Here is a 554735-nt window from a genome sequence, read left to right as displayed (position 1 = left end):
GAGACGCTGTCCCCGCGCCCGGCGTAGCTGGAGCGGCTGGGGCTGGAGCCCGGGACCAAGGCCGCAGGGCGCCTGCTCTGGACGCCGCTCCCAGGCGCCGGCCGCATGGCGCCCCAGGCTGCGGCTCCAAGTGTGGACGCGGTCCCTGAGTGGGCTTTGCAGTGCTTCCCCGTCCACCCCGGCCCAGGGAGGGGCCGGCCGCCCACTGGGGACACGCAGGGAGCCCCGTGTCTGCACGCCGTCCCAGGGGGCGCAGGCCACACCGCTCCTGGGGCGACAAGGATGCGCGGCAGGGACGTGGGGTTGCTTCCCACAGGGCAGGCGGTGAGCAGCACAGCGGCCCAGACACACCCGGCCGCCCCCTCGGCCGTCCCAGGACGGCAGGAAGGACGCTCCACAGCACACAGCGGCCCCTGACATGCGCCCCAGCCTGGTGGCCACGGCCTGGGACATGGTGGTGGTCCGGCGGGTGCTGGGATCCCCGGTCCATTCCGGGCGGGGGACGGCTCTGCTGGAGCATCCACAACCTGGCCCTCGGGGGTGCCCACATCCACGGCCACACCTATGTGCAGGTGACCACCCCACCCACCCAGGGAAGAGGCCAGCCCCGGGGAGCTGACCTCTGCAGAGGGGGGCGGGGCAGGGCGCCCCTGGGGCCCGTCCCCCCCACCCCCCGACAGCCTCCCCTGTGCACCTGCCCTGCCTGGGTCCCGGCCGCCAGGTTCACAGCCCTGCTCCCACGTCCCCTGCTCATCTGACGGCCCCCAGCCCCTCAGCCTCCTCCCGAGCGACCCCAGACCTGCTTCCCAGCATCTGTCCTCCCCTCCAGTCCCGACCCCCTTGTCCCACGGAGCTGTGACCCACGCGACCCTGTGTCGGCAGCCGTCCCAGGAGCCCACGTTTCAGGGACACCCTGTGACGTTTCCTCACGGAGCCCGAGTCCTTACTTTACCACGAACACCGTCATCAGAGTTTTCATCAGGAGCCGTTGAAATTCTGCGGAGCAAATGAAGCCCTGAAAGAGCCAGGTGGCGCCTCCTCCAGGAAGCCTTCCGGGCACCCACACACCTGCCTCCTTGTTGCCTCTGGAGCTCAGGACGCAGGTTCCCTCGCCGGGGACCGCTCACCGTGGCCAACACAAGGAGCCCGGGAGGCCGGCTCTGAAGGTGGAGGCCGCCAGCGCCGCACATCGCCCCTTGCCCAGGAGGGCCGCACCGGGACAAAGTGACCTCCACCACCGCGGGCCGATCGTCAGGAAGGGACGCACGGTGTTTCCTCCGGTGGTGGGAGCTTCAGTACCTCCTTTCTGTCTCTGAAGGGACCGAGGACCCCCGTGGGTCAGACGCGCCCCGCGGGGTGGCTTCAGGTGGGGGGGCCGGGCCAGGGACGCAGCACAGGCCGTGGTGGCTGCAGGGAAGGCCCCCCGACGGCGGGGACGGACGGGATCTGCCCTTGACGCCTGCGACGGTCCCTGGGCAGCCAGCAGCAACCTCCCCGAGCTGGATCGGAGCGGGAGGCCCCACTGAGGCCGGATGTGCAGTGAGGAAGGACTGCATCACACGCACGAGTCCAAGACGGGCCCCGTCACTTGGGACGCCACCCCGACCGAATCCTGGGGGATCTTCCCCGTGTGTCCGTGCACCGTGTGCCCCGAAGGACAGCCTGCGGACCAGAACCCTCGCCAACGACGTGCGAGTCCCTCGTAAAACTCAGCCCGTCACCTGTCAGGGCCTGCATGGACGTCAGGACACGAGGGCGCTGACCACCACGGCCCGTCTGGGGCTGGGTCTGGGTCTGGGGGCGGCTTTGCGCCTGTAGGACCCCACGCGGACCCCTCCTGTGCTCGGAGGATGCGGCCCAGCCCGACCCCACCTGAGCTGGTCGTGAGAGGCACCGTGTGTCCTGACGGCCAGGCCATCCCGTCGGAGGAGTGGTCACAGCCCCTCTGCCCCTCCGAGCTCTTGGTTGGGGGGGGGCTGTGGGAAAGGGGAGGTCAACCAGAGAACAGAGGACGCTTGTCAGCACACATGCCCCCTGCACACCTGGGTGGCACCAGGGACGTGAGTGACCCCAGGGCCCCGGGCTCCAGCCTCGATGTTGCCTCTAGCCAAGACGGGGGAGGCGGGAGGGGCAGGTGGGGCCGCAGGACAGGCCGGGTCACGGCACCCGGGGGGCCCCCCTCTGTGAACACGTCACCCCGACAGGTGCACACGCACTTGAGGGAGGCACTTGCCCCTCTGTGTGCAGATCCCGTGCTCAGAGCCTCAGCGCTCCGGAGGCAGAGGACGTGGTCTGTGCCACTGCACACTGCCCGGGACCCCCGCCCTCCCCGGATCTTCGACATCCTGGACCCCATATTCCCAGGACCCTCATGCTCCCGGGACCCCTGCCCTCCCGGGCCGGACGCCAAGGTTCGGGTCGTCTCCTTGTCGTTTCCACCCGGCGCCGGGGAGGCCCCTCCAGACGCGGACCTGGCCACGCGGCTGAAAACTCTTCTCCGTCTGCTCCAAGGCGGGGGCTGTGCCCTGGAGCGAGGGGCCTTGTGGCTCCTGGCCCTCGGGGAGCTGGGGGGGACTGCGAGGAAGCGGCCCAGGGACGAGGACACCCCGTGGCTTCCAGCCGCGCCATAGGGGACTCGCTGCCTGGGGCCTCAGGCGAGCGGCAGGTGTTGGGGCGCCCAGGCCTGGCCCTGCTCGCTGGGGCCGGTACTCACTCCACCGCGAGCAACCACGGGATGGCGGGTGTGGGGTCGCGCCCTGCGATGTGCGCCCGGGCTCCGTGGCTTCCTTCCTAGGACAGCAAGCGAGCTCAGAGCCAGGAGCCGCCTCATGGCCGTTTCCACAAGAGGAAACTGAGGCACGGGAGAGGAGGATGTCCCCAAACCACGGAGCTGGAAGCGGTGCGGTCGGTCCAGTCCTGCCCTCAACACCTCACGGCCCCTTCTGGAAGGTTCTGCGGCGCACGCGGAGGCCGGCCCCCTCCGGGGAGACAGGGGTCATCGCCGAGCAGGCCTTGAATGCAGATTTGCTGAGACAGGGCGTGGGCTGGTCCCCAGGGCCAGGCGGCGGAGGGCAGGCTCTCCTGCGGGAGGAAGCGCCCAGGGGGCCCTCGCCGGCCACCCTTGGGGCTTTTCCCGGGCGCAGCCCTCGCCATCCCCTTCCTCCCCGGGGCGCCATCCCCGCCGCAGCCCTGGTCAAGGGCAGGAGGAGCGACCCTGCAGCCCCCGGAGCCACAGAGGGAGCACATCTTGTGGTCAGGACACCAGGGATTTCCCGGGACGCCCCGTCCTTCCTCCTGGGCTCAGGGACGTCCTGAGGGATCAGCTCACAGCTCGTGTCCTGTCCTGGTGGGAGTCGCGCCCCTCACTGTGTCTCCTGCGGATGCCCTGGGTCTCCCGCAGCCTCAGGCACCACAGGCTGGGTGTCCGCACGCCTGCCCCCTGCTGCCCAGACACTCCGTCCCCCAGCACAGGGCGGTCACCTGGGGACCGAGGAGGCCCGCGTCCAGAGCGTGGCCATGGCAAGCGCTCAGATTTGCTGCTGGCCCAGAGCGGCGAGCCCCGGGGCCCGGAAAGGGTGCCACTGATTTCCGGCGTTGGCGCAGTTTCTCCCTCGGGACGGTCCTGCTGGGCGCTGCTCTAGGTTTCGGGGGAGTGTGGGGTACTGGCTTGGGCTCTTGCCTCCCCATCACGCCTCCGCATCCCTGCCTGCCCACGCCCGCCCACCCCAGCCTCCAGGCCCGCTTAGCACTGGAAGCTGCAGCTGGAGCCCAGCCCAGGTCCTGCTCCCCATGATGAGACTCCCACCCTGGGTCCCGTGGCTGTGCCACCAGAGGGTGCAGGAAACCCGCTCCCACGCCCATGAGGTCTACGGGTAGAGTCGTCCAGGGGGGAGGGGAGCCCCCAGGCAGGCGTGGGATTCCAGGGGCTGTGCTCTTGGGCCCGGGGTCCCAGGGTCCCAGGGCCAGGGGTGTGGGAGCTGGTGCACCCGACGTGTGAATCTCTAGGTCTGTGAGCTGGGTGATGTCAGAGGGAAATCGGAAGCCTCCAGGAATCCGGACCCACCCTCCGGGAACCAGGTTTGAGCACTAACCAGCCCCCCGCCCCCTCCGTGGGGCGGCCACCTCCCAGTCCAGGGCGGGGGCAGGATGCTTTGCTTCCCGGAGTGTGGTTTGCACATCCGCAGGTTCCCACGAGGAGTGGAGCCGCAGGGCTGCTGTGGGGCGCGGACGCTGCGCCTGGAGAACTAACGGGGTCTTGGGGACGTCCCCCAGCCCGCGCCAACGCACAGCCCGGCCGCCGCTTCCGCAGAGGCCCCGCTCGCTGGCCTGCGGGAACCAGAAGCCGTCCCAAGACTTGGCCCTGCTGAAAATGAAAACATGAGCTGGAAAAGCTATTTTCTTAGAGGGTGGAGATCGTGCCACGAGATTTTCCACAGACCGATGGAAACCGGTCTCCCAGCCTCTGGGGCTCACTCTGGGTCACGCCAGAAGCCAGCGGCTTGCACCCGGAACGGCTCCCGCTCTCTGGGAACGTGGCCGCGCTGGCCTCCGGCAGCGAGGGGGGCCCCAGGGTGCTGGGTGTGCGGGGGGACCCGGGCGGCTCCGTCCCCTGGAGGAGCATGTCCCCCTGGCCCAGGCCAGAGCTGAGTGCGTGCTGATGTCCCCCGCAGGGTCCCCGCGTGTCTGGTGTGGTCGGAGAGTACGTGGGGTTGGGGCCTCCCCAACATGAGACAGGAGATCCTGAACTGCATCTGCAGGAGACAGCAGGCGCATCCTTCCCCGCGAGGCGGGGCTCCGGGGTTTACGGCTGTAAGGACACGCGGGTCTCGGCGCATCCCCTCGGGTCACTGGCCCGCCTGGACCGGGCTTCTGGCTCTCATGGCCGTGCTGCAGGTGGGGACCCCGCATCCACCTGGACGCCCCTCGCCCGGCCACCTGCCCCGCCTGCACCCTGTATGGAACGGCCCCACGTGCACAGGGAGGCGAGCGCCTGCGGGCGGCCTACCAGACTGGCTGCTAGGCCCCCTGCGCCCCTGCTGGGTCCTGGGGGGAGGTGGGTGGGCCGGGCCGCAGCAGGGAGCGCTCTGGGGGTATCGAACCCGCTGGGAGAAGACAATTCGGTGACAAACTTTATTTTGCTTCAGGATGCGGACAGTCTCCGTCTGGAGAACCCCAGAACAGGCTGGGGGCGGGAGGCACAGGGGAGCACCTGGCTGTCGGGGACACGGTTCCGGGCACTGACCGGGTGCCTGGGTGACAGCCGCTCCGTCTCCATCCTGGCCTGGAGGTTCAACTCAACGGGGAGAAGCGGGCACTTCATCCCAAACGGTTCAGAAGACTCTGGGAGTTTCGAGGAGGAAGCAGCGAAGAAGGCTGAGCGACGCCTGGAAAGGTGCCTCCTGTTACTGCGAGCAGGAGGGTGTCCAGGAGGGTCTGGAGCCGGGACGCGGCCCACGTGGAGCCCGCCTGCTCCCAGAAGGTTCTGGAAGGCAGACACATGGGCGGTCGTGACTCAGCTGCGCCGTCACTGCGGGGAAGTCGGGGCAGCTGCACCCCCTCCCCCGCGGGGCCCCGGGCCACGTGGGCCGTCCTGCGGGGCCGCGGACACGGCTGCAGATCAGCGCGGGTCAGACCCTGACCGCAGCGACGGTGCCGCGGGCTCCAGCCACTTGGCCGCGCGTGCGTGGACTCCTTGCTCGTCGGGGCTTCCGGAGCCTCGGATGCTGAACAGACTCGGTCAAAGCCCCTCAAACGGGCTCCAGGCCATAAACTCCTCCTCGGGAAAGTAGGGCCGTCTCCACTGCCGTGTGAAGTGCTTTCTGTTGGCAGCACTTAAACCCACTTCCCCCCAGCTCCTAACTGGAAAAACAATTTTCCTTTGGAAATGCTTTGGACGCCACAGTTGGTGAGCCATCTTTCTTACGGTTTGTGGTTTTAGGAAGGGCACGGCCTTCATATGGCGGGGAGCTGGGCTCCGTTTTCACTTTTCATCTTTTCCAGCCCAAGTGTGTGCACGCAGAGCCCCGACTCCGCGTCGGAGGAGCTGGGCTGCAGGCAGCAGTGCATGGGGGAAGCTGCTGAGCTCGGGCCCGGGGGGCAAGGCCTCGCCCCTGGAGCAACCCGGACAAAGCCGGATCCCTCCAATGGGAACCAGTTGCTGCGTTTGAGAAGCTGCCCCGGGACCAGTGCTCCCCTCGGGCCGTGCAGCTGCATCCTGTTGGCCCACGGACGTCCGCCGCATGCCGTGGGAGATGCACCCGTGCCGACGCGCCAGGCCTGCCGTGAGTCCGCCACGTGCGAGCAGAGCTTGTTGAGGCCCTGGGGCCGAGACCCCAAACAGTACAGAACTACACTTTCCCTCAAAGGCAACACACGCACTGTCCCTGAGCCTAGGAGAGGACACGTCCCTTGCCTCATCCAGCTCGCTCGCCTCCCGTGATCATCGTGGACCTTCCTCCTTCTGCTCATCGCTAAAGTCTGTGACCCCCGAATCAGCACTTTGAGGCCGTCGGTGAGCATGCACAGAGCAGCGGGAAGCGCGGGCAGCTGTGTGCACCGGCCGGCTGAGGGGAACGAGCCCACACTCCCCCTTCTTCTTTCAGCTCATCCTGCAAACAAGGGCCTTTTTCAGGCTCTGCTTATTGCAGTGGTTGTTGTTGTGTGTGTGTGTGTGTGTGTGTTTTAAGATTTTATTTATTTATTTGAGAAAGACCATGAGGGCAGCCCCGGTGGTGCGGCGGTTTAGTGCTGCCTGCAGCCCAGGGCGTGATCCTGGAGACCCTGGATCGAGTCCCACGTCAGGCTCTTTTTATGATGCCTGCTTCTTCCTCTGCCTGTGTCTCTGCCTCTCTCTCTGTGTGTCTATCATGAATAAATAAATAAAATCTTAAAAAAAAAAAAAAAAAAGAGAAAGACCATGAGCAGGGGGGAGTAAGGAGGGGAAGAAGCAGACTTCCCGCTGAGCAGGGAGCCTGACGTGGGCTCCATCCCAGGACCTGAGATCACGACCTGAGCCGAAGGCAGACGCTCCACCGACCAAGCCCACCCAGGCGCCCTCCAGTTTTTGTTTTGTTTTTTTTTTCAATTTTATGCTTCTTGGTGGTGGTGATTCCTCTGGCTAAAATGCCCCCACCCGGTGCTGAGGTGTCATCTGGTGGATCTGGGTGCAGGAGAAATCCACCCGGTAGGCACCTTCCTTCAAGCTCACACGTGACTTGCACGTTAATGAATCAATGATCCATGCCAAGTAAGGTACCTTTAATCAGGAACACAGAGCAGCAGTGTGCTGACCTGTGGGTGAAACTGCGGCCAGAGGCTCGCGGGGCCTGTGCTCCCCTGGGCGCCCAACCAGCGTTCACGGACGTTCTAGAACGGGGCACTCGGAGCGCCCACCGGGACACTGGGTGTGACACGCCCTGGAATCTGTTCACTTAACAGCGTGTAAGCGTCGCTTCCCTCAGGTGAGCCTCCGCTTGCAAAAAAATGGGGTTGGGGCCGTTCAAGGGGAAGCACCCTGGCTTCGCCTGCCGCTCACTGTGGGGTGCGGCCCTGATGGACCCCTGGGGCGCAGCTCGGGAAGGTGCGGCTCAAGGACCAGGACATCGTGACCTCAGCAAACAAAAGGAAAAGGAGATCTCCATGTTCACGCTCAGTCTGCGCGGGCAGCCGGAGCCTGGGGTGGCGACCTCGTCGGCGGCGTGAGGCTGTCATGGTCCCCGCGAGAGGGGCACGCGATCGCAGCCACAACAGGCTTTCAGAGCTCTCTGCACCGTTATCTCGTGCAGGCTTTCCTTACGAGACCCAGAGAAAGCTTGATTTCAATTTATGAACTTTGTATGGAATTAATACTGAGAAATGAGCAACTGGCACAGGTTTATGGAAATTCTGAAAAAGACAGCAAAATAATCGCGGCCAGCCTGCCGCGGAGACACGGCCCCAGACGGGCAGGAGGGGAACCCGGGACTAACTCTGGACCCCGATGGTTAGAGCGGGGAGAGTGTGGTTCTCAGCAGGGAATGGGGGGCAGGCTGGCCGAGGTGCCCAGGGGCAGGCGCACGGAGCGGAAGACCCCACACGCTCCCCGCGACGCAGCGAATGGCATCACGGTTCTCACCAACTGGGTGTCTGTCCCCAAGGCAGGCGTGGCGCCCGCAGGGAGGGCAGGGTTACCAGCGCCTGGAGGACCGCGCTGGGCCACCCGCCGGCTGCGGGGTCGGCTCCTCAGGACCTGGCCCTGCTACGGTGGCAGGTCCCCAGCTCGCCCGTGACAGCCCTCGGGAGCCCCCTGCCGTCACTCCAGGCGGCGAGGACAGGACCAGGTGGCACGGGACATCCCTGTTACGGAGGTTATTGCCAAAATAACCGCCAAGCTTTTCAATGTGATGGTGAAGTTGCATCAGCTGGAGCCCCGGTCCTCCAGGCTGGCCGGTTACTTCGTCTTTCCAGGGAAGGGGCTGCTGCGCGCAGCGGGCTCGTGGGCGGTTCCCTGGGGATCTGCCCAGCACTGGGCCAGCTGCACGGGCCACCAACCTGCAGGGCGGGGGGGGGTGCCCCGAAACACCCGGGCTGCAGCATGGGTGTCCAGGCTGAGGGAAAGAAGCCAGAGTCACGACACCAGGGCGCCGCCCGTCCCGCGTGGGGCGTGAGCTGGCCCGCAGGCCCCCAGGCAGCGCTCTCCACCTGGGGCCTAGGGAGCGGCGTCAGTGCCCGTGCCCTCCGCCGGCTGCACACAGGACCCGTCAGCAGGACAGATCGGCAGGTGACCAAACGCCCGCATTCTCCTTCAGGGGTGAAGACCCAGGGCACCGGCTCGGCCAGGAACAGACATGCGCAGGAGGGTTCTCAGAAGGAGGACAGGACGCAACCACCCGCTGGGTGAGAGTGGACAAGAGAGGAGATAAATGGGAGGGAGGAGAGGGGTGGGCAAGACAGGGGAGGGAGCTGAGCTCCAAGCCAAGGCTCCTTCTTGGCACAGAAATACAGCAATTTCCACGCCGCTGACCTTCCCTTGGGTGCAGGACGCAGAAGTGTGTGTGTTCACCTGTGTGGGCTGTGAGTGTACGTGTGTGGGCGTGTGTGGGGTGTGGGCGTGAGTGCATGTGCGCACCTACCCTGTGTGTATGTGTGTGGGCATGTGGGCGCATGTGTGCACCTACCCTGTGCATGTGCGTGTGTGTGTGCATGTGTGGGTGTGGGTGTGAGTGCACGTGCACACCTACCTTGTGCATGTTTGTGCATGTGCAGGTGTGGGTGTGAATGTATGTGTGCACCTACCCTGTGTGTGCACGTGCAGGCATGTGGGCGTGTGTGTGCACCTATCCTGTGTGTGTACATGTGCGTGTGCGTGTGTGTGTGCATGTGCAGGGGTGGGCGTGAGTGCATATGTGCACCTACCCTGTGCATGTGTGAGTGTGGGCGTGAGTGCATGTGTGCACCTACTCTGTGTGTGCATGTGCGGACATGTGGGTGCTTGTGTGCACCTACCCTGTGCGTGTGGGTGTGCGTGTGAGTGTGTGCACGTGCCCAGTGTGTGTGCATGTGAACCTACCCTGCTCGTGTGCATGCGTGGGCGTATACTTCCAAAGTAATGTCGGTGAGGTTGTTCCCGCACAAGATGTACTGAATTCAGTAGGGAACGTGGAAGCACGTACATCACTAACCGCGGACTAGCTCACACCCCAGACTCAACATTAGTGCCACAAATACAGTGTCGTTGACGCCAGGAAACCACACGTGTGGTCCAGGTTCGCGAGCCGTGAGGTTGCCCATGTGGATATTTGGTACACTTACACACCACAAAGAAAATATTTTTAAAATGATACTAAACATGCAGAAAAAAACCCAAATTTACTTTAATAGTTAGATCCAAAAATAGGCCACAAATAATAACTGAGCGCCGAGTGCATGCAGGTGAGAACGGGGACTTGGCTGCCTGGAAGCCACCGTCCAGGTGAGACCCCTCAGGCTCCGCCCAGCAGGGCGCCCACCGCCAGGGGGGCTGCAAGCAAGCAAATAAAACTGTCCTGACATACAAAAAAATATTGTAAATACAGAAAATCGAAAGGAATATTTTTAAAAAGCCATTAGGATTAATAATTGAATTTATCAAGCTTACTGGACGCCAGTGCCCAAAACTGAGCTGCGTTTCCATATCGAAACAGCACATGACTAGGAAGTGAAATGTTCAGAGAAACAGCATTTGCAATGCATGAAATAGCGGTAACAGGGAAAATAACCAAAATGTGCAAAACGTTGAGGAAATCTAAAAATCACTGCAAACTACAAAGAAATTATAAATAAATGTAGGAACATTTCGCACTTAAGAATGAGAGGATTGAATGTTGTTGAAAACATCAATTAGAGGCCCAATTTAATTATAGACTCCAAGCAACAGCAAAGCAAAATCCCTGAAGACCTTTCTCCTTCGCGGGGCAGTGAGAAGCTGACGCGTGTCGGGGGACGGGATGGGGAGCGGCCAGGCCACCTTCAAGAAGGGGACACGGCTGGGATCTCCACGCCCAGACGTGAACCTACAGCAGCCACAGCCGTGTGGTCTCCACGCAGGAAACCCGGTGAAGCAACCCCCCAGGGGCAGACCACGCTTGTGCTCAAACCCTGGGACCCCCAGGGCCAGGGTGCCGGGTCGCCACACACGGGCATGGGCGCGCCCCCGCCTGGGTCCCCTGGTGTGTCCTACTTACAAATACTTCCTGGGGGGCCCTGGGGGCTCAGGTTGTGACCCTGGGGCCCTGGGATCGCGTCCTTCGTCGGGGCCCTGTGGGGAGTCTACTTCTCCTTCTCCGTCTGCCCTCCCCTTGCTCGCGCTCCTACTGTCTCTAAGATAAAAGAATCTTTTATTTTTTTTTTAAATTTTATTTATTTATTCATGAGAGACACACAGAGAGAGGCAGAGACACAGGCAGAGGGAGAAGCAGGCTCCACGCAGGGAGCCCAACGCGGGACTCGATCCCAGGACCCCGGGGTCATGGGATCACCCCCAAGCAGAAGGCAACCGCTGAGCCACCAGGTGTCCCATAGATAAATCGTTTAAAAAATACTCCCCAAACACCCTGTAGAACGAACTCCGGAAGGGGGAGTTAAGGTTCTAGAGGGCCGCGTAAGAGAAGGTACCAATGTTCCCCAAGATTTCTCAGCCCAGATGGAAGGAGCCCGGACGTGGGAAGATCGAGAAGTAGGACTTGGTGAAATGAAGAACAAGAGACGCCTGGAGAGGACACAGGCACAGGGAGAGCAGGCGTCTGGGCAGGTGTGTCTGAAGGACCCGCCCAGAATAGGTGCGGAGGGGTGCAGAGCCGGGATCCGGGAGGGCAGCCGAGCCGCAGGTCGGGGCGCTGTGGCCCTGAAGCTCAGGGAGGCCGTCCCCACGGGCGTGGCTGCAGAGGAGGTGCCGGGTGCACAGATCGCGTTCGGGGCAGACGCGGGAGGCCGGGGCCACGGCTGACCTGGAGTCCCCCTTAGCGACCGCCCTGTGGAGGGACAGGTGGAGGCCTGGACCCCTCCCGGGGAAGGAAGGGGTGTCACGTGGAGCTGGTGAGGAGATCAGAGCCCGAGAAGGCCAGGGCGGAGCGCGGGGCTGAGTCCCCCCGGGGCTTCGAGGGGTCACGGTGATCCAACCCCGGGGCGCCTGCCCAGCTCTGCTGCGGGCCGACCAGACGCTCCGTGGGGTGGTCGCGGGCAGGCTGGACGTCCGGTGGCAGCCCCGTCCCCACTGGCGCCGGCTGCCCACGCTCAGGGGGCTGCAGGCACGCCCGTGTCCCCTGGAGGACCGCGGCTCTGCTCCACCGAGCAGCGGGGGCGGGAGGGCAGCACGCGGTCCCACGGGCGATGCAGCCGGGGGACTTGCCCCGTCGCACGGACAGCACACGGGACGCGGCCCCGCCAGCCCCACAGGGACCCTGGGCTGCCTCGGGGGACCGCGGGCAGGTGTGCGGGCTCAGGTCACACCGCCAGGGCAGGGGGACAATTGGGATCGCAGCCCCGGCCCCAAGACCCCCTGCGGGAACCAGGAGACCCAGGGCTGGCTGGACGCGGGGGCGCCCCCGTGCTGGGCTGGTCGTCACGTGTGCCCCAGATCACACGTTAACCCACACGCTGGAGCCCCGCCTCTGAACTCCAGGTGGACGGCGGGTCACAGAGGCGGCGGCGGGGCCCGGCAGGGACACTTCCCGCTGGATGGCCGTGCGTGGCAGGACCTGAGCTCGGGACAGTCTGGGTGGGAGAAATGCCCGGGGGACCCGCCCGCGTGGCCGTGCCAGACGCTGCCTCCTCCACTCCCCACCAGGAAACGCGGGCTTGGCCGGCGCCACTGGGAGGCCCCGTCTGGCTGGTAGGACGACCCTGCCCGTGGGCTCCAGAAACCCACCCGGCCGTCGGGGAGGACGGCTGCGGCCTGTCGTCTGGTCCCCGGGGACCCAGCGGTCTCCCCGCGGGTGGGGCCCAGGGCTGGGAGACATCTGAGCGGCGCCGTCCCTGGGGAGGAGGGAGACGCCCGGGTGAGACAGAAGCCTCTAGAAGCCCAGGCGGGTGGTTCCAGGATTAATTCTGAGCACATTTGTTGCAGCGGCCACTAAACACCAACGCTTCCCAGAACCCAAATGCAAGGTTTCCAAACAGAGACGGCGCCCCGGCCGGAAGATTCCGGAACTCCATGGGGACGCAGACACCCCGTCCTGCTTCTCGGACCATTCAGACCGCTTAGGATTACGTGGTACTGATTCCAGGACAGCAGACGTCCACGCAGGACACCCCGGGCAAGTCCAGGAGAGCGCCGCCCCGGGACGCTGGGCTGGGCGCCCACGCGGACGAGCAGCACACGAGGGTGAGCATGGACCTCAGGTCACCTGCGTCTCGCACACGCACACGCGCTCCCCTCCAGGATTCCCGGCGGCCCCCCAGCCTGCTAGACCTCCCGCCCTGGGGGCTCCGTGCCGGGCAGCGGAGGGCAGGGCCCGCGGGGGCCCCCGGGCTGCAGGGCCACAGAGCAGGGGACCCCGCTGCGGGGCGGAGGGGCCGCGCCGTCCCTGTGCTCACGCCGCAGCAACAGGCTGTGCCAGGAAAGGAAGTGGGCAGCGGGAGAAGCAGGCGGCGGCTGACCTGCAGCCCAGGGGAAGGAGGAGCCCGGCGGCTGCGCTCACTCCCGCCCACGAACCGGGGTCCCGCCCCCTCCCGGGTCCTGGGCGCCCCCCATGCCGGCCACTCTGTCCTCCCCTGCTGCGGCTGGGTGCTCCCCGTCTGGCCCCCTTGGCCCCGCACTCCTGAGGACGGCAAGAGGGCAGAGCCCAGCACCCCCCACCCACTCGCGACCTCAGAAGGGTCACCTTCATCCCACCTGCCGTCCAGGGGAGCATTTGGGGGCGGCTGTGTGCGGGGGGGGGGGGGGGGGCGGGGGGGGCGGCTCCGCAGGGATGGGGCGGGCTGACCGGATGGCTTCACGGCCACCATGCATTTGGGGAATGCGGTGCCGGGTGCTGAGCTCCCCTTTAGGACGCGAACCAGCAGGGCCCTGGGCCCCGCGCCCCCGCCGTCCCCCAGACCCAGCGCCTCCGCGAGAGCCGACCAGTGGCCACACTTGGCAGCGCTTTCCCCGAGAAGGTCATAGCCCAGCAGCGGCCTCGCGCGACAGCAAGTGAGCAGCTCCTGCCTGCGACCCGCCGCACGGAGGCGTCCTACACAGAGGCTGCGACCCGCACCCTGACCCCCTGGGGCTCCTCAGCCCCCCGAGCCAGCCCCTCGCCGCGCTTCCTGCTGACGACGAGGAACAACCCCGGCTACCACAATACGAGTTTCGTGCACTTTTTATCAGATTTGATCCTGAAAATTCAATGAGGGACCAGATGCTGGTGTGTCTGCTTCATGGATGCGGCCACGGTGGGGAGGACCCGGGGCCACAGACCGGGGCACACAGGGCCCCTCAGGGTGCTCACGGGCTGCCCTCCGCTCAGTCGGCACTTAGTTCCGGGTCGCGCGGCCGAGCGGTCATCCTACACCCGGGGGTCTGTCCCCGCTGCAGAGACATGAGGGGCCGGGCCATCAACACCTCGTCAGGACACGGAACCCGGGAAGCCCTGGGAGAAAGCGGGGGCCGGGGGCCCAGGGACGGGGTTGGCCGGCGGGGCGTGCCTGGGCCATGGGGGGCGACTGGCTTCGTGGCCTCTCGCCCCCACCCAGGGCCACGCTCCCCCAGAGACGCCGGCCAGGCCCGGTCGGCCCACGGTGCACATGGGGGCTGCTGGCCCTTGGACCTCGCTCAGGGCTCAGCATCCCACGGGCCCGTGGGCGGTCAGGCCCGCCGGCACCCGCCTGTGTGGACTCGCCATGGGCAGCCCCGCGGGTGTCAGGCCGCACCATGTGGACCGGCGGCCGCAGTGTCCCCACGAGGGCCGTCTCCTCCTGGGGCGGCAGTGGGGGGCTCTGGGCAGAGAGGGGTCCCGGCCCGGCCTCCCAGCAGAGGAGCCCACGGGTCGCGCACAGACGGCTCGGAAGGACCCGATTCATTGCAAAATAACCAAGGGAGGCAGCAGGTGTAGTGACCTCAAGGCCACCGAGCGGGACTCTGAGGCTCTGGGGTCGGGGGCTGTGGAGATGCCCAGGGACGCCGCAGGCCCCGCCCCCGCCGCCCCCACGCGGCCCGCCCATGCCCAGACCTCCTCAGGGGGAGCCAGGCTCGGGCCCTGGGTGGGGTGTCCCAACGGGGGTGACGGCCTCATGCCACACAAAGCTGCTCCTCTAGGACAACCCAGGCGGCCCACTTCCCCCGGAACCCGAGCTCGCAGCCCGGACGTCACAGGTTCTGGGGACGCAGTAGGACAGGACTTACCTCCCGCACACCTGACCTGCCGCTTCTAACGGGACCCGGGGGACTCGTCGTTTCCCTTCTCGGGCGCTTTTGTTCATGAGCTGACGAGACCGAGGGTGGGGACACGTCATCAGGGCCTCAGGGGTCAGCGCTTCTCCGCCACATGGGCTGGACACTTGACGCGCCCACACCTCCCGCGGGGCCTCAGTGGACAGGAGCCCCGCACACCCGCCTTCCAAGTCCCGGGGACCACGGGGTAAACCACGGCCTGTGCACGCACCCCGCGGGGACAGTGGGCACCGGTGGTGGGCACAGCCGCCAAGGACGCCCCGCGGGGTCCAGGCCAGGTCCTTCCCGGCCAGTCACGTGCCTTCAGGGAGTTGCTGCTCATCAGACTCTCCCCCCCTCCGGACACCCCTGCAGGGGACGTCACCCCGGGGTGTTCCAGAAGCTGGCGGCCCCCAGCCTCCTCCACAGTTCTGAGGAAGAAGCCCTCAGCCCCACGTAGGACCCAAAGTTGTGAAATGCGGGGCTTCTGGTTATGGGGTGCAGTGGGGTGGGGCGTAGACGGGCCAGAAATACAGGACGCCCCCTCCCTGCACACTAACACTCCTCTGCTCTCTGAGCCACCTCTCGAGGAGCACCGCCCCCTCCCCTGCCAGCCCCCTCCCCGTCAGGACCCCCTCCCCGTCAGACCACCTCCCCTGCCCGCCCTCCTCCCCATCAGGACCCCCCTCCCCTGCCAGCCCCCCTCCCCATCAGGACCCCCCTCCCCTGCTCGCCCCCCTCCCCGTCAGGACTCCCTCCCCATCAGGACCCCCCTTCCCCGTCAGGACCCCCACCTGTCCCTGCCCACACCCCCATTCCTGCACCCCTCCCTGTCAGGAACCCTCTCCCCTGCCAGCCCCCCTCCCCTGCTCACCCCCCTCCCCATCAGGACTCCCTCCCTGTCAGGACCCCCACCTGCCCCTGCCCACCCCCTTCCCCGCCCGCACCCCTCCCCATCAGGAACCCCCTCCCTGTCAGGAGCGGGAACGCCAGCAGCGCGCCCCACGCGGCCATGGGGGCTCCAGGACCAGAACCTCCTGCAGCGAGCAGTCCACTCGCAGGACAGCTTCCCCGCGGCTGGGGCCTGAGACGCACACCTTCCTCCAGCAGCTGCTTGTGGGAAGGATGAGGACGGGGCTCCTGGAAGCCAGGGCACCTCGTGCACCCCCGCGGGTCGCTTGGTCACATGGTTGACCCAAGGGCGTGTGTGTGTGTGTGTGTGTGTGTGTGTGTGTGTGTGAGCGTCGTGAGGAAGTCCCTCCCTGGGATGTGGACACAGTCCTCGCGGTGTCACACCTGGCCTGGTTCTCTGTCCCCACGCCCCGTGTACCCACGTCCACCTGCAGCTCCGCACAGAGCTGGCGACGGGTCAGCAGCTGGACAAGCAGAGGAAGGAAGGCCCAGCCGAGCCCCAGACCTGCTGACAGCCCGTCACCAGCCCGAGGTTGGTGTGTCTGTGGGGCCCAAACCAGCGCCCAACCAGAGCCTGGCGGGCAGCACCTGGGACACGGGCAAGAGGGGACGGGTTAGGGCTTCCCCCCTAAGCTCACAGGCGTCGTGCTGCAGGGCCACGGGCCTGAGGGACATGGACCACGTTCTCTCTGCAGGAGAGCCGCCTGCAGTGTAGACACCCCAGCTCGGGGTGCACCCTGCCCCCCGGCAGCTCACACGTTTTCCTTCCCCGCTGACCTTATCGCGTTCACGTCAAAAAACTCTTACCACTGGACAATTTTATAGCCTGAAGGGGACATGGGGACGCTTCGAGGACGAGGGACGAGGACCAGGGCAGACACAGGCAGGGATGCATGTGCAGACATGTGTAGACATACTCCTTTGCGGGACGGGGCCACCGCCGTCGGCCTTTGGGGCCCAGATGTTCCGGGTCGGGGGGAGTCTCACAACTGAACTTTGCGGCCTCTAAGTTCAGGGAGCAAATGAAAGACGGACCGAGCCCCACGTCTACGCCCTTTCCAGTTTGTACGGAACGTGCGTTGCCTCCTGTGGAGCCCGGGCAGCAGTGCCCCGGCAGGAGGCTGGGCTCGGGCGCCACGGGGTGGGGAGGGGACGCAGCCCAAGCGCTGTGCAGGCCGCAGCACGCACGCTCGGGTCACCTGTGCGGGGGCGGGAAGGGCGGGAGCAGCCTCACAGGCAAGGGTCAAGGCCCGTCAGTGCAAACAGGAAGTGGGGCGCTAGGCGTTCAGGCTCCCAGAGTTGCAGCCTCCGTGGGTCCCGTCCCTCCCGGTCCCTCCCGCGGGCACCGCATGCGCAGTGCGTGGAATCCACGATGAATCAGCTGTGGGCGGCGCTGGCTTTCCGCGGATCTGGTGCCCTGAGGGAAGCACTGGCCGCGGGGTCGGGCGGGCTGCCCTTGGGGTGCGGGGCCGGTCAGCATGGTCCCCGCGCACCAGCACCCGCCCCTCCAGGCCGCGACCCTGGCGGTGGGCGGCGGTCACTATTTTAGGGCAGAAATCTCTAAAGAGCACAAACAGCGACGCGCTGCAGGAAGCTCTTTGAGAACAGCTCACGCGAGGCCCTCGGCACCGGCTGCCTTGGTCGCCTGATTGGTTTTGCTCACTGAGGACAAAACGAAGAAAATCTGTCTGCGCGCCAGAAGGATGTGTGTGGATCATTGGGAAAGCATCTGACAATGACGTCACGCGGCCACAGAACTCGGGACGAGGCTCGCTAACCAGCGGACAGGGGTCGGTTTTGGGAAACACGCCGGGAGTCAGGTTTTCCATGACGTTTCACACGACGCTCAGGGTTGGAAACGGCAGAAAGAATAATGAAAATCGGGTTCCGTGCCCGTTGCCCAAGGCTGCGGGAGAACAGGCACAGCGGGGACCCGCCGGGAGGGAACACTCGGCCGGGAGGGCTTCCTTCCCCCTTCGTCCCCACCCCACGGCCCATGGAGCGATTCCTGGAAACCGCAGCTTCCCGGCACAGCTGTCACGGATCATAATGGAAAGAAGGTGACCTCGAGGCCACCGCGAGAAGGGCAGAGGGACGTGCGCGCCGTGGGCGGGACGCGGGCCTCTGCACAGGGGGCCGACGCGGAGACCGCAGGTGGAAGCCCAGCGCCTCTCCGCAGATCCCACAGACGTGCACGCCTTCCTCCAGCGGCTGCTTGCGGGAAGGATGAGGATAGGGCTCCGGGAAGCCAAGGGCACCTGGGACCTTCCAGTCAAACCGGCTACCCCGCTGGCAGGATGCTTGTCCCCCTGAACCCGAGTGACCTCGAACCCACAACCAGGATCTGAAGCATCAAACGGGCACCCAACAGCTGAAGAACAAGAACGCCATCTGGCCGGGGAGAGGCAGCGAGGGCTGGGAGGCCAGCCTGGAGGCGGCGGGGCAGGTGCGAGGGGGAGGTGGCGGGATTGGGCAGTGTGTCTGGAGCCCCCACGGCCCGGGCGCAGCGTCCCAGGCGGCGGGCACCACAACCCCCCTTCCGCAGCCACAGGACACCCCCAGCACCCGACAGGTGCCGTCTCGCCTCCCGGCTTCAGCGGTGCCAGGTCGTCACGTGGTCCATCCACCCAGAGTGGAACGTGACTTCCGGAACCGCTGCCCCGACAGCCAGGACTGGTTTCCTAAACATGAAACACGTTTAAGATGCGCTTGTTGGGGGGCGGCCCGGGTGGCTCAGTGGTTTAGCGCCGCCTTCAGCCCAGGGCGTGATCCTGGGGTCCCGGGATGGAGTCCCACATCGGGCTCCCTGCATGGAGCTGCCTTCTCCCTCTGCCTGTGTCTCTGCCTCTCTCTCTCTGTGTCTCTCATGAATAAATAAATAAAATCTTTAAAAAAAAAAAAAAAAAGATGCGCTCGTTGGGTTCCGTGGACACACGTGAGCATCTCTCTGCTGAATCACTCAGCAGATAAAACGGGACGACGTAGGTCAGCGGTGCCCCTTCTGCAGCAGGGAACGGGGGTGAGGGGTGTTCAAAAGGCAGCGGAGGGGTCTCTGGACCTTCTCTGTGACTCTGAAAGCAACATGCAGGTCGTCGGCCGTCGCCAGTTGTATTAGGTTCGCTTGAAGCAGGAGAAAGGCCCCGGGTCCTCCCAGCTGCCCAGCCCCCGCCCCCCCACCCCCCGTCCCCGATCCCAGAGAGGGAAGGCGGCCCTGCGACCCCACAACCTCGTGGAGAGGAGCCCTCCCATCCCGGGTCCCCAGGGCCACGCAGTCCCTGTGACAAGGATGCACCCGGGGGTAGGGGCGGCCGCCGCAGGCTCTCCCGGGCCCCGCCACCCGGCCCAGAGCCAGCCCCTCGGCCCCGTGAGCGCCCAGGCCGCCTGGCATCAGAGCCCCCCTGAATCCGCCCTCGCTCCTCCTCGCCCCTGCTGTCACAGCACGGCGCCCGCGAGCGGCCACTGCGCCGCGGGCGGGACCCAAAGAAGCATGCCAGGCTCCATTTGAAGACGTGGCCCGTTTATTTGAACTGGCGGCATCGGTACATAGTGCAAACGTCTCTTTGGTAATGAACTGATTACAATGAACACAGGAAGGCGCTGGGCTGCTGGCGACAGTCAGGGGGTAAATAAATATGTACACTCGCCTCGCGTGGCCGCCGAGGGTCCCTTCGGGCGTGAGGACACGGGGAGCCCGCAACGTTACAGGCGCGGACGGCCCCTCCCCCGAGCACGCAGGCCCAGCCACACGTTCCCACCGGCGCGGGAGCCTCCAGACGCTCACGGGCCGCGGGTGCGCGGTCATCGTGTACCTGAGCAACTCCGTGACCCCGCGCTGCACACACGGCCGTCCACTCTCTCGCCCACACAAATCGGTTCTGACATTTGGTTACTCCACGTGACTCGGTATCTCCCAGGAAGCCCCTGCCCCACGAGACACCTGCTCGTATTTCCCACTTCACGTTCTGAGCACGAGAAATCGAGCTGGCAGCGTCTAAAGCCCCAGTGGGTGCGCTCGCCCCGCCCCGGGGTCGTGGCAGCCGGGTCACGGGGCTGGGGGGGCTCCTGCCTGGGGTCGGGCCGGACCAGGCTCTGAAGCTGCCCACCACGTGCCTGCCCGCCAGGAGCCCCCACCTCCAGGCCAGCACAGTGACCGCCACCCGGGCGCCCCCGCCGGGGACTTGCCGGCCACCACGTACTGAGACCACCCGCGTCCTCGGGGGCCCCCCACGCGGGGCGGGGGCCTGGGTGTGTGCTCCGCTCGGCGCCCGCACGCGGTGGGCACTGGGGTCCGGGCCTGTAGAGCCGCGCTGCTGCGTTCAGGGACACACTTCTCAGGACACAGGTGACTTCACCGTTTAGAACAAAACAGGAGGTTTTCGTCGATTAGGAAGAGAGTGACCATGAGGTATGAGAGCTGCTTTTCTCTCAATTCTAACACAGCTCTTGCGTAGCGGAAGTGATTTTTCTGCCATTCCTGACGCCTAAACACGGGCAACATTTCATACAACGTCATGCATTTTGGAAATACAGATGAGGTAAAGGGGTCGACTGCGTTTCTGTAAGGCACTCACACGACTCACACGAAGTCAGGAAGTCCCCAACGCCGACGCCTCCGTCGGGGGGAGTCCTCTGCGCGCCCCGGCCAGGGCAGGACGGAACACGGACGCCGGCCTTCCGTAGGAACAGGGCTTCGCGGGCGTCCACGCCAGGCAGCGTCACGCGAGTTGTGGCGAAAACCAACCCGTTTCTGCATGCGGCTTCCTGTCAGTCTCACGGGCGAGGTGCTGGAAGCCACGGGCGGGCGGGCGGGCGAGCGACTGAGCGGCGGGGCTGTCCCTCCGGGGACCACACACTGCTGCCTCGGCGGGGCCGCAGGGGCCCGCACCCCCACCCAGACCGTCACCCCTACGATCTGTCCTCCCTTTCTGCCGCGGCACGTGTCCTTCCGGCGGCTCCGCGACGCGCCCGAACCGCGGCTGGCTCTTCTGCGAGCTCCAGGTGTCAGAACCAAGCGGGACTCACTTTTGGTCGAGAAGAAACGGTGGTATCCAGGGAAGTGAATTTAGGAGACTAGATGACTTAACTGTGCAATTTAATAGTAGCACCAATATTTCATTAAAAACATTAAATAAAAACCTGAGAATCTAACGTGAAGTTAGGACACGTGTCTGTGGTTTCTCCTCCGAGCATGCTCTGGCCGAAGCACCCGTTCTCCACTGACACGGAAGGGGCCCCTCCCGTGCGCACGCCTGCGCCGGCCGTGGGGCTCGAGGACGCGCAGAGGACCCCGGAGGCCTCCCCGCGCCTAGGGCTTCCTCCCCACACCATCTCTCGGGCAGACCGGACAGCAGGCCCCGCGGGCTCTCACAGGCGCCGGGCACTCGGCGGGCTGGCAGGCTTCCACGAAGCAGGTGACCTGCCCGTCCTGGAGGAGAGAGGACCCGGACCGTGAGCTCCCGGGGCACGGCGTCGGCATCACCCCGCCTGTCCACCTTCTCGACCGTGCGTGGGTCTGTAACAGGGCTGGAGGGCCGCTGAGGAGCAGCTACGGACACCCCGCACTGCGTCCAGAGGACCCGCCCATCGCCCTGACGGCCCTCCGTCCCTGCAGAGAGCCCAGGACCACGGGGCCCGCCCCTGGGACCCCAAGTTCACGTCCGGGATGTCCACCAGGAGGTCAAAGGAGGGAGATGCTGCTGGACCCCGTGCCATCCCCGCTCTGCTGTCATTCCCAAACAGCACAACCACCGAGGACCCCAGGGAACCCTCCCCTCCTGGACCCTGGAACAAATCCCTGTGGACACCTCAGGCACCAGGCTGGCCCACCAATCTTCCAACCCACCTCCCCAGCCTCTGCCCTGAAGCCCCAGCCTGGACACCGTGGCCACTGCGGCCACCGCGGCGCCCCCGTCCACTTCTGTGCAGACCGACAACCGCCTGGCGGGCCCAGCTCCTCGCTGGCGTGAACAGCCCGTGGCCACCTGGGGCAGTGTGTGCAGGTCGGCCTTGCACGGTGCTCCGGGGGAGAGCCTCCGGCTTCTAAGAGGAGGGCCGAGGCCCCCAGGGCAGTGGGGCCACCTGGCGCAGAGCTTGGGGTCCTGGGGGAGGTCCGTGCACCCGTTCCCATGGCACAGCCCCGTACTCACACGGCACTCGCAGGCGGTGCACGCATCTCGCTTCCACTTGGCGCCGTTGGCGTGCGGCTCCCCGTCGGCATCCGTGCAGTCCGCGGTGCTGAGCCGGGACTCCAGCCTCTTTATCTGCAGCAAAGCAAAAAGGTGCAGCGGTCACTTCCGGCGACGAGCTCAGCCTGGCAAGTGCGTCTGTGCCTTCGCCTGCATTGACGCCTCCTGCTCAACAGGGATGCTTCAGATTCGCCCGTCACACAGCTGGTGGTGTCACACGGCACGGCCCTATGTGACACCGCCGCGTCGGGGGTCAGGGGGCACAGGCTACCCCACGGCAGCGGCCGGCAAGAGGACAGGAATCAAGGGAGAGGCTCCCACAGGCCTCAGCGGCAACCGCCAGGCACGATCACCTGCCCCAAGACTCCCGGCCGCGGACACCTGCGAGCGGCCACCAGCCCCGCCGCGGGCCTTCCAGGGCGCCCTCCTCCTCGCTGCCACTGGCCAACGGCCACACGGCTGGATGGCTTATCTCTCTGCACGTGGAGGGGCCGGCGGCCCACGAAACCCCTGCCTCATCTACTGGACCTCGAGGGGCGTTTTCCAGGCAACCGAATCTCCCGGCCCCCCAGAGGAGAGTGGACAACCCGGTGCGAACACCTGGCGATGCGTCTGCTCTGATAAAGGATGACGCGCCAAGACTGACTGGACACGCACACCGCCCGCAGCGGACACTGAACGCCTTCCACCCACTTCATGGAACAGTGCCGCGCAAAGCACGGCCTCCCAGGGATGTGACCCATGGTCTCCGTGGCCCGGGTCACCTGGCCCCGTGCGGCCTGCATCCCCCCGCCCGCAGCCGGGACCAGTGCTGCCCGCTCTCAGGTGGGCTCTGGAGGGAAGCTGCCTCCGGCACTCGGGCTCCTCAGCATAATCGATCTTGAAGTTCCCAGGGCTCAGAGTCGGGTCCCAAATCCTGAAGCCGCATCCACGGGCCGGGCAGGGCAGCTGGGGACGGGGAAGGGGGCCTCGGTGGCCGCTGACCAAATTTCAGCGGGAAGCCGGAAGAGGCAGGACGAATCTCGGCCAGCGTCTCCCTCGGAGACAATTAGAACATAGCTGCAAGTGTGCGAACCAGGCCGGGCCGTGCAGACGGAGAAGTGCCCACGAACTACCCACGTGTCCCCCGGGGAGCAGCCAACAGTCACAGCAGATGTTCCCCCTGCATTTCTCCAAACCTGCCGCCCCCAACCAGCAAGCAGCCTGCCCTGAAATGCAGGGTGAGCAGAGTGAAGGAGATGCACAGCGGTGCTGTTTCCTCCTGCAGGTGGAAGGAGCCATGAGGCCACAGCAGGGTTCACAGATGGGCGGGCCCGGGGGCACGGGCAGCAGCCCCCGGGGTGCGGTGGGGCAGGCAGACGTGTCATTTTCTGCAAAACCCTAAAAGTCCTCGGAGAAGAGCCCAGGGCGGAAACCCTTGGTGCCGGTCCCCTTCCCTGCACCGAGGGGCGCCTGACCACAAAATACCTCTGACCCTCCCTCGGAACAAGGAGTCAACCGACGTTCCTGAAAAAGCATCTTTGGAACAGGACCCCTGAGGTTTGAATTCTCCGTGGCCCTAATCCTGACCTACGGCCGCTGCGGGGCTCCGGGCTGCCCAGGACAGTACCTGCCGGCAGCCCACCGTGAGAGCCCCCCGGCCACCAGGAAGCCCAGGGCCAGGCCCATGTGGCCAGACGCAGGCCACAGGAGAAGAGCCACCAGGACAGAAGTGACACGCCCCAGACGTGTCACGCTCCCGACGAGGGAGCCGGGGACCACGTCATGCCAGCAGGGTCGCAGAGGCAAGGCCATCTGTGACGCGGGGCAGGGCGTGCAGCGACAGGTACCTGTTCTCTGAGGTCTGTGATGGTCTTTTGCATTTCCAGAACGAAGTCCTTGAAGTCATTGGCGCCCGGTACTTGTGGGTGCTCGCCCGAGGCGGCCGTGGCATTGCCCGGATGCTTCCTGCGTTTCCCGATGCTGCACAAGGAAGAAGCACAAGCCGCTCACAGACCTCAGCACGTCACACAGGCCGTGGGTCCCGGGGGCCACAGGCGCCCCGCCCCAGGACCCTGCCCCAAGGACGGCCGTACCTTGGGGTCCCTGCGGGGCCTGCTTCCCCGGTGGGCTCATCCTCCTGGTAGCTGAACTCCAGGGACCGCTTGCCTCGGAAGTGGTAGGAAAACGCGTTGAACTGTCCCCGGGTCCTGCAGTCTGAGGTGAGGTGGGGGGTGTGAGACGCCAGCTATCCTCCAGGAGCAATTGTGCCCATCCTGGGACGCGCCGCCTCGACGTCACAGCTTATCTACGACGCCAGCGTGGCCTCCCTCCTCCCTCCAGGGAAGGACAGCCTCTCTGGACCTCATCCTCCTGCTCCCTGGAGGCCCCAACCTCGCCCGGTCTCCTGGCCAACGGCCAGGGCAGCTTCCTGCTGGGACACCCCGCACCTGCTGTCCTCTCAACCCTGTGTTTCCTGCCCGCACGCAGAGGCCGAGCACTAGGCCAGGGCGTCCCCGTCCTCCGCAGCCGGGGCACCTTGTGCTCCCTCCTCCGGCCCCAGGCTCTGCTCCCTGGGTGCCCTCTGCTTGGCCCCGACTACACCATCCCACCAACACCCGGTTCCAGCCTGGGCCCCACCACCCAGGACTGTGGCCAAGGCTACGAACGGCCCTTCCCAAATGCTGAAGTGTCCAGAGCAGTGGCAGAAATCCCGGGAGGAGGAAAGGATGCGGAAAAGGCTGGCACGCTCCTCCCCGGGCCAGCCAGCCGTGACCGCCGCTGGAACGCAAGGACACCGCCGTGCACAGGACAGACCCGCAGACAACCCGTCCTCGCATTCTGGGATTTAACTTAGCAGCAACCAGCTTCCCACTCAAACCTGGCCCAGCTCCCGAGACCCCAGCCTGACACGGGTTCACAGGGTACAGGCCCCGGGAGGCCCCGGGTCGCGCTCCGAGGGGGAAGCGCTCATCACCAGCAGCGTTGGTGACCCGCAGCCCAGGCGGCCTCGGGGCGACAGGAGGTGCTCACTAGCGAGACCGACGGCCTTCACCTTCCCAACCCAGAGACCTTCCCGATCTCACACCTGGCAAACGCGGAATTCATGCTCCAGCCAGGTGACCCGCGTCCAGGTGCCTAGTGGGAGGACCAGCCACAGGGGAGCCTCCTGGAGCTGCTCAGAGTGCCAGCCCCGCCCACAGGGCTCCAACCCCGCCCCGCCCACAGGGTCCCGCCCCGCCCACAGGGCCCCGCCCCGCCCACAGGGTCCGCCCCGCCCACAGGGTCCCGCCCCGCCCACAGGGCCCCAACCCCGCCCACAGGGCCCCAACCCCGCCCACAGGGCCCCAACCCCGCCCACAGGGTCCCGCCCCGCCCACAGGGCTCCAACCCCGCCCACAGGGCCCAACCCCGCCCACAGGGCCCCGCCCCGCCCACAGGCCCCCCGGCCCCGCCCACAGGCCCCAGCCCCGCCCATGTCACAACCTGCACCTAATCTGAGAACCGAACCCTGGGAGGGTCCGTCTAGGCAGGGCAGGGGAAGGCCTGCCCAGCTCCTGCTGTGGACTGTGGCAGCCAACGGGCTGGGCGTGAGGCCCCCGTGTGGGAAGGGCGCACGTGTGCCCTGTGCTGCCCCTGCACACGCCTGTCATTCCTGGGGAGGGCGGAACACTGCCTGCGACCTCCTCTGCTAGTTTAGGGAAAAAGGCGTCTTCCCTTACAAACACAACACGTGCACATGCTTGTACAGACGGCGCATGCATATACACGTGCGGGCACACAGGCACACCTACACGTGTGTGCAGAAACACATGTATGCACATGTACTCATACAGACACAAGTATCACAGGGATTGAGGGAACAGTGATACGTGATAAAACTAACAACATACAGATCCAATGAAGTACATGAACCATTTATACTATTTTAAAATCAGTGCAATTACTTAAAAGCTGTGTGCATTTGTGTTTGCGTGTGTGTGCGTGTGCATGCGTGTGCCCCATCAATCCTCACAAAGGGGCAGTTTCTCACTTCAGAAGAAGACACAGAAACTGCCCACGCGGAGGTTCTCAGGGCTCTCCTGCGCGCCAGCGTCACGCCTCGCTCCACAAACGCGCTGACGGCTCTGCGGGAGCTCGAGCAAGCTGCTCTGTGATTTTTTAAATCGCAAAGTAAACAGCACCTGACATTTGGGCCCGTCAAACCCCAATTCTTTGTCTTTCTGCTATATTTCCAACGTGGCTTTTGACCTACAATGGAAGACAAAGCTCACGAAGCCTTCCTGACCCAGGGCAGTTCCGGACCTGGAGGGACAGCGTGGGGGTCTCAGCAGGTGCACAAGGGGACAGCGGCCCGATGACAAATCCCGCTGCCAGTGCCCATCTGTCCCGGGGCTCTGGGTTTTCTGAGACAACGGAAAACCCGGCTCAGCCGCCACCGAGCAGCAGGGGGACCCGGTAACACTATCAGGACACGGCGTTTTGGGATCCCTGGGTGGCGCAGCGGTTTAGCGCCTGCCTTTGGCCCGGGGCGTGATCCTGGAGACCCGGGATCGAATCCCACATGAGGCTCCCGGAGCATGGAGCCTGCTTCTCCCTCTGCCTGTGTCTCTGCCTCTCTCTCTCTCTCTCTCTCTCTGTGTGACTATCATAAATAAATAAAAATTAAAAAAAAAAAACTTTTAAAAAAAAAGGACACGGCGTTTTGTGCAGAATCGGCTTTGCCCAGGGGCTTCCGAAGAGCTGCTTCCTGCGGGTGCAAGGACCCAGCTTGCCGCCCTAGCCACCGAGACGCACGCGGAGCTGGACACACCAGCGAGGTTATTTCTTAAAAAAAAAAAAAAAAAAAGCTAAAACAAAACAAAAACAAGTTTCCCTTGGATGTAATAGTGAGAACGTGACTGTTTCGGGACGTGGGGTGGGCGGTAAACCGGCTGCATCTGCACGTGAATCCTAGACTATTACAAATCACGTGTGCCACACACCCGGGCGCCACATCTATGCCGTACACACGCATAGTATATTCACGCAGACAGGACAGCCCGACGGAGGCAGAGCCACAACCAGGTCAGACACCCAGCCACGCGCAGACGTGCGCAGAGCAAGAACAGTGCTAACCTGCGCCCTGGGCCCCTACCAAGGAGGACCCGCAGAAAGGAGGGGGCGGAGGGGAGGAGCTGTGGCCGCGACCCGGGGCAGGAGAGCGACCGGGGCAGGAGAGCAGCTCCCGGGGGCCCAGGACACGCCCAGCCTCCTCGACCGCGGTCAGACTGCAGTTTGAGTAAAGCCCCAATTACATCCGAATTAGGAGATGGTGACAGCGAGCCACAGCGGGACCTGGGGACACGGGGAAGCCGCAAGGACCCATCAGCCCCGGCTCACGACCCCTCACGACACGCTCCAGGACCTGTCGGCACAGGCGTTTGGAACGCGCAGCAAACGTGTCTACACAGTGAGTCTGACGTGTGCTGCGCTCCCTGGGGAGTGCGAGTCAGTGTCCCCCGCGGGCTCCAGACCCAGACCCAGCCGGGCCCCCCTCCTCCCTGCCCCGTGGGTGGCTGCCCCGAGCCGTGAGCCACAGGCGGCGAGGACGGCGCACCCTGCCCGCACCCCGGACGCGCACCTTCACAGCAATCCTGCCACACGCGCAGGTCCACCCTGGGAACTTCGTCACAGCTGCCGTACCCGTGGGGGAACTCAGCCACGCGGAACACGTCCCGCTGCACACGCGTGATGTTGTCGGCGTTGTCGCACAGAATCCTGGCCAGGGACGTCTGCTTGATCTGCGTCAGCTGCGCCGGGGAGAACACCCCCGGGTTTTCGTACCACAACCTGTGCTTCCCCGGGGCCAGAGGAAAGCAGAGAGGCACAGACACGGGTGAACGCCAACGCTCCCGGGAGGCCTGTCCCCGCGCGACGCCACCTAGTCGACGTGGACTCACGGGGCGACGCACGGGCCCGGTTCCCTTCTCAAGAAACAACAGAGAATCTGGGCTGAAGCCGGCAGACCGTCAGCATCGCCACCAACGGCTCCTGCCTCCCTGCGTCTCCAGAAAGGTGCACGCCTTCACCTGTGCCCTGCAGCACCTGTCTTCACCTGTCCCCGGGACACCTGCACTCACCTGTCCCCACGTTCCCTGCCTTCACCTGTGCCCTGCAGCACCTGTCTTCATGTGTCCTCAGAACACCTGCACCCACTTGTCCCCGTGGTACCTGCCTTCACCTGTCCCCTGTAGCACCTGCCTTCACCTGTCAACGTGGTACCTGTCTTTACCTGTCCCGTGGTCCTGCCTTCACCTGTCTCCATGATACTTGTCTTCATCTGTGCCCTATACCACTGTCTTCACCCGTCCCCATGGTAAACTGCCTTCACCTGTGCCCTGTGGCATCTGTCTTCATCTATCCCCAATGTACCTGTCTTCACCCATACCAGTGTACCTGTATTCACCTGTCCCCTGCAGCACCGGTGTTCACCTGTTCCTGTGGCACCTGCATTCACCTGATGCCTACATCACCTGCATTCACCTGTCCCCCAGACACCTACGCTCACCTGTGCCCTGTAGCACCTGTCTTCACCTGTCCCCTATAGCATCAGACTTCACCTGTCCTTGGGGCACCTGGGTTTACCTGTCCCCATCTCTCAAGCGCTTGAACTGCGTGCTCAGCAGACACATTAGGGTGGGCCCCAGCCGGCTGCCTGGGACCAAGTCTTCCACCATGAGGGCGGGGAATAAATCAATGTTGAGTGGAGATCCATATAACCTACCATAAAAAAGAAAAAAAAAACAATAAACAAGTGAATCCTTAAATTTGCTGAAGAAAGCTGTAAGCAGTGAATAAAGCAAACATGAAAAAAGTCCTCATTTTTTATTATTATTTAGCATATTTCCCACTTTCTGTTAACAAAGAAAAAGAAAATTCACTTCTATTCATTTAAAGCATCTATCCATATTTCTAAAAATCTCCATACTTTGTTTATATATACGTGAATAAAACACACACATGCACACATTTAAGTTTAGAAAAACCAAGCTGGTACAAAGAAAATTAACAAAAACCAAGCTGGTAGAAAGAAAAGTAACATTCCAATTCTCCATTCAGAAATAACCACCCCTGACGCTGTAACGTCTGCCCTTCCAGTGTCTTTTCATAAATACAAGTGAATAAACTTCATATAACTAAATGTAGACTCTTACTTTTTTATGTACCTTTTTTAAAGATTTATTTATTTATGATAGACATAGAGAGAGAGGCAGAGACACAGGCAGCGGGAGAAGCAGGCTTCATGCACCGGGAGCCGGACATGGGACTCGATCCCGGGACTCCAGAACCACGCCCCAGGCCAAAGGCAGGCGCTAAACCGCCGAGTCACCCAGGGATCCCCTTTTTTTATGTATTTTTAAGGATTTTATTTATTTATTTGAAAGAGTAACAGAGAGAGCACGCGGGCACGAGACGGGGAGAGGCAGAGCGAGGAGCAGCAGAGCCCGGCTGAGCAGGGAGCCCGGCATGGGACTCGAACCCAGGACCCCGAGGTCGCGGCCTGAGCCCCCAGGCGCCCCCAGAGGCAGATCTTTAAGGGACTAATTGTAACACCGGGGTTCCCACACTTCTTGGACTAACGTGCGGCCCGCGAGCCCACGACCAAGGGGCCCAAATGCTCGGGAACAAACACGCTGGGCGAACCCCTGCGGCCGCGGGGTCCCGAGCGCAAGAGGCCCCGCCGCGCAGCGGGGACGCCCGCGGCTGGGGCTCAGGCCTGGGCCCGCCCAGCACGGTCCGGGAAGGGCATGGGCCGCGGCGGGTCCCCGAGGAGCCGGCTGGGGGCAGGTATGGGCACCTGGGGGCCGCCACGCCGCTCGCCCTCCACGAGCCCCGCTGGCACAGCCTCCACGTCGGGAGCCGCTCCCCGCGAGGCCCGGGGCCGCCCCCTCTGCGGCCAGGCCCTGCGCCCTCCTCCCGCGGCCCGGAGGAGCCGGCCTCCAAGCGCGCAGGGCCGCGGCCGACCTCAGGGCGCCCTCCCCGTGGCCGCCGCGGAGCAACAGTGCGAGCGACTGTGCCGCCGCTAAGGTGGGGCGTGGTCAGGGGTCCCCGGCTCGCGGGGCGTCCCTCCTGGGCGTCCCTCCTGGGCAGCCCCCGCCCCTCCCCGCGGCCAGCAGTCCTACGGCCCTCCGCCCCCTCCACCCCTCCGCCCCACCCCTCCGCGGCCCTACTCCGCCCCTCTGCCCCCTCCACCCTTCCGCCCCCTCTGCCCCTTCCACCCCTCCGTGGTCCTACATCCCTCGCCCCTCCACCCCTCTGCCCCTCAGCCTCTCCACCCCTCCGCCCCCTCCACCTCTCCAACCCTAGGCGATCCTCCACACCTCCGCCCCTCCGCCCCCTCCGCCCCTCCGCCCCCTCCACCCCTCCGTCCCTCCGCCCCTCCACCCCCTCCGCCCCTCCGCCCCTCCACCCCTCCGCCCCTCCACCCCCTCCGCCCCTCCGCCCCTCCACCCCCTCCGCCCCTCCGCCTCCTCCGCCCCTCCGCCCCTCCACCCCCTCCACCCCTCCGTCCCTCCGCCCCTCCACCCCCTCCACCCCTCCGTCCCTCCGCCCCTCCACCCCCTCCGCCCCTCCGCCCCTCCACCCCCTCCGCCCCTCCGCCCCCTCCGCCCCTCCACCCCCTCCACCCCTCCGCCCCTCCGCCCCTCCACCCCCTCCGCCCCTCCGCCCCTCCACCCCCTCCGCCCCTCCGCCTCCTCCGCCCCTCCGCCCCTCCACCCCCTCCACCCCTCCGTCCCTCCGCCCCTCCACCCCCTCCACCCCTCCGCCCCTCCACCCCTCCACCCCTCCACCTCTCCAACCCTAGGCGATCCTCCATCCCTCCGCCCCTCCGCAGGGGCACTAGCGCCTCTGAGCCAGGGAAGCGAAGGGGGCAAAGGAAGGGAACGCGGGGCGGAATCCGCGGCCACCGGGACTAAAGGCGGCTCACTGAACCCCGCGGGCCCCGCCGCCGAGACTGCACCGGAGCGCGGTGCTCAGACCCCGAGGCCGGCGTGGGCCTGGGCGTGGGCGCGGGCCGGGACCCAAGGGGCTGGGGGCGCGCCGCGAGGGCTTCCCCGAACGCGCAGGGCGTGGCGGGAGCGGTCCCCGGGGGGCGGCGGGGCGGGCCCTGACCCCAGAGGGCCGGCGGGAGGAGCCTCGGCGGGAGGAGCCTCGGCGGGAGGAGCCTCGGCGGGAGGAGCCTCGGCGGGAGGAGCCTCGGCGGGAGCCGGGACACGTGGCCGCGGACGAAATGCAGGGTCAGCGCCAGGAAACCCTCCCCGGGCCGTTCCCGGCGGGAAACCAGGACTGCGGGCACGACGGAGGCAGCCCCCGGGGCGGGACCCCAGGAGGGCGGGGGCCGAGCGTGCGGGCCACGGGGGGCACGACGCGGAGCCCAAAGGAGGGGCCGGTGCCCGGCAGCGCCCACCCTCCTGGACGTGGCCCTGAGCCTCTGCCGCCTGTTGGGGAGGAACCGGGGGGAAGAACCGCAGCTCCACCCCGCAGCCACCCCCCCCCCCCCCCCCCGCGCAGCGCAGCTCCACCACCGCGGCTCCCCCCCCCGCAACTCCCCCCCCAGCTCCCCCCCGCCCTGCCACTGCAGCTCCCCCTGCAGCTAACCCCCCCCCGCAGACCCCCCCACGGCTCCACCCCCGTGGCTCCACTATGCAGTTTCACCTCCCCCCAAGCTCTATCCCCACCAGCCCCGGCACCCCGCAGCTCCCCCCGCAGCTCCCCCTCGCAGCCCCCCTTACCCTGCAGCTCCACTCCTGCATATGACCCCAGAGCTCCACCCCAGTGGCTCCACTCCACAGCTCCTCACCCCCCCCTGCAGCTCCACACCCGCAGCTCCCCCTCCCCCCGCAGCTCCACGGGGGGGGGGGGGGGCTCCACTCTGCAGCTGCCCTCCCCCTCTGCAGCTGCCCTCCCCTGGCAGGCCTTCCTTCCGCAGCTCCACCCCCATAGACACACACCCCACCCCCGCAGCTCACCCCCAGAGATCCCCACCTACATCCCCCAACCCTTCTCCCCCGCAGGACCCGCAGGCATTCAGGGGAGGCCACGGGAGCGTGCCCCCACAGCCAGGCTCCCCCAGGTGGGGCCCTTGTGCTCCCTGCGGCCAGTCCCCTCCCCCTGCACCAGCTAGCCCACCGCCCAACCCACCCCCCCCTGCAGTCTCCATGCTCGGGGTCCAGGGTCCCTTCCACTGCCCGCGGGGCTGCTCCCAGGCGCGGCCTTTACCTACCAAAGACGCCCCGCGGTCCCCGTGGACTCACCGTCTCAGCTTCTCCCGGATCTCAGGGTTCTTGATCTCGTTCTTCAGGTCCTCGAAGGTGTGGGCAGCCGACAGGTTGCAGTAGACCCGGTACTCATGGTAGGGCGGGATGCCGTGGTCGCGGCCCCGCTGGATGTTGATGGCGGCCAGGTCCAGGGCCACCGTGTGCGCCATGGAGAAGAGCCGCTCGGTGAGCTCCGTGTTCAGCAGCTGGGTGGGCACGCGCATCTTGCCCGCCACGCCGAACAGGCCCCTGAGCAGCGGGTCGATGCCGCCCTCGTTCACGATGCGGAACGGGGAGAAGAAGGCTTTGTGCAGGGGGACGTGTCCCTGCGCGATGGGCTCGAAGTCCTCGTCCAGCCGGTAGAGCACGGGGTTGATGAGCGTGTGGCCAAACCTGAAGGCGGCCGTGGCAAAGGCGTTGAAGATGCCGGCGTTGACGCCCGGGTCGTAGCCGCGGTACTCGCCCAGCACCTTCATGCCCACCTCGCCCAGCACCTTGGGCAGCCAGTGCTGGTAGGTGATGTGCTGCATCTGCGCACCCACGATCTTCCTGGCCTCGTGGTACACGGTGTCGCCGTCCCAGTGCGGGTTCAGGCCGAGCAGCTCGGTGGCCACGCGGTTGTGCTCCCGGAACCAGAGCGTGTGCATGCTGGTGAGGCCGAGCTGCTCGTTGGCGCGGTGGTCCCCGGCCAGGAAGCAGGGGATGGGGCTCTCGTGCTCGTCCCGCATGCACTCCGTGGGCGGCCCGGTGGCGAAGGGCAGCAGCGGCTTCCCTGAGCGCTGCACGATGCCCTGCCGCAGCAGCCCGCGGTGGCTGGCCAGGTCCCGGATGGCGCGCGCCTCGTGCTCCGTGCTCCCGTACACGTTGGAGGCGTCGATGTAGGAGGTGAGTTGGTTAATCTGCTCCCGCGGGTACACGGAGTTCATGAGCAGGGACGTCATGCCGCTGCCGCACACGGGGCTGGAGCGCACGAAGAACATGCAGCGCGCCCCGTTCCTGACGCGGGGGTCGTTGGGGGGCACGGCGACCGAGAAGCACGGGGGGTCGCTGCTGCACACGGAGCTGCAGTGCTGCCCGTCGGAGAAGCGGGCCTGGCTCAGGGCCACCACCGTGGAGTCCAGGTCGTGGTCCAGAAACTGGCCCCACTGCATCAGCATGTGGGTGAACTGCTCGTCGGGCGTGACGGTCTCCGTGCCGATGAGCGAGGTGGACACGAGCCGGGGCATGGGGAGCGCGTGCCCGTGGTACAGCCGGCCGGGGTTGACGCCCCGCGGCGTGTTGAAGCCGTTCTCGTACACGGCTTTCAGCAGGCGCTCGAAGGCGGTCAGCGAGGCGCCCCACATGGGGTGCTGCAGGTTGTTGCAGGTGCCGTCGTGGGTGCGGTACTTCTGGTGGAAGCACATGTCCGAGCAGTTGTTCACGCGCCGGTGCGCGGTACAGCCCGACAGGTTGGCGATAAGGCTCAGGTACTGGGGCGACACCAAGTCGTTGTAGTGGTAGCCTGCGGCAGAGGGGAGTGCCTTACTCCCCGGGGCGGTGGCACGACACGCGGCCCCAGCCCCCAGTCCTCCCCAGACCTGCCCGCTGGGAGGGGACGGCCCGGGTTCCACTCAGCAGGGAGGACCCGACATGCACCGGGGCCTGCTCTGGGGGCTGCCTGCAGACCCCCGCACCCGGGCAGGGGCGCGTGTGTGCACACGCACCCTCGGCCCACCCTGCCGGGAGCCCCTCACCACGACCTCTCTCCGCAGTGTCTGCTCAGAGCCGATCGACACGGACTTTGGTGTAATGGAACCGGGCCAGTCCCGACCTGTGGGGGCGGCTTCTGAATGACCCCCCACGGGGCGGGAGGCAGGAGGAGTCGCCATCAGAAGCGGGCGCCGGCGGGCTGCGGGAGGCCCGGGACACCAGCTGTGCGCCCCCAGGCGCTCAGGCTCAGGCACCCCCGGACGCTGCGTCAGCAGGCAGCTCCCCGACACGGGCTCAGACACTGGGGCATGGGTGCCAGCAGCCCCGGCGGTTGGGGGTCGCGGACAGGCCCCGAGGGAGGTCCCCTCCTGCACCGTGCCCAGGGGCCCCGGCTGTCTAGGCTGTACACGCAGGCCGCCCCATGTCGCAGACGTGTGATAGCCGGGGCTGCAAGCAGCTGACGACGCTGCGCCCCGCGCCTCTGACAAAACCGGGCAGCGGGTCACCGCGGAGCACGAACCAGTCCCGATGATGGCCACGCACCAGGAATCCCGCCAACCGCCCCGACCGCCTCCGACCACATCGGCCCGTACTGCACGCTAGAAACGGGCACTGTCCCTGGACACACACAGGTAGCCACCCGCGAAGACACTAGACGTGAGGACGGGTAGTGCCCGAGAGCCCGGGACACAGGGATCCCGGGGGGCTGTCGGCAGGCGGCTCCGATGGTCTCTCTCTTCTGCTGGGATCATGACACCGGCTTTGTGGAAGCAGGACCAGAGACCCAGGGAGCTGCATCACAGTGCACGCCTGGAGCTTCCGGAGGTGAGACAGCTCCTCCCCCCCCCCCTCCTCTGGGTCACTGAGCGTCACCTCTGGACTTACAGCCCCCAGGGCAGAGACCCTATCACCTGACTCCCCACATTCAGGCAGCAAGTGATGTCACCTCCACCTTCCAGCCACATCTGGAGGCGCTCCACACGCCAGGCACCTCACTGCCAGCAGGTTCCTCTCTCCTGGGACACCCCACGGACACCTGCCACTCCGGGCCCCGTGGGACACCCACGGACACCTGCCACATCAGGCCCCCCGGGACACCCATGGACACGTCACACCGTCACCCCTTGGACACCCATAGACACCTGCCACACCGGCCCCCCCAGGACACCCCATGGACACCTGCACACCGGGCCCCCTGGGACACCCCATGGACACCCCACAGACACTTGCCATGCCAGGCTCCCTGGGACACCCCATGGTCACCTGCCGCCCCGGTCCCCCTGGGACACCCCACGGACACCTGCCATTGCACATTTGTATCCAGGAACGCTCAATTCTTAAGGACGTTTCCACCCCGATGGCAAGATGGGCCCACTGACAAGTCAGGAGACCCCGGAGCTCCGCGCACACGCTCACGAGAGCTTTAAACGGCCGCTCGCTACCGAAGGAGAAGGGAGGCTCCGACAGGGTGGAAACCCTGGCTGCTAGCACCTGTGCCGGCAGCAGGTCCACGCGGCACCAGGGCAGCCCGACGCCCCTGTCCAGGTTTCCCGCACCACAGCCGAGTGGCCAGGTCCCAGGGGCCCGACCCTGCCCGGGAGGCGGTGGCTGCAAGACCCAGCATGGCCCACACCTGGGCAGGCATGTCCTCACTCAGCAGGGCATGGGGGAGCGGCTGGCGCTCGGGGGTGGGGGGGGTAGGGGGGACTGACTTGTTCCGTTCAGGTCGACCATGAGGCCGTGCTGCACGTGCTCCTGAATCAGCTGCAGCGTCCGCTCAAATATCTCTCCCGCGCGCGCCTGCTCCACGGTGTAGGGGTCTCTCGGGTAGCGGAACAAGGCCAGCAGGTCGTTGGGGGTTCGGGGGCGGCTGCCAGGGGTCAGGAGCACACGGGGAAGACAGAAGAAACGTTTGAGGACAGAAATCAGTCTCATCCAAAAATATAATTATTGCCACTAAGTATTTCTGTAGCTACTTTTCTAGAGACGTGATGTTGCGTACCTTACTCATCCCAAGTGGAAGGCATCAAACACAACAAAACCAAAGACACTAAAAACAAACAATTAAGTCAATAGAGAAAACACAGGTCATCTGTTCCAGTTACGATGCAGAATAAAACGCTTAGGAGCTGCCAACGAGCTACGCTACGGCCTGAGGGCCTGCTCTCGGGACGAGACCTCCTAGAACGTGTGCTCTGTGGCTCCTACTCAGGGCGCGGCTCTGGGATCTGACCCCCACGACACCTGATGCCGACGCCGATTACGTCGATGCTCAAACTACAAGGTTTTCCCTCAGACGCAACAGGTCCCGGCTCTGCGCCCCCCCAGAGGCCGAGCGAGCGGAGGTGTGCACGCGCCTCCGCCCCCGCTGTACCTGTCAAACAGGTGTGTGCGGGTCGAGTTGATGGCTCTGTCCACGGTCGCAATCGCTTCCACAATTGAGGTGGCCACGAACGGGTCGCCGTTTCGACTGACGTCGGGAACTGGAAAACAGGAAGCCGTTCGTTACAAAAAACTGCCCCCGCGTGCCTCCCGTGGTAGCCTCTGCACGTGCTGTCGTTTACACGTGAGGCACGCGGTCCCCGCGTCCTGTCTCGCACAGCGAAGCTGCAGTCACCCCAGGGGCCAGTTCCCAGCAGGACACACATCACAGACCTTAGTCCTGACATCACGCGATGCCCCTAAGACGACGGGAAAGGGGACACTGAAAGGGACAGGGCAGTTGTCCCGGCAGAGCGGGGCTGCAGGTGCTCTGGGCAGCACGGCCGGTGGCCTGCGACCCTCGAGCTCGGTCCTTCCCGCCGAAGGCCAAACCCTCCCCGACACGGATTCCTGACATGGATCCCCGTCACCACCCGGGTGGACCACCACCCACACACGCGGGAGCACACGTGCACACGGCTTAGCCTGCGACCCTCTGAAGCTGTGCCAGGTTTTCTTCTTTTAAAAGATTTTAATTAAAAAATAAATAAATAAAAAATAAAAAAATAAAAGATTTTAATTGGGCAGCCCCAGTGGCTCAGTGGTTTAGCGCCGCCTACAGCTCAGGGCGTGATCCTGGAGACCCGGGATCGGGATCGAGTCCCACGTCAGGCTCCCTGCATGGAGCCTGCTTCTCCCTCTGCCTGTGTCTCTGCCTCTCTCTCTCTCCTCTCTGTGTATTCTCATGAATAAATAAATAAAATCTTAAAAAAGAAGATTTTAATTTATTTATTTGAGAGAGAGCACGAGTGGGCGGAGAGGGAGAAGCAGGCTCCCCACTGAGCAGGGAGCCCCACGCGGGACTCGATCCCAGGACCCCGAGAGCGTGACCTGAGCTGACGGCAGGCGCCCCACCACTGTGCCCCCGGGTGCCCCTGTTCCTCACTTCCTACTCCCGTCTTTCCTGTCCCTGGATACCACAGCTTCCGAACAAAATACCCCCACCTGGCCAATCGGCCGCGGCCGGTGCCCACGGCACCAGGGACGCACTCGGCCAGCGGCTGCACGGCCCTCCCTCGGCTCGCCGCCTTTCCACGGAATTTGGCGCCACTGAAAGGACCTAGAGCAATGCTTCTCACTTGGCCTGGGGATATGCTTCCTCCCCATGGGATACACTGCGTTCCCCCCTCCCCCAGGATACACTGCCTCCCCCTCCGCCAGGATACACTTCTTCCAGACTGGGATACACTGCCTCCCACCTGGGATATCCTTCCTCCCGTGTGGGATATCCTTCCTCCCACCTGGGAAATCCCTCCTCCCACCTGGGATACATATACTTCCTCCGCCTGGGGTGTCCCTCCTGCCGACTCCTCACACCTCCGAGCCATCCTTTGCAGGGTCAGGCTCATTCTCTGTCCTCGTCTGACCCACAGGTCCCCAGACCTGACTGGTCCCCACTCTGGCGTCCCGACACCCACTCTTCCTTGGTCCACTTAGGGGGGTGTGGCCACTTCCTCGTCCCGCCAGAGCCGCCGGGGCCCAGCTGCCAGCCGCCTACCTGCCCAAGGCTGCCCCTGGGCGATCCCGTCGGTGCCATGGTCACCCACCAGCCCTGACCTGTGGACACAGAAGTCGACACCCCTTCCCTGCCGGGTCTGCCCTGCTCTGTCGGCCAGGTTGGCAGCCACAGCGGCGGCCCGTGGGATCTGCGGCCAGTCACTGGGCTCGCTGCCTCCTCGCACCTGTCCCTACGGCCGGTGCCACTGCTGAGCAAAGCAGACCACCCACAGACTTCCCACGTACGTGGAATAAGAACCAGAGGACAGCGTGGCCAGCAAGGCCCCAGACCGGCCGGCCTCCCCGGGGCCACCCCGGGCCTCCTGGTTTTCGACGCATCCAACCTCAGGCTCCGCAGTGGCCGCTGCACGTGGCTCGGCTTCTCAGAATTTGCTGGGGTGGGTGGTCCTCTCCGGGGGCCTCCCCCCAACCCCACGCTCCCGGCTGGAACCTACTGGTGGCTTTGCTGCTCCTCGTCCCTGCGCCACCAGCATCTCCACGCTGAGCGGGAAGGGGCTGCCTAACGCGACCCTCGGGTGCACCCCGACACTGGGCACCCTGCACAGAGCCCGGTGCAGCCGCCCCTGCGCACTCTGCAAACCCGACCCTCTCACCGCTGCCGGTGAGCCGCTCCAGCGTCTGAACCATTCACCCGCCCGCGCACCACGTTGCTCAACAGCATTTCCTCATGTAGAAACTCCCACTTGGTTTGTCTCCAACGGAGCCAAATTTACTAAGGTGTGCAACCTAATATTTTTATGCCAAGTGGTAGACAAATGAATCAGATGATTTTACACATTTTTGTGACTGATATTTCATTATTACAAACAACTTGGATTTGTTTTTCTCTAAATGATAATCACAAAGATAATTTGAAAATATATACCTACCTACCTATCTTTACAAAAAATACAGGAAATTCACCCAAACGTCAATGGTGGTTATTTCTTGGAAGCAGGATCATGGGTAGGAGATTATTTTTAAATCTCATATGTAAGTAATTTGTATCAAAGTAATATTTTTTTGGTATCAAAAATTGTAACTGAAAAAACTAATATCACAGAACTCATCAATCTAATTTTACATCCATTTCACACACCATATACAATGAAAAAATGGTATTTTTCCCTTTAAAACCCCCCTAAACCAGGCTCCCAGCTATTCCTCTATGGCTCCCATTTGGTGAGCACCCACGGGCTTCAGGCACCGGCGGGTGCTGGGCACACAAGCCCACCAGACCCCGTCCCACCTGCGGGCGCTTGAGTGGGAAAGGCAGCCACACACACGGCCCAAGTGAAGGATGTGGACGCTCAGGCCGGGCCGCCCAGGATGGCACAGGGGAAGCTGGACGGGATGGGATGGGTGTGAGATGTGAGTCTGGGTCAAATCTGAGACTGTGGGCTTCACCCCGGAGCCACGGCCCACAAGGAGGTATTTGGGACACATCATGGGACCCGCAGTTTGAGGAAGGTGGTGGCCGTGTGTGGACGGAACGGGGGAACGGGGCCGGCAAGGGGCAGACGCAGCGGCTGAATCGGGTCCAGGGCAGGGGACGGCCCCCGATGGAGGACACTGGTCCTGGGAAGACACATGGCCCCATCCAGAACGAGAGCGAGCACAGCAAAGCGGCACCGGCTCTTAAAGCAATGGCCACATCGGCTCGGCACGCCAGACGGTGACCCGACCACACGCTGTCCCATCTGAATGGGTCTGGGTGACAGCCGTGCCAACCACCGAATCCCCAACCAAGGAGGGCCCACGGAGCCTTCAGTCTCAGGGCGGCAGCGAGAGGGGGCGGCTGCCCGAGGGCGTGATGCCGGCCAGGCAGCAACCCTCTCGGGGCCCTGGCGACCCCCTGCCCCCTGCAACCAGGGACACGCCGCCTTCCGAGAATCCGACGGCGGGTATGGACGTGCCCTGGGCCACGTGCTCCCCTGCTGCCTGAGCCCACGCTGCGAGCGTCCCCGCCGGCCCGCGAACTCACCGCTCACGCTGAGCACCATGCTGACAGACGCCTGGCCGATAGTGTTCCTCGCCACGCACTCGTAACGGCCTGCATCCGCGGTCCCGACGTCATGGATCGTCAGGAACCCCTCGGGGCTAATGTGAAATTTCCCACTTTCCGTCACCTGAACCCCATCCTGGAGTGAAGCAGAACAGAAAGGATGCCAGGAATTAGGCGGGAAGCAGGAGCTGTTCTACTTGGGGGCGAAGGGACCACCGTGAGCACCGCACAGGTGCGCGGGGCCCAGACACTCCGCTCGAATCTGTGCAAAACTGCAGAAGGGGGGATTCACTCCAGTTTACTGAAACTCGTCTTCAACTCTTGCAAAAGATCCAAAAAGATGAAGACAGAGAGGGAGGTCCTTGGATTCTGCAGGACCAGCGGTGGGGGCCCAGAAAAGGAAACCCCCTGGGGGACCTGTATGATGGCAGGAGAAGGCACAGAGCGTGGGCACCCGGTATTGCAGCAGGGCCCTGGCCAAGGTCTCCCGGGACACAGGACACCCGAGCCACAGGGGCGGAGGGCAGGCGATGTGCCCGGCTGAGGATGGGCAGGAGCACAGCCACGGGGCCAGCGGGGCGGCCACGCAGGGTCCCGGCATAGGGCAGCTGAGAGCTGGCGGGTGGGGGGTAAGCGGCCCCCAGGATGCAGGTCTCTGGGGAGGGCCCCCTGCCGTGGGCCCCCTGCCCTCCACGGACACACACCCCGGTGACACCCTAGATACTAATGGCCAAAAACTGCAACGCAATTTAGTCTTGGGCTTCACAGGAGCAACGCAGAGAACTACGATAACCATAGAAAACCTTCTCTACTGACGATGGGGCCATGGATCTAACCGGAGGGTTTGCTTTGCTTTTGTCACTGAGAGGAACGAGAAAAGGAGAGCGTTCCGGTCCATTTCCTTCCCGTTTTGCTACTAAGGGTCGCACAGCATCGGGGCTACAGTGCGTGGTTTTCTCCACGGGGACCCTGCGTGGGAGCGGCAAGCTGGGGGCTGCTCCCACCCCGCGCCGCGGCCTGCGCCCCGGTACCTTGTTCCAGGTGATGGCGGGCTCGGGCTCGCCCTGGGAGCTGCAGGGCAGCTGCACGTTGCTGCCCACGTCCACCGTCATGTCACTGGGAATGCTGGCAAACACCGGCGTGACTGTAAGGCAAGGAGGGCCAGCTGACCGGGGGGAGGATCTGGATCCTCGTCACTTGAGCCACAAAGCTTCAGAAGGGCATGGCCCCTCGTCCTCAGCCAGGGCAGGCCCAGGGCACTCCTGGCCAGCACGAGGTCCCCCCCGCTGCTTTCAGCTGTGTCAACACGGAGAAAGAGGGCAGAGGGGACGGGCCCTGGGGAGAGGCTGGCGTGAGGCCGGGAGATGCACACTTAGGAGAAAAGCTGGTCTCACCTGGGGGTCGAGGGGCCTGGCCTTTCAGAGACCCCCCACATTCCCACACAACAGGCACCCCCAGCCCTGCCCAGCAGGGAGCAAGAAGGGCGGGCCGAGCACCCAGAGCCAGTGCAGCAGCCTAGGGAACAGGACACCCAGCCAGGCCCCAGCCGTCAGGGGAGGACCCTCCCCAAGCACCGGGGGAGGCCCTGCGAACCTCAGCTCTCCCTGCCTCAGGTGCCCCGTGTGGAGATGACCGTCGGGGGCTCCCAGAAATGACACAGGGAAGATGGGGGTGAAGGCTCATAGGACAGCCGGGCAAGATGGGATCTCTGGGACATGGTCAGGGTCTGTCCACAGGCCAGCGGCCGCCAGACCCGGCACCCGGCACCGAGCATCCCAGAGAGGACCGCAGAGCCATCCCGCCTGACAGGGAATCAGTCGGCCCTGGGGAACACGGACGAGTCGGCCTTGTCAGAGCTCAGCACGAGCGTGGTCACGGGCTGAGGTGGAGGGATTCCATGCAGGACGCGCACCCGGGGCCCAGGTGCTAGGGACAGGTGTTCAGAGGAGAGCGGCGCTGGTCACGGGCAGGGAGGTGGCGCCGGCGGCAGGGGGCCTGCCCTTCCCCGCAGCGGGTCTACACGCCCGGAAGCACGTACCCCTGGGCTGCACGGTCAGGTGGGCCACGGCCCTCTGGGAGCCGATGATGTTGACGGCCTGGCACTCGTACTGGCCCTGGTCGTGCAGCGCGACGCCGGAGATCCTGAGCGTTCCCGACGAGAGGACGAGGTGCCTCCTGTCCACGGACAGCTGGCTCCCTGAAAGGCACGGGGCACCGGTGCGATGGGGCGCGGGCGGCACCCGGGAAAGCCAGTGGAGCAGAACGATCTTGGAGCGAGCAGAGCGACAGGACCGACCGGTGCCAACCGAGCCACATTCCAGCACAAGTGGTGTGTGGCCGGCTCGGGACAGGGCGCCCCCGCCTCCGACGAACTCCCCAGAAGCAGGGAAGAGATGAAACGTGGGGAGGGGGTACAGGGAGCTCGGGGGCGTCGGCCCAAGGACAACTCACTGGGGAGGGGTCGGGGGCCACAGGTTCCTAACACCCGCAACACCCGGGGAAGGTGCAGGCACCTGCCCCTGGACGAGCCCCTCCTGCCCGGGCACAGGGTGGTGGGACCTCAGGTGCTTGCTCCTCCGGCACGAAGGCAGGGAGCTGCCCTCCGGGGCAAGGCTGGGCTTCGCGGCAGGTCCTCGAGGTCAACCCCGGACCAAGCCCTGAGGCCACCTCCACACCCCCCCCACCTCCCAGCCAGGCCACTGGTGCCCGGGGCACGTCTGCGTAGTCATCAAGTCATTGGCTAGCAGTCCCGCAGCTGAAGTGGGGGGGGCGCCAAGGAATCAGGGGGATCGGCCATCTAACCTCGGATGGAGAGACGGCATCACAGCCCCAGAGAACGAAGCAACAGCGAGCTTCTAGAAACCCATGCTTTGACGGTTTCCGGAAAGTTCTACGCTACCTGCTATTAGATTTCATCAAGATGCTCCTTAAGTGATTCGAGGTATGACAGGGACTCTGGAGCAGAGCGCAGCAGAAGGCGGGACAGTGTGCTTGTGCAGCGCGGTAGCCGTGGCCCCACACCCGGGTCCCCGGGGCCGGGGCAGGGGAAGGGCAGATGGACCTGCCTCCCGTGTGTGCAGCGCGTCCCCCGGGCGACGGCCAGCGCTCACCTCCTTTGGTCCAGGCGATGACCGGCTGCGGGTAGCCCTTGGCCTCACACTGGAAATCCACCGTCTGGCCCTCGATGACCGCTCTGTCCTCAGGGGTCACGGTGAACTGGGGGAGAGCTTCGCAAGGAAACACAGAAACATCTCAGAGACGGTTTGGGGTAGAAATGCGGTAAGGCAGCGTCCCTGTCTGTGCTCCCTGTAGAGGCCAGGGCACCAAGACGGGCCACCAGCCACGCTGCAGGCGGAGGGTCTGCGAGCAGGGGGACAAGATAGGGAAGGGCATGAAAACATCAAGAGCATCATCCTGTCGGGGTCTCTGCTAACCAGGCAGCTGCGGGCCACCCGGCACAAGGGCACAGGAGGCACAGAGCATGCAGAGGGTGCAGAGGGCACAGAGGGCGCAGGGGGCACAGAGGGCAGAGGGGTCACAGAGCGTGCAGAGGGTGTAGAGGGCACAGAGGGCATAGAGGGCGCAGAGGGTGTAGAGGGCACAGAGGGCATAGAGGGCGCAGAGGGTGCAGAGGGCATAGAGGGTGCAGAGGGTGCGGGGGGCATAGAAGGTGCAGAGGGTGTAGAGGGCACAGTGGATGCAGGAGGCACAGAGGTTGTAGAGCGTACAGAGGGCGCAGAACATGCAGAGGGCATAGAGGGTGCAGAGGGCACAGAGAGTGCAGAGGGTGCAGGGGGCACAAAGGTTGTAGAGCATGCAGAGGGCACAGAGGGCGCAGAGGGTGCAGAGGGCATAGAGGGTGCAGAGGGTGTATAGGGCACAGAGGGTGCAGAGGGTGCGGGGGGCACAGAAGTAGAGCGTGCAGAGGGTGCAGAGGGCACAGTGGGCACAGAGGGCACCCCAGCCGCCCCAGGCAGAGAGGGGAACCCAAGGCAGGTGGCTTAGAGTCACAAAGCACAGCTGCAGGGGACCGGAGGGGCCCGTTAACTGCCGGCTGACGCCGCACGGCCCAGGTGCACACAGAGTCCACCCATACAGATGTACTGACTGGGTGACAGGAGTGCGTGTCACGTGTGCAGAGAAAGGCCGCAGGGGGGACTCCGGGCAGAGTGCTCACGAGGCGGCGTCCCTGCAGGCAGACCGGGCCGGCGGAGGCACAAGGACGGAAGTGCCGGTTTCCCTGCGTTTTGCCCTATATTGTCGTGGAGCCTCCACGCAAACGCCCCACTTGGCAATTTCTAAACTACTAAACCCACTAATGGGGCGGTTGGGACATTCGGAGATTCACGGCTGAGGCCTCACAGCGACAGGCTCTCTCAGCGTCCTGCGTCCACAGCTGTCCTCGGGGAGCTGTGAGATGAAGGCCAGACTCCCCGACCTCATGCACCCGAGGGTCAGCTAAGGGTGCGGACGCCAGGCCCCGAGACGCAAGTCCATCCACTCAGAAGAGACCTTCCCCCCCCAACGCAGGGGAGACGTCAGCCGTGGGAAGGGTGCAGGGAAATGAAGCCGTGGGGCGGGGGTGGCGGGGACGGCACGTGGGCGGGGAGGGGCGCCCTGACCCACCCTGGACGATGATCAGAGCCGTGGCGTGGATGCTCTCCACGCTGTTGGAGGCGAAGCACGTGTACTCGCCGCTGTCGTCCTGCAGGACGTTCTGTATGAAAAGGCCGCCCGAGGGGGTGATGCTCACGCGAGGGTCCTCGGGCAGGGGCGTGCGGTCCCCTTTGGTCCAGGTGATCCGCGGCGGAGGGTGGCCCGTGGCGCTGCACTCCAGGGTGACACTCTCCCCGACCAGCACCTCCGTGTTCTGTGGCTGGATTACAAAAGCGGGTCGAGCTGTCACAACGAAACACAAGTTCTGGGTTAATTTCCTCCAGGTTAGCAGCCGCGTTTTGCTTGGGTTTTTCCATCTTCTTTCCATCTATCGCCCTTCAAAGGAGTAAAGCAAACACAGTTTAATCAGCACGCTCTCTCCGTCGTCTTTCTCGTTTAAAAAAACAATGTGCGGGCAGTGAGGATGCGCGTGCCTGGGTCCGGACGGTCAGCGCCTGAAAGGCGGCCAGGCCACGTCCTCTTGCAGCGTGGACTGAGCCCCCAGAGGCGGCCCCGCCTTCTTTATCCTAAGGACCTCGGTCAGTCCAGCCAAACCTCACTAGAGGTCCTTACTTGCAGAAGTCACTGTGTTTAAACTGTATTTAGAACCTAGGAAAATGACCCATCTGCCCCACGAAAACAAAAATGCAAATTTAAGCTGCGCTATCTGAATCCAGAAGAGAAATCCACGCCCGGAGCAGTGTGTTTTGTGAGAGATTCTGTGCACAACAGAACTCATGGGCCGGTGGCACCAAGTGCACGGCTACGGGACGCTCATGGCACACGGGCACGCACCCCCGGGCCCGACGGCACTCCCAGGACTGTACGAGCCCGGGGAGCAATGAACGGAGCCACATAGGGTGGGGTTTTGCTTGTTTTTTTTTTTTTGCGTTCCTGTGATGTTTTTATTCAGGCCAGAACACGCTTCTCCCCGATTCCAGAATCCAAAAATGCTCCAAAAATAAAACCCTTTTTCATAACTTATTTGTAAACCTGGGCGTATCCGGCACGGGGTGTTTATGGTGTGTGCGTATGTCACGTCCTGCCAACGTCCACGCGGATCGCGGCAGGCGCCCACCACAGGGTGGAACCCGGGACCCCGCACGGCACGGGCCAGCGAAACAGGTTCCGCACCCAGGGACCCCGCTGGAATTCCCCAAGTTTCGGAATTCCAAACGGTATCAGGCCCGAGAGGTCCAGAGGAAGGGACATGGACCTATAATAGCAAAGGACGTGGGGACAGCCTCAGGTGTTCCTGCTAAAGAGCCGGGACCACCGGATGGGTGACGTGTCCAACTCTGGAAGGGGAAGAGAGAGAGAAGCCGACACGAGGAGCGGTCAGGCAGGCAGGTGCCCGGGGACGCTGGCGGTCACTGGGGCGCGGGGATGCAGGAGGAAGCCGGTGGGTGGGGACAGAAGCAGGAAGACACACTTGCGCGTCGGTCACGTGGGTCAACGTTCACGCTCCATCCCCACGTGCCTAAGGAGCAGCAGGTGACGGAAACGCAGAAACGACCCTAACGTTAGCAATTCCGGAGGAGCACAGGCTGCAGATGAGGCCACCGCGCGGACGCGAGCCCCAAAGTCAAACGCACGGGGCGGCCACGTGCTCCCGCCGCCGCCATGCGCCAAGCGCTTCAGGCACACACGCAGAGGCAAGGCCGGCCTGCACGACCGTCACACGCAGGCCGGGTGGGCCGCCCCGAGCCGCCCCCAGTGACACAGCTAAAGCCGCGGGGGGGGAGACCCAAGCCCTCAGGCTTGCTTGGCCCTGCGTGGCGCTAAGGAAGCGGTGCTGGTGGAGGGGCAGACGCGCAGGGAGAGGGCGATTCGGGAGCGGGAAAGACGCTGCGGCCCCAAGTCGGTGTCCCACCCGCGGAAGCAGCCGACCTCGGCCTGCTGTGCAGACACGGGTGACTTGGGCTCCGGAAACCTAAGAACGCGTGCAAGGTGCCCGGGGACTTCCCCTGGCCGGTGGACGGTAATTATTGCAAAGCTTGGAACGGGCTGGATCAACTTGCAAATAAATCTAAGGCGACCGCTGGCGGCAGCGAACGCAAACGGGCCCCCTCTAAGGAAAAGTCAGTCTGAGGGTTTTCACACGGCAGAGCAAAGGTCAAGGGTCACCTAGGGCCACACCTGCAGAGCGCGGGCCGAGGGCGCGTGGCGGCCTGGCACACGTGCATCCCCCCGGCGTCCCTCCCGCGTCCCTACCCGGCCAGGCGCAGGGGGACGGCGGTTCTGGAGGAGCCCTCGCGCGCCGTCCTCTGCACGTACCTGGAGACCCAAAGTACCTGAGGGTGACTTCCTGTGTTTTCACCTGCCCGGCCACGTTCTTGGCCATGCACTGGTAGATGCCCTGGTCGGTCTCCTGCGTGTTTTGGATCATCAAAGTCCCGTCGTCCAGCAAGTTGAGGCGGGAATCCGTCTTCATGCTCAACTCGTTACTACAAAGGCACAAGTCAGGAGGCTCGGGGTCGTAAGGCACGAGGACACGCCTGACCCCGTGGGAGGGCACCCACACCCGGCCTTGCCAGGAACCAGTCCTGCCTCCGGGCTCCGGCCGGCTCAGCATCTCTAGGAAGGGTGCTGACCCGCTGCGTCTCTAATTCGTCCGTTTATTACTCACATGTGCAATCTGTGAGATTTTTAAGTTTTAAAGCAGTTCTCTTCCCAAAGGGGATAAAGGAACATAGTGGGGAAAATTCAAAGGAGACATTTTCCTTGGTTTCTGGCAAGTTCATTCAAAATAATGAGGCAGGCCCAGAGGGGAGGCAGATCTAGAGGGGAGTCTGACTTGCAGGGGAGGCCGACCCAGCAGGTTAACCTAACTCTCAGGGGAGGCTGACCCTCAGGGGAGGCTGACCCTCAGGGGAGGTCGACCCAGCAGGTGAGGCTGACCCTCAGGGGAGGCCGACCCAACAGGTGAGGCTGACTCTCAGGGGAGGCCGACCCAACAGGTGAGGCTGACTCTCAGGGGAGGCCGACCCAGCAGGTGAGGCCAACCCAGCAGATGAAGCTGACCCAGCAGGTGAGGCTGACCCTCAGGGGAGGCCAACCCAGCAGGTGAGGCCAACCCAGCAGGTGAGGCCAACCCAGCAGGTGAAGCCGACCCAACAGGTGAAGCTGACCCAGCAGGTGAGGCTGACCCTCAGGGGAGGCCAACCAGGAGGTAGCTGATGGGGAAGGAGAGCTGGCACCAGACCTGAGGCCCGGGGCTTTCGGGCTTTCACTGCGCCACGTTTGGCCGTGACATTTTAATTCCCGGTATTAACGTGTTTATTTATGAAAGCAAATGTGAAGGACTCAGCCGAATCTAAGCTTTTCTGCCTTTTAAATACATGCTTATTCCTCCCGTGTTAACACTGGGTATTAAATCTGGATAACCCCAGAGTCACCCGGAATGCATTATCTGAAGGCTGGGACAGCTTGTGTCACGACCCCACAGCGCTGAGCCGGGTCATGGGGACAAACCGAGGCAGGAACGCATCTTCCCTCCTGCCCAGACGGCGCCCGATGCCAAGCACCCTGCTGGGCGAACGCTGCTGGGCTGGGTGCCCCGTGCTGGGAGGGACGAGGGCTCGGGGGGCATCTGGGCTCCTGGCTCCTGTCCTCCTTGCCGTCATCATGACCAAACTCGGCCCTGAGCTCAGAGGGGAGGCCCGAGACCGCAGAGTGGCGGGTGCCCATGCTGTCCCCGTGAGAACGTGCACAGGAGCGAGGACAAGGGGCTTTCACGCCGTTTCTTTCCAAGGAGTTGGTTCTCCCCATACACCTCCAAGTGTCCTCGTCCACACGGGGCTTCGGGGGGACTGACTCCGGAGCACCCTGCTCCCACCCCTCTGACCCCCCCACACCCAAAATGCTTGTGGGTGGGCGGGGAGAGCCCTGCGCAAAGGAGACGCGCAGGAGCTAAGGACGCCGTGTTTGCCCGACAGGCGTCCCTGGACGCTGTTCCCCGGGAGGACCCTCCTCACCCAGGGGCCGCTCCCAGCGTCCCAGCGGTGAGCCCCAGTGACCAGCCCCGCCTGGTTCCCGCAACAGATGCAGGCGGGCGAGGAGCCCAGACTCCCTCCCAGTCCTCACCCCCAGCGGGGGGGCAGCACGCACCCCTTAGGGTCCAGAAGATGCAGAACATGCTCTCCCTTGGACCTCTCCCTCCACAGCAGAGAAAGAACTGTGGAGGGGGTTCACGGGTGTGGGGGGATCTGAAGGGGTCAGAGGGGTCTGCAGGTGGGGGGGGCCACAGGTGTTGGGGGGTCCGTAAGTGTTGGAGGGGTGTCCGCAGGTGTCAGGGGGGGTGCACAGGTGTCGGAGGGTCCTTGGTGTCAGAGGGGTCCACAGGTGTTAGGGGGGTGCACAGGTGTTGGAGGGGTCTGCAGATGTCGGAGGGGTGCCTGCAAGTGTTGGGGGGGGTGTACAGGTGTTGGAGGGTCCACAGGTGTCGGGAGAGTCATAGGTGTCAAGGGGATCACAGGTATCAGGGGTCTGCAAATGTCGGGGGGTGCACAGGTATCAGGGGTCCGGAGGTGTGGGGGGTGTACATGTGTCGGGGTGTCCAGAGGTGTGGGGGGTGTACAGGTATTGGCAAGGTGTGCAGGTGTTGGGGGGGTCTGCACGTGAGGGAGTTGTGTACAGGTGTTGGGGAGGTGCACAGGTGTCGGGGGGTTCTTAGATGTCAGACGGGTCCACAGGTGTCAGGAGAGTCACAGGTGTCGAGGGGTCACAGGCGTCAGGGGTCCGCAGGTGTCGGGAGTGTGTGCATGGTGGAGCCAGCGGGCACCCGGGTGGACGGCGAGCATCCGTGGCAGCCCGCCCCGTGACCACTTACTTGTTTCGCAGCCAGATGATCTCGGGCTTGGGGTTGCCTTCCGCTCTGCACGTGAAGAACACGGTGTTCCCCGAGGTGACGTCCGCGTCCTGGGGCTCTGACGTGATGCGAGGCCTTTCTGCGCCGAGGAGGAAACGCAGACCTGAGTCTTAAACCGACCCGGCAAAGCACAGAGGCACCCAAACCAAACCCCTCCCGTTCAAGAGAACATCCCAAGCAGACATAAACCCCACCCCAAACGTTCCCACGAGGACGCACGGGCTTCTCCGCGGACACAGACCTCTGCCGCTGGGAGCCTGGGTGGCAACAAGCACTGGGCCAGGCCCCGCCGTCCGCCCACCCTCAAGAGGGCGAGGCCCCTGTGCACACCGCACCTACACCGTTAGTCGTCTCCACGGAACCCAAGAGCGGAAAACAATGCTTTTCAGCGACGGCCACCCCGAGGGCCGCAAGCTGTTGGGTCCTCGGGGGGGGGGTCCCCTCCCACGGCCCCGCGGCCACACCAGGTGCCTCCTCCAGTCGGGCTTCCAGCGCCCGTGACTCCATCTCTAACGCTAATAACCGACGCTTTAGAGAAACTCCACTGGCGGCCCCCACAGTGCTGCCGCCAGGACGCCGAGCAGGACCCTGGGCGCGGTCAGTAAGCGTCTGTCCGGCCGTCGGACTCGGCCCCTTTGCTGCGAGTGATTCCCCGCGTTCCCTGTGGGCACGGGCGGCGGGCACCAAGCCCCACCAGCCCCGCCCCACGCCACCAGAGCCCTGTCCAGCGGCGGCCACAGGCACGGGGGCCTGGACGGGCGGGAGGCGTAGCGTGTCGTCCACTTGGCTAATTTTGCGGGGAAGCCTGGCGACAAAGGCCCAGGAACCCGAGAGCTGCTCGACGAGGAGCGTCCTTATCCGGTCCCCCCGAGGCGGGGTCAAGGGCCAGCGACCCCGAGGACAGGAAGGGCCGCGTACGTGCCGCGCCCTGCGGTGGCCACACTGGTCCAGGGGACGCGGCGGCGCTCACTCACCACAGTCCAGCTCTTCGGGGGTGATGGTGGCCACCGAGCGCCCCTGGATGCGGCGCGGATATTCACAGGTGGCTGCTGCCTGCGCATTCCCCGACTTGGCGTAGGTTTTGAGCAGATCCGCCAGCCACAGGATCTCACAGTCGCAGTGAAGTGCGTTGGAGTCCAGTCGCCTGACAGACGGAAGACGGTGAGGCGCGGGCACCGGCAGGTGGGACCCCGCACGCCCGCCGCGCAGGACAGAAGGCCGCGTCCGGGCGGGACGGCGCCGTGAGTCTGCAGGCGGCGGTGGAGGAGGCCGGGCGACCCCACCTGCCGCCGCAGCCCGGCCTCTCCGGCCCGTCTCCGCGGCCCCCGCGCCCCCATCACGGGAGCGCTCCCCCGAGCGACCTTCCCACCGTGCAGCTTAGTCTGGCCGCTGACGGCGTTAACCCGAAGGCCCCCGAGCAGCGACGGAAGCTGCTGACTTCACCCGAGTTTGCCTGGGACCTGGGCTTCCCAGCCCCACTCTCCCGTCCCTGGCACACGGGACGATCGCCAGCCCGGGCCGAGGAGCAGCCCACGGGCAGGCGGCGGGTACCTGCTGCCACCGGCCCTGACGGCATCTACCCTATAGAACAAAGTCCTCGCAATAAGAGAAGCAAGATGTGTAGAGGCCTCGGGAAATCCAAGCCCGGTTTGCTTAACGTCTCGCTGCGTTAAGCTGAACACCGGGGACAGCAGAGTCCTCCCTGCATGTCACTCCCAGCCCAGAGAGACGCGACGTGGGATTAGAAATTAATTGGAAGAACTTAGACTTTGGGAAAAGTCCCGGTCGCCTCTAACAGGGTCGACGCAGGTCAGCGGGGCTCCCGGCGTGTGCGTGGACGGCTCGGAGCCCCTGCCCCCCCCCCGCCCCCCGGGGAGTGACCCGCACCCGCAGCCCGGCCGGGGACCTGGGGACCCGGGGCCACACGGCGGCGATCGGGGCTGCGCCGAGCACACACTCACAGTCTTTTCATGGATTCCAAGTGATCGAATGTTCCCGGAACCAAATGTGTGATTCGGTTGTTATGTAAGAATCTGTCGAAAGAGACAATACGACAAACCGAGTTTATAAACCGCGTCTCACGTGCGTAGAAGAGACCATCAACAGTCAGATAAACCAGCTGTTAGCAGGCAGCTCGGCGGCTGCACGGTTGATCTCAGTGAATCTGAGATCGTCACTTAGGAAAGAACTTGGGCTTCTTTTCTATTTTATCCCTATTCCCAAAGCGGTGGCGGTCAGCCCCGCCTCTGGACCGTGAGACACGGAGCGGAGACCGCGCACCGCGCGACGTCGGGTGTCTGGACTGACAGCGGCCTCCTCTCGCCCGCACAACCTGAGGGGGCGGCAGGAAACCCAACTTACAGCCTCTCCAGCTTCGGCAAGTGTTGGAACGACTCTGGGTCGAGAGTTTCTATCTGATTAAAGTGCAGGTACCTAGAAGAGCGTACAAGGAAAAAGGGAGAGAAAACAAAGAACCAGGTTTTAAACACTTTCACTCTGCACAGGTCTAGATGTTTTGCTCAAAAAAATGCTTCCTAAGTCATTCCAAATGCGTACGTCTGGAACTCTCTAGATGCCCTACATTTGGGGGAAACCAGTGAAATCACCAAACACCAAGATTAAAAATACAAAGGGGGAGTGGTGGACGGGGCGTCGCGATGCTGACCCAGTCCCTGCACACCCTGCATGCCCAGGCCTCGCCGCGTGTCCCTGCCTCCGTGTGGTGCCCAGGAGGGGCCAAGTCCACACAACCCTCCTGACGGCACGGACGTGAGAACGTGAACCTCCGTTCTAATCTTCCGACCTCTCCGCGACCTCAGGGGAGGCTGGACTCCCACTGGGACCTGAGGCTGTGCAGACAGTTAAACAGCGAGGACCACGAGTCTCCTCAAATGTGCGCCCGTTCCACGGAACGTCCCGCATCCACTTTTCTTCTGCTGTCTCCTTGCTTTTCCACAATTTGCACATTTTTTTGGTACAACTAATTTCTTCTCATTTTCCTGAATACTAACTGCTCCTCTCACTTTGAAAAAATTGGCGTTTCTTTCCCCTAAAGCAAAACGCCGGCTGCAGACTTGGCCATGTGTGGCGGCCGGGTGCTCTGCAGCAGGCCCCCCACCCACGGAGAGGACACGCCACTGTCCGCCGGGAGGTGCCCCCAGGCCCTGCAGGGCCACGAGGACAGGACACCCACAGATCCCGAGGTCCTCAGACCCAGACACCAGAAGGTGGTCTCGAGACGCAGCCCGAGGCCTTTAGAGACCTTCCCTGATGGTGGCAGCACCGTGACCAAGGTCACCACGTTCCGTTGTCCTTCCCTGCCCCCTGCTCCCCTTCCGCCCCCCGGCCCAGCTCCCCAGGAGGGCGCCACAGTGACCCCGTGTCGGGGAGGTCGCACAGCTCAGGTCAGAGCCCCCCACGGTCAGGACCCCCGACCCGACCCTCCCTTCCCCTCCCCTCCCCTCCGGGGCGGGAAGCCTGCAAGTAGGGCGACCGGGGAACAGCAGGAATGTCCAATGGGGAGCTGCACAGGGGTGGTTGGGGAGACCCCGTTAGTGGGCAGGTGAGCCTGGGGAGGTGCCCGGAGAGGAGGGAGGGTGGCCGACGACCTGCCTGTCCTCATCCTCATCCGCTGCCCGGACTCAAGTGGAGCCCGCCGCCAGGCCCAGAGACCTCGCAGACCCCGGCCACCTGGGTGCCCCACGCCCTCCCAGGCCCCAAGGAGGCCCCGGGCCCCAGCTCCAATCCGCACCCTATGCTGGTGTCACGCGTGCTCCTCGCGGCCTGCCTCTGGACGGGGAGGAGGGGCCCCCGGGCAGGGGGAACCCCGCAGGGGCCACCCCCCACCACAGTGCCGTGCACAACCCCAGAAACAGCCTCATCTCCACACGCGGCGCCCTCCCTGCAGGCGGGGGCCGGTCCTAAGTGTCTCTGTGTCCCGTCGGACCCTCGCGACATCCACAGAAGGGGAGCCACGTCTCGTGCAGGGACCCCCTAACTAAGCACCCAACCCGGGGTTCCAAAGACATCCTGACCAGATCTGCCGTCCCCGGGACGGTCGCTCGGAAGTAGTGCTTCCCCCAGACTCGACCTCCTTCCTTAAAAATGAGTTGACTCTCTTCCCGTCGCGGGGGGGGGGTAGGGGGCACCACCTGCTTCTAGGGTTTTCGGCATGTGCAAATGGGACCTGGCTTCCCAGGTGTCGGCGATGGCGACCTCACGGCCCCCGCCCCCAGAGGAACGTGTCCGAAGCGGGCACTCAGTCCTCAAGAGCTCTCGTCTGCCTGGATGTATTCCAGACACTTCCCTGGGTTCCTGCACGCCCTGTGCTCTGCGCCTCCTCTCTGGGGCGAAGATCACACGAATCCGACACACCGCTTGCTGCGCCCCACACACCACGAGGTGGGCAGCGTGGGTCACACCCGAGTAAACACACTCTTGATGCAGGAGCCTCGGGTAAGCCCCTCAGCACCCGGTTTCGGGGTGAGCCCCCACCCCAGCTCTGCCGCTGGGCGTCCGGAGAGGCCCCCGCGCCCGCCCACCCGCCCGCGGGGAGACGCGCAGACCCACGGACAGCTGCCGCCCAAGGCCACAGGGCCGCGTCACAGCCACAAGCCCTGTCGGCCTGTGACGACAGCCGAGCGGCCGGCCCGACTCCCCAGAACCATTTCAGCTCAGTGGGAAGTAACGGGCCCAACCGAGCAGGACAAACCCCTTCTACCGGGAATCCTACTTAAAAAGGAACACGCGGGCTGCGCAGCAACACTGGACCCCGTAGGCGGCCAGAGAAACAGCACCCAACGCGTGCTAAGTAGGAACACGTGGGAGAAAGTGCCTTTTTTTTCTCCAGAATAAGGACATAAAGGCAGACAGTCAACTGGAACGCGTGCAGAGTCACAGACAGGAAACGGCCCCGCTGGGCCCGCGCTGGCCCGGGTAGCCCACCCCGAGGCCCCTCCGCGCCCAGAGACTGTCCCTGCTGCCAGCGGGCGCAGCGTGGCGGCCTGGGCCCCTCGGTCTCGCTGTCGCTGCCCCGAGTGAGGACCCGGGGCCGCCGCCCACCGCGGGTGGAGGGGTCGGTCGGACCGGCTCCCCCCGGCATGCACGCGTCCCTACGTCCCCGTTAGTACAGACATGCATCGTGCAAACAGCACACTTAGTGCACCTTCCCTGCAGGAGGCAAAGGGCAGGTGACATCCCAGACAGTCAACACACAGAGGGACACTTACAGTTGTTCTAGAGAGGCAAGTCCCTTAAATGCTTGCCTGTCAATTGCCTGGATCTCATTCTTGTACAGATAGCTGAAACAAGAAACGGAGGCGAATTAGCACACACGCGACAGGCCGGGACTTCACACGGACAGAGGAATCACGCGGACACGTGCAGAGACTTTAAATTAAGGGCTGTGTGAGGGGACGAGCACCACGTCCGGGCGGCAGTGCGGTGCCCCAGGCGGAGGCCCCCCGCCGGCCCCCCAAAGGAAGAAGTCTCCAAACCGGAGGTCGCCCGACCACCGCCGCGTCCTCCCAAAACCCGAAGGTTCTTGGAGTGCGGCTCGTGACCTGTGACCATGCACCTGCTTCAAAGCTGGAAGGGAACAGAACCGCTTCCCCCACACGCGTGTGTGACGGGCACGGGTCACAAGGTCCTGCATCCCGGTGCTTTAAGATGCCCGGAACCCAGGTGGGGAGCCGACGACACGAAGCCTAAGCGTGCCCTGAACAGCTCACCCACCAGGTCCCAGTCTTACGAAACAGAAGCAATGTCAGAGGGATCACGGACATGGCCCGCTGCCCGTTTCATCCCGTCTGCAAAAGCTAAAGGTTTTTACGTTTTTCATTGGTTGGAAATTCCAAAAGAAGACGGGTGGTGCGTGACCCAGGACAGTCATCTGAAACCTGATGTTCAGAGTCCAGAGCCGACCGGGACACGGGCCGGTGTGGCTCGTCCGGGGCCACGTGGTGCGGTCCAGCCGCCGAGGCCTCCCCAGTGGCTGCGAGGCCCCCAGACGCCCTGCCTGGTCCTGTGCAGTGTGTCGGCTCCCAAGCGAGGCCCTGACAGCCCCACGGCTCCAGGGACACGACCCAGGTGGGTACCGTCCTCAGAAGCAACACGCCTCTGCGGCAGCAGGTGTCCTGGGCCCCACAAACGTGGTGACGTCGAGGTGACGTGTGTACACACACAGAGACGTGCGCCCTTGGCGCTTCTCCCCTGCCGATGGATCCAACCCCCAGCGTCCCACCGCGTGTCCGCAGGCCCTGCCCCGCGCCCCGACCCCAGCTGGGCGTCCACCCGCGGAGCCGATCGCCTGCTCCGTCGACAGGGGCCTCGCCCCCGGGACCTGTACCCTGCGTGACTCTAGCTCAGAATTCGGTGCAGGCTTGTTGCACAGGACCGGCCACGCGGCCTCTAACCGCTGCCATCCCGCGAGGCGGCTGCCACTTCTCGGTCAGCACAAACCTGCCGCGTGACCCCCCAGGCCCCGGGCCCGCCACGGAGGCTGTGCCCGCTGGGGGGTTGGAGCCCGGCCACCCACTAGCTCGTGGCCTTGGGTACAGTGCCGACCGCTCTCCTGTGTAAAGCGGAGGGAGCGGTGGTTCCGGATCACGGGAATGAGTGAGGACGCAGGGAGGGGACGGAAGGAGGCCCTGGGGGGAGCCAGAGGGCCAGCGCCCAAGGGCCAACACCTCCTGGCCCACACGGCACACGCAGCGGGAGCGCGCGAGACCACCAAGGCCCGCGTGGACGCAGTGCGCTGCCGGGTCGGGGAGCACCCTCGGCCCCAGACCACCCCGCAGCGTCCACCCGGCCCAGGAGGCCTGTCCCCGACTCACGCCTTCCCACACGTCGCTGGGGCCCCAGCGCACACCCAGCACTCCGTTCCCCAAGGCGCTGACTGAGCACAAAGGCAGAAACCACCCATCTTAGAAGAGCCCTCAAACCGCGCAACGTCCAGGTGCTGCGGGGGGCACCCTTGGCGGGGGGCCAAGGACGGGGTCAGATGGGGAAGGGGGACCCCTTCTCGCCCTGCCGCTGCGGCCGCGTCTCACCATGGCCCCTGCCCTGTCCTGCTGACCCCTGCCCGCCCTCCCCAGGGCCTGGGTGCCTTCCTCCAGGGGCTGGGCGCCCCGAGGCGGGAGCAGGTGCCTGCACGGGGAGGTCCCCGGAGGCGAGGCTTACAAACATCACTTTAAAAAAGTCCTTTTGAGTGAGAAACAAGGTATCCCAGACTATTTCACACTAAATCTGTTTGCAGATTAAAGAATACGTTGCTCTTAATTCATCCAAACCAAAGGCAAAATATAAAATAAAAAATAAAAGTAATACACACGCACACACAGAGCGGATGCTGCCTGTGAGCTCACTGGGCCTGCTTTCTCAGAAAGCAAAACCTTTCTTCTGGAACTTGTACAGCACTTAAAATTCAAAAACAAAACACCATAAATAAGTAAAAACTCAAGAATAAATAGGAGAAAGCCTTTTCCTCATTTTTAACATGAGCAACAAAGCTTAATAATGCTCACAGGTGGGGCGCCCGGGTGGCCCAGCGGGTTGAGCATCAGCCCTCAGCTTGGGTCATAGTCCCGGGGTCCTGGGATCGAGCCCCACATCGGGCTCGCTGCTCAGCGGGGATCCTGCTTCTCCTTCTCCCCGCCCCCACTCATGTTCTCTTCCTCTCAAAGAAATAAAATGCTCAAAACAAAAATCTTCATACATTATTCTATTCTAAAAATTAACAAAATATACCAAACATGGTGGAAAAATATGTACACCGGACACTTTGCATGATTTTCACTGAAGAATGTGTATTTCTATAAACACAGGTAAACTCATCACTAGTTAGGAACCAATGACGTTATCTAAAAATCAAATGGGTTTCAAAATATACACTAACAATGTGACTTTATTTTTAAAAAAATCAACACGAAAAAAATAAAAATTTAAAAATTTAAAAAAATAAAAAAAAATTAAAGATCAACGTGATTTACAGATGTTCACGTTCACTTATGACATAATTTTCAAAAAAAAAGCCACTGATCTAAATCCCTCATTAAAATGATTCTCTCTGAAAGGTCATCGAAGTCTTAAAAGTAAGAATAAGTTGCTGAAAGCACAGGACACGTATTTTATCTACAATCAGGAATATTGGAATGTGAGTCTTAATGGCTTCCAGTCTTTTTTTTTTTTCAAGATTTTATTTATTTATTCATGAGAGACATGGAGAGAGAGGCAAAGACACGGCAGAGGGAGAAGCAGGCTCTGTGTGGGGAACCTGACGCGGGACTCGATCCCAGGACCCCGGGGTCACGACCTGAGCCCAAGGCAGATGCTCAACTGCGGGGACCTAGGGACCCCAACAGCTTCCAGCCTTAAAATCAGCGCCTACAGAGGTATCAAGCCAGCACTCGCCCGCGAGGTCATCTCCTAACCTACCAAACTGACGTTTTAAATGCTCAAAAATAAATGAACTAAAATCAGTTTTAAAAAGCAAACTACAACGTTACTACCTAAAAACATAGGTTTATGTTTTTAGGAAGGAAGGAAGATGGGGAAACGAGCAGAGACGAGTGACACTCCCGCACCAGAGCCGCAGCAGGAGAGGCCTCCGTCTCAGGGCTCACGCGCCGGCCGCGCACAGGGCGAGGGGCCACGCGTCCCCAAGAAGCGGCTGTGGTCTGACCTCCTTCCACCTGCCCCGCTGACGGCGGAGACGCGTGCTAACCGGGACGCAGGGAAGCGCTTCACACCAGTAAGAACCCACTTCAAAAATCCCAGCCGCAAATTCACCAGCCTTTTGGAAATAAACCCTAACGGGTGGAAACATGTATATTAATTTGTAAACTGCATAAAATTCAGGCCCAGGATGCAACAGTCGGTGTACAGACGACACAAGCTTTTGGGGTCAGGAAGCGATGGATCACTTACAGATATTTTAAGTTCTCCAGGTCTTCGAACGACCCGCCGGGTATGCTCTTGATCTGGTTATTGTTGAGAAGCCTACGGGACAAAGTCCGCGTTAGAAGGACGACGCCCGCACGTCTGGCCCGCGTCCTGCGAACACGTTCCCACCGCCCGGAAAAGCCGCCGAACGACTGGGGCACGGAGCCGGGCACCAGCGCTGGCCGGGCCCTGTGTTCCCGACGGGGTGTTGGGCGCTCACCCTCCGACGACGCGTTTCCTCGGGGCACGGGGCCCCAGGCCGCCCACGGTCCCCCTCCCTCCCTATGCAGCAAGTATCGGTCTGTCCTGCTCTCTGTCACGGTCCACCTCGGCTGACTGCGAGGTCAGCGTGCACCTGCAGGGTGGTCCCGCCGGGGTCCGACCGCCCCCTGGGTCCCAGGGCGAGGGCACACCAGCCTCCAGCCCAGCTCAGCCGCAGAACTGCTGGATGCCAGCCAGGCCCGTCGCCTTGCGCTGCCCACGCGGGGCACAGGTGGACGGCGCTCCAAGCCCCCATGGGCCCGGCTAGCCGGAGATGCGCTGGGGCAGGTGAACGGGCAGGGGGCTGAGTCCCCCACAGGGAGAAGGGCAGCACGTGGTCTGGGTCACACGCACTCCTGAGGGACCCAGGGGTCCACAGGTGTGGGACCAGGACGGGACGGCAGCCGGGCACCGACCCACGGGCCTGGCATCTCCGTGTGCGTGCTCTATTCTCGGGTCCCCCGTCCATGCTCCCCACGCCCGCCCGACTGCAGATCATCGGGCCGCGCGGCACTGAGGTCTACCCACAGCGAAAGCCGTGGGGACGTCTATACCCGTGTCCTACTCGGGCCCAGCAGAATGTCTGGACTTACAACGTATTCAAGTTTCTCAGCTTCCTGAACGCCCCGGGCTGGATCTCTCGGATTCTGTTAAAGCGAAGATCCCTGAAAAAAAAAAAAAAAAAAAGAAAGAAAGAAAGAAATGCGTTAATACAGAGAAATACGCCATCGTGACTGGTGCCGCGTCATCTCGCAGAGTTTCACCACGGTGACAGGACGGGTGAGGAGCTAACCGTCGCAGCGCATGCCTGGGCCCATGATCTCACGGGGGTGGAGTAAGCGCGTGGCGATCTGAACGGCAGGGCCCCGACCTACGGCCTCACGCAGCTCCGCTGCCACCACGCTTCTGGGGGGATAAAAACCTAAGGCGGGCAGGCACCGGCCACCCACCACGCCAAGGTCGCCAAGCCGTCCCCAGACACTCAGGCCCACCCGCAAGCGCAGCACCGGGGCCGTGGGGGGGCGTCAACGTGTCAGCACCCACCCCAACACCTCCCCGAGCTGGATTTCGGGGATTTATCCGTGAACCGCCCACCACGTTTTCTCGGTGAGTTTAGACCCAACATCTTAAAACCGCGAAGCTCACTGTGACCCGGGAAGGTTCATCCATCCAGCGCGTGGATGGAGACTCGGGACTTGCACACGCGTGTTTTAAGCAGAGTTACACGTGCACCGGGAGAACAGTTACTGACGCTTCGGGGGCAGAGGGACGACCCGAGCAGCCCAGGGAAGACCAGAGCGCGAGACCGCCCACGGCGGGTGGGGCCTCGGGCAAGCACGGGGCAGCTGGCGGGGCGGCCGGCCGCGGAGCAGGTGCGCGGCCGCCCGGAGCCACGAGCTCAGCAGCAGAGGCGGCCAGAGAGGCCCGCTTTTACCCTCTGATTTGAAATCCATCAGTTACGTGAAACTAAAGTCTGTGACTTTAATTTAGACCTATAAATTTAACGTCTGTGAACATCACCGAAAAGTACGTAAGAGGCCACTTCCTTTATCAAAGTCTTGGACTAATTAAGATTCCTTGTTCTCAGGCCCAAGCCCCAGGACAGTGAGGCAGGATTATCGGGATCGACTGGGGACCCCCCACCCACAGGAAGTCCGGCTCCGGCACCCCAGCTGGGGTTTGGAGAGAGTCCCTACGGAGACTTTACAGACAGGAGCTCCGTGGGGGGGGCATGCGCGGGCGCCCCGGGGCGGCCCCAACCCGGGTCCTGGAGCGACATCCGGTCCAAATCGGGGATGACGCTCCTCTTGTGACACGCACTGGCATTTCCTAACGAACGTTCGTGAACTTTTCAGGAATTTGCTTACATTGAGCCGATGTAAGAGTCATGGTAGATTTACAGAACCGGTTAGAGTTGACAGGGCGGCGAAAGGCTCCTCAGAGAGGAGATGAACCGTGTTGGTCCGGAGTGAGCCCGGTGGGGCATCTGCTTCCTGGCTCTGGGTGGGGTTCTCGGGAAGGGGAGGTCTTGGGCGTCGGTCCCCACCTGCCCTGGGCGGCTAACCTGCCCTCACCTGTGTGCTCTCGCGGGTCCCCAAGAGCCACCATGTCCCCCCCGGGGCAACGTGGCTCCCCGCACTGACTGTGGCTTTTAAGTACAGCAGAAGTTAACCTCCATCCCTAGGAGAACGCTGCAGGTGGTTCCGCCGGGGAGATGCTGAAGCCAGGGCCCCAAGGGGAGAGCAGGCGCCTCCGGAGCCCGCGACCCGGCCCGTGTGAAAGTGCCGACTGGCTAGCTGAGCTTCAGTGTAAACAGGTGATGGAGAAGCTCCCTCCTTGCACGTAACAAACACGGGCTTTCACGGGACTGGGACAGACGTCCCCGGACTCCGTGGAGAACGCATCCCCCTGAAACGTGGAATGCCACGCACACACGCGCAGCAGAATCGGTCCAACATCTCCCACCAAGAAGCCAGGCCTCACGTCCTCAGGAAGGACGGTGGCTTGGGCGCACGCGGCTTCTGACACCCGTTCCCCATCAGACTCAACAGAGGGGAGACAACACAGAAACCTCCCAAAAGCCAGCCACCGAGGGCCGGAGAACTTGGCCACCTCCTGACGCGGCAAGGCCGGCCCGCGGGTGTGAGGCCCGTGCCAGGGGCCGGGGGGTGGTGGTGCGGGGGGCACACCAGGCAGCCGCCGCACACCCAGCTCTGAGCGCCTGAGTGGGACCGGGCCTCACGGACACCTGGGGTCCGGGGAGAACCGCACCAGATCTGAACGGCCTCAGGGGGAAGCAGGTTCAGTGGCGTCAACACACTGGCACACTGATAACGCATCGAGACACGAGCCTGTTGGACACAGAGTTAAAGTCGGTAAAATTAACCTGTTTCTTTCTAGTTTTTAATGAAACCGCTAGGACATCTAAATGTCCGTATGTGGCCACATCTCATGGTGCGGCCTGTTTCCAGGCATCCAGGCCAGCCCCCTGCTCTCGCAGCAGACAATCAGAGGACCACATGCCCACCCTACCCACCCTAGGAGGGCCAGCCAGGTGGAGGGTATGCACGGGCCCCCTTCCCAACAGGCGCAGAGAAATGTAAACAATGTAAAGGAAGCGACCTGAGATTCTGGAACTGAAACACCGAACAGCTGAGATGGAGAGAACATGAAGGGACTTAAGGCCGCCCTGACCACGGCAGGAACCGGGGTGAACGTGAGGGCAGGGAGCCAGAAGGCGCACGGGGTGATGCAGGGGGGACGGCGCCTATACTCTCACTCCAACCTGCACACACGCGGGCCGCTGCAGACACGGCCCCGGAGCGGCAGCGGGACAGATGGGCAGAGGCCGTGTGCCCCCCCACCCCCACGCCGCCCGGGAGAGACGGGGCCCGAGAATGAAGCCGCCCTGGATTCCAGGATGAACCAAATTCCCAGTCATAACCACAGATCGCCGAGGCCTTTTCAGCTGAATTGGTTCCCACTGTGTGGGGAGTATCGGGAGAGATTTATTAATTCCGTAAGAGTGATGATTCTCTTAAGCAACGTTCTCAGCGGGGTCTCCCGATCCTCATCAGCAGCATCTCCTGGGAACTTGCTAGAACTGCCGATTCTGGGCCTCACCCCCAATCTACAGAATCGGAAGCTCTGGGGGTGGGGTCTGGTAATCTGGGTTTTAATCATCTCTCCAGGAGGAGCAGGTGATATTTGAAAACACTGCTCTTCAGTAACGCTGGGAGGGGGCAGCGTGCATGTGCGTGACTGCATGCGTGTGTGCGAGTGTGCCCATCTGTGTGCAGATATGTGCACTACATCTAGTACACACATGCATACATGTATCTGCACACGTGCATGCATACATGTGTATATGCACATGCGTGCAGGAATACACAAATGTAACCGCACACCCGCGCATACATAGTGTATCTACACATAGGCACCCACACACCTATACACATGCACAGCCATGTGCATACACCATGCACCTGCACTTCATGCATGCACATGCACATACACACGTACCCACTAATGTGCACATACGCATAACTGCACACGCATACATACATGTGCACATGCAGAGGTACACACATGCACACATATACATGTGCCTAAGCATGCATGTGCATGCAAATGTACATGCACACATGTACAGACACATGCACGTGTATGTTCACATGTACCCACAGGTGTGCATGCATCCACACATGTGTATGCATGTGCCTGCACATGTGCACAAACATGAGCACACATACCTACACACGTGCACACGTACTAACATGTGCCCACACATGCCTACACATACACAGCAGGTGTCTGCTTGTCCCCTCGGTCTTCCTCTACATTGGATCCTTAGGCCATCTGTCATCACTGATGTAGAGCTTATGTTAAATTTAAATGGAAACCAATTAAAAAGTGGTTAAAAGCAAGTTATACTGTAAGTACCTCTCTAATTTTTTAAGTTATTAAAATAAGGTCTACACATGCCTGGGGAAACAAAATGTCTAACCCTATGGTATATAAGACCATGGAGGGTCACTCCTTGCCTGCACTGCTCAGTTAATTTAGAAGCATAATTCTTATTTTTACAATTATAGTAACTATTTCCACAAATAATCCTAATACGGAGAAAAACGTAAACGTAAAGATCTTGATGCGCAAAGGGGTTACATCCCTGTTGAAAAGACATGGGATCCACCTAACCGACTGGCTCCGTGCCTGGCCAGGACTACCTACTGCACTCAGACGCTTGCAGAACCTCCTCACATAGAGCCCGTTTTGATCCATGTGATTTACTGAGCACAGTGCTGCGGGTGACGGGTATCAGTAGTTGACACCTGTCCCACATCACAGAGGACCCTACTGGGTCCCGCTAGCTCCAAAAAAGACCAAAATCCAAATCCCAAGTATGGCTTCTGAGCACATAGAACTTCACACCATCATAAAGTTCGAAAGTGAGTCGAGCCATCGTGAGTCGGGGACTGTGCGCAGTGTCTGTAGCCACAGCCCTGCTTCTACAAGGAACTATAAATGCTGCATTATGCCCCGAGCTGGGCAGTAGGCCCAAGGGAGCCGGCTGAGCTGTGCAAGGGGCCCTGGGACCCGCCCATGGCATCCTGCTCCATCCAGAGGGAGGGCAGGGGTGGCCCGCATCTGGGCAACCTGAGCAACATGACCCTCCCTAATCAACTCAACACAGCCGCTGCTTTCTGAAATCTAGCATTTTACCTTAAAAATGTATAAGCACCTCACATTCCACTCTGTCTTGTTGTGGCCACTCAAAAATAAGGCATTAGCCAACAGCGGTGAGAAGAAGAGGCCTGCCACGCTTCTGGTCCGGCCTGGCCCGGTGTAGGGGGCTGTGGGCCTCCCCGGGGTGCCCCAAGGCACCTCAGGCTCCAGCCGAAGCTCATTCTCTTCCCCCACAAACCCCATCTGCTTCTCCAAATGCAGCAAGCAACTGGCACCAGCCACCTGGACAGGTGAGCCAGCTCACCCTGTCTCATGCACTTCCTGCCTCCGAGGCACCGCCAGGCGGTCTGATGCACGTTTCCCACTGCTCGCTCCCCTTCCTGCCCCATGGACGAGCGCTCAGCAGGCCAGCGAGAGGCCTGGCCCCATCCGCAACCGGCCCACACTCTGGGATGGAACGCCGCCCCTACTGCCCCCTGCTCCTGGCACCAAGGCAGCACCCCTGCCCCAGAGCAGGACCCCTGCCCTCGGCCCTCCTGCAGAACCCGGGGCAGAGCTGGGCCCTGTCCTGCGTGGGCAGCATGGTCGCTCAGGAAACCCGCCCGGCCTCCCAGACCAGGCCAAACGGCACCACTGGGAGCACACGTCATCTTAGGTGAACCCCTGCAGCTGTGACCACCCGATGGGGAACCGCGTGCGGGCTGACCGAGGACCAAGAACTTCCACAGGCTCTGGGCCACCTGCAGAGCCAGGACCACGTGTCCTGAGACGCTTATGCCATAAAACTACAACGGAGAACTCCGAAACACCTGATTAATCAGTCTTAATGAATGTGCGGGAACTGGTTTAAAATCTCCACCACAGGCAGCCAGCAGCCCCCGGGACCCAGGCCCACGCATCAGCTGCCGGTGACCCCGGTGTGGGCCCTTCGGGGCGCGCACCTGCACCTGTTGAGGACTGTGCATGCGGAGGGCCCGCGGCCCCCCTGCCTCCTCCGGCCTCTGCACTGTGGTCCCCGCTTCCCGTCCAAGGTAGACCCTCCTCTCCCTCCTCTCACCGCGGCCCCGCCCCTCACACTCGGGTCCCGCCTCCTCTCACTGCATGCAGCCCCGCCCCTCAGGCCCCGCCTCCTCTCGCCGCGGCCCCGCCCCCCACGCTCGGGCCCCGCCTCCTCTCACTGCATGCAGCCCCGCCCCTCACACAGGCCCCGCCTCCTATCACCGGGGCCCCGCCCCTCACACAGGCCCCGCCCCCCACACTCGGGTCCCGCCTCCTCTCACTGCATGCAGCCCCGCCCCTCACGCTGGGGCCCGCCTCCTATCACCGGGGCCCCGCCCCTCTCACCGAGGCCCCGCCCCCCACACTCGGGCCCCGCCTCCTCTCACTGCATGCAGCCCCGCTCCTCACACCGGGGCCCCGCCCCTCACACTCGGGCCCCGCCTCCTCTCACTGCATGCAGCCCCGCCCCTCATGCTGGGGCACCGCCTCCTATCACCGGGACCCCGCCCCTCACCGAGGCCCCGCCTTCTCTCACTGCATGCAGCCCCGCCCCTCACACAGGCCCCGCCCCTCACACTCGGGTCCCGCCTCCTCTCACTGCATGCAGCCCCGCCCCTCATCACCGGGGCCCCGCCCCTCTCACCGAGGCCCCGCCCCCCACACTCGGGCCCCGCCTCCTCTCACTACATGCAGCCCCGCCCCTCACACCGGGGCCCCGCCCCTCACACTCGGGCCCCGCCTCCTCTCACTGCATGCAGCCCCGCCCCTCATCACCGGGGCCCCGCCCCTCTCACCGAGGCCCCGCCCCCCACACTCGGGCCCCGCCTCCTCTCACTGCATGCAGCCCCGCCCCTCACACAGGCCCCGCCTCCTCTCACCGTAGCCCCGCCCCCGCGGCAGCGGCTCCCTCGTCGTGGCCCCACCCCTCGCCGCCCCCTGCTCTGGTCCCTCGTTTCCTACAGAACAGTCAACGGGTGCAGCACCTGCGCCTCTCCTTTGCTTTCCTCCCTGGTTGTGAGCTTGCTCCTTCCACAGCCTCGCAGGGGCCCGTCACCCCGCTGGGGTCCTCAAGGGGTCACAGACTCCCCTCCAGTGGGCGCAGTTACCCAGCGCACGGGGCGACCTGCGTTCTGCAGGTATCCCTTTGGACTTCGCGGAGGCCTTCCTGGAGCAGATGCCTGAGCTCCGCGCTGCTGGCGGGGGATGGTCACAGGTAATAATAACTGACACCTGCTGCGCACCTGCTGCGGCCTGCTGCGGCCTGCTCACTTCTGCAAAGACTTCCTAACTTCGCGGCTAGCACGCGACGCCGCTGGGACCCAGACCCGGACGGTGCCCCTACCACGATGTGGCTGGGGTGAAGGAGGCCGGGGACAGGGCTCCACCGTCTCCTGAAATGGACACCGACGGAGGTTTTGAGTAGAAAGTGCGCGGTCAGATGGATAATGTGGGGAGGGATGAACGCATGAGCCTGGGGACCAAACAGCCTCCAGGCACTTGCATCCTCTGGACAGAGGGGCCTGCCCCGAGCAGAGAGGGCTGGGGCAGCACACAGGAGAGAGGGCAAGCCGCCAGCACCGCCACCGGTGCCAGCAGGGAGCCAGCAGTTCGGCGGGTCTCCGGGACCCTGCAGGTCCTGGGCGAGCGGCGGGACCACGGCAGGCATGTCCTGCCCAGAGGCCACCGAGCCAGAGGCAAGGGTGCATGCCAGCGTCTGCCGAGCAAGCAGGCAGAGGGCACGCGGTCACCTCTCTAAGGCTGACGGCGGTTCTCCTGCCTCCACACACAGCTCCCCCCACCCAGGGGCCTCCCAGGAACAGTCTGGCCAGCACGACAGCCCGTTTCCGCAGCCACGCTGGGGACACACGGCCCAGACCCCTCCACCCCGGCGGTGTGCGCAGCTCGCAGCCCTGCAGGATGAGGCCCTGTCCTGGCCAGTCCAATGCCAGCCTGCCCGCCACTCACCCTGAAGGCGACTTCCCCAGGCTCAGCACTCCTGTCCACGGAGCAGGGTCCCCGCATCACCCCTGACGGACCCACGCGAACAGGAAGCACAGGCCACTTGCCCAGGGGAAGCAGTAAGACCGACCGTCTGTTTCTGACCAGGACAGACAACCAGCACTCGGCATCACCTGCGCCTGAGCCCTAAACTCTCAGCAAACCAGCAACCGATCGCAGGCTTCTGGCCTGTGCTCACTGCTCCTGCAGCTGGACCAGAGGATGGACTTAACACACGTCTCCCCCTAAAACCTGTCCTTATGCAGCTGACGTTTAAAAATATAATTTAAGGGCACCTGGGTGGCTCAGTGGGTAGAATGTCCGACTCTTGGTCTTGGCTCAGATCTTGGGGTCCTGAGGTCGAGCCCCGCATGGCTCCATCCTCAGTGTGAAGTCTGAAGTCTCTCTCCCTCCCCCTCTGCCCCTCCCCTGCTCTCTAGTCTCTCCTTCTCAAATAAAATCTTTTAAAAACACAATTTAATTCAGTCCCGTACACAAAACGCAAGTGGTAAGAGAGCTTAAGGACTCAGGAAAAGGGGAAGACAAGGTGGAGAAGGAGCAGATGAAAAGCAGAGGGCAGAGGCAGGAGGCGGGCTTGGCTCGGAGCATCCCTGCAACCAAGACAAAGCCTGATGTGTCACAAGACTCCTTAGCCCCAGAACATCCCTCGGGCCCTCGGGCCAACAGATGCTCTCCAACGTCCGGCACGTAAGTGCAGGTAAACGACCTCCCGGAGGGAGGCTGTTGGATTCCACGTGCCGGTCCCGCGCCTCACCACGACTGGAAGCCAGCAGTTACACAGATGTCATCCTGTTTATCTTGGCCCGTGCTCGCCACCTCCAGAGCGCCTTCTGATCCCGCATTCAAGGCTTCGCTGAGCCCACGGGGCTCGTGTTGTCTGCACGGGTAGCAGACATGCCCTCCCCTTTCTCCAAGTTACTAAAATCCTTTTTTTTTTTAATTGCAGGTTAGCAAAGGAAAACCCAGTGCAGGGTGATGACGAGAGGCGAACGAGCCCGGGTCAGAGGCCTGGCCGCAGGCAGGGCACTGCACGGGACCAGCTGTTTGTGCACAAGGGACAACTCGGGGAACCTGTGCCTGCACCTGACAGGCAGGACCAGCTGCCCCCAGGTCCGGACATGACACCCTGCTCCCGGGGAGCTCGTGCGCATGCGCCAGGGCTGGACCAACGCGAGTCCATCCCCCGGAATGCCAGGGTGGCCCCCGGACTGTGCCCTGGGCCCAGGCCTGAGCCTCCTCCCCCACCCGGCCGGGTGGCCTGCAGCCAGGGCGAGGTCAGTGCCAGCACCAGAGGCCGCGCCCCCCAGCACCCTCCGAGAGGCCGGGCCGCCCACCTGCTTTGCTTCCCACGCTGCCCTGACTGATGGTTTCGTGAAGTACAGTCCCCAAGGTGCCCACAGGTCCAGTCATGGGGCAGGTGCCGTTCGGCCTGCGACCGACCAGTGGCCACATGGCCTGCACCCGGCACTAGTCCCAGGTGGCACCCACGGGAACCGGCAAACAGGGGGTTCACTGCTCAGGCACAGGCACCCAGAGGGCATGTGAGGGGAGCAGTCCCAGGGCCGGGGAACAGGGTCCATGCACAGCATGGCCTGGGTCCCCTCCCCCATGACCCCGAGGACCAGGGGCCAATCCGGCAAGGTGCCAGAGCCCGGCAGCCCCCAGCCCCGAGGGCCCCATCCCCCTGGCGTGTGCTCTCCAAAGACGGCGGTTCTGGCGGCGGGTGCTCCGGTGCTGGGTGCCACGTGGCTCAGCTCGCCACGGCTCCACCTCCGGGTTTGGGCGCCAGGCGACCAGGAAGGCCTGGACGGGGAGCAGACAGGGGCAGGGGCTCCGTCAACGAGGAGGATGGTCTCAGGGGAACCCGGAAGGCTCCTGCCCCGGGACGGGAGGGGGGTGCCTGCAAGGTGCCTCCCAGCCCGCAAGCGTGGCCTCCACCCACGCACAGGCCGGGTGGGGCCCTAACTAGGACACCGCTCCGGGCTCACGGCGTCCACGTGTCGGGGTCTCCCAGAGCACGGGCCCAGCCGGCCGGGAGCCTGCTCCGCCGCCCTCAGGACCCGGGCCGGGGCGCCCCAGCAGCCCGACCTTGGGTACCTGGCCGATGCCTTCTGCGTCTCGGGGGGTGAAAGAGGATAGAGTAGAACGCAGAACAGAGAGGAAGGCAAGTGTTTCTCCAATACACACTTCAGAGCAAAAACAACTGAAAGTCATTCAAAGCACGAGACAGAAAATGTCAAAAAGAAACTGACTTTTGGGAATAAATCAAGGTATTGACCCATTCAAAGGAAAACACGCACAGCGGTTTCTATCTTGGTTTCAGGTGCGGGGAGGTTTTCTTTTATTAGAAAAACGTACAAAGGTCACGATGATGACAGTTTAGTATTAGGTCTCTCTGGGACTCGCGATGTCCTTCCCCGGCAGGAACGGCGACACTCCCGCTGGGATTTGTGCCGCAGGAGGTTTAAATAATCAGGACATTGTCGATCTTGTTTTACGGGGTTTAAATTTCTTCCGGGAAGCTTACAGATAAAGCACAGGAGACACGTGCCGCCGGGATCGAGCCAGGGGGTGAGGAGCCTCGTGACACTAGGACCCAGGGAGGGATGGAGGGGGACCGGGCAGAGTCCAAGGCCTCCCCCTCCCCAATCCCCTAGGGCGTCAGGTGCAGGGACCCAGCTCTGTGGGGACAAGGGGCGGAACCAACCCAGACGAGAAGTGGCCGGAAGGAGGGAGTGCTGGCAGGGAAGACTTCTTCCTTTCCCTTTCTGTTGTGCACAGACGGCAAGGGGACAGCGAGACACAGCCCGCTCCCCAAGGACGACGGCCCAGGCCGCTGCTCCCAGGCGTCCCTGGTCCCAGCGTGACAGAGCAGGGGGCTGCTGCCCTTGGCCTGAGCCTCACGCTTCCCTGCAGCCTGGAGAGGAGGAGGAGGAGGCTTCTGGCACGCGGTGGGCAGCGGCCGGGCTGTGCCCACCTCGGTGACTCTGGGGCCGGCTGTGCACCCCGCCCGCAGGCCCCGCACCACTCACACTTCCTGGGCCCTGGCCTCGCGTGGAGGGCGGCGTGACCACCCGCAGGGGCGCCCGACAGCCGCACACGGCCTGGGATCCTCATTCACCTGCCACGTGATGGCCCCCCGGAGCCCACGTCCCAGAGCCCATACCCTGGAGCCCACGCCTCGGAGCCCACGCCTCGGAGCCCACTCTGCGGAGCCCACACCCCAGAGCCCATACCCTGGAGCCCACGCCTCGGAGCCCACTCCACAGAGCCCACACCCCAGAGCCCACCTCCCCAGAGCCCTGGGAAGGCCCCTGTGGGCACTCACCTCGCCACTACCCAGGTGCCCAGCCCCATGTGCTGGGAGGAAGCGTGTCCCCTCCCTGTGGCGCAGGGAACCTGCAAGCTGCCCCTGCCCAGGCCCCAGTGTCCAGGCACCCAGAAGGCGTCCGGGGCCTGCAGCTCACAGCCACAGACTCGGGGTGGAGGCTCCGCACGGGGCTTTGGGCCTCAGCTGGAGCTTCGGGAAGCTCTCCTCTTGTTCTGCGTTTTCTCAAGCTCTGCTCACAGGCCAGATAAAAGCAGGCAAGGGCGACTCCCGGCCCTCGGCCCAGGTCTGCACCGACTCGGTCAGCCCCGGCACCGTGTCCACCCTGACCCGTCCTATTTATTTCCAGGCTTTACAGTTTCAGGAATGCGGTTTTCCAGGCCACACGTGAAGGCAACCAATTTGTGCAAAGCCTTCCCTCTGCCCTACAAATGCACAAAATAAATCTACTAGTTTATGCATTTGTTCCCTCTGGAGGAAAAATATACCCCAAACTTCTTCCACGGGTGTTCAAAAAATGAAATCGGTATTTTTCCTACTTTCCAGACACAGAAGTGACACGGGCTGTTCCCAGGGCCATTGTGTCCCGTCGCAGAAAGCCCAGCACGCAGGGGTTAAACCGAGGACAGCCGTGTAATTAGAGGGAAAGGGGCCCCGCTCCCGTCTTCTAAGCAAACAAGGAGACACACAAACACCGCATGGGCGAGCATGAAATCTGTTCTCTGCAGCTCAGTGTGTCAGGGAAAACAGAGCAGCGGACGTCGTTCTAATTAGAAACAGCCAGGAAAACAGCAAATAAATGGGGCAGGATCCCAGCAGGACCTGCCAGCACAATCCCGGGCCACGGGGGGCGGGAGCTCCTGCTTTTCCTGAGGACGTGTTCGTGCGGCCTTCCTGTTATGAAAACAGGACGCGGGTGCGGATGAGTGAGTGTCTCCTCTGGCGGGGAGTGCCTGGGTGCTTGGCAGGGTGACCTCTGCGACGTCATGGGGCTCGAGGTCGGGTCCACCGGCTCTGGGGCTGGGGCCCTGGGGGAGCCAAGCAGGCGGCGGTGCACACAGCGGGAAATGGCTGATGCACCTGCCAGGACGTGGGGACCCTGTGGGGACCTTGCAGGGACAGACGCCCGGGTGCCAGCCTCTGACCTGGGTGCCCCCACAGCAGGCTGCACGGCCCTCAAAGGGCCCTCCCTGCAAGCCGATGCCACCCTGTGTCTGAGGACTTGTCCGTGGGAAGCAAAAATAGTGTGTGCGCATGTGCACACACATGCACGCACGCACATGTACATGCACACACGTGCACACCTATGCCACACATTGTGCACACACGTGTACACGTGCACACCTACACCACACACTGTGCACATGCACACACGTATGTGTACACACACGTGCACACATGCTCTCTCCAGGCCACTGCTCTGAGCAGATGTCGTTTTCTCGTTTGGCAGCAGGGAGGCCGCGTGCTGCCCAGAGGAAACAGCAGAGGCCTGAGTCCCTCCTCCACATTGCCCGGGCTGCGCGGTCCCGGACAAGTGCCTTGACCTCTCTGGTCCTCGATCTCCCCTGCACGACAAAGCAACGACGACAAAGCAACGACGACAGACGACAAAGCAACGACGACAAAGCAATGACGTTACCTGCCCATCTGGCAAGGATCGGGGAAGGAGGTGAGCAGACCAGGAAACCACTGGTGAGAGGTGAGCGCCGGGGCCCGGGTCATCCGCTGGAGTGAGCGGTGGCCTGCGACCTCCGGGAGGCCCCCAAGAGGCCACCTGCAGCCCGCAGCACACGGCGCGCCTCCAGGTGCACTCGTGGGCGGGCGCAGGGGGGCGAGCAGGCTGGCACGGCCCCAAGACCCTTGGGTTCCCGGGGTGCACTCCTGATGGCCCCTTCCCCGGCGCGATTGGACGAGGGTCAGAGCGGGGTGCACGGCTTCCCGACCTGGGCCTGGTACGGTGCGTGCTTCAGGGAAGGACGGCCGTGATGCGGAAGCCGTGCCCGAGCCCGTCTGCCTGCACGTCCAGGACGCGGGGTCACGGGCCAGGCCTTCACGCGTCCCGAGCCGCAGCGGGCGGGGACAGAGCGGAGAGCCCAGGAGCTCGCGCTCTCCGCCACCCGACAGCTAATCCCAGGGGCCGTGGGGAGTCTGAGGGCGCAGATTCCACAGAGGCGGCCGCGTCCACGGCCTCTTTGTTCTCCGTCCGGGCGCCTGTGGACCCGTGCAAAGCTTTCAGCCCCGGGCGATCGCATCGCGGGCTCAGCAGCTTTTCCCGACTGGTAACCAGGGTACGGGGACAATGAAGCCTGCACGGACGCACACACTCCCCTGCAGCGCGACACCCCAGCTCAGAGGCTCCCAGGGAGGATCCCGCCTCCGCAGACGCTCACCTACCCCGGGATGAGGCGCCAGGGCCAGCTCGCCGGACTGCGGACGTGCAGCAGGTCGTATCTACAGCTGAGTCCTCCCGAGAAGGAGCCACCGATTGGGAAACCGGCCGGTGCACGACCGGCCGCAATGGCAGAGTGTCCGCTGAAGGGGAATCTCGGGGATGAGTCAGGCTGACTCGCAGGAAACCGAGATGCGTCCGTCCAGACGTCACGAGAGAAGACGAGCACCGAAGCCCCGAGCGGCCTGGCACCACCTCCGAGCTGACCCGCCGTAGAAGCCCGGCTGATGCTCGAGCCCCGGCGACCGGCCGCGGGGTGACAGGATTAGACACGCGACACACACGGAAGACATCGCCGAAGTCAAGAGTGTGGAACCCCGGCCGGACACGGGATCCGTGGGCTCTGTAAGACTCGGGATAGGAGACGGCGAGCCGGGCAGGCCGGAAACCTCAAGCACCAGCCAGCCCAACGCCACGTGCACGGAGCTGCCCTCGGGATCCCGGCTGCCGCGAACCAACGATTCATAGGCCCCTTGCATGCACACACACACACACACACACACACGCTCACATCCGTGCACACACGCGCGTACACACGTGTACAATGCACACAGATGTGCACACAGGTCTGCAACACGTGCACGCGGGCGTACACACAGGCTCGCACACACACGTGCACACACAGGTTGGGTGGGAAGGGCAAACGCCGGCAGGATGTTGGACAGTATTAAGAAATCACCGCTAATGTTTGATGCCTTACTTATTTTTTAGGTTGTTTTTATCTTTTAGAGATACACTCAAGTACATACAGATGAAATAAAAATGACACTGAGAAGTGGAAAAATATGTTTCATTTAAAGTAATATATTTTATGAAAAACCTAAGATACCAGCTTGACGTGGACTGTTTGTGGTTATGCTTGTGCTCACCCAGGAATTTATTGTAAATGCCCAGAATGGAAATCACAGGACTTCCTGCAGAAGAAACTCCTCTCTCCCCCCTTGCGGCCAGCAGGATCCCCTGATGCACACCCAGGGGTCACATCTTCTTTTTTCAGATTAAATTTAGATTTAGATTTAGATTTAGATTTATTTATTTATTTATTTATTTGGCAGAGAGAGAGAGAAACAGAGAGAGGGCGTGCACAGGGGGGAAGGGCGGAGGGAGAAGCAGGCTCTCAGCTGACCAGGGAGCCCCCCGCAGGACTCGATCCCAGGACCCTGAGATCAGGCCTTGAGCCGAAGGAGGACGCTGCACCGACAGAGCCCCCCAGGCGCCCCTCCCCGCGGCACCTGTCACAGAACCTTGTCCTGGACGGTCAATTCCATGGAAACCTTCACAGGGTTCCCGCATCGGCAACGACCGCGTGCGCCCCACCGCCCTGTGCCCACCTGGCTTCTCCACAGGGTGGGCAGGGTCGCACCACAGAGCCTGGCATCCGCCCACGCGTGCCAGGGGCACCCCCATCCCGCCCCGGATCGCGCTGCAGCCAGCGACGACCCCACACGGCCCCTTGCCTTCCCGGCTCTAGGACTGCGCCCAGGGCGCCCACCGCCAGCACAAGGCTCTCCCACACTCGACACGCGCAAGTCTGCCCCTCGCTCAAAGTGCAAATGGAACAATCCGCACACTCCCGTCCCTGCGCACTGGTCCGACGGCCCTGAAGAGAGAACTTCCTGCACGGAGCGTCACCCCCGCTACTCCGCACGCAGCCGTCACCTGCCGGCGACTCCCCAGCCCGACTGGAGGCGATGCTCCCCAGGGCCCTGCCCGCCTGTGGACGCCCCGTGACCCCAGGAGGCAGATCCAGGCCTCGCTGATGGGCACCAGGGAGCACGTGCTGAATCAAACAGCGGTAAGCGCGGTGGGCGACGGTTCTCCCTGAGACCCTCCATGTCCATGTCCTTCCAACAGGACAGAACTGGGAAGAGGCCTTGAACTACACGGATCAGCTCCGCTCCCGTTCTGTTGCTGTGGTGCAAGCAGTGAGCCAGAGGGACAACACTGTCGGGAGGCCTCGGGGGCCCCTCGCTGCCCTGTGCCCGCCCTGTGCCCTCCCTGGCCAACCGTCCTGCTCCGGGGACTCCAGAGGCTCTTCCAGAACCACCACCTGATGAGACAGAGACCACCCTCCTGGTTCAGGAGACCGCCACCCGAGGAGCCGGGGTCTCGGATTCCTGATGTTTGCATGTGTGAGACATTAGACCCAGACGCTGCGTCCACGGCAGGTGCCCCGAGGCCCCAGGGCAGCCTCCCTGCCCACCCGCAGCAAGCACCACGGCGCCGTGGGCACACAGACGCCGCTGCTGTAAGACACCCAAGGGCGAGACGGAGCTGCGAGCCAGGAGAGGAGCCGACGAGGAGCTGCACGGCCAGGGCAGGTGTCAGCAGCTGCCCCTCCCCAAGCCACAGGAAGCAGCCCAGGACTCTCGGAGCCCGGCACCGACGGGGGCCGGATGGTGGACACGTGAGAGCTGGGGACGTGGGGCACCGGCGCCGGGACCCGAGCCCTCCCACCCCGCACACCTCAGGAAGCAAAGGCCGGATGCAGGAGGGGTGCACCCTGGGCCCCTGGGCTTGAAATGAGCCCCTGAAACAGGCAATCCGGGGTCCTGGAACCCTGGGCCGACTCCACTGATGGGCAGCAGACCATCTCCAGGCGGCTCTATGAGTCCACACCGCCACACAGCGCAGCAGTCCCCGTTCCAGCCGCCTACACGACCCGCCAGTCACGGACCTACTCTGTGACAAGCAGAGGCCACCCGTCCACCGCGCTGACCTACCACTACCTGCTCGACTAGACCCCGCTCCGCCACGGCGCTGACCTCCCTTCCCCACCCTCCTCCTAACCGAGCCCACGGACCCCCAGCCCCACCGCCCTCTAACTGGCCACCGCCGAGCCCCCACGCCGACCTCACCGGCGGCCCTGGGCCGGCTCCCTGTTTGAGTCACTGTCCCTTTGTCCGTAACCCTGACAAGCTGGCGGGAAGGGAGAGGCGGCCCTGGAGAGGGGAGGGGAGGGGAGAGGAGCGGGCAGGCCAGCAGATGGCACCAACCCAGGGTGGACACCTGCCAACCCCGGGAACGGCGCCCACCAGAGCCGAGGGCCAAGGGGACTCGGGATGGCGGGAAGAGCAGGGCTCGCAGGGCCGCCGGGCAGGACGGGACGGGACGGGACGGGCCCGGCGCTGTGGCCCCCGCATCCCGGTGTGGCAAGACCCCAGAGAAAGGGCCCATCGGGACGGGCTCTGTGCCCATCAGGGTTCCCTCATCAGACCTCAGGCCGCACGCACGCAGGCCAGTCCCCAGCACCTGTTCTCACCCAGACCCTTCCCAGCTCTGGGGCTGGCCGAAGAGACGGCGACGCACACAGACGCACGCGCTCCAGGCACAGGCCGGGCACTCTCCTCACCCCTACGGCCACGGCTGGTTTCCTTACCTGAGAAGCAGGGCCACCAGCAGGTGCTCAGAGGGTCATGGTGATGCTCAGGGCACACAAAACGACCGCGCTGGGGGCAGCAGGGGAGAGCCAGGCGGGGGCCAGCTCATGCCGGGGATGAGGCATCTTCGGGCCCCCATCTGCTCAGCACACGGGAGGCCGGCGCAGACGGAAGCGGTGGGTGCGGGTGCAGGGGCGGGGCGGGGCGGACATCTCCTTGCGAAAAACAAGCGAGCCGACCGCGCCAGAACACAGGTGGAGGAGGAGACCCCTTTCTCGGTCCAAGCGTGTGGGCGCCAAAGTACAAGTTTTCTCCTTAATGTGCCTAAAAAGTCTTCCTAAAGGAAGGGTCTTGCTTACGTGTTAATAACATAACTAAAGGACGGGAGCTTCTTTCCTTTCCCCAAAAATGTTTTCAAACCAAGATAATCAGGTCTGCAGACACGGGCTCCTCTCTCCTTCCACCGGTCGTGCAGGGGTGTGCGCGGGGTGGGTGCACGCCCGGTGCGGGGGATGGGATGGGGGCTGCACGCTCCGCTCCGGCCACCTGTCCACGTCCTCCAGGCTCTTGTGCCGACCACCGGGCATTTCCGGCCACTCTGAGCCGTGTCTGCAGCCACAGCCAGCCGGTGTCTGCTCCCACCACGGGCTGTTTATTCCCTTAATATTTTCTGGTTCCAGTTCCCCAGAGAGCCGTCTGTTCTTGGTCAAGGCCAGGCCTGACCATAGGCATCGGGCCAGCACATAGACTCACTGTCCTTGGGCAGGCGCCCACCAGATCCACCCTGTGTGGCCAGGACAACCCGGGTCAGGGAGCCCACAAGGTCCCTGCATGGTCAGGCCTATCCGAGAAACAGACCCACCAGGGCCTGGGTGTGTCCACACCAGCATACCTGTGAGGTGGTACCGACTTTAAGGAGAGGTTTATTATGGAAGGTCGGCAAGTCCAAAGTGTGCGGGATGGGCCAGCAGGCTGGAGACCCGGGAGGGAGGTGCTGCGGGAGTCCCAGGCCCTTCTGCTGGAAGAATTCCTTTCCGCCCAGGGCTCCCTGGGCTTTTCCTCCCAAGCCCTTCAACTGCTTTGGTGAGGCCCACCCACGCGGTGGAGGATAATCTGCTTTGCTCAAAGGCTACTGACTTCGTAAAGTCTAGAATGTCTCGCCGATAAGATGGGTAGTGTGGCCCAGCCAGGTGGACACCCCAAACCAACCATCAGAGGCACCCAGGCAGGCTGAGGTGCAGCCTACTTAAGGCAACAAACCGCACCATTTAAACAGCTGAACGGGTTAATTGAGATCATTCCCGCGGAGAGGGAGACAGAGCCTGCTCTCTGAGTTCAGCAAAATAAACGGATAAACACATGATCCCACTGGGCACTCACCCAATCTTCGCCGACTGGTGAGCAGAGCCGCATTCAGTCAGCAGACACCAAGCCCAAGAAGTAAGCAGGCTCCAAACAGACTCCCTGTCGCTGCTTTTCCTCAAGCCTCCAAGCAGGCCGGGTTTTAATAACCCACACTGAGGAAACGGATCATAAAATGGAATCCATCAATATGGACAGCGAATAGCTCCCCTCCACCCGAGGGGCTCATCTCACCAAAGGCGCTTCCTACACAGAGAGCAAAGTTTTAGGAAGACAAGAGCTGCAACCCCATTAATTACTGAACAAGAAAACGTTGTAGAGAGCTGGAAAAGACAGTTTCATCCATCAAACAACAGCACAGAGGCAGACGGGGTTATAGACCCCAGCAGGCGCTCACAACAGAGCTCACGTCAAGAAAGGCTTCCTGGGGACACCCCCTGAGGGCAGGGGACACACACGGGCCTGGCACAGAGAAAGGACGCCAAGCCCAGCCCACCCGAGGACACCCCTCTGGGAGGTCTTCTGCAGGGACCTTCGTCCTCACCTGGGTTACCCCAGGTGACCAGCCCTCCGTGCCCCGCCCGCAGCTCCGTGGGGGGCGGCCTCCCTCCCCGTCCTGATCCTCAGAGTCCCTGTGGCCTGGGAGTCCGTCCCCACTGAGACAGTGTGAAGCCCCAAGGCGGCGCCCACAGTGCAGAGCTGGGTCCCATCCAGGCTCCAGCTACTGCGTAGGAGCCTGGAAGGAGCTGACAACGACCACATAGTTCTCTGCCGGACGTCATTTTCGGGGAACAGTTGAGAAGAAGGCTGTTTACACACACAACTCCAAGAAAGCTCAGAGGAATTAGAAGGCTTCTCCGTGGCTAAAAAATGATAAGGAACTGGGATTTTTTTTTAAGAGGGAGAGAATCCCAAGCCCACTCCATGCTGAGCACAGAGCCCGACACAGATCCCCATCCCACAACCCTGAGATCTTGACCTGACCTGAGCCGAAACCAAGAGTCAGATGTTTCAGCAGCTGAGCTCCCCAGGCACCCCTGGAAGTGGGATTTTACAGCTGGTGTGTCCTGAGCTTAGGAGACAAGAGTCTGGGGCCTATGGAAGCAGTTCCTCCCATAACCACTTCCTTTCCTGCGCCCCTCTAGCTAGGCTTCCAATCCCACTCCTGACCCAGGCAGTGAAAGAAGGAGCAGGCCCTGGGCTGTGCTGGGACAGAGGCATGGGCCACCACATATGGGGGGCCCTGCCCCCTATACAGGGAGCCCCTTGCAGCAGATTGCGCGTGACTCAGCACCCATGTTTGGCACTAACGCGGATGCCAGTAAGAAGGGAGGGAGGGATGGACAGGAGGGAAGATGGATGGAGGGGCAGGTGAGTGTGTGAGGGGGTTGAGAGGTGATGACTCTGGATGGGTGAGTGGAAGGATGATGGGTGGATGGATGGACAGGTGGACAGATGGATGTGTGGGTGGGTGGATGGATGCATGGATGGATGGATGGACAGGTGGGCGGATGGATGGATGGATGGACAGATGGGTGGATGGATGGACAGGTGGGTGGATGGATGGATGGATGGATGGATGGATGGATGGATGGATGGACAGGTGGGTGGATGGACAGGTGGGTGGATGGATAGATGGATGGACAGATGGGTGGATGGACAGGTGGGTGGATGGATGGATGGATGGATGGATGGACAGGTGGGTGGATGGATGGATGGACAGGTGGGCAGATGGATGGATGGATGGACAGGTGGGTGGATGGGTGGATGGACAGGTGGGTGGATGGATGGATGGATGGATGGATGGATGGATGGATGGACACATGGGTGGATGGACAGGTGGGCAGATGGATGGATGGATGGATGGATGGATGGATGGATGGATGGACGGACAGGTGGGCAGATGGATAGACAGGTGGGTGGATGGATGGATGGATGGATGGACAGGTGGGTGGATGGATGGACAGGTGGGCAGATGGATGGACAGGTGGGCAGATGGATGGACAGGTGGGCGGATGGATGGATAGATGGGCCGACGGATGGATGGATGGATGGATGGATGGATGGATGGATGGACACGTCGGCAGATGGATGGGTGGGTGGATGGGTAGATGGATGAGTGTGGCGAGAAGAGAGGATGCATGACTGGATGGAGGAGGTGACACAGATACTGACGTAAGAAAATTACACAACAAGGAACCCACAAGAAAACAAATGCTGGAGATTAATATTTAGCCACCTGTTGCCATGCCAACACAAACATCCCACATGTCTGAATAAATAACAACGATGACTAACTGTATCCACTTTGATTGCTATTTTTGAAAGTTAAAGTGCTGCTCAGCTGGCTGTAGAATTTCTAAATTATTGTTCCACTCCAGGAAGCAAGGAGCCTCATCTAGCTTCTCCGTCCCCAGCGGAAGCTGCGAGGGGAAGTGAAGCATGGGCTGACCGCGCTCTCCAGAGGAGCTGCAGCGTGTCCCCTGGTGACTCTCTCAGGTCTGCGACGTGGGCTCCTTTCCACACACTCCTGAGTGAAGAACTCTCCCTGCCCAACAGCTCCAAAGGCCTTGCTCCCCCCACAGGAGAAAATAACGATCCCCGAGCTCCAATCACTGCAAAGGCAAAATGTACGGATGCCAACCTCCTGTTTCCTGAGGGCAGCTCCGAATTCTGTGGTTACTGTCCTTGGTCCTTAGGCGGTAATTAGTGTCAGGGCCGAGCCGGGGCGCTTCCGCAGGAGCCGGCCACCACTGCCCGCTCCCCGGGGGCCCCGCAGGTGCCGGCGGCGTGCGGCCAATTTCATGCTTTTTAGACTTCTGGGTTTGGTCTGTCAGAGAAAACTGCATTTCTAAAGCACGCTGAAAATTATGTCCAGTGGCATTTCCTGATTGAATCACAAGTATCCGCTTCAATCAGAGTAAACACACAAGAGGATACAACAGTGGGGCTGGGAGCCCGAGGCGCGCGCCCACCGGGAGGAGCCCCAAGCCCATGGAAGGAGCACCGAGCCCCCAGGAGGAGCCCCGAGCCCACAGGAGGAGCCCCGAGCCCCAGGGAGGAGCACCAAGCCAGCGCCAGTGGCCCACACCCCTCCCTCATGGCCCACACACCGGTGCTCCCTCCCCAGACTCCGCCTGCCCAGCCCCACCGTTAAATTTAGCACACTCAAATTGTGATAAAACATGTTTCCACAGGAAAAGCATCTACGGAGCCAGGCTGTGTGAGCGGATTCACATGCATCCCCTTCCTTATTCCTCGGAAAGCCTCTACCTTCCCTCTTCCGAGGGAGAGACCGAGGCTCCGCAGGGTGAATGAGCTCACCCAGAAGCACGGCGCCAGGACCTCAGGTCCAGGTGAGCACACCCCCTGCCTGCTGAAGGCTCCCCCTTGGCCCACTTTCCCTCCCCCCCAGGTAGAGGCTCATCCCTCATCGCCGTCCCCGGGTCAGCCTCCGGCGTCTCATGCCCTGGCCTGGGTGCAGTCGCCGTCCTGCCCTGGACCAGGGCACACGGGAGAGCACGGGGCAGCCTGGTTCTTTTTGGTGCCCCCACCTCGCCCGGAGTGCCCCCCACGGTGCGATCCTGAGGACATCTCTAAATAATAACTAAGTGTAATGACTTTGAAGGCACGCTCACGGGCCGGCTCTCCGTGTGCTGGGGTTCTGCAGGGACCTGCCTGGCCCTTACCTCCTGGAAACCGTGGCCCAGACTGAGAAGGCCTCCCAGGGGCGCGTGGGGCTGCGGTGTCTACACCGGGGGCACCTCCCTCGTGCCTCAGCTCTCAACAGCTCTACCCAGAATACCGGAGGACACACTCGACCCTCCTGATTCAGAGACTCCGTATTTGCACATTTTCACACTTGCTAACGTCTACTTGTGACCCTAAAGTCAATACTCATGGAGCTCTGGGTGTCACTCAAGGACAAGCGGGGAACCGTGGAGAGCCCGAGCTGCCCGACACTCTCGTTCACGCCGGTGAGGGAGCAAAGTGACCCTACCCGTTCCTGCTCTGGCCGTAAACAGAGTCCTTCTCACCAGCTACCGAGTGCTAGGCCGGGCGCATTTTGTGCTTTCTTTTGGTGACTTTGAAGCTTCACATGGACTCCAAGCCTGGTGCTGGGGTCTAGTGCCCGAGTGCAAGAGGCTCTCAAGTGCCTCAGCAGGAAACATGCATGAGATGAGCAATACTCAGGCTCGAGTGTTTATTACTAAGAAGTCTGTGTTAAATAAGGTGCCTTTAAGCAGCAATACACACAAGATAAGGTCATCTACTGATCAGCTGATGAAGGTGTTGGGACAAGGGGCTCCCAGGAACCTTGCCCCGTATGTCTCTGGATGGACCAACGCTCCAGTGGTCACTAATCCGGTGTTTGCAGTGACTTTACCACCACGAACAAGGAGGACCAACCATAAATAGCGCCTCTGGGTGCAGAAGGCCAGGTGCTGAGCTTCAGGATCTTGGAGCTCTTCCCAGGGCAGGTTCTTAGTGCAGCAATGCGATGGTCAGTCCAGGACAAACAGCCAGCCATGGGCAGAGACTGAACCAGAATCTGTCAAGATCCAGAATTAAACAGACAGTCCACACACGCCCCATGATGGACAGAAGCCAGATGACTGGTTTGGCCTTCAGGACAAACTGAGATCAAAGTCGTCAGAGAAGACTGATCGTAATGACTGAAGTGTCCTTACTGGGCAAGGAATGACAGGCGCATGCATCACATTTCCACGGTCCAGCCGTCAGAGATGTGCCCTGTGTACTGAGTTTCCCATAAACAATGGCAACTGGCACCTCACTCTCTCCGTTAGACTCACCTCGATGTGATTTGATTAGCTCTATAGCAGGTAAGGGATCAATGCTCAGCTGATGGAGGACGCCTGTCCTCAGGAAAACACTGATTGTGTCCAGGAAGGAAATAGACCCAGGAAAGCCCACAACGTGCTGACCAGAGTCCTTGGTATAGACCAAGCCTTCACAGATTACAGACATGTGCCCTAAAGTAACCAAAATGTATAGACAAAGGCATTTGGGAGGTATTGTTTAGAGTAGCAGAAATATGGAAACAAAGAAATGACTCATAAAAATGTGGCCCAATAAAACTGGCGATTTCAAGCAAATAAATACATGGCCATTAACAATGATGGTGCAGACGTTTAATTACTGCATAGGCATAGGGCCACGATGTGCTGCAAGACTTCAAACGTGCAACATGCATTACAGAGAAGGACATAATTGTGTCCCAATTATTGTAGAGGATGGATGGATGGATGGATGGATGGACGGATGGGGAGATGGATGGATGGATGGATGGATGGGGGGATGGAGGGATGGACAGATGGACGGAGGGATGGACGGAGGGATGGATGGGGGGATGGATGGATGGGAGGATGGGGGATGGAGGGATGGACGGATTGATGGATGGACGGATGGATAGATGGATGGATGGACAGACGGATGGGGAGATGGATGGATGGATGGATGGATGATGGATGGATGGACAGGTGGATGGGGGGATGGAGGGATGGATGGATGGACAGATGGGGGATGGAGGGATGAATGGGGAGATGGATGGATGGATGGATGGATGGATGATGGATGGATGGATGGACGGATGGATGGGGGGATGGAGGGATGGATGGATGGATGGACAGATGGATGGGGGATGGAGGGATGGATGGGGAGATGGATGGATGGATGGATGGATGGGGGAAGTAGGGATGGATGGATGGACAGATGGATGGGGGATGGAGGGATGGAGGGATGGATGGACGGATGGATGGATGGGTGGGGAGACGGATGGATGGATGGGGGATGGAGGGATGGATGGATGGACAGATGATACAAGCACATAGATGCATGAATAGATAACAAATGGATAAATAGACAGATGGGTAGATAATACATATATGGATAAACAGATAACGGATGGATAGATGGATGGATAATAGATGGGATGACAGGTACACAGATGACTGATAGAAGATAGGAGTGGACTAACATGGATGGACAGAGGGTAAATATGAAGACAGGGATGTGGACACAGAAACACACACAGACATACCCTATTTCCATACATCTGCCCACATGAAGATTTGGGTACACGTGCAACTGATGGGCAAGGCCAACCTGTTAATGGTTTCCCCTACTGATAAGAATACAAGTAGCTTTTTGTGTCGCGCTCAGCTGTATTTCCACATTTTTCTGTTATGAACACGTACAACTTGCATAAAACACTTTTAAAATGTTGTAAGTGAACTGGACAGCGCGGTCAGTGGGCAAGAGGGCAGCCTGCACAGCCTGCTGGGCCAGGGCTCCTGGCAAGAACGCGGCTCCGCGTCCCCCCAAGCAGGAAGGGCTCTACCGCACACCCTGCATCCGACCGGCTCCGAGGGGGACAGCGACGAACAAGTGAGGGGCCGGAGACGGAAGGCCGTGCGGCAAACGGCCAAAGATCTTGCACATTCATCCACAACTAGAGAATCACGGGAAGTAAACAGGAAGCCCCGGGTCCGCGGGCGGCAGGGGCGGCACGACCTACGGCCTGAGCGGGAACCTCAGAAATACAGCAGGACCCAAGGACCCGGGCTGCGCACCAAGGGTGCCTCCTGCTTTCCTCCTCCCGCCCCTTCACCTCCCGCCTTATCTCTGGGCGGACGCAAGCCCAGGTCCTCGTCCTCCGGAGAAGTCTTGAGTCGAGCAACCCGCTGACAACAAATGTGGCTCGGACGTAGATATCCTCATCACTGCACTACCCTACCCGCCCCCCCAGGATAATCACACTGGACAACTGACTCTCCAGGGGGGAGAGATCAACTGCCCTTAATCCCAAATAACAAAATTCTTTTTTTTTTTTTTTTAACAAAATTCTTTTGTGAGAGGAGGGAGCGAGCTGTTAACCTCCATCTCCCCGTGGGGGTCTTTGCCACGGCCCAGAGCTGGAGCCAAGCGAAGCCAGGGTGGCCCTGAAGGTCGCGGCGCAGAGAACCGTGTGCCCCCCCCCCCCCCCCCATCCAGCAGCCCTCTGTCTGGAAAGGGGCGAGAGCGTTCCAAAGGCCAAAGGGAAAGAGGGTGGAGCGGTTTTTAATTTCTAATTTTCTTTACATCTCCACTCTGGCGGGCAGGCAGGCGGGTGAAGCCAGGGTTTCTTTCCTTCTCATTGTTACTTTTTAACACACCTTGTTGCCAATGAATTTAAAGTTTTGTTTGTTTTAGAGACAAAAGTGAATGAGGACTCAGATGTTGGAACAAGATGGAGTAACAGGGGCTACATGTACTTTCTGGTCTGAAGCAACTGAAACACTCGCAAAAAATACATGAACCATGTGTTGTGAGGACAGTACAGATCAGTCAACTAAGGACAGAATCCCCGAGACTGCCGAGCCCAGGTCCCCGAGATTGCCTGGGCCTCCCAAGTCCGTCCCTAAGACTGCTGAGGCCCCCAGGTCCCCGAGAATTGTCCAGGCCTCCCTAGGGCCACAAGACCACCAAGCCCCCCAGGTCTCCAAGGTTGCCCGGGCCCCCCAGGTCCCCAAGACCTCTGACCCCCCAGGTCCCTGAGACTGCTCAGGCCCCCCAGGACCTCGAGGCCACCCGGGCCCCCCAGGTCCCCAAGACCTCTGACCTCCCAGGTCCCCGAGACTGCCAGCGGCCCCAGGTCCCCGAGACTGTCCGGGCCCCCCAGGTCCCTGAGACCTCTGACCCCCCCAGGTCACTGCCTCAGGACGGGCCCAACGCTGCACCCGGGGGGAGACGGAGGCAGGAGGCCGGCAAGACCACGTGCCAGAGGTAGGGCTCCTGAATGCGCCCGGAACAGAGCAGAATCCGGAGGGCCCGGCTGGCGCTGACCAGGCCACACGCGCAGGCACACGACCAGGGCGAGCAGAGTCCAAAGTGGAAGAAAGGAAATAACAAAGGTCAGCGCAGAAACTAAAAAGAAACAGAAAAGAGAACAAAAGAGAAGCACCGATGAATCCAAAAGTGAGGATTCTGCAGAGATCAGCACGACGGATAAAGCTCTGGGCAGGCCGGGCAGGAAACAGAAGATACGGGCTTCGGTCACCCCAGCAAGACAAGCGGCATCCCCAGAGGTTCCCCGGATACTAAGGGGACGACGACGAACAACCCGACCAAGGGGGACACGTGCAACAGCGACCACGGCGAGGCCCAGCTCCGTGGGCGACAGTCCACCAGACCTCGCCAGGAGCGCACGCTGCCCAGCGGCCCACACGCGCCCAGCGATCCCCGTGGGGTCGAAACCCTCCTGGGAAGACAAGCCCAAGCCCGGGACAAGCTCTGCCCCACGTTTAAGAAACAACAGAAAACTCGTTCTACCCACACTCCCCCTAAACCGGGAAAGGGAAGGAATGTTCCAGAACTCATCCTAGGAGGCAAGAGTGGCCATGCCGTGCCCAAACCAGCAGACATTCCAGGCAGAACAAAGAGCAGCAGCATCCCCCACCCCCACCCCAGGAAGGCAGACCCGGGAACCTGGGGGGCAGGGAGGGGCAGGGAGGGGGCAGGGAGGACACACAGGAAGGACCCTCAAATCTCACCACTCTGAAGACGTGCACCTTTTAAAATGTTAATTGTGTCTCAGTTAGGCTTTTCTTCTTAAATGGAAAGGTCAAGAAAGGGAATCTCTGGCTAAGATGGGCCCACAGAACAAAAGCCAGGCTGATGGGGCTGAGAGCAGAATCCCCTGCTCCCGGGACCCTCCTCCCCGTGCCCACGGCTCAGCTTCCAGTCCGGAAGGGGCCGGATCCCCAGCTTCAGGGGCTGATCACCCACTGGGCACCCAGATCTGGGAAAACCACTGAAAAACGGGGCCCGAATCAAGCCTACGGAAGGACAGAGCGCCTGGGACACAAGGAGATCTTGGGGCGAAGCTCTGTACCCCAAAACTGAGAGAAATAAGGGAAGTAACAGTCCCCAGAGTACAGAAACCGATCAAGAGAGGAGTGAGGTGCGCAAGCCAGACGGGTCCCCCCAGGGGACACCCGATGCCCTTCCCTAACTCTGTCCCCAGTTTCTATCTGCATCACACCAGGAACCTGGATTTTTTTTTTTTTTCATTGAACCTGAGCAATCGTTTCGGGGGAGGTCTCAGGATTTGCCCGTGAGGCTGGTGGTGGACATATGGCATCTGGACAGAAGCCCAGGGACCGGGGAAGGAATAACCGCAACTTCTATTTTTCTAAACTAACTGTAAGACAAAACACAAACCCTTGGAATGATGGACTTGACTTAGACAACTGCAAGCCGTTGGTGAGCTGCTCCTCCACAGCACGCCCAGGGCGCACACGGAGGCTGCTCCGTGCAGCCAGCAGCACCCTGAGCTGCGTGCAGCAGCCCCCGCGGGGACAGCAGGAGGAGCAGAGGCCACGTCCAGCGGGCTGTGGACGCCTCAAATTCAGGAACATGCCACCGCTTCGAAATTGAATTCACCAAAACACGTGTTCTTAAGTAAACTGCATCCCTTGGTATTTCTCTGCATGCCCCGAACGCGTGTGGGAATGTCCGGGTTGAAGGGCTGGGTGCACCTGGCTGGAGGGGACGCACAGGTGCAGGAGACCTCACTCGGGCTGCTGTTCGGGGCGCACGACATGGAGTGGAGAGGACTCCCCACCCTGCAGCCTCGGGCACCTATTCCCATCTCCTGCTGTGGACCCGAGGTCGCCTGGCACCTCCAGTGCGAAAGACAGAACCCTCGCTTGGCCAGGGAACCAGCCGGGCACACGGCAGCCTTCCACCCGGCTCTCACACGCATGAGGTGAGTTGTGCAGCCTGGGGTTCTCTCCCCGTTGGTGCCGACGCCTGTACCGCGGAGCCCGCCCTCAGCGCTCATGCAGGAGGGCACCGGGTGCCCAGCGCCCACTGCGTCTCTGCCAGGCCTTGGGCCTCACCGGCCTCCGGCCCGCCCGCCGGGCAGAGCGACTCCCTCGGGCTCCAGGACGACCTGAGCTTGTGCTGGGCCACCGGGTCACTCCTGCCACGCCCAGGCCATCCCAAGGGAAGCCCACGCCTGCCAGTCATCTCTACAGGGGGAAACTGAGTCACGGGACAGGGTAGAGAAAGCAGCCCAGTGAAGCAGCCTCGGGGCGGTGGCGAGGTGGGGAGGTGGGTTTGCAGGGCTGCAGGGGGCTCTTCCTGCGTCTGTTCCCCCGACTGGGTGTGGACGGGGTGACCACACGGAGGAGGCTCGCTCCCCAGCACCTGAACCCCACGGCACTCCGGGCTCACCACGGGGCCCAAGCGCTTCCTCCCTGACTGCAGCACCCCAGCCACTCCTGTGACGCGACGGCTGTGTGTGGCCGTGAAGAGCAGTTAGCAGTGGGAGGGACGGGCCCGTCACCAGCCTGCAAGGACGCGCTGGACCCGGACACTTCTGACATATTCCTCCCGTACTTTTCAAATACATTCGAGCTGTGATAACAAAGACTCGGACTTCATCGTAACAACGAGCCTGGAAGGAAAATTAGGAGTTTGTTTTCAGCAAGGCGGAGGCTCCAGCCTAAACACGCCGCGGGGCGGGCGCACAGCCGGGCTGCAGAGCCCCCGGAGCCGCGTGGGCGGCCCTGTAACCCTAACCGTAACCGTAACCGCGGGCAGGCAGCAGGCAGCCTCCCCAGGAGCCTGTCAGGGGCCGGGAGCTTCCTGTGACCAGAGGGGCTGCACACCAGGGCCCCGGGCAGAGCAGCTGGGGCCCGCGCCGCCCACCCCACCTCCCTCGGACCTGGGCGTGGAGCCCCTTGAGCAGATTTGAGGCCTGTGCAGGGGCAGCCCTGGGGAGCTGCGAGGGAGCCGGGTGACCCTGGGGGCTCGTCTCCAGGGGGCCAAGGGAAGCGGCCAGAGGGCCGCTGGGCGTCCCCATCCCCAGAAGGGCCTGCAGGGGGCCGGGGTCCCCACCCACGAAACGGGAACAGGCGCCCCCAGGTGCACCGGCCTCCCATGGAGCCACGCAGCCCGCAGGCCTGCCCCTGGCTGCTCTTCCTCACCCTGCCCGCAGGCCCCCACCTCCAGCGCCCCAGGGACATGTGCACTCCGACCCCAAACACAGCCGGTGATGGAGAGCCCCCCGCCTTTGGGCTGGGCTCCGTCCCCAGGCTGCCTCCAGCGCCAGGGCTTCCTGTCACATGGACAGTGGTCTGGCCTGGCTCGGCTGCCTGATGGCTGTCAGTTTTGGAGTAGATTCCCATGACCTCACAACGGAGGCTACAGAAACGAGGGCGGGGAGGGCGGGGGGGCCCTCACGCCCCAGGCCAGAACCCCGGCGGGAGGACAAAGGGGCCCGGTGTAGAGGAGGGCGCGAGGGGCAGAAATGTCAGGCTGTTTTAGTGCTCGCTTGTGAATGGTCGCGGGGACCGGCTTCCACTCTGGTGCTGAACAGATGAGAACATTCAGACATGGAACAAGCGAGTCTACAGAACCTCCGGCCTGCTGTGCGCCCCACGGAGAAGGAGCCTTCCGCAGACCAGCCCTGTGCCCCGCAGGCCCGGGCTGCAGACCTCAAGGGGGGGGCCGGGGCCGCTCCTTCTAGAACACCACCAGATGCGTCCTGCGGGTGTGCGCTGGGGTCAAACCAAACCTCAATCACTGTGTGGTCACAGGCGGTGATTACTGAAGCCCTGACCTCATATGAATCTACACCCAGTACCTGCCCCGCTCGAACACACTCCCCGAGCACTGTGAGAAGTGTCAGAGATCCAGGGGTTCGGAGTCTTTTGGGGGGAGGGGAGAGGGGTCTTGAAAGCAAAAGGATGATGCAGGGTCACATGGTCCAGCTCATTTGGGAGCCAGTTTCCATCTTAATCTTCATATTTTTAAGTCCCTAATTGCTCCCAAATAATTCTTTCAAAATAGAGGGAAAAAAATCATGGTGTAAGAGAAAGCAGAGAGCTGGGACACAAGCCACAAGGGAAAATTAAATATTTCTGCATGAGCAGTCTGTCATGTGACCGCACCTACCAAGCACCCACACAAGACCTAACCTACCAGGCGGGTCCTGGGGACAGAGCAGGGTGGCACCCCAGCTCCACATCCCCAGGGTGCACGCCGTCCGGTGCACCCCCTCTGCTTCCCAAAGCTGCTCCCTCACCACGACTGCCTTGCTCCTGTGACCTCAGGCCAGGGCCCAGTGACCTGCTCACCCCCACCCCCCAACTATCACAGCCTGAGTCAGCCCAACCCTGGCCCCAAGGTCTCCAGGGGTAGGCTCCCTCTTCCGGACCCCAGTCTGCAGGACAGATTTGTGTCCGCTTCCCCCAGAATCTGTGCAAGGGGGCTTCCTCCCTAAGGGAGGTGATCAGCGGAGCGTCCGTCCTGCCCGCCTCACAGAATCCACCAGCCGAGCAAGGTCATTCCAAAACATTTTTGAAACTACAAAAACCGTTAAAATATAAGGCAAAGCTTACGCAAACGAAAGCTCTCTGGAATCTCGCAAGTGTTCACTATGATGTCACTTCCCAGGCCTACCTGGGGCTCCGTCAGCAACGCTCTGAAGTTTCGGAGGGGGGGAAATTTTGCCCCGCACGGTAAGCCGAAGGAAGGCCCCGCTTTCGTTCCACAACACCCCTATTTGAAAATACTGTTTCTTCTAAAAAACAATTAAGATTGGGAGGCAAAGCACAATACTGGCCAGATGTGAAAGCAGCTCTGGAGTCCAAGTTTCTGACACGGATTCAATGAAGAAATCACCATATCCAGAGAGACCTCTGTGCCCGCCCTGGAGTCGGTTACTTGAAAGCGCGATGCCCTCCTGGATGCCCGCCTCGGTTGGCTGCACAGACCCTCTGGAAGGAAAACCCATTTCTCTCTCCGGAAGGAACAGCTTGGCCCCAGCGACTCCCGCCAAGCCCCCAGGCGGCCGGCTCCGGGGAGGGGGTTTCCCCCCCCCGGGTTCCCCCCCCTCCCCCCCCCCGCCCCGGGCTCGGGTGAAAAGTTCCAACGCTGACCGCTCACTTCCTATAGTTCACTCAAGATTTTACAACTTTTGCAGGCTCTTGGGCGGCGCCAAAATGAGTGGGGCTCGGCCAAGAAAAGTGGAAACTATTTTTGGCATCCAGAAGGGCAGCTGTAGGACGCGGACGCGGTCGGCGCCTAAAACGCATGCCTGCCTTCACAGACTTGGAGTTTCTAATCGGGGGCGCACCCGGAAACCTCCAGGCCTGCAGCCAAGCCGGGGCGCACGGGGCGCACGGGGCGCGGGCTGCGGCCGGGGTCGGGGTCGGGGTGCGCTCCGCACGGGGAGGGGGCCGCATTCCGGGGAGGGGCGAGGCCGGCACGGGTGTCTGCGCCGCGCACAGGCCAAGTGCGCGACACTTTGTACCCATTTGAGCGCCAAGTGGCGGCGAGCGCGGCACGGCACCCCCGCGAGGCGCGCCCGGGCGGAAACGCGCTCCGACTCCTCCGTCTACACTCGAGCCGCCCCGGAACTCGCGGACCCGCTCGGCGCTCAATGGGGTCTGGGCGAGTCTGGGGGAGCCTGCGGCCCGCGAGCCGGTGCCCGGGCGGGAGGCTGCAGGCTGCAGGCGCCCGGCGGGGACGGGGACGGGGACGGGGACGGGACGCCGCCACGGGTCTCCGAGGGTCCGCGAGTGGACGGGGGCCCTGGGGTCCTGGGGTCCTGGGGCGCAGGCGCGGGGGCGCACGGCTCCCGGGCAGGAGGGGGCCCCGGAGAGGCCGCGGAGCGCAGAGGGGGGCGCGCAGGAGGGAAGCCGGCCGGAGAGGGAGGCGGGGAGCGGGAGGCCCGGGGAGGAGGGGCGGGGGCGGCGAGCGCGGCTCCCGGGCCTCCCCGCGGCGGCGCCGTCCAGCCGGGACTCCCGGCCGCTAACAAAGGAAGAAGCCCCGGAGGCCGCGCGCCCCGCGCCCAGTCCGCCCTCCGCGCCCGGCCCCGGCGCACAAAGGCCGGCGCCCCCGCCCCGCCCGCGCCCCGGCCCCGCGCCCCGCCCCGGCCCCGCGCCCGCGGCCCCCGGCCCCCGGCCCCCGGCCCCCGGCCCCCGGCCCGCGCACTCACAGGATGGAGGTCTGCGGCGCCACGGCGGGCACGGCCTCCAGCAGCAGATGCATGCAGCGCACGGTGGTGCGGAAGCACAGGCAGCGGCTCGGGCAGCCGGCGCCCGGCTTCGGGGCGACCGTGGCCAGCGCGCCCCAGCCGCAGCACAGCACGAGCGCCAGCAGGCAGCGGCGCGGGGGGCCCGCGGGGCGCGGCGCCATGGCCCGGGGCGCGCGACGCTCGGACGCGAGAGGACCGCGGGCCCGGCGCGACCCTGGGGCTGCCGACTGCGCCCTGCCCAGCTGCGCGCGGGGGACGGGGGCGGGGGCGGGGGGCGCCAGCTGTGCACATGCGCGCGGCTCCTCCCCCGCGCCCTCCCCGAGGCCGGGCGGGGCGGGACCTGGGGCGGGCGGGCGCCGCGCGGGGCGGGCGGGGGCGGGGGGCGCCCCGGGCTGCGCGGGGAGCGGGAGGGGGGGCCCTGCCCTCAAGCCCTCCCTACCCCACGCGCGCGCACAGCGCCGTTGCGCGCGGAGACCAAGGCGCCCTGACTCAGGCGCGGTGCCAAGCGCCCCCCTCCTCTCTCCATCCCCCGCCTGTCCTCTCCGCTCTCCCTAAATACACACAGGCTGCTGCAGGGTTGGAGCCGCTCGGCCCTGGCCTGTGACCCTGACACCCGCTTTCGGCCCCCCGCGGGCTCCAGAACACGGAGGACATTCGGGTCCAGTCCAGCCTCTGCGCTGGGCCGGGCCGTCGTCCCCTCCCTTAAGGACGCACCCAGAGGAAACCCTCGGAGCCACCCCCACCGCCATCACCACTAAAGGGGGACTTGGGAGGAACCACCAGCAGACACAGGAGGAGCTGTGGGAAGGAGGGGACACTGAGGCCCCCACACACCCGTCGGCAACTTTGCTCTAACGCTTTACTATCCAGTGACCCTCCCAAGAACCCCATCGCTGCATCTCACGGCGGACAGTGTCAGAGTGCGGCCCAGGCCTGGTAGCAGTCTGAGCCTCAGGGTGTGCCTGAGGGCCTGTGGAGAGCCACCAGGGGCGAGTGACTGGGCACTTTCCGGGAGGTGGGTTAGCTCGTGCATGACACACACTTTCAAGGGTCCCCATCTCAAGGGAGCAGAGCTGGGGTCTGGCTCTGGGCCCTTCTGCAGGGGTGCGTGCCTGTCCCTGAGGCCACTGTCCCCACCAGCGCTTGGAACCACCTTCCTGGCCACCCAGGCACCCAGCACAAGCCACCCCAGGGTCCTGTGTGCTGACCAGGCATAAATGTCCCCCACTGGGCACTCCTGCTGCGTGTCCTCCACACGCCGCCCGCATGTCCCCCCACCTGAATGCCCCCACGAGACCTTTAAGCTTCTCATGGCAGAAACATGAAACGTGACAGTCCCTGAATATGTATTTTTCCTTCTGAATCACCAACCTGATGCCCCAAACCGCTTGCCCTAACCTCCCCTCGCAACGTCATGGAGCTGCGGATTCCAATTCCAGCTGCTCATCACGGCCATGGAAATCCTCTCCTCTCAAACCTTGCTTTCCGTAGCCACAGAGGGGCCCGTCCCTCCACACCACCCCCGGGTCACCCCGAGACTCCCTCCGAGGGCCCCTGACTCCTGGACCCGCTGGTCCATCCTCCTGCAGTGGACACAGACCGTGGCGCAGCTTCGAGCCGCCTTCCCGGTCCAAGCATGGGGCTTGGGTGGACGAAGGCCATAGTTCACAAAACACCCTCAGCCCCAGGAGGCAGGGGCGCCCCGCACACGGTGTCAGCTGCCCTTCTCAGCTCAGCAGCCACGTCCACCCAGCTGTGCTCCCCCTGACACACTGCGCGTGTCCTTCTGGCTGGGCTACTGCACACGGTGCCAGTGGAGGGGTGCTGTGCTGCGGGGCCTTTGCACGGGAGACTGGCCTTGGTGGGCGTCCACCACACGTTGACGTGAAATAAAGAGGGTCTCCCTCCACAGCGTGGGTGGGCCTCACCCAATCGGGTTAAGTTCTTCCGAGTAAAAACTGGGGGTTCCCAGAGAAGACATTCCGCCTCCATCCTGCAGCATGGCCCCCACCTGATGCCTAGGCCGCAGCCCTGCCCTGCAGATCCAGGAGTGGCCAGTCCTGGATCCCCCCACCACGACATGGGCCACTTCCTTCAAATCCATCCCTCGTCCTTCCTTCCATCCCTCGTCCTTCCTAACTGCTGTCAGACCATGGAGCGGGGTCTCCGGAGACCCCTGACCGGCACCCCACGGTTTGCGGAGCACTGGCTGAGGGGGTGTGGGGGGCAGGCCTGAAAGCATCCCACTGGCTCCTTCTCCGGTTGCCGCGTCCTGCTCTGATTTCCCGCTCCTGCCCCCTAGAGGCCCGGGGAGGCCCCACAGCTCCAGGCTGACCTGCCCCAGAACCTGGAGGCTGCGGCCCTGCGCCCCGCCGCGCCCCTGCGAGCCACCCCTGCTCCCTGACGGCCACTCTGCACACCCGATTTTTGAGCCCAAATCCTGCCGTCTCGGTGCTAACTCCCAGCCTTTAGTGGCTCTGATGGCCCCACAAAGAAGCAAAGATAAGGGGTGAAGAAACTCTGTCTTGACCTCAACCCTCTGTTTGGGGTGAATACTATTTTTCTAGAGCCTGGGGTGGCCCTGCAGACCCAAGACAATCCCTGTGGGAGAACCTGCAGCTGATTGGGGGACGGGGAGGACCAGGACCAAGGACACAGTACTGCTTTGCGCTCACTTGTGCCTCTGTTGCCTGGACAGTGGTGGGGACACCCGAGACCTCCGTAGGGTGCTGTACCCACCCCACCCCTACTCTCTGGAGAGTGGCGTGGGCCCATGGCCCCGCTGAGCCAGGACCGGCCCTCGCCGTCATGCTGCAGAGCTCCGGGGACCTGGGGCCAGCTTCTCCCCTGCCCCGCCACTGCCCTCCTCCCGAGAGCCCCCCTCGTCCATCAGGCCGGGTCCCCCCGACATCGGCAGTTGTGCTTTCTGCCACCTCTTCACAGGGTAACTGTGTCACCTGTCACCTGCACGCTCCAGCCACCCTGGGTGGAGGCAAGGACGTATCCAGGAAGGAGTGTGGGCTTGGGGCTGAGCCAGGAGGCAGCCTCACTGCCCTGGACGCCGTCTCCCCCTCTCTGGGTCTGTTTCCCCGACTGTGACAGGAGACCCGGTGGCCGCAAGGACCGGAGGTGCAGGAGACGCCTGCGCACAGTGCTCTGCAGGAACGCAGCGGCCGAGCACCCTTCCCGCCCGGGAGGCTCCCCGGGTTCTGGGTGGGCCGCCCGTCTGGGAGGCCAGGAGGCCGCCGTGGGGCCGTTCCCAGACGATGAGTCAGCCCCTCGCAGAACCTGGCTGTGCTGAGGCGCTGGCCTCCCTGGGCAGCCTTCACACCCCTCCTGCAAAGTCCTCCCCGTGTGTGTGCGTGTGCGTGTGTGCATGGCAGGTGCCCCCCGCCCAGGCCCTGCCCGGCCACGCGCCCCGGCCGCCCGGTCTGTCTCGCAGTCCCGGTTCAGGAGCCTGCCAGCAACGCTCAGCAGCCGGAGGTCCTCGCGGGGGCTCCAGGACCCACCGGCCCGCCCCTCCCTCTGCCCTGATCCTCTCCAGGTGCTCCCCACTCGGGGCCCTTTCTCTCCTCGGTCCGCCCACCGCCTGCTACAGCCCTGCCCGCCCCTCCCGAGCTCCCAGCGAGGGCGGGGGGGTCTGGGGCAGAGGCAACAGGGCCGAGGGTGGGGGGGATAGGGGGATTCTGTGCACGTGGAAGGGCCGAAGTCCCTCGGCACGGGAAGGTGCGGCATGGAGCCTGGGGGGGCAGCAGCTCCCGCGGGAGTAGCTTCCAGAATAAAGGTGGGCGGCCTGGGGCCGGGCTCCCTGAGGCCAGGGGAGGCTCCCACGACCGCTGCCCACAGTGTAGCCGCACGGACGTGGTGCTCCACACTGTAATGCCCCTCCCTGTCTGTCCATCCCTCCGTCCCTGCACCGCCCCTGACACCCCACACGTACCCTGCCAGGGTGGGGAAGAAGAGACAAATCTTAAAAGCCTTTTCCTTTGGCAGGTCCTGGTGCTTCCACAGGAACGCTCGTGTCAATTCCGTCCGTGGCTCTGCTGTCTTCCTTAGGTCGATTCCAGCAGTTTCCTCCAATCACGGGGTCTCCCCCTGAGCCCCCAGGACAGGGTCCGGTGGCAGAGTCGCGTCCCTAGAGGGGTCCCCACTGAGCAACACTCTTCCCAACCATGACCTTGGGTGCCGGGTGCAGACAGCGGGCACCGCCCAGCCCTTGGCACACACGGCATGTCTGCCTGGGACCCCGTGTCGGTCGGGCTCCAGGGGTGCACACGCACATGCACACAGGTGAGCCTGGGGGGCCGAACTGAGCCCACCTTTCTGAGCTGGGCCCAGTGGGGGAACCTGGAGGAACCCAGGGGCGTGAGGATGCACCTGCTTTGCACGGCTGCCCCCTCAGGCCTCAGAAGGTGGGGGAGAGGGGAGTAACCCACGGGCAAGACCTGTCAGCCCAGCAGGAGCAGATGCTCGGGGGCCCCGTGACTCTCCGGAGCTCGAGGCTGGTGAGCACCAAGGTCACACAGGGAGTGACTGAAGCTCCTAAGGGGCCCCCACCCTGAAAATCCCACAGTTTGGGGAAAACATGGGCTTCCTGAGCCACCCGGATGGAGGGGGAGCGAGCTTCCGTGACCCAACCCCAGCCGGCAGGGATCACGAATAAGGCAACATCACGGTAACACCCTCTCTCAGGACGTCCGGCGTCACCATCCTGGGGCCTGCGGCCTTCCTTGGGGGGCCCTCCAGCGCCCCCCGCCCTTCTGTGGCACCCGAGGCCCGTCTTGCCAGCCTGCCAGGGGAACACACACCAGGTTGGTTTGGGGGGCAGAGTCCTAACTGTGTGTGTCTCTGTTTCGGACATTCCCGAGGTGCCGGGTCTGCCCCAGCCTGAAGGGGGGTCCCAGATGGGGGCTGGAGGACTCTCCTTGCTTCCCTACGCAGTCCGCAGCCCAGCCCCTGCCCCTGCCGCCCCACATCACACGCCAGCAGGTATGGCTTGCCCTCCTCCCCGCGCGTGCCGCTTGGCGCTGCTTCCTGTCTCCGCGGCAGGGCTTCACCTCCACATCCATGAGGAGCGAGGCTGGTGGGGCAAGAGGTGCCCCTGCCTCTTGGACACCAACAGGGTCATCAGCCAAGGTGTCCGTGCATGTGTGTGCACACAGAAAGCTCAGCAGGTAAAGGGATGCCAGGCAGGGGAGGGACCACATGCACATGTGCCAGCCAGTGGAAAGCGGGGCAGGACAGTGCGGGGGGACAGTACGGGGGGACAGTGGGGTGGGACAGTGCAGGGGGACAGCGGGGCGGGACAATATGGGGGGACAGTGAAGCCGGACAGTGCGGGGGGGACAGTGAAGGGAGGCAGCGGAGTGGGACAGTGGGCAGACAGTGGGGGGGACAGCGGGGTGGAACAGTGTGGGGGGGACAGTATGGCAGGAAGTCCGGGCAGGAGAGTGCAGAGGCAGAGCCGCGCAGGGGTGGGACAGCCGGGCAGCAGTGGCGGCCCCCTCGGAGGCCTCTGGGCAGTGTCTGCGTCACCACGGGGGCTCCCGGGTGGACAGCCGAGGTCACCGCCTGGGGATCCTTCAAGCAGAGATTTTCGCGCTTACTTTGTGTGTTTGGGTTTAATGAACTTGAGTGCAGACCCTCCCCACGGTGTCTAGTTCTCGTCCCTCACCGCGCAGTCTTTTCAAAGGGATAAAGGTCCGCTCCGTGGAGCTCAGAGCCCTTCCCGCACCCCCTGCCTCGGCCCATGTCCTGGGCTTGCTCCAACAGCCGAGCTTGACGTCGCCCCCGGCGGAGGGCGACCCCTCGGGGCCAAGGGAACAACACGGGGAAGCGAAGCGAGGCTGTGAAAAGCAGGGGAGAGTGGCAGCCTCCGCCCCCATGAGTGGGGGGCCACCCTAAACCAGGACCCCCCGCCCCCCCAGCACTCTCCGCCCCCACAGAGGAGCGCGGTGCCAGGCAGAGGTGAAATCATTGTGAGCTTTTGCCAAAAATGCCCCGTAATCCTCGATAACAAATTAACCACTCAGGAACAATAGCGTGGGCCTGCCGGCCAGCGCGGCCACGGCGGGTGACTAATGCTTCCTAATCTCCTGCAGTCTGTGCGCAGTCGCCTTGGACAAGCCCAGGCTACCCCACAGCCTGGAGCCTCGGAGTGCGTGGGCTCCACTCGCCAAGGGGCGCAGGGATCCTTCTCAGGAAATCCCAGGACCCTGCCCTGGAAACGAGGATGACTTTCAGAGTCTGTCTGTCCAGCTTCGAGGCTCAGCTCCCGTCTGGAGCCAGAACTGCCCGGTCCCTGCCCGAAGGACCCAGGGTGGCGGCGGGGGCCGGTCCCTGGGAGGCTGACAGCGCCCAGGGCGGACCCACAGGTCCGTGGCAGCAGCGGGTGTGCAGGGTGTGCGGGGAGGGACCGGTGTGCGCTGTCTCTTCCTGTGGGGACCCCCCCCTGCGGACTGGCCCACGTCCACCTGCTGCCCGACTTTGGACCAACAGAGCCTTCCGAAGCGCAGATCCCGGTCCGTGGGATGGAGCCTCGGGCACAGGGCGGGAATGGCGGATGCGGACTGCGCACCCGGGGGTGGGGGGGCTCGCGCTCCTCTCTGCCCCCCGACTTCCCAGAGGAATTAAACCTTCCTTCCCAGCAGAGGGGAGGGCGCACCTGCCCCGTCTGCAGGGGGGCTCCAGGCCTCCTGTGTGCCCCACGGGTTCTCCGCCCGAGCTCCCAGCCTGAGAGTCAGCACGGCGCCCTGGTGGCAGGAAGGGCCCGCCTGCGCTCTGGAGCCGGTGGCCGTATCTGGTCACCGTGGTTGTCCCGACGTGGAAACGTCGCGATTTCATACCCAAGGTGCGCTCCACGCAGAGCCAGGCCCGGAGAAACGTACTCACGGTGACCACACTTCCTGCACCTGCGGGGGCACCAAGCGCTGGGCCCCCCAAAGGGACATGTTGCCGTCCTACCCACCCCCACCCCGTACCCAGGGATGTGGCCCCACTGGGGAACAGAAACTCTGCCCGCAGTGGGAACCGGGTCCCCGAGGACCCGGCAACAGCACACAGAGGCAGCCTTGGCACAGAGACCCCCGCCTAGGCCCCCGTGGCTGCAGGAAGCCCGCAGGGCCATGTCCAGAGCCTCCTGAGGGGCTGCGCCCCTGCCCATACCGCGCCCACACCTCACGCTGGAACTTCTGTCCCCCAGCTCAGGGTCCTTGGTCACGCAGCCGCCATGGGGATGCACACATGGCCCAGAGGGGACGCAGGCCTGGGAACACGCGGTGCCGGCCAGTGAGCTGCTAGGGCAGGAGTAAGCGTGCGTGGAGCTGGTCCGTGGGCCGCTGGGGGTCTGGCCACACAGAGGGACTCGCAGGCAGCTGTGCCTGGCCTCTTGCAGGCCCTGCCTCTGCCCACCCCCCACCCCCCGGCTGACGTAACGTGTCCTTTCCCGGTGACAACTCGTGACTGTGATGTGACAACATTCTGGGGCGTCCGTCCTCGTGAACGCACCGCCTGAGAGCCGTCTGAGGGGTCCCGCCCTGCGCTTGATGGCCCGGAGCCCCCATGCAGCGGACAGTCCAGGGGGCCCCGCTCTGGGGACGGCGCCTCCCGGCCCATCACCCAGGCCTCATCCCACTGCCCCCGTCACGGCCCCGCTGAGCCCCGGGTGCGGGCACGGCCCTTCCTGCGGGAAGGGGACTCCAGGACTCTGGGAACACGGGGCTGCCCGTTCCTTGATTGGTGGCCCTTTCTCCATGGAGGCGCATCAAGAGAGGGCAGGGGGCTTCGGGGCCCAGGTGGACGGACGCCGACAGGGCATAACCCGCCGAGAGGGTCCATGAGCACAGACCACCCGCCGTCCCAGGCCTGATCCACGTGGCTTCAGAGGACAAGCCAGCCGGTCCTCACCGCCACCCCGCCGACGGCCTGGGCGCGTCAGGGCGCAGCCAGAGTCCAGCGGCTCTCGTAACAGGCCAATCTCTGTTCACGCTGCTTCTGGACCCTTTTAATTATCAGACATCCCTTCGAAACCATCCGCCAACGTGGAGTTTAATGAGCTGTAGGTTGGATACCTGTAGGCTCTCTGCCCCACGGCCCGGGTGACCGTCCACACCGGCAGGGGCGTGCTACTGCACCGGGGTGTATCACGTCCCCCCAGAAGATGGGCGGAGACCCGATCCCTGGGACCCAGGAACGTGACCTCAAGGGAAGCAGGGTCTTTGCAGGTGGTCAGGGTGAGACGAGGCCACTGGGGTGGTCCTGACACCTGACGTCTGGCGTCCTGGTGGGAGGCGACACATGGAACAGCACGTGAAGATGGACCTGGAGGGACGAGAGACGTGGCCGCAGCCCCCAGAGGCTGGGAGAGGCAGGAAGGTCCTCCCCTGGGGGCACTGGGGGCGCAGCCCTGCATCTCCAACTCCAGCCCCCGGGACGGGAGAGAGTCAATTCCTGCTGTTTGAAGCCATCCAGCGAACGACAGCCGCGGAAAAGTAGCTCCCACCCCGTCGTGACCTGTGCCCTGCAGGAACCATCCCTGGGGAGCGTGACCTCGGCTGTGCCACCGGGCTTTGGTCACGTGCTGAGGGCACCGTGATCCTGCGCAGACGGACAAACCCACCCTTGTGTTCAGTTTGTCTCTGGGTGAGTGCGTGGTCCCCCTTCCTCTTTTATTGTTATTATTTTTAAGCTTTTTTTTTTACTTATTTCGGGGGAAGAGAGAGGGAGAGAGCGCATGGAGGGGAGCAGAGGGAGAAGCAGACTCCCCACTGAGCACGGACACCCCCCTACCCTGCCCCTGCCCCGGGGCTCGGTCCCAGGGCCCTGAGATCATAACCTGAGCCAAAACCAAGAGCCAGATGCCCAACGGACTGCGCCCCCCCAGGCGCACCCCCTTCCCCTTTGAAGGGGTGCCCGCCCCCCACCCCAGGTGTAAAGACATGGGGTCCTTTTATTGACGCAAACCGGAAGACAACTCCACGGACAAATGGGTCAAGGATTGGTTTTTCCGAAGTTAAAGCCCCTGCTTTGGACAAATAGCCCCCCCTCCGTGTTACGTGTGACCCCGCGCCCAGTCTGTCTTGAGGTTTAGGTCAGGAGGTTACAATGCTTCACGGCAGATCCCCCAAAAGTTCTTTTTAAATTTAAATCTTGAAAACAAGGCGGCATCTGCCCACTTAGAGCCGTTTCAGGGGAGAAGCAGTGCGGCCGGGCGCGTGGGGCGCGGGGCTGGGGAGGGCGGCCTGCTGGAGCCGGAGCGGCCCGGCTCGGCCCCGCACCCCTCCGTGGGCTCTGCAGGCTGCGCGCCTCCGCCTGCCCCCCGCGGCCCGGGGCTTCCGGTCTAGGGGCCCAGGCGTGAGATCCGCCTGGCTCGGGCGAGGGTCCAGAGCTCGGGGACGTCCCGCTGCGTCAGGCCGAGCCGCTCGTGCACACCTACCTGGCCGGAGGCGGCCGGCCCCCGATGGTGCTCCTCGTTCCCCGCGCTCGGGCACACGCGTGCTCCGTGAGTCAGCGGCGGCCTCTCCCTCCTTTTACTGGCATCTCGATCTTCTGGCCTTATTGTGCTACACACCCACACGGGCACACGTACACACCCATGCAACGCAGCCCCACACCCCCATGCACAATACATACCCATGTACACACCCCCACACCCACACATGTACACACATGTATGCACACCTACGCACCCACATACACGTTGGTACACACATACACCCACACATGCACACATATACACACTCACACACATACACCCACATGCACCCACACACCTGCACACCTACACACCCACATACATGCTGGTACTCACATACACACCCACTTGCGCACATGTACACACTCACACACGTACACCCACATGCACACACACCCATACACCCACACATATACACATGTACGCACACCTACACACCCACATACATGCTGGTAGTCACATACACACCCACACACACACATGTACACACCCACACACATACACCCACATGCACACCCACACCCCCCACACATACACATGTTCACACACCTACACACCCACATACACGCGTATACACATACACACCCACTTGAGCAAATGTACACACGTACACCCACATGCACACACACACATATACACATGTACGCACACCTAAGCACCCACATACACACCCGCACACACCTACATACCAACATGTACACCCCCCACCCATGTCTGTGCATAGTGATGGGGTTCGGGACGTGCCACCCTATGACGGGGCACTTGGGCACCGTGAGCACTTTCAGCTGGAGAAGTCTGGGACAGTGGCTGCAGGGGGGCCTCCGACCTCCCCTGCAGCAGGCCGCGGTGGCAGGGAGAGGAGCGTGTGCACCCCAGCGGGGGCCCCAGGGCAGCCCTGGCCAGCAGCCCTGGCTGGCCGTCCCCAAGGGCAGGCTTTCCCGAGGCCGGGCACGTCAGCAGGGGCGGTGCAAGGACACCCGGGCCTCGCCGCCTCCTTGGTCTTCCTGCCATCAGTGGGGCCCCCAGGTGTTGTGAGACTTCCACTGAATAAATCCGCCTTTTCTTGCCCAGGCAGCTCGTGGGGCGAGGACCCAGGAGCAGAGGGGGCAGCTGTGTAGCCCCAGAGATGCCCGTCCCCCTCCTTGATTTCCTTACCGGTCTCGCTCAAAAACTGACCTTGAGGCAACAAGAGGGAGGTGATAAGGGGCAGAACAGTGCGTGCAGGGGAGGGGACTCGGAGCAGAGGACGCGGGTGTGCCGGGCAGGGTCCCAGCGAGCCCCCTGACTCCCCCAGGGCACAGCTCAGGTTGGGGGGCGGATGCGGGACAGGTGAGCCCGGAGCGGGGACGGTCTGCTCTGTCATTTTGCAGAGATTTACCGTGGGCTTCGTGTCCCATGTATGCCGTCCTCCCACCCTGGGGTCTGTCCAGGGAGCAATGACTTTTGTTGGTTGTCATGGTGATTGAAATATAAAGCCGAAGTAGAGGTTTGACTCTTCCTGACACGTATGTGAACCGTGACTGCTGAGAGCCTGGCTCTGCCGCAGGCCGTCGCCCGCTGCTGGACGGTGGCTGGGGGCACCCGCACTGCTCGGGTCTTCCTCCGGGGGAGCAGGAGGGGGGAGCGGAGGGCGGAGGGTGCAAGGCAGGGGGCCTGTGGGGGGTGGGGAAGCCCGGGTCCCCGGTGCTGGTGGGGGGGCGGCTCTGTCGGGCGAGGGGCAGCCGAGGGTGGGCAACGGGCACGTCCCCTTCCCAGCTGGTGTCTGGGCTCTGGGGGTCTCCGGGGAGCCCCTCCCACCCCTCTCCACACTTCCCCTGTGCAGGCTCTCCTCCGTCCTCTCTGCTTTGAACCCCCACGGGGTAACTTCAAGGTCTCTAGAACCTTCTAGAATCCTCACTAGATGCAGGCTTTTAAAAAATTTATTTAGACCTTTTCTAGGTATTTCTATGGTGACCGCGTTCAGTAGGCCAGTTGTAGGCAAAGGAACCAGAGAACCAAGGGTCCCTGGGACAGCTCGCTACTCCCTGGGCCTCTCCTGTTCTTCCCGGGTGCAGAGCACTTGCTCCCAGTGGCTGCCCAGCTCTCCCTTCCCCTCCCCTCCTCTTCCCTCCCCTTCCCTCCCCTCCCCACTCCTCTCCTAGACCTGCCCCACCTCCTCCCCTCCCTCCTCTCCCCTCCCTTCCCCCCTCCCCTCCTTGACCTGTCCCCCCCACCCCGTTCCACTCCCCCCCCACCCTCCCACCCCCCACCCTGCCCCGCCCTACTCTGCCCCTCACTGGTGGAGGCCAACGCATCTCCAGCCCAGGGGTGCTCCTCCCCTGGGCCGTGTGGCACCCCCCGCTGTGGCACCCCCCCACAGTGGCACACTCCTGGCCCAGGGGCTGGGCAGGTGTGCGGCAAGCAGATCCCACCTGGCTGCTCCCTAGTGGTTTATACTTCTGCCCTTTGTGCGACTCACTGATGGGGTCACAAACATCTTAAGAGCCTCTTAACCAATGTTTAACGACTCTGGGGGACCCTAGAAAGTGCATTTCTCATCAATCATTTAATCGTTCCTCTAAAATAAGACTTTTGGGGATTTTATTAATTTCAGTGCATTTACAATTGCTTTGGTATTTAGGGTAGGCTTCTATAATTATTGGGTCAAAACTTTGAATTTTATAAGGTTTTTGACATGATCGAAAGCTTAATCGGTTTCCAGAATGTTTTACCAATTCATTTTTTTAAAGAAGAGATTTTATTTATTTATTCATGAGAGACACACAGAGAGAGGCAGAGACACAGGCAGGGGGAGAAACAGGCTCCATGCAGGGAGCCCGATGTGGGACTCGATCCTGGGACCCCAGGGTCACGCCCTGGGCTGAAGGCAACGCTAAACCGCTGAGCCCCCCCGGGCTGCCCTGTTTATACCAATTCGAGGCACATCGCTCCTCAGACGAAACAGCTTTTCGGTTATCTCGGAGGACAGACTTGAGTCACCGACGGCGGCTCATGGACGTGCCACCTTCTGCGGTAACTCCGTGTGGTCCTCGGGCCAGGGCCTTCCTTCCAGGGCCAGGCACCTTCCACCGTGGCCGACCCCATGATGAGGTTGTAAGGTCTCAGACGGCCCCAGCCGGTGGGTGGCCTCTAGTCTTGGGAAGGTAGAGGACCCCTCTGGGGACACACTTTGGGTTTAACAAAGATGACCGGGCCTTTCCTCAAATGTTGTCTTTTAGGGACTGTGGCTACTACAGGAGAGTGTTTCTGGAATGTTAAAGGGTGATGTTCACTAGCCTAGATGAAGGGAAAGTGGGTAATTCATTGATACATCACATTTGAAGGGTAATTCAAGTTTTATGGGTGGTCCTGGCCGGTGGCTTGGAAGTGACCACGGGTGATGGAGCGCGAGTGACCCTGGGTCATGGGTGCGAGTGACCACGTGGGCCCTCGGAAGTGAGCTGCAGGAAGCGACAGGGCATCGTGCGGGGCACCTGAGCTCCCAAGCCGCGGCCGTCAGACTCTATCAATCAAGGCGGAGTCTGCACACCACCCACCCTGGACACCTGACACACGTCCCTGCCCCGAGGGACAGAGCAAGGCCCAGGGACTGCTCAGGAGAGAGGGACGAGGGACGAGGGCCATGATTGCTGGGAGCGGGCTCCCACCCCTCGGGACATCAGACCAGGGGACGCCTGTAAAGGACATCACTGTTCTGCTGGGGCCTTGGACACGCATGCGGGTTGCCAGGAGGATGTCGCATCACGTGTGGGAATTGTACTGTGGTTGTGTCGGAAGATGACCCTGCTCTGCAGAGACACCTGCTTTTGGACATGACGTGTCCTCACATGAGTGGGGCCGGGGCGGACAGCAAATGTGGCAGAGGCTGCGGCGCCGGGGGGCAGGGGGGTCGAGCAAGCCACCGGCTCTGGGGCGAGGCGCTCCTCGGGCGCCCAGACTCGAGTGAAGACGCGGACCCGGGGTAGAGATCCATCGTGCTACAAATGTGGCAACACCTTTTTTATTTAGAGTAAGATGTGTTAACATCCAGCATGACAAAATTTGTACAAAGTTCACAATTTAAAAATGAAGTATCACTGCAACTTGTGATTCCACACATTTATAGCAAAATTAAAGTGTCAACAAACCCATGCCGTGTAGTACAAAAATAAATGAAACTTCGGTTCCACAGACAGCACAGTAAATATTCATACAAAATTCTGTCTTAATAAATGATTACTTAAGTTAACTTAGAAATGATAATGAACAATAAGTTATAATAAATAGACTCTGATGACTCACAATAATTCCATATGAAAGGTCAGCATTCTAATATGTGACACTTTGTGATCCCTATATAATAGTCACAGATAACTTTTGATTTGATATTATGTACCAACGTTAGATGAGCAGCAGATTTGTGCTTAAAACCCCTTTCCATTGTACATAGGTGATAACAAGAAGAATCCAAAACTGATACTACCTATCACTCTACTAAAAGCATTACTATATTGGCAAAGAAGCTGCAGACACGACGCGGCGGGGAAATGCATATGCCCATATGAACAACGGGGGCCCTGCAGGGAGGGGGCCCCCTCGGGGTATATGGCATCAGGTGACAAGAAGCACCTTGCTTCAGCTCTCGAAAGGCAATTCTGAGCATGGCAGCTACAACTAATCGCACAACAGAAAGAGGGCGCTCTCCAGGGAAGGCGCTGCAGAGCCCCGGGGAATTACATCATCTGTCCCAGCTAGTTATTCAAGTCCTCGTGGAAAACTGTAAGCGTTTGTACAGTGAGCAGTATAAAGTGCCGCTGGGATGTACATATATTTATACATATATATACACCGAGGTTGAGTATTGTATCAGAATATTTGCTGTGAGATCCCTGTAATCTCCCGTAGCAACATCGTCGGGTCAGCCGTGAGGGCTCCCCTCATCCTCCCGGGGTCAGCCTCGCGAGGCCGCTGACCCCAGCAATTGCACACCTCCGTACGGATATATAGGACAAGGTAAGTGCAAATAGTCGACTGGCACGTTGTGGGGACAATGACCCTGTAAGTCCTGTTCTGCTAAAAATATTTTTTTTTATTTTTACAAAACCCATCTTTTTTTTTTTTTTTTCATAACAAAATTTTAAAGTACTTCCGTACTTCCTGCATAACATCAAGACATGGAAGGAAGAGATGCTGTCACATGTAACTCAAGTCAACACCAGAAAACACAACACGCCGTCCTAGGGACTACTCAGAAGGGGGACGTGGCAATCAAAAGTGGTCGTATGCATACATATAGTGCAGTCACTGGAAGAAAACAATCCCATCTCCAAGTGTAAGCAAGTCTAAGATGATCTAGTGTAAAGCAAAAAAAGTGCTCAAGTATAGATAATTACTCTTAAAATCTGATTGCATTCATTCTTAGAGTAGGTCGTGACAAATCAAACAGCAAGGCTATGCAAATGCCACGTGGTCACCTGGTCTCCAAGGGGAGTTGGAACAGGAAGGTCATTTGCGAGCAACTCTGCCGGGGACACGGGGACGGACGGGGGCGGCCGCTCGGAGCCGGCGGCGGGTGTCCTGCCCCGCAGAAAGCGCGTGCAGTAGCTCGCGGACTCGCACACCATTTGCCTTATCCCCCGGCCGTGGAGGAAAAGTCACAGCAACAACGACAGTGATCGCTTTTAAGAGTGGAGAGAGGGGAAATAAATACTCTTAAATTAGCTCTGAACTAAAAGGAGAGCACACAGGTTCTGTGAGACACACGCCATTGCAGTGACAGACGGTTCAGAGGGGCACCGCGCTCTCGGGGACATGGGGTAGGCTGCTCCAGAGTCTACGGACACTGCAAAGGGCAATCTTCGCGCGGTCCGTCTCTAACAAGCCCCTGTCTGAATAGGAGTTCCCAGAGTCACACCATGCAATGCTCAGGAGTTAACTTAAAAGTGCTGTTTAAGCTGCTTTGAATCTTCTGCCAAATTTCCATGGCTTGATGTTGTCTTACAATAAATTACTTATCTCATCTCTTACAGTTAATCCATATGCCATTTCCTTGGAATGCAAAAAACCTCATTTACTGCCCCCACCATACACCATCCTCCTAAAACAAACAAACAAAAAAATCACATAATATTTCCAAGCATTGTTCAAAAATAAAGCATTTTTTGCAACCAATTCTTGCTATGAAACAATATGCACACAAAATGTATTTCTTAATTCCATAAAATCCTCCAACATGAGGCAAAATGATAATGTCTAAAAAGTGGCTGCAGGGCCACCACATGATCATTCAAAGCTGTGGGTTTTTTTTTTTTTTGTTTTGTCCATTTCAGTTCAAAATACTAAAACATTTAATCACTAAAGCATTAAAAAGAATTTACACTCTATTTATTTTGATCAGCTTACCTCTTCAGAAATATATATACCCCCAAATGTGCATACAGTAGCAGCTATAAACGTTACATGGCATGTCACACTATGTCAGCTCATATGAAACCGTACAAAATGTGAATGTATTCAAAAACTATTCTGCAGGTAACTATCTTTAAAGCAAGACATAAAATCATTATGAAGTCTTGTAAGCATAACACTGTTTCAAACAGAAATAAGTATATGACACTCTCTGGTGAGTCACAGCAGCAAGAGGAGCGGGTGGCTCCCTTTCAAACAAGATCCCGCCACTACAGCAGCTGCTCAGACCTGGATTCCTCTCACAGCGTGCTTTATATTTTCCAGTAGGGCTTTATTTTCTGGGCTCTGATAACGGTCTTGATTTGTATACATGTCCGTCAAAGTAGTCACGTATGCATCAAAATTTTGTTCATTGATTGGATCCTACGAGATATTAAATAGTGGTTCATACACAACTTTTATTTTCTGAATAGGATATTCACATCAGCATAAAATAGCATCTATCACAGCTCAGCGCCACTGTCTTTACGCTACTCGAGCGGCCTACTCAGAGCTTACTTCATCTTACGGGGTGCACGGGATCTGCCCCACCGAGGCTTCTGGCCCTTAGCCGTGCGGTTTGGGGGCGGTGACCGCCAACATCCACAGCGTGGAGAGCCACGAACACAGCCATAGAGACAGGCCTCTAGCTCACGCTGTGCTTTGCGGAGGACCGCCGGCGCCGGCGGGCGCCCTAGTCACTTACCATGTGCGGCAGCTGGATATTGGCTAGACTATGGATCAAGGACTGGCTCAGGTTGGCCAGCTCGTGCAGGAGAGACTCGTTCTGCTGCTCGATCACCTTGTTCTCCTCCTCGATGGTCTTCAGGCTGCTCTCCATCGTGGTGATCTGGAACGCACAAATTCGAGTGACATGTAACACAAGGCAGGCCACCGTCGCCCCGTGCCAGCAAAACCTTTCTTTCCTTCTTCTTTTTTACATTTTATGTATTATTCATGAAAGACACACAGAGGGGCAGAGACCCAGGCAGAGGGAGAAGCAGGCTCGCTGCGCTGCGGGGAGCCCGATGGGGGACTGGATCCCGGGTCCCTGGGGTCACGCCCTGGGCCTGAGGCAGACGCTCAACCGCTGAGCCACCCGGGCGTCCCAGGGAAAACCTTTGTGCTTGAACAAAAAGGCCTCCGTGGGGACAGCCCGTCATTGTAAGGGTTCGGCGCTTATGCATTTGATTCATCACACGTGAAAGTTGGGTAACGGGAGTCTGGGGAGGCTGTTTCTGGGGAGCGGCTCAGGGGCGGTGTGCACTTTGATTTAACATTTTAAAAGCTCTGCTGTCCCGGAGCTGGGATGACGACAGGCTGGCATCTCCCCAGGCCTGCCGGGCCCTCCTCCGGGGCCAGCTCAGCGGCGTCTGACTGCCGCAGGAAGTCCTACACTGTGAACGTCCTCATGACACAGGTCACCCACTTGGCCACAGCAGCCAGCGCCCTCGGTTCACGGGCAGCGCCGGCCTCTGCTCTCCTGTCACCCCCTCCTGCGGCTGCTCCGGGAGCAGGCGGGCGGCCCCCTGGTCTGCAGGGGCCCTGGGGTCCCACGCAGCCGGCTCCACTGGGGCCCACCCCGCGTCCTCCCACTTGATGCAGGGAGTCAACTGTGCTCGGTCAGGGGTGTTCCTGCCTTCGGGCCCTCCTCCAGCCAGACGACCAGCACCTGCTGGCAGCACAGCCAGAAATGTGACACACTCCGGAAATGTCCTGGTGCTGGCTCAGCGCCCAGCGCCCAGGCCCCAGGCCCCAGGCCCCGCCTCCCCCCTCAGGCACTTGCCTTCCTGACCTCGGCCTCTGCCTCCTTCTCAAGGTGCTACTTCCCTGACCTGCCTCCCTGACTCCAGCCCCCTTCTCCCTGCCCCTGGCCCCACCTCCCTGTTCCTACAGCCACACCTCCCTGCCCCTGGCCCCGCCTCCCTGCCATCAGGCCCCTCCTCCCTGCCCCAGAGCCACGCCCCCTGCCATCAGGCCCCTCCTCCCTGCCCCAGAGCCACGCCCCCTGCCATCAGGCCCCGCCTCCCTGCCACGGCCCCGCCTCCCTGCCATCAGGCCCCTCCTCCCTGCCCCAGAGCCACGCCCCCTCCACGGCCCCGCCTCCCTGCCATCAGGCCCCGCCTCCCTGCCTCAGAGCCACGCCCCCTGCCATCAGGCCCCTCCTCCCTGCCCCAGAGCCACGCCCCCTGCCATCAGGCCCCTCCTCCCTGCCCCAGAGCCACGCCCCCTCCACGGCCCCGCCTCCCTGCCATCAGGCCCCGCCTCCCTGCCATCAGGCCCCTCCTCACTGCCTCAGAGCCACGCCCCCTGCCATCAGGCCCCGCCTCCCTGCCCCAGAGCCACGCCCCCTGCCATCAGGCCCCTCCTCTCTGCCCCAGAGCCACGCCCCCTGCCATCAGGCCCCGCCTCCCTGCCATCAGGCCCCTCCTCCCTGCCCCAGAGCCACGCCCCCTGCCATCAGGCCCCGCCTCCCTGCCCCAGAGCCACGCCCCCTGCCATCAGGCCCCGCCTCCCTGCCACGGCCCCGCCTCCCCCCAGTGGCGGGAGGGTGGGGCTCGCCGCTGCTGGTGAGGCCGGTGGAAGGGGAGGAGACAGACGCCGCCCTCCTAGATCCTAGAGCCACCCGGGTCCTGGGGCTGCGGCAACGCCCGCTGAGGAAGGCCAAGGGAGCTCCTCCGGAAGGGCCCCTGAGCCCGCGGAGAGGACACAGGTGACCCAGGCTGAGGCCGCGTCCTCCCTAAATGCCTGAGAGCCGAGGCCCTGAGCAGCTGTGGGTGAGCCTGCCCGGCTGCAGAGGCGCAGGGGAAACGTAGGACCCAGAACAAAATAGAGCTAAGAGTCACTCGTGTGATCATGTTAAAATATAGGTAATTCTTCATACTGTTCTGACTGTATTTTTAAAAGATTTTATTTATTTCTTTGAAAGAGAGCGTGCACACGAGCAGGGGGAGGAGAGGGAGAGAGAAGCAGACTCCCTGTGGAGCAGGAGTCAGAGGTGGGGCCTGGCTCCAGGGCCCCGGGACCCCGACCTGAGCCGAGGGCACACGCTGCACCGACCCCGGGACCCCGACCTGAGCCGAGGGCACACGCTGCACCGACCCCGGGACCCCGACCTGAGCCGAGGGCACACGCTGCACCGACCCCGGGACCCCGACCTGAGCCGAGGGCACACGCTCCACCGATCCCGAGGCCCCGGGACCATTACCTGAGCCGAGGGCAGCCGCCCCGCCATCGCAGCCCCAGAAAGTGCCCCTGTTCTGACTATTTTCTGGGCAGGGCCATGGCCTGGGGGCGCAGCAGGGGAGCCTGCCCCCCTGCCCCCCCGCAGTGGCTGTTCCACTTAAGGGCTGGGCTCTGTGCACAGTGTGCACGTCCTGGGCTGTCCCTATATGGCCAGGGGGCCCCGGGAGCGCTTGCCGGCATGTCTGGTCAGAGGGGACACACACCCAGAGTGCCGCGGGTCACCCCATCCTGGTGTCCCCGACAGGGAGTGGGGGCACCAGAGACTGTATGAGGCCTAGCTGCAGGACCACCAACCTTCCAGCACTTTCTGAGATGAGCAGGGAGGCTATGTGTGCACTGGCCAAAGGTCAAAAGGCAAAAGCTCTCCCAGGGCTGCGGGGAGTGGGGCTCCTACGGCCACAGCCTCATCTGTCCCTGAGCACGGCCTGGGGCCCGGAGCCCCTAGAACAAGCACCAGTGCTCTGCTGAGCTGACACCAGGTCCAAGTGCTCATGGGGGTGCCCGCTGCCTGTCCGCTCACCCTCCAGCTGCAGTGTCAGCTGCTAGCAGGGGTCTGCAGGGACGGGAGGTTGGGGGGCAAGAAGCCCGCTTTCTTCCAGGGTGAGGTGCCTCCCCTTACCTGGGACGGCAGCGCTGTGAGAGCCCAGTCCCAGCGCCCACGCGGCCCGAGACCCTGAGCCGCTGTGGTGGGGGCACGGAGGGGGGCGCTGCGTGGGGCTGAGGGACAGGGGGCTCTGAGCTGTGGCCGCCCGCATGCGCCCTGGCTGAGCCCAAGGAGGCTCCGCGTGGGTAACGTGAGAGTGAGGATACTTGCGGTGAGCCATCGTGGGTGCACGGTGGGACCTCAGCCCTGCAAATGGGCACCCAGTAGGTGCTCGCTAAGGGCTGCTCCCTCCCTCCCCGCCTCCCTCCTGTCCCTGGGCATCTGGGCCTGGGCCCTCCGGGACGCAGAGGCCACAGGGCGTTAGGGCCTGCCGTGTCCCGGGAGGAGCGCGGGGACCCCGGCCCGCGGGGGCTCCACTAAAGTGGGTGCGGGCGGGAAGCAGGCGGCCCCACGGCCACGGTGCGCCAGGGCGTCCCGCTGCCGAGCCACTGGCGTCAGCACACGAGCGGGACGGGAGACGGAGGGGGCGGAGGGGGGCCAGGAGCCCAAGGAAAGGCCGTCGGGGGCGCCCCCGGGGCCGGGCGGCTAACATCGCGGGCTTCAAAAACTGTTACCTGAGTTCTCAGTTTAATCATGTCGGCCTCCATCTGGGAGTTGGACTCGTTGAGCTCCTTGATCTCTTCGTCTAACTGCTTGATTTCCTCATCGTTCTCTATGCCTGTGGGGGCGACAGCAGGTGTTAGGGCCTCGGGCGCAAGACCGCGGGCGGAGGCGCGCTTGTCTCTTGGTTCCTTTTGCATTTGGGACTGAATTTGCTGGAAAAATACCTCTTGGATTTAAGCGAACATAGCGACAGTCCGCATGTCCTTCACGCCTCCCGCCGCCCTCCTCCCCCACGCCCCAGGGTGCCGTCTCCCGGACAGCCCACCCGCCCCGGCCCGGCCGCTCCTACAGGTGGTGACCTGCTCCAGCCCATGTCCTGCCGCCCTGGTCTGTTCTCTGTCTGTCTGTCCATCCGTGTCTGTCACCCGGAAATGAGGCCCCACACCGCTGCCCACAGGTGAGCAAGCCCCCGACCGGGATGGACAATGGAGGCAAACAGCCTTTCTCTTCAGATGCGGAAAACATGCCTTCAGATGTGCCCTTGGGTGTGCCCTGGGGACTGTGCATCCTTGAGTGTGCCCTGGAGGCTCTGCCCTGGGGGCTGTGTGCCCTCGGGTGTGCCCTGGGGGCTGTGCGCCCCTGTGTGTGCCCTGAAGGCTGTGCCTCTCGGGCCTCACTGGGCACCTGGACCAGGTCTCCCTCCGCCGGCTCAGGGTGCTGGTTGCTGGCAGTAGGGTGCACCAGGGCGGGACAGATCCAGGCCCTTTGTCCTTCTGACAATTGGGTGCCACGTGGCTGCGTGTGCTCGAGAAGAAGAGCGGGATGCCTGCAGCCGCTGTCACCCTTGACGCCAGGGACACAGTCACCAGGCACAGCAGGGGATGCTATGGGAACCCCCGGGAAAGGCACATGGCCCAGACCTCGGGGGCCCAGGGCAGGGCCCTTCTCCGGGTCTGCAGACAGAAGGGCAGCGGCCACCTGGAGGGAAGGGCCGAGTCACGGACACTGCAGAGGCAGGGGGGGCAGGGGTGGGGGGAGCGGGTCCCTCCTCCTGAATCTCCTCCTGCAGGCGGAGCCTGAGCCTGCCCACCGTCCCCCACCCTCCCGCCCAGAGGGACCGGCCGAGGCCTGCCGACCACTAGCCTGGGTCTCATGTCCCTGGCCTGGCCTGGAGGCCCCAGGTGCGCGTCCCTGGCCAGCGTGTCGCGGGGCTCAGTACAACTCCTCGGGCGCCATCGATGCATCTCGGAAAGCATTCCCATCTCACAGGACAGTGCACTGCGCTGGGCCCTCCCTCGGGGCCGGCTGTGTCCCCGCTGCCATATGGGACCAGACCTCTGCGGCAACGTCCAGGGAGGCCTCGGGCGGAGCGAGCTCCTGCATGTTGCGTGTGGCACCCACGCCTGAGAACGTGGCTTGTAAGCCATCTGTCACCTGGCGAGGGTTCGCCGCGCGCTCCGTGAGTTGCAAGCAGGCCAAGCGCGCAGACAACACCTCCTGCGTGAGCGAGGCCGCGGCGGTCCCTCCGCGCCGTGGCTGTGCTGCTGGATGTTCCCACTGAGCGTCCGCTAAGACTTCCGAGCAAGTTCCTCGTGTCCTATTTCTTCAGTGTCCTAGGCTTGAACGGTCTTAAATCTTCTCTTTTTGCCACTGTGTGGGGTGGTTTCCGTGGAACACGAGGCCCACGCCAGCGCCAGGGGCCGTCGCCGCTTCTAGGACCACAGGCAGCCGTCCTGTGTTCGCCTCCTGTGCTCAGTGCGGCCCCAGGCCGCCGTCGGATCCACACATGGAATTTGGAGACTTCCTCAAAGGAAGCGTGAAATACGCTCCGTGCACCTGCCCATTCCCAGCGTCAAGGTGGAGCGTTTCCATTGAGAGTGTGCGAGTGGGATTGTGAATGAAACGCCTCGTTTCAGGACAGGCGGTTTGAGGACCACAAAGCCCGGGGGTCCGTGGGGGACCTACGCATCGCAGTGAAGTCATCCTAATTGGTTTGTCAGGGGCGCAACACCCTCGGCGGCAGATAGATGGTGAAGCATCTAGAACACCCCGGAAGGTCAGCACCTTCATCCGGGGCCCAGATTCTGGCAAACGTGAGCTCGAGAAGAGGTTTGGCCAGGCCAACGTGGTCTCCCCGGCCTATGGTTGGAATCCCCGAGGATTCCCCGGGGGCGTCCTGCGGATTCGGGTGTTTGCAAAAGAGCGTCCGGCCCTGACGACCTTCTACGTGACGTGAGCAGCGGCAGAGGGCACACGGCCCGGGCTGGACCGTTCCCGAAGGCGGACGCGTGTCTGAGCCGTCCTGCAGGCGTCTGGGACGGCGAGGGCCACAGCCCGGGGTCTGACACATGACAGACCCGGGCCCCGGCCCCCTTGTCTTCCCACGTACGACTTTTGTGACGAGTGACTTCCTTGGTCTCCTGGGCCTCGAGCTGCCCCTTGCGCGATGGTCCGTCTCTGACCCAGCTCGGCCTGCGGGGACAGCGGCCTCTCCTGAGGCTCGCCAAGTGGCTGCTGAGGAAGCCTGCTGGGTCAGCTGTTGCCTGAGCGGCTAGCGACCCCCGGGCGTCTGTGGGCCCCGTGCTCCCCCGGGGTCTCCCTGAAACGTGGCATGGACGGGCTTTGTCCAGCTGGCTCCGCGCGGTGAGCTGACACGTCATTAAAAGGAAAAGAGAGAGCAAAACCATTGTATGTGGTCGAGCGCCGTGGGCCTCATAGTAAAGAATTAAAATCCACGTTTCCTTTGTGCCGGTCTTAAGGCTGTCCTCTAAATTTTTATTCTAAATTAAACGGCCTCAGACATATAAGTGCACAATACACGTTGAACATTGTGTGCGGGCGGGCGCCTGAGATGTCCGTCCATCAAAACCTGGGCCGAAAGGGCCACTTGGTAAGATCCGGGAGGGGCGTCCACGCTGCAAACCCACCCACAGGTAGAGCGTCGCCACCTGGCGAGTCTGCAGGGCACGTCAGCTCCCTGGCGCAAGTCGGCATCACGAAAGTAAAGGTCCCTCAAAGTCCCCGTGACGACCGTCCCCTCCTTGCTCCGGCGGCTTCGGGAGACAATCCCGTGGGAGAGAGAAAGCGCGGTGACCTCGTGCAGCATCAGATGAGCCGACCCCGTGGGAGCAGGGCGGAGGGGGAGTCTGAGGGACGCAGGGACGTGGGCTGGGCCAGAGCTCCGGGGACTTAGGCTTCGCGGAGCGGGGACCCGGCACCAAGGAGCCAGGAGGCCTGGCGCCAGAGCGGCCGGGTGGTCGGCTCCGCCAAGCCGACGGCAGGCTGCCCGGGGCTGGGCGCTCACGGTGGGCCAGGGTGTGGGCGCGGGGGGGCTTCGGGCACAGTGGTCACGCGTGTGTAAGGGCCGCGTCAGGTGAGCGCTCATGCTCACGCTACTGGGGGCGGGGGGAGCTAGGGCAGCTCCGGAGCCAGAGGCTTAGGTCCTGGAGGTGGGCATCCTGCCGAGGGGGGCGGGGCGTTCATGTAGTACAGACACCCTGCCCGCGAGTGGGCCCCACGGGCCCTGTGATGCCGCGGCCTGGGCGCTGTAAGGAGCGTGCTCCCGAGGACGGAATGGCTCTGACCTCGGCACTGACCAGAAACCACAGGTGGTGGCGGGGGCTCGGGAAGCCCGGTGGGACCAGCTTCCGCGGCTTCCTCCCCGCGCGCCCGAGCCCAACGGAACCCGCAACAGAGACCCGCCCATGGCCAGACCCTGGAACGGGGCGCAGACAGGCGGGTGCACGGCGGCCCCGCGGACCCCCACGGCACGGGCGGCTCCCGTGGGATGAAGCCGTCTGGCACCTCCAGGAGAGCACTGGGTCTTCCTGAGAGCAGCGCTGCCCGACAGAAGGCTCTGGATTCCGCTGCCCCTCGGGAGAGACGGGGCCGGGGGTGCCCAGAGACGTGCCCCCGACTCCCCGCCGCTGGGAAGGCCCGTCCTCAGGGTCTGCGGATCCGCGGCCCGGCTTCTTCCCTCTCCTGCTTGGCGCCAACCCCGGCCCATGGAGGCCGCCTTCACGTCTCAGTCGTCCACGGCCCCGCGGGCCCAAGGACTTTGCCGGAACACACGGCTGTTTGCGGGGCTCTGGAAGCGGCGTCCGTGGCGGTTCCTCACCTGCGGCTCAGAGTGTGTGCAGTGGAAACGGGGAGGCCGGAGCCCGAGCCTTCATGACAACAATGTGGGGACCCTGGCCGCCCTCTGGCCCGCGGCGGCCTCGCCTTAAGGGCCGCTCAGTGCAGGCCGCGCAGAGAGGTCCCGAGCTGCTGTCAGGCCCTGGCAGGGGCCGTCAGGTGACCACAGGGGTGCGGGGACCCCGGCCCGGCTGGCCTTTCTGCGAGGGGTCCATGGGCCTGAGCCGCGGCACCAGCTCCTAGGAGGGGTCCAGGGACCGGGGGTCCAGGTCTGCATCCTGCCCAGGGCATCTGCTGCCCCAGCCTTGCGGTCGGCCCTGCGCCCACGGCCCCCCGGGCGCTGCGGAGGGGCCCAGACTCCGCCCTCCAAGGCCACAGCTTGCTGAGCCATTGCAGAGCCCTCGGTCCGGCGGTCCCGGGGAGGGGGTGCCCTGCGAGGTCTCCGCCAGCACCGCGGTAGCTGCCCCCACCTCCGAGCCCCAGCTCCCAAGTCCGCCGCCCCGTCGAGGCCCAAGCCTGCGTGTTTCTGCTTAAAGACACCAGACTTAACACACGGGGTCGAGTCTCGAAGTGAGCTCACGGCCCGCAGCAGGCGGCACGGCGTGGCCCGGGCTCGCCTCCCTCCCTCTGCTGTGGGCGCGTCTCCACCCTGGTGCAAGGAGGCCTTTCAAACAGAAATCACCAACGGAAGTCACAAAAATTTGGAGCACGTCCCTTTTAAAAACCTATGGAAAGGACCTTGTTTCCAGGGCGAGTGTGGCCTGGTCGTCCCCTCGGCAGCACAGCCACCCGTCTCCCTCTGCCACGGCCCCAGTGGCCACAGAACCTCCACCACTATGGGCTTCGGTGCAAGCCGGTGGGTTCACGAGGATGGGGCTGAGAAGGACAGAGAGGCTGGGCCCCCGCTGCCCCTCCCCCCGTAGTCCCCGCACTCGTCTCGGGGGCACACGGTGCTCGGTGCTCGCGGGTGGTCGGGCCGGGAGGCCAGCTGGGAGGTGGCACGGAGGGAGGGGACGGGCGTGGGGGAGGCAAAGGGCCTGGGGCAGAGCAGAGGGGGCGGCCGTGGGTTCTGGGGAGCCACGTGTTTGGGGATGGCCGCCCGCCCCAGCCCAGGTGACCGGCCTCTGAGGTGTGCCAGGATCACCCCGCCCGGGCTGTCCAAGCAGGCGCGCTGCCTCGGTCCGGGGCCTGGGGCTCGGGCGGCATCGGAGGAGCCGGACCCGGGGTGCTGGGGCCCCTCGCGGCGGCCGGGGGCTGCTCACCATTGCTGGCTCGCTGCCGGATGGTCAGCATCTGCTCTCCTGACAGCTTCGCCTTCTTCATGGCTGACGTGGCCCGCGGGCATCCCGACAAGCTGGGGACAGGACGCAAAGTGGCGTTAGTTACAGGACGCGGCAAGGCCCCCAGCCTGCACAGACCGTCCGGGGCAACGCACGCCGCCGCGTCTTTTTATCAGCCGGGGTGCGGGCAAAGGGCTTTTGGCAAACGGGAAGCAAGCCCGAGTGGGGCGGGCGGGGGGGGGTGTCCCCTGCACACGAGGGTGGCCGCGTCTGCCGGGGCCTGGGGACAGCTTGGGCTGACACGCGGGTGGGCGGGCGGGTGGGACCTCAGGTGACGGCGCGGCGGCCGGGCTCTGGGGTGGGAGCCCGCGCCCCCTCCCCTGCTGCCTCTGGGGGCTGTTGGCAGGTTTGGGGAGTGACCGCCTGGCTATGGGGACTTCCTTGCGATGGAAAGTGTCCAACCTACACGAGGCCTGAGTCGAGTTGATTTTAAATGCACAAATGCAGAGGATCGAACACCGAGCTCGGCCCCATCCGGCCGTTCTGCCTCGGGGCACATCTGGGTGTCCCCCACCGTCCCCTGCCCCATCCTCCCTCCAGTCGATTATGGGGGGCGGGGGCGGCCGCACGTGTGAAAACAGAGCCCCCGGGGCACGATCCTGCTCGAATGTGTCAAACCCCTTTGCCACTGACATCCCATGTGCAGCCTCTTTGCAGACTTCCCGCCGCTGCCCAGGCTCCGTCCCCTGCAGGTCCGCGCTCTGCACCTGGACCGGGGTCCCCGTCTGACCACTGTGCTCCCAGGATGGCTCCCCTGCCTCTTCCCCTGACGCGCTCCGTGTGCACGGAGGACGAGTCGCATCCTGGGCCCCATCACACCTGCCCTAGGGCTCAGCCCCTCCCCCCCACCCGGCCGCCACCCAGAGGGACCCACCGGGGGCCCTGGCACCCCCGAGCAGGTTCACCGGGCACTCGGTGTACCCATGACACGGAAACCGTAAGCGCGAATACAGCTGCGTGTCCCATGTCCCATGTATGCATCACACACGCACGGGTGCGTACTCCGTCGTAATTCAGGGCCTCAGGGACTGTGTCCATGGCACGGGGACGCTCTCAGGGGCTCATCCGCACCTCTGTCCATCCAACACCCGACGACGGCGTGGCTTAGCTGGTTATGAGCAGCACCCGGTACGTGCGCGTGAGGAGGCTGCTAAATATCCTCGCACAGTCCACGCGACGTCCATGTCGTCCTCGAGGAGCCGGCGGTGAGCGGTCGGTCAGTCTTCGGCAGCTGCTGCCGAGGGTCTGGGAGGGGCCGACTCGTCTCTGCCCTGTCGCCCTTCCCGGGACCCCGTCGTGAACCGCGTTTGCTGATGGTGCTTCTAGACTAACAGGCGTGAGTCCCCAGGGTAAACGCGGGCACGCAGGGCCTCTGTGCCCGGCGGACGGCGGGCAGCGGAGCGGGGGCACCGAGCCGTCCCAGGGGCTTGGGCACCTCCTGGGGCGCCCGATGCTGCCGCCCGGCCTTGTGGATGCTCCTTCCCAGGTTCTCTCTCCAGAGTGACCCGGGATGGTCCCCCAGCCGGGCTCCGGCCTGCTCGGCCCACGGAGGACGGACCGCCGCCTCCCCGGGGAAGGGTCACCGGCTTCTCGAGAGCACAGTCCCGGTGGCCTGTGAGGCAGGGCCCACTCCTCCTCTGCGTCGGCCCCCCGCCCGCTGTCACAGGCCTGGCCTGTCTCCAGGCCCCGGCTCTGGGGGGACGCCCGGTTGACCTGGGCAGCCTGCGTCCCGGCCACCGTTGCTCCCGGTCTGCGCTCACCGGGGCTGGTCCCCAGAGGGCTCTCCTGGCCACCCCGTCCGGCTGCTCCTGGGGAACCTCCCCGGCTGAGTCCTCCTGCCCTGAGAAGAAGTGATCAGAATTGAGCGATGCCCCAGTGTGTGGGTGCAAAGCAGCAAAGGGGGGGGGACCGGTGAGGCAAAGCCCGCAGAGTGGGCGCACGAGGGTCCTTGGTGGCCACCTAGAATGCTGGCTGCGGGCCTGAGCCTGCGGAAGCCCAGAACCGCTTAAACACGGGCTCCCAGGGTGCATGGACTCGCGGAGCCCGATTCCATCGTCCGCCCCTTGCTTTTCTCAGTTTTGAGCGTGGAGGGGCAGCGAGGGTGCAGACGATGCACCACGCCAGGAGTCACCCCCAAAGCTGGGAAACCGAGTCGGGGCAGAGACAGGCCCACGGAGCTGTGGCTGTTCCAGCACGAGCCCCCTCGCCCAGTGCACAGGGATGCGTGGGGGACCTGGGTCAGGTCCAGAGGATCCCCGGCACCCACGCGGCTGGAGGACGCGGGGGATGTGCGCTGCCTGTCCCCGTCGAGGCAGGGACCCGGGGTGCTCAGTGCGGTTCCCTCGAGGACCCAGTGGGCTACCATGCAAAGTCCTCTAACTAAAACTGCACTGCTCTGGGCGGGGATTTGGGAAGTCACAGTCTTAGCTGGGGTCACTCCGGGCACCGGACACTTAAACTGTGGCCCCCGCAGCTTGCAGTCGCCCAGGCCCTAGGACAGCGGCGGCAAGTCCAGTGGCTTCCAGGTGGAGGCTCCGGAGGGAGTGGGGAGGCTTGGGCAGACAGGTCATTGACCCCAAGGGACCTCCTTCAGGAGGGCTGGCAGGCCGGGAGGCAGGGGGAGGCGTGTTCCTGGGAGGAAGCAAGGGGCTGGGAGCAGGGTGCCACGTGCTGCCCCCTGGCCGTTTGCCGCCCGCGGAGCGACTGGGCACAGAGCTTAGGGACGGAGGACTCGGACAGCCCAGCAGGCGGTGCTGGGGGCTCAGAACTCCACCCGGGTGCAAGCAGCGTCTCGCAAGCCAAGTATCACTCCCCGACACTTTATCCTACTATTCACTGCCGCACCTGGCTCTACCAGCCTCTTCCTGTGGAGCTGCCACTTGCAAGAGATGAGATCCGGCTGCCGTGCAGCTGGGCCTGCAGCAGAGACACCTGCTGACGCCATTACAGCCCCACGCTGTCTGCCAGGCGACTTGGAGGACAGGCCAGACGCTGAGGCCGGCGCTCTAGGGCTGCAAGACACCCAGCCCCGCACGTGTGGGGAGAGGGCAGGGCGCTGCTGTGCTGCCCGTGGGGAAGGCTGGCCGTCCTGGAGGGAGCGTCACCCGGAGGGAGGGTCACCAAGTGGGAGGGTCACCTGGTGGGAGGGTCACCTGGAGGGAGGGTCACCTGGTGGGAGCGTTACCCAGCAGGAGTGTCACCTGGAGGGAGGGTCACCTGGTGGGAGGTTCACCTGGCGGAGCATCACCTGGTGGGAGCGTCACCCAGTAGGAGGGTCACCCGGTGGGAGGGTCACCTGACAGGAGCGTCACCCAGTAGGAGGGTCACCTGGAGGAAGGGTCACCTGGTGGGAGACTCATGTGGTGGGAGGGTCACCTGGTGGGAGCATCACCCAGCAGGAGGGTCACTTGGAGGGAGGATCACCTGGCAGGAGCATCATCTGGTGGGAGGGTCACCTGGTGGGAAGATCACCTGGAGGGAGGGTCACCCAGCAGGAGCATCACCCAGCAGGAGGGTCACCTGGAGGGAGGGTCACCTGGCAGGAGTGTCACCCAGCAGGAGCATCACCCAGCAGGAGGGTTATTTGGTGGGAGGGTCACCTGGCGGGAGTGTCACCTGGAGGAGTGTCACCTGGCAGGAGGCTCATCCCGCAGGACAGCCTGGGGACCGTGTCCCGTGCCCTGACCTCCAGCACCCGGGAGGCGCCCAAGCGGGCCCTTGTGCTGCCTCGGCTGCCCGGGGACCGTGTCCATCACGGGGCCGTGTCACGGATTCTCTGGCGCCCGGGCTCCCCGGCTCTCCTTGGTGAGCATCTTTCTTCGGCTCCTCCTCCCTCCCGCCTTCTGGAGTCTCCAGCGAGCTGGTTGGTAGCCCCAGGAATTCTTTCCCTGGTTTTTAAAGACTGTCTTCTTTTCTCATTTTTATAAGTTAAGAGAGATTTCCTCAGCTTCCCACGCTGACCTTCTCACTCAACTTTTTATTCCCCTTGTCTCTGTTTTAAAAAGATCTTTCTTGTTCCCTTGATTTCTCTTGGCTTAAGAAGAGAGTAAGTCACACTATTCTATTTAGTCTCCTTTTCTATCTAATGACAAATCAAAAAAATCTTTTTCTTTCCAGAAATGTCCGTTTTCTCTGACCTTTCCTTTCCTTTTTAAGGTCTGTTTTGCTTTCAGCCCGTTACTTAGTGCTTTCCTCCTAGGAAAGCTGGTCCTCCTTGGCTGTTCATTCCCGTCTCCGAGTGGTGCCTGCCGAGGCCTGTCCCGGGGCCCTGCAGATGTGGGGGGTCCTCTCTCATCTGGAGGTCACAGGGGACGCACCCGGGACAGGGCTGGGGCCACAGCAGCCCCGGAGCAAGAGGCGAAAGGCCTCGGCCTGCACCGGGCATTCCCGCTTCCCGCGTGCCGGGGACCCCAGGGCTGGGGGCACGAGGCCGGGCATCCGGAGCCCCGCTCTTCTTCCAGAGGCGTCCCCCTCCGGCTCTGTCTCCGAGCTCGCCCTGCATCCCACCGCAGGGTCCCCGGGGCCCGTGCACTGCGGTCTCGCTCCTGACTTCCAACCTCCGTGCGTCCATCCGGGCGCCTGCGTTGTCCGTCAGTCCGAGGTGTTTCTCTCCCCTTCGTGTGGGTCAGGGTGGCAGGGAGCCCGGCTGCAGGGGGTGTCAGTGACTCCAGAGAGACGGCGCTGACTCCTCCCCGGGGCTCCGGGGGCGCCCGCGGCCTGGGCCCTGAGAGCCGGAGCCATGCAGCCGCCAGCGCCTGTGATCTTCCCGTGTCCCGGAGGCCGCGTCGTCGCACCATGCAGCACCTGCCGTCTCCGCGGGCTCTGTGGCCAACATCAGATCCGAGTGTCACGGGCGAGGCGTTTGGAGCTGCCGATGCAGCGTCTGCAGGGACCGCGCACCTCTGTGGGCCTGGACCAAGACGGCAGGGCTAGAGGGAGGACGGAGAGGGCTGGGCCAGGAGGGGGCGCCCCGGAGACCCCGGGACACGCTCCCGTCCAGCTAGCGAGGGCACAGAGGAGAGACCTCGGTGAGCGCCAGTGGCCGCCAGCCCGCCGCTCCCGGTCAAGTGGTCTGGGTGCCTGTGCCCAGGACAGAGCCCAGCGGACGGCGGGGTGCAGGGCCCGAGGGGCGAGATGCCTCCGGGGTACCCCCTCGGCGACCGCGGGCAGCACAGGCTGGAACCAGGCTACGTTCTTGCCTCACGCGGAGGAAGAACAGAAATTGGCACAGAAAACACAGACGTGTGGAATTCGCATGACAGCGTCACATTTTAGAAACTGCTGTTTCCCTGAAAACCTAGGATCTGTTCACGAGTTGAGGGTGGCGTCGTGGTGATGGGGACCGAGGGGTATGTGGGGTCCGCGGTGCAGTCTGAGGGCGCCCACCGGCCGCGGCGTCGAGGTCCTGGTGCCCGTGCTCCCGTGGGTGCCCGTGGGCGCCCGTGTGCTCAGTTTCTTCATCTGTTTACCGGAGATAAAGATGAGCTTGTTTGAATTAATTTTGTTGCTTGTTCATTGGCCGGTCTTCCCTTTACAAGCACTGGCTGCGTTTTCTGAGGCAGACACGGTATGACGACTTATTTGACTTAAGGCCTGAGCGCAAAATAACCTGCTTGTGGGAGGTGGCTCCGGAGCCCCGAGGACCTGAAGGCGTTTGAGGCGGGCGGAGGGCTCCAGGTGAGGACACACCTGTTCACACCTTGCTTTCAGGCTCGTGAGACCCCAGCAGGGGCCCGGGGCCGGGGCAGGCGTCCGACACGCACGAGCAGAGGTGGAAGCTGGGCGAGGTTTAAGCCGTGGGCTTGTGGTCACTTTGCAGAGCCGGGAGCCCACTGGCTGCTGCCCAGGACCCCTGAAGGGTAAGTGGGCCTCCAGCGGCCGCCGGATGTGTATTGGCCACCCGGGGACAGACGCATGAGGTGCAGGTGTGACTTGGGTCCAGGACGAAAGTTCTTGTGACCACGAGACCAGGCCACCCACAAACCCAGCACCGCGGCCACCTGCTGCCTGAGGCCACGGAGGGTCAGTGGATGCGACCTTCACCTTTGGCCTTGGGGGAGTTTTGGGGGGAGTCGCAGTTTGGGGCTGATGGTGCATTTCTCCCTCCCAGATGCTTCCTGTCAAATACTGGAACGTGGAGATTACAATGCAGGAGTCTCACTACCGAGGGGCCTTCGGAGGCGGCGGTCAGCACGCGGCCATTCAGAGGGGACCAGCCCCACGGGGCACGTCCAGACAGCCGGCTGCAAAGGGTCATGGATTCAAATCTCCCGAAGGCTTTCTCATGCCGCTGGGGAATCGGTGAGGACGACCGTCCGTGGAAACAGCTCTGAGGACCAGCGTGGACCTGGGAGGCAGTGAGGGTCCAGGAGCCGGAGTCGAGTTTCACCGTAGGCCCTGGTGAGGCTCGCTCTCTCCCTCTGGGGTGCGTGCAGGGGTAGGATGTGCGGGCGGCTCTGGTCGGGGGCCTGGGCTCTGCAGCCCCACATGCATCCCCAAGGAGCAGAGCTATTTCCTCAGCAAGACCTCCCTGTACCCCCTCTTCTTGAGGAGTTCCCGTCCCGCACAAAGGACAGTGCCTCTGCGGGGTGGACCCTGCCTCCAGGCTCCTCCGGCAACAACACAAATCCTGGGCCAGCAAGTGGGCCACGAACAAAGCATGGAGACCTCTCCCTGCAGACGAGGCCACCTGGTAAGATGACCAGAGTGGCCAGAGGGGAGTGGGGGCCTGGCTACCTTCTCAGAAGCGGGGCTCCAGCAAACCCCCATCCAGAAAATCCCCGTCTGGCCCTGGATGAACATCTCCATCCCCCTGGCAGCTCAGCTCCTCCTGGAGATGGGCCACCCGAGCCCACTCCCCCTCCTTCTCTGGGAAAGAGATCTGGAACTGAGAAGACTGCTCTCCTTGTGTGGTGAAGGGAAGCATGATGCGTTCCACGCGCCTTCCTGACACAGAAAACCACCACGTGGTCTGGGGAACTCCGGCCATGACCTCCAGTCTCGTCCTGCCTCTTGCAGCCAGCAGCAGAAGCCAGAGGAGACAACCCAGGGCGGCTGGGAAAGGGGACAAGTGTCCGCAGGGAAGGGTGAGGGACCAGGGGGCCGCACAGAGTGCAGGGGGAGTGCTCCCGAGGCGACAGGGCCCCCGGTTCATCCACAGCTTGGAGCACAGTTAGCTTGGCAGGCCGCCAATTCCCCGAAGCTGTGGAATTTGGATTTGTCATCACAGGTCTTGAGAGAGTACCTGGGAGCTCCCTGAGGGTCCTCTGGGCGGGTCCTCTGGGTGTGCACGTGGCCTCGGAGGGAGGGGCGCGGTCCCAGCTGTGAGAGGACCCCCTGCAGAGGCGGACGTCTCCATGGGGGGCCGAGGGCAGGGCTGTTCCAGCTGGGCAGGAGAGGTCTGCCCCCCGCTGCTTCCCCTCTGCCTGGACAAGAGCAGGGGACCTCCCCCCCCCCCCCCCCGCCTCCACAACCCAAGAGGCCCAGAGGAAGCCTAGTAGGCGAGTGGGCCGCAGTTCTCTTCCCGAGGCCTCCCCGAGTCCCTGTGCTGTGAGCATCCCGGGCGGGTCCCGCAGGTGCACGCAGAGGTCCACGGGTGACGCCTGTGCTGTGAGCATCCCGGGTGGGTCCCGCAGGTGCACGCAGAGGTCCACGGGTGACGCCCGTGCTGTGAGCATCCCGGGCGGGTCCCGCAGGTGCACGCAGAGGTCCACGGGTGATGCCCGTGCTGTGAGCATCCTGGGCGGGTCCCGCAGGTGCACGCAGAGGTCCATGGGTGACGCCCGTGCTGTGAGCATCCTGGGCCAGGTCCCGCAGGTGCACGCAGAGGTCCACGGGTGACGCCCGTGCTGTGAGCATCCTGGGCCAGGTCCCGCAGGTGCACGCAGAGGTCCATGGGTGACGCCCGTGCTGTGAGCATCCTGGGCCAGGTCCCGCAGGTGCACGCAGGGGTCCATGGGTGACGCCCGTGCTATGAGCATCCCGGGCGGGTCCCGCAGGTGCACGCAGGGGTCCATGGGTGACGCCCGTGCTATGAGCATCCCGGGCGGGTCCCGCAGGTGCACGCAGAGGTCCACGGGTGATGCCTGTGCTGTGAGCATCCCGGGCAGGTCCCGCAGGTGCACGCAGAGGTCCACGGGTGACGCCCGTGCTGTGAGCATCCTGGGCCAGGTCCCGCAGGTGCACGCAGGGGTCCATGGGTGACGCCCGTGCTGTGAGCATCCTGGGCGGGTCCCGCAGGTGCACGCAGAGGTCCACGGGTGATGCCTGTGCTGTGAGCATCCTGGGCGGGTCCCGCAGGTGCACGCAGAGGTCCACGGGTGATGCCTGTGCTGTGAGCATCCTGGGCGGGTCCCGCAGGTGCACGCAGGGGTCCACGGGTGACACCCACCGGACAGACTTCTCTCCTTAAGGCCGAGTGCCCAGGGGAGAGAGTCTCACCTTCTTGCTGTTGGTTTTCTGATCTCTAAAATCGGGACCATGCGGATCTCAGGGCACTGTGGTTCAGTGACGTATGTTTGTAAAAATAACCAGTGGCTTCTTAACATCTAGCGGAAACGGGGTAGCACAGAGCCTTCCTCTGCTTGGGCTCACAAAGACCCCGTCTCCCCAACATCCCCAAGGTGGACTACATCTCCCAGTGCCCCTTGAGGGACTACACCTCCCAGCATCCCTTGGGAAGACTACATCTTCCAGTGCCCCTTGGGGAGACTACATCTCCCAGCGTCCCTTGCATTTGGTGATGCTGCCCTGGGTCCCCTGGGGGTGCCGGGGAGGGAAGGTGCTCCTGCAGAGCCTTGCAGGAGAAGATCGATCATAAAAGTAACCCGCGGAGTAAGCTCTCAGGCTGGTGGCTTATTTTTAACGTGATTCTCTTGGCAAGTGTCAAGCAAAATAAACATTCGAGGACAGGCTCTCTCCCGTTTGTGATGAACTGCGAGGAAGCTGGGAATAAAGTAAATCGGGTCCTAGGGTCCGGGTGCGAACGTTTTAGAGGGACTAGGACGTGATCTTTGTGGAAAAAAAAAAAAGTCTCTTTGGTCCAGCCCAGTGGAGAAGAAGGCTTCGTTCTAAGATTATTTGGTGACCTTGCAGGGTTAGACCTAGTGGCTCTGGTTTGCGGCCTGTTCCTCATGTCCTGGGGTGGAGGAGATGGAGGCGGTGGGAGCACCCGCGCACTCGGAGCAGCGGGGCGAGCGCAGACGACATCCCCCGGCGCGCCCCGGGCCTGCGCCCGCCTGTCTGCAGCAGACCCCGGGCTTTCCTGGCGCCCTGCACCCCGCACCCCGCACCCCGCACGGCGCAGGAGGCATCTCCTAGGTGCCGGTGCCAGGCTCAGTGAGGCGCTGGGTCTGCGGCAAATGGTCCCGGGCCAGACGCCGCCCAGACTGCAGTGGGGCAAGAGGGGGTGGCCGGGACAGGGACCAGGCCAGACGCCGCTGGGTCGACATGCCATGCCGGGGGCCTGGGTGTGAGTCCTGCTCTGCCCTGCCCAAGAGCCCCGCTGAGCCGCCCCTGGTCTTGAGCTGGAAATACTGTGGTACCCGTGTCCCGGGACCTGAGCGCGACTCAGGGTCGACGCAGGTGGGGGTGCTCGCCCCGGGGGGCAGCCTGTTGAAGGACGAGGAGCCTCTTCGGCAGAGGGGCATGTGGAGGGAGGCGTGTCCCAGGGAACAGGAAGGCGCAGGGACAAGGAGTGCAGGTGAGGAGGGCCGGGAGGGGAGGGATGGTCCTATCCCCCCACAGCCAGGTCGGGGTCTTGGGGCGCTCCCCCTCTAGTGACCCCTGCGCCCGGCGTCATCCCAGGGCTGTGCCGGGCTGTGGTCTGCGTGGCCCTCCTGCACCCCTGGCTGTGAGGGGGGAGCCCACCGCGTGCTCCCCGGGCGGCGGGGGCGGTCCTGGGGTCCTGGGTCCCCGGGCCTGTCCTGCCCGCTCAGCCCCTCTCTACAGCAGCTTCCGCTGGCCGCTCACCTGCCCCCGGACCCCCGCCGGGCCCTGCCCTCGCCCGAGCTCCGCCTGCTGGGCCGCCCGGCTCTGTCCCCTCTGTCCCCGCTCTTTCCTCCCTGGCAGCACGTGGGCTCTGAGTCCCTGAGGCTGCGCCACCCGCCCGAGCCCTTGGGAGGTACTGGCCGCACCCGCGTCTCCTCCTCCTGCAGCCACCACGTCGCTCGCCCCTGCGACACCTGCCCTCTGCCCTCTGCCCTATCTCAGGCCACTTGCGGTCCCAGTCCCCTTGCCTTGCTTCCCCAACTGGACCTTCTGGAACCCTCCGCACAGCCCTGGGGGTTCCCTCCACGGGCCTCACTGCCGCTGCTTCGGGGACAGTGTTCATCCTGCTGGGGGCCGGCCTCTAAGGGGGGGCAGCGGTGGGGACAGCTGCTCACTCCGGAATTCTTGGGACGCGTTCCCGAATGGTGGAGGCCGTGAGTCTTAAAAACGTGCCGCATCATCAGAAAGCGAGGGATCTTACTTTCCTCCTGTCTGGGGTGTTAGCAGCGTATCCCAGAGGGAATTTGCCGGATTTATATGGGAAAAAAAATTGGTTTTGAATGACTTGGTTTTCATTTTCACCATTGCTTCTTTAGGGAGAGCCAGCCTGCCCTAGAGACGCAATAGGACCTTTTCCATGTCCTTTTCAGTGGCTCCACTCAGGACCCCGATTGGAGCCCCGCTGACCCCCCACTCCCCCCGAACAAAACAGACGAAGTGGTTTCATCTACCGTTTACGACCTGGCGCCATGACCCTCGGTCCTTTCCCGCCTCGCAAGGCTCTCACACTTTGGGGGGAAAAGACGAATAACAGGAACTTCCTGTGTCAGCGGAGGCTTCCCTTTGATTCTAAACCTGCTTTGCGTTCACAGCACAGGGGGCCGGGCCACAGCGGGGCTGTCTGCGGGCCCCTCCTGACCGAGGCCTTTGGCTGAGGGGCAGCCAGTCGCTCCTCACGGCGGGGCCACCACCCCAGGAGCGGGTGTGGATGAGCTTGCTGGGTGCTTGGCTGGGTGCTTGGCTGGGTGCTTAGCAGGTGCTTGGCTGGGTGCTTGGCTGGGTGCTTGGTGGGTGCTTGGCTGGGTGCTTGGTGGGTGCTCACTGGGTGCTTGACTGAGTGCCTGGCCGGGGGCTTGGCCAGGGGCTTGGTGGGTGCTTGCTGGGGGCTTGGCCAGGTGCTTGGCTGGGGGCTTAGCCGGGGGCTTGGCTGGGTGCTCACTGGGTGCTTGACTGAGTGCCTGGCCGGGGGCTTGGCCAGTTGCTTGGTGGGTGCTTGGCTGGGGGCTTGGCCAGGTGCTTGGCTGGGGGCTTAGCCGGGGGCTTGGCTGGGTGCTCGCTGGGTGCTTGGCTGGGTGCTCGCTGGGTGCTTGGCTGGGTGCTTGTCTGGGAGCTTGCTGGGTGCTTGACTGAGTGCCTGGCCGGGGGCTTGGCCAGGGGCTTGGTGGATGCTTGGCTGGGGGCTTAGCCGGGGGCTTGGCTGGGTGCTCGCTGGGTGCTTGGCTGGGTGCTCATTGGGTGCTTCGCTGGGTGCTTGTCTGGGTGCTTGCTGGGTGCTTGGCTGGGGGCTTGGCCGGGTGCTCGGCCAGGTGCTCGCCGCCCGGCGTCTGCTCTCACGCCTTCAGGGAATCAGTTTTGCCCGCCCAGCAGCATAAATGAGAACAGGAGGATGTGGTTCAGCCTTGCGGGGGGCACGTCTGACACCGGCCACACGGGGCCCCTGGAGGACCCCAGTCTCAGGGGAGCAAGCCCGCTTGTCGGGGTCCCTGCGGGAGGGGACTCGTGGAAGAGAGAGTGGGTGGTGGGCACCAGGCAGCGGGAAGGCGCGGGGAGCGAGGGTTCCCGCAGACACCGCGTCAGCCTAGGCAGACGGCGAAGTTCTGGGGTGGAGGGTGGGCGCTGCCCAAGGTCACTGAGCGGGGCCCCTGCACAGGACAGATGGCGGGAGTGCAGGGGCTCCACGCACAGCGTCCTCCATGCCCTCCTCCCGCACCCGCCTGTGTCCCTCCTGCGCAGCCCACCCTCCGGCAGCGGGGTCACGCCGAGCCCCATGCGCTCAGGACGGCTGCCCGCGGGCGCCTCCGTGGCCCTGCTCTGGCCTGGCTGGCGAAAGGCGGCTGTTCGCCGCTCCTGAGGACAAGTGAAGCCCCCGACGGCTGTCCTCCGCCCGGAGGCCCCTGACCCCCACACCCTCCGAGTGCCCCGACACGTCACCCCCAGGCCTGCTCGGGCAGGAGCGCGGCGCCCACCCCCGAGCCTCGGGCTCATCGAGCACAGCTGCTGGCCAGGAGGCGGGTCACATCCGGGGACCTCCGGGGCCAAGCAGGGAGGCTTCCTGGCCCTGGGGCAGGCAGCCAAGCACGGGCGGGGGGTCGTCCTTTGTCCCCTGGGCCTGGCCGTCCAGCACTAGCAGCGTGATCCGTCCCTGCTCCCGGACGCTGGGAACCTCTGGGGGGCCGCAGGCTCCACTGGGCCGGGCTGCTGGCTGGGGGCCCCACTGGCCCCGTCGGACTTTCCTACCTCTGAGGAATTCCTTTGACAATTAAAAAGCCACCTTCCTTTCAAGGAACCTTGGAAGGCTCAGTGTCCCCGTCCCCAAACACCTAGGACGCGGGGTTGCGGCATCTTTGTTCATCCCGTGCTGGACGTGCCTTTCCCCCGTTTCTCCTGCCGGCCTGGTTTCCGAGAAGCCGGGGACCCCACGTCCAACCCGCTCTGTTGGCCTGATTTGTCCGCACCCCCCGACCCTTCCACGGGGAGCCACAGGCGGGCCTCCTGTGTTGCGGCGCTCTAGGGGCTTGCAGACACGGAAGCGTGGGCGGTAACGATTCACGGCAAGACTGGCCTTCCCGGGCGCGTCCAGGCTGCGGCGTGAGACCCCGGGCCAGGTGCCGCCTGGGGATGACCCTACAGGTGCCCGCGCACAATTCCAGCAGGTTCTCTGCCGAGAGCCTCCGCTGATCCAGGGGCGGGACTGGGACTTGCTTCTCGACCCGCTCTAGGGTCTCCCGCCTGTGCCAGGGCAGGTCATGGCTTTGCCGGCAGCGTCGCCGCTGCTCTTTCGGAGCAGGGGTGTTGGGTTGGGAGCCACTCACCTGCGGTGCGTGAGGAAGCTGCCGCTGACGTGGCCCGAGCCGTCGCAGCCCGGCGTGGGGCACGACATGCCCTCCGTCTTGACGGACTTCCAGGAGAACTGCGAGCCATTGAGGTACCCGTCCTTCTGTCTCTTGGCGGCCAGGGGGCACCCGGACGCGCTGCGATGGGAGGCGTACTTCCCGGTTATGTGGCCCTGGCCGTCACACCCGGGAACGGGACACCTGGGGAGCAAAGCCACACGCTGTGTCGGGGCGTCGCTCGCCGGGTGGCCTCTGTGGCGAGGCCAGAACAGCCCGCTCGGTCGGCCGGAGGGAAGGAGAGGGAAAGGGGGGCTGGCAGTGGGCGGCGGCCGAGGACACTCGTGGCGGGGCGGGGGGGGGGGGTGGCCGGCCTGTGGGAAACACGTGCTCTTGCACCGTTCACGTTACCCCCGGACTCTGTTAAGTCGCAGGTATTTTGACAATTTTCATCTGAATGAATTTTTAGTTTGTTCTCATGGAAAACTTTTCTCCAGAGTCGGAGGCGAACATTGCAGGCGGGCGACGCCGGGGGCATCTCGCGGACTCTGGGCCCCGGGCGACAGCCTGGGCGGACGGCGGGGGTGCAGGAGTCCCCTGAGAGGCCGGGACGCGGCCACCGCTGGTCTCAGTGTTGCGGTGACGCATCAGGGGCCTTCGTGGACCCGCCCCCGCCCCCCAGTCCGTGAGCTGCTCTCTGCACCCGGACGGGGAGTGTGGCCCGTGGCAGCCGCTGGGCACACGGTCCGCTGTGTAGACGGTGCGTCCGCGGGCGGCAGGTGTCCCAGGCCATGCTCCCTGGCTCCCCGGCCTGCGGGCCCGCACCCTCCCACCACCCGCTGCCCCCCGCGCCCGGTACCTGATGGGCTCCTGGTCTTCCTTGTCTTCCTTGCTCTGCGCTATCCTTATGCCGCTCTTCTTCGCCCTCGGGCAGCCTGAAAGACTAGGGAAGGACAGGGCTTCAGGACGCATCCGCCCGCCTGTGGCCGCCGCTCGACACCCTGCTCTCCAGGAGCCGGGCTGCTCCCCACGAACACGGAGCCCGGCGCGGGGTCCTCCTGGGCACCACCCCCCCGCGCCGTGTGCTCGCAGAGGCCTGAGAGCCCAGCAGCCCCGACCGGGGCACCACAACCATGACCCGGAGGCCTGGCTGCGGCGGCCGGGGAACGAGGCTGGTGAGGACGGGCGGGCCGGCGGGTGCAGAAAGGGCAGCCCCGGAGAGCAGCCACGCCTCCTGGGCCCTCTCGGGGACCCGCCTTCTACAGCCCTCCCTGACCCGACCCCGACCTCGACCTCGGAGTAGCGGCCTCGGCGTGTCTGCGGGGCGTACAGAGGGTGCCCAATGCCAGGCTTCCCTTCCTCAAAATCTTGGGAATAGAAGCTCACACTTCTGCGTGGGAAAACGTGCAGCTGGGGCAGAAAGTGCTGGTAGAGGTACCGGCGTAGCACCGGCCAGCGCGCTGTCCTACGAGGTCACACGGGACAGAGGGAACTGGACTCTGCAGAAGGACCAGAAACTGGGCCGTTTACTGACACGCCCGGGACACATGGACACAGACTGCAGTGTGGACGGGGCTCCAGGTAGACGGGGCTCCAGGTGGACGGGACTCCAGGTGGACGGGGCTCCAGTGTGGACGGGGCTCCAAGTGGACGGGACTCCAGGTGGATGGGGCTCCAAGTGGACGGGGCTCCAGGTGGGCAGGGCTCCAGGTGGATGGGACTCCAGGTGGACGGGGCTCCAGGTGGACGGGGCTCCAGGTGGATGGGACTCCAGGTGGACGGGGCTCCAGGTGGACGGGGCTCCAGAGTGGATGGGGCTCCAAGTGGACGGGACTCCAGGTGGACGGGGCTCCAGGTGGACGGGGCTCCAGGTGGATGGGACTCCAGGTGGACGGGGCTCCAGGTGGACGGGGCTCCAGAGTGGATGGGGCTCCAAGTGGACGGGACTCCAGGTGGACGGGGCTCCAGGTGGACGGGGCTCCAGTGTGGACGGGCCTCCAGGTGGACGGGGCTCCAGGTGGACGGGACTCCAGGTGGACGGGGCTCCAGTGTGGACGGGGCTCCAGGTGGACGGGCCTCCAGGTGGACGGGGCTCCAGGTGGACAGGGCTCCAGTGTGGACGGGCCTCCAGGTGGACGGGACTCCAGGTGGACGGGGCTCCAGGTGGACGGGGCTCCAGTGTGGACGGGGCTCCAAGTGGACGGGGCTCCAGGTGGACGGGGCTCCAGGTGGACAGGGCTCCAGTGTGGACGGGGCTCCAAGTGGACGGGACTCCAGGTGGACGGGGCTCCAGGTGGACGGGGCTCCAGGTGGACGGGGCTCCAGTGTGGACGGGCCTCCAGCATGGATGGGCCTCCATTGTGAATGTAGACTCCACTGCGGATGGGGCTCCAATGTGGACGGGGCTCCAGGTGGACGGGGCTCCATCATGGATGCAGACTCAGCAAGGACATGGACTCCTGTGTGGAGTGACCGGGGGGGGGCCCAGACCATGCCCCTGCTGCTCCTGGGCTTGTGGTGCATCCTTCCCTGGTCAGCCCTGGCCCCCCCGCCACGCGGATTCCCAGGTGGAGGCGGGTTGCCCGACAGGAGGCCCATCCCCGGCCCTGCACCCCACGTCCTCAGCTTTGCACCTTCTTGGTGAAGGAGCCTGGCTCCCGTCTGCCGAGAAGCGGCACCCTGCAGACTGGGGGTGGCTCGGGGCCGGGCTGGGCTGCGGGTGGTCTCCCTGGCGCGCGGCCCATCTCCTTTGGCAGGAACTTGGCAACAGCACCCGAATCTCTCCCTCCTGCTGCCTTTATCCCTCTGCTCCATTTTGAGGTAAGATGTAGGAAAGGGGGGGTCCTCCCCCCACTGACTGCTCAGCGGCTGCCCCTGCACCCCGCGGTCCGACTCTTCTCTCTGCTGGCAAACGCACTGTTGTCCGGGTCTCCATGACCCTTGAGCGGCTGGCGGATCTGCAACCCCTACGCTCCTCCAGGGCCTGCAAGCGGCCTTGGCCTGTGCAGGTCCGTGTCCCACGCCCACGCCGTCCCTGGGCCCCTCACCTCCTCTCCTCGCTGTGGCTACTCGCACGGTGCGTCCTGAGCATCTTCCTGACCCACCTGCTTCCCTGTCCGAGACCCGGCAGCCGGGAGGCCGGGTGACCTCGGAGCTGCCCGAGCGCAGTCCGTGTCATCCCTGCAGTTGTTCCTCAGCACGTGCACAAGGCCCCGGGTGCCCGGCCTGCCAGCAGCGCCCGCGTCCTCTTCTCCTGGGCCCCCACCTGCCCCACCACCCCCGCCACCTGCCGTGCCACCTGGCTGCCCCTGTGGCCCCGCTCCGGCTGTCTGGGGTTCTGGGCGTCTCCCTGGGCACAGGCACTGTGCTGACAGCCACCCAGGGAGCCCGTAGAGCCCTGTCCCTGGGTCACTTGCACTGTGCTGGAAGCCGTGCACGCACCTGGCAGGTGCCCCTGAGCCGCACGCTCGTTCGCCTTCGTGCAGCCCGGCCGCCCGTTGGTGCAGCGGGGTCACCATGTGCACCCTCGGCCCTCCCTGGCCCGGTCGGGAGCCCCACTGCCCCCCGCTGCAGTGCCGCCGCTGCTTCTGTTCATGGCTCCGGCCTCCCCTGCAGTGTCACCTCCGAATGGCGCTTTCAGATCCTCTCGCCCAGGAGTCCCGGGTGACACTTGTGATGGAATGCTACACGACGACGTTTCCTACACAGATGTCCCACCGTCCGCCGTCACGGGTGCGGGGGCTCGTGGCGTGTCTGGGTCTTTGCGATCTCGTGGGGTGATTTTGCTCTGGTCTGGTCTGCTCACCCTTGCTGCGCATCCAGCACAGGGCGGCAGGCTCTGACCTGCGGGGTTGACCTGCGGGGTCAGCCCGCTGCACGTGACATCACAGCCTAGCCCCGCGCTGCTGACCCCGCGAGCACCTGGGGACGCCCAGAGACTTCTTTGGTTGTCACGAGCGACCGAAGTGGTGGTAGAGCCAGGAAGCCGCTCGACCGCCCGCGTCAGCGAGGCCCAGGTGGACAGCCCTGGCCGGGAGGGTGAGCAGAGGCCCTCCCATCGCCCCAAGTCCTCCTGTGGGCACTGCTAGCCCAGGCCCCACGGCCCCGCGCTGCCCACAGTGCGTCGGGTGATGGACAGCAGACAGAAGCACGCGGAGCTCAGTGACGGAGCCGCACAGCGTGGGCGCGGTGTCCAACCCTCCTCCAACCCGTCGAGTGGCCGGGGGCATCCCCGCTCCTCCGCAGGTGGTCCCACGTCCACCCCATCCCTTGCTCCCCTCATCGGGGTCCTCAGGCAAACACCCTCCCTCTAGTGGGTGGCCCGGGGCGGACGCTGTCTCTGAGGGGCCTCCGCTCCCGTCCCCTCCCCTCCCCTCTCTCCCCTTCCCCCCTTCTCCCTCCATTTCTTCTTTTTCCTCCGCGTGGGAGATGCACTTAAAGCGCAGGTCCTCGTGTGCTTTGGGACCTTCGCTTCACAATCAGAGATTCCGAGACCGGCCGGGTGGGCGGCGGCCTCCCCTAACCCAGTCGCCACCTGTGCCGACCCGGTGCTGCTCTGCCATCGGACGGGTCCTCATGCACGCCCCGTCCCTGCCTCGGCGCTGGCTTGCCGCTGCGAACCCGACAGGACGGGAAGTGTGTGCCCCTGGCTGCAGCTCCCGATCCACTTCTGTGGAGACGACGTCCCCAAAGTTTCTCTCAGTTTTCTTCTGAATGTGGCGGGCATGGGGTGGGGGGGTGGTGGTGCGGGGGGATCTGTGGCCGCGCCGCGGACCGTGTTGTCCTGGAGCCCGGGGCCGGTGCTGAGCTCAGTCGAGCATCCCCACGCCCTCAGCTCAGCTCCTCGCTCCCAGGGGCTGGGCAGCCTGCGGCTCGGATCTCGGTGTTAAGAGGCCCGCTCCCAGGGTGTCGGGGCACCGCTCCCCGGGACGCCCCGGGCCTCACAACACGGCTGTTCGCTGCTTTTCCCCAATTGTCGAGGGGGCACGGCTGCCGCTGGGCGACCTGAGCACCTTCTCACCGGTGGGCCGGCTGCCCGGCAGGCGAGGGCCCTTGGCGTCCCGGACGGACGCCGTGACGACGGTGCTGCCTGGTGGTCCCGGCGTCTAGACCCTCGTAGCCGTGGGTCCCGCCGTGCGGGCGGGAAGGGGGCACGAGCACGAATGGGCAGGCACCTCACTTACCTTCGGTGAGACGCGTAGTTCCCGGTGATGTGCCCGGAGCCATCGCAGCCAGGGGTGGGGCACCTGCAATGAAAAATGCAGAATGGGCGATTTACTGGAAGGAAATACGATTCCCGGAACAACTAAGTCCCTCACTTATCCAGAAAGCAATCGCTCTGAGGCTTCGCCTCCCTACGTGAAAGAGACGCCGAGCCGGGACTCCCTGCTGGGCGCAGGGCGCGTGCCCCCGACCGACCACCGGATACCAACCTTGGCTCCCTTCTTCCTTCCGCGCACAACGGCGCTTCCCAGAAGGATCACGGATTTCAGTACCTGCCTGGGCTGCAACAGTCCCGGAAGCATCCTGGGCCCGACGCTATTACTCCAGAGTCTATCCCTCCAAATACCTCCTGCCACCTCCCCTTGTCACTGTGGTCCCCGTGGGACTCGGCTGCAGCCGCCGTGTGCGCAGCAAGACTCGCAGGGGAAACGATGTGCAAGATCCTCGTCTACACGGCCCACGCCAGCCTTATGGCGGGCTCCCATTAGACGGACTCTTGGTCAGCGGGGCTGACTGGCCACCCCGCGACCCCAGGAGGGCAGCGGCCCCGAGCGGAGTGCTGGGGACTCGCCGGGCCGTCCTGCGGACAAGCACTGGGCGCGGCGGGGGGCTTGAGGGCCTTAGAACCCTGTTTCACTGGCCTGAGTGGAGCCCAGGCGTCTTGGTCAACCAGGTCCTGGGAGTCCTCTACGCCTACACTGCCTGGCTTCTTAACTACCCCACTGCCACTGCCCTGGGGGGACCGAATGTGCCTTACAAATGATTACTGCCCCTTCCTACAACTTCCTACACGAGCCTTCCCAAGACCTGTCCCGGGGGCGCTGCAGAGACACTTCAGTCCGCGCTACTTTAGTTTGCCTCGTACCCACCAGGAATGTAGAAATCAAGGACAAAAATTAAGAAAAGTTATTTTTCTCCATCAAGTGTGTAGATCTCAAAGAAAAAAAAAGCTACCCCTAAAACACCCAACCTAACCCCAAGGATGAAGGCACTTTGTGAGCCACCTGACACCTAAGAGCAGCCCGGGTCACGCCCTGTGCCCTCCTCCCTGCTCGGGAGCACCTGTCTTCCCGCAAGGGCAGACATCACACATTTCAAGGGTTTACGGAACGTGGACTGCGTCTGAGGCGTTTTGGGGCTTTCCTCTCAGAGAGCCACCGTGGGGGCCGGATGCTGAGCCGGGCCAGATGGGACTTCCTCAAGGTCAGGAGCGGGACCCCGTGCACCCCTGCGCCCCACGGCACTGGACAGAGGCGGGCCTGGGGTGCCCCGTGCTGACACACACACGTGCGGACAGTTCCTAGGAGTCAGAAGCTGTCCACGTTTCCTTTAGTCCCAGAAAGGGCCCAGGGCACCAGCTCTCAAGTTTCGGGACGCGGTATCTCTGGGTCGGGGTGCAGGCTCAAGTTCCCTGGAGGCCCAGGCCGGGAGGGCGGGAAGGGGAGGTCACTGGCCTGCACTGGGGGAGTCCGGGAGTTTTAAAATAAGCGTTTGGGTGGAAGAATGGGGCGTTTAGATGGAATCTGGTATCAAGAACAGGGACAACCCTGAATCTGGTTGTTGACCTGATTTCTGCTAAAGTAACAGCAGTTTACATACAATTAAACTTGCATCACAAGACTCTTGTGCTGAGATCACTCAGAGATTGTTTCCTAAATAACAGGTGAAGTGACCCGGCCTCAGGCCTCCCGGGCTGATTTCCCTCAGGCCCCCCCCGGGGCGCGTGGACCTGAGAGCTGGAGGAGGAGGACGACTTGCGAGCAGTAAAAATCATTCTAAGAGAGGCTAATCTTCATGCAAGTTTCTGTTTGGAAAATGTATCAAGAAACAGAAATGTTTCCTACTAGCCAATAATACACACTTGGCCTTGCTTTTTGCTTAAAAAAAAATCCTTAAACTCTTCCTAATTTAACCACTCAGTGCAAATTTATTTAAAATTTATTCATTTTAACATGAGTAGAAATTTTTCAATATGCCTTTTTTTGGTGAGGGCTGTAGGAGGTTGACATATTCTGTTCAGATTTAAAGTTAGGCATTATAACCAAACTAATGCAAATGAAAATCAGATTTGACTAATTATAAAAAAGAGAGAGAGAGAGAGAGTAAGATTTTCCAGAGTAGGTTTTGTGCATTCAAGCCATTTACAAAGGCATCATCTGATATAAAAAAAAAAAAAAAAAAGAGGTGTTTAAAATGGCCTCTATCACCATGAAAACAACAAACAAAATATTGATTTGGCTCATTTTCAGAGCTTCCACTGTGCCGGGAAAGAAAAAAAAAAAACATTTAGAGAAAGAGTTCTTGCTTTCTTAAGAGGTCTGCTCTTCTCAAAGCTCCGAGTCAGGCAGTCGGGGCGGAGTTCCAGGCCCGCCTCCCACCCCGCGGCTGCGGTGACCGGAGTGGGCCCCTCGCCCACCTCACCTGCCAGCTGCACCTGCACCGTGGGCCTGACCTGGCTCCTGCGCCGCCTCCTGCCTCCTCCAGGGAGCCTCCCCTGCCTTCACCCCCGTGGGCTCTGGCACAGCACAGCGGGGCAGCCCAGGGCCACGGGGGGCGGGGGGGCAGCTCCGAGGAGCCCACCGCCTCTCTTTGTCTCCTTCCCCCGACACCCGCAGCTCTGGGTTTTGTCCGGGGTGGTAATTCGGCTCTTTTATCTTTAGGTGGTGCTTCCGGACCACATAAGGCAGCCTGGAAGGGTTTCTTTCTTCTCTCCGCTCCATGTATTCATTTTTCTGTTGCTGCTCAAGACTTTCAGGCTTTTTTAAACTCTTAGATTTACATACAGATTTCCTAGCTTTAAGAAATCTCAATACTCAAAAATACAATTTTCTGAAGTCGGTGAATGAGGGAGCGATTATTCACCTAACAAAAGGGGTCTTTGCTTCTCAGATGGAGCCAGCTCCAGGACCCTTGATAATGGGGTGGTGTAAAATCGATTTACAAAAATTCGATTTCCATCTACCCATCTAAGAGCACATCTCTTCCATGAAGGGAGGCCCATGTGGGATAATCAAAATCCCCTGTGGATAAAATCAGACAGTAGCATGTGCCGCACAGCTTGGGTTTTGAAATGGCAGAAGAGATTGACTGGGTTTCCATGGAAACCCCCCAGAAGGCAGGCACAGGTCCGCCGTGCTGAAGTGCTCGGCAGCCGTGGGGAAGCACACCAGACCCTCACCGCCCTCCTGGCTTCCTGGCAGTTACCAGGACAATAGCGCCAAGTCTATTTTAAGCTCCTATGGTTAGAGATGCAAAGTTCTGTGACATAAAACACCACCTCGAATATCGAATATCGTTTTGCTTCCCCTCCAAAGGTGCTTTTGGTGAAAATAGTCTGAGAACGCACACGGGGAACAAACGGTCTTAGAGCTAAGCTTGCTGCCTCGTGGACGTATACGAGACAAAAAAAAAACAAAAACAAAAAAAACAAAACAACAACAAAAACATTTGTGCCCGATCAGTGACCTTGCATTTGCCTTGGGGTTTAAGTAACACCAAGGGGAAATAATTTAGTGTAGGGAATGTCACCACCTGGCTGGAAAAATCGGGCCTAAAAAGACATTTAAGAATGGCAATGGGAAAATCACGACAAAATGCTTTAAGTGGTGTTGAAGTTTTGCAGCATCCAAGCAAAAGCTGAAGAAAAAAAAAATCAGGACCATTCACCAAGTTTTGGATTTCCGAATTCATGGAACCAGCCCTTCTCAGGTAGGAGCGAACTGGGTCTGTGTTGCTTTGGCAGATCTAAGACATCGAAGAGCCCTTTGAGCCCAAACCTCCCGCAATGCCCTGTGTGTTCAGGTCTCCTCTGAACTACTTCCCACTGAACGAAGCATCCCGCTGGGACCTCTGCAGGAGCTCCACTGGCACACCCACGTGGAGGTCAGGACATAGACCCCCCAATATCAAAACATAACTCCGTGTCTATGCACTGAAATACACAGTCCCGAAAACGAGATCTGATCTTGCGCTGGCGCCCATCACAAGAATGTGACAACGGACCCCCTTGCCTCTCGCCTGCCCCTGGTTGGTCCCTCAGCAAGACACACGACCTCCCACGGTGTTGTTTTCTCCTGTTTACCAAACCCCTGTCCTGAGACAGGGCGGGAGCAACGGGAACTGTTAAATCCGCTGACTGGCCTTGTGTCATCGACTAAGGATTGATAAGACTATGTCCAAGTGCCTCCTCCATGTGCGGTTGTGCTCCCCTCTCTTGAAAACAGAGACGAGGATCTGATCAAGTGTCATATGGAGAGAGACATCTGAAACGGGACGTTTTCTCCTAGTTGGATGGATGTCCACACTGAAGTGCCTGTTGCTACACATCGGGAGCTGAGACCGGTCGACCCGTGGTGCATCGGTCCCCTTGGCGATACTATCACGAGCACCTCGGAAAAAGGTCCAAGGCTGACTCCACGCACACAAGCCTTTGTTCTCGGGGACCCAGAGGCGCTGCTGAGGAGTCCTTGCTGGGTGCCAGGTGGCTGAGGCCGGACTCCTCGGGCCGGCCTCGCAGCATCTGCCTCCTGGGGAATCTTACCCTTGCCCTGCGGACCGGGAGGCCACCCAGCCTGCGTGCACCAGCCTAGGACTCCCTGTTCACGTCCGCTCCGTCTGAGCTGGCAGGCCTGCCCGGGGGCCGGAGGGGGGTGCAGAGACCAAGCTTATCTCCTCAAAACCAGCTTACAGGAAATAACATCTGGAGGCGTCTCATGATCTCTTATCTTGATAAGAGTCAATTACTTATTTTTTAAAATCTTAGGGGCTGAAAGCACGGTGGGCGTGTTTGAAGGGCAGCCTGACTGTGCGGCTGACCCACCTCGTCAAACTGCCCAGAAGGCCGGCTTGCTACTGGATTTGAGTCTAGAAGCTCAAACTGCGCAGGAGAGGACTCGCTGAGTCCTCTGAAAGGGTCGTACCAAATGTCAGAGCGACGCGCTCGAGATCTTGGGGCAATTTCATGGGAAGGCCCTTTATAGCTTTTCTCACCCGTTTCTCCCACGGCAGCTCTACCAAGGGAACTTAGTAAAAGTTTATATATATATAAAAGTATATATATAAATATATATAAAAAACTTTTTATCTCCCTCAATTTTAAAAGAAATCATGAAAATGTAAAACGAGGCATCGTCTCTAGTAGTAAAATGTATTTGTAAATTGGAATGATTCAGGCCACATAGATAGGTCTTTGCTTCATTTATGTAGAAAAGTTCAATTCAAAAAACACCTTTTTTTTGGCTTAAAGAGATATGGTTCTAAAAATATATTTATTTTGATTTTTTTGTCATATAAAAGGGAAACAAAGAAATTCAGAGGCGTGCAAAATAATTTCTAATGGAAAAATGACATATACTGATTTTTACGCTGCACCTCTGCAATCTTCTCCCCAGATGGAAAGAAACCAGGTCACTTAAAAGCAATATACATTACTTCTGCCCAATTTCTGAGATATATTACCTGAGGCTCCAGGAAAGACAAAATCTTGCAAATCACTTTTTAACCTGTTAGACATTCAATAATTTTCTCTCTCTTTTTTTTTTTTTTTGAAGTGCCGTGTTCATATTCTGAGCTTTCTGTGGCTGGTCACAGAGGTCCCTGCGCTGGCATGTGGCACCGTCCAAGCGTCCCCCGCCCCGGCCTCCCGCCCGAAATCGCTAGGGCCCCCGCAGCGCCGCCGCCGCTCTGAGCCATGGAACGAAGCCCCGCGTCTGCTGGAGGGCGTAGGGGGGTCCCGCCCCGCCCCCGTGCTGTGCCACCTGCAGGGCCGCTCGCCCACTGCGGGCTGGCTGAGGTGCCACCCGCCGGAGCCCTGAGCGCCCGCCCCTCCAGGAGGCACTTCTGCGGGAAGCGTTACTGGATTTGCTTCTTGCTTTCATCCCAACGCCTGGGCTTTGTCCTCTTCTCCCTTTCCCCGTGAGTGTCGGGTGAGGGGCTTTTGCGTGCTTATGTGCGGGACCCTCCAGCTTTATGCACACCTACGCATTTCAAAGTGCACATTCAACACGTTATTAGAAGAATTTAGGTGGAAGACCTGCTCTCTGCTGTGTGTAACGTGTAAGCAAAAACAGCTTTTTTTTTTGTCCCCAGAACTTATATTAAATTATACCAAAAAAACAAACCAATAAATGACATAGAATTTTAAAGGTACTCTTAACGTGATTTTTAAAAATTCACTTTGATGATTCAGATAACATTTCTGGCTGGGTCAGGCCTCAGGGTACTAAGGAAGCAGAGCGTGTGGTCACGCGGCTAACACTCAAGCTGCGGTTCCCGGAGCCCGGGGTGGACGGAAAGCCCACGGAGCTGTGTGGTGTAGGAGCGGCAGGTGGACGGAGGTGGTGGTTTAGGAGCCGCGTCAGCGCCGTGATGCCCGGTAGCCGTGCAGGCCAGAGCCCACGCGGCATGCCGTGAGGCCCCGGGGGTGGTTCACGTGTGCACAACCCACTGGGAGGACGTCTCTAGCGGGTGGCTCACGCCCCTGCCATCAGCCTCGGGTCACCTCCCCCTAACATGTGCTGTGTGACCCCCTCTGCCCTTCCCCGACTCAGGCCCCGGGGTCCCTGGGAGCATGTGTGCTGCCCGGCCTGGGCTGGCAGTGCTGGACCGTAGGGCCCCAAGCAGAGCTGAGGTGGGGTCCGGACTGCTCCCGGGGCATCTTCAGGGAATGCGGAGCTGCAGGCCTGGGCTGCCACAGCAGCTCTGCTGGTCATGCTACATGCACTTTTCCATCTTTTCCAAACATGCAGCCTACAGATCTTAAGCTCTAAGTCATCGGTCATGCTGCCTCCTTGTCCGCGGATGGGAGCCTAACTGGGGCCCTCGCCGCCACACCGCACTGCTGCCCGTGAGTGGTCCCAGGTACATCCAGGAGTAGGCTCCTGTCCAGTGCGGCCGAACGTACCTAGCACATCCTGACGTCCCATTCACTTAACGGGATGTGTCCATGGGAACCTGCTGCCAGAGCACATGCACGTCCAGCAGCAGTAGAGCGGCTAAACAAGAGACTGGGGCAGCCGGAGTCAGAATTGGAATTGGACTCGGAGGACCCATGCAAAAAAAAACACACAAGAGGTGACTGGTGTGGCTGAGCGAAGGCAACAGAATCCAGCATTCTAACGTCCTGTCCTACGCGGTGCACACGCACCGCCCTGGGGATGCGGGCGGGCTGCGACCGGGCATGCAGAGACCTCGCGCGGGGCCCACCAGGAGCACTCACCTTTGCCGATCGCACTGAGCCCTCGGGCTGTCAGTGTCAGTGGTGTGTAGTGAGGAGTGGTTGGTGAGGACCCGTGTGTGTGCGGCTGCGGGGAATGGTTTCTGGCCACGGGCGCGGGGTGGGGGGTAGGTGGAGATGTGCAAGGACGGGCGTCTCTACCCTACTTGGCATGCTTCACTCAAACGTGCGTGGCCTCTAAGGACGGGAAGGCATGGGTGCCCGAATCCCAGGGGTCTCGCCCACCGTTGAGGGTCACTGACGGGGGTGGCACGGGGTCGGGGTGGGGGGATCCCTGCAGCGGCTGCTGGCTCAGCATTGTGAACCGGGTGGACTGTGCTTGAGACAGCAGGACCCGCCAGCAGCACGCCCGGAGGCTGGGCTTCCTGCAGCTGCATGCCCAGCGCACCCCTGCCCCTGCCCCGCAGGGCGGCCGGGCCGAGTCAGGGGCGGCGGCAACACCGAGCCAGCCCCACGCGGCCCCTTCCCGTCACAGTCGCCCACTGGGCCAGACACACACTTGCGGGGAGCAAGCCGCGGGGCCACAGGGCCGGGGGGGTGGCCGTTCCATTTCTCCGTCCGCAGACGGTTGGAGGCTGCTTTTAAGTGAAGGAGGGGGGGTTTGGGTGAATGAAAAGCAGCTGTGTCCTGGGCTCATGGACGTGGAGGGCACGGGGGAGGCCCCGGGGCCACGGGCCGGGGCGGCCACACAGCTCCCCTGGCGGCTGAGGCCCTGCTCCTCCCGCTACCGTTCTCCCTGAATTCGTTCCCCCTGTTTTTCCTAGTTTGTGGTGTTTGTAGATCTTTTATTGTTTGCATCCCTCTGTCGTCTCAGAGGAAGTGTTCTCAGTTCTACCCGGGAGAGACGAGCGGCTCCTGAGCCCCAACACGTCCCGAGTGATCCCGGGGTCCTGTCCTGTGACACCGGGGCCACCCTGCGTCCCTCCCCCTCACCCCCCTCGCCCCGCCTCCTGCCCCATCCTCTCCTGTGCACCTGCCTGGTTTTAAGCTACGCCTTCGTTTACTTTCTGCTGTGTCATCGCTCACTAAAAACAATGGAGTTCTAGCCTTTCTCCTCGGACTTTGCTTTTCCTCCTTGTTTTTTTTTCTTTTTTTTTTTTTTTGTTGTTGTTGTTGTCACATTTATAAGTGATTTCAGAAACTCTTAGTTTAGCAAAAGTTTGTAGAAATAGGCAAAGAGGCAGATCCAAACAGGTGAAGCCTACTGTTTAAATCTGTGCCAAGAGCCGCCGGGCCGAGATGAGAAGGGACCTGTCTTGTCTCCTGGCGCCGCTGCGCTCCTGCTCCGGGAAGGCCCGTTAGCAGCTGCCCCTGCCCTGGGAAGCTGCCGCGCGGGAAGCCCCTCACCCAGGCTCTTGGCGCTTGAAGACAGATCTCGCTGTTTGCAAGGACCCCTCGGGTCTCATCAAACGGGCAGAGTGAAGGGGGTCGCGGGAAAAGGAGTGGGATTCCTCCAGGCTTCCGTGCCAAGGATGCAGCCAGAGCGGCTTCCAAGAGGCAGACTGTCCACTGACTGTGCGGCTCCCCTCTGACCGCGAGGGGCCGACCAGAGAGCAGAGGGGCTGGGGACCCGCACCCCGGGGCCGCAAGAGTTGCCCCCGGGTGCTAGTTCTGGAATCTGCAGAGCCTGTGTGTTCCGCTGAGGACAAGACGAGAACCAGCAAGTGCTCAAGACGGGGACACAAAGTCCAGGAGCGAGCAAGGCGGGCCGGAGGGGCGGACGGCGGGACGGGGCCGAGGAACAGCCAGGCGCCCACCGGAGACCCTGCGGCTCCTGGACACGCTGCGTCGTCCCGGGAGCTGCCGGGAGCCCGAGGCCGGGGCGGACGGCAGCCCCGCCAGGCGTGTCCTGCCGTGGGGACCCCACGATGACAGAGCCTGCCCGCGGCCCAACCCCTCAACCTCCCGGAGAGAAACCCAGAGCCCCCCACTCCTTGCTGGAAGCCTCAACGGAAGATCAGGGACTCAGGAGAAGTGAGGATGGGTCTGCGGAGGGGACACGGCAGTGGCGGCTCCCACTCCTCCCTGGCCGTGGAGGCTGCGAGCAAAGGATGCCAGGTTGCCCCCAGCGGCCCTGCCGGCAAGTTTGGGGGAAGGAGGGTCTCCCATCCGCGCTTTGCTGTACCAGCAAGTTAGAGACGAACCAAGAGAGAAGGACGCGCTGCGGGAACAAGATGGCAAGCAAACCGATAAGCCACGCGGACGTGGAAAATGGAAGTGACGGGGCCGCGCCGAGATGCGGGTACTTGTGGGGCAAACCTTGTGACGGGACCCGCGTGGGCTGCAGCAGAGCCCGTGCCCTGAACCCCGCAGGCAGATCTCCAGTGCATTCCGCAGTGACCAGGGGCAAGAGGACAGGAACCGCATCACTTGAGTTGAAAAGTTAATAAAGCGTTTGGAGGTTTTAGTTCGGAAAAGAGAAGACTGCACGAATGAAAGTTGCTGCCCCCAAGATGGGAAGGGAAGGGGGACACCTGCCCCAAGCGTCCCTACGGGCCCAGGACCTCTTCCAGGAGGGGCTTTCTCATCGTGCCTTGACCCCTTGGGGCCCCGCCCTGACCCCCAGGCGCTCATGAACAAGCTGGGAGACCCCTGAGGGTGTGGGGGTCACCAGGGCTGGCTGGACTGGCACCCCGAGTGACCGCGAGGCCTCCCAGGGCTGAGGGCCTGGCTCTGTGCATGGCTCTGTCCTCATCGCTCCCTCTCTGCGGCCCTAGGTCTCTGCAGGTACATAGACACGCTCCCAGCAGGACCGACAGGCCCGGGCTGCCTGGAAGCCCTGCTTCAGGCTCCCCGGCTCTCACACAGCCTCCCCCTGCACCCCCTAAAGGCCCCTGGTCCTCTGGCGTGGCCAGCCTTCCCCGCACCTGCTTGGCCGAGCACTGGCCAGGCTGCCCCCTCTGACCTCCTCCCAGAACCTTCTCTCCCGCCTGCTGTGCCCCAGCCTGACCTCTGGCTCTGCCCGCGGAGCCCCGGGTGCCTTCCCAGGTGATGCGTCACTCGCTCCTCTGAACACAGGCTCTGGGAGGGCAGGCAAGGCCTGAGTGGGGACCCCCCAGCCCCAGGATGCTCCCTATGGCCGGCTCCACATCCCATGGCACATGCCGTGCTGCCGGCAGTGGTGGCTGTGCCATCTGGTTTCCTGGCTAGCACACCCCGAGGTCCATGGAGGGGTGTAGATGCTTCAGAGCTTGGTGCGTGGTTCCCAGAGGGGCCTGGCCTCCGTGTCCTCCCCTCTCCGCAGGACAGCAGCAGTGAGGCTCCCAGTGCGGCCCGTCCCAGGCCGCCGGGACTCTATGGGCCCCGGGGTGCTGCCCCCAAGGAAGGCCAGACCGAGGACCCCGTGTGGGCATCGGTGGGCTGAGCAGCAGGGCTGCCGTGTGCCCGGGTGCAGGAGCTGGGGCCGAGGGGACCCTGCCCAGCAGGTTAGGTGCGCACAGCTGTGCCTCTGCAGGAAGACTGACGCGGAGGCAGAGAGGCCAGGGCAGCGGTGACGGAGGCTCAGGGCCTGGTGGGCTGGCCTGCACTTGCCCGGGGCACAGGCCTTACCTCTCTAGCTCCAAACCCCCCAGGATCGGACGGTCTTGCCCCCCGTGCTCAGCTCCCTGTTGGGAGTAAGAGCTAAGACGTACGACGTGAACCTCAAGATGGGGGAGGCCACACAGGAGGTTCCTGACCTTCTCCCCGACCGCCTGTGCCCACCTAAAGCCCAGAGAGCAAAGGGCGGGCCCTGGGACTCCACAAGGAGGGGGGGTGAGGAGGGGCCTCCTCCTGACTGGTGACCCTGAGGCCCTGGGCTCCTTGCAATCCCAGAGTAAGAGCCTGCGACCCCCTGCGACCCCTGAGACCACCATCCGCCTTCTGACTGCCCACCTCCCCTTCCCTGCCACCTTGGGCGCTGGGTGCTGCCCCACCAGCCCCGGGTCACAGACAAAACAGGCTCAGAGACGCTCTGCTGTGGCCAGAGCAGAAGCGGGGCTGGATTCACGGCCTCAGCCTCCTGGACACCAGGGTGGAACTGCGTCCTGTGGCGTGAGTTGGGGCTCGGTGGGTCTGGAGGCAGGAGGGGCGGGACCCTGGCGAGAGCAGAGGAAGGAGCATCACCGCCCCGCGCCCCCCCCACCACAATCCCTGGTCGGGAAGGGTCTCTGGTAGGAAGGGACGCCCTGCACGACCCTGGCTGGCCACTCCCGTCATCCCGCAGGTGCGGCTGTGCGCCGCCGGTGGTGGGCTCCGAACCGGACGCCACGTGGTTTCCTCTGTCTGAGGAAGGAGGTTGGTCCGAGTGACTCCCGGCCACATGTGGGGACAAGTGTCCTGAGCTCAAGCGTGTCACCATCTGCACGCGGAGGGGAAGCGGTACAGTCACACGGAAGGACCGTTGGACATGAAGGTCAGGCCATGACGGGGGACAGCAGTGGTCCTGCGTGGGGTCACTGCTGTCGCGGGGCGGGCCTTGGCCTGCGTGCTGCACCCCTGGACCCCGTGGAGGCGGCGGGCCGTCACCGTCTGGAGACCGCGTGCAGGTGCGCCCGCTGGCCGCAAGAACCGGAGCAGGTCCCTGCCCACACAGGTCCCTCGTGACTCGAGCTCTCTCCCACGGACACGCGCGCCGGCGCCAACCGCTCCCTGTCAAATCACGCTGCGGGGCTGCTGATACCCTATCGACCTCTATTTAACCGGAAGCACCTCCGATCTGGTTTTTAAGGGAATCGTTCTAAAATGTGATTGTTCCAGAGTGAACTTCACGGAAGCTCCATTTGCCCAACACCAGAAACGTGCTTCTCGGGCAAAGGATCACATTTGAAAAGGATTTTTGTTCTTTAGCTGTCAACAGGAATGGGAAGTGCTTTCTGGGAAAGCAAGGAAAGGAAAAGAGGAAGAAAGAACAGGAAAACTTTTATAACTGGGAAATCCCAGAGGGATCAAAGACTGGCATCGTTTCGGTCTTCCCGTCTCCTTGGCCGTCCTGTGGGAAGGTCTCCGGGGGCCCATCCGGGGGCCCAGAGGACGGGGCGAGCAACACCGCCCGGGTGGGTGGGGGCTGTGCAGAGGCTCCCGCAGGGCAGGGAGGAGTTCACACCGCCCTCCCCCCCAGCACGCAGCGCTGTCTCCGGGAGGGGCTCGGGATGAGGAGAGAGTTGCCATGGCAACCCATGTCTCCCCGGTGCTGCAGGTTCCATAGTGCGCAGGAAAATTCGGAGCCGCCGGGCGGAGGGTGGGAGAGGGCAGGGCAGGCCTTCCGGCAGCAAGGCCCCGTTAATGCCCCCCACCCCCGGATGACAGTGCCCAACCGAGTCCGGAGCTGGCCCCACGCATCCACCAGCCTCCGAGCTTTATGAACCAGGGCTCCTGGGTCCACTCGGGAGGGTCTGAATCGCGGATTCACAGCCCAGCTGGCCTTTCAGTGTCCGAGCGCGTGGGTCAGAATCATGGGCGGCTACTGGGCCCCGCCACCCCAGACTCAGCACGAACCCTGCTGCTGGGCGTGGGCCCGGTGGGACGGCCTTGCTCGTGTCCTCCCAAACTCAGGGTCCAGGGAAGACGGGGCGCCTGGCTGGGCGTCAAGAGCGCTGGCTCTGTGTCCAGCCCTCTCCCTAGCTGTGCTGCCTTGGCACATTCTGCATGCGGGGCCGCGTGTGCGTACGTGTGTGCACATGGGGGTGCATGTGGGTCTACATGTGTGCACCTGTGGGTGCGTGGGGATGCTTGCAGCCTGTGTGATGGGCAGGACAATGTGCCCAGCACCCACAGGCTCCAACAGGAGCCCGACTCTCGGGGACGAGGGGACAGCACTCAGCTCCCACAGGCAGGGGGCGGTGAGTGGCCGCCAGCACTTGGCGCTGTCCCTTCTCTCTGGTGTGGTCACACCAGTTCGAGTCCCTGGGCCCAGTGCCAGCTCCTCCACCCTGACTGCTCTGGCGTCGTCCTCCCCTGAGACGGAGAAGATGCACCGGATTGTCCCAGTTGTAGAGACAAAAAGGTCAGGTTTCATAAAAAGCCAAGCAACTAGTCCAGGCTACCTAGTTCAGACCAACTAGTCCAGACTGCAACTAGTCCAGGCTACCTAGTTCAGACTACTCCAGACTAAAACTAGTCCAGCTTACCTAGCTCAGACCAACTAGTCCAGGCCAACCAGTCCAGACCAACTAGTCCAGGCTACCTAGTTTAGACTATTCCAGACTAAAACAAGTCCAGGGTACCTAGTTCAGACTAACCAGTCCAGACTAAAACTAGTCTAGGCCAACTAGTCCAGACTAAAACTAGTGCAGACTACCTAGTTCAGATTAACTAGCCCAGACTAAAACTAGTCCAGGCCAACCAGTCCAGACCCAACTAGTCCAGGCTACCTAGTTTAGACTATTCCAGACTAAAACAAGTCCAGGATACTTAGTTCAGACTAACTAGTCCAGACTAAAACTAGTCTAGGCCAACTAGTCCAGACTAAAACAAGTTCAGACTACCTAGTTCAGACTAACTAGTTTTGACAAAAACTAGTCCAGGCCAACTAGTCCAGACTAAAATTGGTCCGGGCTATGTAGTCCGGGCTAACTAGTCCACACTAAAACTAGTACAAGCCAACTAGTCTAGACTAAAACTAGTCCAGGCTACCTAGTTCAGGCTAACTAGTCCAGACTAAAACTGATCAGGCTAACTAGTCCAGGCTATCTAGTCCAGCCTAACTAGTCTACACTAAAACTAGTCCTCACTAATTAGTCCATGCTAACTAGTCCAGACTACCCGGTTTGTAAGTGGCCGAACCAGGATGTGGATCAATCTGTGTGACCGTGGAGCCTGTTCTCCATCCCAACACAAGGAGTTTCATTTATTGTATCAGGAATAAGAGCCGTTGACCCAATCAGCGCTTTACATGTAAAGAACATTGGAAATAAATAACCTTCATCCTTCGATTGTAACATCGGCTGCTGGAAGGGCCGACGAGCCCCCGTGTCGCGTTTTCTCAGGCCAGGACATCAGACGCGGGTCGTTCACGTTCTCCACGTCCAAGGTCATTCACTGAGCTGGTCTGGTCCACAGCCGACCAGTGAGCCGTCCAGAAAGCTGCAGTGCATCCCAGGGTCGTCGGCTCTCCATCCCTTCCTGCCAGTGGCAGGGGCACCTCCGGCCTCTCATCCCCACCCGGGGGGACTGGCCTCTCTTGCTGCTCCCTCCTCTCCTGCCTGCTCTCCGTGGGCACAGAGGGGTCATGGCAGCCCTGCCACCTGAGGGTCCCCAGAGGGACCAGCCCCACAGGGTCTGCGGACCCCCGGGGCCCCCAAGAGCCAGCTGCTGTGCCCGGGGGGGCGGCGGCGGAGACACTTTGCCTGACCCGTGGGACGGCCCCAAACCTTCCTCGGTCTTCAGTTGTCTCAGGGCCAAAGCACATGTTTCGGAGGACAATGAAGCCACGTTCTTTTCCCCTGGCCCTGGGTGCTGGCCTAAACCTGAGATGCTTGCCGAGGCCAGTGGGTCCTGCCCCCACGAGCTCCAGCTCAGCCCGTCTGGGTGGAGTCCGGAGGGGGGTCCTCATCGAGGGGCTCGTCAGCGCCTCTGCTCACCAGCAGCGTTGACGGGATCGTTCCTCTCGTTGGAAGGCGGGTTGGAGGCCTGCCTGTGTGCACAGCGGCTGGGAGGCTGAGTCCTCACGTTCACAAGTCACAGGCCCTCCTTGGGGCTCGCACACAGGAACGGTTTCGGGCACGTGGAAACCTGTTTCCGGGGTTTCTGACGGTCAGCGCTTCTCCACTGGCCGCACCGCACCCACTGCCCTGCCCCTGCTGCCGCTGTGTGAGGCTGACGGGACGCTCCGTGCATTTTGCCCGCATGGCAAAGTCTCCGCAGGGCAGGATGTGGGTACCAGAGAAGCCAGCAGAGCAGGGTCACTGCGGACAGGACGGTCTCTCCCGGCTCCTGGCCTGGCTCCCAGAAGCGGTCATTCCTCCCCAGGGGCGTGAGGAAGCATCACCAGAAAGCCATAATTCTGATGAACGAAGAATCCGATGGCTTTGGGGTCTAGACTGAGTCCTCCTTGGTGCTTACTCTCCAACCTGAAGGCTGTCCAGGGGAAGCTATTTGGAAATCCAGGTGTGCGTGTGTGTGGGAGCAATGGGAGGGGCCGAGGCCAGGCCCGGCAGATCGGCGTCTAGGCTCAGCCTACGGTGAAGTTGCTCCGCAGGTTCAGGAAAGTTGCTCAGCGCCTGACCCCCGTTTCCAGGCTTGTGGAAGGAGGGTCCTGACGCCCAGCTCTGCTCCACCCCCATGGAAGTCCCGTGAGGCCAGCACATCCTACTGTTGCTTTTAAAATAAGGACACTGGAATTCAGCAGTCTGGTCGACTTGTTAGAAGCCACGCAGCGAGGAAGGGGGAAGGGTCTGAAATGCTAACCCCCTGACCCGAGTCCTGCGCCCCTTTTTGAGCGTCTCTTGGCTTGGCCACCTCGCCACCTGGCCCGAGGGTGCACCTGCCTTGGTGACCTGGTGCTGGATATAGGAAGCATCTGCAGGAACGCATGCTATGTGTCCAGAGAACCGGGTGTGGGCGAAGGGCCAGCATAGGACATTCCCCTTCTGCATCTGAAGGCTTCTGTTCACGCCGAGACTGTCATTCCTGCCAGCAGGAAGCTAACGTCCGGACCTCCTTGAAGCCAACTTAAAGGTCACGCCCGACACATAGAAATGGGAGGAATCGAAATGGCTTTTGTGTGAGATGCGGTGCTTGTGGAAACAACAGCTGTGCACACGGCGCGTAGGACAGGTGGCCAGCCAGGGTGACGTGGGCACCGCCGCGCACCGCCCGAACTCTCGGGGGGCTCAAACATCAAGATATGAGCTGGTGTAGCAGGGGCCTGAGAAGTCGGGGCTCGGGGTGGCTTGGCTCTAGGGATGCGGGAAAGAGCAGGGCGCGTTGCTCAACGCCGCCGGCACTGCTCTGACCCACACGGTGCGCACTGAATAAAAGATGCCTCTGTTTCTATTATGTTCTCATCTTAAAACACATGTCATCCAAAAAAGGCAAGAGAACTGAAGCAGGAATTCAAGATAGTTTGAAAAGGAAAGAAACGACAGAGAATAGGACGATCAAAATATGCCAGTTGGGAAATGGTTTCGTGCTGGAAGGTGGGGAGGCGAGGGTGGGAGCCGTCACCGGGGACCGGGCGCCGCGCGTGATGGGCTGACGGACACTTTCAGTGGGTGATTGCAAGCCTGATTTGCAAGTCTGATATAAGTATTTTAAAATTGTACCATATTAGACGAGAGGGGAGAGAGAGAGAGAGAGACATATTAGGAAAATGGAATCCTTTTATCTTTGAAATATTTTGATCTTGGTTGTTGGAGTTTCCCACATGAGAAGTTGTCTTTCATTCATTCAGTGTTGGAACTGGGTCAGAGTTTCGCTGCTGATTGGGTTTGTCTGTCTGCTTCACGCCTCCCCCTCCCGTTAGGCTGGCCTCCTTCTGGCGGGAGCCCCGGGTGACCCGCCAGGCTCACCCCGATGCCTGCCACCCTCTGGCCTCAGACCTTGTTCCTCATTAATAAATGCTCACATTGATTTTTCTGGCCACCAGGTGCTATTCTGAGCACTTGGCAAACACAAGCTCATTAATCCTCGTAATGAACCTGCAGGGGGATGTGGCGTCGCCCCACTTTGCTGATGGACCCAGAGAGGGGAGCGCCCGCACAAGGGGACTCAGTGTTGGGTGGCCCGGCTGGGGTCCAGGGCCAGGAAGCCTGGCGGTCAGCGCTGCTGCACCTGCTCTCTGCTCCTGTGGCAGGAGTGAGCCACGGAAGCCTCCCCACCCTCCAGACATTGGAGGAGGCCAAGTCCTGAGGCTTCCTCACCTGCACAGGTTTTTTTTTTAGAGAGATTAACCACCTCTAGGTCTTTGAGGGGGCTCTGTTAACGTATCTGAAACATCCTGACTGCATTAGAAATTTTTTTTCTAAAGAATACGAATAGATTCCAAATACCTGCAATGAAACATTAACCCCCAAATTCAAGGATTTCTACTAGCCTACATGACTCATGCCATTTGATGTCCCTGGGGAATTAAAAGCCAGAGACAGGCATCCTTCAATGGCAGGAACCGTCGTGACATGAAAGGGGGAGAAACAGAGCTAACTCCAGGGAGAGGGCAAAGCTTCCTGCTGCTGCAGGTCTGTTCTGATGTAGGGAAGTGCGATGGAGCCAAGTCCCTCTCCCTCGGCGAGGCCAGGATGAATCACAGGGATGAAGGGTTGGATGAGGAGCCCTCGGAGGCCCCGGGGAGAGGGCGAGTCTGGCGCGGTCCCGGGGGTGGGGGAGCAGGCAAGGGGCAGGGAGCGACCTGACCCCTGCCCAGCGGGTCTCGGGGCGCCCGGACCGCACACACGGGGGCCTTGCTCAGTCGGGAAAACTAAGCTGAGGATATCACACATTGCATTTTAAACAAGCAAAGGCAGAAAATCCAACACGTAGAAATACCTACTTCCTCGGGAGCTGAGACCGTGTGAAGAGCGAGTCCTGGGGGCCGCGTGGTGCGGGAAGTCCTGACCGAACAGCCTGAAGCCGTCCACCCTCTGCAGTCTCGCTCTGTCTGGGGCGCAGAGGCGGGATGGCCTGTGACGAGGAGGGTGTCGGGGACACCGCATGTGCTCTGGGGATGCAGAGAAGCGACCAGCTGCCCGGCAGAGGGGGAGGGTGGGCTGGCCTCTCAGGGGTCCCTGGAGAGAGACCCGGGTCCTGCATGACCGCACGTGCCTCCTTTCCTTCCACGAATGGCCCCGGGGTCTTGAAAACACGTAAAATCCAGGTATTGCTCCAAGAAGAGTTTAAAAGGTGCTTAAGTGGATGTAAGTCGATGTAAGTGGACGTAGCAGGACAGTGGGCCGGTGCTGCTCCCGAGGCTCGGCCGTCAGGTGCGGCCGCGGAGCCATGTGCTCCCTCTGTCCTGCGCTTGTGCATCAGATGGTCCTGAGTGGGGGGCGCGGCGTGTGTCGGGTGGAGCGAGGCCCGCGCTAGGCCGCCTGCCCCTGCCGCTGTGTTTGCGCCTCCGTGCCGCACAACCACGTCGCGGGCCGGTACCCGGACGGTGGTGTCGCCCACTGACGCTGCGCCTGGGTCGCTTCTCCGTCCCCACGATAGGTTGGCGCCGCCTCCTTCCCACCTGGGGCTGGGGACTGTCCAAACTGCTCCTTCCAGGCCAGCTCGCCCACCGCCTCCCTTCCCAAGGCGGGGACTGGACCCCGCAGGTCAATGCTGACCCCCCAACAGCCTCCTTCAGACTCGGGGGCTCCCGACAGGGTCGTGTCATGCAAGCAATGAGTCTGACTCATCCATGGAATCATGTACGCAGATGCCACAGGCTGGGGACCCAGGTCACATGCTTGAGGAGCATCCGGTCTCATCATCACGACGGCGGCAACCAGAGACGCACAGTGGGCGGTGGGGAGGGTCGCTGTGGGAGGACCCCACGGAGCGGCCCAAAGCCTGGGGCAGTGCTGACCTTGGCCGCCGCAGGCCCTTGCAGAGGGCAGGAAGGTCCTCCCCAGGGACTGTGCCTGTGCCACAGCGTCGGCTGGTTTTTGTACCATGACCTGTGGGTGTATTTTTAAGTGATTATTTTAGGAATTAGGAAATATGCAATTTCCATCCCTGGAGCCCTGGGGGCAAGAGTCTGCAGATCCATAAAGGTAGCCTTTGCTTCCCGTAAGAGGTAAGACCAGGGCTCTTCCCCGTGGAGACAGGGCTCCGAGTGCCCCTCCCGGGGGCCAGGCAGCTGGCAGCACTCGCGGGGAGCCGGGTGGACGCCTCCTGCCCGGGACTCCTTATGGAGAGACGCTCCTTTTAACTGTTTCTTGACCTTCTAGCAATGCGTCCCGAGGCCGGCCTGAGGCGTCCGAGGATTCCGTCCAGGAAAGGGACGCAGGCCCGACCGCGGTGTCCCGCCTCTGTGGTGACGCCCTACAGAGCACACATCGCTGGGATCCTGTCTCGATCCCCATGGCCTTATGCTGTCTTTGCAGGTCAGGGGTACGGTTGTGATTTTTGAGGTTCAGGGCAAGTACCTGTCGGTGAGGGTTGCAGGGGCTGCCGCAGTGGATGCTTCGCAGGCTTTCCCCAAGGGCAGGGATGCTCTGCGCCAGCGTCGGGGCCACGTCTCGCAGCGGCGCTCACTTCCGGGAGGCAAGAAGGGCATCGGGGCCCGTCGTGCTGACCGTTGGAGCAGGTGCACGCCCGGACGCTGGGCTGCGGCCCCTTTGCAGGCGGGCTGAGCAGGGCAGTCCTTTTTCTTCATCCGCACTCGCTCCTGGAGGCCGATGCGGCCTAGAGGCTTCCATGCTGTCTCTCTGTGGAGGAGCTCCGGCCCTGCCTCCCCCTCGCCCCACGGACACGCGACTCTGCACACCCTGCATGGACGCCGGGTGGGCAGCTCAGACACGCTTCCCACCGGGCACGCCCGACTGTCCCCTGAGACTCGTCCCCCGTTTTAGGAGAGGGCAGCCCCCGGGCGCCTTTGGGCGGGTCTCTCGCCCAGGCTCACGCCCTTGGTCCATGTCCTGTTCCTCCCGCGAAGCCGGCTGCCCTGCTGCCGAGACACCAGGGATCTGGCTGTTCTCGTCCCCTCCATGCTCTTGACAGGGACTGTTGCATTATCTCCAGCCTAGGCCGCCATCGGGACCTCCCGCCTGCCCCCTGCTGCTGGGGCCATGCTGCAAGTGGTCCCCACATGCCAGCTGCAGTGACTGGAAGCATGTGTCAGACCCCGTCAGGAGGGACCCAGAGTCCTGCGGGGTCCCTTGTGCCCTCATAGGGTCTGACCCCTGCAGCTGCTCAGCCTCCTCCTCTGCTTATGCCCTGCTCCCCTGCCCCCCAGCGTCCCTCTAAGTGTGCGGGGGCTGTGTTCCCCCTGTTGCCCCGGGGGCCAGCCATGGAGGGGCACCGGGACTTGGTTTGGGGCCATGTGCGGGAGACCAGAGCTGTGGTCCACGCAGCAGGGGGTTACATGCAAATCACGGCGAACAGCAGAGCACCTTTGCCTGTTGCCATTTTTTAAAGCTTAGAGAAGAGTCCCTGCGTTACCATCTACAAAATAGAGTGCATGCACGTGGCCTGTGTCGTCAGGCTTTACAAGCACTTTCCCTCTTTGATCCACCTACGGCGGTGGTGGACCTGTGAGGGGTCTGCCCAGGTTCCAGCCCCAGGGCGACAGCACCCTGGTGGGGCCTGCATGCTTCCGAGGCCTGGGTTCCCAGGGCCGGGGTCATTGTGGTTCCTTTCTTCTTGTGGGACGGAAGCTGCACAAAGGCCTCCCACCCCAGCAGCACCGTGCAGCTGTTAAGATAAGAGTATCCAACCCACATGTCAAGCAAACATCAGGCTTCAAGATCCCAGGTAGACTGTGGTTCATACGAGCAGTGGAGACCAGGAGGACACGTCCTATTTCTTTTCTTTCCTCTTTCAGGTTTGGGGGCTCATAGTTAAGAAATTCTCTGTCTTGTTAAGAGCACACTTCTCCCCTCTTAGATAAAAGGGCACCCACGTTCCAGTAGGAGGGTGATTTCATGCGTCCCCTGTATTTTTATCTTAATGGAATGAAAGTATGTCATAGGGCAGCCCCGGTGGTGCAGCGGTTTAGCACTGCCTGCAGCCTGGGTCTTGATCCTGGAGACCCGGGATCGAGTCCCACATCGGGCTCCCTGCATGGAGCCTGCTTCTCCCTCTGCCTGTGTCTCTGCCTCTCTCGCTCTGTGTCTCTCATGAATAAATAAAATAAAATCTTAAAAAAAAAAAAAGAAAGTATGTCATAAATACCACCAGTATGTGACCACAGAGGGAGATGATGGGGAGTACACACCGTGGGAGTGGGAGACAGGCATCCCCACACCCATGCGGGGACCCGGCAGGAAGGGCGAATGTCCAGGGCCCATGCCCCCAGGTACCCGGGCATGAGAGCAGAGGTGGGGGCTCTCTGTCGGCCTGGACAGTGAAGATTGGCTGGAACAAGTCACCTATTTGTGTCCTGGATCACGGCAAGTGCATTATAGCAACGTCTTCAGAAAGCAGACACTGACGATAATTGGAGCCAGGCAAGGGCCGAGGCTCACCTCCGTGTGGCGAGCTCTCCTCTATAGGCAGGCTCATTAACGGCATAAGCAAAGTTGAAAGAGAAATATTTAAGATACTAATGGCAAACAGGCTTCTAACAACTTTAAAGCCCCAAGTATTAATAATGCATGTGCTAATTATAAGCCAGGTTTATTTAGTCCCTAAAGAAGGTGGCCTAAGGACCTCTCTTTGATAACACCTGCTTAATCAAATTTGAGTTTCTGTACAAGTTTGAAAGTAATAAAGTTGAATATATTTTTAAAATAACCATGACAGACTTTCTCCTGACTGAGAATGAATGTTACTCTAATGATCCCCAGCAGTGGGGTCTGTGCAGCTTGCAGGTCCTACTCCATTCTGGAAATAGGTACCCTGCGAAATTTATGTCGTGTTTAGCCTTAATCGATCTACACATGGCATTAGATTCCAAAAAAAGAGGTCAGTAGGTAAATATAAAAAGATCGCCCTACTTGTCTATGGCTTAAAAATGAAACAAGAATGTTGAGTAACCAGATGCTAAAAAAAAAAAAAAAAAAGCTTTTTAGTTGTAGGAATAAGATATTCCTGAGTGTTTATTAGGATAAAGGATAAAGTAAAAAATATATATAAAGGACAATATAAACGGAGCTGGGGGTTGTATGCGGCGCTGTCCGAGAGGGACATCCACTTGGCCCCCACGACCGTTCCAGTTAGAACGAGCACAGGGAGCGCCCCAGGAGCCCATTTCCCGGCCGCAGGGGTGCGGGGGGCTGCGGCTGCCGAGCTGGACGGCACGGGTCTCGCGTGTTTCCGCTGCCCCAGCGAGTTCTGCTGCATGGCCCCGTGACACTCATTCCGTGAGGCCAAATTACACTTCCATTTTGATTATTAGAAACTATTTGCATGGAATGTTTTTTTTTCTCTGCCCTAAAAAAATCAGATAAGCCTGGGATTTCTCCTGTCTTGACATGGTTCCCATATTCACGGACCCTCTTTGAAGGCAGACCGTGTGTCTCTGTTCCCTAACTGCGGTAGAGAAGCGCCTGTAGAGCCTGGAGACGACACAGACCACGACACGGATTTCACTTGCACCAGGCACTTGGCTCCTCCTGTGAAACCACAACAGAAGAACATGAGGGACGAGATGTGATTTCCCACGAACTGTCGCTCCTGGAAGATCACAGGCCACATTTTGGAATAAAGGCTCGGACAGGTGAGGTTGCGAGCGGTTCCGCTCCCTGGTCCACCTCGAGGCCCCGCCAGCCCTTCAGAGCCTGTCTTCCCAAGCAGGAGGGAAACCACAGAGAGTGGTTCTGTCTCCTGAAATTGCCAGGAAAAAAAAAAAAAAAAAAAAAAGCCCTCCCAAATCCCTGTCAATAATTTCCCGAAGGGAACATCTACTTTATTTCCAATTTTGTTCATTTTGCTCTAGGGAACTATAAATTAGTGAACTGTTTGCTGAAATAAAACCTCAAATTTACAATTAAAGGCTGATGTAACCCAGTCTTTCCCAGCCAGGGGTTTTCCCCGAAGAAGCTGGCTTCTCGCGCAGCTCAGGGTCTGGGGGTCGGTGCCGATGTGGGGCTCCCGTGATGCGGGGGGGAGTCCTCACTCTGAATCTCCCCCGGGGAGCCAGGGATGAGAAGAAAATGGAGCCAAATTCCCAATAATTACAAGAGGCCAAATTTAACCAGATATAACATACGATGAAGACTCAGAGGGTTCAGTGTGCTTCGTGAAAGGAAATACGTCCAGGTTCGAACCCGGCCTCGCCACGCAGACGACGACAGACACAGACACTCACAACATATGCATGTGAGCACATTGTAACATATATTACACACACACATATTTGCAAATATATTTTAAATACCTTTAAAACTGCAATGTTAAGAATTGCAAGGAGAATATTGTTTTTCTCTGTTCATATGCACCAAATACGCTGCGTATTTTATAAAGAGCAGTAATTCTAATCCGGAGTAAAAAAAAAATAGATTTTTTTCAAAGGATAATTTTTGAATAATTCGTATTTTATCGTTGATTAGATGACAAATTACTCTTTGTTCAGAAATAAGCAGAAAGCTCATGCTTTCTGAGGTCTGATTAAATGTTTCATCATTCCAAGATGGGGGAATGAATGCTAAGAAAAATTTCATAGGGAACCTCTTCCTAGGCCTCATTCTGGATTTAAAGATACCCACCCTCCCCCGCCCCTCACCCCCGGTTTGTGACAACAAAAGGCATAAAACCCTCAAAGTCAGTTTGTGATGACCTCGCACATTAGGGTCCCCACCCCGGGAAGGATGCAGGGGTTCCGACTCTGGTCAAGCACAGCACAGCCGCGAAGCCACAACACAGCGAGCGTAGCCGGGAGGACCGCAGACCAGGCCGGTGGCCGGTGAGCCACACAGCAAGCCCCCCGGTCGCTGGCGAGGAGCGGGCTTTGCTGCCCACAGTTACCCCCGTTGCCTGAGCCGGGCCTCCAAGCAAGCCCGTGGCCCCGAGACCCCGAGACCCCGAAACCCCGCCTGCTGGCCCCGTGCCCTCCCTGCTGCCCCCGCCCCGACCGCCTGTGTCTCCCCTTTGCTCCCCGTCCTCCCCGATGCTCTGGATGGAACGCTTTCTCTGTTCTTTTTGGTCTGTGTTAAAAGATACCCTGAGTTCCTTGAGGACAGACGCCGAGGACAAGCAACAAGCGACTGAACGAACTAGCGGGGCTTGTGGTTCCCCGGAGATGTCACAGTTCGAGCTTCCATCCAGAGTCCTAGGGGGTGTCTGGGTGGCCCCGTCCGTGGCCGCGGGTGAGCACCGAGTGTGGGCACAGACCAGCATGGGGCGACGGGCTGCAGAATACACACACAGCTCGGCCAGCGAGGAAGGGGCGCGCACATGCGGGGCCCGAGGGGCTCCCCAGACCTCCTGACCAGCGTGACCGCGGCACCGTTTCCTGTTTGAGTTCAAGGGCGGGTGAAGTCCTCCAAAGCTAGAGGCTTGCTGAGTTGGGGTGAATGAAAGTCCTTATTTCTGGGACATCATAAAAAGCCACGGATACAAAGTCATTGAGGAAGCGTCCGATTCACGGGTACGTCCTCCTCTGAGCTCTGGTTAATATTTCCATAAACTCCGACATGATAGATAGGGCCACGGGGTTCTTGTGTGTGGATGTTACTGAACGTCTACTCTGTGTCTGCTCCTGGGACTGTCCCATTTCAGGGACCGGGACCCCGAGGCCCAGAAGGCTTTACCGTGCTCCCCACTGAAGGGACAGACTCGGCTCTTTAGTGTATTTTGCACAAGGAACTTAGAAAAACAGGGTGTCTAGGTTGTTAAACCTCACCCCACACTTCCCTTGGATGCCGTCAGCCTGATTTTTTACTCTGAATTTTTCTGTAACGTGCACCAAACCCGAAAGACGCTGAGACGTAAACGGACCAAGCGCAGACCACCCGCCCTGTGAGTCACCTGGCGCTGGGGAGCCCCACGTGTGCTTCTGGAACGCACGGATCACGTTATCAAGTGGGTGGGACGCCGAAGGTTTCTTTTGCTTTTGCTCCCAGTTGGTTTGCGTGTGGACACAGTGAGGTGAAGTTGCTAACATGTGACCCCAAGTCTGAACACCAGAGATGCCCACTTAATCATGTGGGTGTAATGCTGACCACCAGGAGGACGGGCTCACAGCAGGGGCTGAGCTAGAGCGGCCGAAGCTGAGGACGCGGCCAGCAAGGCCCACCCTGCAGTGCTGATGGTGGCGGCGTCAGGGCTCCAGAGACAGAGGGAAGCAAAGGCCTTTCTGGTCTGGTGACCCTTCCCCGGATGGGAGTCTCCATGAGCCGGGACCTGAGGAGCACAGCTTCCTGGACCTGTCATTTGTGTGTGTGGTCGTCTTTGTGTTCACCCATGTGTGTGGTCACCACGTGTGTTCATCCGTGTGCATGTTCATCATGTGTGTTCACCTCTGTGTTTATCCATGTGTGTTCATCCGTGTGCATGTCCATCCATGTGTTTGTTCATCCATGTGTGCTCACCATGTGTGTTCATCCATGTGCATTCATCTGTGTGCACATCTATGTGGGTATCCATCCCTATGTGTGTTTATCCATATGTCCATCCATGGGTGTGTTCATCCAGGTGTTCATCCATGCATGTGTTCATCCATGTACATGTTCATCCAAATGTGTCTTCACCTGTGTGTTTATCTGTGTGCATGTTCATCTATGTCCGTTCATCTATGTGTTCATCCCTGTGTGTAAATCCATGTGGATGTTCGTCCGTGTGTTTGTTCACCCATGTGTGTGCTCACCATGTGTGTTCATCTGTGTGCACATCTATGTGGGTATCCATCCCTACGTGTGTTTATCCATGTGCCCATCTGTGGGTGTGTTCATCCGTGTGTTCATCCATGCATGTGTTCATCCGTGTGCATGTTCATCCAAATGTGTGTTCACTTATGTGTTTATCCGTGTGCATGTTCATCCATGTCCGTTCATCTGTGTGTGTTCATCCCTCTGTGTGTATACCCATGTGTGTTCACCCATGTGCATGTTCAATCTGTGTGTTCATCCGTGTGCATGTCCATCTGTGTGCATGTCCATCCATGTGTGCTCACCATGTGTGTTCATCTGTGTGCATTCATCTGTGTGCACATCCATGTGGGAATCCATTCCTATGTGTGTTTATCCATGTGTCCATCCGTGGGTGTGTTCATCCGTGTATGTTGTGTGCTTGTATGTGACTGGAGTCATCCTCAAACACTCATTTTAGAAGTCTTGCTTTACTGTGCTTACCTATGTTTCTTATATTTCACTTATTTTAAATCAGTCCTACTTATTACAATAAAATAAAAAATCCATGTGCAACAGGATGTATTTCTTAGGATATTTTAAAAACATGCTACGGAGCGGGCCTCATGAACCTTCTATGGTTGTTGCAGCCTATGTGCTGAGGTAGGCTCCCCAGGGGACCTGGGGGACACACGACATGCCCCCGGGTAGCGGTGCCCAGCTGGTGGCCAAGCAGCCCTGGGTGTTCTGTGTGTAGATGGTGCATCCGGGGGGCACTGGGAGGGGAGAGCGGCCGTGTGTCTGGCTGTGGCGGCCCAGCACCTTCCAGCCTCCATCACCGAGGCTCAGCCCCCGGCCACCATCTGGGCAGGTGCTGTGGCGAGGGGAGAAGGCGTCCGTCCGAGAGTGTCACTGCCCCCGCACAGCCTGTGGGTCCATGCTGAGCCACCTAACCACCCATCCCGCGGCGTCCACACCCAGAAAATAGCCTGACCCCGCCTGCGCTTCTCCCCGAGGAGGCGGCGCGTGCAGAGGCCCCTTGTAAACTGTCACTTGCCCTCTGAGTGGGACACCCCGGCTCTTCAGGGCGCCCCGCTGGGTGTAGGGGGGCTCCTGCCCCCCGCCCCTGCCCCCGCCGGCCACACGCATCCCAGCTCCCGCTCTGTGTTCCCAGCCGCCGGGACTATGCACAACAAAATGAATTTGAGAACCGAAACGAGGGGTCCTGGGAGCATTCTTTGAAGGGGAAGACGGCGTGCGTCGTGCCTGCCCCCAGTGCGGAGGGCCACAGCCCCGCCACCCTTCCCGACACCCAGAAGCGGGGCTCACTCAGCGGTGGCCGCCCCTCCAGATAAGGACACGGCCCCCCCGCTAAAGGAGCCGGGCCCGAGTCGAGGGCAGCGCTAATTCACCAAGTCCTGTGGATTTACTATTGTAAAGTGTGAAGGCGAAAGATTAGAGAAATGAGGATTATGTCTAAGAGCTGGTGTGCAGTGAAAGTGGGTGAACTTCCTGCTTGGTGAACAATGGGAGCTGCCAGATGAGCCGGCTCCGTGAGATCCTGGTAAATAATCCTCCTACTGCCTACAAAAATAAGCCCTAGCAAATTCCAGAAACAAGGAGCTTTTAGAGCAAAGTCATATTGAGGCCCAAGGTCAAAATTTTTAATTCTTGATTTAAATAAATGTAGCCAAGTTGAAAAAAAGAGTGTTGGGGCACATGTCACTAAAGGCCATCTGTGTCTCGGGTGAAAGTGCCCAGGACAGATGCCCGAGGCTCCAGGGTCCATAGGAGAGCCCTCCAAGGGGCAGGGAGCCAACACGTAGGGCCCCCGCCCGTGGTAACGACACCCAGGTTCAAACACCAAGAAGTAAAGGTGGAGCCATCCTCTACTCCTCCACTCGGAGCTCACTGGAGGCAGGAACCGGGCTGCGTGAGATAAAGATCCGAATAATAAAGAGGTATCTAAATTTGGCCAACCAAAGTATAAATGGAAGCCAATTTGGGGGCCTGTTTTTAGAGCTAATTGCCTCTGATTGAAATCGGTTTTGATTTGGCTTAAATTGGAGCCTCAGATGGCTAAAGCACCTACATCATGCCCGTGTCTACAGCGATGTCTGGAGGCAGGAGCGCTCCTGGCAGGAGGACGCGGTTTCTCAAAAAAAAAAAAGAGGATGGCAACCCTGTGAAGTGACTTGCAAGCTCTTTCCCGTTGCTCCTTTCAGGTCATCTTAGCAAACGGAATTTTTAGAGAAGAAACCTCCCCCTTCAGAATCAGAGCTCTTGTTGGGCAGACAGTCTTCCCAAAAGACCATTTAAAACTGAGCGGCGCTCTCCGCCCCTCCCCCAACCCGCAGGGCTCTGGCCCCAGGGCCTCAGTGGGTGTCACGCTCGGACCCGCAGGGCGCGGGGGAGGAAGGTTCACAGGACATGCGTGTGACACACAGCACATCAACCCGAAACGGTCTGCTCGCCGCACCAGCTTTCCTGGCCTGCCTGCTGCTTCCCCCTGAGCCCCTGAACTGTGTAGTCTACACCACATGGGCCAGGGACCAAGGAACGCGGTAGCTCCGGAGTTTGAATGGTATTCACGTACACACTGAATTTTAATACATTTTCAGCTTACATATTGTACATAGTTAGGCATAAAATTATCCACTTCTTTTTAAGAACATCCCAAATGTGTTGCCCTGGGTAAGATCAGAGTAAAATGTTATCTCAGGAAGTTTAAGAGGTTTGAGGATCCAAGACCAAGACTTTATCCGACACAACTCATCTATCCATGATCAAGAACGTCCTGTTAATGGCCCACTATAAAAATCCAGTGTTAAATGTGACAAGAGGAATATTTCCAGGAAATTCCACAATAGAGAACTTTTTTGGAGGTTACCGGGACCCCCCCATCTAATATGTCCTTATGAAGAAGCCGAAATTGTTCACCTACAATGAATAGTGTGATTTCACTCTGTCACATGAGCGGCTGCTGCAGCAGGGATTGCCCAAACCTCGAGAAGCATCTACTGAGAAGGGCACACGTGGGACTATTCTAGAGAAAGCAGCTGTAGATCTTTATGGGATCAACCTATGCTCCCATGCAGGAAAAACCACCTAAAAGGCCTTCGTGACTCTGATTAAAAGTAACAACAAATAGAGAGTTCTCATCAATTAAGAGGTTAAAGGGAAAAAAAAATGTTGTAATCTATGGTTTCCTCCGTTCAGAAAGACTCATCATCAAGTAAAAAGCAGTCATTTAAATATTAGACTTTTTAATAGCAGATGTTTAATTGGAACCTGTAGCTTCACCAATAAAAAGGGACCATTTCGGAAAATTGGTCAAGTTTAGATTTCTCAGAAAGGATCAATCAAAACGGGATTTACTTGTTGCAAAGACAAGTTTACAAATGAGTATGGCTTTTAGATCAACCACGATTAGGAAAAGGCCACCCCTCTTCGAAGGCAAGTTCTCCCATCCAGGAAGAGGCAGGATGGAGAGAATGGACCACTCCAGCACTGCCCTGGAGGACGCGAAGGCCAACCACCTCCCGCTGAAGATGTGGATGGTGAGGACCATCACACCATCTTCCAAGATGATGAAAGAAGAGAAGAAGAAAGTGCTGGAACCGGAGAAGTGGCAGCTCTGCTTGGAACTTCGAGTCAACACCAACTTCTAAGCCCAAAGTCAAGGGATGAACACCAGCAACAGCTAGACCCTTCAGAAAACTACTCTGGTCTCTGAGGGTGTTGAGATGCTAACCAGTTAGAAGCAGTCCTAGATACCAGTTGCACAAAGGCTACGTCTTGGTTACGGCTGGCCTGCTGGAACTGGATATATGCCAAACTTTTGCAAAGTGTTCCTCATCAAGAAATTCAAAGGAAAGTTGCCATGGTCTGATGTGTTGGCCACGTCCCAAGTGCAGTTAATCACATTTGATCGTGAGGGAAGTATGGGTTTAAGCCATGAAAAAAGATGTCTTAACAAAGTGGGTTGAGTTGTTCTTGCTAAGTCTGTCCGCTTTGAGGTTCTAAAAGCTATTTGTCCATTAGGCACTGCGTGGATGACACTACAGACTTTAAGTAAGAGGATGCCCTCCGGGTGTTTACACGCCATGAAGAAAACGCCAAGAGTCTTGTGATGGAAGGGCTAGTTCAGGAGGTCACTGAACATGAGCAGGTGATCTATGGCACTAGGGCCTTGGACAGGGATCCTGTAAAAAATGACATGATGTGAAACAGAGCCCTAGACTCCGAGACAGCCCTGGTCTATCGCAGCGGGATGGGATGTGGGGTGGAATCCTTGGGAAGGGAATCAAACAGGGTCTTGAAGGAGCATTTTTCCTACATTGGTAATAAAGCAGTTTCCAAACAAAATCGGAAGCCAAGCAAGTTGGACATGATGATATTTATAAAATGTCAGGAATTTAAAAAAATCATTACTTGGGGCTCTTGGTTCTCATTATGTCATGAAACGTCTTTCAGGTGTCGCCCTTCTTCCCTGACATGCACCCTACACCTCCTCGGACTAGAGCACCGAAGGCTTTCAGGCGCCTTCTAGGGCTGGTACTGACTCCTTCCAAAACCTACATGGGAGCTGCATGTGGTTCTGTATGTACAAAGAAGAGAAACCTTAGTCTGGTGCTATAAATGTGAGTGATCAGATTTATACTTAAAATACAAAGTTATAGGCATGGGGAGGAGGGGAGCCAGTGGCTGGAGGGAGGTGTGTCTGAGTGCCGGGCAGTGCCTGGTGTGCCCATGAGTGCGGCAGTAATCGTGACCTAGTCTTTGCAACTACGACCACAGCATACATAGGGAGGTAGCTATTATCGTGGTGAGGTTTTTCCTTTTTTTTTTTTTTATTACTAGTGCTATTTAAATGCCCATATTTTAAATACTTATGTTAATTACTGACTTCTAAAAAAAAATAAATTTTTCACTGTTTAGGTTACAGTCGCTTCCTAAGTCTGAGGACCTTTGTCCAACTCCCCTCCCATGTGCGTGCATATCAGGACGGAAACTACTTATGCCTTAGAAAATCCAGGATAGAGAAGCTATGGCATGAAAGCACTAGAGACAAATGAGAGGGAAGAGGCGGAGAGACTGTCCACAAAGGTGACCAACGTCCCGAGGACCCGGTCGTGTGTGCTGTGGAGGCGCTGCGTGCACAGGTGCTTTGTTTTTTGTTTTTTTTTTTTTAAAGACACCTTTGTTTACATATGACACATCCGTTTTGTGACTACTAGGTGAACAGAGTCTTAAAAGAACGATTTTCATGAAATCTTACTTGAGTTCTTGTGAGCTGGTGGCCAGCATGCTTCGAATGCTTTTGTCGGCGAGGGGGCAGCCCGATAGACTGTAAGACAGGCCAGAAGAGTCAGGTGAGTAGCCGCTCCCGCCAGCTGACGCTCCCGGACAAACACAACATAAAATTGAAACTAAAAAGTTTAATGCAGAAAAGCGATGGGGCAAGTGCTGTATATTGAATTTTTTTTGGTTTTTTTTTCATTTTGTTTTGTTTTATTTTGTTTTTTTTTTGTATGATTTTCTTCTTGGAAGAAAATGTGTCTGTTAATAAACAGTTTTTGGAGGATAATATAAAAGAATTTGCGCTCCTCGGCTTAAATGTTTGTGAAAAGTGTTCCGAATCGAGGCAGTCTGCCTGCATCTAAAGGACACCGTACGACACGCCAGGGAGCGTGCTTTCGTGGGTCAACATATAGCACTTAGAGGGTTGACACGTAATTCGACGTTTGCACTTTGACAGCATTGTTGAGGTAAGCTGAAAACAATAAATTGAAAAGACAAAATCCACCATGAGAAAAATGAAGTCACACCTTCTATGTGAGGCGTAATTACCAGTCACATGACCACTCCCATCACACCTTGGTGTTGGACATCTGCCACCAAACAAAAACAAGAACAGCCAAAATAGTAAGTATGTTTAAAAAAAAAAAAAAAGACTTTAAGAACGTTTCATTGTTTCCAGTTTAGCTGCAATGTCTGCAAGGGGGTTTAGGCGCCCTGAGGGGAAGCTGCAAAAACGCACGACCACATGGCAAAGGCGTCTCCATCACACAGAGCGTCCCGGGAGCAAGCGAGCCACATGGCCTCCCGCTCCACTGAACCGGCAGCTCGAGACATTTATGTGCTGCGAACGTCGCATGCTCCAACGGCAAGGCATGTACAGATCGGTTTTTAAGAATAAGCCAAAGAAAGGGACAGTTAAGAGCAGCCATGTCACCTGCAGTTATGCTTACGTTATTAAGTCCTTCTTGCTCTCTTTGCACTGGGGGTACTTGGGCTTGGGGCTGGGGATGGTCACCTCTCCCGGGTACCTTCTCTCCTCCAGAGCCTCCTGGAACGGGTCCAAGTCTTCCGGCTGCAGGCAAAACACAGCTTCAGGGCCGGACAGGTGACCGCGCGACCCGCAGGCCACAGCCGCGTCCCCCAGCGGCGCCGGCCGCCCCGCGCTTTCCTCCTCTTCCAACCGACCGTGCCCTTTAAACCATTCCACACCCGTGTCCCGGTGAGGCCCCTTCTGAAAGGACAAAGCTGGACTCTGTTCAAAGAGCATCTTCTCCAGAGTGGACCTCAATTGCTCACCAACTGCTCTAAGCGTCTAGATTCACACCTGTCGGGGGGCGGGGCACGTATACGGGGCAGATGGTGGGTTTGGAACCAGACACTGGGTAGCTGGTGTTTCTGATTCACTGTCCAGTAAGCACCTGCCGGCGTTCAACGCTCCCCTACAGCACCGCCCTGCACAGCTTCACGCGAACCCTAAAGGCACTCAGAGCTTCTCCCAACCCCCGGGAAGCTTTCTGCACGCGTGCGTTGGGCCCCACGGAAGGCAAGACCACCTGGGATTAATGCCGTGGTTCCCGACTATTCTTATGCAGTATTTTCTTTCTCAGAACAAGTGTCTACTTCTGGTAGAAGTAACTACGAGGCTCCTACAGGTGGCGGGACTCAGCAGACGTGCCTCGTGACTACCCAGGTGCAGCGCCTGCTTCCGGGACAGTCTGTATGACGGCAATACTCCTGTCGATTTAGGAGACCTTAATTTTAATTAAAGTAAATTCAGAGACTCAACCGCCACGCCTTGTTTGGTGGCAGTGACTTAACACCGTGGGAGAGAAAAGAATACTTTGGAATTTACCTTGCCGCTCAGACTCTATTCTTCCGCAATGCCTGGATACTTAAATCAATTTGAAGAATAAAGATAATAGGCTTTAAGATGTAATGGCCTTATAACCAGGTGCCTTTCCTGCCAATTCCCACAAAGAGCTAATGTTCCCCTTTTCTGCGCTTCCTTGTTTCTGTGAGGAGCTAGTGCTTTGATGGTGGTCTCCCTATTGTATTCAAGGAGGATTTTCATTTTTCAGTGAATAAAGAAGATGTCATAATTTCCAGAGTGGAACACTGGAGAAAAAGCCAGTACAATAAAGAACAAGCTTTTCTTCATTTCTTTTCTTAGGCTAAAGGGTATTTTAACTATTTTAGCAACTCGAACGTGAACATTATAACAACTCCAGGTGTCCCCCACCGTTCAAGACCTCACCACACACACCACTTGGCTGGAAAGACCCCTTTGGAACCTGCTTTTGCTAACGGACAGACACCCAAAGAGGAGTTTTGCTTTTACAGAAAAAAGGCAAGGAGGGCGAAGAGCGTCCGGTGCTGGTTTTGCGGCAAGCTGCGGGCGCAGCCCCGCCGGGCACCTGCTCCGAGACCACGCTCCGCCTCGGCGCCCGGCTCCAGAGCTCTGGGCTACGTCTGGGCACCTCTGGGCGTCATCTCAGGTTGTGGGTGCATCTGTTAGCAAGGGGAGTCCCAAGGTTCAGAAAAGCTGGAGACCTGAGTTTTGGGGTCTGGGAACACTCAAAATATTTTCTACATAAATGAGGGGTTAGTCTTTCCTTTACCTCGTGCCATTTGGCTTAGGAAAGGTTCCCCAGGAAAGCTCTATTTTCGGATCACAGATCTCCACTTCAAAAATATGTTCGTGACATAGGTGTTTGGTAATACTGTGCTCGACAACGATTTAGGTGATTTTAGGCACTAAAATGATTTTTTTTTTCAGGGCTGGGGTATACACTCCTCTGAGTATTTTAGGTTCTTGGAGGACAGACGCTGTCCTCAGTGTCCGAGGGCCAGCTCATGCACGTGCAAGAACCGAAGACGTTCTAATTCTCTCTCTGCAATGGGAATCAGCCCTCATAGCAATATGTCACCCAGGAAAACGGACCAGCCTGCTGTTTACCTATTTCCTTAGAGAAATCGTTTGCAACAGAGTATGCTTGTTAGAAAATAAGATTCATCGTTGAAAAGAGCGTGTGGTTTGTTTTGCCCCATCGGTGAATGGTCGGTGGAGTGTGCTGTCGGCCCCAGGCCACGGAGGCGACACTAAGCGTGCCCACCGACATCCCATCCCACACCCTGAGCCGGCTGGCGGTGAGGGGCACGTACGGGGACCTCGCTGGCGTCGCCCCCGTCCGCCCTGCGGGGCTTCATCTTGGTGTAGTCCACGGGCAGCTCCCAGCAGTCATCCTCCCCGAGCTGGAAGCACCGGCTGCCCATCACCGCCTGCTGCTGGGGGGACATGGGCTCCAGGGGCGTCAGGACCGGGCAGCAGCTCTCCCGCGGCCGTGGCTTGTTCATGCTGAGGTCCAGAGTCCCGTTCTCATCTACCTCCATGTCAGGGTTCTGCTGGACAGAGAGACACGGTAACCAGGCAGCTCCACCCGCCGCCCTGCAGCCCTGCCTTCAGCCCGAGTGGGCTCCGGACGCGGATTCCTCCCGCCGGCCCCCGCGCACGCGCTCCCGAGGGGGGCAGGAGGGGTGCTTTGGGGACGTAGCGGGGGCCCGCGCTCAGCCCCAGCGGTGGCTGGCAGGTGCACGCGTCTGGTCACCCACCGACGACCTGTCATCTGCGTCTCCCTCTGTCCTTACCTATTTACCTATCACAGACCTACCGCGTATTTACCATCCATCTTTATCTTCTGTTTTCTGCAATACAGATCTGCTTTTAGAAATAAGCCTTGCCGGAGGAAAATCAAACGAGCGCCTAATCTCGATTCTATTCCAGCTCAAATAACATTTAAGAGATCAGAGACAGATGCGTGTTTACGCTTAACCATTGTCCTTCCGTGTCCCTGATGTGAGTACCCGGGGACGGGGAGGGGGGAGACACGGAGGAAGCAGGGGTGGGGGGGAGGGGCAGCCGAATTCACTTCCCAACACGGAGTCCTGTGATGAAGAGTATTTTCTGTCCTGGGGGAGGGAGATGTGCAGTCACTGTTCTAAGTACTTCCACGGCCTGACCCACTCTGCATCTCCACAAACCCGCAATTTAGCCCACCGGCTCAAAAAAGTGAAGAGGTACGGGGTGAGTTTTCTTTTTTCTTTCTTTTTTTTTTTCTTAAATGATGCTTTCAAACAGATGAAGAAGTCTCCAGAGCTCGCCTCTCAGGAGGAGGGACACGAGGAAGGACATGTGGAGGACGGAGCGAGACAGGTGCCAATGCCCCCCACCCCGTTCCCAGAGAGTTCCACTCTCTCGAGCAAGGATCTGGCTCCAGGGCTGGCGTGAAGGCTGCCGCGTCTCCGGGTGTCTCGCGGCTCCTTCCTCTGGATGCAGCAGAGGAGGGAGGCTGCTGGGAGCCGGAGCCGCTGACGGAGCCTGCAGCACTTGGCCTCTGTCCCCCCAGTCTTGGCTTTGATAAGCCGGAGACAAAATCGGAAGGGGTTGCTTGCTTGCTTGCTTGCTTTTTTTCCTTTCTCTCCTTGCCTCTTCCATGCTAGCCTTGGCTTTCGGCGGCTCTGATCACACAGAGACCGCACACGCCCCTGACACTGCCCCAAAGTCTAGGAATAAAATACTAATAGAAAAGAAAGCACTTGCAAAGCACGAAATGACTGACCTTTCTCCATTCTTACAAACTACTATCCCTTCCGACACCCGCTGTCAGGGTCGGGCGCTCCCGCTGCATGGCCAGGCCGCCCTAGGAATGCGGGGGGTCCCTTTGTTTTCTGCAGAGGAGGGGACAGCATGGTCCACCCGCCCACCCGTCCTCGTACTGTCTTTTTTCCTAGTCCTGAGCGACCCCCTGGGAGCCAGGGGACAGTCCTGCGCCTTCTTTGACAGCGGGGCCCCCACCCTCCTGGTGCGTAGGCCCCATTAGCTTCTTATTTTCTGTGCAGCCCTGTGAAACAGCGTGCGGTCCCTGGGTGTCCTCTGGACCCTGACGAGGAGGGTCCACGCACTGGTCTCGTCCAACAGGCCTGACAACCTCCCCTGGTTCACAAACCAGGCGCCCCACTCCCCGCGAAGCCACGCTGCCCCCCCCCACCCAGTGAGCAGGCCTCAGGGTGTCAGCACGTGCAGCAGCCAAGCTCCAGGGGCCGAGAGCTCGGGGATGCGCCCCCCCCAGGCCCGGCAGAAGGGTGCCCCCCGGTGGGCCTACCCGCGCGGTGCACAGGTCCTGCGGCTTGGTGGACAGGTTCTGTGGCATCTCGCGACAGCGCGTGGACAGGTTGAGGATGGCCGTGGCTGCCATGTGGGCCGCCTCCATGTCGTGCGCATAGTCGAAGCTGCTCTTGCTGCATGTGCTGCTGGCGCTGCTGCCTCCGCCACAGCTCATGTTGCTGCTGCTGCTGGGCGCGTAGCTGCTGGTGGTGCTGCTGCTGGGGCTGGCGTTCTTGCAGTACCGCTTCGCTGGGGAGACACGGGGACGCGGATGACTTGGGTCCCCGCCGCCGGGGCCACAGCAGAGCAGGGCACGGTGCCCCGCCACCCGCCGCGTACCCCTCCCTCCGGCCCTGGGGACGCGCGGTGCCCGAGCTGTCGGGGGAAGAGCCCGTCTGGCCTTTCCCGGCACAGCTGGGGGAGCAGGGGCGCAGGCGCCTCTGTGCCAGGCCACACATGGCTGCGTTGGCCACACCCGAGTAGGCCTTGGCCACCTGACATTGGGGAGTGCCCGGAACCCCGGCCTGGCCGAGGCCCGTGGGGGGGTCTCCCCATCATGACTGCCCATCGGCTCAGTGGGCGAGGGGGACTCCACAGACCTCGTCCCTCAAGAGGCCGGCCGTTCCTCCTGGCCAGGAGGGGCCTCAGTGGTCAGCGGGGGCTCCCTGTCTCGTGTGCAGGTGGTGTAGCCTCACACGCTCCTGTGCTTTTGGGGGAGGCCTGCCAGCTGGGCACATGTGATGGAAACACTCCTTTCCTCAAGAAAAATCTTCCCCTGTGCGTCTAGTAAAGAGCCACACAGAGGAACCGGCCTGCCCAGGGAGAGGGCCCAGCCCAGGTAAGCGGGGCGGGGTGGCCATGGGCATGCCACATGTTGCCTCGCCTCCCTGCAGGGATGGAGCCTGGCTGGCAGGGCACCCTGTGAGCAACCTGCGTCACCCATGGCGCACAGGCCCGGGGCAGCCAGTGTTGTCTTCCCCGGAAGTGTCCTCCGGCCCACGGGTGGGGACAACGTTTGCAGGTGACCTGTTAGGGCCCGGTGGCCAATGCCGAGGGCAGCAGGGTCACAGGGTGCCCACCTGCAGGACGGTCAGGTCCCCCCCGCCCCGGAGTCCCTGCACAGGGAGGAATTAGCAGGTGATCCGGGAGGGGGGGCGCAGGAACCCCCCCAGACGTCTCCACCTGCGAGCCACTCTTGTACGACCCCAGGTGCACCTCTGGACGTCCCTTCCAGAGCGAGCTTCGCCGGCTCGCCCTGGGTGTCCAGCGCTGTCACCGCCCTCTGTAACCCGAGTAGCCCCTTCGGAGGACACGCACAATGCCTTCCTCCCAAAGGGCAGGCGCCAGCAGAGCGGAGCTCAACAGCTGGCCTCACACACGGTCGGTCATCACGAGCTACACCAAGGAATTGCCCAAAGCCCCTTATTCGGCTACAAGTGAAAAAGTACCTAAGCTTTCATCGTTGGTACCTTTCCACTTTGGACCAAAGACGGTGCTTTCATTGTGCCACCGGGTTGCACAGAGATGCAGGCATAGCACACACAGCCTCAGGGGCGCCGCTGGCCCCAGACCCCCACCAAATGTCACGGAGCCACCGCACAGGCGAGTCCCTTTGCGTGGACCAAAGGGTGGCCTGCACCACTGAGACCCCCAGCACGAAGAGCCGTGCGGGCCGGGTCCCGCTCCGCGAAGACTAACCAGCACCCCTGCTGCTGTGTCTGCGACATGACCTCCCTTCCTCATCCCTCCGTGGACACACCTTGCCTACGCAGCGAATGGCGCGGCGTGATGGGGGGCATGGTCTGGGGTGTGGGCACGGAGCGTCCCGTGGGGCCCCAGAGACCCTCCCGGAGAGGCCGTCCCTGGAGAGCCACACAGGGGGCAGCGGCTCGTGGTTCTCTGCGTGGGGACTGAAGTCTGGGGTTTTACACCATTTACAGTCTTGATATAAGAATAGGAGTGTAAAGATTGTGGGAGGGGTGACACAGTGCCTCGGAGGGGTCCTTTCCCTGGTGAGGGCTAGCCACTGGGGCGGGAAAGAGATGTAATGCACATAAATAAGAAAAACGGCCATTTCAGTTTGAAATGAGCAAATTGCAGTTTCTAAAAGAACGAAGCAGGGCATCGTCTGTACAGCAAACGGCAGCCACCCCTGGGCAGAGTGCGCCTCCTTCCCTGGCTGTCGAGTCCCGGACCGGTGCCACGTCGGTGGGTCTGGGCAGAAGGCCAGCGGGGAGGGCCTGGGGCCGATCGGCTGGCGGGCCTGACCCGGAGGGGCGTATGGCCTTCCCTGAGCGCAGGCACGCCTTTGTTTCGTTCAAGTGGAAGGGGGTGCGTACGCTTCCACGTGTCAGGTGGGGGGGGGTCCTCGGGCCTTGTAACTGTCACCTGTTCGTGAACCGCTCCCAAAGCCAGCATCACTGACCACTGACCACGACAAAATGCATTTCCTTTTCCTGTCACCCGGCAGCCAGGCCCTGCCACTGTCCTTCTGGGTGCCAACCTGTCCCTGGTCGTGCCACCCCCGCGTGCGGCTGCAGGGACAGCCCTCCAGGCCTTGCGTCGCCTTGAGACACCCCCTCTTCTAGCATCCTATCCCTCTCTTGCAGGACAAAGAACGACTCCACGGGATTTCTATTGGCTAAAGATGACAAATTAAAAAAGTAAAATGACCACGTTCCAGCCAGAGCCTTCTTATGACCCTGCTCTGCTCAGGAGAGTCTCACCAAATGTGCACGTCTCCTTCTCCTGGGAACGTCCTCCTTCTTATCTATTAACATAAGGGATAGATAATGTGTCCTTACAGCCCAGACTTCCACGAGGACCACATGGAAAGAGGACGGTCTGGAGGCACCCCCTGGGGGTTTACCCCGTGGGCGGGCCTGGTTGGACTCGGACGGCCGTGCGCCCTCGAGCACAGCACCGACTCTCACGGTGCCCACGCAGGTTTGCACGGTCATCAGTGCACCGAGGCGGATGCAGTGCTAGGTGGGAGGAGGAGCTTTCCCGTGAGGATACAGTTAGACGGGGTCTGCACACACTCTGCTCACGTGACCTAATGCATCAAGTCCCAGCACGGACTCTTCATGTCCACTCTCCCACTAGGACAGTAAGTAGTGTCTACACAGCCAGCATTGCCGCTGTGGGGTTTAATCTGAGGACAGGGGTTTACAATCCAGTGGGAAGATAGGCCGTTTACCCGTGAAACTGCAGGGGCGAGACCCAGAGCTGCATGGGGGCGAGAACAGCTGCCCGGTTCTGCACGGGCGCCATCGTGAAGTCAGGAGGAGGGCTGCTGAGTGCGGGCCGGGCTGCGTCAGTGAGGACCAAGTGTCGAGACGTTGTGGGGCAGCTGGACTGTGGGGCGGCCCAGCAGCAGGGGTGGGGAGGAGGGCGGGCGTTCTGGGGAGCGCCGGCTGGGGGCAGGGGTGAGGAGGGAACTGGGCGGCCACCTGAGCAGTTCCGGGAGCCGTTGCTGGAGGGGGCCTGGCCGGGGGCCGGGATGACAGATGGGAGGTTGACCTCCTCAGGGTGGCCCTGAGTTTGGGGAGCAGAGAGGAAGTTCAAAGCCCATCATGAAGTGTTTAGCTTGGAGAGTTTGGAGGTTGGGGATGACAGAAAGGGAGGCTCATGTGGGGAGCCCTTGGGGCCTCTGGGAACTTGCGAGTCTAGACAAAGCTCGGGGTAGTGATGTATCGCCTGGAGACATGTGTGGAGATGTCTTACACTGGGTCTGGCAGCTGTTTCTGCCTGGGAATGTCCGCCTTCTTATCTATTAACATACGGGGTAGATAATGTGTCCTTACAGTGGACACATTGTCCAGTCCAGAAGGACTGGACAATAGTCTAGGTTTTACAGGCCCCATGGTCTCTGGCACAACCACTTGGCTCTGCCATTGTGTGAAACCAGTCACTGACCAAATGGAGGCAGGCGGCTGGGGTCCATGTGGCTTTACCGATGGACACTGAAATCTGAACTTCACATGATTTTTACATGTCACAAACTCTTCTTTTTTATCCAACAACTTCAACACATCAGAGCCGTTCTTAGGTCACTGTAACCAACAGGCTGGGGGAGATGCTGGTGCGCAGGGAGACGGCAAGGCCAACATACATATTTGGGAACCTCTGTCCTTTCCTGCCTTCCCTCATTCACTGCCCTGGCACGTGGACTTCCATATCTTACAGGAGAGTGCCTCAAGCTCCTCAGCATGGTGGGTGACGCACAGCCATCTCCTCACCTGTCCCACAGGTGCCCGTCCCTGCTCTCAGGCACCTCTCCAGGCCACAGGTCTTTCCTACCAACACATGGATCTTCTACCTTTGCATAATTTCTACTCAAGCTCACGATAAAGCCATTTTGATAAAGCTCCTGCTAATTCCTCCAGAATGAATTCCTTGCTTCACTGTCTGCATGAGAGCATGTCTCACTGTCTTCCGTTTGTTCTCCAACTCTGCCTGAAAGCTTGTCCTCCAGAGGGAAAGAAGAGATAGATGATACATGATAGATAGACAGCCAAGTGGTTGGTTGGGTGGATGCATGGATGAACAGATAGATGGATGGATGGATGGATGAATAGGTGGATGGGTGGATGGGTGGAGGGATGGATGGATGGATGAATGGGTGGATGGGTGGATGGGTAGATGGGTGGATGGGTAGATGGGTGGATGAGTGGATGGATGGATGGAAGGATGGATAGATGGATGGATGGGTGGATAGGTGGATGGGTGGATGGATGGATGGGCAGATGGATGGGTAGATGGATGGATGAATGGGTGGATGGGCAAGTGGATGGGTGGGTGGATGGATGAATGGGTGGATGGGTGGATGGGTGGATGGGTGGATGAGTGGATGGATGGATGATGGATGGATTGATGGATGGATAGATGGATGGATGGATGGCTGGATGGATGAATAGGTGGATGGGTGGATGCGCAGATGGATGGGTGAATGGATAGATGAATGGGTGGATGGGTGGATGGGCGGATGGGCAGATGGATGGGTGGATGGATGGATGAATGAGTGGATGGGTGAATGGGAGGATGGGCAGATGGGTAGATGGGTGGATGAGTGGATGGATGGATGCACAGATGGAGGGATACATAGATGGATGAATGGATAGATGGGTCATTGGATGGATTTCCGGATAGACAGACAGACAGAAAGATAGCAACTAGCCAGTGTCTGGAAGGATGCATGCAGGTAAAACAATGTGTGTCGAGTGTTTTTTTTTTTTTTTTAAATTTTTATTTTTATTTATGATAGTCACACACACAGAGAGAGAGAGGCAGAGACACAGGCAGAGGGAGAAGCAGGCTCCATGCTGGGAGCCCGACATGGGATTCGATCCCGGGTCTCCAGGATCGCGCCCTGGGCCAAAGGCAGGCGCCAAACCGCTGCGCCACCCAGGGATCCCTCGAGTGTTTTTTTCAGCACAGGTGGTGGGATCTAAGGTGTGATATCCAAAGACTGGGGAGAAAGGTCCTATTTTTCTATCCTGTTGGGCATCTCCATGGCCCTTCCCCTTGTTCCCAAGTGTAATGCTTCCCCCTACAGTAGGCTCATTCCACCCTTACTCTTTAGGAGCAATGACCCAGCTCTCTGCATCTGCAGCAAGCCATGAGGAGGACATTCCTGTAGGGTGACCAGAGACCGCAATTACTCTGTGGTGTCTCCTGCCTGTTGCCTGCTTCAGAGACGGCTCTCAGTTTACATCCTACCAAGGAAACTGACCTGGCCGCTCTCATCCTTACTGGGAACTTTCTTTAATGTTTAAAAAGTCTGTCAGATGAATCTAGTGTGAAAGAAATGGAGTCATTGATGCTCCTCTCAGTAGGTTATGGTAAAAAGCTGCCTTTCTTTCCCTGCCCCCTCTCCCTTTTTCTGGTTTCTTAAAGGCCTAATATTGTTCCATATTCCGGGTTCCTTCGGGGCCAGTTGAAGAACTTGGCTCAGGTAAGGTTTCCGACAACAGGTATTTTCTGGGTGGGTAAGAATGAATGCCAGTAATTAAAAGTTTGTCCAGCTCTTTAGAGCTGTCAGCTGATCTCACAACAGCTCCATGGGGTCCAAAGGATGGGAATTGTTACTACCACTCTGTTCTTGGGGAAACGAACACACGGAAAGATTAATCTGCCAAATATCACACAGCTCCTAAATGGCAGAGCTGAGAATAGACCCTTGTAGGTTTGACTTCTTATCCACCAAAGGGTGTTGTAAGCAGGAAAATGTGCCCTACTGGTTATGACCTCACCCAAAATCCAACCATATGACGAGGCCAAGGAAATCAGGCCACAGAACAAGAGCAGCAAACAGTTGTGGGAAGACCAACATCTAGTGGAACTCCTCTCCAGATCACTGTGAAATATTGCTGAATTGGAAATGGTAGAAGCGTAATTCTTAATTATGTGAATTCAATTTTTCTGATCCTTCGTTTGCAATCAAATGGATAAAGTTATAGCAAACTGTAAATCGGAAAATCATTATGATAAAATAAAACAAAAAAAAATTATTTTCTGTTATACCCTAAGCCACTCTCTTTTTTTCCACTTACATTTTTGTTCCTCTATATTAAGAATTGACACACACGAGGATAATCAATATACGATACATTGAAGATATACTAAATTTCACCCACTATACATATTAATTGTCATTAAGGCAAAGAATAACTCACATAACTCAGAAACATGTGCAACGACTCACATTGAATCGTAAAGAGGTTTTGGAGCCCCCCAAGCATTCGATTTAAACAAATATTTTTTGTTTGCTGTGATTTTAATTACACATCTTTTTCAGAGAGGAACTAAAAGATCTTTAAAGGCCCATCTCCTTGTCTCTGCTACAGAACACCCAGATAAGACCTAAGAATCATCAAAACATGTACAACCCACATCCCAGTCAGGAAAATTTGCCCACTCAGCCCATATATCCTAGAATTTGAATCAGAAATGTGGTTAGATAAGCATGTGACATCAGAGAAATGCAGTCATCCCTTCCGCGTTCAACGACTTACCATGTTAGCGCAGGGAAGCCGTGGGGGCTAGCTCGAATCATTGGCAGAGGACCCGGGACCCACGAGGGGAAGCAAGCTACCCCCTGAGAAGCAGGTGGTTTTTATTGGTTCTACCTGCTTTTTGTTTTTGGTGGATGCACGGTAGCTAGGTCATAAAAGGAGGCCCTGCCCGGCCCCACTCCCCACGGGGAAACAGGCCAGGGCCGGCATCTGCCGGGAGAAGGCCTGGTGACACCAGCAGAAGTTTCTGCTCTTGGGTGCACCTTAGAATCACCAGTCACTTAGAGAATGTCACCATAGAGGCAGCCCCCCACCCCCACCCTCCCCCAGGGATTTCAATTTAACTGGTTCAGGGTGCAGCCTGGGCATGAGGATGCTTAACGTCTCCCCAGATGTATCTAATGTGCATCCAAGATCGAGAACTCCGAGGGAATGCAGGGTTTCCCAAAAGGGCCAAGAACTCCGGGTGCTCCCTCTGGCGGTCCCAGGTTGATGGGTGCTGGGCCCTCGTCTACAGGAAGTGCAAGGACACCTCCGAGGCAACATCGGGAAGGAAGCAGGTGAGCCGACGGCTCTCTGCACATTCTGAAAGCGGCCAGAACGTGCTGCTTTGGAAACACTGAGGGGCGGGCATCTTCCTCCCTCCTGCAGGCGGGGCTCACCCAGGCCCGAGAGCACACGAGCGTGCCCCCGCCTGGGGTCGGCTTTCTGGGGCACCCGTCAAGTGACCACCTGCTCGACCGGTTTGTAGGAAACGGATACACACAACAACAACATTATTAACGGCAAGCGTGACTCTCACGTAGAAGAGTGTGCACCTCCTACCATCATATCCTTTGGGGGATATATCCCTGGTTTGCACCTTGGGAGCTATGGCCCGCTTGCCATAAGTATGGCTGTCGTAAGTGTTGTACTCAAACGAGGTCTTGGAATACTTCTCCAGCTCTTTGGCCAGGTTGGAGCGAGGCGTGGTCGTGGGGACGTTGTTTCTGTAGCCGTAGTGAGGGATCTCGAGCTGCTTTACAAAACACATTGGCCTGTGAACAAACAAGAAACAATCGGCAGCTTGCTCTCTCGTGGCTGCAGCTAAGACGCGGTGCGCGTGGAGGTGAGGGCTTGCGGCTCAAATCCACCCGCCCCAGAACGACCGCGTGTGCTGGGATGACGCGGCACCAAACAGGCTGTCTGCCTGAGCCTGACGGCCGAAAGGCACAGTTAAGAAGAAAATAAGATATTTTGCTTTTTCTCTTATTTCTTTTTCTGTTTGAAGCCCTGGCTGGCTGGGTGGGACTCGGGCGGTGTGAGGACGGGAAGGACCTTGCATCCACGCGTTCTTTTCACACCGGTTCAGAGAGTAAGAGTTACAACACAGGGCGTGAGCCAATAAGACATTTGCCTTAAAAAAAAATTAAAAAAAAAATTTAAAAAAGGGACGCCTGGGTGGCTCAGCAGTTGAGCTTCTGTCTTCAGCTCAGAGCATGATCTCAGGGTCCTGGGATCGAGTCCCGCATCGGGCTCCCTGCATGGAGCCTGCTTCTCCCTTGGCCTCTGTCTCTGCCTCTCTCTGTGTCTCTCATGAATAAATACATATTTAATTTAAAATAATTTTTAAAAAAGGAAGAAATGTAGAAAACCTCTTAGGGACATGGGCTGACCCAAAATGAGATGAATGGTTCATGGCTGGACGTGACAATGGAACGCATGAGATGTTTACCGGGTAGTCACCCAGCTGTCCAGACTTGGGAATAAAGTCTTGACACGGAGGAGCGCTCGGTTACTGCTCAGTCCTCAATAGTCTACCTTGTTTTGTGTGTCCACCCAGTTGTGCGTAACGTGGGAGAGAGTGTGAAACTATTTTGGGAAATGACCGTAGACTTACAGACACGCTGAGAGGAGGGGCTACCTCTGCTCTTCACCCAGCTTCCCCTCGTGCTAACACCTTTATCAGATCACCGACACCTTTATTTTGATTTCATTAACGCAGCCTATTCTTGTCAAATCAATGAAATACTGCGGTGACCGGGTGGACGCCCCTTAGGCATTGTGGGTAATGTGGGGGCACATAAGGGAACCAAACCCTTGCCTTGAGTTTCTGGGCAGCATGCAGAGTGTGATGCTGTTTTAAGGGTCCAGGTGTAGGGTGTGCTGTACAGGTTAAGATCCAGGGAAAGGAGCCACAGAGGTCAAAGTTGAGGAGCAGGGGCGCCAACAGCATCCCCGGGGCCTGCGGGACCTGGCAGCCTGGGACCAGTTGGGGGGTCGGCTCTGTGCAGCGGGCAAGGCTGTGGGAGGCACGGTCCCCGAGCAGTCGGAGATCAGGACCAGCTCTGAAGGAGCGGGGCTGGAGCAGAGGCAGGGGTGACAGGGGTCCCCGGTGTCCAACTGAGGCTGTGATGGGGGTCCACTCCCTGCGGCCAGGGGCGGGAGAACTGGAACGGAATTGGAAGCCTTGAGGTCTCCCAGTTGGGCACTCGGCTGGAAGGTGTTTCAGCTCTTCAACGAGTGCGGCTCTAAAGCAGTTCTCTCTTCCTCCCTCCGGGCCTCCCTCCGGCCCCACGGAGACCAGGTCCTCCCATCCCGGGACATGGGTGCTCAGGAGCATGGGACAGCCCCGGAGGCCAGGCCGCGGTTGCTGCGGGTCCCTCCTGCCCGTCCCGCCCGCCCCGCCAGAGGCACGGTGTTGGCAGATGCACCACTTCGGCGCACACTCGTCGTCCGTCTATCCTTTGCTGTGGTTTTCCGAGACTTCGGCCCGTGGAAAGGGCCCTGTGGCCACGAAGCCACAGAAATAAGGTAAAAAAAACAAAGGCCGTTGCTTCAGGCTCCATATCAGAGGGAGGCCCGTGTCTGGGCGAGGTGGGGTCTGCCACAGGGACGCATCCATGCTCAGCCTGCCGGGAGGGTCCCCAGGAGGTGCAGGCCAGGCTCCCCTCTGGCCCCGGGTGGCGTCTGCGGAGGGGACGGCCGTGCCCAGCTCCAGCGGCTCCCTAGCTCCCCTCGGATCTGGGGTCAGCCCCATGCCTGCGGGGAGGATGGAGCCCCAGGGGAGGCTTCTCGCCCCGTAACTAAGTGGGGTGGGGGCCGCGGGCCGTGGGGGGCGTGTTATGCGGCTAGCTCCCACGCCGAGACACCCAGAAGAGCACCCACCGGCATTTGGTGAGGCTTTATCTCTAAATAGGAGTTATAAATGGTTTTTATTTTCTTATTTTGGCCTACTTAAGTATTTCTCATTTTCCATGAAGATTTTTACTTTTCAGAGCCCCTGGGGGGGGGGTTCAGCTCAGGGGGTTGAGCATCTGCCTTCCGCTCAGGTCACGATCCCGGGGTCCTGGGTCGAGTCCTGCATTGGGCTCCCTGCTCAGCGGGGACCTGCTTTTCCCTCTGTCCCTGCTCCTGCTCACACACAGTTTATCTCTTTCTCTCAGATAAAGAACTAAAATTTTTTAAAAGAGAGATTTTAACTTTTCTTTCTTTTTTTTTTTTTTAAAGATTTTATTTATTTATTCATGAGAGACACACAGAGAGAGGCAGAGCCACAGGCAGAGGGAGAAGCAGGTTCCCTGCAGGGAGCCCAACGCAGGACTCGATCCCAGGACCCCGGGGTCACGCCCTGGGCGGAAGGTGGCGCTAAACCGCTGAGCCCCCCGGGCTGCCCAAGATCCAATTAACTTTTCTATTGAGGGACAAGAGGGTCTGTACCGACTGGGGTAAAATCTTTTCAGAAAGCTTTAAATAATGCACAACAGAACCACGCAGGTGTTCCTGACACTTAAACAGTGCTTTTTCCCAAGTGATTTATCCTAAAGGCATAAGGAAAGCAAACTTGCGTGCGTGCGTGCCCTCAGCGCTCCCGCTGTAACCCCGAAGCTTGGAACCCACCCAACGCCTCTGGGTGGGAGCCGGCCTCCCGCGCCCGGGCACCTGCTCCCCGCTGCGGCCGGAGGGAGACCATGCAGGACGCGGGGCGTGCCTGTGCCACGGTCTCCGCTGACGAGTCTGGACTGAGGGCCGCGCGGCCCCCGGGGTTCGAAGGGAGTGAGTGGAAAGAAGAGCTGCTGGCGGGATCCGGGACTGGGGCTTCTCCCTCCGCCCTTCCCAAGAATCTCCCTTTCTGAACCTGAGACAGTGGGTTGGGCCAGGTGATCTGCGAGGTCCTTCTGTTCAGGGAAGTCCCCGAGCCGCTGCCCTGCGTGCGGCTCCCGTGGGTCGGATGGGGGCGGTGATGCTTTGCCCACGCCCCTCATGGTGTCTGGGGCCCCGGAGGGGAGAAGCGCCTAGGCCCCCGGGTGCAGCCGGCACCACGCCCTGTCCTCCACTCGAGGAAGGGTCACCCCGGGCAGCGTATTGCGGCGCAGAGCTCCCCGCCCTCGAGTGTTCAGAGAATCACGAAACATTTTCCAGGCCAGAGAGAAAACCAGGAACACGTTTCCACGTGTCTCATTTAACACCTTACAGGCGGCGGACACAGTGGGGGAGTGGCCCCCGGGGGGCTCCCTTAGCCGCTCGGCGACCACCTGTGGCCCCGCCACCTGGCCAGACCATCTGCCTTGCCCAGGGCCCCGGGGCCGCCTACACTCAGGTGTTCCCAGACGACATGCTCGCGTTTGGTACCTTAGCACGCGGTCTGAGGCCTGGTTGGACTTGGACACGTCGCAGCTCTGGTGCTTCTCTTGGGCCTTTGCCAGTTTCTCTGCAGCAGCAATAGGGCATCCAGAGAGGCTGCAGGCACAGAAAGGGGGTTAGTGGCCATCCGCGGGGGCTCTGCGCCCCCTTCGCCCCTCCGGACTCTCCCTCGGGAGGCTCGAGAAGACCCTGCCGCAGCTCCCCACGCCTGCCGAGGGCTTTCCTGGGGGGTGGACAGGGCGGGGGGGTGAGCATGGGTGCACCGTGAGGGTTTCCTCTTGGTCTCCAGCCATCAACGCTCAAGGCCACGCCAAGCATAGCTCACACTCAGCCCCAACTGGGGGTAGCGAGCCAGACTCGGCGTCGCTCAAGAGGACACGGGCTCCATTCCAGGCTATCTCTGGAGAGGAGGACAGCCGCCCGGGCAGGCTGAGATCCCCCAAAGCCCAAGAACAGCAGCTCGCCGGGGGGCGCCGGGAGCTCTCGGCTGACCCTGTGAGGGCCGCTGACCATAGCGCTTTGGCCGGTTGTGGTGCGTCTCCTTGTGAGTTTAACACTAGGCCCCCACTTTACCCGGCGGGCAGGCAAAAACCAAGGTGGAACTCATAACGGTTTCCTTCACTTAAAGTTCTACGTGAGCTTGTGAGGCTGAAAGCAGGGACACATTGGAACAGAATCTCTCTGGCGGTTGATAAAGAGGAATTTGATAAGGATCTGAGCATGAGGAGCAACTTAGTAGAGGTCAGAATAGGAAAGGAAAGGGCTGGAATTTGTCCAGAACAAGAGTGTGGTCCCGAGCGCGCCTATGGACCCGGCTCACGGCCGCGCACTTGCACTCCCGGCATCTGCTCCCACTTGGCTGGTGTCCACGCTGCTGGCTGGGGCTTCGGCAGGGATTCAGGGGCCCCTAGCCGGTCACACACCATCGAGGGCTCGTGCTTGTGAGCCCTCCGTGCACGGTGCACACAGCACGGCTCCTCCCCACCCTGGGGAACCGAGTGCACCCTGGGGAACCGAGCGCGCCCTGCGGGTGGCTGCCGCTCCGCCTTGGGTATCATGCCCCGGGGGCGCCTTGGAGGGCACTGGGCACCGGTGGTGGGACCAGGGAAGAGTCCGCTCTGCAGGAAGGGGGCCTGGGATTTGCCTTCCCCACGCGCTGTCTTCCCCCACGAGCTCCCTCCCCGCAAGCGCCCTGTCCCCTGGGGCAGGAAGGGGAGGTGTGCAGGGGTGTGGCTGTCGGGGACGGCCCCCACGAGCTCCCCATGAACACCCTGTCCCCGGGGCAGGGAGGGGAGGTGTGCAGGGGTGTGGCTGTCGGGGACCGTCCCTGCAGCGTCTGGGGGCACAGGAGCGCGTTGCTTACCTTCTGTGAGAGTTCCTGTTGCTATTTACATGCCCTCGCCCTGTGCAGCCCGGAGTGGGACACTTGAGGACATTCTCATGCATGGCAAGAACTTGACAAGGAGAGGCAGAGAAGACAGCCCAGCATTAAAACACAGAAATGGTCCGAGTACAAGAATATCAATCACTCTAACGAAGGAGGGTTAGTTTACGACGGACAGGCCTACACACGTCTGTGATGGGCATGGTCGGGAAAACACACGTAGGAAGAAGGTCGCGTCCACCTCGGTGGCATGCAAAGCGGGGCGCGCCGGGTGGGGGCTGCGGAGTGGGGCTCGGTCGCCCGGCTCCACTCGGGGCAGGGGAGCGGGGCCTCCCTACATCTCCCCCAGGTTGGCACTGGCTAGCGGGCGGCCGTGTACCAGCACGGACATCGGGCCTGGGGACACCTGCCTGTGCTCCGGGCGCACCCGGTGCGATGAAGCCACGGGGTCCTGGGGAATGGAGACCCCCCCAACCTGGTTTTTAAATAAAACGAATTAAACAATGACTTTTCATCCGGGAATCAGGTATCTTACTATCCTGCCAACGGGACGAGCTAGAACAGCGACTGTTGCGTGGCCTTCACCCCGTGAGGTCGGCAGGGGGACGCCCCAGGGCCGGGCGCCGCAGCCAGAGGGGTGGGCGGCCTGTCACCCGCGGCGGTCGTGGGCCTGGACATTTCGCGTGTCCGTCAGCGGCTGCTGCTCTGGGGGAACAGGTGCCGGTGGGAAGCCAGGAGGACCGAGCCCAGCACTGGCCCCGCACGACTGTGTGCACCGTAGCAGCACCCGGGGTTCACCTCACAGGAGGCCGGGAAAAGCGAAGTCTGCCCGCTGGGGGTGTATCTCTACGGTTCTGCTCCTCTAGAACCATCTCCCTCTTCCCTGGAGGCTGCACGCTGTCCCCTCGGGCGCCGTGCTCCCTCCTGACCAGGTCCTTACGGAGCGAGTGCTTCTGGCTTCACCTTTACAGTTTCGTGCTCCCGTGTCATCCTGACGTGTGTCCATCACTCGGTCAGCACCGATGGACGAGGGTGAGCGGCCTTGGCTCTGTGTGTCGGGGGCCGGCTGGGGGGCGTCAGGAGGCCTCCTTCCCGGGCCCCCGCCCTGGGCCCTGCCTGCTTGCTGCCCATCGCCCCTGAGGCCTCGCCACCCTCCCCTCCCCCCCCGGGGCCTGCGCTCCTCCCTCCGGGCTCCCGCTTCACCTCCGTCACCCATCCTCCCGTCGGGGCCTCGCGGAAACCCTCCCCGCAACACAGCTTCCTCTCAAATCAGCGCATCTTTCCTTCCCGGGGACGCTACACTTTCCAAAACCTGGTCTTCTCCGTAGAGAGAGCGGAGCCTTGCACACTCCCCGCCGCGTGGAGACGCGGACTCCCTCTTGCCATCTGGGAGCCGCACCTGCGCTCGGGGTCTGCCTCGGCCCCGCGGTCCTCAGGCCACCGCTGCACCTGCCGCTCATCCTTCCCACCCTCCCTTCTCTGCGCCTGAGCCTCAGTGGCAGTGACCTCGGCCGCCCGTCCCCTCCGACCACCTTCTCAGGCCTCCCCACGTGGGCCGGACCTTTCCAGAACCACCGTGCTCTCCTGCGTCCCTTTGCTCCCTCTTCCTCAGCCTCATGTTCTATATGCTCATGCCCCAAACTCCTGTTTTTGGCTCCTGTTCATTCTTGCCTCGTGCCTCCTGTCTGGACAACCTCATCCTTGGATCCCGTGAGTCCTGGCTGGAAATCAGGTCCCGAGAGCTGCCCCATCCCCGACCCCACCCAGACCCTGGAGCCTCCCCCAAGCCCGCAGGAGCACCACGCTGCACTTCCAGCCACCCGGAGAGCCCAAGCCACCGTGTCTTCTAAGGTGGGGCCCATTTCTCCAACACTATGTCTGTTGGTGGAGAGTGTCCTTGTGTCGGCCTGGCGGGCGTCCTGGGGTCACCTCCAAGCCCTCCGTCACCCATCCTCCCGCCTGCCCATGTCTGCAGTGTGTCCTGACCTCGTCCCAGACTGTCCATCCCTGGCCCCGGCCTCTGTCACCCCTGGTGTCCAGCCGTCTGACCAGCCCGGGCCCCTCCCTGTCCCTCAGGACCTGCTCAGGTGCCACCCCGTGGAGCCGGTGTGTCCTCGGGGAGCCGGACCGGCTGGGGAGCCCCTAGCCTTGTGGTCACCTGCTGTGTTGAGCGCCCGGCCCGTTCTCGGCTGCCGAGGGCCAGAACCACCGGACGGCGAGCCCTCTGCTTCTAGCTCAGCATGCTACAGACTGCCTTCGACGGGCCAGAAACGGTGACTGGGGGAGGCTGGCCCAGAAAAAAATGGGAAAAAATCTAAGCCTAAAAGGAAGACCTGCATCTGAGGAGTCTAATTGTTTTTGTCCTTTTAAATTCCTAGGGTCTCTGAAGAGCTGTATGGTGTGTATTTGGAAGCGGCTTTCTGCTGGAGCTCGGCAAGGGGCTCCCCGGCTGGGTGTGGAGCGTTCCCCCCACCCCGGGACCAAGGAGAGCCTGGGTCCGACCCCGGGCCCAGGGGCCCCATGCAGCTGCGCGGAGCACAGCCCCATTCCTTCCACATTCAGACTTTCCCTGCGAAAATAAGGAGTCGGGGGCATTTCCCAGCCCAGGGAAGGAGCTGGGTGTCTACTCGGGAGGCGGAAACATGCGCCTTGGAGAAGGACTGCCAAGGCAGCGGTGCCCTCAGAGGTCAGAGGCGGGCTCTCGGGGGGCCGGGAGGGCCGAGGGGGCCAGGGCCCAGCCCGACAGGCCTGGGGCCGGGGCACAGAGCCAGGCCCTCTGCGCGCAGGCGGGAGGGGACCCTGGCAGCCGGGGCCTCAGGCCTGGGCCTGCTCCCCGCTGGGCAGGTCGGTGCCGGCTCGCGTTGCTCTGAAGACACCGAGGGCCTTCAGCTGGCCGGGCACCGAGCTCACCCGGGAAGGGGGGCGAGGGCGGGCTCGCTGGGGAGTGAGGGAGGCCGCGCGCTGGCGCTCAGCCACGGAAGCTGCTGCGTTCAGACCATGCTGGCTCCCTGCTCATGTAACACACGGGCACGGCCTTGCACTCGAGTGGCTTCCTTCCCGGCTCTGCACGTTTGTTCGCCGGGCACTTATCAGAAATACGGGCTTCTCGTGCTCAAGAGCCGCTCAGAAACCTGGAGGCATAAAGCTTCTATCGCCCCTGGAAATGTTCCGCTGAAGCTGTTTCTGAGCCTCAGGGGCCGCTAGGAACCTCTCTTTGTTCGGACAGATTTGCACCTCGAGAATTCCGAAGTGAGCCATTTTGGCGGGACCCCCCTCAAAGACTCCTCCAAAGGGTCACCGGGCCCCCCTGACACGGCCCGGCCAAGCTATTGCACTTCGCCTGCTGGAAACGGTGTCTCCGCTCATGAGGGAAACCCTGGACATACCTGAGGCTCAACATAGGACCCTAGACTCATCTCGTCATTTCTGAAAGGTGCCTTTTCCCCTGAGCAATCAATACTAACGGTTTTTGAGTAGCCGGCTCACTTCCTGTGCTGAGAGGAGGGCAAACAAAAGAGGTTTCAGAAATGATGCGTCATTCCGGTCCCAGAATGAGTTCAGCTGTGCTCAGAATCAGCTGGATGGTCTCAGAACATTGGCTGATTAAAAAGACCCGCCCGAGTTCAACGTCCTCACCTAAGGTCTTGTTGCGTGGAAATGTGGGGACAGCCGTGACACGGAACAGACCTCACAAGCAAAATGCAATAAAATGCAACTCTCCGTACTGGCTCGTCCGTACAGAAGTCTCCATAACCGGGCAAGAGGAGGCTCAAGCTCCTGTCCCTCGGGGGGTCATGGGAGCTCAGCTCCGCACGGGCCGTCCCGAGACTATCTGAATTCTCTTGGGTGACTTGTGAGAGGCGAGGGGGCTGGCGATGTGCCTGGGGCCCCCCCGGCCCGTCCGCGAGGGACAGCGCCAGGGGCAGGGTGGACCGCCGTCCTGGGCCATCTAGCGATAGGGACAGCTCGTCCTGGCTGAGGTGCCCGTCAGGACAGGAGGGGGAGGAGACGGGGTTCGAGGTGGAGCTGCACTGACATGGGATGACAGGCACGTGGGTGACACAGACAGGGCCGTGGGCGTGCGCGCCCCCACGGGCATTGGCGGAACACGGACTTACTTTCCGGAGGGACCCTATCTTTGTGCGGGCATCCAGATAGACTGCGGTGATGTGGGTAAAGCCCGGTTACGTGGCCAGTTCCATCACACCCCGGGGTGGGACACTTGCTCTCTTTCTTTTCTGCTCTCGAGGGATCTAAAAGCGACAACAGGTGTCAAGAGAATGAAATTTTTTTTCTTTTTCTTTTTTCTTTTTTACCCATCGAAGACAAATGTGATTCATTAACAACCTGAAGAGACCTTGATAAATAAAGAAAATCAGCAGGTGTCAGGGGTGAGAGGCTGTGACATTGACTTGCGTAGGTACCTCTTGGGTTTTGGGGTAGGCTTTTTTCTTTTTTTTTGACCTTACACGGTGTCATCGCGAATCATAAAATATTTTATGTTCTTTGCTGGTGGAAAAAAATGAAAAAAAAAAAAAAAAAGAGAGAGACTATCCCTACCTTCGTTCCTGATCGTTTTCCCGTGTGTTACATGACAAGCTGTGTTGCTCAAAGAAATCAACATAAAGAATGATGACACAGTGACCTTCTAAGAGAGCAAGCCTCTCGGTGATCCCCCCCACCCCCGCGTGCCGCTCTGTTACATCCCACGGGGAGCACAGCGTCCCCCGTGCACTCTGCAGGGCCGCGTCTGTCCCGCTGGGCGCCGTAACTGTTTACGGCATTAGGTGCAAAGTTTTAGCGCTGCTGGAGTTTGGCATCTTGCGACACCGCTCCACAGCACACCGACCCGGAGATTCTCTGCAACAAGCTGAACTCTTAGAAGGCACTGTAAGCAAATGAACCAGAATGGTGGGATCCCACCCGACAGGGGAGATGGGCAATAAAACAAAAATGTTTCAGAAGCTGCTGGAGCAACCATTTGTCTTGATTTCTTCATCTGTACTCGGAACCAGAGGAAGGATCTTAGGATGCTGTGCATGCATAAACAAAATCAGGAGGTGATGGTTTTATACAGCCCTGCTGGCGCTCTGCACCGCCGGTCGAGGGAGGAGCAGAGCAGACCACGGGTCGAACGTGAATGCCAGATGCCAGAGATGCAACGCTATTGCTAGGAAAGTTATTTCTCTAATCCAGAATTGACCACGCTTCGTCAATGTGCAGAAAACAGCTCCAGAAGATATTTCTAAGGGAAAGCTCAGACCAGGTTGTCATCTAAGGCTGCAAAACGTCGTTTTTGAGCCAGTTTTTGAAAACCAGCAGCACAGATCGTCCACAGATGGTGACTGTGGTGGTTTGGTGCAGGGAGAGTGCGGTTAACAGTTTCCTTAGGGGCGTAACACTTTCCTATCAATGTCTCATTAACCAGGCCAATCGAGACAGCGAGGAAATGTAGGTTTGGTTCAAGTTTTATGACCTCGTATGGACTTTCTTCCTAAGTCATGCATGCGACCTTGAAGGAGACAAAGGGCTCACGGGAAGAAATAAACAATTTTATGTTTATGTAAAAAAACCTCACCCTCCTTTCTGTTTTTAGCTAGCATTTTATTCTGGGTAATAAATACATCTTTCAGGTCGTGGGTCTGTAAACCAGTGCGGTGCTGGAGGGGCATGCCCTGGACACGGCCGCCAGCGACTCGCTGCCCTCACGGAAGGTCAGAGTCTCCAAAGACGACCTGATACCATGTCGTGGCTTCGGTTTCTAAATATCTTACTGGAGCTTCCCCTACACATGCGATCAAAAAACCTAGCATTTTATTGCCTTTTACTTAGTTTCATAATAATGTTAGTATGACTTAATTAATGTAAATATGAAATAGTAAGTGCACAGTAATAGTTTCAGAGGAAAATATTCATTATTAAAGATCATAAGCTAAATGTAAATAGCATGTAAAGGTAAAAGCCTACATTGTGACCATTATTCATCCTTAAGTGACTCTTTTTCATTAGCACACTTACAATTTCCTAACGAATTTCATTAGGTCTCAGATTTCCAAAGTGTTCTGAAGTTCAGTGCAGATCTGTATAGAATTAAGTGCTCAAACAATTTCAGTTTTTGGAGGACACAAGGGTATAATCTCCTCTCGATGCCGCTCGCCTCCGCCATCCCCTCCCCTCGCATGCTGATTTCCAGAAATCCCAGTTGAAGGTAAACATTCAAGCAAACACAAAACAACCAAGCAAGCAAACAGACCAGTAATTCAACTGAGAACCCTGCGAGAACGTCTAGAAAAAAAAAAAAAATCGTGCGCTGGATTTAGCTTGCTCCCTTTCCTCCCTTTCAAGTGGATGCTTGAGGAGAAGAAAGACAGAGGAGTTTCATGATGAACTTACTTTGTTTTAGCTCAAGATTTTGGAAAAGATTGCTCATTTATAATTTAAATCATTTCAAGGAGATCGTGTATAAACGAGAACTGGTGCAATAAGGCAACAACGAAGCTGGAAATAAAGACTGTTGGTAAGCTATGCGGTCGTAGGAATTGTCCGTTGGCCGTGTTGGTAAAATGTCATATCATGTATATTTTTAGTAAGGAGGGCATTAATTTCCTTGGCCCACTCTGGTGTCTCTGCTTGGTTTTATTTAATCGGTTCTGAACGTACCTACGGATATCCTGAGAAAAGACCTGGGAACGGAGTGGAACACACGCACGGAATGGGAGAGCTTGGCTCAGAGGAAGGAATCTACAGAAACAGGTAGAGTCAGGGGTCAATGCTTCTGACTCATCGGGAAGATCCATACCCCAACCCTTCCCCCGTTTCAGGGAAAAGCACATCTCAGGTTTTACTGTTTGTTCCCACCTCAGCCCCATCTGTTGAAGGGAAGCAAGCAGTTTGAATTCCATTTCTTGCAAAAAAAAAATAAAAAATAAAAAAATAAAATAACAATGACAAAGCAAAATGAGTAAGGGTCTACAGAAAGCTGCTGGGTTTAAGGGAACCACAGAAGCCAAAGAAGCCAGGGCGACATGGAATCTGCGATGCCCCGTGAGCCCACACGTTCCCGAGGTTCGTTGCCGCATCCCTTGCTGCCAGCTCCACCATGAAACCCGCTCTACCGACTTCTGACACGTGAGGCCTCAGTCCAACTGAGCCGCCCCGTGAGAAAGGACACTACTTTCTTCCTACAAGTGTCTGGTTCCTATGAGTCTCAAACATCCAGCTCAAACGTCCTGGTGGGTTGCACTATGGTTGTGCACACACATGCTGCTTCACGGTCTTACTGCACCCAGAGCAAGCTGACGCTCGGCTGGGCTAGCGCCTGTCCCCTTTCCTCAGATGCCGCACCCCCTGGAAGGTCCCCCTTCGCCTCCCGAACTGAAACGGTGGTCAGCGCTCAAGCACCTGCCGCGTCGAGAACCCGACGGGCCTCTGGCTAAGGTTTGTCTCCAGCTGGGCTTCGGTTAGAGCGATGCCACAGGAGCGATGCACATGTACATTGAGAGGAGACTACACACCTAGGTCACAACGGGAGAAACTGGTTCTCTGATCATTTGAGGTTTCCATAGCAACTGATTTTCAAGCCAAATTCCTGAACCTCAGCATCAGATCCACAGTGAGGAAACCCAGTCTTTGCAAGGAATAGAACACAAGGTAAGACAGAGGATGTGCTTTGTTACTAACGTGGAAGGGTTTAAGGAATTACCAGCTTCCTTTTTGAAATGGCTTCTGACTTTAGGTCTTGTAACCGAGATGCCCACAGTCTCGAGGCTCCTCGTGGGGTTAAGTCATAACCAGCTCGTATCACAAGTGGACACGGTTCTTATTGCAAACACAGGGCCAGTCATCCATTCATGTCTAAACACTCCGTAGATGCACTGACTCTGTGTTTGCTTTATGTAGGAAGATGCGTGAAAATATGGGCCTGTAGAGCTCATAAATGAAAATCTGCTGAAACTATCGTGTTGGGTGGTTTTTGAGTATTTCGCCATAAAGTAGGCGCCATAACCGTTTCCACAGAATGGAATGGAATCAGTGAGCGGGAATGAACATCCTGAAGGAATAACTATCGATCTCAGCTCAGGACACACCACGCCTTGCATAGCAAACGGCTCCCATTACTCACTATCTTAAGATAATTAATGTGCAGTCACTGCCCTTCTCTTACGTTATAGGTCATTCTGTTTCTGTTCGATTTCTATGAGGGCATGTTTTCTATGGGGGGGGAGGTGTTTCATCAATAAGTGTCACTTGGTTGATAATTTTATAAATCATGATGCCACCTACCCGTTCCGATACATAAAATACATGTCTCATCCCTGATTGGCTACTCATTGCATGAGCCCTCGCCACTCCACATAGACTCTGCTTCGTGTGTAAGAACGCAGGCTCACGCTAACGTTTCCTATCACGCGCTGTGTTTGCGCGCTAGCCCTGTCTTTCCAAGGCAAGCCTCTCCCGCTGAAACGTGTCACTCATCTGCTCTGATGGGACATTGGGCTGCTTTGTGCATCTCCCAGACAAATATTTTATTCGCTCTTCAGAAACACAATCACAAAATGTAATTCTGTAATCAGCTCTAAAGAGATGGGCATCAGTGATAAGACTTAGCGTGATGCACACTTCCTTTGTGGAGCATCATTGGCATCTTTCACCCTAGCTCCTGTTTTCATGAGGCAACTTACGTTAGGTAGAAATATTACCTTTACCATAGTATGGCTTTTTGACATGGCTGTCACTGGACTTAGGCTTCCTCTCCTCCCCGGGAAGCTGTCTTGGCGACTGCTCCTCGTACGACCGCACATTGTCCCGCCTTCCGGCCTCCATCGCCATCTTGTCCCTCATGGCCTTCGCTCTCTCTGTTTCCAAAGCAATGGCTTTCTCCAAGAGGGTCAGGTTTCCCTTGGTCATGTCAAACACCTCCTCAGACCTGTCCGAGTTCACGGAGGTGGTGTCGTCGTCTCGTTCGTGATACCCATCCTCCTTTGCACAGCTGGAGAAAGTTCTAGACCTGGGGCTCAGTTGCTCCTCGAGCCGCATCAGGTTCATCATGTCGGAGTAATTCCTGTCCGGCGTCCTCCCCGCGAAGTCGTCCTCTTGCCGGACGTGCTGGCGGATGTTCATGTTCTGCTGCTGGCTCCTGTCCTGCGGGTTGGTCTCGCTCAGTTTCCGAGCCAGGTCGAAGCACTGGTTCCGCAGGCACTCCAGGCTGCTCAGACACACCTCCTCGTCGCTCTCCTCCACCATTTTGTCCATGAGCCCGTTGTTCATGGGCTTGCCCAGCATCACGTAGTTCATGTTCCTGCTGTCCTGCTGCGACAGGGAGTCTGCGTACGCTCTGTCGTTGAGGTTTTCCGCGAGCACCACCCCGTGTCCCTGGGCCAGCAGCTTCAGGGAGTCCACCGTCTCTCTCACCACGTCGCTGTCCAGGTCCAGGCTCAGCTCGCTCTTGCGGCCCAGCGCCTCGTTCCGATCGCTGCCGTCCTCCAGGCTCGTGGAGGTGTTGCTGTTCATCTCCGACTCCGTTCTGGCCCGGTAGGCCGCGTCCTCGGCGATCTTGCCGAGGTTCAGCAAGGACTTGGCCACCAGCTCATCGTAATTATCGTACTCCTCGTTGTTGTTGTCGTCCTTCTCCGTGTCTTGCATTATTCGAGAATTGTGACAGCTCATTTGATGGTCTTCTGCAAAGAAGATAAAAAAAAAAAGGGACAAAAAAGAAAAGAAAAGGAAAAAGTGGCTAGAACTTGAAGTTTAGTGGCAACAGCATGGAAAGCAAGTCAATGGCACGTCAAAACCCTGCTCACTGCGTACTGGAGACGAAGCCCCGCGTGTGGCGGGGCTGGAGCTGTGCCACCGAGGGCACGGATTGCGCTACAGCCGGGGGCCCGCGGGAAGCCCTTGCTAGGAACTTTCCATTTCCTTAATTATTCTTAAAATGAGCCAGTCTATGTGATATGTGTAATTCTAAAATATGAATTTTTCATTCTAAATTTTACGAGTGACTTTTATCTTTTATTGGCTTTATTTATTTGCAGCCCAAGCAGATGCGTGATAATTACACTCATCGTATTACCAGGCTTTCTAAGAGTTCATGAACTTGACTCGTTACCGACTCTTAGACAGATGTTCGCAGCAATTGCTTTTAAATTGTTTGTTTTCACAGTGATGCTCAGGAACCACAGTGGAAGGCCTCGGGCTCTGGCAGTGGCGCCGCCACCTACGCTGGGCGTTGGGTGTCAGGAGCGCACGTGTGGACTGAATGATGCTATTTCGAATGTTCTATCTTATAGACAGTGTGTCACGGTCCACGGAGAGGCAACAGGAATGTGCGGCCAAAGTTTAGAAACTACATCTAATTAACGGTGGTTCCCACATTCGTATCTCAGGTTTGAAAGGGCGGGAGGGACGGGGGTGCGCTTGCCCCGGGGGAGCCCAGAAAGCTCCGGGGCGCGTGCGGTCAGCGGCGCGCCTGGGACCCGGACGCTGCGGCCTTTACCGTGACCGCGGCACCCCGGGTTTGCCCGCCTCCCCGCGTCAGGAGCTGCGCTGCTGGGAACACCGTCCGGACGAGCACTACGTCCAGTCTCCAAAAACGTGTCGGACAACTTGCTAAAACAACACCAGGTTAAAAAAATTATATAAAACTCCTGTTTTTCACCCAAAATGTATTCTAACACTCAAGGAATATCTGGGACGTGCATGTCTGTCCCCCGTGCTGCAGGGTCGCGAGCACGGGTGCTTCCAATGCAGGACTGACGGGCGGGCTCCGGGAGCTCCCCTCCCCCAGCCCTCAGACTGGCTGCAGGGAACCCCACGCCGCCGTCACACCCACCTTCTGTCTCTGTGATTAAAAAAAACCAAAACACAAAACAGAACAAAGGAGAATCGCTCCAGTTCAGCAACGTGCTGGAGGAAGGAGGTGCACCGATTAGCACTAAGTACCTGTTCCCTCACGGCTGAGCTGGGGTGTCCCCGGGGCCTCCGTTATGACGTCATGCTGATCCCTCCGAGGAGACTTCGGCCGGGCACCGACACATCAGTGACGATGTTCTGCTGGCCCACAGAGCAAATCAACAGCTTTTAAACATCTAACGCGTCTTTCTAAGCATCGGCAAGTCAAGTTTCCCATATGTTAGTCATAGAGCGTCGCCCTTTGTCTACAGCACATCGGGTCTGTTTTCTGGATAATCCCTATCAATCCCTTTCTTTAGCATAAAGGATACACGTGTTCCCGAGGAGCGGCAAGGGGAGAGACACCCGACCCCGGGAGCACAACCAGGGACCGGCTGGACGCTTCTGACTGGCATGCCCGCCGCCCCCTTGGTGCAGGGCTCCAGGTCCCGGACGCCGACGGCAATCCTGTCCTGGTGGATGCATGCACATGTAAAAGTCACATTCTCCTCTCCACGTACACACTGTGGCTTCTGTATCCACGGGCTGTGAGCGGCGGCGCGGCTCCTGGGCAGCCAGCCTGGCCCCTGCCGCACCGAGTGGGGCTCTGAGGCCACCCCGCTGTGCCCGCCAAGACCCAGCCGTGATGCGAATCAATACATACGCTTGAAACCACGGAAGCACGAGCACCATCTTGGGGCATTTACCAAGATGAGTCAAAGAAGAAAACATGTCAGGCAACGTGTATTATTTTTATGATTTTCTCTTAACTTCCTGTTGTGAGACGCGCCTTAGCATCCTGAAGGATGTAGGAAGGAGGAGACGGATGGAGGCGCGAACGGGAAACAGAGGCCTGTGTCACCCCTTGGTGACAAACCGTGGGAGAGGCTCAACCGTGGGAGAGGCTGCACGGGGACCGTGGCTGTGACCCGCACCTCATGGAGGTGAACACCTCCCGCCACGTTTAGGTTTAGTTGACTTCTGTTAATTCTCCACCCTCTGAATCCTAGGGTTGCCTTCAGTTCCTTGGTCCCAAGTAGGAAAGGTCTTTGCTGTTACAGCCCCTGTGCCCCCTACGCCTCGCCCTCCTGGTAACCGGGCACCTGTTCCTCTCTCACTTGATCCCTGAGCTATGTACCCCCACAGAGGCGAGACAGCCATTGTCCAGGAGCCTGCAACCTCACCCCACGCATGGGGCGGGGGGGGGGGGGGGGACGGGACGGCCATGGTACACAAGCCTGCAGCCTTGCCCCACACATGGGGTGGGGGGACGGCCATGGTGCATGAGCCTGTAGCCTTGTCCCACACACCACGCACCGGGGGGGGGGGGGGGCAGGACAGCCACAGCGCAAGAGCCTTCAGCTTTGCACGAGCCTGCAGCCTTGCCCCATGCATGGGGAGGATGGGATGGCCATGGTGCACAAGCCTGCAGCCCCGTCCCATGTACCACGCACCAGGGTGGGGGGACGGCCATGGTGCAGGAGACTGCAACCTCTCCCCATGCACGGGGGAGACAGGATGGCCATGGTGCAAGAGCCTGCAGCTTTGCACAAGCCTGCAGCCTTGCCCCATGCATGGAGAGGATGGGATGGGCATGGTACACGAGGCTGCAGCCTTGTCCCACACACCACACACGGGGGAGGGGGTGGGGGAGAACGGGACGGCCACGGTGCAGGGGCCTGCAGCCTTGCCCCATGCACGGGGAGGATGGGATGGGCATGGTACATGAGCCTGCAGCCTCGTCCCATGCACCACACACGGGGGTGTGTGGGGGGAATGGGACGACCATGGCACAGGGGCCTACAGCAAGCACCACCGCCTCCAAGGTGCCCTCCAGCTCTGGGTCGTGATAGTGGGCTTCACAAGAGCAGATGCACCGCACCGCGGTCACAGACATGTCAGAGCAAAGATCAACGGGGTACTTGAGAACACGAGCCGGTCAGGTGACTCGTCCACTGCTCACTAGTGTGTGGAGCTGGGGGCACCGCAGGCCTGACCCCTCTGGCGAGCTTCTACGGGAAGCGCGAGGAAGCTCCGTGGAAAGACCCCACACGGTGAAGGCGGTCTGCACGTGGTGGCCAGGCTTCCTGTGGACGCAGCGCCCCCAGAGCAGGAGCCAGGGGAAGCGGGCCTCTCTGGGAACAGGCCGGGGAACTGTGTTCGCGTGGGGCTACGCGGATGGCGGCACGGCGTGGCTCTTCCTCCCCATTTGGCGTCGTGTGCGGCTGCATGACCGCCATCCGTGCGGGTGGGGGTGGCAGTAGACGGTGCCAACTGCCAGGACTGCTTGCAGGTTATTGGGGTTTCTCAGTTCCTGGCATCTGGCCACCTGGAAACGTCCGTGACATAGTCAGCTGTTCTGACGTGGGCGGTGGGCGCGGCCGGCGGGCAGCAAGCAGGCTCCACGCGCCCACTGGCACCGGCCTCCGCCAGGGTTCGAAGCGCTTACGGTCAGCAGGGACGATTCCATCTCTGGTTTTGGGATTTCAGGCAATTTATCCCTCTGCTTCGCTTGTGCCGAGGCTAAAACGATGTGGTCCACGCGGAAGGGGGCACGACCCGCGTGCTGGCCGGGGCTAATCGACATGGCTCCGCCGGTCCACAGCCTGGACCTGCGGCCGCACGAACCCCGGGGCTCACGGGGCCAGCGGTCCATCACAGACGGACAACGTGTTGCTGTGAAAAACCTGTGGGTCACCAGCTGCATAAAAGACCCTAACTTTCTACACTGGAGTTTGGGGAGGAGCCCAAAGAACCTCAGTTTTCTTTTTGTGGTTTTCTGTGGTAAGTGTGCGCCCCGCAAAGCCACGAGGTCACAGACACGAGGCAGAGCCACGGACGTCACGCGGCGGCGGAGTGAGGGGTCCGGGCCCAGAGGCACAGGCTGCTCAGCGCCCGGGCCCATGCGCCCTCGTGGCAGCTCCAGGGGCTTTTCTGAAATCCCGTGGGTGTGAATCTTACCTCCCTGGAGTCGGACTGTTATGAACAATTTATACTTAACAGTGACCATTAGGGAACCAGAAAGAGATCTGAAAGGAAAATCACGTAGGGTTTCTTTGGCACTTTCACGACTGCGATTTGATGGGGGGAGCTCTGCGGATTTCGATGTTATAATGACAAGCACTGGCTGTCTGGTGCGTTGTCTCAAAAAAATACATTCGAGACCCAGCTCTGGACTCTTCCAATATCCAGTCCTGATTGTGTTGCTCTTTCTAGCCTTTCAAATAAGCCCTGGGCAAGCAAACACACAACAGATTAAAAAGGAAAAAAAAAAAAAAAAAGACAAGGAAAAAAAAAACCAGAAAAACAAAACAGAAAGGAGAGAGCCCACATCAAAGCAGGAGATGCTCTAGACTTTCCAGGGCACAGGTGCTGGGGTCTGGGAGCGACCCCCCAAGGGGCTCCAAGCAACAAAGCCCGTTGTTCCTCAGGACGGCAGTGCGTGGGTCGAGGTATCTCATTACAGAAATAAATGAACATCACAACTTATTTTTGACTTATAAGTAGGCAAGGGTGGTAAAACCTTGGATTCCAATGACTGTGCTGGTGTTTTAACAGCCGCTGCAAGTACAGGAAAGCGGGAGCGGGGCAGCCGTCGCTCGACGGGGAAGGTGGGGTCAGGTGCTCCCGCAGGCGGGGTTGCCCGGCAGAGACGGCTGCGCTCTGCGGCCCCAAGGCCCGTGTGTGTCCTGAGCAGCCGTGGGAGCACCCCTGACCCCACAGACGACAGATGGAGCCCGGACGGTCCAGCTGCTGCTGCCCACCAGAGCAGGGGCCACAGGATGCTGGGGGCGGCACTGTGTCCACTTCGGAGCAGCTGGATGGCGCAGCTCTCATGCCCAGACCTGGACGCTCCATCCAGACTCTTCTCTTCCAGACGGACCTTCCGCTCTTTGTGACATGCGGTTCTCATGTCTCATCCCCAGACTGCTTCGGGATGACTTGAGGACTTGGTTATGACACCAGCCGTGGCTTGTCAGCTTGCTTAGCCTGTCAACGCCTGAGGCCCGACCCTGGGGTCCAATCAGGTGTGCAGGGGAGGCCAGGAACCAGGGAGCATCCAGACGGGCTTCAGGGACCAGCAGGTGCATAATGCCGTGTGGATGAAAACATGAGGGAATCCAGGGGGTGGGAGGGGGGCAGGGGGCGGACTCCCTGGGTGAGGAGGCTGCACAGGGGGCTGGGAGGACTGCAGGGAGGACGGAGACCACCTGGGTGAGGAGGCTGTGGAGGGGGCTGGGAGGACCGCAGGGAGGACGGAGACCACCTGGGTGAGGAGGCTGTGAAGCGGGCTGGGGAGGACCGCAGGGAGGATGGAGACCACCTGAGTGAGGAGGCTGCACAGGGGCTGGGGAGGACTGCAGGGAGGACGGAGACCACCTGGGTGAGGCCGTGCGGGGGGCTGGGGAGGACCAGAGGGAGGACAGAGACCACCTGGGTGAGGAGGCTGCGCAGGGGGCTGGGGAGGACCGCAGGGAGGATGGAGACCACCTGGATGAGGAAGCTGTGCAGGGGCTGGGGAGGATCGCAGGGAGGACGGAGACCACCTGGGTGAGGAGGCTGCGCAGGGGGCTGGGGAGGACCGCAGGGAGGATGGAGACCACCTGGATGAGGAAGCTGTGCAGGGGCTGGGGAGGATCGCAGGGAGGACGGAGACCACCTGGGTGAGGAGGCTGTGAAGCGGGCTGGGGAGAACCGCAGGGAGGATGGAGACCACCTGGGTGAGGAAGCTGTGCAGGGGGCTGGGGAGGACCGCAGGGAGGACAGGGACCACCTGGGTGAGGAGGCTGCACAGGGGGCTGGGGAGGACCGCAGGGAGGATAGGGACCACCTGGGTGAGGAGGCTGTGCAAGGGCTGGGGAGGACCGCAGGGAGGACGAGGACCACCTGGGTGAAGAAGTTGTGCAGGGGCTGGGGAGGACCGCAGGGAGGATAGGGACCCCCCACCACTGTGCTCACGACGGCCCTCTCGTGTACGTGACCCCTGCCGCCAGCCCTCTCCCTGAGCCCAGGTAGAGTGACGGGAGCTCCCCCTCTGCCCTCATCCTCCTCAAATACCCCAGGTGTGCTCTGGGGCAGGTGTGGAGTGCTTCCTCTGAGGGAGCAGAGAAGCGTCCCACGTGCCCAGGTGCTGGTCATTCCTGCAGCCTCCTCTCCCGCGATGAGCCCCGGGGCCCCCACACCCTCCCCGAGGCCTCGCCCCCGTCCTGACGGAGGGGGCTGAACCCTAGGCCTGTTCGCCACCGAAGTCCCCATGAGCAGGAAGGGGCGGGGAGTCTCTGAACTGAGAGCTGGAGGGAGGGCTGCCCATGCAGGTCCGGCTGGAGGACCCCAGCCAGTCCCCCTCTAGCGTCGACGGTCACATTTCCTGGTCGTGGTCCTCCCAACGATGTTGGTTGTCTTAGTTTCAGCCTTAGGGGAACTTCCCGATGAGGTCTGCCCACGTTCCCCGTCGAAGCAGTGGCTACAATGATCCGAGCAGAGATGTGCCCTCACGACCCTTGTCAGCTCGCGTAGGCGAAGGACGCCCGAGCCCACTCCACTCCACTCCAGAGCCCAGAGCCCAGAGCCCAGACCCCGTCCCCAGTGACGTTTTCTTAGGATCCTTGCATGTCAGTGCGGGAAAGAGTTGTTGATAGGCCCCCATCGGGACTTTCACACTAGAAGACACGTGGGTCCGTCAGGTCGAAGCAGCCTGTGTGTGTCCCGGTGCCCTTGGGGGTGAGCCTTGCCACCGCGGCCACCCCGGGACCCCCGGGCCCTCACGATGCTGACCCGCTCTCCAGAACTTGCCGATATCCAGGGGTTCAGAAATGGGCCAATCTCACCCATCAGTCACCCGGGACCTCAGAGGATCCAGGTGAGGAAGGCCTGTCGGAGACGCGACTCGTGCTCCCCGTTCTGTGTGGGTAGGTGAGCCGGCTGGTGAGGCTCGCGGGGACCCCCGGCTCACAGGGAGCCCCGCCCCCGCTGGGAACGAGTGCTCAGAGGAGCACGGCACCTCGCTGGGGGGCGCTGCGTTCACTGAGCGGCCGCAGGCCTCCCTGGATTCCCGCCTGGCAGGAAGCTCTGCTCCGGCGGGTCCCCCCCACCCCGACCCAGCACAGGTAAAGCGCGGGCATAGGGCTGTGTGGAGGCGCGGGGCCCGGCTGGGGTCCGGGCCGCCCCAGTGCCCGGGAAGGGCCCTCTGCTCTTCCACATTGAATGTGTCCCCCCTTTTGCTCAACAGACGCACGCGCTGCAGGTGCACGAGGCACGGGGCACGCCCAGAAACTCGGTGCTGGCGCCAGGGTGCGGAGGAACTCTGCTCACACAGACCAACAAATACTCAAAATCTCTTGCAATTAAATGTTTACAATGAGAGGTTGTGGGGCGCCTGGGCGGCTCAGCCCGTGGAGCCTCCGGCTCTTGATTTTGGCTCCGGTCGTGACCTCAGGGTGGGATCGAGCCCCGGGTCAGGCTGCACGCCAAGCAGGGAGTCTGCTTGGGGTTCTGCATCCCTCCGCCCCTCCCCCATGCACTCTCTCTCTCTCTCTCTCTCTCTCCAAAAATAAAAAAAAAGATTAAAAAATAAATTGAATGAAATCTGACATGTGATTTCCAAATTGATGCTGAAAAAATATGTGGAATTAGTTGGTTTTGCTTTTACATAAGGACAGCAGAGACCGCCCACCCCAAGTGATCTCCCTGTGCCCTGTGAGGGCAGCGGGGTGGCTCCCAGGCCGAGGCGGCATCGATGGGCACCGTCGTCCCCCAAGCAGGAAGGCTTCGCGGGCCGGCGTGGTCTCTGTGTGCGGAGCTCCACGCGGGCAGGAAGGTGCCGTGGGGCACCGGGTCCTGCTTAGCCGGCCTCCCCGCGGGGAGAGGCGGAGACGGCCTCCGCCCTTGCTGGCCTCGCCCCTCCTCACCCTTGCGCTGCAGGGGCCGAAGGAGGGTTACACGTGGGGACTGGGTGGTCCTGCCAGGCTGGGCGGCAGTCGGAGCCTCCCGGGCCCCGTCCCCCTCACCCGGGATTCTCTGTTCCCACCAGCACGAAGCCCCAGGGAGCTGAACTTGGAGGCTCCCGCACAACCACCCCGGACGCGTGTTCCCAGCCCTCTTCCCTGAACCGGGTGCTGCCCTTTGGTGGCGGCCCGTGGGCTCGGGCCCCGCACCCGGAAGCGTGAGCTGAGCGGCTCGGCCCCCGTGTCCGCCCCGGGAGCTGTGGGCGGGACGCAGCGGGAGCAGAGCCTTCCCCACACCCGGCTGGGTCCCACCTGCTGTCTCGCTGTGGCCACCCGCCCCCAGGGATGCGAGCAGGCTCCCCGACGAGGTCGGGGTTCGCGGAGGCGCTCTTCATCTCGGCTCCTGTCATCGCCCCCACCTCTCCTAGCGCCTGAACAACAAGCATTTCCTGCACCCCCTCCGCTGTGCGCTGGGCCACCCAACGGCGACCTGACGGTGACCCGGCGGCGCCAACCCTGGTCAGGATTAGGGACACGTGTCCCGGGGTAAACTGAGGCATGGGCCGACGCCCCTGACCAGGAGGCATGTCAGACTCCAGCAGCCGTTTACTTGCTTGGGTCAAACATCGGCATCTCTGGACGTCGTCCTCAAACTGCGAACCGCGCAGCTTCCGGGAGGACGCTGCGGGAGGGGACTTCTCAGGTCACGGACTGGCGCGGCTGTTACCGTCCTCAGGCCCTGGGGCACTGAGGCAACACTGCTCAGCGGGCCATTCGGCTGCTAGCTATGGAGCACCTCTTTGGGCAGAAGCATCAGCCACACACGTGTCCCCGCGGCCATGGAGGTGGCGTTGCCGGAAGACACGCTCGCACACGGAAGGTAAGTGTGAGGTGTGGTGCCCTGGCCTGTGCGCGGAGGAGCAAGGAGGCAGCAGGAAACGGAGTGTCAGAGGCAGGACCAGCAGGGCCGGGCGGGGGCCGCGCCGGGAAGCAGACAGGTGGGTCGCGGAGACCCAGACGTGTGTCGTTCACGCTCCGTGATGACTTTGTGCTTGTTAAACCTGATTACCTCCATGTAAGCGAGCACGTTTGGCCAGTTGCCACCCATTGGCCACAGGGGGTCACGCAAGGGTGTCCGCAGGGGTGCCAACCCTGGTTCTTGTAGCACGTGCACCCGCACACCTCACTTCACCGCGGAGGTCGGGCGGCCCTGCGCCAGCTGCCTCTCGGCGCCGCTGCTCCTGCAGAATCCTCTCACGTCTTGTCCTTCGTCACGTCTTGGTGATTCTCGGCATTTTCAACCTTTTTCATGATGATCATATTTGTGACGGTGATTTGTGATCAGCGATGACAAGTTGCCAAAAGCACAGATGACAGCCGGCATGTAAAGCCTCTCCTCAGGAAGGCGGGCATGTTGTTCGTTTATTTATTTATTTTTATTTATTTATTTATTTTTGTTTTTTGTTTTTATTATTATTTTTTTACTTTGTTCGTTTAGATGTGATGCTGGCGCATGCTCACTGGAGCGCGGTGTGGTGTAAACACGACTCCGTGGACTGGGAAACCAAACGAGTCTTGGGACTCGCTTTGGTTCAGCGTCCGGATCCGGAATGGAGCCGCAGCATCTCGGAGGTGTGCCTGTGGATACACACGCGTGTGACGTACACGTATGTTTTTGTAACATGGATCTTCCATCAGCCATCCAGCAGCAGACCCTGCGCGGGCGTGGACCAGCTCTCCTGACGGCCTCACGTCCTGCGGCGCTTTCGGGGGCCCCGAGCCAGCAGCGTTTGTCCCGCCGACTCGTGGGGGCTGGCCTAGGCTTGTTTTTTTCACGAGCAAATCTCTAGTATGCGGAACGGGGCCTGGTACGCAGACGGGGCTGCAGGGACATTCGCCGGCCCGGTGAGTGGACCCAGGGAGGGAAGGCGGAGTGGGCGCGCAGACAGGTCCCGATCACGCGTGGACACCAGGGTCCCCGGGAGGCCGGCCCGTCCGCGGCGTGGCTTTGGCCCGGGCCCCCGCGGGATCTCCGAAGTCGGGCGGTGAGGCTGCCCCACGGGCCGAGGGCAGGGCCGAGGCTCCCGGTGAAGATCTTCACGGACTGTCCGAGGACGCGCTCTGTCCCGCGGCCTTCCGCGCTGCCCATCCGGGAGGGGTTCCCAGGAGACGGATGATCTCGTTGAAGGAAAAATAGAGGCGTTTTCACAAGGGCCCCGAATCACATCGTGCCCCGCAGACACTGGGTCGTGCTCCTTCCTGACTCCGCTGGTTCAGGAGGCCCTGGAGGCCCTGCGCCGTCCCAGGTGCCTGAATGGAGCTCCGTGGACCTTCCCCCTCGAGGCCGCCTCAGGCCGCCGCCTTCTCTAAATTTCGACTTAAAAATAGGACAGTTGTACCCGCCCACCCAGAGAAGGAGCTGTGTGAGGTCCCTAGTCCCCAGACTGAGGCAGACTGACGCCCATTAGCACCCTCTCCCTCTGCCCTCTCCCTGTCTCTCTGTCTCTGTCTTTGTCTTTCCCTGTCTCTCCATCTCTCTATCTCTCCATCTGTCTCTGTTTCTGTCTCTCTTTTCTGTTTCCATCTCTCTCTCCCTCTCTCTGTCCCTCTGCATTTCTCTCTCCCTCTCTCCCCCTGTCTCTCTGTGTCTCTGTCACCCTTTCTCCCTGCCTCTTCTTCTCTGTCTCTCCCTCTCTCTGTCTCTCTGTCTCTCCCTCTCTCTCTCTGTGTCTCTCTCTCCTCCTCTCTCTCCTTCTCTCTGTCTCTCTCTGTCTCTCCCTCTCTTTTTCTCTCTCTGTGTGTCTCTCTCCCCTTTTCTGTCTCTCCCTCTCTCTGTCTCTCCCCCTCTCTGTCTCTCCCTCTCTGTTTCTCTCTGTGTTTCTCTGTGTCTCTCTCCCCCCTCCTTCTCTCTGTGTCTCTCTATCCCTCTCTCTCCCCCTCTCTCTGTGCCTCTCTCTCTGTCTCTCTCCCCCTCTCTGTCTCTCTTCCCTTCTCCCCCTCTCTCCCTCTCCCTCTCTCTCTGTCTCTCTCCCTCTCTCTCTCCTCCTCTCTGTCTCTCCTTCTCTCTGTCTCTCTCTGTCTCTCCCTCTCTTTCTCTCTGTATCTCTCTCTCCCCTCTCTGTCTCTCTCTCTGTGTCTCTCCCCTGTCTCTCTATCTCTGTCTCTCTCCCTCTCTCAGTGTCTCTCCCCTCTGTCTCTCCCTCTCTGTGTCTCTGTCTCTTGTGCACACCCACACACACGCAGCTCACAGCGCCTCCACATCTCGCAGTGGGCGTGGGAACAGTGGGCGTGTTTGGCTGGGAGGGACTCGGGCGGACTCAGCCCTGCTCTTCCTTCCCACTGGACCGTGGTTAAGGCCCGTCACGTGGAAGGAATCTGATCCGTTTCCAAAGGCCCTTCAACATCGACAGCAGCACGACTTTCGAGGGACCCGAGCTCCACCGTCTTCCGTGTCTGGAAATTTTGTTCTCTGAGCCCAAACCCTGAAGGCTGTCCCTTGGCGTGTGACTTCTAATCCTGCCCTTTGTAAGGACCAGCAGTTCGTATTTTTCAGGGACTCACTGCTGTTTCAAACTATCTGATGCATTTCCTTTGGCAGGAGGCGCTGTCTGCTTTGTGTCCGTGTCCTCGTGGGACCCCACGCACGTCTGGGTGTAGGGAGGGCACCGGTCATTTCTCGGAACGGGCTGTCACCGTGCTCCGGGTCCCCTGTGCTAGAGAAGCCTGGATATGCACAGTACGCCAGATACGCACGGCCGTACCTCGGGCCCTGAGTCGTGGAAGAGCCTGAGCACGCGCGTGGGAGCCCGCGGAGAGCGCCCCTGGCCAGCTGCTGCTTGTCGCTCTGCGCATGTCCCTCCCTCCCTCCGCATGGCACCTCCCACGGCATCCAGACAGGACAGCAAGCCGCCGGGAGGCCGCACTAGCCTCCTGAGCTGGGGGCGAAGCCAGGCCCCCGGGCCTCATTCTACACACGAGGAGCTGGTGTTTGGAACACAGGTTAGGTTAATAAGCGAAAACAAATAAGCTGGAAATTCCTGCAAGTGGACCTTAAAACAGATTGAATAAAAACACACTCAATCTATTCTCTTACATCTTTCTTTCCTCATGATCACGTAAAGAAAGGCTCTTCCCCAGCCCTTCATGCATGTTGCTTGCATCTCAAACCTACGTGACCTTACCTCCTCGGCAGGTTTTCTGGTTTGGGTTTAAGTTGTCTGAAAATTCATGAAATACAAGCTATAATTATATTTTATACTCATGCAAAATTAGTTTGCGTGAAGGAAGTCTCCTTTTTATCGCCGACTTACACCTAGAAGCGCCTAACCCTGTTCACTCGTTTCCAAGCGATAGAGCTGTACCCTCCACTCTGAATGCTGAGCTGCCCGAAATAACGCGTTCATGGATGTAGGGGAAGATTAATTTTTAAGATGATAAAAAATCATCATATTCTTTCTCCCAACTGTGTCCACAGCCGTTCTCAAGTTGGAACCTTGCAAACCAAGCACGTCATCTTTGTTTCTATGTTGGTCTCAGAACTCATTGCCGTTTCTGCTGACTGCAGAGAAAACTGGTTCGCTAATGGTGATTTTCCGAGTCTGCATTTCAGCGCGCTCCCCTCATCAGGGACAGCTCCCTGAGCGCGAGGCAAGAGGGTAATTGGCTGATCACTATGAGGACAGCCTCCTGAGGGGAGTCTGGGGGACTCGGAGGCCACAGGACGGACCCCTCGCCACCTGCCTTCCGCCTTCGTCTTAGAGAAATTCAGGCCCATCTAGTGCAAACTGTCACGATGCCTGAACAACGTGGGGCCTACTGCATCATCCTGCTTGAAAGAAAGAGCACCCTGGATACTTGGCAATTAAAAAAAATGTTTCTTTGAGGAGGAATTTATATGGGGTGGGTTTTGCCTTGAATTCCCTTCCCAGGAAGTGGAGTTCCTGCAGAGGATGGCCTGTTAGCAGCTCCACCGCGTACAGGGCGGCTTCGCGCGAGGGGGAGAACAGCGCAGAGTCGGCTCGAGAGAGGCGCTGCCACGGGGCACGTGACGGCCGGACGGAGGCCGGAGAAGCGCCGGGTGAACGCACCGTGGCCAGCTGTGCACCTCGCAGCGCTCGTCCGCCTCGGCTCCCTGGCTTCGCCGGCCTGCCGCGCTCGTGTCGTACCTGCGGGAGGTTCTCACCGCGACTCACTTTCCCCCCACACCAGCCCGCGGCTCCCCAGCTGTGAGCTCCCCGGTGGCCACCGCCCGTGTGCGGCTCACCCGCGAGCGGAGAGCGGCCGCGAGGACCGGACCGCCCTCGGGGCAGGAGGGCAGGAGGACCTTGACTGCTGAATGGTCAGCTGGGCTCCCCCAGGGCCGCCGTGTCCAAGGCGGCCCCAAGACTCAACGAAGAGCAGCGCAGAGAAGACTCCACATACTTACAGGGGTGTGTTTCAGAAACGGCACATGGGAAGCAACCGTTATGTGTTGAAGACGGCCGTGAACATGGACGTTTTCTCTTGTCTGGAGAGCAAATTGCTGTGTTCTTGGCCCACGGAATCATCTTTCCGGTCAGTGGGCAGGTCCGCACGTCTTCCCAGGGACACACATAGACACACCGATGGTATAGACACACGTACGTGTGCACATACTATTTAAAGTTGTATTTTTAGTGGGGGTGAACTAGGAAATTAGACCACCATTTGTGAGGCATTAAGTGACCACTTTACCTAGATTTCTCAAATTGTTAAGAATCCAAAAAGATATTTACCACAGGACAAACAAAATCTGCTATTAGAAAAAAAAACCTATGATCCCCTGAACCATAACTTTCTTACCTTTAGTATAACAGGGGGACTTTCATTTAATAAACGCAGCCTAAATCCGGGAAAAGAACAAGGGAGAAAGGGAGGTGGGCGGGGGGTGGGGGTGACTGGGTGACGGGCACTGAGGGGGGCACTTGATGGGATGAGTGCTGGGTGTTATTCTATATGTTGGCAAATTGAACACCAATAAAAAAAATAAAAAATAAATAAACACAGCCTAGGCCATTGCAACGCATTCTGAAAATAAAATCCTCCGTGCAAAAGACCAGGCCAACCAGACGAAATATAATTTTGATTAATTCTATCTGAATTTAATGTAATCCGAAAAGAATCACTCAGATCCTGTTCCCTGTTGCTCAAACAGGCAGAAAGTGATGAAAAGAACATGAGGCCCCAGTAGGAAGAGCCATCCGCACAGTCTGACACACGACCACCACCTACTGATAATCATCGAATCTTTCTGGGCCTCACTCTCTAGTGAGCATGACAGTGAACCGGTCTCTACCCATCTCACACAATCACTGAAGACCCGATATAGTCCCGAAACTTAATACACCTGCTGGACGTGTGCGTTATTGGCGATAGTCTGCTGATACATAACTGCAAGGCTGGGGGATCCTTGGGATTAAAATAACTATCTAACCCCCAGGTTATAAATAATGGTCCTTCTATAGTCTATGGGCCCCTGTTGTGATAACCCAGGGGTTTAAATACTTTTTTTTTTTTTCCTAAAACAAAACGTCTGGGACTGCGCGATCCAGTTTATAACAGAGATGGGACACGCTGCCTACGCTGTGGCAGATGAAGCAGTGATCGCATCCCAGGAGCAGACGTGAGCAGACTCTGCATCTCCTCATAAGGCTGATATCGTGTGGCCCCGTCACAATGCCCTGATCCCTCCTGCTGGATGGCGGTCGGCTGTGTGTGGACGTGCATGCGTGTGAGCCAGCCTCTCGCCTTCCTTGTCTGGAATGTTCTCCTCTCTCTGTGCTATGATCGCCCCGCTTCTCTGTTAACCTAACTCAGTGTCTTGCTTCCGTTTGCTAAGACAAAGGCACAACCCGCCTTGGAGGGAGTCTGCCGACAGCTCGGGGATTAACGGCCACCAAGAGCAGCAACCAAGGAGCGTGGAAGATTGACTTCCAGACGGTGACCCAGAACTCTGGCCACCTGACTGAAAGGTACACCCTCTGCTTTCCACCAAGGTCCGATTTCAGCCGGAACCGTTCAAGGAGGGGACGAGGGCACGCAGAATGGGATGCCCTGTACTCGTGCTGCGTCTCTCACGGCAAAGACGTTGTTACCATGGAGGAGCTCACACTGTTGGCAGTGATGTGGGCGCTCCATTTGCCAGTAAGGTCCCACAGACTGTACCTGGTAAGTGAGGGCATGAAAAAGGGCCCTGATAGATCTATATGCCTTTCAAAGTCCTATTTTACTGCATTAAACATAGTTTGGAGTTTGTGCGAAACGAGTGCTTGATGAAACACTTGGCTAACTGGGGTCTTAGGACACGTGATCATGGGCGGCCTCCAACGTTATAGGAAATCTGTGTTATAGGAAATCTTGGTGAAGCAGTCTCTAGATATCAGGCACCGACAGTGATTTCTTCTTAGGAAAGATGCTTGTAGGGACGCTGGGGTGGTTCAGTGGTTGACCCCAGGTCCCGGGATCGAGTCCCACATCGGGCTCCCTGCAGGGATCCTGCTTCTCTCTCTGCCTGTGTCTCTGCTGTTCTCTCTCTCTCTCTCTGTGTCTCTCGTGAATAAATAAATAAAATCTTAAAAAAAAAAAGAAAGATACTTGTGTTTGTCTCAGAAATCGAGCAAGCCTTTGGTGCTTCCCTAAGAGAACTAGCAGCAATCAGAACCACGGTGGGAGGTCATCCACACGGACCATCACTGTTCGACCCGAGTGACTCCTCGGGACCATCTGAAAGGGGGTAGATCACTACACTTGGTGCCAAGGATACTCTGTTAATTGGAGGTATTAGTCTTTTGATGAGCAGATGCCTGATGATCGAGTGACACTTCACCATGGCCCAACACGTCTTTAAAGTCTTACATGATAGATGATTCTAGAAGGAGCTTAGCTGGGGAGCTGGATGCTGCATATGAGTTCTGAAACCGGGAATGTGACAATTGATTATTTATCCTCTTAATGGGCATTTGCTTTCCAGAAACTATGTCCTCGTATGCTTCGGATTCTCACCCAGTGTTTGCTAAACACCTGAGTGCTAGTCACCATGCTAGGCGGGTCATGCAATTAGACACTCGGGGGCCTGCATTATACTCATGCCACCATGCATCTCTCGGTTCCGTCATACATCCACTTATCATGCCCACTTACTCAAATTTTCCCAGAAACTTTTCTGGGATTTTTCTAGAATCTCTCACTAGTTTTGATCTGCTATCTCACTTTTAAAAACTATGTTCTAAAAAACAAAAACAAAAACAAAAAACAACAACAACAAAAAACTACGTTCTAAGCATTCGAGTTAGAATAATAATTAAAACAAACCTCGATCTAGTTATATCCTGAAGCTATTTCGGTAAGGCTCCACTTCTTTCTTCAAAACATGTCACTCGGTACTTGAAAAGTAGATTTAAAAATGTGAGCCTCAGGAAACTACACTTGAAAGTTTAATTCTAGCAAATGAAGAGCAGGACCTAAAATGTGGTGGAGACCCTCGGTTTCAGTGATGCGTGTTTACAAAGCTCTCGTTCCGGGACGCGGCACGCACAAACACCCGCACCTGGATCCGCGCTGCTGCCCGAGCACGGAACGGGCACGCGGAAGGGCAATGCTGCTGCACCCCGTCCTTACAAGAAGCCACGGTCCAGTCACACACCGTTAAGCAGCTTCAGCACTTAATGATTTTGCCCCAAACGGCACACATTTAGGAAAGGTGCTCACAAGTCACTTGCCAGGTTGGCCTGTTTCCCAATGTTCCCAATGGAACACGGAGGTACTGCCTGTAACGCTCAGCGTGCGGCGCCGTCTCGTCAGGGACGCTGGGGTGTGGGCCACCGTCCACACAGCGGGGCTGGCGGTGCCCACGTGTGTGTGGCCGATGCACGTCATCAGACTGTGTCCACACCACGCTCCCCGATGTCACGGCAGGAAGCACCATCGTGGGAGCCTGCTACTTTGATGCGTGAAATCCGTGTGTGTGCACCCACGGGTGCGTGCCCACATATGTAGACATGCTCGTCTACCTGCGTGAACGGGATGGTGAATTGCCCCCAGGAGGACCTGAACCTGCTGTAACAGTCATAAAACTCAGGCTTCCAGGAACAAACGAGAATGGCCTCTGGAGGAGGAACATCAATTTGCATCCGCCGCACGGCGTGAGCCACAGCCAGCCCATGCCCACCCCATCTGAAACAGCTCTCCGCACGGGCCGCAGCAGCTGTCCCTGGTTCCGAGAAATTAGCTCTCCCGGAGTTCAGGCTTCCAAGAGCTCTGAGCCCAAGGAGGAAGCCTGAGAGAAGACACTCCTTTTGCTTTCAGACACATTTGGCATTTCTCTGAGGCAAACTCGAAGCCAATAAAGACTAAATCTAGATTCTTCAGAAAACCCCCACCTTCTTCTAGAGCAGAGATGACTTTTAGGAAAGGATTATCTTTCAACTTATGGTGATGAGCCTGACGCTAACAGGAAACCATATAAAGGCAAAGCCATCCTAAATCCGCCCAAAGCACGGTCACCACTGCACGCGCCATGCCGTGGTACGCCTGGCCCCCTCGCAACGCTGGACACCCCAGGTCAGAAACACGATCCTCCGGCACGAAGCCAATGACGGGTCGAGGAACGGTTTCGTTTCAGCGATATTCCTTCCACCCCAATCTGGGACAAAAAGTATAACTTGGCCACTGACAGATAAGCGCGGCCTCCCCCGTTGGCGCCCCCGGGGTCTCATCGAGCTCCCGGCCCTGGGAGGACAGCAGGCCGAGCCATCCCCACGCCGGCACCTGGGCAGATACCAGTATGTGAGGGGCAGAGCCTCCGGGAACACAGGATGCTAAAGCCTCGTAGGTGCGCTGCCGTAAGGCTCTGGATCAATGTGCGCACAGCGAACACCGCACCCACGTCAGTGACGAGCGCTCGGACCCGAGTGACGCACAGCATCTGCCGACTGGCAGCACACAGAGAGGAATGGTTTCCAGACCAGTGTGAAGGACACCTGGACGGACACTGGTTCCAGCCCTGACCAGGTACACTCACGCTGTGAGCACGTGGTCGTGGCTGTGCCCTGAATCGCCCCACCGGGACCTCCGTGGGGGCACTCGGGCCCCCGCCACCACGTATCGCGTGCTACTATTTTAAAGATTACCATTGTCTTCCTCCTCCTCGTCGTCGTCGTCCTCCTCCTCCTCGTCCTCCTCCTCGTCCTCCACGTCCTCCCCATCCTCGTCATCATCGTCTTCCTCCTCCTCGAGCTCCTCCTCTTCCTCCCGGTCCCCCTCCTCATCCTCCTCGTCCTCCTCCCTGTGCTCGTCCTCGTCCTCCGAGAACTCCTCCTCCTCGTCCTCCTCCTTCTCGTCCACGTCCTCCGACCCCTCGCTCTCGTAGCACTCATCCACCGAGGAGCTGTCCGCTTTCACGGCAAACGGTTTCCGCTTGGGAGCAGGTTCTTGGGGCTGCTTATCCTGTGTTTTTCTTTTTTTAGCCAAGGGGCAGCCATAGACGCTGTGTAGAGAGACAGAGAGAAGATCGGGGTCACTATCTTTGGAGGTTAGAGCACCAGGGGCCCTGGTCACGCGAGCTAAAGCTCAGCAGGAGCGCCACCCACACAGGTACACACACGTCCACCCGGGCACCCCCACCCTCGCCTCCCCTCCCAGCTCCCTGTTACGGCCACCAGATAATAACGCGGAGGGTCCCACGGAGTTCAGGGGGACGGTTGGGAGGCACTGCTTCCGAGCCACGCAGCTGACAACACAAATTCACGTTCTTAAACACCTTGTCAAACACGCATGACGTGAGACGGACGTCGTACAAGAAGCCCTAGTCCATGCGCGGAACATGCACCCATTTACGTGAAACATAACGTGTGTGTGCTGTGAGAAAGCTTTGGACGCACTTGGATTTCTACATTCCACGGACAAAACGGCACCTGTCAACGCAACGAACTATGAGAAGAAGATGAACCGCAAATGCCCGTTGCCGTCTAGAGAGACGGAGCCCAATTGGCCCTTACGAGGAATATCGTCAAGCCCATCTCAACGCCACAGAAAACGAAGTCAGTGTGCTTGGCAGTCGTTCCTAAAACCTGCTGAAATCGACCACGGGTGGGTACGGCCGTCACAGCAGGACCCCACCCCTTAATCTCCCAGAGGGGACCATTTTCCAAAGCGACGTTGCTAATGACTCATCCTCCGGGAAAGCCTGCGGATGTGCCGCGAGGAACAAGGGGGAAAGACCCGGGGCACAGAGGCAACGGCTCCCTTTGTCCTAACATGAGTTGTGTGATCTCCGTGACCGAGTGAGCCGTCGGTAGGACTCTGATGAGCTTAGTGTTGGACCTGAAATGTGACGTGTTTACCCAGTCTCACATGGACACGTCCAGCGTGTATGTATTTTGGGAGGCTCCGTGGGGCTGGAGCCCAGGCCCTGCCAGACTCGGAGGGGATCGACACAGACGTAGCAGGCGAGTGAGACCGCGTTGGACCCGATCAGTGCTGTTGACGTGTGCACCAAATACTGGGCACGTCCTGGACACAGGGGAAAGTGTCGCCTCACGAATGCGTGGCGTGGGATCGATGCTAGGATGAAGTCATGCCGACGGCGCTACATTAGGCAAAGGAGGGAGGGTCAGCGGGCCCGGGGAGCCAAGGCTGAGGCTGGGGGAGACTTCGAGGGGGACGTGTGGAGCTATTCAAACACAGTTCTGCAAAGATGTGAACACAAGAAAGAGCGTGATCAGTGCAGAAAACAGACGTCAAAACCAAACGCGGGGGGTTTGGAGTATGGGATGGTGGGGCTGGCAGGGAGGTGGCAGGCACCGGCCAAGGTCAGGAGGGGCACGCCAGCCTGGGGACTTGGGGATGCGACTCACTGCCAGGAGGGGCGTGGGTGGAAAGGGTGGGCGAGGCGGTCACCGTGGCGCCCTAGTGCCCGATGAGGGTCCTCAGAGCCTCTGCCGGACGCTCAAGCCCCTGCTGGTCCCAGGCGCATCCCCACAGCAGTGGGAAGAGGCGCGGATAGACCCGTGGCCGAGGGACAGGCTGTCTGGAAGGTGACACGTCCCAAGTGCTTGTGGCAGGCGCCACGCTGTGGGGCTGGGACAGACACTGGATGTCGCACTTCAGCCCCCCCCCCCCCCATGAGCAAGGGTCGCACACCTGCTTTAGGGATGGAGGCAAGGGGTCTGTACAGAGGTTGGTGCCGCACCCGGCGCGTACTCGGTCCTCGGGGGGACGTGGTGCCTGCGTTTCGATCCTCATCGCAGGTTTGTTCTCGCTCAGGGATCCGGCGACCCAGCAGGCCTGTCTCCCCGCGTGGTTCTGGACACTCACTACCGCGCAGTTTGCCACTTGGATCAACACTTCCCAGACAGTTCCCGCCGGGAATGAAAGGCAGTGGCAGTTACTTTACGTCTCTTAGAAAATGATTTCCTCCGGTTGCTTGGGTGCCTCTCGTGCTGTCGTAGCGCTGACACTACTCACCCGGGGCCCGGAGGACGCTGGCGTGTGCTGGGGCCCGGGGTCGAGGGACCTCGTTCCCATCCCAGCGTGCGACCCTGCTCGTTCCCCTCTTCCGTGTGCACGGATCCCTTTCTTCGTCCGTAAAGCAAGGGGCGCTGGCTGACTGCTGAGGCTCCACCAACTCTGAAACCCCGGGTGGCGGGTCATCTGCCTTTTGAAGCTCAATCCTTAACCACTGAGCTTTCTTACGTGCAATTCCTTGCACACGCCAGGGAGACTGAGTCAGGGGCCTCAGACGCTGGAGGACTGGCTGCCCACCAGCCAGGCTTCTCGGGGGACGGCCCTGGTCAGGAGACGGCCCTTGTGTCCCGTTTGTGTTTGTCCCAACGAAGGATTCGCCGCAGTGAGGGCGCCTGTCCTTGCAGGGTCGGCCCACCGTGTTCCAGGTCACGACGGCGGCCACCTGCCCAGCGAGGACTCCTGCTCCGCGCCGAGGTCCCCTGGTCACCGGAACAGAGCACCCGGCCTCCCTTGGACCATCAGGGTCACCCAGGTTGCGAGGACGTGATGTCAAAGTGGCCGACAGGGTGCTCTTCAGTGATGCTGCTCAGAGTGCTCCGCGTCACCAGGGCTGGGCTCCAGGCTTCATCCCTGTCCCGCCCACCCGCCTGCACACACTTCGCTGCCCGAGGTCTCCTGACGGTCCCCCGGTCGCTCAGACCTGAGACGGGCGCGAACCTCGGAGCAAGAGCACAGAGACGCTCCTTAGAACAGAGGCTGCCGTTAGCGACAGGCCGCTGGGGACTTGGAGGGCAGGTGCCTGCTGAGGGGACACCTGCGCGCGTGGGGTCTGCGCCCAAGACCTGGCAGGTGGGGGCGGGCCTGACCTCCGAGGCGCGGGCGGCTGCCCTCGATACTGCCCACCTGCTCCTCTGGTTGCAGCGACTGCCCTCCCGCCCCGGCTCCCTCCCCGTCCTCCAGAGCCCTGTGTGGGGGGGGACCCAAAGGGGGAGGAGTGGAAGCATCCCTGGGCCAGATGGGCGGGCGGGAGGAGGCAGCACAGGAGCGGGGGTGGGCCACGTGGAGGGACCGGCACATCCAGAGCCCTGCATTCCTGGCTCCGCTTTGCAAACACCCTGATGGGCTCCCGCATGCTGGCGGGGCCTCAGTTTACCCATCTGTGTGATGAACGGGTTGCCAGTCCCTTTGCTGGGCTACTTTGAGAAGCATCAGAAATCCCTGAATGGGGTCCTCGCTGTTCCCAGCGAAGTGCGGCTCCTAGCATCTCTCTGCTGCTTCTATTTATGATTTTGGAAACTGTTTCCATGAAACTCCCGGCCGTTGGCACTTGCCGGCCTCGGGCTCCTGGCACCTGCTGCTAACCGCTCGCTGCGTGCTCCGTCGTTTCCTGTGTCCGCTAATGTCTGCCGACCGTCTGACACGCTTGCCGCAGACACGTCCCGTGGGCCCCTTCTCCGCGGGCTCCAGTCCACGGGCGCCAGCTCCTGGAGCCTCCTGTGAACGTGTCGGCGACGGAGCTTTCACCCGCGCCTCAGGCAGCAGCTGCTCCAGCGGTGGCTCAGGCTCGCAGGCGCCTCCCGGTCCGTGAGACCCGGGGTTCGGGGCAGGTCGGAGCGTGGCCTTGGGGGCAACCCTGCCATGTGAGCTTGGGGGCCGTGGATCCCGCGAGCCCACATTCTGCACGTTTTGCGTGTGCCGCCGAGGTGGCCAGCCGCCCGGGAGGAGGGAAGGCTGCCGCCCCCCTCACCTGGCGCGTGTTGCCAACGCAGGTGCCGTAAAAGTGAGCGGGCTTCCGACTGCGACACACTCAGAGCCGTCGGGGCTCACGCCGACCAGCACACGCCAGTCCTTCCAGCAAGACCAGGGCTAACTGGGAAGCGGGAAGCGGGGACACAGACGTGGCGGGAGCACCCGAGCTCAGCGGACGGTGTGGGGTCCACGTCGTCCTTCCCGCCAGCTGCGTGCTTCCCACGGTGGCCCGCGGGGCCTTGCGGACGGCTGGTGGTCAAGGACTGTTTGCTGAATGAACAAACCATAGTTGTCCCCTTTTGTTAAAAATGACAGCACTTACCCCATCCTGGCGTGACTACGGGTTTCCCCAGTTGGAAAAAGCAGCCTGCGTTTCCTTGTGAGGTTTTAGGGCCGTCGTATCCTGTCCGGTAGCCGCGAGGCATGGCTGGCTATTTAATTAAGATTAAAGACAATTTAAAAATCAACTCCTCAGTCGCGCTGGTCACATTTTAAGTGTCTGGTGACGTCCATCGGGACCATCGTTCAGCGGGCAGGTGTGTGCCACCGGCCGGGACTTGCAGGTGCGCAGCAGGCGCGTGCGGGGTGAGCCCCTGCTGGACGGGACGCCGGTGCTGCGGGGACAGGGGCTCGGGGAGGTCGCTCGGGTCCCAGGACTCGGGCTTCAAGGCAGCTCGGTCTCCTCCTGCAGTCCCTCACGGGAGCATGTTCTGTGAACCTGGAGCACAGTGGGACTGATCCGTCCCCAGGGATGGGCGGGTACCGGCGCGGAGCTCAGCCCCCCCCCGCCCCCCGCGTGCCCGCGGGTGCCTCCCTGGCGTGGAGGCAACCCCAAAGGCCAGGTCCTCATTGGCGGGGGCTTGACAGGCTCCATGCCTTGCGTGTCCACACCCACCCCCAACCCTTTATGGACGTGTGACACTTGAAGGTGACGACGGCAAATGGGTTTTCTGCTTGTTTCATGCAGTTGAAACCTCAGAGCACCCGCGATACGGTTACTGTCGGGGACGGGAGCTTGCGTGGGGCCTGGCGGGAGCTTCTCGAAGCTGCAAATGCAGAACCGCGTCGAATCTCCCGCACGGCCCCCGTGTTCCCTGAGCGTCACTGTGCCGTCCGGATGCCCCGAAACTCCTCTCAGTTGTTGCAGCTTTTACGGTCCTGCCGGTGTTCACGGGACTTAACAATCTTGAGTCTTTCCTCTCACATCTTTTTTATCATTTTAGAAAATTGGTAACTTTCTCTGAGAAAATGTCATGTCTCTCATGCTCTCCAGGCTGCTTGCTGTTTTATTTTTAATGGTCTCTTACTTGAGGTTTTTATTTATCTAGTTTCTTTTTTTTTCTTTAAGATTTTATTTATTTGTTCACGAGAGACCCAGAGAGAGAGGCAGAGACCCAGGCAGAGGGAGAAGCAGGCTCCATGCAGGGAGCCCGACGCGGGACTCGATCCCGGGACCCTGGGGTCATGACCTCAGCTGAAGGCAGATGCTCAACTGCTGAGCCCCCCGGGTGCCCCTTATTTAACTAACTTTAATGTAAACAGAGGACGAGGCCTCAGTAACTGAAATCAGATTTGCTGGCGTGTTCCTCCTCCGACGCTGTCTTACGGGAGGGTGGCCAGCTGGGCTCCCGGGTGCATGGGTGCTCTGGGTATAACCCTCCTTGCACAGGTGATACTTATTCTGTGTTGCCTGAAGAGCCTCCGCTGTGCTGGGCTTAAAAGAATGATTTTGGGGCCCCGGGTGGCTCAGGGGCTGAGCGTCTGCCTTTGGCCCAGGGCGTGACCAGGGCTCGACTCCTGGGATCGAGTCCCGCGTCGGGCTCCCTGCGTGGAGCCTGCTTCCCCTTGTGCTTGTGCCTCTGCCTCTCTCTCTGCATCTCTCATGAATAAATAAATAAAATCTTTAAGAAAAAAAGAAAAAAGGTAGTATTTGGATGTGATTCTGGACAAGGACAGCACGACTCACCGAGCACCCTGCTGCTGTGTCTGCCGTCGTCCCCGGCGTCAGTCCTACGCCCTCACAGCCGCTCTCTGGCGTAGAAACGATGATAGTTCCCCTTCTAAGGACGGGGCCCCGAGTTCTTGCCGAAAGCCACACGACTGAGTCACGTTGAACAGAGCGCTTGAACCTCCCGTGTCCCCGTGTCTTGCCTTCCCGGTCCCTCTTCCTCATCGGGCCACTGTCAGGACCCGTTAAGACGGTAACACGCCCGTTTCTTCGGCGTCTATCCTATGTAAGCGGAGATGAAATACTTCTGAATGAGTGGACCGGGTGGCCCTGCGCCCGCTGGCTAAGAACACGTTTCACGAGGCGCAGCGCACACAGTGCTTAGGCTCCTGGGACACGAACGCAGAGCAGCCCGATGGGGGCGGGAGGCAGGACGGGCGGATGGACGGGCTGCTGTGGGGAGGTCGGGCCACGCAGCCCCAAACAGGCTCCTCCATCGGGACCCCACTAGCGCCCCCGAGGGTCCCTGAAGGGGCTTCCACTGGCCTCGCCTCACTGCTCCATGCGCCCGTCCCCGAGGCCCCCGTCCCCCCGGGGACCCCGCCGGCCCTGCCTGGGAGCCAGGCCCACGTCTCGGCTCCAGCCCGCTGTCCCCTGGCCTCTCCTGTGCGTGCGGCGCCTCCACCAGCGGCTCACAGAGGAGGGCACGGGGGGCGGGGGGGCATGGGGACCCGTGTGTGTGAGGGCGTCCCCGCGCGCCCTGCCCGTCACGGAGGGCTGCCTGGAGGACCGCGCTGGCTGGTCCCTGTGCTGCCTCCTTCCTCGTGTTCTCGTTCCTGGCGATGGGCCCCCAAGTCCATGCTTTGTCAGGAGCCGGGTCCCTCTGGCTGCGGCCCGGTTTTCGCCTCCTGGCCGGGCGCCGGGGAGCTGCGCCCATCTGGAGCCGTGCAGGGAAACTCAGTATTTGCTTCTAGCGCAGTTTTCTGCTTATGTTGCCCTGGCCCCGGACGTGTCGGGCTGGGACGCTGCGTTCCTGGAGCTGCGCCTTGTCAGGTCTTCCCTTTGCTGTTTCCCCCCAGAGCTTTGTCCCCTTACTGTGAGGTTCCTTTGATGTTACCTTCAAGCCTTCTCTTGAGTTTTTATTTCTTGCTATTTTTCGTTTTTCTAAATTTCTTTGACGTCCTCATTGTTTTCTAAGTAACCGTCCTCCTATTTCTTTGAGACTATTACATTTTGGGGGGAGGATTTCCTTCTTTTCACATAGTCCTGCTTTCTCCATGCTGTCCTCTGCAGCTGTTTGGAGGCCCTTCCCCGCGCCCTATCTCTGAGCACCAAACCCCCTCACCCCACCGCGCACACAGGGCCGGGCTGTGGTGACCGTGGGCCTCAGGCACAGACTCATCCAGCTGCTCCACTCAGCCAGCTCGTCCAGCAGTAAGTGCTGGTATCCCCCTGGAATCTGGGGTCTAGGCATTCAGGGCCCGGATGCCCACCCAGCCCTCCCGTCTGCCCTCCACCTCCAGGGCCCAGCGAGAACCCTGGGCTTCATTCTCTCCAGAGAACAAGTCACCCTGGGGGACAGAGGTTGGTCATCGGGCCCGGGGTCCGCCCCGATGCACACGTGGAGCCACTTTCCCGGCTGTCAGATCCACCATCGGAGGCGCCGGGTGCCACCAATTCTCAAGCTCCCGGGGCTCTAGAGCTCAGGTCTCTTCGGGGCCACCCATGATGCGACTTGGTTGGGGTGCACAGTACTAGATGCTCGACTCCGCTGCTTCCAAAATTCCCCTGCTGTCCCTCCTCCCCCTTTATCCTTCCCCGTGTCCCTTTGCCTTTGGGAGCCAGACCCTCAGCAACCACTTTGGTGAGTTCCTCAAGGCAGCACGAGCTGCTAAGTGGGTTCAACTCCTCCTGGAGGGTGGACTGGGTCTTCTGTCATCTTAAGGAATTTGAAAAATGCGGCTCCATCCTGGTGTAGGATCTCAGAGCCCGCAGCATCCCCCGCAGCCGGCTCCCGGCCTCCCCCTAGCCCCACGCCCTCCCACGCCCTCCTCTCCGCTGACCCACGGCAGGTTCCGTCGCAAGTTCCACCTTGTCTAGAACGTCACTCCCGACCGGCCCAGAATCAGGATCCTCTCCCCGCAAGAACTCCGCACCGTTACTCAGCCTAACGCGGTGAACCACCTCACCGTGTTCTTGACTTCTCATGCGTTTCTCTTCTCATCTTGATTCGACTTGAGGATTCTCATCTCAATTCCTTGGCTTAGGGACTGCGCCTCCGAGCCGATGGTCCGAAGCCCTCCCCGCGCGGGGTGGTGGAGTGGGCCGTCGATACCTCTGCTCGCGATCCGTATCCTTGACACACCTGGCACGCGCCCTCCAGTCTTTAGACTCGGTCCCACCAGCGCCTGGCCTTCAACGGATCGGATCGTGTGCTGTCTCCTCTCCCTGCACAAAACAACACTTACCATCCTTGCCAGGATGTTGAGAACGTCAGGATAAAATTATCCCGGGAACCAAGCTACCTCTTGGCCGTAAGATCGAAAAATGAAACTGCTATATAAAAAACACAGAGACTCTTTCTATTTTAGTGAGAAGTCTGAAGTGGTTAAGAAGGTTCCCCGAGGAGGCCGGTCCATCACGAGCCCGTGTCCCGTGTGCCAGGAGACGCCGGTGACTATGACAACCCCCTCAGAGCAGCGACAGCTGGGGGAGGTAGGAGCCTTAGGAATCACTGAATCTGTCTTTTCACCCAGAAAACGAAGACACTGGTGCCAGAGAGATTCAGCGGCGTGCGCGGGCTCGGCACATTGGTCAGCATCAGGTCAGACGTCCTGTCTGCTAAGCAAGCGCCTCTTGCTTCAGGCACAGGGCAGGTGGAGGCGAACGGCAGCCAGAGAGAGAGCACCTGTGCCGGGAGCCCGTCCACGCCCTGCAACCCTGCATGCCCGCCCGGCCACCCGCGCCTCCGTCCACCTTAGCCAGAGGACCGGGAGCCGCCAGAGAGCCGCGGAAGCCAACGCCACCGCTGGCCACGCGCTGACGACCTTGTCTTTCTGAACATTTATGCGTTGGCACCAGCGCTCTCGGTCTCCGGGGCACTGGGTCACGTTTCGCACCAGCGACAGCGACCCCCTGGGCTGCGCTCAATCCAGATGGAGAAATGTGGTGCCCGAGGCAGCGACCGTGACACCACGGCCGGCCAGTGGCACCCAGTGGATACCAGCACAGGTACTCGGTACCGTGCTCACACTCAGCGCCCCGGCCGTGCTTCCCACTGGAGCGATGCCGGCACAGCTTCCCTGACGTGTAGTGACGAGGACGGGCAGCCAGGGTAGAGAAGCGGGACACGTGTTTGTGCCGGGGGCGGACATACACGAAAATACGAAAAACACAAAGCTCCTAGCTCTGGGAAACGAACAAGGGGTAGTGGAAGGGGAGGTGGGCAAGCGGACGGGGTGACGGGGTGACGGGCCCCGGGGGTGAGGGCGTTTAAATCGAACTGCAATAAAAATAAATAAATAAATAAAAATAAAAAATGTGAAAAAAATATAACTGGAAAAAAAAACCAAACACGAAGCTACAGATTTCCCACTCTTCCTCAAATACGTGCTGGGTTATTCTCCAGCAGGTGCTCGAGGACGCGGTACCTCGTCTGTGTATGGCTGGGGGGAAATGAGTCGATGGCACCGCATTTAAAATTCCGGTGGTGAAAGGATGGAGATGTTTATCGGTTTAGGGTGGGGATGGAGCTGACGCGTTAGCACACCCGAAGCTCGTACGGATGATGGATACGCCACGTCGTACAGACACGCGCACACGCACACACTCACTCCAGGCAAAATATGCCTTGGGTGGAAATCGTGAAGCTTCTTAAATATGCATTTTCTAATAAGCTGCTGCAAGTGAAATATATAAGCTCCCGCTCCGCGTAGATTTTCAAAGCTGCTCCACGGCTTAATGGGCATCAGGCTACAAATAATGAGCCTTAAAATCTGGTCATTATGAAGAGGATTAAAGATGTTTTCTTCGTAACGAAGCCCTGACTGTAATCTCTGTGGCGATGGTGAGCTACACGCTGTGGTGCCCGAGTTATTTTGTGGAACCGTGACCTCAGGACCGAATCCATCTGCCTCTGGGGCTTCCCTCCCCGTGTTCGGGGAATATCTCAGCTGGACCGGCTGTGTTTCCTCGTTGCTTACTTTCGACCGTCCGTCAGAGACACGGGTCCTCAGGAAGCACACGGCAGGCTTCGTGGTGCCCACCGCCCTCTCGCGCTTCCCTGTATGCACAGCCGTGGCCAGGGTGTGCGTCCGGGCCTCGAGGCTCGGGCCTTGGGCATCCCTGGCACGGCCTGCTCCTGTCCCTACGCCCAGACGACGAGACGTGTCAGACGTCCCTGCGGCAGGCTCCGCTGGCGCTCAACGGGGGCCTGGCCTTCGCACAGTCTGGTGGAAAGCCTCGGAGGTTGCCCTGTTTGTTTAGAACGAGTGGAGTGGGATCTCGCAGGGAAGGGGCTTTGGGGACAAACTGGGAAATCCTCTGCGCTCCTCCTAGCAGGATCTCTCCTGGATCTGGTGAGGCGCATCTTGGCCCCCTCGGTCTCCAGCAGGACCCTCGGGGACGTGCGTGTGCCCACGGTGGCCGTGGTGGTGGCTGTGGCCTCGTAGAATTCCCAGTCAGAAGGGACGTGGCACATGTGGTGGGGGGAGGGGGGCAGGCGGCTGGGTGTGAGGTCCCGGGGTGGGCGTGCGTGTGCACGTGTGACCAGCCCTGTCCCTAACCAGCCTCCTGGACGCAGGTCCTCAGCACTCCCCGCGCTGCTTGGCAGCTGCTCCAGGACTGTCGCCCAGGGCGCACCTGGCACGCGGGAGGCCCTCGGTGCACTTCATCTACTTCGGTTTGTCTTAATGAGCGCATGGCCCTTTTGCAGCCGGAGACGGGATGTTGGTGGAGAGGCTCTGACCCTCCCCACGGGTCCCCCACGGGTCCCTCACGCAGTGGCAACGCGGCGCTGAGGCTTCTGGGTGGCCGCCAGCACTCTGCCCGGGGAAAGGGGACAGGCTTCTTCAAACGGTCAGCACACCCGCTGAGTTCACCGCGCTAGGCTAACATCTGAGATGTAGAGCTTCTGTCTTTTTTAACGAAATGCAGTGGTGCTTCTTTCCCACCGTGTGGAAAACCTGCAGGGGGCCCCAGGGAAGAGGAGCCACGGCGCGCGGAACGACGCGGGTGCGGCCACGGGACTCGCCCCGTCAGTGGGGCTGCCACCAGGCACCCGCATCTGTCTCTGGATCTGTACACTCAGTACACGGGAATGTGTCCCTGTCGACTTTCCCCCAAACTCCCCCCCCCAACCACGGGTGCAGAAAAAGGCCAGTCGTGCCAACACCAAGGGTCTCAGACATGCGCTCGGGAGTGACCGCAGCTGTGCGACGGGGAGCTCGGGGAGCTCGGGGAGCCTCTTGGTGTGCCGTAGGCCCATGTGGGGGGCGCTCCAGAACTCAGGGTCTCGGGGGTCTGGTCCGCAGAAGGACGGCGTGAATCAGACCCTCGGCGCCCTCAGAGGTGTCGTCTGCCATACAGACGGACCACAGGCCCGTGTCTCGGGGGCCCTGGCAGCACCGAGGGGCGGCATTGGGGACTTCCTGTCCCTGGCGAGACGTCCACGGGGTGGGGGCGGGCGGGGGAGGCTCGGCGGACCTGCCCCCTGCTCAGGCCCCCTTGTGCTGGGATCCTACCATGTTTCCTGGAACGGATCCCAGTGCAATGGGGTTCCTCATGGGTTCTGCTGAAATAACAGCCTCAGAAATTGAAAAAGCAATGGGGAAGGGCCAGGGTGCCTAGCACGGGCCTGCGTGAGGAAGGCTAATTCCTCGGCGTTTGGGAGATGGCAGGTCAGGAGAGTCATTTCATCTCGTTGCCAGAAAAACAACCAGAACCCCAAACAAGGAGGCTGGATCCCATCGGCCGCTCAGAGCAGCTGCTTCAACATCCTGTGCACGTGGGCTTCCTGGGGCCACACGCAGACGACGTGGCCGGGACCAGCCGCAGCCCACGTCCCGCCCCCCCAGGTCAAGGCCAGGCCATGTGGAGGCTGGCTCTGGACGGAGAGGAGGGGGCTGGCGCCCACGGTCCTGGCTGCCCGGAGCAGGGTCTGGAGCAGGGCGGTCACCGTGCAGACGGGCGCCCAGACTCCCCAGGGACGGGCCCCCTGCGCTCCGGCTCAGACCCCAGGACCACGTGCAGACGGGCGCCCAGAGTAATTCTGTTTCTCCTAAGACGACCCTGTTACAAAAATGACTTCTCACTGCAGGGCTGAGAACAACGAGGGCTTTACTGTTCCTCGTCGTCCGGTGGCAACAATGTGATAAGGAAACGCAAGCCACCAACAGATAAGCAGGTGTGCCGTGTGCCGTGCGGGCTGGCGGGAATTCTCTGGCTGGTCCCACGCGGGTCTGCGCGGCACTAGGGGCGACCCGGGGGGCAGGGGCCGGGGCAGCCAGCAGGGAGGGTGGCGGCTGCGTGTGGGGGAGCCGAGGGGCCCCGGGGGGAGCAGGAACCCCGCCAGCAATCCACTCGCTTCCTTCTCCTGGAGGGTCCACTGAATGGCCACGGAAACCATTCAGTGTTAGAAACAGGAAAGAGGGCCCCAAGCGGAGGCTGTGACCTCCCATATCTAACTGTAGGTCAGAGCTGCTGAGCTTGCAGGGGCAGCCGGGCCGGTGACGGGCTGCGGGGCACCAGCTCTGCTCCCGCGGCCAGGGGGCTGCACGGGCCCGAGGCCGCCGTGGCATCTCCGCTTCTGCTCACGCAGGAGGGATGCTCGTAAGCATCTCACCGTCCTGGGCTGCGTCCGGGTTCCCTGTGCACCACAGAGCGGAAGAGCAAGGAGGCCATCGGGTGACGTCGAACCGGGGGCACAGACCGCAGCAGAAGGACGCGGGGTGAGGGGGCCGAGGGCTGGCGCTTGGATTCCCTCCCTGGGGCCTGAGCAAGGCCTGCGACCTCCCTGAGCCCCCACGTCCGTGGTCACGGGAGCGCCAGAGGACCTTCTAGGGTGGAGGAGGGCGACACGGCTGGAGGGCGACACGGAGGGCGACACGGCTGCAGGCACGTCCAGAGTCACCCGGTTCCATGGGCAGTTTGAGATGCTGGGTGAGGCGCAGACTCGCACCCTGGCCTGGCGCCTCGTCTGCATCCCGAGCTGCTCCTGGGCTGCGCATCTGAGAGCCGCTGGGTGCGGCCTCACCCTCACCGGCTGCCCCCCTGCACCCTGGCCCGGCCCCGGGGGCTGCCGCCATCCCGACGGCGAGCTTGCTGTCCTGTCCGTCCCGGCTCCCTGCCCACCTGCCCCACTGCCCCCCTTGCAGGCGACCCCCACCCGCGCAGCCCTCTCCGCGGCCCCTGCTTCTCCTGTGGTCCGAGTCTGCACTCGGGTGCTGGAAGGACCCGGCATCCCGGCGGCCAGGGACCAGTCGGTCACCACGGGCGCCTCAGCGCTTAGCACACAGCCGTCTGCTTGCAGGGGCTCCACAGCCCCCGGCTGGCTGAGGAATGTGCCAGAGGCTTCCCAGGTGCCAGGCCTGTCCCGCGTCCCACCCTGCATCCCTCCATGGCTGGCGGGAGGCTCCCTTTGCGAGGACACAGCCCAGGGCCGTGGCCTTGTTCCTCCTCTGCCCTCCCGTCCATCAGCCTCGCTCCTCGACGGCACTTGGGATGTCGTGTCACACGTGTTTTTGCAGAGAGGCTGTTGGTCCCTTGGCGTTCCTGACACACGGTACCGAGCCAACAAGTACCAGGATGGCAGCCCAGGAGCCTCCTCCAGTGAGAAGGGCAGCCTCTCGCCGTGGATGGGAAACTGAGGCAGAACCCCGTCTGTTCATGGAGTGTTCTGTTTCCCAATCATTTCCCCATTCTGAGCCCTTCCGCTTGGTAGGCAGCCTTGCCATCGGGTGGGTGTTTCGTGAGAGCCCCTGTGAGCCAGCGCTGTGAGGGGCGGCACAGGAGGCGGACAGGGCAAGGCTGCGTCCACTTTGGGGCGCAGAGGGCAGGCCTCGCGGGAAGGAGATTGCGTGCACAGGCAGGAGCTGCAGGAGCGGACGGGAGCCCGTGAGCACTCTGTTAGCTGTGCACCTCCTGGGCCGGCGGCAGGGCCGTGCGCTCGTCCACCTGCCTCGACGGCGCCCACAAGCCCTGTGACCGCGGAAACGAGTAACTGGTGGGGTCTCCTCGCGGCCTGCAGATCCGCCCTCCGTCCGCTCGCTCCTGCGGGGCCCCGCTCCCGGGGTGGCTTTCGCTGCCTCGGTCTCGCCCGGGCGTCTCGGGCCGTCGCCAAGGGCAGCCGCCCCAGCAGGGCTTGCAGAACCGCCGCCTGCCGTCTCCCTCCGTCGCTGCTGGGCTGGGTTCTCGGGGCCATGGAGCCGCGCGGGACGCGTCCCATGAGCCTGCAAAGGTCCTGAGGCAGAGGGCGGCCGGGCGGGCGGGGCGTGGAGCCTAAGCCTATTGCCCCCGGAATTCTGATCATTTTAAAACCTAAACAAGACAGTTTTAGATGATGTTCAAAGCCAGAACTCTAGCATTGGAAAAAGGTAAGCTACGAAGATGTTCTTAAAGCACTCTCCATTATTTCTTGTTTTCAGGGGAAAAAAAAGATATAATTTGTATAATTTAAGAAACAGAATTAACTAGCTCTATTCTGTTTTGTGACACATTTTTAAGTGATATAAAGATTTAAAAAAACAGCTGGTGTTAAGGAATCTGCGCTGATGATAAGTCTCAGGGTGTCAGGGATGGGGACTGAGCCACGGGGTCCCCGGGGTCCTGGGGCCACAGCCTGTGAGGCCCACTCAGCCCTCAGCTCCCCGGGAGCGGGTGCCGCGCCGCGTGAAAGGCTCAGTGAGGCTGGGCGCAGGTGCCCGAGCAGGTCCCTGCGCTCAGGGGTCCGAGGCCGTGGAGGCGGCCGGGCTGGGGCATGCAGGGTCGCCCTCAGATGGCTGCCGTGTGCAGAACGCTGCCAGCTTACGGCCTCTCCCAGTAACCATAATGGGAACGACGGGGGAGCTCACATGCCATTGACTTCCGGGAGAATGAAGTAACCGGCCTGCTGGGCCCAAGATCCCTGTCTATGCAGACTTGGGGGGTGTCTCTGGGAGCTCTGTCTATGCAGATGTGGGGGGCATCCCGGGGAGCCCTGTCTGTGCATAGTTGGGGGCGTCCCAAGGAGCCCTGTCTATGCAGACTCGGGGGGCGTCTCTGGGAGCTCTGTCTATGCAGATGTGGGGGGCATCCCTGGGAGCCCTGTCTATGCAGACATGGGGGGCATCCCGGGGAGCCCTGTCTGTGCAGAGGTGGGGGCATCCCAAGGAGCCCTGTCTATGCAGACTCGGGGGGCGTCTCTGGGAGCTCTGTCTGTGCAGATGTGGGGGGCATCCCCGGGAGCCCTGTCTATGCAGACATGGGGGGCATCCCGGGGAGCCCTGTCTGTGCATAGGTGGGGGCGTCCCAAGGAGTCCTGTCTATGCAGACGCGGGGGGCATCCCCAGGAGCCCTGTCTATACAGACATGGGAAGTGTCCCGGGAGCCCTGTCTATGCAGACACAGAGGGCGTCCCAAGGAGCCCTGTCTATGCAGACACAGGGGGGCATCCCAAGGAGCCCTGTCTATGCAGACGCGGGGGCCGTCCCAGGAGCCCTGTCTGTGCAGACGCGAGGGGGGCATCCCAAAGCTGGTAGCGAGCGGCAGGAGGGAGGAGCAGCCTCAGGATCCGCCTCACGTGCAGACGATCAGCTCTTAAGGTTTTGACGGGTTAGGTTTGACCAGAATTTACCCGAATGCGGGGAGTAACAGGATCGCTGTGAACAGGGTTGCCCGGCAGCTCGGAGGGCTCGGCGGGTAGATCGCTGGCAGGACGACTTGCGGAGATGCGGGCAGCGGGCGGCCCAGGCCCACGCCCTGCTCGTCCCCTCCCCGTAAGACGCTGGGAGGACGACCCAGGAGGCTTGCCTGGCTGTCTCGTGCCATCCAGCCACTGACAGAGGACTCTGTTCTCCTGAAGTTAATTCATGAAGGAGCGCGACAGGTCAAGGTGCAAGGGGCTCACACCTGGGCGTCCTCACCGATTCAAAATTAAAGCGAAGCAGCACCGATGCAGGCCTGGAGCTCCCGGCCGCCGGGGGGAACACCGGGGGGAGCGGGGTGCCGTGCTGTTTCCCGGGGGGCAGACAAGGACGCGGAGGCCGGGCTGAGGGGAACCCAGGCTGCCGGCAGGTGTGCCCGGGGACCTGCGACGAGGTGGAGGGAGCGCAAGGTGACTTTGCACTCTCCCGTGTGCTGTCCCTGCACAGACACCCTGTGCTTGCGGCCCTGCCGCCTGGCCACTTGGCTCCTCGCCTGCTCCCCATGCTTGCAATCCAAGGCTGGGCAGGTGGCAGGCTGCGGCGGGGGTGGCAGCTCGTCCAAATGCTGAGGAAGACCATTGTCTGGGGAGAGCAAGGCGAGGCTTGCATTGCTAACCATGCCATCTTCCAGAATTTTATGGAATAAGCATTGTTGAAAATTTAAATTTTATTTTATTTTTTTAAAGATTTTATCTGTTCACGAGAGACACAGAGAGAGGCAGAGACACAGGCAGAGGGAGAAGCAGGCTTCATGCAGGGAGCCCGACGTGGGACTCGATCCTGGGACCCTGGGTCACGCCCTGGGTGGAAGGCAGGCACTAAACAGCTGAGCCACCCGGGCGTCCCGAAAATTTAAATTTTAAATGAAAATGCAGAACATTGATCCTTTTACAGATGATAAAATTCTTTCTCCAACAAGAAGGAAGCATTTTAGAAACAATCACATCCCCTGGTATCCGCGAGGGGATGACAAGGGCGTCCTTCTATTTGGTGGGAGCATCCGCAGATTCCTGTTGCTGGAAAGAAACTTAAGGTCCCCTTTTCCTGGCCGTCAACTCTATGTGTCTCGTGATGACAACGCACAGCAGAGAAGGAACCGGAGTCGTAAGAAGCCACGTGCAAAGATACTTATCACACATTATTTATAACACAGAAAAGTCTCAAAAAACTAATTTCCAGCATTTAGAGTAGAGCTGCATCCGTTACAAGATGACCACCGGCCGGAAGGCAGCCGCGAACATCAAAATAAAAATCTTTAATGACCTCTTTTGAAAAGGCTCATGTAACGATGCTAAGTAAAAATAAAAAAGGAAATACAAATGTAAACCCTGAGACTGATTTGGAAAAATAACCAAACTGCATTAAAATCAAGGAGATAACCCAGCAGGCGAGGCTGCCGACGTCCTGGCAAGCGCGCCCCGGAGCCCCCGGCGCAGTCAGGGGGCCGCCCCCGGTGCCCCGGGCCCGTGTGTCACTGCTTCCTTCTTCGTCCCAGTGTAAGAAAATGAGCTTTCCCACCGTCCCTGTAAGTCGGGGTTTCCGGGGCCCCCTGGTGGGTTCAAGCCCGGGAGGGTCGGTCCAGAGCCTTTGATAAGCGAACCCCTCTTATCTTTCAAAGATTGCTGAGCCCCCCACTCCCACCCCGTGTGGGCTGTCCTGGCCCTCGGCCGCCAGGTGCCTGTGTCGCCCGTCCCCGACCCCGTGGATGGACCCGGGCGGCGCCACCCGCCACCTGCCGCGGATCCTGGGCCGGCGGATGCTGGGGTACACCCACCCCCATCCTCCTCCCCTCTGCCTGCACCGCACCCCCTTCTTTTCATTTATTAGAAGTCAGTCTGGGTTGATTTAACAAGTGTCCCCGTCCCCGTCCCCGACGCAAACCACGCTCGCCTCGGGGAGCGTTCACTTCATAAGTGGCTGGGAGCACGGGCAGCCCTCGCAGAACCAGGAGGGGGGGGCTTTCTGTGCGGCCGAGGAGGGGCTGGAGCCCTGGGGGGGGCCTCTGTCCCTGTGTGGAGGGCAGCCCGGGGTGAGGACTCTGTCTGGGTGTGGACAGCAGCCCAGGGGGGACCTCTACCCCTGTGTGGAGGGCAGCCCAGGGGGAGGACTCCGTCCCGGTGTGGACAGCAGCCCGGGGGACCGGCCTCGGAGGCGGAGGCCCCAGGGGCCCAGGATTTGGAACTGCAAGGTGCTTCACATGGTCCTGCTGGTCATGTCGGGTCACCTTTAGGGAAGATGAGGCCCACAGAGCAGCTCCCGGAGGCAAGGAGAAGCCACGACAGCAGCACCCCTGACAACTGCTGGCCGTGACCCTCACGGCAGCTGCCTGACCACCACCCTGTGTCCCATCGTGGTCACGTGAACTCGAGTGAGCCACGTCCGCACCCACCCTGGCGGTCAGGCCCCTCCCAGTGCCTCCCCGCATCTGCACCCACCCCTCGGCCCCCTCCCTGTGCCCCCCCTGCCTGCATCTGCACCCACCCCTCAACCTGTTCCTTTTGCCCCCCCTGCATCTGCACCCTCCCCTTGGCCCCCTCCCTCTGCACCTGCCCCTCGACCCCCTCCCCGTGCTCCCCCGCCTGCATCTGCACCCACCCCTCAACCTGTTCCTTGTGCTCCCCCTGCATCTGCACCCTCCCCTTGGCCCCCTCCCTCTGCTCCCCTGCATCTGCACCCGCCCCTCAGCCCCCTCCCTGTGCCCCCCTGCCTGCATCTGCACCCACCCCTCAACCTGTTCCTTGTGCCCCCCCCGCATCTGCACCCACCCCTTGGCCCCCTCCCTGTGCCCCCCCTGCATCTGCACCCACCCCTCGGCCCCCTCCTTGTGCCCCCCTACCCGCCTGCATCTGCACCCTCCCCTCGGCCCCCTCCCTGTGCCCCCACCAGGAGGGGGTGAAGCCAGCAGACGAGGGGAGGGGCCTGTGCCGACATGCGTCCCCACCAGGACGGAATCTCTGTTCCTAGGTCCCATGCCAAGTAGCTGCTGTCTACACGCCGGGCCGGGCGTGCGTGTGAGCAGGGCCTGGAAGCATCCATCACACAGGGCGAAGCTCGGCCCACCGCTGAGACCTCGGCTCCAGGACTGCCATCTGGTCGACCTTCCCCAGATGGCGGCCTCTGCCCGCCTGTCCTCCCAGCTCAGCTGCTTTCGGGAGGGGGAGGTGTAGCCGGCACCGCCGCAGCCCGCTCGCCTCCGCCCTGTCCTGCCCACCTGCTCTCGGGGGAGCTCGGGGACGCCGCTCCCACGCCGCCACAGGCTTGGCTGAGGGGCTCACGAAGCCGTCGGAGCGCATCCCTGAATCATTATGCATTATTTACGAATGGAATCTCTTCCAAGATGCTCACTTCCCCCGCTCTCTCTCCCTGGAGTTTTGGAAATGCATCCACTTGTCTGTGAAGCGTGTCTCTGGCGGTGTCGAATATAGCAGGAGACGGTATTCACAGCCTGCAGAGCAGCTACGGCATTACAGGGAGTGGATCTTTGAAAATCTGTTGAATTCCACAAGTGCGGTGCTGCGCCTTCCGCTCTCGGGAAGGGAAGGTACATTCACCTCGAGGACCCCTGCCGAGGCACCAGGCGTGCGGACGCAGCGGGCCCAGGCGGACCTCTCTGGGTGAGGGACATGAGCCCGGCCTCAGGCCCCACGCGGTCTCCAGGGCACATCCACGGTCCTCCCAGCCCTCCCACCTGGGCCTGTGCTACCCCGTGCTCCCGGCCACGTGCTCCTCCCAGGCCCAGCCCCGGGTGGCCCAGCCCCAGGTGGCCCAGTCCCCGGGTGGCTCGCGGACGGTGCCCTGGGCCCCGGCAGGTGCACAAGGCAGGGCCTGGCCGGGGGCTCCGGGCAGCCCAGAGCCTCGGGACCCCACCCGTGTGCCCGGCAGGAGGCCCGGCAATGGCTCCGGGGGGTCCCAACCCGGCACGGGGCTGAGCCTGGGGGGCAGCCCGCTGTGCCCTGACCCCATCCCAGCCAGGCCCCAGAGCCTTCAGTGTGTTCTGGACGGTCAGGCCATGCTCCTCAGCGGGACAGAGCAAATGGAGGCTGCTGTCCTCGCCTAGAATCATGGTCCTCGGCCCCAGGAGGGCCCCGGCTGGGACGCTGGGGGTGGCTGGGGGACAGCTCGCTTCCTTCTGCTCCTGGGAAGGGCTGGACACACATCACGGTCACAGGGCTGAGGCCCGTGGCGAGGAGTCTTCCCACGTCTGGGCGGCCGGGACTAGAAGCTCCTGGGCCGCCCTCCATGGTGGAGTGGAGACCAGAACGGGTCCGTTACGGGAGCTGCTGGCTCTTGTGATCTTTGGAGCCAGGATTTTCTTATCGTTCCGAGCTCGTCCAGTTTGGCTTTTGGATCCACGCACGCTCTTGCTAGACGCTGCCCCAGAAGAAATCCCCGCCTGCCCATCACCCGCAAACTCCGTCTCTTGCGTCCACACACCTGTTCCTGGAGGCAGAGGTTCTCAGATTCAGGGAGCGTGAGGATCCCCTGGGGAGAGCTGCCTCCCCCCCAGTGTCCAGTTCAGCAGGTCTGGGGCAGGACCCAAGCATTTGCCTTTCTAGAAAGCTCCCAGGCGACACTGACGATCCAGGTCACAGAACCCCTGCCTCGGGAGGACCCAGCCTCCGGTCCCAGGGATGCACTTGACCATCGTGAGGACAGTCCCGTTTGCTGGGAGGGCTCAGGGACCATCGGGGACCCAGGAGGGGCACGAGAGGGACATTAGTTTCTAGAAATGACCCCTCCAGCCTCTTCTGACCCGCGATGCAGAAGAACACGGGAGCCGAGCGCTCTGCAGCAGAGGCGCCAGACGATGGAGCGGAAGCCCCCACGTCAGGCTCTTGGTTTCCAGTTGACGTGAGACGGTCAATTCTGCCTTTTTAAGCCCTTTGGAGGTGGATTTTCATTCACTGTAGCTGCAGCTTTCTTAGTCATGCAAACTTTTCAGACGAAAGCACTAAAATCCCGTTGAATCAGAGCAACGTGATAACTAAGGGAGCGCGTCCCTCCTCCATCTCCTACTAATTCGGGCAGGAAGAGTATGCTGGAGTTTGGGGTCTCGATCTGATTCTGGGGTCTGATGTCTGACGCACCGTTTTCTCGTCAGGACAAGCAGAGAAGTGGGAGAAGCGCGGGCTTCCCGAGTCAGCTCTCGCAAGGGTCCTCAACGTGCGGCCATGGGCGGCAAGAGCGCGGATGTCCTGGAACACGGATCCCGATGCTGCTCACCAGGGGGTCCCTCCAAAGTCAGTGGGTGTGATCCCTCCTGCCGGCGCTCGCAGGTCCTCCTGGAACCCTCGCCTGAGCGCCCTGCAACCTGGCGAGACCCCACCCCCTGCCACCACCCTCACCCCCCGACTGGGGGGACACGCACCCCTGCAGCACAGGGAGCTCGGTGTCGGCCCCTCCTGTCCTGGGAGGAAGAGTCGCCACCTGCAGGTGTGCCCTGATGGTGCCCCAGCGGCTCACCCCCTCCGACCTCCTTCCTCGCCGCCACGGAACCCGCCGCCCCGCGTCCCCTCTCGAGAGCGGCGGCCTTGCATTCGCCATAATCCCAGCGCGGGCGGTGGTGGTCAGAACTGAACTGGGGGTGTTTCGGTGGGTAGCACCAGCTTCTGACGGATAGTCTGTTGATGTCGCAAAGCCACGTTTATGTATTTTAATCGTGAACCAAGAAATGGGACCAAGATTATAATGGCTAAATCTGGACCTGACCAATACAGATGGCGAATGTTACGGAGACGCCGTGGGTGTGCCCGTGGCTCAGCCTTACTAACACTCCCTGAAAACGCCCACCTTCCTTCTCTTTGACTGTGGAATGATCTGAAACATATTTGGTTTTGTCAACATCGGAAATTCGCCCTGAAATGCATGACATGTTTTGTTTTTTCAGCCTTAAACCCACGGGGTCCATCACACCGTGCTCTAGAGGATGTGATGACCCAGGCCAAGGCCAGGGACCCATCCATCTGGGCAGACAAGCAGCAGGCGAATTGCTTTTCCTATATAATGGCCAAGGAGCTTTTTTTTTTCTTTTTTCCAAATAAAGGATGTATTGTGACAATAAAGGTTACCAGCTCACAGTCTGAGTTTTGTGTATTTGCACACGTACGACTAATAATCAGCTGCAAATGACAAGTCTGGGAACCCACTTGCTCTGATTCTCCTTCATACACATAAGTCCCTAGACCTCAGAATTTTTGCTCCATGTGCAACTGTGCAAGCCATCAAATTGATGTTAAAATATATATGCCCTAACTTCTGATTTATAATGCCAGCGACAAATAGTAAAAAGGAGAGGCATGCCATAAAGTTCACGGATGGGGTGATGGCATGCACAATGCTGTCTCGTAAAGAACAAGGGGGGAGTTATTTATTCTTGTGGGTTCATGAAGTGAGACACAGATAGACTGGCTGGGTGGCTTCATGCACAGAATTTTTCATAAACACCCCACAGGGCACCCTGTTGTACAGCGGCCATACATTAATTAGAGCATCCAGCAAACACTGCACTGTGTTCCATGCACCCAAGTGAATCCTCATTTTTCACATGCAGGGCCTTACTAATTAAAATCAGCTTTGCAATTAAATGTGGAAAATTGTGTTAAACTTTCAAGCGTAGTGAGGAAAAAAAGGCAATTATTTTAGGGTATTTTATTTTAGTGCAAATGAAATTTCTATCAGTATAAAACCAGTAAAAGAGAGGCATTAGGGATCCCTGTTTCTCTCTCTGCCTTCCTCTCTGTTTCTTCTTCTCCCCCCCCCCTTTTTTTTGGATTATAGATGCTCCTCTTGGTTGCACGTTGCAATGCTCCACTATCTCTCGCCAGTACCTGGCTCTGTTCCAAGGCTTTTAGTGAGTGCTCTCTGTCAAGGCATGAATAATACAGCCCCGAGGCTGTCGGCAGAATCCAAATGAGGCATGCATACATCAGGAAGCAAGCCCTCGACTTCAGCTCCAGAACAAGGGCCCGTGAAGACAGGCAATTATTCACCCCCCGGCTGCCGCCATGACAATCACACTGGTGGTGCAAAGGTATAGGAAATGGGGAGAAGTCTGAATAAGGAATGTGCACAACAAGCCAGAGAGAATCCAATAATTTTCTAATAAAAAAAAAAAAAGAAGAGCTACCGTTTGCAGTTTTTAATTTTAAAGTTTCAAGATCAGTTGATTTGACTCTGAATTTTCTAAATTGGGAAGGATTTAAATAGAAAACTCGGGCGCTTGTTGAGCGGGCAAGACTCAGAAGCTAAATTTCAGGTCAAATATTCCATCGGAACCCTGTGCTCCACAAACGTGTAATTTTAAAAATTGAAGTGAAGGGTAAATATAAATGAAATCCATTAAATTTCAGAAATAAATCGGGAGGGGTGACAAAACAGGTACGTGAAGAATGCATCCGTGGTAGGTGCTTCCTTCATCTCTCTCTCTCTCTCTCTCCAGAGACTTATACAAAAATCACTATTCAGAAAGAAGTAAGCAAATTCAATGATTTCAAACGTTCCAGTAAGTGTATAACTATTACAAAAAAAGCTGCAATTCAAATTCCTTTAACCTGTTTGGTATTCATCTGAAATAGATATCAGTAAATTTTTATTATTCCTATTTCTAACTGATATTTACAAAATAAAATTTTTTACGACTTTAGTAACAGTAAATTAGCCACTAGATTGATGGTAAATTTAGTTCATAGAGATGCACCCTTTTCTACACATTGTTTTCCTTTGTCTTTAACACAACCACGCTTTGACTTTTGGCATTTTGCTCCTATCTTCACATCGGTTCATGCAACACTCGGGATTAGTAGCCACCTGTCTTTATCGGGTAGTTGAACCACTACAGTGATTGCAGATGAAGAGTGAGACGTGGGCTTCTTGCTGCTGTGTGTCCACCCTTCCTGGATCTCTCCGTGCTTGGGTGGGGGATGTCGCCGGAAAATGCTGAGTCCTCCTGTCCTAACCTGTGATGCTCCCTGCAGCTCAGGGCTCTGGCCCCGCAGCCAGGGATGCCCTGCACCGCCGTGTCGCTCACACCACACCGCAGGCCTCCACCTGGCCTGGACCCTTCCCTGCCAACAAAGCTGCAGGCCAGCAACTTCCTGAATTCCAATGTGTGGTTTCCAGGTATTTTATTTTCTCCTCCATTATTCTTCCTCTCCGTAGAAACAGCTGTGGGCAAGTGGAGACCACTTGTTTTCCACCCACGGGTGTCTTCAAAGCTTACAGGTCACAGTGCTTGCGCTCTGGGAGGGAGGTGGTGGGGACGAGAGCAGAGGGAGCTCAGGAAGCTCCCGTCCCTCAACCTGGGCGTCTAAGACTTCAGAAAACCCACGTAGGATGACCAAGGGCGAAGTTCCCAACTGCAAAGGTGGCCTATACTTGGGCCCACGTTCGAGGTACACAAATGTCTCTAGCTACCTGTACGTGTGACTTAGAGAAGTCGCATGTGCCCAGGGGAGCAGGACACCCTGGGCTGTGTGTAGGCGGTGACCGTGGGTCCAAAGGAGGAGCTCAGATTTACCGCATACAGAGGAAACTGGGTTAGTACTTTGGTTCCTTACAGGAGAATTATTTCTGGCAAAGTCTGCGGTGCTTTTGTCATACTTATGAGCCAATAACATAAAACCTCACGTGGGAAAACCAGAAGTCAGATGCATGTGTCTAGATCCCGATGAGGTTTCTGAAGATCGATTAGCTGCATGAGAGGTCTGGTCTTTCCAGGGCACAGAATGGTGACTGAGCCTGGATCCCAGTGGGTCAGTATATGGAATGCAAATGTACTTATGTTTGGTGCTGAGGAACCGATGGAACCCTCGTATCAGATAATGGAAGCCTGTCAGTCATTTTTCTCGCTGTTCCTTGGCTGCCAGAAGACTCAGAACAAAACGTAGTGCTATATCCAGACCCCTGGTAGATCCTGGATTTCTGGTAAGATTATGTTTCTATTTCCCTTATGTTTTCCCTGATTTTACTCTTTGATTCAACTTTTAATTGTGCATTTGTATGTGTGATTATCAGCTACCTCAAGTTGTTCGCAAGTTGTGAACACAAACACCCATGAACGGATGATCTTTTGTGGAAGCATAGGATTTTTGAACTAAGGTGGATCATCCAATAAAATAAGTATTATAATGTTGGCTCTACCCCCAACATTTTTTACCAGTATCTTTAGTTGCAAATTCCTTTTTAAAAATCATTGTTCCCTTTCACAGATAATATCCAGAGGTCAGATTCTCCTCTAAACTCTATTCCCAATTTCTTAAAAACCCACAGCCCTACCTCTACTGAACTGAGACAATATCCTTAACGAAGCTGTCAAGTTCAGCGGCTACCATGGGAAGCCCGTGCAGCACCGAGGCAGCATGGCCAGTGACTGTGGTCAGCACAGCGTGTGCCCAACACAGCTGCAATCCAGAATAGGGATTGTGCTCGATTTTGACTTCCTTATGCTCTCATGCTAAAAATAAAGATGAACTGGTAGGCATCGTTTTATCACTTGGTATCAAATGTCCTAAATATTTTTAAAAAAATGTACATTCTAGATTCCCCCCACCTGTGTCAAATTACATTTTGTATGTCCAAAGAAATAGATCTGTCCACAGACTAAAACACCTTTTTACTTGGCTATGAACTGACATGATATATGAATTAAATGAAATTATATCCCTAAGAGGAATGTATTCACTGAAAATTTTATTGCTAAAAGACCAAAAGGATGTGTAATTTCATCAAAACCAAGGCTCGGGCTGCCACTCTTGTCATATCGGAAGAGCGTGGGTCTCAACAGGGACAGAACAGCAGAGGTCAACATCACACTTGTTGTGGGGTGCGTGCAGGTATTTATGTGCATAAGTAGCTGTCAGAGGGGAGAAACTTTGGTATCAGGAAATCTTTTCAAGCCAGGAATAATTGAAATCTTACAGATTTGAAATAGCACCAGTCATAAGATATTAATGTATGCATGAGTCTTATCTACTACAAGAAGCACCTTTTCAGTTTAAGAAATTCAAATGTCATTCCTTAGTTAAGAATTACTGGTAATATATAATCATCAGGGAAATGCAAATCAAAAACCACAATGAGATGAGATAACACCTCACACCTGTCAGAACGGCTAGGATCAAAAATAAGAAACAACAGGTGTTGGCGGGGATGTGGAGAAAGGGGAACCCTCTGCACTGTTGGTGGGAATGCAAACTGGTGCAGCCACTCTGGAAAACAGTGTGGAGGTTCCTCAAAAAGTTAGAAAATAGAGCTGGACTATGATCCAGTAATCGCACTGTTGGTATTCACCCCAAATATAAAAACACTAATTCAAAGGGATACACGTACTCCTATGTTTATGGCAGCATTATATGATAGCCCGGCTACGGAAGCAGCCCAAGTGTCCATTGACTGATGAATGGATAAAGAAGAATAGAATATTATTCAGCCACAAAAAGAAGAAAATCTTACCATCTGCAACAATGTAGGTGGACCTAGAAGGCAAGTATCATATGCAGAACAACAACAACAAAAAGCCAAGGAAACAAACGAAAAACCCAGCAACTGATCCCTAAAGACAGAGAACAAACTGACGGTTGCCAGAGGGGAAAGGGGGAAGGGGGAGGGTCACAGTGGGGAAGGGCAGTGGGAGGTCCAGGCTCCAGGGAGAGAGTGAAGAAGTCACAGCATAGGGGAAACCATAGACGGTAGTTTAACAGGTGGTGGCTACACTTGTGATGAGCACGGCACACCTAGAGGTGTCAAATCATCGTGTTGTACCCCTGAAACTAACCTGACATAGTGCATCAACTATGGAAAGTTACTGATAATATATAGGGACACAGACATCAAAAATAAAACCCAGAAAGCTTCTCTTGATACCTCACTGACGTTCCTCTTGAGAACTGGCACATCGGCCACATACATTTTGGGTGCTCATTGGCTTTACGTAACAAGTCTACAGTATCTCATTCTAAATTGGAGGGAACCGGGCAGCCCAGGTGGCTCAGCGGTTTAGCGCCGCCTTCGGCCCAGGGCGTGATCCTGGAGACCCGGGATCGAGTCCCACATCGGGTTCCTGGCATGGAGCCTGCTTCTCCCTCTGCCTGTGTCTCTGCCTCTCTCTCTCTCTCTCTCCGTGCCTCTCATGAATAAATAAATAAAATATTAAAAAATAAATAAAACGGAGGGAACCAAAGTCCGTAAATGTTAAATAATTTGTCCAACCCCCCTCGGTTGGCTTGCGGCGCTGGGGAAGCTAGAACCCATGTTCTGTACTGGAAGACTGTTCTTCATCCACTGCCAACACACGAACTTTTCTACTAGTAATTACATAGAATATGATGCATGGTAAAAAATTACGACGTTATTTTAAATTCAATTAAAACATTTGTTTAAAAACACTTGTTGAAAAATTGTCCAAATTGGCTTTTTCTGTGAATTTTCTCTAAAATGTCCCCTCCTTTCTTCATGTAAGATTTGGGGTGTTCTGGGCTCACGCCACCTCAAAGGTAAATGAAGCCTGGCCATCAAGCCATCTCCGGGCTAAGCCCCAGTCCTACTGTTTCTACAGGGAGATGTCTCGGGGACACGCTCTCTCACACCCTGACACAATGAACTCTGGGTAAGAATGTGCTTCAAATGATTCTTTGTTGGAAACTTCGTGCTTTTTCCTGAGAAACTGTGATTATGAGATTATGTCTCGCTGACGTCTCATCCAAACTTTTTAGCCAAATGGAATCACTTCTTTTCATAACAGCGTGATAAATTTTAAGTTCTGACCAATCAAAAGATGATTAAGGGGAAATGTTGACTTCATTTTTGGTTTGCTAACTTGTTTTTCATTGAAAATGTAAGCAACAACAACAAAAAATTTTAAAGAAATGTAAGCAACAAGGTTTTAAAAACTTTTAAATGAAGAACTTACATGTGTGTGTATATATATTAATATAAAATAACACAAATACTTTAATTATTTAAATTACATGTTCAGTAATTTACTATAGTATACAACAGCAACAATGATGTGATAAATTCAATTCAGTTTTTTAAAACACAAAATTCCCTTTAGAAATGACCCATCATTCCTTGGTATATAACAGAAGTCTGATAACCATTTCATCATGGATGCTCATTAAAACTTCCCTGTCTCCTTAAATGCTAGCATGGGGATTTGGGGAGTAATTTGTAATTTTTCCCTTGATTTTACTGAAGGACAATCAAAATAATTGCTTGATTTCACCCATAAATTAATGTTCAGCTGAAAAGGAAATAAAATGTAAGGCAGTGAAGGAAGGTCACCCTGAGGTGCAGCAGGCACACCTGCTTGAGCATCTGAGCTTTCATTATGTGGGCTCGGTTCTTGATGGCTTGTTAGGATGAATGACCTTAGTCCTAGCAGCCTAATTTGTGAAAAAATTAGCTAAAAATGTATTATAGAGCCTGTAAACATCTCTAACTCCTCATAACCAATATCTTCCACTGAAAGGTACAGCTGCATTAATATCACAGGGAAGAAATTCCTAATGGGAAAAAGTCAATCTAAGATCGATCTCTTTATGACTCTCAGCCTGAGGAGTGCATGATGTAATCCTGCCATGATGCATTCTTAGCAATAATGCCCTAGCCACCTGATCTCGTAGATGTTCTCCACACTCACCTCTGCTACGGACCTCCACCCCGTAGTTACAGGAATAATATCATCATTGAAACCCCAAAGCCTCATTAGTGAGCTCTGTCCTGGATTTAATCTCCTGCCAGAACCTCCCCTTGCAGCTGCCCAGGTGCCAGCTTGGGCTTCCTTTCCCGGGACAAATGGTTAAACTAGGGAAGGTGAATTCCTGCAGGAAGATCGGGAAGGTCACGCTCTCATTTCCCATGCGTTACTTCCCACCCCGTGGCGACCACAATGAGCAAATGGGCGAGGACACTGAGGCCATCTCAGTGAAGCAGAGGGGGCTCCTCAGCACGCTGCTGTGTGTATGTGGGAAAATGACTTTATGGCTGGTCTTAATTTGTGTTGTTGTATGTGTTATAAGTTCTGCCCACACTTGGAGACCCTGCGCATGAAACCAAAGGCTGAGTTCACATCGGAGAGGGGAGGAACAGACAACGCTCACTCTTTCCCAAGAACACCCCCACCCGTTGTCATCCTCTGGTCTGGGTCCCTAGACAAGCCACCATATGCAATACATTGTAAAAAAGGTGGTCATTACCTTCTGTGTCTTGCATATTTGCCACTGACGTGACCGCTGCCATCACAGCCAGGCGTGGGACAGCTGCAACGGGAAAGAGCTCATTACACGGGGGCCACACTGCAGGCGGGTGAGGCCTAGGGCTTTGGGAATCGGGTACATGGATGGAGAGAAGGCAAAATCTAGAAGGAGGGGAACAAGTAGGGGCAGGCCGCCGGTGAACCCGAGAGCGCATCCGGCCCGTGAAAAGGCACAGATTTCCTAAATTGCTAACTGGGATACATTTTGCCTGCAGAGCACTAACCTGAAGAGCTCTTGTATGGCTGGTTCCACGGGAACTGTGGAGAGATAGGAAACAGATAGAGGTTTATCATCTATCACACCATCCCCTGTCCCACAGAAAGCTATCAAAAGGCTGGTGTCAGACCCGGGGTCCACGTGAACGGCGCACACGGCTCCGTGGGACGAAGGGGGCCCTGAGTGCGGCTTCCGGAGGCTTGGGGACGTGTGGATGGACATACCTCGCACCCCTTTGGACCGTGTACGATGACGCTTCTCCTCGGCGTCCACCTCCATCTGTGGATAGATGAGCAGGAGGTCAGTGCGTGGCTCCCGCCTGCGAGGGCCAGCGGTGCGTGCCGCCGAGCACCGGCATCTTCGTGGCTATGGGGCAGCCCTCTATGGCAGGCGCGCGGGGCAATCTAACCAAGCCGCCTAAAACAACCAAAGCAGACCTTGACCTTGCTGGGAACACTTCATCGGGGGCCCCACCCTCGTAATGCGAATACTTTGGTGAAGCTTCGGGTGCAGACCGTTTACTCTTTTCAAAGACCGATCAGGAGATGCCTGGGTTAATTCCGAGCTGCGCTTTGTACCAAGAACACAAGAGATGGACGTGAAGTCTGCAAGAAGGTGCATACGCGTCGCCTGGAACCGAAAGTCTAATGCGATCACAGCACCGAGAGAAGGGGAGGAAGATGTAGCAGAAGGACCTGCTTAGCCCGGGGCCGGCTCTGCATCATTTAGTTTCAGATGCAATCGCCGTCCCCCTGGTCTAAGTCGTTACGATGCTTCCTGGGGACACAGACCCTCTGCCCACAGTGACCGGCACACCTTGCACTTTGCAGATTACAAAGCATTTCCGTGTATCACCTCGTCTGGCCCTCAGGACGCGTGTGTAAGAAAGCTATTTGTATTACATCTACCCTGTAGCTGTGACTCGCCCGAGCTCATCCGCCTAGGGGCTCTGGTTTCACGGCTCTGAGACCCGGCCACCTGGCTGACGACGCATCTCTAAGCCCAGGGGCCAGTGCTGGAGGGGTGATCATGGTGCATATTGGTGCACCGGGTGTTCCACGTGGTGACCGGCACACGTGGCAAAGCTGCGTCATAGGGGAGGGAATTCTGCTCAACGTATCGGAGGGGCCGATGGGAGAAGAGTAGTGAGGACAAAGCTCCTCCCGTCACCAGGACAGGACGTCTCACCGCCGTCTGTGACGTCCTTGCCCGTCCAAGGGCCCCACGGCAGAAGGCCTGGGCACCACAGGACACCCTCCACGCACAGTTCACATCCCCTGCACGTCAGGACGAGGAGGTCACAATGGGGTGCAGGGGGGCGTGAGGTGCACGTGGCTCTGTCAGATGCACAGGAGGCCGGGCACAGGGCAGGTGGGCTCTGACAGCCAACCCCGCGCGAGACCTGAGCTCCACAGACGCAACGCGGGGGGAAGGTGAATTCCTGCAGGAGACTGGGGGCTCCCGACAACCGGCCACCACGTTATTATCCATTCACACCGTGTACTGAGCTCGGCAGCGGCTGAGGGGAGAGAAAATACATACAGTCGAAGTCATAGCTCATTGAAGGAGCTTGGTGTCTTCCAGCGGAAGATGCGTGTGCAGACGCAGGATCGGACCGGGTGGTTACAGTCGGAATTTGAGGAACGGAGGGGCCCGCGTGAGGTGGGCCTCAGAGAAAAGACTTCACAGGGGAGGCTGTGGGGTTGCAGGACGTCTGCCAAAGAAGGAGAGGACGGTGCTTCAGCCCGTGGGGGGACACTGCGCACGGGGTCGGTGCGAAGACCGCTGAGGGGTGTGTAGTGGGATACCGGCAGGCCAAGGGGCGGAGTGTTGGGGAGACGCGGGCCCGATGCACGGGCGGGGGGGCCGGGGGCCGAGGCCCTGGGGAGAGCGGGGAGTGGGCGCTTTGAGGGCCGGGCAGCCCCGTCCGGCGGCGGCGATTCCTCAGCACGGGGGCTGCAGACGTGCCTCACAGGTGGACTGTATTTATTTGAGTTTTAGATTTTATTCATTTATTTGACAGAGAGAGAGAGAGAGCACACAAGCAGGGAGAGCGGCAGATGGGGAAGGAGAAGCTGACGCCCCGCTGAGCAGGGAGCCCAACACAGGCCTCGATCCCAGGACCCCGGGATCATGACCTGAGCCGGAGGCAGACGCTCAACCGACTGGGCCACCAGGTGCCCCTCACACGTGTGTTTTAGAAAACACTTGGGCGGCAGTTTGAGAGCGTGTGGGAGGAAGGAGCAGGACCGGGTGGGGAGGGGAGGCTGAGAAGGGGCGCCGTGCCGGCCTCCATGGGGTGGGAGCTCACCCCAGGAGTGCAGTGGGGCTGGAGGAGGAAGGAGCAAGGACCTGGCTGGCCCCCGTCTGGCACCCGCCCCTTCTCTGCTGCGTGAGCGCACCCGGGGGCCGTGCGTGCCACCCCTGGGCGCGGGCACAGTCAGCGGCTCTGCAGCACAGGCCAGCGGCCCCTCCGGGTAACGGAGCGATGCTCCCAAATCCCTACTGCACGTGGAAACGCTTTGCAAACACCGTGAATCTTCAGCGAAGCAGCTCGGCCCACGGGACAGGCAGCAGAAGCGTGTCAACGTTCAGGAGGGTGACGTCAACGGACCGTGTCACGTTCTGTGGGAATAGTCTACACCTCCCGCCCCACTGCACACCTGTCACGGGGCCGGGGATGCAGAGGTGATGGGGTGAAATCCTGCTCTTCCAGGAGTTCAAAACCAAGGGCCAACCTGGGGCTGGCGGAGATCACTGAGAACCGTCCTCCCGGGGCAGGTGAGTGTGGGTGCACTGTGTCTGCCCCACTCTGGGAGGGAATGAGGGGCTTCCTGAGGCGGGGGTTGGTGGTGAAGTGTGGGCTGAGTTGTAAAGATTAATTGCAGTTTGAGGTTAAAAGTAGGGGGAGGGGCACATGTTCCGGGCTGAGGGAAAAGGATGTGCAAAGGCCCTGGGGTTTGCAGGCTCGGCGTGCATCCCGGGGCCCGGAGGACGGAGGCGCAGGGCTCCCTCCATCCCTCGCAGGAGCCCCATGGCCCGGTCACCCTGCGTGTCCTGTTGCTGCTGCTGCCACAGCCTCTGACGAGCAAACCTGCTTGAGAACCACCCCGGCTGTGACTCAGGACAGAACTTGTCACCAAGGGACATCTGGGGGGCTCAGCAGTAGAGCGTCCACCTCCAGCTCAGGGCGTGACCCCGGGGTCCCGGGATCCAGTCCTGCATCGGGCTCCCTGCAGGGAGCCTGCTTCTCCCTCTAAGTCTCTGCTTTTTTCTGTGTCTCTCATGAATAAATAAATAAAATCTTAAAGAAAGAAAGAACTTGTCACCAAGAGGGCGTAAGGCTGGCGTTCCTCTAGACGTTAAATCAAAAAAACTTGGCCTCATTAGCTAATGGCTCATGTGCTTGCATAACAATTATTTTATATTTTATGTTTAAATATTTAATCCATTTTTTTACATATGGCAGGACAGTCTAATTTCCTTCCAGAGAGTTAATTCTGCACTCATCATTCATTGAACGAACAACACTCTTCCCAGCACGCGACGTTCCCCTTGCCACGTGAACTGGGTCTGCCGTGGGGCTGTTCTCCGGGAGCCCACAGACGGCCACCCTGCACCCTGCACACCAGCAACCCGCGGCGTCCGGCGGCACCAGGGTGGGAGGGCCGTGGGCCGCAGCCGGCCTGGGCCAGGGCTCAGACGGGACACCTGCCGAGCCCCGAGCTCTCTCCCAGAGCCGCCCCTCAATGATTCAGGAAGCAATTACCCGTTTTGTCAATTAGCCAGACCCTCTTTCACCTCCCGCTGCTCGGCATCGGGTCCTTTCACTGCTCATTAGCACCGTCGGACACGTGGGCTGCGCACGAGCAGGAGCTGGAGGTCGTTTCCTAAGTGGTGTGACTTGGGGGACAGGCGGGGCAGGGAACAATGAAGATACACCACAGCGTCCGGCCGCATCCAGTGCGTAGATGCACCTGCGCGCCCGTGTTTCGCCTGCACTCTTAGCCCCGTGAACCGTGGTGTCCTGGGTCACCGAGGCCCCGGCCCACGTGGCCACGCTCTCACGGTGGACGCTGCTGCCTCCAGGTGCCCCCCCAGGCTCAGGGGGGTCTCGGTTCATAAACACCCATCTGCAAACATCAGCAAGAATCAGGAATTATGGTCGCCGTCAGCCTTGACCGCGTTAGAATAAGTATCGTAGCGATTGAAAAGCGTTTCCCCCAACACGACAAGATGTCCTGAATTTTAGTGAACTTAATGTAGTGCAAATACACGAAGTTTCAGGGTTTCCGTCCAATGTTACAGTGAGTGACAGGATGGCACGTTCAGAAGTTGCAAAGTCGGGCGACACGGACGGGCCGGGTCTACTAGCTGGCACCACGGTTGGCGGCGGTTTCGGCCGCGGGCGGGGAACCTCACAGGACGGAGGCGAGCAGCCGTCAGGCAGAGAACGCGTGCGAGAGCCTTGGCTCGTCGGCTCCCACGTCTCCTTTTCCTTCCTGACCTTTCTCCGGGAGGATGGCAGCCAGGGAGCCCATCCTCCGCGGAAGGAGGCCCGCGCGCCAGCCCCGCGGCCTCTTCCCCGTCGCCTTACGTCCGTGCACTTGCTGAGCCGAAGCTCGGCCGACAGCGGCAAGAGAGAGGGAACGACAGACAGGAATCATCAGGACAGAGGACAGGAGGCGGGCCAAGGAGAGAATGAGGCCCCCTGCGCCCGGGCCCCGGCAGAGAGTGTGACACGGTGACCCAGGAGGGAGCCCCCGGCCCTGTACCCGCGTCAGACGCGTCTCACTCACGGAAGGAATGCAGGATGTTCCAGAAACGAGCGTATTTCAAGTTCGTTTCAATGAGACAGTTTGTACGGCCCGACCCAGGAGCAGAGCAGGGAAGCCGCAGCCTTGCTGTGCGCCCACCCGCCGCCGCGCCCCAACGGCAGACAGTTTGTGCACAACGTCGAGTGGAGCTTGGGCCGTAGAGCGTCATGCTGTCTCCGGACTCCTGGCACCACCGGCGGCGTCTGCTGGCTGCGCCCCCACGGACCCTCGGACGGGCCGCAGGTGGGCACGGGCGTTCAGCTGCGAGGCGGGGAACGTGGGTGAGCCGGTGAGGCCGTGTGCTCGGCTGCGGCATCGACAGAGCTCTGGGCACGCCCGGGCCACGGTGGGGCAGGCCACCCGGGGGCGTGGGGGAGTGGCCGCGGGTCCGGAGGAAAGCTGCCGATCTGTGGTCTGCACATCACATCCGGGCCGTCTCCCAGAAGCTTCTGGTTCCTCCAGGACGTCTTCCGGCTCGCCTGCGAGGACAGTGGACGCCAGAGCCGCCTGGAGACGGGGGATGCGCACTTGCCCTTGGGGCCCAGCAGCGTCACCCCGGGGGACGCACCTGCCCGTGTTGTCAGCGAGCCCCCCAAGGGATCCTCGGGACTTAACACTTTAAAAGTGATGCCGTGTGGGGGTGGGGGGGTGGGTGGCTCCGTCGGTGAAGCGTCTGACTGTGGGTTTTGGCTCAGGTCCTGACCTCAGGGTCACGACCGTGCTCAGCGTGGAGTCTGCTTCCTGTAGTCTCTCCCTCTCCCTCTGCCCCTCCCCAGCTCGCTCGCTCTCCTCTCTCTCTAACGTAAAGAAAGAGAGCTTTAAAAACAATAAAAAAATCAAAGTAACAAATCCTAAGCAAAATCCTAAGCAACTAGCAATCATCGCCGTGACGGCGGCGACAGTCCCGACCCAGGAGCCCTGGAGGGGAAACGTGTCATCCTGACACAGTGATTCTGAGAGCAGGTGCGGGGCCTGCCGCCAACGAAGGCACCTGCACAGGAGGCCCTGGGCTGACCGCTGAGCACCCCAGGTAGACCGCCGCCCTCGCCCCGCGGTCTGCCCATGTGTGGGGGGGACACGACAGCCCAATGACGTCCCACCCCCAGAACGTAGAGGAGATTGACGAGAAAGAGGAGATCTTATCCTGGAGCCACGCAGACCCGGGGCAGAGGCTGCCGCACGTTTCCAGCGGCCACCCGTGCGTTTCGGTAAAAGGGGCGAAGTAACGGATGAAGGCTGGCATCTCAGGGAGCTCGAGCTGCGCCCGGTCAGCTCTGTCCTTTAACGACTGTTCGTTAATAATTTGATCACAGTTTTAAAACTTCCGGGATGCAAATAAAGAGCTGCAGAGAAATACCTGGCCCCCACCCCCACCCCACGCAGGCAGGAGGCGAGCGAGCAGGCGGGGGCCCTGATGGTGGGGCCTCGTCCACGGGTGTCACCAGGCTGCAGGGAGGGGTGGAATCGGCCACGGGGCTCTGCGCTCCCTGGACTCCTTGGGGGCAGGAAGCTGGCTGCTCCCGGAAGGCTTCCGCAAGCTCGGGGGGTGGGGGCCAGGTGTCAGGAGCCCTGGGTGGCCTTGGCCCCCAGGATGCTCCGCCACAACCACAGGCGGCAGGTTCCGCTGGAACATTTGAAACCAAACTTGAATTTCAAAGGCTTCAAGGTGACTCCAGGGAGGTAAAGGCGGAGCCTTTTTTCAGAATAACTTGTTTGATTTCGCTCCCGCTCCGCGATTTTATATCCACAGATTCTGCTTCCCAGTTTTTTTCATGGTTGCACAAGGGGGGCTCTGGGAGCAGAGACACAGGGCTGGCAGGGGGTGCGCCCCCCAGGTCACCTGGAGGCTGCTGTGTGGAGCGCTGGGGACCCCAGAGAGCGCGGAGGGGGGCACTGGGGACCCCGGGAAGCGTGGGGGGGGCAATGGGGACCCTGGGGAGCGTGGCCCCTCCCACTGGGGACTCCGGGAGTGCAGAGGGAGAGCTGGGGACCCTGGGGAGTTTGGGGGGGGCACTAGGGGTACTGGGGAGGGTTGGCGGCCTGCTGGGGACCCAGGGAGCATGTAGGGGATGCTGGGGACCCTGGGGAGCGTGGGGGGGGGGTCAGTGAGGACCCCGAGGAGTGTGGGAGGCCAATGGGGACCCCGGGGAGTGTGGAGGAGCCTGTTGGGGACCCTGAGGAGCATGTGGGGGCCAATGGGGACCCTAGGGAGCATGGAGGGGCCTGCTGGGGGCCCCAGGGAGCGTGGGGGGTTCCACTGGGGACTCTGGTGAGCGTGTGGGGGGCACTAGGGACCCCGGGGAGCATTGGGGAGGCAATGGGGACCCCAGGGAGCGTGGGGGGCCAATGGGGACCCCGGGGAGCGTGGGGGTGCCAATGGGAACCCTGGGGAGCATGGAGTGGCCCACTGGGGACCCTGGGGAGCATGGGGAGACCTGTGGGGGACCCCGGGAGCGTGGGGGGCCGCTGGGGACCCCAGGGAACGTGGGGGGAGCTCTGGGGACCTCGGGGAGCATGGGGGGACCCGCTGGGGACCCCGGGAAGCATGGGGACACCCGCTGGGGACACCGGGGAGGGTGGGGAACCCGCTGGAGACCCCAGGGAGTGTGGGGGGGCAATGGGACCTCAGAGAGTGTGGGGGTCCAATTGGGCCCCCGGGGAAAGGGGGTTGTCCCCGGACGGAGGAGGCCGGGGACACCGGAGAGCCCGCGTCTGGCCCCAGAACTGCTCGGCTCTCAGGGCCGGACGGTGGAGCCAACACCTGAAAATGTGCAAGTTTAGATCCGAACCTGGATTTCTGATTTTCCTGGACAAATAGGATCTGCAAACACTGCAGGGCGGGTGCGAGGGCAGCGGTCCCACGTGGCAGCCTCGCCGCCCCCACCCCGTCCCCTGCTGTGACACGGCCCACCACCGGCCTGGGTGCCAGTTCTCCGTGGGCTGGGTGGGCTGCGTGCCCCGTGCGTGTGCCCCCGGCCCCTGCTCCTGCCTGGCGCTCGCTGCCCCGGGGAGCCCCAAGTCTGAGGAAGGCAACGCGCAGCTTCTGCCCCGGGCCCCGGACGGGGCGGAGCCGTGGTAGGAACCGGAGGGATCCCAGACGGAGCTTCGGGTCCTGGCTCTCTAGGCCGGGCCGTGGGGCGGGACCTCCGTGGGCTGTGGGCGGGACCTCCGTGGGCTGTGGGCGGGGCCTACATGGGGCGGGGCCTCCGCGGGCTGTGGGGGCGGGGCCTCCGCGGGCTGTGGGCGGGGCCTCTGTGTGCTGTGGGCGGGGCCTCCGTGGGCTGTGAGGCGGGGCCTCCATGGGGCGGGGCCTGCACGTGCTATGGGGCGGGGCCTCCACGGGGCGGGGCCTGTGTGCCATGGGCGGGACCTGCACCGGCTGTGGGCGGGGCCTCCGTGGGCTGTGAGGTGGGGCCTCCACGGGGCGGGGCCTGCGTGCCATGGGCGGGGCCTGCGCTGCCGGTGGACACTGAGCCTCCACCTGTGCCGGGTCTCCAGCATCCAGGTGCGTCTCCAGATCAGGGACGTTCGCTCTACGTGTAATAATTCAATTTTCTCTCCATTCTTCTTGGAGTAATTTTTCTTCCATTCCTCCTTGTTTTCCCTGTGGCAGGTTCCTGCCAACAAGTGTGCGGTGGTCTTCAAGTCCTCACCACCTCTTAGCCGCTCGAGTGGGCGCGGCCAGGGCCTCCCGAGTCGGGACAGGTGGGCCGGTCAGGCAGGTGGGCCAGTCGGGGCAGGTGGGCTGGGAGGCCATCCCTGACACCTGCCGGCTGCACAGACGGGTGGCTGGCCAGGGCAGCGCCTCCTGTGTCGGCCGTGGTCCCGCGCTCATTCCGGGGACACTTGCCTCGGGGCAGGTGGCTCGCGGGGTGGTGGCTGGCGGCTCGAGGACGAAGCCTGCCACCGGTGGGTCAGCCTGTGCATCACGGTTCTGTCATCTGTGAGGTGTCCGCTGCCTCCCAGGGCTGCCGGGGGCGCAAAGGAGATGATTCCGGGGAGAGCCTGGCACACGCCGGTGCCTGAGCAGCACTTCTGCCTCTATTTCCCCGAAGGGCCAGGAAGCAGAGATGGTCTAGGTTTCCAGGTTCTGTGCACACCTGTCACTTGTGATGCGGGGGCGGGGGGTGCTGCCTCACAAGTGACAGGTGCTGCATCACCGCCTTTCCCCGTGCCAACCCTTGATGGGCCTCTGAGTACAGCAACCTGTGCAGCAGTGCGCAGCTTCGGGTGTGCTCTGCAGATGGGCCACACGTCCAGGCACATATCACAGAACCTAAGAAGGGTGTGGGTGTGGCTGTGGGTGTGACTCCGATGGTCAGCAGGGCTCGAGTCTCCTCTACATCCCCAGATGCGGCAGGGCAGCAGTGGGCAGTGTCTTCCAGGACGCAGCCGTCCTGGAGGCCGGGGCGGCAGGTGGTCCAGCCCCAGGGGGCTCCCGGGGCTCCAAGAGGCTGGCAGGGGACACCCAGCCCTGTGGATGGGGTTCTCCGTCCTCCTGGTCTCTTGTCCATGGCCTGGCACCTGGCCCAGGATGGTTGCTTGGTAAATACCAGCCACACTGTGCCAAGTGAAGGTGTCATGGGTCCCTCAAAAGTCACCCAGCTGTTGGGCAAACTTCCTTGGAAATGTGGGAAGAAATTCTGCAGAGCGAAGAAAAGGGGTAAAAAAAAAAAAAAAGGCAGCAAACCACTTGCTAGAGCAAAATATTCCAATGAAGGAAGGGGCTGCTCACAAATGTTCAGGAGGGAGCGACTATTCACAAAGATGGGCGGAGGGTCCCTTTAGTGACTTTAGCTGGAGCCTGTTCAGGCAAGCGTGATCTGCGGTGAAAACCATCCATCCCCACCCGTGGGGCACCTGTAATGTCCATTTCCTGCTGGGTGGTGGCCGGGTCAAGGGGGGTCTAGCTGGGCCCCCTGTCCCTCTGCCGCCGCAGCCCGGCACGGGGAAGGCCAGCCCCTGGCACTCCTGGGACACACAGGTGGCTCCCTCACTCCTCTGCGCGGCGGCTGTTTACAGACTTACAAACGACTTACAGACCAGCGAGCAGTTTTTGAGCGCCAGCTCTTTGTTCCCGGCTGCCTCTCTGTATAGATGCAGTTTCTGGCAAATTAAAGACCCTTAAATAATTGGCAAATCACCGAGAAGGCAGACGCACAAAGAAGAACTCATCACACAAGGCCAAGTGCCAAAGTGCAAACACATCCGTGTGGTGCTCCGGGGCGGCGGTGATGGCTGGGTGCTGGGTGCTGGGTGCTGGGCGCTGGACCCCGGCCCGCATCTCCTGTCGCCTCCTGCAGCTGTGTGACCCTGCACAGGAGCTCACCCGGGCGCGTCCCCCATCTCTTAATTATATGTGTGGTCACAGCACCCACATGTGTCCTGGGGAAGCTGGGAGAGCGAAGGAGACTGGCTTTGCAAGTGTTCTGGAAACTAACCCCACGTAAGCAAGAGCGGTAGCGTCCAGGGCCAGGTCTCACCAGGTCCGTGGAGCTGCCGTGTGCGATTCAGATGGAGCCCAGGACCCCGGGCGCCCCGTGTCCCTTCCATCTGCAGCCACCATGTCCCTCCCACGGGCGGCTGGGCCCAGGATAGGGAAGAACAGCCGCTCTGTGGACGAGCACGGGCTGCACACCTGGCCGCCCCGTGCTCCCATCATGACGGCCACACAGCCAGCACGGCCCTTGAGCCACGTCCCTGTTTGTCCCTTACAGGCGGGGTCCCCCACACCTGCCTGGCGTCTGCCTCTGAGCTGACCCCCTGCAGACGGCCTCCCGGAACCAAGTCTCCTCCTGGACTCTTCGGCCGTGCCCACACCCTGACCGCGGGCCAGGCACTGTGCCGCCCGTGCCCCCTGCTTCGCTGGCTCCCACCAGAAGGCAGCCTGGGGGGTTGGTGACTGGCAAGTCCGGGCCTTACAGGGTGGACGCTGGGGTCGGCTCCACACCCATTCCCAGACCCAGGCCACACTGTCCACTCTACTGCCCTCACCACTCCTGGTCCTGGGGATCATCAGTTCCCCAGGAGGTGAGTCTGTCCCCGGCTGCACCCTTCCTTCTAGCATGTTCCATCTGCCCCTTTCATTGGCCCTTCTGCTTTCCATGAGGTCCAGTCTCCTCTGCCCGTTGACTCTGTGGATCTTTAGTGATCGCCATGTCTCTCCTTCTTTGCCACCAAACAGGTCTAACGGAGACCTCTCAGGCCGTGTGCATCCCGTCAGGTGATGCCTCCGTGGTCACCAGTGACCATGTCCTGGATCCCCGAAGCCTCACAGCCTCTCCTTCAGGGAAGCACTTGATGCCACTGCTTGCCTCCCCCGGACCACAGACCCCCCGGCCTCCCTGGCTCTGAGGGCTCTGTCGCGGGGCCACAGCCCTGAGGACGTGGCCAGCTACAGCGGGTGTCTGGTCTCAGCCTCGGGTAAGCCCGGGCGTGCGTCCAGCTGCCTCCAGAGCACCGTGGCTCACAGCAGATCCGGCCGAGAGCCACATCCAGCGTCCCTCCCAGCACGGGGGCTCCCACGCCACGTCCCTCCTCCTGTCCCCGTGTCTGTCCCCCTTGCCGCTCTCCTCCTCAGCCTCGCGTGCGGTTCTCCCCCAGTCGTTGGCAGGTCTTGGGGTATGAGGTCCTCCTCTGTTGGGTGGTGCGGTCTGGTGAGGAGCGACCTCGTCCCACTGTTGGGCCTCCCTGCGATTTACTGAATAAATGACGTGATCGCCCCTTCAGTCTCCAGCCCTGAAGTCACATCTCCGATCCTCGGTCAAGTCGGTCATCACATTCGGGTTTCCCCGCCATGGGTTCCCGCCGCCTGGTGCGGCTCGAGTCCACACCCTCACCCAGTTGCAGGGATGACCCCGTAGATGCCGGGCCCTCTAGACACGTTGTCGCCTGTGATGTCATCATACCATTTCCACCGCGGAGTCCCCGGCTCGAGAACCCAGGATGCTGACGCCCCCTCACGTCTGAGCAGCGGTGCCTGTCTCTTCCCCTGTTCCTCCTGCGTGACTGGATCGGGAAATGGGGGAAGAAATGCAGCGACGTGTCAGCTGTGTGGTGGGCGGCAGAGGGGCACCTGGCTTTCTTCCTGCAGCCAACTGCACGGCCCGAGCAGCGCTCTTGCTCCTAAAGCATCGTGAACACCCAGGGCGCTGCCCCTCTGCGCGCCGACTGTTTACGGAGCTGACCCCACGCAAGCCTCTCTGTAGGTTGCTACTGTCCCTTACGAAAAGTCACCGCTGTCTCTGCAGGCCAAGGCCCGTGGGTTCAACTCAGTTTTTTGGATGGATGCGCGGTGTTTCCCAGAATGTGTGTCCTATAATTTATCCAGCCGTCCCTGTGTGTTCCCCCACTAACGGGTACGGAGGTTGTTTTATTTCACTTGATCGTTTTATTCCGCTATAAAAAGAAGTGCAATAAATATCACACACATCGTTGTGTGTATTTCCATAAGACGGTTTTCTGAGCAGATATTTTCAGGACTTCTGGAAGATGCACAAATCCATGCACTTTTCAGCGAGCGTGAGCATCCCTATTTGTCTACGCGCTGATCAACAATGGATCGCAGGGGCCTCGTTTCCGCCGAGTGAATCACGTGCCTCGCTGTCGCTCGCGCCCTCTCCCCGTCCACGGGTGAGGTCCGTGCCTTCTCACCGGAGCCTCCTGCATTCTCTCTTGGGAAATCCTCACGTTCACCGTTTGCCTATTTTGGAAACGTCCACAGGTTTGGCAATAGCTCCTTGCACATCGAAGGTACAAATCTCTGTCCGTCTTACCTGTCGGGAGTATTCTCTCCACCATTCTTCCCCTTTGCTGGTGGTGTTTCCCTCGTACGTGCAAGGTAGGTGACCCAGCCAGTCACTGGGAAGAGCTGCAGGGCTCTGGCGCTTGGTTGCGGTTTCATGGTGGCTCCCTGCCCTCACGCCAGGGACCCCGTCCTCCTGGGTCCTCTCCGGGTGCAGCTGGGTCCCAGCCTCAGCGGCGCGGATGGCCTCATGCGGGGGTCTGTGCCACGTCCTAGTGCCCAGGGTTGGTGAGCCCGCCAGCGAGCCCAGCCGCCACGCTAGCGAACACCTGCCCAGCTACCTCCACCCCTCCGGTGGCCGTGCAATGAGAGGCCGCACCTGTCCTTTGAGTACTTCTAATAACCCCACAAAAGTGACCAAAGAACAGCTTTTAATAAGTAGTATATAAGGCGCTGTACTCATCTAAGCAGATCCGCATCTGCCCTGAGACTATATTTGATGTATATATTCAGCATTTCCCACCTTCACGTCTCCCTGACCTAAATTTCGATGAAGTGGTACAAAAAATAAGATTTGAAGATCCAAATATTTTTGACCTAGAGAAATATTAATAGAACTGCCCATTTGTGTAAGTATTTCAGATTATCCTAGCGGTTTTCTAGTTTAGAACTTCGTAATCCAGTTTTTCTTCCTAGATTGAAGTATACTTGACATGCAAGGCATGCGAGCGTCAGGTGCACGCAGCCACCCGACGCTTGGGCCCGTTACGAGGCTCGACCAGCACGCGGCCCCGTCTGTCGCCGCGCGACGCTACGGTCCTTTCCCTGAGATCCCCTACACTGTGCCTCTCGTCCCTGTGACTTGTTTCTTGGATAGCTGGAAATTTCTGCTTTTAAAATCCAGTTTTCTTAAATTTTTTTTAACTTGTTTTTTTTAAGTTGAGAACAATAAACTACAAGAATAAAGAAGAGGAGAGTTAGAGAAGCTTATGTGTGTGTGCAGGGTGCACTTGTGTCCCGGGAGGATGAGCCACACAGTCCCCAGAAAACGTTCAGAAATTACTCAGCGGGAGATGCTCACGAATTTCAGGGAGGAGGGGCTGGTGTGGGATCTTGAAAATGAGGTGTAGCCTTTCCCTCTCACTGTGTCTATCTGGCTGTGAGCCTCAGTTTCTTAGGGAGGACTCACAGGGGACAGTGTCCCCACGCCCTTCACGGGCCAGCGGGCGGGCGCACTGCCACTGGAGGCCGGGAGAACGGGAGTGTGGGGCGCGCACTCTGCACGTGGGTCCCGAGGCCTCGGGCGGTGTGGCTGCTGCCCTGCTGGCTGCCCTCACGAGGAGGTCACCAGGGACACCTGTGCACACGTCAGGATCCCTCGTCAAGGGGAGACCCACATGCACATCTAGGGGCCCTCAGAGGGCACGCGTGGGGTCCCACGCGGTGACAGAGGAAGATGGCAGGACCATCCGGGGATGGGAAGGGGACCCACAGAAACAGCATGTGGCAGAAAGCAAGAGGAGAAAGTTCTAGAAGAGCATGTGGGGTTGGAAGGTGTGCTCACTTGTGACCACAGGGTTTGGAGGAGGAGCCCCAAGTCCCGACCTCAACCCCGACCCTGAGGGGAAGTGGTGGAGCGTGGGCGACCCAGCCTGGCTGGGGGTGGGCCTGCTTGGTGCTGGAGGCCCCTGCCACCCCCACGCTGTCTGAGGGGCGCCCCTGAGGTCAGCGTGGCATCTCAGGAGTTTGGGGGACGTGGGCCGGCAGGCTGCGGACCGCACAGGGGACAGCGGCGAGGGACGGGGTGGACGGTCCCAGGGTGGCCCAAGGACGGCGATGGGCCCAGGAAAGAGCTTCTGGGGCTTGAAGACAGTGTCGTTTCCAGTCTCAGGAGAGGGTGGGGCTGTGCTGGCAGGGGGAAGGTGCGGCGGGGTTGGGGGAGTGGGAGGAGAGGCGAGGAGGGGAGGGGAGGGGCCGGGCAGGGGCAGGGCAGACACACACCCTCCGCAGCCGGACGGACAGAAGGAAGAGGGCGCAGAGCAGGGTGAGAGCTGCGGTCCTGGAAGGCGGACGTTGTACTAACCGCGGGTCTAGGCCATGTCTAACCCCCTGACCCAGGTCAGCTCTTCACACTGACCATGTACCACTCCGGGTGGGTCCACGCAGTGTGGACGGGGGCCAACCCGCCCAGTGGGGACCGCACCCCACCCCGGGCGGGTTCATACAGTGTGGATGGGCCGCCCCGCCCCCTGGGGACTGCACCCCACCCAGGGGAAGAGGCCACGCTGTACCTTGCGGGGCGTCTTCTCTCCTAGGAAGGGAGGCAGCGTGGCTCCGCGGGCAGGACACAGGCCCGGAGTCGGGGTCCCTCTACGTTCTCCTTCTGGTCCTCCCCAGCTTGGACTGAGGCGAAGTCACTTAATTTCTCTGTGCCTCCATTTCTCCATCTGCAAAATAGGAACCACAGTGTCAAGCGCCGGGATTTCACTAGCTCGTGAGGAGAGGCGGTGGCGGGCGCAACCCTTGGGCTGCCCTGGGACTGAGGATCGTCTGTCCTATCCGTGGACAGGGGTTCTTGCAGACGTGGGGCCTGTCCCCGATCGGCTCAGGGGGTGCAGAGGGACCAGCCCTGTCTGTGTAGACTCTTCCCTGTGAGCAAAGTGGGCTCTGCAGTCTGAGACCTTCCAAGGACCTGAGAAGGTTCTAGAACTCCTGTTCTGGGGTGCAAAAGCCCCGCAGGCAGCCTGCAGGAGCACAAGGTACAGGTGACAGGTGGGTTAAGCAGCCCGACACTGGCAGCCCGTCACCCCTCTAGCCGTAAACCATTCTATCAGCTTGCTTGGTGGGAACAGCAGGCAACTGGGTAGTTTCTTTATTTTTTATTTTTTATTCTTTAATTAATTAATTAATATATTTATTTATTTATTTAGGCAACTGGGTAGTTGAGGTAAGGAAGTCACAGGTGCAGTCGGGCCCTTTCCCTCGGAACTGCACAGTCCATCCTGGGGCCTGGACACCGGCCGCCGCAGCCTCCTCCGGGGGCCCCTGGGACCGACCTGGAAATCCTTTCGGGGCAGACCGCATCTTTCCCCGGAGGGCCTTCACCCACACGTGTGTCGTGCCGAGAACACAAGGGCACAGACCACACAAGACTTAAGATCATACATTCCTAGGAAGACAAAGTCGTCTTTTTCTTTTGAACTTTGCCACTTAAGACAAGAGATCGTCTCCCCGCCTCCCCTGGGGGGTTAATCATTTCCCTGAACCTTTCTAGGAGCTCGCCATCGTCTCAGGGTGCAGGCCCCAGACTGTGGAGCGGGGACCGTTCCACCTGCTTCTGTGTCTTAGCTGCAGAAGGAAGGGGGGGAGGGAAGGGAGGGAGGGAGGGAGGAAGGAAAGGGAAAGAAGGAAGGAAACCTAGAAACAAGAAGGCCCGCGCGCCGTCTGGCGTGTGCAGGGGCAATTCTAAGAGATTGCGTGAGGTTACATGAGTGACCCCAGTAAAATGTTCAATGGTGAAAAGATCTGAAACCGGGCTGACTCGCTAAATCATTTCCAGTTACCACCTCATGCCCTGAGCTCGCCGTTTTACAAGATCCACTTTTCCCGGGATTTCTCTGTCTCTACATCAGGTAACATACAGAGGGGCCCTAGCGTCCCGCCAGCGCTCGGTGGACGGTCCTGTATTGCGACCCCGACATTCATCATCACGCTTACCTATCTCCCTGCGCACTACCCCTGACTCTCAATTGCTTGTGTATGACCGTGATGTTGTGAACAGAGCTGGATGCAGGGAACCCTGGCTGCCTCCGTGTGAACGCCTTTGATGAATTCAACCGGTGTTTACCGAGGGCTTGCTCTCGGCGTTCTCCCTGACTCGAGTGAGTCAGTATAAAGGAAGATGGGAAAGATGGGCCTACATGAGTTCAACAAAAAATGAAAGAAATGATAGGGGGAAGTTAGGATCAACACAGTCCCATCTTAAATATGCAAAAAAAAAATTTTTTTTGGTGGGGGTATAAAGAAGAATAAAAAATGTGAAAGAACAGAAGGGAGAGAAAAAGAAAAATCAGTATGTTTGGGTAAAATAGAAACCCCATGGCCATCATTAAATGTACTACAATAAATAAATAAAAAGAGAGACCCTAATAATTGAGAAAAACACAACATAATCTAAAACGAAAGTTAAAACAATGCATTAACACGTTTGATTTTAATACTGTGACATGGGCAGATGTCTGCCTATTAAAAATAAATTCTTTTATTAAATTATGCTTATAAAAGAAGCATTTTGCAAACAGCTAACACTCAACTGAACGTTGGTAATATCAAGAAATATACATATAAATAGCTCATAATATTTAAAAATTCAACAATTAAATTATATGTTAATGAATGACAAGCAAACTATTAACTATTATTATTCAACTCATTCTGAGCATGAATTAAACTGAACCCGAGATTCCCGTTTAGTGCCGTTGTCACATAAACCCGAAGCATCTTCGTCTGCGGGTTTTGTGTCTTATTAACAATGAAACCGCGTTAGACAATGCCCTTTAAAAGAAGAAGAAATGGGAAAATAAGGATGGGGATGGGCTGGCATTCTCAGGGTCCCCTCGGGAGGTGGCTCCTGTGCTCAGGACGCTGTTCACTGCTCCTGGCAGGTGAGCCAGGGACGGGGTCAGGTCGCCCCCCTGCCCTCTGCACCCACGGAGCAGGGCGGCCCAGGGATGGCCCGCAGCCAGGATTTGGCACCAGAGCCCTCCCTTTTCTTAGAACCTGCTCTTCTTTTTTTTTTTTTTCTTTTCTTTTCTTTTTTTTTTTTTAACATTCAGAGTTAGTGGCAGAAATTCCCTCTGGGAAATTTACTTCAGGAAACCAAGGTCTCACACCTACTTTATTTCTGTTTATTTGCTTTAGAAGGACGTGCGCTCACAGGGCACGCACGGAGGGCTGGGAGGACAGAGATGGACGGAGCCGGGAGCCCATGCTCACCACGGGCCACAGGGCGCCACCCGCCTCCGCTCCCGCAGCTCGGCCCCTGGGCCTGGAGGCTTGAGGGCAGGTCCCCCCCCACCCTGCGTCCACCTGGACTGCTCCCCGCGTCTGTTGACACCCAGCCCAGGGCCAGGGCCTACAGAGGCTCCCTTGGGGGGTGCCCCTCACTGATGCGCATGTCCTCCTGCGACAGGTCATGTCCCCAAGACCGCGGAGGCCCGCGGAGCGTCCGGTGCCCACAGGGCCTGAGCCCACCGACCCTGAGAACTTTCTTCCTCCTTGTGAACATCTCCTTCTGCGTATATTCCTTTGCTATGCGTGGGGTGGGGGGAGTGTGTCTGTCTCGTCTGCATTCGCACTCCATCTATCCTCGCTTCTCTATTTTTTTCCACCTCTTTTTTTCTGTTTTCTGTGTCTTTTGGGAGATTTCTACAAATGTGTCTCTGGGTTCTTAGATTGCATTTTAAGATTTCAAGAATACGATTTTATATGCCCAAATTAGCTTTTATCACAGCTATGCATTTGCATGTATTTGGGTGATTGTTTGTCTTTGCAAGAAGTTAGAGACTGTGTCTCACACTGTGTCACTAATATCTCACACACTGTGGTGTATAAGGAGCACTGTGTTCACGTTTGACTGAAGGTGGGATAGGTGAAGGGAACGAGGAGAGGAGAGAGGGAAAGACAGGGCCAGGGAAGGAGGGATGAGGGAGGGGGAGGAGGAAGCTAGGGGGAAGAGGAGGAGGAGGGGGGAAGGAAGGGGGGGAGGTGGCAGGTGTCTCTGGGGGAGACCATCCCCCTCCCCCATCAGGGGAAGCCGCGCAGCAGGGACGCGGGCCCGCCGTCCAGGATGTGCACTCTGGTTTCCTGCTCTAACCTGGGACAGAGCTGAGACCCTTACTGGATGGGACGTGCAGCGGGACAGCCCGTCCCTTCCCTGGTATGAACAGGAAGACCATTGATTTCTGCCAACAGAGTTGAGTCCTGGCTCATGAGCTGCTGGCCAGTCCCTTGGTTGGGTGGCCCAACGGCCCTGAGCTCGGTCCTGTGCCCTCTGTGCTGTGGGGACCCGCTTCCCGACCCCTGGTCTTGGTCGTTGGTTATTGGATGTCGCACGGGGGCCTGGGGCTCAGGGAGCTATGGACGCTTGGTGGCAGGGTCTCAAGTCCTTATGACGCACTTTTGAAACACACACTGGGTCATGAAATTTTAAGTATAATGAGCCAACGATGGACACGGGCCAATAGGAGCAAGAAATAAGCCCCGATGTGGAGAGGCCTGTGATGTGCGGGCACTTTGGGATGTGCACGTTCTAGCGACGCCTCTACCATCGCCCTGCTTTCCTGACCTAAAGAGGTGAGGACGATGCCATGACTCTCAACGTGGCCCCAAAACATGAAATTCTGCGGGCAAAAGCAGACTTCCCATTAACCAGGCCGACTCCCTTAAAAAATACTAATTCAATGATGATTGTGGAGATCGGTGTTGTGTTCTACTCCGTTCCCCGCTGATGAGGAATGAGCATTGGCTGGAGACACACGGTAGACTGAACTGTGTCCCCAGTCACATAGTAACCGCTGGGCTGGGGTGGGGGACAGTCACACCTCGATGAAGGGCAGGAAGCCTCGGGACGGGGTAGGTACTCAGCTTGGGTTTTACCTACAAGAAGAGCCCTAACGCCTCCATCACCATAGGTCTACGGAGCAGCTCGCCTCATCTGCACTCTTCTGCCTTCTGCTTTTTATTAAAATGTGCCTGTTGTAAAACTGCAGAGTTAATGAGCAATGATTTGCCCTTCGACCCCTGAATTAGGAAGATTGAGGCCAGAGGGGGAATCTCCTAGAGCCCAGCGGGCCTTGGTAAGTGGACTGTCCCATCCACCTAGCCCTGGGCTCGGAGGCCACCCCCCACACCCGTGGTGGGCCTGAGGTTTGAGCACAGGTGGGAGACGTGTGCGTTTCCCCAGGCTGCCTCCACACTGTGTTGCAAAGGAGGAATCTGAGCTCCAGATAAGGGACGCCTCCTGGGTGGGCCTGCTTTCAACACGTCTACACTGGCTTGGGGGGTAGTGGCTGGCCCTGAGCTGAGCAGCTGCTTTGTAGATTAGATGGGTGCAGAGGATGGGTGTTGACCTGGGTTAGAAATCACAACTAACTTTAATGCGATGTCAGATGCCGACTTCATTATCTACATTTCTCACACAACGGAATTAATTTGGGGAACTTCGGCGAGGCCGAGGAACATGCCCAAGGTCACCCTGGCAAGAGGACAGGTTCGGTCTCTGAGCCCAGGGGTCCTGGTTCCTGTCCACTGCCGGACAGCGAGATAGGAATACACGCTCAGCGTGAAGATCCAGGTGCCCTGGGTCCCCTCCAAGCACCTGTGGGCTGGAGCCTTGGCCGCCCTCCCTTCCCGGGGCAAGCGCGCCTCCCAGGCTGGTTCGGCCGCCGCGGCTGTGATGCTCCGCCGACCACACGCGTGGGAAGGACGCGCGCCTTCCGCCGGAGCACCGTTAGCTCCGCAATATGCGTAAGGACAGAACCACTGCGACTTCAAGCACAAATGCTTATTCTTCTATAAACCGTTTTTGTTCCGTTACAGTTGGAGACATTCCCACGTGTGGGTAACGAGCTAAACCTCAGATTTTGTAATTGGTTATCATTTCACAGCGCGGCCACCCTCCGCTTAGGAAACTCCCCGGTGCCTCGGTGTGAGTCCAGATGGCTGCCCGAGCTCACCACGCACACGTGCTCCTGCGGGCACCTGGGCCTGTCTCCTCCTCCTGCGCACGTGCCTGTGTCTCAACATTCACAGTTTCAGCAGGTGCCACCCAGTTGCCCTTTGAAGTGACCGGATGGGTTTATGGTCAGTAAATATGTGAACGTGCGTGTTTGCCCAGCACTGGTGCCAGGCCTGCCTCAGCAGTCTTCCTTCCGCAGGACAGCCGAGCCTCGGGGCTCCCTGCGTCTGAGCGCGCTGCCCCTGTGGCCTGTCCTCTCTCCTCCTCTGGCTCTACCGACGGTGCCCTTTACCCTCCGGGTCACGCGGGCTGCATGTGGGCGCCGTCCCCTTCCTGCTGTACACGCTGCAAACCCTCCACCCCAGTGGGCCTTGGGTCTTCTGTCTTTGCTCCCGGCCAAGGGCAGACCCGAGGCAGCTCTCCCCAGGTCTGGTCTTGAAAGCTTCGATGTTTTGTGCTGCATCTTGAAGGGCCTTTCCCAGCCCGAGGAAAAGGGCTTTCTCCAGGATTTCCTCCCAGGTCCTCCTGGGTCCGCAGCCGCTCACGCTTAGTTGGGATTGGTCGTGCAGTCCCAGGGAGCACGGCTGCCCCAGAGCAGCGGCCCTTCCACACGAGCGTCCTCGTCCGGAGAGCCCTGCCCGTGCTGGACCCACACAGGGACCAGGACAGACAGGAAGGAAGAAGGACAAGCAGGTGTCCTGACGGAGCCGGCAGCCGCGGGGCCTGGGCAGCACGGGAGGGGCCTCTGCAGGCGCCCGGCCTCTGGCTCTCTCCATGAGGGCAGGCTTGGTTCCCGCCGGAGGGGAGACACAGAGGCTGAGTGACAAGCGGTGAGGACGTTCCCAGGCCAGGGAGATGGCAGGTGCGCGGGCACCCCGAGGGACAGGTTAGGGTAAAGGGACAAGGTGGGCGGAGGGCAGAGGCTCCCGGGATCCGCTGCCACAGACGAGCTCTCCATTTTGTTCCGAGAGGGCCAGGTCTTCCAAGGGCTTTGAGCGGCGAGGGCAAGTCATCCAAATACTTAAAAAAATTTTTTTAAAATTATTTATTTATTCATAACAGAGAGAGAGAGAGAGAGGCAGAGACACAGGCAGAGGGAGAAGCAGGCTCCGTGCAGGGAGCCCGACGTGGGACTCGATCCCGGGTCTACCAGGATCATGCCCTGGGCTGAAGGTGGCGCTAAACCGCTGAGCCACCCGGGCTGCCCAAACCAAATGTTTTTTAAACGGGTCCCCCAAGCCCAGTCTTACGTGTCTTCTGGAAACCAGCGAGCAGGGAGCGAGGGCACCACGGCACTCTCTTGGGTCACCCCTCACCCGGGACCTGCAGAGACTGAGCACCTGGAGGGGACAAGGAGCAGGTGCTGCAGCGTAGGTACGCGGAGCCCCGCTAGGACCAAGCCCCCGTGTGTGTGCAGAGAGACGGGCCCTGCGGGTGGACGCTAGGGACGCAGAGACGCTCCGGGGCTAGCGGCCCCACCTGCCCCCCATGCCCGGCCCAGCTCCCCGCCCCCGGGGCCGAGCCTGTGCCCCCAAGCCCTCCCTGCAGACCCCTCGCTTCACCAGCCCACTTCAGCCCTGATGGCTGCACGCACCCGGACGACATCAGAACATGTTACGTGGGGCGTCACACGAGCCCCCGGCACACGTCTGCTGATAACACACACGTCCCCTCCAAGTCCAGGGAGGCTGTTTGCAGGGACTGCCCGGGATCCTCCTACCACCACACGGGTAAGAGCCCTTGTCCCGCGTCCGCGTGGTCGGACCAACAGTGTAAGCTCTCAGTTATGAAGAAGAATGCCTCATATAAATTTAAATGCCCTTTATTTTATGGGATAACAGTTTTTCTTTGTCAGATTCAGAGTTCTGTAGCAGTAAGTTTGAATGTTTTTTTTTTTTAAAGAATCACAAATTTGACCAGGTATAAGGTGATGGAACATGAGAGATACTTCAATCTTTCTTTTCCTCTCCTGAATCTGTTAGAACTTCTCTGGGGTCAGAATGATGTATAATATGTTGATGTAAAAAAAAAAAAAAATATGTTGATGTATAAGGTCAACTGTCGTCCTTATTTATCCATCCAAAAATATCATTTTTCAGCCCGCAGGCTTGACATGGCCAAATTGGTTAAATGTGATAGAAGATGATCATCCACCCACGTGTGACCGAAGTGACAGGGACATTTCATCTTAAAGGATTACTACCGCGGGGGAACCCTGGGGTTAGTGCATCCGAAGTCATGCCCATCCAGGTTTTGCTGATACGACTCAGGACGGGGCAATTTTCTCGGCCGTTTAGAAAAGAAACAGCTTCCCCGACCATGACGGTTGTTGGATTAGCGTCCTGCTCCGCCAGAGGAGTGTTACCAACATTCCTGTAAAGGTTGTGTTCCACGAGCCTCATTGTTACGGGTTGAACTGTGTCTCTCAAACACTCACATGCCGAGGCCCTAACACGTGGGACTTCAGAACGTGGCCTTTATCTGCAGATCCGATAAGCTCCGATGAGGCCGTCACGGAATGGGTGGGGCGTGCATCCCACGTGACTGCTGTTCTTACAAAGGAGGAATTTGGACCCAGATTCACAGGCGGGGAGGATGCTCTGTGACCCTTCTGCAGAGATCAGCGACGCATCTGCAAGCCCAGGACCCCAAGGTCAGCAGCAAAGCCCCAGAAGCCAGCGGGAGGCTGGAGCAGAGTCCCCGTCTCGGCCTCAGAGGGAATTGGCCCGGCCGACAGCCTGACGTGGGCGACGCTTCCATCCTGCGGACCCGGCCTAAGAGTCCGTGCAGTGGGACTGCACGTGCCCCCCGTGCCCCCCGCCTGTCCGCGGTGCTGCCTCCGCAGCCCCAGCGAACGCACACACCTCCCCTGTCCGTCCCTCTCGGGGACCCCGACCCAGTGGGGCTGAGGGCATGTATCACCGGCCACCCCCGGGCGTCCTGCTCGCTGCACGGCTGGGCCTCATTTCAATGCCAGTGACAGCCTCTTTGGGGGGCTCTCCGTCTGGACGGCACTGGAGGCCAAAGGTCATGGCCACACGCCGCAGGGGAGGCCCGCCACCCTGGTCCCGCCCGCCCCCCGGGCCCAGCGGCATTTTAGGCAAATGTCAAACTGTCCGTTTGTTTGTGGAAACATGGGGTGGGATGTGCGAGAGGCGGGTGTTTGGAAGAGCATCGCTCTCGCTCTTCTCTCTCACGCTTCCTCGCTCGCCAGCCTTCACCGTCCTCACGCCCCGCCAGACAATCAGGGTTGCCACCGTCGGAAGCCACAGTTTGGAGGGACCAGGCAGCGTTTAGGTGTGGCGACGTCACGGTAAGTCCTTGGGAATCTGAAGGGAGGACGCGGGGATCAAGCCCGGGATTCGAGGCAGGGTCCCGGGTGAGGAGAACAGACGGCAGGCCCGACAGGCTCACACCTCGCCCGAGGCGGGCACCAGGCGTTTCTGTGGCCTGGCGGGGTGCCCTGGGGGCTGCAGGCCTGTGCACCCTCGGAGGGAAGCTGAGCCCGCATCCCGGCCAGGTTGGGCCTTCACGCGGGTGTGCACACCTCGGAGCCTGGCCAGAGAGGAAGGATCCCGCCCAGGGCTGCGGGGCTCGGCTGCACTCTGTCTAGAACCCGTGTGGACGATCTGGCCCGTGTCTCACCAGCTCAGGCCCTTGTACGATGGCCTGTCCAGCAAGGGGAGGGGGCCGCTTGCCCCCCTGGGGGTGTGGGAAGGAGGGTCCAGCGCGCCAGCCCAGCCTTTGCACCTGCCTGCCTGGTGAGGACGTGGCGTGGCGCCCTGTTGTCTGTCTCAGGCCGTAGGGAGGACCGAGTACCAGCACCGAGGGGCTGGCTGGGTGGGATCTGCCCTGTGGGGACCTGCCCCCTTCTCCGAGGCTCTGACCATCTGGTCTGTGATCTCGAGAAGCGTCCAGACCCAGGTCAGGCCCTCTTCCAGCCCCAACGTTAAAATCAACATGGGGTGCATTTCCCGCGGCAGCTCTTCCTTTGCAGGGATGCGGAAAGCAGTGATGACACCAGACGGGGTTCGCGGCTCCCCCTACCCTGGAAGCGCCTGGTTTTAAAGTCTCTCCGTGAAAACGGGATTTCGGGGTGAAGATGCCCATGCCGGCTTGCCTTCCCTCTATCTGGGAACCTTGCACTCTCTTCTGGAAGATATTTTACATTGATTTCGAAACACTGTCCTCAAAGCAAACGCCAATTTCAAATACCTTTGAGGGTTTCCATCCTGATACCGCCTAGATACTGGCGCACCGCACCTGCGTCCTGCCCCGGAGCGCTTCCCCTGCGGGCTGGCTCGCGGGGCCCTTCCCCTGGGGCTGCCCACACCTCTTTCTGGTTTTCGAGGGGCCCCCCTGCCCCAGATCCAGGCGCTCCACGATTCCCCACCGCACAGACCAACTTTTCTAACTAAACAACTCGTAGAGCTTCACCTCCAAGCCTGTTATTCTATTGGCTCTTCCCCCGAATGTCGGGCGTCTGCCCCATTTCCCCACCCCGACCCCCAGTGATGCCTGGACTCGGGCTCTTCCCGCCAGCGACCACCCGCGGCCCCCATCCGCCTCGCAGAGAACCGCCCGTAGCTCTGTGTTCCCCGCAAGATCTCTGTGGGTGCAAGGTCTGGAGCTCTTCCTTCCCGCCTCCCACGTGGCCCCCACCTTCCTGCACCCACGACTCTGCACGAGGGAGCCTATGACTGCGCCCGCTGCCTCTGCAGCCCCCAGCACGGCGGCCGTCCTGAGAGCTTGGCGGTTTTCCACTAGGGACATTTGTCACTTTAAAAATCTTGCATGGAAACTGAACACTTTCCGTAGACGAGCTTCCACTCGTCACCCAGCCTGGGTGAAATGGGGTGACGGGCGCGGGGTCCCCACGGGGTGGCTGTCACTTGTCGTGGGCCATGATGCTTCTGGAAACCCTGGGCTTGGCGGAGCACAGCCGAGCACAGGTCACGGATGCTCAACGTCCTGGCGTGGATCCCCCAGTGGGACGGATTCACGCATCGCCCTGCCCACGGGAGGATCCACCTGCACGTGCTCTGCTTCCCAAATCGCAAGGTCTGAGGCCAGAGGCCGCCTTCTGTTTACTGGGCGCGGCGCTTCACACAGGGAAGTGTGCAGCAGTGTTTACGTAAAAGCCAGCACATGGAGGAAACATCTAGACGGGCTTTTATATAAAAAAGACCCGGGTAACTTGGAAGATCACCAGTGTGATTTTCCTCGTCAGCTGGAAGAGTCCGGGGGAGTTTTGAGCTCTTCTGAGACACGCTGTGAGGTTGTTTTCAACAGGGAAAGAGGATGCTCGCGTGCGGGAGCGCCGCTCCGAGCGCCCTAACCTGGGAGGATGTGACAGGCACAGGCTCACCGGGGGCTGCAGCAGTGGGACATTAGCATTCATTTACATATATTAGCATTCATTTACATACATTTACATATAGCGTTCCTGTCCCCCCCTCAGCTCCCAAACCTGCATACCAGATAAATTTTTTTAAAAGGTAGTGTGACCTGTGGCAATTATATTCAAGCCCAATATTCAGAACAAGATACATGAAGCAAAACAAAACCCTAAAACAATCAATTACATGCCTGATTAGGGTAAAGACAGGCAGCGCCTCGGCGAGAAACAGAAAGCCAGACAGAGCCTGCGTCTTCGAGGGCTTTCCAGCAGCAGCAGCAGCAGCCGGCTTGCAGCCTGCATCCTGGTTCATCCCTCGTTGGTTTTAGGAAACACTTCCCGGCAGCGTGATGGGCTGTGCCCCGTGTTGGGTGCTCTTACCTTTTGATTTCCAGCCTCATCGCTGCAGCGAAATTGTGGCCTGGGTCTCACTGTCCCACCGGACACGTCCCCTGCCAGTTTGGGTGAACGTTCGCAGAGGTCCACTGGTGTGAAGTTAGGTCATGCCTGTGTCCACCGAGGTCCCGGCCAGGGTCTGAGGAGGGTCTGCAGGGCCTGCTAGTCGTGGGTGCTGCCTGCCTACACTGAGGGGTGGGGAGGAGGTTCGAGAAGCCGGCAAAGGGCCGGTGCTTAGGCAGCAGACGGAGGGGACGTGCTGAGGGCCCCTTAGGCCTGCGGGGTCCTGAGCGGCGCGCCCCCAGCACCCACCGGAAAGCTCCACGCCCTGGTGAGAAAGCGGCTGCTCAGAGCTCTTGGCTTTCTGGGGCCGGTTCTGCAGGTCAGTTTTCTCTCCCCATCCCCAGGCCACCGGGGTGCCTCTGCTGATCAACTGTGCCCGCTGTCGCTGGGCTCCCAAGGGCACGGGGGGCCTCGCTGGTGGCACTCCGCGCCCCTCTGCTCTGGGGAGGATGTGGTGTTGACCGCCCCTGCGCACAGCCACCCTCAGGGATGCTTTCTGGTAGGATGTTCTTGAACGGTGCCCTGGATGACCCCCAAGGCCAGCAGCGGTGGGTTTTGGGGGACCGGCTCCCCTATCATCATAGGAGAGGCAGAGTCAGCCTCTGTGGGGCAATGCTGAGCCAGGAAAGTGGAATTTGCCATGTGTGAGTGGTCAAGTCCTGAGCAGCAGGGCAGAGAGAGCAAAGGGCCAGGAGAGATGGAGAAGCACAGAGCATCTCCACATCATGTACGCTGACTCCCGCTCTGTCCGCAGGACACAGGCTGACAGTGCAACGGGGGCTGGGAGGGGAGTGCATGGGAGTTAAATCTCCAACCATGTCCGAGATGTCCCGTGGGCGTGCACCTCAGCACCGGACAAGGCACTCAAGTGGGGCAGGCAGGTGTCCACGTGCCCCTGGCGACTCGGGAGGTGGGCGGAGCTGTGCCATGGGGGCCCACAGCAGGAGTGGAAACTGGCGTGGCATCACTCGGTTCAGCCCAGCAATGCTGGGGGTACATAACAGGATGTCCTTTTTGCAGCCTAAAGAGGTTTAAACTTGCCCTGGACTCATGCATCCTTTGGGACGGTCCTATATTGTGCTGAGTCAACTACCAAAAGGTCATTGGAAGGGAAATTTGGCGGGTGAAAGGCAAGACGGCACATGACTACGAACAGCACATTCCTGTATCTGTATGGAGGACGTACTAACTGGCGTCTGTGAAATAAGCCAACTCGTAAGATAGCGTGTTAGGACCATATAACAAAAAGTAGCTCCACAATTTGAGTTGATTATATTAATATATAGAAGTACAACTTAAGAAATAATGTAATATGCAGGACAGATGCCACGTAATAACCAGCCAGCACTTCTGGAGGCTGGCTCAAGGTGGCAAAACCAACAAACGGTTCGAACGCGCCAACCCAGAGCTTCTCTCTGTGAGCAGAGCGGTGGGACCCCATGTCGGTGATGCCTCGGAGTCTTCCTGCCTGAGCTGGTGAATGCGGATGGTAAGACCTGCCTTGCACACCATGCTCAGGATTAGAAATGGTGTCGATGCCCAGAAGGGCCCTAAAGAGTAGAGTCTGGATACTCAGCAGCCACGATGATTAATTTAGAACTGCTTTTAGTTCTAAAGAGCAAATGTGAAAAATCAAAGAACAGAATAGTGGTATTATTGGTTTTGCTCAGATGATTCCTCTTAGCCAATGACATCATTTTGTAGAATTGAATTTCTATCATATTTAGGGTCATCTTACTGGGTTATGTACTTTCTTAATAATATTGCGATGCCGGCCAAAGAGCTTCTGACTTGTCTGTGTCTTGCCGTGCTCATCAGGTAAACACAGAGCTTACTCTGTGAGAGTAAGAGTGAGCACTTAGGTCTGCCCAGCGCTGAGCTGGTGCACTGGTTGGCTCCATCGGACGAGTAAGTCCGAGAGTCCCTGAGGCTCTGGGCTGAGTGGAGCAGGGAGCCAGGACGAGGGTGGGCTTCCTGGCTCAGCGGGAGGATGGAAAGTCAGGGGGCAGGATGGAAGCGACTGGACTGGCCCCGCAGGTCAGGTCATTCTGAAGGGTGGGAACTGGCAGATATAAAGGGAGGCTGTGAGTGTGTGCAGTTGTGAGGAGCTGGGGAAAAGGAGGGTCCAGCAGCACCCCTGGAGCGGCAGGTTCCATCCTGTCCTACACCTGAGAGATCTGCTTTTTAAGAAGACATGCTTGGTATCCAGTGAAAAAAGTGAGTATCACGGCTGCAAACATCGCTCCTGTCACATGAAGGTCAGACTTGTAGGGAGACGTGGCTACTAACCTGGGGTTGGTTAAGGAGACCTTCTTTCCTTGGTTACCTGCCCTTTACTGGGAATCCCCGGGGAGGGGCAGGCCCAGGACAGCTACGAGGACACAGGACCAAGCCCTAAACCTTCCAGGATCCCCCGGTCTCATGGGCGAGGCCAGAACCAAACCTGAATCCAAGGGGCATGGAGGAGGGGCCCCCGAGCCAGGACAGTGGAGGGCGGGTGTCAGGGAAGCTCACAGGAGGGTGATTAGCGGGTTTTTGAACAAGCCTCTGGGAGCCTCGGTTTCCTCATCTGTAAAATGGAACACCAGATGGACACTCCCTGAAGTGCTTTCCAACTAGTATTGTCGAGTTCAAGACCAAGCTTCTAGGCATTGGATAACTCAGAGGAAAGGACGCTATTCTGAGTATGCCCCAAAGCGAAAGTCGCATGGACACATGATTATACAGGGATGTCGCTCCTATCCTACTTCAGGCTCACGTGACTAGTAACTGACATTACTGATGGGCACACACATGTCTGTGCCCACACACATATCCATGTCCACACACATGTCCATATCTACATACACACCTGTATCTGCATATATGTCCACATACATGCCTCATTCCACACATACACCTGTGTTCACATACACACTAGTGTCTACATACATGTCCATGTGCACACACATGCCCTGTCTCCACACACATGTCAGTGTCTATACACATGTCCATGTCCACCTGCATGCCTATCTACACGCATGCTCACACACACATCCCATGTCTACACACACCTGTGTCCATATACATACCCGTGTCCACATGAATGCCAGTGTCTACACAGATGTCCATGTCTACATACATGTCCAGATCCACACACATGCCTGTTTCATGTACATGTCTGTGTCCACACACACGCCCATGTGCATGCACTCACATGTGATAGCTTCACTGAAATAGCTCTCTATGCTTGGTTTGATCTGAATTGGACTTTCGTGTGTATGCCTAAAAGAATCCAGGTCCTATGTCATTAAAGAGAAATCTAACACTATCTTCAAAATTGCTAACTGAAGAATATGCATGTAATTTAGAAAATTGTTACTTGTCAGTTGTTGGTGTGTCGATATATATTGACTAGACACGTATTTTTATGTCTGAGATGATGTGAAAATAAACACATGCACCCTCACCGTGACCGAAGCACGCCAGCTAACATTTCAGCGTGTTTATTTGCACATTTCATAATTTGAGTTCACCACTTCTTTCCTTGGAAGACCGTGGCTCACCACAGAAATTATGAGCTGGTGGAGGCCGGGCACAAGGACAATTGGCTAACGTACGACTGAGCATGTTTAGACTATACAGACGTGTATGTTGTGTAGAAGCATTCAACTCCTACCTATAGCCCCTTCGCTCACTCACTCATGGGTTGTTCTATTCCACAAACACAAGACAAAAGTCTGCTATTTTGCCAGCTGCTGTTATTGATGTTAAAGATTCACAAAACGAGCAAGTGAAAGCTGTTGACCTAACTGCAATTTAAAAAAGTACAGGTCTTGAAGATATTTTAGTTTCAGTTTCATTAGGAATGTCTTTGAAAGCCGAACGTATGCCCTTAGAAACTCTGCAGGGCTGACAAATACAGGCTTTTTCTGGAGTATATTGAGGGGAAAGTTTTGTTAATTTGGAAAGATCTCCCTGGAAGTATGTAGCATGTTTTCTGTTTTGTTTTAGTTATTTGACAGATTTTAAGACCTGTCTCTGTTTCGACTTCTTATTGGGATGACTGCTCAATTTGGTGCCTATGTGTGCTTGGTTTAATCGTTTTTCACTTTTCAAAATTAAATCAGGTTAAGTTCATGTTACACGCTGATAAGAGCTTTGGTTTCCAGTATCGCACATCATGAGGACATAGTTATTTCTTAAATATTTTGGATATGTATTAAATATTTGTAGGACTTCGGTGCTTAAGTTAGGTACCTTTCATCACTAGCTCTAATAAACAGCATGTCCACTAACTTCCAACAAAATGACTCTTTAGTTTTAGAAATTCAAGTATATCTTTCCAAAAACTTTAAAGACTTAGTATGTCGCCTCAGTGAGCACTAGCACACCTTGGACTTTTGTGAGGGCCAATGTCCTCATGACTTCACAGGCGCTATGATACTGAAGTGGAGCAGCAAGCAAACGTCAGGAAGCAATGTGCCTGGGAGAGGCCCTCAAGACCAGAGTCAAACCGGACCTGGTGAATCACCTATTTCAGAACCGCTAGGAAAACCTGAGCTCTCTGGAGATTAAGTGTACTTCCTGCGGTCCCATGGCACGGTGGCCAGAGGAGACGGGGGCAGGAGGACCCTCCAAGGGCCCCTCTGCGGCGGCTCAACCTCAGGCCCCGGACTCCAGGGCTCCGCACCCATATGTGCACCGTGCCTCTGCCTCAAAGGCACTTTGACACCAAGAGGGAAAGAACCTCAGGTTTCAATATCAAAGAGTACATCAGGGATTCACATTTAAAAAAATTCTAGGGTTGCATCCTGCTGAAGGAATTGCGTTTGTCATTATACCCTAATAGAGATGAGACTTAGCTGGGGGAACCCACTACACAGACCCTCCCAGGGGATGATTCACTGTCCCTGCTTTTCGTCTCCATTCAGAATGGTTGGAAGGTGATCAAACAGTCCCAGGTGGTGTGACTTTGTGCCCTGGATGTTCCCTTTTTAGAAGTTTCCCCCGAGGAAGCCGTGGTACCACATGGTGTCCCATTTGCATTTCAGATTAGTCACATGGCGGTGGTAAGGAAGGGGTTTGCTCTGGCGATGAACACACTTGCATTTCCAGAACCTAAGCGGTGAACATGCACAGGATGGGGGTCTGGGTCTGGTCTCGGCTCTCTCACTGAAGTACCTTTGCGACTGGAGATAAGTCATTAAAATCTTCTTATTTTAAAAATGCAACAACAGAAGGATTAAGTGATTCTTAAGTTCCCGCACAGGGGTTTCCAAAGTCCTATGAGCCCTAAGGGGAGACCAGCTCAGAAGAGATTGCTGGCATCAACACAATTCAGACGTTTGGATACACTCTGTTAACTTCTCCCCACAGCCTCCATCCCCAAATTCTTCTTCACATGGGTAGGGGAGCCTGTCCACGGCGCTGCCCATGTCAGAAACGTGGGAGCCACCCTTGGTTATGCCCTGGCCCTGGGTGGCCTGTGTCAGCAGGCCTTCATGGCTCCCTCTCCCGGGCACGGCTCAAGTCGTTGAGCCTTCGTCAGTGCCATCAGTCCAAGCTGCATGCCTCCCCTTCCGAGAGCAGCACTGGCTGCCCCTTCGCTATGGTCGCCCCCGACGGTCAAACCTACACTCTGCTTAGGAACCAAGCTTAGGATGTAAATAGGTTCCTGGAGCTGTCCCGTTTGAAACCTGTCAGTGGTTTCCCTCTGTCCTTAAATGGCAGACTCCTTGGGACAATCGCGAGGCTCTCCAATGACACGGCCCCTTCTTTTGACACCTCTTTGTTCCATGTTGCCCTGCATCCCCTAAGCTCCAGCGAAGGTGTCCCGGTTCAGTTCAGCAAGCCTATCTCAGTTCTGTTGCAGGCTCTCTGCTAGTCCTTCCACCTGAAACACCCTCCCCACACTTTGTTTTCTTGGCACCAACTCCCTCACCTTAGGCCTTGGCTTAACTGCCATTATCCTGGGAGAGGGATTTCCAAATTACCACACCGAGAATATATGCGCCATCGGCATCATTCCCAGCCCACAATTTGCTCCCTGAACAACATACTTATTGCAACCTGCTCCGGTGTTCTGTGTTCATTTTTCTGTTGGCATCATCCCCGAGCCGTGTGCTCCGTGGCTGCCTGGCCACATTCTGCCCCCGCCCTGTGTGCTCCACCACCTGGTGCAGAGTGCGGCCAGAGGTGCTCTGTGAGGTCGAGGGTACCTCTTTCTCCCATGACAGTTCTGGCCCACTTGCCTGGAACAAGCAATAACTGGGTTTGGGGGATACCAGTTATTGGTTGGGCCCCAGGTCACTCTGTACCTCTCCTACCCCCAACACTGAGTCCACACAGCCTCAAATAGCAATTATTTTGTGTGATTGTGTTGCCTTCCTTGTTAGATCAGAAAGTCCTGAGAGTAGGGCCATGCCTTAGTGAACTCAGCATCGCACGTGGGGTTAGTGTAATCATCCAGACACGAAACGTTACAGGGCGACGTGGCTAGACCATGTTTGCTGACTGCATGGCATGATGTCTTTTATTTTATTTTATTTTATTTTTTTAATTTATTTATGATAGTCACAGAGAGAGAGAGAGAGAGGCAGAGATATAGGCCGAGGGAGAAGCAGGCTCCATGCACCGGGAGCCTGATGTGGGATTCGATTCCGGGTCTCCAGGATCGCACCCTGGGCCAAAGGCAGGCGCCAAAGCGCTGTGCCACCCAGGGATCCCCATGGCGTGATTTCACAGCACCCACGCCCCTTGGGGAAACCTTATAGCTGCCTGCACTAAGACTCACTTGTTAGGAAGCAAGCCCCTTTTTATGACCTATCACCCCATGACCACTGAATTCAATGGGCAGAGTTTCGAGATGCCTTTTAAACCTAAGCTTACACTGTAGGAACTTGGCAGCATGTCCTTGGTAGAACAGATCCCACATTCAGGAGTGGCCGGTACCCTTCCCGCCCTGTTGAACGGGATCCCCATCAACCTAAGGCTGCAGCCAGCCCTTGCACTCTTCCTGGCTCCTGCTTCTTCTCCATCACCCGCCTGCTTCTCGGGTTCCTCTGGTCATCAACACGACTCTCTGTGTCTGTCCATTCGCCCGTTTCTGTCCAGGCGCCATACTTATCTGTGTCCCTGTGACATGTCTTCATTGCTCTTGCCACCAGCCGCATCTCTTTCCGGTCAATTTTTCATGCTGTGGTCCTCAATCATGGGTATGATCGTGCTACTGGTCCACCTCCATGTTTTCCACTTGGCTCCCACAGCCTTCACAGCAAAACCCAAGCTCCCGACACATTCCGCAGGGTGGTTGGTGGTGAGGCCCAGCTAGCTCGATCCCAGGACACACCAGCCTGCTGATTGCAGCTCCCTGGATGCTGCTACTCTCGTGCCCTCTCTGGCCCTAGCGCCCCCTCTACCCTCTCTTAGCTCCCCTGTCCTCATTTTGGAGCTGAGACTCAGGTGTCACCATTTCTACCTCTCACCGGATCCATTCTCATCTGTGTCAGAAGTGCTTTTTTACGACCACAAGTATTGTGACGTTGGTCGTCTGCCACCAACATTGGACTGCAATGTGCAAGCTCCTTGCATTATACGCCTTCCTCTTCTTCACATCCCAGTGCCAAGAACAGCAACTGGCACACAGAAGCCAATAAGGACTTCCAAATGTGGGAAGTTCGCTGGGTGCACCTTTCCTAAGGTTGATACGTGGTAGTTGTGGAGCACTGCGCAGTGCATGACTCTCTCGCACAGGTATGGTGGCGTTCCGTCCGGACAACATCACAGCTACTTGGTGATAATCCTGCATATGACCTTCAGATGTCCTACAAAATCTCAGTAAATGCATCATCAATTATCAGAATCTCCATTCCCTGACTTACAAAGTGGGGAGTTTACCATCTGAAGGAAGGTTTGAAATTGAGTTTACGGATGGGGGGAAAATGTGAGTTGTTAAGGAAGAGCATGACGAGTGATAAGAACAGATATAGGACTTTGGACCTCAGTGAGGCTCTCCGCCCATGGAAACATCACAGACGGAGACCGCTGGGCAGGATCCTGATGGGCTCTAATGAGAGATGTGACACATCTGGGCCCGGAGCCCAGCTTCCTCAGGCCCAAGGGACCTGCTTGCTCTTCCTGCATCTAGAAATCACTCCATGGATTGATTGGTTTCCCAGGATGTGAGGAAAGGCCAGGAAAGCTTTCTTGGTGGGAGATTGTCGGTGGGAGCATGAGAAGCACTCACCAGGGCTGCCATTATTAGGTCTGGTGCTGACGAGAGAGGCGCGGTGAGGACACAGGACTGGGAAGCAGGCAGGAGGGCGACAGAGAGAACAGACCAAGGTGTGCATGTGTGAGGGAGAGAGAGAGAGGAACAAAGCCATGGACGAGTTTGTGCAGCCCCTCTGCGTGGAGGAGGAGTGGCCTGGAGTGTGCAAGGATGACACACGGAGGAGCAGCCTGTGGTGTGCACAGATGACACTAGCGACACGTGGTGGTGTTACTACTTCTGTCCCATTTCCTTTATCCTGGTTCCTGGGTTTCATCGGCTGCATTGCCCTGTCTGTTCAGGGACCGGGATCCACGCAGCGGCTAACTATCTACCCCTAAACACCGTGCTCTGGATCCTTGCGGAACAGCTCGTCCACCCAGCACGTCCTCAGGGACAAATACTCGCTGGACTGTGGGATGGGAGGGCTGGACGGAGGAAAAGCAGAGGTGAAACCCGTCGGAGGCCTCCTCAGCTCTGCGGGTCCCGTGTGCAGCCCACCCTCCCTTGGGTCCACGTGCCCTGGGCAGGCGCTGGCTTCCACTGGACACTGGGTGTCCCTCTGCCCCAGAGCTGAGCTGTGCGTTTATAATGCGAAGCTGTGTGCAGGCAGGCAGGAGAATTAATTAAAAGTGAACTTGTTATTTACATTTTCAGGTTCTGGAAGGGGCTTGACACACGTTCTTGCAGAGTCCCTTGGCCTCTTTTCAGGGAGAATTAGAAGAGGTGTGATGCTTATTTGGGGGAAATACCGATATTATTTTATTTTCTGTCAGTTCCTAATGAGTGAATCCTTTGGGGGGACTGGTTATTGGGGGGCAGGTATTTGTGGCTGTGAAGTAAAAGCATTAACTCTGAGGTATGGCTATCCCTTCTCTCGCCTTAATTTTATCAATTTTGGGTCAAAAAGCTCTCAGTGATGGGCTGATTTCTGTGGCGTTGGGGACATCACTGATGCTGAGCGCACGGCCAAGGGTCTTGGAGCAGGGAAAACAGGGACAGTGGAATGAGACCACAGGAGGAAGGGACTCAGTCATGATGAAGAACACGGTCCTGATTGCCCTGCCTTCTCTGGAAAGACATGTTTGCTCATCAGAATAGGAGTGTCTGAAAATGCAAACTACCTGAGGTCTTACGCCATAAAAATTTCACACTGTAGGTAAACGTAAAAATATATGGCTCTTGCATTAATACATGCGTTGCTGGTCTTTTTAATTAAATGAAAGCTTTGAAGAAAGCTAGGAGTTAAGGCAAGTTATGTGGCATGAATTTGCCAGGAATGGGAGCGGGTGCTGGCCCGGAGAGCCCCACGGCCCGCTGGGAGCGACGCCCCTGGGTGGGGGCCGAGAGGCCGGGCCGGAGCCGCCGCAGGACGGGCCTGGGCTCCGGGAATTCGCGGTGAACTGGATTGAGCTACAGCTACTCCGTTTCACAGAAACTCGTGGCCTTTTACCAAATGTTTTGGTGCCCAGACCCGAGGCGGCGCCCGCGTGGTGCGGGGCAGGAGCCTGCAGGGCGGGGGTGGGGGGCAGCGGCCGGGGCCCCGCTGTCATCCCCTCGGGTCCTCCCTGGGGGAAGGCCAGGGCTCCCGGGGCCTGCACCAGGCAGCTCGGACCGTTTTCCCGAGTCGCCTGCAGCAGGTCCCGCCGACAACCCGCTTCTGGTCCTCGCCTGCGGGACCTCAGCCCTAGAACATTCTGGCGTCTGCTGTGATGGCTCCATGAACACCTCCACACGCTCTGAAGGAAGCGTGTCTTGGGCTGCTTCGCGGGCTCCCGTCTGTCCCAGGCACCTCCCATGACGTCAGCTTCACGTCAGACTCTGTCCTCCCCCCCGTGGTGCGGCACTGGCCCTGAAGGGCACCAACGGGGCGGGCGGCGTAACCCACCCCGCGCGGTGCCGGTGACGGCCACCCAAGCAATATCTCGGGAACGCTGCTCTGATGGATCGTGCATGGTCAGGGCTACGTGGCAGTGGGGTCCGCGAAACCGCTTGTGGTTGTCTTGTGCGTCGTCACTCCCGGCAGAGGAGCAGGGTCTGCGGGCTGCACGCGGCTCGGCCCGGATCCCGACACAAGCCTCCCCGGAGCGTCTGTGCCCGTGGAGCCCGGCTCTGGGGTCGCCGCCCACCCGCCCTGTCCCCGTCCTGCCCCACGTCTCGCTCCCCTTCGGACACTATCCCTGAGGCGCCCTCTGGCAGCGGGCCAGCGGCTGTCGCGGGGTATTCCTCGCAGGTGTCCTGCCCGGCGCCCATCTGTGGCAACAGGTTCCTCGGGCGCGGCACCTCGGTGCTCCTGCTCTGTGCCCCATGCATCTCCCCTGGGCCCTACAGCCATGGGTCTCAGCTCATCCAGGACAGGGACTCCCCAGAGCCCTGCAGTCTGGGGGCCTTGCTACCTCCGAGGACTGTCTCCGGGCAGGCACCATCCCCAGTGACTTCTGCACCACGTCCTGGGTCCCCCGGGCCCAGCCTCTGGTCCAGCTCCAGCTGCCCCTCCTGCCCGGCTCCCGCGCCCGCTCTGGCCCCAGCTCGGGTTTTCCTGGCCCTTTCCCCCTCTCCGGTCACTGGGCTCCCATCCGCTGTCTTCTGAACACCCGCCGGGGGCACACACTCCACTGACCTCAGGCCCGTGGCTTCCACACACCCCCAGCCCTGCCTTCCCTTGTGCCTGGACGCCGAGGACATGGGACATGAGACACATCGAGGGTGGGACGCCCGGCACGCCCTCCCTGCTCCCCAGGCGGCCTGGACCGTCTCTCCTTTCAACGCAGCCCCGGCAGCGCCTAACCGCAGTGGGGTCCCTCCGCACCCCCAGTGGCGAGTGGCTGGAAGGGCACAGGGGATGCGCCCCCCCGGGGTCTCTGGTGACACAGGCCCTCCTCCCTTCCCCCGACCACATCCGCGTCCCTCCTCTCCTCGTGGTCGGGAGGACGTCACTTCCTATTTCACCGAGAAGACAGACACTATTAGAAGATGCCACCCGAGCTCCAATGACCCCTCTGCCCTGTCCTTGTCGTCGGATAACTGAGGGACGGCCCCGGTTCCTGTGGGACGTCAGGGGGCCCCTCTCTCCTCAGGGTCATCCTGCTGGCACCCGTCCCTCACTCCCCTGCCTCCTCCTCCTCCTGTCCCTCCGCCCTGCAAGGTGAGCCTGACAGGCAAGGGCAGGCCTTGGCCCCGCGGCCCACACCTCTTCACAGGTGCGCAGGCACACGGAGCTCTCCAACTACCCACACAGGAACCAAAACCAGTTTAAAAAACCATCTTTGTTCAAAAGAATATAAGAATTGAGCCACAGGGGAATCTGATTACAGAGGAAGACACAGCCTTCAGGATTTTGGTGAACAGAAACCGATTCCACCAAATGGGTCTTTAAAAAAACAAGGAGTACCCTTCCTTTCTTTGTCAGCTGCGCTAATGGAGGCTGGTCCCCTGGGTCCCACTGCTCCGGTCACGGCTCCACCGTCGCCTCTCTGCTAACACACGTGCACCTGTCTCGCTCAGACGCGGGTCCTCCTCACGCATCACGGCGTCCTGCCCATGCACACGGGCGAACCCGTCTATACGTCGCTTCACAGGCGAAGCCACGGCGAGAGGAGCTCTCTCCCGCCGCCACCACCCGCCGCGGGCTCCCGGAGCTCTGGGCCTGGTACGGGGTGAGGGGCACCGACGGGAAATGCGTAATGAAGGACGTGCAGGGCAGGCTTGGGAGCTGCTGGTGTGCAGACGTAAGGTGGGGTGCAGCCCGTGCTCGGGACGCCCAACGTCCTCCCCAGGCGCCTCCAGCTCTCCGCGGGAGCCTGGCCTTGAGGTGACGCACCTGCGGAAGGGAGGGCCCTGGGGCGGCCGGCCGAGTCCAGCCTTCCTCCCCGACCCAGCCCCGCCCTCGTAGCCAGGCCGGCGCGTCCGAAAGCACCGGTATCTGTAGTCACTTTAAAAATGATTCAGTTCACAACAAGGACTCAGTGTTCCCGTCCCTCTGCCCCCTGCCTCTATTTTGGGATGCGAGCCCTGCTATCACTGAGCAGAATGACACTCGCAGCAGGTACAAGTGACACATGGAAATTTGTTGGATCGGCTGCACTAATTGGGTATCTGTACTTGCAAGATGATGGCACAAGTAGGAGGTGTTCAAACATGTGGGTTCAGAGCCCTGTTTACAGGCCATTTCCATGTAAATGAGGGGCGCCAGGGGCGCCAGCGGCCGCGGGGGTACGGGAGCCAGCCCCGCATGCGGGAGGGAAGGAGGCCGAGCGGGAGAGCTGACCCAGAGTAAGAGAAGCCCGGGCATTCCCCTTACCTTCGCGCGTGAGATCTATGCCAGCAGCTCCCATCAGCGCTAACGAGAGCTACGCACGTAAATCTCCCGTGAAATGACGGCAGATTAGCCTCATCCATCACCGTGCACGTGCTCCCGATTCCGGGGCAGGCTCCCCGCAGGCAGGCCGCCTGGCGGCGACGCGTTGGGCCGACAGGGCTCCGGCGGCGGGCTCGGGGGACTCGGGGGGCTCAAGGGCCGGGGAGGTCCCCGCCGGGCAGCGCAGGGGGCAGGTGCACAGTGGCAAGGGTGTCGAACACCGCCCCGGCCTCCTCCCGGCCACCCAGCTGCTGGCCATGCGGCACAGGGCCCCAGGCCACGCGCACGGTCCTCTCCCCACCCCACTCTCACAGTCGCCTTTGTTCCTAGGACGACGTGTCTGTGTCATAGATCAGTTCCACTGTCCTCTTCTCCCCGCCCCTGCTCCTATGGTCACACGACGTGCACATCAGAAGTCACACAGGTGGCCCCTTCTCCAGGTAAGAGCGGTCCTCTTGCCGCCGTGACGGCTGCCGGACAGTGCTTCTCTACTACTCCCAAATTTGCTCAACGTCAGGATCTCCAGGACGCCTTCTCCTCCCAGGCACCGGGCCCGTCCTTGCATCCAGCACGATGTTACCCGGCACTCCGTGCCCACCCCTGCACCCCCTGCCTGCTGTGGGGCTGGCAGCATGTGAGGCCCCGGGGCCGTCCGGCCTCTCTTCGGGACCCTCTGCAGGTTCTGCGCCGTGGGTCACACGCGGTCTCTCCACGGACACTTGTGAACATAAATGTAAATGACCTTAAAGAGGAATCCACATGGACCTCCCCACGGGGGCTAGTGCTTTCCCTCCGTGGGACCTGGTGTCTCCTTCCCCGGGCGTCTGACACACTGACAAGCATCTGTGGATAAACATGCTTGCGAACACACTCGCGGCAGCACTGCGCGCTTGGGTTTGCACTCTGCAATTTTTCGTCTCACGTTGTATGTTGGCCTAGGTTCCTACAAGCGCCTCCATTTAAAAACATGAATTCGGGACACCTGGGTGGCTCAGCGGTTGAGCGTCCGCCTTTAGCTCAGGTCATGATCCCAGGATCTGGGATCGAGTTTCGCATCCGGGTCCCTGTGAGGACCCTGCTTCTCCCTCTGCCTGTCTCTGCCTGTCTCTGTCTTTCATGAATGAATAAATAAAATCTTTAAAAAAATAAAAAATAAAAAATGAATTCATACTATTTTCTTGCACAAATACAGCATAATTTATCAGACTTCTGAGCACGCACACCTAACTTGCCCCTAAAATCCTGCTCTTACAAATAAGTCCACAATGCGTGTCATGAAAATATCCAACTCTCCTAAAATGCTCACGATGTGACACACGCCGTTTAATGAATTCAGTCCTCTCTACGACCCTCCGAGGCAAACATCCGGTTCCTGACATATCCTGACATACACCGGAGAGGGGAGCCGAGGCCTGCAGAGCTCACAGGGCTCGTCCAGGTCCGGGAGGGGGTCGGGGAGGCCCATGCAGAGGCCACGCTCACTTGCCACAGCTTTCTGACTGCAACGCCGCTCACGCGTGTGACTGTCCCTGCACTGAGGCCCTGGAAGACAAGTCGCTGGTATGAAGGGCACATCCCTTTTGAGCTCCAGCGACACAGTGATATTCCGAGTCATCGTGAGCCATGCTCCCCAAAGCCGCCACTGCCAACCTGGCGATTGCTGCTGGCAGAGAGGGAAGCGGTGCTGTGACATCCTACCTCTAATGTCGATTTATGACGTTAATGAGGCTGAGCATCGTTTCTAGTATGAAAGCTGCTTATGTCGCCTCTGGAATCTCTCCCCATATCGGCGGCCCATTGTCACTTAGTATTTTTTTTTTTATTGACTCTAACGTGCCGTCAAGTCACTGTCTACCTGTTTCTGCTGTATTCTAATGGGTTGTTTCCTGTTTATTTGTTTTGTCTATTAAGGCAACTCTAACATAATGCGTGCACGAATATTTCCGTATTTTAAAAGTGTGTTTGATGAGGGAAGGTTTATTCATTTCACTTCTATATTATTTGCGTAACACCCCTTTCATGACTGTAATATGTCATTCATTATGCTTTGGCAAATATCTTCTAATTTCCAACCATGAATTTTACATTGGATTTAAATTGCTCGTGAAACCTGCCAATGAGATGAGGGCTGGCGTGATTCTTATCCTGGTCAAATCAGAACATGTCTACAAGGCTAATGAAGATGCCTTGGAAGAAAAAAAAAGGAAAGGAAAAAAAAAGTCCCTCCTATGGATGGATGGCTACTCTAGAACCTCCTATGGCACGTGGCCACGTGGCAATCCCCTGGGACTGAGCAGCTGACTCCACGTCACTAGGTACTGGCATTCTTTGGGGCGTTGGCTGTACAAGAATTAGGATAGTGAATCCTTACAAGTTTCCATCGTCTGGAGGGAAATTTAAAAGCTCAACGCACCAGGGATGCCTGGGTGGCTCAGCGGTTGAGCATCTGCCTTCGGCCCAGGGCGTGACCCCAGGGTCCTGAGATCGAGTCCGGCATCGGGCTCCCTGCAGGGGGCCTGCTTCTCCCTCTGCCTGTGTCTCTGCCCCCCACCCCGGGTGTCTCTCATGAATAAATAAATAAATTTTTTTTAAAAAAAACTCAACACACCACTTCTTTGTGATGACAAAAATTTGGGTTACACATAGAAGGAACTATTGACATTAGCAGGCGAGAGGTTTAATTACGAAAAGCTTAAATGGGAGATGTTACTCGTTATTTAAGCAGAATGTGCTTCTCCAAACACACTAACGTTAAGATCTTTATAAATAAGAGGGCGCACAATGTTTTTGTCAAACAAAGATTATGACCGAGGAAAGGACATAAAGTATCGTTAAGGAAGAGATATAAAAATTAGTAAACAAAGCTGGTATTAAACTTAAACCAGCACCACGAAATCTCCCACCAAGGCTCCAGGACACACATTGTGGACCAGACGCGGGGTTTTGGGGGGTAATTATAGTTTTAGTCTCCACAGGGATGTGCAAAGGTCCCCGCCAAGCACTGTGGTTCTCTCGTGTACACCGTGGAGTGTGTCGAAGCCCGGACTGCAAGCTCCCGTAGGACACAAGCCACGCGCAAAGCCAAGTCTCACACACACAGCACCTGCCCCATCGGTGTTTCTGCTTTTTGGGGATTTTTTTTTTTTTAGAAACTTGTGTAACCAGTCTGATGTTCAGAACAGATGGTACTAGTGAGCGCAGGGACGATTCTATAGCACCCCGCTATCATTCCCCCAAACTCATACGACCGTTTCACGAGGTCAGGAACCAGTGTAGCAGCCTGAGGGTCCCCTGATGGGAACGCTGTGCCCTCCTGGCATCCTTGGGTTTGAAAGCCTCCCCATCAACCCCTGGGGTAAAAAGCAGGAAAGGGCTTTCAAACTCTGAAGCTCTCGTGTGGGAAAACCAAGTCTCCCCAGGGCCTGAGGGGCATGAAGGCCTCATTGGCGCCTCCCGGGCTCATCATACACGATGGGTGAGGACCGCGTCCACACGGAGGGCGGCACACACACCGACCTCCCCTCAGGGCGCCGGGCCCTCCAGCGCAGAAAAGCTCCGGCCTGGCGACCGGCGGTCTCCGCGGGGGGACCCGGGCCTTCGGAAGCCCTCTGTGATCCACGGCCGCCCCGCGACCAGAGTCCCCTCCGTGATCTACGGTTCCACGTGACCTTGCCTACTTCCCAACTTCCCTTCAATCAAAACGCCCACTGGATGCAGGTGATTGTTCTCTGTTGGGAAGAAGGAAACTTCATGATTTGCGGTTTCTGTCACACTGCGGGGCAGGGGAGCAGGCATTAGCAGTTTGTATCCTACTTTCCAAGAGAGCGGCGGTCCATGACCTTGATACAAGCCACGAGAAATGCAAATTCCTACTGTTTTCTAACCTAAATTCCAGAAAAATCAAAGCTCAAGCACCTTCATGTATTTTTTTCACCCTCCAGGAGATTTCATGACCTCACATGTAACAAATATTATTAAAACGGAGGGTAACAGGAGTCGCGAGAATTATCTAAGCAAGATGAATGGATCCCTAGGAAAACAATCAGAAGGCATTATGTCATGAGTTAGAGATGATCCTGACGAAGCATGACTCAGATTTTGTGGTTGTTTTCTGGGGAAGCGTGTCAGACAGTGGTGAATTGTGAGTTATACGAACAATGCCGTGCCGGGAGGCAAAACAGGGAGACTGAGTGGCAACCCAGCAGTTCCGCAGATTTTTGGTGAGCGTGCGTGGATGTGCACACAGTGCGTTGCGTATGCGCGCAGATGATGTTTTGCAACCACATGTGGAATAGACACAAGGATGGAAACCTGTGGTATCTGCCTAGGCTTGGGGACAGGACAGAGGCAGTTCCCAGGAAAGAAGGCTGGCTGGAAAAGTGAAAATACCTACCCAGGGTGAATCCCGTCTGTGTCACTCACTAACTGCACCAGGCTGGTTAACCCCCCTGCACATCAGTTTCTTCTAATATAAGTGATAGAAAAGAATGACAACAACCTCCCAGCCTGTCCTGAGGATGAGGGCAATGTCAAGGGCACTCTGGGACCCCAGTCTGCACGTGGGGGATTCAGCCACCATTGTCACCGTGTGCAGTTCACACGCTTTCCTGTAAACCCTTAGTCTATTTGATTTAACCCTTTACCCTTAGTCTACAGAAAAAAAAATCACGATTTGATGTGATTTGCCCCAAGGCATACAAACGGTTATTGGCAGGTGCTAGGATGAAACCTACTGGTATTCGTCAATTGTCCTAAAGAAATTCATTTCAACGGGTCAAAGAACACAGATTTATAAAGTTTGAACTATTTCAGCAGATTCCTCCTCCTGGACGCACAATACACTTTTCTTTAAAATAGTCGCCATTCAGAACACAATTCACGACATTTTTTGGGAAACAGATATTGATTTTATTTTAAGTAAAGTCTTTAGCATGGAAATTGGATGCAGAGTGTGATTTTCTCTTTGGGCTCTAGTTCAGAGGAAATTGGATTTCCTAGAGCGCCAGCTGCAGAGACGCCACAGGTGTTCATGGCTCAGCAATCACAGTGGCTAATTGGGACACACTAGGACAAAAAAATTGCCCTAAATCTAAATCTTGTTCTATGGCACTTTTATTTTTCCCATAAGAGCAAGCCCCAAAGTCCTTCTTTCACTGGGGATGCGAAAGGAAGCTAGCTGCCTGGATGGGAAATATGGTGCATGGAGGACAGAGGTGGAATCACAAGGGAGGGAGAAGAGTCTCTGCGTAGCAAGGGTGGTCGGGACCAGGGCCCTTCCACCTGAATGTTTCCCAATTTGACTTGTAATCTAATGAGTAGCATCAATGAAAGAACAATCCTGAGAATCTACCGTTCGAACAGCTGCACAGCAGCAGCTCAACTAGAATCAGGACAGTTGAATATGGTAATGTTAGGTGCTGGAGGTCGGGAGAGAGGTGGACAGGTGAGAGACAGCAGTGACCAATCTCTAGGGTTGAAGGCAGGTAGACAAATCCTTAGGGTGGGCCACTCTATACCCTTCATCTGAAGGGAAACATTCTCTCTCCTGTGGACCCCAGGTATCATACAGCACGCAGACTCATTTAATGAACCCCAAGCCCAAGTCACCAGGAGCAAAGCCCTTCATCCTATTGTGTTGCTGTACATGCCAAGTATCCACATCTGTGCCTTGGGTCCAGATCTGAGTTTTGTATATTCCCCTGCATAGTAAAGCCACTCCTATATTTATCCATTTGTTGAACTTAACTTTGAAGACCCAGGCCTGGGGTCACCTCCTCTACACAGACATCCTTGGCATCTTGCGTCAGAGTTCACATCTCTTCTGCGCTTCCTAAATCATCTCACCCAGACCACTGTGGACTCTATGGGAAGGGACCCAGTGCCTCATGGGGCCGGGGTGTGCACTCGGCTCTGGAGCAGAGAAGGAAACAAGGCACACGTTTGGTTCTGAGGGAGGACTGTGTGGGCTGGTCTCACTGACCTTACCGCGCCTTACATTTGTTCAATTTCTGAATTCTGGGAGGACAATGACTGTGTCCCATTCATTTTTATACCTCCAGAGACTGTGGCAATTCTGGCACAAAGAGAGCATTCAACAGTGTGACAAACAGGCAACGGATGAAAAAACTGATGAACACACATGAGTTCCTTGGTCCCTGTGACAGGAAAGGAGACTTTGAGTGATTTTTTGTCATATCCTATTCTAATGCTAATGTCTCAATATTTTCATCCAGGTTGGAAACAGGCTTGGATTAAACACTGAAGTGCAAGGCTACTTGGAATTAGTAATTTGTGCTAAATCTGGATTTCTTACCAAAATTCTCTTGTAGGCCAGGTACTGTCGTGGCCACTTACTCATGTCACCCAAGGATGGTCACCTACGGTTTCTAATCTTCCCCTTACTGGCCTTTGAAAGGGGAAAAATAATCACTTAGACCTGTGGGGTTTGGGAGGAATTCAGGACTTGCCCAGTGCTGGTGCTCAGCTGGGGCTCAATCCTTCATAGGTGTCATTTTATCAAAGTTGACATAAGGGGTGAAAATGACACCAATTCATACAGCGCCTCTCCCATCATTAATATTGCCTGTGGTCTCAGATGATGCCACACAGTATCTGTTTTTATCTGTCTTTTATGGTCTTATTATGAACAAAGAACTCCTGGATGCCAGACAAGCTTACCTTCGGGGTGAGACTATGTGGAATATTCCATGTCATTGGTGGCTTTCTACTATGAAATAACTGCTAAAGAACAAAAGCCTTCACTACGTTGTGTCTTAATAAATTAAACAGAATTCTATCTTCATCCTCAGTGAAAATCTTAGAAAACTTTGTACTAAACATCCTTATATGATTGCTCAACTGTTCACCTGACCAGCCTCAAAAAAAAAAAAAAAAAACTAATAATACAATCTGAGTTGTTTTTCAAACTGGGAAAAAAAATTTTAAGGCAATGGAACCAGCCTAAATGGGCTATGGAAATTCATTACTATAAAGTATGAAAACCCCTATTTCCATCTGATTAAGAAACTTAGCCATGTGATCTACAGATTCGGTTCAATCCCTATCAAAATCCCAATGTAGTTTTTCTTTTTTCTTTTTCTTTTTTAATTTTTTTTTCTTTTTGCAGAAATAGCAGGATCCATCCTAAAACTCACATGGAATCTCAAGGGACTCCCAAACAACCAAACAATCTTGAAAAGGAACAAATCCAAGTTTTCGTATTTTTTGATTTCAAAACTTAATACAGAACTATGTAACCAAGTCAGATGCTGGCAAAAAGACAGACACGTAGAAATAGAATAGAATAGAATAGAATAGAATAGAATAGAATAGAATAGAATAGAGAGCTTAGAAATAACTCCTCCTGTACACGGCCAGATGAGTTGACAAGGGAGCCAAGACCACTCGATGGGGAGAGGACGGTCTTTTCAACAAATGGTGCGGAGACAACTGGCTATCCACATGCAAAAGAGTGAGGTTGGACCTTTCACTTACAGCACACGCAAAAATGAACTCAAAATGGAACACAGGCCTAAACAGAAGAGCTGAAACCACAAGATCCTTAGGAGAACATAGAGGGAAGAACCCTTATGACATTGGATTCTGTGCTGATTTCTTAGAAATGACACAGGAGTACAGGTGGCAGAGGGACATTCGAATGGCCACTGAGCACAGGAAAAGGTGCTCAGCATCTCTCATCACCAGGGAAATTCAAATAAAAACCACAAGGAGGTACCAGTTCACATCCATTGGGATGTCAACTATTAAAGAAACCAAAAACTCAGAAAACGGAAAACAACAGGAGTTGGTGAGGATGTGGAGAACTGGGAGTCCTCAATATGAAGCCCTAAAAAAGAAGAAGGTTCTGACACCTGCTGCCACATGGATGGGCCTTGAGGAGCTTCCACCACACGTGCCCTGTGGAAGACGCCAGACACAGAAGGCACATCCTGTACAGTTGCACTTGTACGAAGTGATTGCCTGCAATCATCAGATTCACAGAGACATGAAGTGGCTGGTGGGCGCCAGGGGTGGCGGCCGGCGGGTTGGGGGGGTTTGCTGGGGAGCAGTGCTCCACGGACACAGAGCTCCAGTCCGGGGATGTGAGTGTCCTGGAAATGCGTGCGCTGACGTCTGCACAGCGGTGTAAACGTAGTCAATGCCACTGAACCGTATACTTAAAAATGGATGAGTTGGTGACTTTTATGTGGTTTGTATTTTTCCACAATTTAAAACATCTCTTAAAAAGGAAGCTTAGCCATCGCCTAAAGTTTTGCAGGGAGCGTGGCTCTCAAGGTCCACAGTGGCACCGAGAGAGGTTTAATAACGGGGATTGACAGCAACCTGTAAAGGCCGTGGGCTACGCAGGCCAGGCCCTAATTAAAGACCCGCTTAATTTACTTAAAGATAAAATGTCCCCAAACAGAACTAATCGTGGAAATACGGATCGGATTTTAAAGAGCTTCACACCAAGGAGTTTCTGTAGAACTGCCAAAGGGTGAACAGACCTATTAGTGTGGCTATGAAATTATTCTGGGGATGATGCAGTTGAATAACAGAAGACTATTTGAGTCTATCTTTAGCAATGGACTATAAATTCTGACTTTATATTGAGCTTGTTTATTAAAATTAAAGAACATTAAAAAAACCCTGTATTTACAGGCCTATCTTTATGGTTTTCAAAGGGAGATATTTCAAAGTGGATACATAAAACATTTGTCTGCTTGTAAAGCCAAAAGTATGGCAGAGAATCGTACCTTTATGTGGCTCCTTGGACAGCCATACGTCTGTGGGACCGACCAGAACCTTCCTCGACTGGATGTTGTTGATAATTTCAGAGACACAAACAGTTGATTGGGTTCAATAACTACATTTTTCCCCCCTTCCGGATGTCGTCAGTCTAGGGGAGAATAAAAAGGCAGAGAAATGAGGTTGACACACAAAACGAAAGAAAGTTCTACGCGAGGGATGTAGTTATCGGGGAGGTTTGCTGGCTTGCGAGGCACACGCGGCCGGGGTGAGAGCGGCCGGGCCAAGCGCGTGGACGCAGGACAGGCCGCAGGCGGGGACAGTGGACGTGACCCTCGGCGGTCACCAGCAGTGAGTTCTCGATAAATGACTCATCACAGAGAAGTCCCTTAGAAACCAAATCATACTCTGTGATGTGAAAATGACACAAAACCGTAAACAAATTCTTACAAAATTAAGCATGAGAGCTGTTTTGTGATTGTGTCTAAAAAGTACGGGGGCAGCGTGGACGCTGCGGGGGCTGATTACAGAAGCACGGTGCTGCGTCCGCACGGGCGCACAGCTCAGGTCACCCCAGGTGCCACCCGCGCTCTTATGTTTGCCCTCCCCCGACAGGCACACATGGGCTGCCGTCCTTCCCATGTCAAATATCTCACAAGAGCATGTTAGTTGCGAACTAAAAAATAAAATACAATCTAAAGTAATAATTTACATTTTGTATTTGCTGTATCTATAAAGCTACACCCAAATATACTGTCCATAACGGACTTTATGCCTTATCTTCTATGGTCGGGATTTATAGTCTCTGGAATACGCTCTGGGATGCTGCTTACTAAGTTGGCTAAGAATGGGTTGGATGGTACTCGGTACGGTGGTTTTATGAAAATGCATGTTTTTTCTCACCAAATGCAGAAAGTCAAATACATAAATTTAAATACATCTCATAAATGAACCGACATAAAGCGAAACAATTAGGTGGTTGCAAACGCGTGAATATGATAGGATATTAACGATCAAAGTCACTCCATCCGAGGCCAGCACCTTGTTAAAAAAATCGCATCTTCATAAAATATTATGTTAAAGTAATTTACACACAATGTCCTACTCTTCTGGGGAATCCCAGAAATGAAGCCTGTATCACCCTAAGCATCTCCTGTTCTCCCATTATTTGGGGAGCCCTCGGGTTCACGGCCAGTCATGGGGGGAGAGCCCTGGAGAGTGTACCGGTTACGGAAGTCTGACAGCGCGTCCATCCGAAAATGGTTGGGAAAAAGAATAGGTTTCCCTCAAAGTGAGAGGGATCTACAAAGTAGAGCCATGGGGACCAAATGAAGGGGTTTCTTTTGGCACACGCTGTACTCTCCACGGACACGACGGGGAATCCTGCGGCTTCTCACACCTCCACCCAGCCGGCCACAGCCTTCCTCGGAGGCTTCCTGCAGGTGTCACCATCCGTCCCCCAGCCCGCTAGAGGGGGCGGCCAGCGCCTGTCCCGGTCCCCTGGGCTCACGGGCCGTGGGCCACACAGCGCCGGACACCCGCCCTGCTCCGAAGAGGGGGAGGCCCCGGCTGTCGGTGTTTTCAGCTGAGTCCTTATGAGGTGTGGGCCGAAAAGTCGCCAGCGAACGGATTATCGGTGAGATGCCCTTGAAGAGTTCGAAGCTTCTCACAAAGCGAATATAAATGTTCTGATTTACGGCAACTGGTATGGAAAACAGAAATTCCTTCTTAAAAAGATAATTTAAAAAATAGAACGGAGCGAGCTGAGATGCCTCTTCTTTGAACTACAGACCTCTCACTACGTGAGAACTCCCAGCACGATCCCGAGTGGCTTCCCTTAGGGACGCGATCTCAGAGGGCGTCACCTTTTCCCAATTATGCAGGGGCAGGAGGAAGGATTATGCACAACGGTTCCTGCTGCTCACAGTTTTCTGTCACATGTGCTGCCTGTGATAATTGATAATGGAATTCCCAGGATGAGCTCGTGAGTGCAGCGTTTAGCAGGGAGCTGAGCTGCAAAACCCAAGCGGCACAGGCCAGGTGGGCCTCCAGACCCTCTGCCCCACTCCGCCCTCACCCAGAGCTTTCCCAGCGATTCCCCACCCGCTGTCACTCACGGGGGAACCTATGGGCTTTGCTGGATGCCATCTGTCATAATGTGACATCATTGTATGTTTTTATTTGTTTTAAAGTGTTTTTTTTTTTAAGATTTTGTTTATTCATTTGAGAGAAAGGCAGAGAATGAGTGGGAGAGAGGCAGAGGGAGAAGCAGACTCCCCGCTGAGCTGACCAGGGAAGGAGCCGACGCGGGGCTCAGTCCCAGGACCCTGAGATCATGACCTGAGCCGAAGGCGGACACTTAACTCACTGAGCCACCCGTGAGCTTCCTAGGCGTCCTGCTGTAAGGAGTTTTGAGACAAGTGCAGATCCCCCCACCCAGAGCCCACACTCTCCAACGACGGGACCCTGCAGAACTGTAACACGTGGACCCCAAGCACCACATTGAGGCCGGATCATCCTGCAGACCTTGGCCCAATGGCCCAGGTGTGCCTGTGCTCACCAGTGTGTGTGCACGGGATCTGTCCCCCATGACCCTGTCCCCGTGTGCATGCACAGGGTCTGTCCCCCGTGACCCCATCCCTGTGTGCGTGTACGTGGTCCATTCCCCATGACCCTGTATCTGTGTGTGTGCACATGGTCCATCCCCCGTGACCCCGTCTCTGTGTGTGTGCACAGGGTCTGTCCCCTGTGACCCCGTCCCCGTGTGTGTGCACATGGTCTGTCCCTTGTGCCCCTCTCCCCATGCGCGTGCACATGGTCCGTCCCCCATGACCCTATCCCTGTGTGCGTGCATGGGGTCCGTCCCCTGTGACCCTGTCCCCGTGTGCATGCACATACCCACCACCATGCCCAAGACACAACTTCCCTCCCCTCGGGTCCCTCCTGCTGTCCTGTAGAATGACACTCAGTTCCACTGGCAACCACTCATGGGTCCTCCAGTCCTGTCATCCTGTCATCTCCAGAATGTCCCTGACCTTTAGGGACTGGCTTTTTTTCACCGAGCCTCCTTCCCTGGAAACTCCTCCAGGGCGTTGCTGTATCAACAGGGCTCGGGGCAAGGACGGGCCAAGTCCCGCTGTTCACTGGCTGAAGGACCTGGGCCGTGCGCCGTCCTGGGCTGCTGTGAACCCACTGCAGGGACACCTGTGGACGGAGTTTGTGGGGAGACAGATTCCCACTTTCCAGGGTGGGTGCCTCAGGGTATCGCCGGGTCCCTCAGTAGGGGCACGTTTAGTTTTATTTTTTAAAGAATCTGCCCACGTTTTCCACGTTGGCTCCACACCTACGTTCCCGTGCACGTTCCGGGCTGGTGCAAAGCCCGGCCTCCCTGCCTCCTCAGCAGCTCTGCCGCCGTCGCTGCGTCCTTGTCCAGCCATCCTAACGGCTGTGGCCGCCGCCTGTGTTTCCCTGATGCCTCCCGACGCGGATGGTCCTCTCGCAGGCGTATTTGCTGTCTGCGTGTCTTCTGGGTCCTGTCCGTCCATGTCTTTCATCCACTTTCTAACTGGGTTTCTTAATGTTGAATTTTGGGAGATCATTGAACATTTTAGATATAAGTTCTCTGTTGAATACATGCTTTCAAATGCTGCCCCCAACCTGCTGCTTGTCACTTCAGCGTCCTGACAGGCTATGTCGTACAGCAAAAGTGTCAATGTTGATGAAGTCTAATCAATCAGTTCCCCTTAATGGATCATACATTCATTTATTCACACATTTATTGTCTGCCTTCTTCCTCTGCAAAATGATGCTCCACAGGGCGGACTCCTCGCTATCCAACTTACTGCTGGGTCTCGGAAGTCTAGAACTGTGCCTGGCCCACAAACATATGCAGAATGAGCTTAAAATGCAGATGAAAACTAGGTAAAAATCATCTTCGTTCTTTTTCTATCACTAGGAAGAATAGTCAATAATATCATATTTATTCTCTGCAAGACGCCCTCAAGCACATCATCATCATGGGATGTTCACAAGCTCCTGGGGAGAAGACAGCTCAGGTGTCGTTCTGCTGTTTCAATGACCTCAGAGAACGTTTGAGGCACATGGTCGACAAAACCTGAGTTTGTTTCCTGCAGGAAGTGGCTCTCCAGGGTTCCCGTAATGTCAATGTGACCAAAGATGAAGAGGAGGATGCACTAATTCGTAGAGAAGTAACAGAGCTATAGGAATTCCGACCTCTAACTGAACTATGAATTACAAACCCACACAAGCTTCCAGTGGGCCCCCCGGCCATGCCTTGGAGGCGGGAGATGGAAGGGGGGAGCCAGCCCCAAGCTCTGGAGGCCCTGCTGCTCGGACGCACGGGCTTCCCAGCTCAGCAGGTAGGAAGCTCCACGTGCAGAACCCTGGCTTCCCAGGGTGCAGGGGGACCGAGGGGGGACGAAATGGCCTTTTGGGTAATTGTGTTGTCACTCCCACTGGACATTTCATAAGTGCACCCGCATTGCGTCCCCTGTAGCAAAGAAGATGTGTGTCACGGACACCGACCACGTGTCACCCGGACGGCCTTCCTTCCCAGGTAGTGTAATGGGTGGAGCCTTCTGGAGCCATCTGCTCTCTGCTCGGTGCTGGAGGCACTTGGATCCTGCTGGGGGATGCCCCACACCAGAGAGAAACCTGGTCTGCTGCTCATCCAGGCTCTTCCCGGGCTCATGGCACTTCTCCTGGAAAGCCTGTTTCTGTATCTTTGGGGTGAATCCCCAGCAGTGCAATCACTGGGTCGTAGGGCTGATCTATTTTTAACTCTTTGAGGAACCTCCACACAGTTTCCCAGAGTGGCTGCACCAGGTCACATTCCCACCAACAGTGCAGGGGGGCTCCCCTTTCTCCACATCCTCACATCCTCTCCAACAGATGCAGTAAAACGCCGGGACACCTGCACCCCGATGTTCACAGCAGCAATGTCCACAATAGCCACACTGTGGGAGGAGCCTCGGTGTCCATCGACAGATGATGGATAAGGAAGCTGCGGTCTATGTGGACAGTGGGATATTCCTCAGCCATTAGAAACGATGGATACCCCCATGTGCTTTGACGTGGATGGAACTGGAGGGTATTATGCTGAGTGAAGTAAGTCAATCGGAGAAGGACAAACATTATATGGTCTCATTCATTTGGGGAATATAAAAAATAGTGAAAGGGAATAAAGGGAAAGGAGAGAAAATGAGGGAAAATATCAGAAAGGGAGACAGAACATAAAGACTCCTAACTCTGGGAGACGAACTAGGGGTGGTGGAAGGGGAGGTGGGCGAGGGGGAAGGTGACTGGGTGACGGGCACTGAGGGGGGCACTTAATGGGATAAGCACTGGGGGTTGTACTAGATGTTGGCAAATTGATCTCCAATAAAAAAATACAAAAAAAAAAAAAAAAAAAGAAGAAAGTCTCTCAGAATTCTTAATCTTCTTTGTTCTTAGGCTCCTAACCCTTCAGAATCGCTATAGCAAAAGAAAAAGAAAGAAAAGGAAAAGCCGAGGTGCCCAGAATATAATACTGTTCTTTAGGTGAAGATTAAGAAGCTCATGACTCCCACTGGAAAGAGGGTGAATTATGCAGAAAGAATCTTCCAGAGAGTTTTGGAGGCTGTGGTCCATCTCTGATTGGGAGTTTCTCTCGATGCGCATGGAGCTCAGGGTGTGAGCCCCGGCCCGGGTTCCGGAGGAGCAGATACTGCGACGGTGGATGAGGAAAGCTGAGGGCGGGCTCGCGGGCCGTGGCGGGCGCAGGGGTGGGCGCAGCGCCCAGGCCGGGCTCCCGCTGGGGCCCATGGCTTCCCTTCCTCAGGGACACAAACCCGTTCCTCATTTCAACCCAGTCTATGGTGAATCAGTGATTTTAAGTAAAAACTGAGTGTTAGATCACTGCGTTAGTAACGGCCGTATTACAGAATTAATTATAACTTTCTTACTGCTGTTCACAATAGAAGGAAGAAAACCATTTGACTTCCCCATCTAACAGGGGTACGTACTGCTAATGTGCTTGAAATCGGTCATGTAAATAAAAAGTACTAACTGCCCCCAAATTCAAGAATGATTGATTATTTCATGTTTAGGCTTTCAGGTGATTATCCTATTACATTCATATTTTATATGATTATGTATTATATGCTATTAATATCTTATGTACTATTTCATGATTGCATTATATATTTATTTACACATATTCATGTATGATTATGTAGTTATTATGTAACATAATTACTATATTACAATACTATAGGTTAAGAGATGGATTGAAATCTAACAACATAGCTCGTCGTGAAAAATAGACATAAATAACTTTCTGTGTGAAAATCCTGCGTTTTGGGCTAAAGAAGACCAGACCTGTCTATTTTCCTTCATTCCTTTTTTTTTTGTTGTTCCTTAACAGTTTGCTTCCAAATGCTGATGTAGAAGCAGCAGCATATTCCAGGCTGATATGTGTCAGTGTCTCTGCGCACGTGACATATTATACCCCAGTTTATCTTTATTCTCATTACATTAAAAAGCTACTCTGCATATAATCCGCACTCCACATTGTTTTTCTTTTTAACATTTTAAAAGTCATAAATAATGTTCCTCAATACAAGGAGTCTGATCACATGAATGTGACTTAGAGCCGGTGCAGGCAATTCTGAGGCAAATTTGCTCCTTGCTAATTTGGATTTTACTATCAAGTGTTCCTCATGCGTCTTGTTGTTGCTAATGGCTCGTTATGAAAATATGGCTTAAGGAGTATATGGCTGTGCATTAAAGAACGCTCGGCGGGGCACGCCGGCCACGCGAGCCACCCGGCTGCAGGAGGAGCAGCTGCGTGCCGGGCCCTGAGCACCCGCGTGGCCTCCGGCGCCCTCCAGGGAGCACCTGCGAACTAGAACCCCATTTGCAGCCCATCAAGGGGCTCTGTGTGTAACAAAAAATATCTTTATTTTACTGGTTTTCAACATAGACGCTGACCCAGCCGTCTTAGCCCCTTTGTCAGCACCGACCCCCGCTGCCTCCTTGAGAGCCCCAGGGAATTTGTTAGCTGCAGAGATAAAGGCTGCTGTCAGGGAACGAGGGTTCGTCACTCAGGAGGGTGCCCGCGGGAGGGCAGAGGCCGGCAGAGAAGGGGCGCCCAGACCTCCGAGCGCTCTGGCCCGGCCCCCTGCTCACCCCCGGGCCGTGCTCCCCGCCGACTGGGGTTGCTCCTGGTCCAGCAGGCAACGGCGGTCAGTCACCACGCTCGACGGGCGCATCGAGGTTTTAAAGATTGACGAACGGTCTCCTCAAAGTCAGCCGCGGTGGTCGCGGGAGGGCGGTCGGAGCTGTGGATGGCTTGCTATTGAAACGGGGCGCCCCAGACACCACCTGTTGTATCCCCAGCTCCCCAGAGGGAACCATTTCCAGGGCTCGTAGCCTTTCCTCTGGCATCTACCTCTAGATCCCTGAACAAACGACAGCGCCTGTCCTCGTGCACGACTTTCCATGAAAACCTGTTACCTGCCTGACACCAAGAGCGCGACGACGCCAGGACACACCTGGGCCTCTGCTTTCTCCCCCCCTCCCCCCACCCCGCGTAGTTGTATCAGGCGTCGCGTGAGATCGTTACTCATTATTTTGTTGTCACGACTGCGGACACACCGTTGAGAGGCGAGCCATTGGCTGCGCTGTGTCTCTCAGCGATTGGTGCCTGTGTGGGCGTGTGTGGGCGTGTGTGGGCGTGTGTGGGCGTGCCTACCTGCCCAGGGGCTCATGGGGCTGTGGCCAGACCCTCCCAGGCCAGTGGGCTCCTCCTGGACAAGCGCACACTCTAGGTGTCAATCGGTGCCGGGTCGGGGCTCAGCAGAGCCGCCAGTGTGCTCCCACCGGCGAGGCCCACTCTGGGTCCCTGGGGAGCTCGAGACCACCCCTGCTCCCCAAGCCTGCTGCCACCCGCCCCCTGTCACCGCCCCCTGCATTGTGTCTTCCTCTTGGTTGGATGGAGACAGCATCCCATGGCTTCCCGGGAAGAGTCTTACTATTTGCAGGACGTTTATATGAGGAAACAACCTAGGGCAGAAGTAAGTCCCGTCGGATGTCCGACGGCTGGGCTGCAGTGTCTCCCACCTTCAGGCTTCCCCGTGGGAATCCTACGCTGGATGCTCATGTGCCAAATGTTACGAGTCTCTCTTTGTCCGCAGTGTTTTCAGATTTCCCAGCAAGGGTAGGTGTTTGGGTCCACTTTCTTCCCTCACGTTGGGTGCTCCGTAGACCTTTCTGGGTTGTCCTCTTCCTTTCCTTCCTCAGGCGCTCCTTCTCCTCATTTTCTCTGCTCTCTCTCTGTGGCCCTTGGGGTTTTCAGATGGCGGCCCCACTGACCCCTTGCTTCCCGTCCTACATCGTTCCGCCTCTCCTTGCAGCCAGGGTCCTGGGGTTCCCTCCTCTTTCTTCCTGTGAGCTGTAACACTTACATTTCAACACCTACTTTTTCAACGTGATCTCCTGGTTATTTGAATCAGCTCCTCCTTTTTTAAAAACTGTATTCTGTTCTTGTTTTGTAAACGTGTGAGTTCTTGCCCATAACTGGGGACGTTCATGCAGCCTTCTTTCCTTCTTATAGTTTCTATCTCCTCCAACTGACTTTTACTCTTTCTCCTTTTTTTTGCTGTTTGGCTTGTTTGGGTGCCTTCCTATGAGAGGATTTGCTCAGGCTCCTGGAGCTCCTTGGCCATCAAGAGGACTTTGGGTCTCCTGAGAAAGTGTCTTGAAAGCCATGTTCATGTAGGGGACGCTTGTTGACCGAGGGCTCTGGTGGGGGGCACTCCATGGGCTCTGTGCCCCGGCGCGGCAGGTGAGAGGCGGGCTCCGGGGCCGGACAGCCGGCCTTTAATCCCACCTTTCCCACGGAGAGCTGTGCACCCTGGTGACTTACCGAGTGTCCTCACAGGTGAAGTGGGGACCGCTGGGGACTTTATGAACCTCAATAGAGTTACAATGTCTTCAGGATTGTGCTGTAGGAGCGTCCTGAGAGTAAGTCAGTGCATAAACAACCACCATGAAGGCCGTTGTGTCTCTCCTGAAGCGATCTGCTGGAAGGTCAAGGGAGGGAGGCTGCTGGGTCTTTGTATTCTGTAGCTCAATTTCCTTCAATCCTACTCAGCACAGCCCCTGCCCTCCTCCCAACCCTGAAGAGCCCCTCTTTGCCCTCCCACAGAACAAACACTGGGTTTTCTACTGCAAAGGACAGACGTCGGGGTGTCCAACCAGCTTTCCAGAGTTTAGAGCAACGGCACCTCACCGTCTGCCCTTTCTAGGCCCCCGAGGGCTGTAGGAAGGGTCTCCATGCCCCATGGCACGCTCTCTTCGCTGGTTGGCATCTCTTTGCCTCAGTCTGAAAAATTGGTTATTCTCTGTTTCTTCATTCCAGCTTCCAGAACAGCGTTGTCTCTGTCCTGTCTCTGCGTTTTCAGGTCAACATCACTCTCCTGCCATTTTTGTGGGGTCTTAGTGGGCAGCAGAAGCTCACGTGCTTAAATCTCCTATCTCTAACTGAACACCCAAAGCTTTGCCACCTATTAATCTCCATCCACAGAGGAGGAGACACATCTAAGGAGGTTTTCCCTCTTTCCTTCAACAAAATAGTCATCCAAAATCCTATCTTTGTTTTGACTTGACTCTAAATAAGATTTACGTATTAAATACTAACATTTGTGCCTGGAAACAATTAATGAAATGCATTTTCTTATTTTTAGCTCTATTGTCTGCTTCCTGGATGATTATCCCTCATCTATTCCAACCCTATTGTTTTTTAAAAATCATATACCAGTTTTTCCTTCTCTGTCTGTCTTCCTGAACCATTCAAATTCAGTCCAACATCCTGTTTTCCAGAACAGATCCTGCCTCTTTGGGTTTATACCCCCTTCTTATTCTCCCGTAATCCTCCCTGTGGGGCTATTATTCATCAAACATGAATAAACTTTGGGTTTCCTCTTGGATATGGTCCATGGCTCATTCATATTTGTGTCCTTAAAACTTTGTGCAACAAAAGATAGTTTGGCAAAAATTAAGCAGTTGCAAAATGAACATCTGGGAAATAAACAGAAACCCTGACCTACGCCCATCTGGCCTGTCCTCCTTTCTCAGCTTCCTCTCCTGTGGTATCCCGGAAGCTGTGCTGAGACACCCAGGCCCTTCCCGGGTTCTGAGCCCAGGAGCCCCACGCAATCCCCTTGTCCACCTCTGCTCTGTTGGAGGACACACTTGGCAGGGGTTGTCATGGGTGGTGTCAGAGAGCCGTGGCCCGGGTGGCACTGAACTCTGTGGTCGAGGTGGGCCCCCCGTCTGTGTCTGGCCATCACACCGGGCGTCTCCCACAGCCTGGGTGGAGAAGCACATCCTGTGTGAAAGACAGACGCTGGCCTTCTGCTCAGGGAGCCCACCCGGGGGGTCTGACCAGGACCCTCTGCCAGCACCGGGAGCCTGGGTGCACCAGTGCCCTCGAGCCGTGTCTTCATGTCCTGGGGGTTCCAAGGTGCTTAACTGAGAGCAAATCACACGTGCTTCGCATAGTGTCTGGACCGAGCGGGTGCTCCTCACTGAGGGATGGGATTTCTGAGTGGGGATTTGGGATAGGAGGATGGCAGGGGTGTGCAGAGTAACATGTATGACATGAATTCTAGCATAGGAGTTTGGATTTGAGTTTATAAGGAAGAGAAAACATTTCGGGTTTTAGCAAAACTTCCAGAAAACAGGATCTTTTCAGGAGACTTGCTTCCATGAACTCAGTAGGCCACCGCCGGCTTGTTTGCAAATAGAGGGTTTGGATTAGTATGGACGCACGTCCCTGAGAAAGATTCAGGCCACTGGAGGGTCTCTGGAGGGGCAGGACTCCATGTGGCTGTGTTGGGGTGCTCTGTCTCTCCCCTCACCTGTCACACCCAAGGTCTCGGCTCTGGTCACCCTGAAGGCTGGGACTTTGCGTAGGTCACTCACAGAAAGCTGGAGGGGACACTGGCCTGGCAGGCCTTCCAGAAAGAGAATGAAGCAAATGAGAAGGGAACTACCCATGCCCACCCCCCGACACCCCTGCACTGTCTATTCTTGGCTGCTTCACTCTCTGGAAATAGGACGTAAGGATGATTCCCTCCACTTTTGCTGATGCAAAATCCTTTTGGCTTTACCCAGCCACCTCTGGCCTCTGGTCCCCGTGTAGCTTATGCTGCGGGGCACAGACTCCATGTGTGTGCTTATTACCACACGATCATCTTCCTTCCACCGACTGCAGGCCATTTGGAGACAACGTCCACACACAAGCTCAAAGCAGAAGGTTTGGGTTGAGAGCAACTGTGCAAAATGGGCTTTCACTTTTAGGTAGAGCACATAAAATATTTCTGTGCATTTTAATAACACACATGTATTATTACAAAAAAGCACAATGGAGGTGTCAAGAGACAACTGCTATCACAGGGGAGTTTAACGTGTTAACACATCATGCGGGCGGTTCTTTCTTTTCTACATGATAACCCATAAAATTCAGATTAACAGAGGCAACCTCGATTTCTGATAACCTTTGAACGTTTTAGGCAAAATCTTTGACACACAAAATATCTCATGGGATCCATGCAGACAGAGTTGCAGATATTTCCTTTTTAGTAAAATAAATACATCTCAGAAGAGAAGCTTATGGGAATGTTTTTTTTTTTCCAGTTGAATAAATTTTCTCTATTACCCTTCATTAAAAAATATAAGATCATTCTAGATTAAAATACTGGGTAGTTGGATGTAATAAAATCAAAATTAAGGAAGAAATGTTCTTCTAAAATCTCATCAAATGATGATAATATGCAAATAAAAGACTAACAAAAATTTCTTAATTATGAAGCTCCTTCTACGGAGGAGGAGGCCCTTCCTAGCTGCCGCGCTGACTTAGCTTATCACCTGCCTTCAACTGTCTGGACATTTGATGATTCATGCGGGGTAGCCACTTGCAGCTCTTCCCCAGCCTGAGCTTGCTGGCCTCCATCGCCCGGCTCCGTCTCCTGCACCACTCCCCAACAGGAGAGGACAGTCCCTCCCAGGTTGATCAGCGGGCATCTTGCCCTTCTGAATGGCAAGTGCCTCTCTGCTAGATTCTACACTAATGTGACCATGTGTTTATTTATCTACTTGGAGTTTGTGGCACTGGTTTCTTTTTAATGAACTTCTAAAAATGCTGCTTTTTTTGGAACTTAGTCATTTGCAAGGTCTTTCAAACCCTCTCTTTTACACACACACACACACACACACACACACACACACACACACACACGAAATCTAGAACTCTAGTTGGAGGTTATAACCAAAAGAAGATAGCAGGCATACAAGAAGAGCAAGAAAACTCAAATTCTTATGTTTTGTAGAAATGATTTATCCCTTTATAAGACTTGTGTTTCTTCCTGTTTCCTTGTGTCATATCATTTTTCATACCTGTTCTTCCATGTAAATCTTCTACTTTCCACTAAAATTAAGTTAAATTAAGTTAAAATTCTACCCATTTAATTAAGCCCACTTCAATTGCCACTTTCTCGAAAGGACCTTCTTTTAATTCCCCAAAAAAGTGATCTATAGTCCCTAACTACCAAAACATCTTTAAAACTTTTCATATGGCACCAACATTATACCTTGTACTAGATCCACACCCTATTTACCTCATAAGATGAGTGTTTGTGGTCAAAATTAGCAAAGCATGATAGCGATGATAATGGTAATGGGAACGCTCACAGAGCACTGACTGTCCAAGGTACGATCTACACGCTTCACAAATATTGGTCCACATAAGCCTCGCAATCCCAGAGGCCGAGACTGTTGGAGTTGCTGCCTCGTGGGACAGACTCTGAAGAAGGCTCTGCTACTTACCAGCTGTGTGCTCAGGGACACATTACTTGACCTCTCAGACCTCGATTTCTTCCCTGTTAAATGGTATTATACATAAACATTCTCTGTATTTACTGTAAGTTTAAATGAAGTTTGTTTCTATTCTTGCCAAAATGCTGACCAGAAAGACACTGACTCTATGGCAAGACCTATTCCAAGAGCAACTACAAGCATAAGATCAAGAAATGAAGATAATTGGGTGGGGCAAGGAGGGGGAATTTAGAAGTGGCTTGTGTGGTAAGGGGTGGGTTGTCTGAGGTGGGGGCAGCCTTCCCAGATGTTGTAGGATAAAGGGGAAAAGTCACTGTTGGAGTCCTGCTCTTGCCCCTAATCCCACCACTACCCTCGAGAAAAATGGCAAACATATGATAAGAGTTTAGAAAGGTGTCCACAGGCACAGTATCACGTAGGAGGAGTATCTTTGGGAAAGAATTCACATCAGTATATGAGACCACAAAGTATATAATAAATTTAACAAAAGATGTGTAATACCTCTACAGGGAAAATAATAAAGCTTTATTAAGAGACGCGAAAGATGATCTAAGTCAACTGGGAGATAAATCACATCACAATTAGGAAGATTATGATATCAATTCTCCCCCAAATTAATGGACAATGCAATTTCACCCAAAATACCAAAGGATTTTGTAAGAAATCTGATATTTATAGAAACAGTCAAGGGCCAAGAGGACCTAAGACACTTGTGAAGAAGAACATGAGAGAGGGGAAAATTGGTAGGCAGACTTCAGGACTTACTCTGAAGCTGTGGTAATTAAGCCTCTGTGGTATAGACAGGGGATAGCAAATTAACCTATAAAACAGGCCATTGCATGATGGAACCTTATAACAGAAAAGGCCTAAAAGGGGGGAAAAGAGACATTCTTCAATAGATGGAGCTGGGAAAATAATTATCTCATGACAAAAGATGAAGTTGGATTCTTACAACTTATGTAAACTCAAGATGGAGGAAAGAGCTAAATATTAAAAACAAAACCTTAAGACTTTTTTCTAGAAAATATAGATGAATAGATTCTTAGAGTAAGAGAAAATTTAAGACCCAAAATGCTTTGATAATAACAGAAAAGATGGCTGAATTAGACCATAATAAATGAGGAACTTTTCTTATCAAAATAATCGTAATTTGGTGATGGGCATTAAGGAGGGCACAAGACGTGATGAGCATTGGGTATTATGCACAACTAATAAATCACTGAATGCTACATCTGAAACTAAGTATGTCCTTTATGTTGGCTAAGTGATTTCAATAAAAAAACACAATGAAAATGGGAAGTCAAGCTATAAACTGGAACATATATTCTTGATCTGCTTAAGGAATGTATAAAGAGCTAAAAATCAGTAAGAAAAGCATACTCAATACAATAAAAGATTGGGAAGAAAACATCAGCAAGGATTTTACAGGAGGAAACACGTGCATCATAAATATGTGAAGGGATTGTTCACAATTATACATCAGAGAAATGCAAAATAAGTTATGAAGAGTTACTATTCCACCATTTGGTTGCAAATGTTTTTGTTTGTTTTATTTTATGTTTTTAGTCTGACACTTCAAGTGTTTGAGAGAAATGACAAATTCCTAGGGGTTTAGTTTTATATCAAGAGAGAAGTACCAGAGAAAGCCCAAATGTGAGAGGGTCTTAGAAATCACCTGGTGCATTGAAGTGTATGGTGTGGTCTCCCATGTCCCAATGGTGTAGAGATAGAGATATTTGAGAAGCCACTGTAATCTAGTCCCCTCCTTGGTTCCAGGAAAGAATTCACTAAAAGCGAATAACCAACCTTTCCTAGATATTTTCACATTAACCAAAATTCTGAAGTGTGAGCATTTGCATCTTCAGTAAATATAAATTTAATGTATTATTCACTTTGTAAATAAATATACTCCTGAGCAATTTTCCTTAAGGTAAATATCTGAAAGATAGGAGTATTTCCTATCACCTATAATACCAAAAAGTCAAATGCAAGTAATCTTAAAATGAGTTCTTTTCATTTCTAAAATTACTTGGTTAAGAAGAACACACATTTTTTTTGGAAAAAAAAAAGATAAATAACAACTAATAAAATACTAGACCAAACAATAATGCAGAGCAGACAATATTATAATTCCTGAGTGGAATATAGTGGACTTAGAAGTCAATGAGCCACTTCAATTTTTGCCTTTCCTGACACACTGCAACTCAAAAGTAGGCAACTTTGTTTTTGGCTACTTAGACCTTTGCCTGCCCACTCCTTCCTTTTCTCTGCCTCCACAAAACCTGTGTGCTTCATGGAAGGAAGGTCTTCTTCATCTGGGGCCTGGGCAAGGAGAGAATGTGAGGAGTCAGCAGTAGTGAATTGGCTGAGGAACTGCATTTATCAAGAAAAGTGGCTCAGCTAGAGGAAGTTTCTAATTTGGAAACAAGTTTTAGGTGGTGACTTCAAGTCATTGCCCTAGTCTATAAATCTTACATAAGGATATGTCTGTATAGTTTCTATACAAAGCCAGAGCTCTAATATTTTACCTCCCAAATAAAATCCAGTTTTAAAGAAAAACCTCAGTAAAAGTCTTTAATTTAAAAATGAGAATGCTCTAGACATTGTGTAGGTGAAATCCATAGGGTTCTGTGGAATCCATTGCCTTATGTGAACAGAGAAAAACCTGCAACATATTGCAAGGGTACTTGGGACCCTCTGCAAGGCTCATGGACCTGGGACAAGTCTAGGCTTACGTTCCAGCTGATGTTGAAAATCAGGTAGATGGATTTCAGGAAACAACTCTTGGCTTGATGTTGGCCTTTGAAAGCTTCTTGACTCCATTCCTAATGTTATTTTCGTGTGGAAAGATGTTTCTAAAATATTACTAAACTCACCATATATATCACCTCCTAAAGATTATGATTTGCCTTTTATGGTCCAACACTAAAATTGGTTTTTGTTTTGGAGACAAATACCTGTGCCTTTCTGCCTATTTTATGATTTGCCTATCTCTGTGTGCGTGTGCGTGTGTGTGAAAAACAGACAGAGATAGAGAATGAAAGGGAGTAACGGTCACTTAATTATTTCCACCTGTCCTTGGTAATTAGGAAGAAAAGATTTCCCTCTCTGAATTTAAAACCCATCTTATACTTCCTTGCTGCTCGTTCCTCCATCTTTACTATCTTTCAAGAGCAGTAGAGAAAAGCTTATTCTGAGTAAGAGAGATTTGACCTTAACAGTAAATTCATTATTCTTACCAGCTATTCCCAGAAGGGAAGTTCATATTCCCTTTCTTTTTTTTTTTTCTATGATCAGAGACTGTTTCTTTTTTTTTTTTTTTTTTATTTTATTTTATTTTTATTGGTGTTCAATTTACTAACATACAGAATAATACCCAGTGCCCGTCACCCATTCACTCCCACCCCCCGCCCTCCTCCCCTTCTACCACCCCTAGTTCGTTTCCCAGAGTTAGCAGTCTTTACGTTCTGTCTCCCTTTCTGATATTTCCCACACATTTCTTCATATTCCCTTTCAAGGTAATCCATGCATCTTTTTATTCCCCATCAGTCTGTCCATCCATCCACTCATCCACTCATCCATCCATCCATCCATTATCCATCCATCTCTCATCCATGCATCCATCTATCCATTCATTCATCCACCCACCCATCTGCCCATCACTCATCCATCATCCATCCATCCATCCATCTACCCATTCATCCATCCATCTATCCACTCATTCATTCATCCATCTACTCATTCATCTATCTATCTATCTATCTATCTATCATCTATCTATCTATCTATTCAATCATCCATCTATCCATAATCTATCCATCCATCTACCCTTCCATCCACCTTTCTGTCTAAACTTTTCGTTTTGGGCCTCACTCCATGTGTGGAACCACTGTGCTGATTAAGAGTACTCAGAACTGATAAGCCCAGTCTTGCTCCTCAATTTGCTCACAATATTACTGGGAATAAGTACCTGAAGTGATGAAAGGATAGAAAAAATTCCAAGAGAAATCTGCTAGATTTCAAAATGTTTTCTTTTACTTGCAGTCTTTTTTCAGAGTGTGATAGCAACCAATTCACTTAACCCTCAAGAGCAAGATAAATAACTGGGAGCTGGACACATCTGCACATCTGTTATTTCAACCATACTATGCACATTCTGAAATACTTCTCTCACATCTGAAGTATGAAGACAGGCAGACACCAGTTACAATAATTCATTAACTTGAAAGTAAGGAATCAATGATATATATGTTTTAAGAAAAAGACGAAAGCACCATGAATAGAATGAGTCCTGGATACATTAGTTTCATTTAGTTGATTACTTGGGTGTCCTTGGAAAAGTCATTTAACACCTATGAATATCCATGTGTGGTTAATGTCTGTAATTATACTTTATTTGCATTTCTAATTCCTAATGAATTATTTTGAAGATCAAATGAGACAAAAAATGATGAAAACACTTTAGAAAGTATAAGGTGATACTAATACAATGTAGGAATGATTAATACTAGTAGTGATGTTAATAATAGTGCCAGTGGGAGAAGAAGGCAAAAATAAAAAAGAGTGGTACTTTGGAAAGCAATGTACAGATAAATCCTGATCCTCCTGTGGCTTTCTGATTTATGCCATGGAAATAAAAATGTTAATATGTAGTAAAACCTCACAAATCCTGACTAATTGGAGTAAAGCCAATTTGAATTTCTGAAAGGTTTTAAAAGAAATGTAGCTCTATTACTTTAAATGCATATAGTAATAGGAACTACTGGTTAATAAAACTGCTGTGCAGATCTCCATTAATAATTAGATTAGGATAATGTTTAATCATCATCAATTCATTAATTCAGTCAAATATCTACCAAATATTTGAGGGTTGTATTGCCAGCCATGCACGGGGGGTAAACAGAGAAAGGAAATATTGACCCTGTACTCAACAGGTTCTCTGTCTAAGGGGTGGTGCTGATGACCTCAAGGGTCATCACTGTAGGGTATCACAAGATTTATTACAATGTGTGCAGGCTTAGGATGCTCTGGGCTCACTTAGGAGGAAAGATTCCTTAGTCTGGGGGGTGAGGGTAGACTTCCCGTAGAAAGTGGCACCTATATTGAGACCTACGAGGTAAATTGGAATAAGTTATAAAAGGCGACAGAGGAAGGCATTTGAACTTTGTCTTAATGAAAGTCAGACCATGAAAGATTTTCAAGTATGCATCCTAGATAATAGAATTTGCCCCTTGGCTGGAATGGGAAGAATTGATAGGGAGGTACGAATCTGAAGGATGCGGGTCTAATTAGGATGTGACCTCACTTTGGGCACAGGCAGCAAGGATGCAGATTTACAAAGATGAGGAACACTGGGGATTCACAGGTTGAATGGAGAAAGGATTTTGGTTTTGTAGAGTTTGATTTTGAAATAAATTTGGAGCATTCAGGGGGAGACTTTCAGCAGGAAGATGGATATAAAGAATTGCAAATATAGATTTAACGCTGGGTTTCATGTCAGATCTTTAGTTGCTGTGTTCCTTGACACAAAAGAAGTTTGCCTTCCCTTGGAAAATTAGCACAATTATCCAAATGTCACATTCTTTGAAATCTGTACTATGCTGGCCCCACGGTAGCACTTGGCGATTTCTCCTTTTACGTGGCTTCTTCTGTCTGTCCCTTGAAACTGTTGTTCTCGGAGGCTTTGTTGCCTTTTTACTGCTTCTTCTCATTTTCTGCGGGCAATAGTGCCACTTCTCAAGGTGATTCCTGTCACCTATGTGCTGAAATCCCCAAGTGTGTCCTGAGCACTTCATTGATTTCATATTTGTGAATCCAAATGTCTAAAATGATCTATTGGAATGTCTCCCAGGTTCTTCAAATTCACCATGTTCAGGCCTGAGTTGCCGCCCTTTTGCTCTTTCCAGTGAGGGCCCTCATCCTGCAAAGGATAAATCCATGAAGCATTGCAGGGTCTTTCTTCTCCTTTATTCTCTTGCTCTAAACCAGCCTGCTGTCTCTTTTCCACCTCCTGCCTCAGGCCAGGTTCATTTTCTCTCCACTAGATGAGCAAAAGCCATCTGACTGCTCACCCACCCCCTGTGTCTCCTCTGCAAAGTCACCACAACTGTAGGCAAGCTCTTTCTTCATAAACTCCTTCTCTGAGCCCCAACTGGTGACAGAAATCAATAACTTACCCTACATACCTTGGTTCATCATCCAAACTTCCCCACATATGACTGTAGCCTCTTTTCCAGCCTCTTCCTGTCTCGCTAGTGATTCTAGCCTGTGTGTAGGCCCTGTGCATTCCAAGCTATTACGTGTCTTTTCTCCCATACTCATGTCCTTCTTCCTCCTAGAACGTCCCTTCTTTGCTTAGTATAAGCCACTCCATTGAAGGGAAGCCTTCCTTTGACTCTCTCCCTGTACCCAGTAGACTGAGAGCAGTCCTGCTCTGTGTTCCCCTGGTTCTGTACATAGGCTGTGCCAGTTGAACACCTGCCATTGGAATTACCTACAAGACGCCTGATGTCCTGTCACCATGGTAACTTTATAACCTGCAAGCAAGTCACAGGACTGGTGAACGTAGTCATTCAGTGAATGTTTATTAAACTATGCCCTCTGGAAAGGCTTTAAGTAACAATGAGAATGGAATAAATCAATTTTTTAAATAATTTCATTGGTTCTGTGGGTGAGAGGAAAACTTTTCTGTGACTCATGATAGAAATCTCTCCTACATTTATAACCTAGATAAGTCAACAACCTTTGCCCTCAACCAATTAAAAAAAATGCCAATTGCTTTAATTTTAACTTCACACAAAAGTAATAATATTTCATTTGAATTGCACCTATTTAATCCTTAACAGTAGAAATGATGAATACTCTCACTGAATTTTTTTATCCAAGACTGACTAGCTGCCTGGACAGTCACTGCTACTGTGAGCTCCAGCTTATTGCGACTTTGTGCCCACATCTTCATTAAATAATGTCACAGAATGATTGACGAAGTCTACATTATAAATGCATTCATAAAAAGAGATATCGATTTGTAGATTAAATTCCAGCTAAGGCTCGGAGAAACCCATGGGGGTGGATAGAGTGTGCTTGAAGTGAGAAACATATGGTGTCAATCCATGCAGAAGGAACATGTTAAGTGAATGTGGAGAGGTGGATAGGAGTGTGAAGGACTGGGAGATTAAATGGGTGGAGTCCAGGAGAACAACAGAGATCGTTTCTATGTGAAAGATATACTGAGTTAAGGAAGAGCATTAGAAGTCAGTCTGATAAAATCTGATCTCATGTAGAGGCTATGTGGACACCTGAGTGCTGGAATGATGTGGTAATAAGAAGTAATACTTATATATGGAATGGAATATTACTCAGTCATCGAAAAGAATGGAATTGTGCCATTTGCAATGATTTGGATGGAATTAGAGGGTATAATGCTAAGCGAAATAAGTCAGTCAGAAAAGACAAATACCCTATGATTTCACTCATATGTGGAATTTAAGAAATAAAACAGATGAACATAGGGGAAGGGAGGGAAAAATAAAATAAGATGAAAATAGAGAGGGAGACAAACCACAAGAGACATTGAACTCTAGGAAACAAACTGAGAGTTGCTGGAAGGGAGGGGGTGGGGCTTGCAAGGAGGGGATGGGGGATGGGGTACTTGGGGATGGCCATGAAGGAGGGAACTTGATGGAATGAGCACTGGGTGTTATATGCAACTGATGAATCACTAAATTCTACCCCTGAAACTAATAATACTAATAATATGCTAACTAAATTAAATTTAAATAAAGAATTTTTAAAAAAAGAACTAACATTTATTGAGAGTTTATTCTGTGACAGACACAATCTTACAATACCACTGAGGTATTGCCACCCCATGTCTAACCATGAGTAACCCAGGGCACCGTGAAGTTAAAAAACATTTCCATGATCTCAGGGGTGATAAGTGGCTGAACTGGGTTTCAAGCCTCCTAGACCCTGGACCCAACACTCTTAATCACTATCCTGTGGAGAGAATATTTTGGGGGCAGGAGCCTGTATCTGTGTACAGGAAGAAATGGAAGTAATAGAGACTAGGAGTGGGAGACAAGTTTAAGATAATAAAGTTTTTGACCACTTGGGGCAGAAAAGATGTAAAGAAAGGAAAAAATATTTTTCTAAGGCAGAAGATCTATCAGAGGATTTTAATCTTTTTTGAGTCAGTCAACCTTCTGAGAATTTGATGATACCATGGTCTCTCTTGGTGGGTGAGGTATGGCATTCACATGCGACACACTTGGTGTGCATGATCACCCAGGACCACTAGTCTTCTAGGTTGGGAATCTCCAACGGAGGCTATGGGAGTGAGGGGACCAGGTTGTGGAGGAATATGCAGTACAAGGTCATGTGTGATCCCAAGGACTAAACTATGGGGTTCAAGCTGTGAGAGCTACAGGTGGAAGAATGGAGGAACCAAGCTTTGCTGCTTGTATTCATTATGTCATTCAGTCACATATGATTCAAAGGCAGCTGGAACTACACTCTGAATTACATCATTAAAAATATTGAAAGCTGGAAAAATTTAAAAAAATGGCAAAACAATAAAATTAACCATTTCAGAACTGCAGCAATTAGCCAAAGCCATGACATAAACTGAAAATCATCCAATCAAGAGAAACACTAAATTTCCACCAGATAGTGAACATCTGTGATGCATTGACTTGAGGCTATCCTCACCATTCCTCCGGGTTCCATGGTATGGCAGCCAGAAGCTGGCAACAGTGAGTTGTAGAGATATGGTGGGTTTTGGAGTTCCATGAAAAGCACCATCTTCAGGGCACAGTCAGTATTTTGTCTGAGTGTAGTTTCCTAGGAAATCTCTATTCTTAGAGCATGGTGGGAAGAGGACTAACTTCAGGGTATACCGAAAAATAGCCAATGCTGGCAACATCTCAGATGCCTAAAGCAGTGACTTCAGATGAGACAGAAGGAAGGCTGACTGGGGGGTTGAAGTGGAAATCCTGGAGAAACCCCAAGAACTAGACAATACTAGCGAGCTTTGGAAAGCCCTGGCACATCCTGGAGATCTAAAAGGCTATTTGCATGCATGAGGCTGTGTTCATATCCAGGAAAAGAGGTACAGAAGGAAAGACTCTAGTCACTCACCTCTGGGGGATCTTGAGACCCTATTCAAGCAGAGCGTGAGGTGTCAGCCTGTCATAAAAAGCCTGACGTTAGAAGGCATACCTTCTTACATAGATCCCCCTGACAAAGGGTGGAAGACATTCACAAAATGCATTTAGGAAAACCCAAGCCATCTCTAGCTGACTGCTATGCTGACTGGGTGCAACACCTAGGAAGCTAGATATAAATATAAACAAACGAACAAACAAACAAACCCCATGATTTAAAAAGAAAAGATACCAAAGAAATCAGTGGTCATACCATGCAGGGTTATACAAAGTGTACAGAATTTAACAAAAGGAATGTAAAATATACACTAAAAACTAAGAAATACTGTTTCAAGAAATAAAAGATCTAAGTAAATGGAAAGACATACCATGTTCATGGATCAGATTGATCTACAGATTCAGTGCAGACTCTATCAAAAGCCCACTGTTTGCTTTTTTTTTTTTTAACTTGTTTGTGTATTTTTTTTCTGAAATCATTAAGTTGATCCTAAAATTCATGTGGAAATGCACGGATACTGAATAAGCAAAATAGTCTTGGAGAAAAAGAGCAGAAATGGAAAAACCAAATTCACTGATTTCAAAACCTACCACAAAAGAGCTAAAAGCAGTAACCCAGACAGTCTGGTACTGGTTTAAGGACAGAGACATAGATCAATAGACTACAATTGAGAATCCAGAAATGAATCATCGTACTTATGGTTAATTTATTTTTGACAAGGAGGTAAAAATTATTTAATGGGGACAGGACAGTCTTTTCATCAAATGGTGCTAGAACAATTGGACATCCACATGCGAAAGAATGAAGCTGGACCCTCACCTCACACTATATGCAAAAGTGAACTCAAAATGGATCATAGACCTAAATGGAAAATTTAAAACTATGAAACTTCTAGAAGAAATAAGTAAATCTCTGTGACCTTGGGTTCGGCAAAAGTGTCTTAAATACAAGACAACACAAGCAAAAAAAAAAAAAATGTATCCATTGAACCTTATCAAAATTAAAAACTTTTGTGTGATGAAGGACACCATCAAGAAAATAAAAAGGCAACACACAGAATGGAAAAATATTTGCAAATCATCCACCAGATGAGGGGCTGTAGCCAGGATATGAAAATAATTCTTTGATGACAAATAAAAAGACAATCTCCTTTGAAAATGAGCAAAGCATTTGAATTGACATTTCTCCAAATAAGATAGACAAGTGGCCAATAATTACATTGGAAAATGCTGGACATCATTTGTCGTCAGAGATGTGTAAATCAAAACCACAGTGAGACAGCACTTCATATCCATTAGGGTAGCTATTATGAAGAGAAAAAGTAGCAAAACAGCAAATGATGGCAAGGATGGGAGAAATCAGAGCCCTCACACATGGCAAGTCAGAATGTAAAATAGTGTAGCTACTTTGATTAAGACCATGGCTGTTCCTAAAAATGCTAAACATAGGATTAACATGTGGCAGACCAATTTTGCTTCTACCCAAGAAAATGAAAAAATATCCACTAAAAAGCCCGTACATATATGTCTACAGAAGCATTATTCATAATAGCCAAAGCGTGAGGAAAAACTTAAAATGCTGTTAACTGATGAAGGCATAAATCAACTGTGGAATATGCATACAATGGATACTGTTCATCCTTAAAGAGGAATGAAGACCTGATACATGTTAGGCCAAGGATGAACCTCAGAAACTATGCAAAATGAGAAAAATCTGGTCACAGAAATTCATGCCATTTGATCCCAAGTATGGGAATTGTCCATGATTGGCAAACCCACAGAGACAGAGAGTGGGTTAGTGGTTACCAAGGCTGTGGGAGGAGGATAGGGTAATGACAGCTCATGGACATGGGGCCTCTTTCTGGAGTACTGAGCCTTTCTAGCATTAGATTATGGTGGGAGTGGCACGACCCTGGGGATACATTGATTATATACTCTTCATGGAGCAATTTTACAATATGTAGAATGATTCTCGGTAAAGGCATTCCAGTACCGGTTTTCACTGTAGAAAGAGCAAAGGATAAAGGGTGCTCTTTTTCTTGCCAGGGGCATCTTTATCTTTTGTTTCTAAGATTTGTTAGTGGTCATTAAAATGTTCCAGGAATGGGGAATGGGTCTCGGCTCCTACTTTCCACTCTGCAGGCTGCCCCGTTAGAGGAATCTCTGCAATGCTCCACGGTGGCCTGACCAGATGGCTTCCTCAATGGTGTTGATATCACTACCAATGGACTCAGCTTGTTGGCCCCACTGGGCCCAGCAGCTCTTCCATGTTTTGAATTAAGTTAACACGTATGGTTCCATCGTTTTCTGCTGGCCATTTGTTTATACATCTGCCCATTCATGCACCTGGGCACTCCATTGCTTCTAGATGTTTATTGAGCTGCTTCATTTGGAAAAATTTCTGGAAAAGATTCAGGCAATCAAAAGTCAGAGGGTTGGGTATGTTTCTCAATCTCTTCGTATCTTATTTTTCTCAAATGTAAAATGGAGGTGATGATCAAAAGGGATGATAGCACCTATTAATTGGCATGTTGCGAGGATCAAATACTGTCAACACCATATCACAGACACACACACACACACACACACACACACACACGCATGGGAAATATAATAGAGCATCCCATGAAATGCTCAGTAGCACCGGGGACCAGTTTACCAGCAGGGAAACTGAGACCCATGGAGTTGCTTCAGTTGGCCCTGGTCCCAGAGGAAGTACCAACAATGGGCTAAAGCAAGCATGGTTTGATCTTGTGGGGAAGGCCAATGACATGAGAGGTAAGATAAAGTTATTTGTTTATTTTTCCAAGAGTCATTTAAAGAGCATTCTCATTCTCTCTCTCTCTCTCTCTCTCTCTCTCTCTCTCTTTTTCAAGTGTTACATAAGCAACTGATGCTGTGGAAAATGAGCTCAGTCATCACATTTCTTGTCCTGGTCCTTAAAGCAGGACCACATGCCAGAAATTCTGACTGGTGCTCCCCCGTAATTAGCCAAGAATGTTTTTTGGTTTGTTTGTTTGTTTTGGGAATAGTTCAGATTTTTTTTTTTTTTTTAGAATTAATCCCAGAAAATGAAGAAAAATATCCACCCCACCCCAATGTCTAGCATATAAATATTATAGCATTTATATTAATAGGATTATTGTGTGAAAATGCTTTGTTGGAACTTAAAAATCAATACTTAGGCTCGTGGGGTCATAGAGTTCCAGAAATACCGCACTGCGATTTTGTCGTAATGCCATTCACATAGCCCAGGTTCACACAGGGGTCAGGCTTTTACTTTTTTTTTTTTTTTTTGAACCTTTCAGAAAGCCAGGCAACCTCACTGGGTTTCCCCAGATGGAAAGGGAAGAGCATTTTATGATTGAGAATAAAATCAGTGGCTTTTAGACACGCTGTGCCGTGCAGCCTCCATGGCCCGCCGCCCGAAGCAATCTCCTCTCTGCCTGGGACCCAGGCCTGCCTGGGGCGGATGAGCATCCAGGGGAAGCTGCAGCTGGCACCATGCGAGCCGGTCCTGTCCATCCTCCTGATCAAGATGCAGCCCGGGTGGTCTGATAGTGAGCTACCTCAGAGACCACGGGATGCCTCAGCCTGGCCCCTGCAAAGTCACCGTGAGAATCCAGAGTCCCGAGCGGTATGCGTGAGCAGTGAGCTTGCTCCTAGCACAACCCCGTCGCTGCTGTTGGGAGCAATGCAGGTAGGTGTCCTCCGAGTTTTCACACACTCCAAGCCAGCTGGAATACTTCTGCTTTGAAGAAACATCCACCATCCCCAACTGCCGATGCTTTTCTCAAACCTTTAAGGCTGTGATGCTCCTGGATGCCAATCCTCACTTCTCTTTGCCCTGAGTAGCAATCAGTTGATTGATGAGGGTTGCCAGCCAGTTAGATTTGCTGATAGGCAATCTGGTTGGCAGCAGGACGCCCTGCCCGCGCAAGGGAGCGGCACCCATCAGCAGTGATCTGACACCTCTGTCATCACCTTTTTCTGGGGGTGGGGGTACAGACACAGGCCTGCGTCTGAAGTTGTGGAATTAGCTACGTGAAACTGGCTGCAATTCTGCTCATCACTTGCAACTGCCAACCACTTTTCCTTGAGGTAGTCACTCTGCATAGAAAACTGGTTTCACCAGAGTCTGGAATCCTAAAATTTGCAGCATTCGGCAGCAAGAAAAAGGGGTGAGTATTTGGATACTTCAGAGGAGGTCAGGATTGATCAGAAAAGGGAAAAGTCAGCGTCGGTGCCAGGGGTGTGGGAAGTTGGGGAGACAAGAGTCCAGGCAGAGGCAAATCAGTGAACAAAGAAGGTAGCGTATTGACAGCCTACTATCTGACACGCAAGGCACTTTGCTAGAGATGGAGAGGGAAGGTGACAGAAAATTCCATTTCTGCCCTCAAAGGAAGTGGTGGGCATTCACCATGGTTCCTGCTGCCCCTCAGCTCCGGTGTTCACCGTGTGGAATGCCCTGCCCTCGGGCAACCTGGCCCAGTGGCCTGCTCAGGAAATAAGGGTAAGGCTGACGGGGATGTGACGTCTGCATGGAGAGTCCCGCCCGCTGGTCACTGCCCTGGCTCTCCTTGCACGCTTGCAGGTGGGGCCACTCAGCAAGGAGCAGAGGCTGGCCTCAGCCAACAGCCAGGGAGGAGGGAGGGGGGCCTCCGTCCAATGGCGCGGGGCGGGGTGGGGGGGACTGAACTCTGGCAGTGCCCAGGGAGTGAGCTGGGACCTTGTGACGGTGCTGCCTTAAGAGATCCCGAACCAGAGGGTCCACCAAAATGGTGCCTGAACTCTTGACCATCCCCGCCCCCCCAGACGTGGCAAGATAATAATGGACGGGCATGTTTCTCAAGTCACTAAATATGGGTGGAATTTGTTACCCAGCAGTAGACAGTGAGCACAAGATTTCGCTGTGAAAGAAAACGATGAGTGAAATGACCGTCTCCATCATAACACAGACAAGGGCCAGAGGAGCAGACGCTGGCTGTTACCAGGTGTGTACGCGTGTGTCAGGAGAGGCCCACGGAGTGCAGGGTGGCCGCTGTGGCCCTCACACCTCTCCCAGCGGCTCCCGGAGCGGCGCTCACCAGGCCTCCTTGGGCTCGGCAGGCCCTTCAACCAAGCTTGCACCCTGTCCCAGGCGGTGCCTCTCATCTCCGTGGATTCTTTTCCTTATCAACTGTCCCCATTACCCCGGAGCCCACACTCCTGAGCTACAGCCGTGGAGCCTTCTGCTTGCCTCCACCCTCCCGCTCGAGCACCCCCCACGCCACCATCAGGCTCAGCCTCCTGGTGCTCGGCCCGGCCTCGGCACCGACCGTTCCATCTTGCTTGTGCTTGTTCGAGCTGGTCCTGGGACTTGAAACGCCCCCCCGTGCTTCTCGAGCGCTTGAGCTTGGGCCCATCCTGAGGGCCGGCCGTACGCGGTCACTACCTGCCGCAGCGAGTCGGCGTGGACCCTCCCCTGGTGCTCGCGAGGGCTCCCCGTCGCTGTGGACTGCTGTAACCATCGCTGCGCACGCTCCTCACCCCTGCTCGGCGCGGTCTATCTGTTATCATGGTTATTTATGTTCTTATTTTTAGCCCTGTGCATTTCTCAAAGCCCCAAACAGAATAAATCTTACTCATAATGGTACCCCGAGCGCCTCACTCAGTGCTCAGAGCATAATGAGCGCTCAGAAACGTTAGTGGGATTGAATTTGATTCACAAAGTCCTACTGTTTAGCGTCCCCACTGGAGCCCAAACAGCGAGGCGTTGAAGTAGCTTCACGTCCAGCCCAGGGGTGGCAATGAGCCCGCGGACACCTCCCTCTGACTCGCCCCGCCACAAACACCTTGCCCCATTCCCGCAGGTCTGTTTCCAGACTCAGGATTTCTCTTTTTCATTTCCTTTTTTCCCTTGCCCCCGTGCAGTTGGGCTTGTCCCAGAGAGAAGGGGATGCGATCTAAGCCTCCGTCTAGTATTTCTTGACATAGAGATTGCACTCGTTACAGTTCCTGTTTACATTTGACCCTCATTAGGGTTTTAAGATTTTTTTTTTTTAACTCATGAGAGACACAAAGAGAGAGAGGGAGGCAGAGACACAGGTGGACAGAGAAGCAGGCTCCATGCAGGGAGCCTGACGTGGGACTCAATCCCGGGTCTCCAGGTTCATGCCCTGGGCTGAAGGCAGGTGCCAAACTGCTGAGCCCTACAGGGATCCCCCTCATTCAGGTTTCTAAGAATAAAGAAGGAACTGGTCAGCATGATCCTATTTCTTAGGGTCCCGTGCTTAGAAGCCTTCTCTCTCTCTTTTTAAGGTTATTTATTTATTTATTTATTTATTTATTTATTTATTTATTTATTTAATAGAGAGACTGAGCGAGAGCATCAGCAGGTGGCCGGAGAGCAGCAGAGGGAGGAGCAGGACCCCGTGAACAGGGAGCCTGATGCAGGACCCGATCCCAGGACCCCTGGATCACGACCTGAGCCCAAGGCAGATCCTTTACTGACTGAGACCCCTCGGGTGCCCAAGACTTCTCTGTGTTAATGAGGAAATACTGAAATTAAGAGCCATTGAAGTGCCTGTGGGCCAGGATCACCAGAGACTGTAGGGAAGCCCCAGGGCTCCCGAGGTTACACACGCACCACAGACGTGTGAATAAGAGAGCGTGAGAGACCCTTCATGTTGTGGCAACAGAGCATGCACTGAAATGATGGGGATGTTAAACCAATCTGCATAGTAAGGGATATGGATTTGGACCGCAAATTAATACGTAGGATTATATTATTTTAAGCATCAATATTCCCAATAATATAAATTTTGTATTTGTGCATAGTAGTCACTTAAGGACACGGGTGGACGAGTAGTGCGTGGTCAAAAAATACGCAAAGCAGATCCGACCCCAGAAAGAAGCCCAATCCCCAGATCACCGCTCCGTGTCACCTGCTTACCCCACTCTGTCTCCATCTTATCATTTCCACGTCCGTTCACCTGGCATTTCATAAGTCGTAAAACACAAAACGTCTCATACGTGCGGCGGCGGAACAATCACGACCGGCTTGGAGAAGCCCACCCGTCTCCCTGCCTCCCACGCGGGAGGCGCCAGGCTCGCGGGATGCGTTCTCAACTACTCGCTGCCCGTGGAGTCTCAGACCTCAGGTGTTTTGTTTGACCTTTCACTTATAAAGATTTTCTTTTATTATTATTTGTCATACATCCGTGGTTTCCCTCTCCCTCTCGATGCTTTTATTCAGCAAGTGCCCATGAATATGTATGTCTACTCGTGCCCCCGGCTCCGGGGCTGCCTTGTTGTGCGATGCTCCTGTTTATCACACGCAGGTCATGACGTTCTCAAAATAAATCAGTGTATCGTGCTTTAGAAGAAGGCAAACAGTGCCTTGTAGGACAAACTATCCTTGACTTCACAAGCTGCAACGCCCCCCGGCCCTGGCTGTGGGCTGCCTTCCGTCACCCCCAGGACCCCCACCCCCAGGACCGGAGCACCCAGGGCTCTGTAAGTTCCCACGGCGCCCTCTGCCGCAGCCCCACAGCCTCCCGCGGGCTTACACCCCAGGGCTCCTTCTCTGGTGGCAGCCACTGCATTGCTTGGATCATCCTATTTGCAGGGGTTAGAGTACAGGCCCTCCTAGGTTTTTCTTTTCTTTCCTTTTTTCCGAAGAAAGGATTTGTAACGTCGAGTGAAGCTAACGTGTGGCACACACGTGACTGAAGGCTCTTATCTGCCCCGCTCTTCCTCCCTTCTCCTATCTGTGGGCAACCTCACCACTGGAGGGGGTGGGGGCCTGAGGCCGGGCCCCAAGGTGGGCGCCTCCACTCAGCCTCCTGCGGTTCACACCACAGGTTTGTCTGTGGTGCCGCGGGGCGGGGGTGGGGGGCGTTGTGATCGCTTTTGAGTGAGCTCAAGGTCTCCCTTAATTACAGTGAAGATCTCTTACGACATAGGCAAGGTTGGCTTTTCAACATATTTTGAGAATCTAAAATGAGTGCTTGATCCTAAATAAAATATGATGCTCACTGATTGGCCTTGGCTTTTAACCACCGCGATGTGCCGTGTCAGCAAGCTGGATGCAGCTCCTGTGACATCAGTGTTCATTCCTTTCTACAGATGATGATGGGCCCGAATTGCAGATGTGCATGTGGCTGGGAATGGCTTTGTCCCCCGGCTGCGTGCCCGGCAGGGACCCCCAGGAGGGACCAGCATCCTCAGCAGACGCCCTGGATCAGCCTCTTGGACATAGACCCTTACTGTCAGTTTTCTAGGGGAGCGTCTCCCTCTGGAGCTGCCGGCTGCACGGGGCTGCGGGGCCCCGAGGGTGGATGCAGGAGCATGGGGTGCAGGGCTGGGTCTGCAGGTGGCACCCCCAGAGGCAGGCAGGCCTGCAGATCCACCCTTGCATCTTGCCCAGGCCTATCTTGTCTGCTCGGGGCTCCCCGTGCTCATCCCGCCTGCAAACCTCACGGCCCTGCAGCTGCGGGAGTGCCTCCCACCCTCTGCGCTCCTGCTCTGCTCCACGGTGCCACCAGCCCGCTCCCCCCTCTGGATTGTTTCTGTGACACACAGAGGGGGGTGCACCGGGATTTGCCTCTTCCTAACTCATCCTATAGCCATCACTTACCTGCCCGTGTCTTGTCTCTCGCCCCCTCTCGCCCTTCCCCGTGTTGCTGTCATTCTCAAAGCCTGCTGGCGTTGGGTATTTCCCCGTGGGGAAGAGCCGATCAACAGTGTTGCTCTGGATTCCCGATTTGTGGGGCTTCACGGCCTTCCCTGGTGCCCGTAAGGGTTGGGCTGCCTGGTGGGATCCACACGGAGGCCCCGAGGAAGGAGGCAGGCCTCCCCCAGAACGGGGTCCCGTGACCCTCCGGGAATACACCTGCTGTGCCCTGGAGCAGGGGTCAGAGGACAGCCCTCTGGGGAGAGGAACTCAAACCCTGTGGACAAGCTGGTGAAACCTCAAGGCCTCCCGGGAGTCTGAGCACCAGGATGACCTCGGCAGCTCCTGGGCCCCTGCCCGGCCCCCTGCCACCTGGCCGGATCTTTCCCGTCACTGCCTGAGATCGTTCAGCTCCTACTGCTTATCCTTGAGGTGACTGTGTTGTCCTACTTGGCCACCCCGCAGGCCTCCTGAGGACACACCCTGAGCTCACAGCAGGTGTACACAACTGAGCGCTTTCTTCATACCAACTCAAGGAGGTGGGTAGAGCCGTGTTGGGGTGGCGGCGTTCCCTCCTCATGTGACTTACCTACAGTCATGGGGAAGCAAGAGAGGAAGGCAGCACAGTCTCCCTACCACTTAGGGGGGCAGATAATATCGTAATAAATAAACGTGCTTGGGATCCCTGGGTGGGTCAGTGGTTTGGCGCCTGCCTTTGGCCCAGGGCACGATCCTGGAGTCCCAGGATCGAGTCCCCATCGGGCTCCCTGCATGGAGCCTGCTCCTCCCTCTGCCTGTGTCTCTGCTTCTCTCTGTGTGTCTCTCATGAATAAATAAATAAAATCTTAAAAAAAAAATAAACGTGCTGCTTCCGCTTCCTCTTCTCATGGCCTATGTGCCACGAGATCGACGTTGCCATTGCAACAATGTGCTAAACCGTCTGAACGTAAGGAACGGGACTTCGACCTTCAACCACGCTGACCCGTCCCAAGTCACACAGTGGAGGAGGCTGACATGTCCGCCATCAAGGCAGGGGTCAAGCACACGGTTACGCTGGACTGTCCTGAACCAGGCGCTTGGCCGTGTTCTAGACTAGTCGACAACTAGAGACATTCACGGTGGACAACAAGGGGGAGGCGGCCCTACTCATGGGATCCAGAGGGTGAAGCCAGCAGTCCTGCTCAAGGTCCTACCAAGCCAGGGCAGCTCCTGCAACAAGCAATTACCTGGCCCAGCAACCTCCCCGGTTAAGGTACGATCGCTCACCTTTGTGAAAACAAACAGCTGTGGTGCAACGGTCGGGTTTGGCGCAGGTCAGGCGTGCAGTCACGCGGGGAGCACGGGGCGGGGGGCTCTACAAGGCCTCCGTCTGCGCCTCCACGCTGTGCCGACGGTAAGTGGCACCAGCCCTCGGGAAGGTCCACGGTGGGCGTGCGGGGACCACACCCAGAGCCGGGCACCTGCCGCAGGCCTCACGGCACCTCCCACGAGGGGACCGAGTAAAAGAGGTCGTGGATGCACAGGGAGCACACGCAGCTGCCGGGGACCGTGGGGACCATGGGGACCGCGGGCTGTGGCCCAGCACCCCGAGGCGGCCCATCGCAAGCACTAACGATCAGAAACAAAGGCAGATGCCTCCTCGCCTTCCCAGAGGTCCAACACCTGCTTCCCGCGTGTCCTTCTGTTTCACCGACATGACACTTCGGCCGACGTGGTCATTGCTACACGACGGGCACACGTGTGAGCTTCATCCTCTTAGACCCTCAGGACCTTCCTGAGCTGTTTGTCAGGGGATCCACCGAGTGCCCGAGGACCACGGAACATTCAGCTTTCGGGTCTGCCGGAGGATTGGATGCTCCGATTTTGGTCCTGTCTGCTTTCTCTTGTGCATGTGTCCTAAGTAGCCGCGATAGGAAATTAGGAAACCAACAGCTTGCACAAAAAAGCCCCCGAAAGGATCGTGGGAAACAGATCCCCAAACAATAACCTTGAGAGAATCGGTGCAAAGGAAAACAGGCTTCTCACATTCACGTCCCACACGTCTGTGCGCAGACCCTTCTGCACGAAACGCTGTTCTCACACCTCCCGGCTCCCCGGCTCCCAGCTCACTGTCGCCTAGTGTGGAGTGCAGACACTCGCTCACTCCTCCGTTTTGCTCCCCGGAGAGCACTGATTAAAATATGCTAACAAAGGGTGGAAAGAGGAGAGCCGTCACCTGCCGCTCACCCCGGGTCAGAGGACGTGGCCCTGCAGGTGGACGGCGCAGCGCCGAGCCCCCGGGGCTGGGAGGCAAGGTGCCTGCACGGCTCTCAGTGAGACCCGCACTGTTGGTTTATGTGTTTAAATTATAGCACTTTATTTTTTTCCGGGAACTGAGTGGGCAGGTTTGCCCATTAGCACAGACAGGAAATACTGGAGCCTAAGGGGATTGCACAGAGCCGAGAGCAACAAGGGGCGGCACCACCTGTCACACGGGCTGACCTGCCGGCTGCCGCAGGGCTTGGCATCACCGGGGGGCCGGCCACGACCAGGACACGCGGCTTTTCCACGTTGTGTCTCAAGGAAGAGAGGAAAAGCGGGATCAAGGGGGGAAAATCTTGTCCAGCCTTTGACTCAAAGCAGTTCAGGAAACCGGGAAGGGTTCACTGCAGCAGCCAGTCTGGGAGAAATCACCCCAGAACAAGGACTGTCGCCCGAGGCCTGCTGGGCCCGGAACAGTGAACGGTGCACACCGTCCACAGACGAAGGCGGCTCGGGGTCTCCGGCTGCTGGGATCCCTGACCGCAAGGGCCAGAGGGGTCTCTGCTCCCACCACACCCTGTGCCCACGCGCATGGCAGGGAGACGTGAGCCTCTGAGAACTTAGATAAAAAAATATTGAGAAGAAGGAGAGGCCCAGCAAGACGGGAGCTTCAAAGGAAAGACAAGTTTGAGAAAAAAAATGTTAAAAGACTTGCAGGTACGCAAAAGAGACGATGGGATTCCAGGCCTAGCCCGGCTCTCTAGGGCCGGACGCGAGTGCCCCTGGTCCTCTCTCCTTCACCCGCCCTGTGTCTGGCCTTGACATTCACTCTTGCTTCTCAACCAGCCCGCACCCATTGGTCTCCCCGTGTCCATCCTGCTCAAACTCACACCAGGGAAGTAAAAAACATGTTGCCTCGAGGGGCGCGTGGGGGCTCAGTCGCTGGAGCGTCTGACTCCTGAGTTCGGCTCAGGTCCTGAACTCAGGGTCTCGGGATCGAGCCCCGTGTCGGGGTGCGGGGGAGTCCCTGCCCCGTGGAGAGTCTGCTTCTCTCTCTGCCCCTCCGCTCCCCCCTCACTCACTCTCTCTTTCAAATAAGTAAATAAATCTTTTTTAAAAAAAGTCTCATATTTGCACAAGAACCTAAGATGAGATGTTGACCTGATGTGATAGGACACATGCCGCACTCTTGATAACAAAGAAGAGAGAAGTAGGGCGACGGCACACAGACTAACGCAGAGCTACTGAGGCGGGTCAGCCGGGGGCGAGGGGTCCGCTCCGCGCTTCGCACACCTGCCTGGCCCCCAGCGCGGCGGGACACAGACTCCTCATGCTTTTAAAATAATTCCCGACTAAATCTGATTGATATTTTATACATCCTGAGTGCGTGTCTGCATCGGCCTTGAAGAAAGCGAGCTCCCCATCCAAGGTTTGTGAAAAACACGCCAACGTAGTAGCCTCTCCGTCGCCCGCGGGCAGGTGAGTGAGCAGCGTGCCCAGGTGTGAGCGCTTCCGTGTCAGGGACCTGCGTGCTGCTCGAGCAACTGCGTGACCGCATGCCAGGTGCTTAGCGCCTCTGAGCCCAGTTTTAATATAGGTAGCACGGAGTTTTCATTACGCCTTAGCTGTGAGCTGCCCCGGGCATGGAGCGCCCCCTCCACCGCGGGGCTGTTGGAGCGTCAGAGGAGATCACGCTTGGGGGGTGGGGGGCAGTTCACGGGGGGAGCTTGGAGGCGCCGTGGCCCCTGACCTCAGGCGGGAGGGTCGCTCTCAGAACCTTTCTGGTTTCCAAACCCCTCCGTGCTTCCCGGCTGCCAGACCCACGAGACTCACGTTCGCCCATGGGCGGCCGTGGCCTCTCTGAAGTCACGTACCCGGGAGGCGTCCTCGTGTGGCCTGAGTCGCAGCCGGCCCGTGCCCACACCTCCGCTGGGGGGACTGGCCCAAGCCCCCAGGCCTCCCGTTTAAGGAATCCTGCTCGTTTGTGCAAGATGCGGGCCTGGCCGGTGAGCGAGAGGGCTTGACCAACACCTCGGAGCAGTGGTGAGAAGCGGCGTTTGCTCCCGGGCTTGAGAGCCACCGGGGACCCACGTGTATGTTGGGGAAGTTAAATTTCTGTAGGTGAGTTGCCCACGGGGCTCAGAGCCAGGCATCCGGGGGATCCGCGGGGGAGCGTGTGCTCTCGGCCGACCCAGGCCCAGACCCGGGCCCGTGGTTCTGGCTTTGCCCAGACACTGCGGAGAGCCAAACGACACAGATCCCCGTTCTGGGCCTTTTACTGCAGAGGAGGTCCCTGCTTCGCCGTCCCGCTGTTGGCACGCTTCCTCGACAATATTCGCTGAAGTGTGTGCGTATGTATATATATTTTTCCACATAAACACACTTTAGAGATTTGGTTAATTCAACCCTATAGCACGGAGGCCTGGGTCGGGCAGGGTCACGGGCAGGGTCATGACGACGGCGCTGACCGTCTCCGGCCTGTCCCCGCCCCGCACCTGCCTGCAGCCCACACCTGCCCGTGACACCTCAGCTTGCCGGGTGAGTACGTGTCAGGACCAACGTCCTGCGCGTGATAAATATAAGCAGCTTAAAAATAAATTATACTAATATCGCATAATGTCATCAAGTAAAAAATACCTTGGAGCCCGTGTGAAAATGAACAGTGTGTGCAGGGGAACGTGATTCCCGGCGTCGTGTGTTCTGTGCTAATTGAGAATTCCTTCGCAGCAGAGCCTGCTGTTGCTATGGACACCGTCCCCAAGAGGAGGTCTAGAAAATTTCTGCACACGTTCACATGTGCCAGGGAAAGTCTGCATATTTCCCCGTTAATTCTCAAGGAAAATCTCTGCGTGTGGTGACTTACATGTGAGGGTTTAGATGTTTGGGGCGAGAGAGAAAATCTCACCCACCACGGCGGCAACGTGGCTGCTGCACAAACGCCGTCACGACGGCCTCGACGCTGACCTGAGCTGAACGTCGCCGCCCGGCCAGCCCTGTGCAGTGCCGCGTCCTTGTGGCCTCTGCGCCACGCTGCTGGCCCCAACCTCCCCGGGAGCGCATGCAGCCCCCCCGCCCCCGCCGCTCCAGCACTGCCTCCTCTTCCCCAGGGGGGGACGCAGCCAACGGCGCGGCTGCGGGTGGTGAGGGATACCCCCTGAGGGACAGCCTGGCCACCAGCCAGGTTGAGGACCAGGGCGTCACTGCCCCACCAAATGCCGAGACATTAGGCCAGAGGGAGCATACAACAGGCAGCCCCACGTCCCGGCTGGACCCACCCCACCCAGCGACTCAAGGAGCCGGTCAGGGTCAAGGCTGGAACGTGCCCCTGCCTCCCCGGCCACCGTCTCCATTGGGCAGACGCCGTGTCTCCTCCATGGGGGGGAGCAAAAGCGAAATGTCCCATGGTTTGGCGGGCGGTGTGGTGTTGGGTCCTCTGGGTTGGGGGAAGTGAGGGGCCCCGCAGGGACAGGGCGGGTGCTGGGAATGTGGGGGCGCCCTCCGTGCTCCTCGGCCGGGGGCCGGCTGCACCTGCTTCTCGCTGGACCCGCCCCAACCGCCCACGACGGGGTCGCCTCCGCTGAGCCTCTTCGAGTTACGCGCTCCTCACGGCACGCAGGGAATAGGTTGAAACGGGCTGAGAATTGTTGAGACTAATGCAACCTAAACACTCACGACTGTGCACCAAGGCTTTTTATCAAGTCATAGAAATGAAAACAACGTGCTGTTCGAGGTACGTGGTGGCCACTTGATGCTGTGCCCCCCGGGCCGGGGACTGGGTGGGCTCCACACGCGTGCGACACAGCGAGACAGGAGAGCAGTGAGCGGCCGCACGAGCACATCCGGCCTGAACGCACGGCGACACCTCGCATGGCGCACGGTCCTCAACCAGTAGCTGCAAGACTCCTTGAAGACGGAAAGACGTCCGTTCTGAGGACGAGGAAGCTACGGGGCCCAGGTACCATATGAGGGATGGAAGCGGAAAGCTCCAATTTCCAATCGGAATTAAATATTAGTTGATTACTTAATTGGGGGACTATTCGAGGGGAAAGTGCAAACAGTGGCATCTTAATAAGAGAGTGGACACCGCGTGCGGGTTGGCATGCAGGGCGTCGCGGACGACGAGGCGGCCGGGATGGATTCCTGGGGATGGTGGCACCGGCACCAGCATGGGCTGCCGGGGCCAAGCATGCTCTCTACACGCGTCCGGCGCCGGTCCTCGGTGACCTGCGTGACGCCCGCTGCCTTCCATGACCTTTGTCTGGTTTTCACTCAGCCCCCGGAGCCCTGACAGCAAAGCCGAGGAGGACAGCGTTCCCTCGGGCACCACCGGAGGAGGTCGCAGGGGAGGGGAGCCGGGGACGCCTGGGTCTTCCGCAGCGGGGTGGGTGGGCCGGGCACAAGTGACTGAGGCCCACCCTGGAGAAATCCATACGGGTCCTCACACCCACCCCCGGCTTAGCAACAGGAGAAAACCACCCGCGAGTGGAGCCTCGGGTAGTCCAGCCCGCTCACGAACATCCCTCCGCCGGGGCCGTGGAGATGGTTAATGAAAAGAACACGTTGGAGGGAACGCGGCGGCACTTTGTGTCATCGGAAAACTAGCCACTTATTTTCCCATACTCTGTAATGTCACCTACTTTCGTTTATTGATGATTACATATTATACCTAAGAGAAGAATGACTCGATTAATCTTGAGAAAACAGAATTTCATGGTGCCGTATGCAGAAGCTCCCGTGCGGTAACGGTGGGAGTAAGTATGTCGATGTGGAGCATGACGGGTCCGCTCAGGATGCGCTCGCGGGGGCCGCAGACGGGGCACCCAAGACTTAGGAGGGGGACCTGATTCCCGCCCCAGGACCCGCAGTTACTCCGGGAGGGCAGGAGAACAGTCATAAAGAACCTCATTCTGCCCCAGAGCGGAGGACGCCCGCTCCCCTGTCTCGTCATCCTGAACCTGGGAGACATAATAAGACTTTGTTAACACCCTGCTTTCTCATTTCTGCCCACAGCAGATGAGCAACTGCTTTCTTTTTGTGTTCACTATGCTCTTATTTTTGGATTTTTTTTTCTTATGCCATGATGCTATTTTCTTTCTTTCTTTCTTTCTTTTTTTTTTAAAGCAAGACTATATCCACGGGGACTGGGTTAATAGTGATTAGACACCGTTTTCCTTATAAAGTTTTCAGATCCTTTTAAGAAGGTGGCGTGTTATGCTCTCAAAAATTTCTGAGGAATTGCTTTTGTACTTCAGCATATTTGTGAAATGAATAGCCGTTTGGAGAGGTAAATTGTTCAGAGCCTCTCACCACATCTGGGGGCCCCACCAAGTCACCTGGTGCAACAATGCGGGACAGAGAGGGAGACTCGCACATGCCTACCGTGGTTCATTTCGGGGAAGACACAGCTGAATGAATTTCAATAAAAAGATTAGGCGAAATATGTTGCGCTGCGTTTTTATATCAGGGACAGGATGATTTATTAAGATAACTAGGGACGCTGCATTTCTTAGAGCAACCCTTGGCTGAAACGGAGAGCCAGCCCTCTGACTTGGGTAGCGTTTGAGCAGCCCGGAGAGGCACAGGGTCCCCGGGCAGAGCTCCACGTGGCCAGCACAGCGTGACGACGTAGTGGGGACACTGCAGGTGCTGGTCCCAAGTCCTGAGCAAGGACAGCATGCCTCCCTTGGAGACCTTTCACGGTTTTCCTTTTTTTTTTTTTTTTAATGGGGGGAATATGCCAGAGAGAGTCAGATAAAATATGTTTATTGTCACGGATTCCTCTTTTCCTTTAACCTGGGCTGTGCAGTCAGCATAGTTCCTGTTAATAAGACGCTGATTAAAATGAAACCCATTGTAACGAGTGAAAGCTCGCATGCTCATACCTCCAAGCTGAGTATTCAGGAGATGACCTCTCGGCTTCTCGAAAAACCAAGTGATGGAACCAGCCGATGTCCCTGCCCCTGTCGTCTGTTGTTGGGATGGCCCTCGGACCGCCCGGCGAGCTGCGGGGCCGAGGGTGTGGCCAGGGGCAGAGGGCGCAGATGAGACTGCTCTGCCCGGGTCAGCTGTGGTCTTTGCTGGGTTAGTAGGCCCAGGACAGGCTGAGACGCCCTCCGGCAGAGCACAGAGCCTCCCATCTCCCTCCCACCCCCGTGGCAAGAGCGACATCACATTGGAGAGTGCTTACGGAGCCCGAGCCCAGGACCTGCACATAACACGTGAAGAATGGAGGCGGCCACGAAGGGAATACCTCGTAAACAGAACACAGGCATCCTAAGACGGCGGCGCAGGTTGTGGCAGGGGCTGCAATCACTATCAGGCCCCAGCACGACGTCGAACACAGTGCACCTTGCATACACGCAGGCAGGGTGCTGCAAATGACGGCCTAGGGGCCACTCCGGCCCGCAGCCTGCTTTGTGAATAAAGTTTTATTGGCACATACTGTGCCCTTGGTTGGTAGTTTGCTTGTGGCTCCTTCTGTGGCACAGTGGCTGCATCAGAGCCCGTCCAGCTGGCACAGCTTAAGAATTTTACCATCTGATGTATGATGCAAAGAGCCACCTGCCTCTGGGGAAGAGCTAGGCACCTGGACACCTGAGACTGCTCCCCCGAGCCGCAAGCCAGGACGGGTGGGAGCCAGCCTAAGTGCTGGACCCAAGCACTAGCTCTAAAGACACCTCGAGCCCGTGGCGTCTTCTCCACAGTCCCTGTTTCCTGCCCCGCTGTAACTGGCCGAAGCAATGACGGCAAAACAATGGATAATGGAACAGGATCACGTGCTAGTTTTCAGAGGGCAGAGGGCCGTATGTGACGTATCACTAGTTTGGAGGGAAGAGGGGTTGTCTGGGCAGACTCCAGACCGCGGTGTCCATGGTGAAGGGCGCTGTGTCCCCAGCACGTGCAAGAACAGCCCAACACCATGGGCATCACAGCGGGGCTGGTGGTGCCGGGGGGCCCGGGCTCTGGGTTTGCCCGAGGTGGTCAGCCCCTGACCCCACAGTGGCTCACGCCACCTGGGACCCAGCTCTCTGAGTGGTGGGATTGAGATGCTTCAGGAAGACGTCCAGTGAAACCCACGTCCAGTCCGTGTTGGACACTGGGCAAGCTGCACCAGCCGACCGCCAAGATTGAGTCTCACTGACCTGGCTGGTCATTCTGGGGGACCCAGGATGCGGAAAAAAACAGTTTCATAATAGTTCAGGGGGGAACATGGCAGGGGTACAAGGCCATGCATTCGGAACGTCTCTGTGTTACGAACGCCTTGCATGTGTGTGGCCCTCCGAACTGAACCACTGCCGGGGTCCCTGGAAGCCCGTCTTCCAGCACCGATGCTGCCAACACTCTAGGGACGCGGGGAAGGAAGGATGGAGGGGCAGAGGCTGTGCTTTCACAGCTTGGTTCAGCAGCGCCAGTTATTAAATCCGGCTTTTTAAGAATGGACCCAGAAGTCAGGCTCCCAGTTCGGCGAGCACTCCCATGCCCAGTGACATTGAACAAAACACACTCTATTCTACTCATGGTTTCCTCTCTCTTCATCCTCACCGCTCCTGCCAGCCTCGCTCGGTATAGTGGTCCTCCCTCCTCGGACTCCAGGCTTCCTGAGAGTTCCTGGGGACAGTGCAGGGGCCTTCGGACGTCCTTGCTTTCTCCCACGTGCTAATCGATGCCAAAGCCAGTGGAAGCCATTCCTTGGCAGAGGCGCTAGAAAGCAGGATTGCTTGAAAAGTGGTGAACGCCAGGCGTCGTGGGGTCTGAATTCCTGCCAAGACTGCTACACCACTTCCACATAGCCTTTTTTTTTTTTTTTTTGTGATTTCTTACTCACGTACATTATCATTATTATTATTTTTTTGGTTCCTCCAAAAATATATGCCATCTGATTTTATAATCTTTGTATTAATTTCTCCCCCCCATTTTAGGTGTTGAATATGTATTTTATTATTTAGATTGTGGAATGTATTTGTGTATCTAGTACAGTTCGGTTGACGCCATACAGTTCAGGACGAGCTGCGGCGTCTGAGCTCCGGTTGGGGACGGCACCCATTCTCCCCGGCTGTGCGTGTTTCTTCCTCCTCGTCCCGCCAGCGTGCCACTGTCTGTACGCCAGAGTCATCAACACAAGGACAAAGGGGGACCACTCAAATCGGTCCATTCTTAATTGCTGAAAGTCTGTGGATTCTACTTCACTGATGTCAAACTATCCCTCGGAGATGATTATAAGGACCGTGCAGAGGTGTGGGAGCCGTGATGGCAGAGTCCTAATTAGAGATCACTTGCTGTGCGTGCCCGTTAGGTGTGGCTGTGTGAGCGCCGACTTCGGGCGTCTACTGAAGACGTCCACGGACAGGACACAGGTGCCGTCGGCCTGCAGAGGGGTGCACACTGGGTGGCGGGGGCCCATCCCGACAGCGGCGCTGCCTCAGCTGGGTCAGGCCATGGGCCCCCCACGGAGGATGCACAACCATGCAGGCACTTCTGTGGCTGAAGGCTGCGCCCCATGGGCTGCCCATGACCCCTGTGCCTGGGAAGTGAGGTTGTCAACACCGGAGCACCTGGGCCCGTCTGTCCGCCCTGGGGGGCCTTAGGACTGTGGCCTTGACAGCCACCAACAGGAAGATGACTCTAAAATGTACATTTGAGCCCTGCTGTTCTCACGGAGCTCCCCACACACGTGGACCGCCGCCACCTTGCTGTCCCCCTGGCGTCCTAGAAGCACCTCCAGCTGAGCAGAGGGCGCCGGCTGTGCCCTGCCTGCCCTCCCTGCCCTCCTCATGTGATCCTCTCCCAGACGCAGACGCAGAAGGAGGAAGAGATTTTTAGCAAACCCGACACAGCGCCTGTGATGAGCATCCGGAGGTGTTCAGGGAGGGGGAGCCATCTCCATGTCTCAGTTTCGAGAACCTGAGGAACAACCAGGGGACCGTGAAATAAAAGCAAACCAGGAGACCTCTCTGGCAAGGAGAGGCAGCGCGGGTCCCCAGGCCATACCGGGAGCCCCAGATGGTAGCGGGGGTGCCATGGGTCACATCCCCACGTGGTGGGCTGGCAATCTGCTAGAACAAAGCCTCTGGAGACGAACAAGAGCATTTGGGTCTCATGTGACTATTTTCCCTCATCACACACGTACCTACAAATACCTCAGAACGAGCACAGGCAGGTCAGGGGACCCGCTGCGTCAATCAGCCCGAGCGCACAGCGCCCCGGGTGTGGCCCCCGTGCCGGATGCTCTCCCTTTGGGTCGTGCATCACCCTCAGCTTCTCTCATCACTCACGTGAAACAGCACAGGAGAGACAACCCCATGTCCAAGTAAAAAAGCCTGTTCTGGATCGTTCTCTGAAGCATGTGGAGACTTGGAACCGTTATTTCTTGGCCACCTTCCTGAGAAGCGAGTGTCACGATCAAAGAGAATCGGACAAATAAGCCAGAGAGATGGAAGAAGGGAAGTCTGCGGAGGACTTCGGGAAGCCTGGCTGGCATGTGGGGGGCCGGGGACGCGGCTGGCGGACTGCGCACACCTCGCCCACCCGTCGGGCTCGGGCGGCACGGCGTCTGCTCCGGGGATTGTCCCGCTCAGACATGTTAATCAGAAAACAAAGCCGCAGGTCCCACTCTGACCCCCTCTGCACAGGAATGAGAAACCCCAGAGGGGCCTCCTCTCACGAGGCTGGCGTGAGAGGGAGGGAGCAGTGAGCACCTGTGTCCCGCGTCCTCCTGTTCCTCGGGCTGGTGGACGCGGCCAGCGGGTGGTGTGCGGTCCTCTCCACCTGGGACCACAATCCTCTGTTCCCTTGTTAAGACTAAGACCTGTCCCTCGACGCCCCGAGCAGACTCCCATGTCCACAACTCCAAATTAAACAAAAGGATGCCCGTTTACTTATTCTCGAAACCAAGAAATAGTTGCAAGGGTTTAAAAGTAATCGGCGTTTAAACCTGCCTCCCCAAAACCGGCTTCTCAGAGGAAAATTCTGCATGTTTACAACTGTCCATCTAAAACTAAGTTGCCAACGAGAAGCATTAAGACATTTTCACATAAACCCGACGTGTTGCTGACGGACTGGCCTCTGTGAAGAGCTCCCTACGTGGTCGGAAGCTCCGAGGGCTCCTAGGCCGGGCCCCCTGGTGACTCGCTCCCGGGTGGGCATCAGGGTCATGTTCTCGGATCCCTTGGGGTCGTGTTAACATTGTGCAGACCGTGGAAGGGACCCTATTTCTGCGTTTCCATGGCTCAGGGGCCCAGTACGGATGCCACCTGTGCAAGCCCATCGCCCGGAAGGCTTTGGTCAGTGTTGGCCATCACGAGCCACTCGGCAGCCCTGCCCTTCCTTCCACGAGACCCTTCCTCCTCCGTGGCTGCTCATGGCAAGGCCTTCATTATAAGTCGTAAGACCCTGAGTTCAAACATTGGCTCCGAGCTCTGTGACCTCGGGCCCAAGCCTGCACCACTTGCATGAAAGTTCCCAGGTGTGAAACGCTCCATCTGTGGTCAGTCATGAGACGACCGAGGGAAACCACCGGCACGGTGCTGGGGTGTCGCTCATGCCCTGTGAGCATGTGCTGCGGCTGCCCGGCTGTCCCTGTCGTCACGATGCCCACGAGGGGGCAGGTGGTGGCACTGCTGATATCACGTCCTCGGGGCCGAGGGAGCCAGTGGGTGACGGCCCCTCTCCTCCTGAGCTTGGAACGGAGTGAGAAATAAAGGGGATGTGGAGGGAGGAAGCGCATGCGCTGCTCTATTCCTGCCAAGCAGCGTCTATTCCTGCTCGGGGCGTCCTCCACACGGGCCCCACGCTCACCCCACAGGCACGAGCCTCCCCCTGCAGGGCCACACCTGCCAGCAAGCCGTCCACCTGCAGGGACAAGGTGTGCTGAGGACGGCCAAGGAAGCGGGCAGCGAGGCTCCATGGAGGGTGGGCAGCGAGGTGGGGGCCCCCGGGGGGGGAGGTTCCTGCAGAGATGCCCTCGGGGAGCACGGAGTGCGGGTGCTCCCCCCGCTGCCCCCATGCCGCGCCCTGCTCTGTGCTGTGGGCGCCGGCAGCTCCTGGCCCCTTTTAACTGGACAACTTGCTCAGTTTACCTGTGGGCCACGGGCTGCTCGTGTCACAGGACCGTCCCGTTCGCTCCTGGTAACAGTCATGATGCTGTGTCACCCTCGCTATACAGATGCAGAGATGTCACGGGCCAAACCCCCTGCTCTGACATCAGGCCCCAAACCCCGGGGCTGCCCCCGTCTGGACAGCACCCAGACACCCTGCGATCTGACCTCACCGGCTGCTACTCCATCCCCCGGCACCTGCGCCCCAGCAGAGAGAAGTCCAGGGTCCCTGCGAGGCCTGGGGCGCTCTCCCTGAGTCTGTGAGGTGCTGAAACAGCAGACGGGGACGGTCCTCCCTCCTCGTCCCGACGGCAGCCCCACCACGGTGGGCTCTGCATGTCTGCCGGCACACCCTGTTTCCCCCGGCACCCATCACACACAGGGATCAGGCCTCCGTTGACTTGTTAGGTGCCCAGGCATGTTTGTCTCGGGAGGTGGTAAATGATCTTAGGGCAGGAGCCACGCACCCAGGTCACTCTCAGAGACGCACTCCGGGGTATAATACACCCTCGATAAACAGTCGTGGGGGGAATGAACGCATGGGTGGAGGGGTGCGGACGTAGGGAGCGAGCCAGCAGCGCGTGTGCTGGTCCAGAGCCCCCACGGGTGGTGACAGGCAGGAAGGACTGTTGCGTCCCGTGTCCCGCCCCGACGTGGGCCTCACTCACAGTCTCTGCGAGGCTCGCTCCCTCGCGTCCTGCCGGGCCTGCCAGCCGTCTGCCTGAGGCCTTCAGAAGGTCCACGCTCACTCCTGTCCATCCCAGGGGCTTCGCAGGCCGGCGCCAACCCTTCATGCACACCCAGGGCCTCGCATCCTCCTGCCCCTGCGCGCCCAGCCCCCTCTCCTGAGCTCCCTGCTAGTGTCACCATCACCACTGCCCCCCAGCGGCCCCCTGATATTCTAAGCGCCCCTCTGCCCGGGCTCCCCGTCGTGCTCATCTGGCTTTCCTTCCCCCCAGAGCGCTGAGGGCTAACCCAAATACAGCCCAGGGAACCCTGCGCTGCGGCTGCCGGGGGCACCCACAGGATGGAGCCCCACGGGGCCACGCTCCTATCTGGGGTCCCCACAGAGCCCAGCACCTGGAGCAGCACACAGTAGGTGTGAATAGGTTTGTTTTTAATAAAGGGGTTTGTATGACCTGAGGGCAGGACTGTCCCCTGGTGTTCTTGTCAATAGCTGGGGGATGTGGCCACTCCTCTGACTTGAGTGTTCCTGGGACTCAGCAAACAAGTGAGCATGCGTGGGACACGACTCCGCCAAATACTTAAACTCACAGGAAAACACGGTCCTGGGTGCGAGGTGTAGGGTCGTGGAGGGGACGGCCTCGGGGCACCCAGGCTCCCAGGCCAGGCACCTCCCGGAGACCCCGGCCATGCCAGCCGTCCATCAGCCGCCACGTGAGCCCCGACCAGGGAGATCCACGGTTGTTCAAGGCCTCTGAGTCCAGGCGGACTTTCACGCGGCCCCTGGTCTCTGCCCTCGACGCCCGCAGCCTCCCACCCCAACCAGGCAACGGTTGCCCAGACCCTCCGTCCCCGAGACCGAGAGCGGTTATCTTCACAACACAAAATGGGGTCATCGTGTTTCTTTACAATAAGAAATGTTCGGCGGAAGGCAGTGCCGAAGAGTCACGAGGAAAGAAGCAGATGAAGCCGGCGGGAGAAGAGGCCCCCCGCGGAGCTCGCCCCTGTGTCTCCCCTGCTCCCGCCGCCCCAGGGCCGCCCCCCCACGTCTGCACACGCGCTCGAGCATCCGGGGCCGCAGGGTCGGCGGCTGTGGGCGGCAGGACGTGCGGGGGGCCGGTGCGGGGACAGGCGCCTGAGTCGGCGAGTGGCTGCTCCCTCTGGAGGCAACGGCCCTGGACCCTGAGTTACTTAGTCAGCTTCACTCCTGGACTGGACGACAAGGCTCATCAGGATAAAAAGTGAGTGAATACCACCGGCACGGGAACAAGGACTGGGGCACGAAGTCGAGGACACTTGACACGAAGGAGTGGCCACGGTCCCAGGATGACAGAAGCAGCAACGGGGGAAGTGGGAAGCCAACGGCGGCTTCTCATGGTCTGGGCGTCTCGTCACGGCTCTGCTTGTGTGGGGATATGAGCTGGACACAGGCTGAAACATCACGCGTGGGCACACGCGCTCGGGCGGGCTCACACGGTACGTGCAGCCTAGTTGCCAGTCCTCGGGTTGTCGCCCTGTGTCTACACTCGGTCACGGTGATCTCGGAGCCCCCGTCTCCACCGTGGCCGCGTGGTGAGAAGATGGGCCCAGCAGCGCGGGGAGGGGACGCGGGGCGGGGAGGTGGGTGGGACCCGGCGGCGGCACGTGCCAGAGTCCTTCAACATGCTACAGTGGAGAATTGCTCAAACATGTTCCAGCTTCAGTTCAAACATATCAATAAAATGACTAGATAATCGCGTTGTAACTGAAAGACCAATTAAAGGTAAAAACCAAAGGAATTGATTAAAAACTGAAGCTAGCTCTCTCTCCAACAGTAGTGTGAAGGTATGAATAAGGCTTCAAAATCAGTGATTCCAGAAATTCCCGAAGAAATCCTACGCAGGTATCTAGTCCCCACAAAATCAATGAGAGGGAGGCCCTGATTTAGATAAAGAAGAGTCACGAATCTGGCTTTCACGGCGGGATGCCATTGGACACAACCGAAAAGCCCGTAAATTTTTAAGTATTCACCGAAATAACAGCAAATTCCATCCACGAGAGCCCCCTGGGGACTACCAGTCAATATAAAATAATTCCAGCCGTTTTTATTGTTTTTATTGTTTTTTTTTTTTTGACCAAATGATATTGGTATTGGTGTGGCCAAAGGAGGGGAAGCGTCTGGATTTAGCACGCGCCCGTGCCCAGCAAAGATGAGCGAGCTCAGCGAGCCTCCCGGGTTGGGTTCGGAGTCCTGGTGCATCTGCGGTAAAGTGAGAGAAGGGAGGCGGGACGAGGGGCCGGCTCACGGGGAGGGAGGCGTCTACGTGGGGGCCGCCTGAGTCACACGCAGGCCGTGCGTCAGGTCAGGGGTTCAACTGTGGGGCTGGATCCAAACCTGACGGTGAGGGTGCGCCTCCCACGGACTGGGTGCCCGCGACCCTGAAGTCCCACGCCGATCCCCAAGCGCGTCCTCCTGCTAGCAGACAGTCGCAACCAGGAGCTGTCCACGAGGTGGGGAAAGGACGTTTGCCGCGTCCAGCGAGCAGGAGCAGGCGGGAAGCGCGGGAGCGCAGTGCTTCCTACCTCTACGGACAGGCGCTCGGGGTTTCGTGTTTACCCACATCCATCGCAGTCTGCGAAAGATGTGGGTTAACTCATAAATATCTCATTTTATTTGGGAGTCATTAACCCCTAGGTAGTTAAGGGGCATTAAAAATCCGGGTTCTGTGTAATGAATATATTAAACATTTATCTCCACGCGGGACGTTGAATTACGCCTTTGAATTCCGAAACACGTTTCAAGGATTAGACGACCGTTGTCCCCCACGCCGTAGGAAAACATCTGTCTTAAGGGCTCCGGGAGGAGCGCGACGGCGTACCCTTCAGGGTAGGTCCCCGGAGTCGAGGCCGGCCCGGGTTCGAAACCGCTTCGTCACTTACTGCCCCTTGCTGGCGACCACGGTCAGCCCCGCCGTCAGTGAGCATGAGCGCAGGATGGCCTAACACCGGTTTTATCTTGGTGGGAATAAAACTTGAGTATCTACATTCTTCTGTGTGCACTTCCTTTGATCTAATTACTAGTCCATTATTATTTCCAACGTCCAAAACCAAAAAGACATTGATTTTTATACAGTTTGGCCATTTCAGGTGACTTTCGAGGGAAATGGAGTTTGCTGACGTGCCTACAGATGGGATGTGTGCGTGCGCGAGTGAGTGTGAAGAGCATAACGTGAACTGAGATGGTCAGAAGCATCTGAGGAAAATAAGGATGGACCCGAAGAGTTGTCCTGCTCCTCACGTGTCCAGATTAGGACGCGCGTCCTCGCGCGGCGTGGCCGGAGGCTCCCGCTCCAGGAAGCCCGGGTTCCTCAGCAAAATATGATTTTATTAACAACCAAGTTCAGGTCGACGAGCCTTCTGTCCCGTGAGGAATGGATGGTGACCGCCGTGCCCCCTCCCGCCTTCCCCGTGGCCCCGGCCCCGGGCGCGGTCCGTGCACCCGCAAAGCCAGCCGGGGGCAGACTGCAGGCAGCCCCTTCTAGCAGGACGCGGCCTCGATCGCGTGGACCCCGTGTCCCCCCACGTCGCGTGGCCACGCGGGGACCGAGTCGCGTCCTGCTCGCAAGCCGCCCGACGGCCTGACACACCGCACCGCCTCGCCAAACCACCAAACTCCTCTTTCTGCGTCTCCTTCCTCTTTCCACGACATCACACGTTCCATTAAGGGCTCTGTTACTTATTTGTGTTTTATCGAATAACTGTAAAGTCGATACCGCTCTTGCTCTCCATCTTGTTCTCTTAAACCTAAAGTCACGGCGCCCGGAGGGCAGGCTGCCGACGCTGGTGAGGAACAGGCGTGAAGGGAACGGATCCACGGGCGGAATCTAAGCAGAAGGAGCTGCGAATCTAGGATCTGGGACGTGTGGACCGTGTCACGTGTTCAGATGGAGCGACTCCTTCCCGTCTGGTGGAGAAGAATGTGCACGTGGGAGCACGTGGACACATCCAGACACAGGACAGTGAGCAGCGTCCTCCTCCCATGGGGCGGAGCACTGCCCTGCAGCCAGCGTCCCTGGGGCTCCCCAGGACCGGCCAGCGGCGCCGCTGAGGTGGAGGCGCTCGGCCACCAGGTGGCGGTCACCGCCGCAGCCAAGCGCCCGAGCCCGCCGCGTCCTCTGTCCGTCCTCGGGGTCAAGGTGCTGCCTGGACCCCCGCGGCCCCATCTCCCTCACTGTGCAATTTAACTCCTTAAACACTGCTTCACATTAGAGGTAATCATGCTCCCGGTCACTCACCTGCTCTCCCCGTAAATTACTTAAAGATGAGACAGGAGCCAGGTGCCGCTGTGGGGTCTTCACTGGGCTGCCAGGCCCGCCCTTGTGCCCTCGTCCCTTCGTCGTCGCCTCGCTGCTGGAGCAGGGACAGGGAGCGACAGCGCGGCCTCCCAAAGTCCTTGTGCAGACGCCCAGGTCGGGAGGAGCAGCCATCAGCACGCCGCCGCCCCGAGGCTCCCGGGCCGTCTGCGGGGGGACCAAGGTCTTGCATTATTGTTTTTATGTTTCCCTCCTTCAACAATATCTGCCATCCTTCGGGGACCGGGGACATCCGGCGACGCTGAGGGACCTGGTTACCTCCAACCTGCAGTTGGCCTCCCTGGCCGGGAGGTGCGCTGACATCACTGAGCACTGGCTGTGGACACCGGCAGGTTGGAGCCCCCTGGGGTGGGCGCCGCCGGGGTGGGCGCTGCTGGGGTGGGCACCGGCCTCGACTGTCTAGCTTGGAATCAGGACACTACCCCCTCCTCCGTTTGTCGTCTTAGATCATTTATTTGAATTTTCCAAGCCTCAGTTTACTAATCCATACTGTGAAACTGGTAACATCACTTCCTCCACGGGGGCTCCGGAGGTCCAAGGCAGCCAGTGAGCAGGACGCTGCCTGGGACACACGCGCTCCGGGCGTCGGCGCCAAGGTCACCGCGGGCTGTCTGCACCTGCCGGGCATTTCGCTAAATGAAGGGTGGAACAATAACCCTGCGTCCCCTCCTCCGGAACGGTTGACGTAAACACAGGACGTTTGTGTGACACACTGTGCTTTACAACGTAATCCACGTACAGGGTCTGAGTCCAGGAGGCCCCGACCCTCTAAGCTAAATGGAGTATTTAAAGCAAAATGGAAACAGCTGGCATGCCCGCTGCTGTGTGTTCCCTGGACACGGTCGAGAGGTATCAGCGGGTGAGTCCAAGGTGCTCCTCCTCCGTTCTCGCTCGGGGAGAGGATTCTGGGTCTATGCACACATCGCCGTCCTGTCCCCATTCTGAGCGGCTCCGTCATGCCCGGTGGGCTCCTGGACCTCCGTGCAGAAGCGCGGGGAGCACGTCTGAGATGGGAGAGACGGAGCCGAGGGCAGAGGGCTCAGGGCCGCGTGACAGCAGCCGGCAGCCCGGGGAGGAGCAGAGAGTGAGGGCCCGAGGGTCCCCACGCAGGGTGAGCGATGGACACCGAGGAGTCTCCCAAGCTCACCCTGTATGTCCCTCAAGACACTGCAGCAAAGCCCAGGGCGGACCCCCATGTCCTTCGCTGCAGAGCTGGGGCCAGGGAGGTTCGGGCTTGCCCTCCGTTACCCTGTCTTTATTTTCTCGTAGCATCTCACAGATTTTACTTGCTTGGGGTTGCGTCCCTTGTTTGGGTGCTGGGTAAGCCCAGTAACCTCCTCCCCTGGGAAAGAGACTAAGTCCCAGTCTCCGGGCCCTGGAAGTGGGGGGCACGCCAAAGGGTGTGTGTGACACCCACCAAGGACCTCGAGGTCCCGGGCAGGCCCACGGCAGTCACAGGGTAGACAGGAGGGTCAGACAAGGAGATGTGATGTTGGAGGTAGAGCGAGGTGGCCCCGAGCCGGAAGGCCCAGGTGCTAGGACCGTCTGCGGGTGGGAGGGGGGCGCAGCCGGGCTGATCTGAGCCCGAGGCCTGGCCTCCGGGGCTGTGCGGTCCTATGCTTGTGATGTCCACGCTCCTGGGCTTGCGGTCATGTTAGGGCAGCAGTCGGGGACCCACACAGAGACCTGCCATCAGGTTCTGTCGGGAGCTCCGGGAGGGCTCCAGGCGCCCGGACTTCCCTTTGCACCTGGGACGCCCAGCCTGACGGGGCGCCCCGCGCTCCCACAAGGTGGATGTGCGAACACACAAGCCCGTTAGCGGGGTTAGGGGAGTGTCACAAGGAAAACACCAGTTGTTCTTTAGAGCTGAATAATGTTTCAGGATTTTATCACTTTGAGGATGGACCGAATCTCACGGATCCCTTGTGCAAACCGTCCCAGGCTGGAAGGTGAGGCTGTTAGCCCGTGTGTAAGGGCAGGTACGGGCCTCGACGGGTGGACTTCTGAAGACCAGTGATGCCTCGGGCCTACGGTGAAGTCTCCTGAGGTGGGGTCAGGCCTCCCGGTGGGTCCTACTGTCCCACTGATGTGCCCGTCAGGCTGTCTAGATGCTCCTCGTGGGCTCTGGCCATCAGGGCCTCCAGCCCCGCGCTCAGCCAGTGTAGACGTGGGCTGGCTCTCCTGTGACTAAGTTTCTGTAGAATGAAGACTCCGAGGGGCCAACTTTCCCTACGGTCAGCTGAGGGTCTCTGGGCGAGCGAATCAAGCTGCAGCACCCAGGACGCGCTGAAGGATGCCCAGCGCAGCACGGCCACCTTCCCCAGCCCTCTTGGGGCCACCTGGCTGTGGACCGACCTGGGGGACAGCCCCTCACGGGCGTGGCCTTCCCAGCCCTGGCTCCTGCTGGCCTGACACGGTGCTCCTCTCTGTGCGCCCGTGGGGAACCCCCTACCCCCCGCAAAGCCTTCAACGACGCTGTCCTGTCCTTAAGATGGAAACAACCACCACAAATTCCACGGCTGGCGTAGAAAGGACAGAGGGGCGTGGCTCCTGTGCCCCCACCACCCGCCGTGCCCCTAGCAGCAGGTGCCGCCTGCCCGCACCAGGGATCGTGGCCAATACCCTCGCGTGGCGTGGGCTGGCCCGGCAAGGCGGGCGGTGCTCTCCCACAGCCTCAGGCTCTGAGCGGGTGCTGGTTCCGCGCCGCGTCACCACCGCCTTCCGCCGACAAACAACTGCATTATGTAGCATTTACAATTTACACTGCGATACGGAAATTTTAAATTACCTATAATCTCCCTGATGATTTTTTAAATAGAAGCAATCCATGTAAACGATTAGGAATTTTAGAGAGTCCTTAGATGTAGAGAATGAGAAACCGAAGCCTTTGCCCTCCCCGAGTTCTCCTCTTGGAGAAAATAAACTAATGATATCTTCTAGTTCCTTTTACTAAAAAAATAAGTATGAATATATATCGACATATATCTACACATATGTGAGTACTTGGTGTAAAGGTATCTACATCCCCTAGTAAATGTGAGCTCCCCGGAGCAGGTGATGCGTGCAGCTCACTCACCTGCTAACCCCGGGGTCAGGAGTTGTGCCCAGCATGCAAAACACACTCCGTACATACTCCTTGAGTTTACTAATAATGAGACGTGAAGCGCTATGTTCCTCCTACATAATAGGAGGACACATCACGTGAACACTAAGGCTTAACAGGGAGCTAATTAGAAATGCTATAAAATATTTCAGTCATCGAAGGAAAGAACTGTGCCCCGGCACAGCATGCCCTTCTAGCACATTCTGGTGCTGCAGCTGAGGTGGGGAGAGGATCAGGAGGCGGGCGGAGCGCTGACTCGCCCAAGGCCGCCCATCACCAGCACACAGCCACCTCGCCAACCTCCCGGGCTGCGAGGCAATTGCACAACAGAATCTGACTGTGGTTCCATCGACTTTCCAAACATACAAAGAGGTGCATTCATTCCAGCAACAATGGCACCAGTCAGGAATCACCAGTACGGGGCTGTGCACACCTACAATATATTTTCATAAGTGGAGTATTGTTTAATTGCTATTAAGACTCTCGGCCATGGGGAAACATCGTATTTCCCCTTGCTGACGGTGACTCATCCAGGGAGGAAGCTCAGGGGCCCATGCTCTGTCCTTATTCCTGGTCTCACAGAGTCCATCCATGTCCATACGCCCTGTGCTCACCCAAGTGCCAAGTCCCTTCTTTGGCTTCCTGGGGGACCAGCACCTACTTCTGCAAGTTATCTTGAGACCCAGGGACAGCAGGTTGGAGCTCAATGCACAACGATGCCCGTTATCACACAAAATTCATTTTAATGTTTCTACTAGACTTACTCTGAATGAAAGGAGCTTACAGTTGCCCCTGTGAAGAGAGTTTTGGTGACTGGAAGAGCTGCCCTTTGCAGACATTGGATCTTCCCAAATAACTATTACCTACCCTACACTTTAGCAGCCATGGGGTCTGGGTCCCAGAGGGAAGAGCGGGCCCTGACTGCCGGCGTTCGTCAGGGCCACATCGTCCCCTTGGCACGAAACTGGTCGGGAGGGAGGAGCCTCAGAAAGTCAGCACAGGAGTTAATCTGATCAGAGGGATTGATTCAGAGATGGGTCTGTAACCTAATCTGAGCCAATGACTACAGAGAGGGAAGTTTGCTGCAGGCTTTCTCACTCTGATGAGCTTCTTTCCAGAAATGTCCTTCCCTTCTACCAAACGTCATCATCTGAGAGGCGAAGACTAGGGTGAAGTCCTCAGTGACGGGTCTTAGTTCAATTTTAGAAATTCACGTTTGTGTGCTGCGTTTTCTTAGAGCTTAGACCACCTCCGTAAGTATTTCTTCGTGACCACCGAAATTTTCTTTCTGAGAATTTCACAGAATTCATAACCAACATGCATGCCATCAGAAATATTTCCATATATTTTAGACCCGCAACATTTCTTTGTAATGAAAACCTCTAGCACTTCTCTACCCTACCTCACTCTCCGGGCTTATGCATTTCTAAAGAGCGAAATTGCTGTTTAACATGAACCGAATGAGTTGATTCTGCTTTAAATTCTGTATTAGCATTAGGCTTTGGTCACACCCGTGTGTGCACACATGCACACACACACCACAGGGAAGTCTCTTTCACACTAGCTGAAGACCACGCTTTTCAAGTAAATACAAATCTAAGAATTTTTTAAAACTCTTTTGCGTAACATCCAGGTAGTAAAGTGCATAAAGTGATTTAACATCACGTTTACAACTCTGGGAAGTTCTACATATGTATACGCCCGTTGCATCACTATCTCAACCTAGAGAAGATTTAGCCAAATAGAATACTGCCAGCATTCCAGAAGATGCCTTCCTACCCTTGCCAGGAGCGACCACAATGCTGACTCCCACCGACAGCCATTCATCCACTGGTCCTTCCGTTCTCGGGCTGCGTGAAATGGAAACACACGACACGCATTTCCGTGCTTGGTTTCTACCTTTCACCAGGGTCTCTGTGAGGCTGAGTCGTGCTGCTCACATACAGGTAGTTTGTTCCCTTGTGTCTTTGTGCAGCGTTCCAGAGTGAATTCCACAGTGCAAAGAATAGAGCAAAACAGGCACAGAGACAGGCCCACGTCTGTCCTCCATCCAGGAGGTTAAAGCCATCATCACATTTTCCTGCATCCACATGACTACCCATACTCATCGTTAGTAGTATAAGAGGGAGCCTTTGGGCTTCTGAGTCAGAGAACAGGATTTAAATTCGACTTTCCACTTACGAGTTTCATGAAATTTAGCACACCACTAATCCTGTCTGAATCTCTCCAAAATAATTGTATTAGTAAAGCAACCTAACAGATTTCCTGCAATAATTGGATGAAATAATCTATATAAAATTGTTTTTAAATTGAAAGTAGCATAAGTGCTAGCTATTAAAAAAATAACCAACTATCCTGTCTGGCTGTTTAGGAGGCAGTAATGGAAATCAGAAAAACGACCAGAGCTGGGATTTGATCCCAGATCACTAAGTGTAACATGTTGGTAAATCTCTTTGCTTCTATACCTTTAACTTCAAAATGGGAATACTTATTACCAACGGCAGCTAGCTTTACAAGTTGTTGCAAGAATCAATATTGGCACAATCCATAGAAGCACTTGTTAAGGGTATAATTAGTAGCAGTGAGGATTATTCTGCTTAAAAAAATTGGTCTAACTTATCTCAACTGTTTACGTCCACTAAAATCATTTAAATAAAATGATCAATATCACTTATTATACTAAGAAATTAAAGTAATAGATAACAAAGCAATAGATGAGATTCTATGCCAATTTTCAACATAGAACGGACATAAATGCCTACCAAAATTAGAAGGCAGAGGTCAAATTAAATGGTAAAATATGAATAGCATGACATTAAGATCAAGTAAAAGAGATGTGCGTTTACCACCACTTCTAGTCAACATTATCTTGGAGGTTCTGGTTAAAGGAAGGAGTTAAGTGCCAAATATTAGGTGTATAACTATGAAAAGAAAGGATGCCTTATTTACAGGGGAAGTGACTTCATACCAAGGAAACAGGATAAATTCTTCTAAGGAATATAAAAATTAGTAGAGAACTCAACAAAGTAGTTGGAGTCAAGAAAATACACCAGAATCAACAGCTCCTGTCTTTAATTAGCAGCCACCACATTGATAAGAAACTACAAGACAGACAGGCACGTCTGGAGTCTAGGGAGCGATGCGGCGTGCTCCCAGAGAACAGTGATGGGAGACACATACATCCATGGTTTGATGTGCTTCCTTTCAGCCTCCACACAGGTTCGTTTGGGGAGGTGGAGCGCCTGATATATTTATTTTAAAGTTCAGAAAACTAAATATGTGGGAATTGTCAATCAGATAACGTCACGCCATAGGAAAATTTAAAGCTCACTGTAAAGCTAAGGTCATCAAATCAGTATGGTATCAGCACAGAAATGGGGGGAAAACCCAGATTACCCAAAAGGAATAAGGAGCTTATAAATATCTCCAAATCGACACAGCAAATGCTATGTTATAAAGACGACATCGCCCCAGTGCGTGAAGGCCACACGGTCCGGGAAGCCTGCCAAGTTGGCCGTCCGCACAGGGAAACAAAGACGGCCCGCCACTACCACACACACGAATGTAAGCTGCATACTGAGTAACAATACACGTTTTTGAAGGAGAAGACTTTGTGTGACTATGATTTTAAGATGTGAGAATTTCTTAAATATCATAGGAACTACACAGGTCACAAATTTAACAGCTGCGGCTACATAAAAATGTAAGATTTCTATATGTGGTAAAAGGCGCCACGGAAGCAGTGAGCAGTCAAATGACAGACTGAGAGGAAAGATTGGCAACATAGGACGGAAAAAGAGTCGGTATCCCCACATACAAAGGGATTCTGAAATTTGACAAGAAAATGACAACCTCGCAGGAAAAGGGTCAAGAGCAGAGATAGCAAGTCAGAGCAGTAGAAGCACAGACAGCCCAGGGTATATAACTGAGCATGCTGATTAGCGGTCAGACAAGTGCGTATTAAAATAATAGAACATCTTCATCGATGGGATTGATAAAATCCGCAGGTCCTGATGAAAAAATAGATTATCATCGCATTGTTTGCAGAGATCTGACATTGCTAATTAAAATTCGGAGTGACATTCCCATGGGCCAGCAGTCCAACACATGGGAGTGCCTCCCACATAGACAAAGACACGGGGCCCTGGGCGTCCAGGCGCAGAGGTGTCCACGGTGGTGTCATCTGGAGTGACAGCGCACTGGAGCCAACCAAAATATCTACAGACACAGGAATGGAAATCATGGAATACTGCGCTGCTAATTTAAAATAATGAGCTAGACTATGATATTTTGATCAGGAATGATGTCCAGGATACGTGATTGAATGAGAAAAGGAGGCTGCCGAGCACAACTTTCTAAGTATAATCACATTTTTTTTTTTACAAGAAAAACCTGTGTTGTGTTGACATAGACGTGTTTAGTGGTGGATCCAAGCAAATCTGAACTTGTGGACAGAATGAGGAGAGTAGTTTTGGCGTTGTCTTTAAACGCCCCTGTTTGCTTGATTTATTATAATCTTATTTTCAGAAATTCAAAAAGAAATCAAGGCAAGTAAAACAAAATCTCTAAAGCAGTTTTCATAAATATGTTTATCAATTCTGGTCAGAAATGCGAACAGTGAACATGCTAAAAAGTCAATATTTAAAGGGAAAAATGTATCACCTCCAGTTTGTGAAGTTGAAGCCTACAAGAGTGCAGCCTATGTTGCAATGGCCTTATATGCATGGAGAAAGGGCGTCGCCAACAAGAACAACCCATTTCTGGGGCAAAGCCAGGTGGGTCCTCCTTCTCCTAATTGCAGACAACTTTGATGAGCCAAAGGGAGCACAACCACTAGGAGTGGGAACGGTCGCCCACCCAGACCCAGCAGCTCCTGACCCAGTGGCCAGGAGACGTGCCACGAAGAGGTCAGTTCATCCTTGGGAGGGTGCGTGTCGCTCCGCAGACTTGCTCGCACACAGATGCACATAAGTCAACAGCCCTGGACAGCGCGGGGCAAGACTGGGCTTGTAGCCACTGGCTCACAAAAACCACACTCAAGTTTCTTCATAATTTTCAGAGCAGATGTCACTTTAGGTTGTTAATAAGTATGTAAGTATTGCTTTTTTATGAAAGATGACATTTTATTGGTGAAGGATCTACACCGAGAGTTTATTTTCTTGCTGATTAGATTTGGAAATGTGACGCCCGCCATTCGCCTTCAGGCATGTGGATACAGAGGTGACAAAGCACACCAGTAACTCAATGAGAGGCAGGCAGCATGGCTGATACGTGACCCCAGCCTCTCCCACGGCTGCCGAGTGGGGTGGGGCGGAGAACAGACCGGCTCTGCGGGCGACGAGCTGGCCCTGGCGACAATTGTCCTTCAAAATTAGTGGATGTCAGAACCAACTGTGAAATCACGGCTCCTAACACCCCGTCACGTCCAGCCCCGACCCTGGCTTTGCGTGTCCTGGATGAGGACTGTTGTTTTATTATTTTTTTTTTAGATTTTTAAAAAAGATTTTATTTATTTATTCATGAGAGAGAGAGAGAGAGGGAGAGAGAAAGAGAGAGACCCAGGCAGAGGGAGAAGGAGGCTCCATGCAGGGAGCCTGACGCGGGGCTCCATCCCAGGTCCCCAGGATCACGCCCCAGGCTGAAGGTGGTGCTAAACCGCTGAGCCACCCGGTCTGCCCGAGGACTGTTGTTTTAGAGACCACCTCCCCTGCAGCGTGTCTGGGGCCTCTGACTCTGGACGATGACTCAAGGAGGAGATGTGGTCACTCTTTGGCAGGGCCCAAGGGTCCCTGAGGAGTCAGTCTATGTGACATCAGACAACTAGTCTGCAGAGCTCATAGGGAAGAAAGCAAATCCTTTTGCTTGCACTGTCAGAAACGCTGACCAGGCCCGTGGGATACTCTGCGGGCTTCTCGGTGGGTCAGCTTAGAACGTCCTGCCTCTCTTCCTAGCCTCGGTGCCCCCTCTTCATATTTTGCCGACAATTGCTCGTTTGTAGGAAATGTCATAACACAAAGGGACGCACCCTTTTCTCCTTGAATTCCTTCTGTGACTATTGCCTCTTTTGGGGACAGAATGAACACATTAGGAGACAGGGCTGTTTGAATGCTTGCACTGACAGCTAGCACGCTAACAGTACCCGGATTGTGCTCATCTCCAAAGATATCTCTATAAGTTTCAGAAGATCACAGCAAGTCATGTAAAGTGGTGTCCTAGGTGGGCTCATTAAAACTCGTAACATGGTCTCCCTACATACAATTACTGTTAATCAGGCCCAGCTTCACTCAATGTTCACAAATTATGGAAAAAAAATGTAGAATGAGGCACACAACAAAGTAGAGAATTTAGCAAAAAAAAAAAAAAAAAAAGGGGGGGGGAAAAATTCATTCAAAACAATCAAAGTTGATCCACTCATAATTTTCAAATGTGCTTATCCACTGTGTTGTTGATTTTAAGTCCTTTCTCTTGGTTAAATCCCAAAGAAATCAATTTCCTAGAACTGGCCCGATGTACACTCAACGCCCACTGACACACTGTGGCTCACAACCTTTTCCTGGGAATATGTAATAAAAGCAAAGTTCTTGCACTCATGTCTCAATATCTAATATGTTTACTTCTCAAAGCTCACAGACAGCTGATTCATTTTTTCAGTTAATCTGCAAAAAATTTCCCCCCCACCCCGCCCCGAGTTTTCTGTGTTCTGACTTCATGCTCATCTGATCAGGTGGTGGCACCAGGGGAAGGTCTGGGTATGAGGGAGGCCCCCTCTGCAAATGCTGTTTGCTGTGAGGTCAGCACCCATCCCTCCAGCTTCCTGCCCTGACTCCCCCTTATATATATATTAAAAATATATATATATTTTTAATGTCTTCCATCATGACACTCCTCTATTTGTAGCAGAATACGAATCTCAGTTTTCTCTGGAAACTGCTAGTTGGCCCCTCAAGGCTGTGCTCCTCATGGAAGTCTGCTTGCAAATGGCTGAAAGCTCTTGTTACCCGTGAGATGATGAAACATGACTTCGGCATCTCCAAAATGAAAGTTTCCCCGAGAACGTGTCTGGCCTCTGAGTGCCCGAGGCCAGAGCCTCGCTGTGCTCTCGCTCCATCCTGGGAATCGGATCTCTGTTCCTGCTTCCACATCTGAGTGTTGGCGGTCCCTTAAACACCTCTGGCCCAGGTCTGCGTCCTCACAGCTACTGCTCAGTCACCGCCACCCACACGCTTGTCCAAACTGCCGCACGTCTCCCAGAGACCCCACCACCACCATCCGCAGCCTCAAATCCACGTTCCAGTTGGAAGCTGGGGTGTTATTAGTAGCCAAGGGTGACCGCATCGGTCCCTAGTGTAGAATCATCCACGTCTTCTGTCATCTCTGGCTCAAAGTCCAACCTCCTTGACGAGAATTTCGAAGGACTGTGTCTCCCACCTCACGGCTCGCCGTTTCCCACCACAGCCCTGGCCAGGCCAGGACGGACGCACTTCCTCAAAGGCGCCATCAGCTCAGCTATTGTCTTTGAGCCTCCACACATCCGATTCTTGACGGCCTCTGCTCCCGGACTGTCCCTCTGAAATCTGACCATCCGACAAAGCTGGGTTTCCTCCACTCGTGCCCCCACAGCACCCTGGTCCCCTCTGATGTGGCATTTGTGCATTTATTCTAGTTACTTATTGAATTATCTGTGCAATCAACAAATTTGTAAACCTGCGGGGGGAGGCGGCAAGCAACTCTACTGTCTTGTTTAGTAGAACATGACATAAGCCCTGAAATGCATGTGTTGATTGATCACAGGAATACGTGAGCGGATGGAGGAATGGGTGGATGGGCGGATGGGTGGGTGGGTGGTACACAGTGAAGGACGGATGGACAGAAGGATATGTAGACTAGGGTGTTCTCTATGCAGAAAGCCTTCGTTATGTAATGTGGCCATGAGGGCCTGCGGTCATTAGCAAGCTCTGGAAGGCCCAGAAGGAATGTGAGGAGGTGGCCAGAGAGGTGGAGTGGGCCTCCTCATGCGCTGGCAGCACCATAGCCTCGTGGACCCATGGCTCTGAGCCGGGCGCTCCCCCACCTGGGATGCTCCGTCCCCCTGGACCTGGAGCCGTTCGCTGCCGATGCCCCCCGCTCCCAGCCTCACTCGGAGCCTGCGGTCCCCGGCGCTCCGAGGAGCTAACGTGCTCCCCCAGAGTGGAGAATCTAAATTCTTCCGCTTCTCAGCAGCAATATCGGGTCTGATATCCAGGAAACTGCTAAATTCTTCAAACCCAGGCTGAGAATCTCCTTGACAGGCAGATGCATTTGCAGCTCTAAGTAACAGTTGCTGAGAGATGTAGATACGGGAGATGATTGCCCTCCCTCCCGCTCCCTCTAGAGGCCCCTGCAAGTCAATCACGGAGGAGCCCGGCTGTCAGCAGAGCCCATTTCTTTGTTGGTTTGAAAATCAATACATGCTCTTTCTCTATTCATTTTTGGTCATGAAGGCTGCAATCTTAGTCAATCTCTGTAATTTTGACCGCCCAGGCTCTCTTCAGTAGCCAGAGAGACCACTGGTGGTCACGCGTCTGACGGAGCTCTCGGCGAGCAACAAGGCCCGCTCGCCCCTCCGAGCCCTGCAGTCCTCCCGCCAGGCAGCAGCGGGGCACCCCGGTGCACCCCGTGGGCCGCTCTCGGCCTGGCTGTGGGGAGCGGGCTCTGGGCTGCGAGTGCGGGACAGCCGGGTTCCTGCTCAGCCCGGGGCTCAGGCTCAGGGGATCATCACAGCTGCACGCGGCGGGTGGGGGCCCGGGGGTGAGCCCCCCACTGCCCCGGGAGGCCTGGGGCCGGGTCACACGTCCTGCTCCTGCGGCAGATAGGCTACGGGATCTCTGCTCTTCCCCGACGTGCCTTGTGGACGCCAGAGTGCCCCCACCTGTGTTCTGGGGAGGTACCTGCCGCCCCAAAATTTCACCTTTGTTACTCAAACGAGCCAGGGAGAGCCCAGAGGAGTCACAGTGTGTCTGCGTAGACCCGGGCACCTGGGGCGGCCCACGTGCCCCCTGAAGAGAAATACACAGTTTTAATGCTCCGGCTGCAGCCCGGGTAGAACAGAGCGATTAGCAAACACTGCTCATCCCATCGTCACGGCAAACGGTGTCAGCATTTTGATGAAAGAAATGCTTTCCCGATGAAAGTCACTCATGTTCTCAAGGGGAAAGAAAATGTGCTCGAATAACCCAAGTTTGTTGATTTGGTTTTGCTTTTATTTGTTCTGTTTTTAAGTATGACATTTTATAGCCCGGAGTCAGGATCAGTCAAAACTTTTGTATCATGAAGTACGAATCTTGACGAACGACGTAAAGCATCATAGAAACTAAATTAGGAAGGGCTCTCTCACAGCAGAAGTAGAGTATCTGTCCCTTTCTTCCAGGGCAGATGCATGTACATCACACGCGCGTCTGCAGGTGGAAATTCCTAATGAGAGACAATCCTATAAGGGTCTTTCAGAACCAGGAGGTGTTGATGTACGTTCACGGACACCCTCGTTAAATGTAAAATCACCTCTAACTTGGATTAAGTAAAATGCTCGAAATACATGCCTTCAGACATTTTAGAATTTAATCCAGATTAAGAGTCAGCAACTGATAAGGCGTTGGTAAAAGGCCATTTAATTCCATTGCAAAAAAGCTGCTTAACTGTTCTGCATTTGTTCTGTCTTTTGTGGACATTTGCTCCTTTTGTTTGGCTCTAGCCAAGACAATGAGTGAGCCCAATGGGTCCCGACACCATTTTGAATGCTGAGAAGGAGACGACTGCATATTGGAGTAGATTTTAATCAAAAATTGGGTTAAAAATTTAACCAAAATGTATCTATTTGTAGAACTTCTGGTTTCTTCAAAAAAAAAAAAAAATCTCAAAACACTGCATGTCAACACTACCGGTCTGCTTTGTACTGTGACGCATGTTTTCTGTGGGGAAGTGTAGGGCAGGGTACAGAAACCAGGGAAATCTCGGTCTCCACGGGACGAGGACGGTCCTCGGTCTACAGGCGCCCTCGCTGCCCGCCGTCCGCGCCCACACCCGCTGGGGCGCCCAGACATGAGGACGCGCAGCCGCCCCTAGACGGGCTCACACCCAGGCGCCGTCCACGACTTTACAAAGTTCAGGAACACAGCCTGCACGTATTTTCATGCCAATAAAGGTAAATGGATTTTTATGTTTAATATCCTCTTTGTAGCCACCGTGGTCACAGTCTGCTAAGTTGATTAGCGCCCCCCACCCCCTACTGCGTAAACCAATAAGGAGCGCACACCCGTTTTCCTTATTGACGTGGGTGTTCCACATCCCCCGCCGGGCACAGGTCAGAAGGCATGTTTCTGGGTCATGTTCCTTGGGAACGTCTTTCCCCCCAGGTCACTAGATACCACAAACCAGCCCGCAGAAGAGGGGCACCGCTTACACCCTTAAAAATCAGAAGAGTCAGCTATTTAAAATCTTTAAAAAAAATCCTTCAGGTGGAAAAAAAAATCCATCAAGGTATGACAAACCCTCATTCTTTGAGGGTTTTTACATCGTGTTTGATTTTTGCAAACAGCCCCAAGTCACGCAGGCCATGCCAGCTGAGTAAAGCCAGAGCCAAAACGGAGCAGGGCGGCTCTCCGTCCAGGGGGGGAGGCGCACCCCGAAGGCGTCTGCCCCCGTAAGGTCATGGTACACTGTAAAGCCCCGCACACAGAGACTGAGGGGCTGAATTTGAGGATTTAAGAACTATAATAAAAACTGTAAATGTGTTTTCCTCTGTTATTTTGATACTCTGGGTTCTTTTCTCCAATAGAAAGTCTAATTTTCTGTCGATACAGGAAAATACCATCTTCTCTTTTTCTCAAAAAAAAAAAAAAGGATTATCTCTGCCTATTTTTTTTGGAAGTTCTGAATTAATATTGTTTATGCTTCATTTGCACAACACAAACTATGATTGCTGTCTCTCTTTCTTGCCTATTTAAGCGTTATTTCAGAATGATGGGACCCTCTGCCTAGACTCCCACTTGTCATGCGTCGGTCCTTGCAATCACCTGTTCTAAGGACCCAAGTCACTGACTTCCTCGAGCCGCGCGGTGCTTACCGCGCCTTAGCGTGCCAGCCCTCCTCCGCCCATCTCTCCATACTGCTCTTTCCCCATGATGCTGATGTACCACCAACAGTCTGCAGAGCTCTCACTCCACGGATATTTTAATCAAACACTTTTGCTTGAACAACGGCCATTGCACTAACACGCAGGAAATGCCAGCCTCAGGCCGTATGAGACCCACCTGCCCAATAGGAGGAGGGATGTCCCACTTTGGGAGCTCGCTCTGTGGGGACGAGTGTGGGGTCACACTCACCTAGACGCCCGGTGCAGGACAGGGTCCTCAACACAAAGCCCTACAAGTGCTGGAGAGCTGGAGACTCCATTTCCGCTGCTTTGCAGGCTGATGTGTGTGAAGGAGCAAACCGAAAGCTCTCAGAAAAGTTGTGGATTCTGAGGTCGAAGACCCCGAGTTGCTGGGGAAATGGGGAGGGATGGTCTTCGGGACAGACACCCTTAAGAAGCGCCCACCAGGGCGGCCCCTGCTCAGCCAGGGTCCTTTGCTCAGTCCACACCTATGTCACGTGGTTATTGTTCTGTTTCACCGCCTCTGAATTTCCCGGAGGCCAAAATTTCTCCCTGAGAATCTCAGGTGCTCTCCTGGGGCCTGGGGTGTCACTCACGCAGGTGACAGGATGCTGCAGGCTGGGAGATGTCTCCCCAGCACCTGCGATGCTGGGTGGCTGCATGTGAGGGTCAGAGGTCAGGCATCTTGCCCTTGTGGGGTTGGCTGGGAGGGCCTGAGGGTCAGCACGTGTGTGGGGATGGGCACAGCCAGAGGAGGTTGGCTGACTGTGGAGGTGTGTGTGTGTGTGTGTGTGTGTGTGTGTGTGTGTGTGGCTGGGGTGTGGCTGGGGTCCCTCGAGGCAGGCACCAGCCTGTTTTGCCCCCTCCTCCCTCCATGAGCTCCAGGGCTGACTCTGCTCCCTATGTGAGGGGTGACATCCTCCTCTCCAGCTCCGCAGCTCCCCAGCTCGAGGACCACAGCCTCGGGGAACACCTGTGGGGAGCACCTGCTGGAGCACCTGCCAGGAGCACCCACGGACTGACCGTCCTACAGCCTTGTGCCCGCCAGCTGGTCCGTCCTGTGCAGGTGGTACCCCACACTGCACACTGTGCTGCCCTAGATAAGGCAAGTGGTCTCCCCTCCACTCGTTGTGCGCATGTGATCCAATCTGTGGACATGATTGTTTGGAGAAGCAGCCGTGGAGCGTGAGATCGAGAGGAGGAGCCTCCCATGGAATCTCTGATCCGTTTGCCGTTTGCAGACAGCGGGGGGACAGCGGGAGACGGGGCTCGGCCTGGTGCTCCGGGCATCTGAAGACGTCCATGAACTGTCTGCAAAGGACGCTCTCGGTGACCTTGGAACGCCCGCCTCTGGTGGGCGTGTGGGGCACAGCCCGCTTGGAAGTCGGAAGTGCCCTATGTCCATATACTCACGTTCAATGGAATCATTTCTCAAGGACCAAAGGAGTGAGGAAATGTATAACGTGCTTTAACAATTTTCGTTTTTAGTTGACTTTTTCTGGTTGGCCAGTATCTCTCTGCTGCAGCTAAGTAGGTGCAGGATAGGACTCCCAATGCACTGATGCACTGATCCTTCTCTTGCCCCCAGACTCTGCTGAATATCGTAATGAATTACACCTTTAATTGTATAATCATTCCTGTAAATCTTCTCCAGGAAAAAATAAGATGTATAGGATTAAAATATAAATTAAATATAATTATTCTTCCAAATATCTGTGGTCATGAAGACTAGTTACCTTAATATTTGCTTTCTTAAAAACTATGCATCTATACACGCGTCTCACCCAGGGGTGAGGGCTCATTGGACTCATAGCCAGCGTGTGATCTGAACAAATGGCCTTTGGGGAGATTAGTATCTAAAAATAAAACTAAAGACCCAAAGGACCACGTGGGCCATGGAAGCGGCTCTGAGGACGTGACACAGAGTCAGCGGTGCGTGTCCTCGGAGGTTCCTGGGCTGCCCTTCCCAGCTCTGCAGCCCTCGGTGCACGAAGCACGGACCTAAATAGCTCCGTGGATAAAAGACACGTCGTAAAAATAGTCCTGTCTTCGTGGCTTCCTTCCTGTTGTTTCTGAACTTGCTGCACTGTGGCGTCCTGGTGCGATAAAGGGGGTTTCGGTGGGGCCGGATTTAAATAGAAGAAGCACCGTTTTTAAAATGAAAAGTGCAGAAGATGTTAGAAGAAAGGAGGAGGTCTTTGTCTCCCAATTAAAAATGTGTGTGTGTGTGTGTGTGTGTGTGTGTGTGTATGGCAGGCGGAGAGAGACAGACAGACAGAGAGAGTGTGAGTGCCAGAAAGGCAGACTTGGAATAGGGGTTTTGGACTGACTTTAAAAAATACTTAGGAAAATATATAGTTATTATTTATTATGTTATAAATATAACACAAGAGCCCATACATCTTTACGTGTGTATATAATGAATTCTACATATTTACAACACAGATACTATTAGATGTAGATACTATATAAGATTTTGATAAATAGGAACTTAATTAGATAAATAAGTTTGGCTTAAAACCAAATGCAATTTAGGAGCCCTAACACAAGGCTGAGAATGCCCATGCAAGGAATTCATAAAACAGTGTTTCAAAAACTGAAGCACTGTCCGGATGACTTCTGGCCTCTCTGTTTGGAAAATAAGGCGTAAATCTTATGTGCAAGCGCATCACATGGGTGGCAGCCTGTCCTACCTGGGAGCCCCTGGTCTCCGGGCTTGTCGATGCCTCCCACGGCCCTCGCGGATGTCACAGCAGCGCAGAGCGCTGTACGACCGGGTTCGCACGTGCGGGGATGGTTTATATTTCTTCTAATGGTTCTTACAAAATATAATGCAATTTGGCTGAGAGATTAGTGCATTTTCTCCCTTTAAGCATCAAGGAAACAGATGTGATGGACTTGCCAGCCTGGGAATGAGGTGACCACCCTCGTGTGAACGTGTGCTGGCTTGGGGTCACGTGGCCCGCCATGCCCGGGATGCCCCTGCTGTTCAGCCCACCCTCGGAGGCGCAGATGACCATGGGGACACACCTGTAAGCGCTGCAGGTGGTGCTCTGTCCCCCTCCCAGTGCCGTTGCTGGGGCTCGGGAAGAGGGTGCACCAGCGTCCATGAGGTGCGCCTCAATCCTCACCATTCCGCATGGATTCTGTGCTTTCCCTTACCCCTCCCCCTGCATTCGTCCCACATTAACCCACGAGCTGACACCCACATGGACCCCGTCAGCCACAGAAACACTTCACGATGGTTTCCCTTGGTGCTCCAGGCACAACTCTCGGGGGGCAGGGCCCAGGGCGACCTTGAACGTCCTCCGAGCCACTGGCACTGAATACAAGGCTCTTGAGTCAATCTGTTTCATGGAGAAGAAAGGACAGGATCCGGAGGGTTTGTTCCTTCCCATCTGAAACATCTCAGCCTGGTGACGGCTCCGAGACGGCACTTCTCAGCAACGAGACTCGGTGACAACCGGGAACTGCAGTTATTAGCATTCAGAAACCATCCGAGGCTGCAGCTGAACTCCAGCTGTTAGCAGGCTTGAAAAGATCCAGTGCCTTGCAAATCTCTCAGACAGAGGCGTTTTGGAGACGAGCATTCCATGACCAAATCACGTTCCCAGAGTAAACTCTCCTTCTGGTGATAATGAATAACACAATCAGACAGCCATTTCAGCCTGGATGCTTTCAAGTCTGCGCCAGGGCCCCTGTTCCCCCAGACGCTGGGAGGACTCAGGGTCGCGCTCAACGGCTCACAGGGACACCTGCGTTTCTGGCGATGCGGGATCTGGGTCCCCGGGCAGGTACGCCGTGCAGCTCCGTGGGCGTCAGGGAGACCGCAGGCCCCGTCAGGAGCCTTCCCACGGTGCCCCGGGGCGGGCTTTGTCCTTGTGGAGTGTGCGGGGTGAGCGAGTCAGGAGAACCTGCAGCTGCCTCTCTGCTCAGAGATAAGCCTTCTCCGGTGGAAGCCACCCGGCCGGCCGAGGCCTCTCAGCTGGTGGCCTTAACCGGACACCAAAGGAGTCTGAGCTCTTTACATGTGGGAGGACCAGGGGGCGTGTGGCTCAGGGGCTGACAGGGGGCCGACAGGCTGCCCACCTCGTGCGAGGGCTGAGACGGCAGCCAAGGCAGGTGCAGGCGGGAGGCCTGCATCCCAGACAAGGACAGCCGGGGACATGGCGGGGCGCTGCGGCCACCAGACAGCAGTGCGTTGTCGCTTAAAGACACGGGTCCATCTGGTGCCGTGTCTCCTGGCTGCCAGAGGGACTTCCAATTTTTAATTTTAACACACATTGCCTTTCACTCTCCCCCTCAAGAAAGCAGCACAGACATGGACTGCAAACTTTCAACTGCAGCTGAATCGTCATTTTAGGAGCCAGAGAGAGAATTCTGTTAGAAGCAATTAGTGAGAGGCCACCTGGGTGGGGAGCTCACCTCTAATTTAAGAGGATGCAGGATCACACCTCTTGCATCCTCCAGGGGCTCTCGGATCCCACGGTGCCTGCTGCCTGAATAAATTATCTGCAAGCTCCAGGGCCGTGGCAGGAATGTCTAATAGTGGTTTCTTCAGGAAAGGCTGGAGTGCATGCAGAGGGTGAATCTCTCAGCTCCCGGGTGCCGGTGCAGGGGTGCGCGGGGCCCAGGGTCGCCGCCTGCCTTTCTGGGTCTTGTGGAGCAGCAGGCGCCAGCCAGGCCGCAGCGCCCCAAGTCAAACGCACCTGAAGACACCTGCAAAGTGCGGCGAACAGGTCTTTCCACCAGACGATTTCTTAAAACCTGTCATAAGTCAGCGCGCGTGACTCTCCAGAAGGTGGGTGCTGTGCCTTGTGTCCTCGCTACAGGTCACGGACCCCACGGGAGCCCCCCCCTCTGGCAGCCAGTTCCTGCCGAGGGCATGCGCGCTCCCCTGCATGGTCTCGTGCGCCCTGGAGGCCACGGTAATGCAAAATATCGGCCTGGGTTTTGCTCCAGGCATGTGTAGTCTTCCCTCCATCCCTCCTTTTCTTCATTTACTTGCTCTTTCTTTTTTTTTTTAAGATTTTATTTTATTTTATTGTATTGTATTTATTTGACAGACAGACCATGAACAGGGGGGAGGAGCAGTGAGAGAAGCAGACTCCCTGCTGAGCAGGGAGCCTAATGCAGGACTCGAACCCAGGACCCCGGGATCATGACCTGAGCCGAAGGCAGACGCTTCACCTGCTGAGCCCTGTAGGCGCCCCTTCTGGCTCTTTTTCCCCCTTCATTTCCCAATTCAATTCTTGAGTGGAGCAAAGGTGGGAAAATATGAAAATCACATAAAATTATCCATAGAGATGCCAGTAAGGCCCAAGGGGAAGTCAGAGGAGAGTGGCCTCACAAACACGGAGGATAGAGCCACGTGTCCATGGGACACAGGTCGCAGAAGGGGGTCGCGGTCGTGGTCTGTAGACTGTGCTCAGGGAGGCTCCGGAGGACCGCGGAGAGAACCGCCTTCCCTGAGCACTGCTGTCAGAGCCCCGAGCGCATGTGGTGGAGCCCCCAGCGCACGCGGTGGAGCCCCGAGAGCACGCGGTAGAGCCCCGAGCGCACGCGGTGGAGCCCCGAGCCTATGCCGTGGAGCCCCGAGCGCACGCGGTGGAGCCCCGAGCCTATGCCGTGGAGCCCCGAGAGAGCACGCGGTGGAGCCCCGAGCGCACGCGGTGGAGCCCCGAGAGAGCACGCGGTGGAGCCCCGAGCGCACGCGGTGGAGCCCCGAGAGAGCACGCGGTGGAGCCCCGAGCGCACGCGGTGGAGCCCCGAGAGAGCACGCGGTGGAGCCCCGAGCGCACGCGGTGGAGCCCCGAGCCTATGCCGTGGAGCCCCGAGCGCACGCGGTGGAGCCCCGAGCCTATGCCGTGGAGCCCCGAGCGCACGCGGTGGCTCCGCTGAGCCGCGCACCTGGTTTGCTCCACTGACGCCGTGTCCTGTACTGGACTGTGTGCGGCCTGGGTGGACCGGGGGTGGGGTGGGGGGGGGCTCATGTGCCCGCCCCGGGGGCTCTTGGGGAGCGGCTCGGCCCCTGCAGGGCCCGGCGGCTCGGTGCTGCGGCCCCACTACGCGCGGCGGGTCGGAGGCAGGCGCGGGGACCGGACGTGGCACGTGGGCCCTGCCGAGACCTCGTGTCGGCCCGCCCGACGCTCCACCCGCGCTGATCCGAGTCTGACTCCCGGCCTGAGTCCCCAGCGAGAGCACCTCGCACCCTGACCCTGACCCTGACCCTGCCGGTCCCCGCTGCCCTCCCACCGCCACTGAGGCAGGTGCTGAGCCGTCTGGGTGCAGGATGCCGGAGCGCCGCCCCTGCCCGCCGTGCCCCGCCCCTGCCCCGCCCCTGCCCCGCCCCGCCTCCCCCCTTGCTCCCTGGGCTGGGGCTTGGGCCTCGCTCTGGGTGAGCGGGGGAAGGGGCCTCACGCCGGCCGGGGTCTGGGGGCGACGGCGGGGCGAGGGGCGACGGCGAAGACCCCGAGTGATCCTGAAGTTGCGGCCTTGAGAAGCCGGCTGGGGCAGAGGCCGACCGGGCAAGGACTCTCCGGGCCTGAGGACCCCGCGCCTCCAGGACGTGGGAAGAACATTCCGGAAACAGGGGCCCCGGCCCTTCACATGTGCTGACAGCTTAGGTTTCCTCTTAACTTTTTGATATTTTTAAAAACTAGGTGAAGACACTCATTCCTCACATCAGTAGAAAATCCGGGCCAGGTTTTAGCTGTCGGTGGGGCGCAGCAAGGGAGCACAGCGGGGCGAGGGAGCGCAGCGGGATGAGGGAGCCAGCAGGGCGAGGGAGCAGGCCGGGATGAGGGAGCCAGCGGGATGAGGGAGCACGCCAGGACGAGGGAGCACGCCGGGACGAGGGAGCACGCCGGGACGAGGGAGCACGCCGGGACGAGGGAGCACACCGGGACGAGGGAGCACGCCGGGACGAGGGAGCACGCCGGGACGAGGGAGCACGCCGGGACGAGGGAGCACACCGGGACGAGGGAGCACGCCGGGACGAGGGAGCACACCGGGACGAGGGAGCACGCCGGGACGAGGGAGCACGCCGGGACGAGGGAGCACGCCGGGACGAGGGAGCACACCGGGATGAGGGAGCACGCCGGGACGAGGGAGCACGCCGGGACGAGGGAGCACACCGGGACGAGGGAGCACGTCAGGATGAGGGAGCACGCCAAGTCGAGGGAGCACAGCAGGACGAGGGAGCCAGCAGGATGAGGGAGCAGGCCGGGACGAGGGAGCACAACGGGATGAGGGAGCACGTCAGGATGAGGGAGCACACCGAGTCGAGGGAGCACAGCAGGACGAGGGAGCCAGCAGGACAAGGGAGCAGGCCGGGATGAGGGAGCCAGCGGGATGAGGAAGCACACCGGGACGAGGGAGCATGCCGGGACAAGGGAGCACAGCGGGACGAGGGAGCACGCCGGGATGAGGGAGCACAGCGGGACGAGGGAGCACAATAGGATGAGGGAGCACACCGGGATGAGGGAGCACAGAGGGACGAGGGAGCTGGGACGAGGGAGCACAGCAGGATGAGGGAGCTGGGATGAGGGAGCACGCCGGGATGAGGGAGCACAGCAGGACGAGGAAGCACACCGGGATGAGGGAGCTGGGACAAGGGAGCACACCGGAAGAGCGGCCAAGCTAGCCCAGGCCCAGGCCAAGTGTGTGCTTCCTCCGTCCACCGCAGGGCCCTGGTCCCGCAGAGCCTTGCCTGGCTCCCCTCTGAACAATCGAAATCTTTTCTGAGAAATCACATGGTAGGTCATGATGACATTAATTTGTTTTGAGTATGAACCTAATCACATCAAAGTATCTATTCCTTCTAACACCTGAATTCCCAACATCATCCTAATGGCTCAACACTTTCAATCTTGTATTTGTTCAAAGATGCAAAAAAACACAACCAGGTTTCTGATGTGAGAGAAGTGCCCTCCAGGAAGGAAAGGGGGAGGGAGGGAGTGATGGAGAGGGGAGGGGAAAGGAAGGATGAAATGGAGGAGGGGAGGAGGAATGAAGGGGGGAGAGGAGGATGATAAGGAGTGATGGAGGGGAGAAGGGGAAGGGAGTGATGGAGGGGGAGGGGAAAGGAGTGATAGAAGCGGGAGAGAGGGAGTGATGGAGCAGGGAGAGGGAAAAGAATGATAAAGAGAGGAAGGGGAAGGAGGGATGAAAGGGGAAGATGGGGGAGGAGGGATGAAAGGGAGGAGGGAGGGAGGGAGGGAGACAATTTGGGAAGGACCGACTGGAGGGCTGACTTGGGCAGGATGGTAAAAGTTTACGAGGTAAGAAAACACAATATTAAGCCCTTGTTTCCACTGATAATGTAAGTAAATTAAAAATAAAAATGTGCCCTCTGCCCTCCGTCTGAGACAACTTAGCAGAGATCGCCCGGTGATGACGTTCGAAGAAGAATCTGTGACTTGACCGACTTTAACGTGTCGCGTTGAACCCAAGGCCTAAAGCGGGTAGGGGCAAGAGAGCCATTTCTGCAGGGCCGTGACCTAGCGCGCGGACCGGCCGCCGTGTGCCACTCGAGTCCCGCAGCCGCGCCTCCTGCCCCGACAGGCCGCCCGCCCCCCACAGCTCCGCGTGCTCCCGCCGCCTCGCGCTCAGTTTCGGGTCCTCACAGTCCTGCCGATGCCGAGTCAGCCCCCCGCACCCGCGACTGGAGCTGTGGCAGGTCCTAACACGCGAGGACGCCGTGGGAAACCGCAGAGTACTGGAGATCAGCGCTGGGGAATTTAGGATTGTTTCCAAAACCTGGGTGTGGGCAGGGGGCGGACACGGAGATGGCAGGGACAGGGATGCTGGAGGCCCACGAAGGGCAAGTGGGACAGATGGGGAGAGAGTGTCCCTGCGGGCGGAAGTCAGCGGATGCAGAGGCGTGGACCAGCGATGGCAGGTGTCGTGGGGACACCCCCAGGTGGCTGAACCCCGATGTGTCGGCTGCACGCTGTGAAGTGGCAGCTGGGGAGGCCGCAGGGCCCAGATCGTCACCAAGCTCAGAGGCGATAAGGAATTCAATCCCAGAGGTGATGGCGCCGCTTCGAAGGGCTTGAGGCAGGGGAGCGGCGTGGATTAATTCGTACCGTGTGGATCACTGTGAACGGGAGGAGGCTCTGCCGGACGCGGGTGAACCCAGGGCTCCGGGTCAGGAGGCCTTGGGCGGCCAAGGCCGGAGATGATAAAACCCTGAGCGGGGTGTGGGAAGCCGGGTGCAGAGGGCGCGACACAGCAGGGGTTGGACCCGACAGCACAAGGGGGGCCGTCTGCCGGATGAGGAGGGGACAGGCCTGTGATCTCGGCACATCTGATTGGAGGATGGTGAGGTCACTGATTGGCAGCCACCAGGAGGAGGAGCCTCAGCCCAAGGCCAGGGCTCCCCAGGACCAGGCTTTGGGTTTGGGGCATCCAGCAGGATCAAGTCAAGATGCTCCTAGGCACACGGTCCGGAGTTCAGTGAGGACAGCAGAGCGGGAGCAACAGACCGAAGGGTCCTCAGCATGCAGGTGGCCCCGCGGACCGGAGGGTGAGGAGACAGCCGGCTGAGACGGGGGTGCCCAGGCCCCGGGGGGCCAACGGAGCAAGAGGGGGACAGAGCAGGTGCAGTGGGGAAGGAGGGCGGCGGGGGGGGTCTCTGTAAATGCGATCAGTGACGTCAGATGCAGTTTGGAGGCTCATGAAGTTAGACTCACAAACGTCCCTTGGGTTTGGAAATCAGGACTTGGCTGGTGCGGTCGGGGAGTGGGGGCCCGTGGGGAAGGCTGAGCACACGGTGGGCACCCGCAGACCCGGCCTCGATGGGCAAGCCTGCTGTGCTCGCTCATGCGGAGCTGCTCCCGGTGGCCCCCCAGCCTGTGAGAACACCCCATGGCCCCGGGGGGCGGTGTGTGGAGGCCGGGAGACGGTGAGGCACGAGGTGCAGGGGCTGCTGGCCAGAGAAGATGGGGTTCAGGGGCCCCCAGACGGTGGGGCGCTGTGTGCAAGGGTTGGGGCACGCCGGGATCCACTTCTGTGAGGGGCTTAGCGCAGCCATCAGAGACTCATCAACACCCCACGGTGAGGACCCCATTCTGCCCATTAGGGCCGGGGCGGGGGTGGTGCTGCTGATGCCGCACCAGACAGCGGAGAAAGGGGAAACCCCTCCCAACACGTAGGTTTCTCAGCCTCGGGGTTGGAGACCCATTCACCACCTGTTGGGTGAGCCACTCTGCCTAAATAATACTTAGATTAATTAAGATTTATTAACTCGATAGCTAGGAAAATTAAAAATAACCCTGTTGGCACTTGAAATTAATGAGGCATTTATTGATTACCTACCTAAAGAATAAAGTGAGTAGTATAGTCAAATCCGCAACTCTAGGCCAAGTCCCTCCAAAACGTGGTGGTTTGGATTTTTATAATTGGTAAACTTAAAAAATAAAATTCACTCGTGTCGTCATCACTGAGTGCCTGACATACCCAGGGAGGCGCCCCTCTCTCCCGGTGCTAATGTCACAGCCGGATGGTCACCTAAGGTCCTAGAATGGGACTTTGGCCCCGGGAGTAAAGTCTGTGACCCTCAGAGCCCTTAAGCATGACCCAGCGTCCTTCTGAAGTCCTACTTTCTTCACGCAGATGGTGAAAGACAGGAATATGTTTCCCTCCGTGAATTGCTAGCACGTCCTGATGGTCCCTGAGCCAGACCCCCCGGCAGGGGTGCAGGACGTGCCGTGGGTCCTACGTCACCGCCCGTCCCACGCACCCACGCCCCCCGCTCTGGGTCGGGGTGTGGGCCCAGGCCTGCCTGCCTCTCAAGCCTCGATCTTCCCACGGCGATCCACTGCCCTAGATTTCCACGCCGTGATTCCCAGCACGCGGGGTGCACCGAGCCCCGCAGAGCCGTCGGCCATGCGCCCGAGTGAGGCCGTGAGCGCCCCGGAGCAGTCCCGAGCCACCCGCGTCCTCCCTCTTTCGATTCCCATCTCAGCGTTTTGCAACTTATTTTTCTGTCTCTTTCGTGTCCTCCTTCCGCCAGTGAGTGTTGGTCTCAGGCACCCGGCATTTCAAAACCTGTTCCATGGCTTCCTCCCCATCTGCCCCCACCCCAAGCCTGACTTTCTGTGCTCATAAAAAAAAAAAAAAGAAAAGAAAAAGAAATGATACTACTCTGAGACCCTTAAAAGTGGTCACATAAGAATATCCCTCAGATCACACGGCGGGTGTCTGGTGTGGAAAAGATAGGTAGGTAAGTGCATTTTAAAATGTTATTATTGCCCTAAATGTGTTGCTTCTCTGTACAAAGTGAATTCCTAAACTGCATGATAAAACCTGTTAATGTGATGAAAAAGAAACAAATGGAAGAAGCGGCTGGAAAACTCTCCCAGGAGGATATCGCTGAATTTTAGCTCACGGACTAGGAACCTGCGTGCATCTCGGGGACCTCGTGCCTTCCCAGCTCCAACCTGAAGGTGGGCCAGCCTCGCGCTGCGCTGGGGCCGCAGGAGGAATGATGCCCGTCTCCGCGCCCAGCGGCCCGGTGGAAACCGGTCACGATCCTGGAGTCGGCGCTGCCACACCTCGATCCTCCGAGGGCCAGAGAGCGCAAAGGCCGACCCGGTTCCCAGAAAAACGGCACCTCCCGCCGCTTCCGTGACACCTGCTCAAGAGCGGAGTCCTGCCCTGGAAGGGAGGCCGGGAAAGGACGAGTGTCCTCTCGGAGTTTACCTAAGCCCACGTGAATAAACCGAGAATTACGTGTTTTTATGTAAAATACCTTCAGTGAAACAGCCTATTCAACTCTCATGAGCAAGTCGGAGAACAGGCCTAATCTAAAAATTAAACGTGGATTAGAAGTTTATTGCACTCAATTCATTGGAGCCATTCAGGTGTTTCCAGCCTCCCCAAAGGAGCGCGGTGCTCAGGGCCTGTCTGTCCTTCAGTTCGCCGTGGCGGGGGGCAGGGCTGTGGTGGGGGGGCTGACGTCAGCAGGTGCCACCAGGGGAAAGGGCTGAGGTCACACCAGGTGTCCCCCTTGCAGGCCCTGCTGGGGGGCTGACGTCACACAGGGCACCCCCAGCAGGTGCTGCGGGAGGGAGGTGGGGCTGACGTCCCAGGAGGGAGGTACCTCCAGCAGGTGCCACTGGGGGAAGGTGTTGATATCATACCAAGGGTCCCCCTAGCAGGCCCTACTGGGGGGCTGACGTCCCACAGCAGGTGCCACCAGGGGGCTGATGTCCCAGGAGGTACCCCTCAGTCGGTGCCGCCAGGATGCTTAGGTCACACAGGGAACCCCCAGCAGGTGCCGTGGAGGGAAGGGGCTGACGTCACACCAGCTGTCCCCCTGGCAGGCCCTGCCGGGGGCTGACATCCCAGGAAGTACTTCCAGGAGGACCGCGACTCAGGGCAGCAAGACCGTCTTCCGAGAAGGGGAAAGCAAGCAGGTTCTAGCTGGACCTTGCCAAGGTCTCGAACAAAGCACAACAGCTTTTTCTCTCTTGCCTTTTGTTTCTTTCAATCTGGGAGGGAATCTGAGGGTTTCTGGCCGTCCCGTCCAGGCACGGCGGCACCTGGACGGCGCTGGTGTCCCGCTGGACGCCGGGTGGTACCAGCACTGCTCTGTCACTGTGGCCCCTTAGGGGCTCAGACACAGGTTTGCACTGGTTTGCAGGTGACTGTTTCAATTTCACTCCGATTTTCGCCAGACGCCCTTAATGACTTTGCTTATGGACAAGGTCAGAGGTCCCCGAGAAGCTCGGGCGACGCAGGCCTGCGCAGAAGCAGAAATGCCGCGGCCTCCCTTCTCGTTCCCTTGTCTGTGTTTCTTAGAGGCTATGGATGTTGGCCTTCACTGAACTCAGAGAGAAAATATCAGCTGCCGTAGAACTGGTTTGCTCCTGCTGAGATTGTCGTCACCCGGGCCGGTCCCTGGGACTCTGCGTGCAGCAGCCGGTGCCTCTCGTGCCAACAGACTGGGTTTTATTTCCCTGTCATTCCAACGACGGCAGACAGTGCGGCCGCGGTGCAGACTCCCCGGAGGACGAGCAACTGGGGCTGTGAACGGAGGCACACGTGGAGCTGCGAAGGGGACGCGGCCCCACAGCCTCACTCCGCTCCTGGGGCCCCGGCCCCGGCCCCGGCCCCGGCCCCTGTGGGCTCCCCGATGGTCTCCTGGTGGGGACTCCATGCACGTCTTGGGTGGGCCGGCGGCCCTGACGGCTGCATCCAGGCAATTCTGGGCTCCGAGGACCACTCCCCTCCGTCACACCTGTCCCTCGAGCCGGCACGGGGAGCGCCATGCCCGTGGCCAGTGGGATTGGAGTGTTGCCAACAGGATGAATCTTAAATACGCCTTGGCTCTCGCCAGTCAGATTAAAAAAGAATTAAAAAACAACCTTCTTATTCCCTGCGTTGTTTCTTGGAGAAAAATCTGTAAGGGAAGGTTTGGCAGATTCACAAGGAGGTGTGAACCAGCACGCTTGGCACGCAGGCAGCTCACCAGCAAGCTGCGTGTTCCAGGCTGTCGTCCCTGGGCCGCCGCTCACGAAGCCGGTGGGGGCGCGTCCCGCTGAGCCCTGCGTCTGCCCTCTGGACACGCGTGGGCTCAGAGTGGGAGCCTGCACTCGGCCGGCCACCGTCTTGGCTCCCGCCGCGGTTTATGTCACGTGCACCGGCTCTTTCCTCAGTCACGGCCCCGCTAGCCCCTCTCCTCCCCATGCCACGCACACCGTGCATGCACATAGACACCACAGACATGCAAGCACGTGTGCACACGCACCCCGTGCACACGCACATGCTTGGAAGCCTACGGGAAGGTGTTGCCGTCGACAGGAGGGCCAGGCGGAGGCGGGCGGTGGCTCATGGTCACCTGCTCTTCCCTGGCAGGTGACAGAGACCGGGTTGCCGGGCCTCTGCTCCATGGAAGCGCGGGGGGCGGAGGGTAGCCTGGGCCGCGGGCGGCAAACACAACCAGCCTTGGTGACAGCGTGACCTAACACCGGAGACAGCTTCTTGGGCCACAAACGGGAGCTTGCCCACTCCTGCCTCTTTCCCCGGGATGGAAGGCTTTACCGAGTGGCCGACGCTGGGACGGCGGTGAGCTCCTGCCCCCACGTTGGGCAAGGCCGGGTTGTCTGCCCAGGGAAGTGCTCGGGGACGCCCGGGGCTGTCTGCTTGGTGGTCAGGACCCGTTTGTCCACCTGAACCGAACGCACGCGTGGGCTGTTAGAATCCGGTGCAGACGCTCTTCTGGACACGCTCCATGGTCGCCTGTGATGGCGCCGTGTGGCTCCAACGCTGGCCACTGATCGGCCCATGTCCCCACTGCAAGGGCACTCTCGTGGGGTGCTCAGGTGTGCCCTGGGTGGTGGTGAAGACGTGGACACTCCCTTTAGTCCCTGCATGGCAGGTGTGGCCGGGGATTCTGGCCTGGCTTGCCCCCGCAGACCGTAGGTGCTCTGGGAGCACGGGGGTCACCGCTGGGGCAGGCACGGCGCCCGGGCCAGCACCCACGGACCTGCACACGCGTGCAGGAGGCCAGTGCAGCTGGTCCCTGATGCCAGTGAGGGACCTGCTCTAGCCAGGGGCCACTGGTCATCCCACCCATCGCTGGGGGCTCAAGACCTCCTCTTACAGGGGTGGAAAAGCCTGCAGCCGCCTCCAGATGTTAAAGCCCGGCAATCTCCAGCCCCGTTACCAATTGGATGACCTTTCAAGCCCCTGAAGCTGTACCTGGACAGGTAGGCTTACACCCTTTGTATGACATTGACTGATAACTTGCATGTCTTTCGGGGTGCTCTTCTCTGTGCTCCTTTTTCCCTTCCGTCCTCACTCTCGGGAACATGCAGGAAGTGCTTAGTGGGTGCAGCTGAGGAGCTCAGATGCAGGGGCTCGGGCTCCGGGCTGGGGCCAGGGCTGCACTTCCCAGCTGGGTGACCACGGGTGAGAGGCAACCTGGGATTCCTTGTCGGTAACGCATGTGCCCACAACGCAGCACGCTTGGACCCTCCATCCCGAAGATGCTAGCTCCTATTTTCCCGCCACCCGCATCAGTGTGTACATGAGAGGGACTCCGCAAGCCATGCAAACAGAAGCAAAACCTCACGAGGTACCAGATTTTTGCCGTAATAAAGGTCTTTCCACCTCTTAGAATTTATAATCCTCCCCGGAAGAGAAGGCTATCATCGCGGGGAAAGGGGTAAAGTCAAGGAAGAATTTAGTTTCGTGTACAAAAGGAGTCAAGACTTGAGGAATACTATACCTAATAAATGAAGAAGACACAACAGAGTACATGTGGTCAACCCAGCGACACGGTGGTTCGAGGCAACATGCGCCATGGCCCGAGCATTGGTTCCAACCCCCAGGTGATGAGATTGACGGGTGACTTTCTAATGGAGGGTGAGGCTGGGAGCCTGCACAGCATGGGTGCCCCCCGCCCCACGTGGCATTGCACAGGGGGAGACAGGCTGAGGTGTGCGGTGTAGCCAGGGGCCCCCCACAAACCCACCTCTCGGAGACGCGGGGTTGGAGGGACACTGCAGGGATGAAGCCGGCAGGGGCGAGGCCACGGGACCCTCTACCAGACAAGCGGCTGGTGTCACCACCACCGGGCCCCAGAGGCAGGGGCCGCAGGGAGGAGGGACAGGCTGGGTCTCACATCGCCAAGACGCGCTGTGGACTTTATTTGGATTCTGATTCAAACAAACAGACCATGAAAGTAAATCTGAGGCAATCTGGGAACTTCAGATCCTCAGCAGATATTCGGTGACATTTCAGACTTATTGAAAGGGCCAAAGGGGGGGGGGGTCACGCTTTCACAAAAGAGCCTTATGTTTAAGAAATTCATGCTGAAGTGTTTCCAGGTAAAGTCACCCACTGACTTGAATTGGCTTTGGAGCGATCGTGTTGGGGACACAGGAGGCGTGGGGGCCCAGCAGAGAGAAGCTGGGCCATCCTCGAAGCTCGGGGATAACTCTCAGGGCCCATGAGCCACTGTGTACCTGGTGAGGCTTCCATCGCCAACAACACAAAATACAAAAAATAATCTCTCAAAAAAGAGAAGGATGAATAAGTACATTGGTCGGGGCGCAGGTGACGGGGTTAGAAGCGTGTGTGTGGATAGGGTCACGGGGCCTCTGGTGATGGAGCAGGACCACCAGGAGGTGGGAAGCCCGTATCCCTCCCGTGAGCCCAGCAGATGGGAGCTCACCCGTTCGGGAACAGGCTCGGGGTGGGGGTGGGGAGCAGCTATTCATTAACATGCGTAAGACTACGTGGGGTGTTGGTTAAAAATCTCACATCCAGGCCCCATTCCTAGAGATTCTGAGGCGAGGGTCTTGAGTGGCGATCACAAATCTGCGTGAGAAACATTACCCAGGGTGACTCTCCTGAAGGTGGTCCCGGAACCGCTCCTGAGACACTGTTGGGTGGCGGGTGCCACGTGTCGTTGCAGAGGCGGAACGGTCTACTCGGGGCAGACTCACACTCTCGGGTTCCAGGCTCACAGACTGACGTCCGGGGGGAGAGTCCGTCTGCACGTGTCTGAGGGAGACACGACCTCTGGACCCGATGATTCGGGGTCCCTCCCTGGCAGGCAGGCACGTGGCAACACCAGACGGTGTGCAGGGCACGTGTGTGGGCAGAGCCAGGACAAGGGACGAGGCGTCTGCGTTGGCAGGTGGTCCTCACAGCGGTGGCCTTGCCGAGCGGCCCCGGGAGGTGGTGGGTTCAGGCCGGGCCCTCCAGCTGGCGGGGCTCCACCTCCCACCTTCCCTCCAGGTAAGATGGGGATCCCACATCTGGTTTCCCACCAACAGAACGGGTCGCCCAGCCCCACGCGAGCCGCACACCCGCCAAGGGCCCACTGCTCCCCGGAAGGCCCCAAATTCCAGCTGTGAGTGCCACAGGGTGACGGGGCTGCCCAGCCCGCGCCAGGCCGTGCGGTGAGCGCCAAGTGTGCTCCTCCTGGCTTCCGCTGTCACTGCGCTTCTGGGCTCAGCCGCTCGGTAGCCTGGTGGGTCCGGGCAACCTCGCACGCACGACGGCGGCCTTGCTGATAGCACCCTCGGGGGCCCTGCGTCCGCCCCTCGGGTGGGCGCGGTCTCTGCTTTCCCCCCTTTCTGAGCTCCCAGGCCGGGGCCTCCATATCACCTCGCATGTGCGTGGATGGTGGCTGGGACCGAGCAGCTCAGGTTACAAGTTCTCGTATTTTCCATGAGAGCAAATCATTAGCTGCGAGCTCCTGACAGAGCATTTGAAAGATTTCTAACCGAAATAGGATTTATAGCCCCTGCTTGTTGCGGTGAAAAGCACAAAAACAAAACAAGGCGGACACACAAAATGACCGTGACATCCCCGCTGTCGCCCTTCGGCTCGGGCTGTCAGGAAGTGGCGACCGGGTACCTCGCGGGGTGCACACGAGCGGAAGGCCGGCTCGCTGCTCCTCTCATTTGCGGGGGGACACGGTGCTTCCCTGCCACAGAACCCCACGCGCGGGCCGCTGCCGGGGCGGCCGTGTCCTCGGCGCCATCCCCACGGAAGCGCCACGCTTCTCCGATGTGAGGAGGCACACGTGTGTTTTACGCGTAGTTTTCCGTGGCTCCTGGGAGATGAGTGGGCACCACTAGACCCTCTTGGGGACTGAGGCCACTCGGGGAATGACTTGACTTTACCTTATTTTATCTATTTTGTTTTCACGTGATTATAATGATAATACGATGCTTCTGAGCATTTGAGGCTGAGCAGGGAGGTAGGTTCTGTTTCCTCCCAGAATGAGGCCCAGGCTTCACCTGTGTTGCCCCCGCCCTCCCTCCTCTGTCCCTTCCTGCCTCTCTTCCTCTTTCCTCTCATCCTCCCTTCCTCCCTCCCTCCCTCCCTCCCTTCCCTTTTGCTTTTCCGGGTCTTTGGAAGAAGCTCCGAGGCTACAGTGCCTGGGGCCCTGGGTATCCCGTCTCTTCTGATCTCGTGCCTGGTTTCTGGGGTGCTGTCTGGGTGAGGGGGGCTTGCAGGGCACGGAGCAGGAGCAGGGGGCCCACTCCGCCCCCCAGGCGAGGGTCCCAGCGCCTGACCTCCGGCAGCTGAGGGTCGCCAAGGTGGGTGTTTTCTCTCCCTGCTAACTGGCCTGGAGCCTCGGGGCGCTGTCTCCGGCCCCCCACCCCCAGAAACCCCGACTGACTGACAGTCCCTTCTGTCTAGTGCGTGCCGCTGAGTTACAGGCACTAGGGCGGTGACAAATTTTGAGTTTCACTTTGGATTTCCGAGGACGTGAAGAAAGGTGGGCTTCCCAGCAGGGCCTGCGCGGCTTCCGGGCGGGAGGGGCTCCCTGTCTCCTGGCCGCACCCCTGGCCTGGCCTCTGCGCGGGCCCCCCCCCCCCCCCCCCCCCGGGCACCTGCTCTAATGGAGTTTGTCTCAGCTGCTCAGGTGAGGGCCGCGTGACTGACGGGTGCAGCCGCCTGGAGCCAGGGCTCCCGTGCGGCTCGGCGTGAGCACGCGCCTGGGCTTCGGAAGGTCCCCGTGTGCACGGGCTTCTCGGCCCCGGAAATCGGGGGCGTCGTGCTTGTGGGGGCTGAGCGCGGCCTGGGGTGGGGGGAGCAGGGCGCAGGCGGCTTCACCCCCAGGGCAGACCCTCAGCTAAGTGGGGAAGGGGTTGAGCCCTACTCCCCGCCTGTAACGTCGCACCAGCTTTTAAGGATTTACTTATGAGAGAGCGAGAGAGACAGAGCGGGCGCACAAGGGGGGCGAGGGGAGCCGGGAGGGGGAATCCCAAGCAGACTCTCCCCGCGTGGACCCCGACCCGGGGCTCGATCCCAGGACCCCGAGGTCACGACCTGTGGCTCAGCCGACTGCGCCCCCAGGCGCCCCTCTGTCTGTAACGTCGTAAATGCACGTTCAAGGTTCTGGGGGCAGTAAGGTTACCTTGTGCCTTCACCGACCATGTGACACACGCCTGCTCATACGGGGGACCAGAATCACACACGCGTGCTCACGCTCCCACACACACACGCCGAGACATACACAGCACACTTACATACCACACACAGATACACTATACACACACATGCACACACAGATACACGCATCACACACAGGGATACACACACAAACACACATGTGCACGGATAACACCACACACGCACACCACACACACAGGTACACCCCATGTGCACACACGGATATACACACCACACACAGGGATACACAGACACATGTGTGCACAGATATACCACACAAGCACACCATACATATAACACACACACACATACACACCCCACGTGCACACGCAGATACACACACCACACACACAGGGATACACAGAGACACATATGTTCACAGATAACACCACACACGCACACCACTCATGCATATACACCCCATGTACACATGTAGATACACACACCACACACAGAGATACACACAAACACACGTGTGCACAGGCACACCACGCACACACACACACACACCCCATGTGCACACAGAGATACACACACCACACACACAGGGATACACAGACACACATCTGCACAGATAACACCCCACATGCACACTCACATACACACACCACACATACACACACAGATATACACATCCCATGTGCACACACGGATTCACACACCACACACAGGGATACACAGACACACGTGTGCACAGATACACCACACACGCACACCATACACACACCACACACACATACCTATGTGTACACACAGATACACACACCACACACAGGGATACACAGAGACACACATATACACAGATAACACCACATACGCACACCACACACACACCACACACACACATACACATCCCACGTGCACACACACATACACACACCACACATAGATATACACATCCCATGTGCACACATGGATTCGCACACCACACACACAGGGTGCACAGATACACCACACACGCACACCACACAAACACCCCACATGTACATGCAGATACACCACACACAGGGATGCACACACAGACATACGTGTGCACAGATACATACCACACACGCACACACACATATGCACACCCCATGTGCACACACCACACACACCTGCACATATTTTTCTGAACCATTTGAAAGTGGGCTGCAGACATCAGGACCACTCACACCTAAATCCTCAGCATTCATCCATTAGGGAAAAAGAAAAAACCCACATTTTCCTCCATAACCTAAGTGTAATCTTAACAAAAAAGAAAGTTAACATTGTTTCAGTCACATCATAAAATATACAGTTCCTGTTCACATCTCCTCCCATTACCGGTAACCAGTTCCCTGTGCATCCTCCACCGTCTAAAACGCAACCGAGAGGTCAAGTCGCTGGCCCTTCGTCACCTAGTTTCTCCCACAGCCGCCGCTCTGCCCTCCGTTTGTTCTCATCTAGGGTTATTTCCTGAATGCTATTTTAGAGATACTTTCTTTTAAAAATTTTAAAACTTTAGACTTTAAATGATAACCGTATTCCTGCGTAAGTGCACAAGCAATGATATGAAGTCTGATTTTTAGATTTTGTAAGACACATTTTGGCCGAGAGGATTTTAGGGGAGGAGCTTGGGGAAGCAGGTGAGTCTGTGCTGTCGGGCCCCGGGCCCCGATCTGCTCCTCCCCGGGCCGCTCCCGCCCTCCTGCTTCCCGCCGCGGGTCCCCGCCGCCCCCGCCTCCATCCTTCCCCTGCCTGTGTCTCCTTCCTTCCACTTGCATGCTTCAAACATACATGCAAAAGGAACAAACAAGTAAATAAAAAAAAAAAAAGAGGGCGCCCCCAGACCTGCCTGTTCTGTCTAGTGACTACTCCCATAAACATTTCTATTAGCTTCTGGTCTACCCTTCTAGAATTTTATGCAAATACAAGCAAATATATGTATGTGTGTTCATATTTCTGCTGCTTTTCTGCATCTTGCTTTTTTCTCTAACAAAGTATCCTTGAAATCTTCCTCCATCAGTTCATGGAGCGCTTCCTCATCTCTACACAGCTGCATGGAGAGTGAAGGCACTTTGATTTGAAAAGCAGAAAGCACAGCACAGATGTAAATCAGATTACTTCTGCCTTAATCTTTATGACGAAGCAAGTGTGTCTTGGTTCTTTATGAATAATAACAGCAGTAACTATAATTTAAAGGGCTTGAGCCGTGCGCTGGCCTGGGCTCTGCGTGCTACGTGCATTGTTCTACGGCATCAGCGACGACCCGGTGAAGCGGGAGACGGTCCACCTATTTCACAGGTGAAATCACTGAGGTTCTGGGAGTCGGAGTGGATGACCTCTCCGTGCTGTCAGGGCCGTGTTACGTGTGTGCAGTCACACCTCCCAGCGGTGGCACACCACACACACTTGTCTCCTTGGCTTGCACACACCCCTGCGCCTTCATCTCACCCAGTCCTGCCCTGGCTGAGACCCTCCACGGCCCTGGACTCTCACCAGTCCCCTTCTACCCAGCTCCTGAACCTGCCCTGCACCCTGCATACGTCATCACCAGGGGCAGGTCAGCTCACGTCTCCCCTCCCTTAAACTCACTTGCAATCCCCACCGTCCGCAGCACTTAGCCCGAACTCACAGAGCCCACACCCTTCCCTGCTCCCAGGCCCAGACTCTGGGTCTCCGGAGGCTGGTACCAAGTCTAAAGTATCCATGCATCTTGGACAGGTGGGAAAGCGCTCTGAGCATGGCCCAGCGCTTAGTCCTGCAGCACCCTACCCGCCTTCTCCAGGAATATCTACATTCACCCACTTTGGAGCCTGTGTTCTGTGTGTATGGATGTCTTCCATTTTATTATTTTACACATACCACTTTCATAGCTCTTCTCACAGCATGCAGTTAATTTTTCTTTATTTGGTTTATGTGCACCCCTGCCCATTAAATGGTTAAACATAAACAACTTGCTGGCAGAGTTCCATAATTCCATTTCTCGTGTCTGTAATGCCTGGCATGTAGTTGCCTCAAAAATGTGTTGCATAAATACACAAAATCACACGTTTATGTGACTGAATTTAGAGCCAGCAATTGAACAATTCATTTTATTAAAAAAAAAAAACCCAACAACCCAGGCATCTATTTCCTTTAAATACCAGTTAGCCCTCCTCCCTCCACTCATCCCTGTAAGAAACACAGCACCAGAAGTGCCCAAGACAGCAGGTGGCCTCAGCTTAGTGCACCAGTGTCTGCAGATTTAAGAGTGGGCACTTTGCGGGTGGTGTGGGGCCAGGCGAAGAAAGGTGGAGACTGACCCCTGGTGAGGCTCCCCAACTGACTGGGGGTTTGGTGGGAAAGGCCAAAGGTGGGGCCTGGGCGGGCACACTGTGTTTCATTTAAAGTAGGACTACAGGGACGCCTGGGTGGCTCAGCAGTTGAGCATCTGCCTTCAGCTCAGGCCACGATCCCAGGTCTGGGGATCGAGTCCCACGTTGGGCTCCCTGCGAGGAGCCTGCTTCTCCTTCTGTCTATGTCTCTGCCTCTCTCTCTCTCACTCTCTCTCTGAGTCTCTCATAAATGAATAAATGAAATCTTTAAAAAAAATAAAATAAAATAAAGTAGGACTACAGGCACACGCCAGGAAGGGAGGTGGGAAATAATGACCCAGGGCAACAAGGAAGTTGTCCTGCCAGCTTTGACGCCCCCAGTAAAAAAAGTATGCATGCGTGTGTGTGTATATGAATGTCAGTGTACACATGCATGTGTGTCTGTGTCTATGGGTGCACATCTATGTGTGTATATGTGTAAGCATGTGCCTATGCCTATACCTATGCATTTTAATGTGTGTATATATGTATATGCCTATGTGCATGTGTATATTTGTATATATGTGTGCATGTGTATGTGTACATGCATGTGTGTAAAGATGCACGCGTACGTATATGTGTATATGCATATCCATATGTATGTGTACATGTGTCATGTATAGATAAGTTGGTGTGTGCGTGTGTGTATGTGCATATACACATGCATGTGGGTATATGTGCATATGCTGTGTGCATATATACATGTGTGTATGCACGGGTGTACATCTATATACATGCATATGTGTGCCTATATGTGTGTGCACATGTGCATATGCACATGTGTGTATATGTCAATGTGTGTTTGTATATATTTCATACCTCTCTTACACAAATGTCGGGACACAATACAGAGAGTCCATAGCCTACTTTTCACGCCTAACACCATGTACGAGCAGCCATTCCACATCAGCTCTCTCTGTGTCACAAACATGCTAACAAGCCTTTACACAGCATGGTGACCCACGCATTCGCTGGTGGGGACCAATGTCAGGAGCCCGACACTCACAGTCGGCACTGTCCTAAGATCTGGGAATAGGCACAAGACGCTTCTCCATATCAGGACACCCACGCCCTCAGAACGCCGAGCTGTCATCAGAAACTATGGATGCACGATGCCCAGGTGGAGGGGACGTCCCTGAGCGTGCTGTACCTCACATGTGATGTTGCTGGACTGTCCATGAATCGGCCGCCTGCCAGCTGCGCTCCTGTTCCTAAGAGCTTCTCCCAAGAAATCAGGGAGCCTGGGTCCAACTCAACCCTTTCTAGTGCTGACCCCCAGGCCCCAGAACCAGGGGACTCACAATCTGGAAGGGAATCGAGCACCTCCGTCTAAAATTTAAAGGTAGCCACTGCTCATTTCAAAAGCAGCACAGATCCTTGACATAATAGCCTAGCTTCTGTGACAAGGACTAAGTTGAGCGCTTTATATACTTCACACCTCATTCAACCCTGATAATGCTCCCATGAAGAAGAAACTGTATTATGCCCATTTTACTGATGGGAAGACTGAGGCTCAGATTCCAGGAGCTAAGTGCCTTCTCCAAAGTTGCAGAGTTCGTGTGGTAGAATTAGGATTTGTTCCCCGGTCTGCTCGCCTCCAACCTTTTAACCCACAATTCTGCCCCACATGGATGACATGCGGGACTACAGATCTCTCCTTTCTCAACTACTTAGGGCAACCTGGCTGTACCACGTCCGTGACTTGTGTTTCTACCAATTCCTACCACGCGTTCTCTCCTGTTCTGGTCTATTCTGAAATAATCTATTAATGGTCACAGTGCTGCTTTAGAGCAACACGCATTCTAGCAAATCCTTTCACTGGAAAATACCAGTTAATGTTCTGCATTTTAACTGAGTGATTTATACCACTAATTCAACATCCCAAATAAGATAAGTTTGAGACACACATAAAATAGCCCTTTAAAAAATAATCTATGGCATCATTAAAGTCTTCCTCAAGATTAATCCCTTTATCGAGCTTCTGATGCAAAATCTATTGCGATTTAAAATAATTCTCTTTCGTTTCGGTATTTTACTTCCCATGTTCTCTGTATTTTTGTTGTGGGGTTACAGCGTGCTTGGGAAAACCGACTGGCTGGATCTCATTTTACCAAGCTGCGTGCTGTTGACCCGCCCCGTAGCCGGGGCCTGCACGGCGGCGTTGCCTGTGCATGACGCACACAACATCAGCATCACTGAGCACCTGGTGGCTTATCATGCTTCTGCTGTTGGGCTTTGACACGTAATTTCCCCGTGTGTCCACGTGCGGCAATACCTGCGGGAACTGGTTTTACTTTGACTTTACATCCATACGGTTTCCGGGATGATTTAGAGATATTTTCTGGCCGGCAGGTTGATGTAGGTCTGAAAGTACTAGAAGCTCTTTCTCCTCCCCAAACCTTGCGGGCTGCTTGCGTTCCTCCCTGACTTCTACGGAGGGAACACCTGCGGGCTTTGGCCTTCCTGCAGCTCCTGCCCCAGCTCCGTCCTGACTGCTCGGCCGGCACAGCAGCGGCGGGCCCGTCTGGGGAGCCACATGCCGGCAGGCAGTAGCTTTAGACGCTGTTGTGTGAGTTTGCAAGTAATACAATTTGAAAAGAGACCAAGAGTTATATTCTATTTTCTATTTTCCAAAATTGACCGTGGTTATTTAGGACATCTGAACTTAGATATTTACTATGAATTGGGAAACTACCATTTGTTCGAGGGCCGAATCCACTTGCTGATGCTTTTATCAATAAAGTTTTATTGGGACGCCCATCTGTCCACCTACGGTCCGTGGCTGCTGTCCCACAGCAGAAGGAGTGTTGTACGGGCTTCAGGCACCACCAGGCCCACGACACCTAATATATTTACTATCTGGACCTTTACAGAAAACGTTTGTGACCTCGATCCATGCAATATAATCACTTACACTCTTTCATTATATGGATGGCCATGTGAAGATGTAAACTTTGTTCCTGGAAGCAACTGTTCAAACACATTAGCATTCCCATTTTGGAAGGCTACACTGCTTATTTCAATCCACTGCTTTATTTCCTCACCCAGGGTCTAAAGTATTTATGACATGCACACAGCAAACATATACTGATCATCCCCTCAGGACCAAACGTGAATCTTTAAGAACAAGAGAACAGATAAGAAATATCCAGGAATCGCAGAGGATGCATGTACACATCACTGAGCCTTGCAGAGCTATTCGGTGTTGATGTCATGGGTGTTATCACCAAAGCTCTGCAGGTGAGAGATGTTCATATTTCGTGAAGACTGAACGAAATTCCCTACGTGCAATGCTCCGCGATGAATCACACAAGTACTGGCTGTGCTCTAGGTGTTATTACTGCCACCTGATCGGTCTGGTGGCCCGTGGGGATCGTCAGGGGCCTGCCTCACTCCCCTGACACCTGGGGACCAGGCAACCCCAGGGCCTGCGTGGGTGCTGGCGACAGACATGAGAAGAGGGCAGATGGGCTGGTGAGCGAGAGTCAGAATGGGAGATCAGGGCGGCGGGACCTCGGGGCCTCCCTATCTTCCCTGAAGGAGCTCAACTACCCTCCTTGTCAACATCAGCTGCTACCCTTCCACTGAGAAGCATATTCAAGGCCTGGTCTGTTGGGTGTGAACACGGGTTACTCTTCGAAAACGAATTCATTTTTGTTTCCTTTCGCTAATTCATGGTGAGATTTGTATTTGAACGCTTCAGAGGACGTCGCATTGATAACCATCATTGAAACATGAACATTTAACTCCAAGCCAGAAATGCCAGTTTCCAGTGAATCCACATCTAGAAATTAGGCCCACATAAAATATTCCATTAAACATTCCTTAACTTATGACTAAAACTCCATGGGATTTGACAAAACGAAATAGTCTGTATCGGAGATGCATCTACAACCCAGAAACTTGAACTGACTTGAAAGTCAAGTGGGACTTTAACACTCAAGGCGAATTGGTTTTTAACAACTCCAGGGAAATGATGATTAGACATAGTGTCTTTCCAAAACCAAACTGATGGGTGCAATGGGTTCCTCACGGACAGGGAACAGGGTAGAGCTTAGAAGACAATCGGAACAACTGTGACCTGTTAGGCCAGGTCATAAAGCCCATAAAGACGGCAGCCCCCGCAGGGCTGCAGCACGTGGGAGCAACACCAGCCCCAATTTCCACGTTGGGGTAAGTACTTCTGTCATCAGATGGGCAGATGGGTGGTCAGTAGAAGACGAATTACTATCTCACAGCGAACCTTAAAAGGCACACCAGGGCTTCCCTCATAGGGCGCCCTAGGAGATTGCCGTCCCACCAGAGTCTTCTTATGTTTCTCCACCAAAGTAACGTGTGTGAGATGGACTCCCGAGTGTGGGCACGGAGACGATAACACCAGAACTTTTGACGTCAGTTCCTTGTACGCATTCAGAAGCCAGGACTTCACAGACGTGAGATGTCCCTCCCATCACTATCCTGTCAACCTCCAACTTATGAGATTCCCTAAAAAACCATGTGCGGCCCGGGCAGCAATCGCTGCCTCTGCGCCGACCCCGACCCCCAACTTTCCAAACCATAATCCATCATCTTCACAACACACTTCTGCAGCAAGTGTGGATTTTCTGGCAATGATTCAACATGAAGCGCTCCCATCTGAGGGTCCCAGCATCACCTCCTCCCCCCCAGCAACCCCCAGGACACCTCACGGTGCCCAGAAGGAGGCACCGCCGGTCCCACTCGATACAGTTGTAGTGGCGGGATCAGCACACGCATCATCTAACTGCAAGTGGCTCTTTTCAGCATGAATTGTCTGCTGGGGGGGTGATGCACCACAAAACTTTTAACTGCCCCCCCCGACCCCCCGACCCCAGACGCCAGGAAACACCGGGAAGCTGGGGAGAGTAGTGATCTGGAGCAGCCAATGGAGAGGACCCAGGGCACAGGGCCCCCATCCACGTCCCCAGAGCGGTCGCGGCGGTACCTGCACTAGGTTGCCCGGGGTGCTCCTTGGATCCGATCTGCTCCCTCAGTAGGTCAGAGTTGGAGATGGCCGTTCAACGTGACTTCACCAATTCTCCCTTGGGTTCATTTTCTGAGGACAGAACAACAACAGGGCGGGATCACTAACTGGAGAGGAGGGGCTGACGGGCGCTCGCTCCTTTGTGCGGCTGCACACGTGAGGGAGCTCCAGTTAAAGTACACAACTGCTGGCGAGGACGTGTGTAAAGGATGCGACCGGGAAGCTCTGATAGGCAAGGGCACGGCGGGCAAGCAGGAGGTGCTTTTAAACATTTAGTTAAGTCGCTTCGAAACCCAAGATTGTCAACATTTTAAATACGTGTCTAGGTTTGAAGGTAAAACTAAGCGCACTTCATACTTAGATTGACCGCTTACCCGCCAGTTTCTTTTTTTTTTTTTTTTTAATTTATTTATGATAGTCACAGAGAGAGAGAGAGAGGCAGAGACACAGGCAGAGGGAGAAGCAGGCTCCATGCACCGGGAGCCCGACGTGGGATTCGATCCTGGGTCTCCAGGATCGCGCCCTGGGCCAAAGGCAGGCGCCAAACCGCTGCACCACCCAGGGATCCCAACCCGCCAGTTTCTAAGAGTATTGCCTTTTTAACACTCGGATGCAATTAGGAAACAACTTAATAAGTGAGAAATATTTTAGAAGTGTAACTATTTCTTGGAAATAATGTTGATTTCACTCCTAACAGAACACAGCCCTGTTGATGACGAGGGTTTTTCTAGATGTCAACTCAGTTTTATTTCAGGGGAAGAATAACAAAAGACATTATCTTCATTAATGCAAATTTTGAATTTATTAACTCCCCATCCGGATTTTCTGCAATGTCGTCTCAGGATTAGGAATTATTGACTATTCTAATTGGAAAAGAAACTATCCAGATCGTTTCAAACTGTACTGCCAAAGAGAGAATTTATTTTTATTTATTTATTTATTTATTTATTTATTTATTTATAAAAAGAAGGACACAGAATATCAGAAAGTGGAGAGAGCGAGGTGTCTCAGTTTTAAAGCTATTGTTTCTGGTGCAAACCTCCAAATTCAGAGAAGCTCATTAAATCGAGTCTATGGCAATAACAGAGAAGTGTTAATGGGCAGCAGTGAAGTGTGTCAGGCAAATGAAGAGACCCCGAGGGCTCCGCGCTGTTTACCATCAGCTACATTCTGCAGCATTACCATAAATCCTCTAAAAGATACTGTACTTCATTCCTGCGGGTTACCTCACAATGAAGGAGGCGTTCAGCATGCTCGGCAAGTGGGATTTGAAATAAGGAAACACGCGATTTCCTAGGAAATGCACAGGCAGCCTGTAAACTGCAGCCATAACGCATGTTATCATTTTCCCTAATAAGAATTTACCAAAACAAACACATAAAGAATAATTTGAAGAATAGGCACATGGAGCTAGAAAGGTTTTTAAGTTAGCCAGAAAAAAAAAAATCAAGGTTGAAAAATAAAAATTAAAAAATGAGAGTTAGTGTATTTTTCGGTGTATCGAACTCAAGAATTATTAGTTCGGAGTTCTTTTGTAACATTTTAGAATGTTTTAAGCTTTTAATACAAATTATGGCTTGTGGTTTTCACTCATAGCAGTTCGTGGCCATCTCTACTGGAAAATCTTGGAGAACAGTGTGTTTTATGGTCTCCTGACTGCCAATCCTCAGCACACACACACACACACACACAGACATGCACGCTCACACACATGCCCACATGCATGCACCCACATGTGCACATAATGCAAATGCAGGAAATTCTTCTCAACACAAACTGTTCTCTCACGTGCAGTATGGTTTGCAAAGTTAACTGTTACTAGGACTGAGCACGTGTCCCCAAACCTCCTCGCACCAGACGTAACACCTTCAGACCGTTTGGGACCAACGCCCGTGCCCCCTGTGTCCTCTGCCCCGCGCTCTGGTCACTAGCGCTCAGCGTTCAGACCCCCAGCCTCTCAGGGCGATGGCGTGCGCGCGGGCACTCAGCAGCGGGACCCTGATGGAGACAACCGCATGCTCAGTGGACGTCGCGACCCAGCCTCCGCTATGTTCTTAAAACCCACACCTGCTCTTCCCACCAGATGCTACCTAGAAGCTTGATATTATTGGTTTTGAAATCATAATAAAATGGTTTAAAAATTTAATATTATTTCCATGAAATATTAGTGAGCATGTGGATTGTCATGCTTGTGTACTATTTCTGGATGAGCAAAAGCCATCTCAGTTAATATTGGTGTGAGGATTTGGGGGTCGTTGAACCTCTTTGAATTCAGGTTCTTGCCCAGACGATGATAGGAACTGGGATAAAAATGAAAAGTATTTCCTTTAACTCCCCAAACCCTAGACACCTGCTGCCACCCTGCCTTGCTATGGCACTCGATATAAATTCCTGGCCGGTGAACCTTTTGCACAAGAAGCACGCTATTCCTGTTTTGCGTATTCCCTAAGTTTCTTCGTAGAGGGGCACATGGTCTACGCCTTTGAATGTCAGCTAAGTGGCAGCAGGAATCGCCCTACAAATGCCCCTCTGCCTGGAAGTGCTTCTGCTGCAGGAGGCCCCAACCACAGGGGGCCCGTGGGCTCTGACCTCTTGCCCAGGTGCACCTGCCCTCCCCCACAACCTCCCCAGCAGGGGCCAGTCCCTCGGGTTTGGGTGTCCTGTCCCTGCGTCACTGCTTTCCTGAGGCTTCTTAATGTCACAGAGACCTTCCGATTAACTCAACTGTGTGTAACTGATACAGGCAGGTGTCTCTTTGGCAATCTGAGTCACTGTTACGGGATTCTCTACCAGAGGAAATGTCTCTTGCCTTTTTTTCCTCCCTAAAAGTTCTATATGAGATTGGTTAAAAAATGAGGGACATGTTTTGACAGTGCTCCGGTTCAGACTTACAACACTGAACAATAGGAACCAGACAATGCCTCATAAGGCAGTCAGAGGTAGATCTTCGCGTAAGCAGACGCAGAGGCTCAGGTGAGTCTCCAGAAATGAATCCAAAGGCCCACGATCTGGTTTTGTTTGTTCTCCTGGATTCGTGCTCAATACCCTCTGAACGCGTAAACCTGATGTCCCCGAAAGGTCTTCCGTGTACTTGAGCGTGAGGAGAGCAGCGCGCTGTAGTGGCCGGAGGCGAGTGTGGGCCTGGCCCGGCGGACCCTCCCTGCGGCTGCCCGGGGACCTGGCGCCCTCCTGCTCGGGGGCTGCCTCGTCGGCACCTGTTCACAGACTGAGATCCCACCACCCAGGGGCGGCCTTGAGATGAACACACTGCCTGGACCTAGTAGGCTCTCCATCGATCCTTCCTGCTTGGACAGAGGACTGTTTGCCTCTGTGCCAAATCCAAGATATTTTAGTAAATCCACTCCCCTGCTTGTATCCTTGGTCTTAGAATATGCTCAGCTTCTAGCTGGCTATGCAATTTAGAACATGTCCACTCTTCAGCTTTTCAGAGAAAAACAAGAGATCACGGTCAGAAGACAAAGATGGTGAGGAAGGTAAGGCAAGAGCACATGGCCGAGTCAGTGCGTGGACCAGGGTCTCTCCGGATGAAATGATAGGACATCAGAAGAAATCCTCCTCCTCTTCATTTTTAAATACTGATGCACTTCTTCATCTAAACCATTGCGTATTTGCCCCAAACCTCCAACACTTTGAGCGTTGCCAGTGTTGAGTGTTGAGAAGTAAGAAGGTCCCGCTCTACCTCGTGCACAACCTTAGTATCTCCTGTTGATCCTCCATGCAATGCACCCCGCGGAATATGGCCCCCATGGAACCCTCTTGGCGCAGGACCACTGATTCCAGCACATGAACAAGCGACACAGGAGGATTTCACTAAATGCAGTTTGTAATTTAGATGCAAGACATCGCGTGCATGGTCTGTCTCCAGCCATCTCCTGATTACCAGCCCTTCCCGTGCTTACCCCCATATCTGAAGTCACCACCTCACTGGTTCTCAAAACTAACACTGCAAGGGAAACTGCTTTCCCACTGTGGGCTTTTAGCGAGAGCTGTGGGGCCCTGGCGCTGAGGACAGGTTACTGGCAGGTACACCTGTCTGCGACTGTGGTGACAGGCAGAGAGCAGGACTCACACAGGCTTGCGCGGCAGTGACGGGAACACCTTGCCCTGTGGAATTTGCAGTGTGTGTGACAGTCTAAGACGTGAGTACCCTAGCCTGACAAGTACAGCTCCCAGTAGCCGCCAAACACGGCTCAGTCACATCTGTACACAGACACGTGTGTAACCGTTCAATGCAGTATTGCGTATAATTAAAAACAGAAAACTCTCTATGGTGGTCTGGTTAGAGTATGACACATAAACGATCTAGGATTGGTCTGTGTGGTTGACAGGGCCAGCGAGATGCAGAGCAGAGTGGGAACAGGACGGTACAGGGCAGCATGTGCAGTGACCCCACCTGTGCACACCTGTGCCAACCAGTGACCTGATGCTATGCTTCACATTGACAGGTGCACACATATCAATGTGCTGAAGAACATTTGGAATGGGTACGTACCCATCGCTGACAGGGATCATCCTGGGAAAGAAGTGGAATTTTTGAGGACTAAGAAAGATTTTCACTTTTTATCTAACATGCTTCTAGTTGTTTAATAGTTTATTGCAAAGCAAACTCATGCAACGTTCATGTAACCAAAAAAAAAAAAAAGCCTAAAAATATAATTTCTTATATCTATTGCTATTTTCAAAAGTTACGTATCAATTACTATAAAGAATGATTAATAAATTCAAGTTAGAAAACTATACTTCCAAGGTCACATAATCATTACACGCAACTTGAACTCCCCCCAGAACAAACCATTCGCTGTTTCCCACTGTATTTGTAACTGGTTCTGGGATCTGCTGACTGTTTACACACCAACAAACAATGCTACAAGGAAATCACATTTAGGCCCAATTAGATCATTCAAGCTCATTAAAAAAATTCTTCCAAATTAAGCAAAATGATATAGAAAAGCAATTAAAGATGGAGGCAATTAAAAACAAAGGCCAGTCAGTGCTACATCAGGGAGGAGGGGGCTGCTTCTGACACCAGCCGCCCCCCCTGCGCCCCCAGCCGCCCCCCAGGGCCATCCGCCAGCAGCTCTCTACCTGGGCCGGTCAGCTGAGCCTGCGGCCACGGGTGCAGAATGAAAACGTGTCACTGAGGACACAGCCCCAGCAACAAACGCAGCGAGCTCCAACAGCTTTTGGAGTCAGCGGACATTAGAACCGGAAGTAACTTAATGACTGTTCAGCTGAGTCCAAACCCTCCCCTTTTAGAGTCGGGTGCTGACATCTGGAAAAGCTCAATGACCTGCCCAGTTTTCGTGCAAAGTAAGAGCAGATCCAGAGCAAGGTCTCAGGTGGACTGCTCTCAGCACTCTTCCCCAACTGCAGGAGAGATGTTCTAGAGACATCCGAGACTTAATTTTGGTTCCTTTTATAAATGATCGCAAGCCTGGGTTGTCCGAGCACATGGATGGATAACCTTAAATGCGGCGTCGAAGGGCGAAGATCAGCCTCAGCCATGGAGCGGTATTTTGGGTTCTGCAATTCACAAATGCACATCCCGTAGGTTCGTGGATTTGGCACATGGGCAGCTATAGGATTTGGCACCAGAAGTGCTGACCTCCATCTACTGGGGCTTTCAGGCTTATTTTATTTGCCCTCCCACCCCCACCCCATGAAACAAGTGACTCTTACAGAAATCAAAGCTTTCCAAGAGACAACGCCCAAATAAACCCCAATCAGAGGAGCAGAGACATCCCCTGCCATCCTCCTTGGCTCAGGTCCTAATGACCCCTTGGATGAGTCCACTTCCCCACCTGCTTCTCTAACCCTGTTCCCCCCTCCCCACCCGGTAAGCGGAATCTTCAGACTCTTGCTTCTATAATGCCACACCTCTGCTCAATAATAAGTCAATTCAATAATAACAAGTTACTATTATTAGCATTACGCATGTACCACGATGTAAAGTTAAAAGAGTTTCACATACTAACTTGTAAATTATGCCCATTACAGGTGAGAAAACTGAGCTTCAGAGGCACTGGGTCAGCGCATAAGAGGCACTGCTGGAAATGCAAACCTTCGCCTTGCCCCGGCCTCTGGGTCTGTGGGGCTGGTTAAAACTGTTGAGTCTTGAGTCTCACTACCACCCCTGGGACATTCCATCTAAGACATTTTCTCAGTGTCCCCAGAATACAGAGGCTACCTTCTCACTTGTGTTCATACTACCTTTCCTCCTATTTAAATATCAAAGCTGTCCCAACCCTCTTACCAAATCCTGCCATTTATCTATTCAGAGACTTCCCAGATCTCTCCAGTTCCCGTTGGGCCACCCCCTCTGAATCAGAGCAGGGCCACCCTGCAGCCTCGTGGGTCACAGGCCATGAGCATCCCTGGTGTGCACATTTCACTTCCCTTCCCTTTGCTGCTGCTGTTGTTGCTGTTATAAAAAGTGGTAAACGTCTTGAAGGCAGGGTTGGTATCTGCTTGTCTTTGTTATCACCAGAGGCCAGGAGAGAGGGGATTCCTTGAGGGAATGGATTTTAATAACATGTTTATGGAAGATGCTTACTGGTCTGTGGATTCCTCATGGTACCCAGCACTGTACCCACATTATTAGGGACTGATCATCTGGAAACATATAAGCCATCTGTCCCAGTCTGTTTGGGCACCATTGACTGGGTGCCTCATAAACAACGGAAATTTGTTGCTTAGTTCTGGAGGCTGGTTGTCTGAGATCAGGATCCTAGTGGGGTTGGATTAGGGGCCTGGTCTGGGTCACAGACTTCTTGCTTGTCCTCATATGGGAGAAGGGGTGGGCAGCCCCAATGGCCCAGTGATTTGGTGGCACCTTCAGCCCAGGGTATGATCCTGGAGACCTGGTATTGAGCCCCACATCAGGCTCCCTGCATGGAGCCTGCTTCTCCTTCTGCCTGCGTCTCTGCCTCACTCTCTCTCTGTGTCTCTATGAATAAATAAATAAAATATTAAAAAAATATGGGAGAAGTGCTGAAACAGCTCTCCAGGGTCTCCCACAAGGGCACCGGTCCCACTCTTGGAGGCTCCACCCTCATGACCTGATCGCCTCCACACAGCATCCCCTTGGAGTTAGGTCTCAGCCTATGAATTTCAGGGGGACGCAGGCATTCAGATCATCACATGATCCTTCAGAGGATGTAGAGTAGGTTGTTCAGGAAAGACAAGGCTCAAGTACAGATCTGTTGGAATCGGTCAACTGTCTGACGTGAGCACATGTGGCAAGGAGGTGACATCATGTACATGTATGTGCCCGGTCAGGAGAATATTTCTCACTCCTATTGTTCCCAAGACACAGCAACACCAGACAGTGAATCATGCTATTAATTGCTCAGTGAACTCCACAAAATTTGCAGGGGACCCTTGGGTAGAAAGTCAGAATTGCCGTGGCAAGCCCCCTCTTAGAATATCTATAATCACTGTCTGTCAAGGTCGTGATTGCAGACTGTGACTTAAATATGTTATTAGTTCAATGTAAACCAAGGCCTTATGTTCCAACCAGAAAATTCTAACATTAAGGGGCGTGGGCACCTTTAGCAACCTTCGTTTTTGACAGACTGCTGAGTAGAAGTGCTTTGTCTTCCCAAGACAAAATGCCAAGGATGTGGTAAGACTCGAGGCTCTCTGAAGCTCACAGCCATCTCATTGACATGGAGCTCACAGGAAAGCACGAGCCCACAAGTGGGATTTCTCGGCCTACATACAGCCCCCAACTAACTGCTTCCTACGTGATGCAAAAGACCTTCCCCCAAATTAGTGGGGCCACACCAAAATAAAGGCTTCTGCACAGCGAAGGAAACCAACGACAAAATGAACAGGCCACCTACTGAATGGGAGAGGATATTTGCAAATGATACATCTGAAAAGGGGTTAAAATCCCAAATACATAAAGAACTTCTGCAACTCCGCACCAAAAAGCAAATAATTGAATTAACAATCGGCAGAGGACCTCAATATACACTTTTAGAGGATACACAGATGGCCAACAGACACAGGAAAAGATGCTCAACATCCCTCATCATCAGGGAAATGCAAATCAAAACCACAATGAGATGTCACCTCACACCTGTCAGAATGGCTACAATCAAAAACACAGGAAACTACAGGTTTGGGGAGGATGCGGAGAAAGGGGAGCCCTCGTGCACTGTTGGAGGGAATGCAGGCTGGTGCGGCCACCGTGGAGAACAGTATGGAGGGTCCTCAGGAAGATAAAAATGCAGCTACCCTATGATCCAGTAATAGTACAACCAGGTATTTACCCAAAGAAAATGAAAACACTAATTTTAAAAGATACATACACCCCTACGTTTACAGCAGCATGATCTGCGAGGGCCAAGATAGGGAAGCAGCCCAAGTGTCCATCGACAGAGGAACGGGTAGAGAAGATGTGGGGTGTGCACCCAATGGAGTATTACTCAGCCTTAAAGAAGAATGAGATCTTGCCATTCATAACCACACGGGTTGACCTAGAGGGTTTAATGCGAAGTGAGATAAGTCTGAGAAAGACAAAAACCATATGAATTCACTCAGATGTGGAATTTAAGAAACAAAGAAAAAAAGAGACAATGAATAAAAGAAGATAAATTCTTGGATACGGGGAATAAAGTAGTGGTTGCTAGAGGGAAATGGGTGGGGGAACGGGTGAGATAGATAAAGGGGATTAAGAGGTACAAGCTTCCAGATACAAAATAAATAAGTCATGCAGATGGAAAGTACAGCACGAGGAATATAGTCAAGAAGGTTACAAGAACGTCTGGTGACAGGTGGTGACAGCCGTTACCGTGACGAACACTGAGAAATGTACAGAAATGCAGAATCATTATGTTGCACACCTGAAACAATAAGCACTGCGTGTTAATTATACTTCAATTAAAAACATCAGTAATATAAGTTTTTAAAAAGAAAAAGGCATCATCTTCATGCCACTCATTTGGTCCTCAAAACAATCTTGAGAACAGGGCAAAGGAGATAATAATTGTCTGTTTTCAGAGAAAAACTGGTTTTCAGAAAGATAACTTGCCCCCAAATCACAGAACTGGGTCTGAACTCTGGTTTCCTGACTGGACATTTGCAGAACTCCACTGTCTCGGCCGCCACATGGCCATGTGTGTCACACTGTCTGGAGTGGGGTTGGCAGCACCCCGCGTCTGACCTCTCATGCCTTGGGAACTATGACCAGGGAGAAGAGGACAGGAGCCCCCCGTATGAGGAAAGGACCTGGACACGCTGGACACACCTGCCCGGGGAGGGCGATGAGGAGGCGGAAGGACCTTAACTCCACGTGGTGGGACCAGGACCCGGCCCCTACACTGGACATCCATCCCTCGGAGCATTGATTCGTCTTTATTTTTAAGACTTTGTGTTAATAAAGTGCAAATGGTCCTGAAAGAACTAATAGTTTGTCACTGGTGGACTGTTCACGCAGCAAGGAGGGCGGCTGGGTTAGTGTGGGCCCCTCATCGGTCTTCTCTCCCCATCTCTGTGTCACACACCCATTCACTCTCACCCTCATGGGGTCTCTGTCCTGCAGAAGGGAGCACCAGGAGGTGGCGATTATTACAGGGACCTGGGGACGGGACCCCCAGGGAGCATCAGGGACTCACCAAAGTGCAGCAGGTGGCATCTTCGGTACCTAATCAGAGAGGCCGACTCCCTCACCATTTGGCAACTGTCTCGTGGAAATCTCCCTTGGATCACACGGATGGCGGGGCGGGGGGGCTGGCTCGGGGTCCCCTGGCCACCAACCCCAGCAGCTCAGAAGAGCAGCCCGATCCAGCTCAGCCCCTGGTGGCAGGGAGGGAGACGGGCCTGGAGATGAGAGCTGGGGAGCCAGCGCCAACAGAGGTGGGCCCAGTAGGGCCCTCAGGACACAGGCGCGCTCCCGGGTCATCGGTTCCCATCCGAAGTGCCCCAACGAAGGTGTGCACGGCCTCCGGGTCCAAAGCAGGGGAACGGGCTCTGCCACTGGAGCTGGGGAGGTTCGGGAGCCGGCGGGGCGGGGCTGGGAGGGGCGAGGAGCACCATGAGATGAGGGACAGGGGATGTGGCCTGGGGGCAAACAGGCGACACAGAAGTGCAGGGCGAAGGCAGGGAACACAGGCTCAGACACTAGGTCCCCAGTGGTCTCTATCTCATCCTGGGACATGGGGAACCTCCAGAGGCTTCGCACAGGGAACGACAGTTTTAGAAAAATTGCCGTGGGAGCAGAGGGAAGCACGCAGGGAGCCACAGAGCGAGGCTCTCGGAGAGGCCACCTGCCGCCCCCAGAGCACCCGCAGCCTCGGGGCGCTGCGCACCTGCCACAGGAGGCTGCACGGCTCATTCTCCCCCATCTTGCGCTTCCTGACTTGCTGTGTCTATGGATCTCTCAGCCACGTAAATGGAAAATGCTCTTTGTCCACGAAGCTCAGAGTCATCGTTTGGATTTCTGAAATTACACTCCACCCAACAGCCCTGCAAGGTGACGACTAGGTCAGGAGGTTCTCAGCGAGATAAGGTAAAAACCAACACTTCTAGGGAAAAACTGCCTGGACGCACAGCTAGAATCTGTAGAAATAGGCAAAGGTAAAATTCCTTTTTCGTAAATTTTAATTTAAAAATGTCTTTGGGTGTTATGCCTTCGGCTAACAGTATCTTCTTGGGGTGGGAGGAAAGAAAGAGAGAGGAAGGACTCAGGAAATAGGGAAGAGGGGAGGGGAGGGGGGAGGGGAAGGGAAGGGAGGGAGTAATCTGAACGAACAACGTGGCACGAGCTAAGGTGATCCACATTTTGAAAATTTAGAAAACATTGCTAACACCTACCTACAGGAGAATCGCAATGATGTCATATTATCAAATATGTAATTGCTAAAAAAAATATGTAATTGCTAATAATGATGGACAGAAGCGATGGCTGTGTCTTCAGGGTTGATGATGCAAGTGCTGGAAGAGATGGTGGGAGGGACGCGGGACAGGGGTGAGGACAGCCTGAGGCACAAGGGGGAGGCGAAGAGAGAGAGTGGCCGGAGCACAGCCTCCTCCCCACTGGCGTCCGTTCTCACGTAAAGGCACGTCCTACATGTGTCAACTATGAAATGACACGTGTAGGTGGCAAAGTAGGGTGTTTTCAGATTTTAAAAAATAAGATTGCTTCATGGGACGATTTTCTCAATAAAAGATCTCCGGACAAAAATATCAGGCTCTGCCATTTGCCCAAACCCGCGCTGGGACACCCAGGCCTGCACCGTTCTGAGCCGGAGAGACCTGGAGTCTTGCCTGCAGGCCCGCAGCGCCCCGGGCAGAGGTGCCCCCCCAGGCCAGGCAGCGCCCCAAGCAGGGCGTGGGGAGGAAAGCCCCACTCTCTTTCCAAGGTTTGCGGTGGCCCAGAGGGACTGTGGTAGAGACCCGCAGCCCGGTGCCTTGCTGTGAGGCTCTGCAAACAGATGGGCACAGCCCACCTGGTCCCCCCTGCCCGGTGACTTTGAGGATGCTTTGCTGCCTCTCTGGGCTTGGGTTTTGTCACCTGTGGAGTGGGAATGTGGTTAGCAGGTGCCTCTGCCCCGGAAGGACTGTCGGAGGATGGAGATCACACAGCTGCAGCTGCAGGAATTACCGCCCCCCCCTGCACGCTTTCCTCCTCATCAGTGAGCAACCGGCTCCTCAGCATCCAGAACCCCTTTCTGTCCTGTTCTGGTCTCCGTGCGCTCAGGCTGTGTAACAAACACGCCAGACACGGACAGGCTTCCGCACCGTGCTACCTGGCAGGCGGAACCAGAGGAAGCAAGGCCCGGCTCTTCCTACAGCAGGACCCCCATCACGGGGCCCAAGCCCACCACCCCATCACCTTCCTTGGGCCCCACTGCAAGCTCCCAGCACCTGCTGGCAGGGATTTGGGGTTTCAGGGGGTGACATCTGGGGGACGCACACACTAGTCCAGAACGGCCCCTGACAAGCACGTCACTCCTTTTCTGAGTCCTTATAAAAGTCTGATCTTTAGGAGAAGCAATAGCAGGGGACTGAAGGTAAGTGGGGACTCAGGCATTGTTAACACACACAGTTTATATAACATCCACGTATTATTTAAAACTAACAAGTCATTCCATGTTTAATACTTTCTCTTACTTCCTTGTACTTTAAAAGCTCTATACAAAGATGAATGACTCACAATAAATTGTACTGTGTGCAAACACATATATGCAACCGCTTGGTGCCCACGTGTGGGAGGAATGAACCCCAGGCTTTCCTGCAGCCCACAGTCCTCACTGGAAAGGTGTTTTTCCTCATCCCTGAGAGCCAGGATGTACGTACAGTGCTGAAGAATATGGATCCGGACGGACAGATGATGGGGGGCAGATGCCATGGCCCTGCCAGGAAAATGAGCCTGCTGCCCGCCGGCCCCATGCTACACCCTGGAAGCGGGGATTCTCAGGTCCCTTGTGGGGTCTGCACTGAACACATCAGGCCATACCTGCTTACACGTCACAGACCATTGGGAAATTCTCCAGTGAAGACCTAGCATCGTGCGTCCAGCCCAGGAGATCGTAGGAGCCGCGTCCTGAGCCGGTACCGCCCCTGGGTGCAAACCAGGCCCACCTGTTCCATTATTTGCTGGTCCAAAAGACACGTAGGTTAAGCAAGGCCAACGGGTGGCCATGGCCTTCCTGCCGAGACAGCTTAGCAGTGCCGGCCTGTCCGCCCATGGACAGCCCACTCGTGGACCTTCAGGCTGTTGAGTTAAAATCCTTGGGGACCACTCTGGGGGGAGGGGGTGGTGGGGCTCATGGTGATCTGGCTCCTTTGTCCTTCAACTCATAGGCAAATCCAACAGGAAGAAGAAAAACAAAAACAAAAACAAAAAGCCCAACCTTGGGCAAGGAACCAATCTCCATGATTCTCAAATGAAAGAAAAGGGCAGAGACGTCCAAAGGAGTAAATTTACTGGATTAGTAGGTAAACGTGTACAGCACACCCGGGCCTCTGAGACCTCACTTCTTCAGGGAAGGTGAGCTAACCCACCCCCGGCCAGGGCGACCATCACCCACCGCTGCCCTGGAGCCCCCGTGGGTTCCTTGCCCAGTGCAGAGCCCAACACAGGGCTTGAACTCAGGACCCTGAGATCAAGACCTAAGCCCTGATCAAGAGGTGGATGCTTAACCAGCTGAGCCACTGGGAGCCCCCAAAATGTTGCTTTAAATGGTGAGTTCAAATATGGATTCGAACAATCCAATGTATTTGGACTGTGACTATTTAGAGTCGAACGCAGATTTCACACAATGTGCTTTAGAGACAAAATCAAGTAACTGCATCATCTCCTGACCGAAGAAAAGTCCCTTTTATTTATTTTTTGTTTCTGATCTCCTCTTTTGAGAAGCAGAAAATAAAGAATTAAAAAAAAAAAAAAAAAAGCATCGGACAACCGGGCCTTTGTGGATGCAAAGGGCCAGTCCTCCTCAGGAAAACAGCCTCTTTCGGATGAGGTGGAAGGTGGACGGGCCGCAGGCGGTGGTCCTTGATGTGAAAGCGAATGTCAGAGGAGACGCTGTGATACTGGGCGGGGGGAGCGCTCGCTCGCAGGCATTTGCTAGATCAGCTCCCACTCCTGCCCGCGCCCTGGAGCCGCCCAGGTGTGCCGCGTGGAAATGCCCCACCAGGCCTGCAATTACCCGGGCGCATCCCACGCCGGACGTGGAGTGGGTTGGATTCAGGTGAGCGGCCGGCAGGCAAGCCTGGCGACCCAGGACGGAGCCGTTTCTCTCATCTGCCGGCAACACAACCATGAGGCCTTCTTTAGGAGGCGAGCGTGGGCTGGCTGCTGGGAGGCGCCTAGCACCCGGCTCGCCCCGAGTCAGCGCACAGGGGCCAAGTGCGGGGTGGGGGGGGAGACGAGCCCGGGGGAACAGAGATACGGAAGGGACAGGGCCCAAGCCCCCGGAGCCCGCTGCAGTCGGTCCCCCAGGCACGCCCTGTCCCCCCAGAGTTCTTCCCGAACAGCACCCCAAACACCCCCACACTGGAACATACCGAGGACACTCTTTATTCACAATTTTTTTATAACCAGCTGAAGAGCATTCATGGAAAACAAGTTCCCAAATACTCCTCTATGTATCCCATGTATGTCTTTATGTTTATATTGAACACACATCTGTTTACTCGTGTCTACATTAAAACATCAAAAGTTCAGTTCAAAGTATCCTCTAGAGGCCCGTATGTTAGCATTTAATTGTAAGCCTAATTGTCTTTGAATAAAGCCTGTGCGTGAAAAAATAAATGTAGTATTTAGTGGTAAGAACCACACACACCTCCTGTATCAAAACACCTATATTTACGTGCGAACTAAACACAACACTGCATTCCCCCCGGTGTGACGACAACCCCGTTGTGGCGCCGACAGCCGCACGGCCGATCAGGACCGCGAGCCGTTGGTTTAGAGCCGGAAGCCAGCCTGCGCTCGGCGGCGCGGTCACCTGCAGGTGGAGGGGGCCACACGGTGACCCCGGGCCCCCCGGATGGAGCGCGAACCGATCGGTGGCGCACAAGCCCTTATGGTGCTTCACGCCCAGTGATCCATCCAGGGGAGCCCACAGTTCCTGATCTATTTTCAATGGCCCAGGAAATCATCCCTCTGTGCGCCTGGACGAGGCACAGGGGCGACGGGAGCCTGGAGTTCGCCATCCCCGCGAGTCCCTTTCTCCAGGGACCTCGCCTGCTCCTGGCTCACTGCCCGAGAAGCTGCCACCTGCGGGTGAGCCAGCCAGATGCGGGCAGGTCCACCTCAGAGGCCTAATGACCACTCCGGGGCTCTGTCCTGCACCTCTGGCTGTCCAGCCTCCCCAGCAGCCCTGGACATCGGGACCCGGGAAGCACCATCTCTTCGCAGATGTCACAAGCCCAGAAGTGAACACGGGTCCTATCTGAAACCATGACGAGAGAAAATAAATTTATTGCCTCCCTCCCTCGGTTTCTCTAAACCTCTTTCTTCCTCCAATCCATCCTCTGCCCAAGCAAGAGCATCATATTGACAATTAGGTCAGATGAGGCCATCCTCCCACTCAGGAGCCTTTCTGACTGCTCCTGACTTCAGGGCTTCCTGCTCCAGACTCCCCACCATGCCTCCAGGGCCTCACAGGAACTGGCCCTTCGTACCTCTCAGCTCTTAGAGCTCTCCTAATGCTCTCCCATGGCAGTTCTTAAAGTGGGGCTCAAGGAACACAGTTATTTTGCCTCAGGGCCTTTGCACATGCTGTTTGTTCTGCTAGGATCACCCAACCCAAGCCTAAATGTTAATCCTTTCTATGGCAAGGGCTTGTGACTCATCTTCTTTTTTTTTATTTTAAAGATTTTATTTATTTATTCATGACAGACACAGAGAGAGAGAGGCAGAGACACAGGCAGAGGGAGAAGCAGGCTCCATGCAGGGAGCCCGACGTGGGACCCAATCCCGGGTCTCTAGGATCACGTCCTGAGCCAAAGGCAGATGCTAAACCACTGAGCCACCCAGAGATCCCCCTTATGCCTCATTTTCTGTATCAGTCATGCAATTTCCCTTCTTTGGGACCTTGATTTTTTACTTCTATATTATTTCCCTTCCCTTCCCTTCCCTTCCCTTCCCTTCCCTTCCCTTTCCTTCCCTTCCCTTCCCTTCTCTTCTCTTCCCTTCCTTTCCCTTCCCTCACTCAAGTACAGGACTCATCTCCCTGTTCCCTGGTGTCTTCACGGTGCCCACTGCACAGTAAAGACCTGAAAAATCAGTGGGCTGGTCAGTGAATGAGACACCGGATTGTCCCATCTGAGAACAGGTCACTACAGTAAATGCTTGGAAGCTTCTTTGTACATATTCAAATATACAGCAGATTCTTCTTTGTCAAAAATGTTTTAGGTGAGGTCTTCTCTGGAAGCTGGACAGTGACCGGAGTTACGACATTTTGTGGGAGGCCTTTGGAGACCCTGGGAATTGGGGGAATATTCCCCTCAGTGGTGAAGATGGAGGGAGCATGCACATGAGAGAGCCCAAAACCTAGTGAGTCACCGACCCGAGAACCTAGCAGGTTTCTGACCCAAAAACCTAGTGCATCTCTGACCCAAGAACCTAGCAGGTCTTCGACCTGAGAACCTGATACATCTCTGACCTGAGAACCTAGTGCATCTCTGACCTGAGAACCTAGCAGGTGTCTGACCTGAGAACCTAGAGCGTCTCTGACCTGAGAACCTAGAGCATTTAGGGCCCTTTTAGGTGGCAGGCCATGAAGAGTCAGGACGGGAGAGGATAAAAGCAACAGGTCAGATCTGAGCTTTTCAAGGAAGTACCCTTTGCTCTCCATCGGGATATGAGACCCTAGGAAATGTCAGAGCCGGATCACTCAGGAAGATTATGTGGCTCCTTCCCTGATGCGCAGGTTAGTCTAACTCAACAAACAAGTGCCAACCCAAAGCCACCCCTGCTTATGCTTATACATCAGGTTCCTGAGCATTCTGCAGCTGGTCGAAGACGTTCGTGTCCCTGGAGGGAAAAACAAGAACCAAGAGGAGGTGCTGCTGCTGTGGCCTCGGGGCCAACACAGGTGGGGCCTCCTCCTGCAGTTTGAAGAGAATGGACCCATTGCCCCGCCTCAGGAAATACCTGCAAGCCACATACCTACAAATAAACAGAAGCTCAGGAGCACGCAGCCTTCCAGGGGTGTCTGCTAGCGTCTCCCAACTTCTCAGTCGCCGTCTCTTACCCTTTCAAGCAGAAGAGGACATGAGAGAAGAGCCGCTGGATGTGGATTAGCCCAAGTGTTACCAAGTGGGTTATTCAGCCTCCTACCAAAGACGGCACAGCCTCCATGGAGCCCCGCTAACCCTGTTAACTCATCTCCTAAATTTATCAAAGCCTTTCTCTTACCGGACATTGTGCTTGTTCCTGCAGACAAAACCACAGACAGACACAGACGGTGCCTCTGCCTGGAGGGAAGCCTCCCCCTGTCCCGACATCTGACGCCCTCTGGAGACCTATCGGATGGGGGCATCCTGGTCTGTAGATCCAGGGCTGCTGAGCACTCTGCCATGATTTTTCTGTGCATTTTGAATTCCTGAAATGGAAGGGCTGCCCTGAATGAGCTTACATCCTACTCTGACTATATGTCAGAGGAGACTAATTCAGTGCAGGCACACTTGGGGCTTGGGCTCTCGTAGGAGAACACACAGTCTAAACTCAACCCTCCACTCCAGCTCCAATAGCAGCTCTAAAGAACAGCGAAGTGACACATGGAAGGATTCTGGAAGAATAATTCAGAATCTCACTTATGGCCTTTGCTTCTTTTCCCTTCACCCTTTTTGCCAGGTTACTTGTTAGTCTTGAGCCTGCTGGTACACGCAGTCCTGAGAGGCACCTGCTGGTGCTGGCTGTGGGTGGCAACCATCACGTACTTCAAATTTTGACTTGGCAGCTGGCGGTGTCTTCAGGCTTCCTTCTCCAATATCTCATTGTTCATCTCAATTCTGTCTCGTTTCAGTTCAAACCAATCCTAGCAGAGCACAAAGTCCTGCCCAGGCATCTCCACCACTCTCCCCTGTGAAAGGAGACTCTTTTCTGCGGCGGGAGCCCTAAGGTCTGGTGTGGGGTGACCTTTGCTGCAGTCCTACAGCAGTGAGAGCGGGGCTGGCCGTCGGCCTGCAGTGAGGCCCCTGCCTTGGGAAGCTGAGTGCAGTTGGCTTGAGAACCGACAAGTCAAGTCTGCAAGACCTGTCTGTTAACACAGATGCATGGGAATCCTGCTTTTTTTAAAATTGGAACTGCCAGTTCCACAATGAGAGACAGGGACTCCCACTGTCTTCAGGTACTAAAGTCAGTGTCTGGCCTGGAAAATCATTTTATCTCCGTGGACTTTGAGATGAAAGCAACACCTTTGCCAAACATGTTTGCTAATTAAGAATCACGAAAATGGTAAAATGTTTGAAAATCCAGTGAAATAATATGCGCTGCTGTCAGAATGCTGACCTCTGCATATTGCGGCATGTGGGCCATGGTAGCTCTAATAGTTTCTCCTCTTAACTTCACTAAATGAGGCAGATCCATAAGGCTTGCTCTCCATTTTCCTATCTCTGAAACTTTGGAATATGTGTACCACTCCACTTGGGGTTTTCAACTTCACTCATATAATCTATAAGCTAATCTTTGGTGTGTTACTTACATCTAGCAAGTTCTGAGAAAAGATAAAAGAGTAAAAATTAAACCCAACTAATTGTCAGTCTGGCGCCCCATCATACAATTCTGTGATTGTCTCAGATCTGGAAAGTGAAGCACAGTTGCCTAGATCATCAGGTGGATCAGAAAACAGAGAACACCAGCTTTAGGGAGCGATTTTAGGGATTATAGGCAGCCCTGCTCCTTCTGGATTATATTTGAGCTAGAGGGATTTCTCAGAATATGAAGCAGCCTAAAGTTACATTTTATAGTTATGACTTAAAAAAACTTGAATGTTATCTATGTATAAAATGACTTGTAATAAAAAAAAATTTATGTTGGTTCTCTGAGCCAATATACCAATTTAGTTGGGTTTTTTTGTTATTTTATTTATTAATAATGTTTCCCCAAAGAGCTATAAGATTAATCATCTAATAATTGGCATTTTATAGTTGTTAATCTGGTTTTATCTTCCTTTAGAACATTCCAGAAACTCTTTGATGCCAAGAGCTTTTGCCTCATATTGAAATGGAAATTTACAGCTATATTTCTTCAGGATGGTACACCTAGGGGTGGGGGGAAAGATGAGCAAGCCACAACCAGTGATTCCTGCTGACAATACCTGCACATTTGTTTGGGAGCATCTGGCTGTCACTATCATGTCTCCTTGCAGTAGCTGCTTGTCCTGCTGTCCTTGTCAGGAATGGGGAAGCAGCAGTGCCTCTCTGCCTTAGGAAATCGACACTTGTCTGGTTGCTTGTGACGTGTCTTTGCTGGCTGTGAGGAGGTCTTCCAGCCTCATCAGACTCTCTCTTTCTCTGTGACAACAACTCTGAGAACCACGTTGTTGGTTTAAAATGGGGTAAACATACGCTATAACATGAAATGTTATTACTGCCCCCTTACATGGGGATATTTACTTGTGGAATGCTCCCCTAGCAATGCTGGAAGGGATCCTGGAAATCATCTACCATGTGACTAGCCTTCAGAGCTAACCATCTAATGTAATCACTAATGGTGGATGAAGAAGTGGGTGGTTCTGGTTTTGGCAATGGCATTACACTCTCTCTGCATAATCTTCCTGCTGATAACAACCAGACCAGTTAGACTCTGTTTATATAATCTGAAGGCATTAGAGAGCAATCATGATTTGCAGAGCCAAGAGACCAGGCAGAAAGAAACCCACAGAGATGGGCCCTTTATTAAGCACAACTTTATGGCTTGAGACATTCATTGATTCCAAAGTGACTCATCAAAGTCTTAGAATCTAAAGCTCTCTGTTCATCTCTGAACATTGCTAGGGGCATGAGATTGGAGCTCATGGCCAATGGGAAGGAAGTTCCCTGGAAACACCACCAACTTCCAGCTGGGATCTCTTAAGGTTTAATCCCAGGAATAAATGTTGATGAAACAGCTCCGTCCTCCGGAGTAATAAAACCCGGCTTTGAACCATCTCAATTCCTGTTGTAATTGGAGCCGTGTTCCTTAATCTAGATGTCCAAAGCAAAAGTAAATACTTTCTATTTTACTGTAGAAACTAAATACTTTCTACGATACAGAGAACTGCAATATATAGCTGTAATTTTTTATCTATCATGTCTGTAATTCAAACAAAACAAAACAAAGCTTAGTATGCAAGTAGATTTGACCAAAATCCAGGAAAGAAGAATAACAGCCAATAGAAAGACACACATTGGAATTATCTGATGAGAATTTAAATTAATTGTGTTGAGATTGCCAAAGGAATTGAACACAATGCTGAATTTCAGGAGATAAATAAAACTTATTTTAGAGATCATGTGGAAATTTAATAATTGAAAACTGTAAGAATGGATACTAGGAACTCAATCCATGGCATTAACAGAATATGCCTGGCTAAAGAGACAATTAGTAAACTGGAAGATAGGTCAGAAGAAAATATCACAATTAATATAAGAGAAATAAAATTACATTGGAAAAGGAGTAAAAACAATATCTGAAAAGTTAAGGCTAAGAACTTTTGAAAGTGATGAAAAATATTGACTCACAAATTCAAGAAGCACTATGAAGCCCATGTGGGATAAATACAAAGAAAACCACACCTGCATACCTCCTAGTAAAACTACAAGAACCAAAAAACCAAAGAAAAATATTATAAATAGGCAGCAATTAATTATAGCTAACTTCTTAACAGAAACAAGAGAATTCAGAAGACATTGGAATTATGTATTAAAAATGCTTAGTGAAAGTAAATGCCAATCTTGTGAAGAATAACTTTTCAGATAGGAAGGTATAGAAAGGACATTTTCAGACAAAAGAAATGAAAGAATTTGTCATCAGTAGATTCATGTTAAGTAAAATTCTAACAGATTGTTCAGCCAGGGGGAAAATGATCTGATTTTATCTCAGAGATTCATGAAGAGGTAAAAATTAGCCAAAACTATAAATAATGGGTAAATCTAAATGATCATTAACCATATTAAAGGACAATAATAATCCCTTGTAGAATCTGATATATTTATAAGGAAATAACTGTATTTAATAAATATTTGTATGATGTAGGTGTTACTTCCGTTAACAATAGCACATAGACTAGGAAGGAATAGTTTGAGTTAAAGCATTCCTACAGTCACTGAATATTTGGAAAGTGATAAAACTACAATTAATAATAAATTGTAGTAAGAATAAACAATGTAAATTAAAAGTAACCAATAAAAAGCAGTAAAAGAAAGTATAACAAGTTAATCATGGTAAAAAGGAATAACATAAAATACTAAATCCAAATAAATTTAAGGAAGTCATAGACGAGATGGTAAAAACAGAAGAAAATAGCAATTGGAGGATGTGACCCACTAACAGTCACAATGAGATGTAAAAAGTGTCAAAGATGATCAGACTGGACCAGAAGTGTTTCCAGTCTCACCCTCAATACAAGGGCAGGGGAGCGAGGAAAGTAGATGGTGGGGGCCGCGGGGCCTAAGGGCCCGTAGACACAGTTCCCGCCGAGGCCGGGAGCTAGACACCAGGACTGTCACCCGCGGCCAGGGCACACGCGGCCCACTGATGTCACGCGTGGTCCAGCAGGCAGGCAGCTATGCTGAGAAACGTCAACGATGCATCTGGATTGCTGATCTTACTGGGACGGTGCTGGGCCCGAGGACCGTGACCGGCCGGCCGGCACCCACGTGGCGCGCTAGTACTGTGCGCTGCGTGGCGAGCAGGTATGTTTCCTTCCTTCAGAGGGCTTTACCAGCCGTGTGTAGCCTAGAAACAGCTACGAAATGACGCAGAAGAGAAGCCCTTCCAAAAGGGACCAGATAGAGGCCATTGATTAAAGAAGCGAACAGTTGCCTACGGGAGAGGCTCAGGTGTAGTCTTCACAGACATAGGGTTCTTATCTGGGTGATTAAAAACTGAGCAGGCTCAAGAAAGTGGGAGAAGGGATCCCTGGGTGGCGCAGCGGTTTGGCGCCTGCCTTTGGCCCAGGGCGCGATCCTGGAGACCCGGGATCGAATCCCACATCGGGCTCCCGGTGCATGGAGCCTGCCTATGTCTCTGCCTCTCTCTCTCTCTCTCTCTATCATAAATAAATAAAAAAAAATTAAAAAAAAAAAAAAAAAAAAGAAAGTGGGAGAAGCGGGGAAGGACCCCGCAAGGAGATCTCTGCAAACCGTGTCCTCAGTAAGCCAGCACCCACGTGGGTCTCCTTCTCAGAAAACGTTCATCCTTCGCTTTGAAGAGCAGATACTCTTCTTGACTTGAGGTCTTTTGAAATGTTCATTTCTCAAGGTAACAGAATCTTTGGAAAACCTGTGCATGCAAGCAGAGGATCCTGTGGCAGGGACTGGCCCTCCTCCTCCCACCAGCCACACCGCTCCCCGTGTGCACACCTCACCTGCGGCAGGTGTGGTCCTGGCCCCCGGCTGGGTGGTGGCGGCAGCAGGAGTGACAGCGGCACGGCCAGGCTGGCTCGCGCTGTCTCCAGTGCTCCCTCCACGCCACCTGCCCCCCCCGCCAGGCCTGTGGAGAGACGGGGAGCTCACAGGTGGAGGGAAGGCAGGGCCCAGAACTCCTGTGCAGGACAGGCCTCCTTCCCCCTCCAGGGCCTCACAGGACTTGCGGGGGACCAGGCCGCCGATGCCGTAGGGCCGTGCGGTCAGCGTCTAGCCTCATGCGTCATCACAGCTGGCCTCCCCGCGCAGCTCGGGCCGCTCAGCTCTCTTCTCCGCCCCACCTCTCTCTTTAAAGCACTGCCTCCTGCCTCCCGGGAACAGTCCAGTGGTGCACACGTGCTTTCTGCTACAAAAACGACCCGCCAGAGAGGGGGCACATCCAGGAGGAACTTGGGAGAATGAAGAGCTCAGCACGCTTCCTGCGTCCCGCGCACAACTTCAGGACGCAGCCGTCTGGCTGGACTACGTGAGCACACTGGAGTGCTGCTACGGCCTCAGGTGCTCACCTTCATTTTGGTAACGGTTATGTCAAGCTTCAAAGCTGGTAAAAGGCATCCTATGAGATGTGTCTTCAGATCCCCCAGTGGTGTATGAAGGAGGAGAGGCACCTGTGGTCACCAGTTTGTGGACAGGGGGCTCCTGGCGCGAGCAAGACTGTCACCTGCTGCTGCACTCGTTTGCTACAGCTGCGGTCAACAAACCGGCACGGACTTAGAGATGACGCACAACGTGAACGTATTGTCTCACATCCCTGGAGGTCAAGAGTCCGAAAAGTCAGGGTGGCACTCCTTGTAGGCTCCAGGGGAGAATCCGTCTCCTTGGCTTGTCCAGCTGCCAGTAGTGCCCACGTTCCTGGGCTCCCAACCCCTTTCTCGGGCCACTCTGGCCTCTGCTTCTGTCCTCCCTGTCTGCCTCCCCTTCTGCCTCCTGGTCACAAGAGCCACCCAGTGATCAGGAGAAGGTGCCTGTCTCAAGACCCTTGGCTTAATCACATCTGCAAAGTCCCTTTTGTCACGTGAGATGATGTATTCACTGGTGCTGGGGATGAGGACGTGGGCATCTTCAGGGCCGCTGCTCGTCCTGCCACGTCCAAGTGGAGGAAGTGGTGGAGGAAAGTCCGAGCCCCCGAGCCTCCAGTCTTTCTGCTCCATAATGACACCTCTTTTGAGGAGGCAAGTCCTCAGATACCAGGAACCACTGGGAAAAGTGTGGTGTCCTCGGCACTCATCTATTCAAATCCTGGTGGGTTAACCGAAGTGTTCCGGCTCCAGAGCCTTGTAGGAGAAGCCGCCAGGGCAGGCATTAAAGGGTTCTGAGCGTGACACGGGGCCATGGGCCATGCAGAGTAGAATCCCATGCATGTGATCTACTCAAAACACTGGGTTTTCGAGAATTACACTGAGCACATTCATATTTAATCAGTAAGCTACGACAGGCTGAGTAGTATGCATGGACACCCCGGCCTCCTATGAGTGGCCGAGACCAAGCGTTTCATATAATACCTGTTTCGTTGTCACTCCAGCGACTGAAGCAGAAAGAAATAAATCAAAATTCTGGAAGCACCCAACTTCGAAGCAGACAAAGACGTGTGTGGGTGAACTACATGGTGGTATCAGACCCACATCGACAGTGCTGCCCACAGACCGTTCCCGGAGGCTGCTTTCCGGGACCCGCTGACCCGACTCGGGCACCTGCTCTGGACACACTTAGATTAGATCTGTACTCCTCGTGGTCTGCGCTCATTTTCCCAACTTAAATGAGATCTAACTTTTACTGTTTAACAATCTTCTATTTTTACCATTCGTGGTTGTTTTTTTTAATTTATGCATTTTAGAGTTGAACCATTTTTAGTGGTATTTTAAGCTAAAGTCCTTATTTTGTAGTTTACCGCTAATGACAAATTAACTTTTCTTAGGTTTTGAAATACTAAAGCCTTCCAAAGCCATCCCTTGAAGCCCTGCATTCAAGGGCATTTAGTCATCACTACAGACACAAGAAATGGAGCTTTTTCATTGGAAGCTAAGAGCTAAACGTAAACATTCTTATCAACGCAGCGCAGAACTCGCTTATTGTACACCGTAATTGTTTTTCAATTGTATTTTATTCCTCCTCACTGTGTGAAATTTAACAAATATTAACCTGCCTGTTCATTGATTCAAGTAAGATATAGATTATTAACGTGCCCCCGAGTGTGTCATGTCTGTTTTTCTTTGAAAAGGAGGGAAAAGTGCCGAATGACGTGTATAACCACGCACGTGACATGTGCAACGGAGAATCCAAACTGGAGGATACAGGTCCTCAGGTTTGCAGACTATTTGCTGTAGGCATGATCTATGCCAGAAATCTCTCTCTCTCTCTCTCTCTCTGTCCACTGCCCCTCAAGTCAGGAACAGCAGTGGGAACAACAGCGGGAACAGCGTTTCTAGAGTCCAGACCGCTAGCACCCCGTGCACACAGCCATGGACTCTCCCCCGTGCTGCTGGGGTCTCCTTTCTAATGTGGACACCTGATGATGTACCTCCACACCCCTCCCCTGCACGTTAGGTCAAAGTCTGGGATCCTTCCATGCTCAATGAAGGCCCTTGATTGGGTTCTCACCAGCTTCCCAAAAGAAGCCCTTTGTGCCACCTACCATCTGACGTAATGACAACAGCAGAGTCCATATAATTTCCCCAATACACTAGACTGTGCACATCCTCATGTCCGTGAACATCTGTTTTCACGGTCTACCTCATTCTTTCCTTGTTGTTCACCTAATGGAGTCGTCTTAGTCATCGTGCAAAATCCAGCCCATTTGGAAGCTACTTTGATAAGGCTTGTAGGATATCGGAGAGAAAACATGGAAAAAAAATGCATGCAGGACCGTGTATTTGTTTACCTGTCTGCTCACCACCTGGGCTATCACCGACCAAAGGGCAGTATTTTTCCAGCCTCATTACCAGACGCAGTATCTGGAACATTACAGGGTCTCAAAAGTCAAATTAAAACATGACAACACAGTAAGAGAAAGAGCAGAAAATTACTTAATTTATTCTTCAATACAGAAGAACTGAAGTGTTGCCCCTCCCAGATCCTCCCCTGACAAAGCCCCTAGGATGAACACGCAGCCGGCACCTGTGTGCTTGGGTGTGTACCTCACAAATATAACACAAACACAACGATGTCCTTTCCTGCTTAGAACTCAACCCATTGATGAGGAGGAACATTTATATTTCTTTTTGCCCTTATTCATCCTTTGTCAAGGAGAAAAATGTCTTGAAATGTTTTACTTTGTTGGCAGCCTCAGCCCAGGCCAGCCTTAGGCTTTGTCCTGTTTCGTACAAGGTACAGTGTAGGATAACGCGCTGACATTGCTCTTATGTATAGTGCCAACTAGCCAGTGAAATGCACCGAATGTCATTCTTCTCCAAGGTAAGATAGAGCAGGGCTTTGTCATTATTTTTTGTTCAGCAAGGAGCCTAGAGCAGCAAAAAGTCAACTCTGTGAAGAGTTGTTGACAATTATTGTGGACACAACACAATAAGACTATTTCTTGGTCACGGATTCTCTCAGGATCTGATAAAGACTATAGCCTTCCTCTTCCTAAATGTGCAGAGACCCACACAAGTTTGCACACATTGTCTGGAGGATCATAAATTATGTGAAGCACATCTGTACAACCCCCCAAAAATGCCTCACTCCCGGACGGAAAACCACTGAGGCTGAGGGTGAAGTTGAAGCCTGTAATCCTCCACGCCATGGACGTGGCATTCTGGCCCCGGCCACCTTGAGTCCTGTCCTTTGCGGTCATTCCGCCTTCACAGTCCCATGTCCACTCCCACTGCTGGGTGGGACTGAATCCCACCCTGTACCTACTCACTTGACCAGCCTCCCACCCAGTAGGGCTGAACCAGCTTCAATGTCCATGCACACTACACGGACTGCAGGCTCTGCACTTCGAGGAGCCGGGTAATAGAAATATTGCCAATTCAATCAAGTCTGTCTCCACCTCTCTCTTGTTGAACCCACCATTCATTCAGGAGGAAGGGTGAGGGGCTCGAGGACATGCACCCTACAGCCAAACAATCTTGGGTCAGACTGAATTCAGGCTCTGCACCTGCACAGGTAAGCCCAGATCTGTGACATATCTTTTAAATAATCCAAGTCCCCATTGAAATCTGGTGCCGATGACACTTGGTGTGCAGACCTGTGGTGGGGATCACAGGAGGTAACATGCGTGCAACATGCCTATCACAGTCCAGGCACACAGCAGGGCTCTTGTGTGTCAGTGTTCAGCCCTGACAGACAGGTGGGTGCTATGCCCTTATGGTGTGTCTAGAGCAGATTGTCTAAACTTTCTTGATTGGGCATCTTTTCAGCAAAAATAAATAAATAAATAAAACTTAAAAACAGTAAATGATCCTCTATTTACATATCAGTATGTATATTTATACACACATTATTGTGTACCGACAAATTATAATAATTGGGGAACACACATACTAATATAACATCTAAAAGTACTTATTATATCTATAAATGGTACAAATCTTTTCTCTTCTGAGATGTATTAAGAATTTTTTTAAAGTGAGAGAAGTATCTTTAAATATGACTTATTATTTTTTGAAATCTTGCCTGTCACTTCATGAGAGAGCAGTTTCAAGCTCTATTTCTTACTTCCATTTATATTGATACTTGCTTTTAAGACCTGTCAGAGTTGAAAAGATACCTCACAAAGAAACATTCATCTCAAATGAAAGAAGAGTAACTCCTATATTGCCTACTCTAACTAAAGCATGTTACTTATTTTCCCATTATGACTATAGGTTATGCCAAGATTTGTACTGAAATTCAACTAATCAGTTTCTGTTGATCCCAAATGCCACAAGTCGTTCTTACAAACCACCAGAAGGTGTTAAATATATATATTTAAACAAATGGATTCAAAACATACTGAATTTTTTTTTACAGTCTTTAAAATTGTTTAAGAATTTTTGTTTCCAAATTCTGAGAGTTTGGAATCTGAGAGTTTTTATTATGTTTCAAATAGTACTTATAGCAAAATTTTGAAACTTCTATCACAATGACAGTTTCTAAACATCCATTTTCAAAGTGCCCTCTCCATAGTCCAAAGTTTCTTTTTAAAGAGATTCCCACTAATTATTATCATTATCTTTACTTTCAAGCACGACTAAATGTATTAATTTTTTGAGGGATATCTGCTGGCACCATACTTCTCTGGCCATTGTCCTCACCATAAACAACAGATTTGGAGAAGATGCTTTTGTAAAAGAACAATCTATCTCCCCTTTACGGTTGACAATCTGCTTAGAAATTTCCTATAAAGATATCTTTGTGGAACAAATGATTTTCACAGTAGTGTCCTACTTCATCACAAAGTATTACAAAATATTGCAATATAAATTATAAATCCATTTACAGAGGCCCCCATAAACTGCATTATGGAGCAAAATGCCAAAAGCCAACAGAAGCATGAGGTTCCTAAGTTAAGCCCCTGCATTGCAGACTGCTCATTCATCTGCAGAGTATCACTCATGACACGCTGACATCTGCTGATATCATGGGCATGACATCTGGAAAAGCTCAGGGTGTCTATACCCATCTGCATGTTTTATACCAAGCAAACTTAATATAGTTATTAACTTTAAAATAAAGAAGTTTGATATTTTTTATATCCCCAAACCTTGTGAACTTCCGAAACACAGAGCATTCTACTTTGGATGTCAATGCCCTAAATCCCCAAATAAGTGTTCAAATTCTCCTAAGATGAGTTACCCCATCACAAAGAATCAGTTTATAAACCAGAAAGATTGGTGGGTGCCTATCTGAGACCCAAACATAACTTATGACTGCCAGTATTTATTATGAGTAAAAAGCAAGATGAATAAGTTAACAAATTATATGGATATATAAATATTATATAATAACAAATTATATATCTATGATAACAATATTATAATAAGTTATATACACATAACATTAACATGTATGCATTGTGCTGATCTATCTAAATCTAATTTAGTACACACACCCTTTGAGTTCCAACAAATGCTCTGCTGGATGGTATATAACTGGTATGTAAGTCGTGTAGATGGAACTAGTATTAATTAGCAATATTGCTTCCTGGCTAAATCAGATCTTTATCTTCCCCTTCTCACTCTAACTTCCCCATCATCTATAATTAGTCTTCACAGTTAAAATGTCCCTAGGATCATATCCTGTGTTGTCATGGCTATAGTCAGGGTCATACACAGGTCAACAAATATTAAGACACGAAGGTCGTGTTATGCTTTTCTTCCCCTAAAACTCTCAGTTGCACCACACTTTATTCTTGACCTTGGTGAAGTGATCGTGTACTCTCTGCTATGGCCCAGGTAACAAGTGGCCCCAGCAAGCAGAGACCCTTGGGTAGATGTCATTGCCTATCTGCTCTGAGGGGCCGGCCTTGTAGGTTGATCATCTTTCCATCTTTTTTTGGGGGGGGGAGCTGGTGCTTTTTTGGAGATAGAGAATGAAAGCAGGGAGAGGGGCAGAGAGAGAGGGAGGAGAGAATCTTAGGCAGACTCCCCACTGAGCACAGAGCCTGAAGTGGGGCTTGATCTCAGGGCCCTGAGGTCATGACCTGAGCTGAAATCAGGAGTCAGATGCCCAACTGATTTAGCCACCCAGATGCACCCATCTCTCCATCCTTTGTGATGGGAATAAAGGGAACTACAGATGGCAGTGGAGAATAAGGGAAGGAAGTAGGGTTGGCTTTATAGTCCCATCAACTGGAGGCTGGGATAGAAGAATGAAACAGGTGAATTAAGAAAGTGGTACTCCTGCTTCCAACCAGGAGGGAGTAACATCAGTCCAGAGCGACTGAACTTAACTTTCTTACCATAAATGACCAACTGAACAGTGACATGAAGATACTAGACGTTGAAGAGTGAGGGGCAGTGAACTCTAAGAGATGGGCAGAGACAGGCTCTGTGAGGCCTGAGAACTCCCAGGAGAGGCTGCAGGAGTGGGGGTCCAGGGGGAGCTCAGCAGACTCCCTGAGTTGAGTCCAGGCAGACCAAGAAGGGCAGGTTTTCAGGACAGGGCACACACAAGAAGACAGCCCCCAAGAGTACCTGACAAGTCTGAGCAAAATGACTGAGGCTGAGAAGAACCAGCTCAAATCCCCACAGGAAGGCGTGTAGCACCCACGCAGGGGAGGGGTTAATGCTTGTCCCCATTAGCGGGCTGTTGGACCTTGTAATTCACAGGCATGGGGTCCAGTACGAAGAAGACCTCAGTTCTACAGCAAGGAGTAATCAGTTAGAGACTGGATATTGCTTAGATGCTGCCCAACACATTTTAAAAGCTAGACCACAATGGATCTAACTGTTTCCAAGTAACTTAACTACCTTTTTTTAAAGATTATTTTATTTATTCATGAGAGACACAGAGAGAGAGACAGAGACACAGTCAGAGGGAGAAGCAGGCTCCATGCAGGGAAACCGAGGCGGGACTCGATCCCAGGACCCCAGCATCACGACTTGAGCTGAAGGCAGACGCTCAATTGCTGAGCCACCCAGGTGCCCCGTAACTTAACAACTTCTAAGAGCAAAGGTAAAAAGTATCATTAGGAATGAAGATAGATCCAGCACTCAAAAAGGCAAAATTCACAATATCTAGGACTTTGTTAAGAATGACTGGGTATTGGGGCACCTGGGTGGCTCATTCGGTTGATCGTCTGACTCTTGGTTTCAGCTCAGGTCATGATCTCAGGGTCGTGGGATGAGCCCTGCATTGGGCTCTGCACTGGGCATAGGGCCTGCTTGTCTCTCTCTGCACTGCACTTCCCCCCGCCCCCCTCACCACTTGTTTGCTTTCTCTCTTGCTCTCACCCTTAAAGAAGAAGAAGAAGAAGAAGAAGAAGAAGAAGAAGAAGAAGAAGAAGAAGAATTACCAGACATGGAAAGAACCAGGAAAATAAAATTCACAGTGAAGAGAAAAACCCATCAATCAAAACTTCAGACAAGGACAATAAAACAATAATTAGAATTGTAGTCCATATATTCAAAAAGTTAAGTGGAGATGGAAGATTAAAAAAAATAACACCTAAATTCTACTTTTACAAATGGAATCTATGACGTCTGAGATGAAAGATACAGTGGATGGGATAAATGACAGACTAGACCACGGAGAATTAAAGATGAGTGAATTTCAAGAGGCAGTAATAGAAAGTATCCAAGATGAAACACACAGAGAAAAAAATAATTTAAAACTGTGAACGAAACACCAATTATGTTGAGACAGCTTCTTGTGGCCTGATACACATGTAATCAGAGTAAATGAAGGGAAGGAGAGACACAGGGGACCAAGTAAAATAAAATAAAATAAAATAAAATAAAACAAAATAATTGAAGCTAATGGCTTAAAATGTCTAAATGTAATGAAAACTTTAAACCTACAGATTCAGAATAAATCAACAAAATCCAAGTACAAGAAACATGAAGAGAATAATAAACAGCAAATAGTCAAATTGCTCAAACCCAGTGATAAACAGGGACTCTTAAAAGCAGACAGGGGGAAAAAGACTGGTATGTGTAAGGAAACAAAGATAAGGAATGCAACATTTATCATGAGAAAAATGCAAGCAGGGAGGTGGTGCAACTCGGTTCTTATAGGAAAAACATCCTGTTAACCTAGAATTCATTACTCAGAGAAAGTTCTTTTGGAAACTGACAGTAAAATAAAGACTTTTTAAGGCACAACAAGCTGAAATAGCAGGTATCACCAGCACACTGATCCCACAAGAAAAATTAAAGGAAGTCTTTGAGCAGAAGGAATGGAATACCAGATACGGATTGCCACCAACTAACAGAGCCTCAGACATGGTGACTATTCGGATAAAGACGTAGTATAATTTCCTCATTATTTAAATCTCTAAAAATAAACAACAGCTTAAACAATAATAATAATGTGGTGTGTCCCCCATAACATACGCCAAACTAAGATTTATGGTAATAGCACCAAGGTCAAGGGGGAAGAAGTGGAAATCCTGTGTGAGGGGATGCAAGGCCATTGGATGGCAAACTGCAAAAAGAAGTGCAATTTATTTTATAAAACCAAAGCCACCACTAAAAAACACAGCAACAATACAAGGGTTACAGCTAATAAGCCAACGGAGGAGAGAAAAAGAACTACGTGGAAGCTCTCAATGCAAAATGAGGTGAAAATGAGCACAAGAGAGACAAGGAACAGATGGGGTAAAGAGAGGACAGGCAGCGAGACGGTCTACTGGGCAACTGTGTTAATAATCCCGTTGAATGAAACATCCCGGGGTAAAGGCAGAAGTCGTTGACTCAGCTAGAGCAGGACCTACCGATGCTGCCTAAGGAAACGCAGCTTGTACATCAAGACAGAAGAGGTTAAAGAATGTAACTAGAGACGGTGACTGAGGAAGAGATGAGTCCTGAGGACGTCGGCAGCTAATAACCGGCCGGTCACATACATGGAGCACAAGGGGCGGAAGCGCAGGGCAATAGGGACCTAATTTCTAATTTCTCTTCCACCTGCCCCACCCCGGGAATCAGTAGAACGAGGAGACGGAAAACCAGTGAAGACCTAGACCTGAGCCACACCCACCGTCAAGCAGCTGGATCCAAGGGACGTTCCCCGAGCGCCCCACCCGTTCCCAGATGCAGGATGCGTGTTCCCTTCCAGGCACCTGGGCAGCCGGCCTGGAGCGTGAGGTGCTGGGGCCCCAAACGTCCCCGAATGCAGAGTCACGTCACGTGGAGTGTGTTCTGTGCCCAGCGTCATTGAGGGAGAGGGCGGCGATAGAAGTCCTTTGAGAAACCTCCAAATGTGTGGAAATGACGTGATCTACTTCTCAATAACCAATGGGTCAAAGGAAAAATAAAAAGGAGGGACATGTGAAAGTATTTTGAGCGGAGGTGGGGGGACATGAGAAATAGCCCAGCACATGCCAGTTTGAGGGCAGCTGTAGACGGGGCCTGAGAGCGCCGAGCGCAGTCAGGATCCCTAACCTCAACCTCCTCCCCCAGCAGCTGGAAAAAAAACAGCCGATGAGAATCAGAATAAGTGGAAGAAAAGAAAGTATAAAGATCAGAGAAGAAATCAGTGGACCAGAAAATGGAGGGAAAAAAAGTAGAGAAAATAAATAAACTAAGACCTTATTCTTTGAGAAGATTGATAAAATTGGTGAATCTCTGGTAAGGCTGATCCTAAAAGGGGGAGACATGGAGAGGGACAGAAAAATAACGGTGTGTCTGGGTGAGAGAGAGAGACAGAGACAGAGAGAGACAGAGAGAGGGGAGGGGAAAGGAGGGGGAGGAGGGGGGATATGGGAGGAAGCAAGGGGATGGGAGGAGGTGGGGTGACAGAGGGAGGGGGAGAGGGAGGAGGAAGGGAAGGGGAGGAGGGGAGGAGGGGAAGGGGAGGGGGAGAAGTAGACTATCAGTATCAGGAGTAAGAGGGAAGGTCAGTACAGAATGTCCCTTATTAAAATATAATGAAACACAATAAAGAAACATTATGAACAACTTTAACCAATACATTGTAACAACTTAGGTGAAATAGAAAAAACTTCCTTGAAAGACACAAACCACCAAGCTCATTCAATAAGAAATGGGTACCTTAGACTGCCTGTATCTATTAAAAAGCTCAATAAAATCAAGAACTTTCCCCCCATGAAAACTCCAGATCCAAATTCCTTCACTGGCGAATTGTACCAAACATTTACAAAAGAAACAACACCAATTACACACAAATACTTCAGGACATTTGAAAGGAGGGGAGAACTCTCAACTCATTTTTCGAATTCAAAGCCAGAGGAAGGTATTACGAGATAAAAGGAATAGAGAGCTATATCCATCACGAAGACAGAGACGAAAATTCTAAATAAAATTTTAACGAAGTAAATCCTCTTCGTAAGGTATAGTATGTCATCACCGAGCGGGGTTTAATCAGTGCTCGTTTAATATTTGAAAATTAAAGTTATTCATTATGCATAAACTAGAAACGAAAATCCACATTATCATTTCTAGATGCAGAAAATGTGACCCTATCCATCATGTATTTCTAAGTAAAACACTTAGCGAACTAGGAATAAAAGGAACCTTCCCCATGCGGGTAAAGGGCACCTGCACAGAATTCACGGCTTAATTTACATCCATGATCCGGGCTGAGACATAATGTCCTGCATTACTACGGTTAATCAACATGCTGGACATTGTAGCCAGCATAGGACGAAGTCATAAAAGAAATAAAATGCAGATTGATGAAGAAAAAGTAAAACTGTCTGTATTTGTAGATGATGTGACGGTTGTGTAGAAAATCTGATAAAGGCCACCAAAAAAGCTACTAGAATCAACGAGTTTAGCAAGGTTGTAAGACATGAGTACAAAGTTTAAAATTAGGCTAATTTCTCTATGCCAGGAATGAACATTCAGACATTGAAATTAAAAATATCTTACAATGACACCCAAAATGTTAAATATCTGGGTAGAAAATTGACAACGAGCAGGACCTAAAAACCAAAAGAAACTTTGCTAGAAATTAAACGAGACCCTCATCCGTGGAGAGCCACATCGTGCCTGGGCTGCAGAAGACACGGTGTTTAAAACTGCACTTGCCCCACATGGACAGTTTCACCGCAATCCCAGTCAAAATCCTGGTGCTCATTTCCTAAAGAATTTGACAAGTTGATCCTGAAATTCACATAGAAATGAAAAGGACCAAGATGAGCCGAAGCAGCTCTGCAAAGGGACAGAGTGGGAGAACCAAGACTACCTGATTTCAGGATTTATCACAGCAGGACAGTAATTGGCACGGTGCGCGGTGCTGGCGCAAACATGGACAGCAGGGCCAGGGGCACAGAGCTCGGAGCCCAGAAGCAGGCCCACATGTGGACACAACCGATTCTTGACACAGACGAAAATGCAATGAATAGAAAAAACGGAGCCCTTTTCAACAAACACAGTTGGAACGATCGGATAGCCATAATAAAAACTTAAACGAGGAGACCCGGATCCATACCTTGCACCATATATCAATGAACTCAAAATGGCTCGTAAACTCAACTGGAAAAGAGGAAACACGAAAATTTCTAAAATGGAACATAGACGATCTTTACGACTTTGAGTTACGCAAATATTTTTTTTAGATATACTATCAAACATACAATCCATAAAAAGACATTATTAGTTTGGACGTCATTAAGACTAAAAAGGTTTGTTCTTCAAAGGCACAGGTGAGAGGTTGGGAAGAGCAAGCCATAGTCTGGGAGGAGATATTTGCAGATCGTGTGGAAGACTTGTGTCTAGAACACACAAGGGACTCTGACAGTGCAGGAATGACAAGCAGCCACCCCGATTTAAGGGGAAAACACGGGCAGATGATCTGAGCGGAGTCTTTATGGAAGAAGGCATATAAGGCAAAAGAAGCACGTGAAAAGATGCTCAGCATCAGCAGACTCTGGGGAAATTCAGATTAAAACCCCAGCGTGACGGCCCTCCACGCTGGTTAGAAAATAGCAATAAAGAGACCGATCCTATAAAGTCTTGGGGAAGGTGTGGAGCAGGTACAGGGCTCACATATCGCTGGCAGGGACGCAACTGATATACTTTGGAAAATAGTTTGCGAAAAAATTAAACTGACACCTACCACATGACCCAGTCATGCCTGGTATTTCCCCAAGAGAGATGAGAGCGTGCGTCCACACCAAGAATTCCACATGAATGCTTTCTATAGAATTGTAATTTGAAATAGTCGGAATTCGAATGACCCAAAAGCCCATCACTCCAGGTCGCTGCTAAATCTTGCAAGACCCATGCAATGGGACAGGACTCAGCACCGCAAATGAGTGCACTACTGATGTGATGCGTCTCGAAACACTCAGGTTCACAGGAAGAGCGAACAAAGAGTGCATGCTGGAGAGTGCGGTTTACACAAAACCCTAGAAAATGCCGACTCATCTCTAGAGACAAAAAGCAACCCGAAACCCCCGGGGTTGCTCCAGGGGTGTGGGGGTGGGGGGAGAACAGGAGACTGGGGTTCAGCAAAAGCGTGTGGGAACTACCTTGGCTGTGCTGAGAGGTGGCTGTAGGCGTTTGTCAGAACTTCCAGAACCATACACTTTAAATCAGCAGAGTTTGGGTGTGATTATAATTCCACTGACCTATGAAAACAAGAGGGGTTGGCAAGGCGGGGTGGGGGGCGGAAGAGCCCCACTCAGCCCCCTGCGGACTGTATCCTGCCTCCGGCCAGTGGACAGAGCCAGTCTGCGCAGGAGCCACTGGGAGCCCGGTGAGCGCACCCTCCTGCCTCCACTGCCCAGGTTCTGGTCTCTAAGGTCATGCAAATTTCGAGACCAAGAGGCGGGTCGTTCATTTCTTTATGTGAAATAGAAGCCATGAAAATCTGCACTTTGGTATATGGATCGATTTGGCTGCAACGGAAATGATATTTGACTCTTCGGAGGAAGGCGGTCTGAGTCTGGAGGGCGCCGGCCGTTGCTGAGGGAGCCTGGTACAGAGCGGGTTAGGGCCGTGGAAGCCAGGGCTGCGCTGAGCTCCGGAAGGCCAGCTGCTGTGGGCTTTCCCCTCCCCGGAGTCCTGGAGGGCAGCTCCGAGCCGGTGTCCTGTCCCCGGTCCCCATCACGGGGAGGTGTTCTCTATCCACACGCGGGCGGCCCAGGGCAGACCCCGGGAATGGGCACTGGGAAAGGACTTGCAATGGCAAATGGGAAGGGATTAAAATTGGCTTATTTTTTTAATTTTATGAAAAATGCTCTGTCCCCAGCCTTCCCTGTCTGGCGGAATTAGAGCTAACAGGCCCACCCCGGGCAGCAAGGGTGCAGGGTGGTGAGAGCGAGTGTGAGGGGGGGTGAGAGGGGGGGTGAGGGGGGGGGTGTGGAGGAGCAGCACGGTCGTGCCCGGAGTGCTGGGCCCCGGCGCAGTGCAAGCCCACTGCTGACGAGGATCGAGGATCGCAGCCCTAGCAGTGACTGCAGAGGGGGGTGAGGGAGAGCAGGAAGTGAACCCGGAGAGGAGGGTAGCCACAGCGAAACCAGAAGAGGCCGCATAAGCACCGTTGGCAGAGTTGTGCGCCTTGGAATGTCTGGTTTCGGTAACATGGTCTACCCATGTTAGCCCACTTTTCTTCTACTAAACTGTTTCTTTCCAGAGAACTCTTCATGCAGGCCTTGAGGTTACCTTCATAGGATAAGAGCATCACTTCAGAGGTGTCCTGAGCACTGGGGCAGAGCCACATCGCTGCAGGAGAGTGGATCGGCAGCAGCAGACACAGAGGGGGCTTGGGGACCTCTTGGACTTCCTTGATGGTGAATTAGGAGTTGGCGCCTGCTGACATTTTCTAGCTGAACCACATTTAGGTTCAAGATTGTCATCAAGGAGTGGCCCCAGAAAGCTGATTCAGGTAGAGGAAAGGCCTGTTCAGAACTAGTGAGAGGCATAGAATGCATCTGAGGTCCCTGGCCGGGGACTGCCCCATCCCACGGCCACTGTGGATGGCCACAGCCACTCAGAAAGAAAGTAATAGGAGAGAAAACAAAACGGGGTTGAATAATAGAGAAAGAGCACGGCCAGAGCGTGAGAGCGGGCACAGGCCACAGCCACGATCCGCCCCACAGAGGCAGCCGCCGGGCTCCCCAGCCCCGGGCCCTGTCAGGCGGGAGCTGGACGCCTGCAAGTCTAAGGCCCCAGCTGATAACTCATAACCAGTTCTCCTTTGTCAGCCACGCTTTCGTAAGTCGTGTCTGATGCAAACCAACCAACCTTGAACAACCTTCCGGTATTTGCATTTTAGAAGAGAAATTTTATATGGAAAGGCCTTCAATTTCCAAAGGAGTGGAAATCTCAAGACAAGACTCCTGGGTCAGAGCGTTAGAATCCTCTTGTGAAATTCTGCAGCCCCTGCTGTGGGGGCTGCCGCGGGCGTGGGGGCCGCCCACGGGGAGTCCCCGGGTACGCGAGGGCAGCTTGGCAGCCTTCCGACCTCGCCGAGAGCCGGCCGGTTGAGCACCCTGTGTTATTTAATTAGTAAAGGACTTTTCTTACAGTTTCACAGATCAGGGCCAATTTTTTTTTCCTATTATGCTTCAAGGGCTACCAGACAAGGGGAATAAGAAACACACTAGCACACATATGCATAATACACGATTTACATCACACACTCTATTTATGTAATTGATAGAGTACTTAAAATTGTATATCTTAGGTAACATCTTAATATATTTTATGTTAAATATCTACATAGTATGTCACATATAATTTGTATCATATTGATGAAATTATACATTATATATCTTAGAGAATCCAGACGGTAGAAGAGAGTTCACTATCTTTTTCAGAAATGTTTCTCTTTCCTATATTTTTCCTAAATTATGGATTTATGAACATCTATAGGAGTTAAGTATTTATAAGCAGATGTTTGTAAACGGAAGAGTATGTGTGGATCTCGTTTGGGCTTCATCAAGAAGGCTTTAGGGAGAGGGAAGGAGACTCTAGACTAGACTCCACGTAGACTCCACATCTGTTGCCACTCTCTCACCTCCAAGAGAGGAAGGAATCTCAAACTCTGGAATTTGCGTTGTCATGACAAAGCCCTAATCTGATGTCATGGCGAGAAAATGTAAAATATTGGATTTTTTTTTTTCCCCAAAAATAACTCTTAGTGTTGGCTCCTTAAAATGCCTTGGGAAGTTATAAGACATGCAGATTAAAAGAAAATCAAAAACACTAACATATGAGATTTAAAACATAGCAGAAGTTATCTTCTGCTAAATACAAAAGTGTCAGCCTCCTTCCTATCCCTGGAGGGAGAGACCTTGGCCCCGTCCCGCTGTGCCACCCCCCCACCGCCCCGTGCTGCTCAAGGAGCTCGGCCAGGGCCCCCTCCCTCCCTGCAGGGTGGACACCCAGCCCACTGGCAGGGGATGGTGCTGAGCTGTCCACCGGTGAATCGTCTCTGGAAATCAGAGCCCAGTCACTTCTTTTCTGGATCAAGATAAGCAAAAACAAGAATTGATGAAGGAATTAGAATAAAGTTGAAAAGGCTAACAGGCCGGTCCCTCCCTACGTTTTCACGCTCATAAAGGTCTTCAGTAGGTTGTTCACAGGGTAAGTGTCTCTCCTAAAGATAATTCGAAAAAAAAATAATAATTTACGCGCACTTCCTTATTTCATAGTGAGTCAGTCACAGAACCGAAGTCAGATTTATCAACTTCACATTCCTTTCTTGTAAACAGCGTGCAACGTTTTATTGTTTCGAAAACTAAAAACCTGATTTTGATTGGCTCCGTAGTGACACGGAGCATTAGGCGTTTCTAAAAATAGCTGATTCGTTGGATTGCAGGGAAATTTTCATTTTTTAAATTATTTCCTCCACATGTTCCACCATTTGTTTCATATATTTTTACAAAGATTTCACAGACCGGTTTTTATCTTTATAAGATGGGATACGAGCAGATAACTAGGAGCTCAAAGTCCAAACGTCTATTTTGCAATTAGCCTTCAAACTGGAGAGATATCCACCCGGCACATTCTATTTCTTCATTTTAATTTTGGAAGGTTTTCAATTTTCCCTTCTAAAAGTTAAAAAAAAAAAAAAAGAGTTTTAAGCAAAAGCTTTGAAAACACAGAAACACAGGTGAGCCCCACGTGTAAATAAACTCACAATTGAAACTGCCTCCGCCCACCTCCTCCACGTGGGCCAGCGACGGAGGGCACGCGGCACACAACCCCAGCACCCATAGGTCAAGGACAGGACGGCCCCATAGCGCTTCGGGGGCTCCGACTGCGTTCATAGGTGAGATATGTGTGTGGTGTGATGGTCTCTTAGGATGACTCTCTGGAAGTGGCTCATCCGAAGAAGAACTAATGAAAGGAAACGAGACACTTAAGGAGAAGAAACCCGTTTAAGCTCCTAGACTATCATCCAGCGAACCTTCTTTCAATGTGCACATGGACCGCACCCTTTGCCTTGGTTGTAAGGAAACACTCGAGGAAGAGTTTCTCCCCTTTGCCTGAGAACCCGTGGTGTCCTCCCTCACTTAAAAATAGAAGACCCACAGCAACACGTGGCAGTCGGGAAAAGGAGTCCAGCTGAGATCTCCTAACACAGCCGAGGGTGACAGCTCTGTGTCCACTGCGCAAAATCCACATCCCTGAGAGGGGGAGACCATGCATGGCTGCAGGACCACTCCGTCCTCGTTTCAGATGTGGGCAGGTGCCCGGGACAGGGGCAGAGCGGCCGCAGCCTCGCCCTCTCCGTGCCGCACCCCGGTTCCCACTAGGAAAAGAATGAGGATGCGTCTGGAAGGCTTGCGGAAGGTCTGGGCCCAGGGCTGGCCTCGTGGGCGCACGGCCCGGACATTCCCACGAGGCCCAAGCCTGGCGGGGCCCACCCCTGGGTGAGCGATCTGCTGTCGCCACCCTGAAATTCCTAGTGGTATTTGCAGGAGAGGCCCTGCGTCCCCGCTTGGCGCTGGGCCCCGCAGATCACGGGGCCGGTGCCGTGTGGGCATCTATCCTGAGGGACGCGCCTTTCTCAGATGACGTTCAAGGAGCTTTTCTCAGGCTCCTGGCCCACGGCGGAGCGGCTCTCAGCTCGCGGCCCCCGACACGGAGAAATCTGTCCCTGTGAAATAGGTGGTTGTCAACCTGGGGCGCGTTCGTAATAGCTGCCCGCCCGCCCTGGGCGTGTCCTAGTCACAGACAGGGGCCGGCATGGGGACCGCAGAGCCCGCCCGAGCTGCCCTCGATGGCTCCCCGAGGGCCTAACCCCGCGGCCGCCCTGGTCGGGAGGCTGGGGGCGGCCTGAGAGCCTGGGCCCAGTCTCCTGACCTCAGCTTTACGTTCACAGTTCTCTGTCCGCAATTCAAGCAGAGGTGGTGTTAAAACGGTCGTGTCATTCCACGCCACCCTTTCTCGCAGACCTCGGAGAAGGTGACGGGACCTTAGGAAAATGAGCCAAGGAGGCCGCGGGCCCAGGGTCACCCTGTCCCTGACCCTTCCTGCAGGCGGGGCCATGCGTGTCTACACCGTGGGCCCCTCGAGCCTTCCTCGGTGTGACACCCGTCTAGCTTGCAGGGGCACAGCCCGCTCTATGCCTGACAAGCTCAGGGTCAGCCTGGAGCCTCGCTGGGCCTGCCCTGGGCAGGGTTCCTCCTCTCCCAGCATGTCTGTCCTTTCTGGGGCGGGCTCCCTGACATCTCTGCAGGTGGAGGTGAACTCCCAGGTTCCACGCTAATGGACATCCTGGTTACCCTACCATCTCCCCATGTTTACGGGGTGGCGGGTATGCATGAGTCTATTGCTTAGAACCTGCTTTGTCTTAGAATTTTCCTAAACGATGGGCAGTGCTCAATCCCCCCCTTGCTCCACCCAACTCTGTGTCTGACTCGGCAGGACGCTCACCCCTCCCTGACACACTTTCCTCTCTGGACTTGCGGACTCCCCTCTCGGGCTGTCCTTCCACCCGGAGGGATGCTCTTCCCCAGGCTCTGCTCCGGGTCCCTCTCGTCCCTGACTGTAGACTGTTGCAGATCTCAGCATGCAACGCTCTGCTCTTCTGTGTTTCTTCTCTGGCCGATCTCATCTGGGTTCATGGCATTAAACACCGTCTGCACACCATGGAGTCCTGGAAGCATAATTCTGGTCTGGAACTTGCCTCTTCTTTAGGACCAACTGCTTGACATCTCCACTTAGCTATCTACGGAGCATCTCAAACTCCACGTGGCCCCCTGGGACTGCTCATGTTTCCCATCCACCCATGCCTCCTGGACCAGCCGCCAGGCCAGGGAGACGGGGCTCACAGAATGGTGCCAACGAGCCGGGGCTTGCAGTCGGCACCTACATGGGGCCCCGTCTCGTCCGAGTCCACCAGCCGGCACACCATGTGGGCCCCAGGGCATGAGGAAAGGCAGTCAGTGCTGTCTGCTAAGGGGGCTCCTGAGCTGCTGTCCCTTCCTTGTTTATCTGAGCTAAGAGAAAGAGGATAGTTTCTCTTTGGGAATAGGATTTCAAATATACTGCATATCACTCCTGATTTAAAATGAGTTGAAATGATCTCAAAACAATATGTCTATGATGTTCAAGTTCAGGCAACATATACTTTCTGAAAGGACATTCTCACTAGATTATAAAATTAACTTTAATACTTTGACTAATTTACACCATTCAGGAGGAAAAAATTGGAAAAGGAATTCACATTTGTTGACCACCCACTGTCCGCTAGACATGGTGCTGATCCACATATTTGCCCATTTAATCCTTCAGATATTCTGAAGGCGTCCTACTGACTCCAGCTTGTAGTTGAGAAAACAGGCGCTCACAGACATTAATTATATTGCCCAATGTCACACAAGTCGTCACGACTTGTAAATGCCCAGAATTGAACGCAGAGTTGCTGACGCCCACCCCTGGTATAGCCCCATGCGAGGATTAGAGACGATGCAATCATCAGTAAGTATCAAAGGCAGGGCAAGGTGCAGCTCCGTCATATACTCCGTATCAGGCCTGGTATCTAATTAAGTATTTTAGCCTCATAGAATTAGGTTAGGAGTACAACCATGGAAAAATCCTTCATAAGACTTCCAAATCATTGACCACAATATATTTAAAATTTGTGCAATGGGCTTATCATAGTGATTTCACTGGGGACACAGTTCAATCACCACCATGCTAGATTTTTAAACACAGCCAAATAGAAAATAAACTGTATCATCCAGTGAATGGGTGTCCTGTCTAAGTGACACCCATTTTTGAATACTGTTACTCATTAGAATGCGATTTCTTGCCCACATCACAGTGGAGAGCATCTTAGAATTGAAAGGGAGCTTAGAAGCGTGTGCGTATGTAAGTATGTATTTATTTTGCCAAACCATTTTATTTTACAGATAAGGTTATTTATCTTTATGTAACTGTTTCTTGATTTAAGAAAAAAATTAAAGATCTTTTTAAGCTAACGTTATGCATTACAGCCTAGAAACACATTCTCTCTAGAAAACATTAAAAGAGCTCCCATTTATATAATTTACTCTGGCACAAAAGAAAAAAAAACCAAAAAAACGTTATCAGTCATAATGTTACAGAGGTGAGTTATAGAGATGTCATCGTATCTTCCTTCGAAACCTTAAAACCCAGGTGTCATTTTCACTGCTTCTTTTAAAGGTAACAGGTAAGGATTGAGTATTCACCGATACAAGAGAGCTGTGCTGGGTCGTGAGCATATTCACTATATATTTTTTAAGATCACAGGACCTCTGCAAGCTCATAACAAGGCCTGTAAGCGATGGAGAAGGGTATGAAATGAAATGTAGAGATCTTCCAAACACCCGCGCGACTCTTCATCCCCACACCCTGCCGTAAATAGCTTGTTGGGGACTCAGCTGGTATATTCTGTGTCTTTACAAACTATCTGCACATACAGGTATAAATACATAAATATACACATAGGTGGGTCTGTATGAGCTAGGGTTCCTATATCTAAGCATAGACACATCTTTAACGTGACCTTTTATACAAATAGTCTCCTAGGACTCAATAAGCTTAAGGTGAGTTCTTTATATGTATCCCCCCTGGTTAGCATTTCTTGATGGGCTTCGTTCTGTTTTAAAACCATGTGGCATCCCTTTATTTTGGTGATGCATGTTCATTCATCCTTTCCCCGGTACGTGAGCACTGCGGGGTTTCCTATGGTTTTACTGTGACATGGGTAGCACAGTGAACGACCTTAGCTGCACAGCCTTGTACGCGATGCACCTGTTTTGTAGGATGAGTTTCTGTAGGTACAACTGTCAGGTCCAAGGGCGTCCACATGTAACGTTTGGTGGACCTTACCAAATGTATCGCTGGAAAGTTTGGGGCAGCTTGCGGAGCCCCGAACAGAACAAGTGGCTTTGATACCTAAATGCTCTGTGGCCTACAGGTAGGTGATGGGCCTGGAACCCGACGGGGGGCTCAATCACAGGATCCTGAGATCATAACCTGACCTGAAACCAAGAGTTGGATGCTTAACCAACTGACTGAGCCACCCAGACACCCCAAGCTACATTTTTTTTCAAGATTTTTTTTTTTTTAAGTAATCTCTACACCCAACATGAAGCTTGAACACACAACTCCAAGATCAAGAGTCGCTTGCTCTACAGACTGAGCCACCCTTAAGTCTTGGACCAATCCCGCCCTGGGTCTCTGCTAATACCCATTTTCAGCTCACCTAGGGGCTGGGATACTCAGGTTGCCAGGTGAGGGGAGGGGTCAGGTTTACCTGTTTCCTGGCTTTGTCAGCAATGTGAGACTCCTCTAAGTGAAAACAGGAAAACCAGGCTTACAAACTGAAGATTTACAAATTCCTTTGGAGAGAAGCAATTTGTTTTAGAGTCCTTGCCATTGTTAAGCGGGGCATTGTGCCTGGCAGTCCCTTTAGTTTCACTTTTAACTGTTTATTTGCCTGGCTGGTAGCTTCGAGTTCAAAATAATTCCTCTTTTCTCCCCGTTTTGAATTACATCTTGAATTCTACAGTGACCTGTCAGTAGATGGAGCCGTACGATTCATCTGACAACCCTTTTATATGGTGAATAGTGACTTCTCAACATGAAAAATCAGGAGATTGACTTTGTTTTATAATTGAACACCATATTTATAGAAATGATAAGGAAAATCAGACAGCTGCTTGAGTTAGGTCTGTGATAAAGGGAAAAACAACCTGAGTGCTAAATGGACCCAACCCAGCAGCGTGGTTTGCCTGTTTCTTAGGGCTTTGAAGGTTTGGTCTTGCTGGCAGGGATTTAACTTCAAGCTCTGATTTCTGAACATGACTCATTAGCGTGTATGCTAACTAGTATGGGTTTCCCTTCCCTGTGACTTCCCTGGCCTGCTGGCTTCAGCACTCGGCGTATCCAGCGCGTGTGGAGCTTGAGCTCCTGGGATGGGATCGTTTGCGAGTCTTGCCGTCTTGTGCTGGTGACACTGGAAAACTCTCTGCACCCAGTCCATCTCCGCCAGCAAGCCTCATGCCCACAAGGTGACATGTGACAGTGGAAGCCAGCTCCGACCCAGATGCCAAGCTGCGGAAAATCCCCCCAGTAGCAGCTGGGGTGTCGTGGGCTCCACAGGCAGCAAAGCTGACAGCCCTGACGTCGCCTGTGGCTCTGTCATGTAGTGAGGCTGCTCACTGCGTTCAAGGATTCCACGTGAAGCCATTTTTCTCTGACTTACCTTTGATCCTCAGCTATTTGCATATTGTTATGAGCTCAGGGGCAGAGAAAAGCACCTGCGTGAATACCTCTGGAGAGCTCTCCGCAGGGCTTCCCCCTCCTGGAAAATCAGATGCCTGGGCCCGGATGCTGGCCGGGCTCCCGCAGCGCCACTTCCAGAAAGCTTTTTCATGCAGATCGGGTCCAAGGGTCAGGCCCACCCATGGGTCTGTGGGGGAAATCCAGTCTCGCCTGATGCTGGGTGCGGAGCAAAGCTCAGCAGAGGCGCTTCTCAAACACATCCACATAGGGAGTGAGGCTATCCAGCTCTTCCCAACTGGGGGCACTGCCTCCATCTCCTGACTTCAGGGGTTCGCAGACTGATGAGTCAGACGGGGGGGCGGGGCGGGGGGGGCTCTGCAAGGAGCAGGAGAGAACCATGTCCCAGGTTCAAGAGGGAGGGGGATGTTCTCTCCTCCGGTCATTCACCCCCACCCCCACTCCCATGTGCCACACGTGTTGTGCACTTGTCCTCTCTGCATCTCTCTCGTTCTGGAACTCTTTATTATCTCTGTTTCTCTGTCTCTCTCTCTCTTTCCTCTCTCTAGCTCTCCTCGATTTCTCTGTGTCTACCTATCATCGATCTATCCTCTGTGTATCTTGATCCCTACCACTGGCTAACTCTATAAACACGTATAGGTTGGCTGGGACATTACGCAGGGAGTTCAAGGCGCATTGGGGATAAACAGTAAATACAGAAATGAAACCAGAGACAACCGATCTGACGAGCCACACAACGGGATTTCTCTTTACCTCCCGCACATCCCTCTAATCCCACATTTAGTCTTTCTTTGGTTTGTTTGATTTAGATTCTGGTTTTGCTTGATCTTAAAAGCAATCAGAATAAGCAACCAGCTATGGTGGTTCTTTTCGGAGGTACACATAGGTTTTGTCTGAATCGGAAATACGCACAAATTGATGCCACAAATCCACTTAGCAACGGAGGAAACGTTCATTCTACAGCTATGGCAAAGGTGTATCTTGCAATTATCCCTAGGAAAGACAGCACAGAGACAGGCTGTTAACTTCCTGGAGGTTCTGCTCCTCCTCTTCTCCTTTTCCCCATGTGTACCAGCCCTGGCCCTGCACCTCCACCTAAATGGCATTTCTTATGCCTCTGGCCCAGCCGAGTGTGTCTGTGAAGCAGGGAATCAGACTAGATTCTGGCTGCAGGGTCTGCCCTGAGGCTGACTATTGGGTGGGACACTATTTATAAGGCGTTGGACTTAGTGCCTGGCACACATTCAGCACTTGCTCCTCCCCTGAATGTCGTAGGCACTCAATATGTATTTTTCGAACAAATGAGTGAATAATAATAATATTTAAAAAGCTCTCGTGTTTCATCTCTGAGGAATCCCGGAGAAAGTCTCTTTTACAGAGTGGAGCCTTGCCAAGGTCGTCCGGTGAGCTAGACGCAGGACCAGTACGACACTCAAATTTTATCTCCTTCTTCAGGGGCTTTCCTCCCCTCTGGAATACCTTACCTTTGTATTTGTTGAACTGAATTGAAATGAATGTTAAAAAAATTAAAAAAAGAATAGGACAAGCAATCTGATATTAATGTGCAAAGGCACAGATTGTCCTTTCCTTGAGTCACCTGAGAATTGAAAGCTACCTGAGTGGGAGTCCCGTTGAGCATAAGAGCACTGTCCCTTCCACCGCTGACTTCTAACCAGGTGAAAACAAGGGGGGTCCTCGGAGGAGGCAAACTTCCACTGACCAGGATCCCAAATAATATGACTGCGATGCAGAAAGAATGTCCCTGGGGACTGGGAGGACGCAGGAGACCCCTTGAGTGCAGAGCCACTATGATGTGCTATTGCACCACGCTGCCACGGTGGGCCTCCCCCCCAGCCCCTATCTCTGAGGCTGCGTGCTCCACCCCCGGCTATATCCCCACACCTAGTGCAGACTGGCCTCGGGCCTGAGACCACTGCTGAGTTCACTGCATGGACGGAGGGAGAAAAAGTGGCAGCCTTAGGCACACACACTAGAATGAACACCACAAAATAAGGGCTCCCATTTGCCTCACAAAGAGATTTTTGGGGGAAAGTAGAACCAAACACCACTAGACGCATAGTCAGAACACGAGCCCACAAGGATCATGGGACAACTGCTTTGCATAGTTAGGAACCAATATCGGCAGGTGCATTGTTGAACAAAAATAAATCCCATAGTGGACTGTAGAGACGTGTCCAGATTCTCATAATATTTCGGCACAAAAATGATTTGGCATTTTGTTGTAATAAATAATAGAAAAATAGGAGTAACTTCCACTGCTTAGAAATATTTTTTGTTATGGGGAATGTTTTTTCCCTCGCAAGAGGCAGTGATGGGAGCAGAGGCACACAGGCACCAGCCTTCTTAGCAGGCTTGCAGCTCCAGGGTAAGTCCGTGCCCGTTTTGTACAATGAAATGTGAAATCAATCTACCGAGAAAACCTATTCCGTACATTTTAAATGGCAACTTGCTTATAGTTATCAGGTCAAGAAGCTAGACTTGTGAAGTGCAAGGGGATATTCGTCTCCTTAATGTGCGCACATCCTACTCATTACGGATTGGAATTAAGCAGAGTAAGGAATGAGAACACAATTCACACACACTGTTGTTTTCAGAGCATTTCAATTAAGAATAATAGCACTGGATGAGCTTATAATTTCAGACTTGTCTTGGCTTCCTTGCTCTGGAGATCACAGACAAGGAAGGGCCGGAGTCGTGCTCTGCGCTGGGTGTGGATGCCGCAGACAACACAGTTACTGCGGGGCAAATCGGGGGAAGGCTTACATTCACTTTTGGATACACAGTAAACGAGTTTGCCGTCACCAGTGCTTGAGGGGAAGGATGGGAAGTGAGGAGCAAGCCTCCTTAGCACGCGGCCGGCCTTGCTCAGGTGACGTCCTGCAGGGCCTACTTCACCCAGAACCCCAGCATTGATGCGCTGGTGTTTTTAAGAAGCAACGCCTGCAGAAGGGGGCAAGAACGTCCTGGCTTGAGTCACGGAGTTTCTTCCAGGCTTGCCTCTCACCCAGGGAATGTGAAGCTACACCCACTCGGACGGGTGAGCCCTGAGCCTGGAGGACTCAGGAGAAGCAATCCAGGCTGTTCCTGAAAGCAGGCTGCTTTGTTTGGAGCGGAGTGGGATGTTCGGGCCTCCTCCCACTGCCTCCCATCCTCCCGTCTCCCTTCCTCTCCCTGCTCCCAGTCTCCGGCCCCTGTGTGCACTCCTGCCACTGGTGCCCTCAGGGCAGCCTCCTCCCCTGTGTCCCGACTGCCCACCCGAGCACCTGCCTTCCGGCCTGCCGTCGCTGTGGCAGCTGCGGTGCCCCCTTAGAGGCGCATTTCTTAGCTGGGTGATGTCACCCTTGTCCCCAGCACTGTCAGCTCCCAGTCCCTCGACACTGACACCCCGCCAGCACTTGGTGCCCGCTGCGCTCCCGGCCCCTCTGGCCCGCCCTCTGCGCTGCACGCGTGATTCTTTTCCACCCGTGCCTGCATTCTCGTTGGCCAGGGGGCCGGTCCCTCAGAAGAGCTCAGCCCCAATCCCCCCAACGCCCCCCAGCAGAGGAGCCAGAGCCTCGGTCTAGTTCCCGGGGGATTGCAACTCGTGTTGTTGAACTTACTTCTGTACATTTTACAAGTGCCCCCATCATGCCCCCATCACCCTTCGCCTCAGTTGACGCGGGGATTTCCGTGGTGCCAGGTGAGCGCACCTGTGACCTGTCCTGCCACCAGCAGGTGGAGGAGCAGGTGGGCGTGGAGGGCGGGTGCGTGCAGAGGGCCGGGTGGGCACGGAGGAGAGGGTGCCCGTGGAGGGGCGAGGGCACGGAGGGCCGGGTGCGCAGGGAGGGTGGGTGTGCGCGGAGGAGCAGGTGCATGAGGAGGGCCGGGTGCCTATAGAGGGGCAAGGGCATGGAGGGCCAGGTGCGCGCGGAGGAGCCAGGTGCGTGCCGAGGGGCAGGTGCACCCAGGGCAAGGACTCCTCACTCTGCACGGCGCGAGGAGCTGTGAGGTGCACAGAGAAGCGCCCTGGCCTCCCTCTGCCCCCCCCCACCCCCGGGGAGCCCGGGATTTCGCACGTCCAATTCAGCCCACTGCTCCGCAGCTGCAGGTTCAGAGCCCGCCTTCGTCTTCATCTGTGCGAACACTGCCAAGGACTCAGGGGCTTTCCTTTCAGCGACCGACCTCTCGGAAGGAGGCCCTTGAATATTATCACCGTACCTCCCCTTCCCCGGACGCTGCGTGCCTCGTCCTCTGCCCTGCCTGGACCCCTTCCTGCGCCTCTCCTCCCAGCCCTCGCTGGTTCCCACGCCCTGGCCAGCTCCGGCTGATGCTTTGGAATATTCAAGACTAACTGCTAACCGGGGCTGTTAGCACCACACATGGGGGTGGGCACAGAACCTGCCACGCCGGATGCACCTGTGCCAAGTGGCTTCGTCACACTAAGCCATGTGGGACCAGAGCCTCGCAACAGGCCCGCCTTTCACGACGCTGTGTGATTCGGTCAAACCTCCTAAGAGACTGGAACTTAAATGTTCCCCCCACAAAAGGAGTAATGACTGTGGGGCATGATAGGGAAGCTGGCGACCTAGGGGGTCATCCCACTGCCCGATAGAGACGTATTGAAGCAACACATTGTACCCGGGAAGCCTACCACAGTGTTACACGTCTGTTCTCACTCGTTTTTTAAAAAGTAACTAAAACTCTCCTCGTGTCACAGTTTTGGTGGCCTGGATAGAGAACAGGAAGCCAGGAATAGGGTTCTCAAACACAAAGCTTACGTCGCCACCACGCAGGCCTCACTCTAATAGCGTTCCCTTGATGCCCCCTTATTCTAAATGCCCGCAGGAGGTCGGGGGAGCAGGCTTCCCTTCAGAAGGCCAGACCTGCCCGTGACGTGCAGCGTTCAGGGGCGAGGACTCCCGCAGGCCAGCCCCCCACCCAGCACCCGGGGGACGAAGTCCTTCCTCCAAAGGGGGCGGCCAGGAGCTGAAGGTGCTCCGCAGAGTCTCACGGGTGGGAGTCCGTGAAGGCAGAGACGACTTCTGGGGCCGGCTCCTGCCTTGCTTGAGCAGTCGGGGTGTCCTGGGGAACCCCACACTTGAGACAAACTTCCAGCTAGTCCCTGCACTCGGCTAGCTGCAGGGAGGTCAGGTGAAGTCAGGGGGTTCAAATAAATTTATTATTAAAAAAGAAAGAAAGAAAGAAAGAAAGAAAGAAAGAAAGAAAGAAAGAAAGAAAGAAAGAAAATAAAAGCCAGTGAAGAAAAAAAAATATTTGAATAACAACAACAACAAAAAAAGACCTGGGTGTGGAGGCAAATACCTGCTGCCTTTTGTTTTCATGCGTAAGCTCCTCTGGCAAAGAGCCACGGCCTAACTCCTCCGCAAGCAAGACACAGGTTTTATGAGCCTGTAGATGATTCCTCAGATGTGGAGCCCCGGGCCTTTCTCAGGACCCTGAAACACTGGGAACGTGTGACTTGCAGCACTTAGTGAACAAGGTTTAAATGGAGGCGGCGAGCTGCGGCTGCTGCAGACGGCCCTTGCCCGAGCGCTCCCGCTCCGGCACCTGGGGCCACGTGCCCGCTCCTCGGGGCCTCCACCCCGACCCACAGAGCGGGGTGTCAGCCCACACCAATAGCTTCCCTGCCGTGGCCGGGAGGCAGTGCAGTGAGGCTCACTGCGTGGGCGTCATTCCAGGTTCACCTGGAGCGCAGGTAAGGCTTTGGTGATCACGTGCTTGAGGAACGACATCCTGCTTGGACATGCCTGAAGATGACCGTTGACCAACCACGGACAGTCACTGTGCTGGGTCGTACACAGGGGCGGGGATCCCCTGTCATGCAGGGGCATCCGGGCCTGAGCATCCTCAGCAGAACAGCAGCCTGGACAGAGGCTGACCACAGTGTGTCTGAGGCGCTGGGCGTGGCGAGCACCGGTCAGAGCACATGTAGGGGCCCTGGGGCCCGGCTCCTGACCGAAAGGCCGGAGCAGTCTGCATGGCTCCCCAAAGCCCCGTCTGACCTTGCCCTAGATATTTTCCCTAGGAGTCCCCAGAGCCACAAGCACCCCAATGTCTTGGTAGCTGGCGCAGGCCTTTATCCTGGTCTTGTGTGATTTGGAAAGGCAGGGGCAGGGGCGGCGGGGGCACTGCAAGGACCCTGCCCGAGAGTAGGAGGGTGGCTTTGGGACCAGCGCTCTCCATCCTCCCCCTGAGGACCTGATCTGCTGTGCCAGCCGCGCTGAGCCCTCCTCCAAGCTCACACGATGGCAGGAATAGTTGTCTCCGCTTAGATGCTCTTTTCCCTGACGATGCATAAAAAAGCAGCGTTAATTCGAGAGCAAGACATGGATAGCCATTGTGTCTCGCTTAGCGCCAGCACCCAGCCCTCCGTGCAGCCGTGCACGCGGGTAGGGGAGCCCAGGACACACGACACAGACGTGTAGAATCGGGGCGCGCATGGACGCCGGCAGCTGCGGGCGGAGGGAGGTAAGGGTCTCTGGAATAGCAGAGGATGAGGCTGCCGTGACTTGCCTGGAGAACGTTCTCGGGACAGATCATCCGCGGCTACTGCAATCAACGGTGACGGCGGATGAGAGCTCTCCAGCTTCACACAGAGAAGTCCGTGCAACAAAATTCAGATAAAGAACAAACAGGAGACATAAACGTGGCTGTAAGGCCTCCAGACAGGGTGTCCGTGGGTTCACGTGGGAAGCACCTGGTGCCTTGAAGCGAGGTGGGCCGTGCCCCTCCGAGGGCCACACAGAGGGTCCCCCACGCGGCGGCTGGTCAGCTCCTGCCTGCTGCTGCAGCACTCTGATCCTGCTCTGCTGGCCGGAGAACAGCCCCCCCGCCCCCCGGGGTGCTCGGCGCCCCCCCTGCAGCCACTGTAGGTGTACAGGATCAGGAGCCTCAGGGAGAGGCTGGGCCATCAGCTGATGGCTGTTTCAGGGATGGAACTGAGATCAGGCTTCTCCCAGGAGAGCAGAGGCCACCCCCCCAGGTCCCTGCAGTCCCCCCACCCCGGGGTCCCGGCTCTGGGGGTTCCTGGGGTCCCCTCCTCCTGGGCCCTGCTCTCCCCTCCCACTGGTCCCTGCTGTCCCCTCTCCCCCCACCGGGGTCCTGGCTTTGGGGGTCTCTGCTGTCCCCTCCCCCCAGGTCCTGACACTGTCTTTACTTCCGCCTTTTCCTGTTTCATCATCATTCCTTCCTCCACCCTTGCCCGCTTTCTCTGCAATCTTCCTCAGCTCTCACTCCGTTACATGACGGTGTAAATCTAGTTCCTGACGTATTTCCTGAGGGCAGTGCTTTATCCCGTGCTCTGAAACCTGCTTGTAATGCACACACCGGTTTTTCTGCGTATATGTGCAGGGAGGGAAGAGGCGCTAAAGCCCCAAATGGCGACAGAGGCTGTTTCCAGGTGGAGAGATCTGGGGTGATCCCCCTTTTCACCCTTTACTTATTATTACTTTGTAATCTTGCATGATTAACTGTACTGTTTTCATAGCAATAACAATTCCGTATCCGTATCCACCTCCCTGCATGTGTCTCCAGACAACACAGGGAAAACGGCCGAGCCCTTCCTCCCTTAGACCCGGGGCTGCCTCCTTCGAGCCTGAGGTCGGGCCTCGGCCGGAGCACCTTCCCTGAGCTGCTCGTGGCTTTGCTCCCGCAGAGGGCGTCCCGGTCAGGGCGGTCAGGGGGCGCCGTCGGCCACGGCCCGTCTCCACCGTAGGCTCCCGAGCCCGTTTGCTTGCACGCCTCGTTGCCGACGTGGAGAGGACGTTCCCGCCTCAACAACAGAGGCCTCTAGTCCCAAGCGGCGCTGTCCAGGACCGGGACCAGAGCGACAGCCTAATTTTCCCTTCACGGGTTTGCACCCGACTTCGGGTTCAGCTTGCCAGCCCCCTGGTCCTCTCTGCGGGGATGCCCGCGAGTCGGGGAGAGGTGGGGCGGGGGCACAGCGCCTTGTAAGTGAGCGTGTGATGGTTTTGACTTCTTCTTAATGTGTGTTGCTGGAACGCTGCCAAGAAATTTTTTGGTTTCCTGAATTTTGCACTTCAGTGGACGCACCACAAAGCTCCAGGCTCCTCGGTGCCACGAGGGCACATTTCTCTGCGAGCCTCATCTGAACTCATCCCTTTTCTGCCCTGCCGTATCCGTCGGATGGGAAATACGATCTTAAAAGGGACTTTTAAATACATTTCGGATTCTTGTAAAACACGCCTCTTTGAGCCACATGCAGATGATGAGAGAAGCCGGAGGAAGAGGCAGGGTCATGGAGCCCTGTGGGGGGACGCGGGGCTGGAGTTGGGGCTCCTGCTCCGCCCAGGGCGGCCCACACGCGCCCCTAGGAGGCCAGGAACAAACCTCAGATTTAAATCCGCCCCTCACCGCGTTAGTGGAGTGCCCAGTGTGCATTGATTGAGGAAAGAGGGCAGGAAGCGTAGTATGAGACAATTCAGTAGCGTAAGCTCTCATCACTTAAGGAAGCGGAAAACCAGAGTCAATCATTAGGAAATGGTAAAGTGGGCCCAGCTCTCCAAGAAGAGTCTCGTGAGCGCAGGGAACAACAGATCCTCCTTCCTGCCTCCCTAAAGCTGGGCCTCAAGGTGGGGAGGCCGGTAAATACCTATGAAAGGGACCAGTATTTGGTGGCCCAGTGTCGTTAATAATGTCGCCCAGTCATGGGTAAAGCCCTTCCAAGAGCCTCCCCGCCCGTACGCAAGACAAACCACACGGTCTCACTTCACTGATGCAAAAAAAGGGACGCCTTCGCCGGGTGCAACATCCGACCCCAAGGCTTCCTCCTGTGTCCATTGCTTTATTTGGTTTTATGGAGATGCCGTCTAGGACAGTGGGTGGCACGTCGTAGGGGCTCCGCAGGCCGGGTCCGTGCGGATGATGTGCTCACCTGCTCCCACATGGCCTCAGTTCTCCGGGCACTCGCCACCCTGGGGGATGTGTGGGCGCCCCAGGGAGGAAGCAGGGTGCACCCTGCTCCCCAGAGACGCCACGTGCAGATCGGCCGCAACAGTCGGACATGCAGGGGGAGAGCGCCTACGTCAGGAGGCACCGGGGCCTCAGAGAGTTCGTCCTGTGGGTGGACGTGGGCTGAGGCAGTAGGCGAAGGTGGTGTGCTTGGGGGTTGCTGGGGCACATTCTGGGGACGGAAGCACAGGCTGGGGGGTGGCTTTCACAGTGGAGGGTGGGGGTGGACGGAAGAGGTCAGCGCCCCGGCGAAGACAGCACTTGGGAAAGGCGCTTGTGTGCGAGGAGACGCACAGATGTGCCTGCGGGCTGCGAGGTGGCCCAGAATGGCAGGAGGCGGCTGGGGACGGGCCAGGAGCAGAGTGAGGGGCGCCCGCAGTGGGGGCACCGAGGGCCGGCCGCCCGGGACCTCGGAAGTGAGCGGAGGACATGGAGGCGGAGGTCCGGGAACTGGCGCCGTGTTGGGTAAGAAGGCCCTTTATCACGCTTTCCTGAGCAAGCCTGCCGTAATCAAGCTTTGTGCAAGCTAATCCTATTTTAAAAGCCCTGAGAGAGTTTACTATTCTAAGACATTCTTGGCGAATTCTTTTGCAAATAGAACAATGCTTTCGTAAAATAAATAATCTGCTACACAAACTTATCTTTGTGAAATTTGCTTAAATCAGACCCATAGCCTCACATGGCATATTCCTTAATTGGGGCAGCTGGATTTAGCCCCCTCTAAGAGACAGAGACAGAGAGAGACACTAACATAGACTTTGTGACTTCTCTTAAAGCTAGCTATAGGGGCGCCCAGGAGGCTCCGCGGTTGGGCGTCTGCCTCCGGCTCAGGGCGTGACCCCAGGGTCCTGGGATCGAGTCCCGCGTCCGGCTCCCTGCAGGGAGCCTGCTTCTCCCTCTGCCTGTGTCTCTGCCTCTCAATCATCTGTGTCTCTCATGGATAATAATACAAAAAAAATCTTCTTTCTTTCTCTCTCTCTCTGTGTCTCATGAATAAATAAAAAAAATCTTAAAAAAAAAAAAAGGGCAGCCCCGGTGGCTTAGCAGTTTAGCATCGCCTTCAGCCTGGGGCGTGATCCTGGAGTCCTGGGATCAAGTCCTCCCTGCATGGAGCCTGCTTCTCCCTCTGCCTCTCTCTGTCTCTCTCTGCGTCTCTCATGAATAAATAAATAAAATCTTAAAAAAAAATCTTAAAAAAAATAAAGGTAGCTGTCGACGCACATGGGACCTCATGTGCTTCCTCAGAAACCAGTCACGTGCACCTAGAAGACCATAAACGTTGGACCTGGTGTCTGACACCCCTGACTTCAAGCTGATGCCGGGGCCAGTGCAGCAAAGTCGCTGGGGTGCCGCCCGCGGCGTTCAAGCTTGTTTTCGTAGGAACGCATCAGACGGTCGCCGTAGAATGTGCAGAAACCCACACGCACACCTTTCTCGTCCTATTAACTACTCTCTCTCTAGTCTTTGTAACAGGACCGTGTGGAATTAAGTCGGGCTTTTTGGATTCTAGCTGGAGCTGCCAGCGACACAGTAGAGTCACTTTGGCATCTGAACGCTACGCTACACATTTCAGTATATCAAACAACTATGACTCTCAAATTAGTTTCTAGTGAAAAAATGCCCACATCACAGAAAAATACTCACCCTAATTGGCAACCTTGTTAGCAGCTGTTTCAGCAGAAGGCTACATGCAAGATCGCTATACTGACAGACTCAATTTTTTGAATGACTAAATTTTAGAGACACCCCAAAAGCAATTAAATACAGTCTCCATAATAAAATACTCACAGAATCTGAGAGATTATAATTTCAAATATGTTTCTATTTATGACGATGTGTGTTTGGTCCATAGTAAAATATTCATGCTTATCCAGGGACGTTTACTTATCAAACTACACATGATACTTCTATGGAAAGTCTCAGAAATGCCGCCCTGTGTGCTGTCCTCTCTGCTCGGGAGGGGCAGTGATCTCGAAGACCTGTCAGCGTGCCCTTCAGGTTTTGGGCTGTTTCTGTTTGCAAAATTAAACAGGAAACGTTTGCAAAAACTCTCGGTTGATGGGGACCTATGGAGGAGTAAAGGGTGCCCTCGTCAACAAGAAAGGATAGAGACCCACCTTCCACGATGCTTTACGGGACATAAATGCTCTTCCTCTGCCATCACACTATGCTCTTAGGACGTCCTATACCGAGGGCCAGACAGCCCCTTTGCCCGTATTGTGCACGAGGGAGCTGAACCTCAAGATTGAGCATCTTGAGGCTCAGTCATTGGTAATGAGGCTCTTCTCTTCCCTCAGAGAAGAGCCGTGTGCTCAGCTCAAGGTCTGCACGACCGTGGCAGGTGTGGGGGCTCTTCCTGCCTCTCAGAGGGCAGGCCCCAGCAGCAGGGTCAGCCCAGGGGGCAGGTGGGCAGCATGGAAACACAGGGACGGAAACACAGAGTGGCTGCATAAGAAATGGTCCTTGGCAAGAACCGGTGCTCCCAGCCATTGGCCGAGTGGACGTGGCCCTGTGACCTAAGCCCATGACCTACCTGCCCTGATGTCTCCCCTAGTGGGTCATCCAGGGGAGGTGAGATGCCCACATCATTAGTTTGAGGTCTTCGGTGTAGAAGAGGATCTAGATGTAGAGAAAAACCCGACTCGCCCGTCAGCGCTGTGCACAATGTGTGTTCCATTAAACATTCCAAGCCATCCAATGCACTCAGTAGGAGCGGGGAGCTGTGGTGGACACGCCACCGAAGCCACCAGACATGTGACCAAGCATGGCCCGTGCATTAGTTTGGGACGGGGTCTGCAAAATAGGAATGCCACCAGCAAGGCAAGCCGTTGCACCCAAAGTGAGTTTTAAAGTGTAGGCGCAACCAGTGGCCAGGCCTTGAAGAACAGAGGAAAGGACCGGGGGGGGGGGGGGGGGGGAAGGTGAGCTGTGCTTATCCCGGGAGTCTGTGCGCCTCGCCCTGGGAAGCACCCACGTGGCCCCTGCAGCCGCCCTCTCCTGAGCCTCTGCTGGGTCCCGGAGAAGAATCGGGCAGCCTGAGCCCTGGACCTGTTCCCTGCCCGCCCCCCCGCCCTGGCCATCTGATGTCACCACCCACCCGGAGTGCTGCTTCAGCTGCTGGGGGCCTCTCTTCAGGAGGAAGGATGTTGAGTAGGCTTTCAGGCTGGGCTTCCAAGTGTCCCTGGGCAGAATGACCTCACCCACGTCCTCCCCCGGGGCGCACAGAGGCCCCCAGCCGCCCCCAGCCGCGGGCGCGGCCCAGCGCTTCCCCTCCGCCGTTTCCCACGGCGCCGACCTTCGTGAGTCTCCGATAAACTAATGGCTGGACGTTCTTCACTGAGAGTCCGGAAGATCTGCTACAAGTCCTAGCATCGTGACGATTCTAGTAACGTCAAGAAGAAAACTGTCAAGCAAACCATAAACATATTAATCAGATTTCCATGAGATCCCAAGTTGTCTTCCGGAGATTTCCCACCTACGCCGCAGAAACCAGCTTAAGATCTAGAGCCGTAGTAAACACGGACTCGGCAGCGACTCATTCTCGTAAGGTTGGATGCCCGAAGGTTTGCGATGATCAGGGTGAAGCTCAGAAAGAGGTATTCTAACCGATATTAATTTACTCAATCAATTTATCATTAAGTGTCATCACTTTCTTTATGTAAATAGGCTCGGACATTACACCATAAATAAGAATCCCGAAACACTGAGTGGAGACGTAGATTCAATTAAGATCCGGAGGAAAAGCCTGCTTACAAGAATAAGAAGAATTTAACTTTGAACCTTAACGTCCACTTCTAAGGTGATGAAAATATCTGATTAAGACCCAGAGTGTGCAGAAGGGACCTGTGGAAGAAATGGTCCTTGGCAAGAACCGGTGCTCCCAGCCGTTGGCCGAGTGGGTGCGGCCCTGTGACCTGAGCCCGTGACCTGCCTGCCCTGATGTCTACCCAAGTGGGTCATCCAGGGGAGGTGAGATGCCCACATTGTTAGTTTGCTGTCTTCGGTAGGACCAAGATGTGGAGAAAAAACCGACTCGCCCGTCAGCGCTGTGCACAATGCTGCGTTCCACTAAACATTCCAAGCCATCCAATGCACCCAGTAGGAGCGGGGAGCTGTGGTGGACACGCCACCGAAGCCACCAGACACGTGACCGAGCATGGCCCGCGCATTACCATTTGGGGACTGTAAAGGACCTGTGGATGACAGATGCACAGCCCCAAAGATGCCACACCCCAACCCCCCACCTGCGACGAGGTTACTCTACTCAGCACGTGATTAAATTAAGGGTCTTGAGATGGGGGGCGTTTTTCTGGCTGACCCAGCTGGGCTCCGTGTAGTCACAGGGTCTTTACAAGAGAAGGATGGGGGCAGGGAAGTCACAGAGGGAGGAGAGGCTGGGCTGCCGGCTGCAGGACGGAGGGGGCCGTGAGACCAGCAGCACACATGCAGGTAGAGACGGTCGTCCCTGGATCCTTCTAGAACAAGCAGCCCTGCAGATGCTGAGTTTAGCTGGGCGAGACCCGTCTTGGCTGTACAACCCATGGGACAGAAAGATGATACGTCGGCGCTGATTTAATTGCCGTGTTTGTGATAATCTGGCGCCGCAGATACAGGCACCAGATACGGCGTCCTCGGCGTCTCACGCGCCCAGTGTAGCTTCACCCACCTGAGGGCACCGGTTTATTTCTGTGTGACTTGGAGCAGAGCGAGGAAGAGAGCTGACAACGATAATTAACTCAGCAGGTTCCGGGAAACACGCGCACATCCCACAGGGGCAGAAACGTCAGGTGCCAGGAAGGAGATGACGGCTGCCACCCGGAGGAGGCCCTCCCCCAGCACGACGATGCCTGACTCGCTGTCACTGTGCCCAAGGCTGACATGGGCGGCACCGGGGCCCGAGATGCCCACGCGGCCTGGCAGGAGAGGAGCCCCTGCAGGAGCCTCCTCCTGGGTGCGGGCAGGTCCTCCCAGGCCCGGCGCCGCCTACCCAGCACCTGCTGCTCCCGCCTGGTCACCCTGCCCTTTGGCTTACGTCTGGGACGGATGATTCCTCACATTATATCTTTATGTGAAGGAGCCCACAGTGCCTCGTGGACGCCCGCGGTAAGACGCCCGGGCTCTACGTCGGGTGAGGACGCGACGGATCGCTAAAAACCGTGAACCTCCATCTACTTCTGCAGGTTAATGCTGCTTACCTTCATCCATAATGTCCTTATTAGGGGCCAAAGGAGCTAATCTTTGGCCAGGTAAGCCCAACCTCAGGTGAGGTGACTGTGGACGAGTTCCAGACCCACCCGAGGATGTGACGTCACTCAGCCCATTCCAGAAGCTTCTCAGGGGGCCACCTTTACAGACAGACCTGAGTAGCTTATCCTGAGCTTCTCTCCCTGTCAATCTCCTTGCAAGATTCTACTCTAAACCACACCGTACAAAAAAATACAAAGAGAAATATGAATCATAGCATTATTTATAATTGAAGAACACTGAAAAAAAAAAAAAAAACAACCCAAAACCCTGATGTTTCAAATGAGAAAATAGGTAAAGCTGTGACAACTGCACTAACGAAAATATTTTGCAGCCTCTTAAACCAATGTTTACCCAGGTCTTTAACGCCATGACAAAGAAACCTAATAGAAGGTGACGCATAGAAGCCTGTGAAATGTTCAGCTGGTCCCTCTAATCGTGAGACGAGGGGTGACTTTTACCTTCCTCACAGATTTCTTTATTTTCCAGACTTTGCTTACAATGTGCTTACTATTCCTCGTCATCACAGAAATCCCGATGCGAATTAATCTCAGTGCAGCAGGAGAACACGCACGTCTGGTAGGTCCCGGGTCCCCTTGGCGCTACGGCGTCCCTATGCCCACACGGGTCCCCGCCCCGTGCCCCCGACCTCGGAGGAAGCTGCCATCGGCTGTGCCCCCAGTCCTCCGCCCTCAGCCCGCCTCACAAGCGTCCTGGCATCCGGCCTGGGACGCTCGCCGTCGCAAGGAGCACAGTCAGGAGGAACTTGGACATTGAACGGAGCGTGTGAGTCAGCCAAGCAGAGTGCATGGGGTTTCCTTTGTGGCCGGCTGGACGCTCCAACCACTAGATCATCCCAAGCCGCTGGTAAAGGAGCCATCGACCCCTTTACGAGGCTCTGAGAGCACTCACGTACCCATTGCCGAGAATGTCGTATTCTCACGGAAAATTTACCCCTGATTCATTCAAGGGCTCCTCTGGAGCATCCACGAAGGGGCGGCTTAAGTGCATGAGGAAGGAGTCCGGGGAATGTAATGTGATCACAACAGCGCTCATGAGCGCTCAAAACAAAACATGGAGAGAGATTGGCCTCACGTTGTCCCAATTTTGGTCAAGGGTAAAATTCAAACTAAAATCCAACCTTTCCTGTCATCACTTTATTCCTGTGTCAAGTGTTCAAATGGCTCGAAGGAAGGCAGGGCCCCCGGGACCTAATGCCTCAATTTACCTTTCTGGCTTTCTCCCTCGCATATGGTGTGAAGGGGCCTTGACCTCCCCGCTCTGATCACCTCTCTCTTTGTCCAAATGGCCCTGTCCTTCCTCCTCCAGCCCATGGTCTAGATTCCAGGGGAAGATTCACCCTTTCCGTGGCCTCTTTCTGGACCCAAGTAATCTCTCCATCATTAACCCCCACAGCCCCTGCCAATTAGGTCCTCCTGCCCTGGAAGAGCTGGTCCGGTCCTTTACCTCCCCGTTTATGCACACCTTGTGCGTCCTGGATTCTGCAGTCCTGGGAGTCAGTGACACAGCTCCACATGAAGGTCAAGAAACTGCTCTTTAAAAACAAAAACAAAAACAAAAAAAAACAAAACTTACTAGAGAGAGAGAGAGAGTAGGGAAGGCCAGAGGGAGAGAAACTCTAGCAGCTCCACGCCCAGCACGGAGCCCAACCCGGGGCTCAGTCTCATGACGCTGAGCCGAAATCAAGAGTTGATGATGCCCAACTGACTGGCCACCCAGGCACCCCCAAGGCAGAAACTGCTCTTGCAAACTAAGCGATTCTTATCTAAATCTTAGACCTGATTCATAACATCTAACACATAAGAGCAAGCGTACAGGGAGGCATTTTGTGGATGCCGATGGCCGAGATGGGAGCGAGGACGAGATGTGGCCTTGTCTCTATCCCCGACGCACCAGTACTGGTGTCCTCTCGGCAAGAGGCAGGGCCCTCTTCCTCCTCCTCCTCACCCCCTCACCTTCCAAGAGGACTCCTGGGGGCGGTCTGGGCAGGGCCCCATCTCTTCCAAAACTCCTTCCCTCTCTTTTCCCCTCCTCTATCTCAATCTTTCCAGAACACCCTGCTGTCCGTGTATGTGTGTATGTTGTGCAGAGATGAACAGATGCCGGATCTTCTCTCCAGGTCAGAATTCCTAGGGCTCATCCCCTAAACCCTTGTTTATCTCTACAGAGAGCTGTCTTAAACAGTCTTAAGAAAGAAAGACATTTAAACCAAATTCCCCAAATCCTCATGTCTTCCTTTAGACGGTGACTTTTTCTGCAAAATTTTGGAGTCAATCAAAGAGAAAAATATATATAAAAATAACCCAGCTTGTGCTGTCATGGTGCCTCTGAAGGAAGGAAAGAGACAAAAAGCCAGCGAGGTGCCAGTGAGGATGCGCCCCCCCCACCCCCCCCGCCGGGTCCGGGGATGTGAGCCCCAGCGCACTGCTGCTTGCACCTGCTGTGGCTTCCAAGGTGCGGGCCTCGCACCTGAGGACTTCGCCGAGAAGGTGCTGAGCCAAGTGCCGAGGTGCTTTCCTAATGCCCGACTTTTGATGGAGTCAGCACGGGAGACCTGTGGATGGCAGTCAACACCGAGCTCTCCGCGGCGGGGGATCTGCCGTACTGGCACCGAGAGCGCGGCCGCACCGAGTGCTCTGCGGGGGGACACGGGCAATTAAAGGGAAGGGTTGGGAGCACATTTGTAAGAAATAGTGCCAAAAAGCATCTATGGAGGAACACGCAGGGCAGCCGAGGAGAAGGGAGTCAGAGGCCGAAGCTGGAAGAGAGCCGTCTACACCCCGGGGAGGGTCGGAACCCTGCAGCCGGTGCTTGAAGACGCTGCCCTGCGCCTGGCGGTGAGGTTGGCCTTCACGCCAGGCTGGAGGTTAACTCATCTAGGTCTTGTTCTCGAGGTCTCTTCCAGGTTCAAAGATTGCATGGTCCTGGGACACACACACACACACAACTACTATGGGTAAAAATAACCCAACGGTTAGGCTGCGCACAGTGAGGACTGGCAGGAGCGGGTGCAGGCCGGCGCCGAGTGACTCCAGGCTCCGCGCTGCCCTCTGCTAGCGTTCACGCCCACACTTGGGTTTCGTGCGTATCGCACACGTGCACCGCACAGGTACTGTGGTTTCGTATTGGACTCGTCATGGGTCTGTGGGAAGGTGCTCCACGGTGGCTGTGGTGTGGACCGATGCTCCCGAGCCGCTGTTTGCCTGCTGTGCGGCGGGGAGGGCACCCTGGCTGCGGCGTGGGCCCCCACACCTCCGATGCCTTGCCTGTGACGCGGTGTCAGGTCGCTCCCAGGTCGTGGGGCTCACGAACACAGGGGCGCTGTGCGCTGCCTGCATCCGGGCAGCTCCTCCACGAGATGGGACAGCTCTAGCTCCTGCCGCGCATGTTCCTGCCTTATGTCGTCACCCACTTCCTCAGAGCTGGTTCTGGCCCAGAATCTCAGAGTCATACCACAGGGCAAGAAATCTTTGCTTTGTTCTGGTGGAAATGCTCTCCGGCTGCTCCGGTCTCACTTTTTACTTAGTAAGTCCAGCCATTGTTACAAAAACAGAGCTTCACCCTCTGCGAGGAAGTGGCCCATGCCCCCCACACTCCAAAAGCCCTCCAAAGGCCCCGTCCTCGAGGCGCTGGAGAAACCATCATGCATCCTCTCCTTTCCACCCTTCGCCCCCCACACAGCACACCCTGTCCCACTCCTACATTTCCAAGTTATTTTATTTTTCAATGCATGATGATTTGAGGCCAAAATAAAATTCATGTGGACAGTTCATCAATAATGAAAGATCACAGGGAAACTTTTTAGGAGACAGATGATGTTACAGAGAAACAATGGTTATAGGGTTGAGAGGATTTATTCTCTCAAACTTAGGCTGTCCCCCCCTCTCTGCCTCCCTGCCCCGTCTCCTCCCCCTGGGACCTGCCTGCTGCCCCGGGGTCTGGGGTTCCTGCCCCCCTGCAGGGTCCCAGCCCTGGTCCATCACTACTGAGCCCATAGGATGCAGTCTATCTAGAGGATCCTTGGGATTAATGATTATTAAGCACAAATGCCATCTTCCTTTTAGCCGGAGGTCTTGCACACATGGCTTCCTGTTCCAGAAAACAGCAGTGTGCACCCATGTAGGTGTCGGTTGATAAAGAGAACTCTACAATTTCCACTGAAACTTCGAGTCACTTTGGAAACAATAATGAAATCAGTCCCTGTTTGCTTCTAGATATTCAAAAGATTTTAGTTGAGACTTTTGTTTTCTAGAAATATGAATCTTTTGAGCATAAAAGATTTGCAGAACTAAGGCTGGGTCCGATTTCCAGTTTTTAGCGACTTACAGCCCACATGTGTAGATTCCTACTGTGATATGTACACAAAGTGGTTTAGCCTAATAATAGCCGCTATCACACTGCACTGTCCACTGTCAACTAAAGGAGCCCAAGACGGCCATTGTGCTGTGTGCTTGCCCATCGTGGATGTTATTTGGGCTGCGGTTGTAACAGCACGTGCATGTTGGAGAGCCAGCCCAAGTGTGAGGAGGCGTGAGCATCCTTTCCTTCACTGAGAGGGCATGATGCATGGGAAAAGCCAACCTTTGGTCCCTGATACTTTTCTGTAGTATGAAGACTCATAAAATAGGGAGACATATCAAAGTAAAAGGTCAGATTGTTTTTTAAAGATAGAGTCCACACACATGGTGACTGCTGCGAACCACTTCCTTGTCTGTAACCACCTCCAGCTAAAGAGAAAACACAGGGGTGGACAGGAAACCTTTTGAAAGTGGTTCTACGGGGAGCATCCTGAATGCTGAGGGGCTGCCTGAGGGGAGGTCTGACCTCCATAGAGATGGGGGCCACATGGGCCTGAAGGCCCCAGGCCACCGTGAGAGCCTTGAAAGATCATATGTGAAAGGTGAAACTGTTGACCCCAGAGGCAGATTGGGGTTTCTTGGAAAAATGAGAAGGGTTGTTTAGGTCAAGGTCTTGCAAACTAGGGCCACAGGTCAGACCCGGTAATGCCGACATGAACAGCCAAGGCTGTAAAAGAAGCAGAGGCATAGCATTCTCTAGGTCAGCAGTGACCAATGAGCTAAGGACCCAACGTGGAGAAAGAACAAAGGGGACAAGAAGACACCTGCTGTGCATGTGTGTGCACGTGTGTGGGTACATGTGTCCATGCACGAACACGTGTGTGTAGGTACATGTGTACATGTGCATGTGTGTGCAGATGCGGCACATGTATCCACACACAGATGGGCACACTCGCACACACGCATGCAGTCACGCACATGCACGCTGCCCCCTCCCAGTGTTACTGAAGAGCAGTATTTTCAAATGTCACCTGCTCCTCCTGAAGAGATGATTGAAACCCAGATTACCAGACCCCACCCCCAGAGCTTGGGGGTGAGGCCCAGAATCGGCAGTTCTAGCAAGTTCCCAGGAGATGCCTTTGATGAGGATTGGGAGACCCCGCTGAGAACGTTGCTTAAGAGAATCATCACTGTTACGGAATTAATAAATCCCTCCCGATACTCCCCACACAGTGGGAACCAATTCAGCTGAAAAGGCCTCGGCGATCTGTGGTTATGACTGGGAATTTGGTTCATCCTGGAATCCAGGGCGGCTTCATTCCCGGGCCCCGTCTCTCCCAGGCGGTGTGGGGATGGGGGGCACGCGGCCTCTGCCCGTCTGTCCCGCTGCCGCTCCGGGGCCGTGTCTGCGGCAACCCCCAGGGTCCCTAAAGTTGATGTGTCTGCAGGAAGCTGCCTATATTTCCAGTCAGGCCATTGCAAGCTCCTACAGCAGTTTGGTGATAGACATTCTAGCTCCTCGTGTACCGTGTAATCAGAGGAAAAAATCAAGTGTATCAAATAAAGTGTCTAAGAAACAAGTGAGACCATGTGGCTGGCCTGGCCTTAAGTTGAGGGGCGTTAGGAAGTTTCTCTTGAAACGCACTGTTGGTATTCTTCGTAAAAGCTGCCATTTAAGCACCACATGATTAATGAAGATGTCAGGAGGACTGTTTAAGGAAAAAATATACAACTTTTTTTTTGTATTCTTGGTTTCTAAAATCTTAATAGAGAGAAGAAAAATATAGATTAAAAATCCTAGATGTTACTTAGAATAAAAATACCTGGATCTAGTACATTCTCTCCAGCCTCAGGACACTGCAGAGGTCTACAGCCATGGGTGCTCGGTACGTGGGGATCTGATAGGTCCTTGCTCAACCAGCAGGGCTTTGGAGTTCGGAGCGGTCATGACACGGAGACCAACCCTGGTCAGAGTTCCCGGCTCCTCTCCAGGTGATTGAAGAATCGGGAGACCTAGAGATGGGGAGCCCAGGCCAGACATGGGCCTCTCTCTGGGCCTGTTTCTCTTCATGACTAAAAGCAGGATTCTCTTCATGATTAAAAGCATTTATAAACCCATAAACCAAAATTTCTTCCCACCTTCTACTCATAATATATTAAATTGCTGTGATGTAATTTTGTTTCTTAAGGAAACTAACTGCTGTATGTGAATGCATTTCCAAACTATGTTCCATAAAGATCAAACTTTCTGAGATTGGTGTCGATGAAAGTGTCACTGATTCACCCAACGAGGACAAGCAACACCCTTTTGGACTCTCTGCTCCCGTTGGGAAGACGCCACATCCTTCACTTTTAACTTTTTTGACCCTTTCCCACCCCAAGTAATGCTGGAGCACTGGTCAGATCTGAAGTCATATTTGCTGATGGACTCTTGGTTTGCAGGCCGCAGAGATGGTGAAGAAATAGTTGGAAAACCAACTGGTTGGAGTTAATAAGAAAACTACACATCCTTACAAAAGGCTGAATCAGGAAGGCTTCACAATAACTGAAATGATATATGATTTTAAGAACCACATCCAACCCCTTCTTTAGACTCAAGAGCCCAACGACACATCCCAGAAGTTCTCCAAGAGGTCTTCCCTCCATGCACGCAGGGCCAGCCTTCTTAAGGAAAAACCAAGTGATCACAAACGAGCTTTGGGTCAAGAAACAACCAACCAGCGGAAACGCCCTCTCCTGCAGTGGCCTGTCTTCCTTCAATTTGTTTTGCACTAGAATTTGCAAACAGTGTCACCTCCTGAGCCCTCAGACATCTGTGGGGCTCTTGGGTCCGGAAGGCACAGCCGTCCCCAGCCTGTCTATGGGCAAGCTCATGAGAGATGGGGAAAGAACATGGCAGAGAGGAAGGAAGAGGGAATCCTGGAGAGTGCCAAACACCAGGGGAGACCTCACCGTCAGGTCTGAGTGAGCCCAGGCGGCCAGGCGCAGGGTCCTGAGGCTGGGTTTGGGTTGCGTGCCTGCTCTAGGCACCTCACCAGCTGAGCATGCTTGTTCACTAACACTTCTAACCTCCAGGTTCTCATAAAAAAAAAAAAAAAAAGCTGATAAGATCTTCTAAGGATCTTATGAAGAAAAATAACCTAGTCTATGAGGAAACCATCTGGAAAGAGTCGGCGCCATCCAGGGACCTCTGCTCCACATCAGGGCCCTCTGACAGGTACCACACGGGGGGCGGGGCCTCCCCTCGCAGGCTGCCCGTCCCTGCGGCGCATCCCTCCCTCTCACCCCGGCAGGGAGCACTGCCCCGGCTCAGGAGCCAGGTGGGCTGCGCAGACAGGCCGGGCTCCCAGCCAGAGGAGCGCTGGCATCCTGACTTCTACCCACAGCTTCCAGAACCATCCATGCTCCCAATTGTGAAGGACGGTGCCAGCGTCATCGTACACTCTGACCTAAGTCCTTGGCGTGCAGGGTAAGTACTTCTGTCCTTCCCTGCTCCCTGCCTGCCTTCCTCCTCCCTTCCTGGGCCGTGATCTTCCCGGTAGCGTCATCGTGTTCTTACGTCACACCCAAACTGTCGTCTACCGAATCTCCTAAAGGAAACGCCAGGAGGTCTCCTCCCTCATCACAGCTGGATGTTTACAGCGAACACGGGGCTCCAGGGTGCGCCGCACCCGCCCGCGCGGGACCAGAGAGGGCGGCCGATCGCCTACTGGAGCCACGTCCCTTCTGTTTGGCGGTGTCGTCTAACCTCCGGGGGCCGCGCCGCTCCTGCCCTGGCCCCGGGGACGGGGCGCTCGGCTCCCTGGAGGCCCTCGACTCTGTGTCACAACCTGCCCGGAGTTTCCGCCTGTTATTGTGCGACCCGTCGCCTCCTGGCTGCCCCCCCACACCCGGCACACCAGCCACTGTGTCCCAGCCCTGTCCCTCGGTGAGGCCACCCTGCACGGCCCGCCCACCCGCTCCTGCCACTGCCCTTCCCCCCATGTGTTTATTCACTTTTCTTTTTTTTCCAAAACATGCCTCCCTCAGGGTCACCAAGTGTTGTTTTGCTCCTGTTTCTAGAACACGGCTCCGCGCAGCGTCCTCCCGTATCGCTGTGCTTGGAAATGGCAAGTCAGGACAGAAAGCCCCACTTCTAAGGTGCTCACCCACGTTTCCTTAGGTGTTTCACTTCCCTTATCAATCTGGCGGTCGCCCTGTAGAGCAATGGGAGATGACAAGGGATACGGTAAGCCAGCGACACGAGTCTGTGTCTCCCGACGGCGGGCACAGCAGTCACCCGACCAGGCCTCAGGTGCAGACGAACAGGCCCCCAGGGGGCCCACACAGAGTCCTTGCCACCAAAGAGCCTGGGACCGGGCCGTGCTCTCGGGGACCCACAGGGCAGTGGGGTCTCTTGAGCCGGCGGCCGACAGGCACTTTGCATGCTCAGGCAGCAGCCAGGCTGCTACAGGTAACATAACAGGGTCGCGGGGACCCCGAAGCCTCCGCAGCATTGGAAGTGGCGGGAACACGGGGTGCTCCTGGCAGGATGGCCCCCAAGGAAGCCTGCCGCGGAAACGTATGCTGGACGTTACTGTGACCTCCCCGGCAGCCAGTCAGAGAGGGACACGTGCACTGGAAACAGCCCTCATTCCTCAAAGGAATAAGATAATTTCAAAAAATTCACATGGAAATAAATTGGAATGATGTAACATTGGGGTGCACTGACTGACGGCCTTTTTAAAATGTCCCAGCCACTGCCCGCTTCCTTAAAGTGTGGGTCTGAGCAGCCAGGTGACATGACAAAGTGGAGCAGTGGCAATTCTGTGACCTGGGGTGGGACTGGGCGGCCCTGGCCATGGGGCGGGAGGCCAGGCCCTCCCTGATCTGTTCTGTTCTGCTCCACTATCATATTCCACCGCCTGAAGGGTGTAGGGCACATGCATGCATGGAGTAAGACTCTGTGGGAGGGAGGAGGGGAAGGGAGAGGGAGGGGAAAGGAGGGAGGGAGGGAGAGGGAAGGAGGGAGGGAGAAGGAAGGAGGGAAGGAGGGGGAAGGAGGGGGACGGGGAGGGGGAGAGGAGGAGGGGAAAGGAATGAGGGAGGGGAAAGGAGGGAGGGAGGGAGGGAGAGGGAAGGAGGGAGGGGGAGGGAGGGGCAGGGGAAGGGATGAGGAAGGAGGTGGGAAAAGGACAGGGAGAGGGAGGAGGGGAAGGGAGGAGGGAGGGGAGAGGGAGAAGGGGAAAGGAAGGAGGGAGGGAGGGGAAAGGAGGGAAGGAGGGGGAGAGGGAAGAGGGGGAGGGGAGGAGGGGGAGAGGGAGGAGGGGGAGGGGGAGAGGGAGGAGGGAGAGGGAGGAGGGGAAAGGAAGAAGGGAGGGAGGGAGAGGGAAGGAGGGAGGGGGATGGTGGGGAAGGGAGGGATGGGGAAGGGCAGGGGGAGGGATAAGGAGGGGGGTGGGAAAGGGTGGGGGGGAGGAGGGGGAGAGGGAAGGGAAGGAGGGGGAAGGGAAGGAGGGGGAAGGGAAGGAGGGGGAAGGGAAGGAGGGGGAGAGAGGAAGGGGAGGGGGGAAGAGAGGGGAAGGGGGGAGGAAGGGAGAGGGAAGGAGGGGAGGGAGGGCCGGGGGAGGGCCTTTGGGCATCATCCTAAATGAGTGACTGCAGGAGGTCATGTATTTCCCACCCCCTCTAGCTTCCTGAAGGTCTCTATAAATTCCCCAATTTGGTTTCATATTCCACCCTATAGAACTTTCCCACAAGCACCCCGACAGCTGCAACTATAAACCTGATCTCATGGTCTCTGCTGCCCATTTGAATTTTTCTCGCCACCAAATGACCAAATCATTTCCGCTCAAATCCAACTATGACACTTTATAAGAACCCGCACGGCACTTTGTCTTTCCATGGACGCCCTACGCACAGACACGTCCCCATCGTCCCCGAAGTGGAAGGACTCGGGTGCCCCCGTGGGCGGCAGCCCCTACGCATGCGTCCCAGGAAGTAATCTGGGTCTTCAACCAAGGAAAAGGGAGCACAGAGTAAATAAATAAAATTATTTTTTTCTCACAAGGCAGGATGAAAAGCACAAGTGAATTTTTCAAATATAAAATGCATTGAGATTAATAATTTTAAATGAGAACGATCACTGCCTGTGGAGAAGGTATTTCCCTAAATGACTGAATATAACGCCTTTTTTGGGCTAATTAACAGATGCTGCTCCCGTGAAGAGGGAAGAGTCCCTCTTTCGCTATTTAAGAAAATCATGCGGTTTGAAAACGGAAGGGACAGCAGAGTGTAGCGGCTTGAGCGCGGCCTGTAGGTGCCCGGCCCGGTCCCAGACCCCGGGGCCCGCCCGCTGCGCGGGGAGGAAGGGCAGCGCCCACCCGCGGGTGCAGGTGCACGTTTGCACGCGGCATGAACGATGTTTCTGCACTGTCTCTGTGCACAGACTTGCTGGGTCAGTTCAACAGAGTCAGACCCAGGACGTGCGCCCACACCCTCTCGCTGCTCTGGTCCTCGCACCCCGACCCTGAAGCCCGGAGCCCGGAGCCTGGCAGGCAGAGCTGCAGACACCCTTCCACCCTCTGCTTTGATCCCGATGCCAATCAGCCTTTGTTCACACCCAGCTCTGCCAGAGGCCTCGGTGCCCCTAACTGGTAGGAAGCACACCTTACGGGCTCGCTACAAGCGCCCCTCGCCACCTCATGCACCCTGTGCCATTTGATCCTGGCAGATGACTTAATGACATGAATCTTTTATCCTCACTTCTTGCTTGAAAAACAGGGGGGGTCAGGAGGGTGCACTTGTTGGCCAAGCACCCCTTGCTGGAAAGCAAGTAGGGCTGGAATCTGAGCCTAGACCCAACGGACTCAGAAGCTCACCCTTATTCCCATGCAGAATCCGGATTGAATCCCCTGCCCTCCAGCCCTGTGTGCTGGGTCCGTGCTCTGGATCTAGGACCCAGGCCAGCCTGACTGGCATGGACCGTGCCCTGCCTCCTGGTAATCTCGGCGGTGGGGAGAGACCCAGAGTCCGTGCCACCCACCACCTCCACCAGGGCCGGCTCCTGCACATCCCCGGGGGTGATGCTTCTTCCTTTATTCACACCCGCACAGCATCCCACGACATAGGAGCACTGGGGCCAGCCCTCCACCTTCCTCCCAAACCCGCAGGGACTTCGAGTCCACAAGCCTTTGTATGTGGCTTCATAGAGAGATGCTGGGAACGTGGGGCCACAGCCCAGGGCTCACATGCCCGGCCATGTCCATCAGCCGAGGAGCCACCAGGGCACTGCTTCCGCTGCGGCTGGTGCCGATGGCCTTACTGCAGATTCCTGCCACCCTGACCAGAGACCGTAAGGGGATGGCCCTCATTTTTCTGCACGTCTGTGTCACGTGTGGGCTGAGGCCCATGCCTCCTGCGCATGTGCAGAGGAAGCACGTGGATGGAGTGGGAAGTCAAGCCCCACATGCCGCCGAGGGGTCGGTGCTGAAGCAGAGTCGGGTGGCAGGAATCCTCAGCGTCTGGAGGAACTTGGCCTCCCCTCAGCGAAACCACGGAGAATGACACGCAGCAAAGCCCAACGGACCGGACCGAGATCAATTTACCAGGTTTTTTGTTTGTTTGTTTTTAGGCATTTCTGATGTGCAAGATACGCGACAATGCTAAAGGAGATGCAAAGACGGGAAGAAGAGAAAATAAATAAAAGCATGAAATTTGGAGGCAGGCAGATGTGGGTTCAAATTCCTGCTCTCAACTAATTTTTTTTTTTATTTGAAAATGAGATTAATGACTCCTAACCCTTGAAGTTGTCATTAGAGGGAAATGAGATTATGGAGAGGGGGCCCTAAGTGCATTGTCTGGTAGAGAGAAAATTCAGCGTGCGGGAGCTTTTATCATCCGGGTACACTAGGCAGTGCTTGGCCTCAAGCGGCACAGCTGGTGGCGTTCACAGCGGAACACGGTGCCAGGTGATCAGAGGTGCAGAGGGTGATCTGTGGGGACGCGATGGGTTTGCCTCCTGGAGCCTGTTCGGGGCTCTGGGTGACTCCACCCTGGGTGCGGCGTCCAAGGAAGTCCATCGTTCAGAGCACGCGCTCTGCAGCTGCAGGGCCAGGAGCCAATTATCTAAGCTGTCAGCAAGCTTTCCCTGTCTGCGCAGTGTGGATCGTAGGGCCACGTGCCTCCCGGGGCCTGGTAAGCAGTGACTGTCATGTGCAACAGGAGCAGCAGCTCGTGGTGCACGGGGAGCAACGCGCTCAGCTCTTCACCCCGACGGTGAGGCCGTGGTGGAGGGGGTGAAAGGTTGAGGGACACGAGGTCTTATGTTGATGCCTGGGGGGTGGTTTGCAAGCAGTTTTGGGTGGGTTTGGGCAAGGAGTCCAGCTCCCAGGGGCATTAGAGGCCCGAGCACAGCTCCCAGCACGGGTTTGCTGGGGTTTGACGGGAGCGTCACACACGGCGTGCCAGGAGCTCCGCACAGCCCTCAACAGTCGTCCTGTTTTGGGGTCGCTGCAGGCACGTCCAAGCGGCGTCTATAATCTCCACAACAGCCCCACGAGAGAGTCACTAGTATTGTACCCATTTTCTAGATTAAGAAAGGGGGAGGTCTCAGTGAAGTCCCATGACCTGACAGCCCACAGGGTTAACATGTGGTCGAGCAAAGCTTGACACCCGGATCTACTTGATTTCGACGTCTGTACTTTTTCTACAATGTGACACCCCGGCCATGGGAATAACCCACCCTGTGGACAACAGAAAGCCATGGGACCTGCATGGTAAGACCTCAAGATTCATGCCAACTATGCAGTGAGGACCCCAAGGGGCTTTGCTGAGCGACATCTGGAAGCCCCAGAGGGGCCGTGGGGTGAGGCGGGCAAGGGGTCGGACACTGGACTATGGCTCTGCTCCTACACATTCCCATGGCTGGGAGCTCCATGACATCAAGGTCAGGCAGGAGGGAGAGCAGGGACAGGCCGGGGTCTCAGGAAGGAGGGGTGGGGAACGGGAAAGGCGTACAGGAGGAGTGCCTTAGGGACAGGAAAGACTCTGTCCTCCCCACGATGGAGAGGAGCCCGTGGGCGACACTGTGAAGGCGACAGAGGACAGGTGGGCAGGTGATGCTGGGGGGATGCCGGCTGCCCAGGTACAGCTGCTGCCTGTGGGGAGGGGGGAGTTTTATGAAAGATAAACTTGAGGGCAACACCACGGAGGTAGTTCTGTCAGCTGCTCACGCACACGGCCACCCTCTCGGGGGGCAGACGCCCTTGTTGGGTGCTTTGCCTGCGGTGCCAGGTGTCTTCGCAGGCAGCCTGCCTACAAGGTCTCTTTTCCATCATTCCAGATGGGGAGCTCAAACTCAGAGAGGTTAAGTGAGCCCCCAAGATCTCGGAGCAGCCAAGAGCAGGCGGGCTTTGAACCCACGTGAATGACTCAAAGCGCCTGCTTTACATTGTGTTTGACAAAGAACATGGGGAGCCGAGTCGGAGGCAGGTGTACAAGGACCATCTTGTGGAAGGAGTCGGAAGGGCGGGGGGCGGGGGGGATAGAGAAGGTGCCCAGAGGGCCCTGCCTCACCAGGATGAGTCCCGGATGAGGGGAGGACGAGGCCAGAGGCTTCAGGGGAGCCCCTGGGCCGCCACACACCTCCTCCCTGTGAAGCCCACGAATCCAGCACGTGCTCTGAATGCCTGACTTCAGGGTTCATTTAAGATTTAGTCCTTGTAGTTAATATTAATAAAGAGTGAGATTTGGGGGGGGGGATCACGCTGGGAATTCCAAACTGTTAGAAATAGATTTATAAAATATAGAGTTAAAATGAGGTCATTTTTCAATTTCCCAAAAGCCTTATACATTTGATTCATATATATGCCTACTTTGGATGGAAGCATTTTATTTTCTGAACTCCGAATAATCAATTTCTCTGTCATTTCTAACTAGGGAAGAAAGGTAATGATCGAAGCATGGAAAAAAAAGCGCAGCTCCCAAATACAGATATTCAACGCCCATACACTCTAGTGTAAAGAGTCACTGGGGTGAGCGGAAGGATGCTCCGCAGACCGGCAGGTAGCGGTGTCCCGGGACCCGCATGCAGGCGGCAGCAGACGGGGATGGGTAGCAGGGAAATCGGGCGGGAAACACCTCCCACCAAGACACAAAATGCTATTTTAAGGTCCGATTTTCTACGTTGAGAGCAAGCCGCCGCCTATGAAAATTGTCCAAGAATTTCTCATCTTGAAGAATAGCCGGATGTATAACAAAGATCAGTGATTAATACGGACACCAGACAATTAGAAAACGTGTTCGGAAACCATCATGGTGAATAATAAAGTGGGATGGAAACCGATGGTGATCAGGGTCAGTAGGGAAACCGCACCAGAGGATCCACAGAGGAGTTCTCTTTTTCACTAATTTCCACTGCACAACCATTTTCTCCTGATGTGCGTCAGCCTCGGAAGGACCCCGGGCGACGGGTGATCCCGGCCTGGCTCCCCTCCACCGCGGTCTCGGCACACCTCTGCCACAAAATCAGGCGTTGCACATCTAGGGAATTCACACTCACTCAATTATTAGCCTAAGTAAAATATAATTATGACGATAAATCTGTAGGGAAGACGAAAACAAACAGCATTCACAAGGCGAAGAGCGGCGACAGCCGACGAGCCCTCTCGGCCCGCCCAGGGCAGCCCCGCGCCCACGCCCCACGGTGCCAGGACGGGGGGCCTCCTCTCCCTGCGTGGCCGCTCCTCGGCCTGAGGATCCACGGCCTGGAGGCCAGCCCCGGCTCTGCGGCGTCCAGCGTCTTGACCGCCCCCAGCATCGTTGCTCAGGGTTCCCCAAACCATCCATAGGTGGAGAAAGATTTTATTTTTAAAGAAAAATATCCAAACCGGTTATGTTCGAGCTATTCTTTGGTAAAATACAGTGGAAAAGAACTTCTGGAAAGCGACCAGCACATCAGCGCAGAGCGGCAATGGACGGATGTCAACGCTTCGTATCCCGGCAGCCCTGCTGCGGCCGCCTGTCCTTCTGTCCTTCCCTGTTAGATGACCTCCGGGCGCCGTTGCCCGCGAGCTGCGGCAGAGACCCGGCAGGCGGGCCTTGGCACGAGGCGCCCCGCTCGGTAAGCCCCGGGTGCGGGTCACCGGCGCCCGAGCCCACAGCCCTGCGGCCCCCACGGCTCCCAGCTTCCCGCCTGCACCGCCGTCAGCTTGCTCTTCCTTCCCCGCCTGCGCCCCGCAGACGCAACAAGACGCGGCTTCTGGCTCGGCCTGGGCCTCTCACGGCCTCCGCCCCGCTGCCCGAGGGCCCTTCCTCCCGCCAAGTAAGAGTCTCGGCTGCACCAGTTCCGTGAATTTGTCCTCCCAGCGGGAATGGTCTCTTGCTCCCTGCAAGTGCCGCAGTCCTTTATCACTTCTCCAGAGGCACTCAGGGCTTCCGGCCTAAACTGGGAATCTGGCCTGTGCACACATTCAGCCTGAAGGTGGGAATCACGCATGTGCACACATTCGGTCTAAAGGTGGGAATCACATATGAGCGCTCATTTGATATAAAGTCAGGAGTCACATGTGTGCACACATTTGGTTTAAAGCTGAGAATCACATCTGTGCACACATTCAGTCTAATGCTGGGAATCACATGTGTGCACACATTTGGTACAAAGTCGGGAATCACATCTGTGCACACATTCGGTCTAATGTCAGGAATCACGTCTGTGCACACACCCGTATACATGTTGGAAATCTACATGTACAAACCACAGACCAAGAGCTTCTGTATGTGCCGCATCAAATTCTTCGGTTACTAGCATGAGGCCTTGTGTACTCACATAAAATTACTTATTCCCTTTGGAATATATTTTCGAGTCCCCACCCCGTGCCAGATATAGGGCTGGAATAAAGAGAAAGGGAAAGGTCTGGCCCATAAGTCATAGCTCTGTCACACTTGAGGTTGGCCCAAAAAAGTGACAAACAAGCAAAGAAAAAATTATGTCCACTGTCCCTTACTTGCACTCACGGCCCCCAGACATCCCTCAGGGGTAGGGATCAAAGGACATTACGGACAATAGGCAATCAAGCAAAAGCAGCTAATAAAGAAAATACAGCCTGGTCTCCGGATGCCCTGAAACCTGGCCTGAGCTCGGTCACGACGCACCCCGTGTTCCGGCTGGGCCAGCTCAGAGGCTGCGGAGACAGCACCCAGGAATTGGGCTAACGACGACCGTCCTCGTTTTAAAATGAGCTGAAGCTTACCCCGGTTTCATTTTCTTCTCCTCCTGGTCGTTCAGCTGACTTTGTTCTGTCACAATATACGGGTCGCTCACCAATGCCATGGATTCTGTGGCGATCGCTGCCTTCTTGTGTCCTGTGAGAGTGCCGCAGACATGACAGGATATCTGGGGGCCTGGTGAGAAGGCCTTCCCCCGTGTGTGTGCCTGTGTGTGCACCTGTATGAGCATGTGTGCACCTCTGTGTGCACATCCACCTGTGTGCACTTGTGTGTGCACTTGTAGGGGTATGTGCACACCTCTGTGTGGCTGTGTATCTTCCTGTGTGTGCTTGTATGTGTACCTGTATGAGCATGTGCGCACCTCTGTGTGCCAGTGTGCATGTGTGCACATCCACCTGTGTGTGCCTGTGTATCCACCTATGTGTGCACATCCACCTATGTGTGCACCTGTGCATGCGTGTGTGTATCCACCTATGTGTGCTTGTGTGTGCACCTGTCTGAGCATGTGTGCACCTGTGTGTGCCTGTGTGTACCCACCTATGTGTGCACCTGTATGAGCATGTGTGCACCTCTGTATGCCTGTGTGCATATGTGCATATCAACCTGTGTATGCCTGTGTGTATCCACCTGTGTGTGCACTTGTGCGTGCCTGTGTGTATCCACCTATGTGTGCCTGTGTGTGCACCTATATGAGCATGTGTGCACCTGTGCCTGTGTGCATATGTGCACATCCACCTGTGTGTGCCTGTGTGTATCCACCTGTGTGTGCACCTATATGAGCATGTGTGCACCTGTGTGCCTGTGTCCATGTGTGCACATCCACCTGTGTGTGCCTGTATCTACCCATGTGTGCTTGTGTGTGCCTGTATATATTGCTTGTGTGTGCTCCTGTGTGTGTATGCACCTATATGTGCTTGTGTGAATCTACCTCTGTGTGCACCTGTGTGCACATACCTGTGTGTGCACCTCTGTGTACAGGTGTGCACCTGTGTGTATCTGCTTGTGTGTGCACTTATGTATGTGCCTGTGTGTATCAACCTGTGAGTGCTTATGTGTGCACCTATGTGTGCCTCTGTGTATGGATGTGCAGCTGAGTATATCCACTTGTGTGCGCACGTGTGTGTATGTGCCTGTGTGTATCCACCTGTGTGTGCTTATGTGCGTGCCCGTGTGGATCTGTGCACACACCTGTGTCCGTGTGTCTGCACGCTGTCAGCAGGATAGACCGTGGGCACTCTCGACTTACTTATCCTGGCTGACGGGAGACGGCATGCTGCGCTCCTGAGCACAGCTGGAGCCCGTTAGCAACGATGGGACACGAGAACTTGCTGAGTCAAAATGCTCCCCAGCCCACTTGTTTTTTAAAAGTCAGCACCCTAACGTCACATGATATTATAGGAATATTCAGGAATCACGCTCCTGGTCACAGCAGGTCTTCAGAGGAGGGATTGTCTCGATTTGCTCTGGAGAAACCAGCAGAAGCTTGTGACCATGCGCCCTCCGGGGCCGAGACACGCGAGGTAGTTGTGCCGTGTGACTGGACAGGACCCCGCGCACTGTCCCCTGAAACAACAGATTGCTGTCCCCACAGACCTGGAGGCCGGCAGGAGGGCGAGGGGCCGGCCCCGCTGGTCCCTGGGGAGACGTGTCCACCTGGCCTGCATGTGCACCTTCCCGGGCCCCCACGGTCCTTCCTCCGTGTGCGCAGAGCCCACGCGCGGGGCGACCAGGCCTGCAGGCTCGTGCTGCCCTCTGACCTCACTAAGCCTTCACGAGCTCCTCGAGGGTCACCTCCTAACACACTCCCACTTGGGGACACACAGCAGTTCCCTAGTGACGGGGTAGGAGCCTCGGAGCTGTCGTCAAGGGGAGAGACGGACCTCGAGGACGTCCCGAGGGTGGACACAAGCGCCTCTTCACAGAGACCACTCCCTGTGCTTGTGCTCACACACGGTGCACCCTGAGCCCTGTGGCCCTCACGTGGGCCCGGCGGCACCCTCGCACCCAGCACTCATGGGTGGCCAGGAGCCCCGCACGCCCCGGGCCTGGGGCTCCCTCCAGCACAGCCCCATCCTCCCCTTCCTGCCTGACCCGAGGCTCCACGCGGAGGACACGGCCTGCCCCGCAGGGTGGGAGTCCTCGCTGCCCACGGACCCGCGTGACCTGGGGCCGTGCCACCTCCCGGCTCCTCTTCCTCGGGTGCCTCGGCCTGGGGGCTCCTGTTCCCCTTCGGAGCTGCTCACCCGCCGCCTCCCGCCGGGCAGACCTCTCCCTCCACGGGAGCCCTTCCCCTTCCTCGGCCTCACGTTAGGCCCCCGGTGCCACCGGCTGTGCCCTTGCCAGGGCCCCTGGGCTTCCGGCAGCCCCTGCCCCACCACCACCCCTGTCTTTCCCTGTCCCCAAATCTCTAGCCGCTCCTCCCGGGGCCGCCAGGCCCGCCCTCCTCCCCTCCTGGCTGCGTGGCCTTCTCCACCAACACGAAGTTAGCACCGTTCAGTCGCTCAGAAGCTCAGCCCTAAGAGAAGGGAGAGACCAAGAGGCGAGCTCGAAAGCCCTGTGAGGGGGCAACAAGCGTCTGGGGCCAGAGGGAACTGGGCGTGGAGCGGGGGACACCTTTCCAAGCACATCATATTCCTGCAGGATTGGCGGTGAGCACTTTTTTTTTTTTTTTTTTTTTTGGCTTTTTGAATCTATCTTGTCAGGAAGGCTTCATGCTGAATCTGTAAGCATTTCCAGCTTCCCAGAAAGGAATCCTTCTAGGATTCGGGCTTCTTCCCAGCACGTCAGACCCAGGGCGGTTTCTGGCGGGAGGCAGGTGATGCTTGTCCCACGGTGCGCACCTGGCCTCACGGTGGGCCGAGCTCGCGGCGCCCCGAGCAGCAGAGTCACGGGCAGCAAAGCTATCAACTCGGGTTTGGGTTAATGGAGGAAGTGGGTTATAAGAAACAATACCGGGACGCCTGGGGGGCTCAGTGGTTGAGGGAGGGAGGGAGGAAAACTCATGTATTCAACGTGTTCAAATGTAACTTATTTATAACAAAAATTAAAATTTCTTCCAAAAATTTTAGGAGAATCAGAGAAAGGGACATTCTTAATCACTCTTAGAATATGAAAACTGTTAGCTTCTATTTTCAGTAATCCTAAATTGTATTATTCATTTTCTAGGAGATTTGGGCCTTATTCTAAAGTAATCTCTGCATCTGAGAAAGGTCTAGTGTGATGAAAGCATACTTCAAAGTCAATGGCAGATATGAACATGGGTGCAAACTCTCAGTATGTGACACCTGAGGGCACCACTTTGCATATGTAAGCGTCTCCTTAGTCATGGTCACACTGCACTCCTAAGGCCACCACCTGTGACTCAGAGGAAGAACAGGCACATCTTCAGGTGTGAGAGCCCCATGGCATATGTCTGTGGCCAGATTCACACTGGACCCCTAGGTGGGTCTAGGGTCATCCCGTCAGAGCCCCGGGGACTGCACGTGGAGAGCTGTGACCATGCTCTGTGCTGGGAGGGGCCAAACGAGGACAGCTGATTGTCATGCAAGACCAAGGTCAGTGTGCTGGCCGGAGCAGGAGCGGGCACTGTGAGAGAGCAGCAGGCAGGGGTGCTCTGGCACAGGGGCAATGGTGTCTGCACACTCTGGAGGGCGAGCAAAGCTGTGAGTGTACCTGTGAGCTGAGCCCGGACTGGCGACCAGGGTTCCATTGGGAACTATGTTTGCAAAGGGAATCAAGACCTATGTGTGTGTGATATGTGGTGTGTATGCATGTACACATGTGCATGCACATGTGCGTTCATGCATGTATACATGTGCACACACAAGCATGCACACACGTACACAGTGTGTGTATGTGCATATGTGTATATACGTGCACACAACACACGGGAATGTACATGTATGCATTGTGTAGGTGTATGTGTGTGGATGCATATCTGTGCACGTGTGAACATATGTGTGCACATGTGTGTGCATGTGTTTGTGTATATGTGTATACATGCGTATGCATGTGTCTCTGTGCACATGTGCGTGCATGTGTTATGTGTATGTGTGTACACGTGTACTGTATACATATATGTACACGTGTACATGTTTGTGTGCATATGTGTATGCGTGTGTTTATGTGCATGTGTTTGTCTATGTGTGCACATGTATGTGTGTATGCATGTGTTAGTGCATATGCATGTGTGTATGCATGTGTATGTGTTCACATGTGCATATGTATGCATGTGTACATATGTATGTGTGTACATGTGTTTTGTGTGTACACACGTGTCTGTGCCTATATGTGCACGTGTGTACACGTGTGCGTGTGTAAGTGTGCACGTGTGCGCATGTGTGTTCAGTAGATAGCGGAGACGTGAAGGGAGCCCTGTGTTGGGAACATCAAGTCGCTGGAGCCGTATCGTACGGTAATCCCGTCTTCAAATGTCGGCCGAACCTAAAGAGAAGCAGCCGATGCCTTCCAACTCCGCTCTGCATTCTGTGCTTCAGCGCCGCGGCTCCCTCTGGCCCTAGGGTGCTGCTCTCCCACTCGTGTGCCGCTCCGAGCTCCAGCTACGTGGATGAGAACAACAACCCCGCAGCAGCGGCTGGTTTCTCCGAGGCCACAGAGCCACCAGGCATGGCTCGGACACTGACCCCACGCTGCCTGTGATACCAAGCTGGCGTCACAGAGGCACCCACTGCTCTGGGAGGCCTTCTCTACCTTCACTGCGATGCAGACACTCTGGTCTTACTCCCAGCGTACCTGGACTCCTCTGCGTGTACAAGTAATGCCCTTCCCGGTAGCCTACCACATAAATGCCAGAAGCTTTGGCGCAGGGTAATGTCCTTCCTACACACAGGTCAGCCCACTGCTCCACATGTTTACACCATCGTGCCCGCTCCCCTGGTTCCCTAGTAAAGAGGAAGCTCTCACCCCTCCCCTGCTTGGCGCACCCCTACTCGTTCCTCAGTGCCATTCTCGAGTGACACCTGTTCCATCCTCCTCCTCCGATCTCCCCTCCACCCAGCACCTCGCGTCCCCACCGTGGCTTAGCCCATGTGCGTGTTTGCACCCGGAGATCCATGCCTGGGGTTGCATACACAGCAGGGCCCGACGCAACATATCTCTGCTGTGCTGCTCAGGGTCTAGCTCAGGCTTCATTTAAAGATAATGAGCATTTCCCTTCATCAGGGTTTGTGTATAATTGAAGTCAGAAAAATTCCAACACATGGAATACCAACGTGCTGGTAAGCCACACGGACCATGATCTTAAGCAGGGCACACACCGTGCCATGCGCTCAGGGCACCTTCCAGTGGGATGGAGCCCAGACCCCACGGACACCTGCTACTCACATCCACTGTGGTGGACCTGAGCGCTAAGCCCGGACCACCCTCGCTCCGTAAAGATGTAGATCATTGGGGCCTACCTGAGGGTTCTCTATTCTCTTACTAGAACTACACAACTTACTAGGATATGGCACAGGCATGTTGTTTTTGGATTTTACAAATGTGTCCATTGAGGTGAAAAGTCCTTTTGCAAACCCAGGGGGAGGATATCACCGACCTAAGGTCGGGCGATCCGAGGCCACAAGGGAACAAGAAGATGCCAGTGGTCTTCCTGCTGCTGCTGTCCACTCCCTGTGGTCACCGTGACCTCTTCCTGTCCTGTGTGCTCCTTGTTCTGCGGCCTCCTGCCCGCCGTGAGCCCCGAGCCATAGGAAAGTGGGGGGAGGCGGAACAGGACTCTCCACGGGTGCGTGCAAACAATGCTATTTACGTTTCATATTTTCCCCTTGTTTTTGCCTCTGCACGACTGTGTCTTTCCTCGCTATTATGTCACAGCCTATTTAATCCATGCCTTCCAAGAAGCCCTCCCGGGCTCTGTGCTTCAAAGTGCGCATCGTCCCGCCAGCTCTCACAGCACCTGCCTGTGGCATCAAGCACTCACCGCGTCTGCTTTCCTGTCTCACCTGCTATGTCCCATCTTGCCAGAACACTTCATCTTCGTGCCTGTTGTCATCCCTCCTCACCTGGCACAGTGATTTGTACAAAGCCGATGCTCAAACGTGAACCCTTGTGGAAGCCACTTTTGGTTTAACTAGTGACACGACTGAGATGATAAGGAGACCCCCACAGGAGACCCCAACTTGGAGGGAAAGGAAACACAGACCACATCCTGAGAGGAGAAAACCACAGAGCTCCCCTGTTAGGTGCACTTTCATGTTTCTGAAACCCTTGTTTTCAGTGGAAGTGGGCTCTCTCCAAGACACTTGTCCAAAACCCCCAATACAAAAAATAAGTAAATTAATTAAAAACAAAAACAAAACAAAACAAAAAAACCAATACAGATTCCCTTCTTAGAGCAGCTATGAGCCAGGGCTTAAATGCTGGAGCAGTGCAGAAAAGGGGGAAAAATAAACAGTTAAGAAAATGCTCCAGATAGAGTCAGTGTTGTGGCTAAACTGTCTAATCGATTAAGTTATCCTTGGAAGGAAAAAAAAAAAAAAACATGATATATTCCTAGCAAGTTTAAAAGCCCATTTTTATATCATGAAATACATTCAGAGTTACAAATCACAGAAAAGTCATTAATTATCAAATCAATTCTTCGATTTTAAATACAAAAGCTAACTATCAATCCCAAAGTGTTTCTGTATGTGAAATTAAGGGCTTTCTCTCATAGCAACTGCCAATGTGACAAATCCCAGGGGGAGAAGTTGGGCGTCGTACAGGAGCCGACAGTGACCCCTCAGAGGCCCGCACGTGCTCCCCAACAATCCCGCGAGGTCTGGACTCTCGTCACCCGTGTTTTCCTGATGAGAAAACAGGCACGCGGAGGAAATTCACCCCCGGGGGACAGAGCAGAAGCTGGGTTTGTTCCCCGCCCGTCGGAGAGAGGACGCCTCTGTGGCCGGCGAGCCTGCCGCTGCTCTCGCACTGGGATGGTTACCGGGGAAAAGTCCCAGCAAGTCCAGGAGTCGGAGGAAGAGCAGCATAACCCCCCCAACACACACACACGCCAGCCAGTCACAGCAGCGTCATTTCAACTGGATTGCCGTCCAGCCACTATTTCTACATTATTCTGAAGGGGATTCCAGGAAGTAATCGGATCTAGAAATGTTTCGGGATGCATCTCTAAGATGTAAAGACTTTTAAAGCAACGTCGTGATGCTGGTCACGTGCCCCAGACACTAATTCCTTAATATCGCACAGTTGACATTCTACGTGGTGGAAATAGCGGATGTTTTGGATTCTGATGTGTGAGGTCCCAGTCCGCAGGCAGAGGGAACATGCTGTTTCTGAATGTATTTTAATACTTGGGGTTTCCCATCAAAGGGGACATAAAGACGATGGAGGACATTCATGAAGAGTGTCGCTGAGACCCAGAGAGCCGGGTCGTGTACAGAGGAGAGGCCCACCACCTGGGACCTGACCGATGCCAGAGGACACTGCTCGGGCCCCGACCCTTCCTTTGGCACACGGCCCCCTGCCTGCTCCGGCACCCGTGACTCCCTAGCTGGCTTCTTCAGGGCGCAGGCCGCCCGAGGCCACCTCTGCACCCCGACCCCTCTGCCCCTGCATCACTGTGACATTGGCATCACAGGAGGCGGTGGCCCTGGGCACCTCACCGCACCTTACCAATGACCCTTATGGTCCCAGCAGTGACCTCCTGAGTGCATCTCTGTGCTCAGGCCTCTCTGGTCACACGCTAAGTTTAGTGTCCTGACAGTGGGGACACTGCGGAGGACGCCACGGGCTTCTGGTTGGTGCAGATCACAGGGCTCCCTGTGTTCTAAGGCTCGAGGGTTAGAAGGCTTCATGTGCTCACTCGTCCTTGTTTCAGAGCTTCTCCTGAGTGGGACCCCGGCTGGTGTCTCCTCCCCGGGCCTACACCTCTATCACCCTCGTGCTTCTGCCCTGGACATACAAGAGCAGGAGGGCAAGGAACAGGGACAGGGAGGAAGGACGGAAGGAATGAGACTCGTGCAGACTCCCAGATGTCCCGTGCGGGGACGCTCACCTTCCCACCAACGGCCTGGTCCCTGCACCGGCCAGTTCCTTTCCAGCCAAGTACAGGCCTTCCTTTTTTTCCCTTCTGCCAACCGATGTTTACAAGGGTTTTATTTCTATCCCCAAATCGTCAGACACTGGACACTGGATGATGACATTTTCTTTCACTCTTTCTAATCAGAGGACATGGATTGTGGGCAGCAGGCATTGTCCATGGCCACATACATGGGATCTGCCCCTCAGAAGGTGTCCCTGGGTCGGACACATGGGATCTGCCCCTTAGAGAAGCGGGTGTCTGTGAACCTCACAGGCATGATCTGCCCATCAGAGAAGCAGAGACAGGCTTGCAGCACGAGTCAGGGATGGGGTAAGACATAAATGAGATAAAAACCTCCATGTGGTAAATTTATGTAAATATAAGGTGGATATAGAAATTAGTGAAGATAAGTATCAGAAAAGGAGAAAATGAAGAAATAGAAAATACAACCCGCCAAGAAAACTTGTGAGTGTAAAGTAAGACCATATTCATGGACACCTGAACACATTCACGGACTAAAATAGAAGCATTTAATTTTCTAAGAATGGTTTTCTTCATAGGAGGAGAATTTTAAGCGTCTAATATCCATGCTCATGTAAAATCAAATTTGGTCATCTTAGTGAAACAAACATAAAATCACTGGCTAAACCTCATTTACTGTCTGCATCATGTAGTTCACATGTGTATGGACTGATGTGATTTGTTGTTGTTTGCATAGTTTTGCTTATCTGTACAGTGAGTGGTAGTAGGTATTTATCTGCAAGACAACCAGATGATGGAGAAACAATTTGGGACGTACGGCTTAGACTTGGGTGCCTTCAGCCCAGGCTCTGCCTCCTGGATTTGACCTGCTGTGTGTCACGTAACCCTCTGCCTCAGCTTTCTCCTCTTTAAAATGGGGGTGACACTTCCTGCCTTGAAGAGCCGTCCTGAGGATTAGGGTAGTTAATGCACATCAGCTGCATGGGCCACAGTCATACCACAGAAGTGTCCCCAGTTGTGACCACACATGTGTGGCATGTGCGTGAAGACTCAGAAAACAAGCCCACACTCTCGGACGTAGTGTAATCCAAAGCCCAGCCTCCCCAGCATGGGTTTCTGACCTATGATTTTGGGGTTAGAGTCTCTTCAGAGGCCACCGTGTCCTTCATTTCACAGATGAAGTAAGCAAGGCCGAAGGAAGCTACGTGGCTCGCTGAAAGTGGCAGATGTGGGACAGACACCTAAGCTGCCCTGTTTCTATCAGGTTTACCTCATACTAGGTTCCCACACTTTGGCAAGGCAGGCTTCTCCTGTCTCTATCACTCATAGTTTGAGGCAACTGACTTTTCTTTCCTTTCTAACAAAATCTTTGGCAACCCGTACAGAGGTGGGGGCGTCTTTGTCTTCGTGGTCAGTTGGGGGAAATCTCCCCAACTAGTCTATGTGGTCAAGGATTGAGGTAAAATTTTTTGGCTTTATAGAAACTTAGTAGGCTTAGTGGAATAACAGTCCCAATCCCTTGGAAATGGTAAGTTCTTTAACTTGCATGCTTAGGAAAATATAACTACCAACAAATATTTGAAATACTGTCATATGAGATAGAAATTAGTGCTTAGCAGCTAAACAGTTCCCGGCCATAGCAGACTCTTAAACTATATCCCCTGAATTGCATTGAGTTGAACTTACTATATAGGTCTTCAAAAGTTAAGAACAATAGGTACCTAATATCAAACAGTAATTTCACCTCAAGAATATTATGAACAACATTCCAGACAGTAACACAGTTCAACTATGGGATGGACCACCTTGCTCAGTGGTAGGCTGTCCATTCCCAGTAATATTCAAGAAAGCGATAGAAGTGTTGGTACGGTACCCTCTGCACTACGGTAGAGCAACATGATGTAATCCTTCCCTGATGTTTGTGGATCTTGGAAATGGGGTTACACAGTAAGAATAATCATAGTCACTATGTGAAATGGTTAAAGATGAAATTATATGTATATAATATATTTGAGACTATATATATTTTAAGTAGGCTCCATGCCCAACATGGAGCCCAACACCAGGCTTGAACTCACCACCCGGAGATCAAGACCTGAGCTGAGATAGAGTCAGATGCTTAATCGACTGAGCCAGCTGGGCGCCCTGAGATTCTATATTTGTTATAGTGTTTTTCATACTATATCTGGCTCTCAGTGAAAGCGTGCATTCCATTACCAAAAGCTGAACTCCTCAAAAGTACAGGCTGCATCCTGTCATTCACACACCAGTAGTGTCTAGCTTCATGCCTTACACACTACACTAGTGTCGTGTGACATGTACAGTAGGTACTTCACACGTCACATTAATTGATGAACAAAAAGAACAAAAGCGTAAGGTTTGCAACTGAGTTCTTGGGATTCAGAATAGATATTGAAATAAAATCCCATTCTATTAGATTACTTTTTCTTAAGGTCAAGTTCACAAAAATTGCATATGGAATGGCCGACCAATCCAACACGGGTGGTGAGCTATGTTTAAAGTCACGGAGGGGGATCCCTGGGTGGCGCAGCGGTTTGGCGCCTGCCTTTGGCCCAGGGTGCGATCCTGGAGACCCGGGATCGAATCCCACATCGGGCTCCCAGTGCATGGAGCCTGCTTCTCCCTCTGCCTGTGTCTCTGCGCCTCTCTCTCTCTCTGTGACTATCATAAATAAATAAAAATTACAAAAAAAATATATTTGAAAAAAACAAAGTCACGGAGGACGTGCAGTCCCAGGACAAGACATGAGAATGAAGAGCATCTTTAAAGCATTATCCTTCTTAAAAGCCTTAAAATGTACATATCTGTTGAGCCAGCTATTGTACTATAAATTTATGTTAAGGGGATAAGGAACCATGTGAAAAGTTTTAGGTAAAAGATGAGTCATTGAAGCATTTTTTTAATAAAGCAAAATTTAAAAAGTCAACTGATAAAAATGATAAGAGAAGATTCATTTGATATATTTAGCACAGCCATAAAATAGAGTACTATATACCATGGAAAATGATGTTACAAAAATGTATTTACTGGTATAGAAAGGTATGTATATGAATAAAGTAAAAAAGGGGTAAAGAATAAAATTACAGGATAGTTCATCTTAATTCAAAACCATATGTGCAAGGAAAACAGTTGCAAAAATTTTTGAACCAAGATATTAATGGTAATTATCACTGATTTCTGGTATTTTCAGTGTTTTAACTCTTTTATGATGTACACACACACACACACACACACACTCATTCAAACATCCTAATTCTCTACAATGGGCAAATACTAATTATGTAATGAAAACTGGTATTAAAAGATCTCTCTAGCTCTCTGGCATTTGGATGCTGACGAGAATGACAACATTCAGAACATCAGTTCCTCGTCATGTTGCCGCCAAAACTCAAGGGACACTAGAGAGGGGGCCTTAAAAACGTGTAATTCACAATCAAAAATTAATTCTTTAGTAAATAGAGAATGTCAGGTCCAAATGATTGGCTCATTTCTGACAGTCTTGATGGCGATTCGGTTGGTCTTATTCATAAGAGTATTATTTCTCAATCCTACCCGTTCATCCCTGAAAGAGAAAGAGGCCCAGAAAAGTTGAGCATGTGCTCAAGGTTACAGGAGGGGGACAGAGCTCTCCAACGTGCCCTAGTCAAGGTTACACTACTCATTAAGATAGTTGAAAAGTAAGGAAATTATATCTCAAGATATATCTTCTGGGAGTTACGACTGACCCTCTAGGACGTGCTGCTGTGGGAAAAAAGGCACCACGTGGCCAAAATGTGGCTGCGGTCCTGGGTAAATCATTTGAAACCAGCATCCCTGGGGCTGGCTGTCCCCCTGCCTCAGCCCTGCTGTCATCATGTCTGCAAGGGGCGGAGGATATGTCCTTGCTAAGGGTGCAGGAGGGCTGAAAAAGAGGACGAGTCACAAGTGACACGTGTGGCCGACATGAAGTAAGTGTGTGATATGGGCAAACCATCATTGCAACAATGTGTCTCTCCACGTGTAAATCAAGCATAAAGGGGACTTTCTGAAAAGAATAACACATTTCAAAAGGCATCAATTTTGCCGTATACCCTCTGGGTGTGTCACATGCCGCCCCCGAGGAAAGGGACCTCCAGCACAGGCCACTCATGGGCTCATTTGGCGCACTCCTCTCCATCAACCATCTATAGTTTCTATGAGGTCCCAGTGAAAGGATGAAACACAAAGAAATTAAAAACACCATGTTGAAATATAAATATGCTTTTGGTTAATGCCCTCGGTTTGATTTAGTTTGTTTCTGAAATACTTAGATTAACACGCAAAGCTTTCATCAGGGTGAAGATACAAGAAAGAGGGATAGCTGATGTACCACGACAACAGGTGGATATTTAACCAACGAAACAATAAGGTAAAATGGGAGCCCCTCAGTGTCAAAAACAGTGAGAAGTACTGGAGGAGAGGAACTCTTTCTCAACTGGCCGAGTTCGACACCTGGCACGAAGGCATCCCAAAACTCTTGTTTTCAGGTAACATTCCCTGCATTCCTAAAAGTACAAGGCCCCGTTTGTGTCAACATACCACGCTCTATGACTCTTCCAACGTCGGCGTCGATCGCACAGATGTCCAGACGGCTGCCGCACACACCTTGGCCTCCACCTCCGCGTGAGCTTCTCTGCACACAAGAGAGGACAGGAGACGTGGTTAATGGAACGGAGATGGTCTGCTCAGCTTGATGGGAATGCAAGGTCCCCTATCCGTGCACCGCTTTCCTGGAACCAGTGAAGGCTGTGCACACATGCATCACATGTGCTGCCGTTCACTCGGGCACAGGCCTGGAGCGACACACCCCCACTGTAGCCTTCAAAGCTGTAGTGCCTTTGAATAAGAAGTCTGCTCTTTAATAAGAATTAAAGTACAAGGTCAGGTGTGTGAAACTTGAGTCAGTCCTAGGTCTCTGGCCTCTGTACAAAGACCACCAACAAAGGGAGATGAGTCAGAGAAGAGCTCAGGTGCCCGGGACACCGCCGGCTCGTCAGGGAGTCATCATAGTCATCCACAGAAGGTTCTGGACCACAGGGTGAGCACGCCAGCTTTAAATATGGCAGCAGGCGAGATCAAATAAGAATCTCAGAATCGGGTTGCTTGCCGAAGGCCACATGAGGACTAATTCTACAGTGGCAGTGCAAGCTCTCAACACATAGAAGAAAGAAAGATGGGGAGAGGAAGTAAGGAGTCTGATATTTCCTATTTTCTAGGTTTACTCAGAGAAGTGGGGGCATGGAAGGGAAAGAAGGGAAAAGCATTCCTTTGGAACATTAATTCAACTTTTTCTAACCACCAACCATATTCATTCCAATTTTAGCAGTTCTGTGGGAGGAAATATGAAACATGAAATTCTACGCTCTCAACTTTGCTTCTATTCTGCGCCTCTACCTGGGATGCCCTCCCCCCGGGTCTTTCCAGCCCGCCCAGAGGCGCTTTCCATGGATGAAGTGAGGAGATGCAGAGCGTGCTAAGAGCAACATGGACCAAAGCTGCATTACTGACCGAGCACGAGAAGCCAGGCTCTGTGTTAGAGGCTGTGAGCCCACATCTCATCTCACTCTCAAGACCGGAGATAGGATTCCCACGTTGCACTGGTTCAAGATGTTCTGTGATGTGGAGACACACAGCCAGGACTCAAGACCAGCTCCTTCGGTGTCCCCAGGCTGCCCTCCACTGTCCCAGACCCACTACGACACCAGTCCTCAGCTTTTCACTCGTGTAGGAGGAGACGTTTAGTCCTTGTGACTCTACCCTGCTCACATGCAGAGACATTCCCTTGTGTCTTCCAGAACAACATCATTGCTAGTAAATGTGGAGACCATTTTAGATCATCCCCCAAATCAAATGAAACATGCGCACACTTTTAAAAGGAGTCACGCAGATATCAAGTTTCTGGCAATTTCTAATAAATGGGAGAAAGAAAACAAAGAAGCCATTAGAAGCTACTTATGAGAATTTCAGGCCTTGTGATCTTACTTTATAACCGAAAATGACATTAAATCTAGTTTCTACTGGGGTCGGAGCATGCTTGTCTATTGAGTCAGAAGCAAATGTTGTGATGGCTCCAAGTGGCCCCAAATGGCCCCCTGTCCTGGTGCAGAGCAGACAAGGCCACCTGTGCTCAGCAGGACACTGATCCAGCGGACTGAGGTGCCCAGGACACACGTGGGGATAGAACCAGGACACGCGTGGGCACCTCCATAGTGGTGGCCTTGCTTTCTCTCCCTCAGCTGAATGGTTATGTGCAGGGTGGGAGGAGGGCGGCGTGAAATCCCGAGGGCAGGAGGGAAGGGGGCTCACCAGGGAGCAGGCTTGCTGTCAAAAACAAGTTGCTGAGTTCTTCTCCTACTGACTTAGAGAAGTTCATGGTAAATGAATAGGGTTAATGCTCACATGGCCACGTGGGGACAAAGATAGACACAGGTGTATGTGTGTGTGTGTGTGTGTGTGTGCACGCGCGCACCAACACTCTTTGCACCTGGAATTACCACTCCTTTGTGTTGAGTTATCTTTAAAAAAAAAAAAACTCACTAGGTGCATAGACATTTGGATGAATGTAAATTTATTGAAACAGGGTATTGGATTTTGAAATGTTGGAAAGAACTAACTAGACTCAAACTCATGTGGTCCATTGTATTTCACTTTTTTTTTTTTTTTAAGGTGCTTACAACCAGGATCCTGGCTCTGATGCAAAATTCTGGGTTAATGCTGGGTGCAGATGCTCAAAACTACGTGATTTAAAGAAGCAGGAATGAGCATGGGCCTGTCTCAGTCTCTCCCTCTTTTTTTAAGTCTATCTAAAAATATGAATAATCTAATTCCTGGGGATGGGAAATGACAAAACTTCAAAAGCTTTGGCAGAGTTTCTCATTTGTAAAGTGGAAATAACGGATTTGACACTTGACGATTTCTATGACAAAGCTTTAGTTATCCGTACATTAGGGAACTTTAGCCTTTAAATCTATACGAATATTCTGGTTAATTAATAATTATCTCCTAACCACAAAATTATAGTTATTTCTGCATCAATTTACCACTTTTCCACAGAGGAGAAGAAATACGCTCTCCATGGATGATGGAAGAGGGATCCAACGACAGCTTTAACAAACCAGGCTGACTCCCCAAGTCGGTTTCAACCTCGGCACTTAACATACTGGAGGTGGATGGAAAAGAGCTCAGATATTTACTTGTCCCTTTCTGTGGCCGTCCCCAAGACAGACGTCAGACTCATCATTACATATGTCATTTGATCTCATTTTCCGAGACCTATGAGATGGTTCATTTTGGGGTGAAGGGAAGATATAGTCACAAAGACCTAAGAGCACAGCGGTGGTATATGCTAAGTAGCGAATGTGTCTTGTCCTGTGCAATCCTCGCAGCGAGCGAGGGGGCTTCCAACACTGGTTCTGCAGACGACAGCAACACCTGGCTTAAGGTCACTGAGTCTGCAAACAGTAGAACCAGCTGTGAACCTGGACAGCCTAGTTCCTCGTGTGCTCCTAAACACATCACTAAATCCTCAATAAAATTAGAATTCACTTAAAAAAATAAAATAAAATCATAGCATACCTTGGCCAAGCAGAATCTTGGGAAGACTTTCCTAAGAGGCTTCTCATTACCTGGCCCGTCTACCCCTGCACTGGCCACGTGAGCTACTGAGCACTTGAGGGGGGGCTGGTTTGAGCTGAGATGTGCTATTGTTGCAAAATACCAGACGGCACTATGGAAAAATGTAAAATACTCCATTAATAAATGTATACTGGTTACCTATTGATACGATAATATCATAGGTTAGATAAATATGTCTTTAAAACTGACTTCATCTGTTTATTTTTATTTAGTTTAATAGTCGTTGGAAAAGGTAATATTACACACGTAGTTCGGCGACCTGCATTCTATTCCTATGGGACCACGCTGATCTAGAGTCTCACTTATCAGGTTCATTTTATAAGGAGCTACATTTTGAGTTTTTATCAGAATAGAGCCAAATACAAATGCTCAGAATGGACACATTCTTGTCAGAGGCCAGTGTAATGCACTCGAGTCAGTCTCAGGAGTGTTAGGTGTATAATCTTCTCAAAATTTACAGCTTCTTAAATTAAGGTTAGTTAATAACACACCGATAGGTACCAGGGCCCAGCTAATGGGATTAGGAAATTCTGCTTCATGCCGGCAGACAGGCTGCAGCGTTTCTGCAGAGGAGCCTGAGAGTTTGCTGCTCTATGTGTGTGTTACAAGCCTAAATGACTGTGTGGCATGTAAACTTCTATTTATTTGCCTCTCTCTAGCTCATAGTATGTCCCCTCACGCTTCGAGTGTGGAAGTGGTCCACGCTCTTAACTCTAAAAGATGTGCTCTTGGCTCATTATTATATTTTCAGGCCAGGCTAGCTAGATTTAGTGAGCTAACCTCCACCCATCCCTTACGGAAAGGCTGGGCTGCAAAAAGTAAATACGGAACAGCTTCAAGTATATGAACGTACGGCGACAGCCTATAGCAACGATAATCAAAAGGATCCTGACCACCAGCTCGCCACCGAGTCTACTCCGACAGCCATCTGCTCGTGAGGCTGGGCTAAGGTCTCTTGTGACAGTGCTCGGTGGTCTGCGGGGGAAACCCCACTCTCAGCAGCGCTGGCGGGGAAGGGAGGAGGCCTGGATGCCACGGAACTGAAACTCCCCTCCAACTGGGGTGAGCGCACGATGGGTATTTTAAAGCATCTGATATCTGAGACATTGTGTGACTTTCCTAATATCTTCTGTGGAGATGAAAAAAAATGAGATTTAGATGTAGATCCAATTAATCACCCACAGAGTCAGCAATCCCCAAACCCCAACCTCACCTGCGTCACGGTGTAGACAGAGCCGCCCTAACCCACCGCCCACAGGGTCCCCGGAGGTGGATCCGGGAGGCGCAGGGAAGGAGGAGGATGGCACGCAGCGCAGGGAAATTTGCTCCCTGGGGAAGACCTCTCCGAGTCAGGTTTGGGATCCCGGCGGGAGGCAGGGTATTTATGTTCTGACACTGGCTTGGCAACCCACCATCACAACATAACGCACGAGCACATGCCGTCAGCCACGCGGGCGCAGCCCCGGCTCACAGGCGAAGAGGCAGCCGCGGAGCAGGGGGCCGGGCTGACGCGTAGCACCTGCTCCCCCCGCAGGCCCCAGGACCCCCCAGAACCTGTCTCCCAGCCATGGCCTCCCCACTGAGTGCCCCAGGTCACGCCCCATGCTGATGGTGCCCAAGTGGCCCACGCAGCCCCGGGGGACACGGCAGGGCCGAGGGAGCTGGGAGGTCAGGAGGCCCCACTCGGGCTTCATCTCCTTTCATTCTTTACAAAGGGCGTTTGCGTTCATGAACACTTAAAAGCCGTTGGACTAGCTAACCTGCCAGGGCCCCTGGGGCTGGAAGGCCAGGGCGCTGTCATGGGCTTTATCACAGCAGGGGGTGGGGTGGGGAACACTAGACTAGGGTGTGCCTTTGGCCCGTGTGGTTAGGAACCTACATTTCCAGGAAATGCGGCCCTGATGTGGGCATGAAGATAGCAATGAAGGAAGGGAATCATTCAAGCCTAATTACTTACAATATGTACATGCCAATCGGGAGGCTATTTAAGGAACCCAGACTGGAACGTCAAAACTCTGCTCGGTGTCCGTGCGCCCCCCATACGACGCCTCCGCGGCCCCCACGCTCATCCTCTAACAGCGAAGGAAGAGAACAGCATCGTCCTCGGCCCAGGATGCATATTAGAACCACCTGGGGAGCTTTTTAAACATGCTGACATCCACCTGCAGAGACTGTGATTTAATTGGTCTGAGGTGAAGCCCAAGCATCAGTATTTTTAAAAAGCTCCCCAGGTGATCCTCATGGGAAGCCAGGTTTGAGAACAACCTGCTCAAAGGAAAGGTTTCACATCTACCTAAAGAGGCCCCACAGCCGGAACCTCCCAATCCAGCCAGCTCCTCCGCCCGAGAACGAGGAGATGGTAAAACAATCACGGCTGCCCCGCTCAACCTGGTAGGGCTGCCATGGAAATCAATCTGGAGATATACTGGAAAGCCAGTAACAACAAAAAAAAAAAAAAAAAAAAAAAACAGCTCTATAAAATTTCTATTTTTAAGGAAGACTCAGAGAAGTAAAACTCAAAACCACGGAAAAGGCACAGAAGCAGCAGGAGAAGTGAGAACCACCAAACACCAGAGGCAAAGGGCCATGTTCGCAGGTCTCAGCCAGGAGGCTGCGGCGTAGCTTACCTACCTCTTGACTATGAAGCCAGTGATTTGTGATTTGAGCCTAAATCCCTTTATGATGTGAGATGAGAGTGTCCCGGACACAGGATGAGAAGATGCATAAGCCCATGATTTTACATGTTGGAGCTGAAACCAGAAGTCCCCTAAGCCTATGATTTAGAAGATTTAATCCAGTGGGCATTTACTGCCTGAAGAGAGTTGGAACAGGTGACTCCGGGCGGGAGAGGCAGGACGCCGAGCCAGGCGGACGGCACTAGGTCCTTGTCCTGAACAAGCAGGCCTCGCGGCCGGGAAAGCAACAGGAGAGGACACGTAACGGGACAAGAAGCCAGCCACTCCGTGTAGACAGAGGCAGGGGGAGGCTCGGAGCCTGAGTCCCCATGCGGCGACAAGGTGCACGCTCTCCGTGAGGCTCGCGGGTCCCCGGGAGCTCACTGGGACGTGACAGCGGGCAGGTGCGCCCTGCTCTGACCCAGGGGTCATCCTCGGACTGGATGGCTCTGCATGCCCAGAGCTGGGAAGGCCCCTAACATTATGGCAGGTGCATTTCATCATTTTCGATATTTCTAAACGCGGTTTTCCAGGGTCGACAGCGGTAGCTCTTGAAACTTAAAAAAGCCTGATTCTGAAAGTGCAGGAGCGAATCGCAGAGAGCGGAGGCCTGCGTGCCAGGGCCATCCCAGAGCCCTGAGCGTGCAGGGCTGCAGGGCCCCTGGGCCGTGCTGAGGGTCCCGCGCGCCCCCGCTGACGGGCAGCCTGGAGGAGGCGGCTCGGTGCTGAGTGGAGCACCAGCGTGTCCGGGGCGCATGAGCCGCCAGGCCTCAGGGTGGGGGAGGGAGCATGCCCCGGGCTGTCCCCACGCGGGACACTATCATGTCGTCTGGGTGCATGGCCCTCCTCGGGTGGGCAAGGCAATCCCAGTCCCCACTGGCTTCTGTAAACAGGAATCCGCACGTAGAGAAAAGGTCACAAAGTGCACACAAGCCTGAGGCTCTGCTCTCTAAGGGATTTCTGGGGATTCCCCCTCCCCCGCCCCCGGTTAAGTTTTCTTCGCCATTCCTAACTTGTCGTGTACGTCTGGACCTCCCCCGACCCTCAGCACACTGACCCGGCTTCTGGACGGGGTGTGGAGACCCAGAGGCGGCCAGGTCTTGCGTGGGCAGGCGGGGGCACCCCCAGGCCTCAGAGGACGGTGGCCAGACAGCCGGGCGGGGCCCCAGCCTCGGGTGACACGCCAGCCCTGTGCACAGGTCACACGAAGCACGGAGTTTATATCTAATTGGAAAGGGTGATGAGGTGGGTCAGCGTCCCCGTCTCGCACGACGGTCTGCTTTCCCGGAGTTGGGTTGTCCTGAATAATATCTGACCAACCATTCTCTCCAATTAATTTTTCTCACATTAACCTCCAGTGTGTACGCAAAACAATCAAGAAGAAATCTGGGGGCAGGAGAGCTGGAGAGAGGATGAGGGACAAGGTGTGAAAACCAGTGAGAGAGAAGGCGCGGGGCGCCGCTTGCTGCAGCACACGCTTCCTCTGTCTCGAAGAAGACACCCCTTTCATTTGCAAACCCCACAGGAGAAACACCAAGTTGCCCGGATGGATGCGGGACCAAGGAGGTGGAGGCTCGAGTGCTCGGCCGGCTGGGGTCCCGGGTGGCGGGGGAGCCGAGGAGCCTGGGCTTGGCCGCGGGGAGGGGACGCCTAGACGCCGCACAGTTCAGCCGGGACTGCGGGGGGACGATCCAAGGGCTGGGGGCGAGTAGGAGCAAGGACACCACCCAGGAGTGGAGAAAGTGCCAGTATATGTGGGGGGCTCCTGCCAAGTGCCCCCCGGGGTAGCGGGGAGCCGAAGGTTTCAGATGCTGTCCCCAGAGCCCAGGAGTCGCGGGCATCCCTCCCGGACGTGCTGAGAGTGAGGGAGTGTGTTCATCAGGACCAGCAGAGCCGGAGAGCGGCCCTGGATCCCCGGGGGTACGCCGGCCTGGGGGTCAGGGCGTGGACACCAGCCCTCCTCCTGGCTTCTCTCCCACCAGACGCTTCAGACATGCACGCGCAAGAGCAAGGACGGTGGAAGGACGTCAGGCTCCTTCACGCTGGGCTGCAAGACCTCAAGCCTCCCCTCGCCTGCCGGGCGTCCGAGGGCGCGAGGGGGAGGCCGTGGTCCGTTCTGGGGGGCCGCCCCGCCCTGTGGGCATCGGGAGGGCCTAAGGAAGCACTGAAATGGCGCACGTGTGGAAAAGATCCCAAAGCTCCGGCAGGCGATCCGCGCTCCGCACTTGGCGTTGTCAAACGTTAAATTAGTATGAAGTCTCAGGCCAGGAGGGGATGAGACAGACAAGTGTGGTCATAGGTGATGGCGACAGTTCCCAGGTCGCCTGCCCACCCTGGCATCAGAGGGGTCCCCGAAATCACAGGGCCCCCGGATGCTCGGTGAGGCCCTGACACAATGAAGCCCAGTTGTCTGGCTGCACGTTTGGGATGGTTTCATGTTGGGAGGCGAGTCACACGTGCTGGGGCAGCGCGACACCCTGGGCCCGCTGCCATCAGCCCGGGCCTCGTGCGGTGCCGCGGGGACCCACCCCACGGGGAGACACCGGACGAACCAAGGAGACTGTGTTTCCATTGACTCTGCAGCGGGGAGAGGACACAAGAGAAAGGAAGCAGGAACTGTCGCCCACACGAACCAGACCGACTGCTCGAAGTAGGTCCACGTGGCACGTCCTGTTAGGGCGGTGAGGGTGCTGAGCACACGAGATATGAGTGTGCATGCAACCCACTGCTGCCCAAGGGCACTCACGTGCTCATTTTACCATTTCACTCATTCATTATGCAATGAGGCCATTATTGATTTTGTTGAGGATGGTGGCGTGTGCCGCACACTCTGCTGGGCACCATGAGCGCTGCGCCTCTCCCCACCCCTGCATCGACATCTCCGCCTGTGAGGACAGTCCCAGGCCCCGGGCAGGTGGCGCTCCAGGGACCGACGCACTCCGAGAGCCACATCCGATCACCGCTAGTGGCAATGACGTGTTTCTCTTCGGCAGAGTGTCCCGGCCACGGTGGGTATCCAGGCTCTGGGTGAGCAGATGAGCGTGGGCCGGGGAGGTTTTCGGCAGAGCTCCTGAGACACGCTAGTCTACGTGGCCTCTGATTCAGCTCTGCCTGCCAGGGGGACTGTGACGTGAGACGCTGTGAGGTCTCCAAGCAGGTGCGTAGAACTCAGAAAAGGGAAATCAGAAGCTGGACTAGGGACAGGAGCAAGGCTCTGAAGCCTGAGTATGATTCGGGGGAAAAGATAAGAGGAGGCCGTTCTAGACAGAAGGGGCAGGAGCCGCGGTGCACCGGAGGCCAGTGCGATGGCGATGCACCCACACGCCAAGCACCCGGAGAACTCTGGTGTCTGCTGTGCAGCGTCGGTTTGGTAAATTATGGGCAGCGAGACGGCCAACGTCACATGGGGGGAGGCTGACCCAGAACAGAGAGGCCTCACCCTCTGCGACGGGGGCAATCAGCCAGACAGGGATGTCGCCAGGGCGAGGGAGATGGAGCTTCTGACCCCAAAACCACCAATCTCGAAACGGGGGGCAACCCAATACAGATACTCAAGGAATTAGAGAACAGAGTTACATTTAAAAACTGATCATGGGGGAGAAACAGGGACAAACGGAGAAACAGACTGTTAACTACAGACCATACACGGCTGGTCCCCGGGTGGGGAGCTGGGATGATGGGGGGAGGTGGATGCAGGAGCACCTGTTGTGGGGGGGAGGGATGTGCGGAGATGTGGAATCACTGTCTTCTACACCTGAAACTGATATAACACTGTATGCTAACTAACTGGAATTTAAATAAAAACTAAATGGGATTTTTTTTTTTTTTAAGGTAGGCTCCACACCCAGGGAAGGGCCCAACGTGGAGCCCCATCTCACCACCGTGAGCTCAAGGCCTGAGCTGAAATCAAGAGTCAATCACTTAACTGACTGAGTCATCCAGGTGCCCCCAAAACTAAGTGGAATTTTAAAAATAATAATAAAAAAATAAGTATTGCCCCCAGTGGGCAAATATAGAAAATACAGAAAACGTTGTTTTTCTAGGATGCGTCTACAACCAAGCCAGAAAGGAACCTCGAGAAAAGAGTAAGGAGGTTTGATATGAAAGTTTTGAGAGGAGCACTGGGGTGGCTCAGTCGGTGGGCGTCCGACTCTTGGTTTAGGCTCGGGTCCTGATCTCGGGGTCGTGAGGTCGAGCCCCTCGCCGGGCTCTGTGTTGGGGAGCCTGCCGGAGGCGCCCTCCCTCTGCCCCTCCCTCTGAGTGCTCTCTCCCTCTCTTCTCATATAAATAAATAAAATCTTTGAAAAAACAAAAGTCGCCAAAAATGCAAGGAAACTTGCTGTCACTGCTCCTGAAACAAAAGCTATTTACGAGGTAAGAGTTAGCAGCGCCTTTTAAAACAAATAAGAGGAAAGCAGCTTTTAGGAGAACAGACCAATTCTCCGAGATAGAATGCTTGTCCTATTTGATAAAGCTGTTCCTATTCCCATTTAGATGAAAATTTTTTTTAATATTAAGAGAAAGGATGTGATTCATGAAAAATATTTCCATTTGAAGGGTTTTTATCCCTTTTATTTAAGAAATTAAAAATTTTAAAAGCTTTGTGATTAATATCGGGATGCTCTTTTGAGTATGGATGGTGTATAATTTCTTTTTTTATGTTGATATTTCAGCAGCGATACAGACATTTTCTTTTTTTCTAGAAATGCTGGCTCACTAATGTCATTAACTCTGGGAGACAGGGAAGGGGAAAGCGGGGCCCATCAGTGTGAAGGCGCGGGGATGCGCGGGGACAGAGCACAGAGGCAGGCGCCCCACGCTGCAGCAGGGCACTCAGCTCATGCCCAAGGGCGCGGCTGGGTGCTTCTCCGGGACGGAAGGAGACACTGGGCTGCCTCAGCCTCCAGGAACCCACGATTCACGGGCATCGGGAGCAACCCTCACCTCTGCACGGGCAGCTCATTAAGAGGCTTGAGCATCGTCCTGAGGGGCTCGCAGCCTCACCGGAGGCTCTCCAGACCCTAACGACCGGTCCTGACACCAAGGAAAACAATGCCCGAGCTTAGGTCGGGCTGGGACCAGCACCGGGAGACACACAGCCCCCCTCTCAAGCTTGCTCCCACCCATCTGGAGGGCATTTCAGGGCCATGTGGAGCTACCTGCAGTATGGACGTTTTAGGGCGGGCCAGTAACCATGCAAGCATCAGATTCCCTGCGATTTTGGCGAGGCGTGGTCTGCACCACCCTTGTTCAAGGCACGTTGATGCTGCCTGTGGGTTTCTTTCTCTGCTTCTGAAGACACCTGGGTGAAGTAGCAAAAGCCTCAGTGTCCTAGAAATGCCTTCTGAGTCATTTTTTCCTGCTGGGCTCAAGTCAGAAGCATCTTGAAATTTGTATTTGAGCAGCACTAACAATAGGGCGACACAACCAGGGCACCCTGTTCAGGACAGAAGTTAAAGTGGGTGGGACACCTGGACAACAGGTGTAAACCGGGACCGTCCCGGGCACGCGGAGGCGCGCGGCCCCTCAGCATCGTGCGCGGCTCAGGGCAGCATCCACCTGTCCATTGTCAGTGCAGAAGATTCTCACCAAGTGCACGCTCTTCAGATGGGTCAGGGCATTCCTATTAATTTTCCCCCAGAGATGGGTTTTAAAATTCATAACGTTCAGACACCTTCACATCTCTCCACTTCCCCTCCCACCACTCCAGCAGCCGTATGCACTACTCAGTATGCTCAAAGGCATTAACTCCAGGGAGGTTTCAGGAATTTCTCAAGGAAGAACAAATGTATCCTTTTATACAGAATGAAATATTGTCCTCCTCCTCCTCCCTATTACCATCTGAGCACTTTCCCAGTGAGGGAGGAAGGCCAGAAAAATAAAGTAAATGCATTTAGGAGCCATCTAAGGTAAGAAACATGGGCCCTACATTTTGGTGAAGCAAATCTATTCTGATATGCCTTTGCCAAGACCACTGTCATAAAGCCTTTTCCCAATTTTTCCTCTAGGAGTTTTAGTTTCAGGTCTTATATTTAAGGCTTTAATCCATTTGGAGTTGACTTTGTGTGCCATGCAAAATTAAGGATCCGGCTTCATTCTCTTATGGATATCCATGTTTCCCAACACAGGTTATCAAAGAGACTTCCCTGTCCCCTTTGTGTGCGTCTGTCACCCTCGTGGAAGATTTGCTGATCGTGTGTGTGTGTGTTTTCCCTGGGCTCTCTGCTCTGTGCCCCTGGTCTACACGCCTGTCTCTATGCCAGCACCATCCTGAATTAGTTATTTGTAACTTTTGTCACATGTAATAATATTTCTAAAGGAGGAACTGTGATGCCTCCCATGCTGTTCTTCTTGCTCAAGATTGCTTTGGCTATCTGCAGTTCTTGTGGTTCCATATGAATTCTAGGATTGTTTTTTTTTTTTTTTCGAATTCTGTTAAGAATGCCATTGTGATTTTGATAGAGATTTTATTGAATCCTCAGATCACTTTGCATGGTATGGACATTTTAACAATATTTAGCAACAGGAACAAAAGCAAATGAGAAGGGTTGCATCCAACTTAAGAATTTTGTGCATCAAATACAATAATCAGTGAAAAGACAACGTATAGGTCAGGAGAGAATGTGTGCAGACCACACATCTGAGAGGGACTGATAACCAAAATATAGAAAGAACTCGTTTGACCAGTAGTAAACGAAACAAAGCAGAATAACTCAGTTAGAAATGGGCAAGGGACGTGAACAGACATTTCTCTAAAAAAGACATACAGAGGCCCAATAGACACCTGAGAAGATGCTCAACATCACTTGTGATCAGGGAAAAACCAATCAAAACCACAGCGAGACATGACCTCACACCTGTCAAGATGGCTAAAATCAGCAACACAAGAAACAACAGGTGCTGGTGAGGATGGGGAGAAAAGGAACCCTCACGGGAACTGATACGGCCGCTGTGGAAAACAGTGTGGACAGTCCTCCAGAAATTGAAAAAACTACAATTAGTATGTGATCCAGCAATCCCACCTCTGGGCATTTATCCAAAAGAATCAAAATTGGAATCTTAAAGAGATACTGGCATCGCCACGTGTGCTGCGGCATTATTCACAGTCGCCGAGGTATGGAAACAAGGTAGATGTCTATGGACGGACACGTGGATGATGAAGCTATGATCTCTCTGCTAGACATGCTATAGAGTATCATTTGGCCTTTAAAATATATATATATATATATATATATATATATATATATATATATAAAATCCTGCCCATTGGAGACAACATGGATGGATCTGGAGGACGCTATCCTCGGTGAAATAAGCCAGACACAGAAAGACAAACACTGCATGGTTCCACTCATGGGAGACATCTAAAATAGCCCAAGTCTTAGAAACACAGTAGAGTGGTGGTTGCCAGGGGTGGGGAGGGAGGAACCAGAGCTGCGGTCGAGGAGCGTGAAGTCTCCGTTATTCAGGATGAGTAGATCTCCAGCTCTGCCAGCTAACAACGTTGGGTGTGCGCTTCAAAACTTGCCGAGAGGATAGTCTCATGGTAGGTGTTCCTACCGCACACAAAGACCAAACAAATGGAGAAACCTGTTCTAGCCCCCTTCCCCCCACCAGAAATAGACACCAAGCATTTCCATGCATTTCCTTCCTTTTTTACGTTCTCTTCGCTTTGGGGTCAACGTCCGCACCACCTTCCGAGGTGAGGATCTGAGAAGAAAGCGTGGGTAGTTCTGATCAACACTGGAGGGACACCAAGGGCAGAAAATATCCATAAGACGATATCCTTAGCAGGTTTGGGCTCCCTAGTGTCCTAGCGACTAGTAATCTGGGCTGTAGGACCACGTTGGTCTTCGATGAAGCCCGGCTGCTAATTCTGCACTGAAATAGAAATAAATGGACACACTCAACGTCCAAACCAACAGGCACACACACATTTTTGGTGACTGTTTATCATGTGCCTACTGATGACCAAGTGCGGTGGGACGGGCTAGCCCAACGTCAATCCTTGGCTCAGAGATCTCTCTGTTTCTAAAGAGACAAGATGGAAGTCCAAGCATAGCAGAATTTAAGCAATAAATAATTAGATGTGCAATCATTCCTTCTGGGATGGGTCTGCCAGGGAAATCTTCCTGAAGAAGATATATTTTAACTTAAAGAATGCCTCTGCAGTAATAATTTGCTAGCCGCGACTGAGGAACTGACATTGACAGTATAAAGTTTTGTGACCTTTCTCTCTCTCTGTGTGTCTTTTTTAAAGATTTATTTTTTCATTTAGTTTTAGAGGGGGGCGGTCAGAGAGTCTTAGGCAGGCTCTACACTCAGCATGGAGCCCAAGGTGGGGCTCGATCCCACGACCCTGAGATCATGACCTGAGCTGAAACCAAGAGTCGGGTGCTCGACTGACTGAGCCCCCCACACGCCCCTGGAAACTTTCATTCAATAAAGGCTTTTCTTCCAAAAAAAAAAAAAAAGCCTGAACTATTCATGTGGTAAATATTCCTCTGTGTTTTAAAAATAAATACCTGTCACGGATGTTAAAACTCTTGGTTCTGGGTGGGTGAAATAAGGCCATGCAGATGGCCATGAAATAAGGCCATTCCGTGTGTGCAGGGAATCCTGTGACCAGGAGCCTGGCCCGGGACGCCCGGCCGGCCCACGCGGCCTCGTGAGAGCCCCACCTTCCACGGGCATCCCCGTCCCCCTGCCCCCCACCGGCTTCTTGCTCTGCCCAGGGAGCTCTGCTTGCCGCGACCTGCTCAAGGAGCAGGAAGCCCTGGGTTCCTCTTCAAGGACGGGGCGCGGCGCATGCAGCCGGGGCCTAGAAGCCACGGGCCCCCGGAAATCCTGGCCTCGGCAGGTGGCGGGTGCATCCAGTCTCCTCACAGAGCATCTCTGCCCTCGTGTCACCCCGAGGGGCCCCTGGCCGGGTGAGAGGAGACCTCGGTCCATGGGCTGCCAGCCAGGATCCCGTGTGAGCTGGTTGTGGGGAGGGAGGCCCTGCCTGTGACCTGGAAGCAGGTGCCCACGAACCAGCTCAAGACCTCAAGGGACAGATGTCAGCAGGGGACGGGGGCTGGGGGACTGCCCGGGTCCCAGACACAGCTCTGGGAACCCCCGCGCCCACCACACCCTTCAGCACCCACTAGGCTAACGGTCTACAGCTAGATTGCTTTCTCTAAAGGAAAGTGTAATTATCCATGGAATTGGGGGCTCCAAACACCCAGATAGGCAATCACGTGTCTCTCTGTAGCTCTGCTTAATGCTGACGCACCTTCCCCTCGGACGCTGCCGGGGAGAGTCCCACATACACGCTCAGAAGGGTGGATTGTCTCACCCACGTCCACATCCCTGGCCCCCGCCTCACCCTCGTCCACACCACCTCAGTCTTCCACTTGTCGGATTCCTGAATCATATTCTGGCTCTAGATGATTTTCCACCAGCTTGCTAATGTATTATATCCTTTTAATTAACTTTAAAGCAAAGGGAAAAAAAATCAATAGTGTTGGTATGTCAGTGACTTTGCAGCGATTCCCCAGCCGCTTCACCTGGCCTGAAGTCCGTCTATTACGCTGAAATGCTAGGACGGCCACTGTGGTCTCAGGCTGGGGCACAACATGACCCAAACCTAAATGTGAGAAGCTCACAGTCCTCTGTGGGAACGTTCCTTCCTTGTGTGTCACAACCGTGTGCAAGTGGCAGCGAGTCAAATTACGACAGTACGCTCCAAATTGTCGAATGAATGTAAAATACACGCAATTATCGGTTTACACGTGACTGCCGAAATTCAACTTCTGCCTCCGGGATTCCTATGATTTGTTATAGGACGTCCGACCCGACCCTGCAGTCGGAGGACCACTGATTCTGTTTCCCGAGGAGTCACTGGGGCGGCAGGGCCGTGTCACCTGGGGGGCCGGTGACATCTCTCCAGGAGATGCGGGTGGTCCGCAAACCTGCCTGGGGGGGAGCCCTCAGCGAGGGGTGCGCACGTCCCAGGCTCCACGGCCTCCTTCTCCTCCTGTGAACACGGCGCCAGGAGGGATGAGCATCTCCCCAAGGGGGCACAGAGCATTTTTAAATTTTTTTCTGAGTCAAGGTTTAACTTGAAAGAACTCTGTCGACTGTCCTTTCTGAGCCGCCCAGGCTGGGGCGGCGGGGCACTACTGGGGTGCTGTGGGGAGAAGGCTCCCCGAGAGCTGACGTCCCCGGGTTCCAGCCTGCACACAGGGCAGCCCCGAGCGGGCACCCATCCCTGACCGCAAAGGGAGCCAGAGCAAGTCCCGCGGAGCAGCCTGGCCCCTGCTGCCCACCAGGCTCCCCGACCCCAGCCCCGCCACGCTGCCTCTGCCACCCTCTCCTGGGACGGCTCCTGGTGGCAGCAGCCAGACTCTCCAGGCACCTGGCTCTTCCATGACCCGGCGCAGGCACTCCTCGCTAGCCCCCACCTGCCGCCCCTGCGCTCCCGCTCATCCCACCTGCCTCTCCCTCCTGTTCTCTCTCTGCCCACCCGTGCCTTTCCTCCGCCCTCCCTCAGTCTCCTCTTTCTCCACAGAAGGACACTGCACCCGGAACAGACTTGCACAATATTCTTTTTGAACTCCAGTAGGTCCCATCCACCCCACGTGGGTGGACACATGTATGATTTCATTGCTTTATGCAGCAAATATCCAACTTGCATATTTGAGCCCCTACCCTGTGCTAGGCACTGCTGTCAGCACCTGGGTACAGCAGAGACTCAGAGAACAAACGTGAAAGGGTTGCTGGGAATGGCCATGTTAATTCTTTCTTTTTTTAAAAGACTTTTTATTTATTTATTCATGAGAGACACACAGAGAGAGAGACAGAGACACAGGCAGAGGGAGAAGCAGGCCCCATGCAGGGAGCCCAACGTGGGACTAGATCCCGGGTCTCCAGGATCACAACCCGGGCCAAAGGCAGGCTGTAAACCACTAAGCCACCTAGGGATCTCTTAATTTTTTCTTTAATTAAAAAGTTTAATATGGACATAGCATGTAGATTCCCCACTGTGCCCAAATAGTTAGTTCATGTGCATGTAACCAAATAAGAAATTTTAAACATGACATGGCACTGAGCTACATCCTGTTAATATAAAAATAAAGGGAAAAATGCTTTGACATGTTATAAAGGGGGCCAGACTCAGAAACGGGCCCCTGTCCACTCCAAAATTTATGTCAGGTTAATACTACTTCTGTCAACTACCTTTAAAGTATACTAACATAGGCACAGGTCACAACTGCTACAGAAAATGCACATTCACAGTTAGGGAAAAATAAATGGCTAGACCATTGTTTTCACAAATATAAAGCACAGCCAGACACCGACAGAGACGGATTCTGCAAACAGGTGCCCAGCCAGACTCGGGGTTGGAATGTGAGTGGGCTCTCTCGATGGCAGCCTAATGAACGTCCCAGTCAGTAGGTGTTGGCTGAATTTTCATAATTTCGTACAGATTGATAAATGCACAGACATGGTCTTGGTTTGCTCCTTCATGTGAGTCTGCTCACCTGCACAGGGGAGCTTGGAAATGGGGGCACTTCTCCTCTGAAATGGTGAGGAGGGGGCGGCCGTGCTCCTATTCCTGCCAGCCTTGAGGGCACACCTGACGGGGCGTCAAACCCCAGAGACGGCGCCCACCACCCAACCCGCTGATGTGTGCGCTCCTGCAGCCGATGGTGCTCCCCGTGCGCACGGACGGCCTCGCGCCCCTGGGAGGACAGACAGCTCTGCGGGCTCAAACGGCCGGGACTGAACAAGAAGTCGAAACCCAATCACATGCTTGTGACTCTTAAAGAATTTAAATGGGCTCTTTTGCTGCATCTAAAACTTTGCTGAAGCCAAAATTCTCAATTAGATTACGGATATGCTAATATGCTATAATCATTTGATGTGTGAATAAAGTCCTTGAGAGACAGGCCAGTTGACGGTTTTGGAGAATAGGATTTTTGTTCTAATGCGAAAGCAGTCCCGACTTTGGGGCTATTCACAAATGTCCTCAGCAGTGGTACCGGGCCCCTTTCGGGCAAGGACGTATCTTTGATTTATTACTCAGTATATTATTTGACTTATATTTACTCAGCACCTACTATTGCCAGAGAGTGAACTCCACACTTAATTCTAGGTTGAAAATGATTTTTAAAAAAAGGGAAGAGAAAAGAATAGTCCCCATCGTAGTCATAGTTTGTGGGACCTCTTCCATATCTCACAATCATCTTATTTTATCCTTCCAAGATCCTTGATAAACATAACGCCTGTATATCCTGCTTCTTTTTAGAAGCAGAGATTTAATATCGGGTATGAGGCGATTTGTCAGGAAAGTGGACAAGCTATAACTAGAATAGCAATGATGTGACGGCTGGGTTGCACCTTTGGGTAAAGTTCTTCCACCGGGGCACCCTTCCTTTCGAGGCCCCACGGTGGAAGCACCTGCCACCATCCTCAGTACAGGCCAGGAGCTCAGTGAATTGCTATCAACTGGCACGTGTTTACAAAAATTGCCTTGAAGAGCACTATCGACAAAATTTAAAAATCAAAAGTCATTATTTCTTAAGGACTGTCACGACCCTTTAGCTAGAGTGGCTTGGGATGAAGCATCCCATCCCTGAGTGATAGGTCACCACACCTGTGGATTTATTTCAGTGGAAGGAATGCACTTGGGTGGTGTGTAGACCATGTAAGGAGAGTTCTCGACAGCCCATGTTGGAGAGGCAGGTGCATCCTACAGGATTCCACCTTGAGAGCTTTTCATCTACCCCCAGATTCCAAAAGCAGACTTTAAAAAACAAACACAAGGGGCGCCTGGGTGGCACAGTCAGTTGGTTAAGCGTCTGACTCTTGGTCTCAGCTCAGATCATCACATCGGGGGCCTGGGATCAAGCCACATATTGGGCTCCGTGCTCATTGTGGAGTCGACTGAGATTCTTTCTCTCTCTCTCTCTCTGCCCCTCCCTCTCATGTTGTGTCTTTCTCTCTCTAAAATAAAATAAATAAATAAAATCTTTTAAAAAATACACACACAAAAAAGCCAGCTCGTTTGAAAATGACCACAGTGCCAGGTTATGTATATAATAAAGTTTCATTGCCAATGAAAATAATATTTGTCACTTGACTTCTCAGGAGAACAAGGTATAAAACACAATATCCCCCTCAAGAATCCTCCCTGAGTCCTGTTGCCCAGAGAGGACACGTCACAGCAAACCACACCAAAGCATCCCAACTCATACACGGTTGCCTGGCTACAGCTACAGGTAGTCATGAAAAATCCAGATTTCCTTTTTTTTTTTTTTTCGTATTTCTCATTTGCTGTGTCTCTTAAAGACTCTTTTGTCCAAGAACAATAATTTGACTTGAGTTTATGCAGAAGCAGGAAACAAAGATACCAAAAAGTAAGCTAAGGTGTCCTGGCAACACTGGATTTAACAAAATATTAACATTAGGTGTTATTTATCCCCAATCAGTCTAAGAATCAAGCAAGTTATCTACTGAACACCTCTTAGGTGTAGGGCACTGGAAAATCCACGTGGTGGGAATTAATTCACCTAAGGCATAATACGGGTTCTCAAAGAGATACAGTCTAGTTTGGGGTGGCCTGAGAAGTTAGGCGGCTGGAACACAGGTGAGGGGTGGAGGGGAGCAGGAGCCTCCAGCGGGGAGGGGTGGAGGAGGGAGCCTTGCTGGGGAAGGACTGGAGCTGGGAAGAGGAGGGCCACCCTCCTCAGGCCACACCCACTGTCTTCTCTGTGCTCTGTACTAAGGATCTTCCTCATCCTCTTCACTTGTACTTCATAATAATAGATCACTTTCATTTTTCTTTTCTTTTTAATCTTTTAATCCTTTCGGCTCACTCCCGGTGAAGAAGTTTCACGGAACAAGGTAGTTCTTTGTACCTGTATCACCAGGAGCCTAAATGACTCCGCAGAGTTTCTTTTGTGACGCGTGGAATTCACCTTGCTTTGGAGATGAGGCGACATTGGTTATGAAGGCTGCAGATCTCCATCACAAACCCCTGCACAATCTAAGGAAGCGTCGCCATTTGAGCAGCACCCAGACGGTAAATAGAAAGCATATCACCAACTCCAGTTAAAAATTATGGGCAGGGTATGTAAAGAACGCGTCGCCCTGCACACTTCACCTTAGGGGACAGAGTGGATTCTATCCAACCCCATGTCCAATGGCTAGGATGGATCGCTCAACCCAACTTTTGGTTTAAAACGCACAGACATGAAGTACGATATCCAGCTACCTATTTTCCCTGAATAACTTGAATCCAGCTTAGCCATACTACTTAAATTGCTAAAATACTTTTTAGTTTCTGAAATTATCATAAAATGTAGAGGATCCCTCCTTGCCCCAAGAGCAGGTCACTGTTGTAGCAGAGCCAGTGAGGATGTCAAAGGGCTGCCTGTTTCTGGACAAGGCCTCCTTGGGGTCCAGCGTTCACCTGCCCCACTTAAGCTGAACACCCCCTTCTTTCGAGAATCAGAATGGTGGCCTTTCGGAGCCTGGACAAGAGGAGGTCAGAGGCGTCTGTGTCACGTGAGTCCCCCTCTGGGGGTGCCTACTTCCTGGGATTCTGTGCCCCAACCCATCTTTGCTCCACCCTTGCTCCTGCCGTGGTGGGAGGAAACACCGAGGGAGAGGGAAATCGTTCCTTTCCAAGAGTTCAATTCAACCTCCCCTTTCAGCACTAACATCGATTGCTGTGAATAAGCACCAGGAATTTGAGTGTTCAAGGGTCCTTCTCAGTAGCTTGAACTCAAGTGGCAGGTACACAACTATTTATTTTTAAAGTGGTATCAAATGGTCCGAATGAGATAGAACACACTTATCGCATAAGTAGATGAAGTGAAATAAAGTGTGTGGAAGGCTAGATTTTCAAATAGGAGTCTGGACATCTGACTCATGACATCTCCACACAGACAGTTTAGGGGAAGAATCATTTTTATAGGACCCCCCCCCACCCCCCACCCCAGTGACTCAGGGAAACGGGGCACGATCCGTTCAAGCGCTCCATGCAACAACACACCTCTTTCCAAATATCAAGGTACGGGACCTAACACGGACAACCATGAAGTGATCACCACTTGGGATGAATAATTGGACGTTGAATCAAGGTGGCCTGGAAAATCCAGGACGCCCTGTAAAGATTCAGAGGGGAATCGCTGTTTCCTCTGGGACAGAGCAGGAAGGGTTCTGTGGAAAGGTGGCATCTGAACCAGCCTTCCAAGGGTGGGCAGGATGTGTTTGCACAGACAGCCGGGAGGGACACTGTGGCCGGAAGGGGCAGTGCAAGCGAGCACCCAGAGCACAGGGAATAGGCCGGCCGAGCCCCTGAGGGTCCTGATGATCTGCAACTGGTTGGACAAGGCAGTGATGAGAGGCACGCGTCAGAACAGGTGGGGGATTGCCTCAGTTGGGAGCAGGGGTGTTCGGGTTTAATTCTGTAGGCCATAAGAAGCCCTTGGAGTTGTCTGAGCATGACAATGCCAGAGCTGCACTTCAGAACAATTAATCCGAAGGCTGAACACAGAATGTGCGTGTGAGAGTGTGCGTGCGGAGGGGGTGGCGTTCGAGGTTACTCCAACAGTCCAGGAGGAAGATAATGGCAGGCTACTCGAAAGGAGTGGGAGAAGGGATGCAAGGGATGGAACAGTTGGGAGAGCTATTTTAGAGATGGAATTGGCAGGAAGTAGCCACTGATTGGCTGCCAGATTAATTATCCCAAAGAATAGCTCTGGCCTTGTCACTCAACTACACAAAAACCCTCAGTAATTTCCCATTATCTGGAGAACAAAGTCCTAATCTCGTCTTCTGTAGACTCTTGTACGTGTGACACTCACGACCCAGTGTGACCTGCCCCTACCTGTGCTGCGAGGCTGCTCTTTACTACACCTCTGCAAATGCCCTATTCTCTCTTCAAAAGGGGGTCTCCAAACCTCCCTCTAAAAACCCGCGGGCATTTTCCCTCAGGAGTTTTCTCACCTTATTTTCTCTGCCTGCATTTCCCCCCTCTTCTATAATTATCTGCTAAAATCCTACTTTTTCTTCAAGGATTGTCTCAAATACTACCTTCTTCATGTAATCCCCCACCCCGACCCTCACCCCCACCCTGCCCTGCCCCACCCCTGCCTTGCAGCAGTCTCTCCCTCCTTTGGGAAAACCGTCACAATTTATAGTTCCTTGTCACTTTGATCAGATCCCAAGCCATATTATAGACTTTCATAAATTTGTCTTTTCTTCCCTATTGGCATATACAATTTCTGAGGGAAGAGAGTAGTTCTGACTCTTTCTTATAACCCCCAGCGTCTGATATGATAAAGATTTGGTTAAAGGAATGGATAAAAGAATACCTATACGAACAACTTTCAGCTGGAAGGGGGCTCACAGGAAATTCCTCTGCCCACAAACAAGTAGAACCATAGAAAAAAGAAAAGATTTCCTACTGCATCAGATCTGTGGACACGCCACACTTATGGGGTTGGCCCCTCAAGTGCTGGTGTCTCATCTCAGCTGCACACAACCTACCAACACTTCCCCGCCTCAGCTGGGGGCTTTGGTCCCTCAGACCCCGGATCTCAACACGGCCAGCAGGAGCTGATTTCAAGACGACGCGTGCCAAATGAGGAACGTGAGCTCTTGATAACCAAGATCCTACAGGAAGTAGGAAAGGAGGCTGCGGGTAAATCCTAGCCGATGGAGCGTGAGCACAAAGACATTTACCACATTGCAGTTTCCTCCAGACCACATCACACACACATTCGTGTCTAACCTGCTGATGTATCTAGACAGGGATGTGGCCATGTAGCCCGGATCAGGTGATCGCTCTGCCTCCTCTAATAAACATTCTCAGTTCCCCTTTTGTAACATTGAAAGGGATCCCCAGGTGTGAGATGCACAATAACGGTGATCTTGAGTGGGTATTCATGAGGGCCCTACAATGGCCTTCCTTTAGTTAAATGAAACACCAGACAATATCATCTAGAGAACGAGAGGAAGGCAGCTGTGTCATACAACTTGGGGGGCCCCAGTCTGGTTGCGGTCGGTGTGAATGGACATCCCAGAGGCCCCAGGGCCCTTGCCCCTCCTGCTGGGTCTGGCGTGGACAGGGGTGAGGAACAAAACGAGGAAGCATAATAAGCCCTCTGTCCCCACCCATGATAAACAGAGTCCACTGAAACACATATGGCGTGCCTGCTTTAGTCCAGGCATTGAGATTTATGTCAAGGCACCATGTTGTGAGGGGTTCGGGAGCAGACGTACTGCACCAGAAAAGCTTGAGTCTTTGCTCGGGATTACTTAACCTCATCAGCCCAGCAAAAACTTTCTGAACACCAGTGACACAGCGTGCGGCAGCTTCCATGTATTAATGGCGTGCACACAAATAGTTTGGGATTCCAACTGCATTTCCTTGCATTAGTTAGGTCCTCGGGCAAGCTCATGTCTTAGCCTGTAATGCATATGAATCATAATGCTCAATTACAAGTACTGCAGGATCTAATTGTGTGTGTGACGGTGCCATTCGGGTGAAAACAAGCTCAGATTTGTGGATGCAGAGACGGCAAATTCCAGACCACTGGTGGAGGCACTACCTTACCCAGGGGGAGTTTGGAAAAGGAGTTTACAGAAAAGATAGAATCTAGGGGAAGATACACTCACAAGACAAGAGCTAGGATCCTGTGTCTGAGAAGTCACCCAGTAGCCATACACGCTTGCCGGAGCCTCTGTTCCCACTTATGTGTGTTACCAGACTTCCCACTTTCTCCCTTTGGTGCCCAACTGGTTGTTTCCCCTTCTTGACAACTGAGAACTAGACCTGCAATGTATTCTCTCCCTTCCAACCTCCCTCCCAGAATATAGCACTTCTGAGGTTTATTAAGGGTTTTCACTACTAGTGGCCTGTTTCATAGTTGGGTCCCAGTATCCATTCTTCCCCATTTCTAGGTCCTGCAGAGATAGAACGAAGGCCCTACTGGGTTACCTGAGGACAGGAGGGGACATATTCATTGCATCAAGGGAGTTTCATCCAAACTCTGTGGGAGGAGCTGTGAGGACATGGAGGACCCCAGGGATGGGAATGAGGCGTTTGGGTCGGAAGCAGGCTGAGGAGAAGGCAGGAAGAATTGCAGAGGCAAACTGAAGACTTTTCTTGGCTACTTGGCCACTTAGTTAATGGTCAAGGGGGCGACGGTCTGAAAAGAACAGACTTCTGAATGGGGGTTGAGAAGAAATGGAAAGAACAGAATGGTGTGAACTGAGAACTTTAGCAGCTACTTATATTTTCCATCCCTTTCAGAACGTGTATAAATGAAGGCTTCGTGGTCTACACGCACAACCTCCAACACATCAAGGAAGAGAGGGTGAAGGAAGTAGCAAGTTTTTATTGTTGTGTTTCAGTGTCTTTTGCAAAGCGATGGCATTTTTATTAAAAAAACAAAGCTGATAGGATCCCTGGGTGGCGCAGCGGTTTAGTGCCTGCCTTTGGCCCAGGGCGTGATCCTGGAGACCCGGGATCGAATCCCACATCGGGCTCCCTGCATGGAGCCCGCTTCTCTCTCTGCCTGTGTCTCTGCCTCTCTCTCTCTCTCTCTCTCTCTCTCTCTCTCTCTGTGACTATCATGAATAAATAAATAAAATCTAAAAAAAAAAAAAACAAAAAAAACAAAGCTGATAAAAATCAGCGTGTTACTTTCTGAAAATCTCAGTTGATAAAAACACAACTGGAAATCAAGTGTAATCTGCGATTCTCAGGCTCCTTCCACACGCTCGCTCCAAGGCCAGCTGTCCCGCCTGGGGAGGCGGCCGGAGCGGGCGCTGTGGCTGAGCCCTTTGCAGGGGCCCAAGGCTCATGAGATGCACTGAAGTTCAGCAGATCTAAAAGCAGACAGTAAATCAGACATTTCCAGTAAGAATTTAATTAAGCATGATTTAGCTCTATAAATTACTTTGAAATAAATTACTTTGAAAATATTTTTCAGAAAAGTTGGGGACTGTGTAAGAAGGACAAAGGCTTGAAGAGATCCCACTGGATGTCACCATGGACCTCAGCGAAGCCTTCCGGATGGGGGGCGGCTCGCTCAGCACTACAGAAAACACCAAAGCCACATCAAGGAACCAAACCATGACATTGCTTTGGCTCTGTCCTGAAACAAAGGCAGCGAGAAGCATCATTCACACTTTCACTTTTAGAGACGTTATACATTCTGCGAATCGTGTTTACATTTGATCTCAGCACAGAAAACGTTAGATTATTACCGATTTGAAAGCCGTATCAGAGCCGGATTCGAATGGCTTATTTATCTTCACTCATAATTTAAAAACATTTTGGGAGTTCAAACTTTACTTTGTAACAGAACCCACTGTATATTTGTCTCTATAACACACCCCTTTCTCTGAAAACAAAAGGGAAATTCCTACTTGCACATGGAGATTTCCAGAGCAAACAAGAAAAAATTATTCCCATTACTTCCTTGAATGTTTTCTAACTGTATTATGATCAATCTCACAGAATTGTTAATAAATGCCACAAGGTTGAATGTCATTAATCTCTTGCTAATCATTCAGTAAAAGTAATAAAGCCTCTAAATTGTCATGTATTTAGATCATAGAATAAAATGACACGTATTTATGAAAACTTTTTAAAAAGCAAACTATGAATAGTTTTCAAAATGGAACTGCTACCTGCCTATCATGTGTGTAAGTCCCCAGATCCACTAGAAATCACATACGGACAGGGGGGGGCGGGGTGGTGACACGACACAATGAGCCACCACGCACTGACAAACGTCCCTGGTAAGAACGCAGAGCGTCGCGGTTCCTTACTACTCTTACTACGTCTGTGTCAACATAGGAAGCCTTCTCACTGTTCCCCACATGTCCAAGTCACATTTGTTGGCAAGAATTGGCCCAAATCTGACCCATTTATGGGCTCGCAGTGGCCCCCCGCCCCACGGGGCCTGTCCCTCCCGTATCCTCACTGAAGGTCACTGCCCTGCCTCAGTGGAACCCGCCACAGACCACGCAAAGTTTCTCGGTGAGACTTGGTAGTCGGTGAGAACTGTTGCCAATTCACGTTTCCTCCGTTTGCACTTTGCGTCTTCCATTAGATCTCACGCGTGAATGGCCGGGGCCACACCTCACCAAGCGCGGCGCTTGCCCCTGTGCCCGGGGAGCAGCACAGGTCTACATGGTGCCCTGGTCGTCGGCCGAGCGAGTGGCAACGCGCACACTCAGGAGCCATCGACTCCCCTCGCCTGGAATAAAAAGCTTTGCACTTGGGCGTTTGTTTTCTTCAACAGTATGTATCTTTAATAATCTGAGCCCTTTAATGAGTGTGCTATCTTCCTCTGTGTGATTACAGAGATAGTAACAGTGCTTGCAACTCCATAGATCCGTGTAGGAGCCACACGACGTAGCGCGTGAGTACAGCCTTCGGGGCGGTGCGTCTGTTCGCGGGGTCCGGTGTGGTCCTAATTGTCATCGTGGTGTTTTCCCGACAGGGCGTTTTCATCAGAGTTTCAATACACTGTACACGCAGTTTGGGGTTTGCATAAAGAGGGTGAGGGTACTTGTCACTTAACACTCCTGAACCTCTGATCTTCTGAAAGTGTGGCTTGGTTTACCTTCACGATGTCCCACTCACTTTTCCCTCATGTGCTGCTCGTGGCTTTGGTGCGAGGAGCCTTCCCAATACAGACAAGGCCCACATTTGGCATTGTGAGCTCTCGAAAGAGTGGATTGTTTTATTAAGGGAAACGCATCTTCATTTAAATTTTCCCAAAGGAATCTCTTTGATAAGAGAGACCTGGAAAGGCTTCTGTGACTCGGGTGAGAAGTCCGTTTCAGATGCGCGCAGGGCACGGGGGTCTAACCTGCCCGCGGGCTTCATTTCTCTACCGAATTCCCTTCCCGGGAGGGTTTAACAGTCTCTACTTCACCGGGATATCGTGAGGACCATATTCAGCTCGCTCCTCTGACCTGGTGAAGAACACGTATCATTGGCTACTGTGGTAAACTTTGCCTGGATCTGTGAGACCTTGTGTGCAATTTGGGGTGCTTTAGGGTGCCAGCAGTAGGCCATGGATTGTGTAATACATTTTCACTGCTACCAACGCGTGCCAATTAAGCTGCCATTCCCTGGCTGTTACTACTATGTAAACACTGCTTCCTGAAGGGAAAGGTGAGACAAAAAAACCAGCGGGTCCATGTCTTTAAGCATCAAGCCCAGCGATGCTAAGTACAGACACAGCCCTTCCTCCATCATGACAGGTGAAGAAGATCCACCGCAATCTGACTGAGTCAAGAGAAATGAAGCAGAAGTAATAGAGCCATGACAGCACTTGTATTTTTGTGAATTCTCTCAGGACACCTCACCCACTATAATCTCCATGATACTTGCAAGGTAAAATAAAATCACAGTCACAAAAGAGATAAAAATCAAGAGAGAAAATGACTTCAAAGAAAGTTAGTTTTCAGCTGCATATTTGAGTTTTGCACGTGATCCAGTGATTTTTCAAGATGACCCCGAAGCCTTTGCCTGAGTGAATTCCATGTCAGTTCAGCTGACCTTGGTGACCTGGATGAGACCCATCAATCAAAAATAACACCTCCTCTAGATTTTCCAGGTTGTGGGTGTTAGGCTTGCTTCCTGCTCTTCCCTGCAACAGCACTGCAGACGAGGAGCAGAAGGTGCTGCCCTCTGGCAGGGGCACTGCCACCAGCATGGAGCCCCATCACTGTGCAGTGACACAGTGATGCAAAGCAGGCCCTGCGTGAGCATGGCAGACACAGCCATGTCGTGCCAGAAGGGGGAGGAGCCGAGAAAGCACAGAGTTCAGCTCCCTCATATGAAGCAAGGATGCTGAGACACGGTGAGCTGGAATGGCTTATCCCAAGTCACCCCCAACTTACAAGGAAAGTGAATGAAGATGAAGGCCCTTCCACCCAAGACTCTTTCACATGCTCTGTCACTGTCTAGGTCGGTTAGGGATGAAAAATCTCACTGAGCAAATAGAAAAGGACAAAAAATAAATAAAAAGATGACTAAAATGTATAATATTAGGTGAAAACCCCCTCCAAAAAAGCTACTTGGGAAAAGAAGTTTCCTGGTGTCATTGGTCATTTTCAATGTAGTGAGGAAATCCTCAGAAGCGTGTGCAAGGTGTGCACTATGAGTGCTATCACCAGACTAGCAGGGCTCTGGAAGAGCCTCCAAGATCAGTGAAGGAACTCACGGATGGTCTTCCTGACCCAGCCCTTAGCACACAGAAGATCCAGGGACAGGAGCCAGCAGGGACGGCGTTGCACCAACGTCAGGGAGTTGGGCACACTCCCTGGTCAGATAGAGTCTGGGTGGGAAGGAGGGCACGGATATAGGGTCATGTTGGAGGAAGGATGAGGGACTGGAGGTACCGTACTGAACGTTTTTCAATATATAGAGACAGACCCATTTTTCTAATGTTGACTGTCCAGCATCACATCTCAGGAATATGTTCGACCCAAAACAAATAATTTAATCTGTGTATGTTGGATTTAGAAGATGGGAAGCACGTACTAGCCCTAAATCACATGCTGCACCTACCCTTTGGATCATGGATACCTATGGCATGGAGTTAATTGTCACGGGCTGAGCATACTTTCTAACTTGTCCAAATTCAACTCCTAAGAAATGTTATGTGTTAGAAACGAGGAGTCGCCAGTCGTCTCACAAATGTGACCGCCTTTCCTGTCATACTGACCCCTTGATCGGGTACTGTTTTGATCATTAACTTTAAAAGTAGATGAACAGGTGGCGCAGCCCATTTGTAAACAGGTGTGTTAGCTTGTCCCTGGAGAACAGACACAACATTTCTTGGCTTACACTACGGGTGTGTGGGTCTCTTAGGGAAAAGGATTGTTTTTGAGCTAACAAAACCCCAGTAACAGCATATTAGCTAAAAAAAAAAATTTGGACAGTGAAACTACCTCTATTCTTATTCTTGGGGACTATGAAAAGAACTGCAAGAGATACTGATAGATTTATAACACAAATCCCACGGAAGTTCCAAGTATTAATTCAGGACCAAATGTGCATCGTTAACCAAAGAACAAGTAATAAAGTAGTCTGAAATGTATCTGAGCAAACTATTAAGATTTTCTCTCCTGTTACGTACAAGTGTCCAGCATCACTGGCACCTCCCACTTCATGTCATCTCAGACTTTGTTTTTAAGCAAAGACATGCAGCTTTTTGATGACTGAGCCACTTAAATTTCCAGACTCCAAGAGAATATAAAACACTCATTCTAATCTTACTTTTTCTTACCCAGGACTGAATCACAAAATTCCTAATTCTGTGTAGATAGGTGTGTTCAGTCAGGTCTGACTCAGTGGAAATGTGGCAGGGAGTCATCTGAATGCTCGGAAATGCATGAGCAGTTTCCAATTTGAACTGTCCCCTCCTCCTTCTGATGCCTCTTCAGCCAGTGATGAGCCCGTGGATGACCAAGCCACTGCCTGGTTCGCTGCCGGCGTGAGGCCAACTGCTGATGTCAGAGGAAGCCAGAGGGCAGCGAGCAGGACTCAGGGCTCTCCCCGTTTGTTTGGGGGGTTGGCCCTCAGTCCTCAATCCAGGGCTTAAGCACGCCATACGCAAACGTTCTGTTGTTGATCTCTGGGATCAACAGCTTTGAGATGTTCCGAAATTGCAAAACAGACACCTGACATTTGCCAACACTCCTTCCTCAAAATAGCATTTTGTTTACTGTTTCATGCATTCTCAGGTAAGCAAAGACTTGTTTCAACTGCAACTGCGTACCATGATGGGATGGCTCATGTAAATACAGAAACTGGTGGGTTGGGAGTGAGATGCAGAGCCCTCACAAAGTTGGAAATTTCAGCTCAAATTTTATAAGAAGATGATAAACTCAAATCATATATTTAATTAAGTAGGGAAATATGATTATACAATGCTATGTAATTGAGAGCTAATTTTCAGAATGCTCACCCAGATCCCTGAAGTATTAATCATCTAAGAAGGCAAGATCAATGTTTACCCTACTCTTATTATTAAGTCAGAAAAGTGGTTTCATCTATTTCAAAATGTATTCAAGAAAAAGTAGATCTGGAAGGTTTTGAAATTATCCTTTATCAGAAATTTATATTTATATTTCAAATAAGTACCTATTTGTATGTAATCTATAAATATAACACATAACACATGATGTATGTCATATTGTGTACATTATATAACATATATCATATGTTGTACACGTATATTATAATACACAAATATTAGCTGTATTACATATTTTATGTTATAGATTGTACATGAACATACACTTACTAAAATTTACACACACACATACACACACACACACACACACCCTGAATCACTGTGAGTCAGAAATTGAACTGTCAGTTGCATGTCTTTTGGCTCCTTTGACATAATAGGTGCTCAGTGCACGCACGTTGTGTGAAGTGCTCAGTCAGTGTGCTAAGAAGGAAGGGGCTGCCGAATTTTCAACCCTGACTTTGATGCTTTTTCTTCCAGGAGAAGATGGTGAGGGGAGCCCCTGGGCTGCCCATCACTGTTACTGCCTCCAGCTAGGCTGTTAACTAAACTCTTATAAAATGCAGACTACAAACATAATTAATCCATGTGCAAGGAGGGTCCCTGGGAAAAAGAACAAAAGAAAGAATCACTACCCCAGCAGCCGAAATCCCCCTGGGGAAGGACGTCGTCCCCTGATCTTGAACCCCGAGTTAACGTCTGCCCTAGACACGAGTGGTCTCGGTGTCAGCACTTTGTCAGAGCCCACTGGTGGGTGTCTCTTCCCACTTCTTTGGTATGCGTGGGCTTGGGAAAGTGCCCATACCACACGAGGGGTGGACGGGGTTAAATCCACACCATGCAACTTATTCATTCCATACTGGCCACAGGAGCACGACAGCTAGGCATACAATTTTATTCTTCTGATAATGTACTCCAAGCCCTTAAAAAAAAAAAAAAAAAGAAAAGAAACCAGTGAAGAAAGGAATTTCCCTTAGAGAAAAGAAAAGAGAAGAGAAAAAAAAAAAAAAAAAAGCAGCCACTCTTGGAGATAAACAGCACAGCCCTCTCTGGCAACTCTCACCGTTCACTCCAAACTACAGGAGATGAGGTCAAACATAAATGTAAATTTAAAAAACACAAATAATTATGACCTATCATGCCATCAGAACCACTGAATTCCTCAGCGTAATACATCCGGTTGCTGTGTGTGTCCAAAGTACAAATGATCACTGTTTCATAAAGGAAGCCAGCAAGTCTGTCTGCAGAAGAGGCTTCTATGGTTAAAGCTACAACCAACTGCCATTAGCACATACATCAGGACAATTTCACCTTCCCATCCCTCAGGCTTATAATGATTCCCCCCTCTTTCCTGCAACTGGTGATGAGCAGTACTTTCCATGACCCAGACAACAAACAGCTGGATAGATGCCAAAGGACCATACATCCGTGGTCTATCGTGCCCTTTTTAATCAACTTCCTAATTAAAAAATGCCATGCTGGCATGAGGTATGAAGGGAGTAGGCTTGGGATATTTCACAAAATCGCATCCCCTAATCCGGGGGTTGTTGAAAATCTGTGTTCTTACAGATGTTTATGAGTTTTCCTGGTGCAGAGATAGAATCAATTTGCTTGTGCCTGGCCCTCAAGACGTATTAAATTTATCCTGAAGGAAACTGGTTTCTGAAAAGCTCTTGCCCAGATGCATTAGGCAGGTGGGAGTTTCAGTGAACCAGAGGGTCCACTAGCAGATGCAGCATTGATTTCTGAATGTTCACAATCTAGCAGACAGCTCCAGAGCAGACTTGATTTGATGGCTCTCTATGGGGTGCCCTGCAGACTCGATTATTTCCACAACCAGTCTGGCTAGCATTGTTTCATGGCGACAATGCTCTGTGCTCTCAGCTTCTGTTCAGATGGCACAGGCTAGTGGCATACATGTACCCGGGTGGGAGGGGACTGGGCCAAATTTAAACTCAGTCTCTAAGAACTATCCATCCCTTTCAGGATCGAGTGATGCAGTAGGCCCTGGAGTCGAGAGGTAATGCTGACTTTTAAAAAACCATTTTGTTGAGTGCCATTAAAATACACTATGAGTCTAGGTTGAGGTAATGGCATGAAGGTCTACCCAAAACAGTGTTTGCAACTAGAAATCCGAGGATGGAAATCTTTGTCAACGTACCAAAAAGAGCCCCCACCCCATACATTATTAATTCATGAGTTGTTTGATTTAGAGACCTCAACCTGACATTCCAAACCTGAAAATATCTCAAGCAAGTGTCCGATAATCTTAAAGACATTTCTCTAGAGCAATTTGAGACTAGAGCAGAGTTTAGTAAAAAAAAAAAAAAAAGCAGTCAGTATGTAATATTGAGCCATAAAGTTCCTTCCAGCTCTATTAACGAGTACACAAATCTATCCGAAGCAGGTTTACATGGTACACGTATTAACCCAATGGCTCAAATATTATCATTTACATGCAACACTTTCACACTGGCGTTTTAAAAACACATATACACCCTCACTTGCAAAACCTTTGAAAAGATTAAGTACTCCTGGGAGTGCAAGAATACATCACAGTACACAATTTTAAAGAAATAAGGCCAAACAACCTCTTGGAAGAAAATATTTAAACCCATCTTCATTCACAATCCACGGGAGCCCTGGCGGAGACTGGCCCTTGGGGTGCCCATGGCACAGAACAGACCCCACAGGGCGGAAGCCGGCCCCTCCGCCAGCCACTCTTCCCCAGTGAGGCCAAGAGGGCCTGATTTCTGACTAATATTTTGGCATCTCACTGATTGCTTTAAAAATTTGCTATGGAAAGCTGCTTGCCTTTCCGAAGTTGATCTTCAACCTTAGATGTAAACAACACCAGCAAAAAAATACGAAAGAAAGAAAGAAAGAAAGAAAGAAAGAAAGAAAGAAAGAAAAGAAGGAGGGAGGAAGGGAGATTCCCTTAGAAATCACACTCCCAGGCAGGTGAACATCACCATATTTCTAGCTGGGGGACTTCGTTCTTTCATTGTCTTTGAAGGCAAGCCCTTCCCAACTCCACAGTGCCTGAGAGCTAATGTGACAGATAATGGCATAAAGTGAGTCTGTCAAGTGGAAACTCATGTGACATAATTTTGGCCCTTGAAAGAAGCTGGACTACACCTCTGAGGGGCAGCCAGGCACAAAGGAAGACTGGTAGGTGACACGCCAGTGCTCCCTTCTGTTTGTAAATGGACACATTGAGAGTAAAAACTAATGCTCATATTTTGCCCCAAGAAAGTTATAACCCATCACCAAACTAAAAGGAGTTATTTTAATCGGGGAAAGCTTGGCTCTGTGCTAAAATGAAATACAGCATGGAGAAATAACAGAAATATTTATTTTCTGTAGATAAGAGTTCACAAATCTGAGAACAATTTGGTATTTAATACTGTTGGGTTCAATAAAAACCTCAACTGCTATTAGCAAATTGAAAAACAAAATTTAAGAAAAAAAGGTTTTTGATAGATATAAAAGTAGAGAATTCATCTATTATGCAAAACAATAAAGAGCTCCGTGTGAGTATTGAGAAACTTACAGCAAGGGCAGGGGTGGGGGTGGGGGGATGGGGGGAATGATCAAAACCAAGTGTCAGGAGCTTCCCACAAAGGGTTAATATGTTTCCCCGACACCTTGTGTTTGAGGTTTAGTTTCTCCGTAAGAGAGTTGTTTTTTTTTCTTTTTGAGAAAGGCATAGTTTCTTTAAACAGAAGAAATGACCCTCCAAAAAGTTGCATTTTCTGTCAAATGATTGCTGTCATTGTCTAAGGCAAACAGCTGAAGGAAAGCAACTCTTTAAAAAAAGGAAAGGAAAGGAAAGGAAAGGAAAGGAAAGGAAAGGAAAAAGGAAAGGAAAAGAAATGAAAGCAAGCCAGCGTAAAAATAGAAGCAAAATAAAATCCTTAAGTGATCTGCTATATTTAAGAAACTGTCAATAGGCAGTTCAAGGATAGTAATTCCTACTTGAGTTCCACCTCAGAAACACACGAAATAATTAGGTCAGTTTAAATGAAAAGCTTACCTTTCAAGGAGAGTAAAAATTATGAAAATAAGAGAGAACTATGTGTCGGAGAATTCCCGGAGAAGTAAGTATATTTAAGTAGATACTAAACCACCCATATTGCAGTATTACAGTGAGAGAATTATATAAGAAATGTGTGTCACTGGTGACCACAGAGCACTGGGATTCCAGCAAGCTGAGCCTTATTCCCCAACTCAGGACGCCGGTTTGTGAAACCAGTTTCCATTTTCTTCCGAAAAGAACCGAAAGTATCAGAGGCTGTGCCAGTTTTTATATCTCCTGTCTGTGGATCCTGCAGAATCGGTACAAACTTGAGTTCGATTCTCACAAGCTCCGGTGAGTTGCTGGTTAAATGAGCTAAACCCCTCTTCCAGCTAGGAAAAATATATACCGGGCAAAACTAATTATGTCTGGGCTCAACCTGAAACGGCGGCAGCTCATCTGACTGGTCTGGAGACACTGTTGCAGAAAATATTAATTAAACACCTTGACTTGCGGCTGCTGTGAGCTCTGGAAGCAGGGCCCCCTGCGCGGGGAGTGTGCGCTCGGGACTCGGGAGGGAAGATGGATGAAGCGACTAGCCCAGAGCAGCAGCCAACGACTGTTCTTTTGTTACTGACCAGGAGGAGTTGAACTTTGCTCCACTTTGGGGAGCGGAGCCACCGCCACCGCTCTGGAAACAACAAGGAGGACAGGACATATTTACCTGCGGGGAGCATCAGAGGGAGACCTGGAGCGCCGCAAAACAAAGTGGTCCAGATGCCCAGATGCATGGTCTGTGGCTGCAGGGCACCACCCCCCCCACCCGCCCGGCCCGGCTGCTCCGGCTAGGCCGGCGTCTGACAAGCAGCCGTCCCCGTGGCAGCCACCCTGCCTTCCATCTTGGGGACTCACCCAGAAAATCCCGCACCCCGCTCCAGGACTCCAGAACTCCTCTAATGCTCCCGAACGCCCACCATTTGTTCTGCATTCATCCAATCAACTTTGCACTGCACATCTTCTCTCTACCGGCGCTCAGACGCCGGGCCACCGCTCATCTGTATGCTAATTATTTTGCCACATGGACAAAAGTAATAATGCTTTCAGACAGGAAACTAACAGGCCTGAAGTCGAAGATGGAAATTAATAAGTTGACACCACTAAACGCCGGCCAGGCTGTCATGCGTGCCGCGCTGCCTGGCGGAGGGGGCCGCGCCTCGGCGGCCGAGCTGGGCATCAGGCAGCGGCTCCCGGGGAGGCCGGGCCCGCAGAGCAGCACCAGCTCACCGCTCACTTACCCTGTGGCAGGCTGCATCCTCTAAGCACTACCAAACATATCCATTTCCCCAAATCCTAGTACGGGAGGGAACTTCAGCGCTGAGCTAGATATTTTTCAAGTGATAGCTGTGGATTAAACCAGTAATTTCTAACCTTCCTGTTTATTAAGCCTGCAACACAGTCAGACAAGATTGGGGATGCATGCTGTATGCTTCTTACATTGTACCCACAGGCCCCTAAATCTCTAGAGCAGAATGTGTATCATGTGCAGTGCCGTATTCAATGTAATAGATGAGAACTGTAAATACCACAGTCAGGCCGGGAGCAGTTGCCGGGGAGGCAGTAGATCTAAAAACATCCCCCCCCCCCCCGCCGCCCCCATCATTGATGCTATGGCAAATCCACGCTGTGGCTACAGAAACCTCATCAGGTCGGCTGCACCTACGGTATTGTGCACGGTGCCACCGCTTAGCATTAAAAACAAAACAAAAAAGAGGTTCGGAAGCCTGCCCTGGCATTTCAAAGGAGAGAACAGTTACACAAGAGTTAACTGGAACTGACTCCTAAACCTCTCCGGGGTTGCCAACCACACTATGCTCTGCTTCAGTAGGAGCTTCTTTTATCACTTTCGCTTAAAACAAAAGACATAAAACTCTTTCTCCAAGAAAGTTAAAACATCATCAGTCTTGGGGTCTTGTCTGAAGGGGAAAAAATACCAGAAAAAGTTCTGATCAGAAAAGGCGAGACCAAATGAGATTTCAAAAATACAGAAAGGAACATAGATATATGACTTTCATTAGCATTTTCCCCGTAAAAAAAAAAAAAAAAAAAAAAAAAAAGAAAGTGCTGATTTTATAGATAGCTCCTTGGGTCGAGCAATAAAAGCTTTCGTCCAGCAGTGACTGTGCCACTGCACTCCCTGCAAACCTCTGTTATAACACTCACCACTATGAAAGTCCACATTAAATCACAAAGGCTACTTAGCACCTCCCACTCCTCCCCCTGGACACTAGCCTTGCAGACACAGACTTCTGTTTAATGACAACTCCAGCTGCATGCGGGTATATCGGGTGCCTGCCCACAACGATATGATCCTGAAGGACCAGCTCTGTTGGAGAAAGAGTCCATTGTTGGCTCCTCTGCACACCAGACCATGCGATTTTAGGAAGTGTTAGAATTTGTCATCACGCAAGCTGCAGATAGTCAGGTAGGCAGGGAAACAACTATGTGCCCAAGTGCTTAAGAGATCAAGTGAAATCATTCCAAAGAGCTGGAAGTTACAACAACCAGATAAATTATACACAAGCTTGGAAGAGAAAGAAAGAGATACCTTTTTGCAGAAGAGTTGGTGGCCATGAAGCAAAACGCTGTTCCGCAGTCTATTTCTCCACACATGCAGGGCTATTTCTGCTGTGGAGAGCCCATGGCACGTGTTGATCGCCTCTCCCTATACATCCCCACTCCATCCGCCCCTGCCCTCCAGCGCCGTCACCGTCAGCTCACTGTGTAGACGGAGAGTCTAGGGCAGAACCACCACCGGTGATAAACCACTGCAGGCTTTTCCACAGAGCACGATGCTGACCGTGGTTTCCGAGGGGGGGGACGGCTCCGAAGTCTGAAGTTACCGAGAGCACCTCAGTCTGCCTTTCAGACGTGATTCCTCTACATCCCGAGCCTCTTGCCTGACGTGTTGAGACCAGACATGCTGGTTACTACAGAGCCCACCGTTCCCTTCCCATCCAGCCCTGCTGGAAATCACTGCAGTCTGAGAGCGAGGATCGCTTTAGGAGAATGCCCTGTACCATTCTGTGTTCTCGCAGCACAACACCCCTTACACTTAGACTAAAATATTTTCCTCCCCCTCCCAACTTTTCCAATAATCACCACGTGGGGAGTAGGGATTTTTTTTAAAGAGATACATTTTAGGAAAAATCTGCTAACAGAAGAGCCCAATACAGCAATGCTTATCAGTATTTCTTCATATAATAAATAAGCATTTGTGTGTTCTTTCTAGTTTTATAACACCTGGCTTACATTTTCTCTGCCATCTCTGATTACTTCTACAGATACCCTGAGGACTCATTATGATGTCAAAGCTTAAAACAGTTTCATTGTGAAAACAGGCATAGAAAAAATCATTGTGTATGCTTGAACAATGCAGGTGTGAAAGAGACACAGACAGAAGAGAGGGAGGCAAAAACAGACAAACAGGAACAGAGTTAAAGAGAGAGGGAGAGGAGGGGAGAAGGAGGGGGAGAGGGAGAGGCAGGGAGAGAGAGAGAGAGGGAGAGAGACAGAAAGAGAGACAGAGAGAGAGAGAGAGAGAAGACAGGACACAAAGCATACTCCAAACTGAAACCATGTTGCATTGAAATACAGCCCACTGATGGGAAATGTATAGCTGCTGCCTTAAAATAATCTGGTATCAGGAAAATCGTACAACAGATCACTACAAAAGTAGAGTATTTAGTGTGATTTCTTGTATAAGTTATGGCCATTATAGGCATTATTTCTAATTTGTGGTGTACGCCAATGTAAAATATCTTTTTTTTTACATCAACCACACATGATATTTGGATGTGCCTTATGCCCACCACTTCAAAATAAAATTAAAAAAAATAATTTTATACACACACACACAATTTTAAGTTTGTGATATCTTTTCTCTTTAGTTCAGTTTGGAATAAATGTAGACCAGTGCCAGGTACAGTGTTGTGGTAAAGAATATACTATGGTGAAACTTGGCCTGCTGAAAAATATGTTAATCATTTGCAAGTTTTGTTCAAGTTTAGCCTCCATTACTCCTTCATGGGGAATGCCACACATATTTTCAAAAGAAGAAGAAGAAGAAGAAGAAGAAGAAGAAGAAGAAGAAGAAGAAGACGACATTTGTATAAAGGGCTTTTTAAAAAAACTTGAACATAAGAAAGTGCATAATACTATTGTAATCAAATTATTTTTTTTGTAATCAAATTATAATAAGTAATTAGATTATAAGAATTTGCCAAAACTAAAGATCTTTGTTTCTGAATCTACCATTCATTCGCTTCCTGTACAGACTGCTGGTGAGACTTTGCATCAAGGCAGACTTTAAGGCTAAGTAGTAGATGCATTTGAAAATCTAGTTATTGATTGGAATTGTAGCCCTGAACTCAAAAGGACAACCCAATGAGCTACCCTTCAGTGTCAGGGCAGGGCTGCCTTCACCAAAAAGTGTCTTGCTAGTCCCTCTTATCTCACTGAGTGGGCTTCTTAATATAAAATATTCAAGAGTAACTAAAATGCTAAGTTGTTTGAAGTTAAAAATGTAGCCATCAAAATATATAATAAGTAAACAACGTATTTTGGGTGATTATACCATGTTTCTTATGACAATACCTCTCTCTCAGATTATCCTACAGGTAGAGTTGGAAATCTGGTTTACCCATGTGACTTTGAAAATATTATTTAGGCAACAAAATAATTTTTTTCACAGAAAACTGGTTTGGATTTTTTAATCACACATGTGAAGTATTTCTAAAAGCAAATCAACAAATAGATTAAGTCTAAATTTTAAGTATAGTTTTAACAAATAGAAAAACTTTAAAAAGCCTTGAAGTTACAAAATAACTTATTCCCTTTTCTTAGTCTACTGAAAATTGGCATAGACAACAGACATAAAACATCAGGCATATTCAATAGTAAAGTATGGAATATAAATATTTTCAAGACAGTAAAAAAATAAGCTAGGTGAAAAACAGAACAGGAACAATGGAAGGCATAGACTGAAGGGGCCCCTTTTCTGAAAGTGCCCACATTTTCCTGAAATCATGCTTGTTCTATATTTATAGTCTGAAAGGAAATTCTGTGCTCATATTCCTTTAGGAATTTTGTTACAGCACACATACATGGTCTACAGATCATTGGGCCTTTAACTTTGATCTCAGCTTCTAACACACATACACAAAATCAGCCCAAGTTTCGCGGCAGGATGCAAGTTTAACTCATGAGAAGTTGACATTTATGCTTCATGTATACTTCCTGTCTTGCTGGTTCATCTTGATGGTCCTGGCTTATCGTTTCCAAAATAAATGTCTATCAGTAATTACATACCTTTCCATTACAAAAAGCTTTTCCATCTGAAAAACATGTCTACCTAGTGTTTACAGTTTTCCAATGCACCATTGTATACTTAGGCAAGTGATTTTAATGAAATCCTAATGTTTGGCAATTTGGAAAGTGGGGTGAAATTCTTATGTGCAGAGTAAAACACAGAGATTGCATATCTTTTCTGCCACCATCTTCAAAACACCCAATTGTGACCATAAAGGCTGCTCTTGCTCCTACCTCAAGGAGCACAATCATCAAGGTGATGAAAGTGAGCCATTTTTACGTTGCCAGTAAACTAGTGGAAAGTCAGTCAGGGCTGAACGTAATTGCTATCAGCAGCGGACAGCTCCCGGTGCTGAAAGGGAAGGGGAGAGAAGCCCTGCTCACAATGGCTCACTCAACCAGCCTTTGAAAAATCACAGCAAAACTGAATGAGGTGGCAAGTGCTCGGGCTGAATGGCACTGTCTACAGAACAATGGCAGCCAGCTCCAAATCCCACTATAATCACATTAATGAGATTAATCAGTGAATTAGCAGCAGTCAAATGTCAGGGAGGCAAGGAAGAACCCAACCAAGATTGGTAATTAACTTTTTTTTGGGGGGTGGGGGAGAAGGAAAAACCAACTCTGCTACCTCCTAGTTTGCTCAGAAGTTGACAATTCTGCTTTCCAAATCTGAAGACGACATGTACTGATCAAAAAGCACCAGCATAATCCTTCCTATTATAATATAGATCCAGGTATCACGTTACCGTGATTCAACTACAGTCCTCTGAGAAAAGTGATGTCACTTTAAATAATCTTCACAAACTATCGGGCTTTTATTGTTTTGAACTTACTAAGTGTGAAATTACTAGAGTGAAATCATTTCTGTAATACTCGAGCTAAAATATAAAAAAAAATGGCTGATTTTAAAAGGAAGGATTACATAACAGCTGCTTTGCTTATAAGTCATCCGTGATACTGTGGCAAGAGTTTTTTAAAAGTGCCATCAAGTAAAAAATTATTATACAAGCATATCAGCAACCGTCTATTGTCTTTAATAAAGAAAATATGTCACTACAGTTCAACCTTGTGGAGAATTTCAACCAATTAACCTATTGTACTTGAGAGCATAGAATCATACACTTTCCTTCAGGTCAATTAGAAAAAAAAATAAACTTCCTTTTTCCTAGAACGTGTCACTTAGTCGTGTATATGATATACAATCAACACTTTGCATTCAAAGTTCTGAAGAGGTGAAAACTTACGGGAATGCAATGGAGCTGTTTTTCAAAAGGGAATATTGTGCAAAACACTTTTTTAAAAAAAGTAATCACATTTTTATCTGCATGGCAGACATGCTCTATTTATCGTTTAGAAAGCTGCATAACTTTTATGAAGTTGAACAATTAGAAAGACTCCCTTATGCCTATAAGGGTGGTGGTAGGGTGCTTTTGTCTGTGAAGTTAATTTTGTTCAGTAAAATACACTCAAACACAAAAGCTCTTAGGAAAAATATTTTTACTCAAAGTAAATAAATAACTTAAAATTCTACAGTATTATATAGTAGAGTTTTAGTGGTACAAGAAATTGTCATGGCTAATTTAATACTAAAGTCAAATTCAATGCTCTATAGTTCGAATAACTATCATATGAATATTTGCATATCTATTTATTTCCTTAATATGACCTATCTTGAAACTAAAGTTTGCAGTCTGGACTTCTAGTTTATTAATGTAAGTTGCATGAGAAGACATATTTCTGTTACAATTGAAATAATGTTTCATCACTATGAACTTCAGACATTTAGGTAATAGTTAAAAATCTTTGAGTTTCTCAGTTTAGACCATATAAGTCAACTTTCTCACCATTAGGCAAAATGTAACATCACAGCAAGAATATCGAATGTTTTAACAGCCTTTGTAACAATGCTCTGCTTCATTTGTAATGGAAAGTAACCCAGTAAAGTCTCTGGGAAGTTTTTGTTTCAGTGCCCGCAAATCATCCAAGTATTGTCCATGCAGCAAGTTTTTTTTTTTTTAAATAAACAACATCACAGTTAAGGCATGCATCTTAATACCCATTTTGCTGTAAAGACAGACTTCTGTGGCTCACAAACTCTCTAGCCCAGGAACATTTCAGCTCCCAGCCATGCTGTAAAAATAACTTTAAAAAGGAGCAAACAATAGGCACTGCAGCACCAGCCCCTGGACTACGGTAAAACATACGCTGTCCACCAAGTCCACAGAATTAACCTAACGAAGATCACATACCTCACAACATGACCACAACCGCTCACAAGTTAACGACCAACTCAATGCTGTCAACTGTGCTGGCTCAATAGACACCAGAAGAAAAGAAAACCCTTTTCCACCACAAGTTTGAAAGGAGGATGAGGAATATGCCTACCACCGAGATGCAGAAAAGGTTGCTTTTTGTCTTCAGTGAATATTGACACCATAACCCATAGTCCAGGGAATAAAACGTAAAATAAAATACACCCACCAACAATGAATAAAAAAATCAGGGGGCTTCAAGAAGGCTGCGAGGAAAGCTCTCTCTCTGCTTTAGTGTGCAGTAGCTTAGGGAAAAAATGTCGCCCGGGCAGGACTGACAAACGCAGCGCGATCGGCTCGCGGGCCTGAGGGATCTGTTTCACTTCCACATGCGTCCCCTGATGCACACACTCCCACTCATGCTCTCGATATGCTTTTTTTTTCTCCACATTTTTTTTCACGAGCTCCAAATCCCCGGCATATGACCTTCTGTTAAATAGATAAAAAAAAAATTGCTTATCAGTCATGCAAATGAGGCTGAATTCATTTTCCACAACAGATGGCCTCATAGATAATGATGATGGAAGAGAGAAAATTGAATGTCTCTCACAAGGTGGCCATGGCAACCGAGAGCAGAATAATATCAATAATAAGCTCAGTGCATAATAAGGTTGTCAATCCCACAAATCAAAGTCTCCAGCTAAATCAGGTACACCACCCCAGCTAGTTACCAGGTAAATATGAATATATATATATATATATATATATATATATATATATATATATATATAGCAGTTTACAGTGACCATGAAGAAAACTAGAATTTCAAGGCATTCTGTGGAAATGCGCATGTGTGTGTGTGTGTGTGTGTTTCATCGGAGGGGGTTGGTTTGATAATGAAATGACAATGTGACATATTTTTTCTTTATTTTTGTTTCATTATATTTTCTGTAGTGCACTTGGTCTCGGGAAGGATTTTTAAATAGCCATCTTGAAATCTGGAATGTGGAGTGTGGGATCTCCTGTCTCCTCCTCGCCCCCACTCTCCCTGTCTGATGTTCTGTGCTGCCCTGATGCAGTAGCAGCTCGCCTCAGGCTTCCACCTTGACTCCCAGGGGGACATCCTGCAAAATGAATCAGCAGCCATCCTGAGCAGGCTGATTAAAATGAAAATGGCAAGGCACATGTCTGGGCGGAACTGGAGCTCGGCTTTGCTGCCTGTCTGGCAAGCATGCTCAATATAGCTCTTGCTAATAATGGCTTACTGCCTTTCGTTTTTTAAAAAGGTATCGCCCTTTTTCCCCTTAACCGACTGGTGTTGGAGTATGTGTGTGCATGTGGGTGGGTGTGCATGTGTGTGCGTGTGTGGGCGCGTGTGTGCGAGTGTGTGTGCGCGTGGCCGGGGTGGGGGGATGGGAAGGGATTGTTCGATTCTTCTCATTTTCTGCTGCTCACATGCAGACTGCCTGCCTGACAGCACCGTTATTGTGAAACCGAACTTACCTCTGTCATTCTTTTGGGGAAGTAGGTAGCTGATAAGTCTCAGGGTAAAAGGGCCAGTTATAAACTCAAGCCGCCTGAAAGACCAAGTCACCATTTTACACCTAAATACAATAATTTCTAACTGATTCCGAGGCAACAGACCTTGAGAGAACGCTAGCTGCTTCACAGGCTCACAGTTGGACTCTGAAATGCAACCTATTTCTGTTTCAAACATTTGCAACCAACCTGCTACTGTATCCCAGATATTATGCAACACAAAGCATCCAAAATAGGAAAATGAGAGCTAACTGATGCAATAATTTAACAAATCTAATAAAAATAAATCTCTGAATTTTTCTCAAAATTCTCAGGCATGGCTTTTAAGATTACCCTCAAATAAGTATCTTTGACAAATTTTTCAGGTTTTTTTTTTAAAAAGCATTCTGGAAATAAGAACATTATCATTTTTCATAAAAAATGGCTTAAAGATTAGAACCAAGGGTTTTCCTGAATTCATCATACTTTATTTTTCCTATGTTTTTTTCTAAGATGCTAACAATCTTGCAATTTTGCTGTCTTAATTTTCCTTCTTGATTCTTTTTGGTAACAGATGCATGTGTGTGTGTGTGTGTGTGTGCTTATTTTTGCCATTAGTAATTCTTATCTCTGAGATGTGATCTTTTTTCCTCCTGCACTCCAGCCCTGTTGCTGCAGTGTGAATCAGAAATCAATAGAGCTGCCCTAATGGAGACTCCACTCGGCACGCGGCGAAGCAGCTGCAGGCTCCTCAATCTCTCTCTCTCTCTCTCTCTCTCTCTCCCTCTCTCTCTCTCTCTCTCTCTCTCACACACACACACACACACACACAGAACTAATGACGTCTGTGCAGCTTTTTCAGCTGATTGGGCAGCACATCGGATGTTCTGTGGAGCAAAGAATAGGAATCATTTACAGTCGGTGGAAAAAAAAATGGGAGCATGTATTCTCCTGTGTCTCAGACACTGATCCTGAGCTCCCCAGACAACCAGTCACCGATAAGGGACAGTTGTTCAGGTTGTGTGGTCCTATGGAGTAAAGAAGAGCTCCAAAATGGTCATGGAAGGAACAGCACAATGAGACTGTTTCCATTTTATAAAGGACAAAGCTTTTCTCTAAAAATGCAAGCAGAAAAAAATGTACAGAAAATTTGTATGTTAGGTCAAATAGTGAACCTCACTGCACTATTTTTAAGGGTTCGAGTATGCAACATAATACTATTTTTAAATACTTCCAGACACACGTTTTAAAATAAGGTACAAATGACTGTGTGTACATACACACAGACACACGCTTATGTGTTCCTCTGCCTTAGCTTAGCTGTGTTAGCAATAAATGCAATTTTCTTAGTTAAAATTTATCTCCAAATATCTTATAGTAATAAATGCATAAATCTCTAAATGGTACTTAGGCATGATATTTGAAACCACAGGCTTATATATGTGGATTTGTTCCTTAGACATACGTACATGTCTGTGGAAATGCACTGTCTGTCGGGGACAGGGCACTGCACGTATGTAAGCACGTGTGCATGAGCATGTGTGCACACACATGCATGTGAGTGCAGGCATGACATGGCTTCAGCCACTTTCGTTACCTGAGGCTGGAGGTGAATGTCCCTGAAAGGACAGGCTGCTGGGTGGATGAGCCAGGCAGCTATGGTTGGCCGTGAAGGAAAGGCATTCTGGGCTCTGCAGCGCGGGGGAGTGCCTCTCCCTCACACGCCACCAGTGTCTGTTGTTCCTCCACATTTTACTCACAACAACTGCCCAGCCTGAGTCTGGCTCCAGAGAAGCAGCTGTGCTCTTTCCACCCAACCTTTGCAGGACTTCAGAGTCTGAGATGCCAGGATCCGGATGACTGAAGAGAAGGGAAAACATAAAGGGGTCACGAAGCCGCAGAGCGCAGCAGGAGAGCAGTGTTTCAGTCTGCATTTTGCAGTTACATTGTGGGTACACTTAATAAATTAAGATTTCTTAAAAAATGAAATCTGGTACTCTGCCATTGGTAAAGCAAATAAAACCCTTAGGACCCATCAGGACCAGGGAATACCCCAAAGGCTATTTAGATTAAAGATCTTGCTGTAGCTTGCAATTAAACCACACGATGCACCATTTTGCTTCCAAATATCCAGCATACGCTTCCTTAAATTATTTCTAGTATAGCATGTTGCCCTTAGATGTTCATTGCCTTTCTGTATTAGGAAATGCAGCTTGTAGCGTATCCTATTAATTAATTAACAGCTTATCAATTAACTACTTTGTAAGAGGAAATACATTCACAGCCCCTTTTAATTGGCATGTATGTCCTCCAGTTTAATACAAAGAAAATAAACCCCAGGTGCTTTGTGTCTTGAACTATAAATACAGAGACTAAACACTAGGCTTGTTCAAGCCCTCAGCTGCACGGCCTGGTCTTTCCCACCAACAGTGAACGGATCTCTGGACTTGTGGCTAGACTCTCGTCTCCACATGATACCTATCTACGGGACCTTTACCTTTCTTCATATGCCTTATTTCACACCAAGGCAAAGGAATGGGGACCAGATTTCCATGTATAGTGTGAGGATGACCTTTCTGAGTTTTGATACGGGAAGCTGATGACATTGTCCTGAAATACCTTTTTTTTTTCATTTTTTAATTTTTCTTCAGAATTACATCTATATCCAATGATGGCATCGTGTGATAGGAAAGGGAGTCTTGGACTAACTTAGGAGAGTAGCAAATAGGAGAAATCATCACAGCTGAGTAGTAAACAGTTAAAATCTGGAGCCCAAACACCCTGACGACAAAGTGTATGCCATGTGTGCCAGGTGCGACACAGCCCCACCTCACCGCCCGTTAAGGGTTGAACTTTCCGAATTAGACTTATATGAGATAAGAGCTACTTGAGTAACACACCAAACAATGATCAAGATGGGAAACCCGTCTTCACTGCAGGGAATTAGCTTTAATCAATCAGTATGCCTATGGAATGCTCAACAGCAAATGCTAAAGCAGAATATGCTGTTGGTGCTTTACTCTAAAGATGGGTGAGAAAGAAATCTGGGGGTCAGGGGCACCTGGGTGGCTCAGTGGCTGAGTGTCTGCCTTTGGCCCAAGTCATGATTCCGGGGTCCTGGGATCGAGTCCCATGTCGGGCTCCCCGCAGGGAGCCTGCTTCTCCTTCTGCCCGTGTCTCTGCTTCTTTCCCGATATCTTTCATGAATAAATAAATAAAATCTTTTTTAAAAAAGAAATCTGGAGGTCATAACATGAAGAGTTGGCACATCAAGTATAGTTGCAGGCAGATGGAAGTCGGTTGTGTAATCTCAGTGCACTGAATGGATCAGAAAGGACAGGCTGTGAACTTGGTGAGACTCATGGGTGTACTTTGGAATCTGCCTTGGGTTGACTATCCTATTGCATGTTAACAGATACTGGGGGATTGGAAGAAATAGGATTCTGAAGCATTCATATTCAGACCTCTTGGCTTGACTTTATAGAGCTGGTCATTTTTGAGCAAAATATATAGATTAAAACTGTACCAAATATAGTTCTGGGATTCAAGAGAGTGTTGAGAATTTAAGGTTTAGGTTATTACAGCCAACAAACCAAGATAACCTATAAAAATATATTTATTTCTTCCCCAAGTTCATAATTTTAAGAACATGAGCTACAATTTTATAAAACAAGCACTTTCTTGACCCCCAGTCTCTGAATTCTCTCACATCTGGAGTCTTTATATCACATTTTCTCACCCGTAATCATATGTTTAATACACCTGCAACTATCCAAATACTTGAGGAAAGGAACATATGCTTCTGAGCTTATGAGTACATGGTGATTGTGCCGTACAAGACAGGTGCTTCTTGCACTGTGATAGATTCTCCAGTTCACGTAGGGGTCTCATCACTAAATTAAGAAACAGCGAGACACATTTTAGACCATTTACTGTATTTGGAATAGAATTATTCTTCACTGTACTGAGAACAGTAATAAATAACATGCATATCTAGAACAGTCTTGTGCTGTGTGGTGACATCAGTGTCCTAACTGGACCAGCGCTACTGCATATTTTTAGGCATTGCTGTCAATAAGCTAGCCTCCAAGTCTGACATTTCAACTGTCCTGGCAGTTCTATCTTTCTACCCAAGTAAGCATCATATTCACTTATAACAAACATACTATGTGATACACATACTGGTACTTAGAATATAGCAGGCAAGTCAAAATAGGATAAATGGGAGAAATCAAGATTCATTACTTCACTTGTAGAGAACACTCAGCAAGGTGAGAATTTGCTACTCAAGGTACTTAGTGTCAAGACAACTAAATTATCTGCTAGATCATATGGGATGATTTGCTGGACTAAGGAGGATGGCATACGAAGGTCCTACCCGCTTTGCAGAACTGCGCTCTGTGAACAGGGGTCTGATGTGAGTGCCACCAGGAAGATTCCACATTCTTCCCCTGGTCCTGGAAATGAGAAGATTCTCAGACCCAAGGCATTGAAAATGAAGGGTGTCTTTGAAGAAAGACCTTTCAGTAACATCACGAAAATAAATGATCCTTTCTCAGACGGACCTGCAGCCATTTTTCAGAGAAACTATAGGCATCTTTGGACACTGGCTTCCCCTAGTTCCTGAGAATCCAGAATATCATTTGGCCTACTGGATAAAGTGTGGTCTTATGGGGAGGGGGGTTTGTGACACATTAGGTCAACGAGGCCTTAAAATCTCCCTATGTATCCCCAAAATTCCTAAGGGTAGAGGTGAAAAATACATATTCAATAATTGGCAGGATCTGCATCTTAGATCCATAAATGAATTAGCCCCACAGTCAACCAAAAACATGTGGTATTGCTGGAGAAATCACACATGATAGTGTCATCAACAAAGTCTCAAAATTTGCAGTGATGGGATTCTCATCCTGTCCCCTTTCATTCACTGGTGTGACAAGTAGGCAAGACAGGGTGCTTGGAGAATAGTGATGACACAGTAAGCTTAAGCCAGGGGCACAGTGTTCTATTCAAGCAACTCAACACAGCTCCAAGCACAGGGAATTGGATTTTTAACCCAATAAAAGAGAAGACCATGATAGTTTCCCTTCCTATACTGGGAATCACAATATATCTTCACCATCTTGTCTCAGGTTAAATTAATTTTTCATTTTTACAGGAAACAGAATCATCTTGCCGCCCTGCAGGACATTAGGCTGACCACTGCAGCAATGGCAACAACTCGAAGGACCTAAAAGTACGGGAAGTACTCATTCTAGATTTCTTGGCAAGACGGAGTTTCACCAAAGACCGGCAGACAAATGTAGAGAAAGATACAGGGGCCCGTGCCTTCCAAAGTTACATAGGGTCTAATTGTCTGGGACCTTCTAGGTTTTGTCTAGCAACAGAGGGCTCGATGCTTTACTCTGTACTCACTGCTTTCTCTTTTTTGGTTCTTCTGTTACTGGGGCAGCAGGCCAAGCAGGGTGTATGGTGTTGGCTGAGGGGATCAATTCTGATTATTAAGGAGTATAGCAAGGAAGTGAGGAAGAAAAGTTAAAGGGAGAAGGGGATTTCTGGGCACCTTTCAATCATGCCAGGTTCACTGGTGACAGTAAAGGAAGATCAGAGCCACCACATTCAACAGACACTCAGGACCCACCTGTCTCAGTAAACAGATCTGGGGCCATCTTCCAAGGTGCATAATTGACTCTCCTGAGTCTGGCTCATCTGGGCCACCGGGCAGGAGGGACATCACGAATATCAGTGCAAGCAAGGGGAGCAGACAATTTATCTGTACTTCTCTTCCTTGCTTTGTCACACACGTTTTATAAAATGTCATTAATTTTCTCTTTTATCTCTTTGTCACATGATTTTATGATATTGGTGGTCTAGAGTGCACAAAATATTGATGCTGAATTGGGGCAGAAGACAGCAGGAGTGTACACCCACTTAGAGCACCTGGGCCAGGAACTGACATAAAAGTCAGGGCCATTGCTTCCTTAGGAAGCAGAACATTCTTGATCATGAGATAATTCCACCAGAAAGCACACGTGCTTTACAGGGATATGTGCTGATACTGGGCAGCAAAAGATAGAAATAGTGGATGTTTGTTCCATTTCTATTTTTCCTCGAGAAATTTCCTTCTCTATGAGTCTTGCCCAAGGGTGGGATGATGATGGCCGTGGACTTAGCTTCCCGGGTGAGGAGGCAGGTGTAGAACGTGGAGAAGGCAGTAGGGTTGTGCTGGGTGAACTGCTCAGCTGTGCCATCTGCTGAGCCTTCTCTCCTTGTTCCCCACTCTTGGGTATTCAGAGAAATCCCAAAATCTTGTCAATAAATCCCCTTTTCTGTTTCAGTGAGCCAATAGGTTTCCTTTTCTAGAACCAGAGAACTCTGACTGACACAGCACACAAACACAAGACACAAAGACACGTGCACACACACAAACACTCCAAGGCACTCCTGTAAGGCAGGAGCCATGCTCGGGTTCAGAGGCTGGCCAGGGTTTTACCTATCCACATGGCCTTATTATCATTGCTCCACAACCACCACCCCAAATCCTGGCTTATTTGCTCCCTGGGCACTACCCCTCTCACTTATTAAGACACCACTTACCTTCCACGTGGGGTGGCCCTTCACCCCAAATCCCATGACATTTTGGCTCTGAAAATTGTTCCTCTCTCAGCTGCATATGTCACGTCCACCAGGCTCAGGACAGGGGATAGAGTGGTCCAGAATCTAAACCATATCGGGAATGAACCAAGTAAGTAAGCTCATAAAAACCCAGCTCTTCTTGGCTCGGGAAGCTCCCAGGCCTTTTATGATATCAAGCTGGAGGAGACTTTATGAGGAAACACATCTGAACAACATATCTTTGACGTGTGGTCTTCTAAATTTGTGATAATGGACAATTTCTACTTTATCTACTAATACTCGACACAGCAGGAGTTCTGTTTCCCAATTATGGAGTAAAATGCCTCTGTCTTCCACCTCATTCTACTCCTGAAATATACACAGACGCCATCCAAGCAGCACGGGGCCTGGGCTCCCAGATCGAATGTGCCCTTTAACATAGTTCCCAGGAGATCTGTATGTTCAGGAAAGTTTGAGGAACAGTGGACAAGACTATGGCTTTCCAACAGAAATGCAGTGTGAGCCTGATGTACAATTAAAAACTTCCAGTAGCAGGATGCCTGGGTGGCTCTGTGGTTGACTCAGGGCATGATCTTGGGATCCTGGGATTGAGTCGCACACAGGGCTCCCTACAGGGAGCCTCCTTCTCCCTCTGCTTATGTCTCTGCCTCCTTCTCTGTGTCTCTCATGAATAAATAAATAAAATCACTCAGCATGAATAAGTCAATCGGAGAAGGACAAACATTATATGTTCTCATTCATTTGGGGAATATAAATAATAGTGAAAGGGAATAGAAGGGAAAGGAGAAGAAATGGTAGGAAATATCAGAAAGGGAGACAGAACATAAAGACTCCTAACTCTGAGAAACGAACTAGGGGTGGTGGAAGGGGAGGAGGGTGGGGGGGTGGGGGTGACTGGGTGACGGGCACTGAGGGGGGCACTTGACGGGATGAGCACTGGGTGTTATTCTGTATGTTGGTAAATTGAACACCAATAAAAAATAAATTTATTAGTAAATAAATAAATAAATAAATAAAATCTTAAAAAAATATAAAAACTTCTAGTAGCTACATACAAAGAGAAAACAGAAACAGGTGAAATTAACTTTAATAACAGATTTTATTTAATCCAATATCTAGAATATTATTTCAAAATATAATCAACATAAAATACATTCAGATATCTTTTTTTTTTTACATTCAGATATCTTAATACTTTGTGTATAATTCTATTGTTTGAGATGTAGTTGGCACATTACATTAATTTTAGGTATACAACATAACAATTCGATATTTGTATGTATTATGAGATAATCAACACAACAAGTCTGATTAACATCTATCACTATAATTACAAAACCCTTACATATTTTTTAGCTGGTATGTGTCCTATCATTACAGTGCATCACACTTCAAAACAGCTAATTTCCAAGTGCTCAGTTACCCTATGTGGCTAGTGACCACCCGTAGAGTTCCCAGATAGAATGCACCCATTCCCTCCTCCATCTTTGGGCGAGGCTAGGTCTGTCAGAAATCACCCAATGGAGAGTAACTGAGCAATGCCTGGATGAAGGCCTGCACGATAATGTTAATAACCAAAGACTCCATATTCGCATATGGATACAAATATTAGTAAATATTCACAGATTAACGATGACCGGATATTTGCTCAGTCCTGGGACAGGCTGTCCCTCACCACTGGTCCCATAGAACCTCCTTGGTCCCCCCTTCTCTTCTGTTGGCTCCCATGTGGGTGTATTGTTGTTGTTATATAACACTATGGCTTGTGTTCTATTTGGATGCCGTGAGTTGTAAGTAACAGATGGGTGTGGGATATTCGGCAGTTCAGGGGTTTCCGAAACTCAGTCCCTTCCATTTATTCTGGCCCCTCCTTGCATTTCCAGTTCCTTGAGTGACCTGCTATCCAGTACTTGCCACATGGCTGTCCCAGGCTGCCTTCCATGTCCTGCATATCAGGTCCTGAGTTTCTATTGAACTGTCCCCGCCATCCCCTCACTAGCCTTACACAAGTCCAGTGTGGACAGCAACATATATTATGTTTTCTTCTATCTCTTTTACCAATGTAAATTTCCAAGACCTCTCCCTACAACATTGTTGTGATTGATGATGAGGTTTACAGTAGGGTGGCTCAGATGTGCTTCTTCAGCACTATTTCTGAACATATGCATTCATGAGCAGAGCTGTTTTTTTTTTTTTTTCCTTGAACCTGCTTTCCGTCTCCCCAGAAGAGAATTTCAAAGACTGGGGATGAATGCCACCTTGTTTTATGGAAGCCATGACGAGTGGAGGATTTACGTTATATGGTAGTCTATTTTAAGCAACAGACTAACTTACACGATTGGAATCTCATTTCCTGAATGCAATTACTTTCCAACTAGAAATAAAAGCATAAACAGATATTAGAATTATAGGAAATTAGAAGTAAAAAGGCCATGTTAGAGATTATCAATGTTACAGTTTAAGACACTGAAATCTATAGAGGTAGTGACTGATGCATAATCAATGTTGAGAGAGAGAGACACACACAGAGGGAGAGAGAGGGAAAGGCACAGAAAGAGGGAGGAGGAGAAGGAAGGGGGCAGAGAGACATTCACAGGGCAAACCAAGCCTCGCTCACTGTGGGTGGGGATGGGCTGCATGAATGAACCTGTTCGTCCCTTCACTAAAGTCATACTATCTTAAAGACATCTAAGAATATTTGGTTAGCAGGAAATCAAAGATGTATCTATTCATAGGCCTATAGAGCTCAAATTGAGACATGAACTCAAACCTGAATAAATTTGTCTATACCAAGGATTTCAAGCTAGGTTTGAAACATCTCACAGAGTTTGCTGTGTCCCTTTGACTGGGTCCAATACAGCAGGAGAGAGGGCACTGCCATCCCAGGACTTCATGAAATATTTTCCATACATTATTTCATTTAATTTGAAAGTCAGAAAATATATTTGTGAAGTAATATGAGTGACTTAATGAATACCCAAACTTAACATGTTCAAAAAGCTCTGCTCCCTTTTATCAGAACCACAATCATCCCAGATTTTTATCCTGCCTAAGACAAGGCTTAAATCATTTGAGATATATTTGGGATACTTTCAGGTTTTCTGGTATATCTTACATAATTTCTCCAGTGCAGGAAATCTTCATTCTTAGAAGATGAATTTGTAGGCAGAGCCAAAATCACTCAAAAAGCTAGTAAACCAATAAATAAAGTAAATGCTGTGTTGTCAACACTTTTGATATGAAAACCCAATGTGGTTAGAAGGTTAACAGGGTACTTTTTAAAGGGGTAATGTCTACAATGGTCTTAGAGAGAAGTTTACACTGTTGACCAAAGCCACATGAATGCACATAGCCATGAAAAATATGGCCATAGTAAACACCAGAGTCCATGTGAACCCACTCACTGAGGTCTTCAGACTTCCTTTTGGCCCTCAGGTGTATGGAATGCCAGAGCAGCTTGAGCAAGTCTGAGAGTGTCAAAGGAGTCCGAGGTGAGAAGCTTAAGGCAGAGCCCACATGCAGACAGAGAGAGACATACACATGTTGGGACAAGTGTTCAGGCGTCAGTGTCCAGACATGATCAAGCATCAGCTGGTGCCCTGCCTGCAGCCAACAATGAGTGGGCAGAGGCGAGAAGCCACCAGGACAGTCCTGTGCCACAAGATCTCCATGGAGTACAAGCAGATCTTCCTTCTTTAGCAGGTTCTCCTGGGGCCTGACCCCTCTACCAGCCCTGCTCTGGGGCCCAGCATGATTGGGAACTGCTACCCAGCAGGGAAGGGACTCCAGTCAGGGGCAGGAGGGGACAACAGACACCGGAGAGCTAAGATAAAGGGCCTGCAGAACAAATGAGCAGGAGGGGGCCTGAGGGAAGAACAAGAGAGTCACCACCTGGTTTCATAACGGAGGCAGTTTGGAGAGATAAAATATACACTTTATATATAAAATTCGGTGCGTATTCCTAAGGGATCTTAAATCAATTTCTTATTTTACTTTTCAAGTTGCGCATTTACTGTTATCAATTAGAAAACACAGATAAGCAATAAGAGTAAAGAAATATCACGTGAAGTTCCACGAACCAGCTTTAATGCAATTCATGTTATGCTGCATGGACTGAGACATCTTCTGAACATTGTGTTCTATCAGTTAACCCAAAAGACTGGTTGTAAAACAATAAAATCCATTCATCTAGCAGCTTCTGTTCTTTAAAAAAAAAAAAAAAAAAAGTAAGGCAACTCTCTTTATACTTTAAGAATCCCTATGGTGGTATTCTCCAACCTGCAGTCCTTGGTTATCAAAGATGAGGAGAGCTGCACCTCATGTAGTCCCTCAACAATCACTGCAAAAGTTGGTGATGGAAGATTTGTAGGGCTTTTGAGGTAAGAGGATCCTGGAAGATCCTGTAGCGCAGGCTGATTTATCTTTACAGCTGAGGAGACAGAGGCCCCAGGAAACTAAGTGTTACCTACTAAGGTAACTAAGGCCTACTAAGACCTCTTCAGTAGCTGGAGTGGCAGCCCAGACATTAGACGAGTTAATTATTTATATGCAGTCTAAAAATCACAAGAGAGATAAGATAGTCTTAAGAATGTCTACCATTTTGACCAAGATTTTATATTTTTACATTCGACTTTGTGCTAGAGATCCTAACTGTTTTGTGGGCTGGACAAAAGAAGAAAAGAGGGAATTTCACTATATATAGATATTATTTAATGTAGACGTGTAATAGCATATATAGAAAACCCTAGGCAATCTACAACTTTTGAACTATAAGGAAGTGAAGCACAATTTCTGAAGACTGGATTATCACTCCCTGTCGCCTCTCTCTTCTTGGTCCCTCTGGCCCCTGCTGCCCCTGGACATAGTCTGTGTTCCTCAGCCACACAGTCTGAGTCTGAGCATTGGCTTCTTAGCACTGAGACTCTAGGCAAGTTACTTATCCATCCCATGTTTTCATCTACAGAATGAGCAAAATAGTTATATCTGATTCATAGGATTGTTCTGAGGATTCAGAGAATTTATTCATTTGAAATGTGGAAAACTTTTGGGCACAATTTACTGGCACACAGTACTTGTTCCATCACTACTGGAAGATATTACTGCATAGTTGCTATAAATAACAATAATGATTTCCTCCAGGGATGAATGCAAAGGGGGAAGGGAATGAGAATTTGTAGGGAACCAAAGAATATTTATGTTCAATATGATATTTAATTTTTTAAAAATGTGGTCTGCAAACCATGAAATATTATTCAGCCATGAAAAAGGATGCTTTCTTTTTTTCTTCTTTCTTTCTTTTTCTTTCTTTCTTTCTTTCTTTCTTTCTTTCTTTCTTTCTTTCTTTCTTTCTTTCTTTCTTTCTTCTCTCTCTCTCTCTCTCTCTCTCTCTCTTTCTTTCACCATTTGTGACAACATGGGTGCACCTAGAAGGCATTATGCTAAGTGAAATAGATCAGATGGAGAAAGAAAAGTACTATATGATTTAACTCACATGTAGAATCTAAAACACAAAGCAAATGAAAAAATAAACAAAAAGTAGAATCAGACCTATAAATACAGAGAACAAACTGACAGTTGCCATGGGGGATGAGGGGGAGGGGGAAGGTCAAAATGAGGAAGGGCAGTGGAAGGGTCAGGACTCCAGTGGGGGAAGTGAATAAATCACAGGGCTGGAAGACACAGCACAGGAAAAACAATAGATGGTCCCAAAACAGTGTTGTGTGGGGACAGGTGGTGGCTACACTTGTGATAAGCACAGATAAGGTACAGGGAAATTGAATCACAATGGGGTACTCCTGAAACTAATGTAACATTAGTTACTCCTGTAACTAATGTCAAGTATACTCAAATAAAAAAATGATGAATGCAGAAATTTTAAAAAAATTAAAATCCAAAATAACAATATATTAACATTAGGCAATCTTCGTTAATGTACGCTCAGTGTCATAAGCTATTCCTTTACTTTCCTGTATATCTGAATTAGCTCACATTTCAAAATATGTCTAATTTTTGCCAGCATAGTCTAATACCATATTCTTTCTATCTTTATTCCCTCCATACATAACAACATTGACAATAGGTGTTTTTTTTGACTTTGTATTTTAAATTATGACGTAAAATACAAGTATAAGAACATGATACGAAACAGATGTAGAGCTTATTGAATGATTACAAAGCAAAAAGTCTATTGATCTCCATCCATGTCAGATCTCTATCCATGTCAGAAAGTAGGACTTTTCTAGCATTGCCTACTCCCTTGCCAATCACCACCCTCAAGCTAACCACTGTCACATAGAGCTTCCCACGATTTTCCAGACCTCATACACATGGTTCAGGTCACTGTGTTCATCTGTCCTATTCACTTCCTGCAAGTTGTCTCTGGATTACGAGGCTCGAACAGAATCAGGCTCTGTGCCTATGGCAAGCCTTTAGTGGGGTTATGGGTTTCCACAAGGAAATACATAATTTCTGGCCATAGTTTTGTGATGTTATTAGTCAGTGATGCTCAAAGACTAGATACAGTGTAGGTTGCAACATGATGATATTCTGATTATGTAATTTATTGTTTCCTAGATGAGATGAAATATTTTTGTAAGGAGAAGCTTCCCTTCACCTACTCTTTGGTCTCTTGATAAACTTCATATAGGAAAAGAAGCATAAGTGATTTGACTTTATTTTTTTTTTTTACTTTGTCTAGATAACTATTTGTTCCCTATCATCTTTTAAAGGGGACCAATTAGGTTTGTTTAAATTTCCTCTTAACACACAAATTTAAATATACTCAGTAGGTTTTCATGCATTATAATTGCTATCCTTCTTGAAGCTCAGACTATAAGCTTAAAGCTTGTTACTCATCTTTTGCCAGTGGGAGCCTCTTCAAATTGAACCTTGAGTCTTTTCAATATGAATCTTAGAGTCTTTCATAGTTTTCTTTCTGTCTGGTATGTCAAGATGTTCCAGATTCATTTTGTACCTTTCTTTGTCCATTTTTCTGAGAAGCTCTGGTTTCTTTTACCAGGAAATATGTTTAGACCAGCATCTGGATGCTAGAGATGATCTTTGCCCTTGGACTGGTGTTGTTTCTAGATCAGCATCTGGATGCTAGGGATGACCTTTACTATTGGACGTATATTTTTTCTAGGCTACATCAGTGAATACATAGCTAGGAGAGCAAAGAACTCATGAGTTTATACTGATACAATTCAAATTCATGACTATAGGTTCTCTATTTTGTCTTTTATATATCACATCTCACATCTCTAGCTTCTTTCTTCTACATCAAATATGCATCAAGAACTGAGCCAATGATTGAATTAAAATATAATTATTTCCTTTTTTCTTTCTACCCCAAAACATATTAGTTTCAAAATATCAATATCAATATTACCACCAACAATTACTGAAAGTGTAACAATTATTTTTACAGCTAGTTGTCTCATCCCCTCTCAATTTTTTTATGGTTGAACTACAAATACATTCTCGAAGGATATAGCCATTAACAATTATACTCACTCCCTATTAATTCTTCTTCAGGGTTATTTCTTCAAGGAACCACACATGACGTGATCACTACTGCTTAAATGTGTCCAGTCGTTCTGGTTTATCAATACTTGTTTTCTCATAGACTCCTGAAGCACAATTCCAGAGAACACCACCCCTAAGTTCTCAAGAGTCTTTTTTGCTGGATACAAAAATTCTTGGTTCGTATTTCCTCAAGTGTGTTAAAAATTTCACTCCATTTTTAGGTACATATTGCCCTTAAGTAAACCTGACAGCATTATCCCCATCTCCACATTTCCCCCATTTCCATGGTCTACCCTCCTACCCATCTTCCCAGGTGCATCTGGATGAAACAATTTCCCCAATTCCTCATGTTTCCTTTGAACTTCCCATTGCTCTTTGCCTTGACTAAAAGCTGGCCCTCACTGTGGACAGTCTTTCTTCTCCCATCCTCTCAAGTGGACCTGTCTCAGCAACCAGCACCAATGAGGTACCCCGTGTGCTTACCCCCCATGCACAGAAATAGGTAAGGACTGATGAGCATGTGTTCATTGAATAAATGAGCAATGAGTACCTGTGGCAAGCAAAATCTAAGTGCTTAGGGAAACTAAAACAAATAAAACAAAAGTAGGGTGAGGAGAAATAATTTTCAGAGCAAGAACAGTCCCTGACATTGATAACTGGGACTTGGTTTATGAGTGATCACATTGTGCCACATCCTGATGCAAGGTCATCCTTGGAAAAAGAGGAATCCAAAAAAAGTGTTTGTTTTTTATCAGTATATTTTAGAATCCTAATTTTAATTCCACTTCATCTTAATTAATTCACCTTTTTTTTTCACCTCTGGGTTCTCAGTCTTTGAAGAAAACAAGGAAGAAAGTGAAATCTTTGTAAACACAGGCTTATCCATCCTTCAAGGACCTGGACAAATTTCATGAAGGTCTCCATGACCTTCTCCTTCTCTTGCTATCTTTTGGGGACATATCTTGGTTTAACACTTTCCAAAGACCACTCTGTACTAGCATGATTTCACAGGTGCCTGGTTTCCCACAGGGTGGGAGTGCTTTATCCTTGAATCCTTTATAAATCCAAGAATAGTCCATTACATAAAATAAATATTAAGGATATATTGAATTGAAGAACATTTTCATCCAAATAATTGTTCACGTTATCATTAGAAAATGAAATATATTAGAAGTGTAGTGCACTGGTGGGAAGATTTGGAATTTTGACTTCATAAATATATAGGCACATTTTAAAAATTGTGTAAGAATACATAGAGATCCTCTTTAGATACTCAACAACTCGGAAACAAGAGGGAATATTTCGTCAGGATTAGGAAATGTAACACAGATTTTGGGGGGAAACACATTACTCTTTTGAAAACAGAAGTAACATACCAGTCCTCTACCCTCCACTGGGACACAGTTATATAATTATCTCCTGAGGATTCACTTGCCTGAAAGGGAGGTCTAAACATTTTATAAAAATAAAACCAAAGCAGTTGAGAGCACCAAAGGAACATTGTAAAAAAAATAAAGGGAAAAGGGTTTTTTTTTAATCCTAAAAAAGTTTATTATTAATCCTGGATAATATTATTTTGCTGATGTTCATCTCTCATAAATTATTATTTTGATGGGTATTTGATCAATTAGGGGTGTAATGAATAAATAAAAACTTACAGCACATCAAAAATTAATTGAAGAAAAGGCTTCAGAATAAAATATTGTGATTCATATATATTCAGTATATTCACATACAGAGATGCCTCCTTACAGTCTGTGTCGCCATACACAGGCCCTATTCCCTTTTCCATAATTCTCTTCAGTAGGTTTGATAAATTTTGCTGAAGGGGGTTGGGAAGAGGGATGGAATTCACCCTTAACCATGCTATATCTTTTTTTTAAGGTAGATTTGTCTTATTCTTAGCAACTTCTGTTGATATTTAGACTTTATATATTGTAGCTAAAGCATAAACTGATACTGTTCCAGGTATATTAATAATTACTTTTCTCTGATTCTTGAATTTTATGATGTAGATCAATAAATATAAACTCGGTTTTCCAGGTTTCCTCATTTTTTTCAATAATTTCCACTATGTTCAGTAAATTTCTAAATCATATTGATGGGTTTTCTTTCTTTCTTTCTTTCTTTCTTTCTTTCTTTCTTTCTTTCTTTCTTTCTTTTTTTTACAGATTTTATTCATTTATTTATTTGAGAGGGAGAGAGAGAACGTGAGCATGAACAGGGGGCGGAGCAGAGGGAAAGGGAGAAGCAGACTCCCCTTTGAGCAGAGAATCTGAGTCTGATGTCAGACTCAATCCCAGGACCCTGAGATCATGACCTGAGCCAAAATCAAGAGTCCGACACCCAACCGACTGAGTCACCCAGGAGCGCCATATTGATGGGTTTTCGTCTTATATAACTTTTTCTATAAAATCTGGAATCACCAAATATGAATATTAACACTGGTTTTTGTGTTATGCCCACAGTTACTGCACCAAAGTCTTAAAATCATGGAGACTTCAGCTCACATTGATGTAGCCTTCTGCCTAACATGGAGAGACTCTCCTAAATATTTCATGCCTAGTGATTTTACAATCATATGTTAATCTTGCCCTTATTCCTCAGGATCTGGGCTGGAGCCTGCCCCACATCAGAGCTGGACAGCATTTCTTGACTACTAAGCAGAGTGTGCTCCCCTGGGTCTGTGTCTCCTTGCTTGTCTCCTCCTTTCCGACCGGAGCAAAATGAATTTTTCTTTTCGTCACAATATTCTTGCTGTTAATAAATTACCTTTTGTGCTTTCTAAAGCCCTGGTGTTTCCTCCTGTGGCTTCAGGGCTTCACTGCCCAGCCTGCATCTGCTCCTTGTCATGCTCACCAGCCTCTCCTGAGGGCTCCTTCCCTGCTCATCCCCAGCCTTTCCTAGCACTTATTATACTTCTTTAGGTTCTTTCTCTACCAGACAGTTTACACCGTGCCTCCTGTCTTTGATTTTTATGACTACACTGTGTGCTTTCTACATGTTTGCTCCTTCAAAGAAAGCCTAACCCCAAGGCATACATCACTTTCTGTAAAGAATAATAGGAAAGAAAATACAACAGGTATGTTTCCTTTCTTCCCTACATATAATTTGTTCTCTGCTAACCAATGGATGCCCAAATTCCCATCTCTGTTCCTGTCTCCACTGTGACAGGTGGCCCCAGTAGAGGACAGAGCCTGTCCTGGAAGGCTCAGGATGTTGGTCACCGGTGCTGCCTGTGTGTAACAGCCAGCGTAGAGCACTGTACTTGTCCACGCAGCTAGGTACTAGGGGATGGGTGCTGTCAGAGAGGGAGCCGTGGACTGCTTCTGTGGTCTTGATGATTTGGGGTCAGATGCACTGGGCACAAATAGTCTCTCTCTGTGTCTAAGCAACTAAGAAAGGAATTCTGAAACTGTCTTTATTTCCATTGCTTCTACTCCATTTTATTTTCCAGGTTGTTGCTCATTAAATATTTGCACCTGTATGTTTTTAATAATAATAATAGCAGTAATAATATTACATACCCAAGGCGGTCCTCCACCCTCTTGTTTTCCCGTGATCCATCCCCGTGCCTGAAGGATCATTGTTTGATCTCAATGAGGGGACAGTTTCAACACCATCAGTGAGAGTTCCACTGAGCGGCTATTACCAGAAAAAGGCCAGGAGATGGGATCAGGGCCATGCTAAAGAGAAGAAAGCACTTCCCAATTTGTATAAATTTGTAGGTGGGTATAAAAGCAATCTGGCAAAGTTGTCCTTTCCCAGCCAAGGCTTCTACCAAATGTAACTGACAGTATCAATTGATCGATCCAGCTAATGTGCTATATATTTAGATAAGATCTGGACAAACAATAGTAGCAACCATTTATAGAACGAATTTCAGTACTGCACACTCTAGGGGGTGCTTTACATACGCTTACGACCTCCTCCTCCTCTCACAAAGCCTCCAGGTAGAGCCATATTGTCGGCCAGATGAGCGCGCAGAAACAACGAGGCAACATAAGATGTGAACGAGGTCACAGACTGATAACTTGGTCTGAAACCAGCTCCATACAGACTCAGTTGCTTTGGTCCATATTTTTCCAAGATGAGATTGACAGACTAAACTTTTAGTATTCAGGATATTTCTGAATATATCAGTAAATGTCCATTTACCCAATTAAAAACCAGAGCTCTATTAAATTATTCATTCCAGAAAATGGCCATGCTTATTTACAAAGCAATTCTTTAAAGAATTAAAAAAAATATTTTTGTGTATCGTCATGTTGAAATTACCCTTTGGTAGTCAACATCATTATTGTTGCAGAAAGTTTTCAGCTCACTTACTCTGCGTGTGTTTGCACATAGGTGTGTGTGTGCAAGTGTCCATATGTGTGTGTGTATTTGCAAACTTTTTCTGTTTCTGTTGTGCAATATCATCATGTGTTTGGACAGAAATATGAATTATATGTGTATACGCCACAACCAATTCCAGATGCATGTCTCTTCCATAGGTTTCTCAATTTCGTACAAGTTCTACTTCCATGTTGCTGGGGTCCCTCAAAAGTGCCTTATTTCGTTGCAACAGTTTATGCCCAATGTTAAACTTCTTCACCACTTGCCCAGAGTCTCCAGTCATGTCAGATCTCTCACCTTCTGATGCAAAAAAAGACAGCTGATTCTCGGATTTAGCCCAGTTCTTTATCTACAGCACTGAAGGCAGGAACTAGAACTGGCTCCTTTAGCTGTTGGCCACGTTTGCCTTCAGCCTGGGATCCAGCGCAGTGGCAGTGGGCACCACACTTCCTACACGCTGCACATAGGGACTTGGACTCCAGACTAGGGCTGATTTATAGGGACGCTTTATAGGGTGTAAAGGAAATGTCCTGCCTCCCTTGGTCCTGTGAGAAGGTGTCTTCTACAATCGCATGTGTGAGTCACCACCGTAGGCAGCCTTCATTTCCACCACGATGTGGAGACAAGGGTGTCTCAGGTGCAGGGGGCCAGGGGACACAGGTGTATGCAGTGTGGGCTGGAAACGTGGAAAGAAAGGGGCCTCTGAGCCAATGGGCAGACCTGAAGAGGCTCAGGACCGACAGGCAGACCTGGGAAGGCTAGCAGAGTGGCTGATAGATTTGCCTCAGCTGTAAGGTCCTGGTTCCAACGTCCATTAGCAGTTGTACAAATTGTTCACATTAGAGAAGCTGGGGCACGTGTATGGAGACTCCACACAACTTCCACAGCAGTCTGCAGGGCCTCCAGGGGCCCGCAGCATGAAGACATCTCCAGCCACTGCCCGCACCGCGGGGTCAGCTGACCCCACCCTCCCTGTCTGGGAGCTCTTTGTTTTATCCAAGGCCCTGCTGAGCCTGAGAGGAGCGCTTCTTTCTCTCATCCTTAGAAAGGGTGGACCACAGAGAAGTGGGTTATAGCAGGTCAGCTTTCAGGTGTAATCCTGTGTGAACACGAAAACTCTGTGTGCTGCGTTTGTGGACACTGCCTGGGGAGGCAGGTGGAAGCCCAAGCTACAAGGTGGGTGTCTCCCCAGTCCGTGTGGCGTCTGCGAATGCAGGGTGCAAGCACCACCTCCCGAGAGAAGACCACCCAGAACAGCGGGTGGAGCACAGGGGCGCAGGTGGAGCTTAGCCAGGGCGGTCCGGGGCGCATGGGTCCTTTCAGGCTCGGCAAGTGCCTAGGCAGGCGGTGCCAGGCCAACAGGCCTCCTCCTTCCAAGGCGCCCACACGGTGGGCACAGGCCAGGCTGAGGGGACCCGCGTCCGCCCTCTTCCTGTTCGCTGTGGATGAAAAGGAAAACCAAGGAACAGAGGGATTGTTCAAGGGAGTCGGAGGCATCAAAGCGCTCTCCGGCTGGTCTTTCGGGCTTAGTCTCGTCAATGCCTTTGCTCTCGGCTCGTGGGCCGGGCCCTGGTCAGACACAGACGCCGGGGGTCTGTTCTCCGCTGCACAGTCTGGGGACGAGAGGAGGTGGCAGCAGTCAGCCCGACGCCCCCCCATCGAGCCCCACACAGCCTGGCTAGGGGGGCTCTCACACGGCTGCCCCAGAGAGGCCTAGCTTGTGGCCGCACGGCCCTGTCTACACCACCTGGGCTGCCCCGAGGCCCAGGCCAGCCCGCGCCCCCACTCCAGGGGGGGGTTTGGCGACCTCCTCCCCCGTGGGAGAGGGGGAGCTCGGTGACCCCGGGACTGGGGCCTGTGTGCACCCTCGGCCCCCCAACAGCAAGGGTGGGAACCAGCGATGCACTTGGCTGAGACCGTGGACCAGAGCATCCAAGACACGGGCCGCGGGCATTACCACCTCCAGTTGGAGAGTCCTGGTTAAAGAGGTGAGTCACCTGAAGGAGTACCGCAGTCATCTCGAATCCTCGGGGAAGGGCCTCCCGAGGCAGTTGGTTCTCCCCATCAGAGGTGGCCCCTCCTGAGAGCAGACGCCTCCGCCTGTGGCTCCGCGGCTCCCGCACCGCCAACCTTCAACCTTGGCGGCTACCACCAAGCTCCGATGCTCCCTTCTAGGCTTCCAGCCCACACTCTGTGACAAACCTAATGGAAAATAACACAAACCAAGGCCCCGGGCCCTGTGAGAACCCCCATACTTGGACACCCACATTTACTCAGCCTCCTCCCACTCCCACGTCTCCCATCGCCCCATTGTGCTCAAGTGGGCAGATTTCGTATCTCAACAGTTTAGATGTAACTTTCCACAATGTTGCACTCTACTCCTTTCTGATTACGTTATTTCACAAGTAATTTCACCTTTTATCAGTGCCTTAGACCATCAAGACATGGTTGCATTGTGCTTTAATATTGTATAATGATAGCAAACACTATCGATTGCTCATTATCTGCCAGGAACTGAACTAAGTACCTCATACTAATGAGATAATGTATTGCTCTGAAAACCTTAGGAAATCATAGATACTACTATTATCCAGTTTTGCATACAAAGAAACTGAAGCTTAGTTGGAATGCTGTTTGCCAAAAAGCCTACAACTGGTGAGCACTTACCCGGAAACTGAACTTAGATCTACCGATCTCTAGCAACAGGCTGGCATGATCTCAGGCTCCACCATAGTATATAAAATTAGCTGCATGTATGCTAAGTTCCTCCAGGCTGGATATTATGTGGAGTTCTGTTGCCTTTTTTTTTTTTAAATAATAAACTTTTTAGTACAGAGAGTTCCTACCTACCCCCTTCCAGATTCTTCCGCTGTTAGCATTTCTCTTCCTGTGGTAGATTTGTCACAAATAACGAACCAATGTTGATATTTCACTATTGACTGAAGGCCATACTTTCTTCCTCTGTCCTTAGTTTTCCCCCAACTGCTCTTCCTGATCCCATCCAGGGTCCCCTGACACCTTTGCTGCCATGTCTTCCGAGGATGCTCCTGCAGTGACAATTTCTCAGACTTTGTTTTTGATGACATTGATGGTTTTGAGGAGTACTGGTCAGATACTGTGTAGAGTGCTCCTCCATCTGAATCAGTGTGGTGCTTCTCTCCTGGGCAGACTGGATAATGTGTCCCTGGGAGGGAGGCCCCATCGTCACCAGCCTGTATCAAGCGCCCTTGCTGTCTACGTGATTTATAGCTATCAGTGTTGACCTTGATCACCAGCTGAGATCAGGCTAATGGAGCTCTCCAAGGAAAGGTACTTCCAGCTCTTTCCATCTCATCCTCCTTGGAAGGAAGTTGCCACACACAGCCCACACGTAAGGCTGGAGGCCTCTGCTCCACCTAACTTGAGAGTCGACTGTCTACATAATGTATTTGAAATCTTCTGCATGGGAGGAGACCTGTTTCTTCTCTTCCATTCACTTATTTAATCTCTTATTTATACAAATGTGAACTCATTGGTAATTACTTTGCATCTAGGGCTTTAATCTAATACTATGTTATTTATTTTGTTGCTCACATTTTTTCCTCTTTGGCCATTAGGGCTTTTCCAGGGTGGCTTCTGTGTCCCTCTGACATGTCCTCATAACTGTGATACTTGAGCACTTCCTTTCTTTCTGGAACTATAAGATGTTCCAGGCTCATCTTATCTATTTCCTACCTATTTCTAGAATCAGTCATTTCTCCCAAGCAACCCTCATTCCTTTTACAGGAGAAGAGTATCAAAAACCAAGATCTGCCCTCTGAGTGAGCTTGTTGCTCCCGGGCATCACTGCTTCCCGGCCCCTCAGAAGACGGAGCTAGGAAGCATATGTAGGTACCTCACCTGCCAGACACACACACATCCAGTTATTTCTCCATCTATCTGTCTGTTTCTACATTAAGCTAAACCTGAGGTCACACTGCTGTCCCCAAATCTAAGTCAGCACCATGTAGCTCATTCCAGCCCGTCTTCCTTTCCATCACAGGATGTGTCTTCTGTCCTGTGTCTTATGAGCAACGTAGGTCTCCCCTCTTAGAAGACTTCCCAAAGCAGTTCACTTCTCCTCTTACCATCTATGCAGCTTTAGAATAATATGACAAGTTTTGTTTGAATTGTGGGCCAAATAAAAGAAGCTTACTCCAAGTGAGAGTTTTAAAGGCCCTCCATGCTTATAGCTTCCAGGTAAGATGTTTTACTGTCTCGTGGGGCCATTAAGAGGAGACTTTGATGCCTGCCATCTGTCCTCAGCTTGGTTCTAAACAAGTGAAGGGGGTGGATGGCTTGGTGCAGTTAGGCTGTCTACAGTGCTATGTGTGAGTTTCCCTGTAAGTAATAGTGAGTTTTTACTATCAGAGGCTCTCTTGTGTTTCCCAGGTTTCTTATTTAAGTATGAGATTATCCCTCTTCAGTACTCCTTAGGATCATTTCCTCAGAATTTACAGACATGAATGAATATGTGGTCAGCCTGTTATGATTGGTTTATTATTTATATTATGACCAACATAAAGACCATAGAGATCTTTTGTCTAAATCTTTACATGGTCTTTTATTTTTATTTTTTCCCACATGGTCTTTATTACTTATAGATGATCCCCTAAACCATCTCAAAAGTATCTGAAGAGTTTCTAGATCTTTGTGAGGTGGAGAACACCTCAGGGAAACATAGTAAGAGCTCACCTGAAGCCAGCAGATTCTAGGACCACGGGAAGTGGCAGACAGTCTGATGGAGGAGGCAGAGAGCAGGGGGTCCTGGGGCCAAGGGGTGGCCAGAGTCCAAGGACTTTGGGTACAGCCTAGAAGAGGGCTCCTTTCCTGAGGATGAAATACCATTTGTCAGACTATTATAGATGATGATATTTTCAGGTGAGTCATATTTTAAACATTCGGCCCCTTTCTCTGCATACTCATTTGGCAACTGTCCTGGTTGCACCGCCATATGAATGCTGCTCTCTAACCTCATATACAAGCCTCACAGATTTATGTGGGAGTTGTTCTCTTCTTCAGCAAGTGCTCAATGTTTGCTCCTTTGTGTACTGAGTAGGCAGGAGGAGCTGAGGGCAAGGGCAGGAGGAAAGGGTGTGAGAATGTGTATTCTATACTTGGTAAATAACACTGGACTCCCACTGAACATGACAGATCATTGCTTCCTCTCCAAGCCCACAAGGGTGATGGAAATGAGATTACGGGGAAGCATGAACCCAATGAAATAAGACCAGCAAAACAGAAGGAAAGGTGACAGCAACAAAATCTCAGAAGCAGAAAGCCTGTGGATGGATGACAACTGTCCCCGCACCACTGCCTGTGCAGGAAGCCTGGAGGCAGGCAGATTTGGACCACAGGGTCCCAGGAGTGCTGGGGAATTAAGAGGTCGTGTGCCCTCAAAAGCCAGGGTGGAGGTGGGTGGAGATATCAGAAGAACCGTTTGAAGGTCTGTTCCAGAGGCAGCCATGTTCCTTGCAGATCCATTTCCTCACCTTATAAGGTGGACGGCAGCTGACAGTCTCTGAGCCCGGGACCTGTGCCTTGGAGAGACGGAATCACGGAGTGGGAGGACCAGGTGCACAGCTGCCGTGTGTGGGAGACGTTGAGGAGGAGGCCACACACCGAGCGTGGATCCCCTGCCTTCCTCCCTAGACTCGTGGCAAATGGGCTTGAACACCACAGGGAGAATTCTGAAGCTGTTTCTTCCAAGAATGAGACTCTCTAGACAAAAATGTACTAGAACTACATCTGGAGCTTCCCTGGTGAAGTAGCTCAGTCAGACCACCTCCCAGGGAAGCTTAGGCATTGACAAGCACATGCATTTACACAGAGCCTCAAACCAGCTTTTGAGGGGAAGGATTTCCAGATGTCTGAGAACAGCCTCAAAGAAGATAAACAGACATGAAACCAAATAACAGAAAAGAAAATCTCAGAAACTTGTGGGAAACAAAAGTTAGCAATGAAAAGTATTTTTAAAAATGACATTTTGGGGACAGTAGTAGAAGATAAAACATACCGAAAATAAGAATGAAAATTTATATGAAAAGGAGGGAAATTCAGAGAACCGGAAAGATTCTTTGCATATTGAAACCTGACGGCACGCACCGCAAGTCCAATGGAAGGATTGGCAGAAAGTCTTGTGAGAATTCCTAGGAAGTAGAACAACGAAAACAAAAGATAAAAAGCAGAAGAAAAAGAGAGAAGACTGTTAAGAGGATCCATACCTGAAGGCCAGCGTCGGATTAACAGAAAGAAGAAAAGAGAATGAAGAAATCATTGAAGAAGCAAACTGGAAATAGACCCACAGCCGAAGGACACCAGTTTGCAGATCAAAGAGCTGCACTCAAGGCCCAAATTATGGCCGGAAAGGAGCCCACGTCAAGACACATAATCCTGAATTCTGAAGCTCATGAGAAAGGTGGGGCGAGACCAATAAAAAGCCTGAGGAACCAAAAGTCCAAGGAGCTTTAATGCGTGTGAGTAGGCAAGATGAGGTACTTGCAAGATTCCGAGGGAAAGTGGCTTCCAACCTGGAGTTCCATCCAGTAAGCTAATAATAAAGCATGAGAGGAAGAAGAAGAAAGTTGTATAGACGAAGTGTGGGGGAGCCCATTAACCACGTCCCATCCCCCCCATTTCTTCGTCAGCAGAATCACAGATTTGCTCGGGACAGGGAAGAGCACCGAAAGCAACCTCGGCATCTAGGGGTGCTCCCAGCACATGAATCTGCCCGTCAGAGGCGTGCAGAATTCTGCGGCAGAGTCTTTGTTCCCTTCCAAAGGAAGGACAGAGACGTGCAAGGGAAAAAAAGCCTCAGTTCCTTCTTTCTGGAACACGGACGTGAGGTCGGAAGCAAAGCCCCGGATGATATAATGAAATCATGGGATGGATGCGACACTTGATGACACAGCAGAGGCCACATCAGACCTGAGTGTCCTTCACACTCCCTGCCACGGGAACGTTGAGAAGAAACCCTAAACTCTGCCATAAGAGTCGTGTGTTCTGCTACACGCAGCCAGGTGCGACATAGATACATATATGTCAATAATTAGCCTCTCGTGCGTTCCTTCTCATGAAGATGCTAAAGGATGTGCTGCCTTTCAATTCAGGCGCTAGACCAGAAGAGCAAAAAGGTGTGGGACTCAGCTCAGGGCACACGTAAGGGATTTTCCAACACAATGACGGATACAGCTCCCTGGATGGCCTCACTGCTGCAAGCCTGCGGGAGACGCACCTGCGACGCACCTGGAGGACCCAGGGCTCGAGGTGGGATGTTCAAGAATGCCAGGCCTCTGATGGAGAGTTGCTCCTCCTGGCAGAGTAAGTGCGTAAATAAGACAAATAAGCAAATAAGATCATTGCTATTTCCGGGATAAGCAAACAAAAACATTCAACAGGAAGGGCAGGTGGGCATCGTACCTTGAGCCTTAGTCGCAGGTAATATTAATGTGGTCATCGTAATGGAGACGCTGGGTATTTTCTAAGTTATAATATAACTGCCTTTGGAGGTTGGGGGAGGAAGTGTTGGTACATATGGAGCAGAGATGAGAAATCTAAATCCTCATCTTCAAAACCAGAAAGTCAATAGATATTATCTCAATTGGAAACAAAAACTATAGCTTATAGGAATAGAATTCGGGAATACAGAGGCAAACATCAGAATGACAGATAAATATCAGAATCGCTAAAAATCGAAGGTGGCTACTTCCGAAGCTGGAAAAATGATGGATAACCATGATTTCCCTCAAAACCTGTAGAATTGCTTGACTTTTAAGACCGAAGTGAGGGGCTCACGGGTGGCTTAGTCAGGTAAGCATCCAACTCTTGACCTCGGCTCAGGTCATGATCTCGGGGTTATGGGATTGAGCTCCACCTCGGGCTCTGCGCTCACGCGAAGTCTGCTGGAGATTCTCCTTCTCCCTCTGCCCCACCCCCCAACTCATACTCTCAAGCTCTCCCTCTAAAATAAATAAATAAAATCTTTAAAAGAATAAAAAAAAAATCCAAGTGATGATATCATTTTGGTAAAGCAAAACAAATTAAATGTATTCTGGAGGTGCTAAAGGTTAGGTTTATTCATTTCTTCATTTTTATACCTAAAATGTGGAGAGGTTTGTTTTCCTCCTCATGATCTAGCTCGGTCTCTAATTCTCCATCCCTTTCATTTTAGAATATTTCCAGTCTAGTGATAAACAGTCAAAATGAACTAAAAAGAATGAATAAAAGATAACGTCAGATTTCAAAGTGCAATGTTTCCAAACTAAAATCTCATCTACTTTTAGAGCATTGTGAATATGCACAATTTATACCTTTACGAAAAATGACCACAGGATAGTTTGTCCATTTGTAGATGTACCCACACACCGAAATTCATGAATACTGTTCCTAACACAAAACATTGCAAAAGGGCCTCCATTCCCTCCACCCACCACCCCACCCAAATGTCTCCTTATTAACAAGTTGTATTAATCCTGGGTCTCCTGGGAGATCGAAGTCTAGGTGTGTGCAGACGCATCCACCTGCAGAGGCTGTGGGGTCAGTGCAATTCCGAGCCCATCCGCGTGCTTGGCTGAGCCCGCCTCCTTGCCCTCGGCGCACTGAGAACCCTGCTTCTCTGCTGCTCATCAGCCGGGACCCGTCTGCATTCCTGGAAGCTGCCCATATTTCTTCTCGTGCTTTACATGTGACTGCCCTCCTAATGTTTTATTTGGGCCTTGCACTCACTGACACAAATGATTACTTTGTTGCTTACATTATTTAAATTATTTTGTCTCTCTCTCTTATTAAATAACGGTTATTACAGGAATGCCTGAGAGTTAAACACGCATATGATGAGAATCCACTATGTGGACGAAAACAATTTAGAAGGATCAGACGCTTTCATGGCTGTTTAAAGTTATCACTGAAGCACACTGACATGAAGGATTTTTTGTTGTTGTTCCCCAATTATTGGATATCGTACTTCTAAATAATTATACTGAAAGAAAAGAACTCCTCGGATACACTCAAACGAGTTTAAAGATATTATTTCCACACTGATTCCTCCAACGCTCTATGTTGCATGTACGTGCGTTTTGCCCTTTGTCGGTCTGGAGTCATTGTCATCACCAGAATCTGCAGAGGTACCCGAGTTCGTCAGCGAACCCTGGTGTCATCCTGGACGGCAGCTATTACTCTACAGATGGCAAACTGTTGGCACGTGGAAGATGGATGAAAAGGAAGATCAGAAGTGATAGAAATCAAATATTCACCTGGGCTACTCTTACCCGCCTCCTCTTCTTCTAACCGTGGATCTCAGGAGCCGCCCCGTCGGGAAGGCGGACTCTGGGCCTGCTCCCACCTTGGGAAGGCGCGCACGTCCCACCTCCTGAGCGCTGTACTTGAGCCCCGTCTACCACTGCTGTCGCCTTGTCACGCGCTTCACCTCTTAGTATTCCATTAAGGCAAAGCTACATAGGCGCCATATGCATTTTTTAAAGGCGTGTAGAGGAGGAAAAGCAACGCAGAACGAGCAGCCGAGTGTATCCCGAGAAGACAGAGCTGTAGTCACATGAACAAGTGGAGAGGGTGCTCCCGAAAGACTCCCTCGCGGGGCATGGGGCACGGGTTTCTCCTGGCGTTACTTAGCCAAATTCCGGCCATCCCACCATCTGTGAGGACTCTGTCTTTACATCTCCAAGAGCCACCTTTCACCCTGGAAATGTCCCTAGCTGGAGTCTCATGTGACGCTCACGACATTGTCATGAGATATACCTTAGGAAGAATCAGTCACTTGCAGAGAAATATTACATTCCTTGGGCGGTAAGACATGGCCCTGGGGTTGGCTGACAGAAGCCCTGGGGCTTCTGGGGGGAGGGGGTCAGAGGGAAATAGTTCCCTTCACGACTTTACCCCGGGCTAGTCCCACATCTGTCACCCTGAGGAAACAACCAAATTCAGCATTAGCCATTTGGGTAATTTTGTTTTCCTCTTTCTTTTCCCAATCTGAACATTCAGTGGTTTCTGGTATGATGACTGACTTCACCTGGGGACTCCAATGAAATCCAGGTCACTCTGGTGCCTACTACTGCCTAATTGGAAAGGAGGAAAGACCGTTGGTTAAAGACAAAGTCCTAAATCCTGGGGGATGCATCCTTTAGCAAATGCTTCATTATGTTAGAATTTCTAAATTCCTGAAATTATTTAACCCCTTCTGAAGTGGGGGAAAAAGCAAAGTCAGCATTTTATATTCATAGCCCAAGAAACAATTTTGCTCATTTAATTTTTTTTTATAACTTGGCCTTTATACTGAAACCAGTGAATCTAACACAAATAGAGTCTAGAAAAGTCCAAATTCAATTTTACTTCCCCATACGGATCTATATACTGCCTTACCTCAAACCTCGGAATCAGATGTGTATCACACCGAAATTTCTTTTTCAGGTATTAGAAAAGACACAGGGTGCGCGTACCCCCGCGTGGCATGACGTCCTGGGGGGTGTGGGGCTCCCAGCAGGCCAGCCCGCCAGTGCGAGCTGGCGATGCCCACACTGAGGAGGCGGAGTTACAGCGAGGGCTCCCATCTGCCCAGGGCAGGTGTGGCTGTCTCACAACTTTGGAGCAGGACAGGTTTGCCTACAAATGGGCAACTAAACAAACACACAAAAATAGTTTTTCAGTGTGTTTTGGACTTCTGAATTGCAGATGACAGATTGTCGATCCATATTTTTATTGCTGCTATGTATGTGGAAGGCACTTAACAAAAAAAAAAAAAAAGAAGAAGAAGAAGAAGAAAAAAAAAGGAGGAGGAGGAGGAGAAAAAAGAAAAGAAGCCTAAACTAATATGTGGCATTGTCATCTTACTTTGCACAGCACATCCAGAGGAAGGGAGGGGGCAAGTCAGCGAAATCCCAGGCAACTGTTTGCGGACTGGTCCCATGAGTACGATCATCCAAAAGGTAATAATTAAAGCCATCCTAAGAAAGGCAAGTGAGTTCATTTATTTTGGAGAGTCATAAAATGTAAATTCAACTAAATAAATTCTTTAGCTGTACCAATTTATACAAGAAGTAAACCTAGGGTAACTTAGCAACTACTGCCTCTGAAGAATAAAGTATGTTTAAGAATATTCATGATTATCCACCAAAATTAATGGAACTATAACAAAAGAAAAATAACCTGATGGCCAGTCTACTAATAAGGATGTTCAAAGAAAGCATAATTGTGTGAATTATTAGGTGTTCGGGTTACCTGGGCATGTTCTAGAGTTACCGTGGTATGTTCTAGAAGCTATTGCTAGTAGAGCAAAGTGGTAAAGACAAATGAGAAACAAACAAAAACAAACAAAACAGGGCTTTTGGACCAGAAAGTTCTTTGCTGTTTCAAATGCAGATTAATTATTGGCGGGGCAGGTAGGGGGGCAGAAAAGGGCAGCAAAACTGACTCGATGAATGGAGTTAGAATTTTCCACATCAGAATATTTAAGTGTCTGCTGACATGATGATCAGAAGACCAATTTCCATAGAGGAGAAGAAAACAAAAGAAAACATTTTCAAGTAATTGCAAACAGTAAGTCATAGACAGACTATCTGGGCTGCGACTGACCTTTCAAATTCTAGGCTGGAGAGTGGACACGTTGCCATGTTTACACACCGAGATGTCTCTGTGTTCATGATGCGGAGAGCTCGGTGTTAAGACTCGTCATTTCACAGAGGCCCCGTCCTGCACGCGTGCACACACACACGCGCGAACATTTAAAGCAACCACTGAGCTCCCGTGAGTTTGGAGGCTTGTATTAAACTTGGCTTTGGCCCGATACCATGACTTCCACTCAGCTTTTAAACTATTTTTAACTCTGTTATAAAATACAGTGCACTGAGAAGCAATGTCGCAAGCAAGGGTCCTCTTAAAATACTGAAAGAAGTGCTAGACGTGCCATCTGGAAAATCCAAAGGGCAACATGAGAAGGAAAAATCAGGGAAGAATGGGAAGTATGCCGCAGACCTGTAGGTTACAGGGATAGAGCAGGTGGCCAGGGGATGTGGTCTGGCAAACATCTTAAATTACTGAATTTCTCATGAGGAAAGACATCGGGCTAATCATACATGCAAAGGAAAGCCAGACAAAGGAAAACACACACTCACACCCAACTGCGTGTTCGCTGACTTTGCATGGGATACTCGTGGGCAGACATCCTCATTACTGCCGGAAGTCAATGTTCGTGTTTCTAGGGTGTACATGATCCAGACTGATTGGCAAATTGTTTAAATACTTCTTCTCGGTAATTTTAAGGTGCTGTTCACATATGTAAAGCAAAAGCAAAACCATGTCCTTGCATTCGCTTGACAGCTCAATGTCACTCGGTAGGTCTGCAGTCATCTTACGTGCGCAGATGCCCACCGGTTGTCGGAAGCTACCCTCCGAACAGGCGCTCTGTTCTATCTTGATTTCACTTTTCCTTTTCGTTTAGGGAAAGCCCTTGGCAAGTAACAAGGCTGTGCACCTTCACCTGAAGTGTGACGTAAGCCCTGTGTCCCAGAAGAGTCCCCCGCTTCCTGGGGAGACAGCACCAAGCCTCCTGAGTTTCCAAATGTGGCAAAATCCAGATGAGAGACTTGGTCTCTCTGGGCCCTTCTGACATTTGAACGCACGTTGCTGTATCAGGACTGCAGTCCAGGGAAGGGACTGTGTGCAAACTGAGAAATCAAATATGAGGGGCGCCTGGGTGGGTCGGTCAGTGAAGCCTCTGCCTTGGGCTCAGGTCATGATCCAAAGGTCCTGGGATCGAGTCCCACCTTAGGCTCCCTCCTCCACGGGGAGCCTGCTTTCCCTCTGCCTCTGCCCACTGCCTCCCTGCTTGCGCGTGCTCTCTCCCTGACAAATAAATAAATGAAATCTTAAAAAAAAAATCAAATATGATTCACAGGAAAGACCCAATATTGTAATCTGTGTGTCACATGCACCACAGACCCACACAAAATATCGAAAGGTAAAGAGAAATATCAATGTTGATGAGGCTATTAAAGCCAAAGGCCATTTTATGTGCCCCTTGCAGAAGCACGCACATATGTGTATCTGTATTTCACACTGAAATGATAACCATTAAGGTAAAATGTTAGCTTTTCAAAGGTAAATTCCAGAGCCGTGAAAGTAGGTGGGGTCGATGACAGGACACTGGTTGCTCTTCAGACAAAGATCTTTCCAGAAAAGGTGTCCAAGGGCGGGCACTGTGTTCTTCACCGCCCTAGGGAGGGGCTATAAATGAGACAGGAAAACAATACTAGTGTATTAAATGTTTAAGACAATTAAATTAATATTAGTTGACCAAGCTCCTAAAATGGGCTAAGCCTGATCCGGCTCTTCCTGGGGACAGACAGGAGCAAACGGCCCCCTGAGGCTTCTACCTTAGATGGTGAGAGTAACCCAAAGGCACACTAGGAATTCGCAGGCGGTTTCCTGGGCGTGCATGGTGAGATACCTTACAGAGCATGTTACAGTTGAAACACTTGCAGGTGCATACTGTGGGCATGCCCGTTTCATAGACGGGAAAATCGGTATTTAGGAAAGTTGTGTAATTATCGTGAAGTCACCTTCAGAGGAATTAGAAGTGGTTGAACTTGAACTCGGGACTTCTGAGCGCTAACCCAGGCACTCTTCACGACACCACGATGCTTCTCCTAAAAGGAAAAGAAGGGGTTCAGCGTCCCTCTGATTTTAAAGTGAGAGGAAAGGAGTTTATGTCACATTTGTGTGATTAGAATTGAATTCGAGCTATTTCTCCTCAGATCTGATCTTCGGCTGAAGCCTGGTTGGCAGCGCAGCAGGTCAGTATCACCTGGAAGCCGGTTAGGAATTCGAATTCCGGGGCCGCACCCACAGAATCCATCTCAGGGCTGGGCTGAGAGACAGCCTGGGGTTAGGGGCCCTCCTGGGGCTCTTGTGGCCTCCCCGCCTGCGTGCTCTTCGACTCCGTGAGTGGAATCGTGTCGGTGCCACGTGAAGCAGAAAACCAGGAGCATCTCCAGAGTCTCCTCTTCCTCAGCTTCTACACCTGCTCAGTCATCACATCATCTCTGTTTTTCCGACAAAATATTTCTCAAATCTTCTCTTCTCGTCTCCACTGCCACGCCCCGGCCAGTTTTTCCCCGGGGCTGGCTGCTGCAAACACCTCCTGCCCATCTCCTCTGAGCCATTTGGCACACAGAAAATGGGATGATATTTAACAAACAAACACACAACCCAACCCCAAAGCCTTTGCTGGCCTCTCCTTGCTCTAGGGTGAAGACTAAATCGTGACAAGGTCTGCAAGGCATCAGAGCCTGGCTGCCTTCCCGGTGCCCACAGAGTGCAGAGCCGCTCTGTTGTAATGCAGGGGCGGATGCTGTAACCAGATAGCCCATTACCAAAAACATAAACTTAGTAGTGAGACTGGATGTCTACGGTTGTGACCACAGACAAATGGAAACCACAAATGCCAGACCTTGATACGGAAAGGTCTCGGGTGACCTGTTATACAGCAAAGTGAACAAGATGCAGGATCTTGGGGAGTCACCTTTGCCATGTGGTAGCTGTGTGACCTTGGACTTGTCATTTCATGGCTCTGAGCCTCAGTTTTCCCATTTTATAGACAGTCAGTAGCATTCACCGTTACTTGCCCCATGGAGCTGCTCAAAAGATGAAGCAAGATGTAAGGAAGCACATTAAAAATGGTAAAGTGCTTCAAGGGCTCTCTGGGTTCCCCTGCAAAAGGCAAAGGGGGTCTTCTCTCTTCTGTTGTAAAAAGTAGCTGCGATGTGCGCGGACACCTCACCCTGGGCTCCGTCAGATGTGGCGCTCAGCGAAATCGTTGCTGTTTTCGTGGACTTTGCTGTTGCTTTGTGACATCGTCTTGGCCGGATGACATTGGAGCTTCCTAAACATTAGGAATGAAGGAAGGCAGAGGCAGCACATGGAATCCTGTCCTTGTTTCTGCCTTGCCTGCACCCATTCACGTCCACAGATTCACGTGGGGTGAAGGAGTCCTCTGACGCAGAGCATCCAAGCCTCGCCTACTTTGGTGTCTTTATCGTATGAAGTTATATCCAGCTGGACACATGTAGCAGAGTTAGAGAAGCTTGTGGCCTTTATGGCTTGTTGGCCAAGTTATAGTTGAATTTTTTTAGAGATTTATTTATTTGAGAGAGAGACAGAGAACACTAGCAGGTGGAGCAACAGGCACAGGCAGAGGGAGGAGCAGACTTCATCTGAGACTTGGGACTTGATCCCAGGAACCTGATCTGAGCTGAAGGCATACGCTTAACCAGCTGAGCCACCCAGGAGCCCCTGAATTTTGATTTAACAACAGGTTTTGAGACCCAAAGGCTGGTAACTGGGCCAGGGACAATGGACCAAACACTTAAGACACCACATTTCGAATGAATGAGGTAGCATCACGGATTCCAACAAACTTGGGCCATGAGGTCTCCTTAGAAGAGCCTAAGAAGGAGGAAAAAGCCACCGCCCTGTTCCTGTGGGGCAGGAAGCCAAGTGGCCTTCAGGCCCCTGACCAGCCAGCCAGAGCACGGGTGAGACAACTCTCATCAGGCTCACAACGACCGACTCAGCTCTCACTGAAACTGCCAAACAGACGAGAACCGTTTTTTAAATGCCTCTTTTGCATCATGGAGTTGGAAAGGGAGTAAGATATCTTCCAAAACCAAAAATGAGGTGAACACAGGAAACTATGACTCTGAAACGGGGCTTCTCCTTATTTGCTGAACCCAGAGACCTTTCTCGGCTCCTGGAGGCTCAGAGGACAGGATGCAAACCCAGGTGGTGTCTGGGGCTGCGGCCACACCGTTCTTCCTCAGAAAGGCAGAGCTTCAGATGTTGGGGAAGGAGGGAGGCTTCAGGCTGACAAGCTAAGCTTTAAAGTAATTTCAGTAAATAATGGGAAAAACACAAAGAAACTTAAATATTAACAAAATAAAAAACATCCATAATAAAGATCACTAAGATCCAGAAGATTAAAGGGAAAAACCCTGGAACAAGCTTTTTTGTTTGTTTATTTGCTTTTTACTTTTTTTAAAGTTAAATTCAGTTTGGCAATACGTTTTGTGCCATTGGTAGAGACCACAGAGATGAGGCCCAGCTGATGCTGGGAATGCAAAATCTCAGCAAGTTAGAAGGTGAGGATGTGAGCAGCTGTATGCCAACAAGTCGTAAGACTTCTGTGAAATGGCTGGATTCCTGGAGAAGTATAATTCCTAAAACTGACCCAGGTAGAAACAGAAAACCAGGGTAGTGCCATAGCCATCCCAGAACTGAATCACTGACTCTCCTCCCACAACACGACTCCAGAATCAAATAATCTACAGGTGAGTTACACCCAACAAGTAGCAAATCACTTCAGACTTATGCCAAATAGTCCAGAGTATATAAAAGAGAGAATTCTCTCAAATTACTTCACAAAGTTAGCATAGGCTTGATTTAAAAAAAAAAAATACAGCAAAGACAGTACGAAAAGATTGTATCTTCCTATTAAAAGTAGATACGAAAATAAAAAAAATATCAGCCACAAATCAGTAACACACACACCACATACATTTATGCATCAGAAACCAAAACTGAGCTGTATTTTTCCTAGGAGTATAATCTCATTTAAACATTTAAAAAAAACAAGTAAAATGATCAACCAATATAATCATTTAAATTTGGAAAGCCATATGACCATCTCCATAAATAAAGAAAATTTATTTGGTAAAACTTACAATCTATTCATCTTTGGTAAAAGTAAAACCAACAACAAAATCCTCTTAGGTGAGTGAAAGCAAGCAAACCACATACGTGCATTTTGTGTCATTTTTTTTCTTCTGTCGTAAATACCACTAAAATAACCACAAAGGATGTTTATGGTACATTTACGTAAAGGCATAACCACAAAATGGCGGCGAAAATGGGAGCAGACGATACCTGGGTGACCATTGTCCTGGTTCGCCCGGGATGGTGCAGGTGTGTGCCTGCCGTCCTCACAACTACGGGCAACGTCCCGCCTCACAACCAGCGAGCCTCGGTCTGGAGGACGGGGGTCACGTCTGCAGGAGAAACAGTAGTCATCCTCATAAAATGTAAGTTAAGTGGTGTCAGTCCTCTTCTTAAAATCTTGAAATGACTGCATTTCACTCGCAGCGAGAGGCCAACTCCAGAAAACCACCTGAAGGATGTGACAGGAGCCGCTCCCCCCACCACCCCGCGCACACGCCCGCACCTCCCGTAACCCGGCTAACCTCACGCCAACCACGCTGGCCTCCTTGTGGACACACCAGAAGCACACAAGCTGTTCTCTCTGCTGAGCCTGCAGCTCTCACGGGGTCACGCAGATGCTACCCTTCGGGACACCCCACTCTTGCTGCAAGACCTAAAATTGCTTCCAGTTATTCAACCCACGCTCTCCGGCTGCCCTTTGTTGTCCTCGAACCGAGAAGCTGCTGCCCTGTTACCTAAATTAATCTTTCCACTGTGTTTATAAGGGTCATCTGTGTCCCTCCATGACTCCGTGAACCCCAGGAGCCTGGGCCCATGGCCCTACCCCGCGACCTGGCAGAATGCCTGATGCCTTGAAACAGCTCAACAACCACTCCTCGCTGTGTGTCCGTGACGAGTGGACTCTGGGTAAGACTCCGGCAGGGCCTCCCCCTCCCGGCTCCCCGAATCCCCCCAGCACTGCTCCTTCCAACCCTGGAAAGACTGGAAATCAGGATTCCAAAGGGAGCCCCCAGGCGTGTCCGTGCACGACGACTCCGCTGCGGCACACCGGTTACAACACCCTGAGCGGCTGGAAGCAACGTGGGCTGATCCTCCTGCCCTTTCTGGGGGCGGCTGAGCTGGGGCTCACGGGACTAAAGCTGGGTTCACCCGGCGACACCCTGTGTGCGGCGTGCTGTCCTCCTCCAGAAGGGGCCTGGAGATGAGGTGGCAGCCTTGGCCTGCTGCCCTCCGGCCTGGCCTCATGAGGGCTGAGGCCTTCGCGTGAGAGCCTAGGGGGGGCCCTGAACGTTTGCGGGGAGGGGGGGACGGTCAGGGTGTCACCTTAGCCGCATGGTGTGGCTTCCGCAGGAGACTGGAGTGCGGGGACTCGGAGGCCAGGCAGCCGGTGACGGCCTCTCCCCGGCATGGTGGCCGCTCGGCCGGAAAGTGGCTGAGAAGGGATGCCCTGAGGAGGTGGAAACAACATCCCATGAAGACTGAGTGGACACGGGGCGCAGAGGACAGGCCCCTAGGGCGCCGGGGCAGCGGACGCGGCAGGAACAGGGACCTCCGCGGAGGACACAGGTTTGAGGCCACGGAGAGACGGCCGCGTGGAGCCGTCAAGTAGGTGCGGGTCGGAGGACGGAGCTGGCAGGTGCCCACACGGCCGCGGCGGCAGCGGGAGCTTCCCTGCCCGATGCTTGGGTTGCACGTCGTCTCCCTGGTGGAGCTGTGGCACCGGGCGCGGCGCCATCGGGGGGTTGGGGGGGGCAGGCCAAGCAACGGGGCGCAGGGGCGAGACCCGGGATAGCCAAGCCGCCGGCAAGCGGGCTGCCACGTGGGTTCCCAGCCGGTCACTTACTGTCTCCTAATGTTCTAATTTGTTAAATGGAGCTAATAGCGCCGAGCGGCGTCCAGATGTGCTGACATCCATTCACCATCTGAAGTCACGGAGACAGCGTGAGGAGCGCTTCACGTTTCATTATCGTCAGCGTGATGCCCACGGGCAGCTCGGGATCCTCCTGGGAGGACCGTGGCGGTCGTGGAGGGAGGCGGCGCAGCCGGGGGCACTCCCCCGTGGTCCCCTCTTGGCCTCGCACTCGGAGCCTCCAGCTCCCGACTCAGAATTCCGAGTGCTGTGTGCGTGGACAGACCTGGGATGCCAGGCTGCGGGCCCTGGCCGGGTCTCGAGGCCTGGGGCGCCCCTCATCAGCAAACCCACACCCGGGGAAGCCACCGATGCACCCCAGCCAGTGCCAGCGGGGCCTGCCTCACCGCCGCGCCCAGCCAGGGTCCCCCCTCTCCCGGTCACCCCCATGCCCCGGCCGCCCTTTCTGACCCTTCCTTCTCACGACGCCCCCCCAGGTCTGCCCTGACACGCGCTCCTCCCGAACTCCTGGCCTATCTTCTCCATCTCTTGTGGGAAAGCTGCCTCTTTCCAAACCCAAACTATTTCTGTGCCTTGGGACCGCGTCCTTCATACTGTGTTTTCTTACTATGAAATCTCGCTCTGGATTTCCAGCGGGAGCTGCTCCGGTGGCTCCCACATGCGACGACAAGCAGCCGAGAACAGTGAGGTCGAGACAAGGCATCAGAAGCTGCAGGAGCGCTGCTTCTCTAGAGGGGGGTGCCCTGGGCGTGGAGAGACACGCAGAGGCCTCGGGTGCCATGCGGTGCGGAGACGCTGCCCCGAGTGGTTCAGGGACCGGAGCGTGTGCAGAGGCTTCAAGGAGAGGTTGGTGCTAACTCACTGCATGTACCGTCCATTGCCTCGCGTGGCCAACTTGTGTCCCGTGTGGCCCTCGGCTGGGCCTTACGGGATGGGGGCGTCCAGACGCCAGCGCGTCGTCGTTCCCCACCGACGCCCAGCTCCAGCGGCGGCGACCCTGTTTGTCCCACAACAGAGACCCGAGTGCCTTCCCCAGTGGTCCACATCGGTCCACGGAGTTTAAGACACACGCAGAGGGACGCCGGGGGCTCAGCGGTGGAGCACCTGCCTCCAGCCCGGGGCGTGACCTCGGGTCCCGGGATGGAGTCCCGCATCAGGGTCCCCGCAGGGAGCCTGCTTCTCCTCCACCTGTGTCTCCGCCTCTCTCTCTGTGTCTCTCTTGTGAATAAATAAAATATTAAAAAAAAAATAATAAAACACATCCGTTCAAGGAAAGCCACCAGCGTGCCTCGCCTGATCGTCCCTGAAGCTTTGGGAACAGTCTCCACACTTTCCTGGCCACACGTGTGCGTTGTTCTGGAGTCTGCTCTCAACCCAAGTACAGGGTGAGCCTTTTAGAAACTAATGGCCAACCTGTCACCACTCTGTTCAAAACCACGCAACGGCTCCTCGTTTCACTAAACACGAAGGGCAAAGTGCTCGGGTCGGTTGACAAAGCCCTGCAGGCTGGGGCTCCCCCGGCTTCTCTGAGATCGCATCCTACCTCCCGTGGCCAGTCTCTGCACCCCTCCTGCTGGTCTCCCCTCGCCACACCTTCTCCTTCCGACATATCCTATACCGGGTCCACGGCTGCCCTCCGCGCGGGGAGGTGGCCACGGGCTGGGCGCTCCCGTCCAGGCTGCAGGGAGGCTCGCAGAGGAGCGAGGAGCACAGACCAACCTCTGCTCAGTGAAAGAAGTTTGCAAATATATTTTAGAATTAAAATAACAAAGCTTTGACTACCTGGAAACCCCATTTTCACAATAATATACTCACTGCACAAGGTCCTTGCCAGGGAGGGGTGTCCTGCCCGGAAGCATCCTTCCTCTACTTCCCCACATTTCAGATGAAATGAGGTTTTGTTGCCAGACCTGGGAACGCGTGACACCGCACTTACCCGATCCTATTTCCCAGAGTTCTGAGCCACCCGCTGCCAAAGCAACGGATGGGGGGCGAGGTCCCTGCGTTGTGGGCTTCCCCACGCCGGCCCCGCGGCCACTTCTGCAAAGGACACACCAGTGAGTGACTGCCTGGGGTCTTCCCGCGGCTCCCCTGGCCTCTGCTTAGCGCAGCTGAGGGGGCCCACTGGGCTCCCAGCCTGCAGCCGGCTTCTCCATCTGTAGGGAGAGGTGTGGGTCTCCTGGCTTCTACCCTTCCTTGCAGCATGAAGAATATATATATATTTTTTTCAAAAGGCAATCAGCCCTGGACAGAATCAGAACTTCCCTCGGTAGCTCTTGGCTCTCCCCAAGCTCCCTGGGTTACCACATAAAAGCTGAAGTTCACAGGGAACCGCGGGGAACCCCGGGGAGCTGGCCTCAGATGGATGGGCCCACCCTGACTCCGCTGTCATTCAGCAGGTCTCAGACTCGTAGACTGAGCCGGGGGCTCCCTGTACCCTCCAGCCACGCCTGGCCAATGCCCTTGACTAGCCAGTGAACTCGCCCTCAATGCACAGTCCACATTTATCAGCAGATTCCCAAAAAGAGTGAAATCTAAGGGGTAATGAGGCCAATGAAAGTCTGGCCTTTCCGTGCCTGACACTTCTGTTGCCTCCTGCTGGGTTCCCAGCTCTGTGGACCTGGAACGCTGCTGGGCCGCCCGTGGTTCCAACAAGGCCGGGCAGAGAGGAGGAGGCCCCTGGGCTGCGTGAAGTGCTCACCGGATGCTGGGTGCTCCCCACCCTCCCCCGGAACAAGTGACGCCTGGTCTGTAGTAACGCCGACCTTCCTTAGTTTTTCTACTAATGCATCTCATGGAAGAAAACCAAACTAGCTGGATCTTCTAGAATGTTGGAAATGTCCCCTTATTTGTTAAGGCTGACGGTGTAAGTTGTCAGAATGGGCCACTTACCTTCTGGGTTCCGGGCCCCACAATCCAGTGTTCACCTGATGCCTTTTGTAGCACAGCTTTCAAGGGAAGGAAGATGGTCGGAGAGCCCCCGACACAGGCTTCTTGAAGCTGGAGGGGCCTCTCATCATCGCCGAGGGAGGGCGCCGCCCCGGGACGTCACTGCCCACTCCCAGGGGAAGCGCGGCCTGGCTCTAACAATGCACCTTAGAGAGTTTCTGGGAAGGACCGGGGAGAGCGGGCAAGGAGTAGTTCCCATGGAGACAGAAACATTTACCTTTAGCGGATGATAATTCTCAAGAGTTCTGCACTTACCAGTCGATTCACTCCACAAACACCGCACTCCTCCCACGGGTCGTACCGGTCAGTCTGAGGCTCGGATGGGGAGCTAGGCCCAGAAGCACGTTGTCCTGTGGCAGTGGGAGCTGTGGGGGGGCAGACAGCCCAGCGGGACCGGACAGCGGGGGTGAGCATCCAGGAGGCCCCACCCTGGACGCGGGGCCCACGAGGCTGGCACCTGCCCGGGTGCGCGACGGGCCGTAGAGAAACCATCTGAAGAGGAGGCGCTGCTACGTTTTAAACAAGCAGGGGGTGACTAAGAGCCTATAGAACAACGTGGGACTTCAAGGTGAGGTTATGGGAAAAAAACAGGTAGGGTAATGTTCAGGGCAGGTAGAGCAGGAGGCCAGAGCAGGCCGCGCAGGTGCTGGCGGGAAGTGGGTTTGGGGGGCTGTGCTCACCAGCCTGGGGCCGCTGGGGTGCTGTGGATGCGCTGTGAGTACAGAGCCAGAAGGCTCCACTGCGGAGGGCCGGGCACCCCTGCACACGCACCCGGGGTGCCCGCTGCTCTGGGGCCCTGTGGAAGGAAGAGCCCCCTCGATGGGTGCGGTTAGCCCAAGGAGAGGGGCCGGGAGTTGCTGGGAGTTGGTGGCCACACCAGAGGCAGAGGGAGCCCGCCGGCTGGAGGCCCCGGGCCGGGGTGCTCCCCGCATGCTGGGTACTCCTGCAGAGCGAGCGAGGAGCAGCATGGGCTTCCCCGGCAGTGGGCCGGCGCTTCTCCTTGGGGGGTGCACGTCACAGGACGCACCCGCTGGGGGTCCGCCACCACCCTGCAAGACCCCAAGGTTCCAGAGGTGACGCGTGGCCCGGAGGTGGTGCACGAACACTGTGGGTCACGTCCCAGGTCTGAGCGCACGTCCACCGACTGCTGGTGGAAACGAGGACAGTGCCTGGTGAGCGGTGGCACGTATGTGCTCGTGGTGAATGTCTCCGTTCATATTCCCTTAGAAAAAACGATGGCACTGCGGTTGGTGCCGCAATGCCCTGATGACGCCTGCACCCCGGCCCCAGCCAGAGCCCGTGTGCATCCGAGGCCCCGCCTACCCACCGGGGCTGTCCCCTCGGCTGTCTCCGGGTGTCTCCGGGTGTCACCCACCACACGGTGGCCAGGCGCCTCTCACGCTGACGGGAGGCCAGACGGGCGCCAAGGGCCAGGTCAGGGGCCCGCCCACGTTACCTTAGTGCTTCCTCGGGCCGAGGGATGTGCAAAGGAAGCCACGGCCTCAGGTTGAGGAGATCGCACTCCTTGAATGAGACGGGGGCTGTTTCAAAAGGGAGAAAGCACCAAATACAGTAACAGAATATGAGAACCTTTTTTTTCGGTGGGGTGGTGGGTACCATTCTGGAAGGACTGCCTCTCAGAGATTAGCTATTAAGGTCACCGTACTTAGAAACTCCAAATTAATGGCACTTTTCCACTTCAGAGCCCAGATGCATCCCTGATGCATGGGTGAATTACAGAGTACTGAATAAATAGACTAAGATTATTAATAAAACATATCCCAAGTTATTTCTACTATGGTTACTAGATGCTCTCTGTGCAGTATTAATGGTATAAAATAAGCTGATGCTTGCCTAATGGCCCAAAGAGTGATGTGTTATGATAAATGTTCCATAAATAGTTAGAAATAATATGGTTTCCACAATTGTCATGTGTAGTACTTTTCTATATTCTTCTAAAAAATCAGTTTGTCTAATTAGAATTGAGAGAGCGTGTGCTTCAATATTACACTGTGATTATGAACTTGTATGTTTCTCTTTCCGGCATTTTTCTGTTGTTTTGGGGGGTATTTTTGGTAATTACCTTATTGGTGTCTTCTTCACATCTTAGATGTGTGGTTTGGAGTCTGTATTAATTTTAGAAAATTCTCAACCATAGTTTCTTAAAATATTTCTTTTGCCCCATTATCATTCTCTTTTCCCTCTGGGATTGAATCACGCGTAGCTACGCCCTTCAGTAGGCTCTTGCAGCTCCTGGGTATTGGTTGGTTTTGTCACTCCTTTCTTCCTGTGTGTTTTAACTGGGTAATTTCTGTTGGCCTAAATATGAGTTTACTGATTCTTTCCTCAGCTGGGTCAATTCCACTAATGAGCCAATTGGAAACATTCTTCATCTCTGTTTGTTCTTAGGTCTCTCTGCTAAAACTTAGCCACCTAACTCTGCATGTTGTCCATCTTTCAGACTAGAAGCATGTGGAATGTAGTTATTTCTATAGCCTTTGTTCCTTTGTCTGATAGATCAATCCCCAAATAACATCTGTGTATGGTTCTTGTGCTTACTTTGGCACCTTGTAAATTATTCTTCTATTTTTCATGCTTCATATTTCTTGGTAAAAGCCAGGTATCTGGTGTAGAATAGCAGAGCATGAGTTACATAGGGTTTTGAGAGGTGTTGGGAGGCCTGGATACGGGTATGTGTTTCTTTTTTTTTTTTTTTAATATGGTGTTTGAGTCTCTCTAGCTAGAAGGTGAAATGCTCTGTGGATGTGCTTTTATAAAACTAAATGTGAATTGATGAGCACATAAAACTGAGATTAAAAAAATGAGATAAACTTTCTGCTTATCACCACTTCTGTTCAACATCCTACTAGAAAGTGTAGCCAAGATAGTAAGCCAAGAAAAGGAAATAGAAGGTATCTGTATTGTGAAAAATAAAAGTTTATTATTTGCAGTTGCTATGATTGTGTGCATGGAAAATCTCAGAGATTCTTCTCATAGTTTATAGTTGTAGCCAAAATAAAATTCTGTATCAAAAGTTAATTAAATTTTGGCCAGAAAAAAGCTTAAAAATTAAATTGAAAATAAGGTCTAAAATAGCAACAAAAACACTAATCATGTTCCTTAGGATAATCTAGTTAGAGATGTACCATCTATAGATAAAATTATAAAATTTATTGGTAGATATCTTTAAAAGACCTAATTATATGAAGATATGTCATATTCATGAATTGAAAGCCCCAGTGCAGCTAGGATAATAATACTTTACAAATTTATTAGCTATTTAACATTATCTCAGTAAAAAATCAGCTCTGTGTGTGTTCAGAAGCTTAATGCAACACTCATGCGGAATTTCAAAAGGTCAGGAGGAGACAATATGCTCTTGAAGAGAACAAGTTCTACAAGTTTCAGGGCTGATTGAAAAGCTATAATAATCGTAAAAGTATAACATTGGTGCAGGCATAGACAAATATAGAAATAGAACAGAATAGAAAGTTTGGAAACAAATGTATGCAAATATGAACATTTGATTTATAACAGAGATTACACTTAAATTCAGTGTAGAAAGAACAGTCTTTCTTAAAATATTTATAGGAAAATTTGAAAATATGTAAAAATTAACATGCGCACAAACATCGCATTTCAGGATAGATGAAGGAGCTACAAGTACCCACTTGTACTCATCGCTCTGGGTAAGCAAGGCTGTCCTAAATAAGTCAGTAGAGGTACCAGCCCTATAGGAAAACACTGATAAATTCAACCCCATTAGAATAAGAAACTTCTACTCATCAAAAGGCACTATTCAGAATATAAAAAGACAAACCACAGATTCAGAGAAGACATTTCCAATACCTATAACTAATGTTGTGAT

General features: G+C 54.8%; 2 protein-coding genes and 1 long non-coding RNA gene across 32 annotated transcripts; 1 reads left to right on the top strand and 2 right to left on the bottom strand.

Moving 5' to 3' along the window:
• Nucleotides 1-19275: 19275 nt before the first annotated feature.
• Nucleotides 19276-91592, bottom strand: PXDN (peroxidasin). 2 transcript variants are annotated; one of them, XM_077844305.1, is made up of 23 exons: nt 91378-91592; nt 59233-59304; nt 58364-58435; nt 54667-54738; nt 51800-51871; nt 51400-51471; nt 50413-50582; nt 49400-49517; nt 46846-47015; nt 44539-44811; nt 43023-43139; nt 41951-42109; nt 40944-41056; nt 39892-40048; nt 36304-36412; nt 35642-35799; nt 32238-33741; nt 28567-28701; nt 27563-27771; nt 24036-24156; nt 23790-23922; nt 21922-22035; nt 19276-21200 (listed from the first exon to the last, which is right to left on the bottom strand). In XM_077844305.1, exons 1-23 carry the CDS (start codon nt 91575-91577, stop codon nt 21081-21083), a joined length of 4440 nt encoding a protein of 1479 aa, XP_077700431.1. In that variant the 5' UTR covers nt 91578-91592; the 3' UTR covers nt 19276-21080. The 2 variants fall into 2 exon arrangements, with proteins under 2 accessions (XP_077700431.1, XP_077700432.1); XM_077844306.1 differs by lacking the exon at nt 54667-54738.
• A 13280-nt stretch (nt 91593-104872) lies between these two features.
• MYT1L (myelin transcription factor 1 like) lies at nt 104873-509787 on the bottom strand. Of its 29 annotated transcripts, none has more exons than XM_077844293.1 (27): nt 509426-509787; nt 504276-504627; nt 467820-467913; nt 380038-380148; nt 289524-289666; nt 256856-257011; nt 242228-242282; nt 242011-242044; nt 241728-241790; nt 212604-212959; nt 193327-194301; nt 188746-188880; nt 184607-184697; nt 183232-183339; nt 179446-179657; nt 171603-171853; nt 169606-169845; nt 167394-167515; nt 166971-167033; nt 166421-166489; nt 135522-135584; nt 131198-131281; nt 130321-130542; nt 117164-117255; nt 111773-111882; nt 108021-108164; nt 104873-107698 (listed from the first exon to the last, which is right to left on the bottom strand). In XM_077844293.1, the coding sequence occupies exons 7-27, from the start codon at nt 242280-242282 to the stop codon at nt 107558-107560; spliced, it is 3630 nt and encodes a 1209-aa protein (XP_077700419.1). In that variant the 5' UTR covers nt 256856-257011; nt 289524-289666; nt 380038-380148; nt 467820-467913; nt 504276-504627; nt 509426-509787; the 3' UTR covers nt 104873-107557. The 29 variants fall into 29 exon arrangements, with proteins under 29 accessions (XP_077700419.1, XP_077700399.1, XP_077700421.1 ...); XM_077844273.1 differs by having other exon boundaries at nt 193327-194304; nt 509426-509781; XM_077844295.1 differs by having other exon boundaries at nt 193333-194304; nt 509426-509780.
• On the top strand, nt 362077-364669 carry LOC144281341 (uncharacterized). The gene is made up of 2 exons (XR_013349918.1): nt 362077-362359; nt 363448-364669. It is a non-coding gene; the product is annotated as an uncharacterized LOC144281341 (long non-coding RNA).
• Nucleotides 509788-554735: the final 44948 nt, after the last annotated feature.

Source organism: Canis aureus, chromosome 12 (assembly GCF_053574225.1).
Source record: "Canis aureus isolate CA01 chromosome 12, VMU_Caureus_v.1.0, whole genome shotgun sequence".
NCBI classification, from domain to species: Eukaryota; Metazoa; Chordata; class Mammalia; order Carnivora; family Canidae; genus Canis; species Canis aureus.
Note: the sequence above shows the minus strand (reverse complement) of the source record. Positions and strands in the feature narration are given on the sequence as shown.

Bases quoted from the DNA above. Each gene is read 5' to 3' on its own strand.
- PXDN (XM_077844305.1), bottom strand. From the start codon at position 91,577: ATGGCGCCGCGCCCCGCGGGCCCCCCGCGCCGCTGCCTGCTGGCGCTC. The intron at 33,742-35,641 runs GTCAGTCCCCCC...CCTCTGCCGCAG, and splicing joins GGTCGACCTGAACGGAACAA to GCTACCACTACAACGACTTG. The intron at 28,702-32,237 runs GTGAGTCCACGG...TTTTTATGGTAG, and splicing joins ATCCGGGAGAAGCTGAGACG to GTTATATGGATCTCCACTCA.
- MYT1L (XM_077844273.1), bottom strand. From the start codon at position 242,282: ATGGAGGTGGACGCCGAGGAGAAGCGTCATCGTACACGGTCCAAAGGG. The intron at 166,490-166,970 runs GTGTGACTTCAT...CCTGTCTTACAG, and splicing joins AATTACGCCTCACATAGAAG to TCTATCGGGCTGCCCCCTCG. The intron at 108,165-111,772 runs GTTTTTGAAGCC...TGTGCGTTCCAG, and splicing joins AACTGAGAACTCAGGTAACA to ATCACCACGATGGAGAGCAG.